We start from the raw sequence: 516,806 nt of genomic DNA, 5'->3' as shown, positions 1-516,806 counted from the left end.
TACTGTATTTTTCGTATGTGGTGCATGATTACCGACATTACAGCAAGTGGGTCCATCTCAGCCAGTGTTCTGAGTAACATTTGTATTTTAGATTCCTTCACAAAGAAGTAGTTAATAGTTTCAAAAGCTAGAAAAAGTTTTTTTTCATTTTTAAATACATCTACTGGAATACTGGACTTTCACCTCCTGAAAGTAAAAACTGTCTGGCCAGTCCATCTCCTTGTAATTTTACAGTTCCCTTAAGTGAGTTCTTTTTGAAATTGAATACAAATATATTTGTAACACCAATGAGTGTGGTTACATGTAGTGGACATTCTGAAAGTTGCTTCCTTATGGCTTTTGATTGATGTGGTTCGTATGTAGCTTTACAAGCTATAGATCAGGCTGTTCCAGCTCGTCGGCTCCGTTGTGAGCCACGGAACGCTCCCTGCTCCAGGGAGCCGTGTCGCTCGCTGTGACCATTCAAGTGGGCCGGCATATGGCAGTGGCAGGCGGCAAGGCAAGCGTTTTGATGTGCCAGCTGCGTCTTACAAGATCGACAACCTCATACTCTTAGCTGCTAAGACGTGGTGACATGCTACACCAGGAAATACGATGTTCAGGAAATAAATAAGAAACAACTGTTTTACAATGAATTGCATACTGAATTTATTGGGCCCCTGTAGCTTGACATTTTCTTTTCATTACAAGATCGGAAATATCAGGCGTCAAAGTGGTTGCAGCGTTAATGCGGAGGATGGTCTTCATTGTTGCATCCTGAAGAAACGATCATTCCTTACTTTTTACTCGTTTTGTTGCTAAGAAAAGCTGCTCACAACAATACGTAGATCCAAACATGCACATAATTTGAGTGGCATTGTTGTGACGCCTGTAAAATGTTTTTTGCTGTAATGAACGATACCATCGTGACAAATCCAATGTGTTGTAGTACCTCTCTTTCAACAAAGTTGAATTTTGCAAATCAATAATCTCCAATTGAAGTGACAATGACAAGTCATTGGGGGAAACTGAAAAAGGAGTGCTGAACACCTTAAGTTCCATTTCCAAACTAGTGAGGTCTCGGAATCGTGTTTCAAACGACGTGATGAGCTGCTTTAACTTTGCTTGGTAATCGCCGAAAGTAGTACCTTCAGGTAGTTTTAAAGAAGCAAGACGATTGAAGAACGTTAAATGCCCATTACTCATCTGCCTCTCAAATAAACGTAACTTTTCCATGAACGCTTTGATTTGGTTGTGCACGTCAACAATTAGCTGCCCTTTGCCCTGCAATGACAGGTTTAAATTATTCACATGCATAGTTATGTCAGCTAGGAACGCCAGGTCTGATATCCATTTTCTATCTTTCAGACAACGCATTTCTTCCCCTTTCATTTTGGAAAAAAGGGATATTTCCTCACGAATGGCAAAGAAAACATCAAGAACTTTTCCCCGACTCAGCCAACGAGCTGTACTGTGGTAAGGTAAATCCCCATACTCCGCTTTCATACTTTTTAGGAATCCTTTGAATTGGCGATGATTCATACCGTGACGCAGCACAAAATTCACACACTTCACGACATCTTTCATTATGTCACCTAGCTCTGCTGTTTCAGCACGCAGTGCCTCTTGGTGAATAAAACACCGAATTCGTCCTTGAGTTTATTTTTCAAACGAGACGCAAAACCTTGGTGACGCCCGATCATTTGTGGTGCACCGTCTGTTGCTACAGAATGGAGCTTATCCCACGGCAAATTCATATTGTCCACTGATTCACAAACAGCTTCAAAAATTTGACGTCCTGTTGCGGTGTAATCGAGTGGTACCACATCCGAGAGTTCTTCAGTTACTTGCAGTTCCATATCGACACCACGCACAAAGACTGCAAGCTGAGCACAGTCCGATATGTCGGTGCTTTCGTCAAGTGCTAGCGAAAATGCAACAAACCTCTCCGCCTTTTTCCTGAGCTGTGTCTCTAAATGCAGGATTCGACGAGACATTGTTTGCTTCGACAGGCAGACCCCTTCAATTGCCTGCACCTCCCTTGGAAACAAACATTCTGCAACTGCTACCATGCACTATTTTACGCAACAATGTGAGCGACCCTGTAGCTTGCTCGAATTGCAGATTCAGTAGTGTTTCCTCCGCTCACATTCACCTGAAAATTATAAACGCATTACAGAACATGAACTATGTTGCATGTTTCGATACCCTCTGTATTACGAAACCGTTTTTAAGCTTACGTCTCCTGGTATGTCGTTCTTAAGCTTGTCTATCAGTTCTCTGCGTGCAACGCCTTCGAACTGATCGTAGTGCGCTGCGTGAAGATGTAAATAATGTCGTTGTATATTGTACCTCTTCGCAGAATTAAATACTTTATGACATACGAGACACTGCGGACGACCATCCCTCTCAATGAATAGAAAGGTATCCTGCAATAGAGGTACAGGGCTCCCGCGGCTAGTCATAGCTGTCATTTAACACGGATTATTGCGTCAGTTGCGGCTGCATGCAGCCAGGGGGCAGTGAGTTCCCTTTCCCCCTCCACGCGGGCTCCGAGCTGCCGCAGTGAGCGCCCCGGAGCGCTCTGGCTCCCTGGAGCTCGGTTGGAACAGCCTACTTTAGATAGATTATCCATAATTAAAAGACTCATTTTACTCTGTGACATACAACTGTGTTACGTTAATTTGTGGTTACTAGTGTGTATATCTGAATGAGTAAAAGAACATACCAAACATTTGAACTGAACAATTTTGTAGTTGTGCCAAAATAATTAATTTTGGACTATGACTGACAACAAGGAGGAAATTGAAAAAAATATGTGAACATTTAGTGCATCTATGAAATTATTTAAGCTAGATGAGGTCCTCAGCAGAAAAATCCTTATTTTCTTAGTCTGGAAGTATTTATTAAAAAACAGTAGTTAGCATATTATATATATCACACTAAAACTGAATTACTCCAGTGATACACAGATTCTTAAGTAATATTTTGTCAAGCTAATAAACTGTGACTTACCAAATTGGTGCAGAGGTTAGCTGACTGGCTGAAAGTTGTGAAAATTGCAGTGCACAGTGGAAATAGTGGAAGTGAACTGTTGATCTTCATGATATTTTGCATTAACTGCACATACCAAACTGTCTGTGATTATAGGAGATTCACCTGATAGTGGTTCACCATGAATATGGGCCGATCCATCCTTGAATAACTTTCTCTGTTTATCCACTTTACCCTCACTCATTGTATTCAGGCCATACACCTCAAACATCTGGTGGTGAATGTCCACTGCTGAAATGTTCCTTACTGTCAAAACACAAAGTATAGGCTTTGTTTTACAGTTGGTGAGTTGTTTAGCTGCCCTAAATATTTTAACACCACAATATAAACAGCATTAAGTGACAAGATCAATGTAAACTGAGTTTTTTGTGTGTAAAAGGCATGCTGGAAGCTGGTGTGCGTGTGTGGTTCTACAGGTGTATGAAATTTACTCAACAGCAGCAAATAAGACATTATTTAAAAATACCCTTCATAATAATGGATTTTTATTGTTTGCTGTACTATTATCACTCTAGGCATTTCCAACCATGTTTCTCATTATTAACTCAATTTAAATATATTGACAGTTATAGTATTCAGTTCTCTCTATTAAAAAAACTGAATTTATCCATTTTCCCACTAAAAACCATGAAAACATGAAAGGAACATAATTTTTCCTTAGGTCTTGGTGTCACAATTGGTAACACTATCTGTTAAGATTACATAGTTAAGAGATGTAAGAACTGGAACATGGAATGGTTTATACTACCAGAAGATGCATTTATAAAACACAAGCAATCCTGCAGCTGTTGAAAGGTAGTTTACATTTATTGCATTGTTATTGAGGAAGACTGAGCTATGTACTCTTCTAAAGCTTTTGTGTTTTTAATAAGATAAGGTAGACATTTACTGGTTGTTTATAGTATGGTTTTTTTGTGTTGAAATCTCCTGTTATTTCATTATTTTTGTTTAAAGATATGGTAAAATTTGATCATGAGTGAGAAGTGTGCTAATGTTCTTGTAGGATTGTGAGTTAGGGAGTATGTTGTGAACTGTGTAGCAATTGGTTTCAGTGGTGTGATTGCAGTGGGAATCCAGTGGAGAACTCAGTGAGGCCCTCTCCCGGAGCTGCAGAACACGTAGTAGGGATGTGCACCCTTCAGGCATAGTTATAGGATGCTAGAAAGAATCTAGAGAGGCTACGGGGAGAGAAGGGGGAGAAGTGGGAACTGGCAGTTGGCAGTAAAACTGTTAGGAAGAGAACATGCTCTGATAGTTTCATGTTGATAGTAAGTTTAGCCAGCTGTCAGTTGTGGAAAGGAGCAGGTAATATGCAGCAGACCCCAAAGTTGTTAGGAAACTGATGTTAGACAGGAAAATTTAAGGTGTGGTGTAGGCCAACAATTGTGGGAAACGTTAAGGCATGTGTCCACTAGAAAGTAACTTCTGCAGGTAACTCCTGCAAGCATTTGCTGAGATATCGTATTTACAATAGAACAAAATTTTTTTCAAGTTTAGTTCTACAAGTCACTTGGGCAAGTTAATTTCAGGAACTGGTTGCAATTATTTGTGGAAGTGTTACCATGAGAGTAAAATAGTGAGATGGGCAAATGGAAGTTTACAGCATCGTGCTTAAAAACCAGAGCAGCTGCCTCCATTGTTGCATTATTATTATTATTATTGAAGAAAAAGTGTGACAGAAAACAAAAAATTAGAAAAAAGAAATGTTTGGTAAAGAAATTGGTAGAGAGGTACAAATATTTAAATTGCCAAGAAATGCTGTTGACTAAACTAAAACTTAAAGACTTAATTCAGATTAAAAACTTTCTGAGAATGCCGTATGCAAGCTTCGAACATCACGTCTACAGTAGAATAAAATATTCAAAAACAGGATACAAGGTATTTCACCACTAGATTACCTTTTAATTTCTCTTCGATTTTTGCAAACAGTATTTATTATTTTTATTACAAACATAATACATTTATGTATATCCAAAAACAAAGATGATGTGACTTACCAAACGAAAGCGCTGGCAGGTCGATAGACACACAAACAAACACAAACACACACACAAAATTCAAGCTTTCGCAACAAACTGTTGCCTCATCAGGAAAGAGGGAAGGAGAGGGAAAGACGTCTTTAAATATGTCTGCTTGTGTCTGTATATGTGTGGATGGATATGTGTGTGTGTGCGAGTGTATACTCGTCCTTTTTTCCCCCTAAGGTAAGTCTTTCCGCTCCCGGGATTGGAATGACTCCTTACCCTCTCCCTTAAAACCCACATCCTTTCGTCTTTCCCTCTCCTTCCCTCTTTCCTGATGAGGCAACAGTTTGTTGCGAAAGCTTGAATTTTGTGTGTATGTTTGTGTGTCTATCGACCTGCCAGCGCTTTCGTTTGGTAAGTCACATCATCTTTGTTTTTGGATATATTTTTCCCACGTGGATTGTTTCCCTCTATTACAATAATACATTTATGTTTATACAAATATTAAAAAATCAGCTAAATTTAGAGATGTCTGTACTGCCACTCTGCATCCTCTTCTGGTGAAGCAAAGTAATTGGTAAATTCATTTCACACTCCCTTGGGTGATGGTGGCCAATTATATATGTTTAGGGGTTCCAGTGGTACATTTATTTTGGCATATCTGTTTTTGTGCCATTCTCCTCTTTGACACTGACATTTTCGTACTGGTACTGAACACACAAAACTCAAGCAAGTTTGAGAACAACTTCAAGCAACTGGCAACTTTGACAAGGTGCAAGAAACTGTTTCCACTAACTTGCATTAGTTACTTCTGGAAGTTGACAAAACTTGAGGAACTTAACTTGCTGGGGTGTTTCCATGTCAAAGAACTTGCAGAAGTAGCTTCTGTAAGTGTCTTGTGGACGTTTACTTGCTAATGGGCCGACACCTTTAGGTAATGAGTACCAAGTCACCAGCATTTTTTAAAACCTGGTACTAGGTACTAAAGGGACAAAAGATTTAACGGATTCATGTAAAGCTTTTATCAAAAAGGATCAGATAGTGATAGTGAAAGGGGCTGGGAACAGTCTTGGTAAAGATTGGGCTTATGATACTGGCAGTGACTGAGACATGATTGCTGCTTAAACTCAGATCACCAATTTTTGTTTTGTACAGCTGTTCTGGCACTACAATCAACCTTATCTTGAGAGTGTTGTGAGGCAAGTTAATGTGGGGCTTGAGAGGGCACCGATGACTGGTGACAAGGCAAACATTTTGATGGTGCCAGTTGGGAGTACCCACAGGTCTGTCTGTATCAGACATGGCCTACACCTAAATATGACTGGAAGGGATGGTTGGTGAAGCTTGTAAATGCAGTGGAATAGATGTGTGTGGGCTCTTAAAGGCCAAATTACAGTGATAACACGTAGAGGGGCTAGAATGTTTTTAGGATGAAATCTGGTAAGACGTATCCCTGCTTGAGGATGGTTGCTTTAGTGCTGGAAAATTCAGTAAATGGGGAATGCACATAAGAAGATACAGTGCTGTAACTTAAAGCATCATTTATGTAGAAAGGTATACTAAGACTTAGTTTCTTATGCAAGGAATTCATTGCAAAAAGAAGTGGACATTTAAGTCAAATGTAATGTCTCAGTCAAAGGAGTTGACATACCAAAACACTGTAAAGACCAAAGGAGGGTTTGGATTTTCTGGGAGAAGCTTTTCATCATAAGCACCTGCTGATTTATCATTCAGAAGTTTGGTTCTTACAAAAGACATGAGGTTGATTTTGTGTAGGGTTTCAGTATAAACTTTCAGACTGTGTCTTCAGAGAAAAGAATGTTAATGGATTTACTTGGATATTGTAACCTGCTACGGACAATATACCTTCAAACTAGAGTTCAGTAAAACAGCAGCACAATCGTAGACAATATCTTCATAGATTGTTCTCTAGATTATGTGCACATTGTGAGAAAAATTAGTCACAGCCTCCAAGACCATGACGTGCACATAGTAATAATAAAATGAATCAAGGCGTAGTCATACCCCAAAGTAATAAACAAAAGATTTAGAGATAAGAGTCTGCTTGCAATGCAGTCATCTACAGACAATCTCAAAGAGTTAGCTTGGCAAGCAGTCTACAATACAGTTGACTTGTATGACAAATATAATACATTTATTCAAATCTTTATAACTTTCTTTAATAGCTCTTTTGCATTAAAAAACTGCAGGCACATATGCAGTCCTAAAAAGCAACCAATTAGGATAACTAATTGCATTAAAATATCATATAGGAGCAAATGGGAGCTGTATCCAAATATGAAAAACAGGCAAAGTGCTGAGGTACCTTGTGAGATAGGCTAAAACGAAACATTATACCAAGAGAACATAAAGTTCTCAGAACAAAATTAAAACCATGTAGTCTATTATGAAAGTGGTATCAGAGCAGAACATGAGAGGCCAATGTGTTACACCCCTTGTATATGAGAATGAAACTGTCAGAGATACACTAGTGTTGTGAAAAATATTTAACAAAAACTTCTTGTCAATAGTCAACAAGTTAAATCAAAATTTTATGGGTACCCAGGGGAACGATTTTAGTTTAGATTTAAAATTTGAGCAGCTACCTGCCCAACACTGGTCATTTTTCCGCACATATACAGACACAAGCAGACATATGTCTGTATATGTGCGGATGGATATGTGTGTGTGTGTGTGCGAGTGTATACCTGTCCCTTTTCCCCCTAAGGTAAGTCTTTCCGCTCCCGGGACTGGAATGACTCCTTACCCTCGCCCTTAAAACCCACATCCTTTTATCTTTCCCTCTCCTTCCCTCTTACCTGATGAAGCAACAGTGGGTTGCGAAAGCTTGAAATTTGTGTGTGTGTTTGAGTTTGTTATTGCCTCTATCAACATACCAACACTTTCGTTTGGTAAGTTACAGCATCTTTGTTTCTAGATATATTTTTCCCCCGTGGAATGTTTCCCTCTATTATATATATGCCGAACACGTCCTGGGTGGAGTTCAGGATGTAAAAGAAGAGAACTAGAGTTTGGCATTACCTGGCAGCTTCAGAGAGATTTAAATCAAAACATCTTCTTACACCCCGCACCATGCATGTAAAAGGAGACAGATTTGGGGTAGAAATGGTCCCTCAGGGAAAAAAAATCAACCCTCCCACCCCTAGAAATCAAAGAATTCTTTTAGTGCCACCCTCACCCCAAGAAACAAGTCCAACCCCTCCCCTACCAGAAAACCCTTTCTAGCTATTGCACGTAAGCTCTTCAACCATATGATATTATGTATTGTTTACTATGGCTGGTGAATCTCATGGAGTTTGGGTACAGGATCAGGGAATTTAGCATACAAATTGCAGGATGGAGGTGTGCTAACATCTTGCAACTAAGAGATCTCACTGCACTGGGGAAATAGGGTTAACTCGTAAAGAAGTGCTTAGGTGTCAAGATGTTTTGATTTAAAAGCTTTTGAAGCTGCCAAATAAGTTGAAAAGTTAGTTCCCTCCTTTAAATCCCTAAACTCTGCCCAGGACACTTTGTGCTGTGATAGGAGCAGGTTTCATTCTGATTCCCAAATTTTACTCTACCATAATTTTGACATTAGACTACTGTAACCTGCAGATTTTTGATGGCTTGGGTGACAACTGTTCTGGCATAAGTGTTTTTTATTGCCTCATGAACCATGTAGCTTGAGCTGGGCATCAATCAGTCTGGCTCCTGCCTGATATGGTTGAACCTGTCCAGTACAGCCTACTGTGTTCTCAGAACACACAAGCCTCACCAACATGTCAGAGAGACATGCCTATGGGATGTTTTCATCTTATTTTTGATTTTTTTCATATTTTTTAATTTTTGTTGTTTTGTTCTCTATTTTTAAATTTTTCTTACTTTTGTTTAATTTTTTATTGTTTTTTTATTTTTTGCTTTACAGTTACACATATTTTATTCATATACACATGGGACTGTAACTCAAACATACGAAAAAAGAAACATAAATACTTAATACAGTACACAAAATAACAGCAAACATAAATATGATACTGAAAGAAATATTAAAAACTGTGTGAAGTTTGTGAGAGTAATTTATATAAGTACAGTAGTTTATATTACATAGATAAATTAACAGTATGATCATATTACATAGATAAACTTGTTTAAAAGCTTTTACATCACATGCTGAATGATTCACACACCAAAAAATAAACTATTGTAATGCATACAGCTTGTTATAATTTCTTATCTTAAAATTCTGTCATTGTTTATTTAAAATATGCAATAACAAAATTGAAAATTAAGAAATCACCACTACAAAACTCATGTGAATAATTTTGATGTAAAATGTTGCGACAATCAATCCAAATTATGTATGAGTATGGCTGAGGAAAATTTGATAAATTTTTAGTGTGTCCATCTCAGTTGCAAGACTATAGAATTTATGCTACCGTGGCTACTGGTTTCAGATTGACTCATCCATTTTCAAAGCACACACCTTGTTACTAACCATAACTAGTTATACGCCATGGTGCCAAAAGGCAAGAATAGCTATGTACAAGAAAGTCAAACTGTAGCAATAAATACTCTCGTTGATAAGACATGTCATTCAGGTGTAGCAGTGGACACATAGGCTGTCTTATCAATGAAAGTATTTAGTTTGATTTTCTTGTAGAAAGCTATTTGTGCCTTTTGGCACCATGTCGTATAACTAGTTGTGATTAATTATATGAGATAGGAGATAGTGGTCATGTATATGTATGAGCTCATACATAGAAATGATGGGGTAAATAGAGGGGACCCCCCCCCCATGCCCTGGCCACCCCATCTCCTGCTTAATGTCGATAATGGCCAATGAGGTACAATGTACAGAATAGCATGACAGATGAACTCTACCTACATGGTTATAATACAAAATATGAGTGTAGGTAGTATAATTTTTTATATAATGACAACAGAATTTACTATTGCATAAAGTAACTTACCAGAACTGCCACAATTAACATTATAAAGTGAATGAATGGCAAAAGGCTCCACAAACAATGGCTGCTCTCTAAGGGCAATTGATGTTATTATGTGGGTCACAAGACCAGCAAAGATAATCGAGGAGATGCCATTAGTAACCAAAGCTACAATGTGTAGAATATCAATACGTTCTGTCTACAGGTACTGTAAAATTTCAAGAAGTTTAGAGGGATAAAGACCAAGATAATGAAACTGAACATGAACATAAACAGTGTTTAGTGCAAAATGTAATCCCCAAATATGTAAAAATTAATATTAAAGCCAATTCTAGAGCCACTTCCTCTGTAAAGCAGAAGAACAGACTCATTTGGATTAAGTTCAAAATTAAGATGCTTTAAAACAAAAGCTATTCTAAACTATAAAATGTATGATCTACACCTCTTATCAAGTGATGAAGATTCACCATTGTAAAGGACAGATTACTACTCACCATACAGTGGAGATGTTGCGTCACTGACAGCCACAACAAAAAGACTACTAAACATGTAAGAGAGAGCTCATACACACACGACTACTGTCTCTTATTTTAACATACAGTGGTCATGTGTGTGTCAGCTGTGTGAATGTGTGTGTGCGTGTTGCCTATTTCAGAAAAAGGCCTTCTGGCCAAAAGCTTATATGTTTACTGGTCTTTTTATTGTGTCTGTCTGCGACTCAACATCTCTGTTATATGGTGAGTAGCAGTCTAGCCTTTTCAAGATATTTTCACAATTCCATCCTGCGTTTTACATTATTTGAAGTTTCACCTTTACTTTCTTTGAAATTGCTCTAATTTATAAATGAGAAAATTAGTCATCTGTGGGAAATTATTACAGGTAGGCATTTTAAGAAAAAAGACTCTTTAGTTTATCAACAACATCCTATTTGGAGAGCAAGTACTAACAATATACATGAATTTTATCTCAGAGTTACATACCTCACAAGTATTTAATTTACTACAGCCAAAAATGCATTATTGAGTAAACTTTTGAAATATAATTTAACACCATCACTTAGTTACACCAATATCAAACACACAATTGCAGATGTTAAAGTTTCTGTGGAATATGCAAAGTGCAGTAAGTCTGAAGCCTGCAAAATAGCACTGAAAACTAAAGAATTTATTATATGAGGAAAAAGTAAATATAGTGCAAGTATGAATCTAAGAGAAGTAAAAATATAAATAAAAACTGACTATGGGCCAATAAATCAATCAAAAACAGACAAAGGAAATACATTAGTAATAGTTAATAAAAATATTGTATTTCCAAAACTTTAAACATTTTTGACAAAAATGATGTTACTGAAGTCACTAAGGACCAAACACTCAAATTTAAATCCAAAATTAAAAAACTTAATAACCATTTTCCATTTTGCCTTACGAGAAAATGTCAATCAAAATCATACATCCACAATTACCAAAATTAAGGTGGCAACTGAAGCTACATAAACAAAATATTCCTATACTGCCTATAGTGAATTACAAGAGCTGCCCTTTCTATCAACTAAATGAAAAACAAAATCTTTTCATATTTATGAGGACAATTTAAATATTAAGAACAGTTATGAACTGATACAACAAATTTTTATTATCATCATTCCACATGATATGTCTGTATCACTAGAAATCACAAGTTTATAGACTAATATATCTTTATTCTGAAACAATTAGTATTATTAAAAATAATTTGCTAAAACATACAACAATGAGCTCTGGAGAAACACTTGAATTTATTGAACTACTATAGACTGCTTTAGCTTTCAATTACTTTTCGTTTAATGCCAAAACGAAGTTCCAAAAAGATGGTTTAGACATGAGAAATTCACTAGCTGGTACCAGGGCAGACTTTTTCCTCGGTTAAGTGGGAACATTTAAAAAAATAATTTGCAAGTTAGTTCCTATACTAGTAAAGTATGTCGATGACATTCTGATGCTTTACAATGGTTCCAAGGACCATGGAACATGAAAATGATAAAAGCATTAACTTTTTGGACCTTACAATTAGCAATTGTGACAGTAAACATCAGTTTCCAATTCATAGGAAGTCAGCAGCTACATACATAGTTATTAATGCCATCTCCAACCATTCTTTCAGATAAAAAAATAAAAAAAAGCATTTTCCCAATCAGTAATTTATAAAATTCTAAAACTGGGTTGAGAAACAGCATTTGAAAAGGAATTAGTCTTCTTAAACAGACTGTTAAGGCAAAACTCACATGTGGTCCTATAGAAAACTAAAATGACATAAAAATTAATACATTATTCCAAAATACTTATCTGATTGTAGCTTGCACAACCAACAATGTATTACAAAATAAGTTCAGACATACCAATGGCAAGTGTGATAACAAATTTTTAAATTCAGGGGCTTACAAAATCCTCTGTAACAACTGTGATCAACAATTAACTGGGCATAACTTTCAAATTTGATTCAGAGAACATACATCAGGTACAGACTTTAGTAAATCACTATTTGACTAACACAGAATGTAAAATAGTCTTCTGTAGGATATCTTGACAATAATTTAAAACTTCTTCACAGTGCCCCTAAAGGACTTCTGTTGAATACTTTAGAAGAAGTACAAAAGTTTGTACATCTTCAGCCTTACTGAATGAACAGTCTGATTTTACAGAAAATTGACGAATTAGTCTGAAACCACCATCTCTTTTTCTATTTTCTTAAAGGTTATGTGACTCAATTCACAACTACAGCACTCTTTTGTAATTTGTAAGCAGCCATTTTTATGCTTCTGACTGCTATGTTTGTCCTTAGATTTTTTTATGTTAAGGTGTAACCTAGCTATGAGACGATCAATATTAAACTACTCTGGCATCTGGATTTTGTCATTTTATGCTTTGTGACTGCATGTTATTGTTTATCATTATTTTATGTTACGTCATAACGGTTGTTATCTTCTATCAATTTTAGCAAATTTTATAGAATTTTATTCTGATCAATGATGCAGCAAAAATTGTCTGCTATCATATACTACATTTTAATCTCTTTATGCAGGTCACTAATGACAGTAATTATTTGGGTCAAATATGCACATGTGTTGGTAGTTTTCATAGCATCTCAATTCTTTATAATGGTCAATAACTATGGAAGTTGTTGTTGTTGTTGTTGTGGTCTTCAGTCCTGAGACTGGTTTGATGCAGCTCTCCATACTACTCTATCCTGTACAAGCTTCCCTCTACACTGCCCTCCAATACTAAATTGGTGATCCCTCGATGTCTCAGAACATGTCCTACCAACCGATCCCTTCTTCTAGTCAAGTTGTGCCACAAACTTCTCTTCTCCCCAATCCTATTCAATACCTACTCATTAGTAATATGATCTACCCATCTAATCTTCAGCATTCTTCTGTAGCACCACATTTTGAAAGCTTCTATTCCCTTCTTGTCTAAACTATTTATTGTCCACGTTTCACTTCCATACATGGCTACACTCCATACAAATACTTTCAGAAACGACTTCCTGACATTTAAATCTATACTCGATGTTAACTAATTTTTCTTCTTCAGAAACGCTTTCCTTGCCATTGCCAGTCCCCATTTTATATCCTCTCTACTTCGACCATCATCAGTTATTTTGCTCCCCAAATAGCAAAACTCCTTTACTACTTTAAGTGTCCCATGTGCTAATATAATTCCCTCAGCATCACCCGACTTAATTCGACTACATTCCATTAACCTCGTTTTGCTTTTGTTGATGTTCATCTTATATCCTCCTTTCAAGACACTGTCCATTCCGTTCAACTGCTCTTACAAGTCCTTTACTGTCTCTGACAGAATTACAATGTCATCGGCAAACTTCAAAGTTTTTATTTCTTCTCCATGGATTTTAATACCTACTCCAAATTTTTCTTTTGTTTCCTTTATTGCTTGCTCAATATACAGATTGAATAACATTGGGGATAGGCTACAACCCTGTCTCACTCCTTCCCAACCACTGCTTCCCTTTCATACCCCTCGACTCTTATAACTGCCATCTGCTTTCTGTACAAATTGTAAATAGCCTTTCGCTCCCTGTATTTTACCCCTGCCACTTTCAGAATTTGAAAGAGAATATTCCAATCAACATTGTCAAAAGCTTTCTCTAAGTCTACAAATGCTAGAAACGTAGGTTTGCCTTTCCTTAATCTTTCTTCTAAGATAAGTCGTAGGGTCAGTATTGCCTCACGTGTTCCAACATTTCTACGGAATCCAAACTGATCTTCCCTGAGGTCGGCTTCTATCAGTTTTTCCATTCGTCTGTAAAGTATTCGCGTTAGTATTTTGCAGCTGTGACTTATTAAACTGATAGTTCGGTAATTTTCACATCTGTCAACACCTGCTTTCTTTGGGATTGGAATTATTATATTCTTCTTGAAGTCTGAGGGAATTTCGCCTGTCTCATACATCTTGCTCACCAGATGGTAGAGTTTTGTCATGACTGGCTCTCCCAAGGCTGTCAATAGCTCTAATGGAATGTTGTCTACTCCCGGGGCCTTGTTTCGACTCAGGTCTTTCAGTGCTCTGTTAAACTCTTCATGCAGTATCATATCTCCCATTTCATCTTCACCTACATCCTCTTCCATTTCCATAATATTGTCCTCAAGAACATCGCCCCTGTATAGACCCTCTATATACTCCTTCCACCTTTCTGCTTTCCCTTCTTTGCTTAGAACTGGGTTTCCATCAAAGCTCTTGATATTCATGCAAGTGGTTCTCCTTTCTCCAAAGGTCTCTTTAATTTTCCTGTAAGCAGTATCTATTTTACCCCTAGTGAGATAAGCCTCTACATCCTTACATTTGTCCTCTAGCCATCCCTGCTTAGCCATTTTGCACTTCCTGTTAATCTCATTTTTGAGACGTTTGTATCCCTTTTTGCGTGCTTCATTTACTGCATTTTTATATTTTCTCCTTTCACCAATTAAATTCAATATTTCTTCTGTTACCTAAGGATTTCTACTAGTCCTCTTCTTTTTACCTATTTTATCCTCTGCTGCCTTCACTATTTCATTCCTCAAAGCTACCCATTCTTCTTCTACTGTATTTCTTTCCTCCATTCCTGTCAGTTGTTCCCTTATGGTTTCCCTGAAACTCTGTACAACCTCTGGTTCTTTCAGTTTATCCAGGTCTCATCTCCTTAAATTCCCACCTTTTTGCAGTTTCTTCAGTTTTAATCTACAGTTCATAACCAGTAGATTGTGGTCAGAGTCCACATCTGCCCCTGGAAATGTCTTACAATTTAAAACCTGGTTCCTAAATCTCTGTCTTACCATTATATAATCTATCTGAAACCTGTCAGTATCTCCAGGCTCCTTCCACGTATACAACCTTCTTTTATGATACTTGAACCAAGTGTTAGCTATAATTAAGTTATGCTCTGTGCAAAATTCTACTAGGCGGCTTCCTCTTTCATTTCTTAGCCCCAATCCATATTCACCTACTACGTTTCCTTCTCTCCCTTTTCCTAGTACCGAATTCCAGTCACCCACGACTATTATATTTTCGACTCCCTTCTCTACCTGAATAATTTCCTTTATCTCATCATACATTTCATCAATTTCGTCATCTGCAGAGTTAGTTGGCATATAAACTTGTACTACTGTTGTAGGCATGGGCTTTGTGTCTGTCTTGGCCACAATAATGCGTTCACTATGCTGTTTGTAGTAGCTTACCCGCATTCCTATTTTTTTTAATTCATTATTAAACCTACAGCTGCATTACCCTTATTTGCTTTTGTATTTATAACCCTGTATTCACCTAACCAAAAGTCTTGTTCCTCCTGCCACCGAACTTCACTAATTCCCACTATATCTAACTTTAACCTATCCATTTCCCTTTTTAAATTTTCTAACCTACCTGCCCGATTAAGGGATCTGACATTCCACGCTCCGATCCGTAGAACGCCAGTTCTCTTTCTCCTGATAACGACGTCCTCTTGAGTAGTCCCCGTCCAGAGATCCGAATGGGGGACTATGGAAGTATGATTTAGTATTCCTGATTTGAAGAGTGGAAGGGGCTTGATCTTGGCAGGTGTTTTGATACTCTTATGGCAAGACTATGCTTTAATTTTGACTTTTCTTTGAAAGTGACTTTCCAGGTTTTATGTTTCGGTGTTACAAAAATCCATCTATGATGTTAATATAATTATTTGTGAGAGTTAATATATAAAACGAAGGAAACAAAACCAGTTGTATCTAGCAGTCTGCTATAGGTGGGTGGTTGCCTTTCCCTTATTTTCCATATTGCTCCAGCCAGGCATTTCCATTATTGTCATACCTTGTGTGAATTAAGTGTGTTTGAACATGAGTTAAAGGGCATTCTTTTTATTCCAACCTCTAAGATCACTGATGAACAACAATTATTGAAAGGTAATGACACTTTATAAATATGTAACTTTCGAAGCTAAATGTTTACACTTTATAAATACGTAACTTTCGAAGCTAAATGTTTCAACAGATTATGTATCAGTCTGTATTCTGTAAAAGTTTGGTTGCTTTTTTAGTATTTTTACACATGATATACTTAATATCAAAGTAAATCAAAAATTAGGCACTAGTTAATTGTTCTCAAAATGTCATCTTTCATTAAATAGGTGCCACAAACATGGATATACATTGAAGAGCTAAAGAAACTGGTATAGACATGTGTGTTCAAATACAGAGATATGAAAACAGGCAGAATACGGCAGTGCAGTTGGCAATGCCTATATAAGACAACAAGTGTTTCGCGCAATTGCTAGACCACTTACTGCTGCTATAATGATAGATTATCAAGATTTAATTGAGTTTGAACGTGGTGTTATAGTCAGCGCATGAGCGATGGAGCACAGCATCTCCGAGGTAGCGATGAAATGGGGTTTTTCCCATACGACAATGTCACAAGTGTACCGTGAATATCAGAAATCTGACAAAACATCAAATCTCCAACATCGCTGCAGCTGGAAAAAGATCCTGCAAGAACGGGACCAATGATGACTGAAGAGAATCGTTAAATGTGACAGAAGTGCAACCCTTCTGCAAATTGCTGCAGATTTCAGTGTTGGGCCATCAACAAGTGTCAGCATGCGAACCATTCAATTCAACATCATCGATGTGGGCTTTGGAGCCGAAGGCCCGCTTGTGTACCTCTGATGGCTGCATGACACAAAGCTTTATGCCTCATCTGGGCCCGTCAACACCGACATTGGACTGTTGATGACTGGAAACATGTTGCCTGGTCGGATGAGTCTTGTTTCAGATTGTATCGAGCAGATGGATGCATACGGGTATGAAGACAACTTCATAAATCCATGGACCCTGCACGTCAGCAGGGGACTGTTCAAGTCGGTGGAGGCTCTGTAATGATGTGGAGCATGTGCAGTTGGAGTGACATGGCACCCCTGATACATCTAGATGTGACTCTGACGGGTGACACATATGTAAGCATCCTGTCTGATCACCTGCATCCACTCATGTCCATTGTGCATTCCAACGGACTTGGGCAGTTCCAGTAGGACAATGCGTCACCCCAGAATTGCTTCAGAGTGGCTCCAGGAACACTCTCTGGAGTTTAAACCCTTCCACTGGCCACCATACTCCACAGCCATGAACATTATTGAGCATATTTGGGACCTTCCAGCGTGCTGTTCAGAAGAGATCTCCACCTCTTCATACTCATATGGATTTATGCACAGCCCTGCAGAATTCATGGTGTCAGTTCCCTCCGGCACTATTTCAGACATTAGTCGAGTCCATGCCATGCCTTGTTGCTGCACTTCTGCATGCTCGTGGGGTCCCTACATGATATTAGCCAGGTTTTATCAGTTTCTTTGGCTCTTTTGTGTAATTACTGTCCATCAGAAAGCTTCCATGTCCTTATTAGCTTTCGATAATATAAAGATTATAAAATTATATAAATACAAAAGTAAATACAGTACACTGACATTTAATTTTTCATAATCAGGTAGTGTATGCCAATATTTGAGTGTGCAAACTTCTGTTTAAGTACAACCTACAACCAAACAGTGTTTTACTGACCAATTTTTGACCTGATTAATATTGCAGTATGCGATACAGTCTAAAACATTGTAACAAGAAAGGGTAGTTAGTAACATCAGCACATGGCTCTCGGAGGATGGAATAATCCTTAAATAAAACAAAATGCAATGCACACAGATCCTGACACAGAACTCTTGTAAAAGGGATATTATATTTTCCTAAGGTGGTTAAACTGTAAATAAAGCTGACCAAGCCCTAAGTATTTAATACGGGGATATTTTCATTATGAGAATGGTCTCACTGTCTCCTGTCTATTTTGCTAACTTTCACTCTATTATCTTTTATGGCATTACTTTTCAGGGGAACTATGTGCACTCACCAACAATACATGGGCGGTCAGACTGAGATGTGGTGTCAGATTGAGAGCTTCATTTAAGCTGCTGTTTAGATATTTTGGAAATACTATGTGTGCTATCCTTGTACATACATTCTGTCATGGGATTTGTTGTTGACAGTATTGATACATTCAGAAGAAATTGAAACATTCATTCAGGGAATTCTAGGTGGAAAAACGATATACACTAGCATTGCATTGTACAGGAGAGGGTGCACTATTCAGTAGGTTAATTTTTCAATAGGTTACCACTAGAATAGGAAAAAAATCAGTGACAAACCCCAAATCTCCATATCCAAGTTGAGAGTTTCCTTGTGGCACACTCCTATTCTGTACAGAAGTTCTCCTCAGTAGTTGAGAACATGTATTGTTAGCCACTCCAAATGGAAGAGGTGTTGGTGATCCATATTTTCCATAATTTTGAGTATGATAAATTGACACCGTAATGTGCGCCTTTGGCATGCCAGTGTAGAAAGTATCACAAATTGGCATACCAGTGTAGTAGGTATCACAAATTCAGCTAAATGAAAATTCATCTAATTTGCATGTTTATTTACATACAGCCGACTTCTGAATTTTCCTTTGTGTGGCAGATTTGTGTGCAGATTCAAAATTTTAGAATTTAAATTTTATTGTGCATACTGCTTTTGCATAATCTTTCCTTGATCATGTCAGTGCTTGTTATATTGTGTTGTATTGTGTATTTTTGAACAATTGTGTGTTGTTCACTAATTTCATTGTGTAATTACTTGAAAAAAAAATGATGATTTCCAGACACTTGCAAGCACATATTTTTTGAAAGTTTTTGTTATTTACAGGTGAGCAAAACTTTTTTTGTAGTTAATGATCATTCGTGATTTTCTGTTAATGTAAGTAAGTAAAATACCATGTTACATCCGTTTTCTCTTTTAACAGGACCCTACATCAAATTAGTTTTCTCTTTTAACAGGGGTGTATATTGTTTACATTTATAACGAATTAACACTATTGTTGAATTTGTTAGTGATCATAATCCTGAAAACATTTCTGACACACATTAAATTTTATATTGAGTTTTTCAGTTGTCGTAGTAAATGTCTTGTTTTGGCTGTTAATCTCTTCAGTTTTAAAAGATTAGTCTGAAGTTATTTTGTCACTGTTCTATAAAATAATGGATCAGCTACAATGCAGCCACATTGTGTATGCTGTTCACAGGCAGGAAGTAGCTGGAAATCAATCTGATTACTGTCAAGGTATTGGAAGCTGCTGCACGTGGATGTGTTTTGAGGGCTACCAAGAGTCAGTCATGTACCAGAAATATCAAAGGTAGTTCAAGTACTATCCTGTCTGATCAATGTCTCTTCTACAAGACATACAAGATCTGTGGGGATACTGACGTCAATAGCACTGCTTGTAAGGGTATGCATGATTAGGCAGAGAGAGTAGGAACACTGAAAAGGAGTATTTGTGCAATAAACAGAGACTTCAATCTGCTGTGATATATGTGACTTTGCAGTCACGCTTTTGTATTGTTTGATCACAATACGGTATTTTTCATTCACAACCATCTTTTCTCCGTTATTGGAAATTTTCTTACACTCATTAGGGAAATATTACATATTGGTAATTTTGAGTCAACTGCACAGCATCTACATCTACATCTACATACATACTATGCAATCCACCATACGGTGCATGGCGGAGGGTACCTCATACCGCAACTAGCATCTTCTCTCCCTGTTCCACTCCCAAACAGAACAAGGGAAAAATGACTGCCTATATGCCTCTGTACGAGCCCTAATCTCTCTTCTCTTATCTTTGTGGTCTTTCCGCGAAATGTAAGTTGGCGGCTGTAAAACTGTACTGCACTCAGCCTCAAATGTTGGTTCTCTAAATTTCCTCAGTAGCAATTCACGAAAAGAACGCCTCCTTTCCTCTAGAGACTCCCACCCGAGTTCCTGAAGCATTTCCGTAACCCTCGCGTGATGATCAAACCTACCAGTAACAAATCTAGCAGCCCGCCTCTGAATTGCTTCTATGTCCTCCCTCAATCCGACCTGATAGGGATCCCAAACGCTTGAGTAGTACGCAAGAATAGGTCGTCTTAGTGTTTTTATAAGCGGTCTCCTTTACAGATGAACCACTTCTTCCCAAAATTCTACCAATGAACCGAAGACGACTGTCCCAGGGTGTATACGACCGGGGACAACCGGGAGATCCGGGAAAAACCCGGGAATTTTTTCATCCGGGAGAAAACCGGGAAAAACACGGGAATTGTTCACAATTCCAGGAATTTTACATTGTTTTAGTTTTCAGTTAAATTTTTGTGATTTTGAGTGGTAAGAACCAATGCTCTAACAAAGAATATTACTGTACCTCGCTACTGCAGAATAACTCTGCAGCAACGAAACATGAACGAGAAAAAAAAAAAAAAGTAAAACAAACAAGTTGCAAAGGAAATGCGCCGTATACAGCAACAAAACACAGTGCTCATACAAGCGTCTGCCAACAGCAAAATGTGTCAAAGACTTTTGGAAGACCATGTAATGCTTCATAACAGCACATTGCCTCCGATGAGTGTGACATGACAACTGTTTAAATTAGATTCCTTTGAGCAGTTGCGGGCGGGCTCTTGGGCATGCGTAGTTGAGTCGCGTATGAGTAGTACGTTCTCCCGCTTCTTGTTACAGAAGTGTGGCTTGACGCCACTATCTAATATTGCCCCGGTTCGGAAATATAGTAAATCCGGGCCTGTGCACAGAGCAGTCTGAGTTGTGGTGGGGAGGTGGGTCGTCTTCACGTGACCTGTGTTTACAATCAGGTATTTTGTTGTTCCCTCTTCGTTTATTGCTCTCACGTTAAATGATAAAACGGATTTTTGTGACCGGGAGATATCATATGAATTAAAATACGGTCGCATAATTACGGATGGCTAAAATATGTCATTAGTTTCAGATTTTATTTCCACCTTTCTGACAGGCAAGCACTAATCGCCTTGCAGAACAATGAAGTTATCATTGTCGGTTTGCTAAAGAGATTTGGCTTTTATTAATCTTTTGTGCTGAGGCAGTCAGTTTATTTGAAACGAACTGTTTAATTTCACACTGCTGGCTGGTTTCAACTGTTCGCTTATTTCAAGTGCACGTATTACATTATGCCATAATAAAGAACCAAACATGAGATAATACAATACTGGTACTCCAAGAAAATTTACATTCGAATCTGGATATACAAATGTGCACTTTAAGCCGAATTATGCATTTTAGTATGGTTCACGAAATTCCGATGCTCTTGAAGTATCCTTTGATGCCTTGTTTCTTTTATGACCTAATGTAAGATCTTTTAATGTTTTACATGTACGAACATAATATGGCCTTCCTGCGTCATCACGCGGTGATGACTGTTATCTGGCGCTCTCTTGAAACTGCTGAAATGAACCTATTTTTAACAGGTAGCGGGAAAATATTGCGAACGGTGGTTTGAAAAGCGTTACATACATTAAAAGCAAATTTTCTTTTACGCAAGATGAACTATGTGCGAGAATGTACGATGAATTTCGGAAATAACAAAACGTTTGACTCTTATTTAAAAATCAACTCTTTGAGGACGGCCATTTAGAAGAATTTCGAGCTCAGAAGATCACACATCTACGTCTTTATTAAAAATTTTACTGGCACATTTGTGAGATGTATCTTAAAGTGTATCACGCGCAGAAAAGATCAACATTATATGTGGAAGCTTAGCTTCTCTTCCAGCTTATTAATCTTGGAGACCAATATTATATGTGAATGCTATGTATATTACTTTAAACCATTAACTTTTCTTATTTATGTTTTCGCGCTACTTAAGACCCAGCTAGCACTCAAGCTTATTTCAAGGTGGATATTGAGTTTAGGTTCAGTTGAAAATTCAAGATTGAAAAATCAACCTGTTACACAGCTTATTTCAAGGTGGATATTGAGTTTAGGTCCAGTTGAAAATTCAAGATTGAAAAATCAACCAGTTACTCAGTTTACAGCAAGCTGTAAAAATTTAGCTTGAATTAAAATAATTTTCCCAAGCTTGAAATAAACTGTAATTTCCCTGGAAGGCTGTACAGCAGATGCGTGCACAGCATAGCTTCCATAGATGTCCACGGGAAGTGCCACAAGCGTTTATAAGCCTTGCACTGACTGTGCTAGGTTTACGGCCATTTTACTTTTGTGACGCGCGTTAATGATTGTTGACTGATGTGAAGTTTGTTTTATATTGGAAAATAGTTCGGAAAGTGTGTGGTGTCCCCTGCCTTACTGCTACACTGGGTCTGAAGAAGATATATAGTGTATTACAGGTACGTTGGTGCAATTTTCTCTAGTGGTACGTTAATATTACAAATGTTAAATATTATTATGTGACGTAAAGAAATATATTCTTTTACGTAGAAAAATTGACCCTGGATGAAAGTGAAGTGGATTACCAGCTAAGAATACATATTACAAGTTGTTCAGCACCAATAAATTAAAACTTAATGTTATTTTACCTTTTTAAAATCTCGCCTTTTTATATCTATCGCCCTATTACATTTGTTTACTTGTAAGTACTCGCGTGTGTCACACCATGAATGAATAATCGTGAAGTGTGAAAAGTGTCTTTGCAAATACAAATAGTAGTGACATGGTGAACGGGAAAAAGTGCTCAAGAACCAGTCACTACAGAGGTGTCAGTCTTTTTTTATTTATGTAGCTTTGACTGCTCTTAATTTTGTTGTTCCCTAGGTGAAATAATACTGCAAGGCCTACAGGTACTTTTTAATTTTATTGTTATTTGTAATGTGGCTGAAATCTAAAAAAAAGGCATTATTAAAATATGACAAGGAGAACATTTTTTGTTCTTTTACATTTCAGTTCCACTGAACTGGTAATTTCTTAAATTCATTTCGATTTCATCCTTTATTTCATTTTGATTCAGTTTTACTCACCAAAAAATAATTGTGGACAGAATAAAATGTCTACATTTTTCTAAACCATAGTTTCCTTATAAGCTTACAGTATGAGGTGTATATGATTTCAAGTAATTGTTTCTTTATAATTCAGTTTAAATGGCCCTGAAACTGTTAGAAATAGTGACGTGTGGCTTCTTCATGAAGTCATCGCAAAATTACCCAAATGTCATCTTTACTTTAAAAATTTCAAACAAAAATTTATTTCAAATTACTTTAAAAACTCTTTGGAGTGAAGTCACCAGAAGCAGCTGCTTACTCAGTGACGTTTATACTAGTTAATGCTTCTTACTGCATCAGTGAGTTTGAAGTTATTTTGCTAATCTGGGGCATAAATTATATTTAGGTTGATCAGTTTAAACTTTTTACATTTTTTATGTTTAGGTATGGCTAACATTTTCTTTTACCTGTTACAGGATCATTATACTGGCAGAAGTCAGCGATATTTGATCCTGCTCTGGTCTGTGTGCTGGGGCCGGAGGGGCTTCAGAATAATTAAATTTAAAAATAAAACAATTTTAAACACTTTGAAAATAAAAAAAATTGAAACATACATGTCTTGATAATTTTTTCACACCATTTCCATTCTGGTATTTATTTAATTAATTAGGTTCAATAAATTCAGATTAATAATTATGTAGCTTAAAACAAGCTGTAAATACCAGGCTGTATTCCACGTGTGTAGATACAGCTGGAGCCAAACTCGATAAGTCAAGCTTGAAATATAGCTTGAACTCTGCCAACTTTGATGTTTGTTTCAAGCTTGAATCCAACTAACAGGCCTGAATATTCCAGCTTTGATCAAGCTTATATACTTGAACTTTACATCTGGAAACAAGTTTGAAACCGGCTTACTGTGCTATCTGGGGAGTGATCTTGCTATTGGCTGACTACATCACATGTCCTATGCTGTCTCGATTTCAATGCTTCAGAAAGTAACATGCGGTATTTGGTGGAATTCGAATTTATACCTTCGTAATATGAAAATATGCGCCGTACAATTGCTGCACATCAAAGGTGTTTCAAAACGTGTTTTTTTTCCCCCTGCGTTTTCGTTTTCTTAAGTGGCGGGAAATTCTGCGTCGGTATATAAAACCATAAACATTCAAAGGAGTGATGAGTTTTACAGTGCCAAGAAATAGTATACGGTCACTTAACACGGAAAAAGTGTATTTTCGCCCGGGAGAAAGTGTATTTTTAACCGGAAAATCCGGGATTTTTTTTTTCCTTGTCCACGTAGACACCCTGTATCCGCCTTCCCCACAACTGCCATTACAAGCTTGTCCCACTTCATATCGCTCTGCAATGTTACACCCAAATATTTAATCGACATGACTGTGTCAGGTGCTACACTACTAATGGAGTATTCAGACATTACAGGATTCTTTTTCCTATTCATCTGCATTAATTTACATTTATCTATATTTAGAGCTAGCTGCCATTCTTTACACCAATCACAAATCCTGTCCAAGTCATCTTGTACCCTCCTCCTACAGTCACTCAACGACGACACCTTCCCGTACACAACAGCATTGTCAGCAAACAGCTGCACATTGCTATCCACCCTATCTAAAAGATCATTTATGTAGATAGAAAACAACAGTGGACCTACCACACTTCCCTGGAGCACTCCAGATGATACCCTCACCTCCAATGAACACTCACCATCAAGGACAACGTACTGAATCTATTACTTAAGAAGTCTTCGAGCCACTCACATACTTGGGAACCAATCCCACATACTCGTACCTTAGTTGGGAGTCTGCAGAGAGGCACCGAGTCAAACGCTTTCCGGAAGTCAAGGAATATGGCATCCGTCTGATACACTTCATCCATGGTTCACAAGATATGTGAAAAAAGGGCGAGTTGCATTTCGCTGGAGTGATGCTTTCTAAAGCCGTGCTGATGCATGGACAGCAACTTCTCTGTCTCAAGGAAATTCATTATATTCGAACTGAGAATATGTTCGAGAATCCTGCAACAAACTGATGTTAAGGATATTGGTCTGTAATTTTGAGGATCCGTCCCTCTACCCTTCTTATATACAGGCGTCACCTGTGCTTTTTTCCAGTCGCTTGGGACTTTATGTTGGGCAAGAGATTCGCGATAAATGCAAGCTAAGTAAGGAGCCAATGCAGTCGAGTACTCTCTGTAAAACCGAATTGGAATCCCATCAGGACCTGGCGATTTATTTATTTTCAACCCATTCAGCTGCTTCACAACCCCAGGGATGTCTATCACTATGTCCTCCATACGGGAATCTGTACAAGACTCAAATGGCAGTATGTTTGTACAATCCTCCTGCGTGAAAGATTTCTCAAATGCTAAATTTAAGATTTCAGCTTTCGTTTTGTTGTCTTCCATTGCCAGGCAAGACTGATCAGTGAGTGACTGGATGGAAGCCTTCGGCCCGCTTACCGATTTTACGTAAGACCAGAATTTCCTTGGGTTTTTAGCAAGATATTTTGCTAAGGTATGACGGTGATAGTGGTTGAATGCTTCACGCATCGCTCTTTTTACAGCAGCACGAATCTCTACTAACTTTTGCCTGTCCTCATTCTCCCGATCTTTCTTGTACCACGAGTGCAACTGCCTTTGCTTCCTGAGCATTCTCCGAATTGCGCTGTTAAACCATGGTGGGTCCTTTCAGTCCGTAACCCACTTTTTCGGGACACACTTGTCCAATGCGTGATTTACAATGTGTTTAAAATTTGCCCATAATTCTTCCACGTTCATCGTACCGGAAGTAAATGAAGTCGATTCATTTACTAAGTGGGATGCTAACAACTGCTTATCTGCTCTTTCTAGTAAGAATACTCTTCTAGCCTTCTTGACTGACTTTTTAACTTTTGCAACCATAGTCGTAATGACAACATCATGATCACTAACTAATCCCTGTCTCAACACTGACATCGTTGATGAGGTCTGGTCTGTTCGTGGCTACCAGATCTAAAATATTTCCATTATGCGTTGGCTGTCAATTTAGCTGCTCAAGACAGTTTTCGGATAATGTGTTCAAAAGTAATTCACACGACGACTTGTCTGTACCACCTGTAATGAATCCATATCAATCCCAGTCTATACTAGGTAGGTTGAAGTCGCCTCCGACTAATATAGCATGATCCGGGTACTTCTGCGATACAGAATGTAGACTCCCTTTGAATGATTCTAGAAGTGTCACGGTGGAACCTGGTGGTTGGTAATAACACCCCACAATTAACTTTATTTCCCCTAGCCCTGTTAAACATGTCCAGATAACTTCACAATCACACTCTACTTCGACCTCAGTAGACACAATATTTTTGTCAACTGCAATGAAGACACCACCTCCTATGGTGTCTAATCTGTCTTTTCGATACATGTTCCAACCCTCACTAAATATTTCAGAGCTTCCTATCTCAGGGTTCAGCCAGGTCTCAGTCCCGAGAATAATTTGCGCGCCACGCGCTTCCTCGAGGGCAGTAAATTCAGGAACTTTATTCCGAACACTCTGAAAATTTACTGCTAATATCTTGATAGTTGAAGTGTCTTTACACTGAGTGCGTCCTGATTTCCCCGCCTGCACGTCAACTGGTGAGTGTTCATCAGGACATCTCGCACTACTGCCTAGCCTAAAAAAAAACCCATGTGCACGCCACCATGTACCATGAGGAGTACGGTAAGTGTTGGTTTCATTTTGTTGAACGTACTGTTTCACCAGCCCCTTGCGACTCCACCGCATGGAAGAATGTAACATGTTTGAGCAGTGCAATCAGTGTGTCAATCATTGACCAACAGTAAAATATGAGGTTCTGTGTTACATAACAGACCCGAAACAGCCAGATAATATTCTGTTAGACTTCGGACACAAACTGCCTCCAAGTGCATCAGTGTGTGAACCAGTGTGACAAATGGACTGCTTTTGATTTGTGATGCATTTCACATGACATCAGTGTCAATTGTACCAGACGTGATGGTTGGACATACAATTGCTTTGCTTGTGGCTTCATAAGTGGCCACCCACTACCAGGTTCACAACCCCGCCGCAAGTACCACAGGTCACATGGCCTCTGACATAGTGTCACTTGGCCACAATAATGCCATTACCACAGACCCATCTTGATGTGCACCAGCTGGCCTCTTGCTGTTTCATCCAGAACGATCCACCATCAGTTTGCAACTCTGGAATGAGTTTTCAATACTGTAGGTGTTCTGTATGACGACGCCCAATTTGTAACTTTAATTTTCCAACTGGCAGAATACGCTGACCTCATCAACGATGTCATATTCAGACTGCTCACTCGAAATGAGAGAGATATGGCAAAATTGTCCCTTCTACAGTGCCTGTTATGGACACCAGAATAGAATTTAAAATGGGCAATATACAAGGAACAACTCACTGACAAGTCACCGTGTCAGCTTTGACATAGCCTGCAGACAACACTTGACACAATTTGGTTTAGATAGAGTAAGTGAAAGTGTGGTATCTAGGGTTTTGCTTGAGGTGTGTGGGCGAAATGAAATCTGCAACACCGTGTTTTAGATTGGTTGGTTCCTGATATCCAGCACTTGTGCAGCTATGTAGGTCAAGTGAAAATTGTGTTGAGGTTTTGAGTTACTGGTACTGAGGTCTTCATTTGAGATGTATAGGACATACAAAATTTACAATGCCAATGTTTTTCATTTTTGTAATTTTTTTGTGTTAAATTTTGTGGATTTCATGTTCTTGATTTTTGGGCGAATATTTGTTTTGCAGTAATGTCATTATTGCAGTGAGTGGAAGAAATCACTCTTCTTTTGAAATTGTGATTGTTTATTTATGTCACACTACATTAGTAAATGTATATATTGTGAAGGTGCTGTAAGAAGGGTTAATGCCTTGAAGATGCACCTACACTAGCATCACTATCTCCAGCCTCCCACTTTCAATGTGATGCACTATGTGATCAGATTAGCTGGATATGTGCTTCAGCATTGAGCAACTTAATATATGTTCAAATGCAGGAGTTTTTACTCATAGGTACTTCATTTGGGGTTGATTTGTATCTCATTGGCGATGGAGTGGTGTGCTCTACACACAGAATTCATGTTACTAATCAGTACACACTTAATTCTTTTCTAATTTGACATGCAGTGATGATATTCTACTTATGTTTGTTCTTTTCATTACTGCAAGGTTCTATCAAAAAGTATTCAGTATTTCATTCAGTATACCTTTGATTTATTTTCGGAAACACATTGCAAATCCAGTACCACACCAGAACTACAGAATTATACAACCAAACACTCTGCCACCACCCTGTATTTTCTGGGATGGGTATGAAGGATAGGCCATGGCAAACACCCAAGATCATTATTTTATATTTTACCATCTGGAGGGCAGCATGGAGGGTAAAAATCGTAGAGGGAGACCAAGAGATGAATACACTAAGCAGATTCAGAAGGATGTATGTTGCAGTAAGTACTGGGAGATGAAGAAACTTGCACAGGATAGGGTAGCATGGAGAGCTGCATCAAACCAATCTCAGGACTGAAGACCACAACAACAACAACAACAACAACAACAACATCATCTGTGCCAAATTAATGTGTCTGGTAATATATCAATGTTATGGCACTGTCAATAGTAGTATCATATATACACTTTAAGAAAATGAAATGGTTTACATTGCACGGTGAAAACCCATTGTCATAAAGTGTTTATTGAAGTGGATAACACTTGTATCTCTTGTGTTGGAGTTACTGTTGCAATGAATGTGATTTTTTAATATGACATGTTAAAAACAACTGAATTAAAATAAATTTGTTTATTGCAAAAGGAGTTATGTCTCTTACATATGTTATATTGTCCAATTTTTATATGCGTGTTGTTCAAAATCCCTGCTCCCATCCCCACCCAGAGAAAGTAATTACAGAATCATTGCATAATGTTACAGAGAGAGAGAGAGAGAGTGAGTGTGTGTGTGTGTGTGTGTGTGTGTGTGTGTGTGTGTGTGTGTGTGTGTGTGTGTGTGTGTGTGTGTGTGTGTGAGTGAGAGAGAGAGAGAGAGATTGATTTTTTGACTGAGTTGCTTACATTTCTTCAAAAGTAAAACTGAAAAGTATGAAATTAAAATAGTTTGTGATTGTTTCTGCATGGAATGTTGAATGTTTTGTTATAATATATTCAATTATTCAAAATTTATTCGCTTACTGTGAACTATTAGACATCAACTGTATTAGGTATAAATGTAATACCTATTAATGACAAATGAAAATTTCTGCTGGATTGCAAATTTAACCTATACTTCTCTCGTGTTGCAAGTAAATATTCCATGAAGTTCTGGGTTTGCAGTCAGATGTTACTGAACCAGTCTTTTGACTGCATAACTTCCAACAATCCGAATGTGAGTGGGATGAATAAATACTGAATATTCACCTGTCCTAGAAAGCTCATCAAAGACTCATTTTGTATATGTTTAGAATAAGGTATAATGAGCCAATTGTAACACATTCAGCCAATGATACATAGCTTCTTATTTGTCATGTGTTCAGGTCTTTTTCTTTGATTCTTTCCACACATCACGTCTCCTCTGCTTGTAACTTCAGATTGATCAGTCTGTGAGAGTACATAATGGGCTATGAAAATGAACACTTATTTACAACAGTTTCTTGTAGATATGTTCAGTTTGGTTTGACCTTTTGGATGTGACATGTCTTTCAGAAACAGAACTAAGCAGAAGTAGCAACAGTTATGACCAGTGCTTGGTTTGTAAAAAAGTAGTAGTACCAGTACTGTGACCTACTAGTTACTGGTTTTTTTTAATTAATGTCTTAAAACATTGTTTTATGGTTTTTTATCAGAGGTATCTGTACTGTATACCATCACAAATCAAGCACTCATTATAACAACAATAGCAGCTGTCTAGTTTAAAATAGTGACACCAATAACTGAACCTGGATCACTTTGTCATCTCACAGCAATAAAAAAGGAAGATTAATGTTTTACAATATTATAAAAAGGATAGTTGCTACTCACCATATAGTGGAGATGCTGATTCACACTTAGGCACAGCAAAAGGATTGTCAAACAAAGGTATCAGCCAAACGGGCATTCAGCGCAATTCGACAACATATATTCATATCTCCACTATATGGTGAGTAGCAACTACACTTTTCATGTTGTTGTTGTGGTCTACAGTCCTGAGACTGGTTTGATGCAGCTCTCCATGCTACTCTATCCTGTGCAAGCTTCTTCATCTCCCAGTACCTACTGCAACCTACATCCTTCTGAATCTGCTTGGTGTATTCATCTCTTGGTCTCCCTCTACGATTTCTACCCTCCATGCTGCCCTCCAATACTAAATTGGTGATCCCTTGATGCCTCAGAACATGTCCTACCAACCGAACCCTTCTAATTAAGTTGTGCCACAAACTTCTCTTCTCCCCAATCCTATTCAACACCTCCTCATTAGTTATGTGGTCTACCCATCTAATCTTCAGAATTCTTCTGTAGCACCACATTTCGAAAGCTTCTATTCCCTTCTTGTGTAAACTATTTATCGTCCATGTTTCACTTCCATACATGGCTACATTCCATACAAATACTTTCAGAAACGACTTCCTGATACTTAAATCAATACTAGATGTTAACAAATTTCTCTTCTTCAGAAACGCTTTCCTTGCCATTGCCAGTCTACATTTTATATCCTCTCTACTTCGACCATCATCAGTTATTTTGCTCCCCAAATAGCAAAACTCCTTTACTTCTTTAAGTGTCTCATTTCCTAATCTAATTCCCTCAGCATCACCCGACTTAATTCGACTACATTCCATTAACCTCGTTTTGCTTTTGTTGATGTTCATCTTATATCCTCCCTTCAAGACACCATCCATTCCGTTCAACTGCTCTTCCAAGTCCTTTGCTGTATCTGACAGAATTACAATGTCATCGGCGAACCTCAAAGTTTTTATTTCTTCTCCATGGATTTTAATACCTACTCCAAATTTTTCTTTTGTTTTCTTGACTGCTTGCTCAATATACAGATTGAATAACATCGAGGAGAGGCTACAACCCTGTCTCACTCCCTTCCCAACCACTGCTTCCCTTTCATGCCCCTCTACTCTTATAACTGCCATTTGGTTTCTATACAAATTGTAAATAGCCTTTCGCTCCCTCTATTTTACCCCTGCCACCTTCAGAATTTGAAAGAGAGTATTCCAGTCAACATTGTCAATAGCTTTTTCTAAATCTACAAATGCCAGAAACGTAGGTTTTCCATTCTTTAATGTTTTTTCTAAAATAAGTCGTAAGGTCAGTATTGCCTCACGTGTTCCAACATTTCAATGGAATCCAAACTGATCTTCCCCAAGGTCGGCTTCTACTAGTTTTTCCATTCGTCTGTAAAGGATTCGCGTTAGTATTTTGCAGTCATGACTTATTAAACTGATAGTTCGGTAATTTTCGCATCTGTCAACACCTGCTTTCTTTGGGATGGGGATTATTATATTCTTCTTGAAGTCTGAGGGAATTTCGCCTGTCTCATACATCTTGCTGACCAGATGGTAGAGTTTTGTCAGGACTGGCTCTCCCAAGGCCGTCAGTAGTTCTAATGGAATGTTGTCTGTTCCCGGGGCCTTGTTTCGACTCGGGTCTTTCAGTTCTCTGTCAAACTCTTCACGCAGTATCATATCTCCCATTTCATCTTCATCTGCATCCTCTTCCATTTCCATAATATTGTCCTCAAGTACATTGCCTTTGTGTAGACCCTCTATATACTCCTTCCACCTTTCTGCTTTCCCTTCTTTGCTTAGAACTGGGTTTCCATCTGAGCTCTTGATATTCATGCAAGTGGTTCTCTTTTCTCCAAAGGTCTCTTTAATTTTCCTGTAAGCAGTATCTATCTTACCCCTAGTGATATATGCCTCTACATCCTTACATTTATCCTCCAACCATCCCTGCTTAGCCATTTTGCACTTCCTGTCGATCTCATTTTTGAGACGTTTGTATTCCTTTTTGCCTGCTTCATTTACGGCATTTTTATATTTTCTCCTGTCATCAATTAATTTCAATTTTCCTTCTGTTACCCAAGGATTTCTACTAGCCCTCGTCTTTTTACCTACTTATTCCTCTGCTGCCTTCACTACTTCATTCCTCAAAGCTACCCATTCTTCTTCTACTGTATTTCTTTCCCACATTCCTGCCATTTGTTCCCTTATGCTCTCCCTGAAACTCTGTACAACCTCTGGGTCTTTCAGTTTATCCAGGACCCATCTCCTTAAATTCCCACCTTTTTGCAGTTTCTTCAGTTTTAATCTACAGTTCATAACCAATAGATTGTGGTCAGAGTCCACATTTGCCCCTGGAAATGTCTTACAATTTAAAACCTGGTTCCTAAATCTCTGTCTTACCATTATATAATCTATCATTGTCATTATTACATAATGGATTTTCCACTGTGTATAGATTAGCGTTTAATGTCCCATTGACCACAGTAGTAAGGACAGACCGCCAGGTTTCTACCAACAGACAGTATATGCAATGGATATCTTGCCAAGAGTGGAGCTTATCTTTTACTATGTGGTCTTCATCAAGATGGACACTAACTTCCACAAGGCTTTTTGCATCAGATCTGTGGCTGAGTAGCGGCCAACTGAATGTTTCTTCAAACCGAAATAGTGATAAGTAAAGAAAATAAAATTGAAGAAATTTGTTCAGGGCATAAACTTGAAACTGATATTAAATTGACAGTTTCTTTGACCAAAAGTTGGCTTAACACTACAGAAAGTGTTTTTGCAGGGGTAGTTTTCTTCTTAATTGAAATTCATGACGGTTTCTGTTCATCATTATGTTTGAGAATTATTCCTAATCTAAAAATATGTATAAAATTTTTTTTAGTGGCAACTGAAGTATAGTAAGTTTGATTTCATGGCTATTTATTTCCTTTTATCTTCTTTCCTTTCCTCATTTTCTTCAGCTGGGATGTGTGGCACAGCTGTTTCTGTAAGACTGATGGATTTTCATTTCCTTACACTGCAAATGAAGGTGGGAAAAAATACTGCTTAAGTCAAACAAGGTAAAAAAAAAGTAAGTATCTTGTAACTGCAACAGGAATGAAATACTGCATAAAGAGCTTCAGTAGTTACATGAGGCTATTTGTCTGAATGGAGGCTGAGAAGCTGGAAGACTGCAGCGAAGTGCAGGAAGGCTTGCAGAGAATCAACAATTGGTGGAGTGGCTGGCATTGTGAATAACTGTCAAACCAGATCTCCATGTTGATGTACCACTCTGTAGTGAGCAACAGTTTTTCACTGAAGAGATCATCCCAATTTCCATCAGCTGAAGTCTTGGTACAAGAACTGCTCTCCACACAACAGTGATCCGGGCCTTTGCACATTTTTGCATTAATGCAAAAGCAAAGTCAGTTACATTGTATTTGTTTCATCAGTGACCGTACGTCTATAGGTAATAAGTTTCCAGTAACATTACAGTGAGAGAGATACAGAAGATGAAATGGGTTGTGGCTAAGACTGTGCATAGCATGATGACATAAATTCTTTATCAGAGGCCATCAACTGATTTGGACATAAACCTACAAGAATGGAGTCACTTCTTTTGTCTTGGATGAATTCAGTTTAAAATAATGTAACATATCATACAACTATGTTACTTACCTGGTTTATGCTTCAGGAGCAAAGGTTGTGAGAATTTCTGGCCTTCTGATGCAATAAATCCATCATTTTAGGATGACCTGGGCAATAATTTACTTATTTATGCAAACATGCTTGTGAAAAATAACTTCTTAATAGAGACTCTGCTTCTGTGTATTTAACAAGATGATATTAATGACAAAATTTCTGTTATTGAAATGGAAATGTCTAGTTGGGGGCACTGATTTGACTGTGTAACTTAAGCTATAGCTATTGTAAATGTAAATGATGTGGTTGAGAGATGGTTATGACAGTTCACTTCATGGAGTATGGCTGGTGAGTGGCATGTATAGACATTTGTGGGAGGAGCCTGTGAAAATTTACACTGCCATCTCATATCTGTAACAGAGTAGGCTGATGACCAAACAAAAAGATAGCACCACTGTAGTTTATTTGTTACAGTAAAGATGATGCTGCCACAGGGTTTCAATGTCTGCCTGATGTCTCTCCTGCTATGCAGTGCTGTGATAAGAGACCTCAGCAACATCTTTTGACATGCATCAGGCTGGTGTTTGGCACCTTTCTGTATCACTGAACCACACTCACAAGAGTTTCACTAAGGTATTGATGGCAGTGATGCAATTAATATGAAACACACACTGCCTGAGAAAGCAGAGAAATGTGGTTATGATTTTTACAGAGAAGTTGCTGTACATATCAACAATGTTTTGTGTTCAGTAGCTGCAGAAGACTGTTATCATCAAGACTGCTATGCTAAATTAGTGTCAAACCCCTCCTCTGTTTGAAACAGGGGCCACACTCTTGGTACCAAGTTTGATACCACTTTGCAAGAAGTACACAATTTTCTAGATTTTTCAGAGAAATCCCAATTTTCACTATAGGATTTATTGCAGAAAGTCAATCAATGACTCCCAGACTAAGATACAATTACTATAAAAATGCTTAGAATACAAATTCACAACATTACAGATATGGAGTCATTCCACAAATATTCAATGATCTGTCTCCCAACCCCCAGTCTGGTTAAGGTTCATTGATGATACATCTTATGATCTGGACTCAGGGCCAAGGTAACCTATCCATATTCATTCAGAATCCAAACACCCTTTCCCCTATCAGCTTCACCTGGTCCTCTTCTACACTATGTGCCATCTTCCTGGAAGTTGACCTCCACCTCTCTGATGGCTCCATCTGCACCTCAGTCAACATGAAACTCGCTAACCACCAACAGTACTTGCATTTCAACAGCTGCCATCCCTTCCACACAAAAAAATCCCCCCACATACAACTTAGCCACCTGTGGATGACTTATCTGCTCTGAGAACTCTCTTGCCCTGTATGCTGAAGGGCTCGCAAAGACCTTCGCAGACAACAACATTCCCCTGATCTAGCCCACAAACAAATTTCCAATGCCTCATTCTCACACACCCCCTATCCTCCAAACATCCCCAAGAATCAGCTAAAAGGAGTGCCCCCTCATCACCCAGTATCACTCCAGACTGGAAGAAGTGAAACATATTGTTCACCAGGGCTTTGTCTCTTCCTGCCCTAAAAGAGGGACATCCTACCCAAGATCCTTCGCACTCCTCCTAAAGTGGTGTTTCACTGCCTGCCCAATCTACACATCAACCTAGTGTATCTCTGCGTCACTCCCACTCTCATCCACTTATCACAGAGATCATATACATGTGGCAGGCCAAAGTACAAGATGTGCCTAATCCACTCACCCAGCACCTACTACTCTAGTCGTGTCACTGGCTTATCATATACCATCAGAGGCTGGGCCACCTGTGAAAGCAGCCATCATATACCAGCTCAGGTGCAATCACTACACAGTTTTCTGCATTGTATGACTACTGACCAGCTGCCCACCAGGAAGAATGGCCACCCCCAAACTGTGGCCAAAAGCAGAGTAGACCAAACTTGTGGCACAACATGCAGCTAAACATGAAATGATTGATTTTAATGGCTGGTTCATAACCTAGATTATATAGATCCTCCCCTCCACCACTAGCTTTTCTGAACCACACAGACTGGCGTTATCCTTACAACATATTCTGTTTCTGAAATTATCCCGGCCGCAACCTACAGTAACCTGCTGTCCCCACATCCTCAACCCAATAATCTCTGTCCCCTCCATCCTGTCACCCCTCCCAAGTTAAGTTGCTTTCAGCTTGTGCCCCTTCCCGCTGGCCACTACAGTTGTGCCAACCCATATACCTGCCACCCCTCCCTCCCACATTCCTAGCCAGCAAACTGGCCATCTCCATCAGAGCTGCTAGCTATCCATTACGAGCTCATCTCCCTGCCTCCCACCTCCTTTCCCTCTACCCACCCCAATTGACACTACCCCACCACGATTGGCCCACCTTCCACAAAATCAAAATAGCACTGACACTGTCAGCCTAGTTCAGCTGGCAACAAGCTTTGGGGAGGGGGGGGGGGGGGGGAGAGAGAGAGAGAGAGTTTGTTTTTGTTAGTCTAGCTCATCAAAGGATAAGTTCATGCCTATCGACAACTCAATACTTCTGTTTTTCAATGAGTGGTGACCTGTAATCCTAAAGTGTTTATCTTTGTTAAAACACGCATATGAACTTCTTTGAGCAGAATTTCACTAGAAATATTTTTTGGCATAATAGATGTCTTCAAAAGATGAATGGTTTTTCATAAAAACAGAAAAATAAAGTTTGAACATTGGAGGCAGATGCTCACCCACTAGGGGAGGGAACTTTTCTGTTTCTCACTACTACATCCAGTATGAGTATTTTCCTAAAGTTTCAAAAGCTTATAAATTATTTCTTCTATTTTTCTTGATTTGTCTGGGTATAAGAATGGTGTCAAGCTACAGGTTGTCCACTGATTATTCTTAACTCTTTACAAATAAATAACAAAGATAAATAACTATCAACTATATTCCCTGAGTAACACATATTTAGATTGATGGGTATGGCATGTCATTAACAACATGGCTTAACACTGTATCTTATTTTTATTAATATTAGCAGGCGCAAATTGCTCCATTGCTATCCGAGCCCCCCTCAAAATTCAAGGTAAGAACATTATCATCCTCCCCCTCACCCCCAGTATCCTCCGTCAGGTGGAGGAGCAAGCTGTTTGAGGTCATGCTAGATGCCCTTTTCAGACATAGGTTTTAAAAACTTTTATCTTTATTGCATTTATATCCATTTTCTTGCAAAAAGCAGGTAATTTCTTTTGTTCAGTCTTAGCATTTCAAGTTATTTCTTTAGATTGCTGTTACAAATTTTACTCATAAATAATACATATAGCTAAAGAAAAGACAAGAACATTGAATTTATATGTGGTACGTGTATAGCTAAAGAAAATATTATAAGAAAGTGGCAAGTAAATAATGTTAAGCCTTTAGGTTTTTTCTCAGGTTCCAGCCTTAGCTGGGACTAATCTTTTCCTTTCCAGTATGTTAGCCAAAATGGTCTGCCATGGTGTGTCACATATGACTCATTCTTTGGTGTCTTTTATCTTCTTCGAAGTTGCGAATATTATGATTCAGTTCTTCCTGCTGTGCCAGTCACCCTTTGTAGTGGATTACTTCATCAGTTATCACTGTTTCGTCAATCTTCGCTGTTCGAGTTGATCTGACTCTATCCTCTCAGGTGGCCTCCCTCATTCATGTTTTTCAGTTAGCCAACATCACCTTTTTGCCTTTCATCTCAGGGTGATCGTTGTGGATGGCCACCTGTGGTATCAGCATCTCTCATGTTGTTGAGAGTGATCTTTAATTTCGGAGGCTGTTGCGACACCCATTTGTGCACTGACCTGCATCAACCACGACTCTGCTTGTGCTTGCCGGTAATGGGCTGCTCAGTAGGTGGCAGGCCTCCTTCAGTAGGGGTTAGGCTGCTCCCAACTCAGCAACAATGAAATTATATAGGATTCCCAATGAAGTACATCAATGAGTGTGACGATTCTCGTTATACATAGGTTGACTCCATGTTCACCTATAGTAACTTCATTAACAAACTAGAAATATGTAATTTAAAGAGGTGTCTTATTTTAACTATGATTCAACAGAACTTTATAAAATTAACCCAAGACTGTTCCCACACCAAAATGTGGGAAGTAACACCATTCACAGAAGTTCAACTACTGTGTATTGCCTCAACGCTGTCCGACTATGCCCAAATACTGATGCTGCATGCTTGAGGAATGTGCATAAAATATAGCAGAAGACATTGTTAAGTTATTCAAGAATGATTACAGATTTTTGGCTTATTTAAGATACATGGGGAGGAAGAGTACGTTATGGAAGTGCTCAAAAAATGACTGTATTCCAATCATGGGATGGTAAGTAATGTTGTAAAATAAATAGCATACAATGTGCACATTTAAGGTAGTTGTATTTTTCCTATCAACAAGTGAAGAACAGTTCTTGGTACATTTCTTGAGTTTCATCCTTTGTGGGCATTATTATGATGCAGTTTTAAACTCTTATTTTTATGTGTCTATAAAGATTTTTCTTTGTATTAATGCCCTATTCTCTGAAGAATTTGCTTCTATTCTACATTAAAGTCATAAACATGCTAATCAACAATAGTTTATGTAGTGTCTATTCTTGTCAGCTAAAACGGTACTCACTGTAATTTGTACAGAACCGATAGTATTTCTACACACTATACTGTGATCTTTACAATTACATTTTTACAGATTTATTATTCAGTGTTCAGCTTGGTTTGCAGGGACCAAGGGTATACCACTGACAAAGTACTGCCAAAGGTTGTGAATTTTGCCTTGAGGGAGTATCCTATACAGCTTGCTTCCTGTGTTGAAATACATATCTAATACTCTTTATTTGTGGGAAAACAGTTTCCAAATAGCCAATTTTTTAATCAGTGATTTTGTAACACTGAAATAAAAAATATCACAAGCATACAAATCTGCTACGAGTGATAATCTTACACAGAAAACCTAAATACTTGGAGCCCATAATGCTTAAAAATTATTTTGTATTTAATGTTTTTTGTGTAAACATGCTGAAGTCTGTGAGTTATGTAATACACTAAGGAACATGTGCAAGACAATTGCACCCTAGTTTCCTGTGGTCAGAACACCATAAAAAATTAAACCAATATTTTTCTTGGCTAATGGCCTTGCCACAGTGGTAACACCAGTTCCCATCAGATCACCAATATTAAGAGGTGTTGGGCTCGGCTAGCACTTGGATGGGCACCATCTGGGTCTGCCAAGTGCTGTTGGCAAGAAGGTGCACTGAGTCCTAGTGAGGCCTATTGAGAAGCTGCTTGACTGAGAAGTAGCGACACTGGTCACGAAAGCTGACAATAGCTGGGAGAGTGGTGTTCTGACCACATGCCCCTCTGTATCCACAACCGGTAATGCCTAAGGGCCGAGGATGATACGGCAGCCAGCCAGTACCATTGGGCCTTCATGGGCTGTTCAGATGTTTTTTTGTTTTACATGCTGGAACAATGTTATAAATGGGTCTACATCCACTGACTATTATGTCAAATGTTTGTTGATAGTAAATATTGGAATTGAGAATAGTTAGTTGAAAATAATAACGATACAGACATATGTTTGATAACCTTTAGAAGCAATCCTGAAAATTTGTACTGGTGCACAAATCCAAGAGGATATCACACTTAAAAGTATCAGCTGAAACTGTAATTAATTTACTCAGGAAACTTGGGTACATTTTGTTATAAGACACAGCTTCCATTACATTTTGTTATAAGGCACAACTTCCACCCATTTGAACCTGCTTACATTACTAAAACCTAGGTGCGCCTGTAATTTTTACCCTATCCACTTCCCTCCAGTACCAAATTGACTTGACGATTCCTTGATGCCTCGAGCTGTGTCCTAACAGTCAGTCCCATTTTTTAGTTGTAACATTAATTTCTGTTCTTACCAAATTTATTCAGTACCACCTATTTAGTTATCCCGTATACCCATATAATCTTCACCATTCTTCTGTAACACTACATTTCAGATGCTATATTATTAAGCAAATTAATTTTCAGGTTGTGTAAACACCTACTTTATCTCTCCAAATGAACACTGACATAACAAGATTGAACAGGCATTTTGTTGTGATGACTGATCTGTAGTGTAACCAGAGGATTAGGTTAGGGTGGCTAGGTGACAGTTCGGTTACGTGTGGCCAAGCTGATTGGGGAAGCGGAGAGTTAAGAGTAAAGTATTGTCCCATACCTGTGCACATACTATTGTATGGGTGGGTACAGTGGAAGTGATGGGGGTTTTGCTGTATGCAAGCACTATCTGGTAGGGGGATTCAGTTCAACGGATGAGGCCTACTCAAAAGCAGAACTCCTAAGCTACAGATAGTGAGTCTGCAAAAGATCATAAGGACAGCTCATTCCAATATGACTAATAATATAACTGACTGGAGGGCCTAATAAGAAAAGCACCCCATTAACAAATAATGCAATTGCTGATAGTGGACCAAGCACAATGCTCAGCAGATTACTACAGACTAAGATGGTCACTCCTTCATAACAGCCGGCCGGTGTGACCGAGCGGTTCTAGGCACTTCAGTCTGGAACTGCGCGACTGCTACGGTCGCAGGTTCGAATCCTGCCTCGGGCATGGATGTATGTGATGTCCTTAGGTTGGTTAGGTTTAAGTAGTTCTAAGTTCTAGGGGACTAATGACCTCAGTTGTTAAGTCCCATAGTGCTCAGAGCCATTTTGAACCTTCATAACAGAAAGGTAGACACACCTGGGGCCATGTGGGTACCAAGCTATTTGGAGCAAGATGTAAAATATTGATTTGTAGAGTAGCATGATGCCTATGTTCATGCCATATTTAGTGTACTTTTTGCTATAAAAACGAACTGCCAGGGAAATTCAGAAAGCATATATGGGATATTAAACAAGTATCTCATGAGTGCATGACATATATTGTTTGTAATCTAAAAAGATGCAGTGGAGGAATGTCATACTGTCTTTTAACCATATACAATAAATAGTTCTAGTTTATTTCATGATAAATAGTTGAGAAGATCTAACTGGTATTATTACATGACTTCAGTATATAATCATTTGTTTACATTCCATGCAATGACTGAAATTTAAGTATTACATTATTTGGTCATCTTTTCATATATCTCCTTATAACAGAAGACTATGTATAAAGTGAAGACAATCCACCTTTACCCCTTTGTGGTGATGACTCATGATTATTCTTATATATAAATGTTAGGTCATTAAGAAATAAAATTGGTTATCTTAGTATTCTGTCAGGTGTAAACAAGAAGACTACATTATGTGTTAATAAACACTGGCTCATTGAAGATATGCTACAACTGTACATATCACGGGAGATGGTCCTTGCATATTGTGGCAGATCAAACTGGCATTCGCCACTTGCTCTAATTACACCCCAACAACTACCAATAATTTTTTCCTCTCTTTTCTGTCTCTGGGTGTCTTTTGGTTCTGATTTTTGGTAATGTCTGTATGTGCTGTAGGCATAAATCTGCCCATTTGTTATTTAGGTCTGATTTCATTGTTTCAGTTGTAGTCTCAGTATCAGACAGCAAAAATATAGTTAGTTTTGTTTAAAACAATGTTAATTAAAAGTTATGTCAAATTAAAAATTTTACTACAGTGAATAGCAGTGAAAATATTTTGAGCTAATCAATAGATTTGATAAGGATGATACCACTCATTGTAAAGACTAGCATTCCAACTTTTCATTAACATAATTAAAATTTTGTGGAAAACATTAACTTACAAGATAATTATAATTAAAGTTCAGAAGTAGACACACTTTACATTGCAGATTTTGACTCTGTTCTTATTAGAATTCATCTTTGACTGCTGTACTTCTGTTACTCCAATTTTTATGGACAAGGTGGCGTATGTCATTAATTGTTTGAGCCATTAGTTATGAATACTGCTTAATCTCCCATGATGTTCAGTATTGCGCTTGTACCCATAAACTTATTAGTGCCAATGTAGATGCATAAAATGATTCCATATACTTTTCCAAAGTCCTAGATCACTACACTTTTTACTAACCAAATTGTTATTAATAATTATAGTCTATCCTCAGTAGTATTTTTTTTTCATATGCAGTTAAGAAATTGGTCATCATCCAACAATAAGACCTTGAAGACAATATATGAAAAAGTGAAACCAAAATTGTGAGGTTGTGTACATTTTTGAGCAAACACCATGCTGAAATCATTAAGATTTTCAGCTTTATGACTTCCTACTGATGTGCTACCGAAGAGGTATCGTAGAAGAGAGTACATAAATCAGGTTGGTGGGCTTACAGTACTTGTGCAATACAGCCTTCTTAGTGTTGATGATACAAGCCTAGAAACAATGAAAGCAGCTGTAGTGTTACAGCCCATGTTAAAAATCATAACTATATTTTTGTACTGTATGCCAGACACTAATATTGAAGCATTTGGGCAGACCTTGGAGAAAATTAACTTATTTTTTGCAAAATGGTCTAAGGCAAGGATATATATTCTTGGACACATAAATACTGATTTAAGATTAAGGCAACCACACAATTTAGTTTTCTTAAAATACTAAGATCGCATTAATGATAGTCCATAACAATTTTCCTGTCATCATCAGGGTTCATTAATGATACTTCAGACAATGGCAGGGTTTTGACTACCTCCCATTGTGTCCTGAAATGAAAAATATCCCCTCCCCCCCCCCCCCCCCCCACACACACACACACATACACAGAGGTATTCCGCTGCATACCCAACTCACGTGATATCCTTGTCTGCCCCTATTCCACCCCTGCTCCAAACCAATTTTCCCATGGGGCTTATCCTGTAATAGTTGCAAAACTTGACCTGTACTGCAACACGCTCTAGTCCTGTCCCAGGCATCTCACATCCCATCAAAGGCAGGGACAAATGTGAAAGCAGTCATGTGATCTACCAAGTTATCTGTAACCACTTTCTGTCATTCTACATGGTCATGACCACTGCCAAGTTGTAGTCGACATGAATGGCCAGTGCCAAACTGGCCAAGAGACAGCTGGATCACCCATTTGCTGAGTATGCCACCCAACATTATATACCTGAATTCAGTGGCTGCTTCACTGACTGGATTCTTTCCACCCACACCACCACCCTGATCTCAACATACCATGCTCCCACTCCAGCCCTATATAACCTTCTACCCCACCAGTGCATTGGCAGAATCCTTTTCCCTTCTCTACTTTAGTCCATTTCCCCCACAGCTCCAGCACAGCCTGCAGATGCTGCAGCTAGCAGCTCATTATCCTGTCTCTACTATGTCCCAGGATGCTCCCACTCACTCTCTCTTTTTTTGCCTGCTCAGTTTCCTTTTTCCATTTTCTAGATTTGCCAGTAACTTTAAAATATTGTTGTTCACATTTCACAAGTGGGATTTCAAAATGTTTACACCAACAATTTTTGTCAGTTCTACATGAGTACATAAAATGCACATAATTTGTTTTTCACTGTAAGTGTCAATCACTCATAGTGATATCTGAAACTGAAATCATGATTTAATCTAATATTTCAGTGATGGACAGGACATCATTGATTTAAACTTGAGATTACTTCACATTTCTTAGTGATAAATCACACAATGATGAAGATTAACTTCCGCTATCAACTATATTTGTAGTTCAAATAAACCAAGTCAGCTACTACACTTGATGAACTCTAACCAGTGGCAGGTTCTTTCCATGGCAAAGTCATCATCCAAGTCTACAAAACAGTAAATCTTCAGAAAATAGCATCTGGAGGAACTTTGTCAGTGAAGTTTTACTAACACTTTAACACAGAGAAGTTATGGGGACAACTACAGGCACATTTTCCAAACAAGTTATTTAAATAATCGCACTGAGTGACTGTAACAGTAAGATCTGCTCATATTAGTGAGTTGGACAATGAAATGTGGAATGGATGAGTGCACTCTACGAATTTTTACACTGAGATATTAATTTTTACATTGAGATATTATAAAATAGCCAATCATGCCTGCCATGGAGATGTTACTGTAACGATTACTAAGACCTAAATTCCTATTGCTATACAAAGAGAAAAATTTCAAAATTAGTGGCAATGACATTATGGGGAAGAAAGTAATAATTTGGTTTATCTATATGATAGATGACTGGGAAATAAAAAAAGTTGGGCAGATTATTTTATTCACACCATGCGCACTGCAATGGGAATTTACCGAGCCTCTTGTAAATTTAACAGGATAGTAGTTTTCTTCATTTCTTAATTGTCAAGTTACTCTGATAACCAAAGCTATTATCTAGTTCAGAAAAATTACAGCAAGATAATTATAACTACACCTATGATTTCATAAGCATAGTTAAAGGTCCAAATAATAATATCATTTTCTGGGGATGGAAACTTTAATTATGAATAAAATATTAGTTAATGACTTTTCACAAATAATAAAATGTTTACTGATAAGAGTGAAATAAGGGCTTTCAAATAATTTATGTCATTCTGGAAGTAAACATTTATTAGCTCACAATATGTTCCTGAGCATGTGGCTTCTAAATAAAGCAAATTACAGATTTCTCTTAAAAGAACACATACAGTGAAAAATTAACTAAACCATTGGCATTATCAGACTCAGATAAACTGATGAATAATGAATTTTACTGAAACATCACCTAAAGACGAATTTGGGTGCTTTATGTAAATGTGGTACATCTACTACCAGCATAATGTAAAAAAGAAATAAGAAAGTTATCTAAAGAGCAGATTTATAGCAAATGGAGTTACTCCAACTTGTTAAGTTTCAAGTTCCTTATCTGTACAACAGAAGCATTTATTCTGCTGCCCCACCTAAAAAAAGTGAGTCTACAGTTCTCAAATCCAAAATGTTGCATGTCAATCAGTGTTTATGAAGCTACTGTTGATTGCTTTAGCACTGCAGATAATCTAGCTGGATTATGAAAACCTACCTAATTTGAGGTATCTTTAACCCAGCACACAGCTGCAAGTTTCTGAGGGGAACACCGTGTCAAAAAAAATGCTGTAAAATAATAATAGAGCACTGGTGTACATAGTACACAGCTCTAAAAAAGCAAACTTAAGAGAGAGTAGCATACAAGGGCAGTCAAATTAATACGAAAATGGTGAAAAAAAGTAAACTATTCATTAATACAGAAGTACCTGCCATAGTTGTTAACACATTTATTCCACTGTAATTGCCTTACAACGGTCAACGTCTTTGCGGAAAAATGACTGCAGTTGCCAGGCATGCTCCTCTTTATCTGAGGCAAAGGGACAGCCATGAATGTCTTTCTTCAGGGCTCTAAAAATATGGAAATCACGTGTGGAGAGATTCGGACTTTATGGAGAACGTGTTTCCCAGCGAAATTTCTACAGCGTACTCTATACAACCATGGCAGGTGTTTTTTTGGGCAGGTTGCTTTAACTATGTTGCAGAGTTTTTTCTTGGAAGGCTTCACACAACCTCCATACAGTACCAATCTCTCCTCATGTGCTTTCCATATTTTTGGAGCCCTAAAGAAACATTTTTGGCCATTCATTTGGTTCACACCAAAAGGTGTGCACATGAGTACAATCATGGTATCGTAGACAACAGCAAATATTTTTCCATAAAACAGTTGACCATCTTGGCTCACAGTGGCATAAATTTAATTACAGCTATGGTGATTACTTTTGAAATACTAAACAGCTTACTTACTTTTTTCCATCAGCCTTGTTTTCATTTGGCTGCCCATTATACATGGAGCTTTCATCTCATGTACTCTTTCTGAAGTCTTGCATCAGTGTAACCAAATATATTACAACAAAAGAAAAGATGAATGTGACAGGGTTCAGATCCCATGCAGAGCCAGTCACAAAATATTTTGATTTCATTCATCACTTTCAAATTATTTTTTAATTCTGCTATGTTGACTCAATGATAAATCTATAATGGCTGACCCATGATTAGGTTGCACTTCTTAATTAACACATACAAGATAGATTTTTCCATGTGAGCAGTGGAAACTTTCCCCTCCGCCTCCACATTTGAGTAGGGGAAACTTTTCGCCCTCTGCCTCCCCCCCCTCCCCCTCACCCTCCACCTCACAAAAATTCATAAGACCAATTTTGTTCATCAGTTTCTTTGGGTGTCTGGTGAACAAGGACGTAACTGACAGTCTAAATCTAATGAAGACCTGCTTAGTCAAAAGTTGTGTTTGACAGTCTTTTTGTTGGGCCTACCTGCAAATCAGCAACTCCACTACAGGGTGAGTAGGAACTATCCTTTTCATAATACTGTCAAACATAAATCTTCCTTTTTTTATTGCTGTGAAATGACAAAGCAATCCAGGTACAGTTACTGGCATCACTATTTTAAACCAAACAACTGCTTTTGTTGTTATAACCAGTGCTCAATTTGTGATGATATTCCATACCAATACCTCTGATAAGTCACAGCACTGGTACCTCTTCTTTTTTAAAAATCAAGCACTGGTCATAGCTGTTACTACTTCTACTTATTTTATTTCTTCAAGATCATGTCGCATCCAAAAGGCCAAACTGAACTAAACATATCTACAAGAAACTGTTGTAAATAAGTGTTCATTTTCATAGCCCATTACATAATCTCACAGACTGATCAATCTGAAGTTACAAGCAGAGGAGAGGTGATGTGTGGAAAGAATCAAGGAAGAAGAACTGAATACATGACAAATAAGAAGCTGTGTATCATTGGCTGAATGTGTTACAAGGGGCTCGTTATACCTTATTCTAAACATATACACAGTGAATCTTTGATGAGGTTGCTAGGACAGACAAATATTCAGTATCTCTTCACCCCATTTACATTCAAATTGCTGGGAGTTATGCAGTCAAAAGACTGGTTCAGTAACATCTGGCTACAAACCCAGAACTTCATGGAATATTTCCTCGCAATACAAGAGAAGTGTAGGTTAAAGTTGCAGTCCAGCTGAAATTTTTATTTGTCACTAATAGGTGTTACATTTATACCTAATACAGCTGATGTATAATAGTTCACAGTAAGCAAACAAATTTTGAGTAATTGGATATATTATAACAAAACATTCAACATTCCATGCAGAAACAATCACAAACTATTTTAATTTCATACTTTTCACAGTTTTACTTTTGAAGAAATGTAAGCAACTCAGCCAAAAAGTATTATTCTTGCACATATAATCATTACTGGATGGACAATTAAATCTCTCTCTCTCTCTCTCTCTCTCTCTCTCTCTCTCTCGCTCTCACACACACACACACACACACACACACACACACACACACACACACACACACACACACACACCCGCGCGCGCGATGTAACATTATGCAATAATTTTGTAATTACTTTCCCTGGGTGGGGATGGGAGAAGGGATTGTGACCAACACACATATAACATGGGACAATATAACATAAGTAAGAGACATAACTCCTTTTGCAATAAACAAATTTATTTTACTTCAGTTGTTTTTAACATGTCATACTAAAAAATCACATTCATTGCAACAGTAACTCCAATACAAGATATACAAGAGTCATCCACTTCAATAAACATTTTATGACAGTGGGTTTTCACCGTGGAATGTAAACCATTTCATTTTCTTAAAGTGTATCTATGATACTATTATAGAAAGTGACATAACGTTAATATATCACCAGACACATTAATTTGGCACAGATGGTAAAATAAAAACAATGATCTTGGGTATTGGCTGTGGCCTATTCCTAGTAACCATCCCAGAAAATACAGGATGGTGGCAGAGAACATTTGGTTGTGCAATCCTGTAGTCATTCTATTGTGGTACTGGATCTGCAATGTGTTTCTGAAAATAAATCAAAAGTATATTGAATGAATTATTGAATATTTTTTATAGAACCTGGCAGTAATGGAAAGAACAAATGTAAGTAGAACAACATCACTAGATGTCAAATTGAATAACATCAGTACATGTCAAATAAGAAAAGAATTAAGTATGTACTGATCAGTAACATGAATTTTGTATGTAAAATACACCACTCTGTCACCAATGAGGTGCAAATCAATCTCAAATGAAATACCTAGGAGTAAAAACTCATACATTTGGGCACATATTATGTTGCCAAATGGTGAAACATATAATCAGCTAATGTGATCAAGTATTGCATTCACACTGCAAGTGAACAGCAGAAGATAGTGATGCTAAAGATTTACCAACAGTCATTATGTAGGTGCATGTTCAAGGCATTAAGCATTCTAACAGCACCATCATATTATATACATTTACTAATGTGGCTTGACAAAAATAAACCATCACAATTTCAAAAGAATAGATATTTCTTCTACTCATTCATCGTGTTCTGTACATCCCACCAAGAAGGTGAACCTACAGGGCTAAGGAACAAGTGAAGGTACACATTAATAAAAAACAACCAAACATTGCTTAAACTGTACACTACATTAACAAGAAACTATCACACTACAGCTTAATACTAGTTATGTTTATGCCAGTTAAATGTGTTCTAGTGAATTAGAAAGAAAGATGCTGCTACTTCAGCTATATTAGGTAGCTGCAAGCTGTCTTATCAGAAACTTAATATTTACTCCATTAATCAAGTATTTTTTCAAAGTAAGCAGTAACCTAAATATGTAATTACACAGGACAGTTTACAACACACTACCTACCATCCATCTAAAGAAGGAATCAAGTCCTTGTACCAAGATAATCAGTGGAAGGAGTCACTAATGAGGTATGTTTTAAATTTTCCTTTGAATTGGCTGAGATAACTAATTACTTGCTGTATGTTAGATGGGAGCTTCTCAAATATCTTCATACCATAGTACATAACTTTGTTAAATTCTAGGTAAGGATGCAAAGTTTACACAAAAGTTAAATTTCTGTCTTGTGTTGATAGTGCAGATCACAGTTGAGCTTGAACTGATTTTTCACAACCACACTACACCTTGACTAAAATAACTTTGTGATTGTGGCAGTGGCTAGGATTCAGCCAAGTGCAGTTCTTTCTTGACACCTATGTGCCCCCTATAATGACTGATTTTTTAAGCACCACACAGCTTTCTCAGGCACAGTACGATGCATAGGAAGGGGAGAGCCAACTGTTGCCCTGTCCACCATCCCCACTGATGGACTTCCCATTGCTGCTGACAATGACAACAACAAAAGTAATCTGAACATATGTTTTGCTCTATTCGCATTGCATGTGCAGCTTTTGCTCGTTCTAAGTACATGGAATGATGTACATAACGAACAACCTTGTGCCACCATAGCTGTCTGTCAACCAAGAAGTTATTTTAATCAAAATTTAGAAGAAAACATAATGATCGTTTTTATCACTAAGTCTGCCAAAGGTTCATGAAAGCATTCAACAATAGCCACAAAAGTTTTCTATTATTTTCCCACTAATATAATCTGACAGGTGCCAAAAAATTTTAAAACTTTCCAGAAATTACTGCCATCAGCCACCTATTGTGTTTGTGGCAACACTGATGTGCCATAACATCTCTGGTGCACAAAAAACTCTTTGGGCCAAGACGGCCATTATGTTCTGGCTATGTGATACTTTTGATGTGTCAGGACGTATATCTGAAGTGTGACAATAAATGTGCTCATTGTTTTAACAAGTGGATCAACGGGTTGTTATTTGTAATGATAAGGACCCAAACTCCCACATTGGTGACCCCAACGACAGTTTATGACGCTCTTCCCATGCTCTGCCTGAGTTCAATAACAATAACAATCGTTTGTGTATGAGTGAACCGCCTGTATCATCATGTGGCCTAAGCAACGAGGTGTACCGCCGTACGATTTCTAGGGTCAGAATCTGACCATGCCACCCACCTGCACTATGCATGGACTCAATACATCGAACATTTCGAGGCCCTCCAACCTGCGAGTGGATTGCAGTACCACAACACTCACAGAAAACGCATACGTACTGCCTGCCATCTTGCCTCAAGATCGTTCTTTCGATCATACAGGACAAAGTGTGAAAAGAGATCCTGATATTCCACCGCTAACGTCACATGCTCAGGGGTGCGCAACCCCCCTCGGAACTTTGCACCAACTTTTGGAGCAGTGCCACTATGCGGCTGCTACATCATTCGCGCTGTGAATCGGTTCTGTGCCTGGCTCCGCACAGCCTCAATTTTCTGATCGAACTGAACAGTGTATAGTGAATGTGACCTCTCCTAGTACCTCGCCCACTTTTGCTAGACATCAGACAGCAATAACGACCGATCCGAGGTGTTACCACCCCCCAACCCCCCCCCCCCCCCACCCCCACCTGCCCGGCAGATGCCATATTGACTGCTCCTACACCCAGTGGTCATGGATTCCAAACCAACTAAGTTACCTAGACTGCCAACTTTTGCAAAAATGCCAAGTTAACTAGTAAAAGTTGCGACGTGCTACTACAATGACAAGAAATCAGTGAATTCAAGCAAGCGCAGGCCATGCTCACCTCCCTTATCGAGCACACCGAACAGACATTACAGAGCACAAAACTCGCCTCACTTCGAGGTATTCGCTCTTCGCACAAACTGGCGTGTGCTCAAATCATTGACTCAGTGCACGAGTGTCCGAACGCTAATGACGCACAACGCGCACATAGCATGTTATCAATCACGAGCGGTGCATGTCACAAACTCAATACGACTGAGGGCCCTCTGGTCAGACACCGACCATGACGCCTGAATCCACACAAACTCAAAGTGGCGAAAGCAATCATCTCGGACCTATTAAAAGCAGGCATTGTACGCCCATCCTGCAGTGACTGGTCGTCATTGATTCATCTTACACTGAAGAAGGATGGTTCCTACAGACTCTGTGGTGACTATAGACGACTCAATGACCGCACAGTCATGGACAATCATCCAGTACTGAACATTCAGGACTTCACTTCTCAGTTGGCAGGTGCTAAAATTTTCAGTGTGGTAGACTGTGAGAAAGCGTATCACCAAATACCAATGTACGAACAAGATATCCCTAAAACGGTCATCACCACACCCTTAGGCCTCTCTGAATACGTTTACATGCCTTACGGATTGAAAAACACTGCCCAAACCTGGCAGAGGTTCTTAGATACAGTGTTACGACCCCTACCTTTCTGCTACGTGTACCTGGACGCAGGGGCGCCCGCAGGGGAGGGCCAGTGGGGGCAGTTGCCCCTAGTGAGAATTCATTCAGTTTATGAATATAAAAAATACCTGTAACTTTAGGGCTCAGTTATGTGTGATTTAAAATATCTGTAAAATGACCACTAAAATAACTGTAAAATATCGATAAAATGACGTAAAAATGATATAAAACATATGTAAACAGAATTACAGGATGAACTAGAGCAATGAAAAACTTTAAAGGAGAATCAAACTAAAATTAAAAAATGATGATAAATTTAAAAATTGTGTGTTTTTCTTTAAGAAATCTCGTTCGTTGAAGATGTGCAAAGTGTTATATATCGATCTTACAGCTGTTGCCTACGAAGTATCTTTATTTTTATTTCTACACCCACACGTGGTAGAAATTAACAACAGCAAGTGAGGCAATAATGGGAATAATCAGATGAACCAGCCGTTTATTGTTAACTTTTACAAACGCATTCTTGAGCAACATTTAAGCATTTTTCCTGAAGGCACGCTCATTGTTCGTTCTTTATATATTAAAAGAATCAGTTGTGTCATAAAGGGACATTAAACACAAACATAAAAAAATGATATCTTCCTTGAAAAATAATCTACAATACAGTATCTATATGACGAAAAATACAAAATTAAATATAGATATCTATAGCTGGAATATTCGAGATTTGTGTAACTGTAAACAATGCATATCTGATAAGGAAAGACCATTTACATGTTAACAAACTCTGGGCATTACGAATAAGCTATAATAAAGCGAATCTGCCGATCGACAAACTACCACATGTGTACGTGGTCCCATTAAGAATGGTACCCATGGTGAGAGTTCCATCTCGAAAGTGTTGACTTATAGGGTACTAAAATGTCACCCTCTCTGTTCCCACCTCACTAGGTACAAACCTCTTTATAAACCTCAACTGGCAGCACAATACAGATGCACAGCAAAACACATTCAGCAAAATTTTATTCTTTCAAATTTCAAATAATGGTTAACAATTGTCAGATGCTAATTTAAATTAGCATATTGTATTATGTTTCTTTTTGTTTGTTGTAGAAGTGTTTGAGGGTACTGTGTGGCCACTGATATCGCTACTTGTCTGTAGAAGTAGGCAATATTCGTCATTGGAACTACTGCTAACGAACGTGATCTAGCACAGTGTGGTGTGAGCTACCTTCATTTCCGGAACGTTCTAGATGAGTCTTGCTATGTTCTAATAGGAAGATATCGCATAAATATTTCCACATCCATTGCAAGAAACCGCTTCAAATGATCGCGCAAAACTCAAAGTCGCTGGCTTGCAATCTAATGGACACCGCGCTGTTTCATTGTTGAACCAAAACCCCTCCCTCCCTCCCACCACTGTGATACGATTTCAGCTTCTGTTCTTTAGTCATTGCTCAGCTCGGTTCAGAATCACATCGCGTTAAGGGTTGTGTAAATTCATTGTGAGTTGTAAGTGGACAGTGGTGCATGATTTTTGTTTGCATACACGTTTGTGCGTTGTGAATGTAAAAGCGCAGTGTGTACAGTGGCAAAATGACCGATATACGTAAGTTTTTTGTACCTCATAAGCGAATGAAAACTACAAATGAAAGTGGAGGTGTCGAAGAAGATACTGTCTATGATGAGGTATCACAGGAAAAGGGTGAGTCAAATGCAACCATCACTATTAAAAATTCCAATAGTTGTGCTGATGGAGAAAATAAAGATGAAGCCAGTACTTCTGCTGGCTTCGAGTGCATTAATAAAAAGGGTAGTAGTATCCTGGTCAGTATTCCTGATGTCGGAAATTACAATGAAAAAAAAAAAAAAAAAAAAAAAAAAAAAAAAAAAAAAAAAAAAAAGATATTGACAATTGCTTAATGTATAAGATTTTATTGAATCCATGGCAACCTGAAAAAAGTTGTAATTTTAAGAATGACATAGACAGCACAAAAAGAACATTTTGACCAGACTGGCTGTCATTATATCCCTGGCTGGTCTATTCTGAAGCAGTTAAAGGTGCCCTCTGCAAGTTTTGTGTGGCAACTAATGTTGTCAGAGAAGACTTCCTTAGATTTACACCATTAGCAAGGTTAGATGCAAAACATATCTCCAACACAATAATATCTACTTTATCTACTTGGGGCTTAAATCTAGATAAAATGGTAGGGCAAGGCTATGACGGGTGCAGTACGATGGCCGGTAAAATTGGCGGAGTACATAAGATAATTGCTGAGAAATATCCCAAGGCTCGCTTCTATCATTGTGCTAGCCATGGACTTAATTTAGTTGTGAATGATTTGAACACCTTATCAGAGGTTAGAAATGCCATTGGTACCACCAAAGGAGGAATTTCTTTTTTCCGGGGGAGCACGCAAAGGAAAGTCCTAGTTGGGAACCTTCAAAAACTGTGTGAGACACACTGGTCTGAGAAGCATAAGTCTATAAGGAAATTTAATGATAAGTTTTTAGAAATTGTTGAAGAATTAGCAATTTTACATAAAGAAGGAGATTGTGAAACTAGGCAGAAAGCCTGGCAACTTTACTGCACACTTACTACTCCAACATTTATTGATACATTAAAAGTCATAGCAAAATATTCAGCCAAACTAGAACCTGTCACCAATATCCTACAGTCAGTAAACATTAACTTGTTAGAAGCTTCAGAACACATTCAAGGAATTGTAAAAATATTATTGGATGACAGAGAAAATGCGGAAGCCAAATTTGAAATGATAATGAAAAGTGCTGAAAGCAACTATAGTGCACTTGGAATAGATGTCACTGGTATTCGACAACCGCGAGTTGTTGCACAACAAATACATCGTTCAAATCATCCATCAGTTTCTGTCACTGAGTACTACAGAAAATCTCTCTTTATTCCATATTTGGATTCCCTAGTCCAGTCCTTGCAAGAACGGTTTTCAGAAGAAAACAAGGAATCTTTTGAGATTTTCTGCTTGCACCCAAAGGTAATGAAATCCCAAAGTGACCTAGGTATGAAAAAGATAATTGAAAATATCAAAAGATTTTATGGCAATCTTTTAGATAACTTCGCTGAAGAAGCACGGACATGTGGAAACGCGATAAAGTAACTGAAGGAGATATTGCTTAATTAAGCCTGACTGATCTACTGAACAAAGCCAAATTCTTGCCCGCCGTAGCTTCAGCCTTGAAGATAGCCATTAGCTTACCGGCAACCACCTGCTCTTCGGAAAGATCATTCAGGTACTTAATTACCACAGTAACATTTTTCTGATTGTAATTACTTAATTAGAAAGACTTTGAAACAATTTGTTAAGTCAGATGAAACATTTCTTCTAATTATTTTTAAATCTTGTTTGAAATATTATCACAATAGAGTAATTGAAGAAGGTTACACTATATGAATTAGTATAGGCCTACGTCATGTTTGTTTGCAGCACTCTCAGGCATGTGAAAACGTGGCTAAGAACTACCATGTCAGATAATTGACTCAGTTGTTTGTGTATGGTGTCAGTTCATCGTGATAAGATAAAATCAGAGGAGGAGTCCTTTATCGAAAAAGTGGTAAGTAGTTATGGGAAGGACCCAAGACAAATTCAATTTCTGGTTAAGTAATGCAGGTATGTGAGTAGTCAAGTTTTGCACATTATTAGTAACAGAACCGATTTCCACAATCATATGCCTTCTTTTGTTCTTTATATTAAATTTACAACATTATTTCAAATTACATTAATATGTTTGTAACAATAAAACAGTCACACCATCCTTACAACCAAAGTTCACAAAATTTGTTAAGACATGAATCTGTTATGGGTTGTGGAAATTATTGTGTACATTTAGTTTTTACTTTACAAAATAGAAAGTAAAGCCCTGCTTTTTTTTTCACTTTTCAGGGGACTAACAGAGAAAAGTGTAAACAGCAAGAAAATGAATTAAGGCAGGCGAAAATGAACGATTTATTCTTACTTAAAAAGAGAAAATAATTTATTTTTACCTATTTAACAATCTGAAATTGTTATTGTTTATTTTAAGCACCTATTAACATCTCTCAGCAGTGGTGCACTTACTGACATGGCATTTTGCCTCAAAATGTGCATTTACAAGAGCAATTCAGAATATTCCCACAACATTAACTCTTAAAATGAGACACCTAGACAGCAAATATGTGATAAACAGTGAATTCATCTAAAACCGATGTGGCTGACACTAGGGCATCTGCCTGTAAGAATAGAGCATAGCATACAAATCTAAACTTTGCAGAGCTGCCAAATTTTATTTGGAAATGCTTTTCCAGTTTTATTTGTCTCTTCTCTATGACCATGTGGAGTCGCCACACTGGGACCAAGTTTGAAACATTTGCCAGTTGCCACTTACTTCAGTATTGCAAGCGAGGGTACACCATTAACCATCCAGGCATTTGATCGATATGGCATATTGTAGAGAGATGGTAACTAATAAGTGACTGATGATTAATGAGACAATGATGGCTTGTTTGTGATAGTTTGATAATGACTTAGAAATGAGTGGTCGCAATCCCTTACGAGTCACAAGGCCCACCTGTGTTTCTAGGCTTCGTTCCTATAATATATTCTGGATATGCCAGTTTACAAACATACAGGAAAGATAAAAACTGATTTTCAGCGTTTTGAAGGCCTGATCAGACACAATGCTGCAGTCTGCCTGTGCGGGTCACGCACGGTGAATGACCGGGGCAAGGAACGCCACACAGCGCACAGGCAAAAGCGGTTGCTGTTGCGTCAGCTGTCACACCGTGGAACCGGATGGAACCTCATCACATAGCAGCCTGCACGTGTAGCGTGGTATCAAAGATCTGCCTCACGCCATTGCTGTCAAATGCACCAGCAAATGCAAACAGCCGCTCCGGGCTGCTGCGAATCTGTCTGTGTTGAAATTCGACGTCAGCCGGTGCGGCGAGCTGGCCAGAGTCACGCTCTGTGTGACTGACACCTATGTACAACAACGATGCGGTCTGGCCGTTGCTGTTGCTGTTCAAGGCCACAGGTCGGACCGCCAAATAATTATTAAAACTATCAGCACTAATTTTGGATCTAGATACAAATTCTTTGCTACCCAATGCTAGATTCTCATTAATGATTTTCCACATTTCTTTTGGTTTATTAATAGCTTGTGCAACCAATTTGCAATTATATTCTAATTTAGCTTTCTTAATACCCATTCTGTATTGATATTTGCATTCTTTATATCTTACTTTGGCATGCAGACAAGATGAATTGCTACGTAGTAGAAATTGTTGCATCGATCTTTACGTTTTCGTAGTTCCTGTGTGTACCACTTATTTTTATTGATAGTTGATACCCTGCTCATTTTAACACATTTGTTCTTTATTGGCAGGCCAATGTTAACTGCCCACATGAATAATTCAAGAACGTTGTTGAACTGGTTTTCTGCTCTGGTGTTACCATACGCACACTACTGATTAATTTCTCTGAGACATTTAGAAAAAACAGATATATTACAGTCACTAATTGTATGTTGTGACTTATAAATCACAGAAGGCTTGGTGACATTAAAAATCATTGCATCCATGTTTACATGAATAATAATTCCATGATGATCAGAAAGAAGAGTGTCAATCACATTTGTATCATATTTTGAAGAATGTAAAGTTGTAACAATATTGTCTACACAAGTACCCACGTTTACACTACCAGGTCTGGTGATTACATTCTTCAGCGTGATATTCATCCCATAGCTTTTAACGAAGCTATTTATTTCCAAGTTGTCAGAAGTACTGGAGTTGAAATTAATATTAAAATCAGCCATTAGAATTACATTAACTTTCATTAAAAACAATGTGTTTAATAAGATGTCCAACCTTTCAAAAAATTCTCTCTTATTTTCTAATACTGGGTTTCTGTAAATAAAGATAAAGGCTGTTCCATAAGTCACAACGTAACAGGCAGATATTTCAAAAGTTTCCTCCACGGATAGATTTGTTACACTAGGTAGTGGCTCAAAAACAAGGTGCTTCTTAATTAAAATGGCAGAGCCACCTCGTTTCTTATCTCTACGGCAAAAGTTAAGAGGCTACTTTAAAATCTGGAATGCCGGTCAAGTTGATGCCATCAGGGTTCATCCAATGTTCAGCTAAACCAAGGACTTCTATTTGCTTTTCCTCGATCAGAACATGCAATGCATCTGTTTTATCTAATAAGCCCTGTATGTTAAGAAACATAATCTTAGCAGTATAGTTAGGTATAATGTTATTAGATTTGGAGATACTGCCTGCTGAACTATTTATTTGCTGTTTTTTTAGTATGGGTTAGGCCCTGGTCAACAGGACATGACCAAGCCTGGTCTGGACTGGACGTGGTCAGTGACTCACGTTTCCCTGGTTCTTTAAACCTGCTTTCATTTTACTATATTGGATTGATGTAGAACTACTCTCACTTAATTTAGTGCCAAAGTCTAATACTACAGCAGCCTAAAGTACTTATACACTTAGATAAACCATTGGATGAGATAATACAAATAGAACATTAAAGAGGCAATTAGCACATAAAGTACAGTGGGGTTTAGTACATGAATCAGATGATTCTACTGAACAATTTTTAAAATATGTTTATAAACTAGATATGCTACAGTAAAGAGGTGAGAGACAGAGGGACAGGCAAAGTGAACATGGATTTTATCAGAAAAGGGGTGACCTAATGATCATCATGAAAACAGAGATAGAGGAAGAGATAATAGGAACAATTACCAAGATATTAGTAACAGCAGAGATAATAATTGGGATGAAAGATGCAGGGATGATGACAGGTGAAACAATAATTGGAATGATAGATGTAAGAATGATGAAAGGGGTCATGAGAAAAGAAGTAGGCAATGGGAAAGTAACGATAGAAGATTTGAGGGCAGGAATTTTGAAAATAGAAAGAAAACAAGAGCACACCTCATGGGGAGCCTGTCAGTTTGGGGTGACAAGAAATAGGTACCAAAATAAAGATAGAAATTTTAGGAGAGGAAGAGATAAATTTCAGAGAGCTTACCACAGTAGAGATTACAGTAGTGCACAATAGGTATATATATATATATATATATATATATATATATATATATATATATATATATATATATATATATATATATATAACAGAGGGAAACATTCCACGTGGAAAAAATATATCTAAAAAGAAAGATGATGAGACTTACCAAACAAAAGCGCTGGCAGGTCGATAGACACACAAACAAACACAAATATACACACAAAATTCAAGCTTTCGCAACAAACTGTAGCCTCATCAGGAAAGAGGGAAGGAGAGGGAAAGACGAAAGGATGTGGGTTTTAAGGGAGAGGGTAAGGAGTCATTCCAATCCCGGGAGCGGAAAGACGTACCTTAGGGGGAAAAAAGGACAGGTATACACTCGCACACACACACATATCCATCCACACATACAGACACAAGCAGACATATTTAAAGACCAATGGTCTTTAAATGGTCTTTAAAGACCAATGGTCTTTAAATATGTCTGCTTGTGTCTGTATGAGTGGATGGATATGTGTGTGTGTGCGAGTGTATACCTGTCCTTTTTTCCCCCTAAGGTACGTCTTTCCGCTCCCGGGATTGGAATGACTCCTTACCCTCTCCCTTAAAACGCACATCCTTTTGTCTTTCCCTCTCCTTCCCTCTTTCCTGATGAGGCTACAGTTTGTTGCGAAAGCTTGAATTTTGTGTGTATATTTGTGTTTGTTTGTGTGTCTATCGACCTGCCAGCGCTTTTGTTTGGTAAGTCTCATCATCTTTCTTTTTTTATATATATATAGCCTTGGTTGCAAAGTTATTTTTATTAAAAATAATGTGTTTTGCCTCATTAAAGCTTCATCAGATTTTGAAAGGCTGTCAAAGCATTACATATCACTGGCTGGTAGGGTGGTGGGTCAGAATGATGGTAACAAACCATCTCAAGGAAAACTGTCAACCAAAATACACTTAAAATAGCCAGAGCTGCAGGTGAAGCACAGGTAGCACCACTTGCACAGCAAATGACCTGGATACTAGGAGACTAAACAGTCTATTAGATAGCCACATTGAAGTGATGCTATAAATAAAGTTTCTGATGTTGAATGTGATTTTTATATTATGCTGTGTGAAGAATTAGGTTCAACGTTGCCATCTATTAGACCATCCAGTCACCTCATGTCAGAGTCATTCAATGCATATGTAGCTCTACACTATGGTTCACCTGGTGTCTCTGATTATTTTAAGTATATTTTGCTCAACGGTTCTTCCTTCAGACAGTTTGTTACCATTGTTATGGCTAAATGCTCTACCAGCCAGTGATATGTATTGCTTTGATAACTTTTCAAAATCTTATGAAGCCTTAACCAGGCAAAATAACTTTGCAACCAATGCTGTCTCTTTGTGTAACTATGGAAAATGGTTGCTGTACCCCCATCATGGAATGGAATAAACTTTATAAATAAGATAAAAGTTTAGCAGGGAATTTTGGGAAGATATTTTAAGAGAAATGAAAGAGGAAGGAAGTAGGAAGCATAGGACTGAAATTGATATTGATGATTACGTCTTGACAAATGCATTTGAAAAATTTTGTAGCTGTAACAGCAGTTTGATTGGTGTTACTGATGAAGATTACTGTGATGAACCTGGTCTTGTAAGGTTAATGAATAATGAAAATACAGAAAAGAGTGATGAACCTATCTGTGCTGAGTCTCTGTTTGTCCATCTTTATATAGATGGTTGTGGGACCTCAGCTGTCTAATATACAATGTCGAATCAAAACACCTTTCAGCCACCTAAATTTACAGTTGTTGTCTTATTTAAGCAATTAATTTTGGCAAGGTATTACAATGTCTTCAGGCCCCCAGACTGGCATCTAGAAAGAATCCCACCTCTAGTCCAGACAAAATAGGGGCCAGTGTTCAATGATTGATATCTAGAGATTTTTGATGCAGCAATCCCTTTGATCATCACTTGATGAAGATGGTGTAATATATTGGCACAACTGGTCACTAAAACAAAATAACAACAGGAAATTTAGATGGCTGAAAGGTGTTTTGATTTGACATTCTGTTTTTGCTGAGGCTGAATGTGTTGGGATTGAGAATCATGTACTTGAGGGGGGAGACAATAGGATAGGTAGTAGTTACGATGATGTGATGATGATGATGTTTGTGCTGTGAATAATGACTGATGATGATTTAGGTAATGATTCTATTTATGATGTTTCTGTTGCTAAACTGATGATGTTACGCTTTGTGAAGAATTAGATGGGTTGGTTTATGTTGAGACTTAAGAGCAAATATTGATGGAAGATGAGTACTATCATAGGTCTTGATGAATTCGTGAAGAACAGGGAAATACTTGATGATCTGTTTATACCAGTTAACATCAGTGAAATAGTGTCCACTTGTTGTGATGTCAGTAAGCAAAGTGAGCTGATTAGTGGTGAGACTTTGAAGGTAACTTTGATTATTTTGATAATGGTAGTAATGATACTGACATGCATGATGTTTTAAGTGGATTTGTAATGACACATCCAGAGTGTATGTGTATGATGTGTATGTGGGAGGGTGGGAGGTGGGGTGGGGGTGGGGGATGAATTTTGAGTCTAATGAAAAGAGTCAGTAGATTACAATGTAGTTTTGGAAAGCTTACAGTCTATGCCAAGTGTAGAATCTGTAGAGAAAGAAAAATGTATGGGTCATGGAGAGACAGAAGAGGGATTGCTGTATGAAGATGAAGACACTGATAATTGTGATATACAGGAGAGTCCATATATTTGCATTCAAACTGATAATCAGAAGGGTAATTGCCTGGTTGACACTGGAAGTCTTATGTGTGGAATATCAAAGAAGCTAAGAGATAAAGTAAAAGATGGTAAGTATTTTGTTGAGTTTCCTACAATTGGAGTCATGATTTAAGGTATCACTGGAAAAAGTAATAAAGTGATCACCAGACATGTTTTGTTCCTTTGAAAATAAATGATGTTTAGTGATTGAGGATTTGAATCAAAGTATGGTAATGGGAATAGAATGAGATGAAATTGTCATTCAATGATCCCAAGACAGAAATTTCTAAGGAGACAGATATTTTTATGGGGAAATAACTAATGATTCCTACAGTGAACTTGTAGCAAAACAGGTAGGGGAAGCTGAAGCTTAGAGAACAGAGGATAAAGACAAACTAGAAGATTTTTATGGGAATATAGTGATGTCCTTGATGAGAGACCACACAGAATGAAGAATTATCAATGTAAACTACAGTCGAAACCTCATGACCCATTTTTTATTAAGCTTTATGATGTACCCAGCTGTAAAAGAAAATCAGTTGAAAGTGTTACAGAAAATGCAAAAGTGGAGGGTAATGGAAAAGAGTTGTAGCCAGTATAAAACTGATTGGTGGTAGTTTATACACTAGGTGATGGGGTTAGGCTGGTTCTGGACTCGAGACATTTGAACAAGAACTTGGAGAGAGAGACTGATCATCCAGAAAACATAGATGAGTTAATGAATGAATTCAAGAATGTAAAATATATTATTAGTCTTGATTTAACTTCTGGTTTTCATCAAACTGAATTAGAATATGAATTTAGAAAGCATATGGCATTTTTATAAAATGGTGTTTTCACTATTGTGGGTTCCCATTTGGGTTGAATGTTACTGCTGCTGAATTTATCAGGGGCTTTGATTTTGTTTTGGGGAAAGTAACTTTTAGCCAAATAAACTATTTATGTCAACAATATAGGGGTGAAAGATGAGAAAAATATCAGGAGCATTTGCAGTCAATTCAGTGGAAACTAAAATCATGATGATAACTGGAAATTAGTTAAAACTTATTTGGGGGAAGAAAGGCTATGAGAAAGTACAGTTGTATTATCAAGTTTACAAAGTTATGTTACTCCATAGAGACACTCCAGATAGTGACAGATGGAAGACATGTTGGTCTGAACAGTACATTGACACACTCATTAGATATACACATGAAAGTTTTGATCACTGTGTTTCATTAAAATGCATACAGGAAATCCAAGAAAGTGTTTTCTTCCATAACAGTGATATTCTGCTTTAAACTATACCAGATTACACATTATTTCACATTTCATTTATTTAGATAGAGAGCGTAGCTTTTGTGCTCCTGCCTGCCTATGATTCCTAATTGTTACATGACTACATTGAGGATCATGCTTCTGTTTTGTGAGTTGCAATATATGCCTTAACCAGATTACACATTATTTCACATTTCATTTATTTAGATAGAGAGTGTAGCTTTTGTGCTATTGCCTGCCTATGATTCCAAATTGTTACACAACTAGATTGAGGAACATGCTTCTGTTTTGTGAGTTGCAATATATGCCTTACATGTAGATGACACATTGCAGTTATGTTAGGTTCAGTGTTCATTTCACCATAAGAAAAGGGGAGAACGAAACTGATACAGACATTTCAACATATTTTGTATGAATATTCGGCATTTACAAGTAACTTCAGTGAACTGGTACACTTAATATCAGAAACATGTATATACATATTTGCTTTTATGAAATATATTATTGCCTATGTGAAGTACTGAGGAAAAGATATATTGATTACACTGTGGTGAGAAATTTTTACGTTGGGAGAAAGACACTATGATATACAACCAGATGTACAATTGGTTTTATGTTTTAAGCTTGAGCTTTTGTTCATTATGTAACCCTGCAGCAACATCAACCAAGATTTAGATACAGTTCACACCACCAGAATTAGTAGTAGACAACATTACCAAAAGATTTAAATGTAGGAGGATATTAGTTAGTTATGTATATATGTATACACCCTTGAATTGCAGATTTATGAAATGATTTTTTTTCCTTGCTTGACATAGGGGGTGTGGCGTAGAGCCCCATAAATATCGATATTTGTTCAGTGTATAAGTGTACTATCTTTGAGGAGAGGGCTTTGGGAGGATGTTGGCCACTAACGGCAGTTAGCCTCAGGACTTGTATCTGTGTAGAAGCGAAGTGCTAATAAATCTGTATCTGAGAGAATTCTAGTTGTTTACCTACAACTATACCCTATTCCCTCACTGGTGACCCCGTTTTTTGTGTAATACGCGTCCGAGTTACCGCCCGAAGGTTATTTACGCGCCTACCGCGTTGGGTTTCTATGCGATCGCGAGGGCCGTTGTTCAGCTTCAGACAATGGCCTTTCAGCACTCACCGCCACCCGGATCTCAGTAACATCTCTCCAGCACTCCTACCGCCGTAGTGTACATGCCGCAAGACTCTTCGGAATCCTTCAGCCCGAACATGCAGTGGAATTCATCGAGTGCCGCCAGTTTCTTCCAACTGCCAACAGTCACGGACTATGGCTTTGTTAGCCTAGACCTTTCCATGTGTTCTCCACAGAGTGTTGTTCAGAACATTCATACTCCTGTGTCGAATGCACAATTCAATAAAGTTCATGGCATCGAGTGAAGTTTTGCTACTTTGGAAAATCCAGTAGTAAATTCAAACTCGAATAAGTTCTCGCCACGTGTGTATCCTTCCGCGCCGGCTAGTCAACAGGTGCTCAATGCTCGCCAAACAGCAAATATCACACCGAGTGTGCATCCTAGTGGACATGTGTGGGATCCTTGTGTTGCTTCTAATCAAGTCAACAATTCTGTGCTGGACAGTAATTACCCAGACATCTACAACCAGCCCCACCACTCACGGTCGAGTGAATACAGTGTGCATAACAGACATTCACCAGCATACTTAAGTACTTGTGGCTTCTCTCCGAGCTACCATGTCAATGAGAATGCACATTTTGACTACGATCCTCACACTGTTCGAGCATCCATCGCTTCACAGCCGTCCCCCCCCCCCCCCCCCCCGGCGTCAAGTGAATTTCGCGATACCCCCATCTTCTGCATGCTCTACTTCCATCCGAAGAAATAGGCGCACCTCCACAGTGACTACAGTGCCGAAACTACCAGACTTCAAACCCGCTCACCCGGATTTCTGGTTTAACCTGGTTGAGCAAACATTCAATGTCTGTGCTTTGGACGACGACGCACGCTTCGCATGCCTCATGAACCATCTTCATGACCACGTCGATTTAATTTACGATCTGGTCAAAGCACCCCCCCTAGCAGGGAAGTATACTGTGGTGAAACAGACGATACTGGAGCGAGTCTCGAAAACCAGGAGAGAAAATGTGTGACAGCTCATCTACAAAGAGTGTCTCGGCGACAGGTCTCCATCCCATCTGTGGCGGTGCATCTGTCTTCTCGTTGATGAGAAAGTTATGCCTGATGACATGCTCACAGAAATCTGGACAGAAAAGCTGCCTTTGTCTGTCCAGACTGCAATCTCTGCGTATGAAGATAGGCCAGTAAATGAATGTTTACGCGCCGCCATCAGAGCATACTCCGCCAGGCAACGTGAGCTCCGTGCACTGCAATCTGATCGTGACCGCACTAAGAAGCTTTCTGACACCACGCCCTTGTCTGGTTCTGCTAATAACGAGCTTGTTAAACTAGCTGCCCTGCCTGCACCTTCAACTGCCCGCAACGACAGTGCATCAGCCTCTGTGGAAGACTCTGAGTCACAAACTCCGTCACCTAGCAGCTACCCACAGGAGCACAGACCCACCCAACCTTACTGTTTCTTCCACGCAAGATTTGGGGAGCAAGCTCACAAATTCCAGTCACCGTGTTCTTACCCAGACTCCAACTGCAGGTAGGCTGCGGTGCCATCTCCTGCGATGTAAACAACGGGCACTATCCAACGTTGCATTCTGTTTCAGACAACAACAGTAAGTGTGGTCGAGTGTATGTTCGCGTTTTACAATCAGGTGTACGTTTTCTGGTAGACACTGGTGCAGACGTCTCTTTGCTGCCGGTTTGCCTAGCAGCCAATAAAGTGCAACCACACAAAACAGTACTTCGTGCAGTGAACTTGTCTACCCTACAGTGTTCGGGTTCTACTCTGTATACAGTGAAACTTTCGCCCGAGTGCAAACTGGAGTGGACGTTTTTAGTGTCAACAATTGAAGAACCTATTCTCAGAATTGATTTCCTCAAGCACTACCAGTTGTCACTAGATTTTGTGCAAAATACTGTGTTTTACCCCCCATTAAACAAACATATTCCTTTCGCTCCACCGAGTGACAGTTCGGATAACACCAAACATGTGTGCTGTGCTAAGAAGTGTTTAAACCTATCCTAAGAGCTGCAATCTTGGACAAACAAGTGGCTAGTGGAGTGCGCCAAGTCTTCAAAGTTGCAGATGGAACATATGGAAATGCTGCTGCATCTCCGCAACATACACCACGAGTTGGCCTCCACACAATAACGCCTCGCGACACTACAAGCAGGCGACTCGTTGGCTACAGACCAGGTCAGTCCATGCCAATCTGGTGTTCCCGTGCCCACGCACGTTAACAACAATGTTGTGAACTCTGTAAACTGTGTCAGCACCCCCTCTTGTAATGACAGTGTATGCCAGAGTGCTCATGTTCCTTGCGTTCCGAATGGACAATTAACTTCCCAAGCTCGTGGCAATGAACTACGGCCATCTGCTGTTCGGCCGTGTCCACTCGTGCCTACAGCGCTCATAGCGGCACGGCCCGCTATCAAGAATCAGTGCACCAACCTCGCCCATGTTAACACGCATGCGGCCTTTACGCAGCCTACGAGCGGTTGGCACACCTGTACTTCCATGCCCTCAGTGCCACAGCTTTGCCTGTCTGCCACCGCCTGCTCCGCTTCATGGACATCTGACTGTTGTGCCGTGCCACGTATTGCAGTAGTCACTAATGGCATAGTTAATCGGTTACGTCTAAACGATGGGCCACCCATATCGCAACGCCCACGCTGCCTCAAGCCAGAATGTATGAAAATTGCAAAAGAACAATTAGATGATCTATTACAACAGGGAATAATTGAACCTTCTTCCGGTTGCTGGGCTAGTCCTATCCTGTTTGACCAAAAGAAAGATGGTACTTGGCGTATGGTCGGAGACCATAGGTGTTTAAATGCCCACACCATCATTGATAAATACCCGGTCCCACACATTGCGGACTTCAATCATGTGCTCTCAGGCGCAAAGTACTTCTCTGTTTTGGACTGTAAGAACTCATTTCATCAGATTCCTATGGCTCCAGAGGATATTGAAAAGACTGCCATAACCACTCCCTTTGGGCTGTTTCAATACAAATTTATGCTGTTTGGGTTGAACAATGCCCCCCAAATGTGGCAGCGTTTCATCAATCAAACTTTATCCCATCTAGACTTTTGTTTCGTACACATGGACGACATATTGGTTTTTGCTTCTACTTTGGAACAGAGTGAGGAGCGTGTTCAAGTCGTGACTGATATTTTAGCAGCCGCTGGTATTGAACTGAACAATAAAAAGACTCAATTGCACCAGTCATCCGTCACATTCCTAAGTTATGTTGTGTCGTCGGACGGTCTGACACCACCGCAGGACAAGATCAAGCCTGTTCTCGAGATGCCACGCCCCCAGACCTATAGGGAATTATGCAGGTTCATCAGAACAGGTAATTATTACCATAAACATTTGCCAGCTGCTTCTGCGGTGCAGGCTCCTCTCACAGATGCTCTCGCTGGCCCACAAACTTCTGGCACCCGCCAGGTCCCATGGACACCAGACATGGACAAGGTATTTAACAAACTCAGCTGTTGGCCTCCGCTGCCACTATTGCTCACCCACGTGTGGATGCCACAATGTTTATCACTACTGATGCTAGTGACAATGCTGTCGGTGCAGTACTGAGTCAGACATACAATGATGTTATGACCTCCCTGCAGTTTTTCTCAAAAAAGCTAAACAATGCGCAGAAGAAATAGCATTCGACAGAGAATTACTTGCAGTTTACGAGGCCATAAGACACTTCAGAACTGATGTTGAGGGACGAGATTTCTATGTGCTCACTGATCACAAGCCGTTGGTTCCTGCCATAAAAAATCCTGCGGCTGATCCGCCCCCACGACGCTTTCGTCACATCGATTACATCATGCAATTTACAAATGACATTCGCTACATCCGAGGAGTGGACAATATGGTTGCTGATTTTCTCTCATGTGTTGGTGATGTCACAACCTTAATTGACTTAACGGACCTACCTCGGTTGCAATCGGCAGACCCCGATACCATGCAGTTAAATTTCGGACCACAGCTCCTCTCTCCAACCGGTACGATCTACTTTCCCTGGCATATCTGACTTAGTGTGGTGTGATGAATCGACTAGTACATTGTGGCCATTCATTCCTAAGCCCCTTCAATGCCAGGTCTTTGACAAATAACACACATTAACACACCCTGGTGTCAAAGCTTCCACCCGTCTGGTATCTGAACGGTTTGTCTGGAGAGACATGCGACGCAACTGTCAGTTGTTTTGCCCAACCACCAGGCCGGTTTCACCATGTTCATGTGGACCTCGTAGGCCCTTTGCCCCCCTCCAAGGGTTTCCATTACTTGTTTACAGCTATTGACAGGATGACTCAGTGGGCTGAGGCTGTGCCTATTCTGAACATTACCTCTGAGACAGTAAGTTGAGCATTCTTAGATTCGTGGATCTCTAGATTTGGCTCGCCTGTTTACCTCACCACTGACCAGGGACGACAATTCGAGTCTTCAGTTTTCTCCGACTTATGTAAAATGTTTGGTATTGTCAAAATTCATACTTCCGCATACCACCCCCAAAGCAATGGGCTTGTCAAGCGATGGCATTGCACCTTTAAGTCTGCCTTGCATTGCCATGACTCACTATGGACAGAAGCACTGCCCTTCTTGGCCTTTGTGCGACTTTCAAGGAAGACCTCAAGGGTTCCGTAGCCGAGTTTGTGTATGGCTAACCTCTGGTTTTGCCTGGAGAATTAGTCACTCCCACCCCACTTCCACGGCCCTCTCAACTCCCTTCACTTCTCGAGCGAGTGTGCTTGCACTGCAGCAAAATTCAGCCGCCACCTCCGGCTACTCATACACCTCCGCGTGTGTACGTACCGTGCACGCTAGACTCTTGTGAGTACGTGTTTCTCAGAGATGACTCAATCAAAGCCCCACTTCAGTCGCCCTACACAGGCCCTTACAAGATCATCAAACGCTCCGAGAATAACATGGATCTCCTCATAAAAGACTCTGTAACCACGGTCTCACTCAACCGAATGAAACCAGCTTTCATTGAGCCTCAGGTGAACCTCCCTGATTCTGCCCCTATTTCTCCCACTCCTGCTTCGAGCGGCCATCCATCTTCTCATACCATACATTCGAGTATTGATTCTCCACAGTGTGCTTCTCTACGAAGCACTGCTTCTTCTCCGCGTTCATCTAATTTGAGTGGCCAATCTTTTCGAGGTTTCACTACTCACAGCCCTCACAGTCGAACTGCCAACCACTCGGATTCTACCATAGTGTTACCATCTTCGTGTGACAGCTCTTTGTCATGCCATTCAATCCATGCTGGCTCCTTGTTGCCTTCAGTCTCGCTCCCTCGCCCGTCAGCTGATTGCCCGAGGTTGTCGCCTGCACAGTCCAGTGCACCTGCCAACCCCCCTCTTTGCAGATGCTTCCCCCTGCTATGAATTTCCCACACCTCCATGCCTCCCTACCATTGCTCATACAGGTGCCACCCAAGAATTCACAACACATGTACACCCTGATGACATACATAAATTATCTGTTGTCGTAGATGGCGATACGGTGTGTGTATGGTACTCACGTGTGACAATGTTGAGGGAGGAAGTGCAGAAACTGGTGTGGTGCGCCGCTTTAAATTGAGCACAAGTGTTGCATGTGGCAATTTACATGCCTTTGTTAGGCCTTCTGGCAAGGTGATTCTCCGCCTGCCTGCTGACGAAGTGCTACACCTCCACTCCAGGACGGGACGTCGTCTTCAGCCGCTGACGTCGCTTGCTGACTTTGCCGTCGACATACCGGGTTTCACCCCCCGGTCTCCTACCAGTCAACCGCTTCCACCTGACGTGGAAGAACTGTATGTTACCTTCCTAACTTGTGCCCCCCCCCCCCCCCCAATTCACAGGGACATACTCCATACTGCGCGCGGGGAGGGGGGGGGGGGGCGGCTATGTGGCATAGAGCGCCATAAATATCGATATTTGTTCAGTGTATAAGTGTGCTGTCTTTGAGGAGAGGGCTTTGGGAGGATGTTGGCCGCTAACGGCAGTTAGCCTCAGGACTTGTATCTGTGTAGAAGCGAAGTGCTAATAAATCTGTATCTGAGAGAATTCTAGTTGTTTACCTACAACTATATCCTATTCCCTCAGGGGTATATACCAACACTAGTATGTCAATACACAAAAGTTTTACTTAGGCTAGTTGTATGAGATTTGTTGAATTCAGAATTATCATTTATATTTGCTGTGTGCACTAGTACATCTGGTATAAATACTACTGATTTACATTACACCTTGTGTATAAAATTGATGTTAGACTTTCTATGTTATTATGCAAATTGAGAGAATCTCTGTTTATTTCATGTTTACTTACACATACTGGAGTTGATCAAGTTGAAACACACTTTAATGATGAGTTGTTCCATATTGGACGGAGAGATATAATATTTTGCTTGAAATACTCAATTACAGGAAAAAATAAAATACTGATATCCTCTGTGTGGAAAGAAAATATGTATTTGAATGTAAATGACCTGTGTTGTATAAATATTGATAGCTGATTGCACATGCTTTCAGCAGTGAGAAGAGACTGATGGTTGTTAAACTGAGATTAGAGTTAACATGGAGAAAATATATACTGTAAATTGACTATTTGTATAGGAAGATCTATGGAACTATCAATACATGTTGTGTTTGAAGTGAAAAATTGAGATATGAGACGCACTTGCCTACCTCAGAATAAAAGTTATGAGATATTTTGTTTGTCTCATTACAGCACTATTAAGTTTTAGAGAGTCCCTCTCATATTGTACAACTTCATGTGGTTGTTCCATACCTCATATTCTCACATTATGATGGTTCACCTTTCCATTTAAATGGAATGTTGCCTCATCAGTAAACACTAATTGTGGAAGTAAAATGTCATCTTCCATCTTGCCAAGAACAAAATTACAGAAATATACACATTGTTATGTGTCACCTTCATGAAGACCTTGCAGTAGCTGGATTTTGTATGGTTTCATGTGTAAACGTCAATGCAATACATGCTAAATGGACATTGGGGCTTGCTGAGCTGTCAGGCTGCACGGCGAATGGATTTCTGTGGACTCCTTGTGAAACTATGGTGGATGCGTTTGATGTCTGTGTCAGATAAGTGGAATGGCTCTGTGATTTGCCTTTACACAACTCGGAACTGTTCATGCCATCATCTAATGTTCTGTGCTGTAGGAGGATCCACACCATACCTAGTACAAAAGACATGCTGGACAGTTATTACTGACCCACACTGTGCAAAACATAGACACAAAACGCTTTCTGTTGTCCTGACACCATTTTTGCTAGAACTGAAGTGGGTGCACACTATAGTTCAATTCTTTTATCTTGGCGGCTCGCGCATGCCCGCCTAGACGCGGGAGATTGCTGCGTTGCCAGTTGCACACGACGCACGCGCCAAGAGAAGCAGCGCCATAGTATAGCATAGTTCGCAAACTTACGTTTAGGGGGGAGCGCGCAGTTCATGAAGTAAAGCCACCACGGCCGCATTAACCCTTTTGCTGCTACAAAGACGTGCTCCCTGCATTCCGCGCTGTGGGCGATTTTGTCACTGCACTGCTCGCTTGTGCAGACACATTGTGTTCCAACTGCTTTGAAACTCTTTATCATTCGATTCCACAAAAACTATTTGGCTCAAAAATTAGATTTTTACCTATCTTCTTGACTGATTCCTTCCCCCCATAAATGACTTAATTTTGTTTCGATGTTCAACGCAGTTATTATGCAGCATTAAATATAGTAAACCATTGCACGAAATTTTGAAGAGTTTGCAGAGGTAAAGTCCATAGAGTATACTTTCTGGATGGTCGATTTTAGTTGCCACAATGTTGAGAATGAAATGTGGACAAGATACCTATATATTTCATTTAATTTAAGTACCACATAAGTGTCGTATGTAATATTGAGAAATATTCCACCTTTCACGACTGTAACAAAAGTTTTACTTACACTGGGCACGTTTGGCTTTATTTTAAAGAACTTCAATCAATCAAAAGGAAATAGACAAAATACATTAAAAAAACTGTGGACTTACAAAAACATTAGGACTTGAATATACCGTCTGTCAGTGAAGTGCTCAGAGCTATGTCAAATATAATTTTGTGTGTGGCACACACAAACAGCATTTATTTGCTAAAACACTGATGAGCCAACACAAACGTTGAATATTGTGCTACTGCAGCACAAGACTACGAAAGGTGACTTGGCAATGGAGGACACTAAATACAGTCCTCTTATGATGCTTCAAAAGAGAGAAACGCGTCTGGTCTAAATAAGTCGCTTGTTACAGTTGCAGAAGAGGGATATATTTCAATACCATTGGTAAAACTGCGACTGTGGAACAAAAACAAGAAATAGAACATGAATACCATTGTGTATGTGCCATACCTTTCACCAATGGAAGTGCTTTAAAATAAAGCCAAATGCGCCCTGTGTAAATAAAACTTTTATTACAGTCGCAAAAGATGGAATATTTCTCAATATTACATACGACACCTATGTGGTACTTAAATTAAATGAGATATTGTTATACAGTAAATATTATATGAAATTTAAGTATCTTGTCCACATTTCATTCTCAACATTGTGGCAACTAAAATCGACCATACGGAAAGTATACGCTATGGACTTTTACCTCCGCAAACTCTTCACAATTTCGTGCAATGGTTTACTACATTTAATGCTGCACATCAAAACAAAATTAAGTCATTTATGGGGGGAAGGTATCAGTCAAGAAGACGTGTAAAAATCAAATTTTTTGGACAAATAGTTTTTGTGAAATCGAATGATAAGTGGGTCAAAGCAGTGGGAACACCATGTGTCTGCACAGGCGAGTAGTGCAGTGATGACAAAATCGCGCACAGCGCGGAATGCGGGGAGCACGTGTCTGCAGCAGCAAAAAAGTTAATGAAGACGCAAAGCACTAGAAATTTCATTCAAACGAATAAAATTCGTGAAGTAAGGCACTCCAATATTGTTTTTAAATAAAGAAAATATTAAGCACCGCACAAGGTTTGAACTCATAACCTTTCACTAGGCAGCCCAACACCTTAACCGTTCCGCTACCTCAGCTCATCAAACAGTGTAATTCCATAAATGACTCTAACACTCACGCAACTACTTATAAACACTGTTGGTATGACTATGAATTACTCACGCTTCGTCGAAGTACAATAGGAAATGAACAATTACCGCTGTTCTTTATTGCGAAAAAGAAGTTCGTGAGATTGAAACAAACACCTCTCCTTGCTATCGCCTGAATTAGGAGTCTTATTGCTTGTTTGGTTTAATTAAGTAATAGAATATGAAGCAATTGGTATAAAGAATGCTTTTTCCAAACTTTCTATAAAAGAAAGTCTGCTATCAAGATATTGCTTTTGTTCTATTACTTTATTTATGACTGAACGTTTCTAAAACTGAAGACACTCATCCGTGCTCTGCACTGCAGTCGAGATCTGGCAACGTCATTCTCTGTTCTTTGGCTGACTGTGTTTTGTGACGTCAGATGCGCAGAACGAACCTAAACTCGGCCGCCAAGATACATGGCGCGCACTTTAGCAGGAACCGTGTAAAACTCAAGCGTTTGCTCTTCCAACAGTACATTGTTTACACATGTATCTCAAATAACATAATACTTGGATTTTTTTAAATTGGATGATTCTTTTTGATACACCCTGTATGGTAGGACAAACACAGGGAAAAACTTAAGACTGATATCACGTCACACTTTTTCTACAAACACTTCTTGATCCTTGGATCTGAGCACTAACCATCTACATTCCCTGTGTCCTGTGGCATAATGCCCAGCCTTTTACATTTAAAGCAGGACACTAAACCAGACTGAGTGTAAAGGCCCTATGCCCCCAGCAAATTACACTGCTCATACTTAACTGAATAGAAAACAGGATTTGTTTCTTCTAGTGTTACCCATATATTCTATCAGATCAGTGCCAGAGTCCACATTCATGACTCTCCAATCTGATCATTCTGACAGAGCCAATCAGTCAAATGAAAAGCAGTAAAAAACAATTTGTCTTCACTCGCCATGTTAAGATGATGATGCTGAACTCTGAGTCACAACTTTGCTCACTTTCACTGGCTACTTATGATACCAATGTAATAGTGTCTTGCATACAGACACTATTACATGGCAGGATTGTCATTCAGAATGACGTGCAGGAGGTTGGATGTGAACCACCAGATTGCTGGCAGTCATGGAATCAACAATAATCCATTAGCAAATACATTCATTGACACATTCATTGGTGGAGACTTGAGGGCACACAGTGACTCACCAGGTAGCCACAGTTACCCCCACAAAGCATGAGGCACCACACTTGGTTGCAGTGGTGGGTGGTTGCTGGGTGGGAGTGCAGACTCAGCTTTCTACAGTGTCAGCATGCTTCCCTGCGGACGCAGAGCTGATGTCAGGTCTCGGCAGTCTGCTAGTGCATATGTGGGCAGCCGGATGCTATGACAATCAGTCAAGTATGTGACATGCTGGCAGGCTGATTCCAATCACAAACCTCTTGTAGATGCCTAGAGGCCAGATGGAGAAACTGGGAGGTAGCCTCAATTGGATGGCACATGTTCAAACCACCGTAGAATCAAGTCTAGCAGTGGCACGCACGCCAGAACCTAGTGGAATGAGGCAGCTAGATGCAATGAAGCTGTATGGCCATCCGTGGAACCGTGGACTGGCATCAAGTATCTGTCTCGGTGTTGGCAGCAGTCAAAGTAATGGTACTGCTAGAGCAACAAGTATTTATAGTTGCTCGGTCCACTTTCATTATGGCAGGGCATCGCATTTGGTCAAGTAGCTGCCATGGTGACTCAGCGTTGAGCCAGCATGGGGGTAATTCAGCTTTTCACTGTAGAAGGCTGAGCTTTTGCTCTGTGCTGTGTCAACAATGTTCCAGCACTGTCAGCAGTCACCAGAGGCAGTTGGCTTGCCTGCCTGGCCACAGGTCATCAAGTCTGCAGAGGGATGTTGCTGCAACATCATATACAAAATTCAAGGCTGTTACATTATACACCAACAGAAAAACATGCATAAAATTTATGCATGAGATCTGCCAGAATGTGCATGTCATAATTAAATAATATTTTTTGTACCAGAAGTGTGCTGACACTGGCCAGACTGAATTAGTAGGAAGTCTTCATTCATTGCAGGCACCTTTGTAAAGATAATTGTTAGTATGTTTTTCCAAACAAACATACTTGAATGATTGTGTTGCACATGATACATTAAAATAAAAAAATTGGATCAGTCATTACTTTCTTTCTTCTCTGTAGTTTCTTGTCTCTTGGGACTGCCCATCCACTTTCATTGGCTTTGTTTGAATTCCTTCTTAAAGTCCATCTGACATCTCTCTTTTTTCCCCTATTAATCCTACAATATCATCAATTAAAGAAAATTATTTTATATTATGCTTTGTAAAATCACAAAATTATGTCGGAATTTTTTGTTTTACTTGTTTGATGATAGTTACCTTTTAAGGGGCTCCGGAAAGGCTCAAAATCATGAAAAGTTCAATTTTTACTTTTTTGCGTTTTCTGAATCTGCAGACTATTACCTTTTAATAGATATATAATTTATTCAATTCCGAAGACTACAACTATTTTTAAATTTTTTTTGAAATGTGTTCTACATGGGCATGACCCACTGCGGCGCTGTTAAACTGCTGTCAAATGGTGTTATTATTAACGTCCGTGTTCATCAGGTACACTTTAGTGATGTGAGATAAAGTATGTGTTGTGGCTAACCTGTGATGGTTCAATATATATCGCTGGTGTGATTGTCGATTGTTTCATGTTTATTTACTCTGTTGTTATCTCAAAAATATTCGTAATTAATTCTGTTTCTTGAGTCTTTGTTTTGTTGAAGTATAATAATGAGTAAAAGTAAAGTTATTAGAAATCCTCTGAAGGCTTTTAAGAAGGAGAAATGTTGGAAAGCCAAAGGTATGTGTTATTACTGTAAACAATAAAGATGATAACCAAGTGAGTGAACCTAACCTCTCAAGTACACCTGCCCATAGCAGTCAAAGTGGGAAAGAAAATACTTCACAGAAGAAGCTTGGTTCAATGAGTGAAAACTATGAATTTTTTATGGGCGAATCAGATGTGAATGAAATATTTGATATGTCGGTTCTCAAAGGAATTTTTTCAAACTGTGTAAGATGTATTCATTGTAGTGAAGTTGGTCTGGAACTCTCCATAATAAAGCACGTAGGACTTGCTAGTGAAATACAACTGAAATGTGATAAGTGTTCATACATGACCACCTTTTGGAACAGTGTTGCAGTAACTGCAACTGAAGAAAATGGTAGCAAAATCTACGAACACAACATGAGATTTGTTTATTCCTTGCGTTCAGTTGGTAAGGGTGCTACTGCAGGTGCAATTTTCTGTGGCATCATGAATCTTCCAAATCCCCCAACCAAGTTTACGACCTATAATAAATTAATAGGGTCTAAAGTAGAAGATGTCTGTATAGAATCTATGAAGAACGCTGTGGAAGAGGCAGTAATGGAAAATAATGGTAACAGAGATTTGACTGCAGCGTTCGATGGTACCTGGCATAAACGGGGACACACATCTGTTCATGGTGTAGTAACTGCCACCAGTATGTATACAGGGAAAGTTTTAGATGTAGTGTAGATGTCCACAAAAATATAAAGGTACACATGAAAATAATTGCAAAGCTAACTATAGTGGCAGTAGTGGAGGAATGGAAGTGGCTGGTGTTGCCAGTATATTCCAGCGTTCTGAGGCGTGTGATAAAGTGCGATATGTTAATTACCTTGGTGACGGTGATTCTAAAAGTTTCAAACATGTTCAAGGACTGAAGCCCTATGGTGATGATGTTGTAGTGCATAAATTTGAGTGTATTGGACATGTACAGAAGCGAATGGGAACAAGACTTCGGTGACTGAAAGCTTCGTACAAAAAACAAAAACTCAGTGATGGTAAAGGGTTGGATGGGAAGGGAAGGTTAACTGACAGTGTAATTGACAAAATACAGAACTATTATGGAATGGCTATTACGCAAAATACACAAAGTGTCGATGAAATGAAGAAGGCTGTTTGGGCTCTTTTTTTTCATACTTCTTCAACCGAAGAAAATCCCCAACATAGCTTGTGTCCCAAAGAAGAAGACAGTTGGTGTAAATATAACAAAGGATTGCTAACTGGTGAAGTGTACACTCATAAGCATAGTCTGCCTCATGCAATAATGGAGGTGATAAAACCTATTTTCAGAGACTTAGCAGCACCTGACCTGTTGAAAAAGTGTATTCACGGAAAAACTCAAAACCCCAATGAAAGTGTAAATAGTGTTATATGGTCGAGAATCCCCAAGACTGTATTTGTTGGAATAGAAACACTTCACTTTGGTGTGTATGATGCTGTTGCGACTTTCAATGATGGCAACATTGTAAGGTGCAAGGTATTTAGAAATATGGGAATGAAGATAGGTTCTAACATGGTACGAGCGATGCTTGCTTTAGACAAGGAACGCCTTCGGGCTGCAGACAGGGCTGTAAAGAGTCTACAAATACAAGCAAGAGTAAACAGGAGGAGGAACAAGAGGAAGCTGGAGGAGGAGTTTGCAGAGGATGAAGATAATCCATACTATGGACCTGGAATGCACTAAAAAGTTAATCCAATCTTTGTCGCTCGATTCCCAAAACTTTTATTTTCTCATACTAATTACATGTTTTCTAAGGATCTTCCAAACATATTTGTTTCAAACTTTCAGTAAATGTTACACAGTACCTTCTGCATAATTTAACACAGCCTTTTTCCAAAAAACTGTATATTTTTGAATATATAAATAAAAAATTGCAAAAATATGTTGTGAATTTTCATTACAATTGAAAAAAAAATCATCTTTAATAACTGAACTAAAATTTTGTAAAATCCCTGTGTTAAGTTGTAGCCCATATTCCAATAAATAATCTGTAAAAAGTTCAACTTCCTACCTCAAATACTTTGTGAGGAAAGATGTAATTTATAAGCGTTATTTTAACATTGCAAGTATAGGGCGTTCCGGAGCCCCTTAAAATAAATTCAGTAATGAGTTAAAACAAATAATTATTACAGTAGTAAGCAGGTTAACTGAAAATGAGTGTTGTGAATCATGATAGTGTTACGGTGCTGTGGGCACACTTAGAATTTGTCCCAGTGCACGAACTTTTGGGTAAAGTCTGGCGTCGGTAGGCCAGTGCTGTGGCCGTGCCGACATCAAAAGGACTGGAGCAGAAGTGCCTGGAACCCTCCACCTCATGTCGCCTTGATGATTCGAGACATTACGACACCGGGGCTATATAAAGCCCACCCTGCTGTCGCTTCATTCAGTGCGGATAGTTTTGTTCAGTTCATGCTGCAGATGTGTTTAGTGTTCCAACTTTAGTGTCTAGTGGACTGATTTATATGACTATATTTTATTCGTTTATTTTAGTCTCTTGGAGTATTGTGAATTGAGTTTGCAACAGATAAATTTGTTACCAAAAAGGCGCGCTTGGAAGTTGATGATACTGCAAGTCAACCTCCAACAATTATTGTGTCATTAATTGCTTCATCATCTTCAGGCAAGAACCATTTACAGCTGAAACCTGGACAATCCAGTAAGGGAAGATAATTTCAGAAGTCTTGGTTGATCAAATATACATGGCTAGAATATGAAGCATCTACGGAAAAAGTTTTTTGCAAAACCTGCATAGAGGCAGATGCTAAAAATCTATAACGATTTTCTTAAAAAAAAAAAGTTGCATTTACTTCTGTAGGATTTTATAACTGGAAAAAGGCTTTGGAAAAATTTTGTCTTCATGAAAATACATTTACGCGTAAAGAAGGTGTTCTGAAACTAAATTCTATTACTAACTGAAGTGTGGCCTCCCAATTGAATGAACAGTTAGATAGTGATATGAAGAAAGGCCGTTTAGCTCTTGAGACAATTTTTACTGCCAGGAAATTTCTATGCCGACAAGGATGAGCAATTAGAGGGCATGAAGATGTAAACTCAAATTTTTTCAGTTGTTGGGGGAACACCAAAAGAATGACATCCCTGAGTTTAAAGATTGGTTAGGGCATTCGGGGTGTAAGTGGACATCCCACGATATTCAAAATGAGATCATTGATCTACTAGGAAAGTCTGTGTTGAGAAAGGTATTGGCTTCAATCAAGAAGACTGAACATTTTTCTATTATGGTTGACGAAACAAGTGATTCTTCAATCCACGAACAAGTGTCATTTTGTATTCGCACTGTTGATGATTCCTTAATCATCAATGAAGACTTTATTGACTTATAAATTGAATCACAAACTCTGTTTAGTATTTTAAAAGATGTTTTGCTTGTCTTGATAAGTCAATGATAGTGTTATGATGCTATTATGGTTCGCATGAAAGGTAAGTTCAAAGGACAAAAAAAAGTTAGTTTTGGATATACAACCAAAAGCAAGTTAAGTGCACTGCACAGCTCACAGTTTAGACATAGCAGTTGTAGACAGTCTCCACCATCTTACGTCTCTGAGGGATATTATGGCTTTAGCCAAGGACTTAACACCGTAAGGGAATCCAACAAAAGGATGGGACTTTTCAGAAGCATATGCTGTGAGAGTGCCAACGACCAAGCTGGTCTACAACCTTTTGTCCGACTTGATAGACTGAGCTTCTAGTATATTGAGAGTATTGAAAAACTTTGAAGAACTACTAGAGTTTTTTGAAGCATTTTCTGCAGAGGACAAAACAGAGGCAGGTTACAAATGTGCAGGCTACCTTGAGTCAATGCTACAATTCAAGATTTATTTCTTTTTACGTCTTTATTGCCATGCAGTGAACCCAATTTAGGATGTCAATGAAAAAATTCAGTGCCCTTATCTAATTGTTGCTGATCTGAAAAAATTATATAGGGGCTTAATTTGTATATTAAATGGAAGGCATGATAGTTTTGAACACTTTTGGGAATTGTGTTTAAAAGAAAAACCTTCACAAGTTGATGATCCTTCACTTCCTCAGAATCAAAGTATACCAAAGAAGTTATAAAACAATGAAGCCTGCTCACCGTACACTTTCAAAACCGCAAAGGAATACTACAAAGATATTTACATTGAAGTTTGTGAAACGGTGCAATCTTGCATCACCGAGCAGATTGCTTAAAGTGGACTCACACGGGTCATTGCAGTTGAACAAGAGTGCTTGCTTTTAGTAAACAGAAGTGAAACAAATTTGGGAAAATCAACTGAGTTTTTCAAAAGTGACCTAGACATTGAGAGACTGCATTTACACTTGAATACATTAGCTGATATCACATATACAGACACAATGAATGTCTGCTTGTGTCTGTATATGTGTGGATGGATATGTGTGTGTGTGCGCGAGTGTATACCCGTCCTTTTTTCCCCCTAAGGTAAGTCTTTCCGCTCCCGGGATTGGAATGACTCCTTACCCTCTCCCTTAAAACCCACATCCTTTCGTCTTTCCCTCTCCTTCCCTCTTTCCTGATGAGGCAACAGTTTGTTGCGAAAGCTTGAATTTTGTGTGTATGTTTGTGTATCTGTCGACCTGCCAGAACTTTCATTTGGTAAGTCACATCATCTATGTTTTTAGATATATTTTTCCTACGTGGAATGTTTCCCTTTATTATAAACAAAGATGATGTGACTTACCGAACGAAAGCGCTGGCAGGTCGATAGACACACAAACAAACACAAACACACACACAAAATTCAAGCTTTCGCAACAAACTGTTGCCTCATCAGGAAAGAGGGAAGGAGAGGGAAAGACGAAAGGATATGGGTTTTAAGGGAGAGGGTAAGGAGTCATTCCAATCCCAGGAGTGGAAAGACTTACCTTAGGGGGAAAAAAGGACAGGTATACACTCGCACACACACACATATCCATCCGCACATACACAGACACAAGCAGACATTTTTTCATGTCTGCTTGTGTCTGTGTATGTGCGGATGGATATGTGTGTGTGCGAGTGTATACCTGTCGTTTTTTCCCCCTAAGGTAAGTCTTTCCACTCCTGGGATTGGAATGACTCCTTACCCTCTCCCTTAAAACCCACATCCTTTCGTCTTTCCCTCTCCTTCCCTCTTTCCTGATGAGGCAACAGTTTGTTGCGAAAGCTTGAATTTTGTGTGTATGTTTGTTTGTATGTCTATCGACCTGCCAGCACTTTCGTTCGGTAAGTCACATCATCTGTGTTTTTAGATATATTTTTCCCACGTGGAATGTTTCCCTCTATTTTATATATATATATAACCTCTTTGCATTTGCATATATCTGCCTGTGTCTGTATATATATATATATATATATATATATATATATATATATGTGTGTGTGTGTGTGTGTGTGTGTGTGTGTGTGTGTGTGTGTGTGTGTGTGTGTGTGTGTGTGTGTGTGTGTGTGTGTGTGTGTGTGTGTGTGTGTGTGTGTGTGTGTGTGTGTGTGTGTGTGTGTGTGTGTGTGTGTGTGTGTGTGTGTGTGTGTGTGTGTGTGTGTGTGTGTGTGTGTGTGTGTGTGTGTGTGTGTGTGTGCGTGCGCGCGCGAGTGTATACCTGTCCTTTTTTCCCCCCTAAGGTAAGTCTTTCCGCTCCCGGGATTGGAATGACTCCTTTCCCTCTCCCTTAAAACCCACATCCTTTCGCCTTTCCCTCTCCGTCCCTCTTTCCTGATGAAGCAACTGTTGGTTGCGAAAGCTTGAATTTTGTGTGTATGTTTGTGTTTGTTTCTGTGTCTATCGACCTGCCAGCGCTTTTGTTTGGTAAGTCACATCATCTTTGTTTTTAGATATAGTTTTCCCACGTGGAATCTTTTGTTACAAAAAGGTATTGCCAAACTTTCAGGAAACATTCCTCACACACAAAGAAAGAAAATATGATATGTGGACATGTGTCCGGAAACGCTTACTTTCCATGTTAGAGCTCATTTTATTACTTCTCTTCAAATCACATTAATCATGGAATGGAAACACACAGCAACAGAACGTACCAGCGTGACTTCAAACACTTTGTTACAGGAAATGTTCAAAATGTCCTCCGTTAGCAAGGATACATGCATCCACCTTCCGTCTCATGGAATCCCTGATGTGCTGATGCAGCCCTGGAGAATGGCGTATTGTATAACAGCCGTCCACAATACGAGCACGAAGAGTCTCTACATTTGGTACTGGGGTTGCATAGACAAGAGCTTTCAAATGCCCCCATAAATGAAAGTCAAGAGGGTTGTGTTCGGGAGAGTGTGGAGGCCATGTAATTGGTCCGCCTCTACCAATCCATCGGTCACCGAATCTGTTGTTGAGAAGCGTACAAACACTTCGACTGAAATGTGCAGGAGCTCCATCGTGCATGAACCACATGTTGTGTCGTACTTTTAAAGGCACATGTTCTAGCAGCACAGGTAGAGTATCCCGTATGAAACCATGATAACGTGCTCCATTGAGCATAGGTGGACGAAATTAAAATGAGCTCTAACATGGAAATTAAGCTTCTTTTCTTTATTTGTTTGTGAGGAATGTTTCCTGAAAGTTTGGCCGTATCTTTTTGTAACACCCTGTATATATTCCCTCCTGGAGTTTCCGCTGTTTGACCTTTCATAAAAAGATATAATAAACACGAAGTTGACTTTCAGTCCATTGTTGCTTAATGAACTTCATACAGCTTATCATTAAATAAAACGTGTGATGAGTCAATCCATCATAGACATGGAGAAGAGTAATTGTCTGCGAAGAGAGGTAGTGAAAATGTGTGAGCTATAAATCTGTGAATGGGTGTGACTTTCAGAAACAGTAGGCCACATTCTACCCATAACAATGAAGGCTAACAGTGTAGATACTGCTGGGAGTGTGTGAGATATCAGTATATAGGACAATTCAACTGTAAATGTTCAATCCGTAACCAATCTGAGAATGTTATTGAATAACAGTAACTCAGGTTGTCATAAAAATGAATTTTGGGAAACAATACTGTGCTTGACAATGAAAACAACCATGCCAATAGTTTGGCAGGAACTGAGAAGTGTTGATCTTAGTCAATTGCTTGAGTATATGAGGTAAATGAACTACAATATCAACCACAATATGAAACTGTTTAATAAGCTTTTCAACAAGGAATTGATGAATTAAGTCATGACCTGAAATAATCAAATCAATCAAAGACGCCGAAAGTTAGAAAGTCAATTTAAAGTGAGAAGTATTGAATTTGGGAAAATAAACAAGGATACACAGAAAGAACCTAAGTTCTTGCTGAGCAGAAAGAAATTAAATATAATTACAACTCAGTAAGAAAAAAATTGAAAGGGTTTATAGTGTTTCCTTGATCAAGTGTAAATGAAAATAAATGAATGAAGTGCACAGAACAGAGGCACAAAAGGTAGCTGTTCAAAAAATCAGCAATTGGTGATGAAGCTTGTATCCTGTGCAGAAGAACATTGCACAGATTTTAGAAAAGAGATTGGCAAAATATGATAGGCTGTTACAGATAGTAACGTGTGTCTTCCTCAGTTAGGTGAACTTCTATTAGAAGAAAAAAAAAACTGACAACATGATACAAGTGAAATGTTTGTGGTATGCTGAGTGCAATGCAAAACATTATTGTTGATACCAGTAGTGGTACATATAACTTTCTTGAGTTATAGCAGACTCAAGGGCAGCATCATGTTGCTTTCATAAAGCACTTCCAATCAGCTTTGTTAACATCGCATTCCAAGACACAAAAAACAGATATTTTCTTTACCAATTTGAAAGACAGAGCACATATGGAGCATGAGAGAAGCTGATAGTTACAATAATTTCAGTGAATCTCAAGCTGCCCTTCTGAACAAATTGTTGTCTACTGAACAACAGTGAGCAATCAAGTCAAAATTATTGTTGCCACCACCTTAAGGTGACAGTTATGGTACAGTGTGCAAACTTTTGCAGGGGCATTGAGACTGTAACATATATTTGGATGAGCCTGTCAAAGATATAGAACTGTTACAGATTCTTATACAGCAATTACCATTACCTCTTCATGAGAGAATAGCTCTTGTAACTCACAAAGACAATTTAAGATTTATATTTCAATATAGAATGAACTGATTTTCTTGGCAGCGAAAGAAGGTGGTATGAGAACAATCAAACAATACAATACAATAAATGGCAGGAATATCCTCATGAATTCCAGAGGGGAAATGATCATGAAGCATATGATTATTAACCACAATGTAGAAGAAATAATGACATGTTTCCACTTTGGGATACACAGGAAAAGTGATTTTAGTTTCGAATGTAGCTCTCTCTGAAACTGAACATACTGAAACAAGATCATCTACAGCAACACAAACTATGCACACAGACAATGGATGCAACATTAATCCTTGAGCAGGCGTGCTTGTGTATAAAGCGTGCCAACTGTAAATAACTTGTCCTGTACAGATACATTCTTGTTTTACAATTTTGAGCCCATATCTATTACTTCATTATTGTTTCAGTTAACACAGTGACAAGCTGTGATTGGATTATTTTATTTTATTTTATTTCGTGTTCCAACTGTGTTGGATTCATGATGACGTGGAACGAGTCATTTTTTACAAATACAATATGATAATCTTCTAACATATACAGAAATCTGAGTACATAATTATATAAAAATTTATACAGTAAATTCTTTGAGCAGCTATACAGAAAAAAGAAAACACATATTTTCTTAGAATCATTAAGGCACTACAGAAAACAGATACAGAGCACACACAGATACAGAGCTCAAGTTAAATAACATTCTCAGTTGCATTAAGTCAACTTTTATTATATAATATTAAAATTTTACATTTTATTTAGTTAAAAATACATCTAGACTGTAAAATGCTTTTTCTAGCAGAAATATTTTTAGTGCTTTCCTAAACTTACTCTTGTTATGAATCTCTGTCTTTATTTCAGCAGGAAGAGCACTGAAGGGTTTTGTTCCAGTGTAGTGGACACACTTTTGTGGCAAGCTTAAATTTCTATGCTTGCTGTGTATGTTATTCTTCCTCCGTGTGTTATGATAATTACTGTTTGGTTGAAATATCTCTATATTTTTAGAAACAAAACAACATGAGAGAAAAAATATATTGGCATGTATTTGTGTATACTTTAAGTTTTCAAATGCTATTTCTACACGAGTCTCTTGGGCGCAATCTGCATATAATTCTTAAAGTTCGCTTCTGTGCAATGAACACTTTCCTTGCTAATGGCTGGTTGCCCCAAAAATAAGGCCTTATTCAATGGGTGAGTGAAAATAGCCATAGTATGCCACTTTTGCAGTGTTAGGTTCAACACATGTAGTGACAACCCATAAAGCATATGTAGCAGAGCTAAGCCTCTTACAGAGATCTATAATATGTGAGGACCAGTTTATTTTCTTGTCAATGTGCACTCACTGCCTGACAGTATAATTCTGATGTCTACTTGCATCTAAAAAAAATGTTGTCTTACATAGTTTGGGAATCGGATGTAACTCTTGTTGGGAAGTTTATTACTGATATCAGATTATGTGGAGGGCCCTATGCCAGAGTGAACCAACTACAAATTTTGACTTTTAGGTTAGCTATTGATAATGGTGCAGAAAATTATAAAGATTCATATGGCAAAACGAACCAGTACTCTTGAGGGACACTGATCGATTTTTTTTTTATGTTGGCACTTCTGGAGTGTCTCAGATCTACATTTAACTCTGGTGCCACTCCAGTGACAAGATGGTAGACGAAGTTGCATACAGGAGTTCAGAAGAGTCAAATGACAGTAATGTTGACATTGAGTGTGGTTCCAGCGATGAATATGTGCCATCCTCAATCAAGTAGTGAAGGTATGTTTTATACTTAAAACTGCATAAAAAAGGCTAAGAATGGTATACAACATAACTTCGTTGCATGCGATTATTGAAAGCTACTGTCATATGCAAAAGTGAACTAACTACATGATGATGTGCTGTGCTACCATCTAGGGAGTAAACTGTGAACTACGTAGTGGAATACTCAAAACTATCGATAGGGTCATGTTCCTGATCGATTATTACAGTAGCTGAATATCGAGAATGCCGTCAGCGTTAGGAACGTAGTTGGTACACTTTGGCAAATGAAATATAAGAAAACGCATCGTTTTGACTGCACATCTGTTGTCAACTTTTATTTAACTATTTTACTTGCTTAACTGTATTCGTAATGATGTAAGTGGAGAACATGTAGGCTATAGTTTTACATTAAGAAACATTTTTATTTTTTGCAGAATCCAAAGAACCAATTAGGGTGAAGCGCAAGAAAAGCAATCCAGGTAACTGGAAAAAGAATGTTCGGAAGACTCGCAAAACCGCGGAAACGCATTTACATCATCGACGGGACAAACAGTAATGGGAAAAACGCTGTACATGTCGACGCAAATGTTATGAAAAAGTCTCACTGCAGGATCGACAGTTATTTTTTGATATGTATTACAGTGATGGACGGTATGAAACACAAACAGCTTTGATTGGACGGTCTGTAAAGTCCTTCATTTTGAAGGACAGAAGATCAAATGCTGAAGATCTCCTAAGAACATTTACTCGACATTACTTTCAGGTGATGTGAAGGTTTGCAAAAATATGTTCCTAAACACACTCTGTGTTAACAGTGCAAAGATTCACAGAGCTCTTCTGAAAGTGAAGTCTGGTCAACTACAAGACACAAGAGGAAAACATGAGCCGCGTAATAAATTTCCTCAAGAAAGAATTCGTCGCATCAGAGATCATATTAATTCATTTCCATGCTATAGGGGTCACTATTGTCGGAAGGATCTCTCCTGTCACCTCAATTTGAGCTTGATGTTCAGGCTGTATAAAGAGCCACTGATAGCAGAAAATGCAGAGTCTGACATTGTGTCACAATCGTTGTATGAAAAAGTTTTCAAAACTAAGTTCAACCTCTCATTTAAATTGCGACACAAAGACACATGCAAGAAATGTGATATCTTTCAAATTAAAACCAACTCTCTAAAAGCACTAGAGAACACTTCTGACAATGTGAAAGCTCTTGAAGATGTAAACATGGAAAAAGAGCTACGTCATCGAAAGGTTGACCTTGCAAGGGCAACACTACGAAAAGACAAAGAGACAGCAATAAATGGTGAATGCACAGTCCTTGCGTTTGATCTGCAAAAGACAATTTCGCTCCCAAAAGTTCCCACTGGTGTTGTGTATTACAAACGTCAACTTTCTTGCTTCAGTTTGGGTATCCATGATATGGGTACATCCAAAGGAACTATGCACCTTTGGCATGAGAGAATAGCAGGTCGAGGACCAGATGAGATAGGATCGTGTCATGAAACACCTAAATGCTAATTCCACGAAAGAAACTGTTGTGTTTTGGCCAGACTCTTGTGGTGGCCAAAATAGAAATTTCAAACTGGTAACAATACTAATGCGTATCGTTCAAAATCCTGCTCATCATGTCAAAGAAATCATTCAAAAATTTTTAATCCCAGGCCACAGTTATCTGCCCAATGACACTGATTTCAGTCATATATTGAGAACAAGATGAGATGCAACCGAAACATTTACCTTATGAATGAAATCCAGAACATAATGAAAACATGCAGAGTCAAAAAACAAAAGTTTGGTGTGGTGGAAATGAAATGTGATGATTTCTTCAGCTCTGAGAGCTTAACATCAGTTTTAAGAAACAGGAAAAAAGTTGATGGACTAACTGTAGCTTGGATGAAAATAAGGTGCATCAGAATAAGCAAAGAGAAGCCCAACGTAATGCAGTTCAAGTAGACACACAATGATGATGTGGTGTACTATGAAGTTAGTTTCTCTAAACGAGCTAGGTGTCGGACATCCAATCTTCACCACATAGCACTGAATCTCAAGTATCCCAGAGGAAGACCACTTACGAGTGCAAAGAAGAAAGATCTTGAGTCAATGCTGTGCTTCATTCCTATCTACCATGATTTTTACAAGAACTTGCGAAGTTCTGCAGAGATAGCTGGAAATTCCAGTGAAGATGGGTTATCAGAAGATGAATGAGATTCCCAAAAATTCTGTATAAAATGTACCAGACACAGTTTCCTTATAGTATATGACGTTTTCTGTTCAAGAATGAAACGACTGCTATAAACATAACGTGTGACGAAACAAAAGTGCTATAATAGTTACATCTGTGCTGAGACAATGTACTTATTCAAACTTTATTTCACTTCCTTATAATCACTATCATTTTTTCAGACCTGTAATAGGTACATTTTGATTGAAAATCCAATAAACAAGATTCAGTATATGTTAGCAATCTGTTGAAGATCATTTACTGCCCTCAATATCTCATCAGATTTTTTTTCTGTAGTTGAACTTTAGAGCTGAATATCTCGAAACATGTAATTTGTAGTTGGTTCACTCTGGCATAGGACTCTCCATGTAAGGTCATCACAATCTCATAGTCAATTTTATTCTTATTTTCTGTCATAAAGTTTATATTGAAATCACCTAAAACTACAATATCCTTTGCTTTTGAAAGTAACCATGACAGGAGTTACATTAAATGTAGAAAAGTTTTTGTGTCACCTGAAGGAGCCCTGTAGACAGCCAACACTATTATTGTGTAGAATTTAGTTATTATTTGTGTTGCACAGTCCTCAAATTGTTATTCCGTAGCATAAATTGTTACTCCACCTTTGTCTTTACTTTCCCTACAGTAGCATGTTACTAAACTATAACTTACTACAGATGGCAAGGCACATTTATCAGTGACATGGTGCTCAGTTAAGCACAGAATCGAGCATTATTTATACTGTCCTTTTTATTAGGGCCTAATGTTAATAAGAAGTTTATCTGTTTTGTTTAAGAGGCCCCTTATATTTTGATGACAAAAAGAGGTGCCTTCTCCTTGCTTTTTCATTCATTAGTGCTGTTACCTGACTGAGAATCCACTGGAGTCTGTCTTGAGACAGAAGGGTAAAGACACTTGACACTTCCTACTGTTGTCCCTTCTTTTTCTTCAGGCCCACACACAAAAAATGGTTGAAATAAGAAAGAGGCTCATCATTTCTTCTGCCCAATGGCCTTCTATATTTTGTTGTTGATGGTGTTATTGTTTCTGGCACTTCAAATGTTGGTTCTGCCACTACTGCTGTCTTTTCTTGTGAACTTGGAGTCTTCTCGTTTATCTTGTCTAAAATAGTATTTGGATGATGAAGAACTGTAGTTTTTTTGTCGTTGAAATAGCTGCCTTCTGTTCTTTCTGTTTATATTTCGTTTTATTTTACATGCTTTGCTGGTGCTGATGATAGTTCTGATGTTTTTACCTTTTTTTTTTGAAGTGTTTTCGTTATGGAGTCAGGCGATGGCGATGCAATTATCGTTTTGGTTTTGAATTTATTTTGGTGGTTTTTTATTACCTTAGTTATCAGGTTTGCCAGATATTCTTTCCCCAAGTAATTCAGGTGAATGCCGTTTTGCGTGTGGAATCTACGCCCAATATTGCTTATATCAACGCATTTCACGATTTTAAAATGTCTGCAGATTATTGCAAACTGATTGTTGGCACTTTTTATTTCCCTGTTAACACATGACCATCTTACAAGATCATAGCGATGCGGAATATTGACCATTATTACGTTGGTATGAGAGGTTTCTCAGACACTGTTTAAGATCGCGCGTTGCACTCGCTGTTTCATTTTTGTAGATGTCGTTTGCGCCTCCCAGAAGTATAACGAAGTCATTATCGTGCAGATTTTGTGCTAAGTGGGGCTTCCGGTTTCACTATACCACACGAATATGTTTTAGTTGTTTCTTTTAGCTTACTCGCAAGACCACGACCATGGCTGTCTGAAAACACAAACAGTTTACTGTTATTGGTGTTCACGATGTGCGAATCGTTTTGTATTGTTTTACTAAACACATCGACACAATTTTTAGTCGGCACATTTACATTGACGTCATTCACGCTTGTTTGCTTCAATAAATTTTCTTCTCTTACCTTATTCACAGTGCCCTTTTGCTTTTCTCATCTTTCATGCGTACGGTAAGTTGTATTTTCACTATCGGCGGTAGAAAGTACTTGAAATGTGTTTTCGTGCACAAAGCTTGCGTAACTTTTGAAGGTTTTCCGAATTTGCACTTTGGGTCTTGCTGTTCTTGCACTTTACATTTGACCATGTTTCCGTAACGGACGAACTATCTCGCGCAAGTTTTCGCGTGTTCAGGTCACTATTTTCCTGTTGTATTTTCGAAATATCCGTTTTCAAACTGTCGATTATGAACTGTAAGCTCTTTGTGCATTCATTCAGTTTCGTGATTTCGTCCTTACAATTTTCACACGATTTCTTTTTTACGGCAAAATTTATGTTTTTCTGGAAGGACACTTGCTTAACTTTTATACTAGCCGCCATCTTGATAAGCCTTTTGATTTACGATGGAAGATGGTTTACATATTTGAGGAACAGGACAGGACAGGATTGAACCTTGGGGAATCCCATATGTTGTGTTGTCATATGCCCAAGTAAGCAGCAGTAGTATAAAATAGTCATTGGACCAGGTGAGAAAAAAAAATTATGATCCATGAAAAAAAAAAAAAAAGACCCAGATTCTGAGCAAGCATCAAAACTCCACAATGAGGCAGTTGTCTACAAGATAATTAGTACTCAAATAAGTATTTGGCTGGGATGTGATGCAACTGCTCTGTTTAATGCTCCGAGTGGGTCGTTACTGTAGGCTGACACTTGTACACGGCAACAGAATGATTCAATGTAAATTTATTTTATTATTATGATTTAGCTCATATGTTACAAATTTACTTTATTGTCACGATTACACCGTGATTTTGCTCATACCATGTTCACCTTGGTAACATAAAACAGCAATTCTTAATGTGTGTATTAAGTACGCCTAGCGCCCGCACATGGTATGAAAATCAGCGCATCCACTTGAGGGTTACGGAAGACTTATTAAGGAAAGGATGCAGTTAAGTTGAAGTATTTGGAGTCAGTGTTGATATCTTATTGGTTTCTGGTTCAGAGGTGATCACAATAATAGAGATACTGTTATTACGTCGGGAGCTCCACGATTGTGTAAAGGTGCCTGATAAATGTAGTTGTAAATTGAAGAAAGCCAATCAGAGAAAAAGTGTTGTTGAAGTACGCCTACCAGGTTTTGGGAGAAGATTCTAAGGATTCAGTTTTTGTTATTCGATTTTTTGGGTGCTAGAATCATATTCAGTGCAGAGAGGGTAACAAGAAGATGTTGTTGATTAGATTTTGTAGAGGGATTTGCTTACGGGAAGAACCAGGAGGAAGAGATGAAGATTTGCTTTAAAGCAATTTTAGATGCAGACTGTGAGGATGCTAGGGTGTGAACCTTTCTTTTATTAGTAATAAAGAAGAAACGAGATTTGCAACACAGCAATTTCAAGGGAAAGGTAATGACGTGGAGATGTAGGATGGGTCGTGACACTGATACAGATATTCAGGCAAAACTGAATAAGTTGATAGAACCTGCCAGACATCAAAACACAGAGCTGAAGGATGGGTCACAGTACTACCAGTATGTATTTTTGTCCCAGCTTGGACTAATTGTAGGATGTGTTTGCAAATTAAGGTTAAAACCTCATGAAGTATTTTGTATAAAATCTTACTCTGTGTCATCAGCTAAAAGCCTACTGTTGACCGTGAGATCCAGAGAATGCTAGATATGGGAACCATTGAGTGACCAAAGAGTGCATACAGTAGTTCCATTCAATCACATTAATGAAGCCAAATGGAATTGTCAGGATTGCATGACTTGCTAGAGCAATTAACAGGATCATTTTTTTTTTTTTGCAAAGAATTTAAAGAAGTTATTATAGCAATTTAATTGTGCCATATATTTGAGCAGTTTTTACCTCACAAGCAGCTTTTATTGCACCCAAAAAGTTGAAAATACAATGTCATTTCTACACGTTTAAGAGAACCTTATTTGGTTTGATTGTATCATCTGCTGCCTTTATGAGAGTACTTAATCACATATTGGGGCCATAATAATTTAAGTCCATTACTGCGTATCTCAATGACATTTTAATCGGTTCACCATCATGGGAGGAACATCTTGACACCTTATTTCATACCCTCAATGTATTTAATAGAGCTGGAGATATCATAAATTTGGTGAAGTCAGAGTCTGGAAAGAAGCAAATATGATTTATCAAACACATGCAAAAAGAGATCAGATCCAACCCACAAAGGATGAAAACAACTGAGAACTTCCCAGTACTAGCTTGTCAAAACCAGTTGAAAGCATATTCAGAATTTGTTGCATTTTACCCTTGCTTCTTCACTGGGTACCGCCTTTCATCACCTCACCTACTGAAATTACTAAAGAGTGATCCAACATGGATCTGGAGAAGAGAGGATCAGAAAGGTTTAATTCATATGTTCATTAGCATCCTGCATGACTGTAATGTAATTTATATCCACTTTCATATGAATAGACTGGTCTGATAGCTCCAGTGTCTATTAAGTACACAACATGTTGTACCATATATAGTGCTGTTACTTGTAAAGCATATCAAGTGTTAAGACCAGTGAGCATCTTACGACAGGAGTGCAATGACCTCCACTTGTGCACGGCATGTGAGTGTTTTGTTTATTTGTATCTAGTGTTGTAATCCCCTCCTCCCAAAGAACCATGGACCTCCAGCGATACAGATAGCCGTACCGTAGGTGCAACCACTACGGATGGGTATCTGTTCAGAGGCCAGACAAACGTGTGGTTCCTGAAGAGGGGCAGCAGCCTTTTCAGTAGTTGCAGGGGCAACAGTCCAGATGATTGACTGATCTGGCCTCGTGACACTAACCAATATGACCTTGCTGTGCTGGTACTGCAAATGGCTGAAAGCAAGGGGAAACTACAGCCATAATTTTTCCCTAGGGAATGCAGCTTTACTGTATGGTTAAATGATGATGGTATCCTCTTGGGTAAAATATTCCAGAGGTAAAATAGTCCCCCATGTGGATCTCCGGGTGGGGACTACTCAGGAGGATGTCATTATCAGAAGAAAGAAAACTGGCGTTCTGTGGATTGGAGCATGGAATGTCAGTTCCCTTAATCGGGCAGGTAGGTTAGAAAATTTAAAAAGGGAAATGGATTGGTTAAAGTTAGATATGTGGGAATTAGTGATCATGTTCTTGTAGATCAGAGATGGCACACTAGTATAGAAAATGTTAGGATTTTCAGGGGAGCAGACTGCGATTCTGATCATTTTCTTGTAGTTGCCAAAGTTCACCAATGGCTATCTACAGCAACATCAAGGTGTCACAATGCAGAACTTGTTAGGTTCGACACTGACAAGCTAAATGATGAACACTTTAGAAGAAGGTACATGATAGAAATTTCAAATAGGTTTGATGCTCTCAGGACACACGCAGATCAAGATGAGGATGTAAATAAACAGTGGATCACTGTGAGGAATAATATCAAAGAGGCAGCGAAGGTCATAATAGGTATGATTAAGAAGCACAGGAGGAAACTGTGGTTTGATGAGGAATGCAAGAAATTGGTAGAAGAAAGGAGAAAAGCACGATTAGATTGGGATAGAACGGGAACAGAAAACAAGAGGAGTTCTTGAACATGAGAAGGGAAGTTGGTCATATGCTATGGGCAAAGAAGAGGGATTATTTGAACAATCAAATTAAAAAATGGAAACAAACAGTAAAACAAAAAACCATTAGGGAACTTTACCTAGACATAAATAGGTATAGGAAGGGGTTCAAGGCTAGGACAAATGCACTTAGAAGGGATGCTGGGGGAATGCTGACATACCCCAGTGCTATATTAAGTAAGTTGAGCATCTATTAAATGTACACCAGGAAGCAGGAAATGAGCAGGTCTATGAAATACATAAAGCAGAACCTCAGATACCTGAGCCAACGTTAAAGGAAGTAAGAGATGCAATCACTAATTGAAAAACCATAAAGCACCAGGATCAGATTGCATAACTGCAGAATTGATTAAAAATGGGGGACAGAAATTGGTGGGAGTAGTTCACAAAGTGATAACTGAAGTATGGAACTCAGAGATGATACCTGAAGAGTGGCAGGAGTCGATTCTGATCCCAATTTTTAAGAAGGGCGACAAAATGGATTGTAGTGATTGTAGAGGGATATCGCTATTACCAGTATGTTCCAAAATTTTCTTGAATATTCTGCTAAGCAGGCTTGCACCATATGCAGATGAAATTGTGGGGGATTACCAAGCTGGCTTTCAGAGGAACAGATCAACTATAGACCAAATATTCACCCTGTGTCAAATTTTGGAAAAGAAATGGGAATACAATAAACCAGTTCATAATCTTTTCATAGATTTTACAAAAGCATATGATTCTGTATTGCAATCAAAATTGTACAGAATTCTTTTGGAACTTGGAATACCAAAGAAGTATGTTAGACTTATAGAAGCAAGTACACGTGGGTAAATTGGAGTCAGAAGAATTTGTAATAAAGAACGGATTTAAGAAGGGGGAAGCCCTGTCTCCGCAACTTTTTAATTTAGTCCTAGAATATATTGTACAAATGGCAGCAAATAATTCAGAGGGTGTGGAGTTAAATGGAAATATTAAGATATTAGGGTATGCAGATGATCTAAACATCATTAGCGAAAGGAAAGAATCTGTAACAGCAAATGCGAATGCGTTAATCAAGACTAGTGAAGATGTAGGTCTAAGGATAAGTGAAGACAAAACTAAATACCTGGTTACTACTAGAATGCAACAGCATTAGATCAGGAAATGTTAAGAGTTGGAGACATGCAGTTTGAAAAAGTGAACACATTTAAGTATCTAGGCGTGGACATCACTTCGAGAAATGAGATTGAATCTGAACTGAAGAAGAGATTACGAGCGGGAAATGAGTGCTACTTCTCACTGAATAGATTACTTTCATCACAGATATTGTCTAGGAATTTAAAGATTAGAATATACAAAACTATTATTCTGCCAGTTATGCTGTATGGGTGTGAGAGTCGGTCTCTCACTGTGCAAACTGAAAAGCCGTTTCAAGTATTTGAAAACAAAATTTTGAGGAAAATTTTCAGAGCAAAAAGGGATGACATTAGCGGAGAGTGGCAAAAACTGCATAATGAAGAGGTTCATTAACTCTATTCAAGCCCTGACATAATCAGTATCATTAAATCATGTAGGCTGTGATGGGCGGGTCATGTAGCTCGAATGGATGAGGGCAGGGCAGCACGCAGAGTACTGGTAGGGCACTTAGAGGGAAACCGTCCTGTGGGGAGACCGAGGCGTAGTTGGGAGGACAATGTGAAGGCTGATTTGAGGAGCCTATGTATTGAAGGTGAATGGAAGGAAATAGCCCAAGACAGGGACAGATGGGGAAAATACGTTGCTATGGTAATGGACTCTCGAGTCCGGTATGACCAGTGAGTGTGTGTGTGTGTGTGTGTGAATGCAGGAGTAGGTTCAATAATGAATAAAAAAAATAGGAGTACGGGTATGCAGTTACAAACAACATAGTGAACACATTTTGTGGCCAAGATAGACATGAAGCCCACACCTACCACAGTAGTACAAGTTTATATGCCTACTAGCTCCGCAGATGACAAAGAGTTTGATGAAATGTGTGATGAGATAAAAGGAATTATTCAGATAGTGAAGGGAGACGAAAATTTAATAGTCATGGATGACAGGAATTCGATAGTAGGAAAAGGAAGAGAAGGAAACATAGTAGGCGAATATGGAATGGGGATAAGAAATGAAAGAGGAAGCCGCCTGGTAGAATTTTGCTCAGAGCATAGCTTAATCATAGCTAATACTTGGTTCAAGAATCATGAAAGAAGTTTGTGTAAATGGAAGAGGCCTGGAGATACTGGCAGGTTTCAGATAGATTATATAATGGTAAAACAGAGATTTAGGAACCAGGTTTTAAACTGTAAGACATTTCCAGGTGCAGATGTGGACTCTGACCGCTATCTATTGGTTATGAACTGTAAATTAAAATTGAAGAAACAGCAAAAAGGTGGGAATTTAAGGAGATGGGACCTGGATAAACTGACAGAACCAGAGGTTCTACAGAGTTTCAGGGAGAGCATTAGGGAACGATTGACAGGAATGGGGGAAAGAAATACAGTAGAAGAAGAATGGGTAGCTTTGAGGGATGAAACAGTGAAGGCAGCAGAGGATCAACTAGGCAAAAAGACGAGGGATAGTAGAAATTCTTGGGTAACTGAAGTTATATTGAATTTGATTGATGAAAGGTGAAAATATAAAAGTGCAGCAAATGAAGCAGGCAAAAAGGAATACAAACTTCTCAAAATGAGATCAACAGGAAGTGCAAAATGGCTAAGCAGGGATGGCTAGGGGACAAATGTAAGGGTCTAGAGGCGTATCTCACTAGGGGTAAGATAGATACTGCCTACAGGAAAATTAAAGAGACCTTTGGAGAAAAGAGAAACCACTTGTATGAATATCAAGAGCTCAAATGGAAACCCAGTTCTAAGCAAAGAAGGGAAAGCAGAAAGGTGGAAGGAGTATGTAGAGGGTCTATACAAGGGCAATGTACTTGAGGACAATATTATGGAAATGGAAGAGGATGTAGATGAAGATAAAATGGGAGATACGATACTGCGTGAAGAGTCTGACAGATCACTGAAAGACCTAAGTCGATACAAGGTCCCGGGAGTAGACAACATTCCATTAGAACTACTGACAGCCTCGGGAGAGCCAGCTCTGACAAAACTCTACCATTTGGCAAGCAAGATGTATGAGACAGGCGAAATACCTTCAGACTTCAAGAAGAATATAATAATTCCAATCCCAAAGAAAGCAGGTGTTGACAGATGTGAAAATTACCAAACTATTAGTTTAATAAGCCACAGCTGCAAAATACTAATGCGAATTGTTTACAGACGAATGGAAAAAACTGGTGGATGCTGACCTTGGGGAAGATCAGTTTGGATTCCGTAGAAATGTTGGAACACATGAGGCAATACTGACCCTATGACTTAACTTAGAAGATAGATTAAGGAAAGGCAAACCTACATTTCTAGCATTTGTAGACTTAGAGAAAGCTTTTGACAATGTTAACTGGAATACTCTCTTTCAAGTCCTGAAGGTGGCAGGGGTAAAATACAGGGAGTGAAAGGCTATTTACAATTTGTACAGAAACCAGATGGCAGTTATAAGAGTCGAGGGGCATGAAAGGGAAGCAATGGTTGGGAAGGGAGTGAGACAGGGTTGTAGCCTATTCTCGATGTTATTCAATCTGTTTATTGAGCAAGCAGTATAGGAAACAAAAGAAAAATCCAGAGTAGGTTTTAAAATCCATGGAGAAGAAATAAAAACTTTAAGGTTCGCCAGTGACATTGTAATTCTGTCAGAGACAGCAAAGGACCTGGAAGAGCAGTTGAACGGAATGGACAGTGCCTTGAAAGGAGGATATAAGATGAACATCAACAAAAGCAAAACGAGGATAATGGAATGTGGTCGAATTAAATCAGGTGATGCTGAGGGAATTAGATTAGGAAATGAGGCACTGTAAGTTGTAGATGAATTTTGCTATTTGGGGAGCAAAATTACTAATGATGGTCAAAGTAGAGAGGAAATAAAATGTAGACTGGCAATGCCAAGGAAAGTGTTTCTGAAGAAGAGAAATTTGTTCACATTGAGTTTAGATTTAAGTGTCAGGAAGTTGTTTCTGAAAGTATTTGTAAGGATTGTAGCCATGTATGGAAATGAAACATGGACAATACATAGTCTGGACAAGAAGAGAATAGAAGCTTTTGAAATGTGGTGCTACAGAAGAATGCTGAAGATTAGATGGGTAGAGCACATAACTAATGAGGAGGTATTGAATAGAATTAGGGAGAAGAGAAATTTGTGGCACAAGTTGACTAGAAGAAGGGATCAGTTGGTAGGAGATTTTATGAGTCATCAAGGGATTACCAGTTTAATATTGAAGGGCAGTGTGGAGGGTAAAAATCATAGAAGGAGACCAAGAGATGAATACACTAAGCAGATTCAGAAGGATGTATGGTGCAGTAGGTTCTGGGAGATGAAGAAGCTCGCACAGGATAGGGTAGCATGGAGAGCTGCATCAAACCAGTCTCTGGACTGAAGACAACAACAGTGTTGTCATAACCTGTCTGTCAGGATCAGCTTGCTGTGGTGTTTACTGATTGCTACATCATGTGTTGAATGAACTCAATCTACTTATTTGTTGCCAATACACATTTGCTGGGATTACTGCAGCACTGCTGTGTGGAGGGAGGGCACCCCACCACTTGCCTAGTAAGAGTAAACCCCCCTTGCCCAAAGCAGTTCACACCATTATGTCATGCCATTACCAGAGTGCAGTTTGAGGATGCTGCCATGGTCCTCTATATGTCAAGCATTGACACATCTCTTAGCACTACTCAGGTCTCTTACAACTTTGACTCTCTGACCTTCAATGGTCCTTGAGTTTTGGTAGTAATATTTGTGACAGCACACTGCTAAGGATCAAAAATAGTTTTGGTTCTCTGAATGCAGAGCTTAGTGTGATTAAGTGTTCTCTCAGTGCGTTGAATGAGTGATTGGGATAAATATGTAATCAGTAGAATGTTTTGTACACTTTCATTACTTTTGTGTGTTTCTTTATCTGTCATGTGGGGATGTCCTTTGAATATGCGATAATTTTGGATATATAGGCCGATATTGTTCAAATGAAAGATTATTTTAGTAGTTCCAATGAAGTATGAATCCTACTTGCTTATATTTCAGTTGTCATACATGTAATCTGTTTAGGGAAACTTGTTGTGTCTGTTGCTATGATTACAGTTATTTATCTTTAAGTCTACGCTTAAGTTTTGCATTAGTTTATTAGGAATTATTTACTGTCTTTCCTGTGGGAATGATTATGATGTATATATTTTAAACAGCTTCAAATAGCTCATTTTTTGTAGGATGTAGTCAGTTCATACTTAAAATTGGCTTCACCATTGACAGCGAACGTCTAATTTTCAGTGCATTACTGAAAAATGTTATGCTACGTTCTGGCAGTGCTTTTCATGTGTGTTTTGCTGTACACAGCTACATAAATCTACTATTCAATTATCATTATGATTGATCTTATTATTAGTATTTGTTTCTAAGCAGTACACAAGATTTGTTTGTGGTTAGGTCACTGTTGCTGGACAATGGTCAATAAGAAAACAAATACAAATGCTGGGAGGGGGGACAACATCTCTGGGCTCAACAATGAGTTTTATGGTTGCTTCTTTTTTTGAGTGCATACCACCACTGCAGCCATTAATGCTAGATCATCAGATGGGCTCGGTCATGATCTACTGGTCAGAGAAAGCCAACTAAATTTTATGGTTCCAGGTGGCAATACTGAACAGTTAAAGAAATGTATGGAATGTCATCCAAGATTGAAGAATTTGTGAAAGCTGAAGTTTTCTTTGGGTACTGTGGCCTGATTTCGTTACTGTGATTGAACAATACCTTTCAACAAAAGACATAATAAACAAAAAGTGGCAGCCAACTGTGCTTAATGAACTGCACCCAACGGACCATTAAATAATACTAGTCATCAAACAATTCATCATCAACACAGAGAAGGGTACTTATCATCAACTCGAGGCAATGTGGCTGGAGTCTTACCCAGCATTGGTACCACATCAGTTTATTTTCCATCTGCACAATGAGTAACTTCACATTCAGTGTTAGGCAGAGTATGTCCATAAATATCGACTTCTGTTACCTGTAGGTCATTTTTATTTGTTTTGTTGCCTTATGACCTTGCCTAGTGTAGTATCAGACTCCTGTGACTGGTCCAATAGGAGGCATCATAGCAAGGGTGACACAAGAAACCTCGGCATCAAGCAGCAAATGGATGTTCTTGCAAAAGAAGCCTTATTCAATCAGGCTGTGCTGACATTGCAAAAGTACCACACTGGGCTTTTGAAAGGAGAAATTACTACACAATTACAACGCAACCAGTGCTTTGAAACCATTGATGCATCAAAAAGAGTGGAGTGGTGATGTTTTGGTTGCTCAACAGCTGAGCCTGGTGCCTCGGTTCTGTTATGGCTTAGGATAGAGATATACTGCTGTTTCAGAAACGACAATGGACTCATGTTAGACAGGCAAAATGAGGGAAGGAACATTAGGGTTTAATATCCCATCAACGTAGAGGTCATTAGAGACAGAGCACAAGCTCAGCATGTTTTAAAGATGGGGAACGAAATTGGCCATGTCCTTTTAAAGGAACCATTCCAGCATCTGTCTAGAGTGATTTAGCTGGATTCTGCAGGACAGAGAAACTTTGTCCTGCAGAATGTGAGTTTAGTGTGCTAACTGATATGTCTTCTCACTTGGAGCAGCGAGCTACCAAGGACAACTATGCCAGGCATCACTAAGAAATTGGTCATCAAGCTGCTGCTGACAGATGCTGTCTCCACTGGCTGCAGGCCTGCTGTCCACACTAAGTGTGAATGCTGCTGACATTGTGCCTACCTAATTGGAAGGTAACCTGCTGTCTGACTTCCATCTCTTGCCAGCTGCCTACCTTGGGGGACAGCGTGGGTGGGTGGGGGGGGGGGGGGTGAGGAAGGGGGGAGGGGCATATCTGGGCCACAGGGCTACCTAGCTGCCCAGCCACCATCGGTCTGTGAAGGCCTCAGTGAGACACTTGGTACATCTGGAGAGGCACTGCTCACCAGTATAGATATGACAACCATGAATGGCTAGGTTATATGGAAGGGGCTTTGTTGTACGGAATGGGTGTCAGTGGTCAAGATATGGAAGGAGGTATTGATGTAGGCATCCTGGAAATGGAGGTCAACATCAAGGAAGGTGGCTAACTGGGTAGAGGAGAACCATGTAAAGTGAATGGTGGAGAAAGTTTTGAGGTTCTGGAGGAATGTGGATAGAATGTCCCCAGCTTTTGTCCACATCACAAAGATATCAATGAATCTGAATCAGAGAGGGTTTTAGGATTTTGGAAGGTTAGTAAGAATTCCTCTATACGGCCTATGAATAGGTTGGCATAGTACGGTGCCATGCAGAAGATCATTGCTGTAATAAGGATTTGTCTGTAGATGATGCCTTCAAAGGAGAAGTAGTTGTGGGTGAGTTTATAGTTGGTTGCAGTGACCAGGAAGGAGGCTAGGTTTGGAGTTATTTGGTTGTTGGGAAAAGTAGTGTTCAATAGTGGCAAGGCCATGGGCAATGGATATGTTAGTGTAAATGGAGGTGGCATTAACAGTGACAAGCTGGGAGCCATGTGGTGAAGGAACAGGAACAGTGGGGAATTGGTGGAGGAAATGGTTTGCGTCTTTTATGTAGGAGGTTAGATTACAGATATTACGCTGAAGATGTTGATCCACAATAACAGAGATTCTCTCATTGGGCTACAGTAATCGTCCACACTGTAACGTCCTGGATGGTTGGCTTTATGGACTTTAGGAAGACTGTAGAAGGTAGGAGTGTGAGGAACGGTAAAGGTGAGGGGGGAGGGCAGGATTTCTGGAGTGGGGTCATGTGACAGGGTTTGTACGTGGATGAATCTGATAACTGGCAGAGACCCTCTGCCAGGTAATCCCAGCAATTGAAAACCACACCAGGACCAGTTTTCAGTTGGTAGGTTGCATTTCTTACTGCTGATGTAAGGTTGGTTTCCAGTTGAGGGATTGGGGGAATGATGGTGAGGCAAGGTTTGATGATAAGGAATTCTGGAATGTTAACAGGCCGTGATTTGGGGGCAGTGGAGTGGATCATAGTTGGACTGAGGAGTGAACAGAGTCAGGCAAGGTTCAGTACCATATGTCGGTTACGTGTCTTTTAAGATGGGTAGAATTTTCGAGAAATACCGGATTAAATGTGTTTTCCGGCCTCCAGCACGAGTGCAATCAATGCTGGGCTCTGTTAAAGACAACCTCAGTCTGAGGAGACCAGGAATATATAAAATCCCATGCCAATGTGGGAAGTCTTATGTTGGCCAGACGTGTTGTACGGTTAAAGACAGATGCGACGAACGTAAACGTCACACGAGGTTGGGTCAGCCAGAGAAACCTGCAGTTGCTGAACACTGCCTTGACACGGGACATGGCATGAACTATGAAGAAACCAAGATCCTACCGTATGCTTCCACATACTGGGATTCCATAATCAAAGAGGTTGTCGAAATACGTATAAGCAGTGACCTAATAAACAGAGATACAGGGTTTCACCTGAGCAAAGCTTGGAAGCCAGCCTTGGCAGCGCTAAGGAATCATCAGCCGCAGATTAGCAACTGCACCGAGTCAACGCAGGTGGGAAACCTTAGCGCAGATGCTTAAATGGTGCGCCAACACCTCGTGCGCATGAACGGGGCCTGTCACTCCCAGCCACATTTTCCCACACCGCGCTTCCGCAGACCGCGACCCGTTTCTCCAGCAGAGGGCTCTGGTATTCAATGCCGTCTTCAATGACGTTATGCCCACGCTGGCACCTGCGCTGTTCTAGAAAACCAAAATATAAATTGGCAAGCTTCTCAGCGATGCGACAGTAGCACCTGAAGATGGTGGGCAGTTGTCCCGCTGATATATTGTGTGGTTTTTACAATATTATCTGGTGTAATTCCCAGGAACCTATCAAGCAGATGCAGCACTGGGAAAGCCTCAAACAGCACAACTGCTGATATTTCAGCAGCTGATCACCTTGTCATTTTCAAGGCAAAAATATTTTGCCTTGAAAATGACAGGTGGTCACCTGTCAAAATATCAGCCATTGTCAGCCACATCACCCAGTTGCATTCCTTTAAGTTATTTAAACGTCTTATACAGTGGGAGAAATGTAGGTTTCATATCCTTTCCCTATTGTTGTAATTCTATTCTGAATATGTATATCTCTAAATGTATGTAATCATAATCTTGACAATCCATGGTGGGCTAATTGCTATATAGACCCATGGAACATGCATAATCAAATTTTAAAAAGTTGAAACCCCAGATATTTGAAAACAAAATAAAAGTATGTCTCATTAGTCTCTCCTACAATTTCTTCAAATTTTTGGATGTAAATTCATAACTGTTTCTGTTTAACAGGTGTTGTTCTTGCCACTAGACAGACAGTGTTAGTTATCAGTGTACAGTAAATTTTATGTCTGAAGTAGCAAACAGAAACAGTAGCTGAATAGACTAAGAGAAGGAGCTTACTAACGTACTTACTTAGACCTAGTTCCTCCAGTGCTGTGTAGCATATCAAGCAACAAGTTTCCTCCAGTGAACTCAATCAAACAGTTCAAATGGCTCTGAGCACTTTGGGACTTAACTTCTGTGGTCATCAGTCCCCTAGAACTTAGAACTACTTAAACCTAACTAACCTAAGGACATCACACATATCCATGCCCGAGGCAGGAATTGAACCTGCGACCGTAGCGGTCACGTGGTTCCAGACTGTAGCGCCTAGAACTTAATCAATTGCAAGTATTTCAACTTCCTTCCTGTCCATATACATGAACTGGAGAGCCTCTGAAAAAGCTTGTTTCCAGGTGTTGCAAGATTTTCCACTATTTTTGTATCTATTCATTGGTTTCAACAACAGTGCTGTTTTGGGGATTCTTCCATCTTGCACACATATAACATACCCTGCAAGCTTAGTCTTCTTTCAGTAACAGTTTTTGGTGTATCCAAAAGATTCCAACATACACTTATCCATATGCACCTGTGACAAGTTATGGTCCTATAATACAGGCTTGCTCTATATCCTTGGCAATTGTTACAATGGGATGGGTTCTAGTCTAAGATGTGTATACCTAATGTTTCATCACCTAATGCTGAAGACGTTTTGGAGGCTATAAAGATCCAGTCAGTATTTTCAAACTTAAAGCTGCCCAAAAAGCCAAACTGATGGTATGTAACTGCACAGTAGTCGAGTCATGATGTCGTCAGACTTCTGCCTAACATCACGGAGACACACTGACATGTGGAGCTTTTACTGTGGAAGAGTTGGCGCTGTTTGATTTTTTGGAGCACTAAGACCTACAACTTTTCTTAAGTCCTTCTCTTCTATTGAAGTTGTTTTTGTGCTTAAATAAAACAAGATCAGTTGTCATCTGGGCAATGCATATAAACTGACAGTAGCAGCTCATGAACTAGGACCATTCATTTTCTGATACTGTAGTTTTATAAAGTTCCAATTATTACTACATTGTATCAAGTTGACAATTCTATGTTGTCTCAGGATGTGTCCAGTCAACTGGTCCCTTCTTCTAATCAGATTGTGTCACAAATTTCTTTTCCGTTAATTCGATTCAGCACCTCCTGATTTGTTATTCAAATTAAGCATCCAATTTTCAACTTTCTTCTGGAGTGCAAGATTTCAAAAACTTCTATTCTCTTCTTGTCTGGTACACTTATCATCCACATTTCACTACCGTACAAGTCCACACTCCAGACAAATACCTTCAAAACAGAGTTACTAATATTTAAATTTACATTCTGTGCTAAGAAATACATCTTTTACAGACCATGTTTCATCCTTTTGCTAGTTGGCATTTTCTTCGGCCATGGTCAGCTGTTTTGCTGCCCAAATGGCAAAACTCATCTACTACTTTAGGTTTCTCATATACCAATCTAATTCTCTCAGCATCATCAGATTTAATTTGACTACACTCCATTACCCTTGTTTCGCTTCTGATGTTGTTCATGTTGTAACCTGCTTTAAAGGCACTATCCATTTTCTTCAATTGATAAGTTTGTTGTCATCTCTGACAGAATTACAATGTCATCAGGAAATCTCAAAGTTTTAATTTCATCTTACTCATCTTTCTCCTCCACTGCCATAGAATATCAGGCTACGATGTCAAGCAGTTGCCAGCATGTCTGGGATGCTCTCAGTCACGCTGCACGTCTTCAAACCCCTAAGACACTTCAGGAGCTCCGACAGCCAATGGTGCAAGAATGGGAGGCTATACCCCAGCAGCTCTTCGACCACCTGATCCAGAGTATGCCAACCTGTTGTGCGGTCTGTGTACATGTGCATGGTGATCATATCCCACATCAATGTCGGTGTACATGTGCAGGAAATGGTGGCGTTTTGTAGCATACGTGTTTTGGGACGGTTTTCTCAACTTATCACCAATATCGTGGACTTACAGATCTGTGTCGTGTGTGTTCTCTATGTGCCTATGCTATTAGCACCAGTTTTGTCTAGTGCCACATTGTGTGGCACCACATTCTGCAATTATCCTTAATTTATGAGGATGAGTGTAGAACTGATTCATGTAATTACCAGTGTGAGTAGATTAGCACTAGTCATAATTGGTTATTGGAGTATTTTATCCACGTTTTCTGCAGTGGCTGTTTCTGCTTGTTGATGTACAATTTGCATTGACATATACACCTGTAGGCTCTCCTCCCCATCACAACTAAAATAACTTTGTGTGTGAACGGATGTATTACTGAATGATTAAATGATGTGATGTGCTTCTTAAAATTAACAAAAATTCACCACCTATAAAGAATTTATTTTACAACAATGAGACTAGTCAGGGCTACAGTGTTTGGTATCCAGAATTCTTCGTGTTTATTCTAATTTTTACTTATAGTTAATCTGCAATATTTTTCTAATATATCACAAAATATTAATAACTTTGTTTATCATTCTTGTAAAATAATATTCATAGAGAGAATAACTTCTCATAGTTAAATTATATTTGCTGTTGATTGTATTCCTTCAGTGAAAAGGTTCAGTTTTGATGATGACATGTACACATGTCAGAAGATTTTAAAGCGTGAAATGTGTTGAAGCAAAATCTTTTGCATTACCACTTGATAATGACCTTAAGGCTGAAATTGTGATTGTGAAATAAATAACCTCACCAGTCAATGGTAAACATGATGTACTTGCAACTGTACCGTATAGTACTACATTTTATATGAAATATTTTTCTTCTGACATAAAACTTAAGAAAAAGGGTGTTTAAACAATACAGGGTGTTCCACAAAGGGGTTTACATTGTTTGAACTTTAATAATTCAAACAAAAAAAACAAAAAACTATGAATTTTTAAGTCACATTGAGGGTCATGGCACTACTGATTATGTTTTACTGTTGAAGATATTCAAAATGTCCATCAGCAGCAATACACCACCTGCAATGCTGCAGAACAGATTGACACATGTTATGGTTATCATTGGAATGGATTCACAGGCAGTCACAATTTCACCTCTCTTGTCATCCAGCGTATGTGGTATTGTGGCGTAAGATTCCCCACAGAAAGAAGGCTAATGGTGTTACATCGGGAAACTCAACATTTACTTGTTGGCCTATCCACCTCTCAACAAATGTTTCATCCAGGAATTGGCGCATATCATGACAGTAATCTTTTTCTACCATACTGTTACAAAATGCAGTCTTTGTCTTGATACAGTTGGTGAGCAGCTGGTAAAATTCATTCTTGCTAAGGTCCTTTACCCTTGTCACTATTGCTTAAAAGAAGAAGAAGAATGGCTCTACAAATCCTCTGATAGATATACCACATCACACTTATAACTCAGGAAGATTATCAGCTCATTCTTCTGTAACATCGGGATTATATCTTGTCTAGTACAGATAGACGACTCCATTAAATTTAAATGTTGTCTCATCAGACCAAACAATGACATTGGTCAGATGTTCATTATCACAAATCCATTCACAAACTTAGGAGGTGCCTCATCCTCATTCATCATTTAAAGCTAGCTTGGAATGTAGGGTTTCGACTTTGCTTCTTTAAAATGTGGTGAACACCTGATTCAGAAGCAGATTGTCTTATGAACTTCTTTGGGGATCTTGTGAAAGCTTGTACAACTGGGACCACTCCTTTTCAGTCCACTATTGATTTATTCCTGCCACACCATCCCTTCTTCAGATTATGCACACTTCCCTATCAAATATGTGACATAATTTCGTCATTGCTACAAGTGATGGTGGTGCAGTATCAAACTCTGCCTGCCATTGTCTCTGCCCTTCTTTCATGTTTTCACATTTCAAACAACACTTCAAAAAATCCAGTTTCTTTGCTCCAAGGTCAAGTTTTTACCCATCTTGTTATTTATCGCAGAGTTACGCAACTGAAAATAAACAAAAGAAAAATAAATGAATGGCTACTACACACAATAGTTATGTGAGCACTATATAACCACAACTGGATCAGGTTATCATTAATACTACCTCAGTTACTAAATATCAAACAGTATAAATCCCTTTATGGGACACCCTGTATTTCATTAATCCTGTATTTTCTCGATGTGTAAAAAACAACATTACATCCTTGCCAGAGTTGACATATCAGAAGTTTCCTATGGTACACATGCTGACATGCTTTCCCATGAGAAGATTAATAATTCATGCAGACCATGCACAAAACTCTGGTTTCATTTCATTCACATGCTACATTCATTCATTCATTCATTCATTCATTAATCCATTAAGTCATTCATACTCCATTGAACCCATTAAGGAAGAAAACATGTGGAATGAGCTAAGTTACACATGAAGAAAAGATAATTTACTTGGAGAAACAATAAACTATCAGTATACTATTTTATGCTGCTTATATTTATGCCAGCTGAATGTAATCAAGTCAATTAGTAGGAAAGCTGATAATTATAAAAAAAATCTGTGCTGTTTATCTTTTATTGGTAATTTAATATTCATTTGATGCACTACTATTTCTGAAAGAAAAGAGATATCTTTAGTGGCCTATTTACATTATATTAATGCTTTTTTGCAGGTCTGCAATGAACACTGTTGCTTGTAACGCAACTGACAAGAAGTGAAACATTTTTGATTCCAAATTACATAATTTTACCTGTGGAAGCACTGGCTAATCAGATATTTTCAATTTTCTTTTCAACTGGTAACTGTTATAAGTCTCCTATTTCACTTTAGATGGGAGATTGTTGACCACTTTTGCAGCAGAGCACATAATTCTGTTCTGGTCTCTGAACAACGAGTTAAAGCTTAAATGAAAATTATTTTTGTGTATCATATTGCTATTGTGAAATCCACAATCCCACTTAAAACTTATTTTTATTATGAGTGACAAAGACCATTAAGGAATAAAATATATACTGGGAAGTGCGTGTAAGAATCCCAAGATCCTTAAAGATACCTTTAAAGATCTGTGGTAATCTACTTTAAACAATATTATTACACTCACTTCTTCTGAATACAAACTTTGCTTACTTGTGATTGTTGTCACAAAGGATAATGCCACAAGACAACAGGGAGCGAAAATATGCAATATAAAATAACACCATTGTCTTTAGGTCAACACAATGAGAAATATTTCTATGAGTGAAACATGCTTAACTGAGCTTATTGATTTGTTTATCTGCGTGTTGATTTAACTTTAATTTTTTGTCGTATTGAATCACAAGGCATTTTACACACATTGTTTTGTTTAGTGTATGATTTTGGGTGCCAGGAGGTCATTTTTATTTGTTCATAATTGTACAATATGAGTCTTTTTGAAATTAAAACTTTTAATTTTTCTCTATGAATCGGTAATTGTCCATGCAATATTTGTCCCCATTTCATTCAATAATGCTCAGATCTACTGGTGGCAATCTAAACTATAAATAAGGGAAGGAGGGTCTTCTGTTGGCCCTCCTTTTTAGCAGCTGTCATTATTTCTTCTTTATTTTTTGTTTTAACCTCCTCAGTCCTGATATATCATTCATCTTACATCCATATTTTTAGCCCAGGGAATAAATTAAACTTTCTGTGCCTGCTTCTAGCAAATACTTTACATGATGTGCTTTCAGTGCATCCCTTGTTTATGTTTCTGCATGTTCGCATTACAGCAGCCAGAAAGCCATTTATCAAAGTGTCAGCATGTCTTCAAGAAATAAAGTAATTTGTTTGTTTGTTTTTAGTAATTTTGGACTAAAAAGTTATGTTATAATATGCCAATAAAACCTACACTGTCAAATAAGTGATAGTTTATTTCATCACAACAATACAGCTCCCCCCCCCCCCCCCCCCCCAAATGTAGCATTGGGACTATACGTGCCACGACCTATGTTCCCACATTCCAGTGGCATTGTTTTCACAGTTTTTAGGTATTTAACATGTCAACTGCCATGAGGCTGCTGGCAGTCACAGCAAAGCCTCATCCCTGACGTCACATGCCTGCCGGTGACCACAGCAGAATGGCACACTTCACTGGCCTGAATCTATCACTATGCATTTGGCAGTCAGCATGTTAACATTGAGTGTTCTGAGTAATGCACATATACAGTTATTTTCTAACATAAGGAGTATTCAGTTTGAACAGGCTCTAAAATTTTGATGAAACACTCCTCTTCTATAAATTTAGTGTTTCAATCTTATTTAGTGCCAGAACAATGCACTGACCATGAATATAAACTATTCATTAATAAAATCTAAGGACAGGATTTGGAAAGTTCATCTACAAAACACAATTTCCCTTTTTCTTTTTACAGTTTACATATTTTAGAAACTGAATAGTGTTTTGTGCTCCTTTTAAATGTTTCCACTTATTTTGTTGTCAGAAGAGGCGGGAAATGAACTCTAACTGCACACATCCATTGGTTTCATATCTTTAGGGCTACTTGAAGCCCACTTTTTGCATTATTGCAAAAAGTACTGTATCGATTTTGAAAGTTATATTATTTGTAGCTTTCAGAATTTCTTTGCAGATGATCATGGCTTCTATGATGAACTTGCATCAGTTTTCCAGTGATCCATAGATTGTGCCAATGAAAGCACTTACAATTTTAAATCTGCAACAATCAAAAGAATAAAAGATATTGGAAATGCAGGATTTCTTGGCAAATCTTGATGATAAAATCTTCTCGGGTTGACAGCCAAGTCAATACATTGTTCTCCAGCAACATTTCAGCAAGTTTCTTATTTGCCATCTCCAGGCGAAGTGTCGGATTCATGTCTTGTCCAGATCTTTATAGCCGCTGGACCACGGGCTTCTCTGCATCCTCGGCACCAGCCAGGCGAATCAGGCGCGAGCGGAATCGGTGCGGTGGCATGTGGTGGGGAGCAGCATTGAACAGGCCATACGTGGGCTGGCGTCTGAAGCCACTGAAGAGGTGAGAAAGGAGACCTGCAGAATCCTAGACAAAGCGAGAATGCCTAAACCCAACATCTCGGTGGCAGAACGCAGGGTGATAAACAGCATCAGAAAAGATGAGGATACTGTCATTCTACCAGCAGACAAAGGAAACGTGACAGTGCTGCTAGGAGCAGCTGACTACTGGGACAAGATTAATTCGCTGCTCCAGGACCAGGCCTACAAACAAGTGGAGAAGGATCCTAAAACAGCTGTGACTAGAAAGGCCATTGGTCTTCTCAACAACTCAGGTCTGAACCACCACGACCTGATAAAAAGATTTTACCCCAGAGCTCGGGTTCCACCGTAGTTATATGGCGGCCTCCCCAAGATACACAAGAGGGAGATACCACTACGCCTGATAGTAAACACGATCAATTCTCCTACCTATGGTATAGTCAAACACCTGGCACAACTACTCAAGCCTGTCATGGGTGAATGTCCCCACCACATCAAGAATTCCACAGAGTTTGTTAAGACACTCAATGAGTGGCATTTTGACAAAAATGATATTATGGCCAGCTTCGACGTTACATCCCTCTTCACGAGGGTATCGTTAGAGGACACCTTGAAACTACTGGAGAATCATTTCGATGAAGACACAGTGGAATTATTCTGCCATGTACTCACGACCACATATTTCCAGTGTGGGGGCAAATTTTACCAACAAGTGAATGGAGTCGCTATAGGATCCCCACTGGCACCATGTATCGCCAATCTGTACATGGAATACTTTGAGGATATCACCGTGGAAACAGCACACCTCAAACCCAAAGTCTTTTATTGGTATGTGAACGATACTTTCAAGGTCTGGCCGCATGGCGAGGACATTCTAACAGAATTTCTCAAACATCTGAACAGCATACACGAGAACATCAAATTCACAATGGAATTGGAAGAAAATGGATGCCTACCCTTCCTCAAATCCCAATAAAAAAGAAAACAGACAGCACACTGGGACACTTGGTCTACCAAAAGAAAACACACACAGACGTGTACCTCAACACCAACAGCTGCCATCACCCAGCACAACGGAAATCCGTGCTCACTACCCTTGTCCACAGAGCTCATGACATATGAGGCAAGGACAGTTTATCTACTGAGATTCAGCACCTGAAGAAAACCTTCCAGAAGAATGGATACACCGAAACACTCTCAAGATGAGCAAGAAGAAGAAGAAGAAGAAGAAGGAGGTGGAGGAGGAGGACCTTCAGGAAGAAGAGAACAACAAAGGTCTGGCGTTCCTCCTGTACGCACGGCCACTCACTGCCAAGATTGTCAGGATACTGGAGAAGAACAAGATAAAAACCATCTTCCACCCTCCAGCAAAAATCAGAAATATGCAGGGCTCAATGAAGGACAACTTGGGTCTAAGAATACCGGGTGTCTATAGCATTTCCTGCGAATGTGGGAAACAATGTATCGTACAGATGCAGCGTTGCATAACACAACACACCTCTGAACATGTGAGAAGCCATTCACCTCAGACATAAAGAAAAATCCGCAGTAACAGAGCACAGCCTCAGTGAAGAACACATGTTTCAATTTGAAGCAACCAAGAGACTGTGTAGAGCGAAAGGTTTCTGGGACTCTATTATTAAAGAGCCAGTGGAGATATGGGTCAGTGATAACCTGGTCAATCGGTATAGTGGCTTCCAACTCAGCACTGCATGGAACACAACTTTATCAAGAGTAAGATGAGAGCACACTGATGGAGGCAAGTTGGTGGCGGCGAATGGACTAATGGTGCCTGGTGCCTGCGGCTGCACTGATGTACAGTAGAAAAGTTTGAGATCTTATTTTTTATGAAAGATTATGGATTTGCTCAAGCTACAACTTTGTGCCTCCATGTTGCCATTCAGTTATCTGAATAACTTTAAAATCCAGGAAGATAAAGATCTATTCAGGAAATGCAAATGTCTTAATGGAATTCATGAAATGGTATTATAAAATGACGTAGTCAAACGTTCAAAGGGTAAACATTTAGTGATGAGTGAAGTAAACTAAAATACCTATTTTTAATGACACTCGTAGATCTTCAGATTTATTAATAAATCAAACATTTCACAACAATTTAGTACAGGAAAAATTTTGTATTTAATAGAAATATGCATTTAAAATTTGTTAGTTCTTTATACCAAGTATATTGCCATATTTAAAGCTTTTTGAGGCCATGTTTTTTTGTTAGTCAAATTAAAACTTTTAAAACGCAGTATGAATTGCCAATTGTAATATGTTTACATGGGCCGGCATCAGTAATGTACTTAGCAAGCTGTTGTTGAATGCGTTCCAGTTGTGATAGAGTTAAGTTTGACAATGAATAGAGAAATTGCACAGCTTGCTTGTCAGTATTCATATACGGATATGACCTGTTCCATGTGACACATTTAAAGTAATTAAAATCCAGGGCTTTCTCTGCAAAAGCAAGAAATAATCACAATCCACAATTAATGAGAGTACTGACTGTTCAGACTAAGTATGAAACTTATTAAGTTTCCTGCTCTTAAACTTTCAACACATTGCATGAAAACTCAACATATTATTTGAGTATACTGCAATTACAGCTAATATCTATATCAGTTTTCATCAGTATAAGAGAGCATGAGCATTACAACACCTTAGTGAAAATACACGCTGCTCGTTACTTACCAAGAGTGATAGTGCTACGAGGGCACCCCATACTTTAATTACACATACATATACATACAAATAGTATGTCAGGTATTTCGTTAAAATATTTTCCAGTATGTATTTTCATAATTCGGACATCCACTATATTATAGGTCTAGAGCACGGCTAATTTTGGGTATGCCTGCTCAGGCTCCTGCTTGTGAACAGAGCAGTTGCAGCAAGGTTGTGCCAACTGTGAAATGGAGGAGGGTTATTTTTGACACCTAATACCAGCAACAGTGAGTCAGTGACCAATGTCTTTGCACTTCAATCTGCAGCGCAACAAATCTTACCTTTTCATACAAAAAGATGGGTTCACAAAATGTTTAGTGTGTTATGACACTGAATGCTTCTGGGAAGTTCAATTTACAAACACACTACATGTCTTATCACATCATAAAATACAAAAATGGAAAATATGAAGGACCCAAGTGCATCCAAGAAATATAAAAATTTAAAAGGGAGCTCTATGAGAGCAAGAAGAAGAATAAGAAAAATCTAATGTCTGCCATTTGAGCAAACTACTACAGTGCACTAATTTTAGCACTTGTTCATGGATGGTGATTTGGTAAGAGAATGCTTGGTAGTTGCAGCTGAATATCTAGGTCCACTCAGGTAGGACAATTATGTAAGGTTCCATTATTAAACATGACAATCGTGTCACATAGATGATTTAGCAGATGACATTCAGCCAGCCTGCAAATCTTTGTAAAGAGTTTCTTGCATATTCTTTAGCTCTTAATGAAAGTGTTGATCTCCATGGCACAGCCCAGCTGGCCAAATTTATCAAGAGGTGTTGACAGTGAACTTGAAGTCAGAGAGGCACTCCTGGACTTTGAAGTAACGAAGAACAACAACCAGACATGGCATTCTCAGCAACATTAAAGAAGATGTAGAAAAAATGGGTTTATCATGGTATTTATTAGTTACTGTGTCTACAGAGGAGCATCATCCATGTTGAAAGATTAATCAGAATTCATGGCGCAACTGAAAGAGGAAATGAAAGAATTCCAAGCACCCAATGAAATCAAGGGTGTTCACTACACAATTCACCAGGATAATGGCAACTGGTGGTGTTTGCAATACTTATCACAGGCAGGAGCATTGACTTAAACAGTATCAATTTAAGAACTTTCTTTAAGATGTCGAGAGCCAGTATAGAAGTCTGACTTATTACAGCAAAGCGAGCTGGTATAATGGGGCAAACCATTAAACCGATTTTGATTTAAATTCTTTTGGATGAGAGAGATATATATTTATGGAAGTGAGGTGTGTGTGTTCTGAGAGGTCTGTGTATTCCTGAACTGAAACAGCCTTCATAGAAAAGTGACCTAGCATTCCTTGCTGATACAACCAAACATTTGAATGACCTGAACACTTTACTTCAGGATAATGATATGTTAATAATGCATTTCATAGACCATACCAAGCATTCAAAATGAAACTGCCACTTTGGGAGGATCAGTTGGAGGAAATGAATACAGTTACTTTTCCAAAATTATCTTTATTGAAGGACTCTGGTATTAACTTAGACTTAGAAGACTATCCAACTATTCTGTATCACCTTGAGGAAGGATTCAAATGTTGATTCTACAATGTGACAATGCTAAAGGATGATTTTCATCTGTTTTCATTTCCTTATTCAGAGGATACTGATGACATTCTTACTGATCTGCAGCTTGAAGTAGTTAAACCTACCATGTGACAGTCTCTATAAAGGCAAATTTAACAACAAGAGGAATATTTTAGATTCCTACAAGCATCCCCCTCAGAATCAATTTCCTCATTTATGCAAGATAGTTGCATATGTAATATCAATGTTTGGTTTTACATACATGGAAAAACTGTTTTCAATTATGAAGAACAATAGAACATTTTTTAAGAAACTCATTTTCTGACCATAACCTGAGCTATACACTACATCTACTATGCACATGAACAACTGCACTGAATGTACACACTTTTGTGAAAGGGGAAAAGAGCAAGACATTTAGAGTTATGGAGTTGATTAAAAGCTATTACATGAGTAATGTCTGATTAAACAAAATGAGAAATATGTAACTAATTAATAACAAAACTGTGTGGCAGCATTACTTTTCTGGTTCTTTGATTAATTTATGGCAGTAAAATGTTATTTAAAGTGACTTACATGTTTCTGGTCTCAAAATTAATTAGCCTGTGAAACATGCTGTGTGCCCACTTGAATTTCCACATGGTTCCTCACTCTCTACCCTGTGCAGTGATGGTGGAGAGTGAGAAGGGCTTGCTGCTCACAGGACTGCACTCACTGTCTACTTGCAGAGCACACTGTCTGTGGAGCCCTCATCTCGAGGATAGTAACATTGTTACTTCCACTCAAGTATTCTGTCAAGGTTTGCTTAGCTGATTTTGCACAAAAAGCTTAAACTCAATTCTTTGTTAACCAGCAAACCAATTACAGGCAGTCCTATTCTGATACATAGTGTTGTAGTTCCATAAATAAATTGTCATATGATAATATTGTAAATATTTCTAATTAACAACATGTATTGCTTTCTGTCCTGTGTGCCCAAGAGGACTGCTAGATTGTAGTGGAAAAGTTGGTTAAAATTTGATTAAAAGAAGTGGTCAAACCTGTGTGTCCAGTAAAAAATATGCCTGGTGTTTGGAGAACATCCATTCAAATGTATTCCCAACTTTCCACACTCTGAAGAGACTTTTCGATTTCCTGGCAGTGAAAGAGCTGCTGTAAAACACACTACCTTATCAAAAATATCTAGATACATATTAGTGGACATTAATATGGATTGTGTCCACCCTTCAGTTTTATGACTGTTTGAACTAAGCTGTTGGCACCTTTAGTGAGATGTACAAATGTTTGTGAAGAAATGGGAATCAATTCTTCCTCAAGAACCGACTTCGAAGAAAGTAATGATGTTGGACACTAGGATCCAGATCAAAATCAATGTGTTCCAACTGGGACTATAGGCATGCCAGATCATTTCAGGAATATTATAGACTACAAACTATTGCCTCACAGATGCTGCTTTATGGCATGGTGCATTCCCATGCTGATACAACCACTGTATCCATACTGTTCCTCTACTGTACACAGTATCCAATGCTGTGAAATGTGTCCAAATCCTTCTACATGTAGCATTTTCTTAAACATAAGGAGACCATATCCACTTTCATACCATAATGACACTTCCTTCTTACTTCACTTCTGACATTAAACATAATGGCATATAACAGTCTCCAGGCATTAACCAAACCCGAACCCTTCCATTTGGCTGCCACAGTGTATAGAGTGCTTCATCTTTCCAAATAACTCATTTCCACTCATCCACTGTCCAGTGGCATTGCTCTTCATGCCACCTCAAGCACTGCTTAGCACCGACTGCAAAAATTTGTGTCTTATGAAGAGCTGCTCAACTTCCAACATAGTTTTTGTGCCAGACAGAACTTCAAATCTCAAGAGTGATTCCTTTTGGTGATATCAAGCAATTTCGTACAACCAGCCTCTGCAATCTTTGAAGGTTCCTGTCCGTCAGTATATGAAGTGTGGCTGGTCTTGGTTTAGTTGTCCTCGATGAAGCTGTTACTCAGGTGACATCCAATGCTCAGCTCATGTACAAAGTCGCTAAGCTCTGACTGACCCATTCTGTTGAAAGTGCCCCTTACTCCTTTCGTACCAATAGTTTCGCCTCTTGTTACATCTAGTAGTCAGTTTCGCATTACATATGGGCATCCACATACTTTTGGTCAGACAGTGTAGTAACTGGCTCCCTAAAAGAAGTTTTCATTGTTATTGTGGAAGTGTCACTAAAACAGAATCATATTTTCGGACAAAAAAAAAAGGCAGGTCTGTCTATCAACGCCTGGTTAACACTTTCGCTGCGGCTGACGCTTATAAGCATCACAACAAGTCATGAGGTAGTGCGGCTGATGCTGATAGGCATCAAAACATGCCACGAGCCAGTGCGGGTGATGCTTATAAGTGTCTGCGCTCACTGTTGGATTACTCAGTCAAGTCCCGTCTAAGCTAGCATCAAAGCGTGTAAACTTTTGTTTTGTGTGGTCAGTTATCAAACGTATATTGTTCACAATGGTAGCTAATGAACCTACACCTGGACCTTCCAATGTGAAAAGGAGTAGGAAAAGTGTTAAATTGACAGAGGAACAGTTACTTAGTGTACTAGACAACAGTGATTTTCTGTATAGTGAGGATGAGGCATACCACGGAGATTGTCATTTAGAGGCTGCAGAAGAATTGCAGAGTGATGATAGCGAGAAAGCACAGCTTTCGAATCTGTTTCATGACAGTTCTGAATCTGACGATACGGATCACAATGATTGTGTGGAAATCGATGACGAAAAAGAGCCCGATCTGTCACACAGGGATAATCCAGGTGAGTTTTGGCATAAAGAACCACATAATACGCAGTATCACCCATTTACGAAGGAAGAAGTTTTGCAAATTCATCCTGCTGGCAATTCTCCTATGGATTTCTTCAGATTATTGGTAACAGACGAATTGTTGCAACTTGTAGTCGACGAAACGAACAATAACGCAGTCAACGCATTGCTGAGTGAAAATAGAAAAGAGGGATCTAGGATCTGTAAATGGAAACCTCTAAGTATAGGTGGATTACTAGTTTTCCTGGGTGTTTTGTTACATATGGGCAATGTTAAATATCTGGAAGAAAGAACCGCTGTTTGAGAATAGAGGAATAGCGATGAGTATAAGCAGAGCCGGTATTTGATCATATTACGGTCTCTGCATTTTGCAAATAATCCACTTCCAGGAAACCCGAAACCAGACAATTGTTTATATAAGATACGACCTATATTGGATTATTTTAACATGAAAATGTCTCAAGTGTATTACCCAGGAAGAGATTTATCAATAGATGAATCAATGATTCTTTGGAGAGGAAGATTGTCATTTTGACAATATATAAAAAGCAAACATAATAAACATGGCATTAAGATGTACATGCTCAACAAACCAGATGGTTTCATAAATAAGTGCGCTGTGCACACAGCAAGTAGTGGAGATATGGAGGGAAAAGGTCGTTTGTCATTTGATGGCAGAAAAGCTGCATGTTGGTCATCATATTTACTTGGACAATTATTATAACAATTTTCATTTAGCTACAACTCTGTTGAACCTAAAAACACTTTCCACAGGCACTCTGAAATTAAATAGGAAATATACCTCTGAAGACGTTGTATTGGCAGAACTTGGGAGGAGAGGGAGAATTGTGCGGTATTCTATTGGAGTTATCATTGGAAAATGGAATGACTGACGAAAGGTTTCCTATATTTCCACAGAACATCTAAATATTATGGAGTAAGTGACGAATGCACACCAGCAAATAGCCACGAAACGTTTGCCTATTATTAGGTACTATACGTGTATGTCTGGAACTGATAAATGAGATCAGATGTTATCCTCTTATTTATGTGAACGAGAGACTATCCGCCGGCCGAAAAAACTATTCTTTCATGTCATTGACATGCTAGTTTTCAATTCTCTATATCTGTACAACAAATACTCAGGAGATAAAATGACGTTGTATGATTACAGAATGAACATTATAAAGGGTTTCGTTCCACCAATGGAAGTTCCACGAAATGTGAGCAAGAAACATCACAAACACACACATTGTGCAAAAGCGGAAAGCTACAGCAGGGAAGAAGCAAGTTTTGAGGAATGGTGTAAGAAGTGCACGGACCAAGGCAAGAGCACTGATACACCATACGAGTGTACAACCTGCCCAGATAAACCCGGATACTGCTTGAGCTGCTGTATAATTTTTAATCAGTAGCAAAAATGCGATAGTATCAGGGAAATTCCGATTATCAAAGACAACTTCTTTTGACATTGCATGGTTTCTTTTTATGGTGTGAAAGGTTAGAACTTTTTTTCCACAAGTGCTCAGAAAATGAGGTTTTCTTTTGTGCTAAGTCGACTTATTTCTTATTGCATTGTAAAGTGTTCACTTCAGTTTTTTGCAAAAGAATTTGTTGTGCTAAATTTGTTTTAATAGCACTGAAATTGAAGTGATGGGGGACATGAGAGGAGCCTCCATGTAGGGTACGTTTCGCTTACTAATTTCTACACATCTGGGCGTCCCCTGGGTGTCTATGATAGATGTAGATGACTAATTATCTCATACCAGGAGCAAACATGCTACTAAATTGACGACCTCTATCAGAGTCAATCTTAAAAATGCGCATTTGAAGTAAATATAATTTCAAATGAATCCGTTTTCCTTTTTTACCTTCTAAAGAATTTGCGTTTTGGAATCCAAATTTTTCCTGAATGCAGTGGATTTGTTGCTTGTTTGAATTGTGTTTTTCCTTTCATTATCAACAAATCGCAAACATTTGAATGACACCTGTGACCCCTACAGGTGTCAGACAGCAAACATGACCACAATACAGTCGAAGCTTATTTGAAGTGATGCATCTAAGGTGTCATCATTAAGTCAGTATAGAACATGATCCTACAGATCTTACAAGGTCTTGACGTCAGCCTGTAGCTCAGGTGTGCTTAGGAGCGTCGGCTCTGAGTGGTAACTGCCATTTCAGAGCTTTACCAGCCTGCACTTGCACTCACACTCGCACGTTGCCAGGCCACACTGGAGAGTTGCGCGTCTGCATCGATGCCACAGTGAAAGTGTTAAGGAAAGCTATGAATAAATATGGCTGTATAATGATTTATTTTAAAATTATATCTGCACTCTGCAATGGAGTGTGTGCACAGATACGAAACTTCCTGGCAGATTAAAACTGTGAGCTACCCAAGCACAACTCATGACCCATAATCTCAGCTTTAATTCTGCCTTTGACATTCTTTTAGATTGCAAATGTCTGTTTCTAGTAGGTCCAAAATATCTGTTGCAAGCAGTTTTATAATTTTTTTTTTCAGTACAGTTATATTCTGTTTTAGTTATGTATATGAAACTATTAAATTTGTTAGCAGTTATATTAACAGGGAACTAGTTTCAATGCAATATAACTACCAGTTTGGCTAGCTGTTGAGGTGGTGGTAGTCGGGGGGGGGGGGGGGGTCTGGGGGTGCTGATACGAGGGAAAGACCACCCCAGAGTGTGAGTAAACCGTTGAGTGGTGAATGGGTGCCTGACTGATATCCAACGAGTCATCAGTGAAACAGTATTGACAAACCATACGTTTAGCATTCAGTATACATTAGTGAGTGTGATAGTACAGACAGCCAGCACCTACAGAGCATCAGTAGTACATGTTTGCTGAGGTATGTGCTGGCCAGTAAGTGCTTGTAGCTGCAGGTGGCTGGTGGTAAGGGAAGCAGTTGGGTAAGCGCCAATGACAATGACAGGCTGTTGACCATGCTGACCCAATTCATTGCTTCACCTGTGCTGCCCAGCAGAGGCTAGTAGCCTCAGGAGTGGTCAGCCAGGGTAAGCATGACCACGACGTAGAGTACGTGCAGAAGCAGCAGTGGAGTTTGCCCACACAGACAGCAGGAAGTTCGTCCACAAATGTGGGAGTGGACGAGCCACTGCATCCCCCCAGCCATAAATTAGAGGCTATAAACAGGCTCCTGCAGTTTCACAGCACTAAGTCCCGAGCATTGGACTTGGAACAAACATAGTGCCTTGCTTAGCTACAGTCCACAGGAGATGATATACATCGATTAAACTCATACAGGTTGTGGCTTGGGAACTTCCTTATTAAAAAAAAAATCATAAATCAGAAAGTATTAGAGACATCAATTTAATTATTTTTTCTTTACACAGAGTAACATCTAAAGTTTTGTTCCATTATGTTTTGAAAATAATTACCTTTAAGGGGGCCTCTGTTCTGCTCAATGCTTATGGAGAGTCGAAATCGGAAGTTTCGGTCCACTTTTTCCATCATGTCTCTGTCGGTGTTGGCAATAGCAACACGAATATTGTTCCGTAGTTCAGCCAGGGTCTGCATACAATTGGTTAACACCAAGGATTTGAGATAGCCCCATAAGAAAAAGTCGCATGGTGCTAAATCTGGCAAGGATGCTGGCCACTGCAGATCGCCCCTCAAAGAGGTTAGACAATTGGGGAAGTGTTCGCACAACACGGTCATTGAGGTTTGTGCCGTGTGAGTTGTGGCACCATTTTGTTGGAACCAGATATCACCCACATCCATTTCTTCAAGCTCTGGAAGAAAAAACTTTTCAATCATCTGAACATAACACTCAGAAGTGAGTGTCACTGCATTATTTTTCTCTTCGAAAACCCATGGGCCAATAATACCAACTTTAGATCGTGCACACCAAACAGTCACACGTTCTGTATGCAGGGGCTGCTCATCAAGTTCTTGGGGTTTCGTGCCACTAGAATACCACATATTTTGTTTATTCAGGTAGCCAGAAAATGAAAATGTGCCTCATCGCCGAAGAACGCTATGGCGTCATGAGACAGCTCATTGATCAAGGCGTCACATACATTTTTTTGTGAAACAAAATCAAGTGGATAAAGTGTGTACACCTCTGACAGTTTATGTGGATGAAATTTCAATTCTTTGTGAAGAATTTGTCTCACTGTGCGTTCAGAAATTGCAAGGGCAGCTGCATATTTGTGTGCAGATCACTTGGGGGAATTCAAAATCGACGTCCTTACATCTCTCTCTCTTTTTCAGTCATTCTGGTGGTTCTTGCAAGGTCTTGGTTTCTTTTTCTGCACATTTCTACATCTACATCCATACTCCGCAAGCCACCTGACGGTGTGTGGCGGAGGGTACCTTGAGTACCTCAATCGGTTCTCCCTTCAATTCCAGTCTCGTATTTTTCGTGGAAGGAAAGATTGTCAGTATGCCTCTGTGTTGGCTCTAATCTCTCTGATTTTATCCTCATGGTCTCTTCGTGAGATATACATTTAGGAGGGAGCAATATACTGCTCGACTCCTCGGTGAAGGTATGTTCTCGAAACTTCAACAAAAGCCCGTACTGAGATACTGAGTGTCTCTCTTGCAGTCTTCCACTGGAGTTTATCTATCATCGTAATGAAGCGTGCCGCTCTCAGTTGGACCTTCTCTATCTCTTCTATCAACCCTATCTGGTACGGATCCCACATTGGTGAGCAGTATTCAAGCAGTGGGCGAACAAGTGTACTATAACCTGCTTGCTTTGTTTTTGCACTGCATTTCCTTAGGATTCTTCCAATGAATCTCAGTCTGGCATCTGCTTTACCAACAACTAATTTTATATGGTCATTCGATTTTAAATCACTCCTAATTCCAGTATCTATAAAGGTGTCTACCCACATAACAATTGATTTCGCATCAGGAATACGACCTGCAGGTGCAATATTAAACTGTTTCCTGAATGCACACTGAGTTCTGGTGGCCATACGTCCATTCGAAAAGTAGGCCGCAATGGTGAATGCGTGCTCCTCTCTCGCGTACTGCATGATCGCTACTAAACTAACCTTAAAAAAAAATAATTTAAGGCTCGCACTTTTGATTGCACTGAAACCCACGCAACGATGAGTAACAGCCACTGTGTGCCACACGTTTCTAATAAGGAAGTTCCCGTACTGCACCCTGTAGATCAGTAAACGCAAAGACTGTGGACCATCACAGTTGGATGGCGGTGAACTGAGAAATCTCTAACCGAACATGAGAAATATGTTTACTGGTACACCTGCCTAATATTTGGTTGGGGCCCTGTGAGCATGCAGAAGTGCCGCATCACGATGTGGTGTGGACTCAGCTAATGTCTGGAGTAGTGCCGGAGGGAACTGACACCATGAATCCTTCAATGCTGTCCATAAATCCGTTAAGAGTACGAGGGGATGGACATCTCTTCTGAACAGCACGTTGCAAGGCATCCCTGTTATAGTCAATAATGTTCATGTCTGGGGAGTTTGGGGGTCTGCAGAAGTGTTCAAACTTAGAAGAGTGTTCTTGAAGCCAATATATAGCAATTCTGGATGTGTGGGGTGTCACGTTGTTCTGCTGGAATTGTCGAAGTCTGTCAGAATGCACAAAGAACGTCAATGGGTGCCAGTGATCAGACAGGATGCTTACGTACATGTCATCTGTCAGAGTCATATCTAGACATATCAGAGGTCCCATATCACTCCAACAGCACATGCCCCACACCATTATAGAGCCTCCACGAACTTGAGCAGTCCCCTAATGACATGCAGGGTCCATGGATTCATGAGGTTGTCGCCATACCCACACATGTCTGTATGCTTGATAAAAATTGAAATGAGACTCATCCGACAATGCAACATGTTTCCAGTTATCAACAGTCCAATGTCAGTGCTGACGGGCTGGAAGAGGCATAAAGCTTCATGTCGTGTGGTCACCAAGTGTACACGAGTGGGCCTTCGGCTCCAAAAGCCCTTATCGGTGATGTTTCATTGAATGGTATGCACACTGACACTTGCTGATGGCCCAACAGTGAAACCTGGAGCAATTTTCGGAAGGGTTGCACTTCAGTCACGTTGAACGATTCTCTTCAGTCATCGTAGATCGCGATCTTGTAGGCCACAACAATGTCAGAGATTTGATGTTTATTGTCTTTTATAAGTACTGCCGACAGCAGCTCCATATTCTGCCTGTTTTCATATCTCTGTATTTGAATATGCATGCCTATACGAGTTTCTTTGGCACTTCAGCACAGTGCTTGTTTTGTTACAGCACTGGTTTCTTCCATTCATGTCATAAGAGAACCTCCGCCTGGGCACGAGACAGTTGAAGTCATCCACACAGTGGTTGCTTTTGGCACTTCTCCCTATTGCAGCAACTGTGAAATATTACAGCTGCAGATGTTGCACTTATTAAAATATTCTGGATTATTACGTTGTGACTGGACGATTTTCTTGTTGAAATCCAATGTTTCATCCCCATCTGTGGTGGGCTCTTTGAATAGGAGGGAGGGGGGGGGGGTAACTTTTTTTGAGGATTTGATGCACACCCTGCCTCAGTTCTTCCTGAAGTAAAATTCTGTCAATGAAATGTTGGGTTTCAACAAGCAATTCATTAAATATTGGAATATTTTAACGTGTGAATTGTTTGTTAAGTTTGTGGTTTGGTGTGGGAAGGAACAGTATTCAATATTTATAAAAATGGCCACATCACCATTTCCTTATATTACTGACCACTATAACATGTGGCTTGCGGGTTCAGTGCCATACTACAGATCCAAAGGTCTCTGGTTCGTTCCCCAGTCAAGTCTTAGGATTTTTATCCACCACTTATTGCTTCTTTCCACACTGGAAACATTTGTTTATGTGAAAATAGTGTTTCAGTGTGGTTTGGCAGCCGTGTTATACACCTGTAAATGGCCGGGTACGTCAATTCGAAAGGTCAGGAGGGACAGCAAACCACCTCCAATATAACTATGCCTAGCAAGGCAATGTTGTGTTCAAACCAATTTTCTGGTTGATGACAGCCTTATATCATTATGACACCCTATTTCAAATCTACTTATTTCCATTGTCATAATGTAAGTGTAGGACACATCTCCTTTGATGAAATTAATAAGTTGCATCCCTCAACAATGACGAGATATTAACCCGACATCTTGCATTTTAGAAGGCATTCTGTTGTTAGCTTGAGGTCCAAACTGCAACTGCTACTTTTAAACATTTTTCTTTATTAGAAGTTCATCACTGCCTCTTTTGATTTTTGGAAGCGAACCGATGCAGGTTCTCTCTTTTTGCCACTAAACACACTGTGCAAATGTGCTCCATCACTGTAATTTTTTTCATATTTTACATTAATTTGCTTTGGCAAGTTACCAACTTGAACTCACCTTGTTGATTGATTACAAGATCTCACAGATGGTCCAACTAATCTAATGGGAGTACTTTTTGATAGAATCTGAGCTCCATTTTGGTATCAAGAGACACTAGGGAATTAAAATTTTAATTGAGCAATTTCACTTGCCCAAAAAAGCCTAAACAACTTCCCTCAAAGTTTCCCTCCACTGACTCTTTTGGCTTCAACAGCCAACCACTGCAGAGGCATGTAAACTGTCTTCAGATTGAAAGGTTTCATTGATGTTTGTACTATCCTCACAACTGAGCAGTTACGCCAGGATCACCTTCCCTGTGACATACAATGTTCCATCATTGTATGCTGCCCACTGAAGTGTGATCAGAACTTATGGTTACAGAAAATTGACAGCACTCATTAATCCTCAGTTCAGTAACCAAGAGATCACAAAATCTGTACTAGCCAAATTTTTTGGAGTTCTCACAACAGGGCACAAACCAGGAGTACACGCTGTTTATCCAACGACAGATGTGGTAAAAATTACCAACCAGCACTTAAAACAAATTCTGACCTCAAACACAATGAGCTAGCTTGAATGGAATGATCTCCTCAGTGCCAACCAGCAGGAGTCTGAAAACATCAACACTTTTTTCACATTATGTAGTGAAAGCTTTGGATCAAGGCTATCACACAGACACAGAATTTCTTGATTTCCCAAATACATTTGACTCAGTGCCACATCTACACTTCCTTAAAAAAAAAGTATGATCACATAGGGTATCAAATGAAAATTGTGGCTGGATTGAGGATTTTTTTGGTAAGGAGGACTCGGCAAGTTATCTTGAGTGGGGAGTCACCAACATGTAGAAGTAACTTTGGGTGTGCCTCAGGGAAGTGTTTGAACCCTTGCTGATCATGAACTTTCTGGCAATATTAATAGTAATCTCATACTTCTTGCAGATGATGTAGTCACTTGTAATTAAGTGTTGTCTGTAAGAAGCTGCATAATTAATCAGCCAGATAAGACTTCAAAGTGGCGAAAAGATTGGCATCTTGCTTTAAATGCTCAGAAATGTAAAATCATGCACTTCACACACACACACACACACACACACACACACACACACACAAAGTAGTGTGCTATGACTATAGTATCAGTGAGGCAGGGTTGGAATCAGTCAGTCATGCAAATATCTGGATGTAGCACTTTGTAAGGATAAGAAATGGAATGATCACATGGGCTCTGTTATGGATAAAGCACAGGTGGCAGACTTCAGTTTATTGGTAGAATACTGGAGAAATTCAATAACCAGTCTAGAATGGAGACTGCTTACAAATTACTCATGCGATCCATGCTACAAGGGTCATTTCAAGAGTTCTACACACTAAGATAGAACTGAAGAAAAATTTATTCTACAAAATAACTTCAGGCCTTCAATATAATCTCTATTCATGCTTATGACAGCTTCCAACTGTTTTGGCAACTTCTGTATACTGGATAGGGAACCTTCATCATTGAGCTGTCTGATTATTCAGGTCATTAATTGTATCAAAATATTTTCCACAGAGTTGTTCCTTCAATTTGAGAAACCAATCAGAGTCTGGTAGTCTCATGTCCAGATCGTGTGTTGGGTAGGGGAAGTATTTCCCATCCACATTTGTTGAGCATTTTCCTCAGTGGTATGGCAATATGCAGTATTGCATTTTCGTGTAAAATGAGGACACAAGCTGCAAACATGTCAGGTCTTTGACAAACTTTTGGGTAGTAAAATTTTACAGAAACAGCTTGTAGTACATGCCCATTACAGAAGTCTCCTGGGGCAACCTGTTTGTTGCTATGACTCCATCAATGTTATACACAAAAATCATTGTCAGTTTCGCCTTTGACTGCTGGGGCAGATTTTTGTTTTTTCTTCATGGAATGTCAGAACTTTTCAGTTCCGGCTCAGACGTCAGTTCCGGCTCAGACGTCAGTTCCGGCTCAGACGTCAGTTCCGGCTGAAAATCTCGTCTCCAGGTTTCACCAAGTGCAACAATCCTCTTAAAACTGTTCCACCTTCTGTTCGATAACAAAGTAATTCTTCTGTGACCTGCTTTCTGGTCTTCACTTAGATCGTGCAGAACTCTTCTGGCAGCAACTTCTCTCATCTTTAACTTTTCAGTTACAATTATGTAAACTGAAGTGACTGACTTTCTGGCCACAAATTCAATTTCCTCGCACATTTTTTATTGATCCTCTCTCAAAATGTCATTAACAATAATCTGAGAGGTTTAGTCTATTGCAGTTGATGGCTTTACACTTCTTGGGTTGTCCTCAGTGGTTATTCAGCCTTCATTGAAACTAGCAGACCACCACGATACTGTGCTATGATCCACTATGCTATTTTCATACCCCTCTCTCAAATCGTTGTAAATTTCCATTGGGTTCTTTCCACATAGGAATTAGATTATGATGTAGGAGCATTGGTCTGACTTGACTGTTTCAACATCCATAATGAAACTGAATTGCTTATAACATGCACACTAGCAAACATTTATGACCATCACGCCTGAAGTCTTGTTCACAACTTACATGAAGTTCAAGTTGATCACACCACTGTAATGGTCACACATGCACAGTGTGCAAGACTTTTGAAATGACCCTTGTAGAATATCACTCAAGTGTGCTGGACTCATACCAAATAGAACTAATGTATACAGTGAAGGGCACAGCATGAATGGCCACAGGTTTGGCTGATCCACGGGGTAACTGAACCGCCAGGGTCTTGAAGACAGAACTACCTATCATTCCTACGGGGATTATGAGGACAGGATTAAATTAATTACAGCATGCACGGAGGCATTTAAACTATCATTGTTCCCACACTACATACATGAATGAAAGGGGGAAGCAAACCTAACAACTGGTACAGCGAGATGTACCCTCTGCCATGCACTTCACAATGGTTTGCAGAATATGGATGCACCTACATCAAGTTATTCGAATTATCCACTTCCTGTCCAAAATACACCACCAACCAGTTCAAGGAATACTTTTTTTAACGCCAACATATATGGCAAATGAATGCAAACAGTTTGAGAACAGATGTGGAAAAACTAAAGTTTCTGACACGTTTTTAGAAGCTACAATCTCTACAGGAAATATGATCTAGACTGTGAGAGGGCAGATGGTGGGGTGGCAGTAGGCACCCCGACCAAAGTAGAATATGTCAATAATGTCATCCACATGGCTGCTGATGGGTCCATATTGAAGTTCTCTGTTAAACCTCGCAGACAAATGGTCCCACATGTAGAACAAAGAATGATATCCATCTACTACACATAGGCAGGCAGAACTGAGTAACATTCATTTTGAAGTTCTTTTTAAACCAAACAAATTACTGGTCCCATGGCAGAACAAGGGAGTGCTCTCCAGCTGCTAGGCATAGGCAGGCAGAACTGAGTAAGGTTCATAATAACCAATTTACTGAGAACAATGCAGTATTTTGAACTGCTCAAACAAAAACTCAGTGCAATACCCGAGAGGAAAAAAACAAGTCTTACACTCCATTATATTACCTGCAGTGATAAGGGAATAGATGAAAATTAATGAGAAAATCACTCCACCAAAATCAGCAGCCAACATCATGAGAACTTCCTCTAACAATATTCAATAATAAAACATGAATCATCTGCAATTAAATGGCTGAACACAAGCCACATCAGTACAATCACCCCTTTCTACATGGGATTCAGAGTAATTGTTATCTGTGGCTCAGAATGCAAAACCAGAACCATACAAAGTGCACTAAGCAATGTTGACACTGTTAAAAATTCAGATGCACTCAAGGGTTACCTCTACATTTGGGCACAATGACAATACCTTGACTCCTGGGAAGTAATGATCATGATCCCTCCTAGGGTAGATAATGCCAGCTGAAGCAGTGATCACAATGTACTGCTTGGAAGATGTGATCAGTACTTGTCTGTTGTAAGGGGTGATTTCTGCAGGTAACACGCTATACTTTATGGTCTAATTCACCTGAACATAGTCAAGCATGTGTCCTTTTTGAGGAGACAATACTTAAGAGCTTTTTCTTTATTTTTATTCAGAAGGCCTATGGTACTCCACTGAGATATCATCATACAAGTAAATGACAGGGCTCCTGTTAGTGTCTTGCAATAGTGTGATGCTTTCTTTCCAAATTATATTTTACGTTTAAGAGTTATCACTACACTCATAGACTAGCACACTCAGGAAAATGTCATCCCCAATGGAACATCTTATGCATTGACATTTTTGCAGCAGTTCTTAATAGTATAGAATGTAGTGAGCAGTCCAGTTCAGGGTCCTATGTTGATTATTTCTCACTATTTTGCTCATCGTCTAGACCTGGAATGACTTCTTGATAATGCAATTAATACTGAAAAAGCTGGGACAATTGGCAAGACTTGAGGGACCACTTAGATTGTCTCTGTTATAATTTTAGTTTTGCCAGAACACCCTACCCAAAAACCTTGGTGTGAGATGCATATTAAGATCCAGTCAGCCTCACAGTTTACAGCTTTTAATATTATTGTTTGAACATAGTGACAACTTGCTGGGCCTCTTCTGGGACATCTGGATATTTAGCAGGGTTGGAATAAAGCCCGTGTTGTTTATAAATTTGAAAAAGTACAAGAAATCGCCTACACGAGATTTTATTTTAAATATTTCTTTATCTATTCTGAAATGAGTTATGCAACTTTACATTTATTTACACTGATGGTTGTATATTAGGGCTTCCCAGCGAATTTGCAGTCTTTGTTGATGGACTATGAAATACTATGGGTACTAGAGCAAACCAACTAAAGCAAGCAAAGTAGAACCATTAACTTAGCTGATCTGATTCCCAAAGTGCCCTTCAAAGAATTTAGTAAATGGATCCTTTCGTCTGCTGGGAGGAGGAGAACACATTCATCATACATTATAACGGAAAGGGAAGCAAGTGTTGTTCTGCATGGAGACAGATCATGTGAGAATGTGAAGACATGAGTGAGTTTCCAATGGCCACTAGGGATGCTTGTTGATGTACACACTTCCCTCTGCTGCCACTATTCCACTGTTGAGGTGGAAGTGCTTGTGATGTACTATTTTTGGTGTGTCATATTTCAATTGACTCCATTTTATACTCTGATCCATTTATCTAGCTAACAACTTACCTTATAATTTATGCAGTAAAGAGAAGAGAGTAAAGAGTTGAACGTGTTTTTTATGACAGTTAATCAATTTTTATTGGAAGCATCAGTTTTCAATTTTGAATTTTTGGCAAATTCCCTTATTCATTTTAACCAAGACTCATGTTTACAATTAAACTATGTTTAAGACCTACTTAATGAACTGCATGTGGTTGATGTTGACTGTCTTAAGTACACTCATGTCAAAGCAAAATTAGTGTGAGCACTTATAATCGTGCTGTTGTGCACCTTCTATAACAAACGCACCACCTTCATATGTAAGAAACACTGATGACAGTAGCAATATTTTTTAAAAAGTGAAATGTATTGTCATATTTACCAACTATTGATATTTACTATCTAATTTTTGAAAATCTTAGGTGGGCAGATCATATCAGCCACAGTGGCCAACCATTATACTTCAACTATTTTAATACTAGTTATTCATTTTTATTTGAAGTACAGCAACTACATTTCTTGGTATTTATCTATGAATGTATTCTATCAATCATTTTTGTTTTCTCTTATTAATGTGAATTCATTTGTATTTTCAAGATGCAAGTTCTTTTATTTGTTTCAAATAAGTCTGTTAAAGCTGCAGATAACGACCATATAAGAGGATGCACTGGTCCACCTCCACATGGTGGGAGATGGGTGTCATTATACAGAGCAGAATAGTTAGGGGTGACAGTTAACAGACCAGCCTCTGTGGAATTTCTACCCTAATAATGATTTCTATTCATTCTTAAAATTGTAACTATGCGTACTTGTCAGTCACAACTGTCAAATCACAATGGATGGAGGTAAATATGCACACACTTTAGTCTTCTGAAGGTTTTCTACTTTTAACACCCATACTTTGGACAATGTTTACTTTTGACAAGTTACATTTAGTAACAATGATGTGGCCAACATAGTTCTTTGACACTGGTTCCTATTTTTTTTGCATTACTTCTTTGACATTAACCGAAAGGCAATATCCTGTTTAGACCTATATCCACAGAGATGAGTTAATTTACCAATGGTGTTATGGCCAACACTGTACATAGGTACTGATTCTGTTGTAAGCACATTGCATTTCTATTTTTTAATTTCTTTTTTTAACACACTGACTGCCACAAGACCACTGATTAACACAACAGAGCTTCCAGCCCGACACCATATGCCTACTGGTGGCCACACATGCCACCAAGCTTAGAACATTATATCTTTGGGTGGTGTGTGTAAAAAAATGTTGGACTAGCTTTGTACATGATTTCCTGTACACGGGCATCAATTCCATCAAAAATACAAAAGTATTGCACTATACACTGTACAAAACACAGTGAGGTACGGCGCCACTAGCAGGCATGTGGCTTGAATTTTTGCTGTCTGTAGGCAGTGTGACGACACTCAACATGTTACATAAAGTAAATTTCTTAATGATTATTAAGTGTTTAAATTAGCAGAAATTGATTTTTTAAAAATATTTTTGTAGATCTGAGGACAGTTGTGAGCCAACCTAAACTGGTAGTCAGTAAGTTTCAATTTTATTTGATGAAGACCACTGAAATTTTTAACAAATCCATTTGCCTTTTCCATAAATTTAGCTATCTTTGATGGATGAAGATGTGTTGGACAGGTGATGTGTTAGACAGGTGACATGTTAGACTGACTGACTGAAATCCTGCAAATTGTGCATTTGACAGATCTCACACCTGCTATCAAAAGAGATCTCGCAAAGCACAAAATGGGGATTGCATAAATCATTTTGACACAGTGAGAAGAGCGAAGGCCTGAATGTCACAAAAAACAATGTGCAGGAGTCAGAAAATCAATATTTGATTAACATTTTGGAGGTGGTGTGGTTATCAATACAAACACTTAACAGTCAAACTGAAGTAATAAGGTGGAATGTTGAGATATGAAGCTGTTACACCACTTGCCCCTATATACAGCTGCAGTGGAATAACTCCATACAGGCACTGACTGGGAACAATTTCTTCACTGTCTCTACAACTACAATCTGATTTTCATATCTTCTTTTGCATATTTCTTGCAAATATAATGACTAACAAGCTGTCAATCTGTTGTTAAGTGCATAAATCATTCATTCATCCATCCATCATGTTTCATACATCACACGGTGATAGGGAACCCTCAGTAATAAAGAATAAATCACGGTGTAAGTATAAGAGAGAAGTAACTGTTATAAACTGCCCCTATACAATCTATTCACAATGACCTACCATTATATTACTATACATTAGGGAGATTAATGTATTAATGAACCATAGACCTTGCCGTTGGTGGGGAGGCTTGCGTGCCTCAGCGATACAGATAGCTGTACCATAGGTGCAACCACAATGGAGGGGTATCTGTTGAGAGATCAGACAAACGTGTGGTTCCTGAAGAGGGGCAGCAGCCTTTTCAGTAGTTGCAAGGGCAACCATCTGGATGATTCACTGATCTGGCCTTGTAACACTAACCAAAACAGCCTTGCTGTGCTGGTACTGCGAACGGCTGAAAGCAAGGGGAAACTACAGCCGTAATTTTTCCCAAGGGCATGCATCTTTACTGTATGGTTAAATGATGATGGCGTCCTCTTGGGTAAAATATTCTGGAGGTAAAATAGTCTCCCATTCGGACCTCCGGGCAGGGACTACTCAGGAGGACGTCGTTATCAGGAGAAAGAAAACTGGCGTTCTATGGATCGGAGCATGGAATGTCAGATCCCTTAAATGGGCAGGTAGGTTAGAAAATTTAAAAAGGGAAATGGATAGGTTAAAGTCAGACATAGTGGGAATTAGCGGAGTTCGGTGGCAGGAGGAACAAGACTTTTGGTCAGGTGAATACAGGGTTATAAATACAAAATCAAATAGGGGTAATGCAGGAGTAGGTTTAATAATGAATAAAAAAAAAAAAATAGGAGTGCGGGTAAGCTACTACAAACAGCATAGTGAACGCATTATTGTGGCCAAGATAGACACGAAGCCCACGCCCACTACAGTAGTACAAGTTTATATGCCAACTAGCTCTGCAGATAACGAAGAAATTGAAGAAATGTATGATGAGATAAAATAAGTTATTCAGATAGTGAAAAGAAGCACTCCGTCTTCAGCCCACAAGTGGCCCATTGGGACCATCCGACCACCGTGTCATCCTCAGCTGAGGGGCGTGTGGTCATCATTAAAGGAAGGAGGATTAGAAATTAATGTCCTCTCAATAGTGAAATCATTAGAGACAGTTGAGGGAGGGATGGAGGGAGGGAGGGAGAACGTTTTTACAGCGAGCATTGCAACACGCCATTAAGTCAACAAAATTTTCAAGCACTGAACCTAGATCATCAGATTTTTTGTAGGAGTGGGTAACAAGATGTGGTTAAACTTGTTGACTTAGACATTCCGGATTGCTAGCTTTATGCCAGTTGGAAGCTTGCTGAAGATTTTCAAACTTTATTAAATTTTGGACAAGTCAAATACTAAATGGATTTTACTTTTACTTTACCCACATTAATATGAGCGCTCTCATCAGAAGTAATGTCTAGCTTCTTTTGTAAACTCTTGTTTTTATGATAAAACACACAAAGTCAATTAAAATAAACAACTAAAGGTGCCAGTCATATTTTATACCAAATTTTGATTGTACTAAGACAACTATAATACAGTCAAATAACATTTGTTATTTAAAGTTTTACAATACTAATAATATAAATGCAACAGTAACTCAATTACATTTTCATGACTAAACCGCTGAACAGATTTCAATGAAGTTTGGTGAGGAAGAAGCTAGGCTACTCTAAAAGGGGAGAGGGGGATCAGCCCCTAAGGGGATGAAGCAGGGAATGAAACACAAGCCATGTTAGAAAATTATTAAATTTGTTGCTTAATCTATAGTTATTTCAATAGCACAACACACAGATGCGCACTCCTGCCCATGCCACTCTCTGTGCACTGCTTGGCAGACAATGCACGAGATGCCTCATCATGCATTGGGAGTGCGCTTTACGCATCGTGGACTATACGTGCCTAAACAGGCATGTGAGGGCAGTTGACATTATTGCACATACAATAGCCTGCTTACTTCCCATAACTCTTCTTAAAAGAACTATTTAATGCGAGCGCAGCTGCGGGTGATTCCTAGAATAGAATATGAAAATAACTTGACAGTGTTAGAATGGTGGTTCTGTATCAGCATTGACTAACACCACCTACATTATGAAATATTATATGTTTGGCACATATCAAATGCTGAATATACAAACTACAAAATACAGTATTTACAATTTCCAGAGATTGAAATTAAGTCCAGAAGAAATAATGGAAATCCTAAAATGAAGATCTTGTAAAAAAAAAAAAATATTACTGCTCAGTAGTTAAGAGTGGTATTTTATTTTGGAAGATGGTGTTCAAGAATTATAGTGGGCATTCAAATTTTTGCAAGCACTTTGCTGTATTACATCCTGGAGATATAGGTACATCAGCAAAGAGACATATGGGCTACCCAGTACTTAACCACAGATTTAACTTTTAACACAGCAGATAAAAATCTGTGCAGAGAGAGACCGCTACACCTAGTTTTCAGCTACCACCACCACCACCACCACCACCACCACCACCACCACCACCACCACCACCAACAACAACAACCACAACAATAAAACATTAATTCATATGGGTCATTCAGACAGTGAGAGCATGTCTCTGAGAAACCAGGATCAGAGAGACACTCCTCCTGAAAGAAGGCAAAAGAGGAGGAAAAAAGGTCGGAGAACAGGTGATCAAAGATGTCAACTTCAGTTTATAAATGACTGAAAGGGATGATAATGTAGGAAGGAACCATGGATAGAATGAGAAAATGGCAAGTGGAAACAATTAAAATAAAATACTAACAAAAACAGTTTTTCAGATTGATGAAAGGGCAGTATTTAGCACGAACATATATTATACCATTTGTCATGACCACAGTGTGAAAGTTTTCACTCTAAAGGAGCATAGAGTAAAAGCCAAAACTTCATCAATTCTTAGGCAGTGATACAATGCTTTGTAAGTTGCAAAAATTTTCAAATAAAGCTTGCTGCATTCTATGTCTACAAGTCAAAGACTAAATTTTGAAGGGTACGTTACTTGAGATGAAACTTACAATATCAAAGAAAATTTTTAAAAAATAATAAAAAACCCTGCCTCAAATAGATTTCAAACCTTTCATGATGGTTAATTGTTAAAGTGGATATAATTAACGGAGCACAAATTTGTACCAAATGTTCAAAATGTGAATGCAAATTACAGGTTTTTTTTAAAAAAAGAAAAAAAAAAGTGACACTGAATCTGTTGAATGCTGCTTTTAGAAAACCATCCCCCCCCCCCCCCCCTCTCTCTTTCCCACCCAAGAGGTAGATCTGATGTGATGACTGACCAATCAACAGATTTCAACAAACGAAGCATATGCAGACTACTCAGTTCTCAACTGAGAGGGTTCTATGTTCACATAAAGAGACTCGACATTTTTCCTCGTTTAGCACTCTTATTTTCCTTAATCTGGGGTCACTGGTGATCTGCAATTACAGAATCCACCATGGTTTACTAGCCATGTTAGAAAAGTGCTACGTAAACAAAGAGTACTTCTTCTCAGATTCCAGAGAAGTAAAAACTAGCTGACAAAAGCTGAAGGAAGCAGAAATGAGCATAAGGAGAGAAATGAGAGAAGCGTTCAATGATTCTTAAAGTAAGACGTCAAATGACCTTAGTAAAAACCCTAAGAGATTTTTGTCACACGTAAAATTATTAAGTGGGTCAAACTCATCTATTCATTCTCTCAGCGACTACATTGGCACTGAAAAGGAAGATAACAGAGAAAAGGCCGAAATACTGAATTCGGTCTTCTGAAGTTGTTTCACTGCAGAAGATCTTAACATTGTCCCTCCTTTCAATCGTCATATGAACATCAAAATGGCAGTTATTGAGATAACTGATCGCGGAACTGAAAAGCAGCTACGGTCACTTAGTAGTGGGAAGGCTTCAGGACCAGATGAGATACCTATAAGATTCTATAAAGATTACATGAAAGAACTTGCTCCCCTTGTAGCAGTAATTTATCTTAGATCGCTTGACCAGCGAAAGGTACCTAACAACTGTAAAAAAGTGCAGGTCATTCCCGTTTTTAAGAAAGGCCATAGGATAGATCCACACAGTTATAGACCTATATCGTCAACGTCATTCTGTTGTAGAATTATGGAATGTGTTTTATGCTCAAGAATTATGATGCTTTTGGAAAATGAATATTTCCTCTATAAAAATCAACATGGATTCCACAGCACAATGGCACTCAGGTTGATGCTGTTTTCCTAGATTTCAAGTAAGGAATTTGACACTGTCCCACATATGAAAAAAATACGAGCTTATGGAGTATCAGAGCAGACCTGTGATTGGATTTAAGACTTCCTTGTAGATAGAACTCAACACGTCTCTCTTAACAGAACTAAATTGACAGATGTAAAGGTAATATCCGGAGTACCACAGGGAAGTGTGATAGGACTGTTACTATTTACAATATATATAAATGATCAAGTAGAAAGCGTTGGACGCTCTTTAAGGCTATTCGCAAATGATGCAGTTGTCTATACCGAAGTAGCAACACCAGAAGATAGTAAGAATTTGCAGAATGACGTGCAGAGAATTGATGAATTACGCAGTCAACCCTGAATGTGAATAAATGTAACATATTGTGCATACATAGGAAAAGAAATCCACTACTGTACAGCTACACTATTGATGACAAACAGCGTCTGCTGTAAAATATCTAGGCATAACTATCCACTGCGACCTTAAGTGGAATGACTATATAAAACAGATAGTGGGAAAGCAGACACCAGACTCAGATTCATCGGAAGAATTTTAAGGAAATGTAACTCATCCAGGAAAGAAGTGGCTTATAAGGCACTTGTTCGGCTGATTCTCGAGTATTGTTCATTTATCTGGGATCCCTATCAGGTAGGACTGATACAGGAGAGGGAGAGGGAGGGGGAGAGAGAGAGAGAGAGAGAGAGAGAGAGAGAGAGAGAGAGAGAGAGAGAGAGAGATCCAACGAAGAGCGGCACGTTTCATCACGGGATCATTTAGCTGGAAAGAGAGTGTTACGGAGATGCTGAACAAACACCACTGGCAGATGTTAAAAGAGAAGCGTTGTGCATCACGGAGAGATTTACTATTGAAATTTCGGGACAGCACATTTCAGAAGGAGTCAAGGCAACATATTACTTCCCCCACATACATCTTGCGCATTGACCATGAGGAGGAAATTCAAGAAGTTAAGAGCCAATACAGAGGTATACCGACAATTATTCTTGCCATGCACTATTCGCAAGTGGAACAGGGTTTGAGGGATCAGATAGTGGTATCGAAAGTACCCTCTGCCACACACCATTAGGTGGCTTGCGGAGTATGATGTAGATGGATCACCCCAATTTTGTCTAATGGCCAAACTTCAGTTTCCAAATGTTAGCACAATTATGAACTTTTGTTCATGTCTACTCCTGATGATCAGTAAATGAAAGTAATTTCTTAGTTTGTTGTTGTTGTTGTTGTGGTCTTCAGTCCAGAGACTGGTTTGATGCAGCCCTCCACACTACTCTATCCTGTGCAAGCAGCTTCATCTCCTGGTACCTAACGCAACCTACATCCTTCTGAATCTGCTTAGTGTATTCATCTCTTGGTCTCTATGATTTTTACCCTCCAATACTAAATTGGTGATCCCTTGATGCCTCAGAACATGTCCTACCAACCAATCCCTTCTTCTAGTCAAGTTGTGCCACAAACTCCTCTTCACCCCAATCCTATTTATAAGATTGAAATACTTTCTGTAATCTGTGGTGCATTCAGTGTAGCATATTGGTTAGCATCACTGTCTTGGTCACCAGTTCCAACCTGACCACCAGATTTTATCATTTCTGGAATGTCTTTAAATATTGTATGTTTGTATATATTGGAATATGTGATGTTTGCAGAAATACCAAAATTCAGGAATATTTGACGTTTGTATAAATGACTGCACTTTCCATCCAGGTGGTCACTTCAATTATGGCTGTACACTGGTGTCAGTAATAAAGGTACTTCCAGTTCTAAAAGTTGTACCTCACTTATAAACCTGCTTTTGGATTTGGCCTTGATCGTGGTATTGATGCGACATTCTTTTGTGGAGATGCTGCATGCATATCTCAAAATATCTGTCATGGTGGCTCCAATTAGGCAATGCGAAAGACACTGCCTACGTGGACAGGAACCAGAATACAAGCACTGCATCACTTCTTAAGATCCGTATGCTCAGGAGATGCGTGGAATCCTACCTAAAAAGCAGTAACTTGGCAGCTCATCAAACACTCATCAGTATTTTCCTGATACACTGGTCAGGACTTGATGAAATGGCTGAAAGGATTCAACTGAGTTGCCAAATACAACAAGTGGGATGATATGATGTGTTTGGGAAATGTATTCTTTATTTAGGATGGCAAAGCCCAACAATGGTTCGAGAACAATGAAGAGAAGCACAGTAGCTGGGACAAATCCCAGGCTGAACTGAAGTTGGTAAAAATCAACAAAGTCCACTTAGCAAAGGAACAATTGAAGTACAGGGCTCAATGTTACGATGAAACAACACAGTCATACACAAGGAATGTTCTGTCTCTTTCCAACATTGTGAATCCGAATTGGGCAGAAGCTGACAAACTCGCACATTTGATGAAAGGATTTGCAGCTCTTCCGATAAAGGATATCACAACAGAAGAATTCATCACGTGGTGTCAGTCCATCGAGGAAATGCAACAGAGTCTGATGAACGAGTTATTATAAACTCCTAAATGTGATCCCTATGGCAGTTGCTTCTCTTGTACGTGAGGGGCTACGAGAAGAGATACATCATTTTATGGCAGCTAGAACTCTCAGACCAAGTATATGAAAGGTAACGGCCACAAATGACAACTTTACATGTCAGGATGTAATGGAGAATGTTGAAGAAGAGATATACTGAGCTGTGCACCAATCTTAATCACCAATCAAATGCACAATGAACAATGGGCTCTGCTAACTCTGACTTGTGTCATTACCATATGACAACCCAATACAAGAACAAAACAGTTACAGATCCTCCACTAAGTAAAGTGTGATGCAGAAGAACAGACATTTGGAGGAGGTAGGAGAACACACTAGTGTGTTTTCACTTTGGACATCCTGGACACGTTGTGCACTACTGCGGAGAAAGATGACGAGACCTTTATACCACAAGATGTCAACCATCACAACAGTCCTTTCACTCCGGTCAACTGCAGACGATTATAGTTGCTTGCACGCCAAAACTCATCACTATATCCTGGACAAGGTTGCTCCCCAACATGCCATAGCCATCCCCATCACAATACAGAGGTACAACTGCTCACTTAGCTGCCAAATTCAGGAAGACGAAGTGAGGTGGCCATCCATGGAGATTGCCACGGATGAAAATCCTCCATAGATGACAGACCAAGATGAAAGGAAATCTCAACAACAACCAATGAGTCCAGGTGTTAGCTAAATCATGGGCATCTCTACGTAATTTTGCATGTTTATTGCCAGCTAAAGAAGAGTATGTTCTATGAAACAAAAGGGTTTGTCCTAAAGGTCACAAATAGGAAATACGTTCAGCTGATGGGAATATGCAGTGTAAAAATGACTATCAGTGACCGAACACAGTGTTTTGAATTTGTCGTTTTAACAGAATGTAGTTGTGATGATATTCTCAGATTAACTTCTTGCATCAGGCATCACAAGCAATCATAGGCTGACGACAATGAGAGCTCTAGATTGTCAGAACTATTTCAGCAGGCCCACACAAGAAAGACTGCTTGGGGCGGTAGTTTACCGCTGCTATTCTTCATCATCGAGATGAATTCCAAACACAGTAAAACTGCAAAAATGAAATCTAAAGGAAGCAATGATCATAGGCATTGTGGGTGGTGAAGGACAACTTTGGTTCACTAACTGTAAGAAGCAGCCACAAGTCATTCCCAAAGGTATGTGCATCACTACAACTGCAAACAATGGAGTGCAGGAAGCTACTGTCAAATTGCCAATAAAATCTGGCCTGACCTAGGAAATATGTCAACAAGTTATAGCCGTTCTGGATTAACTTTTGGATGATCTCAAATCTGGAGTGGGGAAAAGAGAGACTAGGCAGCTCATGGTAAAAACAACATAAACGGGGGGTGGGTGGGTGGGGGGTCATTCACCAAGTAGCAAACACTCATATAGCGTGTCACCAACTGAGCATCGGATGATCCAAGACGAGGAGACGATGCTGCAAGATGACATCACTGAATATTCGGAGTGTCCTTGGTCTTCTCTGGTGGTCCTTGGGAAGGAGAAGGACAGTACAGGGCATTTCTGCATTGACTACTGGTGACCATATGACCTTGAGACAAAAATTCATGATGCACTAAGCCACAGTAATTTTTTAAAAAAGTGAGCAAAACTTCGACATTTAATTGAACTTCGCATGCTTTTTTTGGTCTTGGCTCTCCAGGATGCTTCCATTGGGATGACTGGGCTTTGGTTTCGACGGCATAGCCGTAAACCCATGTATCGTCACCGTGTATGACCCTTTTGAGCAAATGAAGATCATCACTGACGTCATTCAAGAGCTCCTGAGCGATGCTTATGCACTGGTTCTTCTGAATCATCAAACTTCACTGACACACGTCTCATGCCCAAAACACCTGAAAAAATTGCGTGACACAAGACAATTGATATTCCAAAATCCTCAGCAACTTCTCTTACAGTAATTTGACGATTTTCCAAAACAATTTTCTTCACAACTTTGACGTTATCATCCGTTGTTGATGTGCTGGGCATCCAGAGTGAGGTTCGTCTATGGCATCTTCTTGGCAATCTTATAATAGCTTGTACGACTTGTAAACATCATTTTTTTTTTCCACACTTAGAGCAGACTCACCGTATGCCACTGTCAACATTTCAGGCGTTTTAGAGCACTTTATTCCATTTTTCACACAAAATTTGATGCAAATTCTTTGCTCCATTTTTTATGATAATCAAAAATTGCTGAACACACTAAAACATGTCTAACCTTTCTATCTGTCAAACAGAAACAAAGTATGCTGTACACTTTAAACTGTGAACATGTGTTTGGGATCTATGTACCAACATAAAAAAAAAGAAAAAAAAAAGAAAGGAAGGAAGGAAGGAATATTGCCTGCGCAATTTGAAAAGTTACCTTACTTTTTGAACAACCCTCGTACTGATGACACCCTGGCCTGCTTGAAAGATGCTAAGTATTTCTCTATTTCGAACATGCAGACAGACTACCGGCCAAGGCTGACTGGAAAAAAGACTGCCTTTGTAACTCCTGAGAGCTTGTCCGAGTTCAAAGTTATGGCATTTGGACTTAGTAACACTCCAGCCAGTTGGGCAAATTGCTTCAAAACCTTAAATCAGTAGTCATCAAAATGTGGGCCATGGGCACATTTTATAATATGAGTAATGTGCATATAGCAACAGACAAATAAAAAAATCAATTAACATTAAGTGCTTCTTAGGAGCATAGTTCTTCTGGTCAGTAACAAACAAATTTACTCACAGAGATAGAAATATTTCTAAGATGTGCTGAATTTCAATTGACGTTAAATTTGGCCGCGGTCTAAGTAAATTTTGCTACTTACCTCAGAGGCAGAGGGGTAAGTAATTTGACCAATGCAGGGTTAGAGGATATGAGAAGGTGAATGTTTTATTGTGCATATAACTGTGTAGGCTTTCACAGTAGACAGCTAACATCAAAGATTTCTGGGTATACTACTGCTTTGTATTGTAAATAACTGATATCAGTGAAACAAACATTTTGGCCAGGGTTGCAGTGTCATTCCTCTGTCAATTGGTTTATTGTTCGTTTTCCAGTACTAAAACTCATGGCCATGTATGACTCGTACCGATCAGACGCTATGGTATAGATTTTGATACAGAAGTAAACTGGATCTGTGAATGTGTGTTAAAGAGATGGCCATCTTCAAATGTGGTACATATTTGCAAGAATGGATATTAAGTTAAATTAAGCCTGTTGTAATGCAACACAATGAGAAGAAAATAGATGTTCAAAACATTTAGTAAAGATCCGTTTCATACTACATTTAAATGTAACTACAATTACTGTTATTAATCAATCACTTGCACACACTACCAAAAAAAACTGTCGGGCACTTACAGTTTCACAACTTTGGGGTCACTGCATGTGGCAGAAATCTGAAATAGAGAACTGTTGATACAAAGTGTTCCGAATGGTACCAACTTTAAGTGATGAAGCACCAGGCGATGATGATCAGCTTTGTTTAATGCCCTTACTACAGCTAGTCTATTGGGGGCTCAAACTAATGTATGTATTTTACCAATCAGCAATAAGATCAATACGTATGCAGGCCGAAATGGTGTTCCATCATGTCAATATTGGCTTTTGAGCAAAAACGTTTGATGATCACTGCATTAAACTGACAACATATCTTTGTTATCTGGATGCCATTGTCATGTTTGAAGATACTGCAGATCTCCACCTGAAACCAAAAAAGTGCCCCTTCGTCGCCCAAGAAATCTTGGAGCATGTAAGGAATTGTGATGGAGCTCCTGCAAGTCCACAGAAAATTAGAGCAATCACAGATTTTCCGACTCCTCAGCACTTTCATGATGTGAAAAGTTCTCTCTTGAATGTGCTTGTACTATGTGCGTTTCATGAAGTATTTCTACACTGAAGCACATCCTTTGCAAGAACTACAGCTGGGGATGCCAAATTTTCCTGGAAAGAGGCCCACAAAGATCATTCCTTTACCTTAAGGAGGCACTAACCTTACATCCAGTTCTAGCACTGTACGACGAGAACATATCTAACTTCACACTAATGCTAGCGCTTTTGCGATAGGGGCAGTTGTTGTACGAATCCAGGATGATGCTGAAAAGGCGATAGCTTACACTTCTTAAGTAATTTCCAAGTCCAAGAAGAACTACTCTACAACCGAGAAAGAGAGCATTGCAGTTGTTTGGGTCATCACTAAGTTCCTGCTGTATTTATTGGGCAAACCATTTACCATTGTGAAGGCTCACTGTTCTCAATGATAGCTGACTAGCCTGAAAGATCTGGCAGGTGGACTAGCGAGATGGGCACCAAGGTTTCAGGAGTATATTACAATGGTATAAAAAATGGATGCAAACACAAGGAGGCAGGCTGCCTTCCATGGAATCCTTTGGCGGAACGCAGGAGTGTGGACAAAATATGAGTTATTGTTATATTAAATGGCATAGCTGCTGAACCGTAGAAGCATTGAAGAATGCGAAATGGACCAAAGGATTCCAGTTAATAACCAGAATGTTATATATGAGAAACTATTATCCAGAGGGGCAGAAACTGTTGCTTGTCATTTAATTAACCTGCGACAAGCTCTCCTGAAATATTTCAACGACGCCCCAACATATGGTCTCCTGTCATTCGTAAAGACTCTAAACCAAATCAGACACAGGCATCACACACTACCGATCCATTATAAACAATGTGAGCCACTGCATGGAATGCCAACAACAGAAACACATATGGGGACGTCCCAAAGTCGACAGACAGGAATAGATGGAAAATAGCTTGCACTGATTACCTCACCTGCTATGCTGTCACAAAACTTGTTATGACTGGCACAGCTCAAGCATGAAGCAAATCATGTGATGATCTCTGATCAGGAAAGTCTTCCAGTTGAAATTAGTATCAGAGGTACTTTCATCTGCAGGATGAAAAATGCTTACCACACACTGACGAATGGTCTCATAGAACACTTCAATAAGACACTGGTAGATATGCTCTTGATGTATGTTTATGTCAAACAGAGAGAGACTGGGCACAATATTGCTTGCCAGGACATTCGAATACAACAAAGCAGTAAGAGGTATTAAGGCTTCATATCATTCTTTCTGTTCCACAGTCAAATCCAGAACAACAGTGGATACACTATTCCCACTACAACCAGACCACTTCAGGAAAGCTACTTGAAACACCTCATTGACAGGAAATAACAGGCATGGCAGCTGGTTCGCTTGAAGCCCATGGAAACCCAGGGGAAAGACTGCGAGGGTTGTAAAGCCAAACACCAGCTGGTGAGGTACAGTAATGGTATGGATTTTTACACCTGTGCTGAAAGTGAGACAGTCGGAAAACTTTCTGAAGCAGTTCTTTTGGCCCTATTGTATCCTTTGTTGCTTGTTGAACAATACACATAGAGTCAATGATTATGATACTTCATTAAGACGAAGAAAGTGGAGAGAGATCATCTATGTCCTTGGTTTGAAGTCCTGCTACAGTCCTGAGGTGCAAATTGGCAAAGGGAGGTTCAGGGAAACTAAAGACCCACTTGAAAATTGCGAGGATTTGACAGGAGGGGTTATATCTCTGGTGCTCAGAATAGTGAAGAAGATGTAACAACATAACCATAATGCAAGGAACCACCAGTGCTGCCATACAGAGGGCCACTGACAAGATCTAGGTCCAGGGTGCTGTAATCGGCTCCCATGGGAATGACTTAGTTATTTAGTGTTTATCATATCTGTAAGGTTCTTGAAATATCTTATGCTTGTGATGGTTGTCGAAACATCAGCATTCTAAAATACCTGACTTTTTATAAATAGCTGCACACAGTATTCGGGAGTTCAGATCTTTTCTGGCTATAAGTTGGTGTCAGTAATAAACAGGCAGTCAGTTCGAAGTGATTATGGATTCACTGGCGACCCTGCCTTGGGATTTGTACTTGATTGTGGTTTCGACGTGACGTTACGCCCCCAAACATAAAAGGGACAGTTAATGTAAATATTCTCATTTATTTGTCTCCACTGCATGAACTCTTACAACCAAGATACACAAAAAAATAATTGGATGACTCTTTCATGTTATACAAAATCTCATGTTTCTGCTCTTTCAATCATCAAACCTTCACCTGTGCCTAATTTTTTCAGTACCAACAATCAATCAAAATTGCCTATTACAACACAAACAGATATCAATACAAGATACAACAGTTATCTGTACTGAAAATTTTTCTTTTTCCATTACAAGCTAGGTGTCCTCCCCCTCTCACCACATTGCATATAATTTAACTTCCTCACCAAAAAAATCTATTTCATATCTTTTCAACACTTCTGCTGCAGCGAGATTCAAGTTAATCAAAATTCACATTACATTTTTCTTTCTGTTCTCTTAGAATAGTTAGTATTGAAGTATAATTGAAATATTTTCACCTGGAATGAAGGCTGTAATATATTTATCAGATGTCTTTGCAGATTTGACTCACGTCAAAATTTTAACAGACAAATAAATAGAATTTTACCTCAGAGGGAAGGGGACTGAATTTATAGTTAAGACATCTGACATTTAGAAATAACAGCATTTCATAACTAGAATTCAAGCTCTACATCTGACAACATAAGGGCAACCAACAGTTATTTCCCAGTCACATATGCTAATTCATTTAGCTCAGGTTATCGCATTCAATGTGTATCATATATATTTGAACTTTGAATTTTGTGAAAATATTATCAAAAATTTAATGTCAGCAATGTGAAATGTTCAATATTTTGAATCTATGCACAATTTTCTGAGAGTTTTCCTTTGACAGAATACAACACAACTTTAATGTTCAAAATTATAAAGCACTTGTCAGTAGAAAATCTTCAAAAGGAAAAGACTTCTTGTATTGGGGAAGCACACAAAGTTAATGTCTAAATGTGGATTTCTAAAAATATTGTTAATAATTTTTTATTGCACCATCTGCTTTTATAAACTGTTCCTCAGAACTCAATAGTTTCATTTTTGAATTACACTGTGAAGCAATGGTGAATAAAGTAATTCTGCCCGAGAAGCATACTGATGCATATACCGAAGTTTGTGGAGTACAGGAAAGGTGCTTGAATAGTTGCATAACAATATACATGAAAGACCAATGTCCTTAGGCTCATGATTAACAAAGGAGAAATATTCTTGTTAAAGAGTGTTTCCATTTTTTGCTGCGAAGATCATGTTAAAATATTTTCCCATGTAACATTAAAAATTATTCAGGAAGGGACCAAATTCTTTTAACATATGGACACTATGAAATTGGGATGTTGAAGGTAACTAGATAAACAAAGGCTCTAAAAAGAGTTTATTTATTTATTTATTGTAACACTTACCTCTCTTCTTATATATTTGACACCAGGTTACAGCTGAAGCTTTGTCTCTGATCACTGCTTACAAATTCCTTCATAACCATGTATCAAGACCAAATGAAAACAAGGAACATAATTCAGCAACTACAGCATGCGATAAATTTCATTAAATTAAACACAACAGTCATATGAACGAAATGAGCTGCCATTGCAATATATATATATTTTTTAAACTTAGCAATCTGACTTCATGCAATTCCAACTTCTGTGATGTGCTAATACTCATAGTCTTTGTTTGTCTCACAGACTTTACACGGTACAAATGAGCAAAGCTCATAATATTAAATGCAATCCAGATTAATTTAAAAAATAAATAGTGCACAGGTTACGACGTATCTTTGAGTTTTCTGGGGGAAATTTACTCAGTTTATAAATTACTAACTAATACTAAGTAACAACAGTATGTATTTCCTTTGCTACAATTATTGTTACAGTTAAATAAAACATCAGCCATTCGAACATACCCTTTACAACCGTTCGCATTCATTTTTTTTTAATTTTTTTTCTTTTGTGATTCGAGCACATTCTCATTTTACACAGATGTTGAATATATACATAGTGACGTGTTTGCGGAATTCTGTATAATGTAACATAATATATAAGAACAGTGCACTGTCTGAAAGCAATAATACTGATAAATGATTGCCAGCACATTCTAAAATTTTAGTTCAGGTAATACAAAACTCAACATATTTTTCTCATTTCCACAAACGCAATAGCATATATTATGCTAAAAACCACAAGTAACTCTTTATATTTGAGATTACAGGCAATCATTCACCAACACATTTCTCTCACACTGTGCCTGACAGAATTACAATACAGCAAGATAAATATATATATATTATATTTATACTTTTTTAATAGATGGATGTTTATATATGAACATGTGCAAGTGTGTGTGTGTGTGTGTGTGTGTGTGTGTGTGTGTGTGTGTGAATAATACAGACATGACAGTGAACAAAAGAAAATAAAGGACAAGAAAGCAAAATAATAATATTCACATGTGAATATAAAACTTCATTCACACATGAACACAGGTTTCCTCACATTTCTGACATACTATTTATGGCAGTTATGTACGATGAGCGGGGGGAAAACAATTTTCTTCTTAACATTCCCCCACCCTCCAATTTGAAAATCATGTGCTCAACTAACACAGTACATACACTACACGTTATGGTTGGAAAAGGCTATCACAGAATGCACAGTCAATAACATTAAAATTAAAAAAAGACAACAATACAACCAAGAGTACTGATGTAATGTGAAGTATTAAATTACACAGGGACAGAATACTGCCAATGCTACGTTTCCTCAGATTCACTAGGTCCACCAGTGCTTCCACCACATCCTTCTACAGCTTTCTCCTCTGCTGCACCAACCTCTACTGTGTCATGTTCACCACTACTTTCTGCAATGGCAGCAGCAGCCGCAGCAGCGGCTGCTGCTCTAGCTGCTGCGGCTGCCGCTGCACGACCAGCACTGCTTCGAAGCACCTTCCTTTCTACATTTACAGTCTCACCCACTTCCTTAGATTTCTTGGCACTGCGGGACCGGCGACTATTGGAATTAGCCGCTGTTGCTGCTGGCTTCTGAGGCTTTGCTAACTCCACGGGAGAATGTTCTGGTTCTGGGGGCAGTGCAGGTGCTACTTCCTCTGGCAAGAGAGGAAGAGCTGTGCTTGAATCAGCTCCATTCCCCCCACAATCAGCATCTGTTGTAAGAGGCACTGGTTGCTCCTTCAAGCACGGTAACGCTGTTTCTGGATTGATGGTTTTGTCATCACCATCCACTATTTCTTTAGAGTCATCTTTTACTTCTTCCTGAGCTGTCGAAGGTAAAACAACATTAGATGCATTAAGAGCTTCAGACTGAGTGTCTGCCTGATCCACTGAAACATCAGGTGCAGGTGCAATAACGGGTAGAGTCTCTGTTTCTGCACTGTCACTAACATCTTGTGCGGCCGTATCAAAAGTGTTTTTAAATGGTGGGTCATGTACATTTTCCACCTCTCTAGAGTCAGTCTCATTTGAAATCTTAGACCTTTCTTCACTTTGGCACACATTATTAACACTTGAAAAACTCTCTACAACGTCTTTGTCCGTGGTATTATCACAGGATTTCTTATTCAATTTGTCATCTCTCTCTATTCCCTCAAGTGAGCTTCTGTAAAGGTTTTCAAGTGTATCTTTCATTTCCACATCACAAGAACGCTTCAGCCATTCCTCATTATGAGGTAATAGATTCGATACAAAATTGGGAGTTAGATTTTCTGCTGAATCTTTTCTTTCTAATTCTGCCTTCAGTTTTTTCAAAGGCCTGTCTTCTGCCCTAAAAGGATAATCTACCTGTGGATTTTTACTCAAATTCTCTGCAACATCTTTGCGTTCAGCATCCCTAGATCTTTTCTCACCACGTAGCACATCAATGGTCTCTTTCCGATCAGACTCTCTTGATCGTTTCTCATTCCTAAAAGCATTTTCTACAGAATGTACTCTACTGAGGCTCTCCAGCAGATGAGTATCATGCGGCAACAGAAGCTGTTGTAACTGCTGCTGTTGTGCGCGGTCAAGAATGTCCCGTGTAGATGAACGTTGATGCCTGTGACTGCTGGTATTTGATGATGGAGAAGACGATGTGACAGTAGTTGCACGTGATGTGCTCTGAGTCTTATGACTCCCAGTCCTTGTCGACGATGATGCAGATGTTGATGTTGATACTCCTGACACACCGAGACTCCCATTCAACAAACCACACTGCTGAGCTAGACTGTCATATGCCGAAGACATGGAACCTGGTTGCATTGAAAATGGATTTAGCCCACCAAGTCCAAGAGGAGTGTACAGGAGACTTGGATTTGGGAAAAAGAAAGGTAATGCAGAAGATGGAATACTTGATGAAGCAGATGACACAGGTGGTGGTTTTGTGGAACTATGGCTGCGCTCAGTGTCAACTGGTTTTCGATTCTTTGTTTTGGTGGCTGATCCCGACGCAACAACGCCAAGGTCACTTCCATCCATCCCTGCTAATGACGGCAATCCCAAGTTTGCTAAATTTGCAAATAAGGAATTTGTCAAGTTCATGTTATTAAGATTTCCAAGTCCACTCATACTCCCTAAAGCACTCATGTTTGGCATTCCACTGAAGGGGAGAAGCAATGGATTATTTTTTGGGTCAAAACCACCCAAAGATAACCCTGACAGTATACTGCTGGGATTTAAGCCAGCTGCTGAAAGTCCACTTAGCCCTGCAGTTGCCAATGAAGGGAATGGGATTGATGATGCCACTGATGTTCCTAGATTGGGCTGGCTGACAGTTGGTTGATGCCCTGGTGGACTGGAGAGCAGAGGTGGTCGTCCAGGGCCTTTCTTCCTCTCATTTGCTGGTACACGTTTCTGCAAGTCATGTGGGAGATTACCCCTCTCTTTGACCAGTTCTGCCCATTTTGGATCAACATCAAACATTGGATTCTCCAGTAACCACTGTGCTAATCGTTTCAGCTGTGGTGCTTTATTCCCAGTCATCTGTAAAAAGAATAATAATTTCAAGGGTGAAAATATGCAAGATAAATGACCACTTCAGTCAAACCACTGTGCTGCTCCTGAAAAAGTAGTTACCCAAATTATCACAATGAAATTATTTTATACAGAAATTACTTAAATGAAACCTGGTGAATGGCTGGAAGTACTTTGACTGATTCACATGGAGATTACTGAAAAGCTAAGATCAGGTGTTGGTAAATCCAGGGGTGGCCTTGACAAATTGGGATATTACAATGGACCAATGTAATGCGATTGCAGAGAATATACAATGGATAATCTGTCAAGATATTGCAGTTGCTGCTGCCCAATTCTGGGTGAAGACCACTAAGTTCTCCACTATTTTGTTTAATTATATATAGATTGTAAATTAATTTTCCCCTTTTTCGTTGAATTACATGTAAATTGTAAATTCATTTTCTCCTCCTTTATTCAACTTTGTATCTTACACAGTATGCAAACTATTGTTTTAGCAGTATCCCCTGATAATGAACAGTTATTACTATAGCTTTGTACAACTTCTGGCTCTACAAAATAGTGCTACTTATTTCATCACTGTGATGAATCATCAAAAAGGAGAAGTAAAACCCATGCACTATGTACAAAAATATTCAAAATTCCAAGGGCAATATAATCAAAAGTAGGGTTGAAACATACAAACTTGGAAAGGCAAATAATATTCAACCAACTGAAGGTACAAGCAGCTCATGTAAAATTTGGGATGTTTAGCACAAAATTCTTCCATAAGGATGGGGGAAACTGGGCCACCGAAGGCAGATCAATCAGATTCACTAAGGCAATCCACCACCAGACATTAGCCAAAACGTGTTAAAACATCACAACAATCGCTGGGTCATTGAAAAGCAGGAACTCTTCCTGATTATAATGGTTGGTACTTCAACAAAGTGCTGACTTCTTGAGGGCATCAGCTGATGGAGCAAGGCATATTTCCTGAAAGACTGATGTTGTAGTTGTATTCTGCAGCCCAAAATCTGATTTGATGCAGCTCGCCACATTACTTTGACATGACCATGTAGCTTAGAATTCTGCCTCAACTTTCTGAGAACTCACTTGAAAAATCGCTCAGTTTGGCCTCCATACAGGTCACTCTCTAGAGAAAGCAATGAACTATCTTGCAAATTCAGTTCTGGCAGAACTAAACAATAATTATTACTCTTCTGGAATTTTTTGGGGGTATACCAAGCCCTTTAGTCACGTGGATTATAAAATTCTACTGAGAAAACTATGGTGGAATAGTGTTAATTTCTCACATAGTTGGAACTCGTACCTCAACTAAGAAAAACTAAAGTTCATGTCAATAAATGATACAACAGGAACAAGACTTAAGACGTTATGGTGAAACATTAAAGGGGTTGCTCTGTGAAGTTCATTGTTTTCTCCACTCCTGTTCTTGATGTAAATATATAATGTATTTGGGACACTGCATGATGTCTGCTCATAATGAAAGTGCAGTGGTAAAGAGTGAAACACATTAATACCAGACAGCTATGAGAATAACAGGAAAGGCTTACAATGAAGCGCAGCAAACAACATTGTGTTAAATCTGCCAAAGAAAAGTAACATCACTTGGCACTAAAGGTCTTCCCCTTGCATTGATAGTCTTAGCTTAACAGAAAACTAAAGGTCGCATTAGAAAGTGATACATAGAAGTAAGATTAAATAAACAGTCAGGAAACATTAAATGTGGTGTGCAGCAAGGTTCAGTACTGGACTGGGCCCTCTCCTGTTCTTGTTCTCAATAAGTATTTACTGAGGATATTGGAAGGGTCTTACGAAAATGTAATGTTTGCTGATGACACAAGTATACACATAAAAAGTCGAAACACATCCACACCAGAAATACTGAGGAGTATAAGACAACTGGCTTACAAATGGTTCACAGCTTACACCTTGATCCTTATCTTGCAAAATCTTGTACTATATAATTCCAAACAAATAAAAATGACTTACAAGTGCTACAAATATACACTCCTGGAAATTGAAATAAGAACACCGTGAGTTCATTGTCCCAGGAAGGGGAAACTTTATTGACACATTCCTGGGGTCAGATACATCACATGATCACACTGACAGAACCACAGGCACATAGACACAGGCAACAGAGCATGCACAATGTCGGCACTAGTACAGTGTATATCCACCTTTCGCAGCAATGCAGGCTGCTATTCTCCCATGGAGACGATCGTAGAGATGCTGGATGTAGTCCTGTGGAACGGCTTGCCATGCCATTTCCACCTGGCGCCTCAGTTGTACCAGCGTTCGTGCTGGACGTGCAGACCACGTGAGACGACGCTTCATCCAGTCCCAAACATGCTCAATGGGGGACAGATCCGGAGATCTTGCTGGCCAGGGTAGTTGACTTACACCTTCTAGAGCACGTTGGGTGGCACGGGATACATGCGGACGTGCATTGTCCTGTTGAAACAGCAAGTTCCCTTGCCGGTCTAGGAATGGTAGAACGATGGGTTCGATGACGGTATGGATGTACCGTGCACTATTCAGTGTCCCCTCGACGATCACCAGTGGTGTACGGCCAGTGTAGGAGATCGCTCCCCACACCATGATGCCGGGTGTTGGCCCTGTGTGCCTCGGTCGTATGCAGTCCTGATTGTGGCGCTCACCTGCACGGCGCCAAACATGCATACGACCATCATTGGCACCAAGGCAGAAGCGACTCTCATCGCTGAAGACGACACGTCTCCATTCGTCCCTCCATTCCCGCCTGTCGCGACACCACTGGAGGCGGGCTGCACGATGTTGGGGCGTGAGCGGAAGACGGCCTAACGGTGTGCGGGACCATAGCCCAGCTTCATGGAGACGGTTGCGAATGGTCCTCGCCGATACCCCAGGAGCAACAGTGTCCCTAATTTGCTGGGCAGTGGCGGTGCGGTCCCCTACGGCACTGCGTAGGATCCTACGGTCTTGGTGTGCATCCGTGCGTCGCTGCGGTCCGGTCCCAGGTCGACGGGCACGTGCACCTTCCGCCGACCACTGGCGACAACATCGATGTACTGTGGAGACCTCACGCCCCACGTGTTGAGCAATTCGGCGGTACGTCCACCCGGCCTCCCGCATGCCCACTATACGCCCTCGCTCAAAGTCCGTCAACTGCACATACGGTTCACGTCCACGCTATCGCGGCATACTACCAGTGTTAAAGACTGCGATGGAGCTCCGTATGCCACGGCAAACTGGCTGACACTGACGGCAGCGGTGCACAAATGCTGCGCAGCTAGCGCCATTCGACGGCCAACACCGCGGTTCCTGGTGTGTCCGCTGTGCCGTGCGTGTGATCATTGCTTGTATAGCCCTCTCGCAGTGTCCGGAGCAAGTATGGTGGGTCTGACACACCGGTGTCAATGTGTTCTTTTTTCCATTTCCAGGAGTGTAGATCAATGGGCGCACACTGGTTGAAGTTCTAAGTGCAAAGCTCCTAGGCATTAATATAGACAGGCAGATGCAACATGGCAGACAAGACTTCTAGCACACTTTCATTAAATAGTGTCCTACGGCAGGATCTCCTGGGGCGAATGTAAAAAAAATTATATATTGTACTAAAGCACATAAAAAGAATAAAGTTGATAACAGAACACTGTGCAAAAGCTTCTTTAAGGACTTACAGTTTCTTACGCCAATATACAGATACTCATATCTCCTAATGGTGTTTGTGGTTGGAGGCTGAACTGTAGTGTTCACAGCCATATACTAAAAGCAAAAACAATTTTCATATAGACTGTGCATTCATTTCTAGGTTTCAGAATGGAGTTTTATATTCTGATGCCAAAGTCAGCAATAAGTTGGTTACTGACAGAAAACTGAAAAAATCCAGATATAAAAAAAATATGAAAAAGAATAAATTAGCAATTGCTGGTTCTTCCACTTAGCAGCATATTTGGACTTGTTTATATTAAACAGCTCCTCACTTATATCAATCAGCTCATGGTGACACCCCTTCTCCCCCCCTTTTTTTAACAAGCAGTTTTTTTTAATAGCGCTTAGTATCCTAAGATCTATAATGCAATTTATAAGTAATTCTCTTAATTATCAGTATGACTAGATTAGTAGTACTCGTAATGCATTACTCCTAGCCTGCAGCGGTTTATAGTGCTCATTAGAGTATACCTTGACCAGTTCCCAGATCTGCCTTAAGGCTCTAGCGACACAAGTGGCTGCTTAAGATGCTAAGCTAAGAGGGGCCCCAAGTACAAAATCTGTACACGAGATGTACTTTAATTACTAACAAAAACTAACGTGGGCGGAAGTATATGATAATAGAAGCAAAAATATTGAAGTAAACATGAATCCAAAAACGAGCCATTTGTGAGATAATTGTGAATATGGGATTAGAACATCACTGCCTTCAATATTAAATACTATCCCAATTGGTATAAACCACTAAACCACCAATTCCTTAAAGAATTGAACACCCATGTATAAAACATCAAGTGTCTGATTACTTTACAAATGAGTTAATGTGACGTTACGCATGTAAGCGAGAAATTTTTTAGAAAAGGTTTGAAATTATGCTTACGTTACATTGTAAGCAACTCTCATTATTAAACAATGGATGAATATAATCTGGGTACAAATTATGTTGTGAATAGAGTCGGTAGTAAAGAAGTAATATATTAAAATGTTATACTTAATGCTGAAGTTTTATTGCTAGTACAGTGAAAATGTGGTAACTAAGTGATGAACTTTTAAACCTTTCAAAATTTTATGGGGGGTGTCAGTGAGAAAAAGTTCTTTAAAGGTTTGGAATTAAGTGTAAAATTTATTAGAAGTTGTTAATTGCTCTCATTCTCAAATACTAGATGAACAAAGTCTTGGTATTTGAACTGTCAGTCAAGTCGCTTGAAGACAAACGCACAGTTTGTAACTTTAATATTTGTATTATTAAGTTAAACTTTAAATGTAAGATTATACCTTTTCACGAGTATATTATGACTGCACTTATAAATTTATAAGTTCAGCTATTAACTACAAGAAATATTCAAAATCAAATTTTTGCTGCCCTTGGAAGCCATTAGATAAGACACCTGCCATTGGTAGGAGGTACCAGGATAAACACTGTATTACACTGTGTGATCAAAAGTATCCAGACACCCCCAAAACCATACACTTTTCATATTAGGTGCATTGTGACGCCACCTACTGCCAGGTACTCCATACCAGCGACCTCAGTAGTCATTAGATATCATAGGAGAGCAGAAAGGGGTGCTCCGCGGAACTCACGGACTTTGAACATGGTCAGGTGATTGGGTACGCACAAAAGCACACAGGCCGACCTCGTCTGTTGACTGACAAGAGTCCGTCGACAGTTGAAGAAGTTGTAATTTGTAATAGGCAGACATCTATCCAGACCATCACACAAGAATTCTAGACTGCATCTTGATCCACTGAAAGTACCATGACAGTTAGGCGAGAGGTGAGAAAACTTTGATTTCATGGTAGAGCAGCTGCTCATAAGCCACACATCACACCAGTAAATGTCAAACAACACCTCACTTGGTGTAAGGAGCATAAACATTGGACGATTGAACAGTGGAAAAATGTTGTGTGGAGTGACGAATCATGGTTCACAATGTGGTGATTGGATGGAAGGATGTGGGTATGGCAAATGCCACGTGAACGTCATCTGCCACCGTGTGTACTGCCAACAGTAAAATTCGGAGGTGGTGGTGTTATGGTGTGGTAGTGTTTTGCATGGAGCGAGTTTGCACCCCTTGTTGTTTTGCGTGGCACTATCACCGCACAGGCCTACATTAATGTTTTAAGCACCTTCTTGCTTCCTACTGCTGAAGAGCAATTCGGGGATGGCGATTGCGGTTTTCAACATGATCGAGCACCTGTTCATAATGCACGGCCCGTGGCGGAGTGGTTACAGACAATAACATCCCTGTAATGAACTGGATTACACAGAGTCCTCACCTGAATCCTATGGAACACCTATGGGATGTTTTGGAACGCCATATTCATACCAGACTTCAGCAACCAACATCGATACCTCTCCTTAGTGACACACTCCATGAAACTTTCCAGCATCTGATTGAATGTATGTTTGCAAGAGTGGAAGCTGTCATCAACGCTAAGGGTGGGCCAACACCATGTTGAATTCTAGCATTACCAATGAAGGGTGCCATGAACTTTTAAATCATTTTCAGCCAGGTGTCTGGATACTTTTGATCACATAGTGTATGTGTACCAAATGAACACAGGTAAAATCAGATGATATTTCTTTTGTATTTCTGGTCCCACTTTTTCTGATGAAATGTGAAATTTGTAAGTCATAGAATTAAGACATTTTGTTATTAAACTAAAAAGTAACAAGTTTTATATGTTCATTCTTTCCATTCAACAGATGGAACATTTTTATTCGAGGCAGAAAATGCAGTAGGTTGAGTTCTTCCTGCTTTCATAAAAGCTTTTAAAGCTCGCAGTTACCAAATGCCACAGGAAAGGCAAATGATGTCTTAGGAAATGGAATAGGGAGGTATGAGGAGAGATGGAATTTGATGTATTCTCAATGTGTACAAATGTGAACTGAGCTTGTGGAAAGGACTTATCAAATACATTTGGAAATCTGAACAATAACACTAATTTTCAGTCCAATACTACTACGCACAAATCTATTGATGACACATGATAGTACCAGAAATGGTTTATTGATCTGATATTCAGTCAGCAATGGCAAGCGTGCAACATTTGGACATTACGGCCATGGTAAGGGTGAAATGCTGGGATAGTAACAAAATGGCTTAGAGTGTATAAGTTTGGTTGTCTCAATTAGTCTAAAACATATTTAGATAAAAGATAAAACCATTACTGAAATGTTACCTTTTTGCCTGTCAGCCTATTTATTACTGAGACATTTTCCTCTCCAGTGAGTTTTTTCCAATCCAGAAGAGATGGATCAACCCTTGGTCTTCTGCGCCTTGGAGCAGTCAGATAATCTGAAGCAAGTGGCTGTTCTGGAATAAGTGATGTCTGTTCAGCCAGCCACTTATTAACCTGTGTAAAAGATGAATGTTGTACACACAAAATGTTTTAAGCAGTGATTCTGATGTCAAATGCATTAACGTAAGAACAGCGATAAACTAATTTTTTCACTTCTATTTCAAAATATACTTTACATTTCTTACACACACACACACACACACACACACACACACACACTCTTCCTGTATCCTCCCGCCCATATCCATACTTTTCTCTCCCCGCCCACTATCATCCTCTTTTCTTCCTTTCTCTCCTCCCATGCTCCCCCAGACCACCAACATTAACTCTCTACCTCCACCCCCACCCTCACCATGCCACCTCCACTCTCCCTCTCCACCCTTTGTAGTGTGTTGGGATATTTATTTACTGAGCTATGTAATTAATGTGGTTATGTAAATCTGAAGAAAAAATTGAGTTGTTGGACCACTGTTCAAGTTACAGATGACAACAGCGCATTTTTCCAAATCTACACTCCACAGAGTGTGGGGGGAGGGGGGAGCAATTGGGGGGGGGGGGGGGGAGAGAGAGAGAGAGAGAGAGAGAGAGAGAGAGAGAGAGAGAGAGAGAGAGAGAGAGAGAGAGACAAGAGGTGGGGGAGGGGAGGAGCAACGGGGGGGGAGAGGGGGGGGCAAGATGTGGAGGAGGGGAAGAAACAGGTGGGGGGGAGGGAAGAAACAGGTGGGACAGGGTACTGTGGGGGGGGGGGAGAAATACATGGGATGGGGTGGGGCTGCGAGAGGGAGACAGTGCTTCGGGTTGGGGGGGGGCAGGGAGAGAGAGACGGGCCCGTGGGGGGAGGGGTGGAGGGAGACGGGCCCAGGGGGGAGGGAGACGGGCCCAGGGGGGAGGGAGACGGGCCCAGGGGGGAGGGAGACGGGCCCAGGGGGGAGGGAGACGGGCCCAGGGGGGAGGGAGACGGGCCCAGGGGGGAGGGAGACGGGCCCAGGGGGGAGGGAGACGGGAACAGGGGGGAGGGAGACGGGAACAGGGGGGAGGGAGACGGGAACAGGGGGGAGGGAGACGGGCCCGTGGGGGGAGGGAGACGGGCCCGTGGGGGGAGGGAGACGGGCCCGTGGGGGGAGGGAGACGGGCCCGTGGGGGGAGGGAGACGGGCCCGTGGGGGGAGGGAGACGGGCCCGTGGGGGGAGGGAGACGGGCCCGTGGGGGGAGGGAGACGGGCCCGTGGGGGGAGGGAGACGGGCCCGTGGGGGGAGGGAGACGGGCCCGTGTGGGTAGGGGGGAGGGAGACGGGCCCGTGTGGGTAGGGGGGAGGGAGACGGGCCCGTGTGGGTAGGGGGGAGGGAGACGGGCCCGTGTGGGTAGGGGGGAGGGAGACGGGCCCGTGTGGGTAGGGGGGAGGGAGACGGGCCCGTGTGGGTAGGGGAGGGGGAGGGAGACGGGCCCGTGTGGGTAGGGGAGGGGGAGGGAGACGGGCCCGTGTGGGTAGGGGAGGGGGAGGGAGACTGGCCCGTGTGGGTAGGGGAGGGGGAGGGAGACTGGCCCGTGTGGGTAGGGGAGGGGGAGGGAGACTGGCCCGTGTGGGTAGGGGAGGGGGAGGGAGACTGGCCCGTGTGGGTAGGGGAGGGGGAGGGAGACTGGCCCGTGTGGGTAGGGGAGGGGGAGGGAGACTGGCCCGTGTGGGTAGGGGAGGGGGAGGGAGACTGGCCCGTGTGGGTAGGGGAGGGGGAGGGAGACTGGCCCGTGTGGGTAGGGGAGGGGGAGGGAGACTGGCCCGTGTGGGTAGGGGAGGGGGAGGGAGACTGGCCCGTGTGGGTAGGGGAGGGGGAGGGAGACTGGGCCGTGTGGGTAGGGGAGGGGGAGGGAGACTGGCCCGTGTGGGTAGGGGAGGGGGAGGGAGACTGGCCCGTGTGGGTAGGTGAGGGGGAGGGAGACTGGCCCGTGTGGGTAGGGGAGGGGGAGGGAGACTGGCCCGTGTGGGTAGGGGAGGGGGAGGGAGACTGGCCCGTGTGGGTAGGGGAGGGGGAGGGAGACTGGCCCGTGTGGGTAGGGGAGGGGGAGGGAGACTGGCCCGTGTGGGTAGGGGAGGGGGAGGGAGACTGGCCCGTGTGGGTAGGGGAGGGGGAGGGAGACTGGCCCGTGTGGGTAGGGGAGGGGGAGGGAGACTGGCCCGTGTGGGTAGGGGAGGGGGAGGGAGACTGGCCCGTGTGGGTAGGGGAGGGGGAGGGAGACTGGCCCGTGTGGGTAGGGGAGGGGGAGGGAGACTGGCCCGTGTGGGTAGGGGAGGGGGAGGGAGACTGGCCCGTGTGGGTAGGGGAGGGGGAGGGAGACTGGCCCGTGTGGGTAGGGGAGGGGGAGGGAGACTGGCCCGTGTGGGTAGGGGAGGGGGAGGGAGACTGGCCCGTGTGGGTAGGGGAGGGGGAGGGAGACTGGCCCGTGTGGGTAGGGGAGGGGGAGGGAGACTGGCCCGTGTGGGTAGGGGAGGGGGAGGGAGACTGGCCCGTGTGGGTAGGGGAGGGGGAGGGAGACTGGCCCGTGTGGGTAGGGGAGGGGGAGGGAGACTGGCCCGTGTGGGTAGGGGAGGGGGAGGGAGACTGGCCCGTGTGGGTAGGGGGGGGGAGGGAGACTGGCCCGTGTGGGTAGGGGAGGGGGAGGGAGACTGGCCCGTGTGGGTAGGGGAGGGGGAGGGAGACTGGCCCGTGTGGGTAGGGGAGGGGGAGGGAGACTGGCCCGTGTGGGTAGGGGAGGGGGAGGGAGACTGGCCCGTGTGGGTAGGGGAGGGGGAGGGAGACTGGCCCGTGTGGGTAGGGGAGGGGGAGGGAGACTGGCCCGTGTGGGTAGGGGAGGGGGAGGGAGACTGGCCCGTGTGGGTAGGGGAGGGGGAGGGAGACTGGCCCGTGTGGGTAGGGGAGGGGGAGGGAGACTGGCCCGTGTGGGTAGGGGAGGGGGAGGGAGACTGGCCCGTGTGGGTAGGGGAGGGGGAGGGAGACTGGCCCGTGTGGGTAGGGGAGGGGGAGGGAGACTGGCCCGTGTGGGTAGGGGAGGGGGAGGGAGACTGGCCCGTGTGGGTAGGGGAGGGGGAGGGAGACTGGCCCGTGTGGGTAGGGGAGGGGGAGGGAGACTGGCCCGTGTGGGTAGGGGAGGGGGAGGGAGACTGGCCCGTGTGGGTAGGGGAGGGGGAGGGAGACTGGCCCGTGTGGGTAGGGGAGGGGGAGGGAGACTGGCCCGTGTGGGTAGGGGGGGGAGGGAGACAGGTCCGTGTGGGTAGGGGGGGGGGAGGGAGACAGGCCCGTGTGGGTAGGGGGGGGAGGGAGACAGGCCCGTGTGGGTAGGGGGGGAGGGAGACAGGCCCGTGTGGGTAGGGGGGGAGGGAGACAGGCCCGTGTGGGTAGGGGGGAGGGAGACAGGCCCGTGTGGGTAGGGGGGGAGGGAGACAGGCCCGTGTGGGTAGGGGGGGGAGGGAGACAGGCCCGTGTGGGTAGGGGGGGAGGGAGACAGGCCCGTGTGGGTAGGGGGGGAGGGAGACAGGCCCGTGTGGGTAGGGGGGGAGGGAGACAGGCCCGTGTGCGTAGGGGGGGAGGGAGACAGGCCCGTGTGCGTAGGGGGGGAGGGAGACAGGCCCGTGTGGGTAGGGGGGGAGGGAGACAGGCCCGTGTGGGTAGGGGGGGAGGGAGACAGGCCCGTGTGGGTAGGGGGGGAGGGAGACAGGCCCGTGTGGGTAGGGGGGAGGGAGACAGGCCCGTGTGGGTAGGGGGGAGGGAGAAGGGCCCGTGTGGGTAGGGGGGGAGGGAGACGGGCCCGTGTGGGTAGGGGGGGAGGGAGACGGGCCCGTGTGGGTAGGGGGGGAGGGAGACAGTCCCGTGTGGGTAGGGGGGGAGGGAGACAGGCCCGTGTGGGTAGGGGAGGGGGAGGGAGACAGGCCCGTGTGGGTAGGGGAGGGGGAGGGAGACAGGCCCGTGTGGGTAGGGGAGGGGGAGGGAGACAGGCCCGTGTGGGTAGGGGAGGGGGAGGGAGACAGGCCCGTGTGGGTAGGGGAGGGGGAGGGAGACAGGCCCGTGTGGGTAGGGGGGAGGGAGACAGGCCCGTGTGGGTAGGGGGGGAGGGAGACAGGCCTGTGTGGGTAGGGGGGGAGGGAGACAGGCCCATGTGGGTAGGGGGGAACCTGGTACAAAAATAGAAGCTGTTGTCATGAAGGGATATTGGACACTAATAACAGTTCTGTAAAATATAAACATGGCTTCTGGCTGTATTTCATGATTCTAGGTCAACGGGAAGCACCTTATAGCTTTGATGAGCGAGTTTTCAAGTATCAACATTGTCACACAAATGACAATATCTCTTGATCACACTGACTTAGACGCTTATAATTTTTACACCCCCACGGGACTCATAGACCTTAATATGTGGAATAAATTTGAGCTTTATAAGTCTACTGGGTCCTGAGAAAAGCGTTCTTAACAGTTGGCCAGACAGACAGGCGGAAAACGATGGGAACCAATAAGGATTCTGCTTTTACAGACACATGGAAGCCTGAAAACACTAAAAAAGAGACAATCTACCTCAAATTTTAGACTCCCCTCTGCTTAGATTTTATCTACTTTCTCAACTGGAGAGTTCCAGAAAGTTAAATGAACAAATACTAATACAGAAACTTGGAAATATAAGTAGTTTTGGTCCACCACACAGTTTCAATGGGCCAGGAAGTTTCATATCAATGCACTTTCCGCTGTAGAGGGAAAAATTCATTCCAGATAAGGTAAACAACTTATTTTCTTCATAAAAGAGAAAACAGGTTGAAAAAGGAGATGAAAATTTAAAAAGGTAACAAAGTGAGAAACGGTGAGAGAGTGGCATGGTATTTTCCTCCGGCAGTTTTAGAAAAACTTTGGAAAATAGTGTAATAGTAGTAAACCCTGAATATACCCACAGAAAATTGTATAATAATAATACAATAATACTAATAATAATAATAATAGCCATGTGGCAATCTCGCACCCAGTACAGAAAGAGATCTATGACACACAGGTATGCAGGAGAGCCAACATCGATTCTGACCACTACCTAACATGCATCTTAGTCAAGTTCACCCCCAAAGACAATTTTCTGGAAGAAAACTCCCCTACTGAAATTTGACATGAAAAAGATCGCTGACTTTAGAGTGAGAGGCTTGGGAAAAAACAACATACAAATGACTGGCAAAATATCCACAAAAATAATAAAAAAAATAAAATAACATAAACAAATACAATAAAATAAAAATCACAGAAAAACCACAAGCTCATTCCTCTGAAGAACATCAAGCAACCCTGGTGGAACACTGATTGTGAGAATGCACTCGTCACCAGGAAATTGGCATACTAGAAATACAACACTAACAAGTCCCCAGTAAATTTACAGGTGCTCACCAAAACACGAAAGACAACAGCAAAAATTATTACACAATCCAAGAGGAAATATCTGAAGGAACAGCTAGACTCTATAGAGGACAACTTCTGCAGCTACAATGCAAGGGACTTCTACAGGACGTTTGCAGGGCACATATAAGGATACACACCACCGAACCTCTGCTTTTGAAATAATGACGGAAAGTTGGCAATGACGGATAAGGAGAACTGCAAAGTGCTGGCACAGTACTTGTCAATTGCAGACGAAGAATCACACACACACACACACACACACACACACACACAATACAAGAGAAAGTCCACGGACACATCCTCAGTCTCAAACAATAGGACATCTGGTGAAGATGGCATAGTGGCCAAGCCGCTGAAAAACCTTGGACAAACTCACTCAGAGAACTCAGATCATCACAGACATATGGACATCAGAAAAGTTGCCAGACAGCTGGAAATGTGTACTGATCCACCCTCTGCACAAAAAGGGTGACCCCAGAGATGTGAACAATTGCAGGGGCATCTCACTAATACAAGTCACATACCAGGTATTCTCAGCATGCCTACTCCAAAGAACACGGAACCAACTGGAACATAAGATCGGCAAGTACCAGGTGGGCTCCTGTGTAGAACGAATCTTCAATCTGAAGACTACCCTGAAAATCAAAGCCTTCAGGAACAGTCCAGTCATACGCACCTTCATTGACTTCAATAAGGTATATGACTATTGACAGCCATTCATTGTTCAACATTCTACATGAACAAGCTTTGGACGCAACATTCTACATGAACAAGATTTGGACGGCAGGACACTGTGACTGATTGGACAGAAACTGACGGACACGGCATCTAAGGTGAAGTTCAAGGGGGAAATCTCCGAAACCTTTGAGGTCAAGACAGGCATTTGCCAAGGTGACGGACTCTCACCGCTCCTCTTCAACCTATTGCTGGATAAGGTCATCAAGGAACGGCAGAAAGAGCTGCATATACAAGGCCATTGGAAGCCAGTGCGACATGGACGAGCCAAGGACAAGTTGGGGGTCGGCTGTCTAGCCTTCGCAGATGATCTGGCACTACTCACAGATAACAAATCCACAGCAATCAGACAGACAAAAATACTCAAAGTGTGTCCAGAAAAAGTAGGGCTACAAACTTCCTCCCAGAAAATTGAGTTGTTCTGCACAAAATTAAACATACAAAATTTGGACACAAAGTATGAAAAGATCAACAGGGTTCGTTGGTTTGGGGAGGGGGGGGGGGGGGGGTAAGGGACCAAACTGCAAGGTCAGTTCCCAGCAGAACAATTACCCAAGAGCAAAAAAGAAAATAAAGATGATGTACACACAATAAAGGAGAAAGGAAGAACCAGATGAACGACAGAAGGACAACAAACACTACAATGGACAAAACAGGGCAAGAAAACCATAGATAGACAGAAGAAATGGGGAGAAGAGATTATAAACAAGAAAGCAGATTACCATGGCTGCTGCCCATGAGAGTAAAAACGGAGAAGCCAGCCACTATGCAACACATTAAAACCTCCACCCTACAAGTACTAGGGTGGAGGACACAAAGGGACAAAGGACATGCACTAAAACTCAGATCAAATGATAAAACCAATCAGCACCCCAGTTGGTGTCGCTCAGGCAGCAGAGAGCGGCCTAAGAATTGATACGTTCCAGATGAAAGGTACGATGCCGACAGAAGTGCATGACAACTTCGCCGCTGAAAACTGGAAGCCCATGACTGCATCTTGTGAATGGCTCCCTGTAGGTGCCACTCAGCAACACCAGTACTGGAGGAACAATACGAAATGCAGAAGTCATCTGCATACAGAGAAGGAGAGCCTGACGGCCCTACAACTGCTGCTCGGCCATTGATGGCCACTAAAAATAGAGATACACTCAATGCAGAGCCCTCCTGAATATGGGGGGGAACTATGGGAGGCACCAACTTGGACACGGAAAGTACGGAGCGACAGGAAGTTTTGGATAAAAATTTGGAGCGGGCACCAGAGACCACACTCATACAATGTTGTAAGGATATGATGTCGTCAGGTTGTGTCGTATGCTTTACACAAGTAAAAAAAAAAAAAAAAAAAAAAAAAAAAAAAAAAAAAAAAAAAAGACTGCAACAAGATGTTGGCATCTGGAAAAGGCTGTTTGGATGGCAGCCTCGAGCGACACAAGATTTCAGTGATAGAGTGACTAGCAGACGCTGCCCTGACATGGAGCCAATAGGCCACAAGACTCCAGGACCCAACCCAACCACCAACACACCATATGTTCCAGCAGCTTGAAGAGAAAGTTGGTGACAGCAGAGGTGAAGGCTACCCAGTCTGCCTTGTTTAAAGCCCGTCTGGGTAGGCATCCATGGGCATCATGCTGGGGAAGTGGTCACTACCACACAGGTCGTCATGTGCTCTCCAGTGGATAGATGGGAGGAGTCCTGGGCTGCAAACTGAAAAACCAATGGCCGAGTAACTACCGTGAGCCACACTGAAATGTGTGGTGGCCCCAGTATTTAAGAGGCAGAGGTTGAGTTGGGACAGTAAATTTTCAACATCTCTGCCACGGCCAATAAGCATGCTGCTACCCCACAAGGGGGTTATGGGCATTAAAATCTCCTGAAAGAGGGAAAGGTTTAGGGAGTTGATCAGTCAGTGCAGCCAATATGTTCATGGGTACCGACCATCTGGAGGGAGATATACATTGCAGACAGTTATTTTCTGCATCGTCCATATCCTGACAGCCAAAGCTTCAAGAGGAGTTTGAAGGGGCACAGGTTCACTACATACTGAGTTCAGGACATAAATGCAAACTCAATCTGACACCCTTTATATCTGCTACGGTTCTTGTAATATCCCCTGTAGCCATGAAGGGCAGGGGTCCGCATTGCCAGGAACCAGGTTTCCTGGAGGGCAATGCAGAAAGCAGGTGTAAAGCTTGACAGTTGCCGTAGCTCGGCCAGGCGGTGGAAAAACCGCCACAATTCCACTGGAGGATGGTGTGATTGTGGGACTGGGAAGGCATGAAACACTCAAAGCGGTAGGCTACATCTCAGGGTCACCTGCTGCCACCAACTTATTTCCTGAACAGGTTATGTCCATTGTGTGTGAGGGTCTGGAGAGATGTAACTCCTCAGCAGACGCCAAAATCTTCACCTCATCCTCAGACGCAGAGCTTGTGGACAGCGGTGGTGTGGGTGCCACCGCAATTCCCTTGGTCTTGGGGGGGTCTTCTTCTGACCAGTTCCCAGGTTCCGAGTTCGAGTCTCGGTCGGGCACACAGTTTTAATCTGCCAGGAAGTTTCATATCAGCGCACACTCCACTGCAGAGTGAAAATCTCATTCTAGAAACATCCCCCAGGCTGTGGCTAAGCCATGTCTCCGCAATATCCTTTCTTTCAGGAGTGCTAGTTCTGCATGGTTCGCAGGAGAGCTTCTGTAAAGTTTGGAAGGTAGGAGACGAGGTACTGGCAGAAGTAAAGCTGTGAGTACCGGGCGTGAGTCGTGCTTCGGTAGCTCAGTTGATAGAGCACTTGCCCGCGAAAGGCAAAGGTCCCGAGTTCGAGTCTCGGTCGGGCACACAGTTTTAATCTGCCAGGAAGTTTCATATCAGCGCACACTCCGCTGCAGAGTGAAAATCTCATTCTGAGTCTACAACTGTTCTCTTAGTGCTGGCATAAGAGGTGGTCATAGCCACAGGATGTAGGCGCTCAAATTTCCTCTTGGCCTCAGAGTAGGTCAGTCAGTCCAGGGTCTTATATTCCATTATTTTCCTTTCTCGCTGTAAAACCCTGTAGTCTGATGAGCAAGGAGAATGATGCTCTCTGCAGATGACACAGATGGGAGGTGGGGCACATGGAGTATTGGGATGGGATGGGTTGGGTTGGGTTGTTTGGGGAAAGAGACCAGACAGCGAGGTCATTGGTCTCATCTGATTAGGGAAGGATGGGGAAGGAAGGCAGCCGTGCCCTTTCAGAGGAACCATCCTGGCATTTGCCTGGAGTGATTTAGGGAAATCAAGGAAAACCTAAATCACGGAAAACCTAAATCAGGATGGCCGGACATGGGATTGAACAGTCGTCCTCCCGAATGCGAGTCTGGTGTCTAACCACTGTGCCACCTCGCTCGGTGGGATGGGATGGACATCCACAATCTTGACATGTGATGCTGGAAATAAAGCGGGAAGACATGGCCGAACTTCCAGCACTTTAAGCACTGTGTTGGGGGAGGGATATGTGGATTGACATCACATGGGTAGACCATCACCTTGACCTTCTCGGGTGATGTGTCACCCTCGAAGGCCAAGATGAAGGCACCAGTGGCAACCTGATTCATCAGACCCCGATGGACACGCTGGACGAAATGAACACCTCTAAGTTGGCATGTAGCTTGTTGTCATACTGCAAAAGAAGGTCACTGTGGAATACTCTGGACCATATTTAAGCTCTTATGAGACATGATGGTAACGGAAACATCCCCCAGCTTGTCACAAGCGAGTAATGCCCGTGACTGGGCAGAGGATGCCATTTTTATAAATACTGACCCTGACCGCATTTTGGACAAGCCCTCCACCTCTCAAAACTTTTCCTCTAAACTATCTACAAAAAACTGAGGCTGCATTGAGACAAACGAGTCCCCATCAGCGCTCTTACATACGAGGTACCGGGGCGAGTAAGGTTCACTGTCACCCTTAGCCTGGCATTCCTCCCGTGGTGTGGCCATGGCGGGGAACGATGTAGGATCATTGAATTGTACTCAGACTCTGAACGCTTAGAGACTGCTGGCGTTTGATCACCAGCAAGTGATGACGTAGTACGATCCATCGCGTGTCATCCACCATGATGCCACTCACTCCAACCGGGGGCTCTCCCCACGGGCCCCACCCAGCCGCAGCAAAGGCCACCTGGCAGGATGGTCGCTGCGAGGAGTCCCGATGCCCCAGGGTGATGGGCATCTACTCCTTGGCATATGTGGAGAGCTAACAGCGCAGGCTTCAGCAGAGCGATCCCTGCTTAGGCAGGGGGCTACAGCCAACAGGATACATGGCGGCCCCACCACAACAGACTGGCTACCGTGCTGGTTATGAGGTGCAAAGAATTCCATGGTCCTCTTCGGCACACAAAACGACACTGCATAGTGGGTGGAGGAAAACGCATCTAGGAAGGTGTCCTCACTCAAGAGATGGAGGATGAGCAGGACTGCAATGCCAGAACAAGAAAGTGGGCTAAAGATCTCAATGCATGATGCACCATGTAAAGCGCCCTTTCATAGTTGGCTCGCTCTTCGGGAAAATTTTGAAAAATGGAGGTCAAACCCTACGAGGGACCATCACATAAAGGATGAAAGGTGAGAGACTCATTTTAGTCGCCTCTAACGACAGGCAGGAACACCCTGGGCCCGCAGGGGGGAACAACAGGGTCACACGCTAAGTACCTAGGTGAAGTGCTCGAACCGATAATAAAGGAGAAAACTGCCCAGAACAATTGCTTATTGAAAATGAAGAGAGCATTATACAAAACACGAGGTATTTGCAAGAAGAAATGTCTGTCCACCTGCAACAAAATTTATCACTACACACTGTAATCAAACCTGTGAGGTGCTATACGCCAGTGAGACACTGATGTTACAAACAAAGGCCTACCTCGAGAACATTCTCACACAGGAAAGAAAAATCATTAGGAAAATTATTGGATCGAAACTCGTGGACAATGGATATAGGTTTCACTCCAGGAACATCATAGGGAAGATCTCCAACATTGCAGCGGATATTAGAAAGAGGTGACTAAAATTTTATGGACACATCAGCAGACTCCCACAGACCAGACTCTCCAACAGAATCCTTAGGTACATCCAGGGACTCAAGACCACTACACCCTGGATGACAAGTCAAAATTGATCTAGAAAGAGCTCAGGTAGATACAACGGATGTCATGGACACAAGGCGTACAAGTGGGAAGTGATGTCAGAGAAAACAGCACCTAAAGCCCAAAAGCCAAAGTGGACTGAAGAACACGAGAGAGCCTTCAGTGAATGAATGAAGTAGTACAGGAAGAACAAGTAGTCATGAATGTTTTGCATGGAACAACAACAACAACAATAACAACAATAATTATTATTAAGTAATAAGTAGTATTGAGAGCTCAAGGAAGAAGGGATTAATATCTTTCACTGAGAAGATGCATCAACTTGAGTAAGTTATGTGCAATACTGTAAGTATCAGCTTTTCCTTGCTCAACACCATTAAGTGCAGTTGAGACCCATATCTGGCTCTCCTTAAACAAAAGACTGTGGATCAAGAATAGTCAACCTCGATAATAAATCCTGAATCTCAGAGTGAAAGTAATGACAATTTGTTCAGATGCAGGAATACGGCCATTAATATCACCATACATCCAAAAGATAGGCTCAAATGCTGAATTACATTGAACTGAGAGGTAATCCCTACTTACTTGGGATGAACAACGGCTTTGTGGATCTGCAACTTTTAGCGTACTGTGGTGCTATTGCAATTCGCTCCACAGGATAATATCAACAGAGTTTTGTGAACCCAGAAGTAGTGGCTCTTCCAGATGTAAGACAAGCAGAATTGAAAGAAAGCACTGGTATTACTACATGATATTTGTGATCAGCTCCACAAGAGGATGCCATATTCATTTCATTCTTGAATGTATGAATTAATCTTTGAATAAACTTACCTCTTGTTGCACTCAGGTACTTCAGAGATTTCTACCAAGAGAGATATCTTTCAAGGTAATTCACTTAGTCTTTTAGGGTTCATATTATGTATAAATCCACTGTTAAACCAACTTAATTCACCAATATGGGGTATGTAATTAAATCTGAGAATAGAAAACTTCAAAATGGTTCAAATGGCTCTGAGCACTATGGGACTTAACATCTATGGTCATCAGTCCCCTAGAACTTAGAACTACTTAAACCTAACTAACCTAAGGACATCACACAACACCCAGCCATCACGAGGCAGAGAAAATCCCTGACCCCGCCGGGAATCGAACCCGGGAACCCTAGAAAACTTCATTTACATTATAAGTCACCTGTCTTAAGTGGATTATCTCAAGCTGTATGGAGCAAACACTGAAATAATTGATCATTTGTTGTGATTGTATCAAAAAGGGAGAGGAGTTTGGTATCAGATTGCCACACTGGTCAGTACCATTAAAAGTGTGGTGCAAAAATGTCTTGTACTAACTAGAAGATAGTGTTATCTGCAAATATGATGTTGGCAGGTGAAACACACATTTATTTCAGAATTAACCAGACAGTACAAATTAATAACACTCAAATGCACAAAGAGGTCGCTGAGTGATTTACATTCAATGTTCAGAGGATCTGAGGACCATCCTAACTTAAAGAACATGGTTACAGTCATTAATATTGAGGGAACTGTGACACTATGATGATTTGTTTTCTGCTGTGGCTCCATTACTAAGTTATTCCTTTGTTGTATTCAACTACAGAAATACTGGTGCTGAAAACTACATAAATGCCGAAAGCCAATGATAAAGGCTCCAAGCATAATTTAAAATAATCATTAGTATGGACTGCTAAGTAAACAGGTTGCTAAGAAATTCCTGTTACAACTTCTAGGACTTTAAGAGGGGAGTGCCTACATAATATTTTGAATAGGAACCCATGTCCAGAAACATCATCCAACAATACTATAGAGTGTTCAAGTTATAGGTGTTGTCGCCTACAAATTTATGTATATACAAGGTGATTCTGTGGTAATGTTACAAACTTTTAAGGATGGTGTAGAATGATAAATATATCACTAAGGTTGAGGACCCTGTGTAGAAACAACCGAGTCAAAAGTTATAAGCGAAAACCGTTCTGATGCCTCTGACAGTTGAATACATGTAAGGTACCGCTGTTGCTATGACTGTAGCCTACACAACTTTCAGAGGTGGTAGTATGGTCCAAAAATGTTGAGTAAACATGGGCTTTAAAATGTGTTACCTTAAGAGCTGAGAGTATTCAATATGGGAGATGTGTTTCACACTAGCGAAGGTCACTAAGTGTTCATAGCGCCTTAAGACATGCATTTTAGAGCCCAAATTAACTAGACTTTTTTTATTGTTTTAGTCTATACTACAATCTCTGAAAGTTGTATACTCTACATCCTAAACAACAACAGTTCAGAACATGTATTCCACTGTCAGGGGTATCAGAATGATTTCCACTTGTAACTTTTGATTCTGAACCAGTGATGCTTACCTCAAATCAATACATTTATCTGTCTCCATCATTCTTGAAAGTTTGTAACACCATGAAGGAATCACCCTGTATACCTGCAGTGCCTGTAACTCTGATGTGTTGTCACATGATATTTCCAGAAGGGTTCCTATTCAAAAATTATGTAACGGGAATTTCTGAATACCCTGTGTGTGCATTAATATCTGCCCTTGGGTAGTGCCTGCTGGAAACACTACACTGCAACACACTAGGTACTCTTTAGTAATGAACAAAGGCCCTCCAGTCTTAACATTTTAAGTTCTATCACATTACATTAATATATAAAGATTACACAAAGAAATAAATGTTGAAAATACTAACCTTTGCTTCATGAGAATATGAACTGATCTTTGAAGAAAAGTCAGCCATTTTGCTAAGATCAGCTATCATTGATTCATATGTTTTTCTTTGCTGATTGACATGTGACATTGATGCTGGTGGTTGTGTTGGTAACTGTGATGGCTGCTGCTGATGTTGTTGTTGCTGATGCTGTTGTTGCTGTTGCTGTTGATGCTGCTGCTGGTGTTGTTGTTGTTGTTGTTGTTGCTGCTGCTGCTGCTGCTGCTGCTGTTGTTGTTGTTGTTGTTGTTGTTGTTGTTGTTGCTGCTGCTGCTGAATCTGCTGCTGCTGGTGTTGCAGTAGAGACTGGGACTGTGATGACTGCTGTTTCTTCAGTAAGAGATTCTGCTGCTCTGCATGAGCAAGAAATGACGAAAAACTTTCCTTTGGTGTAGGCAATGGGGGGAGAGCACTTAGCGAACTGCGACAAGAACTTGACGGTGCAGGCGAAGGCACAGATGTTACAGTAATCGTGAATGGCTTTGTAGATGCTGATCCAGATGTTGCAGAAACTGATGAATTTATTGATGCTGGGGTAACTGTGACACTAGGACTAATTGATGTCATGCATTGATTTGTTTTCTTAATGTCTGAGAACAGTGACTTCTGTTCCTTTGCAGCAGATAAACCCAGTACAATTTCATCTAGCTTACGCCGTTTTTTCTCCTTTCCAACAATTGGCTCCTCAGCAGGCTGAAAAGAAGAATTCATAATATATTTGAAAATGATATGATAGGGACATACTAAAAAAGGGCAAAATAATAATACTTTGCAAAACATGGGAAACGTAAACATAATGAAATAATTATTTCCCAGTACAAACAGAAAGGAACATAAATCAGAATATTTCATAGAATGAGAATATGGACAGTATAAAAAAATTGCAAGACTAAAGAAATGACACATAATGTGATACTGAATTATACTTTACTCAAGAACAAATTTACTCTAGTCAGAGAGAGAGAGAGAGAGAGAGAGAGAGAGTGTGTGTGTTTGTGTGTGTGTGTAAGGAGGGGGTGGGTGGACTATGTTTCCCAGTGAGTTCTTGTTTAAGTTCCATCTTATCCATTACAGAGAGGTACATGACTGTAACTGCAGCTATATGCTCCCTTCTTTTGGAAATATAGTGCTGTGACCAAGTACGTTTGACTACAATTGATGAAGAAGTAACAATGTCACAGACAGCAAGGTCAGGCATCATCCTGAGGCTGGTATTACAAATATTTTTTATTAATGCCTTGTTGAACAAATTATTTCATTTCTGCATTTACACATATCTATTTTTCAAAGTAATTTACTAATTTCTAAATAAAATTACAAGTATGAAAGCATCAGGAAAACGATCTTTTGCAGAGGCAGTGGTAGGAGAACAACACGTATAGTGAGTATTACATTTCTTGCATGCATTATGGCACTGTCTATACATTTATTGTATTTAGAAAATAGTTTAAAATGCACATTCAGTCATACTTGATATGCATGTATTGACTCCGCTCTGGTGCCCATTTAGCAGAGAGAGTGCTGTGTGGCTGGGACTTAAGAGGGAGCGTGCGCTGTGCAAGGGTAAAGAATTTAGGCAGTGCAAGTCGGCAGGCACTCGGCTTGAGGATGTGGACAAAAGAGGTGGAGCCTGCAGATGGTGCTCTATTTGGAATAAAGTTCTGTGTACATGTCTGTCCCGAGCTATTTTTTCAGATGGTGTTTGTACCTAGTCCCTTTTGCACTGCGCCAAGGCTAGCGACAGCATGAAGTCGGCCATTTGGATGAAAGTGGCCACAGCCAGTTGTGGGAAATGACCATGAGGAGAGTTGTTTATTTAACATTTCATGCTTTAAGAAACCTGTGGGTCAAGGTGCTGTGTAAGATCTGTTTTTGTATGCAAAGTGTGCTGGCCCATTAGTGGCTGGCATATCATATTCTTGTTGACATGCACTCATGCCTCTCATTGCTCAGCCATGTTTATCTAATAGCCATTCATTATTTCCACCGCTTGGTATGGCTGCTGAGGGTGCAGTTAACTGTGAGTAGTGTGCATTTGTAGTAATAAGACGATGCATACTGTCAAAGAATCCTCAGCATGTGAAGAATATTTTTATTGCAATGTTTATTTACTAGAAACTATTGGTTCAGTACAAGAGATTTTGTCATTATTTCTGGTTGTTTGTTGCCAAGACTGTCTGACTAATTATTCAGTACTAAGTCCTTCACTAACTAATATATTACCAATGTTCTAAAAAGAAATAAATGTTATTTAAATTTGTTAATTTTGTGGGCCAAAGCCATTGCTCAAACTGTTTAAAAATTTTGCTCCCACAATATTGGCTACAGTTCATTGCCCAACTATTGGTAAAGGCCTACGTGTACTACTATTTTGGTTAGCTGTTACTCTTTAAAAATTGCCTTTAGAATTGGTTAATTGAGGTTACTGTTTTAAGGAGTTATTTTCAATTGTTAATCTATGTCTGCTATTACCCTTAGCTTGAATAGCTACTACATAGTTTGCTACTACTGAACTGGACTAGTGTTAACTGCCGGAGTGCCTTAATTAGTTGCCAAGGACTTTATCTACTATTCTATAGATCAGACCTTACCAAGTTTAAAATTTTCAGGTTTCTATTTGCCAATGTTAGCTGGCTAGGACCCTTAGTTGGAAAGCATGATGCTTTCTTTTAGTAGCACCTAATCTGGTTGCTGTTTCTTATTAAACCTCCCTATTTAATTTCAACAGACTAGGTCCATAATTTTATTGATTAAAAATTATGGCTTTAAAACTGCCTTTTAAATTTGTTAATTAATGTGAGCACGTGCTCTTAACTGACTTTCAATTGTTAGCTTTAGTGCTCCTAGCTAGTGTACCTATTCGTATTTTCTCAGTACAACATGCCACTTGTGTTTACTAACTACTGGGTCTCAACAGATGTGGCTAACTATGTCCACCATTTCATTGATTAATGACTAAATTTTTTAAAAAATGTCTATTGTTTGCTAAATTATATGGGTTGGTACAATGTTATCTGTAAGTGCAAAATTGTGTGCTGCCAAATTTAATTCATTGAGCATAGTATACCACTGCAGTGTTAATGGCGAGCCTAAGGACTGTTTAAAGCTTGCTGATCTAAGTAGTATAGTGCCTACTTTGAGTCATTTACTTAGTTCCACCAGCCCTGTTCTGAAACTATTACTGTTACTTAAAAGGGTTGTTTCCTAGACAAACTGTACACATGTACTACCACTGTATGTGTTATAAGAATTTTTAGTTATTTTGGTAACAGTAAATATTATTACGAATTGCTCAGGATGCCAATGTACACATTCCTGGGATGCCTGCTTTTGTGCTGTAATAATAAAGTTCCGGAAATTGAATAGTTCAGTGCCTCCTGTTTAAGGATCCATGTATCCAAACAAAGCAGCTCAAAAGGTAAAGGTAGCCTAATCCTGTCTTACTCTCTCTCAATACTTTTAAGTATGAACATCACAGATTTTTAAAATTATTCATGTTTTTGCAGGATATCATTTGCAGACTTTACCTAGCACTAGATTCTCTAATATATTTTATGCTATCAACTTAAATTTATTCTTCCCATTGCTTTGGCAGTGTGCACGATTACCAATTTTAAATATTTCATATTAGTGACAGGAAAATATTGAAACTGCTAGCCATACACGTTGGTGAAACATCAACAAGAAGAAATGTTTGTGCGCAATGGTCAATACCACAAGGAACAAAGCAATGGGTGAATTTGGCATTCATGCTGAAACATTTTGGTGTGCCTGAGAAACCTATTTCATGGATTTTATGATGTTTAGATTTATTTACAGGAAGTCGATGTAGGATGTAAATAATTTGTGAGCAAAGGAAACAACTTACTGTATCGTACAGGCTTTAGTCATCCACAGGCACACAAACAAGGCTGGAATCTTTAGCACTATGTCACTTACAAGAATTGTTCTAAATTCTGGATACATATGAGGTAAGTGCAATTTCATAATAAAAACTGTATTGACAGCTATTGCTGGAAATTTTACCCTATTCATGAATCATACTGAACCTCTATTGGTTTACTTAACACTTTCCCATGCTTTGTATATAACACCCAATACCTTGAGAAAGAAATGAGATCTACTTCTGCTGTCAGTTTTAATTAAAATTGAGATATCTTATCTACATTTCACTGACCGCAATTTATGAGCTTAAAATGAACCATAATGCAAGGTTTACACTATGTGTTTTTACCACTGCAAACTCTTTACAATTTCAAGCTATATTTTACTTAATTTGTTGCCATGCAGCAAGTCTGACAGATCACGAAAATAAGTTTTTTTTTTTTTTTTTTTTTTAAATCGGTCAAATTTATCAGACTGTAAGATGTGCAAAAATCAAATTTTTTCACCAAATATTTTTTGATAAATTTTGATTTTTTTGATAAATTCATATTGGCCAGAACACCTTCTCTCAGTGCAGGCACCAGCATTTGGTGAACAGTGTTTCAGGAGGGCTTTTCCAACTAGGGTAGACCAGAGCTCAAAAACATCCACAGTATCTTCAATGAACAAAATCATTGCACCACACCAACAGTCAATGGCTTGCCACATCACAAAATCAGAGTTCAAGGACATATGATTCTTTGAGAAATAATGGTCTCTTGCAGGCCTAAAAGGAAACTGTATCTGTCAGGAACGAACAGCTTTAATGTTGAAACTGCAGTTCTTTACAAGGCATACTGCAGAATAGCAACTAAAGTAATCCAGACACGGATGCAAATGGATTATGAGGTTGTAGCAACATCAGGTACCAAAATAAAAACAATACAAATTAGACAGAAAGGAAGGAGTCAGCTACAAAACCAGAAATCTTTAATATTAAACAGTTCGCTGCTAATGGATGTATGCAAGTATGGCAAGATATTTAATGAGCAATTCGTATCCGTTACTGATATAACAGGTTTGTAACGATCAGTGAATGTTGCCCTGGAATGCACAAGGATATCCCCTTGTTGTACTTCAGTAATACAAATATGAACCCCCATCACTACATAAGAACCATAAAATTTTAATATATCTTTAAACAACAAACAAAAATTCTAGCAGTTATAATAAATATCAGAAAATTCTTCCAAGATTAGTAACACCTTAAGTTACTTGGACACTCATTCATTTATCACAAAAACATTTTCCTAATTGGATGAAACAACTTTAATAGTAACCACTGTAGAAGAGAGAAGATAACAATTATCAACTTCTATCGATTTTCGCTCTTGCTGTGTTTCTCAAACTTTTTTACAAAAGGTTACTTCTTAATCACCTGACAATAATTAATTAATTGTCAAATTTATAGCTTGGATTTTTAAATGCAAGTCCCTTATTAAAAAGGCTACTTATAGGTAAAGTGAATACGTATCTAAGTTATTAGGCAATAAATTACAGGTTACAAGTATAACAAGTATTCAGTTAAAGGTATTTAGCTGTGTAAATCTCATCATTTTTGGTAAATTGCAGTAATATACATGAACCATTTCATAGGGTCTCATTTGATATCATAATATTCTAACAGGAAATGAAGTGTCAACAGGAAACAGTTGTCATTAAGGTGTCAGTCCTCAGTCTGCAAACCATTATTGGCCACACTGTTCCATCTTATATCTCTATCAAATTAACAAAGTGATGAGGGCTAGTTGTTTAACAGACAGCTAATACAGCAACAACCAATCAGAAAATGGTCTTGCTAATGCTTTCTGTTCTGTTCACAACTGTCACATTGCCTCTGCTACCTCTGGTGCCAGTTGCCACAGTGAGTTGCAGATGATGCTTGCACCCACTAATGTCACATAATGCCATGAACTAGTTGTGGAAGTGGGCAGAAAATTTGTAAGACTGTTACCGACCTACGAAAGAAACCCAGTACTGCACTTCACTGTGTGTCAATGAATATATCCAGAACAGAACGAACTGCTGTTGCTGCTGCAGTCACATTGCGTGAGCAGACCAACGTGAATTACTTCGTTATTTTGATTGAGATATAGGACCATAATGTATCTTAGTAACCTTTCATGGCTAAAATTGCTAAGGGTTACGCAATGTACTTCAACACCCTACTTTCATACACAGTTCAAAACTATTTAACTTACACAGTTATTTTTCTTCATTAATTTGCCTAACATATCATCCAACTTGCTCTTCTGTTTATTCTTTGAAGGCATTGAGAAATCCTGCACTTCATTAAGTATTTCATTATTGGATGTATTGTCAGCTGGGACCTGTTTTGTAACACCCGACGACAAATCTATTGGTGTTAGCGTACTTGAAGTGCCTGGTATCACTGTGGTTCCTGTGTTTTTGGAACTGGGATGGCACTTCAGATCAAATGGAATTGATAGTACTCTAGTAGTCTGCTGATGTGCTGGAGGAGGCTGCAATGTAACTGGCGCCACTGGTGTTGACCTCCTGGAAAAAGGAGAACTTAATAGTGAAGCCAATGAACAAAATTTTCTGTGCCGGCAGCATTTGTATATATAAAAGGCTAGTAACCAAACTGTACACATGAAAAGATGGGTGAAATATGTAGCTGAAGTGTAAAGCAAATAATGAAAAACTTTAATTTCTCTGCAGCAATAGAGTATTTCACAATAAATGAGCAGATGTTTAGATGATGAGCCTACAGAACTCAATGCGAATCTACCAGAAAATTTAACATACTGGTTGCTTATTATGTCACTAAATAAATATCTTAATTTTTTTAATTATGTAAGCAGATATTCTTCATAAGAAATATTCTTTCTTTGATGCTACTGTACTCTGACGACTGCAGTCATAGTTACACCCAAGAATGTTAATGTTACAACTCCACCATCTTCACATCTTGGGAACCACAACTGCCTATTGCTAACATTAACATAGTTATTACCACAATGGTGTAATATACTACTGACAAAGCTTAAATGACTGCATGCTACTTTAAACTCAGGACTTTCTCCTCTCATAGCTCAATTTTTGTGTCAATAATAAAACAACCACTTACTGTAACACCGCACCTCAAACTATCTATAGTAGAACCACCACACATTATTAAGCTTGTTTCACACTGCTACTGCTCATGCATGATGTTTAATGTGAAGGGGCATTAACTGTAAGTCAACTCTTCCATTTATGCACACATAATATATATATATATATATATATATATATATATATATATATATATATATATATATATATATATATATATATATATATAAACTGTTTTAAAGTAAAGCACTAGTTGAGAAAAAAACAACAGATTCACCTGGACTCTTCAGACAGGGATTCATCATTGACCTCCCAAGGCAAGGACGGTTTTGACAGAGGAGGCTGCTGAGGTGGCCCACTATTATTCAATAATGCATGTAGTTTGGCTGCAACAAGAAACTGTAATTAGGAACTTGAAATCAGACATAAGATTAAGTAAGTGCAGATTACTCTGTCACTCCAAATAGTTTCGAGGCTGGATTAATAAAAAAATAAAGGAAAGTTAAAATGGTGGTTTAAATGATACAGGTGGTTTGCACAGCCCCCCCCCCCCCCCCCCCACAGAACTTAAGTACAATACAATGTTCATATACAATATGAAACTGTCAGAAAACTTTGTCTTTGTGATGCTGTTGAACTTGCAGTGTACATTGGCTCGAATGTCGGCTGAGTCGTCAAAAGCATTGATCCTTCATGTGAAATTCTGCATTTCGTCATTTTGCAGTAGGTCTGTATTTATAAAACCAAGTATTGTTACTCATGATGACTTTGCAGGCTTGACTGTGGTGCCATTAAAACAATCGACTAACAACTGAAGAGTGGAAATGTCAAATCTCACACTCGCCAAGAAAGAGAATCCAAAACCAACCTATTTCTCATTGTACATAACTTATTTGTATCAAAAAAATTGGGAAGGAGTTCTGATACTGCAGAATTATGCTGCCCACCTCATCGCTGCAAAAAATGAGACAAATTAGCAAATAAACTAGATATTTAGGAACGTTCTTAAGTGCCACACCTGGAAATTTATGGTGCTTAAGTCCCAATAGAAAAGTTACTGTTCCAGGTGCCATTAATACAGAGGCACCACATTTTATTTACGACAATACAAGTACAGAAATAATGCAGTAATATTTTACCTAGTAGAACCGTAGTCCACAAAAACTGTGTCTCATTTCTTTTACAAGGCAATAACAAAATGTTGCCAAGTTTAATGAAAAACTCTCTGTGCTGTTGACAAACTAATGGAAACACTGTCAATAGATCTTTGTTTTGAAACTGATCAACATGGCAAAGTAGGCATTCACATTACATCAAATAGGTTCATAGCTGTACCTGATGCAACCATCGTTTGCAAGACTTGCGAAACAAGAACTTTGACACATGACACTTTGAACTCATGCGGGATGTACTACCTGGCACAAAGACCATGCACCTTTCAATAATGAATGCTTGAAACATGTTCTCCATGATTTGACACTTGTAACAGGTCTATGGGCATGCAACAGAGTCCTGAAAACACATTTTTGAAAAAAACTGCACACAGAAAGTTTTCCAGTTCTACTTCTCAATATAAAGTCTTCTAAGCCAGCACTACTGAACAGTTTGTGATATATACATGACACTGTGCTCTCAAGGTTGGAGAAGAGAGATTGCAACAAGAAAACTATGGACTTTCTGCTATACATCACAGTTGGCACTGGCTAAATAACAACAATTGAAAAGTAAAACCAGGACTAAATGGCCAACTGAGAACTCATTTATCTTGTTTCAATTAAAGCAACCTCGAGATACTGATTATAGTAGTGTTATGAAGAAAAGGTTAATACTGGCATTTTCACATCACTAATGTTTTCATCATTACATTACAAAAGAAACTATCAAAGCAACTATGTCAATGCATTCCACGCCTTATGCCCTGGTGTGAAACGCTGTGCCATGGACACTGCTGCTCTGGCACATCCAGACCCCAGGTCTGGAGGGACCCACTTTAGGTCTGACTGACCTGTCCCTCTTTCCCAACCTTCCCAAATCTACCCTCTTTCTTTTCCTTCTACAAAAGTTGGAACAGCTATTTTTCTACTTTTAAACATGTTTATAGGCAGTACTCATAATTTCACCTCATGAAGGTAAGTATTCACCATGTGTTTTGTCCCCTTTGTCATTGTACAGTTTTCTCAAGTGAATTCTTATTACTAAGTTAATACTTAGTGGTGTCACCATTAATCACTTATGATGAAAAAAAATTATGTAGTAGCATGGAATGGCAGAAAAGCAATGCATAGTCAGAATTTAAATTAAGTGACTACTATCCAGTCCTCCACTCTCCTTCACCACTTAATGCCAAGCAGTCTTGGGTGGTTCAGTGAATTACCTTGTCCCAGTTCTGTTGCATGCAATTTATATTCAATACATAAAGGGCAATCAGAAAGTTCCTGTTTGAAGGGAGTTGCTGCAGCGTATATGCAATGTAATGTGACTCTAATATAGGTGTATAAGCGCTGACATGTGGGTAAGGGGTTAGTGTGGCATTCTTATCTTTCCAACATGTGTACAGCAAATGTGGAAACATGAATTATAGAGACATTATTACCATATGCACCAAACAAGACCAACGCGCTGTTATTCTTTCCTTGGCTGCCAAAGGACAAACACTGGCAGACATCCACTGGAGAAGGAAGACACTGTAAGGGAGAGTGTGTCTGCCTAAAACTAACGATGTGGAATGGTGTGTGACAAGGGGTGCTGCTGCTTCATGAAAAACCATGTTCCCATATTGTATGTTTTGTAATGCAAAAGTTACACCGGCTCAAGTGGGAGACGCTCTAGCACCCGCTCTACAGTCTTGATCTCTCACCATGTGATTCTCTTGCATTTAATCCCTTAAAAAAGGCTTTGAAGGGTCGATGATGCCTGATGGACAAGGATGTGCAGCAAGCAGTTGCAAACGCCTGCACACAGCAGGACGTGGTGTTTTACCAAATCAGTACCTTCAACCAGGTGCATTGGTGGGGTGATAGTCTCAATACTCAGTGATTTTGCCTGATTCACATACTGATTCTGGACTGTACGGCCTTCGAACTGAAACTTTTGGAACATCCCTTATAGCACTGCAATTCATATATAGTGTACAACGTAAAATAATTACCCATAATTAGAAACTGCATGGTTAAGGCCTATGTTAATTGCTTTTCATCATAAAGTGCTGGGACGCAGAGCAACAAATTCCGGCAGTGCAGTGTTCACTTTTCATTGTTAATACAGATGGCGAATACTGTTGTGGGATACATAGTTCTATAAGAGTTATTGTTTGACGAGTCACACGGATGGCTTCTCATCCTAACATATCCCACACATGCTCGACTGGCGACACGTCTGGAGATAATGTTGACCAGGGAAGTTGCTGTAGATCTTGCAGAGTACACTGGAGTATCACAATAATTGTGTGGATGTGCATTATCCTCTTGGAACAACACATCACCTTCCTGTTGCAAGAACGGCAATAGAAATAGTCTCTCAATGTTCTGCACATACAAGCACTGGTTAACGTCCCCTTCAGAAACACCAAATGTGGGTAAGAGTTCTAGACATAATGTCTAGGGTGGCCAATGTGTCTTGGACAAATGCACTCTAAGCAGTGCTCACCAGGTCTACGTCGTACATGCACATGACCATCACTTGCATGCAGGCAGAATCTGTTTTCATCGCTGAAGACTGCGGCGCACCATACCATCTTCCAGCGATCCTCTGACAGCACCAGTCGAGTCGTGTAGTCTACGTTGTGATGTTAGTGGAAGATGGGCTAGATGTGTCCATGCCCATAGTCCCACCACTAATCACTATTTTGCAACAATTCATAGCCCGTTTGGGCTCACAAGCCCCTTATCTACGCTATGGTAGTTGTACGATCTGCCACCGGTACACTTACAATACGATGATCCTGGCGAGTGTCTGTGCTGCGTGTATGTCCAGAACCTCATCTAAAGGTTTGAGAACGTTCATGCGACCAATGATACCAACGTCAATGTACAACTGATACAGCATGTCCAACGTTTTTGGTAATTCTCTGAAAGGACCATCCCTCCACTCAGGAGGTCACAATTTGATCCTTTTTGAAGTCACTCAGTTGGCTGTAGGAAGCACGAGTGCGTCTCCGTGGCATGGTTGCCTGCTTGCTTCACATGTTTCCATCATAATGAGTCTTCTGACTGTGGGCATTCCCTATTAAAGGGTAGACACAGATGGCACTCTGGCAGCTAAGCGCCACTATTCTATCTGTTGGCAGACAATATTTAAACCATTATCAGTGCATCTACAATCCCCCCAGGTGGCACATGCTGTTATCGGATCAAAAAGTAAGTTACAAGTTTTATTGTATGCTGCAACACACTTCTAAGTGGCACAGGTACATTACACTTTTTTTGTAACAGCCACCCAGTTTCCGTAAACAACTGTCGGAAAGTTCAACCAATCTTTCAACTCCTCAATGAAAGAAATTTGCTCCTTGATCATAGAGCAATTTGAGAATTATTGTGTGAATGTTCTCATCTTCAGAAAATCTGTGATTGCCACAAATCAGTTTGTTGATTGCCTAGACATAGCCGTTTGTGGTTATGTCTATGGCCTTCCATCCTGATCAACATCACCCACATTTGTACAGCCTCAGTCAAACTGTTGGCATAATTTCATTACAGCTGGGCATGACACTGCTTTTTGGACAATACACTGCCAGAATTGAATGATGAATTTGAGTGCAATTTAAACATTTTGCAAACAAGAATCTTACTTTCTCAAGTTCTTCAACTTTGGGATATGTTCCCAGTTGCTGCAGTACTTCACCTGCACACTGTGATGCACCTGTTAGCGGCACCATGGCGTTACAGTTTCTGCATGAAAACCAGGACATTTATTCTAATATGACAATGCACCCGTAATATTCAGCAGAATATGGACGGTCTCCAGTTATATTATTTAGCAAATGTTATCTCAACTGACTATGTGCCTTGTAGGCTAACGTACAAGTGCAATTTATTTTACACTTTTTTCCAGGATTTTGAATGGCAAACAAACAATTGAAAATGCTTTTTGATTTCCAACAGTATACCCACTTCAATTTTTGTATCTTCATTTCTGACAAGTGCATAAAACTGTTGAACTTTTAGAGATTATATTCATAGGCCAAATTACAGTAGTCTTTGTACCTCTAATGATGTGCAACAACAATTACTGAATTTCCAATGTCTCCACAAGCTACAAAAATCTAATCTCTAGCTATGTTCTGTAATGATATCATGGCAGTGTGCCCACAGAACCTGAAAGAGACAAGTGGGTCCTGCGAAAGGAGGAGGGAATGATGCCATAGCTAATTATGAGATAAAAACTCTAAGAAAAATACAGAATCTTACCACACCTGCCTTAAACAAATATCAAATGCACCACCATGTGCCTGTCTGTATCAGTTACAGCTATCAGCAAAGTTTACATGCTGTGTCACATAATGAAATAGTGGTTTGGTAAAATTAATTTTATTGATATGCCAGCAGGCGGCATCTGGCACATTTATTACATTTGAATAAAATTTGTACACTCACACTGAATTAATACAATTATGGTGTGTATGGTCACAGATAATTAAAATCAGTGGTTCATCAAGGTTAAAATACATTATGAATACATCATAAATTTTTAGCAGTTTAAAAGATGGCAGTGTCCGTATTCATTGTATTTGTTGTGGCTTGCTTCCTCATGTGATTGCTGTGAGCCAACCAGTTGTCTAGTGACTGCTGCAGTGGTCAGTGTGTCATGCATGGGGGACCCTTCACCCATGTCATGATTGTCAGGATAGATGTCCCATTGCACACATTCTTTCATCTAACATCTTGGGCACGTATATGCATACATCACCGCAATAGTAAGGCATCCTACGAGTTGAAGCAGCAAGTATCATGATTGAACTTGCTCTGCTCATTCAGAATTAGATTTGGATCTTGCTGTTTGTGAGTATAAATTTCAAGCTCCTCAAACAGGTTTACGCTGTGTGTAGGATGCCTCAATTTTGCTCAACATTTATGACTAAATGCTTTAAGGTTGCCATATGTGGCCGAATGCAGTTTTGTTCCGAGTGTATATGAGCTCCCTGAATCTGGTTACAAAGTTCCTCCCCGTCTGCAGAAGGATGTATTGGCAACAGGTAACTGTTTAACTGGAACCTTGGCTGATATTTCTCTAAATTACTTGGAACAAATTCTTTGATGAAAATCCTTATGTTACAGAGAACATCATATTTTACAGGAGCTATGTAGAGGATTCAACTGTTTTGTACAAGGGGAGAAAAAATGACACTGAGAATGTAGCATATAAAATGAGTCGTATAAACTACTCAGATACACGCTAATAAAGAAAGACGGTAAACATGGAGATTTAGCATATTCAGGAGACAAACATGTACCAATGTTGTCATTGAGTGCTCATGCCACCCTCCAAGAAGCAAGTGGGCATATTTTAATGCAATGGTATACAGGTTACAAGACAGCCGCCAAGCCAGCAAAAAGTACAGAAAGAACTCAGCGTTTTAAAGCAAATGGGTACAGTAGCAAGGATATGCTGAAAATTAATATGAAGGTAAAGAAGAGGTCACATTGCAGTTAAGAATAACAACAAAAAATACATAGTTTTTAACTTTTTAAATTTTATCATAAAGCAAATATTAAAATAGGTTTTTGTACAAATAACTTGTTAAAATACAGGTTCTGCCATAAAATCCACAATAGTAGGATTATCTCAGTATTCATGTGTTATAGTGTCAAATGTAATGACTGCAATACACAGTACATAGGGCAAACAGCAGGAACTTTTAAACCAGAGAGGGAGGGAGGGAGGGAGGGAGGGAGGGAGGGGAGGGGGGGAAGAGAGAGAGAGAGAGAGAGAGAGAGAGAGAGAGAGAGAGAGAGAGAGCCTAACAGTGTTTGGGCACATATCAAAAACTTAAAAAGTGTTCCATCACGAACACTGAGCAAAATTTGGACATCCTATATACAGCTCACAAGGTTTGATACACTAACCTCTACGAGGCGCTTGCAATTCACACTCACAAAAGCAAGATCCAAATCTAATTCTGATAAGAAGAACAAATTCAATCATAATGCTTATTTAAACATTTATAACGGCTTACTCAGGTGATGACTGTCACATGTCTAAGCCGAAGGTGACAGATGAGAGAATGCTTGCAATGACATATCTGTAACATGTTTGCTTTGCCAGACATCGGTGAAGGGGCACTACTGCATGGTCCTCTGCTCACTGTGGCAGTCTTTACATGACTGGTCGGCTTGTCCCTTAACATCAATACAGTTTTCACATGAGGAAGCATGCCAGAACAAAGCCAGGCCTACAGCAACACCAGGGATATGGAAACCGCAGTCTTTTAAATTTCTAAAATTCTATGATGTATTTATAATATTTTTTGACCTTGACAAACCACAGATTTTAATTTAGTACCTCCAAGAACAGTATTCTCACCATACAAAAAAAAAAAAATAAATATTGTTAATTCAGTGTAGCGGTACAGGTTTTATTCAAATTTGACAAATTTAACAGTTGCTGACAGTAACCTAGTGGACTGCAGCGATAACATGCCTTCTACCAAACCATTATATTACTACGTGACATAACACGTAAACTTAGGTGTCAGTTGGTGCATTCTGGTGTGTTTGATGTTTGATTATGGCATGTTATGATAATATTCCGCACTTTCATAAAGTATTTGCAGATTAATTATTTTACTGTTGTCTACAGATTTGAGGACAGTTCATGCTGTAATGAAACCAGTCACTTCAAAAGACTAGTGCAATCAAGACAGATAATAAATCTGTTTTAAAACAATCGATTGTGGATTTCATCTCCGAAGACATTATGTCAATTTTCGCAAAGTTATGAGGTTAGTGAATAAGCAATGTGTTGTGCTCCTATATAGAGTTTTAAGGCTGAGTTTTATTTACATATTGTCCTGATTCATTTTGCCTGAATTTTCTAGCACTCTCCGTTGATGCTCATGCTTGTTTACAACTGCTTTTTTTTTTGCCATGGCCAAGAGAAATACTTGTTGCACAACATACACTGTAACATTACTTGCCTCTTGATATCCAATCTCTGATTACAAAAATAAAATGTTTAAATCAAACGATGGAAAATGCAGATGGAATGTAACAATATTATGAGAAGGAAAGTTGTTACCATATAGCGGAGATGCTGAGTCATAGATAGGCACAACAAAAAGACTTTCACACTTTAAGCTTTTGGCCACACACACACACACACACACACACACACACACACACACACGCCACTGCAGTCTCAGGCAACTGAAACCACACTGTCCTCTTTTTTTGTGTCTATCTGTGACTCTGCATCTTCGCTATATGGCAAATAAACTGTTTACATTTACGTTAAATAATAATGAGGTCTACCTTACCTCTTTCTGTCTCAACATCAATTGCTATGTGTCTCTTTCTCTTCTTTGACGAAGAGACCCTAGAAGCACCATGATCTGTAGTTATGGTAATAACTTCTGAGCCTTCTGACAATGACATTGGCGTTGATGTTTCTCGTTTAGGTGTAACATCAGGTGTTTCATGACAGCTTAGATCCAGTTCTCCTGTACTAGAAACATTATTCTGAATACTGCTTGATGAGAAATTCCGTGGTACTGGCCATTCTTTATGTTCGACAGCATGAATAATATGTTGTAGTCTTGTCTGAAGTACGTGATCCTGGAATGACAGCATAGTGTAATTTGCAGTCTTGTGAATCTACAGCAAAATAGTTGCATTAACTTACTTCAGATGCTGTCTTGCCTGGAATGGAATAGAACAGAATAGAATAGTGGATACCAAACGGTTATGATATTTCAGATCTACTGATTTTTAACACTCCCCTAAGTACAGTTTCATGAGCTTATTATTGTTTTAATAGAATTTACGACAGTACCTTTCAAGACAATTTATATTATGAGAAGTGCTTGCAAGTGAATGACAATTAGGCGGAAAAGTGAATCAGGTTTCTAGGAAACAAAATCCTACAGTAAAAATTGTCTCTAATGAATAATTTCTTGTAACAACCAACATCCTGTAGTTTTTGAATACACCTCGTAACAGAATTAACAGCTTCTGTGACTTCAGCAAACTGTGTGACACAAGAGCACGTAACTGTTGAACTGAACTGGAGGATAGGCATCCCTACTGGCTTTCATTCACCTCTTTGTAACAATTGTTTAGTATATACAACATTGTATTATAATTAAAAGATCCCAGGATGAGTGGCAGAAGCAGTCACAGTGACTTCTATATACCCTTCTCTTAAGGGACAGTCTTTGACTACTGACAAATGTCATTTTCTGCTGCAGTGGCCACAAACACTACAGTGTGTGTAGTAATAACAGCTTGGCATTACAGAACACATGTGCTGTTCAGTTAACATGGTGGCTCAAATGTTCAACTGCAAGGTGTACAATGCCAACAGTGGACTCAATGGTGTAAAATAGTTTAAATGACCAGCATCATTGCTGAGAGCACATTAGCTGGTATTAGTAATATAACTTTTCGTTTTGAGGTTTTTAAGCAACACAGAGTTTAGAGAGGTTTGTTTGTTGTATTGATCTCATACAATGTTTTCACAGAACAATACCTATCTCTGATTCACAGCAATCTTGAAAGAAGTCCTATATAAAATATATACGTCATATTGTTAAATATCTGTCTGGTGAATTGGGGTATCAAATACCATGGCAACATCATATGGAATCTGTATCACTATTTCACGATTTCTTCAAAGATGTAGGATGATTTACAGTATTTTTGTACAGCAACCTTCTGCTGCCCTTATGATCTATATAATATTTGTGTCAAAGTCTTTGACACTGCAAAAACTCATAATTGTACCTCATGCTTCACACTAATTTAATCATATTTAAATCAAACCCTGCAAGTGCAATCCAGTAATAGAACCAAATGCCTTCCTCACTATTATGAATATCAAGTGAAATAATCAGATCATGTAGTACATACTCTGTAACACAGTTTAGTTGCAATATTAAAAGTGTTTAGCTGTTGTACATGTGGGTTCATCGGTGGCAATGACAACTGGGTTCCTCTAAAACTTCAGGCTCATCCTGCATGAGGATACATTTTTTACTGTTCATCTAATGTAAGGAATAAAATGAGAAGATTGCATGAAGTGTTTAATGTTAGTTATATATACCGTATTTACTCGAATCTAAGCCGCACCTGAAAAATGAAACTCGAAATCAAGGGGGGGGGGGGGAAAAAAAAAAAAAAAAAAAAAAAAAAAATCCCGAATCTAAGCCGCACCTGAAATTTGAGACTCGAAATTCAAGGGGAGAGAAAAGTTTTACACCGCACCTCCAAATCGAAACAAAGTTGGTCCATTGTAATATGAGACACAATTTAGGTCAAATGAATGACGATACAGCTACAGTAGTTTGGTTCGAGTCTTAAGCTTAGCAGTTAAGGTTTACCAGGTAGCCATTGCTATGCGTCAGGCGCTCCGTCCGTATTTATACGGGTACCCTTCCTTTTTCATGTGCTTCGTCTGGTTTGAATTGATTGCTTATTTTTCTTTGATCTGACAAGTGCCGTCCTCTTTGTTATAGGTGTTTACGTCACTTTAAGCTGAAAATGCATTATTGTACTGTGTCGTGCATTGTTTGTCGCATTCTGATAATGAGTGTTTACGGCCTGTTGCCGCTCGCGGCATGGGTTGCTTTTGTGCACGCTACCGCCGCTTACAATTGTTTTTTTTAAAAAAGAGAGAAAGCGTCTCATTAGCGAAACAATGGCAAGAGACTGCTATTTGTTGTTACTTACACTGCTGCTTGTTTTGATTATGATCACCAAGAACAAAATAATAGACTGTGAATGATAGAAGATGTTCTGAACGAGAGTTTAGCGAAATTTTTTCTCCGTTTGAAAATCTTTGCAGGTGCCTCTTTAGTACATTACATTCCGCACAGAAATTAGAGTCATCTTAGATTTAAAAATCTAGTCAATTGCCGTGCTTCATTTCTGACTGTACCACTATTAGGCATAAGAATAATACAAATATAAACATGACATGTATTTTCTTCCACGTTTGCTGTTGTCTCACTCTAGTTTCGTAGTTTATTAGGCAGACGGGATTTAAATGAGATAGCAGCAAACACGAAACAATACATGGCAAAATGTTTATATTCGTATTATTCTTATAGTGAAGAGAATACTGCACGTGATTCACAATTCATAAAAGTTCCTATTAGCGCCATCTCTTCTCAGAGGTAGGAAAAAATTCAGAACGTAGAGTTGGCCATCTTGACAAACATCCCAAAAGTCTTGCCAGTCGGATTTTCATAGTACATTGCAATGCTGCTACATTCGAAGATGAACAATACGGAATTTGTATTTACTTCTTTGGATATTGTATGAAAATGCAGTGGTCGAAATTCGGGGCGGGCAAAAAAAGCTCATCTTCCACCTTTTTTTAAATTTATTTACTGATGGAGAGGTTTTGGCGCCAGCATTTATCTCCGTGCCTGAAAAGCATGCCTGTGTAGCGCTACATATATTCTACGGCAGAAGTTAGTTGTGGTGGCACCTACCAACATTTTTCAAAACTTTCGCTTGCTTTGCACTCTATTCTAAGCCGCAGGCGGTTTTTTGGCTTAAAAAAAACCGGAAAAAAAGTGTGGCTTAGATTCGAGTAAATACGGTATATATTTCACAAACAGGCTGTTTTATAAAAACTAGTAATTAGCATTTGCTACATTTAGATTGAGAAGATAATGATAGATGATTAAGTAGTTGTTATTTCACAAGATGTACCTCGTTATCCTTGTAATATAAATGACACCGAAGAAGATGGTCAGCAAGAAGTCAATTTACAAGTTTTACTCATTATGGGATGGAAGTGTAACTCTGGAGTGAGATTCATAAATTGGGAGAGAACAAAAGACATAAATTCTGATATTCAGTAACAATGCAATTAACATGGACATTACATAGCAATTGTCACACAATGACAAGTCACTCAATAAAGAAAATAACTGTTTCCAATAGATGGTCCTCTCAAACTATAGTGACAAGAGTGCCCGATGATTATGTGCCTAGCTAGCAGATCATTTCTGTTGAGTCCACAGTAAATTTTCTTCTCTCTTCGATGTGACTTCTACAGTAAGCTATTTATGGAGCACTATATTTATATTCAGCTCTTCATTTTTCACTTTCTTTGATTTTAAGTTACCTACACGTTGGAGTAAACAATACGTCATTACTTCTGTGACAGGTCAGTTTACAATTTCTACCTCCACCAAGAGAAAATATTGCACAGAGAAGAAACCAAACCACCACTGCACATTGTTATTTATCCAAGTAGTAAAATGATGTTTTAAGTCTCCCACCAACTTGTCTTGATTTTAACAAGAATGCACAATTACAGCAGCTCGGGCCTGAGCTGCAGGAGTTGGCAATCATGTGTACATGAGGTGTGTTTGCTTGTGTGAACAAATGGTGTGAGTTTCTCAGTTTTGGTTGTGGCTGAAAGCTTACTTGTAAGATTCTCAATTGTGCCTGTATGCAACTTAATGTGTTACCTTTATGGTAAGCAGCACTCTACCGTTTCCTACATTGTTAAACATTAATATTAGATTTAAAGTAGCAGTACCATGGTGGAGTAAAAACTTGATCTACAACATAGAGGCATTATGCAAGGCCAGCCAAATATGAGAACTCAGGAAATGATAACCAACAAAGGGTCTCTGATATCTGTTAATGGAAATTCCATGTTGGAATATCAACAAAATAAGGAAGAGAACAGACTGCTATTCACGGTAAAGATGATACGCTAAGCTGCAGACAGGCACAATGAAAAGATTGCTGCTAAACACTTAGTTTTTGGCCAAAGCCTTCTTCAGAAAAGGTAAGAGGAGGGGTGTGGTGTGGGGGTGTGGTGTGGTGTGGGAAGGGATGGGGGGACTTCTTAACATGGATGCTATGGATTCAGTACTTCCGCTCGTGTCCCACAAACTAAACTTTAATAAAGCTAAACAAGTAGAATAATAATAATGTGTGTGACGACGGCCTCCTGTCGGGTAGACCGCTCGCCTGGTGCAAGTCTTTCGATTTGACGCCACTTTGGCGACTTGCATGTTGATGGGGATGAAATGATGATGATTAGGACAACACAACACCCAGTCCCTGAGCGGAGAAAATCTCCGACCCAGCCGGGAATCGAACCCGGGCTCTTAGGATTGACAGTCTGTCGCGCTGACCACTCAGCTACCAGGGGCGGACAGCTAAACAAGTATCCTAGTGACATCTGTTACCAAAAATATCAGGTTATACTGTACTCACCCACAAAATTTTACACAGTACCTATCTCACAGGAAATTTTTAATCAAATAACAGAACTTTATTTCACTACTGATAACTCAATTAACAGTAATGGACACACTTGATAATACAAGATGCCAATGTAATGATAATGAATATCTCTATATCAAATACTGCCGACTATGACAGTGTTACCATCACAGATAAGAAAGTAGATACCCTAGCATAGCTGACAGCATTAGCCTCTTCTCAAAATAACCTATATTTCCAGTAGAGTTGGAAGGATAATTCATCCAGCATTCTGTACTCATCAACATCATGCATTTTCAACCCACAGGATATTCTTTCCCTTCTTATGGCAAGCAGGTGTGACGCTACTTCAGTCTCGTTTTGACAAGGCAAAAAGAAAGTTGGCATCATCCACAAGAAAAACCCCTCGTATTTTGAAACAGCTAGAGGCAAAAGCAGGCCAAATTTCTGAAGCAGGTGAAAGGTCCAACTAAACCCAAAATACAAACTTGAGATGCCAACCAGTACCATATCCTTTTTGTACCTAACTACAAGACCAGGCATGGCTAGGTAACAATATAATTCCATTAGTTTGGGGCTGGACACTTACAGAGGAGAGTAATTCCCAAAACAAAAAGAATGCTGCAATAGACTCCTTACTGGCAATCATTTCTTGTACAAATGACAGCAGCACAAAAGCATCCAGCTTCAAGAAGCAGGACCCTCGCAATCTGCCATTAGCAAATATTGTTGCGGTCATGCATACGAGAATTAACCTGAGATGGACTTCAGGAGGAGGAAGATGCTGAGGAGGATTAAAAAGAGGGGGAATCCTAATTGACATCACTATGGAGGGATAATCAGATACCCAATGACATGCCCTTTGGACCATAGGCATTAACTTTTTTTCAGTAATTCTGTTATATGTTAGTTTCATTTATGATAACTTTCATTTTTGAAATGCAAATGTAGCTGATAGGAAATGAAAAAATATTTTTAGGTTGGATGTGTTTCTGCGCTTGTCAAATTTTGACACTTCAAATCATCTACCATGAAAAACTCTATTTCCGCCATTTTTACGATCCTCAGCAGAAATGAGCATTCCATTGAGGATAAGTGGGAGCTAATCTTGACGTTAACAACTGGCCATTAGAGGCATCAACCATTGTCATTTTTTGAAAGTTATGCAATTAAAATTACATTGCTGAAACCCATCTTTTTAATTATTATTATAATGTGAGAATTTTATCATTCCTTTGAAGCTCTGCATCTTCCTAAGTATTTGGCGTAAAACTATATTCGAGTAGTGCAAAGTATAGAAAATTTTAAGCTTTACAAGAAGGATCCCATGTGTTTTCTGTTGGCAAGGTAAAAAAATTTACTCGGGCGGGAGAGGTCCACAATTTAACCATATTTTGGCTCCATGCAAGTTCTCTTGAGGTTAAAAAGTTGGATCCACCTCCCTCCCGCCAAGATAGACACGAAGCCCACACCCACTACAGTAGTACAAGTTTATATATCAACTAGCTCTGCAGATGACGAAATAGATGAAATGTATGACGAGATAAAAGAAGTTATTCAGGTAGTGAAGGGAGACGAAAATTTAATAGTCATGGGTGACTGGAATTCATCAGTAGGAAAAGGGAGAGAAGGAAACATAGTAGGTGAATATGGATTGGGGGGGAAGAAATGAAAGAGGAAGCCGCCTTGTAGAATTTTGCACAGAGCATAACTTAATCATAACTAACACTTGGTTCAAGAATCATAAAAGAAGGTTGTATACCTGGAAGAATCCTGGAGATACTAAAAGGTATCAGATAGATTATATAATGGTAAGACAGAGATTTAGGAACCAGGTTTTAAATTGTAAGACATTTCCAGGGGCAGATGTGGATTCTGACCACAATCTATTGGTTATGAACTGCAGATTGGAACTGAAGAAACTTCAAAAAGGTGGTAATTTAAGGAGATGGGACCTGGATAAACTGAAAGAACCAGAGGTTGTAGAGAGTTTCAGGGAGAGCATAAGGGAACAATTGACAGGAATGGGGGAAAGAAATACAGTAGAAGAAGAATGGGTAGCTCTGAGGGATGAAGTAGTGAAGGCAGCAGACGATCAAGTAGGTAAAAAGACGAGGGCTAATGGAAATCCTTGGGTAACAAGAAATATTGAATTTAATTGATGAAAGGAGAAAATATAAAAATGCAGTAAATGAAGCAGGCAAAAAGGAATACAAACGTCTCAAAAATGAGATCGACAGGAAGTGCAAAATGGCTAAGCAGGGATGGCTAGAGGACGAATGTAAGGATGTAGAGGCTTGTCTCACTAGGGGTAAGATAGATACTGCCTACAGGAAAATTAAAGAGACCTTTGGAGAGAAGAGAACCACTTGTATGAATATCAAGAGCTCAGATGGCAACCCAGTTCTAAGCAAAGAAGGGAAGGCAGAAAGGTGGAAGGAGTATATAGAGGATTTATACAAGGGCAATGTACTTGAGGACAATATTATGGAAATGGAAGAGGATATAGATGAAGATGAAATGGGAGATACGATACTGCGTGAAGAGTTTGACAGAGCACTGAAAGACCTGAGTCGAAACAAGGCCACGGGAGTAGACAACATTCCATTAGAACTACTGATGGCCTTGGGAGAGCCAGTCATGACAAAACTCCCCCATCTGGTGAGCAAGATGTATGAGACAGTCGAAATACCCTCAGACTTCAAGAAGAATATAGTAATTCCAATCCCAAAGAAAGCAGGTGTTGACAGATGTGAAAATTACCAAACTATCAGTTTAATAAGTCACAGCTGCAAAATACTAACGCGAATTCTTTACAGACGAATGGAAAAACTGGTAGAAGCGGACCTCGGGGAAGATCAGTTTGGATTCCATAGAAATGTTGGAACACGTGAGGCAATACTAACCTTACGACTTATCTTAGAAGAAAGATTAAGGAAAGGCAAACCTACGTTTCTAGCATTTGTAGACTTAGAGAAAGCTTTTGACAATGTTAACTGGAATACTCTGTTTCAAATTCTGAAGGAGGCAGGGGTAAAATACAGGGAGCGAAAGGCTATTTACAATTTGTACAGAAACCAGATGGCTGTTATGGGTATGAAAGGGGAGCAGTGGTTGGGAAGGGAGTGAGGCAGGGTTGTAGCCTATCCCCAATGTTATTCAATCTGTATGTTGAGCAAGCAGTTAAGGAAACAAAAGAAAAATTCGGAGTAGGTATTAAAATTCATGGAGAAGAAGTAAAAACTTTGAGGTTCGCCGATGACATTGTAATTCTGTCAGAGACAGCAAAGGACTTGGAAGAGCAGTTGAACGGAATGGACAGTGTCTTGAAAGGAGGATATAAGATGAACATCAACAAAAGCAAAACGAGGATAATGGAATGTAGTCAAATTAAATCGGGTGATGCTGAGGGAATTACATTAGGAAATGAGACACTTAAAGTAGTAAAGGAGTTTTGCTATTTAGGGAGTAAAATAACTGATGATGGTCGAAGTAGACAGGATATAAAATGTAGCCTGGCAATGGCAAGGAAATCGTTTCTGAAGAAGAAAAATTTGTTAACATCGAGTATAGATTTAAGTGTCAGGAAGTCGTTTCTGAAAGTATTTGTATGGAGTGTAGCCATGTATGGAAGTGAAACATGGACGATAACTAGTTTGGACAAGAAGAGAATAGAAGCTTTCGAAATGTGGTGCTACAGAAGAATGCTGAAGATAAGGTGGGTAGATCATGTAACTAATGAGGAGGTATTGAATAGGATTGGGGAGAAGAGAAGTTTGTGGCACAACTTGACTAGAAGAAGGGATCGGTTGGTAGGACATGTTTTGAGGCATCAAGGGATCACCAATTTAGTATTGGAGGGCAGCGTGGAGGGTAAAAATCGTAGAGGGAGACCAAAAGATGAATACACTAAGCAGATTCAGAAGGATGTAGGTTGCAGTAAGTACTGGGAGATGAAGAAGCTTGCACAGGATAGAGTAGCATGGAGAGCTGCATCAAACCAGTCTCAGGACTGAAGACAACAACAACAACAACAACAACAACAACAACATGCACATAACTGGAGCAATCACAGTATAAAACTATTTCAATGGCTAATTTCTATTACTATAGCTCTGGATACAATAGAACAGCATTTACCTTAGGCCATTTCACTGGATTCTGGTAGCTCTGTGCCAGTAATTGCGCAACTGTTGGTTCAGAGAAATCCAACGAGCCAGCATTGCTATTCTGTTTTGCTCCTAAGACAAATGTATCAATCTCAGCTAGTCGTGCTAATGGGTGGATAACTTCCAGGTCTGGGAAGACGTTTTTCAAATCTGGAGTTTGAGCACTGCTGCTTGCCTTTCCTTGAGTATCTTCCTGATCATTAGATTCAGCCCGCTTTAAACTGCTGCATGTCCTTTTCAGTTCAGTTTCATACTTGACATTCAGGTCTGATATAGGTCTCTCAATTTCATTCGAGACGATTTGTTCTTGGTCAGTTCCTTCCTGCTTTACTTCCTTCAGTTCGAACTCAGTTTTCATCTCATTATCTTTTTCCTGAGCAATTATTTCATCTTTTGTTCTACTGTCAGTCTCTTCATTCTCAACAGCTGATGCAGATTGCATTTCTCCATCATTGTTATCAAGACAGTTTCTATCCTCAGGCTTCAGAAGATCAGGTTCTGTAACAGAATCTGAAACTTCCATGTCAATTTCTTGTTCATTATTCTGATCATTGTCTTCAGCATGATCTTCATTTGATGTAACTTTTTCCATGTCTTTAGGTTCTTCTGATTCTGTTGTTTGTTGTGTATCTAATATTTCATTCTCTGCAGCAGGGCACTGTAAAGTGTGACCCAGCTGATGATGTGTTTCCTCCTGTTGAAGATCCTGCACCTTGTCTGAACAAACCACTTCAGCTTTATTCACTTCTGTAATTGAACAGTTCACTGGCTCTGTTGTGTCCTCCTCGGATGTTTTGTTGTTATCCATGGACGTCAATTTCTCTTTCTCTTCTCTATTTGCTGATTCACTTTTTTGGGTGTTACTGGAACCCTGTTCATTATCAGATTTATCAAAACTCTGTGTACATTCCTCATTCTCTGCTTTAATTTTATTCGCAAGTAATGTTAATTCTACAATATTTTGGCCCTGAGATACATTTTCTTTTTCCCTGAACTGATTTTTTTCTTCCTCATTTTTCATTTCTTTCTTAATTCCTATTTTTTCTATCTTTAATGTGCCTTCTCCTTTTTCTAATTTCACAATAATCTCATTCTTGTCTGTTCTAAGAATATCTTCAGGCCGCTCATACTTAATTTCATCTAGCTGTTTATGTTCTTTTGCCTCTGGAAGTGGCTGATCTATGGCTAGATGTTTCCTTAGTACATCAAAGAAACTTAATTCAGGGTCGTTTAAAATAAAGAACTCTGTTCTGCCTAAACCATGCCTGCAACAAATTAAAATAAAAATATCAATAAGATTTATTCACTTCTACAAACACTTATGAACAAAAAATTAAGAAAATACAGTTCATGTTCAAAAGAGTTTAATATTATTTCTTACTTGGCTGCACCAATTAGTAAATCCTTATCATGTTTACCAGGCACCCACCAATCAGGTATATCTGCAGACACTTGGCACAATTTTAATCTTTCATCTAACTGCGGGTGAACAATTATTTCTTCTCTTATTTTACTTAGCAATTCAATTCGTTCTAACATCCTGCGAGCTTTGTCTTCACTCAAAGGCTCTACAGGGATATCAGCAAATTCTGCATAAAAAAATTATATATATATAAATATATATATATATATATATTTATTTATTTTCATACCAGGAAACATCCTAACTCAGTTTATGTTCATATGATCTAGTCAATTAACAAAACAATGAATACCTTCTTCTTCTGAGAGTTTCATTCCACAAACTCTCTTGCACATCGCTACAAAAGCTTTGTAATACTCTGTGATTGTATCATCAAATTTCTTTTCCAATCTTGACAATGATTTGAATTTTGACCAGTCGTATTTACCCCGTTTCCTGCAACATGACAAATACACATCTGATTCAATTGATAACTTCTCACAAGGTTTACATACAACAGAAGAACTTTACAAATTACAGGAAGAAGTACTAAAAACACTGAAATTTTATTTCTTACGATAAGTCAAACTGAAGGTGATAAGTACCATATAGCAACAACCGCTCAGTTACTAAGATAAACTTCCAAATAGCTGCTTCCAATACTTTCACTTTAGGCAACTACAAAGATGGCTTTCTCGTGGGCATCTGGTTCTGCTTCCTTCACTCTATGCAAAAAGTTTAGGTACTACTAATGTCTTTAGTGTAGTGAAAAACCCCAGAGGAAGAGCAGATAAATGTAGGCAGAGAAAAATTCTATGAGGTAGCAACATGCTACTTTTTGGAACACTACCTTTCCCATATGAAAGAACTTCCACATTAAAAAGCTAGTGTTTCCTCTCCCAACTTTATGTATGTCTGTTGAAAGATGGTTTTTAATTTGTGAGACTCTCAATGAATTTTGTAAGTAATAAACTAACATGAAAGACTGAAGGCTATCAACTGAGAAAACCTCAAGTTAAGTTCTTTTATTATTCCCTCTCTAAAAGCTATATTTATTTCTGTGCAAGAGACAAATTTGTCCAGGGTATTCAGTACAAAATAAAAAAATATATTTAAGTGGCCAACAGCAATATGCATTCAATGGGAAGCAACAGAACTATGCCAAGTGGATTATCTACTACTGGAGTGTAAGATTATACTGTCCCGTCACTCCGAAACTCAACTGCATCCATGATGTGCACAACATGAGCAGGCTATTGTAAAAAAAAATGCAGATGAAGTAGAGTAAATAAAATGTAACTGAGTAAAAAATAAACATACCCATCATTCACAAGGTATTTATTACCAGGGAAGTACTTCAGTCACTGCCTGTCAGTATGATTCGTGCTGACCAGTAATTAGACTTCTCCCTTTAACATTATACTTTGCAAATCCATTTCTTTACATGGAACATACAGTTTCCTAAAATTCCGAGTATTCTTGTTTGTGACCCTAGTCTTCTGGGCTCGTTACAGAGTAACTGCATTTAATTTTATTTCTTACTGCCATTTATTTATGTACCTGTACTGCAAAGAAAATATCAGCACAACAGTGTGAATGTTGACAGTATGCTTTGTGGTTCTCGTTTGGAAACAAACTGCACTTGTGCATGGTATCTGCTGCTAGCAATGGTGATGCCCACTTTATTCTTTGCTCCCGAGCACGTCACTTTGCTTCTGCCTCAGATGTTATGGAGGCAAAAATAGAAGGGAGATGGCACTATAGGCTTATGCTGTATGTTATTTTGTAGCCAGTGTGGGTTCGCCGGCCACCATCTTAAATAGCCCAAAACATTAACAGACTACTGTTTACAATTGCTTCTTGTTAATTATTTCTGTCGTGTGCATACAACAACCAATTTAAGTACAAAAAATTACAGTGCTTACATGAATATTACAGCGTCAGGAAGGTAATTTCAAACTTTTTTCTGTTCCTGAATGTGTATTTGCTCTAGTAATACGACACATTTGGCCTCATTAACTTTTTTAAATGTATTTTCAATAACCAAGAAGAGAACGAAATGATGTGAAAAGCATGCTCTTCTAATCCTTAATACCACTTCTACTGTGTTTGTATCAATATCAAATGAAGCTGGAACTCTGAAACCAATGCTTGCGGGTACTGCTTCTTGTTTCTTACATTTCCAGTTCTCAACTCGTATGCACAACATTTGTAAAAAATATATCTACACGTTCTTTGATAGCCCACAACTGTGTGCAATGACGAATGAAGCAGGGCATGCTGTCATATCTTGTGCATGTCAATGAAGTGAACCATTTGAAATTAAATGCAATTAAGGGTATGGTATAAAATGCTTCGACCCCATAAAATGGATACTCTGCTTATTTAAGCGATAGAAAGATGTTTGTTAGTAATTCCTACCAACAACATTTACACATTACAATAAAGATAGTCTTTTGCAGAATAGGAGTTGTTGAAGAGAAACGTTTTCAGTTTAGTCTCAAATTTTATTTTGCAGTCTGTCACGAATTTTATTTTGCAGTCTGTCACGAATTTTATTTTGCAGTCTGTCACGAATTTTATTTTGCAGTCTGTCACGAATTTTATTTTGCAGTCTGTCACGAATTTTATTTTGCAGTCTGTCACGAATTTTATTTTGCAGTCTGTCACGAATTTTATTTTGCAGTCTGTCACGAATTTTATTTTGCAGTCTGTCACGAATTTTATTTTGCAGTCTGTCACGAATTTTATTTTGCAGTCTGTCACGAATTTTATTTTGCAGTCTGTCACGAATTTTATTTTGCAGTCTGTCACGAATTTTATTTTGCAGTCTGTCACGAATTCTATTTTGCAGTCTTTCACGAATTTTATATCACAGGTAAGTGGTCAAAACTTTTAGTTGCAATGTTGTGAACCTCTGTTTGTGCTACAGACAACCTTAATGTGGTGTAATGAATATCATATTTTTTCTTTTGTTATTGTAAATATGTACATAATTGTTCCTGCTGAAATGCAGTGAATTACTCACAACAAACTTCAAGGGAGAATAAATATACTGTGAAGCGAAACTCTCACGCCGAGCAGCTGGCGAAAGGAATGGTCTCATATGTTTTTGGCCAAAGCCCTCTTTAGAAAGAAAGCAAAGCACTCACTAACAAACAAGATGGCAGACTTATTCTAACCAACAGGATCACACAACACTTAAACTTTAATTCAAAAACACTAGACCATGTCAGAGTTTCATTAGTTCTGGTTTAAAATTTATTCTGTGGCCTACCCTTCTAGAGGATGCAGGCCAGGAGAATTACAGGAGTGAAGGATATATATGAAGGATAACGCTCTTCTACACAGTTCAGAAAAGCTCGTGCTGAAAGAAATGATCCAGATTGCACAAGTTGTGAAGCAACTATTGAGCTCGAGCATGTTCTGTTTAGCTGTGTGTTTCACGAATGTGCTGTCAACACTGCTCTTGGGCACAGTTTGGCGATGGCCATTCATTCCAGTGGACAGGTGGTATGTAGTCATGCCCATACATACTGCTGAGCAGAAACTGCAGAAGAGCTGGTATATGACAAGGCTGGCTTCACAGGTTCCCTGTCTATGATTGGTAGGAAAATCCTTTGACAGGACTGGAGTAGGATGTGCTGGGTGGGTGAATTGGGCAGGTCTTGCACCTGAGTCTTTCACAGGTGATGTGACCCATGTGCCAAGGGGTTGGCAGAGGCAGTGGTATAGGGATGGGTGTGATGCCTTCAGCATATCGGGCAAGGGAATTCTCATCACTGGAGATATGCCGTTCATGGGTAGCCGGCTGTACAGGAGCAATTTTTGGTATGGAAGGGGTAACAGCTGTCAAAATGCAGGTACTGTTGGAGGTTAGTGGGTTTGTAAATGAGCAAAATTGTGGATGGAGCCAACAGAGAAGTGGAGGTCAACATCCAGGAAGGTGGTGTGTTGGACTGAAGAGGACCTGGTGGGCAGATGGGAGAGGTGTTGGGGTTATGAAGGCATGATGATACAGGGTCTTGACCCCCCGAGTCCAAATCATGAAGATATCATCAGTGAACCAGAATGACAGAAGGGGTTTTTGGGTTTTAGGAGACTAGGAATGCTTCCTCTAGATGGCCAAGAAAAAAGATTGGCATGGGGGGGTTACGAAGCAGGTGCCCATGGCTGTATTGCAGATTTATTTATGCACCTTCCCCTCATGAGAGGAGTAGCTGTGAGTGAGGATACAGTTTGTGTGGTGCATGGGGAATGAGGTGGTGGGTGAGAAATCTGAGAGCACTGGGGGGGGGGGGGGGGGGTTGTAGTGTCTGCGACAGCGGAAACACCATATACTGAGGGGGGATGATGTATAGGGAGCTTGCATTAACGGTGACAAAAGGTGGTAAAGAGGTGGGTATGGTGGAGTGTTGTTGGAGGATTTGGTTTGTACCTTTGGTGTGAGAGGCTAGGCTTTGGGCATTTGGTTGCAGGTCTTGGTCAACATACGCAGCCCCCTCAACATCCAGTATTAGCCTGGACTGGACCAACTGAACCATATCTTTCACAAGGGCTATGATTATCAATCATCATGCCAGGGAATGAGGGACATCCTACCTGAGATCCTTCTTTACGCATCTGTTGCACATTCAACCTACACAACATCCTGGTCCATTCCTGCGCCACTCCCATTCCCAATGCCTTGTAACATAGGTCACATATCTGTGTAAGACTCAAGTGCAAGACCTGCCAAATCAAAGCTACTACCCAGCACAGCCTACTCCAGTCCCACCATAGGCTTATCCTATCCCACCAAAGGTAGGAGCACCTGTGAAAGCAGTCATGGCCTACACTCACTCCATTGCAATCACTGCACACTTTAATATGTCGACACGAATACCTATGAATAAAATGTCATCTCTTCATAACTGTTATGTTGTACAATGATGCAATTTTGCAGGTAAATTCAATGATATATGTGAATACTGTCTGAAAAATGTGCTGAAAATAGAGTTTGTAGCACATAAGTCATAAATTAAAATGTCATGCCTGATGATGCAGTTTTACTTCACGAACAGCGAAAATGTAGTAAGGGATAAAACTTTTCACCTTTATCGTTTTGTGTGTGATATCAGCAAGATAAAGTTTTAAATCATGTTGGAAGTCACTATGTGCTTTCATCTTAAATATTGGGTTAATATAGTCTGGGTAATTTGTGTGCCCCAAGTTAAGTTACCTCAAGACATACAAGTTTTCTAACTGTAACACTTTACTTACTTTGCTAAATCTTTAGCATAAGATTATATTTCTTAATGAGTAGATTATGACAGTATTTTAACTTTTTAAATTTGGTCAATAACTGTACGAAATACTGAAAATGAAATTTTTATTGCCCCCCTAAAAGTTGTCAGGTAGACAACATTTAACAGGAGCTGTGTCCCAGGTTAGCAACATAGATCATGATGATTTATTACAGGTTTACTAAGAGAGAGAGGGTTATTTTAAGTCTGAAACAATTAGAAAGAAATGAATAAAGAAATTTGTTCCATGGATATTAACTACTTCTATTCATGGACTCTCTCAAATCACCAATAAAACTGAAAGGGAACCCTACGTCCACTTTCACCTGAAATAATATTTTCCTCAGACTTTTAAGATTTGTACTATTGTGGACATAGATTACAATTAAGGGGCTCCGCTTCTGATAGCTCTTTATAAAGAGCTAGTGCAATTGAAGGCTTTCACGGCTGGATGTCATTGTTGCTGCTGAGTGTTCCAGGTTGTATGGCCATGGTCCAAGAAACTTTTCAGGAACTATGAAATGAGATTATTTATTCCAACTGTAAGGCATGTCTACCGTGCTCAATACATGTATCAAATTTGTGTTTTGATGCATAATGTACAACAGAAAGTGTGGTATAGAAGTAATGTATATTTTTTCATTTCTGACAGGTTAATTTAAGCCTTGGAAATCATTCGCTATGTCAGTATACAACATGTGACAAAATCAATGACAGGAGGTTGGAGACAGTCCCCAACAATCAGTCTTTCCTTCTGAACTCTTAAATAAGCCTCCCCTGACCCAGGGTTCTGGGTGACTTTTTCGAACTCTACCTCTTTTCATAAGCCTCACCTGTCCTTTTCCTTCACCACTCTTCCTTCCCCTTCAACACTTCTGCCAGGGCCGACAAAATCAATGACAGGAGGTTGGAGACAGTCCCCAACAATCAGTCTTTCCTTCTGAACTCTTAAATAAGCCTCCCCTGACCCAGGGTTCTGGGTGACTTTTTCGAACTCTACCTCTTTTCATAAGCCTCACCTGTCCTTTTCCTTCACCACTCTTCCTTCCCCTTCAACACTTCTGCCAGGGGGAGCCACTGACTCTGAAAGCTTGGAAATCGTGATACCTTCTATAAGCGTGTTCTCCTACCATTACTTCGTGAGTAGATTTTTAAATCTGTCTGATTACATTGTATGTATTCATTTACCGATATGACCTCAGCTGATTCTCAGGAAATACTTCAAAAACGTATTCAGCCCTCCTCATCTGAAGTAAGACTATCTGTTTCCAAATCACTTACTTGAACTGCATTTATATGCAGAGATTCAACATATCTGGCACAGTTTTTCTTTAATAGAGTTGTTGAAATGTTGTTTTTGGGAGTACTGGAAACACACATCTAAAACATTTGGGAAATAACTCACTTCTGGCCAACCAATTTAAATTATTCCATCACAATCAGGCTGTCTGCAACAGCTTTAACACACTGGCGTATTTTTATTTAAAGAAAGTTCACAATCAAAATTTTGACACTGAACTGACAAAATGAGACAGTAAATGTAATCCTCTCCAGGTTTTGTACTGACACACTGTTGGTGATGGTAATAAAACTTTAACTGTGAAAAGCTATTAAACTGCATTTAAAATGTACATATGAGGTATTAAACAGAAACTTTATGTGACTAAAGTACTAAAATATAACACAGCAAACAGGTTGGTACAACACTGTAATAAATGTTTGGTGAAAGAAAGAGTACCATCAAAAGAATTTCAGATAAGAGAATAAACTTTCTTTGCGGTTACAGTTATAATTAACAAATAACAAAGGCAGACACAAAATGTGTGGCCAGATACCTGTCAAATTCAACCCCAAAAGTTGAAACCGTACGGTAGAAATCAGCCTCCTCACGGCGTGACCACCTTCTCTGATGTATTTCAAGTTTTTGTCTCTCTCTTTCACGAACAATTTGTTCAATTTTCTCCCGCCTCTCCATTTTCTGGAATTAAATCAATTTTTTAAGAATATAACAGCTAGAAGTTTCAGATAATATAACTATTAATTACTTCAACAAGTACATAATGAAACTGGAAAACGGGGAGAAGAGAACTGTGCACAACAGGACTGGGGTGGAAAAGTGGTGTACATTATGACTTGTGCAACACATTCCTACAGCACAGAAAGTTACATTTATTTATTCTGCATGCTAATTTATTTCTCAGAACTACCCATGAAATTAAAGATTACAAAGCAAACCTTGATGCAATATGTAATGTTTATCTATTACCTTATTTTTTTCCTTAAAATATGAATTACTCTGGGCTAGAATTTTCTTAAGACAAGGGATGTAGCATAATCAATATTTTGATACTCAAGAGCTAGCTGTTTCTAAATGACAGATTCAACAACAATATTATTGTGCATGGTAGCAAGGGCACTTAGGTTGGCTTATCATAGTATTTCAACAGGATATGGTGAACCACTTGACTGTAAATGCACAACTGTCCTGGAAGCATTCATAGTGTGATGTGTTATCTTTAATCACCACCGTACTTTGTTTACCATAATGGTCACATGTAATAATAGCATGGTCAGGTAATAGGTATAATAGTTTACATTCAAACAGTTGTAAACACTTCAATATTCTTTGCTTATGCTGCTAATTTCTCCAAAAGTCAACAACTTACTGGCCATTATAAATTCCTACTTCATTACATTTTAACTTAACTGGAGCTTCTGAACTAATGTTGCCTACTTTTAGTATGAAAGCAATTATGTAATATTTTTACAAATATGGCTACATCCAAAGGGGGCAATTGACACCATTCCCTAAAACTCTGATGTACATTCAATAGATTCTTTGTAATCAAATCAAAGACTGTCACTTCTCAAGTTATTTGCAAACCTAACAGTTGAACCACTCACTTTTGCTTACAATGAGTTATGACTGAAACATATTTAAAAGTTTGTACCATTCAAAGGAAAAGTACTGGAAACATATCAAGAGTACAATTTAACTGGACTGCCCAAGGAGAAACATAGTTCAGCAATTCAGAATATTTATTTCTGAGGTTTTGTTGTGTTGACTGACTAGGTATGTTCTTGGGATTCTAGTGGAGTTGATTGCATTCTGTACACAACATTTCAACTGCTGACTTCACGTTTTCCAAAAAGATGTCTAATGTGCTGTACCTGTGTGGAGTTGGTTAACCAGACTGAGATACTGTTTATGTCACAGTGCTAGTTACAGCACTAACAAGACTCTCAGCATCCACTTATTTCGTTGATGCACTTTTTTTCTTTTCTTTTTCCCTTGCTTTTTTTTCCACATGCAATTTAAATCTCCTAAGCTGTTTCTGGCTCTGAAATGACTAGCAAAATTTTAATAAAATGAGCTCCCAAAGTCATGCCTTGTTTACATTGAAAACTCCATCCATGTTTATAAGGTTTTCTGCCATCAGTGTATATGGTTACACATACTTATATTGACTTGCATCAAAAGGAAAATTATAAAATTAACAGGGGCAGTCAAATGAAAGCAATACAGATGGAAAAAAGTGAACTGTTTCAAAATAATAAAGTATTCACCATAACTGTTAACACATTTATCTCACTGCCAGACATGATGGTCAAAGCCTTCATGGAAAAATATTTGCTATTGCCTACAGAACTACACCTCTTTGTCAGAAGCAAATAGACAGTCACTAATGTCTTTCTTCAGGGATTCAAAAATAATGAAATTGCTTCGAGAGAGATTGGGACTATGTGGACGATAATTAAGAGCTTCCCAGAAAAAAATTCTGCAGTGTACATGAAACAACAGCCATGGGAAAGTCATGATGACCCCTTTCTTTGACTGCAAGGGCTCACTGCTCATTTACTTTGTAGAACACGGCACTACAATTAACACTCAGTGTTACATGGGCACTTTGCAAAAACTGAAGTGTGTGATCTAGTCCAAATAATCAGGAATCTTGATGGACAGCATCATTCTGTTGCAAGATAATGGCCACCCACATGTTAACAGGATTGTTTCAGTTATGCTGGACAAGTTTCACCGGGAAGCCCTTACACATTCTCCATATAGTCTCAAACTCTCCCTATGTGATTTCTATGTTTTTGGATTCTTGGGCATTGGTTTGTTTCAGATGAAAAGATGCATGCCTAGGTGTGATCACGGTTCCACAGGCAACTGCAAACATTTTTTTAAATGAAGACATCGACCATCTTGCATAGTGGAATAAATTTAGTAATAATTATGGTGATTACTTTTGAAATAATAAGAGTTTATTTACTTTTTCCGTTGTCTTGTTTTCATTTGACTGCCGCTTTTACTCTGCCTCGGGAGGCAAAATACCATTACTGCTGATAGACACCTTTGAAAGAGGGAAAAGTTACAAAGGAATAGCAGCTCACTGATCAATGAGACCCAGGCATAAGAGGGACCCATCTGTTAGTGAGAATGAGTGGAAAACAAAGATGAAAGGAAGAAACATCTGAGGTAGCAGGAAGTCATGGTTAGTAAATTGTTACGCATTGTGCCACCAGTTGTGAGAATGAGGGTAAACAAAGGTGAAGGACGAGGCATCAGCAAGAAAGGAGGAAGTCACGTATAATACACTGGTAAGCACTCAGCCATCTTTACTCGAGATATGACACACATACAGACTGAGAAATAAAGATGGTAAAAGGAAGAGAAATGAGAAGTGAAATGAATAGCACAATTAAAAAGTGAAAAAGGGATCAGGAGAACACAAAGATATCATGTGAGTGGATGATGAAAGTTGACTAGTGAGACAATAAAACAGGTTTAAAAAGGCTTTCACAAGCTACTCATTGCCTCCCTAGCAAACTTCACTGTTGAGGCCCCACATACAAACAAATCGAGTAGAATGCTATGGGAACCAGGATGGCTGCATGCTATGCTAACCTTCTGATGGACCACAAAGAAGATGTAGTCCTTATGATACAAACGACTGGTCTCCTGGATTGGTAAGCATTTATGGCATTTTTTGATCTGGGACTTATAGCGAATAAGAACTTTCTCACTTCCTTTAACAATGGAACTACTTTTTCCAGATCAAATTCGTATGCTTTTTCCAAATGCAAAGCCATCTTCTTTGACTATCTCCAGATTATTGAAGCTCTTGTACAAAATTCATTCCACACAAAACCTACCAATAAGCAGTAATACCTGCACTCTTGACAGCTGCAACTCCAACATCAAAGACTGCCTTCTCTACATCCTACACATCCCTGTCAAGCAGATCTGTTACACAACCAAACCCCCAACATCTACAAGAACAAACTTTCCTCTCTTAACTACCTCACAGATCGAACCCACACAGAACTTTCTTGAACAGTATTCTCTATTTCAAACTCTGATTAATATGGCTGCTATTTTCCAAGAAATTCTAGCCATGACTTTACCAAGTCAAGCACTGAAATGAGATTCTCTTTCCTTGATATCTTCCCTATAATAGACCCCCCCCCAACCTTCCACTGTCTTCCTAATCTCAGTGACATCGTAAAACCATGAGTTTGCCAAACTACTACCCCTACCCCAAGATTCCTACTCGTGCAACCCTTCCCATTAATAAAACACGTCCACATGGATCCATCCACAGCCACTCCAATACTGGTAAACCTTGGTAAATACTACATAAAAAATAGAGCAACTGTGAAATCACGTGTTCACCAATTAAATTTTATTCACTGCATGGAGAGGAATGACCACCAACATCACACTGGCTGAGTGCGCATATAAACATAGAAGAATTGTTGATCTTTGAGGCACTCAGTACCCAGCTGCTAAGCATGTTCTCACAATGGGCGAAGCGTAGTAGTAGTAGTAGTAGTAGTAGTACGGTATTCTGCCTTATGGCAGGTCTTATCATGGGTTAAGCCTCTTCCTCTTTTGTCTGTCCATAGCCAGTCTTTTCATTTCTGAATATTTGCCTCCTTTGATATTGTCTAACATTTGATATCTTCTTTTTCCTCTTCCCTTTTCCCTCCACCATTCCTTCTATTCCTTCCTTCAATAAACAGTCCCTCCTCAAACAATGTCCAATCCACTTCGGTTTTCTTTTTCTGATAACTTTCAGCATGTTTCTTTCTTCTCCAACTCTTCTTAATACTTCTTCATTCCTTAATCGGTCTTCCCATTTCACTTTTTCCATTCTTCTCCATATCCACATCTCTAGTGCCTCGAATCTTCTTTCATCTTTCTTCCCCAACATCCAGGTCTCCGCACCATATAGTGCAACGCTCCAGATGTAACATTTGGCAAGTCTTTTCCTCGGATCTTTGTTTGGTGGTCCACAAAGTACATTCTGTTTCCTCTTGAATCCTCCTTTTGCAATTGCAATTCTTTTCCTAATTTCTGTTGAGCAATACATATAATCCATTATTACACTTCCCAGGTAAATGAAGTTATTCACTTGTTCTATTTCCTCTCCCCCTATTTTCATATGGAATTTTCTCCCCTTTCCTTCAGTTACCATGCTTTTCATTTTCTTCTTGTTAATCTTCATTCCATATTATTCTAATTTTGTGTTTGGATCATCTAAAATTTGTTCCATCTCTCTTGCACTCTCTGCCATCACAATCATGTCATCTGCAAATCTTATACACTCCACTCTCCGGCCCCTATACAAACTCCTCTCTTTCCATCAAAACTTTCACTAATAATTTCCTCCAGATATATATTGAACAGTGTTGGTGATAAACAACAACCTTGTCTTACAACTCTTCCCAGTTCAATTTCTTCATTCATCACACCTCCTATTCTTACTCTTGCTCCCTGGTTCAAATATAAATTTCTAATTAGCTGTCTATCACTCCTGTCATCTCCATGATTCCTTAGGATTTCCATCAGTTTGTCCCATCTGACACAGTCAAAAGCCTTCTCAAGATCAACGAACACAACATACAACGTCCTTTTCTTCTCCATGTAGCTCTCCTCTATCACTCTCAGTAGCCCAATGGCATCTCTTGTTCCCACTCCTTCTAGAAGGAGGTTTGGCCGAAAGCTAAACGTTTAGCGGTCTTTTTGTTGTACCTGTCTGCAACTCTGCATGTCATCTTTACAATGAGTAGCAATCCATCCTTTTCTTAATATTGTTGATATTCCAACTTGGACTTTCCATTGTTTGATATGATGCAATTTCTATTTCGTTGTCAATTCTACTGTCCTAGAGCTTGCTGACAGATCTTAAAATCAACTGAACTTAATACATCAGTAGCCATCTTCAGATGATACACTGTTGTTCAGTCTCAGCAAACTGATACCAATGCTGAAGACAGCAACTTTATATGGGTCACAGGAAATTGATGGTTCAGCTGACAGTTGCTGCCCCAAAACTAATAAACACAAACACTGCTTCCATATCCACTGGACAAGAATGACAAATATAAAAATCTTCTGGCAGCTGACTTGGAAGTGCTTTTCAAAGTAGGGTTCCGCGTCTTGCTTAAACTGTTCATTAGACCCCTTTCATGGTGTCACGTATCTCTTTAATCTTTGCCTACTGGCGAAACCAGCTATTGAGGTTAAACTACTCCTAAAATTTTCCCATTTTCGAAGATACACTCCCGGTATGACACAGGAAAGGAATCTGTCTACATACATCTTCATATGATAGTCTAAAACTCAAGGTTTGAAATATCTGGCACTCAAAATATCTATTCTGCTTAGACACAGACTTCAAGCATCTGGTCTACTTTTTAAGCTGTCAGTACCAGAAAAGGTGTATGCTCTTCATACTAACGTTTTAAAAGCCCTGAAGCATTGGTATAGCAACTCATTGGATGCAGACACTGGTCCATAAGCACACATATATAATAAACACCAAGTGCCAAAGTTTCATAATTTCTTCTTCAGGTTAATACATCCAAACAACAACTTCTCCTTAATTTCTGTATAAATGTGATGCTGGAACTAATACACTGAAAATGTTCCACAAAATGGCTGACAGTATGTAATGTGTGTGGCCAGATCATCAAAAGTGGCAGATGTACCTCCAGTAATGTGTTGGTATTAAAGATTCCGTTTTCAGTGCTCTGTCCTAAATATCTTGTACAAGTGCAGCAACTACAGGTGAAACTCAGCCAAATGCATTTTATTAATAAACGTAATAGTTTTGGATAACTGACAAAGTTTTTTTCTCAAAGCGAAGTAACCGAGAAGGGAGAAGAGATACTACTGCTGAATACAGGGTGTGGCAAAACATCCTCCCTAATTGGAATGTTCAAACAAAAAACAGGCGGATCAAAAGAAAGAAAACTGTAATAACATTAAAGACACCTACTCAATGGAAATTTTTAAACAATGTTTCACTGAAGTGGTGTCTTCCATTATCAATGTATTGTTCAATGTGATTTCGGAAATTCTGCATCAATCTAATGAACATTTCTGGTGGAAGAACACCAGTTTCTTCCTGTAGGGCTGACAGAGCACTTGGCTAAAGTTTGAACACCTCAACCTTAAGATCTCTCTCATGAGAGAGAGAGAGAGAGAGAGAGAGAGAGAGAGAGAGAGAGAGAGAGAAAGATCTGGTGATTCTGCTTGTTGGACGACATTGACAAGTGAAGAAATTAAGCCTTTGGGAAAACATTTGTCTCAGCACTTTCAGACAAATCTGAGTTGTACAAGTGGTGGCTCCATCCTGCTGGAACAGTACCTGGCCAATTTGTGGCCACCGAGTCTTGGTGCAAAAAAGGTGTTTGTAATACGAGTGTATAACTGAGAGTTTACTGTCGCAAAAGCGTCGTTATCTTTTATTTTTCTTCCAAGGCAAGTCCCCTACTCTTTTTCTTTCCAAGGCAAGCGTCCTACTCTTTTTCTTTCCAAGGCAAGCGTCCTACTCTTTTTCTTTCCAAGGCAAGCGTCCTACTCTTTTTCTTTCCAAGGCAAGCGTCCTACCCTTTTTCTTTCCAAGGCAAGCGCCCTACCCTTTTTCTTTCCAAGGCAAGCGCCCTACCCTTTTTCTTTCCAAGGCAAGCGCCCTACCCTTTTTCTTTCCAAGGCAAGCGTCCTACCCTTTTTCTTTCCAAGGCAAGCGTCCTACCCTTTTTCTTTCCAAGGCAAGCGTCCTACCCTTTTTCTTTCCAAGGCAAGCGTCCTACCCTTTTTCTTTCCAAGGCAAGCGTCCTACTCTTTTTCTTTCCAAGGCAAGCGTCCTACTCTTTTTCTTTCCAAGGCAAGCGTCCTACTCTTTTTCTTTCCAAGGCAAGCGTCCTACTCTTTTTCTTTCCAAGGCAAGCGTCCTACTCTTTTTCTTTCCAAGGCAAGCGTCCTACACTCTTTTTCTTTCCAAGGCAAGCGTCCTACACTCTTTTTCTTTCCAAGGCAAGCGCCCTACTCTCTTTTTCCAAAGCAAGCGCCCTACTCTCTTTTTCCAAAGCAAGCGCCCTACTCTCTTTTTCCAAAGCAAGCGCCCTACTCTCTTTTCCCAAAGCAAGCGCCCTACTCTCTTTTCCCAAAGCAAGCGCCCTACTCTCTTTTCCCAAAGCAAGCGCCCTACTCTCTTTTCCCAAAGCAAGCGCCCAACTCTCTTTTTCCAAAGCAAGCGCCCTACTCTCTTTTTCCAAAGCAAGCGCCCTACTCTCTTTTTCCAAAGCAAGCGTCCTACTCTCTTTTTCCAAAGCAAGCGTCCTACTCTCTTTTTCCAAAGCAAGCGTCCTACTCTCTTTTTCCAAAGCAAGCGTCCTACACTCTTTTTCCAAAGCAAGCGTCCTACACTCTTTTTCCAAAGCAAGCGTCCTACACTCTTTTTCCAAAGCAAACGTCCTACTCTTTTCCAAAGCAAGCGTCCTATTTTTTTCCAAAGCAAGTGTCCTATTTTTTTCCAAAGCAAGTGTCCTATTTTTTTCCAAAGCAAGTGTCCTATTTTTTTCCAAAGCAAGTGTCCTATTTTTTTCCAAAGCAAGTGTCCTATTTTTTTCCAAAGCAAGTGTCCTATTTTTTTTCAAAGCAAGTGTCTTATTTTTTTTTCAAAGCAAGTGTCTTATTTTTTAAAGGAAGACTTATTTTTTTAAATGAAGTCTTATTTTTTTAAAGTAAGTCTGTTTTATTTTTGTAACGCACATTATACGGTAACGCAGTCATCATCATGTAATGGGTTTTCATCAAGTTCATGAGGGTTCTGTCCATTCCAATACCAGAAATTCTGAGAAGCAACATATCTAGCTAAATGAAAATGTGTATCACTCAAAAGGACCACAGCATCTTCAGGCATATTTCAATAATGTTTAAACATGATGTGTGAGGTCATGTGCAAACAACTATTTAACATTTACTAATAACCATGTTGTACAGATAAAATCATAAGTCTAGTTGCAAAATTCTTCACAAGTTTTCATGATTTCCAAGGAACTGAAGGAAAATGAGAACACTATAGCTGAAGACAAGAACAGTTTGAAGAATTGTGGCACTGAAAGTAACGGAAGAGAGCACATTGAAGAAAATTTATCTTCTGAGGACTGAGATACAATATATATCTTGTTGTTAAAGAATTCCAAGCATCCTTTGATTACATCACCTATTCCAACCAGAACATAAAATGGCAACTACACATCACTTATGTTTATTTGCTGTGTTATCAGTAACATATTACTCACATTCTGTTGGATTCAGAAACTACTTAAAATGAAGTTTTTGGCACATTTAGATAATAAGTGTTGTCCACAAAAGAATACTCTGGTATGCTACACAGGGTAAAATTATTTTCATTCAACACCAAACATATTAGAACAGCTAGAGCTGCAGAACACAGAGAGAATGCTACGTGCACAAGTAAATGTAACAAAGCACAAACCCCACTGTCTCAGAATTATTATGCTTTATAGCCACCACAGCAACACCTCTTTAACATCAGAATTTCTTGCTTAGTGTTCTCTATACGGGACTGATTGAAATTTTAGGTTTAGCAACTAAAATAAGTATATGTTATGAGCTTCATGTTAAAAAACTGATTCTGTTAAATAAAAATGATGTAAATGAGATCTAAATTGATATAGAGGCAATTATGGAAAAAATTACTAACAATACTAAATTACCTGATAAAACATGTGGTGAAGAATATATTCTCTGCAAGGCAAAAGATACAGGGTTAGTGGTACTAAAGCCACATCAACTAGCTGCATGGGAAGTAAAAATCTACTAATTTGCACCTTCTGATTTGGTAGCCTATGCGATGGCTCTTTTCCACCAGCTTTTTATAGATTATAATGTTATAGGTGAGTCAAGGGAAGGTCTCATGCTTAAGCTCAACATCTGCACTATCATGTATCTGATGACAATGCTCCACTGAGTGACCATGTTATCACATGAAGATGACAAAGCAGGAACTCTTTGATGAGGCAGCCCCTGGGAAGGCAGTGTAGTGTGCACAATTAAGGGATATGATGCAGTTATTTAGTGATATCTTCAAACAGAACTAATTAATTATGCTTAAACAATGAAAACAAAGCAATGACATGAAGACACACACCAAATACTAAAAACAAGGCATCACAAAAACAACACATCTGGAAAAAGCCACACTAGTAGTTAAAAAGAGTGTAAAGGATTATCTGTTGCTGCTGTGAAGGTAAATGACACTCCAAGTATACAACGTTATAAAAACCATCATTGCCCATTTCTATCATTAAACCACACCTTCTGGTGCTTTGCATGTAACTACAGTTTCAGTCCAAAGTCTGTAATCTCCTCCCAATCATAAATCAAATAAAATATAGAGAAACATCTTACAGCCCTCCAATATTAACAAATTTTCTTTGTAAAATATCATTTAATAAATCACCAGCAAACACTGTATTCAGTAAAAGGTTCTGCTAAACAATTTAAAACTCAGGCAAGAGAGAGGAAAATGTTGCACATAATAACAGGAAAATTTCTGACCGAGGGAGGAGGAACTGAATGGAATTTTGCAACCTTCATCTCAAGTAAAGTACTGTTCCTTGTATGTGTAAACTCTTTCTTTTTATCACGTAACAAACAGAAACGTCACTTTTTGTATATATTTCACACATTATAATCAATATTACACCTACATCTACATAGATAAGCTGCAAGCCACCCTGCGGTACCACTACTGGTCATTTCCTTTCCTGTTCCACTCGCAAATAGAGTGAGGGAAAAACATCTGTCTATATGCCTCTGTACGAGCCACAATTTCTCTTATCTTCATGGTCCTTACATGCAATGTATGATGGTGGCAGTAAATCATTTGGCAGTCAGCTTCAAATGCCAGTTTTCTTAATTTTCTCACTAGTGTTCTTCGAAAAGAAAGTCACCTTCCCTTCAGGGATTACCATTTCAGTTCCTGAAGCATCTCTGTAACACTTACGCGCTGTTCGAACTTACCACTAACAAATCTAGCAGCTGCTTCTGAATTGCTTCGATGTCCTCCTCCAATATGACATGGTAAGGATCCCAAATACTCTAGCAGTATTCAAGAATAGGTCACACCAGTGTCCTATATGCAGTCTTCCAAAATAGGTGAACCACACTTTCCTTAAATTCTCCCAACAAATTGAAGTCGAGCATTCGCCTTCCCTACCATGGTCTTCACATGCTTGTTCCATTTTATATGGCTTTGCAACGTTACACCAAGATATTTAAACAACATGACTGTGTCAATCAGTATACTACAAATGCTGTATCCGAACATTATCAGTTTGTTTTTCCTACTCATCCACATTAACTTACATTTTCCCACATTTAGCGTTAGCAGCAAATCATCATACCAATTAGAAATTCTCTCCAAGTCATCTTATATCTTCCTACAGTAACTCAAATTTGACACCTTTCCATACATCACAGCATTATCAGCAAACAACCGCAGATTACCACCCACCTCGTCCACCAAATCATTATGTATATAGAAAATAACAGTGGTCCTATCACACTTCTCGGGGGCAATCTTAACGATATGTTAGTCTCTGATGAATGCTCACCATTGAGGGTAACATACTTCAGAAATCTTTGAGCCACTCACTGCGAACTTATTCCATGTGCTTCTACCTTTGTTAACAGCCTGCAATGGGGCACCATATCAAATGCTTCCTGGCAATCTTAGAAATATGGACTCTGCCTGTTGTTCTACATTCCAAGTTCACAGGATATCATGTGAAAAAAGCACAAGCTGAGTTTCACATAGGTGAAACCTTGCTGATTCGTGCACATAAGCTTCTCAGTCCCAAGAAAATTTATTATAATCAAACTGAGAATATGGTCAAAGATTCTGCAGCAAACTGAAGTTAGGGCTACTGATCCGTAATTTTGCGAGTCTGTTCTTTTATCCTTCTTGTATATAAGAGTCACCTGTACTTTTCTAGTGGTTTGGAATGTGTGCTGGGTGAAAGATTCGTGATAAATGCAAGCTACGTAAGTGGCCAATATCATAGAGTACTCTTTGTAAAACAAAACTGGGTTTCCATCTGGATCTGGTAACTTATTTGCCTTCAAATCTTTCCATTGTTTCTGCAAGTCAGGGATGTTTATTACTATGTCATTCATATGGGAGTCTATCTGATGGTCAAATGACAGTATGTTTGTATGATTCTCTTTTGTTAACGATTTCTTGCATGTGAAATTCAAAACTTCGACTTCCATTTTGCTATCTTCAATTGACACACACTACTGATCAACAAGGGTCTGAATGGAAGCCTTACACCCACTTAACGATTTTACATAGGATCAGAATTTTCTTGGGTTCTCTGTCGGATCTTTTGCTAAGGTATGACGATGGTAGTTGTGGTATGCTTCGCACACAGATCTTTTCATAGACGCACGAATCTCTACTAACCTTTGTTTGTCAACACATGTGTGTTCTCTTTCGAACCGAGAGTGTAACAGGCTCTGCTTCTTCCAAAATTCGTTATGTAATAACAGTGAGTCTTTTCCATTCTTTATCGCCCTAACAGGCACATAACTCTCCAAATCTACAATTTACAATCTGCTTAAACTTTGCTCTTAATCCCTCTATATCCATCTTACTGGAACCAAGTGACTTCAGTTCACTCTGTAAGTGAAATGTTCACAACTGCTTATCTGCTCTGTCTAGCAGAAACTCTCTCCCATCATTCTTGACTGATTTATAACTTTCGTACTCATAGTTGCTACAATGACGTCACGATCACTAATCCCCGTTTCTATACTGACATTGTCGATAAGTCCAGCCAGTTTGTAGGTACAAGGTCTAAGATATGCCTATCGTGTGTGGGATGCAGAGCTAGATGCTCAAAACAGTTTTCTGAAGTTTCCAGAACCCTGCAAATATCCACAGACATCCCAGTCTACAGTTAGTGGGTCAAAGTCACCTCCAATTGGTACAGCATGATCTGGGTATTTACGAGGTACTGAGCGTAGACTTACTTTCAATGACTCTAAAAGTGTCAGAGCGGAATCGGGTGGCCATTAAAAACATCGATAATTAACTTGGTTTCATCTACACCTGTTATACCAGACCAGGTACCACATTGTTGCACTCCCCTTCGACCTCAATAACAGACAATATTTTTGTCAACTGCAATAAACACTTCCCCTCCTATGGTCTCTAATCTGTCTTTCCAATATGTGTTTGTAAACATATCAGTTTATAATATCCCATAATTTTTGTGATGAGGATTTAAATTGAAAGAACATACACTTGGGCAACTCACTCATATTGTGTTACTAAAGGCTTGAGGTATACAAATCAAACAGCACAAAGGCAGCAACTTATCTTTTTTATATAACACATTACCGCCTAGCACAATTCTGAAAAACATTAATCTATTGTCCTGTTCTGGGATAACCTAATGAGTTATGTGCACTTTTTCGAGAGAGAGAGAGAGAGAGAGAGAGAGAGAGAGAGAGAGAGAGAGAGAGAGAGAGGAGGGGGGGGGGAGGGGGGGCAACCATTAGTACGATGTAACTAAATAATGGAAAATAAACTAAAAGCAGTCATAAAAGTCAACAACATTTATGTTGCAACACGATTGTCCACATAAAGACTAAGAATCGTGACTTTGTAATAGCCCACCTGGCAAGGGCACGACAAGGTCGTTTAAGAGACTTTGAGTGCAATATTTGCCATGGAGCTCAGATGGACTTTTATCAGCATATTATGATCTGTGGTTAAAAAAGCAGAATATGTCATTGAGTTCACCTTGTCATTCAATAAAGCACCTGCTTGAACTGACAACCTACATGGTCAGCACGGAGCTGAGCATGACCTTTCGAGGACAGTCTGGCACACTACAACATATCCCAATCAACAAATTAGCTGGCTACCAGGGGAGGATTTCAGTCACAGCCCAGAACCACAGGCTGCAGATATCTGACGAAACTGGCCTGCCGACCTGAGGCTCATCATTTCCCCACTAATGTGCAGGCCTCAAGAGCTCGGATCTGCCTACAGGCAGAGTCTATCCGTGTCTGGGGACAAATCAGCGGATTTTTGTGCCCCTGACTTCAGGGCATACTCGGTAGGCTTATACCACAAGTGAAGGATTTCAGGAGCTGTGACTGTGTCTCATCCCCAAGTACGTTGTATAGTGTGGCATCTTATTTATTGTAGCACATTTTCACACTCTGAAAGTACTTTGTATGTTTGAGAGAAAGTATGGACGAGGCTAGGAAGAAAACTGTGGCAAAAGCCAGCTGCTTGAACCTTTGTATTGTACAGTAATTCATAATACCCGTAAAACAATGAGTTAACACGGTTATGGGTAATAGCCTACAAAAATGAACATAGTATGAGCAACATTTTATTGGCAGTCACTACAGTGTGTGGGAGCGCAAGAGCAGCTGGCAGCAGTTTGCGAACTGCTGAATATGCTGTTGGCTACTGTCAATCACCATCAGGCTGCTGCCTCAAGGTGTACCAGTGGTAGAGAATCTGGCATGTTGTGTGGGACACCTCAGGTGTCACTTGTTTTGCCCGCGGGCTCTGCTTCTGAGGCACCTCCTAGTGTACCCGACATGGTGGATCCTCCTCCATAGCAGGGTGATTGGCAGATGGTAATGCGTTTGCATTACTCGAGGCAAAGGGCCAATATGGAGCTGGCCACCTCGCCTCGCCCATTCACCCTGAGGGTGGACAGGTGGCTTCTCCTTAAGCAGGGTCTGAGCAGGCACATGGGGAGAGGGGTTGACTAGCTCCAACGTGAAGCATGTTAAGGGGCCCTTTTGGAACAGTGTTCGGGGCTGGGAAGAAAGCCAATGCATGTTTGATATGTCTACTTGAGGGAGGGGGGGGGGGGGGGGGGTTGCCGTGCCTTATCCGAGATGTGGAGGCAGCCTTGCTTGTGGCTCTCGTGCCTGCAGGGTGCAGTTGCCTGCATTTTGTGGCTCACGTCAGCACCAATGACAACTGTCACATGGATTCTGAGGTGATCCTCAGTTCATACAGGCAGCTGGCAGAGATGGTGAAGACTGCTGACAGAGCTTGCAATTTGCAGCATCGTTCCCAGAGTTGATCGGTGTCCTTTGGTTTGGAGATGATTGGAGGGTTTCAAACAAAGGATTCATCGACTCTGTGATGGTCTTGGCTGCAGATTTCTAGAACTGTGTTATCGTTTGGGGATTTGTAGGACTCCCTTTTGATAGGTCAGGGACGCACTATACAAAGGAAGCAGCTACTTGGGTAGCAAAATACTTGTGGAGTGCACATGAGGGTTTTTTAGGCTAGGAAGTGGTGTAAGGTGCCCTGATGAACACTTATGTATAGGATGGGGACACAAAAATTACTAAATCGGGCAAGAAGGCTAGGAGAGTGTTTGTTAGATAGAGCAGGTAAGCAGTTACTAACGTCTCAGACAGTGAATTGGCATCACTTAGTTCCAGAAAGTTGGATGTAGAGGAATTATGGGCACAGTTTAAGTAGATTGTAAATTGTGGTCTGGAGAGCTATGTGACTAGTAAGTCGATAAAGGATGGAAAAGACCCATCATAGTTTAATAACGAAATTCGGTGGATGCTGAGGAAACAGACGCTGTTGTACTCACAGTTCAAAAGGGAGGTCATAAACAATGACAAGCAAAGGTTAGTATTGATTCGTGCATCAAGAAAAGATATAGGTGTGATGCATACAACAACTACCAATGTCACACCTTAGCAAAAGATCTGGCAGAGAACCCAAGAAAATCTCTGTCATATGTAAAATTGCTAAGTGGATTTAAGGCTTCCATTTAGTCCCTTTTGACGAGTCAGGTACGGCTGTTGAAGACAGCAAAACAAAAGCTGAGGTTTTAAATTTCACATACAAGAAATCGCTTATACAGGAGAATCGTACAAACATACCATCATCTGACCATCGGACAGACTCCCATATGGACAACATATTAGTAAGCATACCTGGCGTACATAAGCAACTTAATGATTTGAAAGCAAATAAATCACCAGGTCTGGATGGCATCCCAGTTAGATTTTACAAAGAGTACTCTACGGCACTGGCCCCTTTCCTAGCTTGCATTTATCATCAATCTCTCGCCCAGCACAAAGACCCAAGTGACTGGAAAAAAGTTCAGGTGACTCTTATATACAAGAAGTGTAAACGAACAGGCCCACAAAATTATAGTCCAATATCCTTAACTTCGGTTTGATGCAGAATTTGAACATATTCTCAATTTGAATACAATAAACTTTCTTGAGACCAAGAAGCTTAAGTGCACAAATCTCCATGGTTTTAGAAAGCATTGCTTGTGCGAAACTCCATTTGCCCTTTTCTCATGATATACCGAGAACTCTGGATGAAGGCCAACAGGCAGATTCCATATTTGTAGATTTTCAGAAAGCATTTGATACAGGGCCCAAATGCAGGCTGTTAAACAAGGTATGGGCATATGGAATAGGTTCACAGATATGCGAGTGGCTTGAAGATTTCTTAAATGATAGAATCTAGTATGTTGTCCTTGATGGAAAGTGTTCATCAGAAACAAGGGTATTATCAGGAGCACCCCAGGGAAGTGTGATAGGACTGCTGTGTTCTCTACACACACACACACACACAAATGATTTGACTGACAGGATGGGCAGCAATCTGTGGCTGTTTGCTGATGCCATAGTGTACGGTAAGGTGTCAAAGTTTAGTGACTGTAGGAAGATGACTTGGACAAAATTTCCTGTTGGTGTAAAATGGCAGCTAGCACTATACGTGGAAAAACGTAAGTTAATGCAGATAAGCACGAAGTCAAACGTGTAATGTTCAGATACAGTATTACCAGTGCCCTGTTTGACACAGTCAAGTCGTTTGTATGTGGGCATAATTTTGCAAAGCGATAAGGGTTGGAACAAGCATGTGAGAACTGTGGTAGGGAAGGAGAATGGTCAACTTTTGTTTACTGGAAAATTTTTTAGGAAAGAGTGGTTTGCCTGTAAAGGAGACAGCATATAGGACACTGGTGTGACCTATTCTTGAGTGCTGCTAGTGTGTTTGGGATCCACACCAGTTCAGGTTAAGGGAAGTCACTGAAGCAATTCAGAGGTGGGCTGCTAGAATTGTTACCAGTAAGTTCGAACACTACACAAGTATTGCAGAGATTCTTTGGGAACTGAAATGGGAATTCCTGGTGGAAAGGTGATATTCTTTTAGAGAAACATTTATTGAGAAAGTTTAGAGAACCAGCATTCGAAGCTGACTGCAGAACAATTCTACTGCCGCCAACATACATTGTGCCTAAGGACCATGAAGATACAAGAAATTATGGTTCATATGAACACATAAAGACAGTCATTTTTCCCTTGCTCTATTTGCGAGTGGAACAGGAAAGGAAATGACAAGTAGTGATAATAGTGTACCCTCCACCACGCACCATACGGTGGCTTGCTGAGTATCAAAGTAGATGCATATTTTTGAGGTATTCCTTTGTTTGGCACTACTTGTAGTTTTTATAATACTTTGGTCCACAAATCAAATACTGTCTAGAAATATTTTATTTATCACTGTGTTTACATGACATCTCAGTAAACAAACCATTTCATCTACTGAAACAAAAACGAGGTTTCCCAGTTTTTTTTTTTTTTTTTTTTTTTTTTGCCCTCCTCCTACAGGTATCCCTGACATGTTTGAAATTCCTTGATTTTCAGAACTTGTGGCAACCCTGTTGTAAAACTAAAACTTGCAGTCGCCTGAAAACCACTCATTCATCATTAGCAAATTTTTATTATCACCTACATTTCTCTGGCAGCCAAGTTATAATTTGTTTCTTGGGGCAAAACAAAGCAAGGTTTACACAATGTCACCTCAGTAGCATGTTAATGCAGCTGCAATTGTGATAGACTACTGGAACAGAGGATTATTAAATGAGGAACTGAGGATTAATCAGGTCAAAAACTTGTGAAAAACCACATTCTTGGTGGAAATACTTATCTTGTTGTAAAGCGTTACTAATTCACATTTCCCCAGCTACTGATGACCATTAAAAAATTATATCATTCCACTGCAGGGGTCTGCAGTTTCTCATATATCATGGTAGATAAGAAAGTTCCAGTTACACTACTGGCCATTAAAATTGCTACACCACGAATATGACGCGCTACAGACGTGAAATTTACCCAACAGGAAGCAGATGCTGTGATATGCAAATGATAAGCTTTTCAGAAAATTCACACAAGGTTGGCACCAGAGGCGACACCTACAACGTCCTGACATGAGGAAAGTTTCCAACCAATTTCGCATACACAAACAGTAGCTGAGTGTCGTCGTCTGGTGAAACGTAGTTGTGATGCCTCATTTAAGGGGATACGGAATCACCTATCCCCGCAATGTTAATATATGCCTACTATAGGGAACATTTTCTCACAAACTACTGGAGACAGAGAGGTAAAAATTTTACTGTATGTGCATTCATATGTTACAACAATACTGAAACAACAGTTTATTGTCAAAGTATTTTCTTACAGAGATATTGTACATTTATTTTTAAGTAAATTTTTTCCATCGCTTTTTACTAGACTATCACCCCTAAGTCTTTTGTAAATCAAGTAATTAAAAAATCGTTGTTTCAGTATGTAATAGGGACCTATGTCACTACGTCATAAAAATTTCAGACTTCTAGGTTGACCAGTACCTGAGATAATGTTCCTAGATGAAGTAAAAAGTAAACTTACGGGAAACGGAGAAAGAAGATTAAAACATTCCTGATCCGTAGCTAATACCCCCTTCACAGTCTTCATAATCATCTTCAAGTCTTCTTTTGGCACCCCTCTGCACCTGTCTTGCTTTTTTCACTAATGTCTTGATTATATTATCAGCATGCCTTAGTCTGTGCTGATCTAAAAAGAACATAGCACGTACCGTACGGGAACCAACACACATACCCAACTTTTGAAGGACCTGGCATTTAGTTATATTTCCAAGATTGAAGGTTGCCACAGCATCATACACACCAAAATGTAGTGTATTAATTCCGACAAACACTGTTTTTGGGAGACGATGCCATATCACACTATTCAAGCACTCGTTGGGGTTCTGCGTTTTTCCGTGAAGACATTTCATCAGAAGACTTCTGTCAGCCAGATCTCTGAAAATGGGCTTTATTTCTGCCATGATGGCTGATGGTAGACTGTGGTGGTGAATGTATTTCTCTCCTGTTGTTAGTCCCCTATTGTATTTACACCAGCTGTTTTCACCTTTGGGGCACAAACCATGTTGTGGATGCTCATCCGTGGATGCAGTGTGGAAATATAAAGCCCATATAGCTCTCCTCATTTCTTCAAGATTGCCTGTATTTTGCCTGATTGCAAGGCCATAGCAGTTCTGAATGTGGTCTATTATGGAATCAGTCAATCTTCCTCTGCCATCCAAGGTTTTCCCATCATCTAGTTTTTTCCCTTTCATAACTGATTTTAACCTTCTCAGCCTGGCACCCATTCTCTTCTGCACATGTCCTATACATTCAAGTTTGCTTATATTTACACTGTTCCCATATGGTTTGCTTTCCAAAACTTCTTTGATTGCTTTAGAGTCACCATCTCCCAGATATTTGACATAGCGAACATTATACCACTGCGAAGAGCGATGAAAAATTTTCTTCACCCCAGCAACCTCCATGCCACCACTACTACCATAATAATTAGCAATACAGTCATCACTGTGTTCATTTTTCAGCCTGCCTGTGCACCTACAGTATTTAGACATTTATTGCAACATCAATAACCTTGCCAGTATCAACACTAGTTGCTGTTACAACACCATTGTTGGAGGTGTGGCCCCTTTTCTGCCACGTGCCATCAAACGCCACTGTGAGGTCACGACTGCCGTCATTTTCTTCCACTGCTTCTTCCACAGCAACCTGCATTGACTTCTGTGCTACATCTTCAACTGCAGATCCTAGTACATAATTGTAAGCTTCAAACTTTGAAGGTGCACTTGGAAGATTTAGAACACCACATAGCATATCACCAGCTGCTTTGCCCTTACCAATTGCTCGCAATCCATAAACTAACCTAATATTTACACTATAAAGTTCAGTTTTCTTGTATCCATTATTTACAGTTACTGAAACCGAACTTGGAAACTTACAGCTGTATTTACAAACACTGCATATTAAATTAAACTGGGCAGCCAGGCCAACATGGGATTCTACTTTCAGAGAAACGTTTCCATGACATTTTTTGCAGCACAAACTGTTTTCAAGAGCTTCACACAATATATTCGTATCAATGAGTTCAAAAACTTCATTCCCTCTATCAAGTAAATTATATTTCTCTTCCAAATCTCTTAGTTTTTCATGAGAAGCACTGTTTTCATTTGGTGTAAGTTCGTTCGGCAAATCAGTAATAAGTGGATTCACATTTTCCAACAGTGATGATGATGAACTGCTTTGCTTTGCTAATGAATCATTATTTCTTTTCTTTTGCCAGTTCACACGCTTTTTAAATACTTTTGCTTTAGCTCTAGGCATTTTCACTGCGAAAAATGAAGCACTAAATACGAAATAACTCAACAACAACTACTTTCTTATATCACACTGTTTACAAAACAGTCCCGCCACAAAGTCAAAGAGTAACTTGAGGAAACCAGAGAGAAACATTTTCGGGCAACTAGTGTATAAATAGTCGCTGGAAACCGGGATATTTGAATTCATGTCACTTTAAAGGTACTGCCAAAAAGTTCATGGTCAGCCACGAGAGACGTGTATAACTAAAGCGCAATACCCGATCTCACAAATATATAAAAATAAAATAGTTATAATTGTAGTAGAGCTATGTATGATACGTCATTTTAAAGAGGAAACATGGCAGAATATAATACACCAATAAAAAAAAATTCGATTTTTTAACCCAAAATCCGATTCCGTATCCCCTTAAGGAGAAGAAATAAGTACCATCACGTTTCCGACTTTGATAAAGGTCGGATTGTAGCCTATCGCGATTGCGGTTGATCGTATCGCGACATTGCTTCTCGCGTTGGTGGAGATCCAATGACTGTTAGCAGAATATGGAATCGATGGGTTCAGGATGGTAATACGGAATGCCGTGCTAGATCCCAACGGCCTCATATCACTAGCAGCCGAGATGACAGGCATCTTATCCGCATGGCTGTAACGGGTCGCGCAGCCACGTCTCGATCCCTGTATCAACAGATGGGGACATTTGCAAGACAAGAATCATCTGCACGAACAGCTCGACGTCGTTTGCAGCAGCATGGACTATCAGCTTGGAGACCATGTTTTTGCGGTTACCCTTGACGCTGCATCACAGACAGGAGCGCCTGCGATGGTGTAATCAACGAGGTACCTGGGTGCCCGAATGGCAAAACGTCATTTTTTCGGATGAATCCAGGTTCTGTTTACAGCATCATGATGGTCGTATCCGTGTTTGGCAACATCGTGGTGAACGCACATTGGAAGCGTGCATTCGTCATCGCCATACTGGCATATCACCCGGTGTGATGGTATGGGGTGCCATTGGTTACACGTCTCGGCCACCTCTTGTTCGCATTGACGGCACTTTGAACAGTGGACGTTACATTTCAGATGTGTTACGACCCGTGGCTCTACCCTTCATTCGATCCCTGCGAAACCCTACATTTCAGCAGTATAATGCATGACCGCATGTTGTAAGTCCTGTATGGGCCTTTCTGGATACAGAAAATGTTCGACTGCTGCGCTGGCCAGCACATTCTCCAGATCTCTCACCAATAGAAGACGTCTGGTCAATGGTGGCTGAGCAACTGGCTCGTCACAATACACCAGTCACTACTCTTGATTAACTGTGGTATTGTGTTGAAGCTGCAGGGGCAGCTGTACCCGTACACGCCATCCAAGCTCTGTTTGACTCAATGCCAAGGCGTATCAAGGCCATTATTACGGCCAGAGGTGGTTGTTCTGGGTACTGATTTCTCAGGATCTATGCACCCAAATTGCGTGAAAATGTAATCACATGTCAGTTCTAGTATAATATATTTGTCCAATGAATACCCGTTTATCATCTGCATTTCTTCTTGGTGTAGCAATTTTAATGGCTAGTAGTGTATTTACGATATGGCAAAATAATCTCCACTTTATGTGCTATCATTTGCCAAAATATCATTTTGATGTCTAAAACTGTCTGCATGATTTGAGCGCTGTAATAAGTATTCCATTCTAGCCTTACTCCTGGTGAGTGCAATCACAAATGAATACGCTACATAATATCAATTTTCTCAAGATTGGTGATAGAGATCTCCTCCCAAGTGTAAGGAAAAATTCAATGTATTAGCTGTATTTCATACACAGCAGTATATAGGTTGATATGCACCTAATGCAAATTCAAAGAAACCCCTAGTTTATAGTAAGAACCTTTCGAATTTCGGGCAGTGTGATACTGATGTGTGAAATATCACAATAACTATGACCATTGGGAAAATGGCAGGCACTTCGTAATGGAGCTGGCATATAAGGGGAGGTAAAAATCGATCTCTTTTTAACAAATAGTTTCTATAGAACCAGATGAGAAAGACTGCAGGGCAGCAGATATGAGCATGCTGTTTTGCCAGAGTCGTGCACAAGGCACTGGCTTGCCGAAATCTCACAGACTTGGCTGAATAATGCCTGTTGCCAAAATACGTCCAAGCGTGCACCGCCTGAGAGGCCAGTTTGGTAGTTCGCAGAACTGCTGATAACTTTCTCATGGTTGTGCCTCCACTAGCGCAGAGATAGGAAGTGCAGTCTTCAAGAATACATTGGAAATGTTCTTGGATCATCATTAAAATCCGCTTGTGCTATTTGAAGATGTAGGTAACAAACTGTCAAATGTGAACAGGATTCACTGACTCCTCTGTGTTCCGATGTTATAAACAATCCAACAGGAAAGAAAGTTTATGTACACATCATGGGTTAGGGATATATCTTTTTTTCTAATCACCCATCACAGGCAAATGATCCAAGACACCCATTGCCCAGTAATGCCTGGCCCCGTCATGCTGAAACTCCATCCTGCAGCAGTCCAGTAGTTATATGTGTATCAGGAAATGGTTTGAGTTCATCTTGATCAAAAAGAATAGCATGGTACAGTTAGATTACACTGGAGGATTATCTGAGCAGATGCTTTACTAAATAACAATGCAATGGAAGACCCACTGTTTTTCTCAGCAACAGGTCATAATAGTTTCAACACACACTGAACCTGCTCCATACCCTAAGACATGATAGTTACTGCACTTCTCATGGCCGAACAAACTGACAGTATTTGGACATAATATTGGATGGATCGCAGAATGGAATAGATGGGGCAACTATCACAATACTCTTACTCTGTCTACTATGAGCTATTACAAATATCAGATTCCTGTGATCCAATTCGATTAACACAATAACTTTTCAGGATATTCCTACGTTGTAATATACATAGTATCTATCTGTGTGTTTCCAATACGAATTATAAGTAGTTACAACTTCTGATGTCTGATCAGAGGGCACAGTGCAAAACCGTTCATAGTAACAAACCACTAGCAAGAATATCTAATATAGAACATAATAAAAAGAAATTTTAAAGAAAAGTTGAAAACAACTTGTAAACTACCACTTATAAATCAGTATTTCCGAGTTTAAAAATTCAGTGGAGGACCAGGACACCCAATCAACATGTATCCACAGCACGGTGCACAAACATGAAGGGCACACACAAACATCAAATTTTGATTACTGGGAGAAATCCGAATTAGTGTGCTTCATAAATCATAAACTTCGATTGTGAAATACTTCATAAAATGATGTTCCACAGATTCCAGCTTCACTCATGTTAGAAAATCTATAACAATAACTGTCACAATAATTATTTAGGGTGAAGCAAAGAAATAAAATTTGTACCAGTGCCAAAATTCAAACCCTGGCCTCCTCCTTACTAGATAGATGTGATACCCACTGTGCCACACTGACGCTCTGACTGTGTGGACTACCTGAGGATGACGTCTCCATCAAACTACAATTATCACCTTAGCCCACTGCTGTTCCCCTTCTACACTTGCGTCAGTATTGCCAAGGTTCTCCAATACTGGAATAGCACCTCAGCAATGAGCGAAATGGGTTTAACCCTGCCTGGAACGTGGGAATAGGTGATATATTAATAACGTACAGTAGTTGTTCCCGAGACATATGGAATCTCATGTTTATCAATGATAGTAATGTAAGCTGAAGCAATGAATTAAAATTTCTGCCAGCACCAGGATTTGAAACTGTATCTCCTGCTCACTAGGCAGGTGCGATATCCATTGCATCACACTGACACTCCGGCTACCACATGAGGCCCAAATCCGGGTCTTTTGCTTACTGTCCATTCCTTGTTTCAGTCTACATCCTGCCTGAGGTACAAGCAGTAATGATAACAGTAATAAAAGCAGTAATTCCCTGCACAGTCTTACAGCAAACTGTGGTTTCAAAATATGAAATGTTGGAGAAATGAAAGAATAGATTTTGAGAAGCTTTCTGTCTGGTGGAACAACTGGTCACTATTGATAAAGTGTAGAAAAATGTAAAACTGCATACTTCAGTCAATTAATACACATCCTGGCTTTCACTGGAGTATTAACCAGTTATAATGTGTTGAAGATAGATTCTTGTTTGGCACATTCGACTGTGTGGGCATATGAAATGTAAAGCTCATAGTCTGAATTGTGATTCAATCAAATGACAGTTCCTCTCGGGATACTGAATAACTATTTTTTTTCTTTGCTATTAATAACACACTTTTAGTGCCTATTTTTATACAATTCTTGCATAAGTGATGCAACTATTTCAAGATAACAGCAGATGTCAAACGTACAAAATTATGAGCAAAGCAGACAAGGTTGTCAGACTCAAAAGAGAATGACCAAGCAGGGAAGCGCAATGGTTAGCACACTGGACTCGCATCTGGGAGGACGGCGGTTCAAATCCACATCCGGCTAGCCATCCTAATTCAGGTATTCTGTTATCTCCCTTAATGGCTTAAGGCAAATGCTGGGATGAATCCTTCAAAATGGCACCTTCACTTTGTTTCTCCATCCTTCCCTAATCTGAGCTTGTGCTCCATCTCTAATGACCTCTTTGTCGACAGAGCATCAAAAACTAATCTCTTCCTCTCCCTCAAAAGAGGATATGACAAAGAACATTCAGTAAGCCAATACTTTAACAGGAAAAAAGTGTGTACTTACACGATTTCAAGTATGGGTTTTCAACTAGGTGTCTAAAAGCTTATACTTCACATTTCCAGCACAATTATTTAAAAGCTTATACTTCACATTTCCTGCACAATTATTCAACACCTTTAAAATCTAAAAAACCCTGTGTATGAACAGCCAGAAGCTACATTTTATTCGTTTAATGCATTCCTATGTGACCAGCATCAACTAAGAGGTTCAAGTCCTATTACTGCCGTCTCTTCTTCTCATGATACAAACAATAGACGAGTGTGACTCTTCAAGCTTTCCCAGCAGATATGTTGTAAATAGTCTTCACGGGTTCGCACAACGTGATCAGGCGGCAAACTCGTGAAGATTATTTACAATACATGAGTGCTCTGACGTTACGGTCCATTGATACCCTTCTAATGAGCTGCGAGACAAGCTAGCTGAGGATGTAAGGGAAGTCCACTTACACACTTAAACCTGAAATACACAGTTTAAAGTTTAAATTGGGTATAAAATCAAACAATATAAACTATGTTTAACTTTTTATTTGATATTACTATAAATACTTTGAAAGTAATGTATCTGTTAACAGGGCACCTATGGAATTAAGGTGCCCACACAAAATTATAAGGAAAAATAGACTTGTAGAGCCCACATTTAGAAGCTTTAAATCTAAAGCCAAATAATAGGGACAATACATTACCCATAGATACATGGCTAGTTGTTGCAAATCCCATCCTTGTGTGTTCAGTACATCTCTGATAACTGCATGCTGCTCTGCTTCTACCCCCTGCTATAAACACATACATGGTACAAACTGTGACACTACTGTGCACTGCACTACTCTACTTTCTATAAACTAAGACTTAATGCCCATGAATCCTTTATTTCATGCATTTGAAGTAATCATAGTTTTTAACAAGTCTGTCATTAAAATATTTTATATCAAGACAGTATGCTAATTTCCCAAAACCAGAATAAACAGTAGTAAAGTTACTCATTATTTCATGTGAAGATAAGATTTTCAATAATTAAAAGAAAAAAAAAGAATGGAAATATAGGAGAGAAATCAACATCAGCAATATATGTATTGAAGGAATATCAATATCTCTCTCTCTCTCTCTCTCTCTCTCTCACTCTCTCTCACTCACTCACTCACTCACTCACTCACACCCCTGAATGCCAATATTGCATAATAATGCTCAACATTATTTCCATTTCTAACAATCAGAAAATCATTTAACAATATGGCTTATGAACAGTCTTTCCTAACCAACTGCTTCTGACAATCTACTCAAATCTAGGTTTTACCCAAGACTGTGACCCACTTTGTACCCACTACAACCCAAGAATCAAACAGAAGTAACATTTAGGAATTCATGTATGTAAAATGACCCAACAACTATAGTTTCAGTTTAGCACTTTACAAAAGCAAATGGATAAACTAAACAGCTTTGTGAAACACTACCTGTTCCCTTCCCAATGCGAAGGACGCCATGGTTTCAATCAGTACTTCAGTAATCCCAACCAAACATTTCATAAGCAGTCCACAAATTCTAGGTCATACATTTTAATAATAAATAAGTAATGGAACTTCAAGTACATGGCCACTTTAAAAATTTCACTTTGTGTGATATCAAAGAATGGGTTTCTAAATAGTAAGGTAAATTGCACTATCCATGCAGAAAGATTAAAATAAAAGCAACCAGTCAAGATGCACACCAAGCTTGTCAGTAAGAGAGAATGCTACAGTTGCAAAAGTAACTTACAATGCTATTTTCTAACGGGCAAAAAAGAAATGGTTTTTACTGAATGAATTGATACAACAGAAGTATTTGTTTCAATATCCCAACTTCCAAAATCCTTTTATACAAAATGGAAGAACTGCCAATAATATGGTAGCATACATCGTACCTTGACATACACTGAATACTTTCAACTACTTAAAATAACCATTAACAAGATAGTTTTTTATACCATGACTTCAAGCAACTTACAAAATATTGTCTACAGCATGTTCATGTCTCTCTCCATCTGTCTATTACATTTTCATATATCTCCCAGAACCTAGAAATATTGTGGAACAGAGGACACTAAAACTCTTTAATCACTGTAATAAGATTTTGGAAGACTCAACTTGTGATGTGACTTTCCCCTCAATATACACTCTACTTGGAATTATTGTTAATGTTACCTCTATGTACATTAACACAGGTTTGATTTAATCTTTATCTTCTATAAAACTATTACCTGGGGCTGCAAATATCAGCCTGCAGGAAAATTACGAGTTTTAACTTATCGTCAAGAGAAATGTCATTTAAAGTGGCTTTCCTTCAGTTTTCCAGTTTAATGCATCTGATTTGGCAAATATCCAAGAGATTTATTTTTCACCTTCTTTCTCATTAATAGTCCAAGGCATAGAACTTGAAATGAATTGCTCATTCTACACCATTTACTCTCTGATATACATGGTTAATTACACAGCAGACTGATGCCACTTTTCACTTCTCAAAACTTATTGCAATTTCAGTCACAACTCTTTGGTTGAAGTGTGATTCTTTACTTCATATATAAACATTTCATTACATGGACAGCTGGAACAACTAGCTGTTAAACATATCAGTTTGCCTTTTTTTAAGTACAATTATGATAGCAAATTTTAACCGCTTGAGATGGGAAAACAAGTACATACTCACAGGTCACAAGTGTCTGCGCAGCATTAACCAAACCACATAGTAAGCATAGGGGCAGTCTAGCAGGTAAAAACATGCTGCCGGAAGGAGTGGGTAGAAAAGAAAAATGAAGGAAAAAAATTTAATGCAACACCCTCAAGGAATGTGCTCAGTGTCACCAGAGTGTAATATGCATATAAAAAGGGTTGTAATGTTAATTATTCATATGTCATTTCTGCAGCATACTGTAAGCTGTATATATTCCATGAGTGGTGTTGGAAAAGCATCATAGCTGGCAGCCAGATTTATCTATTAAAGATCTCCTGGCTTTAAACATGAATGTGGAACTACATAGCAATGGTTCTTCTCAAGACCTATCAACCAGACTTATGGGTCATAATATTCAAATTTCAGAGCTTTAGGTTGAAAGGCTTAGCCAATCTAAATCCCAAAATATCTGTCTCATGCTGCTTGAAAAGAATGTGGCTGTGGCAGTGATTCAAGAGACAGACATAGATACTGAGGAGAGGCTGTATCCTAGAGTATGAATAGGTAGCTATGAAGTCAGCCTGTATCCAAGAGTATGTATAGGTAGCTATGAAGTCAGCCTGTATCCAAGAGTATGAATAGGTAGCTATGAAGTCAGCCTGTATCCAAGAGTATGAATAGGTAGCTATGAAGTCCTGGGAGACGTATGGTTGTTCTTACATACACAATAATATTGAAAATAAGCATCAGATGTTTGCAAACATCACGCAGAATATTGAGACTGTATCAGTTAAAGTTAAGGATGTTATTGTAATAAATGTCTATATGCCTCCAGCAGGTAACTGGTGAACTCTGGTGCTTCCCTTTCCTAACATCCAAGTATATGTAGTGGTGATTTCAATGCTCATCACAGAAAGTGGAACTACAATAATGATGTTTTTCTGAGAGCCATGTAAACTGGACTGAATGCAACAACCTTAGTCTAGTTTTTGACTCAAAGAGCAAGGTGACATTTAAATCTGCAGCTTGGAAGAAGCATTTCAACCATAATTTATGTTTTCTAAACTAGGATTTCCATGGGCAACCTCTCAATGGAGTAAGGCTGGTCCTTCACAGCTTCCTAAATTGTAACTTCGACCAGTAATTCTTGATGGAGGAATTCAGACACCTGTAATTAGGTCAATCCCTAGACCAAGATGGAACTTCAGAAAAGTTGACTGGACTAAAATCTCCAAAGGACTTGATAAAATGATCAGATGGATTGCCCCATTAAGTGAAAATGACAGATCTGTTGGAGTGGTTTTATTAACAACATAAAAGTGCACACCTAGAGGATTCTATAAAGAGTGCCAAGTTGGAGTAAGAACTGAAGAACTATATCTGTCCTGTTTAACCATCAATGGTAATTAAACTGTTCAGAAATTGCTAAAACAGCTCGATACAGCCCGTTGAGAATGCTGGGAACAAAAAACAAAGTCTGGATTATAAGAGGCTAAGAAGAGAGGCATTGAGCCTCTTATAAAAACCAGGAGGAAGGCAACTACCTATCTGCAACAATCCTCAAGTAACATCAGACCGGACTGCAAATAGAGTAACTTCCCTTTCCAGAGCACCCTCATATAAGCCACACAAGGATGGTTAAGAAAACTCTTAACCTCAAGCAGAAAGCAACCAACAAATCAGAGCATCCCAGAGATTTCATCTAAGATGAGATCAATGCAGGGGAAAAGCAAAGCTCAAGAGTTCCTCATCAACTGTGGAAACAAGACTCTTAAATGGTTCACAAGCTTCTTCACCAATATAATGATAATGGGTAACATTCCAAAAGCACAAAAATTTTAACTGTTCTAAAGCCTGTTAAACCAGTGAATACAGCTGTTAGCTATCACCCACTGCTCTCCTGAGCTACTGCTACAAGCTTTTAGAAAAACGTATCCTTAATAGAATCAGTTCCATAACCCTTGAAGTTACTCCCATCATGCAAGCACGATTCAGATCTAACATAAGGCGTACAGAGCAAATACTTGGCTTAACCTCACACATAGAAGCTGGGTTTCAAAAATGACTGAAAAAATTCGGTGTCTTTTGTTGATCTTACAGCTGCCTATGATACAGTATGGAAACAAGGGCTGTTTTACAAACCCTCAAGTGCAATACAATTCCAAAACATAATTAGACTCATAAATAACAGGCTATCAGAGAGATTCTTCCAACTGATCAATTAAACAGAGAGAAAAAAAAAACCCTTAATAATAATCTTCCACAGGGTTCAGTTTTGGCACCAGCTCATTTCAACTTATTTACATCTGATCTCTGTGAAACACAGTCGAGGAAGTTCATTTAGGCAGACAATTTTGCTTTGGCCACTCGACAGAGAAGCCTTGAAGCTAGTGAAGAGATACTTTCTGCAGCTCTAAGTAAATTCATTAATACTTCAAAAAGTGTGATTAAAACTAAATCCAATATAGAACAAACTTAGCTGCTTTGATCTTAACAATAGAATGGTCATTGCAAAGTTATAAGTCACTTTTAATTATCAAGTTCTCCAACATAAAGACTTCTCAAAATATCTATGAGTTACTGTTGATAGAACCTAATCATACAAGAAACATGCAGAAAACATTGCAGCAACGCTGAGGTCACGCAATATCACCATGCAGAAGCTGAATAGTAGCTCATGGGGTGCAAGAGCAACAACACTACAATGTTCTTCCTTAGGTCTCAGCTACTCTGCTGCCAAATACTGTGCTCCATTGTGGCTTAATAATTCACATGTGAAAAAAATCTGATGTTCTGCTAAATGCAGCAATAAAGGCAATAATGAACTGCATTATATCTATTCATCTGCACTGATTAGCTACTCTTAGCCACATTGCCCCACCATAAAAGGTCATTCGACAGAAATGGTTTGCTACACACTATGAGCCCATTTGGGACTGAAACAATGGTGATTTGTTGTTCTCTGTTAACAAGGTAATTGATAGAATTACTGTAGCTCTGTATATAAACAAAATCAATCTTGTTAAGATGGGCAATTAAATTTTCAGAAAAGAAACAGAAGCTTGAAAAACATCAAAGCTAGGAATTCTAGGAATAAATGTTTTATAGGTAAGTGGATTACCAACAGATTTACTTGCTGAGGATGTGATTCATCATCATGTTTATCATCATTGTCGTCACAACCACCACAGAAAGTAACATCTGACACTCAGTGAGTTATTGGCCACCATTAGGGAATCAGATCCTTTACATGGCAGTCACACTCTGTTGTTCACACTTTTGCACACCCAAAGATTTCACTCTGTAAATTTCTGTGGCCATATGCTGTAGATGGAGAGAGAGGGCATAGCTGCATAGAATTGCTTATTTGTAAGGCAGAGCCTTGGTACACGTATTGGCGAATTGCTAGGCCTTGGTGAAACACAGGTCAATTCTGGTCTTATTGTCAAGCAGGACTGGGCAGACAATGCAATTAATAGAATGATAGCAATACCTTCCAACAAGGGAGGCAGACTTACTCTTCTTCATGGAGGCACTGAACAAACAGTCTCTGCTTTTTAAATTTAAGGATGTGAGAGAGATCACCAGGAAGAGATGAATGACATTTAAGTTTACAAAGTGCTTCATAGAATCAGTGATTCCAAATCTGGGAAAACCATATCAACTCTTCCAGATAATGCTCCTTGCCATTAACTACTTGTTGAAAAAGCACCTGCCATGAGAAAGGAGGAAGTGATTGACTGGCTTCAACATCAATAGTGTCAAGATAAGTGAAATCTTAGAAAGGTTGAGCTGGTATAACCAATGTCTCTCCAATAAACCACAGTTCAGTAGAGGAAATGATTATTTCATTAAACAATGACAGTGGTAGATTTCATAGCAACGAGAGAGATGTCAGAGGAGCTTTTGTCCATTATCACATGACAAAAATGAAGCATAGGTGCACTGAGCTGCATGTTTGGTGTGTGCAGTTTACTATGGTGAGTACCTACATAAAAGAATCATATTTTTGTAAGTTTTGATATTTTAAAGTGAACATCTTATCAGCGACTAGTTCCAAATGAAGTTCATCCCAGGAGTTCAGTTTACATCATATAATGTTAGAACCTGCTATTCTAATAAATTTATATTGATAAACTGGTCATACAATTCTGAGTAAGTTATACAGAAGTTTAATGTTTTACAATATGCCATTTATAATATTTGGCAAAGATGTGGAACACAACCAACAAAAACTATTATACTACGTAATTTAAATGCTGCTGCTTTCAATATAATTGCCATAAAACTGAGGTAATGTGTCTGTATCGCTTTGTTCTTACTCACAATGCCAGTTGACCTGCTTAAGAAACCTGTTCTCAGCATGACAAACACACATAAATCCTATTTATTGTTATGTTAGGACTAAGAAGACAGAACAGAAAACTTAACAACAGGTTAATTATAAACCTAGAGATCTAAATAATGAAACAGGAACAGCAGTCACTTACTGCTTGGCACACAAGTGGACCATTGTCCACTTGTTTAACTAAATCGTCTCGTGTTAAAAAACTGGAACAGAGTTCTGGTTTGGAATAGATAAAAATGTGATGTATTCTTAAAATTTCTTTCCTGTAATATTTTCACCTAGCTTCAATAACAAAAATGTTTCCCCACACACCAAAAATTCAGCAACAGTATCAGAAAAGGCATTTTCTTGAACTTGCAGTATATCGTCTTAATAATTTGTTGTCACAAATCAAACTGAAATGAAAACATAGTGATGTTCTTCCAGAGCACATTGATGCCAGTTCCATGTTTGTATGCTGAATAGTTTTTCTGTTTGAGTGAGTTGAATTAACTGTTATGATTACACATGATATGTGCAGCACATGACAATTGTGATCCGCTCCTTTACATGCTCCTGCCGAATTTTCAACTGTAAAGAAATTTTGGGCAGACTATAGTATGCCAGGCTTATCTCAGAGACTTACAAGAGAAAAGCCAATCCCACAGGAATTCCAGCAACTTCATATCTGTAGTGTATTACCCCCAATAGCCTGGCATGCTGACCACATCCAAAACATACTTCCAGGTGTAGGTTGGTCAATATAGGAACTCACTTTCTTTTTCAGCTGGTTTGAGATCTACAGCTCACATTACAGTCATTTCTATTGTAGGATTAGCACTGAGCCACTCTACAAAACTTGGGTCTAAAACAGAAGAGGAATTTGAAGAAGAGAAGAGGTATTAGTTACAGCAAATTGTAAATATGAGGAGGAAAGCACTTATACCGTGTCTTGAATGATCTTCCTATGGAACTCCCGAATATCACCATCTACCATACTGTTTCCTCTCTTCTCTTCTATGAAAAAGCATCCAAATGCCAAAGTCAGTATCTGTTACCTTTTGTCTGTGCTTGAGTGTACTGCCTTTTGACATGAATGCTTATTTTGCTGTGAATTTATCACATTGTTTCATGGTCTTCCTTTGTCTACAAACATTCTGGAGCTTCAAAAGCTTACAAACACTAACTTTTTTCATAATGTAACATTTTCACCACCACTAACTCTGTTTCAAATGCAATAATAGCAAATTATTTTTCCTATCAATTCATCCATACCCCTCAACCATCACACTTCCTCCAAAAAGTCAAAACTATATAATTTACTTTCATGCTTCCTAAGTAAGTAGCCATGATGTTGGCGGAGAATGACAAAGAAATGTTATCTGTGATATTCCTTGTGCTGCCTGTTTGTGCTCTGCATAAAAATAAATTCTCTCAATGCTAGGGTACAATATATCAATATGAGCCAAGCAGTAAGGAACTGACATGTAACTGGGACAGACGAAATCCTAAATACTTCGCACACTTTCAAGAATTTTTCTTAAATGTCCACTTAATAATTTCACTGGCACTATCACTGAAAATATTTTCATCAGTATGGGGCACCATCAGATGGTGAACAATTAATTCTATGTCAAATTGTTTGACTCTGTTAACCATCTTTGCATATTGTTTGTTTTCAAGTTCTGTATAAAAGTCATTTGCAAAAAATGCATCCTTTTTAAAAATAAATAAAAAGAGTACGTCTGCCTCCACATATTTCCATTGAATGTTTCACTTATGATGGGATGGAGAATTCTTTTATTACTGAAGCCTACCTTCTCAGAGTCAATGGAGACCGACTTAAGTATTTAAGTCTTAGTGGTATATATATTTCAGCAAATTTAGTACAAAAAACTTTTAGGGATGAGCAAATATCCCCCACATTTCTATTCTCTTCTTTCTGAACTGTTTATTACCCATGTTTTACTTCCACACAAATACCTCTAGATAAGACTCCACAACCCTAAAATCTATACCAGATATCAACAAATTCCTCTTTTTTAGGAACATTTTTCTTGATATTGCCAGTCTGCATCTTATATCCTCTTTACTGTAGTGTAACGGACCACTTTGGTGAAGTGACGTGTTGCACAAGCATTTTCCAAACCTATGAATGATGATGACCACAATAAAAAGTTTACTTTTGTAATGAATTAGTATAACCTGTTTGGACATATGTTTTATTTGCACACACATATTATGAAATGGATGGACATAGCATGTCTGCTTGCTGGGACAACAATAAACAACGTACTACATTCGTAGCAGGCTGTTTATTTGATGTTGTCGGGCCCTGTCATGGAGATACAGTGCGAGCCATGGAGGAACAGAGGCCATGACAATGCCTATTTTTATATACTCCCTCAACTGGCATTTGTTAAATAAGACTGACTGTTTTTGGTCAGTCCTTATCAATGTATTTGTGATGTTCAAATAATGAACAAAATTTGTAATGCATGATCTTTGTAAACAAGAGTACAATATATTATACGTTACTTATGAGCAGAATTTTATTTATTTCAAGAACAGAATGTTGAATTTGTACTCTCAATTTCCAGACATAGCCTCATCATTTTGAGAAAAGAAGTTCGATCAGAAGGGGTTGGCGAGTGTGCCGAAATAATGTGTGAGCAAGATTGAATAATAGAAAGTCTTAGTTCCTGATCAGACATTACTTTGCCACCCAATATCAGGTAAATAAGCAGCGAACATCATGCTACTTTGACCAATTATTTTGGTTCCCAAATATTAATACAGATCTAATTCCCTCAGCATCGCATGATTTAATTCGATTCCACTGCATTACCCTTGTCATACTCTTTTTTGTTACTCGTATCATAACTGCAGTCTGGTCCTTGTACAAGTTGTAGACAACATTTCAACCTGTGTATTTTATCTCTGCTTCTTACAAAATTTCAAAGATTGTATTCCAATCTACATTGTCAAAAGCTTTCTCTAAATCTACAAAGGCAATAAATGTGCATTTGTCTGTGTTCAATCTATCTTTTAAGTTAAGTCACAGATTCAATACTGCCTCATGTGTCCTCCTTTCTTCGGAAATGAAACTTATTTTTTCCTGAAATTTTCCACCTCCCTATCTGAGTGTTCATCATGGCAGAATGCCATGCCAGGGGCTAGGGTTTGGTTCTCAGCAGGGTTGGAGACTTTCTCCACTTGGGGACTGGGTGTTGCGTTGTGTTCATCATCATTTCGTCCTCATCGACAGGCAAGTCACCGAAGTGGTGTCAACTAAAAAGACATGAATAAGGTTACAAGTCTACCTGAAGGGAGCTCGTAACTACACATACATTTCATTATTTCCCTGAAGTTTGCTTCAACAACTTGTTATATTATCCAGCGACAATGTTTGAACTACATTAAATTTACTACGACCAAGGCTCTATGTTTCTTCTAGGATTAACAGGTTCCGCATTGAGGAGGACAGTAAAACAGATTATTAAAAATATTGTTGTAGGGGTATAATATTAATAAAAGAAATACATAATTTGTAACATTAACATTAATCTCTAAATGATGTAGGTTAAAAACACACATTAAATGTGTGTACAAAGTTGAAGTTCCTAAAACATGTATGGACAGAATTTATGTAAATATCTACACACTGTTCTGCACTGCTAGGATGGGAAATTGATTCTATCATCCTGCATGGCAGCTATAGTGTTCTTATGGGAAACACAACTTCCCCCACCACAAGCTTTGCTCGCTTTTCAATTTACAAGTGGGCTACACGTCTCCAACATTTCATGTCCATTTCTCTCCTGTGACCAGATAAAATAACTTTACTGAGCTCATGTTTATGTAGTCGAGTTATTTTCAGTTTATTAAAAGAGTACTTACTTGCAGCTGTTAAGTGAGCATTTTGTAAAAAAAAAAAAAAAAATTTATATATATATATATATATATATATATATATATATATATATATATATATATATATATATATATAACAGAGGGAAACATTCCACGTGGAAAAAATATATCTAAGAAGAAAGATGATGAGACTTACCAAACAAAAGCACTGGTAGGTCGATAGACACACACACACAAACACAAATATACACACAAAATTCAAGCTTTCGCAACAAACTGTTGCCTCATCAGGAAAGAGGGAAGGAGAGGGAAAGACGAAAGGATGTGGGTTTTAAGGGAGAGGGTAAGGAGTCATTCCAATCCCGGGAGCGGAAAGACTTACCTTAGGGGGAATTGTTGAGTATATATCAGCGGGATAAAATTGTATAGTGGATTACGGTAAAAAGGAGAAGGTGAATACAAAGGGAAACTACTGGCAAAAACAGAAGGAGGAAATAAGACGACAGAAAAGACTTCGAAATGTAACAGTGACAATAACAAACGTCATTGTTGGGTTCAAATTAATGATATTAATATAACAGAGGGAAACATTCCACGTGGAAAAAATATATCTAAAAAGAAAGATGATGAGACTTACTCAACAATTCCCCCTAAGGTAAGTCTTTCCGCTCCCGGGATTGGAATGACTCCTTACCTCTCCCTTAAAACCCACATCCTTTCGTCTTTCCCTCTCCTTCCCTCTTTCCTGATGAGGCAACAGTTTGTTGCGAAAGCTTGAATTTTGTGTGTATATTTGTGTTTGTTTGTGTGTCTATCGACCTGCCAGCCCTTTTGTTTGGTAAGTCTCATCATCTTTCTTTTTAGATATATTTTTTCCACGTGGAATGTTTCCCTCTGTTATATTCATATCATTAATTTGAACCCAACAATGACGTTTGTTATTGTCACTGTTACATTTCGAAGTCTTTTCTGTCGTCTTATTTCCTCCTTCTGTTTTTGCCAGTAGTTTCCCTTTGTATTCACCTTCTCCTTTTTACCGTAATCCACTATACAATTTTATCCCGCCGATATATACTCAACAATTCCCCCTAAGGTAAGTCTTTCCGCTCCCAGGATTGGAATGACTCCTTACCCTCTCCCTTAAAACCCACATCCTTTCGTCTTTCCCTCTCCTTCCCTCTTTCCTGATGAGGCAACAGTTTGTTGCGAAAGCTTGAATTTTGTGTGTATATTTGTGTTTGTTTGTGTGTCTATCGACCTGCCAGCGCTTTTGTTTGGTAAGTCTCATCATCTTTCTTTTTATATATATAATAGAGGGAAACATTCCACGTAGGAAAAATATATCTAAAAACAAAGATGATGTGACTTACCAAATGAAAGTGCTGGCAGGTCGACAGACACACAAACAAACACAAACATAACTGCGGAAATCAACATGGGATGTACGACAAACATATCTACTAGGATGGTCTGGTGAAGTAGGACATTAATAGACTGTAGCAGGAGACGACTGACCCGAGTGCCTTTGCTAACAGCATGACATCAGATGCAACATTTCTCCTGGGCTCGTGACTATATTGGTTGGACCCTTGACGACTGGAAAACCGCCGCCTGTAGGTATCTGACCAGAAAACTGCTGCCTGTTGAGATGAATTCCAATTTCAGTTTGTAAGAGTTCATGGTAGGGCACAGACCTTATGAAGCCGAGGAATCAAGTTTTCAACAAGGTACTGTACAAGCTGGTGGTGGTTCCATAATGATGTGGGCTGTGTTTACATGGAATGGACTGAGTCCTTTGGCCCAAATGAACCAATCATTTACTAGAAATGTTTACATTTGGCTACTTGGAGACCATTTGCAGCCATTCATGGACTTCATATTCCCGAACAATGATGGAATTTTTATGGATGACAATACAACATGCAGAACATGCTGGACATCTGAGTAAATGATTGGGCCACCCATACTGTCCGACATATCCCATCAAACATCACTTGGACATGACTGAGACATCAGTTCAAGCTCAAAATCCTGCACTAGTAACACTTTTGAAATTATGGGCAGCTATACAGGCAGCATAGCCAATATTTTCGCAGGGTACTTCCAACGACTTGTTGAGTCCATGCAGTATTGAGTTGTGACGCTAAGGTCCAACATCATATTAGGAGGTATCTCTTTTGACTTTTGTCACCTCAGTGTATTTCATTGTTTTTGTTTGTTTTGTTTTACGTTGCAAAAAACCTAGTGTCATACGGGCCTATGTCAGAACCACAGAACAAAAGAGTTAAAAATGACTACACCTTAACCCAAATCAACAGAAGGAAAAACAGCTAAAACCAGGGACGTGGAGAAAGGTCCACAAAAAAAGCCATAGAGAAACATATGTCCTGAACTTAAGATCAGGAAATGGTGAACAGTCGAAGGTTGAGGGCAATGAGCACAAAGTGGTGGGGGAGCAACACTTAAGAAATGACGATGGCTGAAAAGACAGTGCCCAATATGCAATCTAGCTAAAATGATTGCCTCATAGTGAGATAGCTGAGAGGAGGGCATCCAAGCCACTGGGAGAGGCTTCATTCCCCAGAGCTTGTTCCCATGAAGGGAGGACCAGTGGTGATGCCGAAGTGACACCACCTGCTGACAAATGGAAACACAGGGATCATTGGAGAGTATTGAAGAACAGCTGGTGTGTAGTTAGTGTATGTGGTCATTTTAATTCCTGTGATTCAATATGCCTCACAAACGAGTAAACAGTGCTGACAAGTTTTGCTAAATTTGCAGACAGTCTACATTGAATTGTAATGGTGGCCAATAATGCAATATATTAGGAAGGCATCCAAGACTATACTTTGGATGTTAAATTTGGGACCAAGCCAAGCCTTGAGCACCTCATGTATGTCGCATATCTTGTGTCTTTATTCTTCATTAGTGGTTGAATAATAAGAACTTCTATAGGCTTTGCTATACCCATGATCTGGTACGAACCATCAAACCAGTGAATGATTGTTACTTTTGTGTGACAACTATTAAACATAGTATTTCCATAAATAAATTTTTTTTTGGATGTATTGTAACACACCATCAGCCATGCAATGAGTGCCACACCAAGACAGACTGACTGTTCCTGTCCCACCCGGTTGCGACAGTGACGAGGGAGTTAAGTCAAGCTACTGCTGCACTGTCACCTTCAAAATTCAGTTTCTTAAAAAAATCCCAGTTCTGGGTGTAATAATGAGTGTACAGAGATTCACAAAACAACACAGTGAGAACTTAATAACCTAGTGAAAAATCTGGAGTTGTCCAAAGGTTAAGCTGAACTGTCGGTGACAAGACTATAACAGTGGAATTGTTTTGATGAGATGGTAAGTATGACTGTGTTCCGTACCCCCCTATGCCATTCCTTCCAGTTTTCAAATGTGGGGGGGGGGAAAAATATTGGCATTTTGTAGAGATGTACAGGGGCAATGACTATAAAAGTGATTAGTAGGTATCATTCAAGTTCTCCACAGTAACTTGTCAACACATTACCATCAATTCTGATTGTGTATGTCCCTTACATGTAAGAAACATTGGATAAAACGACAATTGCCATTGCAACTGAACTATGATAATATTAAATAGCAGATTTCCAGGGATCTGATAGTCATAGGCCTATTACTTGGGTTACACCATGACTACACCAAATTCTATTGCTTCCTGAGCTTCTCAAATAGCTGTGTCAATGCACTGCATTATGAAAAGAAAATTTAGCGTAGGTGTCAATCACTTTAACCATATGAAAGTGGGGAAGCATTTCTCTATTTGTAAGAGAAATTTCATCTTAGTGAGGCAAAAATAAAAGGGGATTTTTGTGGCTGGTTGGTTTAAAAGAGGGGGGAAAGGGACCAAACTACGAGGTCATTGGTCCCTTGTTCATAATAAAACAATGTCACACGTGTAAGAATAAAACAGACGAGACATATAACACAAAACAGAAAGAAAGGAAAGACCACCGGAACAAAGGAAAGGAAAGGAAACGAACACTAAAAGGTACAAAAAGAGGACAAGAAAACAACAGAGATGCAAGAAACAATTAGAAGAGAGTAAAACAAGGAAGCAGATTACAGTGGCTGGCCGTCCTAGAAAATAAAAACGAAAAGCCAGCCACCCTGCAACACATTAAAACATCCACCCTAAAAGCACTAGGGTGGAGGACACAGAGGGACAAAGGACATGCGTTAAAACTCAGACCGAACGATAAAACCCACCCTCACGGATGAAACTTGAAACCAAACCAGCTGATGCAGCGGCGTCTGCTAAAATCAATGATAATGAGTCCGGCAACCGAAGATGAAGTCACAGGGCAGCCAAAGGAGGACAGAGCAGAAGAATATGGGCCACTGTCAACCGGGTGCCGCACCGTGGGACTTCACGGCGCAGGAGGTAGCCGTAGGTTGCCCAGGCATGGCCAATGCAGAGCTGGCAGAGAACCACGGAGTCCCTGCGAGAGACCCTCATCGAGGACTTCCACACATTCGTGTGTCCCCTTAATGGCTCGCAGTTTGTTGTGCATCCTGAGATTTTGCCATTCCGTCTCTCAAAGATGAAAAACCTTGTGGTGTAATAATGAACGCAGGTCAGTTGCGGGGATGCCCATCTCCAGAAGTGGTTTCCGTGTGGCCTGTTTGGTCAGCAAATTCATTTCCTGGGATTCCGACGTGATCAGGGGTCCAGACGAACACCACTGAATGACTGGGCTGTTCCAGGGCATAGACGGACTCCGGGATGGACGCAACCAAAGGACGACAGGGTAGCACTGGTCGATAGTTCCCAGGCTGCTCAAGGAGTCAGTACATAAAAGATAAAGACTCCCCAGGGCATGAACGGATATACTGAAGGGCTCTGCAGTGAATACACTGCAGCCATTAGGTAAGAAATGCTGTTCAATATGGCTGCCGTGAATGTAGGCAAAGCCAACGTGACCATCAGCTATCAAGCTATCAGTGCAAACCATTTCAGAGCCCCGGAACACCTCAAGAATTGAAAGGAAGTGACAGAAGAGAGATGAGGCTTAATGGAGTCCTTGGGGCCACGTTAAAGGTCCAGACGAAGCTGTGGCCGAGGCGTATGTCCATGGACTGCAAGTAGAGGTGGTAAAGGGAAGGAATCTAGTTCAGAGAAAAAGGGACCATACGCGAACCACAAACGTTAGCCCTGAGCCCTGACCTGGGCCGCTGATGTGGGAGATGGACTGCCACAGGCGGAAAAAGGAGATGGTAATTCGGATGCTAGGAGAACTATCAATGTGTGCTGCGTAACTGCCGAGCTGTTGTGCACGTCTGATCTGCAATGGAGGGACCCAAGCCTCCACCAGTACACTGGTCACCGGACTCATCCTAAAAGTTCCTGTCGCTAGTCAAATCCCGCAGTGGTGCACAGGATTGAGTAAATGTAATGCTGAGGGCACTGCCGAACCATAAACCACACTCCCACAGTCAATTCAGAATTCAACAGGGGTTCTGTAGTCGCGCAGCAGCGTAGAGCAATCTGCACCCCAATTGGTGTTGCTCAGGCAATGGAGGGTGTTGAGGTGCTGCCAACACTTCTGCTTAAGCTGATGAAGATGAGGAAGCCAAGTCAATCGAGCGCCAAAAACCAGTCCTAAGAACTGATATGTCTCCACTACAGTGAGTGGATAATCACGAAGGTGAAGTTCTGGGTCCGGATGAACGGTACGACACCAACAGAAGTGCATGACACATGACTTTGCTGCTGAAAACGGGAAGCTGTGGGCTTGTGGATGGCTCCCTGTAGGTGACACTCAGCAACACCAGATCTGGAGGAGCAGTACGAAATGCAGAAGTCGTCTGCATAGAAAGAAGGTGAGGCGGACAGTCCTACAGCTGCTGGTAGACTGTCAACGGCTACTAAAAATAGACACACATTCAATACAGAGCCCTGTGGGACTCCATTCTCCTGGAAATGGATGGAACTATGGGAGGCACCAACTTGGACACGGAAAGTACGGAGCGAAAGGAAGTTTTGGATAAAAATTGGGAGTGTGTCCCAGAGACCCCACTCATACAATGTGGCAAGAATATGTCGCCAGGTAGTATCATATGCTTTGCGCAAGAAAAAAAAGATGGCAACCAGGTGTTGCTGTCTGAAAAAGGCTGTTTGGATGGCAGACTCGTGGGACACAAGATTATCAGTGGTAAGGTGACTGGCGGAAGCCGCCCTGACAGAGCCAATAGGCCATGTCACTCCAGGACCCAACCCAACCGCCAACATACCATACGTTCCAGCAGTTTACAAAGAAAGTTGGTGAGGTTGATGGGATGATAGCTATCCACATCAAGCAGGTTTTTACCGGGCTCGAGCACTGGAATGATGGTGCTCTCCCGCCATTGCGATGGAATGACACCATCACACCACATCCGGTTCAAGAGGACGAGGTGATGTCGCTTGCAGTCAGATGAGAGATGTTTAATCACGGCTGTGAATCCGATCAGGCCCAGGAGCTGTGTTGGGTAATGTGCAATGGCACTGAGGAGCTCCCATTCTGTAAATGCAATGTTATAGGATTCACTGTGGTGTATAGCGAATGAGAGGATGTTCCCTTCCAGCTGCCGTTTGAGAGTGCGAAGGGCTGGGGGATAATTCTCTGATGCAGAGGCTCGAGCAAAGTGTTTGGCAATCGTGTTTGCGTCAGTAGATAACACGCCATTTATGGTAACACCGTGAACACCTGTTGGGGTCTAGTACCCGAAAAGACGTTTGATCTTTGCCCCGACTTGGGAAGGTGACGTATGGCACCAAATGGTTGAGACGCAGGCATGGAGCCGTTTAAAGGCTATGAGGTGCTCCAGGGAAGAGTACCGCTTAAGCCACTGTAGAGCTCACAGACACTCCTTAATTGCTTCAGCTGCTTCTGGCGACCACCAAGGGACTACCTTATGCCTCTGGCACCCTAAAGTGTGAGGGATCGCATATTCCGCTGCAGTAACAATTGTTGTAGTCACCTGCTCAACCATCACATTGATGTTACCGTATGAGGGAGATTCAACGGTGACAGCAGAGGTGAAAGTTTTCCAGTCAGCCTTATTTAAAGCCATCTGGGCAGGCATCTGTGGGCCTGATGCCAGGGCAGTGACAAGAAGATGGGGAAGTGGTCACTACCATACAGGTCGTCATGTGCTCTCCAGTGGAAAGATGTGAGAAATCCTAGGCTGCAAATTGATAAATCAATGGCCAAGTAACTACCATGAGCCACACTGAAGTGTGGCGGCTCCAATATTTAAGAGGCAGAGGTCAAACTGAGGCAGTAAAGTTTTGACATCTCTGCCTCGCCCAGTAAGCACAGTGCCACCCCACGAGTGGTTGTGGGCAATAAAATCTCCCAAAAGTGGGAAAGGTTTAGGGAGTTGATCAATCAGTGCAGCTAATACATTCAGGGGTACTGTACCATCTGGAGGAAGATATACATTGCAGACAGTTATTTTCTGTGTCATCCTTATTCTGATAGCCACAGCTTCAAGAGGAGTTTGAAGGGGGCACAGGTTCACTACAGACTGAGTTTAGGACATAAATGCAAATTCCGCCCGACACACTATTATAGTCACTACAGTTCCTGTAATACCCCTTATAGCCGCAGAGGGTAGGGATCCGCATTGCCGGGAACCAGGTTTCCTGAAGAGCAATGCAGATAGCAGGTGTAAAGCTTAACAGTTGCCGTGGTTCAGCCTGCGGTGGAAAAAACCACCACAATTCCACTAGAGGATGACGTCATCGTGAGACTGGGAAGGCATGGAACATTCAATGAGGTAGTTTACTACTCAGTCACCTGCTGCCACCGACTTGTTGCCTGAGCAGTCTATACCCATTGTGTGTGAGGGTCTGGTGTGGTATAGGTCCTCAGCAGACTCAAAAATCTCCACCCTATCCTCAAGATACAGAGCTTGTAGGTAGCGATGGTGTGGGTGCCACCGCAATTTCATTGGTCTTAGGAGTTTTCTTTTTGGATTTCTCTCACTGCTCTTTGGGTTTCCCTGGCTGGGAGGAATTCACTGGCTCAGTCTCCAGGACTGAGGATGATTGTGAAGCCCTACGACCAGCTTCTTTTGGGCTCTTCATCCATGGCAGGTGTCATCTTTCCCACTAGCAGAATCCTGGGAAGGGAGTGACCCAAGGGACCCCTTCCTAGCAAGAGAAGCCAAAGACGACTTACGCTTCTCCGGCTTAGAAGTGGGGACGGACGTCCTCGATGGTTGGGGGAGGGTGTTGCTCCCGAAGTAGGTGGTGCAAGAGCAACAGGTAGGGAAATCATTACAAAGTCTGGCAGGCAATGAAAAACTTTCCGTGGGGCCGATCGTAGGGCCTCCCCGTTTTGTTTCACAAACAGGTTTTGGGCGTTATCTGTGGCTGACGACGTCTCTGAGCCGGATGCAGTTGTCCACCCCGTTCCAGAAGAAGCTTCTCGGCCTGCAAGGTCTGGGCATTCACAGAGTGGGTTTGCTGGTAGTTGGGAGCTCCAACGTTAGGTGCGTAATGGGGCCCCCTTAGGAACATGGCTGCCATGAGGGGATGGAAGCCAGCGTGCACTCTGTGTGCATTCTGGGGGGAGTCATGCCGGATGTGGAAAGAGTGCTTCCGGATGCCATGAAGAGTACAGGGTGCAGCCAACTGCAGGTGGTGGCTCACATCGGTACCAATGACTTGTGTCGCTTTGGATCGGAGCAGATCTATCTGGTTTCGGGCGGCTTGCGGAAATGGTAAAGACTGCAGGTTTTGCTTCTGAGATTAAGGCAGAGCTCACCATCTACAGCATCGTCGATAGGACCGACTGTGGTCCTTTGGTGCAGAGCTGAGTGGAGGGTATGAATCAGAGGCTCAGGCGGTTCTGTAATCGTGTAGGCTGCGGATTCCTTGACTTGCGCCATCAGGTGGTGGGTTTCCGGGTTCCGCTTAATAGGTCAGGAGTCCACTACACACAGGAGGCGGCTACACGGGTAGCGGGGGCTGTGTGGAAGAGACTGGGTGGTTTTTTAGGTTAGAGGGTCTCAGGGAACCACAGAAGGGGCGGCCGTCAAAGTGGGCAGGTAAAACACAGTAAGGTAGTTGTAGAAACGATTGGTATTGTAGTTGTAAATTGTCATAGCTGTGTTGAGAAAGAACCAGAGCTCCAAGCCATAATGGAAAGCACTGAAGCACAAATAGTTGTAGGTACAGAGAGCTGGCTAAAGCTGGAAATAAGTTCAGCCGAAATTTTTTTCAAACGATCTAACAGTGTTCAGAAAGAATAGATTAAATACAGTTGGTGGTGGAGTATTTATTGCTGTCAGAGGTAGTTTGCCTAATAGTGAAATTGAAGTAGATAGTTCATGTGAAATAGTATGGGTAGAGGTTATACCTGACAATCTGACTGAACTATTAATTGGATCGTTTTACCGACCCCCCGACTCAGAAGACATAGTTGCTGTACAGTTCAAAGAAAACTTGAGTTTCATTTCAATTAAGTACCCCGCTCATACAATTATAGTCGGTGGTGACTTCAATCTACCCTCGATATGCTGAAAAAATTATACTTTTAAAGCCGGCGGCAGGCATAAAACATCATTCGAAATTGTACTGAATGCTTTCTCAGAAAATTATTTTGAACAATTAGTTCACGAGCCCACTCTAAGCATCAACAGTTGCGAAAGCATACTTGACCTTTTAGCAACAAATAATCCTGGACAAATAGGGAGTGTTGTGATGAATACAGGGATTAGCGACCACAAGGCAGTTGCTGCTAGGCTGAATACTGTAACACCTACAACCATAAAAAAGAAATGCGAAGTATATCTATTTAAAAAAGCTGATAAAAATTCTCTTAACGCCTTTTTAAGAGACAGTCTTCACTCCTACCGATCTGATTATGTAAGAGTAGAAAAGTTGTGAAATTTTTTCAAAGAGATAGTATCGACAGCAATTGAGATATATATATATATATATATATATATATATATATATATATATATATATATATACACACACACACACCACACACCACACACACACACACACACACACGAATGAATGAGTGGTGGTATTGATCCCCCACGATACACAAAACGGGTCAGATTGTTGTTGCAGAAGCAACGAAAAAAGCATGCCAAATTTAAAAGAACGCAAAATCCCCAAGACTGGCAAAGTTTTACAGAAGTTCGAAATATAGCGCGTACTTCAATGCGAGATACTTTTAATAATTTCCACACCGAAATTCTGTCTCGAAATCTGGCAGAAAACCCAAAGAGATTCTGGTCATACATAAAGCACACCAGTGGCAAGACACAATCAATACCTTCACTGTGCAATAACAACGGTGAAGTCGCTGATGACAGTGCCATTAAAGCAGAGTTATTAAACACGGTTTTCTTTCCCTCTCCTTCCCTTTTTCCTGATGAAGCAACCGTGGATTGCAAAAGCTTGAATTTTGTGTGTGTGTGTGTGTGTGTGTGTGTGTGTGTGTTTGTTTCTGTGTCTTTCAACATACCAACGCTTTCGTTTGGTAAGTTACATCATTTTTGTTTCAATTTTCCCACTTTGAATGTTTCCCTCTATAGGAAACATTCCACGCGAGAAAAAATATATATAAAAACAAAGATACTGTAACTTACGAAATGAAAAGCGTTGGTGTGTTAATAGAGACAATAAAAAACACACAAACAAATTTCAAGCTTTCGCAACCCCATCTACTCAATCTCCCACTTCCAGCTCAACTCTCGCCCCCCCCCCCCCAAAAAAAAAAAACTAGTCAACACAATCTGGAACCACAACACCCCAATTCATTAGTTAACCTTTTCCCCAAACCTCTCTCCCAATCCGAAACCTCTGTCCTATCCAAAGGCCTCACCTTCTGCCCCACTCCCAGATTCAACCAAACAGCCCTCATCAAAGATTTACTGTCCTACACTCGTAGTTTCTGCTGGAAATATCACTTTGCCACGAAGAAAAATAATCCTAATCCTACTCCTAATGATCCAACTCCCCAAGACACTATCCAAATTGAACCCTGCCTGGAACAGATCCATCCTCCATCACAGCGGGACCCACCTCCTCTTCCTCAAAATCGCCCTCTCCAAACCTTCCAGGAATTTCTGACTTCTAGCCTTGCATCTCAATCTTTCTTGAAAAACCTTAATCCTACTCCCAACATCACCACAGATGAAGCCCAGGCTATCTGTGATCTGAAAGTTGACCGATCCATCGTAATTCTTCCGGCTGACAAGGGTTCCACGACCGTGGTACTTGATCGCCGGGAGTATGTGGCTGAGGGACTGCGTCAGCTTTTGGACAACACTACATACAAAGTTTTCCAAGGTAATCCCATTCCTGATGTCCAGGCGGGGCTTCAAGGAATCCTCAGAACCTTAGATCCCCTACAAAAACTTTCGCCTGACTCCATCATCCTCCTGACCCCACCGACACGCCGCACTCCTACCTTCTACCTACTTCCTAAAATTCACAAACCCAAATATCCCCTCCCCCCCCCCCCCCATTATAGCTGGTTACCAAGCCCTCACAGAATGTATCTCTGCCTACGTAGATCAACACCTTCAACCCATTACATGCAGTCTCCCATCCTTCATCAAAGACACCAACCACTTTCTCGAACGCCTGGAATCCTTACCCAATCTGTTAGCCCCGGAAACCATCCTTGTAATCATTGATGCCACTTCCCTATACACAAATATCCCACACGTCCAGGGCCTTGCTGCGATGGAGCACTTCCTTTCACGCCGATCACCTGCCACCAAACCTAAAACCTCTTTCCTCATTATCTTAGCCAGCTTCATCCTAACTCACAACTTCTTCACTTTTGAAGGCCAGAAATACCAACAATTAAAGGGAACAGCCACGGGTACCAGGATGGCCCCCTCATACGCCAACCTATTTATGGGTCACTTAGAGGAAGCATTCTTCGTTACCCAAGCCTGCCAACCCAAAGTTTGGTACAGATTTATTGATGACATCTTCATGATCTGGACTCACAGTGAAGAAGAACTGGTCCTACTCCAAATCCCATGCCACTTTCTTTGACATTGACCTCCATCTGTCCAATGGCCAGCTTCACACATCCGTCCACATCAAACCCACCAACAAGCAACAGCACCACCATTATGACAGCTGCCACCCATTCCATATCAAATGGTCCCTTCCCTACAGCTTAGGTCTTCATGGCAAACGAATCTGCTCCAGTCCTGAATCCTTGAACCATTACACTAACAACCTGAAAACAGCTTTTGCATCCCGCAACTACCCTCCCGACTTGGTACAGAAGCAAATAACCTGAGCCACTTCCTCATCCCCTCAAACCCAGAACCTCCCACAGAAGAACCCCAAAAGTGCCCCACTTGTGACAGGATACTTTCCGGGACTGGATCAGACTCTGAATGTGGCTCTCCAGCAGGGATACGACTTCCTCAAATCCTGCTCTGAAATGAGATCCATCCTTCATGAAATCCTGCCCACTCCAAGAGTATCTTTCCGCCGTCCACCTAACCTTAGTAACCTCTTGGTTCATCCCTATGAAGTCCCTAAACCACCTTCCCTACCCTCTGGCTCCTACCCTTGTAACCGCCCCACCCCCACCCCGGTGGAAAACCTGTCCCATGCACCCTCCCACCACCACCTACTCCAGTCCTGTAACCCGGAAGGTGTACACGACCAAAGGCAGAGCCACGTGTGAAAGCACCCATGTGATTTACCAACTGACCTGCGTACACTGTGAAGCCTTCTATGTGGGAATGACCAGCAACAAACTCTCCATTCGCATGAACGGACACAGGCAGACAGTGTTTGTTGGTAATGAGGATCACCCTGTGGCTAAACATGCCTTGGTGCATGGCCAGCACATCTCGGCACAGTGTTACACCGTCCGGGTTATCTGGATACTTCCCACCAACACCAACCTATCAGAACTCCGGAGATGGGAACTTGCCCTTCAATATATCCTCTCTTCCCGTTACCCATCAGGCCTCAACCTCCGCTAATTTCAAATTGCCGCCCCTCGTTCATCACTTGTCACTCAACAACATCTTTGCCTCTGTACTTCCGCCTCGACTGACATCTCTGCCCAAACTCTTTGCCTTTACATGTCTACCTGTGTCTGTATGTGTGTGTGTGTGTGTGTGTGTGTGTGTGTGTGTGTGTGTGCGTGCGCGCGCGCAAGCGAGCGCAAGCGAGCGCGTGCACGCGCGAGTGTACACCTGTCCCTTTTCCCCCCCTAAGATAAGTCTTTCCGCTCCCGGAATTGGAATGACTCCTTACCCTCTCCTTTAAAACACACATCCTTTCTTCTTTCGCTCTCCTTCCCTCTTTCCTGATGAAGCAACCTTGGGTTGCGAAAGCTTGAAATTTGTGTGTGTGTTTGTGTGTTTTTTTTTTGTGTCTATCTACCAGCACTTTCTCGTTTGGTAAATCACAGCATCTTTGTTTTTTAATATTTTTTCCCATGTGGAATGTTTCTTTCTATTTTATATTTTCAAGGGGTTAAGTCCCTTTATTTTCCACGTCTTCAGGAAGGTCATCTGCTCCTACAGCCTTTCCATTTTTCATGTTACTAATGGCAACTTTGACCTCATCTATTATGACAGATAGAATTGGTGCAGTTGCGCAGTGTGTCTTTGCTTGTGGTGGGTGAGGGAATTCAATATTGTGAATTTCACTGAAATACTCTTGCCAATGTCCCAGAATTATCTGGCTGTCTTGGAGCCACCGACAATTCTTATCTTTAACACACCTGTAGTGGTCTATATTCTGACCAGCTCTACACCACATTCGGGCCAGTTGGCAGATGATTTTGTCCCACTCTTTTGTTGTTAATGTTCTGTTTATATTAAGTTTGGTGGTGATCTACTTTGGCCTCTGCAAATGCTGATTTCACTTCCTTCTTGGTAGCTTTGTAGTTCTGAAGGTTCTCCTCTAACTGGAAAGCTTGTATCTGAAAGCTCTTTCTACCCCCTACCCCCCACCCTCCCCGACCACCATGCACTACTACTTTTAATTTGTCTGCCCACAACAGTGTCTAACAATTCTGCATTTACCTGGCTGCGTTATACCTAGCTCAGCTTGAGCTACAAATGTTACGAAGTTGTTAAACCTTGATCAAGTGTGATCGATATGAGCAGAATCAAAAGCAGGGAACACAATCTTCTCACTAATGGCCACTTTATTCTCTTGTAGCTTCTAACATTTGGTCTTGGATTGACCTTTCACACAGGGCATTCTAATGTAACCTTTCACTCATAGTCTATACGTCTGCCGCAAAGGATTTCTTGGGAGGAAAATCTCTACTGTAATCAATTTACACTAGAAGTAGTATACGTGGAAATGCATTCTCACAAGCGGGAATACAGTTTATACGAGGGTCACTCCAAAAGAAATGCACACTATTTTTGTAAAAATACAGTTTTCATTCTGCATGTGTGAAAGTTTTACAGTGTGTAGTCTACAAGATGGCTGCTACACTTGATGTTTGTCAGAAGCAATGTGCTGTCATAGAATTCCTGTGCTGTGAAAATGAGAGGTTGAGAAAGGTGTATGGAGATGCTGCAGTCAATCGCAGTACAGTTAGTCAGAGGGCAAGCAGGTTACGTGATGAATGCGGGCACGGCAATATTGAGGATTGTCCTTGCAGTGGCAGGCCTCGTACTGCACACACTCCAGACAATCTGCACAGAGTTAACAAATTGGTGACTGCTGACAGACGCATCACAGTGAACAAATTGTTACGCTACTTTGGGATAGGGGAAGGAAGTGTTTGCAGAATACTGAAGGTTTGTGCCAGGTGGGTTCACAGGATGTTGACAGTGGCTCACAAAGAAACAAGAAAAATGGTATACAGCGAACTTTTGGAACGGTACGACAATGGTAGAGATGAATTTCTTGGAAGAATTGTGACAGGTGATGAAACATGGCTCGATCATTTTTCACCAGACAAAGAGCAATCAATGGAGTGGCATCATGCAAATTCACCCAAGAAAAAAAAAAGTTCAAAACCATACCTTATGCTGGAAAAGTTATGGGTACAGTGTTTTTCGATTCTGAAGGACTCTTGCTTGTGGACATCATGCCAAGTGGAACAACCATAAATTCTGATGCATATGTGACAACAATGAAGAAACTTCAAGCTCGACTGAGTCATGTTCGACCATATTGGCAAAAGAAGGATGTTTTGCTGTTGCATGACAATGCACGGCCACATGTCAGTCAAAAAACCACGGAAGCGATCACAAAGCTCGGGTGGACAACACTGAAACACCCGCCTTACAGTCCTGACCTCACTCCATGTGACTATCTCCTCTTTGGGAAACTGAAAGACTCTACTCGTGGAACCAGTTTTGAAGATCACGACTCCCTTGTACACACTGCCAAATAGTGGCTCCCCAGTTGGTCCAGAATTTTACCATGCAGGTGTACAGGAGCTGGTTCCAAGATGGCATAAGGCAGTTGAGAGGGATGGAAATTATGTGGAGAAATGAAAATATTATTCCTAAAGGATGTAGCTATACACTGTAAAACTTTCGAACATGTAGAATAAAAGATGGATTAAAAAAAAAAAAAAATTATATATATATATATATATATATATATATATATATATATATATATATATATATATATATAGTGCATTTCTTTTGGAGTGACCCTCGTAGTAATGATGACAGTGTAATGCATGTGGTATCTGTTCCAAGTTCAACTGGTGTTTAGAGTGACATCTCATGGGAATGATGGGAGCTAAGAGTTAGTCAGCTATAGGGGCAGTGGTATCTGGCAGGAAAAGCAGTAAACAGTCCCCGCAACACAAGAGAGAAATGACTCTTGACCAGAATATTTAATAAGTCATAAAATAATCTGGCCACAATTTTCACATTATTCACCTGACATAATAATAAAATGTAGTGTTGCAAACAGGGTCGAAGTGCTGATGAATTTTATCAAGTTAAAAGTTGAGAGTGTTACCTATTACTTGAAGTCTAGAGAAGATATGTTTTCAGTACAGAGTCGCACATCTCTACCATTCTAGGATAGCATTTGGCAAACAACAATGCTTCGTCCATCCCAAGTTTGAGTGGGTAGCATCTGAGCTGACTAATTTGTGTAGCATATTTTTGGGGTGAGATTAGAGTAGAAACATCACAACTGTAGCAGTGCATTCAATTAGAGATGAATTTTTTCAGTTCACTAAAGAATCTATTATATTAAAAGATCAGTATCAACTTCAACAAAAAAATGATTCAGACGAGTTTATGCCACGCTTAGTGGCTTTTGTTTTAGAAACACTGTTCCCACCAGAAAAGTAAAGCCAGATAACAAGAGTGAACTGGAGTATTGTTTGTGCTCAACACAATAATATTGCTGGAGTGTGCAATCTGAGTACAATAACGTGATATATCTACGTAGACAATTAAGGAGAAAACTAGCCAGGAATCTTTAATAATACAGATAAGCATTTAGTATGATAGTGAATGTTAATCAAAAGCTACAATAACTAACTGAGCAAATCCATAAAGCTTAACCCTCGTTCAATGTAGGCTTAATGCTGGCCTTAAAAAAAAAGAAATCATAGAGAGAGAGAATCCGACAAAATGTCTTACAGTTTACAATCTTGGTTTTGAAATCTTTGTCTTATTACAATATAATCTATCTGAAACATTCCTGTCTCTCCATATTTTTTCCATCTGCGTAAAATTCTTTCATGATCCTTGAACTAAGTGTTAGCAATGGTTAAATTGAGCTCTGTGCAACATTCTACCAGGCAGCTTCTCCTTCTCTCATTCCTTTTCCCCATGTCACATTCTGATTCAGTCTTTCTTCCTTTCTTATACAGTCCAGAAAGTCTCCCTTGACACGGGGTTCACGGAGAATTTTCCATAACTCTCCCCACCATTTCCTTAACATCATCAGTCCTTTTCCTTCATCCCTCTTCCCTTCCCTTCAATCCATCAACCCTTCTGCCAGGAGCCACTGGCTTTTGAAGTATGCACATTTTCATAATTTTTATACAGGTTTTCTTCTACTGCTCTTGATGAATAGATTATTTTATCCGCCCAATTCTATCATAATTACAAAAATGATACATTTTCTCTTATGCAGATGACAGCATACTGGAATAGGCACGTCACTCCCTAGACTGCTGACAGTAAGTGTACCACCTAATGAGAGAGAACTCTAGCAAATACTTAATGAGCTCTGTGCACATTACATTGATGAAAGGCCTTTGGCCCTTGTAAGAAAAAGCAGCTGTTTACATTCTGACATTTTGAATGCTGATTCAGTGTCTTTATTGTCTTGAAATACATCATACAAAAAACTGGAATGAGGTTCCTTGCAAAGTAGTCTTTATGAAATAGCAACATGTTTCAATCAATTCCACATTATTCTTAGCTTGGCATCATAATTAAATCTTAGCTCCCCCCCGCCCTGTTGTCTTCATACTTTTGGTATGAAACTTGCAATCTTTAAGCTTGAAAAAGAGTCTCCAGAAGTAATATACTTGTAAACTGTGAGAGGTCATGTGATATAACCTCCCCTCCCCCCCCACTTTAGCTAATAAGGTGTATATAAACTGTTTTCATAGTATGAACTCCTGGGATTAAATGACACATGGAGTGTAACACACTGTAGAGTAAAATCAGCCTTTCGTGTGCTTTTAGTTACTTCACATGAGAGGCATGTTGCATTTATTGGCTCCATAATGAAGACTAAGTCAGTGTGATTTCAAGATACTTATGTGAAATTGACACACAAGTACCGCAAAGTTTAAAATTGTTAAGAAAAATTATTTAACGAAAGGAGGCAGAACTATTTTGTAATAGTAACATCTAAACACGCTGCTGAATATGAATAATGCTTGGAATTTGAACATGAAAGAAGGGTTACTTCTCCATTCTCCCATTCATTTGCACTAAGATAAACTAAAATCAGATAATTTTGAAAGAATATTTGATGAGAAATAAAAAATATGGTATGTTAAACTCAAAATCAAAAGAGACTGACAAACTGATTTGTGAAATGACTGCTCACCAAGACCTACCACTTAATTTGATGGTCTCATGCTTCAATGCTCAATACAATTTGTTATGACAAACTACCAGTTTGTTTCTGGGGCACTATTTCTTTTTATTTTCAGTACACACATTTTCATTGCAATTGTGATATAAATAAATTGCCAATTTTACAGGGTGCTTTTGTAACTCAGAGATGATAATTATGTAATTACCAACTCTAACTAACTTGTTTTGATAAAACCATGTCCCTTACATGCCTTGTACAAGGTGTAAGAAAGGAAATTACTGCATTCACTTCACAGTTTTGCAAACACAATCCATTAAACTACAAAAAATGCCACACTTTTTGCTAAACCCATTGATTCATAATGCAACACACACTCAGGAACAAATTATTCTGAATAAGTTTTTCAGTTTATTTTCTCAGTTAATCATTCTTGCAGCATGGTATGTATCCACCATAAACGTCTCTTTTGTGGTGTCACTTCAAAGCTGCAACACTGTTTGTTGATAAAAATTTTAAATCTTTCTTTTTATAGTTAGCCCTCCAGTTTCAAAATACATTTCTTGTTCATGCGAGCTATACAGGCTGCATTTGGTGTTTTTCATGCAAGTACTGGAGGAGGTTTATAAACATATAGTGTAAGTCCTCATCCCAAATATTGCATCAGAAGTGTCACAATAGTCAATATTTCCCAAATAGTTTTCAGTATAGTGTAGCAGTCTTTTCACCAATATGAACTAAAATTTTAATCACACGGAATAAAAGATTTTAATCCAAGAAGTATTTCCTTTGGATAGAATCTACTGCTTGGAAGCAAACATTCCCTCTCACAACTGAAGATTTTGTAAATGCAGAGACTACAGAAAGAGGTGATCGTAGTTCTGAACTCTTTCGAACCAAGCAATTGACTTATTTAGTACAGTCAGTCATCTCGAGTCAGAATGCTGTTGTTATAATAATGCAGCAGGCAGTGTAACAACTATCTATAACAAGGTATTAATTCCTAAAAACCGACCTTCTGAGGGGAGAATCCCTTGACCAATAATCAGGTTAGCTCAGTTCTTTAGTTCCTATCGTGTGAAGAGCTACTGCCACGTAATATTTCAGTTACACTATTATCTTTACAAGCACTCTTACAGCTTTTGTCATAAAGAATACTACTCTCAAAACTGTCATTGTAGTACCTATTATTTTCTTCTACAATGATCGCGACTAGTTCCTTGAAGAAAAACTCTTAGATGACTTTTTTCTGCAAGCAAGTGATATACAGTTGAACTTGCTGTATCAAAATTGGCAACCATGAAATTCAGCTTCTTCTGTAACACTGAAAATTGTCCACGGAACTGCCAACCACATTTTTTCCACAACGAGAATTCTGTCATTTATCACTGTTGTCAAACTATTCTACTTCTTGATGCTGGAAAATGAGATAAATTATTCTCACACCAAGGGTACCAAAAGGCAAGAATAAGGTCGGTTCCTTCACTAGCAAATGAAGTAAAAGAGATTGCACTCTTACGATCACTTTTTAGAAGAATACTTTCCATATCTTTCCTCAACAGCATGCACTTCCACACCTCGAAATAGCCTAGAAACAGATGCTAACCATTGTTCAACACCAGCTCTGAGGCTGACTAAGTGCAGCTTTCAAATACAGTTTCTCCCATCGTGAATGAAATAAGAACACCGGTATTAGTCCACTCGTATGAACAGTTTCGGGCACTAGTAGCAATGTCTTGTAACTACATATCCACCATTTAATAAGAAATGTTTGAAATGAATATATAAGATAACATTCCTGCTTCCACCAGTTCCTATCATATATATACATGGGTATACTGGAGGTATACAGACCGAGCACTTACATGTACATGGCTAACAGTTGAAACGTTAAACAGACTGTCATTGCTTGAATAGGTTTAAAAACCATTAAATGAGTTATGACTGTTATATCTTGTGCATATCCAATAGCATTTATCTCAAGCCAGGATAATATCATAGATCTGTCTTCCTCATCCTTTTCTTTTCCTTTTAGCTTTGTCAGTGAGTGTGAGAAACACATGGTCTCTCTATAGACACACCAACATATATAACTTTTGTAACAATTCCACCATTTCCTTTTAATTATTCTTTCATCCTACATCTTCACAAGTATTATGGCGATATTGAAGTAGGTGTATGCTTACTTGCTTTGTGAAATTGCAAGGAATCGGCAATAACATGACAATATCAGCTTCAGCCACTGTCAAAGTGGAGGAGCAGTCTACCCTACAGATGCATCGTTATTAAATGCACGTGTGGACAAATATTCATGTTGTCACCAATATCTAAGAATTGGCCATCATTTAAGGTTTCTAAAAACATCACTGAATGGCACAAAATACACAAGCAAACAAGAAAATAATATTTCTTTCAAGTAGATCAAACTGTTGACGCCTTGATATATTTTTGCTTCATCAAGAAGACATTTCTGACATCACAAGTCTTTTCATTTTTTCCCCTTCACAATGCTGAAAAAAAGAATTCTGGGCTTTTACAAAATGGGAAATGTTCCATCAAATCATGCAGCAGAATCTATATTTTACTAGAAGCACATAATACATGACAAACAACATTTAGCTTACTAACTACACATAAGCACAATTCCAATATTTTACAAAATTATTAACATCAGTAGGGAAGGTGATTATGAATAACCCCCCACCCCTCTCAACAACAACAAGACACACACACACACACACACACACACACACACACACACAGGCACGCCCCCCCACACACACACACACTCTCGCTCCCGCCCCCCCCCCCCCCTCCCACACACACGCTGTGGATAAGCCATTCTCCCAAATGTGTATACAGATGAATTTCTTGTACTAGAATATCTATGCTGTGAACAGGTTAGAATGCAAGACAATTGCTTGCAAAATAACCTTTCGATAACTTTCAACTTTTGAAGCTCCCAGTACAGATGAATGGACACATTCAAAGCTGTTTAGTGAGAGAGAGAGAGAGAGAGAGAGAGAGAGAGAGAGAGAGGGAGGGGGGGGGCAGTGTGTGATACTGGTATCTCCAGGACTATATTGCTGACTAAATTAGGCAGTCTCATATTGCTCAAACCTGAATAAAGAATAATTAACTCACTCAACTTGGTACCTCAATGAATTGTGTAATGTGCAAAAATCAGATAATGGAAAATCCAAAATGGAATCTAACAAAGGATATTTGCCACTCACCATATAGCGAAGATGCTGAGTTGCAGATAGACACAACAAAATGACTCACAGGAAGTGAGCTTTTAGCCAACAATGCCTTTGTTGGAAATAGAAGACATGTGTGCAAATCCAACTCGCGCCACACAAATGGGGCCTCAGTAACCATAGACTGTGGTCGTGGTCTCGTGTGTGTGTGTGTGGGGGGGGGGGGGGGTGTTATATTTCCGACAAAGGCCTTGTTGGATGAAAGCTCACTTTCTGGCAGTCTTTTTGTTGTGCCTATCTGCGACTCAGCATCTCAGCTATGCAATGAATTGTGCATCATTTAAAAGCAAAGTTTATCTGTTCTGTGGTACTCCGCAGTCACTTTAATTGTTTTCTCTGTGTACTTCAATTGTTAAAATGAACAACTTCTTCGGCAATCACTTTTGCAGCCCCTGATCTCATTGTTTACATTATTACCAGATGTGCACCGACAGTAAAACTTCAAAATGACCTTACCAGTTGGCCATTCTCTCTCTCTCTCTCTCTCTCTCTCTCTCTCTCTCCCCCCCTCTCCCCCCCTGAAACTCCCCCTCTAAAAATAAGAAACTGCACAGAGAAATAACTACTAAAAGAAATGGCTCAACACAATTTTCATTTCGTGACATCTGAATACTGTCGCAATATATTAGTCCCGTATTTTTATTGGCAGAATATCGAAACAAGCAATATCAATGTCTTCAGATTATTCATAGGGAATCAAACAGCAAACAATAGCATACAGGTTTCAACAAAGAGAAATTTGACAATAAAACGCAAAAGCTCTCAAAAACTTCAAATATATATATATCAAGCTACATTTATTAAATTATTTATTAAATTTACTTTACTGGATGCATGAACTAATAACACAACTTTATACATAAACTACACAGCTAATAAAACTCAAAAGACAAAAAGTTAACACACTGCTCAATCAAACTACACAGAAGCTAGTTTCATATGTACTTCACAATTAAACACATGTTTACTCCATCAGCTACAGCAGACACTAACAAGCTATTCTCATACACAGCAGACTCTTAAAATGACATGTTCTGTCAACATACCTTCGCTTTTTGAGCCATCTTCATTTCTTCCTTCTTGAAGTTGCGCTGATATGACGTAATTACACGACGGAGCCTATTGTTGAGGTCCACCATTGATGGCCACTGAAGTTTACTTGGATCATCATCTGGTGCAACTTTGCTTTCATCCTTCATTACATGACTGGTATGTTCTAGGGATGATGATGCAGACTCTGTCTGATCAGGAGTTGGTACAGAATTGACTTCATGGCACCCATCTGCGAGCATAGTCTCACCAAGATTATCTCTTAAGACTGAAGATTCTCCCTCTGCAGTTTCGTCTTCATCTGTCAGTCTTCCAGAGTCATCATCAACACTGAACAATAATGATGAAAATCAGAATAACAACAACACTTACAAAGAGCTTTACCACAACGCAATTGTAACATAAGAAAAGAGAAATGAGCAGCAAGAGAATTTACAGAGACAGATGCTATATTAGGACAGCATCATTTTTAATTTATACAACAGAAGTTTAATCAATTCTATGTTGATCAATTTTGTGACAGTAGGTGGATGCAGAGTCTACTACAAACATGTAGACAGACAAACAAACACACACACACACACACACACACACACACACACACACACACACACACAGAGAGAGAGAGAGAGAGAGAGAGAGAGAGAGAGAGAGAGAGAGAGAGTTAATAGTATTGGGGGAGGGGGCGCAAGTCTCTTATCAGTAATGAGTCATGAAAAATTTGAACTGTGATTAAATTTTCACTATGTTATCAAATTTAAAAATTAACTAAATAAATCCAATATTACAGTTCAATACTATAAAATTTAAATAATAAAAAAGGGAATAACAGAAGTTTTTTTTATTTTTTATTTTTTTTATTAACTGTCCATCCCGTCTGCTAAAAAGTTATTGTGAAGCAGGCAGTAGTATATTATTATTATTATTATTATTTCTTTCCTTTCTCAGACGTTTTATGTCTGGTTAGGAATAGAAAGTGACGCGGACCTTGATCAAGCGTGACTTCCTTTTAACTGTACGGTATATGTTACATTGCATTTAGGAACTTTCGGGTAATTGAACATGTATCAATAATTACAGATTTCTGTAGTTGTATATATAAGTTTGGATGTAGCTGTACTACTTTGATGTCCTGGTGGATATTGTGTGGTATGACTCCTGTAGTTGATAGTATAATTGGTATGATGTTAACTTTATCCTGATGCCAAATGTCCTTGACTTCTTCAGCCAGTTGGATGTATTTTTCAATTTTTTCTCCTATACATTTGTTGTATTGGGTATGGATATTTCGATTAGTTGTGTTAATTTCTTCTTTTTATTGGTGAGTATGATGTCAGGTTTGTTATGTGGTGTTGTTTTATCTGTTATAATGGTTCTGTTCCAATATAATTGTATTCATCATTCTCCAGTACATTTTGTGGTGCATACTTGTGTGTGAGAACATGTTGTTTTATTAGTTTATGTTGTTTGGCAAGTTGTTGATGTATTATTTTTGCTACATTGTCATGTCTTCTGGGGTATTCTGTATTTGCTAGTATTGTACATCCGCTTGTGGTGTGATCTACTGTTTCTATTTGTTGCTTGCAAACTCTGCATTTATCTGTTGTGGTATTGGGATCTTTAATAATATGCTTCCTGTAATATCTGGTGTTTATTGTTTGATCCTGTATTGCAATCACGAATCCTTCCATCTCACTGTATATATTGCCTTTTCTTAGCCATGTGTTGGATGCATCTCGATCGATGTATGGTTGTGTTAGATGATACGGGTGCTTGCCATGTAGTGTTTTCTTTTTCCAATTTACTTTCTTCATATCTGTTGATGTTATGTGATCTAAAGGGTTGTAGAAGTGGTTATGAAATTGCAGTGGTGTAGCCGATGTATTTATATGAGTAATTGCTTTGTGTATTTTGCTAGTTTCTGCTCGTTCTAGAAAGAATTTTCTTAAATTGTCTACCTGTCCATAATGTAGGTTTTTTTATGTTGATAAATCCCCTTCCTCCTTCCTTTCTGCTTAATGTGAATCTTTCTGTTGCTGAATGTATGTGATGTATTCTATATTTTTGGCATTGTGATCATGTAAGTGTATTGAGTGCTTCTAGGTCTGTGTTACTCCATTTCACTACTCCAAATGAGTAGGTCAATATTGGTATAGCATAAGTATTTATATGCTTTTGTCTTGTTTCTTGCTGTCAATTCTTTTTTCAGTATTTTTGTTAGTTTCTGTCTACCGTATTTACTCGAATCTAAGCCGCACTCGAGTCTAAGCCGCACCTGAAAAATGAGACTCGAAATCAAGGAAAAAAAAATTTCCCGAATCTAAGCCGCACCTGAAATTTGAGACTCGAAATTCAAGGGGAGAGAAAAGTTTTAGGCCGCACCGCCAAATCGAAACAAAGTTGGTCTATTGTAATATGAGACACAATTTAGGTAGAATAAATGACGATACAGCTACAGTAATTTGGTTCGAGTCGTAAGCTTAGCAGTTAAGCTTTACCTGGTAGCCATTGCTATGCGTTAGGCGTGCTTCGTCTAGTTTGAATGGGTTGCTTATTTTTCTTTGATCTGATTAAAGTGCCGTTCTCTTTGTTATAGGTGTTTACGTCACTCTAGGCTGAAAATGCATTATTGTACTGTGTCATGTATTGCTTGTCGCATTCTGATAGTGTGTTTACGACCTGTCGCCGCTCGCGGCATGGCTTGCTTACGTGCGCGCTACCGGCGCTTACAATAAAAAGAAAGAAAGGAATTGTCTCATTAGTGAAACAATGGCAAGAGACTGCTACTTGTTGTTAATTCTACTGCTGCTTTCTTTGATAATGGCCGGCCGCGGTGGCCGTGCGGTTCTGGCGCTGCAGTCCGGAACCGCGGGACTGCTACGGTCACAGGTTCGAATCCTGCCTCGGGCATGGGTGTGTGTGATGTCCTTAGGATAGTTAGGTTTAAGTAGTTCTAAGTTCTAGGGGACTTATGACCTAAGATGTTGAGTCCCATAGAGCTCAGAGCCATCTTTTCTTTGATAATGATCAACAAGAACGAAATAATAGACTGCGTATGATAGATGTTCTGAACGACAGTTTAGCTAAAATTTTTCTCAGTTTGAAAATCTTTGCATACGCCTCTTTTGTACATTACATTCTGCACAGAAATTTGGCATCTTAGATTTAAAAATCTAGTCAATTGCCGTGCTTCATTTCTGATTGTATCACTATTAGCCATCAGAATAATACGAATATAAACATGACATGACATGACATGATATGTATATTCTTCCGCACTTGCTGCTGTCTCACACTAGTTTCGTAGGTTATTAGGTAGACAGGATTTAAATGAGATAGCAGCAAACACGAAAGAATACATGGCAAAATGTTTATATCCGTATTATTCTTATGTTGAAGAAAATACTGCATGTGATTCGCAATTCATAAAAGTTCCTATTAGCAACCATCTCTTCTCACAGGTAGGAAAAAATTCAGAACGTAGAGTTGGCCATATTGACAAACATGCCAAATAGTCTTGCCAGTCAGATTTTCGTAGTACATTGAAATGCTGCTACATTCGAAGATGAACAACACGGAATTCGTATTTACTTCGTCGGATAATGTACGAGAATGCAGTGGTCGAAACTCGGGGCGGAGAAAAAAGCTCGTCTTCCACCTTTTTGTAAAAAAAATTTATTTACTGACGCAGAAGTTTTGGCGCCAGTATTTATCTTCGTGCCTGCAAAGCGTGCCTGTGTAGCGATACATATATTCGACGGCATAAGTTAGTTCTGGCGGCACCTACCAACATTTTTCAGAACTTCCATTTACTTTGCACTCGATTCTAAGCCGCAGGCGGTTTTTTGGATTACAAAAACCGGAAAAAAAGTGCGGCTTAGATTCGAGTAAATACGGTATATTTTTCTTTTAGTTCTTCTTTAATATTTGTATTATCTATTCCTATATTTTGTCTGTATCCTAGATATTTATAGGCATCTGTTTTTTCCATCGCTTCTAAGCAGTCGCTGTGGTTATCCAATATGTAATCTCCTTGTTTAGTGTGTTTTCCCTTGACTATGCTATTTTTCTTACATTTGTCTGTTCCAAAAAGCCATATTTATATCATTGCTGAATACTTCTGTTATCTTTAGTAATTGGTTGAGTTGTTGATTTGTTGCTGCCAGTAGTTTTAGATCATCCATGTATAGCAAATGTGTGATTTTGTGTTGGTATGTTCCAGTAATATTGTATCCATAGTTTGTATTATTTAGCATGTTGGATAGAGGGTTCAGAGCAAGGCAGAACCAGAAAGGACTTGATGAGTCTCCTTGGTATATTCCACACTTAATCTGTATTGGCTGTGATATGATATTATTTGAATTTGTTTGGATATTAAGTGCGGTTTTCCAATTTTTCAATACTATGTTTAGGAACTGTATCAATTTAGGATCTACTTTGTATATTTCCAATATTTGTAGTAACCATGAGTGGGGTACACTATCAAAAGCTTTTTGGTAATCAATGTATGCGTAGTGTAGCGACCTTTGTTTAGTTTTAGCATGATATGTCACCTCTGCATCTATTATCAGTTGCTCTTTACATCCTTGTGCTCCTTTGCAACAGCCTTTTTGTTCTTCATTTATAATTTTGATCTGTGTTGTATGAGTCATTAATGTCGGTGTAATGACTGAAGTTAATATTTTGTATATTGTTGGTAGGCATGTTATGGGGCGATATTTAGCTGGGTTTCCTGTGTCTGCTTGATCTATAGGTTTCAGATAAGTTATTATTATTATTATTATTATTATTATTATTATTATTGTTACTACTATTACTAATAAAAATACATTTTCTCCACACAACTGCATTATGTCATTGCACACAATATTAGCTTTATATTCCAATGTCATGTTCTGGATACACAAGAATGATATTGCATCTTACTGGAAAAAACACACACACAAAGTATTGTATGTTTACTCCCTCTTGCTGCCGCCCACCACCCCACCCCCTTCAGTTTACAAATGGAGACAAAGGCTGAAGTTTTTCTGGTTACAAGAACAGTGCAATTAAGTAAAGCTATCAAATGAGGAGAAACTAGTTCCATCATCACTACTTTTTTTAAAAAATTCTGTACTGCTTTTCTCTATAAATCACTTTTTAATGTGCTTTTTCTCTACATATGTTGATTAAATCACTGTCATTTATTAGGAAAACACAGTCCCAACTATTAAATGAATGAATTATGTATAAGTAATACAGCACTCAATGTTCTAATTAAATAATACGTAAAACAAGAAATTTTTTTATTGCCCACTAATCAAATAAAACATCTATAACATTTGCTTACTGATATATAATTAATACTAATGGAAGGAAGGAAGATTAGGATTTAATGTCTTGTCTACGATGAGATCATCACGTGATGGATGACAAACAAAAGCACAGAGTGGAGAAGGATGTGGAAATCGGCCATGTTCTTCTCACAACAATTTAGAGAAACCACAGAAATGTGGATGGCCAGTTAGGGATCTGAGCTGCCATACTCCTTAAGACAAGCTGAGTGCCTTAGATCTTTCAGAATGCCCCCCCCCCCCCCCCCCCCCTCTCTCTCTCTCTCTCTCTCTCGGCAAAGCACACACACACACACACACACACACACACACACACACACACACACACGTACGTACGTACGTACGTCCGGTGTACCCATATGCAACAGTAGCAAATCAGGCATCACTTGCAGGGGACACAGTGACCGGTAAGAATTCATATAGAGTTACACCTTCAGATGCTGCGTATTATATTCTTTATTCATAGTTTCACTCTACAAATGATTGCATCAGCAGATGTTCACTGCCCTAATAGCACCACATTAATGGTTCAAAGCTCCACTTAGCATCATTATGAACACAGAATAGTCCCAAATGCCATTGACACAATGCTGTGTCAATAATAATTCAGAGCAGACCTTTAAATCTTTCATGTGTTGCCATTAGGGCAATGGAAATGCCAAGATGTTCCCATCTGTAGAGTGAAACTAGTAATACAGAACACAATACTCGGCCTTTGGCAGTTTGTCTTTACATTAATATGTAATGTTAACAACTACAACATTAACAGTAAAGTGAATGATGGAAAATTTAACAGAAGTGACAAATTGTTGTAAGAGCACAAAATTATTCACAAAATATACTTCTTATATTAAATTTTGTGTGTTTTTGCAATCAGTAATTACACAGCCTTATACTATTGTCCCAGTAAACACAAAAGTAGCTCGATACATATTCGCCACAACATCGAAGTTCCAAGAAAGAATCAATTATATACAACTCATTGAAAGTTAAAAATATGAAAAAAGACTAACATAAAAGATGCACTTTCTATTAATACTAAAAGTCGAAGTTTGGTGACTATGGGTGAAGCAATTATCTATTACAGCACTGACACAGAAGCTTTAACCTAAAATAGGTCAGATGGGCCATGCAATTTCACTATACTTACACTCTTGTGTTATTATCAGCATTGCCAAGCATCAGCATAGCAGAGCCAACATCAGGGCCACAGCGTGCGAGGAAACCAAGTGCCGGGTCGTTTCTCATAGCAGGGTAGCATTCATAACCGTGTTTGTAGGTACCCACCAGAAGGGACCTATCTGCATCTGAGTCCCACCAAGGGACAGGGGGCTGATCACAATAGGGTGGGTATATCGGCAAGGCACTGTGAACATCAAGTCCCGGGGAACACAGGGTGCCTATCAATAGGTGCTCTACCTAAGCCATGCCACACACTGCTGCATAAGGGTTAATTCAGACAGACCAGAATTTATATTACGAGTGAAAAAGGCAATTGCAGTATGTCATTTGGAAGAAAAATTATACCAACACAGCTCTTTCTGTAATGCTGCAATGCACCTTTCTTTCTTAATTTCATTTATGCAAACACCATAGAAACTGAACTGTCTTATAAACTGTAGAGAAGTTATCATAGTCATAGTTCCAGAGGATGAAAAGGAGGAGTGTAAAAGGATCACAAGTAAGTAACTTATCAATCTCTGCTTCTCGTAGCTACATGTGAATGGGAAGAAAAGCACATAATACCATTGTTCTCCAATTGTGACATCTTACTAAGCCTTCAGATAAATAAATCTTCTATTTCTTTCAAGATGTCATTACTTCAAACTAAAATTTCTTGATAGTTAACAAATATGTGTGTGTGTGTGTGTGTGTGTGTGTGTGTGTGTGTGTGTGTGTGTGTGTGTGAGTGAGAGAGAGAGAGAGAGAGAGAGAGAGAGAGAGAGAGATTATTACACGTGTGTCTTACTCATGTCAATTATTGCACTTTGTGATCTTCAAAAATAACTGGTTGCTCTCAAAATAAATACTATGTTGTACAGTTATCAGTCTCTCACCTAGTTCAGTGCTGTCCACTTCCTTATATTCAGATCTAATTTTTTTGCACCTCCATACCAACACTAACTACAGCCAATGTCCTCCTCAATCTTCACTGCACATTCTAATCTTTTTATTCATCTTCATTTTATCACTTCCTTAATCTGGCCAAGGTAAGATTTATTTCTGGATCTTACAGCACAAGTGCTGCTAGCCTGGACCTTCAAATAGTGGTACTCAGTAACTTTCTTTAATCATCTTTACTTTCCAACCCCCTTCACTTTGTACTTCAGCTTTTTTCTTCGTTGTTAACATCCTTGGATAACACCAAATTCCAAATGATTAATTCTACCATTGACCATTTTCCGTTCTGCAAATTATTCCTTTTGAAATGGGTAGCCCGAGAACCAACTTCCGTTCTAAGTTACTGTTCTACATTTGTATTTACCTTTTGCCAGAAGAAAAACTTTTTCACTAGTGTTGATACCTTCCTTGCTTTGGTTGAGTTGTATAATATTTCTTCCTAAATTATAATGACTACCACCACTTCTATTACGCTTAACCACGTTTTCTTTTGTCTTAACAATAGTAAATAACCAAGAAATCCTAATAATCATGCTGTACAATATGTGCCAAGAGATAAATAAGCTTATATAATGAAGATTGTATGCATCCATAAGATCAGAGCAAATTTTATCTTATTGGTTAACAATCTTTTGTATGCAAACAACTGACTGAAAGAGCAAAGTGATTGTTTTGTTTATTCTTGTGCTCTTTCTGCGCGACAACAGTATACTTGGTAAAAATTTAAGTAAAATCATCACTGACATGACTTAAAATGGGGTAAGTGGACAGGGGAAAAAAGAAAAAAATTCCCTGATTTTTCCCAGCTTTCCTGGTTAAAAATACACTTTCTCTGTGTTAAGAGGCAGTATACTTATCCTCTTAACTGTAAGAGTTATCTATCCTTTGAATGGTAGAAGTTTTATATGCTGGTGTAGAACTTATCTGCACTTTAGGGACTGAAACCCATAAAAAGAAAAAAAAAAAAAAAATGTGGGGTCTGGAAATATCTTCGATGCATATTTTCACATTACAAAAGCATAAATATGAATTCCAAATACAGTGTGTTAGTATCCGAAGCGCTGAAATCAAGACTGTGATGTGTTCTTGGCAGCCAATCACAGCTCAAGTCACCTTATCACATCAGCAAATGACTGCAGATATTAGGAGCATACGACACTGTGTTGTCAGCCAATAGCAACATCACTGTCAAGAAGTCGAAATACACAAATAGGAGAAGTTCACGGTTTAAATTAATATACATATAGTATAGCTACAATGAAAGCATCAAACACAAATGTGTCAGTAAAACTTTAAATGACGACATAAATGTCCGGTCATGAATGTCTGACTGGACACAAAAATTTTTCAAGTGGATGGTCCTCAAATTGGTAAGTTTTGAATGAGAGTCGAAGGCTTAAGAAATTCATCACATACTCTCATACTAACATAATTCGTCTTGGGGGGGGAAACGAAATTTACTTTGAAAGTAAAGTTTTTAAATCACCAGTCACAATATTTTCCTGCAATCTATTAAAAATAGGTTCGTTTCAGTAGTTGCCAGAGTGCACCAGAATACAGGCATTACTGTGCGTATGATGATGTAGGATGCCAATGTTTGGTGTTTGTTCTGCTCGTACACCTTTTGTCTCATTTCTGTTTGGAATTTCATGCGTAGTGGGGCATCACGTGACCACGTGCAGCAGTGTGGCATGTTGTTTGGAGGGGGCATACAGAGTTACTGTACTTAATAACAATTGTTTTAACTTATGCTATTCAGATAAGGAATGCAAAATTACAAAGCGGTCCTTGGCACAATATTCATTTCAAAGCTAGACTCTACAACTCAAGCACACTAATATTTTGCTATGTAATGACTTTAACATAGGTTTGTTTTCCATACTTTGCAATACTATTATGTAGCATTTCCAATCAAATTTACATCCTCAGAGGACTGCAAAAAGCCAGTAAAAAGGAATGCAAATTTCTTGCAAAAACAATAAAAAAGGTTGTTGTATGCACCAGAACTAAGAACAATGAGCCTCTCATGACTTTTTCAAACTCTATAAAAATTAACAAGGTTACTTGTGAAGCCAATAAACTTTATAATTCACAGTTTATGTTCTACTCCAGGAGTAAATATAAAGCATTGTGGGGAGTTTCATGATACAACAGTCTGCTCCCAGTCAATAATTTACTGAGTAATTGAGTTCTGTAAACTTAAGAATAATGCCAAGCCTAGAGGAAGTACCAGTCAAGTGTTGAAACCTGTTTTGTGACTGAAAAACTTTAGAGTTTCATGGAAGGTAGATATGCAAAATTCTGCTGAAGCTTTTCAGTGAGATTTTCGGGAAGCCAATTTTATTGGAGTAACTTTACTGTACGATCTACCATTTGGTTCTTTATTACAGGATAATGCCATACACAACAGAAGATGAAAATGTGCTCTTGAAATTAGCTAACAGTGTGGAACCAAACATTTTGTTTCAAATAAATTTACTGCCTCTTGCAGGAAAGATTAGTAAAAGCCGAACTTCTCTAGCAAACCAATGAAAATAATTTCATTGTTCTGCAAAACGATTAACATTTGATAGCCAATAACGTGGAAATAACATAAAATCAAAAAACTTAAACTAATAACATATTTTAGTCTTCCATAGTCATGTGAATATATTTTACTTCATTCAATAGCGCCCAACCACAGAAATCTGCTTCGTTTTCATTTGACCTGGGAGCTGTAAACTAAGAGAGAGAAGCAAAATCATTAAATGTAAAATGTGGGTCAGGTGGAGGCCAATCCCTATTACACCTGACTGCTCCATGCATGTACAAATCTAGCAGCTTGGGCAAACCAGAGAAATTTTTCATGGTATCATATGGCTGCCTGCAGCTATGGCCCACTGGCAATTGCTCCAAGAAACCTAATTTAATTAGCTGTCATCCATTGCTCATCGAATGCAGTTTTTTATTATATATTATGTACATTTTATTGGTGTTTTCCTCTCGTTTATATTTTATTGGTGTTCTCCTCTCGTCTATATTTTATTGCTGCAGTATTATTCTGCAGCTGCAGGCTAAAGTAAAATTCTTTGTTAGAGTTCTTACAAGTCAAAATTACAGAAATTTAACTCAAAACTAAAACAACAAAAAATCCCTGGAATTCTAAAAAGTTCCCAGATTTTTACCAATTTTCTTCTGGATGAAAAAAATCCCGGGTTTTCCCTGGTAGTCTCAGGGCATATACATCCTGTTTAAACATACATCCTGCTTAAGATACGCACTGGGATAAGTAAATCTTACTGGACAGGAGAAAATTACTGTACACAACTTCAATGGCACAGATGGGAGATTGGCCTCATCACACTGCAAAGGAATACATAATTAAAAATTAATAAACATGTTACTATGACAGGACCTGATGATGGGATCGAGCTGTTGAAATACATAAAATAAAGACTGGTTGGAAATGACTGAAGCAAACTCCCAAAATATTTATCAAATATTTATTTTTATTTCTTCTTAGTTTCCTTAAGCTTTCAAAAATGGGTAGTTCTTCAGATAATACTTTGGCTGCAGAAGTTGGTTTCTTAATATTTGAACAATGTTAAGTATACGGTGGAATAACAACAGCATGAAAATGATAAGACTGCTACTCTTCACATAGAGAAGGCACCAACTTGCAGACAGGCACGATGAAAAGAAAGACTGCTAACATATTTTAAGCTTTTGGACGAAGTCCTTCTTCCCAAATATAGAAACACACACACACACACACACAAAAACACACACAGCCTCCAGACACTGTGACCTGACTGTGTCTTGAATGGAATGGGAAGAAACCCTAATAAATGGTACGAAGGGAAGTACTTCTGCTATGCATTTCACAGCAATGTAAAGATGCCAAACAGGATCTGTATTTTCATCAAAATACATTATACACTTATGAAAGAGCAATGTGATGAAAGCAACAGCAAATTTCATTTGACGAGAGAGTAAATGAAGGGGAAAACAGCAAAATCACTAAATGTAAACATGGGTCACATTGAGACTATCCACCTCCCCACTACCACGCAGACTGCTCTGCACAACAGCCCCGCACCTATGATATTTGCGAACTGGGTCAATAAAAAAAAAAAGAATCGAATTTTCAAAAATGTGTTCATCTTGTGCGCACATCTTTCTGAAAAATCTGAAACATAAAACGTGTGCCCAAGCAAATGTAAGGCATATTATTTGGTCTTAAGTATGCCAAAGTGCAGTGCCGCACCTCTTCATAAAGCATTCTTCTATCGCACATCACTGTATTCCGCTCTGTGGAATTGAAACGTGTATATTCTGTAATGGATGCCATCAAACTACGAGGGCCGTTCAGAAAGTAACCTCCGGTTGATTTAAAAAATACACCAAGTTAAATAAAAATATTTTAATATATACATCTTACAACTACATCTTTGCACTATTTTTCTACATAGTCTCCATAGCGATTGAGGCACTTATCGTATCTCTTCACAAGCTTTGAAATTCCTTCTGCATAAAAATCACCCGCTTGTGCCTGGAGCCAGCCTGTGACCGCATCTTTGAGCTCTTCGTCGTCATCAAACCGCTGTGACCCGAGCCATTTCTTCAAATGCATGAAGAGGTGATAATCACTTGGCGCCAGGTCTGGGCTGTAAGGTGGATGGTTGATAACGTCCCACTTGAAGGACTCAAGAAGGGCCGTTGTTCTGCGAGCAGAGTGAGGACGGGCGTTATCGTGCAAAAAAACGATACCGGAAGTCAGCATACCACGGCGTTTGTTCTGTATAGCCCGTCGTAACTTTTTTATTGTTTCACAGTACACGTCTTGATTAATGGTCGTACCACGTTCCATGAATTCAACCAACAACACCCCTTTGGCATCCCTAAACACCGTTGCCATCAGTTTTCTGGCAGAAAAATCTTGCGAGGCTTTTCTTGGTTTGGTAGGCGAATTTGAATGTGCCCACATCTTTGATTGTTCTTTTGTCTCAGGGTTCACGTACTTAATCCAGGTTTCGTCACCGGTTACGATTCTGTTTAACAATGGTTCTCCTTCGTCCTCATAACGTGACAGAAAGTCTAATGCAGAGGCCATTCTTTGAGTTTTGTGGTGGTCGGTAAGAATTTTGGGCACCCATCGTGCACAGAACTTACGGTAACCCAATCTTGCTGTCACTATCTCGTACAAGAGAGTCTTAGAAATCTGTGGAAAACCAGTAGACAACTCCGACATTGAGAAACGTCGATTTTCACGAACTTTTGCATCAACTGTCTGAACGAGTTCGTCAGTCACCAATGATGGTCTACCACTCCTCTCTTCATCATGAACGTTTTCTCGTCCACTTTTAAATAAACGTACCCATTCACGGACAACTCCTTCACTCATAACTCTTGGTCCGTACATGGCACAAAGCTCACAATGAATAGCTGCTGCAGAATATCGTTTGGCTGTAAAAAACCTTATGACAGCACGCACTTCACATTTGGCGGGGTTTTCTATTGCAGCACGCATTTCAAACTGCCACAAAAACTAAACTAGCGCCGGTACGACGTTCACTCGACCACGGCTTGATGCCGACTGACCTGTTGAGTGCGTGAACGCACAGATGGCGTCGCTACTCCCCCCACAACCCGCACTGTGACCAATCGGAGGTTACTTTCTGAACCGCCCTTGTATATTCAGGACAGCGGAAATTGAAATGACCTATGGTGCCTTTCCTGCTCCCCCCCCCCCCACACAAAAAAAACCACACACACACACACACACACACACACACACACACACACACACACACACACACACACACACACACAATCAATAGCGGATGGGATTATTTGTAATTGGGAGAACAAGAACTCTTCCGAAAATTTGAACTCTTTATTGCTTATTAGCTAATAACCTGTGGTTTTGTGCGATATAAAATTAAATATAGGTTATGTAAACCCAATAAAGACAAGGGACAAGCAAGAAAGTACACAACCAAATGCGACTCACTAGCATTTTTTTCCCTCTAATCTTGCTACAGCTTTACATGGCGTGCTTTCCTTTCTGTGAAAGAATCTATTACCTCATCAAAGTTTGTCAAATGTTTTGCTACATGAAAAATCGAAATGTCATTATCTAACACTGAAAAAGCTGTTGACACAAATAATACCCAAGACTGGTTTGGTTTCTCGATTGGATTACGTCTATTTTGTCACTGTCTGCTAGATAAAACAAAATAGGCCTTTCTAATATGGCAGCAATTTTGTAACACACACCAAATAAACGAGACTGTTTTGGCACAAATGGTCATTTTTATAACACGACAGAATATAATTCACGAAGTACCAATATCAAATGCCTATTAGGCCTACTACAAGCAAAAAGCTTTATGTCAGGAAATAGTTTCACATTTCATTCACACTTACCAGTGTCTCAAGCACGAGATCGAAAAGAAGTACTACAGAATTTTTATATAAATTTGGAAGCGTCTTATTTATTTATTTATTGTTCCGTGGGACCACATTTAGGAGAAGTCTCCATGGTCATGGAACGAGTCAATACATGAAATTATAACACGATTGTAGAAACAGAATGAAATGAAATATAAGAAACATATTCAGGCGACAAGTCGTTAGTTTAAATAAATAAAATCAAGAATGTAACACTGGAATTTGCTTAATGTTTTAGCTCTTCCAGGAGCTCCTCGACAGAATAGAAGGAGTGAGCCATGAGGAAACTCTTCAGTTTAGACTTAAAAGAGTTTGGGCTACGCTAAGATTTTTGAGTTCTTGTGGTAGCTTATTGAAAATGGATGCAGCAGAATACTGCACTGCTTTCTGCACAAGAGTCAAGGAAGTGCATTCCACATGCAGATTTGATTTCTGCCTAGTATTAACTGACTGAAAGCTGCTAACTCTTGGGAATAAGCTAATATTGCTAACAACAAACGACATTAAAGAAAATACATACTGTGAGGGCAATGTCAAAATTCTCAGACTATTGAATAGGGGTCGACAAGAGGTTTTCGAACTTACACCATACATAGCTCGAACAGCCCGTTTTTGAGCCAAAAATACCCTTTTTGAATCAGAAGAATTACCCCAAAAAATAATACCATATGACATAAGCGTATGAAAATATGCGAAGTATACTACTTTTCGTGTTGAAATGTCACTTATTTCAGATACTGTTCTAATGGTAAATAAAGCGGCATTTAGTTTCTGAACAAGATCCTGAACATGGGCTTTCCACAACAACTTACTATCTATCCATACGCCTAGGAACTTGAACTGTTCCGTCTCGCTTATAACATGCCCATTCTGTCTGATTAAAATGTCAGTTCTTGTTGAATTGTGAGTTAGAAACTGTAAAAACTGAGTCTTACTGTGATTTAGCATCAAATTATTTTCCACAAGCCACGAACTTATATCATGAACTACATTATTTGATAATGTTTCAATATTACACACAAGATCCTTCACTACCAAGGTGGTGTCATCAGCAAACAGAAATATTTTTGAATCACCTGTAATACTAGAAGGCATATCATTTATATAAATAAGAAACAGCAGTGGCCCCAGCACCGACCCTAGGGGAACACCCCATTTAACAGTGCCCCATTGGGACTGAACATCATTACCACTCTCAATATTGCGGAGGATTACCTTCTGCTTTCTGTTCTTAAAGTAGGAGGCAAACCAATTGTAAGCTACTCCCCTTACTCCATAATGTTCCAACTCCTGCAGTAATATTTTGTGGTCAACACAGTCAAAAGCCTTCGTTAAATCAAAGAAAACACCTAACGTTTGCAACCTTTTATTTAATCCGTCCAAAACCTCACAGAGAAGAGAGACTATAGCATTTTCAGTTGTTAAGCCATTTCTAAAACCAAACTGTACATTTGACAGCAAAGTATGTGAATTTAAATGCTGCAGTAACCTTGTATATACAACCTTCTCGATAACTTTAGCAAATACCGATGGCATAGAAATAGGTCTATAATTGTCAACATTATCCCTGTCTCCCTTTTTGTAAAGTGGCTTCACTACCGAGTACTTTAATCGGTCAGGAAACCGACCACTCCTAAAGGAAAAGTTACAGATATGGCTAAGTACTGAGCTAACATACGTGGAACAATACTTCAGTATTCTGCTAGATACCCCGTCATATCCATGAGAGTTCTTGGTCTTTAGTGATTTAATTATTAACTCAATCTCCCTCTTGTCAGTATCATGGAGGAGCATTTCAGGTAACAGTCTCGGAACACTTTTTTCTAAGAGCGCTATATGATTCCCTGTTGGGACTAGGTTTCTATTTAGTTCACCTGCTATATTCAGAAAGTGATTATTAAGTACTGTACATATATGCGACTTATCAGTAACACGGACATCCCCACTACGCACTGATTCTATATTCTCGACCTGTCTCTGCAGACCAGCCACTTCCTTTACGACTGACCATATGGTTTTAATTTTATCCTGAGACTTAGCTATTCTATCTGCATACCACATACTTTTTGCCTTCCTAATAACTTTTTTAAGCACCTTACAATACTGTTTGTAATGGGCTGCTGCATTTAGATTGTGACTGTTTCTAACATTTTGATATAATTGCCACTTTGTTCTACAAGATATTCTTATCCCTTTAGTCAGCCACCCAGGCTGCCTGTTTGTGCTAGTACCCTGTTTTGAACGTTCTAACGGAAAGCAACTTTCAAAGAGCACGAGAAAAGTCTTGAGGAAAGCATTATATTTATCGTCTACTGTATCAGCACTATAAACATCTTGCCACTCTTGTTCCTTGATAAGGTTTACAAAAGTCTGTACAGCAACTGGATCAGCTTTCCTAAAAAGTTGGTAACTATATTTAACATGTGTTGCAGCACAAAAATCTTTTAGACTTAAAATTTGTGCATCATGATCTGAAAGGCCATTCACCTTTTTGCTAACAGAATGCCCTTCTAATAATGACGAATGAACAAAAATATTGTCTATGGTTGTTCTACTGTTCCCTTGCACTCTCGTTGGAAAGAATACGGTTTGCATAAGATTATATGAATTAAGGAGGTCTACCAGCATCCTTTTCCTTGCACAATCATTTATACAATTAATATTGAAGTCACCACATATAACTGTTAGGTTAGGTTAGGTTAGGTTAGCTTTTTGTATTTCCTATAAAGTGAACCAAGAACCTCCTCTAGCTTTAGCAAAAATGTTGTGAAATCTGAGTCTGGGGATCTATAAATAACAACAGTAAGAAGTTTAGCTCCACTAAATTTAACCACACCTGCACAACATTCAAACACCTTTTCAGTGCAGTACTTTGAAACATCAATTGACTCAAATGGGCTACCGTTTTTCACATACATGGCTACTCCCCCACACCGCAAAGAGCTCCTAAAAAAGCTGCCAGCCAACCTGTATCCTGGTAAAGGAAGCCTCTGAATTATCTCCTTATTTAAGAAGTGTTCAGATATACCAATAATTTCAGAGTCAACATCTATAAGCAGTTCTCTAACTTTATCTCTAATACCTTGTATATTTTGATGAAATATACTAATTCCCTCATTAATCGGATACCCAAGCTTTGTAGAAAGTGGTTTCTTTGTTAGAGAGACTTCCCTTAAGCAGGAATACCTATCAGCTGACTTCAATCTAAAAAAGGTACAGCTCTAACACCCACAACTGCCGGAATTTTCCCATGAGTGGTCCCACCACCCCCACCTATGCTGTCACCTATAAGTTTTGCCAACCTCCCCTTCCCATTCCTGTTGAGGTGTAGGCCATGTCTAGTGAAACCCGTCCTGCCGATAGACTCCACCGACACCACTGAAATGTAACTCATGCCTTCTGTCATCAGCGCACCCCCAAGTCTCATGTTATTACGCCTGACGGTTGTATTAAGATGAGGCCGATCATGACGCTGAAACAGTTCCACGAAATGCACATTCGTGTTGCCAGTCTGAGTGGCTATCTTTTCCAGGTCACCATCTATGTCATACTCCCCATCCCTATCAATACTATTACCAGCCCCACCCACAATCACTACCTGATCCTCTTTAGTAAAATCCCTACATAACCCCCCTATGTTAAAAGTCACCTGAGCCAATCCTGCATTAGGCTTCACAATGCTGGTGACCTGGTACTCACTCCCCAAAACTTCCTGCAACTGCTGGCCTACACCTCTACCATGAGAACTACCTAACAGCAGAACCTTCTTCTTGCTCTTAGACTTTGCAACTGTCCTAGCCACCGTAACTGCTGAGGTCTGCTGCATAATTCCTACATCTACAGCTACTAGAGATTCCTCTCCACTAGACTCTGACAGTTGGTCATATCTATTACAAACACCTATAGTAAAACTATCTGAAAATCTCCTTCTCCTAGCAGATCTCTTGCCAACAGCCAGCTCCCATTCCCCAACCCCCTTCTCCCTCCTCATCCTATCTAGCTCCTCCTGAGCGCAACTGCACCTTCTTCCATAATTTGTGTGATGTCCCCGTTTCTTCTCCTTCCCCATTCTGACAAACAATCTTGTCATCACCAATTCTGTATCTATTCCTGCCATTGTCAAAATTTGTTCGCCGATTAACTTCCCCAACCCTGCCAGAATCACAGGTTTAGTTATCCTGCGAGTATTTTCCGGTTAGGTGTTACTACATGTTCGTACAACACATGTTCCTCATTACTTCCAAAATAGAGCTTAAGGGGCTGCTAGCCAGGGCTGTTCTACTGGTCCTTACTAGTGTAGCGATCTGGGCAAAAATTTTCTGTTAAAATTTCATTTCCTTGGATGCACCAAGAAGATAATATGCAATACTTCTCACATGTTATTCCTGTCAGTCATTTATTTCCATTCTGGTAATCTGAATCTATGGATTTTGCTAGTAATTATAACAACGCTGATCATTCACAAACCCTACCAACCCCATAATCAGACAGCGATTGTCATTCATCTGTTCAGCTTTACTCCGCTCAGCTCATATAGCCCCGTCCCCGTTTGTCTGCAGAAAGTTTATTTCTAGATGCGACGAGGATTCTCCTGACCAGAGACATCATGTACACTATGCATGCATTCAAAAATCAACTTATGATTTGTTCAGAAATCAACTTCAAATGTGTTCAAAAATGTCAAAAATCAACCGGGAAGCGTTTAAAAATCATATGAATAATCGATAGACAGACGTGCGCTGGATGCTAGGCAGTTTGTGAAAGAAGTTATTTTTCCTCAAGAACATGAATTTGGCGCCCCCTTTTCCCAGTAGCTTCTAGCTGCTTGCTGCGACTGCTTACACAGCCAACAGCCACATTCCTGTAGCCAGAAGCGAGATAATCTACTAACCAAATGCGACTCAACTGCGCACGCACCGCTAAAACGAATCTAATGTAAACATTTGTGACTTCACACTCATCGGAGACAATTTATTGTTATGAAGCGCTGCATAGTCTTCCTAAAGCCTTTGACACATTTTGCAGTTGGTGGACAATTGCATGAGCACTGTGTGTGTCTTTGTATATGGCGCATATCCTTTGCAATTTAAGTTATTTTTGTTTTTTTCTCTCGATTGTGTTTTATTGTTGAAGTATTATTTTGCGGTAGCGGGATACAGTAATATCCTTTGTTAGAGTAGGTTCTTACCAGTCAAAGTTACAAAAATTTAACTGACAACAAAAACAATGAAAAGTTCCCAGAATTCTAAAAAACATCCCAGGTTTTTCCCAGTTTTCTGCCAGATGAAAAAATTCCCGGGTTTTTCCCGGTTCTCCCAGTTGTCCCGAGTCGTATACACCCTGTATGATCAGTCTATCCTTCAATGTTGTCCCACAAAATGAACATACAAAAAATTCCATCATATTTGTAGAATGCTATTGAAACAATTAACTGAAAATTGTTTCTAACATTGCAGAAATTGTGCAAGTGCCCCAAAAGGGAACCAATGGAATTTAGGTGCAAAACACTAGCAGATAATTGTTGAGACTACGCATCACTATTGTATTTTGTTCATGAAAGTTATATAATTTTCCTGTTTTAGAAAAATATTAGATAACTTCTATTTCTAAATAGGCTGATGTGTTGTTACAGCATTTGTGTCTGTGGTAAGGATGAAACAAATTGACTAAAGCAGATGAATGAATGCATCAACTATCAAGAAATGCTTTTTTCAAGGAGAGAGGAAGTAAGGAAGAGAAAATAGCTTTTATAGAAATGAAAGTTTTGACAGAAAAAGAAAACCTATTTTTCCACCATCACAGACCAAGTGTTTCTGTTTTTGTGACTGCTACTGTCATTACACCCTAAAGGGGTTTTAATTTTCATAATAAACCTCTCTCTTTCATTACTGTCTGCAACTTTTTAAGTTATTAAAATTAGCTGGAAAAAGAACTGACCAACTTGGATGTAAATAGTGAATTACACTTCTGTAACATACACCCAGGTATTTAACTAACCACAACTGCTCTTACAGGAAATCACAGCACAAACCCCTGACAAAGAGCAATCCTATGAAAGTATTATACAGTAAGGAAACAACTTCTCTCTGCTCCTACAATATCACTAAAAACAAGAAACAGTATTTTAAAGAAAACCAACAGTGATAGTGCATTGCAATCATTACACATGCGGCTCAGTTTCATAGAATTAGACTCTCATTAAATTCTAATCTGTCTGACATGAAATTAAAGCACAGATGGGGTTATTGTTCAGAATGCTAATCAACTAAACAAAAAAATAAAAACAGTTACAATGAGTTTCAGCTATTGAATGAATTGGCAAAAACTTACAAAAATTAAAGAATAGGTGTAAAACCAGACACTAGCTTGTAATTAAACTTAGGGTAACTATTTCCTTGCAGCAAATTACACTTTAAGCATACAGGAGTGCCGCTTGGAATTCTAGATTTATAATTTATCTCCTATACATTTTATACATGTTCAATCAGTGCCAACATGCAAATGTGCAAGGGTGGACAAGTGAAAGAAAACACACATTAGCAGAAACAATGAAAGCTTGTAGACTAAAAACTTGAAAAAGAAAACACAAGCGAAAGTATTAGTTTTGAACTGTTTGTTGCTAATCATACTCAATCACATTCGGCATGAAAAGAAGGTTCTGATAAAGTAAGACTTTTTCTGTTAACAAGTCCAATCATTCTACAATCACCACTACCATTGTCTTGATGGTCTACATTGCTGTTGCTGTTGTTACCACCACCACCACCACCACAACCCCCCCCCCCCCAACATTTAAATCAGCATTTACTTACCCATTAACCCACTCTTTCTTATACGATATTCAGCTGCTTTTAAAAAAATCTTGTGTCTAATACTGGTATACAATAATAATAATAATAATAATAATAATAATAATAATAATAATAATAATCATCATCATCATCATCAGAGAAGTCACACCGCTGAACAACCGACTTATGACCATGCGTGTTCAGTGCGCCAACAAAAAATACACACTGATCAATGCACATGCCCATACTAACAAGGGAACCTCCCCATCGCACCCCCTTCAGATATAGTTATAAGTTGGCTCAGTGGATAGGCCTTGATAAACTGAACACAGATCAATTGAGAAAACAGGAAGAAGTTGTGTGGAACTGTGAAAAAATAAGCAAAATATACAAACTGAGTAGTCCATGGGCGACATAGGCAATATTATGGAGACCGTCAGTTCACGGGCGCCGTGGTCCCGTGGTAGCGTGAGCAGCTGCAGAAGGAGAGGTCCATGGTTCAAGTCTTCCCTCGAGTGAAAATTTTACTTTCTTTATTTTTGCATAGTTATTATCTGTCCGTTCGGTCATTGACGTCTCTGTTCACTGTAATAAGTTTAGTGTCTGTGTTTTGCGACCGCATCGCAAAACCATGCGATTAGTAGACGAAAGGACGTGCCTCTCCAATGGGAACCGAAAACATTTGATCGCAAGGTCATAGGTCAACCGATTCCTTCACAGGAAAACACATGATATATTCTATACGACACTGGTGACGGCATGTGCGTCACATGACAGGAATATGTTGTCGACCCACCTAACTTGTACACTTGGCGAATGGGTAAAAAGATTCTTCTACCTTGCCCGATTTAGGTTTTCTTGTGAATGTGATAGTCACTCCCAAAAAAGTGATGAAAACATAAGAGTGTCACGTAAACTGAAAATAAAAAATTAAACTTTTCACTCGATGGAAGATTTGAAACAAGGACCTTACGCTCCGCAGCTGCTCACGTTACCACGAGACCATGGCGCTCCTGCGTTTTAAGTGTCCTTGATGTTGCCTATCTTCCCATGAACTACTCAGTTTGTATATTTTGCTTATTTTTTCACAGTTCCACACAACTTCTTCCTGTTTTCTCAATTGATCTGTGTTCAGTTTTTCAAGGCCTATCCACTGTGCCAACTTATAACTAAATCTGAGGGGGGTGCGATGGGGAGGTTCCCTTGTAAGTAGAGCAACAAGATAGACCCACAGTCTGCAGATAAATTCTGGTCAACCCTTGACAAAGTATTCAAGGATGACATCAAATGTCTTACAGGCAATTTCAATGCACAGATCGGTAGGGGGGTGGAATGCACAGGAAACCAGCTGGAAAGTATCTTGCGGGGCGGGGGATGTATGAACTGATTCAGCTGGGAAGAGCATCATGAAGCCATTGAATCCTCTCCTGACGCAAGCTGGCCCGCCCACAACTGTGTTAACTGGTTTCTTAGTATCCTGGATACTGGCACTGGGACAGAGTTTACATCTTACCTGGTTCTATTGGGGACAGATTTGCAGTACCTTAACATTACACCCACAGCTTGTAGGCACATGGGCCATGTATGAAAAGCACTGCACTGTTGAAAAATGGCACCATGATATTGTCACAAGAGATGTAATATACGAGGACACAGGGTGTCTGTGATTTACCACTGTGTTGTCAGTTCTCTCAGTCACTGCCAGGTATGACCTGATATCTGATGGCTCATCACATCATGTCGGCAATAATACTGCTCTCTCTCTCCAAAAACATTGGAAGGGGCACCTCCCCAGGAAAAGGGTTACAATGTGGTTGGTGCACAATACAATAATCTTTCCTTGTGGTCGAAAGCCATGGTCAAATGAAAACTTGGCAACACCCTTTCAAAGGGTGTCAGGAGCTGGTAACAATGCCCAACAGAAGTACACATTATCTGCATGTTCTTCATAGATCACTTAACATCTGATACTATTCACATCCCTTATATACGCTACAAAGATTGAAATACTAAACTTGAACAACACTAATGCAATGTGTTTCTTAAAATTTTCACAGTAGATTGAATATTCCATCAACTTTCTGGTCTGCATCTGAGATATAATTAATTCTTGTTCTCAGACGTTGACAATCTTTCGGCATTTCAAGGTGAGTCACCTGCAACATTTTTTAACCATTTTCAACAATACTGTGGAGTATTTGTGCATGTGTCAGAGAGAACACTGTTCATAAGAAGGGCACAAGTCATAGTTAAAATGTTTTACACCTCTAAGAGTAAAATAAAACAAGTGCAAAGTCACTGAACCCACAGTGCTTTAGAAATATTTAGTTATTTATAAGGGACAGCATACATTAAAACAATATTTCCTTTAAAAGTGCAGACATGAAATGAGGGGTTTGCTTAATTTGTCGGGCTGACACTGTGCTTATTTTGTTTTACTGTTAGATGCATAAAGTTCTATTTGCAACTGATGCTCTGATGGAAGCACGATTACTTCACAGTGTTGTGTAAACTGATTTAAAAATTTTGCAAGCAACTCATCTTGAGAATGGCTGAGAGGTTGTCAGCTGAAACATCACAAAAAGAATTAATAATATCCTAGAGGCATGTCAAAGTTCATGAAATGCAAAACTAATGTACTCTGGTGGACATGTCATGAGTGATTGCAGTTCTAATCATTTATAGGCCTGTCAATGTTGCGTATGTATATAAAGTTACATTTACATCTGACCACATCTCCTTGGTGATCACTTTTTTCATCAGGCAACTTACTTATATTCTACAGCAGCCATTCATATGCACACTTTTATTTATTTATTTTTAAATCAAGAACTAAATTCCCTTCTGCTTCCAGGTAAAAAATTAGAGACCTTTGTCTTTCCTCACCAATTAACCATCTCAGTAATGGGGAATAATAATATTCTCCACCTCCAAAGTTCTCTTAGTAACGTCTAGAGGAAATAGGGAGGGGTGCACAATGAGTTGTTACAATAAATTGGTCTACATTAATGTTTGAAATGATCACATCTCACGTTTTAGGATTCTGAAATACTCACACAACACACTAATTTGAAGCCTCCAATAAATTAAATCCTTTTTGTTCTGCGCCCTTACCAAACAATCTTTAGCCCGGAGCAACTTAAAAAACTTCCAAACAATGAAACTTACTGTGGAAATTATGAGTTTAAAACATCGGAAACAATGACTAAATACATTAAGAGTAATCTTCTAGTGGCAAAGATATCAGAGACAACTACAAAGCAAATTGCACCATCACACTGCGAGTCTACTTTTCTGTATAACTATGAATGGCAATAGTCATTCACAAAAAGCACAAAAAAGCATCAGTTTACAAGTTTTGCAAATAGTGTAATTGTTTCAAACTGCTTCTATATCAAATATAAACACTCAATCCTCAGTGAAGAAATCAACCAAACATCAACTCAAAATACTCAGCTAACACCGCTTAACCCCCGTTCACGCACACACTAGTGCGTTTTCGTAAGTACACATCAAGAAAGTAACAGCATGCGAAAGTGGTGAATTTGTGTATATTTGCACGAACAACAAATAATTGCTACCTATGAATCACTCTTCTTTAATAATAATAATAATAATAATAATAATAATAATAACAACAACAACAGACATTAAAACTTTATATCTTCCTGTCTACTTGTTACTTCATTTCCATATTCTACCAAGCACCAAAAAGCAGAGCCATCTAGCACAACAAAGTGAAAAATTTTTCAATCAATTTTTTACTAAAGAATTCAATGGGAAAGGACATGCACTTGCTTTATGTAAACTTACCTAACATGGACACCATCATTAATATGTTGCACCAGATCACCTATAATCTCATGCTTTATATAATAAAGCATTCGAACACGTAACAGTATCCTGCAAGCAAATAGTGCTTTCAGTTATTTGAATACACTGACACAATTGAACTGCACAAAAATATTATTTCTACCAAAACTATTGGATCTTGTAAGCACAATATCAACAGTGACAGAGATATTGCTACTGAAGTGACAATAAAATAATTTTCAGATCGGTGCTATACAATAGTTGATTTTTTATTTACTGAAAGTTAGATGCAATAATAAAGGAAGGTTCACTCTTCTTAATGGAAAACTGGATGTACAGGAGTCCTTAGAAGACAATGCCCATTTGTACCTTTTTATCATCCCCAAATTTTTGATTTTCTGTTCATTCATCTACTTCAGTTCCAAGAGTAATATCCAAAATCTTCCTTCAATCAGCAAATTCAAGTGAAGTACTAACACTGTATAAAACTTTAGATGCCATAGCAGTCTCAGTCTACTAAAATGGAGGAATGTGCTTTTAATGTAGTGAGTCCCCAGAACAAGATGCTTTTTGTCTTGTATAGCACTGGCATAATCTTCGGTTTATTTTGCTGGAAATATGACACTCAATACTTAACACTTTGCCCTCAGCACGTCTCGTACAAATTTATTCGCTTGGCACCAGAAACAGTAATTCGGATTACTTGGCTTGTCGCCGGCCGTTCTTGACATTATCGGGCGATTGTAAATTGTTACGTTTTACTGATCTCATCGTTAATTCTCCTAAGTTCTCAACCCTGTTCCCTACTTTCATGAAATCTCGAAGATATACATATGTAAATAACAAAATTTGTTTGTTTCATATATATGTTTATTTGCATGGTCTTTGGTACTTAGTATTTCTCTTTCAGTCTATCAACCGGATCATGATGAGACGTACACGATGTATTGGCAATCTCCAAGTTATGCTCTGCGAATTCATCTACAGATACTTAGTGTATCTAATGTGTGAAGAGTCTAATAAATCTATGGGCTCTAATGATTCAAAACTTGTAAAGTGGCTAATGAATCAAAACTTGTCATGTGGCTCTACCACCCACTTCTCAGTCTCGTTTCTTTGAATACAGCCATATATGCATTACATAATTGGTGGAAACACTGCTTATTGGAATCATTTTTAGCTGCACAAGGAATGTTAAACCGTTCTTATCTTAGGTTTGCAATTTGATACTTCATTATAACCAATTTTGTGGTCATATGAACATAATATCTTGAGTGATGTTTATCTCTATTTACTAGGGTCAAGTAGTTAGTGCACATTCTCCTCCAATATGACTTGAATACCTGAAACAGTATGTATCCAACTAATTCCAAATGAATGAATATTTCACTATGAAGATGTAATAAAGCCAAAAGTACTTTGCCACTCACATATTAAGGAGATGCGTTTAAAAATCAATACACAGAGATCAATAATATTCAAGTTTTCTACACTTCTCAAGTAGGATTAAAATGATGAACAGGAGAAGTTAAGGATATAGTAATTTTATTGATGCTGTACAGATGAAAATTTGCTTCAAAGATTGGGTCAGGAGTGAAAAAGGACACACAAAGTGGCAATTAATCGAGAAAGAACTAACATTCTCAATTCAGATACTACACTTATCATAATACACGGCAGATCGTTTGATTTGATTTATTTATTCATCTTAGCATCATCTCACAACGATGTACGATTTGTCATTATAATACAATGAAAATAAATAGCACAACTTTCCTACAAGATTATAGCTCAAGAGATATCCACACACAGAACGTATGTTTTTATATGGATAGGTCAGGTGGTCAGCTGTTGTCTTGTTGAATGAAACCATCCCAGCAGTGTCTGAAATGATTTAGGAGAATCTAAATCAGGATGGCTGCACAGAGCAAACTCCATCCTCCCACAGCTGAGATTAGTGTCTTTAACAACTGCACTCCATCATTCAGTTAGTCCCTAACGTACATTTTGAAATTCCTAATATTTTTTGCAAGCTTTCTCGGGACTAATTCGCACAACATCATGCCAAAATCTTTCACAATATGTTTACGAGATAGCATTCACACCACCAGCAATGAAATGAAACAAGATGGAATGTCCATGTAAACGATGAAAGTTTTGACACAGAAGAGATGGTGACATTATCTGCTAACATTTTAACCTAGCCCATGTGGGCTCGCTCACTCTGTAACACTGGATTTTGTGCTTCTGTCTCTTCTTTATTTTTCCTGTAAATTTTTTTCCTATACAAGGAAACTCAACACCTGTAAACCAAAAATTATTTCGTTTTCACACAACCTCGAGAAAGAAAAAAGCTGACATTGTATAAAAATAAGAACAAACATTGATATCACTGTAACTGTATGATGACTCTCTCTCTCTCTCTGTTTTTGTGTGTGTGTAGTATTATTATTGTTCCAACCTAGACTTTCCATTGTTTGATAGTGTCTTTGACAACCGACTTTCATTTATAAAAAAAAAAAAAAAAAAAAAAAAAAAAAATGATTCAACAGTGAAGCCATAAGCTCCACTAAAGGAGGGGGGCAGGGTTATTACACTATTTTTAAGAAATTACTTGGTAATTAAATAGAAAATGCAAATGGCCTCACTGCAGTGGGAAAACACGTTCCCATCAGATCACCAAAGTTAAGCACACCTCAGATGAATTAACAACTGCAAATAAGGACTGTCATCAGCTGTAGAATGGAATGACGACACTGAAAATTTGTGCCGGATCAGGACTGTAACCCAGATTTCCCACTTATCACGAGCAGTCGCCTTACCATTTGGCTATCCTTGTACAACTCACAGCCAGATCCTACTTCCATGTGTCGTTAACTATATGTCTAGAATCTGTACTCTCTCATCAATTATGTGTATTCGAGTACAGTGGCCTAGTTGTGAGTCATACATGGATAGCCATTTGGCTATCCGTGTACGACTCACAGCCAGATCCTACTTCCACGTGTCGTTAACTATATGTCTAGAATCTGTACTCTCTCATCAATTATGTGTATTCGAGTACAGTGGCCTAGTTGTGAGTCATACATGGATAGCCAAATGGTAATGTAGCCACTAACGATAAGCGGGAAATCTGGGTTCGAATCCTGGTCCTGCACAAATTTTCAGTGTCGTCATTCTATTCCACAGCTGATGGTAATCATTATTCACAATTGTGAATTTATCTGATGATGTTTCATAATGGCTGTGGTCGCTGCATTGCATTGTCATCAGAATAACACAGGCACTGAAATACCAAAGCTAAGCACTGTCAGGCTGGGCTAGCACCTGGATGGGTTACCATCCGGTCTGCCGAGCGCTCTTGGCCGGCGGGTGCACTCAGCCCAAATGAGGCAAACTGAGGAGCTACTTGATTGAGAAGTAGCGGCTCTGGTCTCGTAATCTGACACAAGGCTTGGAGAGCGGTGTGCTGACCATATGCCCCTCCATACTTTAATCCAGTGTTGCCTCTGGGCTAAGGATGACATGGGGGCCGATTGGTACCGTTAGACCTTCATGACCTGTTTGGGCAGAGTTTAGTAATTAAATAGAAAACAAACTTTGAATAATGAAACTAAAGAGTGATGCACACTCTTCTAAATTAATGTTTATGCTTTAAAATGTTTGTAGGGCACTTATGGCAACCAGCATTGCATAGAATTTACCACAAGGTTTCTGGCGAATACTCATTATGAGCTTTGCTTTGGTGACTTAAAATTCTACTACTATTGCTATTGCTAGTTCCTTACTGTCAATTCTATATGCTAACTTCTTGTATGAAGAATGTTCCCTCATACTCTCACTTTCACTGGTGAGTACAGCAATGTAACATGGTGGTGATGTTCCATCTTTAGTTAATATAACACCACTCTACAAGACCTGATGTGAAAGTCTGTTCACATTCAGTGTGAACTGACATTCATCCTACTATAGTACTGCACAAATGATATTAATGATAGGCACCCATAATGGAAGATGCATGCCTGAATGACATGCCAAGTGGTGTAGCATAAAGCATACGTCTAGCTTGCAACTTCAGATGAAACAGATACAGCATGATGGAGTAGCACCTACTGGGCTGCAACGATGTAACTGAGACACTTGGCATGCCACGCCACTGTCAGATGAATGCAACAGATTCCACTTTGTGACATACGCTTCGTCTATGCTACTGACAGTTTACGAGTTCAATATTCATTTTTGTTGGTCTAATGGAAAGGTACTTAGCACAAATACAGCAAATAAAGCATAAGAAAGGACTGCTAATGACATGTCATGGATAGGTACAGTAATTTGAATTCATTTAATCTGTTTGCGGAAAAGAATGATGAAAGAGAACTAAATAGAATTGACATAAATGAGGTTTTATATAAGACATACACGTAAACATTTTTATTGAATGTATTATCAGGTCCTTTTGATATGTAGCTGTATACATACTCCACCTGGGTGAAGACAGACAGTACAGCATTGATTACTCAATTTGACAGCGTTGTTTGCAGACCACTGCTGGTTTTCTGGTTTTCAGAGTAAGTTCTCAACAGGATGACCTATATTCTGCTGCACAGATGACTTACAATATGCATCATCACAAAACCATATAACATTATAAAACAAACAAACAGTGTTAACTATCATATATTAATTTGCATGTGTTCTCCTGCCACTGCTTGGCGAGATTTTTCACCTATCCAATTACATAATAAGTTCACAAACTGAATATTTTCATTGATATATTAATTTTATTGATGTCACAATTTGTTGCGTGTCCAACCCGCAGATCTTTGACAATAACATACTAGAAGAAAATTCTACAGCTCTTTTCGTCCTGGATATCCGTAATTAAATATAAAATAATGGAAAGTCCAAGTTGGAATATCAACAATATTACGGAAAGGACAAACTGGTGCTCACCAAACGGATGACATGTTGAGTTGCAGGCAAGCATGATAAAAAGGCTGTTACATATAAACTTTTGGCAAAATCCTCTTTCAGGAAAAAGAATACCCCCCCCCCCCCACACACACACACACACGTGTCAGGACAGGGCTAAGCTGAAACGTGCAGTGTCAAAAGAGGGTAAACAGCTAGCAAGACTATAGACTAGAATTATCAAATGTAGATTTAGACATAGTAACAGCTTTAACCCCAATGTGCTGTCCACCGAAGCTACCAGTACAGTTCCATAGACTCCACAGTTCCCAGTAATAATCAGCTGTTTTCTACCAGAATTATTGAGTTGGTTTAGATAAATATTCACACCGCATATGTCCTCATATTGCCTTTGCTGTTATGGCCACAAATCTTTGAAAAGTACTGTGCCCTCAGAAAAGAGGAAAAGGAAAGCAAGATGTATATATTCAACTCTTAAATATCTGGACTGGGAGCGGAATGTTTTGGATCATCAGTTGCCTGGGGAAGTTTCGCGATAAATATGTAAGTTACTAATTATTATATTTTAAACGTGTACAACAAGTGAAATAAGTGATGAATAAGAAAGGAGCATTTGTGGCAGCATGCATTATAATTACTTAAAAGGTGTGCCGAAGGATACTGCTTCCATGCTCATTTCATGAACAAAAGGCAATAACAGCATAGAATCATTAGCACCACACGACTTTAACCACACTATTGCCTTTGACAATGATTTACATTATTGGAAAGATTGGTACTTACATCAATAAAAATGGAACATTTAACAAACCACTTTTTGTGAGCAATGCTCAAATAAGATTCCTGGATAGTGTGAGGAAGAGTCAGCAGTAGCAGATTAGTTTGCTTTATTACATTTCAGAAGAATTTACAGATACAACTACCAAAAATAAAAACCAAGGTAGAACAACGAAATTAAGACAATTGTACATGTAAATGGAGGAAACTGCATGTGACAGTTCATTCTGTGTTATGCGGTTACATCAATAACAAAATCCAATTCAACACTGATTGCTCGGTGAAACTTTTGTTAGACAATGTGTGAACAAAAACAGTAAGTGAATGTTCCATATATGAAACTGTTAGCGCAAACATGAAAAACTTACGCATATAGTATGCAGCTCACTCTGCTGCTGGATTGCGATTGTCTATCTCTACTTATAAAAAGAAAATAAATTTTAATGCAATGTTAACTCCAAAATGTGACAGCAGCTGACTTTATAAACCACACATACAAAAGAAAAACACAAGCCACAACTCCGAATAGCTTGTGTGACAACGGCATCTGAACATGTGGCAGCTGATCACCACATGTATGAAGTATGTACACAAGACTGGAAATAGGTTGGCTCTCCTTCCAGAGTTAAAAGCAATTCGCAAATGTTAGCTGTATTTCATATCCCGCAATGTACAATCTAAAATACACAAAAAGTAAATTGGCCACCAATTATATTTTATCATAACAAATTTTTTGCAACATGCACAGTAGTTAAAGTACCATAACAACTGTAACCAATAATGAAAAGAGAACAAGTTCATTCCCAAGCTGCAATGACAGACTTCAGTGTGAAAGGACAATTTTTGTTTATCAAACAGTTTCCTCAAATCTTATGAGAGAGAACGCCTAGTGAACAACTCGCACAGGTCCCAAAATAGAGGTTTTTAATTTTTTTATTTGAAAGTAAATATTTTACAGAGAAACTACAGAATTGTGTAGCTTTACTTAGCTTTACTTCCTTCAGACAAAACATTCAATAAGTTGAATAGGGCCACAACACCTTCACCCTCCAAAGAACACATGGTGCGAAGTTACTATTGTTGGCATTGAATCACACACATACCACACCAATGCCATTCCATGTGTCATGTCACATCATGTCGGTAGGCGCCCTTCTTAACACACAAGACCGGTCACGTTAGGCACAGTTGTGTCCCTACTAAACCCATTTCCCTCCCTGTGCATTTTGACTTAAATCTGCCCGATTCACTTCCGAGTAGTCAGCTTCAACACAAGATGCAGCCCAAAAGTAGACACGAACACATAAATTTTACAATACCTAAGGAGTAGTTATCAAAGGAGAGAAAAACCAAATAAAGAGTTATTTTGTCATGCAGTTATTAAATTAACAAATTCTGAAATGCAGTTAGTGACAATGTTAATGTTCTTATATAATAATTTATTGCAACAAAATCATCTAATTACTAAATTATTCATATTATTGGTTTTGGCAATTTAGTGCCATCTTCATATGTGATAATTACTCCACTAATGGATTCTTCAAGATGTATGGGAATTCAAGTTACGTGTGGTGAATGTCATGAAATGGATAAAATATGTCAATGACTTAAACACAATGCCATCACATGGTATGACGAAGTACACATTCAACAACGTATTGTACACCATTCCATGAAGTTAAGAATGCATAGAACACGTGTGTTTGGTTGGTTGTGGATTACTCACAACATCTGAAGGTAACAAACTGCCGAAACTAGCAATGTGAATGAAGTAGTCATTATGTGATTGTGACTTAATAAATTATAATGTAACACTGATAAGCTCAAGTGCTTCCATAGACAATACATCAACACTTAGTGTGTTAATATTTGTCATTGTGTACTATTACCTAACACACTATTACAGATAAATCTTCCTTACTTGTTTGCATGTCGACTTAGGTGCTTTTTATAATTGCTTTCCAAAAGAATGTCGCCATCGTATTTCTCATGGCGACTCCAATCATTCATTTCTCCAATTTCATTTTGATTTGAAGATCTCCCATCCTTCTTGAAAAATTTTTTATTTTTCCTTCCACGAGGTATTGGTGTATTAAGTCCTAAAGTAAGATCACAGCATACCATTATAAAACAAACAAGATTATCTTTCAATTTAGAATTACATTTTAACAACTTGTCATTGCGCTTCCCTTCATTACATACCCATGTGATTCTTCTGCACTCTTGTTTCTCCATTTTCCGATGGTGTAATCAGATCCCAAATAAAACTCCTGATTTTATCATCACCTCTGTAGTATCTCAAGCAATAAAGTAACTGAAAAGATTACAAATAACTATGATCAGTTGTTTGTACCACTTAACAGTCAAGAAAATGTCATTGCAAATGAAATCAGTTCTATGTTTGAACTCATAAAGAAACTGATATTCTTTCAGTATTAGCATGGCAAGTCATCATTAAAAACAACGAAAAAATAATTTAATAATTTCCATGAAACTAAGAGATGTATTTAATTTCACCTATGTTGTTGTTGTTGTTGTTGTTGTTGTCTTCAGTCCTGAGACTGGTTTGATGCAGCTCTCCATGCTACTCTATCCTGTGCAAGCTTCTTCATCTCACAGTACCTACTGCAACCTACATCCTTCTGAATCTGCTTAGTGTATTCATCTTTTGGTCTCCCTCTACGATTTTTACCCTCCACACTGCCCTCCAATGCTAAATTTGTGATCCCTTGATGCCTCAGAACATGTCCTACCAACTGGTCCTTCTTCTCGTCAAGTTGTGCCACAAACTCCTCTTCTCCCCAATTCTATTCAATACCTCCTCATTAGTTATGTGATCTACCCATCTAATCTTCAGCATTCTTCTGTAGCACCACATTTCGAAAGCTTCTATTCTCCTCCTGTCCGAACTATTTATCGTCCACGTTTCACTTCCATACATGGCTACACTCCATACAAATACTTTCAGAAACGACTTCCTGACACTTAAATCTATACTCGATGTTAACAAATTTCTCTTCTTCAGAAATGATTTCCTTGCCATTGCCAGTCTACATTTTATATCCTCTCTACTTCGACCATCATCAGTTATTTTACTCCCTAAATAGCAAAACTCCTTTACTACTTTAAGTATCTCATTTCCTAATCTAATTCCCTCAGCATCACCCGATTTAATTTGACTACATTCCATTATCCTCTTTTTGCTTTTGTTGATGTTCATCTTATATCCTCCTGTCAAGACACTGTCCATTCCGTTCAACAGCTCTTCCAAGTCCTTTGCTGTCTCTGACAGAATTACAATGTCATCGGCGAACCTCAAAGTTTTTACTTCTTCTCCATGAATTTTAATACCTACTCCGAATTTTTCTTTTGTTTCCTTTACTGCTTGCTCAATATACAGATTGAATAACATTGGGGAGAGGCTACAACCCTGTCTCACTCCTTTCCCAACCACTGCTTCCCTTTCATGCCCCTCTATTCTTATAACTTCCATCTGGTTCCTGTACAAATTGTAAATAGCCTTTCGCTCCCTGTATTTTACCCCTGCCTCCTTCAGAATTTGAAACAGAGTATTCCAGTTAACATTGACAAAAGCTTTCTCTAAGTGTACAAATGCTAGAAACGTAGGTTTGCCTTTTCTTAATCTTTCTTCTAAGATAAGTCTTAAGGTTAGTATTGCCTCACGTGTTCCAACATTTCTACGGAATCCAAACTGATCTTCCCCGAGGTCCGCTTCTACCAGTTTTTCCATTCGTCTGTAAAGAACTCGTGTTAGTATTTTGCAGCTGTGACTTATTAAACTGATAGTTCGGTAATTTTCACATCTGTCAACACCTGCTTTCTTTGGGATTGGAATTACTATATTCTTCTTGAAGTCTGAGGGTATTTCGCCTGTCTCATACATCTTGCTCACCAGATGGTAGAGTTTTGTCATGACTGGCTCTCCCAAGGCCATCAGTAGTTCTAATGGAATGTTGTTTACTCCCGGGGCCTTGTTTCGACTCAGATCTTTCAGTGCTCTGTCAAACTCTTCACGCAGTATCTTATCTCCCATTTCGTCGTCATCTACATCCTCTTCCATTTCCATAATATTGTCCTCAAGTACATTGCCCTTGTATAAACCCTCTATATACTCCTTCCACCTTTCTGCTTTCCCTTCTTTGCTTAGAACTGGGTTGCCATCTGAGCTCTTGATATTCATACAAGTGGTTCTCTTCTCTCCAAAGGTCTCTTTAATTTTCCTGTAGGCAGTATCTATCTTACCCCTAGTGAGACAAGCCTCTACATCCTTACATTTGTCCTCTAGCCATCCCTGCTTAGCCATTTTGCACTTCCTGTCGATCTCATTTTTGAGACGTTTGTATTCCTTTTTGCCTGCTTCATTTACTGCATTTTTATATTTTCTCCTTTCATCAATTAAATTCAATATTTCTTCTGTTACCCAAGGATTTCTATTAGCCCTCGTCTTTTTACCTACTTGATCGTCTGCTGCCTTCACTACTTCATCCCTCAAAGCTACCCATTGTTCTTCTACTGTATTTCTTTCCCCCATTCCTGTCAATTGTTCCCTTATGCTCTCCTTGAAACTCTCTACAACCTCTGGGTCTTTCAGTTTATCCAGGTCCCATCTCCTTAAATTCAAACCTCTTTGCAGTTTCTTCAGTTTCAATCTGCAGTTCATAACCAATAGATTGTGGTCAGAATCCACATCTGCCCCTGGAAATGTCTTACAATTTAAAACCTGGTTCCTAAATCTCTGTCTTACCATTATATAATCTATCTGATACCTTTTAGTATCTCCAGGATTCTTCCAGGTATACAACCTTCTTTTATGATTCTTGAACCAAGTGTTACTTATGATTAAGTTATGCTCTGTGCAAAATTCTACAAGGCGGCTTCCTCTTTCATTTCTTCCCCCCAATCCATATTCACCTACTATGTTTCCTTCTCTCCCTTTTCCTACTGATGAATTCCAGTCACCCATGACTATTAAATTTTCGTCTCCCTTCACTACCTGAATAATTTCTTTTATCTCGTCATACATTTCATCTATTTCTTCATAATCTGCAGAGCTAGTTGGCATATAAACTTGTACTACTGTAGTGGGCGTGGGCTTCGTGTCTATCTTGGCCACAATAATGCGTTCACTATGCTGTTTGTAGTAGCTAACCCGGACTCCTATTTTTTTTATTCATTATTAAACCTACTCCTGCATTACCCCTATTTGATTTTGTATTTATAACCCTGTAATCACCAGACCAAAATTCTTGTTCCTCCTGCCACCGAACTTCACTAATTCCCACTATATCTAACTTTAACCTATCCATTTCCCTTTTTAAATTTTCTAACCTACCCGCCCGATTAAGGGATCTGACATTCCACGCTCCGATCCGTAGAACGCCAGTTTTCTTTCTCCTGATAACGACGTCCTCCTGAGTAGTCCCCGCCCGGAGATCCGAATGGGGGACTATTTTACCTCCGGAATATTTTACCCAAGAGGACGCCATCATCATTTAATCATACAGTAAAGCTGCATGTCCTCGGGAAAAAATTTCACCTATAGTCAGAGGGAAATGAGGTCACAGTTGAATTTAAAATAATTGACAGAATTTTTGTTTCAACCACACTTCAGCCACCTAAAAATCTGAAAAGTTAAATCAATTATCAACTAGAGACTCACTGTTCAGGGAGACAGAACACACATCTCTTTGGTGAGGGGAGGGAGAGTAAATAAAACTGTTAATGGGGGGGGGGGGGAGGCCACTGGTATAGGACTGAGGAGCCATGGCAGAGAATTAGGAGGTTAAATGGGAACTCTTGGTAACATTATAAAGAAAGGCGAGAGAGGTGATTCAGGACAAAACTGGAGAAGAGAGATACAAGTTATAATGACTGGGAGCACAGGTCACCATTGTCGTGACAGGGCTTTCTCTTTCCAACTGAACGGCCTCCTGAGCTGTTCATTATTGCAGTATCTATAGCCTCAGTGAACTTCATGCATATTTCTTAATTCCTTAGAACTTCCAGACCCCACTTCTTTGTACATAGATTCTTTCCAACTAGCCTCTTAAACTTCAGCCAACTCTTCTTCATTACTACATTGTGAGCCAAGTCTCTATTTGCTTCTGGGTATGCCTTACAACACAATATCTGATTTTGGAATCTCTGCCTGACCATGATGTAATTTAATCTTCCTGCATCTCCCGGCCTTTTTTTTTAAAGTATACTGTATCCTCTTGCTGTTCTTGAATAGCGTATTCCTTATTATCATCTGAAATTTATTGCATAACTCAACTAAGCAACTAAGTCTTTCTTGTTTCTCATTCCCACTGCCAAACCCAAATTCTCCCATAACACTTTCTTCTATCACTATTGCAACCACATTCTTATCCTCCAAGACTATTAGATTTTCATCTCCCTTTATGTACCGAATCAGCCATTAAATATCATCATATTCTCCCCCCCCCCCTCCCCAGTCCTCTGCTTATGACATTAGCATATATACCTGAGCTATTGTTGATTGTTGTCGGTGTTGTTTGCTGCCGATTCTGCTGAGAACAACTCTGTAACTGAATTATTCACACTAACCCACTCTGTACCCCACACTCCTATTCATAACAAATACTACTTCCATTATACCACTTCCTGCTGCTTTTGATATTACCATACACTCGTCTGACCAGAAATCCGTGTCTTCTTTCCATTTCACTTCACTGTCCCCCAATATATCTACAGTGAGCTTTACCATTTTCAGATTTTCTAGCTTTCCTATCATGCTCAAACTTCTGACATTCGATGCCCCAACTCTTAGAATGTTACCCTTTTATTGGTTATTCAACCTTTATCTCATAACGGTCACCTCCACCTTGGCAGTTACCTCCTGGAGATCCGAAAGGGCAGGGCATAGAGTGGAGGCATAGTCTGGACACTCTAGCCAATGGAGATAACATCAAGACACTTTTGTTACAGGCCGCGTGTTTTATGGACACTCATTATACATCTTTAATGTAATGGTGTCAATTGCCTTCTGGACCCTCAAGGCCATTGATCATTGCTGCTTCTTCGGCACCTTTTAGAGGCAGTTTCCTATCGCAAGGGTAAGACAGAGCCCTGAGCTCCTGTCCATTACTCCGCCCGCTTTGACTAGGCCGTTTGCGGAATAAGGGCAACTTCTTATGCCTGATGTCATCAGCTGCCACTGTTGATTTTTGTTTAAAATTTAAGTAGTGGTGAGGTTTGAACTCAACAGAATTGAGGACGTTTTGATTACTAGGCAAAGACGCTACCCATTGACCAGGGTTGCAATTTTTACATTTTTAAAACAGCGATTTTAAATTTTTCCTGGGGATGACTGGTGAGATATGGCATGGGAGATCTGTTTCTGGGCAAGGTTGGGCAAGTAATTTTGGTCTGTGAAGGCCTTAGAGAGACCCTTGCTCCCACATGTGGCACTAGCACCTTCCCCAACTTCTACCTCCTCCTCCCTGCACCATACCTCTTCTTTAACCCCAATACCCATTTGACCAAGACTACTGCTCATGTCAGTCACAGTCACTGTTGAGTCTTAGTGCTCAGTGACAGTGCTGTGTGTGTGTGTGTGTGTGTGTGTGTGTGTGTGTGTGTGTGTGTGTGTGTGTCAGCCAGAGAGCGAGCGATTGCGCACGCCCGTCCGTCCAAAAGCTTAAATATTCACCATTCTTTTTCACTGTGCCCGTCTGTGTGGCTAGTAGCAATCTATCCTTTCCATATTATTGTTACTCCATCCTGGACTTTCCAATGTTAAGATTTTGCTTAATGATTTTCTATCCAACCTACAACTGTCTGTTGTTTCCTTTTGTTACCATTATCTTTTCACATTACATTACATTCACAGTGACTGTCCTCTTTATCCCCCCCCCAATTTTCCTGCGTTTTATTGTATTTATTGTCACCTTTTGAACCAAATACCCTCTGTCTTCCAAGCTAACTTATATCAACAGACTCATCCACACCCATCTGAATGCCCACATTGATTGTAGGAGCTGTGTATAGCATCCAACATTCTTCCTGCGGATAAAAATATCCCTGGACCTTGAAACTGGTCAAACTATCTTCCTACACCCTCTCATATTTTTACGCATTTTCTTGTACCTTTCTGTGCAGAGTTCTTTGTTGCATCCCACACGGAATTCCCTGCCGCCGTCCTTGCTCTTTTTTAAATATGCACATATTAACCTGGCTTATCCAATTATACCTGCTAAACTCTCTTTTCACATACATCCACCCAACAACCTGCATCCCACACAACCATCATCATCTCCCCCCCCCCCCCTCCCCTCCCCATCCCAATTGATCTAATTGTGTTTCATGTGGATTTTGTATCATTTTTTACTATAGACAATGCTCACATAAGTTTCACCTTTTCCCATATATTTCACTATGGACCCATGCTCCTTAAGTACAGAATAGTTTCCCTCTCCATAGTCAGAACCCAGTCCTACATATTGTCTTGTGCTGTTACTCATGGAATTTCCTAAATGGACTGAACATCAAACTACTCATAATCGACTGCAACCCCCTCCCCTTTACACATGACCTCTAGCTGTTCGAATTCCATCAGTCCATAGCCCTCACTGATAAGGTCCTGTAAAACCATATATTCATGCCTAAACCTCCTTTGATTACCTGCTCTCCAGCCATACACTCAACGAAGTATCCAACCTGTCCACCTCACTCTAATCTTGGATTACCAGTATCCATCACCTCTACACCATCCCCAGTAACCCTTCATTTCTGCTGCTACATTTACCACACACTTAGAAACTCCCTCCTACCATCAAAAGCATCAGTACTTTCCAAAGGCTGTACCTTTTGCCTCACTCACAAATTCAATGGTGCTGGGTTTATTAGAAGATCTTTCCTCCTACGGTGGGAATACTTTTACTACAAACTCTATTTATTAGACACAATCCAAAACCAACACTGAACCCTGTCTGACTCAGTTTACTCCTCCATCCAACCATGATCCATCCAAACTGCCACCTACTCACTACCGTTAGCCTTCCAGTATATACCTGAACCTGGCCTCACCATAATTCCCCAAATCATTGAACAAGGAAACCAACCTTAGATCAGTAGAAAGAACTGCAATCAACCACCTAAAAACTGTACCCAACCTTATAATCCTACCTCCCAATGAAGGCTCCCAAATGTGGTTATGAACTGCAGGGATTACCTGTCTTGAGGGACTCTGCCAGCTGTCACGTTAGTCCACATGTAAGTCCTGCCACAGTAAATCAATTCCAGAACTCCAGCAGGATTTCCTGTTTATTCTCAAATCCTTAGATCCATCCCAAAACCTCTTCCCTAACTGAATCTCTCCTCACCTCCGCCACTCCTGCATTCAACACACTTCCTGGAGTTTATAAACCCAACCACCCATAACACCCCATTGTGGCTGGTTACTATACTCCCACAGAAAGAATAACTGCTCTCGTGGACCAATGCCTTCAGTCTTTAACCCATAAACTATCCTCCTACATAGAAGGCACCAACTATTTCCTCCATCGATTCTCCACAGTTCCTGCTTCTTTACTACAAAATGCATTTGTCATCACACTTGACACTACTTCCCTCTACACTCCCAACACTCAACTGACTCTAAACCTAGCCTTCTTCCTCTTCGTCAATACGAAGGCATCACCTACAAACAAATCTGTGGTAGGCAATCAAAACCCACATGGCAGCACCCTATGCCAAACTGTTCATGGACCATCCCGAGGAATCCTCCACAACCATCCAGAATCCCAAACCCCTCAGCTTGTTCAGATTCACTGATGACATCTTCGTGATCTGGACTGAGGGTGAATACATCCTATCCACATTCCTTCAGAACCTTAATACCTTATCCTATATTCTCCTTCACCTAGTCCTCCTCAGTCCAGCAACCTACAATTCTCAGTGCAGACCTCCACCTCAAGGATGACTACATTAGTAACCATGTTCACATCAAACCTACCAACCACAAGGTGTATACGTGGATGAGGAAAAAATATTCCCAGATTTTTCCCGGATTTCCCGGTTAAAAATACACTTTCTCCCGGATGAAAATATACTTTTTCTGTGTTAAATAACAGTATACTTTTCCTCGGAACTGTAAAACATCAATCCTTTCAAAGGTTATGGTTTTATACACCGGCGTAGAATTTCCCGGCACTTTAGAAAACACATTTTTGAAAGATGTCTGATGTGCAGCAACATGTACACTGCATATTTTCGTATTACGGAAGTATAAATTCGAATTCCACCATACATCGCATGTTACTTTCCGAAGGATTGAAATCGAGACTGCGATGCGCTTTTGTAAGCCAGTCGTAGCTCATGTCAAGCGATCTCGCCAGCCGATAACAGCGGATATACAGAGCATAGGACTTGTGATGTAGTCAGCCAATAGCAACATCACTTAAGTAGCGCGAACACACAAATAGGAAAAGGTAATGGTTTAAATTAGTATACACAGTGTTGCTACAAGAAAAGATAAGCTTTTACGTATAATATTGGACTGTAAGATTAATAAGCTGCAAGAGAAGCTAAGCTTTTACACATAATGTTGATCTATTTTGCGCGTGTTACACTTTAAGGAACATCACAGTCTTCCTAAAGCCTTTGACACATTTTGCTGTTGGCAGACGCTATTATAAGCACTGTGTTTTGCTGTTATATATGGTGCATTTCCTTTGCTACTTAAGTTTTATTTCAGTTTTTTCCCCTCTCATTCGTTTTTTTATTGCTGCAGTATTATTCTACAGTAGCGAGATGCGGTAATATTCTTTGTTAGAATACTGGTTCATACCAGTCAAAGTCACAAAAATTTAACTGAAAACTAAAACGATGCAAAATTCCCGGGTTTTTCCCGCTTTTCTCATTCAGTACCACCAAGGACTGGAGCATCAGAATCATATACTCCACCAGTGCATCAGCTATATCTCATCATGCTCTGCAATGAAAAATATACTCCCAACCCTTCCGAGAGTGATGTTCTGCCACCCACCCAACCTTCGCAATATCGAGTGTTCCCTTGGAATGGAAAACTAAACTAAACTAATCTAATCTAATCTAATCATCTAATCTAATCTTATTCGGGCCGCCTCTACCTCTGCTCCCAACCCCTTGCCATATGGCTCACATTCCTGCAATAGACCTTGATGGAAGACCTGTTACATACATCATTTCACTACCACCTCCAGTCCTGTCACAGGCATCTCCCACCACAACAAAGGCAGGACCACCCATGAAAGCAGCCTTATGAACAAGTAAGCTGCAACCACTGTGCCATATTCTACATGGGCATGACAACAGTCCACAGGAGTAGGCACAGCCAAACTGTGGCCAAGAGACAGCTGGACTATCTTTTCACAAAACATGATGTTTCACTTTAATGCCCCCTTCACAGCCTCTGCCATCTGCCCCTAACAACAACTCTCCAAACTGCACAGGTGGGAACTTTTCCTAAAACATATCCTCCTTTCCCATAAGCCTCCTGGCCTCAACCATTGCCAGCCCTCTCCTCCACGTGCCTAACCCTTTCCCTGCTCCCTCTCCAGTACTATACACAACTTCTATCCTGACAATACTCCTGCACATTTCTTCCCTCTTCTCTCTACTCCCCTTAAATGCTTACAAATTTGTTCTTTTCCTACCATTAATAATCTCTGGTGCTTTGCCACTGTTGGACCATGTATCTGAATTTAGTGATGCATTTTGGTTAATTTGTTTCACTTCTCTGCCAACATATGAGCATACTGCTGTTCCACAATTTCAAACATATTTATTTTCTGATGGTCCTTTCTTCCTTTACATAGTAAGTTGCACTGTATTTAGTAGTCAGCAATAAATTATAGGTCTTCAGGAACTGGCTGGGTGCGTTAGTTTAAATGCCAGAGGAAGACAAGGGCATAAGACCTCCTATAGGATAATACCTAGGAAAGTGCTACAGTGTTCCAAATTCCTTTCTGCACGAGGACAGCTTTAATTAATACTAGATGAGACTAACAAATGCCCTCATAAATGCACATATCCCCAATTAAATGTGGCTCCTTGTGAAAGTGGAAGTATTATAGGGCACTTTTTACATGCACTGAAGCACTCTCACAAGAATGTAAGCCATGAAATCCAGTGACCAGACCATGGTTTGGACAAAACGATTACTGTGAAAAGCATTTGCAGATGCTTGTTCTGGCTAACACTTTATTGTGTGGCCACACATAATTATAGTCTGATAGATTCATGGGTTAATAAGTGACAATCCACTGAAACAATATTTCTGATGTATTTTATCTATCTATAAGAAAATTATGTTGGAAGGGCATCATTACTTCATAAATAAATGTGATCTAAACTTTATAAAATCAGCAACCAATGCACATTTGTGTATTAAAATTATCTTGTCGGTCTTCCACTGCACTTTTCTTTGGGGGGGGGGGGATGACCTAGATACTTTGAGCATTCCAACAATAAACACAATTTTCTAAATTAATATCTACAATAATTACAGCAATTCTAATTGAAAAGAAAGTAATTCTTGAGACTCAAATAACTTACAATGACACGAGCGCAATCTTCTACATCAGATTCTCGCCATCCACGACGGAAATGGCTGTGTGTGAGTATTTCTGTCCAACGGCTCCACCTAACAAAAAGCGGATTTAGCAGATTCTCAAAATAGATTGGTCTGTGATGTTTGTGCTGAGCTGTTCAGGTTTAACATGGAACACAATAAGTGGCTAGTAACAATAGTTACTGAATTTCTGTTCTTTGTATTCGATAACTAGAAATCATTAATTAATTAAATACCATTGAGTTTTACAAAATATTCAGTGATGTAAAACAAATAGAGTTTAATACTCTAGTCAGTCTACCATCATTTATCTCAGCTGAATTTACTATGGACAATTTTTACATAGCCAAATAAAATAAAAGCTGAAGTTCATGTCTTAATACTACTTGGTGCATGTATTTCATCTTTGTTGATTAAAAAGTAATTACAATGTTTGCTACATGTGAAATAAATTTAAGACACCACCAACTAAGTGAAACAGCTATCATATGCATGTCAACAACCAACAATGATGATTATTAAAAAACCATATTTGTTTATTTACCAGACTTTGAACACACATGGCACTTGGAAAAATATCTAATCTAAACACAATGCTGACATTATCAATGTAGTATAGCTGCTCTTTACATGTATTAAAGTATCTGTCACAAATAACACTAACACCAACACTTACCCAAATGTCAGAAGACCCCTTTCTATTTTAAAACATTCACTTCTTGCCCAGCTCCCATACACAATTTCACCATCCCTTGGGATGTAATCATCACACGGGAACTTTATCTTGTGTTTCTTACCATGTTTCCTGTGTCTTCGACCTGTAAAAATAAAATAAATGACCTTTACTACTGTGCCAAATGTATGCACACATGCATAAAAGTATAAAAATGCAAGTTTCATCTCTCAACTCTGAAATTACAAAGTAGGAAGAATTCTCATTTTTCTACAGGATATTTACATGGCCAAAACAAAAAGTTTCCACATTTTTACAAGATTTCCCAGTTACAAACACTTTTTCCTGAGTGAAAATACACTATACCCGGAGTGAAAGAATGTTTTTTCCATGTTAAGAGACAACATACTTTCGCTTGGAGCTGTAAAACTTACTTTTGAATGGAAAAAGTTTTATACTCTAGTGTAGAACTTCACAGCACAATTGGAAACTAAACGCAGCAAAATGCATTTTGAAAATATCTTTGATGGACGGCAACATGCACACTGCATATTTTTGTATTACAAATGTATAAATACGAATACCACTAAATCCAGCATCGTAGTTTCCAAAACACAGAAACTCAGATTGCGCTGCCTGATGCACTTTTGTCAGCCAATCATAATTCATGTCACATGATCTTGCCAGCCAATGACAGCATACACATGGTGAGTCACCTAACATTACCATTGGAAACAGCTCCCAAACCAAAACAAACACAAGACTTAGAACTACTTAAACCTAACTAACCTAAGGACAACACCCATCCATGCCAGAGGCAGGATTTGAACCTGTGACTGTAGCAGCAGCACCTAGAACCGCTCAACCACAGCAGCTATCACTAACTAATTCTGCAGACCGAAAGTGAGGAGAGGGGATGGTGTAATTGGTTAATACAAACAACTGAGAAATGCATGGAAGTATGATTTTAAACACTTTTTTAAAAAAATGAAAACCTGTTATTTTTAGCACGATTGAAAATAGAAACAAATACTTAATTAACAGTGTTTCTTACATTGTAAAAAGTTAATTACATCCAGAGTAATTTGCAAGGTAAAGCTAATGCTTCAGTAACTCCTCAGCAGTTCAATTATGTCCACATGCTGAAGTTTTTATTAGTCTTTTTCTCTGAAGAATACTGGACAGCACTGATTTGTTAGAAGAATATTTACATTAACATGATGTGTGGTTAAACTTAAAAATTTGTTTTTGTTTTCAATTACAGAACCTAAAAAAGTGTGTCCTGATGTTTCAGGCCAATAAATGTTCAAAGTAGTGCCCATCATTTTCTGCACACATTTGCAGGCTACCGCATAATGAATGTCTTACACTATGCAGTACATTACGTGTAATGTTGTCACAGGCTGCCTCAATACAATGTTTCATATCCTCTGATCCTCTAGTCTTGTAGGCACATCACCGTACACATTCTCCTTTAACGTACCCCACAGAAAAAATCTAAAGGTGTTTAAGATCAGGAGAATGGGCTGGCCAATTTGTGTGTCTGCCACGTCCTATGAAAAGCCTGTTTAACTTTCTGCCAAGAGTCAGCCTAGTGTTCATTGCAGAATGTGCAGGAGCACCATCGTGTTGATACCACATACAGCTATTCATTTCCAGTGGGACATTTTCTAGCAATGTTGGCAGATCATTTTGTAGAAACTCTATGTATTTTGCATCTGTTTGGGTGCCTTCAAAAAAGTGAGGACAAATGAGATGGCCGCCAATTACTCCGCACCATACATTTACATTCAATGGTCGCTGTTGCTCTACCTGTCGAAGCAAGCGAGGATTGTCAAAGGACCAGTAATGCATGTTTCGTAATTCACTGCAGCGTGGTTTGTGAAACCTGCTTCATTCATTAACAGGTAGAACTGAAATGCATTCTCTGTTAATGTCCATTGACAGAAATTCACTCTATTATTAAAGTCATCTCCATGTAATTGCTGATGCAGCGACACATAACATGGGTGAAATTTGTGAAAGTAAAGTATGTGCATTACACTACTTGACTCACTGCACTGCCTCTCGCGATGTCACGTGAACTCGTGTGGGTTCACAGCAACAGCAGCTAACACACTAACTGCACCTGCTTCTCTTGTGATGGATTTGTTATGGATCTGTTTGCATGTTACGACCATACCTGTTGCATACAATTGTTTGTAGATGTTTTTAAATGTGGGGCACATTGGATGAGCTCTGTCCAGGTACCTTTCTGCATGCGGGCTGCAGCTGCATTTTATCTACACTTGCCACAGATGAGTACCATCTCTGCCTTTTCAGAGTTAGAATAAACCATTTTCACAGTTATTACAACACTGTACACACTGTTGTACTTGCGACCTTCTCACGTTCCTACTGTGCAAACTTCTCTTCTTAATTGTGGATAGTACACTATCACAGATGTCCGATAACACAATGTACTACAGTTAATTTGAGTACAAGGACTAATTCAGCAAGCGCTACGTGCAGACACTGAGACAGCCAAACTTGTAAATATTGTAGTCTTCGTAAACATACCTCTACAGATTTTGTCTGTTACAACACACGACTGAACGTCTGAGGTTACAATGTAACAAACAGCATTGATTAAGTATTTGTTTCTATTTTCAGTTGTGCTAAAAATAACAGGTTTCCATTTAAAAAAACATAAGTATGTGTTGAAAATCATACTTCCATGTATTTCTCAATGGTTTGTATAAACTAATTACACCAGCCCCTCTCCTCACTTTCGGTCTGTGGAATTGGTTATTCAGTGTTTGTTGTGATTTGGGAGGTGTTTCCAGAGGTAATGTTAGGTGACTCACCCTGTATTGTGAGCATACGACACATTTTCATCTCTTACTTTTTTAAGGATTATTATACTGTCAATGTCACTGCATAATCCGTAATCTATGGACGAACTAAAATAAATATGAAAAACTAACTCTGAAGCTTGGCTGTTTTAGCAGGTGTTACCGTTTGATATACATCAAACACAAATGTGAGAGCAAAATTTTAAATAATGGCATAAATGGATAGTCTTCTGTGCAAAATTTTTTTTTCTCAGTGGCAAGTTGTCAAAGTGTTAAGTTCTGACAGATTCAAATGCTCCGTGATTAGAGTAATGTAAAGCACATTCTTACATATTATGATGTAATTCATCTTGTGTAAAAGGAAAATTTACTTTGAAATGAACACTTGTCAACTCACTATTCACAATATTTTCCCGTGACTTATTAGAAAAGTAAATAGCTGTGATGTTACGCTCTTCAAAAGCAATTTGTTGTTATGAAACATATAGTCTTTTTCCTACAGCCTCTGACACATTTTACTGTCGGCAGGCGCTTGTGTGTGTGTGTGCACTGTGTTTTGTTGTTATTCTCTCATTTACATTTTATTGCTGTAGTTTTAGTCTGCAGTAGTGGGCTGAAGAAAAATTCTTTGTATTAGTTCTTACTAGTCGAAATGACAAAAAATGCAACTGAAAATTCTGGGAATTATAAAAATATCCAGGTTTTTCTTAGATGAAAAAATTTCCAGTTTCTTGCCAGATTTCCTGGGGCATAAACACAATGTTTTAGTATGTACTGAGGTCAACACAATACACTATCTATTCATGAAGTGCCAAATACAAAAATATTTCACACATTCAAGATAAACTACTTTACTTACTTTGAGATGTAGTAGTAACGGCTATTACACTGAAATTTATCTACAAGTTTATGTCAGCACAGAAAATAGGCGTCACATACTAAACATGGGATTAAACAAATCTTTAAAGAAGTGGATTTTTTTTATTTCAGTTTTTAAGTTCTAACCTGACCCGCCATTACAGGCCACGTAATAGGCCTAGTGCCTCTAATACATATGTTGTTCCATATGCATCAGATAGTGAAAGCAGGAGATGAAGCAGTTTGTCCCATTTCAGTTTAGTCAATGCACAATGACAGCAAATGCTGCTAAATACTTTAAAATCCAATCAAAATTGTTCACATACAACACAGTATTTAATGCTCACTAATGAGTAACAAATTTGCTATGCATGAAGTGGTTATATTCAATAACACAGATTAAATAAGACTCTTAATCTTTCAGATAACATCCAACACAACATTGAAGGCCAATTTAAACGATCAATCATAATACAAAAACTAGAAAGACATTCATCTACATACGCAACACAACTAAATGTTTATCTTCTGTTTTATAATTTTTGTTAGTTCCTGAATGGTATAAGGATTTATGAAAACATGAACTGTAAGGATACTATCCAATCAAAAAATGTCATTTCTATTTTACAATCGCACAAACAGTTATGAATTCTGATTATACTGTGTTTTCATGACAACAGTGGGTTGTGTACATATGTCTGTGCTGTTGTATGTGTCAACATGTCAAACGTTCATCAGGTACAATTTTTACTACCTGCAAAAAATGGACTTTCACTGAGAATGCATCCTAGTTGAAAGAGTTACACAGACAATACAAAGCAAAAATTAAATGTTAAAAATAATTATATTGGAAGCCACATAATACCACTGTACACAACAGTCGTTGAATAGCCAATGAAGAACAGATCAGCGATCACTGATCGGGTCCGTTGTTTAATTGCAGCAGAGTCAGATTTCAGCACTTACAGAGTTATTTTCAGTGCTTACACCAACAGCTGACAGTAGTACAAAGTGTCACTTCAGTAAGCCATATTGGTTGATGTAGAACATACATGATATAACATTAACTCATGCTGGACTCCTGTATCTTCTACATCAACCAATATTGTTTACTAAGCACCAATGTCACCTGTTGTTATATGCACTGATAATGACCGTGTAATAGTTGAAATCTAGATCAGCTGTAATAAAATGACGGATTTCGCGACTGATTGCTGTTCTTTTTTCCACTGTGTTAAGACAGAATGTTTTGAGTGGCTGCACGTCCACATTCTCAAAAACCCATAGAAGAGTCAAAATGGTTATACCGTGACAACACAATATACTTTTCTATTGGTTCAGAATCCCAGCACTATCAATACCAGCATTCTTGCTGATGATGTATAATAATCCAATCTTTCATATATTTATTCAAAGCCAATTAAATTCAATAGTAAACTGTTATGCTACAACATTCCAATTTATTCAAGTTTTTTCTATTCATAAAATTACCTCTTCCTCTGCCAACACCAATGGCAGGATCTTCATCACTTTCTGATGAACTGTCCAGTTCAGACATGTCGACAACTGACTCATCATGGCCATATCGCTTGATTTGTGTGCGGCGTCTGGGTTCAGATATGACAAGTTGATCCTGGAGGCAAAATTTTTTTATAGTAAATTAACATAACTGCAAGTCAATGTAAGTACATGGCAAAGCATTTTACATACCTTTTCTTCTTTCTCCGAGGTGTCAATTTCTGCTTTCTTTGCCCATTTTTTCCAGAAATCAGGATCATCTATGTCAATATCGGACCGTATTCCAGATGAGGCAAAACTAGCTTTTGAGAAGGTTGATCCTTTCTCAGATTCTAATGTAATGATTTGTGTTCTGCGTTCTAAAATCTGATCTATATCTTCTTCACAAAACTTGTCTCCTGCGCTATCTTCATCCATAATGGCACCATAAGCACCTATCAACAATTGCGAAGATTTAGAGTGACTATTCTTTAGAAGTCATAAAGACACAGTAACACATTTCTAAAAGGTGCAACAATTTTACAAAAACAAGTTTAGGTTTTGAGCCACCAACAAATATTTTTTGCTATTAAGGAAAAACTTGAATGTATGAATTCAACAATTGGTAATGTGTTTAAAATAAATAATACATTAAAACCTTGTTATCATCCACCTGCTTTCAAGAAATTCCTCATGAGAAGTCTGGTAACATCACTCCGTGAATGTGCAGCAATTTACAGCAAAGGCCTTGGAACAGCAGTTGAACAGAACGGATAGCCTCTTCAAAAAGTTTACAAGATGGGGGGGGGGGGGGGGGGGGGCAAACAGTGTAATGGTGCAGACTGACTATTGCATGGAAAGCATTTCCAAGAGAGAAAAATGTGGAACATGGATGATAAGCAATTCATCAATAAGTTAATAGCAGCTTTTGAAATGTGGTTCTACAGAATAAAGCTGATGATTTGACTGATAGATAGCATAACTAATAAGGCACTACTGAACTGAAATTAATGGCACGACTGGACTGAAAGAAAGGATCGGTTCATAGGTCACACTCTGAGGTATCAAGGAACTGACACTTTGGAATTAGATGAATGCAGTAAGCAAGTACAAACGGTTGTTTACTGCATGAGTTATTTGGAGCTGAAGAGGCTTGCCGAAGCTAGACAGGTGTGGAGAACTGAATCAAACCAGCCCTCAGACAGAGGACGACAACATCAGTTTATATACTTTAAGTGCATAAAAACAAAACAGAATTGACAGACCAGAGCAGAGCATGTATTTACGCTTTTCATCGTGTTCATTCATTTCACCATAATTAAAATGGCAACGATCTACATTTGCTAGTAGTATGACAAAGCAACTACAGTGAAATCGCTATTTTATTTTATAGTGCAGTCCAGACTTAAAAAAAAATGGAAAACTGAGGAAAAAGCAGAATCGAGGAAAAGATTAAAACCCCGAAAATATGAGCAAAACATATGTAGTTAACATATATGATTAAAGATCTTAATCCTCCAATATATTCTATAAAATTAGTATACGTGAAGGAAATTAATTTACAACATCATGTTTATGTGAATTTGTAGTAATGAACTTCAACAGTTCTTCAAAAAATCACAAATATGCAAAAACAAACAAAAGCTTGTCAAAAATCAAACTGGTATCTGGGTACAAGGTACTCAAGCTATTTTCTGACATGCTACAACTACAAATTATACATGAAAATACACCGAGTCGTGTGTGTGTGTGTGTGTGTGTGTGTGTGTGTGTGTGTGTGTGTGTGTGTGTGTGTGTGTGTGTTGACAAAGGCCATTGGCTGAAAGATGTAAGTGTGAAAATTTTCTCGTTGTACCCATCTGTGACCCAGCATCTCTGCTATATGGTGAGTAGCAATTTTCCTTCTCATAATATTGTTACCCTCCCCCCTATGAACCATGGGCCTTGCCGTTGGTGGGGAGGCTTGCGTGCCTCAGCGATAAAGATAGCCGTACCGTAGGTACAACCACAATGGAGGGGTATCTGTTGAGAGGCCAGACAAATGTGTGGTTCCTGAAGAGGGGCAGCAGCCTTTTCAGTAATTGCAAGGGCAACAGTCTGGATGATTGACTGATCTGGCCTTGCAACAATAACCAAAACGGCCTTGCTGTGCTGGTACTGCGAACGGCTGAAAGCAAGGGGAAACTACGGCCGTAATTTTTCCCGAGGGCATGCAGCTTTACTGTATGATTAAATGATGATGGCGTCCTCTTGGGTAAAATATTTCGGAGGTAAAATAGTCCCCCATTCGGATCTCCGGGCGGGGACTACTCAAGAGGACGTCGTTACCAGGAGAAAGAAAACTGGCGTTCTACGGATCGGAGCGTGGAATGTCAGATCCCTTAACCGGGCAGGTAGGTTAGAAAATTTAAAAAGGGAATGGATAGGTTAAAGTTAGATATAGTGGGAATTAGTGAAGTTCGGTGGCAGGAGGAACAAGACTTCTGGACAGGTGACTACAGGGTTATAAACACAAAGTCAAATAGGGGTAATGCAGGAGTAGGTTTAATAACGAATAGGAAAATAGGAACGCGGGTAAACTACTACAAACAGCTTAGTGAACGCATTATTGTGGCCAAGATAGATACGAAGCCCACACCTACTACAGTAGTACAAGTTTATATGCCAACTAGCTCTGCAGATGACGAAGAAATTGAAGAAATGTATGATGAAATAAAAGAAATTATTCAGATAGTGAAGGGAGAGGAAAATTTAATAGTCATGGGTGACTGGAATTCGAGTGTAGGAAAAGGGAGAGAAGGAAACGTAGTAGGTGAATGTGGATTGGGGCTAAGAAATGAAAGAGGAAGCCGCCTGGTAGAATTTTGCACAGAGCACAACTTAATCATAGCTAACACTTGGTTTAAGAATCATGATAGAAGGTTGTATACATGGAAGAACCCTGGAGATACTAAAAGGTATCAGATAGATTATATAATGGTAAGACAGAGATTTAGGAACCAGGTTTTAAATTGTAAGACATTTCCAGGGGCAGATGTGGACTCTGACCACAATCTATTGGTTATGACCTGTAGATTAAAACTGAAGAAACTGCAAAAAGGTGGGAATTTAAGGAGATGGGACCTGGATAAACTGAAAGAACCAGAGGTTGTACAGAGTTTCAGGGAGAGCATAAGGGAACAATTGACAGGAATGGGGGAAAGAAATACAGTAGAAGAAGAATGGGTAGCTCTGAGGGATGAAGTAGTGAAGGCAGCAGACGATCAAGTAGGTAAAAAGACGAGGGCTAGTAGAAATCCTTGGGTAACAGAAGAAATATTGAATTTAATTGATGAAAGGAGAAAATATAAAAATGCAGTAAATGAAGCAGGCAAAAAGGAATACAAACGTCTCAAAAATGAGATCGACAGGAAGTGCAAAATGGTTAAGCAGGGATGGCTAGAGGACAAATGTAAGGATGTAGAAGCGTATCTCACTAGGGGTAAGATAGATACTGCCTACAGGAAAATTAAAGATACCTTTGGAGAGAAGAGAACCACTTGTATGAACATCAAGAGCTCAGATGGAAACCCAGTTCTAAGCAAAGAAGGGAAAGCAGAAAGGTGGAAGGAGCATATAGAGGGTCTATACAAGGGCGATGTACTTGAGGACAGTATTATGGAAATGGAAGAGGATGTAGATGACGACGAAATGGGAGATAAGATACTGCGTAAAGAGTTTGACAGAGCACTGAAAGACCTGAGTCGAAACAAGGCTCCCGGAGTAGACAACATTCCATTGGAACTACTGACGGCCTTGGGAGAGCCAGTCCTGACAAAACTCTACCATCTGGTGAGCAAGATGTATGAAACAGGCGAAATACCCTCAGACTTCAAGAAGAATATAATGATTCCTATCCCAAAGAAAGCAGGTGTTGACAGATGTGAGAATTACCGAACAATCAGTTTAATAAGCCACAGCTGCAAAATACTAACACGAATTCTTTACAGACGAATGGAAAAACTAGTAGAAGCCGACCTCGGGGAAGATCAGTTTGGATTCTGTAGAAATACTGGAACACGTGAGGCAATACTGACCTTACAACTTATCTTAGAAGAAAGATTAAGGAAAGGCAAATCTACATTTCTAGCATTTGTAGACTTAGAGAAAGCTTTTGACAATGTTAACTGGAATACTCTGTTTCAAATTCTGAAGGAGGCAGGGGTAAAATACAGGGAGCGAAAGGCTATTTACAATTTGTACAGAAACCAGATGGCAGTTATAAGAGTCGAGGGACATGAAAGGGAAGTAGTGGTTGGGAAGGGAGTAAGACAGGGTTGTAGCCTCTCCCCAATGTTATTCAATCTGTATATTGAGCAAGCAGTAAAGGAAACAAAAGAAAAATTCGGAGTAGGTATTAAAATCCATGGAGAAGAAATAAAAACTTTGAGGTTCGCCGATGACATTGTAATTCTGTCAGAGACAGCAAAGGACTTCGAAGAGCAGTTGAACGGAATGGATGGTGTCTTCAAGGGAGGATATACGATGAACATCAACAAAAGCGAAACGAGGATAATGGAATGTAGTCGAATGAAGTCGGGTGATGTTGAGGGTATTAGATTAGGAAATGAGACACTTAAAGTAGTGAAGTAGTTTTGCTATTTGGGGAGCAAAATAACTGATGATGGTCGAAGTAGAGAGAATATAAAATGTAGACTGGCAATGGCAAGGAAAGCGTTTCTGAAGAAGAGAAATTTGTTAACATCGAGTATAGATTTAAGTGTCAGGAAGTCATTTCTGAAAGTATTTGTATGGAGTGTAGCCATGTATGGAAGTGAAACATGGACGGTAAATAGTTTCGACAAGAAGAGAATAGAAGCTTTTGAAATGTGGTGCTACAGAAGAATGCTGAAGATTAGATGGGTAGATCACACAACTAATGAGGAGGTACTGAATAGGATTGGGGAGAAGAGGAGTTTGTGGCACAACTTGACCAGAAGAAGGGATCGGTTGGTAGGACATGTTCTGAGGCATCAAGGGATCACCAATTTAGTATTGGAGGGCAGCGTGGAGGGTAAAAATCGTAGAGGGAGACCAAGAGATGAATAAACTAAGCAGATTCAGAAGGATGTAGGTTGCAGTAGGTACTGGGAGATGATGAAGCTTGCACAGGATAGAGTAGCATGGAGAGCTGCATCAAACCAATCTCAGGACTGAAGACCACAACAACAACAACAACAACAACAACAACATTGTTACATTCCACCCTGGATTTTCGTGTTTGAAAATACACATTGTTGAGAGACTTTTTGTTTGAGTTCACCAAGAGAAAAGCAAAAACTGATTTACACAGTGAATTAAACTGAAAGTACAGTGAATGTCATTGGTGTCTTACATGTGGGGTGTACGTTTTGCTTCTGTAGCTTATGAAGTGTTATTTAAGGCTCGATGAGAGAAACAGATGTGAAAAAAATGAGTAATTCCCCAGCTGACGTTGCACGCTTATTAGAAGTAGGCTCAGTGAAGTTCTGTACACTGTGAAAAATACAAATTTAAAAGAAAGCTCAGGGCAGTACAGTTTCGGTTCATCCCTTCTATCACTGCTGCCAATTTTTACAATCTACAGCACACTGTGCAAATATATATGAGTAGTGCTTGCAGTTGTTGAAAATATATCTTGTCAGATTTAAACATGAAAGTTTTTAAAATATGCAATCACAAAATCTTTGTTCTACTTCCGTGAGACATCTCTGCACTAGCATATGATCTGCACAAAAAGTATATTTTTGGCACTTCACAAAATGCTTTCACCCCTACCTGCATGCCAGTCTCTTCACACATCCAGCAGGAGAGTTCATTTTACATGCATTAATAGGGTGTGGTAGTTGCACTGGCTGTTAGATGACTAAACAAGCTGCCAGCCAATAAGAGCTCATTACCCAGAAATGACAAGACATTTCCTTGATTCCAACTGAGCATATTCTTCAAGACTTGGTTTTTTAATTTACAAGGTTGATGATCGATATTGTTCCTGAATACAGTACATCGGAAACACATGCAAAAAGTTGTGATTGAGTTGCAAGTAGCACAAGAAAAAGTGGTGGCTGGGCCATTTGTCACAGTTTGGCTTGGTCTGCAACACTTTGCGTGGACTGCCCTGTTTTTCCATTGCTTCCGCAATCTAACAGTTCTATCATAATTGTGCAGTGAAGCCAAATGTTGGAAGTTGTATTGACAATGTAAGCATTTCCTCTCTCTTTATCTCCCCTGTTCGCAATAGCCTAAAATATTCCCTTAACTCCCCTACCATCCATGGTGCGAACCATCTGTCTTTTGTGCCACCTGTCAGTTTTTCAGTCACATCACATGTAAACAGGAAAAAAATGAGACTAAGTCAAGTGAGACATTGATTAATGACATAGAATCAAGATAAGCCTTGCTAGGCTGTAAAGTAAAATAGGGGAATTTTTAACACTGATCTTATGGTTTTTCCGCAAGGGCTACGAATTTATGGCATATAATTGCAAAAACATAAAATTGAGAATGTAAAATCAAAGTTCCACTGTAGCTGGAATGCAACAGCCAGCAAATAAACTCAGGATGCTTTGCGTAGAGGAGAATTCCCTTAAGGATAAGGTTTGGTATCAATGGGTCTTCAAAGTTCACAGTCTCAAAAATAAATAAATAGTATACTCTTTCACTTAAATATTATCACCTATTTCATTCCTTTAAAAAAATGCAGTATTAAAATATTCAATGAGAAAGGATGTACACATGATTTTCTGATTTAGTTTACTTACATTTTTAAATGTGCACCAGCACCAGTCAGGCACTGACAAGCATTGTTGTCAGTATTTTTGGGAGGTTGGCAATATGGCAAGTTTGAAAAACTTGTATTTGTAATCAGTGGCTGTATGTTTGCTAATGTGTGCTGTATTGATTTACTATAGAATGTACTTTATATATTGAGAGTGTTATTATATGCATTACTATCACCAATCTAACATTCAATTCAAAAGGCACCACACAATTATGTGGTGCCTATAAAGCATCATGACAATAATCCTATGTGTATGAATAACCAATCTTGGTTATGTGTGTAATGAAAAGTGCTGTGCCAATGAAACTATTTTAAAAGTGCAATTGGATACATGTGCACTCATTTATGGATTACCCAGTGGATTTGAACTGGTTGTCAATTAACTGTTATTCATTATGCACTCCTTCCACAGCTTTCTAATCACAACATTGTGAACACTGTGCTTGTACACTAGTGGACTAGAAACACCATAAGGTGAGTCAGACACACAATGGATACTGTTTGTGGGACCCATTTCTGAAGATTTGCTCCCCTACTGGAATCGCACCAACACTGGGTTTGAGGCACAAAGTGGATACCCTTTGACAGGCCCATTTTTGCTAATTACAAAGATATTTATCTGACTAAGGAAATGTGTGATACACCAATGTTCATCATGTAATGGAACCGCAAAATGATCTCAAAGTTGGGGATCAATTATTAAAAAATGAATTACAAATGAATCAACAGTCATGGAGTGTCATGATACATCCATGATAACTTAAGTAAGTTGTATCCTGTTTTTATTAATTGTACAAGAATGAAATTTACACTGAACTACAGGGAATCTGATTTATTACTAAGCAAACACATGTGTGCCAGAGTTATTAGAAGAGTACAGCCAAGTATACATTTTAATTGCAAGAAGATTCTTATTATAACAGCAGTGTCAGAAGAGGAGTATTTAGGAACAGCTTACGAGCGGAAAGAAGATGAAAGGTAGTTGGTAACAACAGTTAATTTAGAAAGTTAGAGGAATTATAATTGCAAAATTCGTGCCAGCCTGAGAATTTATACAAGCTTTGAAAAACTTGACAGTACTGACTTCAAGAGTTACCCCATCAACCTGAAATAGAAGTTCTAAGTATTAACACTCTTTAGGAGAGGAAGTGAACAGTTGTGAGGATACACAATTCAGCTGAATTCAATTCGGAAATTTTCTTTTACACATTAGAAGTGCAAAATTTTCTGTACCCTCTTCATTTATCAATGATCAAGCAATAAATGAACAACTAACTTTACTATAATTTTAATAACAAGTAAATGGGACAAGAGGAGTCCAAAGAAGGAAATGATATCCTATATATGTTCCAGTTTTTTTTTGTTGGTTTTTTTTTTTTTTGGGGGGGGGGGGGGGGGTACTTCCTGGGTGGCATGCAGCAGAATGTGACAGCACAAATTTCTATTGCATGGCAGGTAGAGTTGCAGATGCTAGTAACACTTTACAGAATGCCAAGGAGGATTTCAGACTACTACAGCCCTAGGTATTTTGATATGTAACAAAAATTCAACAACAATTAGGAATGATTCATGTGGATACGAATATTGCAAATATCAAAAAGTGGAGCTGTGCAGTAATCAGGGAAATAAAGGAGGAAGTAGTTCCATTTTCATGTGTATTACACAGTTTTTGTCTTTGAAAATCCATAAAGGAGAGGACCAATACTGAAAACCAAATACTCCTCATTTTAATTTCGACTCTAATGCTCAGATACAGCTAGATATTCATTTCTTTATTTTTAAAAAAGCATAATTTTTTAAAATATAATACTTCGAGGTAGCATCTTCATCAAAGTTAAACAAGTTTAGTTTAGGAAACACAGGAAAGTAATGAGATCAAAGGTAAAGCAATGACTGCAGATGAAAGGTGGGTATAAGTAAAATTTCCTGCAGCATATGTCATGGATTTAATTAAGCCTAACATTACACTGATTTCATCACGTACAATATAGCTGACAGTGGTCTACGTATCTTACCTTTTTTCAAAAGATCTTCAATTTCTTTTTTTGACAGCTGTTTGTTTGTTTGGTCTTTACCTCCTTGAGCTGTATTCATACTCTGAAGAACTGCTTTATCAAGGCCCAACTTCAATGAAGCTTTGTCAAACATCTCCCGTTCATATGTGTTCCGACAAAGCAGACGATAAACTTTAACCATTTTTTGTTGGCCAATTCGGTGACATCTTGCTTGTGCCTAGAATTACAAATCAATATATTTATTTAACAACAGTACAACAGCAAATTTTAATATGGAGCACATGCTGTACTATTAAATACCTGTAAATCATTCTGAGGATTCCAGTCACTATCATAAATAATTACAGTGTCTGCTGCAGTCAGATTAATTCCAAGCCCACCAGCTTTTGTGCACAGTAGGAATACGAAACGATCAGAGTCTGGTTTGCTGAATCTGTCAATGGCAGCTTGCCTGAGATTCCCTCGAATACGTCCATCAATCCTCTCAAATGGATATCTGCAGTAGTTGAGAAAGCATGGAATATTATCAAATGTTACAAAAGAATGCACAAGTTAAGGGAGCTATCTTGGTTCCAACAGTGCTGTAAAAAATCCTAATTTTGATAAGACTGATTTTCAAATATAAAAGTTATTTGTGTATTGAGAATAGTTAAAAACCATGAATCAGAAGAGTTATTTTGAGTCCTAATCAAACCAATGGTCTGTTCAAGATCTGGAGGACCATAACGCAAGAAAGTCAACTGTTTTCAATGAAATAGGAGGAAAAGTATCAGTATAAAAATAGATTTCAGAGCATTCCTGAACATCGTAGTCAAATATCACAAAATTTCAGAGTAGACTGCCAAAAGTACTGTTTTTTAACTTAATTTACAACTAAAAAAATTAAACTGGAAATGCTCTTGCATTCATCACACAAAGATGTATGCTTGTAACTGATATACTAATGTTTAATGCAAAAGAATCTCACATTCCAAAACTGTAATAACTTAGAAATAACATTCCAGTAATTATGACCTTTAAAATTTATATTGGCACCATGATCTGATTACAGAATACAGCTTGCACAGCTCCTAATGACGAGAAAAAATATAGCTCCCACTAACAGCAAACCCGTAAAAAGGAAGTAACAGTGTTTTTAAGTTCTTCTGAATGAGAACTACTTTTGAAATTGTTTAATGCTACACACACCTTTTGAGTATAATGAATAAATCACAACTATTTTTATTTAAGGCGAACCATACTGCTAACTGTTTTATAAGTGAGAGCTAAGTAACAGTTTTCTTCATTTCAAAATAAGGACCATTTAAAATGTTCAGGCAACTGAAGGTTACTAATCCTTACTACTTTTCAACATAAAAAGTCAATATTTTCCATTAAATATTTGTACTTTAAATTTAATTACATTTCTCAACAAGAGTACATTTCATGAAATAATTTCTTTCACATTTTTCGTGGGCAATGTTATGAGTACAAATTAATGTCTGTTATTTTGTGATGTTACATGGCTATATCAGAATTTAGCATTCTTTATATCAAATTCACAATGGAAGCTAAATTATTCAATTTTACAATATGCAAAACAATTATTACTGCTAAACTAATTGAGGAAATCGGTAATTGCTACATCTCAAATTGTGCTGTGTGCAATGTTATTAAATGTTGTCATGTTTCTCTATTTTGTTGTCACTGCTCTAGTTTTCATCAAAAGGAAGGAAGGTTTGAATTTGATATCTGTTTGACGAGTTCATCACAGAGATAGAGCACAACCTCTGATGCGCGAAGGACATCGACTGTGCCCCTTCAAAGGAACCATCGTGGACTTTTCCTCAAGTAACAGGATGGGGATTTCAACCGCCACCCTCCTGAATACGAGATCATTGCCTTACCATTGTACCACCTTGCACAGCAGTATTTTAAATATACTATGGCAACTCCTCGGTAGCTCACAAATAACAGAATGAGTAAAGGTAAATACTGATCGAATATCTGAAGCACGGAGTGCTCATCAGGAACATAAATAAGATTGAAAACATTACTGAGACAGCATCACTGTGGAATGCATAAAGCAATTTCAACGAATTTGATGCATGTATTTGATACCTTACGGGCATGCTGATATGTAAAAATTGTACAAAAGTACCTTACTGTTGAAACCGCATTTTCTCTGTTAGCTGGGCCCCTTGGTGACAGTTCTTATAACAATTCATACCTTTCAGTGTGATGAAGGTAAGGACAGAAAAAGCTATGTAATACATGGTATCCAGACATCACTCTTATTGCTGTCCGAATGCTTAGAAGCCAAGGATAAATCAATAGTTGAGCAACGTTGGATGACCTACATGAGATTAATGACGTATGCAGAGAGCCAATTGTAAAGTCATCAAGCAATGAATTTTACACACATCACATTCAGATCTCGTGGTACACACTGCTAAGCCTGTGCCTACACAAGCCAATTTGAGTAATCTCACCTACCTTCATCTTTTTCCTGTCAGCAAATGGGCAATTTTCACAACCTCTCTCTTCAATTCTTTCTACCTTTCCCTTCCTTATTTCATATTTCCCAGTCTAATTCAGCTACATCCCTCTTCCTACTAAGAAACCTATTTCACTGTCACACTTTCACATTCCATTTCTTCATATAAATAAAGGGTAACTTTCATTAATAACAGCACATTAGCCATTACACTCTAACTGATTTCAGTAGCTGTCATGGGAACTTCTAACAATAGTATTATAACCACTATCTAATTGAATGTAAGAATCAGATTCCAAATGTCTTTATAATGTGTAACTGACATTTGTTCAATATCATAAATTACAAATTGAAATATGTGCACATCAAATAAACCCGGCGAAAAGGTGTAACAGTTTCCCAAAGGCTTAAGTGATTTACATGTGTCATAAATGTAGGTAAATTTTAATTAACCTCAACACAGTATGTTTTTATAAATACTGCTTGATAAATACTCATATACACTTATCAATAGTCCACTATATTGACTTTTACTGAATTTTCCAATAACATGACACACACCACGGCAGATACATTCAATCATAAAGATGACTTATTTTATGAATCTGCAGTGTTTACTTGAAATATCAGTTTGGAATACATGTACTTACTTTCTGTAAACTAAATAATCTTCAAGAATATCCAAGCACCTAACCATTTGGCTAAATATCAGAACCCTGTGGCCATTTGCTTTCAGTTTGGGCAACAGCTTGTCAATTAAAACCATTTTTCCTGATGAATTAATCAGTGCTTGAAAGTAGCCATCAGGATCATCTGTATTCAGCTGCTTCGACTGACGATAATCGAACTGAATCTGCTCTTCAGCTCCTAAAGTTTTTGTCAGAGTGTGGTATTAATATCACACGAACATCCACAAGGATAATGAAACAGAATCAATGAAATTTTTCAAAGTTACCATTAAGTAAATATGGATGAATGCAGCATTTTCGTAGCTCCATCATAGTATTCATAAGGTTGGGAACATTGGCTGATGTTGTTCCTTTTGAAAGGAAAGAAAAATTTCTCTCTAGTATACCACGATAGTACTTCTTCTGAATATTTGTCAGTTCAACCTGGAACAACATGGAATGGCAAGTACATATATTTAAATGCCCTCTACTGAAAGAAAACTTTTGCAGATTAGAGAAAGCGACACAAAAGTTGTTGAAAACTTTTTCATATTACAGAAAGCAGCGAGAAAGTTATGCACAGCTTATGTATCTGGAGAACAAAATTCCACATAATAAAACACACAATACTACCTTGAATTTAGCAAAGCTGCAAACCCAATTACAGAGTAGAGAAACATATATTTATTAATTATTTGTGATAAATGAAATGATTAAAATTTTATATTATGTGAGACTGAAAATCCCAATAAGTGATTCCAACATAAAAAATTATTCTGAAGCTTGGGTAACTGAAAAAACAGGTGTTTCATTGATTACAGTTACAGAAGCAGGTGCCCAGTTAAACTGGTTCAAAAGGACAATGACCAGGACAATTTGCAACACAAAAATGACCTGTGACATTCAGTACAATGAAATTCCGCAGGAAGCTGAAATTTAAATCCAGAACTTTACTGATATGCATTTTACAACACACAGAATTGAGGGCGCAAGATGTGTGTGTGTGTGGGGGGGGGGGGGGGAAGGGGGGGGGGCAGGAGAGGGATTTGTTTCCTTCAGTTTCCTTCATTTTGTTATAGGGCACAAAAACAACTTGGCTCATACACAACCATGTAAGAACTGTAGAACACAAAAACAAAGGGAAGGGGTTAAATACGATTACATGTTCAGCCCAATCAACGAAAGGAAAGACAGCCAAAAACAGGAAAGAGCGAACGGGAAAGGGCACGAGGGGGGGGGCGTGGAAAGGGCACGAGGGGGGGGGGGCGTGGAAAGGGCACGAGGGGAGGGGCGTGGAAAGGGCACGAGGGGGGGGGGCGTGGAAAGGGCACGAGGGGGGGGGCGTGGAAAGGGCACGAGGGGGGGGGGGGCGTGGAAAGGGCACGAGGGGGGGGAAGCGTGGAAAGGGCACGAGGGGGGGGGAAGTGTGGAAAGGGCACAAGGGGGGGGGAAGCGTGGAAAGGGCACGAGGGGGGGGGGAAGCGTGGAAAGGGCACGAGGGGGGGGGAAGCGTGGAAAGGGCACGAGGGGGGGGGAAGCGTGGAAAGGGCACGAGGGGGGGGGAAGCGTGGAAAGGGCACGAGGGGGGGGGGAAGCGTGGAAAGGGCACGAGGGGCGGGGGAAGCGTGGAAAGGGCACGAGGGGCGGGGGAAGCGTGGAAAGGGCACGAGGGGCGGGGGAAGCGTGGAAAGGGCACGAGGGGCGGGGGAAGCGTGGAAAGGGCACGAGGGGCGGGGGAAGCGTGGAAAGGGCACGAGGGGCGGGGGAAGCGTGGAAAGGGCACGAGGGGCGGGGGAAGCGTGGAAAGGGCACGAGGGGCGGGGGAAGCGTGGAAAGGGCACGAGGGGCGGGGGAAGCGTGGAAAGGGCACGAGGGGCGGGGAGGGAAAGAGCACGAGGGGCGGGGCGTGGAAATGGCACGAGGGGGGGGGGGGGGCGTGGAAAGGGCACGAGGGGGGGGGGCGTGGAAAGGGCACGAGGGGGGGGGCGTGGAAAGGGCACGAGGGGGGGGGGCGTGGAAAGGGCACGAGGGGGGGGGCGTGGAAAGGGCACGAGGGGGGGGGGGCGTGGAAAGGGCACGAGGGGGGGGGCGTGGAAAGGGCACGAGGGGGGGGGGGCGTGGAAAGGGCACGAGGGGGGGGGCGTGGAAAGGGCACGAGGGGGGGGGCGTGGAAAGGGCACGAGGGGGGGGGGCGTGGAAAGGGCACGAGGGTGGGGTGTGGAAAAGGGCACGAGGGGGGTGTGTGGAAAAGGGCACGAGGGGGGTGTGTGGAAAAGGGCACGAGGGGTGTGTGTGGAAAAGGGCACGATGGGGGTGTGTGGAAAAGGGCAGGGGGGAGGGAAAGGGCACGAGGGGGGGAGGGAAAGGGCACGAGGGGGGGGAGGGAAAGGGCACGAGGGGCGGGGAGGAAAGGGCACGAGGGGCGGGGAGGAAAGGGCACGAGGGGCGGGGAGGAAAGGGCACGAGGGGCGGGGAGGAAAGGGCACGAGGGGCGGGGAGGAAAGGGCACGAGGGGCGGGGAGGAAAGGGCACGAGGGGCGGGGAGGAAAGGGCACGAGGGGCGGGGAGGAAAGGGCACGAGGGGCGGGGAGGAAAGGGCACGAGGGGCGGGGAGGAAAGGGCACGAGGGGCGGGGAGGAAAGGGCACGAGGGGCGGGGAGGAAAGGGCACGAGGGGCGGGGAGGAAAGGGCACGAGGGGGGGAGGAAAGGGCACGAGGGGGGGAGGAAAGGGCACGAGGGGGGGAGGAAAGGGCACGAGGGGGGATTAATATAGAAAAGCAATTATCAGATAATGCTCAAAGAATTGAGGAATGTAATTTGAAAGGAAATAGGTAATGCAAAAGAACATCTTCCACAGGCATGAAGCAAAAGAGATGGACTGAATGCGAAACATTTCTCATTTAATATATGCAGGAAAGTCAGTCAACAGCACATATTTACAACAGCTCCTCATACATTGGCAACATCCTGTGAAATGCTGAAGTGAAACTGAGTGAGTGGGATAAATACACATCGAAAATGACATTACGGACAACAGACTTTATTATGGTGTTGGGATAGTGACAGCATGGTTATCACAAGAGCAGATTTAGAGCATGCCATAGCAGTATGAAAGAGTATGAAATGCAGACTGAAGTATTAAAGCAGTTCGAGGATGAATGATATCTTTCCTTACTTGTTGGTTTGTTCAACAGTACCTATCAAGTGGAATCATTCCATATGACTGGTTACAATTAAGATTTTAGGACTAAGGAGCACAACTAGCTGGATGACTGACACCCGGTACCTCGTAGGGGAATACACGCATGTATGTGCGCTTGGGTTGTGAGTTTTCTGTGTGTATTTGTACTCTAGCTCAGAAAAGGATTTGTGTGCGCACGTATTGATGACGCAATGCTTCTACTTTTTGGGGAATGGTCTCTCTTATTTCTGAAGTACTTAAATTCAACCATAACTTTCCCAAAAACGAAATTATGGTTTGCACACCACTTCCCACGAAGAAGTGCTACAATGACTACAGAATAATGAGTTTAAAGAATCATGCCCTCAAGTTACTCCTTAAAATGTATTTCATGCTTAAAATGCAAGCAGGCTGGAAGATCTGTACAAACTACCGGCCACTATTACTGAAGACAGTAACGAAATGGGATTACATTTTAACATAGGAAAACAAAATAGATGGTTGTCAGCAGAAACCTCAATGAAATTTTGTGCACTGCTGCACATGGTAATGATGAAATCTAAAAGGGTCCATCACACAGCAGGGGTATGAAATCAATGATAAATACAGCTTCTCCCGTGAAACTTGCTGCAGAACTGGGATGGTCAGAAGTTCTTTCTAGAAAATTAACAAATTTCTGATGAGCTGCGACATTAAGAATTAAACTTTGCACTCAACTAATTAAGTCCCACTGACTGTTCAGAGATGCCACTACACCCGCCCAAAGACGTAAACAACCATGCGTGAGCAGCACGTATTAGATGGAGGGGGTCCGACAGCAAATCAGTTCCAGTCATTCCACCAGGAAGGAGGTACACGGCTCGTGTTGTCTGTAGTTCAACCATGCCTAGACGGTCAGTACCGCAGTTCGATCGCGTCCGCATGTTACTTTGTGCCAGGAAGGGCTCTCAACAAGGGAAGTGTCCAGGCGTCTCTAGTGAACCAAAGCGATGTTGTCGGACATGGAGGAGATACAGAAAGACAGGAACTGTTGATGGCATGCCTCGCTCAGGCCGCCCAAGGGCTACTACTGCAGTGGATGACCGCTACCTACAGATAATGGCTCTGAGGAACCCTGACAGCAACACCATCATATTGAATAATGCTTTTTGTGCAGCCACAGGACTTTGTGTTAAAACTCAAACTGTGTTAAATATGCTGCATGATGCGCAACTTCAGTCCTGAAGTCCATGGCGAGATCCATCTCTCCAACCACGACACCATGCAGTGTGGTACACATGGGCCCAACAACATGCCGAATGGACCGCTCAGGATTGGCATCACATTCTCTTCTCCGATGAGTGACGCATACGCTTTCAATGAGACAATCATCGGAGACGTGTTTAAGAGGCAATCCAGTTAGGCTGAACGCCTTAGACACACAGTCCTGCGAGTGCAGCAAGGTGGAGTTTCCCTGATGTTTTGAGGTGGCATTATGTGTGGCCAACGTACGCCACTGGTGGTCATGGAAGGTGCCACCATGGCTGTACAATACATGAATGCCATCCTCTTGACTGATAGTGCAACCACATCGGCAGCACATTGGCGAGGCATTCGCCATCGGGGATGATAATTCGCACCCCCATCATGCACATCTTGTGAATGAATACCTTCAGGATAATGAAAGCGCTCGACTAGAGTGGCTCGCATGTTCTCTAGACATGAACCCTATCAAACATGCCTGGGATAGATTGAAAAGAGCTGTTTATGGGCGACATGACCCACCAGCCATTCTGAGGGATCTCCGCCGAATTGCCGTTGAGGAATGGGACATTCTGGACCAACAGTGCCTTTATGAACTTGTTAATAGAATGTCATGACAAATACAGGCATGCATCAATGCAAGAGGATATGCTACTGGGTATTAGAGGTAGTGGTGTGTACAGCAATTTGGACCAACACCTCTGAAGGTCTCGCTGTATGGTGGTACAACGTGCAATGTATGGTTTTCATGAGCAATAAAAAGAGCGGAAATGATGTTTATGTTGATCTCTATTCCGATTTTCTGTACAGGTTCTGGAACTCTGTAAACCAAGGTGATGCAAAACGTTTTTTGATGTGTGTATATGGGGTGGAATTTTGGACACTTACCACACCACTAGGGAAGGAATTGGAGGCATTGCAAATATGGGGGTACTGAAGCATGTTAAGGGTGCAATCTACAGTTGAAGTCAAAAATATGTAAGTACTGCAGAGTATGAAGAACAGTGTAGAAATTAGCAGCATCATCAAAACTTTAATACTGGCCATATAACGCACTACAACAAATAACACAAGCTCTCACAACTAATACTTCAAGAACAGACTGATGGAACAATGGAAATCCAGGATGTGTGTGTGTGTGTGTGTGTGTGTGTGTGTGTGTGTGTGTGTGTGTGTGTGTGTGTGTATTTACGACGCAGTTCCGGTTGGCTGAAAGCTCACTTGCTGACAAGACTTTTTGTTGTGCCTCTGCGACTCAGCTTCTGCGCTATATGATGAGTAAGAAAGGATTGATGACAAATGTGGTCCATGACACAGAAAGATGATCCTGTTTAAAGAACTTAAGCCACCGGTTCGGATTGAACACCCACACTGTTCAGAAAAACCCTTGAATAAATGACAGAATACTACAGATCACCAAAATCCTTGGACGCGAAGAATATTTTGAACAATATTAGAAGTATTGATGGTTGCAACAAAGGAAAAAAGGAAAACAAGTATAATAAAAAGACGTTACAACTCCGCCATAGCCAGTCCCAAGCCTGGTTGAAAAAGGAGGAGGGGGAGGAGTAACACCTCATAAAAGAACCTTGGTTCACCTGGCCAGGGTGATAGTACCTTGTGAGGGCCCCTTGCCAGGGATAAGGTGAAGACGTCAACGGCAGTGAAGACTAAGATGATGATCATCAATACGGCGGAACTGATGGAAGAGGCAACCATGCTTTTTGGGATATTATAACAGCTATCGTCCCAGGTTATTTGGACAAAGGGCACGACGGTTCCACAGGTTAGTGGCAGTAGTCCTACAGCGTCTGTTCCACATGTTAGTGGCGGCTGATCTATCAAACTCAGGAGTGGAACTCTGAGCTTAACCAGACTGAAATCTCAATTTCAGTCACAAACTCAGTCCAAATAAATCAACACGGGTACAGCACCTTCAAAGAAAAATTACCCCAGTGGGTCAAATCCTATGGTTGAAAAACCGCAAGCGGTCTATTCGAATTCTGGGGAGACCACAGAAGTGTTCATCATGGAGGTAAATCTGAGTGCCCTAAAACCCCGCAATAACAAAATCAGACCAAAATCTAGAATTTGGCTAATGACATTTAATGAAAATTCTCTCGTAAAAATGGGAAAACTAAAAAACATCCTGTACAAATCCAGAGAACATAAAATCAAAAATATCGGATTTCAGGAATCACTAGATACAGGTGAAAATCCTTCTGATTCAGAAGGACACAGGTAATAGAAAGGAAAACCTGGAAAGCAAGCCATGGCAAATTGTCCACAATTTCGAACTGGATTTATAGTAGATAAATCAATACTTGATTCAGTCATGACTTTCAAATCTTACTTGGGTTGGCTCTCCACGATGACAATAAAATCAGCTAATAAGATACTCACTCTAATCAATCGGCATGCACCAACTAACATCATTAACAAAAACAAAGTAGAAGTAGTCTGGAACCAATTAGATAATATTCTCCAAAAACTCCCAAATTACCATGTCAAAATCCTTATGGGCAATTTCAATGCACACATTGGTAAAGAAAAGAAATATCAATATTGGGTAAGTAAATGATCAGGACGTACACAGACTAAGCAGAATGGCATGAGATTCATCAAAATCTGAAAAACCATGACCTATTTTTCGAATCGAAAATTTAAAAAAAAAAGAGCCTTGAAAACCAAAACTTGGATCTCACCTAATCCATTACACGGTGACTACCAGATGGATCATATAATGATCTCCTGCATAACTACAGTAGAAATCATTATACTTAAAAAGTCCTTAATGGACTAGACCTAAATTCTGACCATTACCCAACAAAATTCTCCCTAGATGTCAGTCCAGAAAAAAGAAAATTCACTAAGAAATCTCCCCACCGTAAATATGATGTACAAAAGATAAATGGTAATGAACAAATTCAAATGGCTCTGAGCACTATGGGACTCAACTGCTGAGGTCATTAGTCCCCTAGAACTTAGAACTAGTTAAACCTAACTAACCTAAGGACATCACAAACAACCATGCCCAAGGCAGGATTCGAACCTGCGACAGTAGCGGTCTTGCGGTTCCAGACTGCAGCGCCTTTAACCGCACGGCCACTTCGGCCGGCGGTAATGAACAATTTACAAAAAGAAACACAAAATTTAAAACCACAAAATTGGCAATAACTGCAAGCAGGACTTTTAAAAGCAGCTGAAACTGTAGCACTGCAAACAAGAACGCTTAAACACCCATGGCGGACAGATGAGTGTGACCAATTAATAAATCTCAGACAACAGGAGTGGCAAAATTGGTTGTGCAACAAAAATCAAAATACCCTGGAAGACCTCAAAGGTACCAGGAAAATAGTCTCAAAAGCAATACGAACAGTCCGTAAACAACACAAAGACAAAAAATTGCGAGACATAGAAGACTTCACGAAAAACAATTCCCGAAATTTCTACAGAGTTTTCAAACAAAAATTAACGAAGTACTCTCCTCCATCACTCCAATTCAGAAATTAACATGGAGAAATCGCCGATACCAACACCGAAAACTGTGAAATTCTTACAAAATACTTTTCTAAATTACTGAATTGTGGAAAGCATGCAGAAAAATTTGAGTTCAGTCACAAATAAGGAAACCCAGACTCAAAGCCACCAAGTTCACAGGAGATTAAAGAGAGAATTCAGTCACTGAGAAATAACAGACCTAATCACCACAGAATTATGGAAAATGCAAGAGAAAATCTTACTGCAAAACTTAAAGAAATTGTAGATGAAATATGGAAAACTGAAAAAATTCCCACAGATCTGAAGATAGCAATCATACATTCTCTGTTAAAAAAACCCCTAGGCGAACACGAAGGTGGATTCAGAAAAGGTCGATCATGCGTAGAATTAACTTGAATAATTCAATGAAATATTTACACAGTACTTCAAAAGTTAAATCATCGTGTTTGTTGACTTTAAAAAAGCATGTGACAGTATAGACCGAGAATCCATTTTTGAAGTGTTAGCAGAATTTGGACTAGATCAAAAGACAACAAACATCATAAAAGAAACACTCGTGAAGACTAAATCCAAACTATAATTTATGGGAGAATTGAGCACAGAATTTGAAATGGACGAATGGATAAAAGCAGGTGCACCAGCGCACAGACTAGGACCAAAACGTAAGGGCATAGAATTAGACTGTTTAGCATTTGCTGATGACATGGCACTGATCGCCCAAGACATTACTGATGCACAGAAACAGCTAGAATTATTACAAGAGCAGGTAGCAAAAATGGATTAGAAATTTCATTTGAAAAAACAAAATTTATAAGTGACATCAAAGATGCACCTTCTGACCTCAAAATTGGTAATAATAATAACCATCTCTCGAGTAAAATAATTTAAATATTTAAGTGAATGGATTGCAGAAAATTGTAATGAAAAGAAATCTGTCAGATCAAGAATCCAGAAAACGGAGAAGGAATTTCAGGGGGGGGGGAGAAACAAAAAGGGGGGGGGCTCGCGTGGGACTGCAAAATATGACACTACACAACAGTAATTAAACCCGAAGCTCTCTATGCATCTGAGATACTAAATCTTTAACACAGAACACACAAAGGAGAATTAGAAGTGAAAGAATGTAAAATAATGAGGAAAATCCTAGGACCAAGAATTAAAGATGGTGTGAATTATCCAAAACCCAATTCAGAAATATATAAAAGTATCTCCAAAACAACAGAAACAATGCGCATGAGAAGAATCCAATTCATGGGGCATTTAAAAAGAATGGACTCAAACAGGTTAACGCACAAAATCCATACATTTTTAAAGAACATATCTACAACACCAAACTGGTACAAACAGACAGAAAGAGACTTGAGAGAATTAGGGTCTCCAAATCTACACGCCAAAAATGAAATCAGAAAAATCACAAACACATGGGGTTTTGAGGGAGAAGAGAGAAAAACTGACATACGTGGTCTGCACAATGAAAACTAGCCCATTCGTTGCATATCAAGGAATACTGGGCAAAAAGGAAGGCCAACAAATGTTGATTACACATGGTCCTAAGTGATCCATCCGTGAAGAAGAAGTAGTTACAGATATATTTATGTACAGGAACCTAATTGCAATGCATATCATGACAAAATAACATCTTAATTTTCTACCATGTTACACAACATTAACTTTATTTCACCTCAACAACAGTTTCCTCCTTCGGTGCAATTGATTTTTCCACATCTTCTTTCAATCTTCTAAGCATCATAGGCTTCAAAATAACCTGAAGTTTCTGGACTTCAGTTTCAGTCTTCAAAGCACCAAACTCCTGCAGGAATGCTTCGCTGCTTGAAAATTGGGTAGGTTCAAGAAAGTTGAGCAGTGAGAAAAGCTCATTTACATTGTTCTGAAGAGGTGTACCAGACAGAAGAACTCTATGTTCCTGTATAATTAGAAAAAAATGAGAAGAGTTGATTGATATAAGCACAAAACATGTAACCCTTGGAGGATTTTCTAAGTAACTTATAGCAACTTAAATCTTAAACTGATGGCATATAAAAATATAAAAAACAAAAAATCAAATTTGATGATTTTCATCCAACTCTTTACATTGTTGAGATTTTTACAATATGGCAGTTTCATTATTTACACTGCAATTTTACTACACAAATAAGGTACTCTCTCATTCACTCTCATTTAACCAAATTTTAAGGGACGAAAAAATAGCCAATTCAGTTTACGTAAATTTGTTATATATAATCAGAGGGAAACATTCCACGTGGGAAAAATATATCTAAAAACAAAGATGATGTGACTTACCAAACGAAAGCGCTGGCACGTCAATAGACAACCACAAACATACACACAAAATTCAAGCTTTCACAACCAACGGCTGCTTCGTCAGGAAAGAGGGAAGAAGAGGGAAAGACGAAAGGATGTGGGTTTTAAGGGAGAGCGCACACACACACACACACACACACACACACACACACACACACACACACAAATGTCTGCTTGTGTCTGTGTATGTGGGGATGGATGTGTGTGTGTGTGTGTGTGTGTGTGTGTGTGTGTGTGTGTGTGTGTGTATACCTGTGCTTTTTTCCCCCTAAGGTAAGTCTTTCCGCTCCCGGCATTGGAATGACTCCTTACCCTCTCCCTTAAAACCCACATCCTTTCGTCTTTCCCTCTCGGCTATCCACAAAGTACATTACGTTTTGGAATTAAAAATAAATAAAGTATTGGAAATTTTTTTTATTATATACAGATGAAAGCCACACTTAAATACTATTTTTCTACATAGTTGCCATCTAAATTAAGGCACTTATAGTAGCGATGAACAAGCTTGGAAATTCCTTCGTCGTAAAATTCGGCCACCTGTGCCTTCAACCACATGGTTAATCAGTAACCCGGTAGAAATACGATTTTTGTGGATTTCCTGGAAAGAGGCACTACAATAAACTCTCAAAGGTATTGCCAAACTCTGCACAACCTCAGAAGAGCAATACAAAACAAGCGCAGTGGAAAGTTGGGCTCAAAGATCTTGCTGATTCACGACAACGCCCGGGCCCACACGGCAAATGCCACTCCTGAAGTTCTCGATTCTTTAAGTGGGAGTTGTTTCCTCATCCGACGTACAGTCCCGACCTGGCACCGAGCGACTTCCACTTATTCCCAGCAATGAAGAAGTGGTTGGCTATGCAGTGTTTTGATGACGATACTCAGCTTCAAGAAGAGGTAACAACGTGGTTGAAGGCGCAGGCGGCCGAATTTTACGACTAAGGAATTTCCAAGCTCTTCCATCGCTATGATAAGTGCCTTAATTTAAATGGCAACTATGTAGAAAAGTAGTATTGAAGTGTGGCTTTCATCTGTATATAATAAAAAAAATTTCCAATACTTTATATATGTAAAATAGAGGGAAACATTCCATGCAGGAAAAATATATCTAAAAACAAAGATGATGTGACTTACCGAACGAAAGTGCTGGCACATCGATAGACACACAAACAAACACAAAAAATTCAAGCTTTCGCAACAAACTGTTGCCTCATCAGGAAAGAGGGAAGGAGAGGGAAAGACGAAAGGATGTGGGTTTTAAGGGAGAGGGTAAGGAGTCATTCCAATCCCGGGAGCGGAAAGACTTACCTTTTTTTCCCCCTAAGGTAAGTCTTTCCGCTCCCGGGATTGGAATGACTCCTTACCCTCTCCCTTAAAACCCACATCCTTTCGTCTTTCCCTCTCCTTCCCTCTTTCCTGATGAGGCAACAGTTTGTCGCGAAAGCTTGAATTTTGTGTGTATGTTTGTGTGTCTATCGACGTATCAGCGCTTTCGTTTGGTAAGTCACATCATCTTTGTTTTATATATATATATATATATATATATATATATATATATATATATATATATATATATATATATATATATATATATATAATCTCAATCCTTCTTAAAAAACCTTAATCCTACACCCAACATCACCACTGCTGAAGCCCAGGCTATCCGTGATCTGAAGGCTGACCGATCCATCGTCATTCTTCCGGCGGACAAGGGTTCCACGACCGTGGTACTTGATCATCGGGAGTATGTGGCTGAGGGACTGCGTCAGCTTTCAGACAACACCACATACAAAGTTTGCCAAGGTAACCCCATTCCCGATGTCCAGGCGGAGCTTCAAGGAATCCTCAGAACCTTAGGCCACCTGCAAAACCTTTCACCTGACTCCATCAACCTCCTGACCCCACCGACACCCCGCACCCCAACCTTCTACCTTCTTCCTAAAATCCACAAACCCAATCATCCCGGCCGCCCCATTGTAGCTGGTTACCAAGCCCCCACAGAACGTATCTCTGCCTACGTAGATCAACACCTTCAACCCATTACATGCAGTCTCCCATCCTTCATCAAAGACACCAACCACTTCCTTGAACGCCTGGAATCCTTACCCAATCTGTTACCCCCGGAAACCATCCTTGTAACCATTGATGCCACTTCCTTATACACAAATATTCCGCACGTCCAGGGCCTCGCTGCGATGGAGCATTTCCTTTCACGCCGATCACCTGCCACCCTACCTAAAACCTCTTTCCTCATTACCTTAGCCAGCTTCATCCTGACCCACAACTTCTTCACTTTTGAAGGCCAGACATACCAACAATTAAAGGGAACAGCCATGGGTACCAGGATGACCCCCTCGTACGCCAACCTATTCATGGGTCGCTTAGAGGAAGCCTTCTTGGTTACCCAGGTCTGCCAACCCAAAGTTTGGTACAGATTTATTGATGACATCTTCACGATCTGGACTCACAGTGAAGAAGAACTCCAGAATTTCCTCTCCAACCTCAACTCCTTTGGTTCCATCAGATTCACCTGGTCCTACTCCAAATCCCATGCCACTTTCCTTGACGTTGACCTCCACCTGTCCAATGGCCAACTTCACACGTCCGTCCACATCAAACCCACCAACAAGCAACAGTACCTCCATTATGACAGCTGCCACCCATTCCACATCAAACGGTCCCTTCCCTACAGCCTAGGTCTTCGTGGCAAACGAATCTGCTCCAGTCCGGAATCCCTGAAACATTACACCAACAACCTGACAACAGCTTTCGCATCCCGCAACTACCCTCCCGGCCTGGTACAGAAGCAAATAACCAGAGCCACTTCCTCATCCCCTCAAACCCAGAATCCCCCACAGAAGAACCACAAAAGTGCCCCACTTGTGACAGGATACTTTCCGGGACTGGACCAGACTCTGAATGTGGCTCTCCAGCAGGGATACGACTTCCTCAAATCCTGCCCTGAAATGAGATCCATCCTTCATGAAATCCTCCCCACTCCGCCAAGAGTGTCTTTCCGCCGTCCACCTAACCTTCGTAACCTGTTAGTTCATCCCTATGAAATCCCCAAACCACCTTCCCTACCCTCTGGCTCCTATCCTTGTAACCGCCCCAGGTGCAAAACCTGTCCCATGCACCCTCCCACCACCACCTACTCCAGTCCTGTAACCCGGAAGGTGTACACGATCAAAGGCAGAGCCACGTGTGAAAGCACCCACGTGATTTACCAACTGACCTGCCTACACTGTGATGCATTCTATGTGGGAATGACCAGCAACAAACTGTCCATTCGCATGAATGGACACAGGCAGACAGTGTTTGTTGGTAATGAGGATCACCCTGTGGCTAAACATGCCTTGGTGCACAGCCAGCACATCTTGGCACAGTGTTACACCGTCCGGGTTATCTGGATACTTCCCACCAACACCAACCTATCCGAACTCCGGAGATGGGAACTTGCCCTTCAGTATATCCTCTCTTCTCGTTATCCGCCAGGCCTCAATCTCCGCTAATTTCAAGTTGCCGCCACTCATACCTCACCTGTCTCTCAACAACTTCTTTGCCTCTACTCTTCCAGTTCGACTGACATCTCTGCCCAAACTCTTTGTCTTTAAATATGTCTGCTTGTGTCTGTATGTGTGGATGGATGTGTGTGTGTGTGTGTGTGTGTGTGTGTGTGTGTGTGTGTGTGTGAGTGTATACCCGTCCTTTTTTCCCCCTAAGGTAAGTCTTTCCGCTCCCGGGATTGGAATGACTCCTTATCCTCTCCCTTAAAACCCACATCCTTTCGTCTTTCCCTCTCCTTCCCCTCTTTCCTGATGAGGCAACAGTTTGTTGCGAAAGCTTGAATTTTGTGCGTGTGTTTGTGTGTCTATCGACCTGCCAGTGCTTTCGTTCGGTAAGTCACATCATCTTTGTTCCACGTAGGAATATATATATATATATATATATATATATATATATATATATATATATATATATATATATATATATATATATATATGAGAGGGCTATCCACAAAGTACATTATGTTTTGGAATTAAAAATAAATAAAGTATTGGAAATTTTTTTTATTATATACATATGAAAGCCACACTTCGATACTACTTTTCTACATAGTTGCCATTTAAATTAAGGTACTTATCATAGCGATGGAAGAGCTTGGAAATTCCTTCGTCGTAAAATCAAATTTGAAGATTTTCATCCAACTCTTTACATTGTGAGATTTTTACAATATGGCAGTTTCATTATTTACACTGCAATTTTACTACACAAATAAGGTACACTCTCATTCACTCTCATTTAACTAAATTTTAAGGGACGAAAAAATAGCCAATTCAGTTTACGTAAATTTGTTATATATAATCAGAGGGATTTCTTTTTTTTCTGGGTACCAACGAATGAGGGTGCTCTATTTTCATGATCCCTAAGAAAAGGTAAAAATAACTACATTATATATGTACAAGGGTATTTCTGGCATTTGTTCAATTGAAAAAGTATATGTAAATTTTGTCCAATCCTTGTCATAACTTTTTTTTAAAACAATACAATTACATACATATTGTGAAATAATATTGTAACCTCTGAATTAATGTGTCAAGTAATACAAATAACTTTGATGTTAAGAAATCCTTTAATGTACTGATTTTTAACACACTAAGTCTTAATCAGAACATGTTTTAGTTTACAACAGTTCTTATCCATTACAAATTTTATTTCTATGGACAGCGTCTTGAAAGGATATAAGATGATCAACAACAAAAGCAACATGAGTATAATGGAATGTCGTCGAATTAAATCAGGTGATGCTGAGGGAATTAAATTATGAAATGAGACAAAGTAGTAAAGGAGTTTTTCTATTTGACAAGCAAAATAACATGATGGTCGAAGTAGAGAGGTTATGAAATGTAGACTGGACATGGCAAGAAAAGCGTTTCTGAAGAAGAGAAATTTGTTAACATCGCGTATAGACTTAGGTATCAGGAAAGGTTTTCTAAAAGTATTTGTATGTAGCGTAGCCACATATGGAAGTGAAACATGGATGATAAATGGTTTAGACAATAAGACAATACAAGCTTTTGAAATGTGGTGCTACAGAAGAATGCTGAGGATTAGATGGGTAGATCATGTAACTAATGAGGAGGTACTGAAGAGAATTGGGGAGAAGAGGAATTTGTGGCACAACTTTACTAGAAGAAGGGATCAGTTGGTAGTACATGTTCTGAGGTATCAAGGGATCACCAGCTTAGTATTGGAGGGCAGCGTGGAGTGCAAAAATCTTAAGAGGGACACCAAGAAATGAATACACTAAGCAGATTTAGAAGGATGTAGGTTGCAGTGATTACTTAAGAGATGAAGAAGCTTGCACAGGATAGAGTAGCATGGAGGGCTGCATCAAACCAGTCTCTGGACTGAAGACCACAACAACAACAAACATTAATTTCAAGGGGGGGGGGGCATGAATTTTTGTTTGTTGGACTCCTGTCGATATTTCATGGCACACTGAAGATACCACATCCACAATAGCCAAAGAATTGCCATGGAGACAGAAATGGCAACAAACCTCTTGAGAACAGCAACTGCAAGTTTAACTTTAGCATGTGGTGAGTATGTCATACCTTAATGATCTTGCTCACACATTGACCGTCTTAAGGCTTTATCATTCTGTTCTGTGCTCATAAGCAGAACTGGCAACTAGTTTTTTTTTTTATCAACACAGATGTTGTATGCCTATGTCCATTCTTCCGTACTGACAATACCAGGTCACCAAGCTTGTACAAGAGCAGCGTCGGAATTCAAAGTTGTACTTACATTATGCGTAAGTTCATATTTTGGATCATCTGTTTCCTTTTCAGTTTTTGCAGTGTTATCAGTTACTGTCCAGATCGTCTTTAAACAATTGGTTATAGTGTCCCAAACAGCAGATATGATGCAGAGAACTTACAGTACATTACACACTGGAAACATTTCGTTTAGTATGATAGCAATGAATGGCATCCTAACAAGTCAGCACTTTTAATTACACTTCACTGAGGCAATTATTCCCTGATCCATGGCTGTATTAGCCAGTAAGAAGATAGCTTCTAAGTTTGGCAGTTACAGGTCATTGAATTGATGTGTCATGCACTGATCCAAAAGTTAGCAAAATATTTTCTTCCTCTAAGTCATTTGTTGAACCTTCAAGAGCCACCTATGGAAGAGAGATTTGGTCATCCTAGTGTCATCGTTATTCTCGTAGTGGTATAGCAGATTGAATAGGCTGACATTTTTAAAGTAAGGTGGAGTTTTGCATTTTGCAATCACTAATGGTTTGAACTTCTCAGAACCATCTGAATTACAATACAGGATCACCATCAGTCTCTCCCTGCTGGTTTTCCTCCATGACATTTTTCACCCTTGACATACAGCATTTTTCAGGCATCAAGTTATAAATAACACTGACTTCCTCCATATTAAAAACATCTCTTGGGTGATACAAATGAGAGAGCTTGGACTGAAATTCCTGTGCTATCTCATTTACTCTCTATGCCTTTAGACAGACACCGAGAGCACATATTTTATGCCTCTACTAGAAATGCCTCAGAAAAAACAAATCCAGAAATTCCCTTTTTATGTGCAATTTGGCAGATAACAATTTGCTGTAAGCATATGTGTTGGAATCATTCAAACAGTGACCTTTCGCTTCTTTATGTTCAGGTGGCTTCATGTACTTGCCATTTTAGTTAAATGAACAGCTTGACAGAACTGCCTCTATTGCTCTGTCTTGAACTAATTATTGATGAGAGAGTAGACTTCGGGATCTGAAATTTTTCTGAACTTGTGTTTTAGTCTTCTCTCCAATGCCAACCACACATTGACTTTGCTGTTGCCGTTTTAGAATCAGAGCATAATGAGCTCATTTCAGCAGAATACTGCGAGTCATGGAGCGATAGGAAACAGAAAACATTCACTATTTACAAACAGAGACCCAGAGTACTCTGGATTATTGTGTGCCGCAGCTGCGTGCAGTCTGCTGACAAACTCCTCCCTTCCCTTGCCTTTGCGTTTTACTCTGTTAAAGTGACATGTCAGCAGCAAGCAAGGGATCGGACCAGTGTTGGAAAATTACAGTAGAGTACATTATTGAGAAAAACTATGTGAAATGTACAACAGAAAATATCACAGAGCACAGCTCTACATATTTAGATTCTTATTCGGTGAAGATGAAGAATAAGACAGGGAATATGTATGGCGGGGACTAAATTTTGGTTTGTAGTACAAATTATGTGAAATTCAGTTTCAGCAGCAGATTTTTTTATGTAATTTGGCAGGGATCAGATAGTACAAGTTAACAGTGTTTAGGAATAATAAGGGTCTATTGTATTCCTTCTACAATATTAAGGGTAAGAAACACGGAAAGAAAAATCACAATTACCAAACTCTAAACCAATTTAAAGGCTGTTCCACACAAGATGTTATCTTCGAATCATCCATCATTTTCATTCTGTTAGGAATATATCACATAAACTTGCAGAACTGACAGTAATTTTCTAGTCATGGTAAACAACACTATGGAACACTTTTTTCGATTGGTGCTACAATAGAATTTCACACAGATCTACAGCAACAAGGTACACTTCAAGGTGCTTTTTCGACAGGCAAAAGTTACATGATTTGGGGGCAAAGAGGGCCCTTCAATAGATTTTGAGAAGTTTAATCCACATGGCATTATTTGGGGCTCATTTATGCAGAAACAGAATTAATAGATTTATTCATGAAACTTCCTGGCAAACTGAAGTTGTGTATCAGACTGGGACTTGCAAGACAACCAAAATAAAAAGGTCAAACTTTTTGACTTATTTTTAATAACAACGTTACCATCATTTAAAAAAGACAATGCTATAAGTACTAAAATTTGCAAAGGACTATAAGATTTTGTCAATTTGTTACACTACAAGTTATTCATTCTAATATTCCACATACAATGTAAATGTAACAGAATAAAATAAATGTTACAAGTGAAAGAAAACTCAATCATGCAAAGAAAACAATCAGCTATTGACAAAATAATTATCTACTCACCAAATGACACGAACACATACATAAAAGACAGTTGTAATTAGCAAGCTTTCTGAACCAGTGGCTTATTCTTCATGCAAAAGGGGAAGGAAGAGATGGATGAAGGAAAAGGACTGAAGAAGTCTAGGAAAAGGGATAGATTTCAGGAAATTTACCACTCTGGGTCAGCAGCAAGCAAAGGATCGGGCCACTGTTGGGAAAATACGGTACAACGCTCATCCTGTGTGGCAAATCTCCCGACTTTCAGTTCTGAGTGACTTTCCCGAATTCTACCCCTTTTCCTAGACTTCTCCAGTCTTTTTCCTTCTACCCCTCCCTCCTCCCCCCCCCCCTTCTGCCTGAAAGCTTGCCTATTACAACCGTCTTTAATGTGTGTGTTCTGCCACCACTTCGAGAGTAGATTTTTTATCTATGCAGTTAAATCATGTAAAGAAGGCTTTCTAACAAATTTCAGTGGTATTCCTTTCAACACATTGGATTTTCTGGTGTTTGAAGTAAGTAAGATAAAGGGTATCCGACCAGGGAGATAAGCAATTCTTTAGAAGTGGGGATACAAGTGTAATTCACTCAAATTGAAAAACTGCAAAAGGTAAGTAAGTGGACATTCCATATAGACAAGAAGTAAATTAATATAATGGTGCAAACATGGAAACTTATTGGAAAGCAAAATGAACGAAAAAGGAAACCACAAATAGCTGCTATGATAAATCACCTTATTCATGTAACCACTTTTAATCATATCATCAGGAATGAAACAATGTATTTCAACATTTGTGCATAATCACAACCATAACAACCAGAAATATATGTTAAACATCCAATTCTCTGATTTGCATTACATTAACATGTCTAACACTAGAGCTGCAAGGCTTGTAGATTAGTGTTAAGCACGTTAACATTAAGGTTGTAGCCTTAGTGTTAAGCACGTTAACACTGTGCAAAGTTTCAGGTAGTGTAATTTTTTGGGTAACATGTATGAGGAGCAACTTTTTAAAATGCATAATTATCACAGAAAATAAAATTTTTAGGAGAAGCAAAAGACTTATATCACAAAAAGTAATTTTTTTGTAATTTTACACAAAATAATGAAGTATGGCTGTCAATGAAAATGTGTTTACTGTAAAAATTAATTTCTTGTTTTACTTTCAAGGTATGAAGACTTTTGTGATGGGCTAAATGCAGTTTGTTATGTTCTATTGGGCAATATAGTTTTTTATGTAGATGTTTTGGACATAATCCATGTTGATTAGTTTTCAGTAACACAGAACTGGGAAGTCCATTCACTTTTTGAAAATTCACTTCTTGAATTCAATAAACTGCCCTAGCACTAAAGTATAACAAAAACTGAAATTAATTTCATTTCCAATGATAGTGTTCACATTATTTTTCAAAGAGGAGGCTCCTCTTCTAAACAACTGCACTCTGAGCAATAAGTTGATTACATGGAAAACTGATAATCTCGGTGAAGAATTTAAGTACTTCATTTTCTCTCCTTTCTTTCCACATGTGAGGGTTACTAGTTTTTCGAAATTGTCTTTCTTTTCCTGTTTAATCCTGTTCAGAAATGACACTTTGGATCTATTAGCTTCTTTGCTAATGTTGTATTGATGTTTGCCTAGTGGCAAAAGGCACTTGAAAGGTTCATCAGCAAAGTAGTTCACATGAGTTTTGATTTTCACATCAATTGCGTAATTTCTTGTAATAAAATATTCCAAAATCAATATCCTTGTTTCACCAGCTTCTGCATAAACTTTCTGGTATGTGTTTGGATTCAATAGTTCTGAAATTTTACTTGGCAAAAACTGTCAGCATGTAAAAAGGAGAGTCCTCGAATTGGAAAGAAAGTAAGTACATCAGTGTCACATGCACTGAAGACAAAGGTGAAAAATCAATGAAAAATATGCAGGCACACACTATCACTCCCTTCATCTTAGAAGAACAAAGTTTTTACATCTGACTTATGTATTTCTAACAGTAAAAAAACTTTAATACTGATAATGAATACCAACTGGTCATTTAAAATGTTTCAGTTTAGTCTGTCAGTCTTTCATTGTAACCAAAATGGCTTGCTTAAAATGTAATAATAATAATAATAATAATAATAATAATAATTCTGCAAGTTTGATTCATTCATATTAAGAGGATAAAATGCTATTTGTAGCACTTGCTACTTTTCAAAGCTCTTTTTGAAGGCTTTAAAATGCATTTTGATGGGATTTGATTACAAGAATGTTTAGAGCATGTAAAACAAAAAAAAAAAAAAACAGGATTTCATATCCAATACAATTCTGTCCACCAGTAGACATTATGAGTTTGGAGAAGTTGTTCTCCCCATAATGTTTAAACCAAGTTACTCCATGTTGCATTGGGTATTTTTGGACATTGTGATGCTAACCACACAAACTCAAGAGATGATGGCTCTCAATATCTGGTACAATTCACCATTTGCAAAAAAAAACTCTGATAAATGCAGTGCAGCAATCTGTTGGGCAGGGAGCCTTGTGAGGCAAAGAATGTACAAGGAAAATCCTGAAAGAGTACAATAAATATTTATTGTAAAACAAGATGTTTATGTAATAAATATTTATTGTAAAACAAGATGTTTATGTTTAACATTAACATCACTACAGAACCTGGTGTAAGGTGAGTTTGCCTTGTGATTATCTTTGGTGGACAGAGGAGTGATAGTCGAGTGCCAGCTGGAATGGGTTGGAGTTGGTATGCCAAGTTAGATTTTGGTACAGTTTCCTCATGTAAGAATAACCCTAGTGCTAAATGAACAAGTAGACAAAGTATAAAAATATGTTGATGAAATTGTGGTCATTTAGGTGGTCCATGGTTCCCCAAGATTAGTGGCCATGTTTCTGTTACTGTCATCTCATGTTTAACATGTGTGTTGGTATAGGGTCAGTATTAGACAGGCATATACGTGTATTCTTATCCTGTAAAAATTAACAGTTTCAATGTAACAAATAATGTGTTGGAATAACTGCTTGTCAATTGGTATGTTATGTGTCACAGTACATATCCAGGAAGTATTTACTCCTCCACACAGAAAGAAGCCTTACACTTGTTCTCAGTGCATCGCTATGTTTTAAGGAATATAAACGCAGAAAATTGTGTCACTGGAACAATATGTTGTTGTACTCTTAATTAATTAAAATAATGAGTATTTCACAATTAAACTCCACATTAACATGGGATGTTGCTGAAGAACAAGAACTGTTGCACACGTGTATCATGTACTCAGCGCTCTAATGATCCTGGTTCACCAGTGTGGCAAATGGATAGACTGGAATTCTGAAACTGCCTACTGAAGTAATATAATGATCAGTATGACTTTCTAATGAACATTCATAGGCTAATGAAGGTACACTTATCGGGATAAGTGTAGTGGACACACAAAACACAAACCACTGGGCCTCAAAACTGTCGTCAAGATTATGAACAGCACTTTGAAATGTTATACACAATTCATAGTCAAGCTGAAACTATGAAGGTCTGAATTATAGGTACAAATTTGATTCATAACAGATGGAAATCAATCAAGACCTGTGTTTTCCTCAAGATGTTCTTTCTGTTTTGTTAGAGGATGTCCCTTGGAAAGCCTACCAACACATCCAAATGGATTGTGTTCTAGTGTTTTGTGGGCCTGCTGCATGATGTTATTTAATGAGTAACAGGAATGGTAGATTGTGAGAGTCTCATTAGCTGCTCTTATTTGAATCCCAGTGATTATTATTGTTTTCCTGCTAGGCCACTGGTCTCCCTATTTGAATCTCCTTGGTCACTTTCTGTGGGGCATACCCAAAGTAGTCTCAGTACAAGACGAACATGCCAAAAACCATGCCAGTTGACAGTACTCCTCCAGACAGCCAGAATTATAACTGGTGCTTGACTATGACAGAATGTATACACACGTTTCATTTAACACGACGACACAGGTATTGCTGCAAATGGCAACTTTTTGTAATGCTAACTGTAAATTAACATACTGATTACTGAGAGAGAGAGAGAGAGAGAGAGAGAGAGAGAGAGAGAGAGAGAGAGAAGACTTACCAAATTAAGCAATCTTAATCCTTCTAGCAATTTACAATTTCTATTCTTCAGTCGATGAGCTTCATCAATGACACACAATCTCCAGTTGAATTCCTTAAGTTCCATACAATCTGTTATCACAATTTCAAAAGTTGTAATCAACACATTAAATTTCTGTATTTCCTTGATAGGATTGCCTTTCTCATTTCTATAATACATTTCATATTCCTGAACCATATTTCTGCTAGCAGTCCTGAAACAGAACAAAAGAAATTGAATATTTTTTTAAAATTTAAGTTTGCCATCATGATTAATAGGAAAATGTTATAATTATTTTTTTTCCAAATTTCTGAATGTTATATACCATTTTTACTAGACATTTAATACTGAACAAGCACTTGTGCTCGTAAGAAAAGCAATGTCTAGAATCAACAAGAAATATGACGAACAGCTAAAAGTGCACTAAAATGTGCCTATGAAACATTGCAAGAAGATACAACACACACAAAATTTACCAGAAAACAAAACACTGACTGTGTGTTGCATTTAGATGCCTGTAATGTGTCTCCACCAGTGGAAAATAGTGTGTATGACACTGTGTGGCAATCTAGCATGTGCAACAGCTTCTTATACTGTTAATCAGAGATGATAAACACCATTTGGCAGTCAGTAATGACCAATAATGGTCGTGTTAAGACTATAACCCTCCAGTCTAGAGTGTTCCACACTTGTACAGTCAGTTTTAAGGCTAGAGTGTCAGTTGACAACTCCATATGCATGACACAATCATGTTGTAGGTTGTCTTGCAACCAGGTCAAGCATCGCTATCCACTGGATGGAACCCTATCCATCACATGGAAGTCGACATGCATCATGAAAAATGTACACACCATTTCAGGGTGACCTCTTCATAGAATGCAAGTCATAGTACACCAATAGAGTGATGTATGGTGCTCCCCTGGATGTGAATCCTGAACCCTGACACTCGATCCGAATCCATAATATTTGCAGGGTAGTTACAACTCCAAGCTGTATTCCACATGAACATGTAGCAATAATCAGTCCCCAGATTTAACTGGAACTCATCCATGAACAAGACACTACCAGTTATTCCCAAGCCTAATCATGGTAGGTGACACAATATCTATCACTAGGGACCTGTAACTTAGCACCTATTTTTGTCAAAATTCACATAATCTTTTAATTATTGGATATACAAATTTAAAAGTTGTTGAGCCACATGTGTGAAGACAAAGCCTTATTGCACTGAAATTGACAGCTAAAAGAAGCCTTGATTTGGGAGCTTTTTGAGTGGAATGGTTACTTTTGCAAAAACTTGAAAGCTTATTTTTCTAAAATTGCGTTTTCTTGTTTTCTGCTTCTAGTTCTATTTAAGGTTAGAAGAAGGAGAAGAAGATAATTATGCCAACAATTAGCAGCGTTTACCTGCTGGTGATAAGAATGCTGCTCTGATTTAAGGTGTTTCTCGACATTTTTCTTTTCCCACCCGGTTTGACAATTAGAAAACTAGCAGAACCTTTTGTGGCCATTCACAGCAATCCAGCCCACTATGGACAGACCCACCAAAATTCTTAATTTCTTTGCGTGTTTTTGGGTACTTGCATTGTTTAATTCATAAATTTCGGGCGTATTATAGTATTTGAGAGTTGTAGCATCACGTTTTAGTACCTGAATAGTGTAAAATCATGTAGTCTCCTTCCGCCGCCGAGCTGTGTGTCAGCAGCGCACAAGTAGCAGCATTACTGCATTTACTAGGATATCTTGTATTTTAGTAACTGTTTAAATTTCGTGTCAAATTGTTTGTGCTCTCTGTAGATTAGTTCAGATGTTCTTTGCACAACAGTTTTTTGAATGGATAGGGACTGCAACTGCTGTGTTCAGATGCGGGCTGAGTTGAAATCCCTTCGCTCCCAGCTTCAGGCAGTGTTGGCTTCGGTCACACAGCTTGAGGCTGTTGCCAATGGGCATCACTGTGGGGGTACGGATGGGGGTTTGTCGAGGACGCCCAGCTTGTCCCATGCATCCCCCGATCGGACTACGGCTGTGGCTGCCCGGGATACTGCCCACATTGAGGCTGACCCCTTGCCCATGGTAAAGTGGGAGGTCATCTCGAGGTGTGGCAGGGGGTGAAAGACATTTCGGAGGGCTGAACGGAAGGCCTTTCCAGTTTGTCTGACGAACCGGTATTAGGCTCTGTCTCCGGCTACACGCAGCAGGCGGCTACATGGGCAGCGTGTGGCGTGGACTGGGTATTTTTTAGGTTAGATGGCCTCGGGCAAGTACAGAAAGGGCACCAGCCTCAAAGGGTGCGGGGCTAAGTCAGGACATGTGGGGACCAAGCAGCAATTGGTATTTTAATTGTAAACTGTCGAAGCTGCATTGGTAAAGTACCGGAACTTCAAGCGCTGATAGAAAGCACCGAAGTTGAAATAGTTACCGTATTTACTCGAATCTAAGCCGCACACAAATCTAAGACAAATCTGAAAAATTAGACAAGAAATCAAGGAAAAAAAATTATCCCGAATCTAAGCCGCACCTGAAATTTGAGACTCGAAATTCAAGGGGAGAGAAAAGTTTTAGGCCACATCTCCAAATCGAAACAAATTTGGTCCATTGTAATATGAGACACAATTTAGGTCGAATGAATGACGATACAGCTACAGTAGTTTGGTTCAAGTCGTAAGCTTAGCAGTTAAGGTTTACCAGGTACCCATTGCTATGCATCAGGCGCTCCGTCCGTATTTATACGGGTACCCTTCCTTTTTCACGTGCTTCGTCTGATTTGAATTGATTGCTTATTTTTCTTTGATCTGATAAGCGATTACTGTACTGTGTCATGCATTTTTGTTGCATTATGATAGTGCGTGTTTACGGCCTGTCACCGCTCGCAGCATGGCTTGCTTTTGTGCGCGCCACTGCCGCTTACAATTTTTAAAAAAAAAAGAGAGAGAGAAATCGTCTCATTAGCGAAACAATGGCAAGAGACTGTTATTTGTTGTTACTTACACTGCTGCTTTCTTTGATAATGATCAACAATAACCAAATAATAGACTGCGTATGATGGATGATGTTCTGAACGAGAGTTTAGCGAAAATTTTTCTCCGTTTGAAAATCTTTGCATGCGCCTCGTTAGTACATTACATTCTGCACAGAAATTAGAGTCATCTTAGATTTAAAAATCTAGTCAATTGCCGTGCTTCATTTCTGACTGTATCACTATTAGGCATAAGAATAATAAGAGTATAAACATGACATGATATGTATATTCTTCCACGTTTGCTGTTGTCTCACTCTAGTTTTGTAGTTTATTAGGCAGACGGGATTTAAATGAGATAGCAGCAAACACGAAACAATACATGGCAAAATGTTTATATTCGTATTATTCTTATGGTGAAGAGAATACTGCATGTGATTCACAATTCATCAAAGTTCCTATCAGCAACCATCTCTTCTCACAGGTAGGAAAAAATTCAGAACGTAAAGTTGGCCATATTGACAAACATCCCAAACAGTCTTGCCAGTCGGATTTTCGTAGTACATTGAAATGCTGCTACATTCGAAGATGAACAATACGGAATTTGTATTTACTTCTTTGCATAATGTACCAAAATGCAGAGGTCGATGAAATCCGGGTGGGGTGGGGGGGGGGGCCTCGTCCTTCACCTCTTTTTTTTTTTTTTTAATTTATTTACTGACCCAGAGGTTTTGGCGCCAGTATTTATTTATCTTCGTGCCTGAAAAGCATGCCTGTGTAGCGCTACATATATTCGATGGCAGAAGTTAGTTGTGGCGGCACCCACCAACATTTTTCAGAACTTCCACTTGCTTTGCACTCGATTCTAAGCCGCATGCAGTTTTTTGGATCACAAAAACCGGAAAAAAGTGCGGATTAGATTCAAGTAAATACGGTATAGGTACGGAAAGCTGGCTGAAGCCAGAGAGAAATTCTGCCGAAATTTTTATAAAGGCACAGACGGTGTTTAGAAAGGATAGATTGCATGCAAACAGTGGTGGCATGTTTGTCGCTGTTAGTAGTAGTTTATCCTGTAGTAAAATAGAAGTGGATAGTTCCTGTGAATTATTATGGGTGGAGGTTACACTCAACAACCGAGCTAGGTTAATAATTGGCTCCTTTTACTGACCTCCCGACTCAGCAGCATTAGTGGCAGAACAACTGCAAGAAAATCTGGAATACCTTTCACATAAATTTTCTCAGCATGTTATAGTCTTAGGTAGAGATTTCAATTTACCAGATATAGACTGGGACACTCAGATGTTTAGGACGGGTGGTAGGGACAGAGCACCGAGTGACATTATACTGAGTGCAATATCCGAAAATTACCTCGAGCAATTAAACAGAGAACTGACTCGTGGAGATAACATCTTGGACCTACCGATAACGAACAGACCTGAACTTTTCGACTCTGTAAGCGCAGAACAGGGAATCAGTGATCATAAGGCCGTTGCAGCATCCCTGAATATGGAAGTACATAGGAATATAAAAAACGGGAGGAAGGTTTACCTGTTTAGCAAGAGTAATAGAAGGCATATTTCAGACTACCTAACAGATCAAAACGAAAATTTCTGTTCCAACACTGACAATGTTCAGTGTTTATGGAAAAAGTTCAAAGCAATCGTAAATTGCGTTTTAGACAGGTATGTGCCGAGTAAAACTGTGAGGGACGGGAAAAACCCACCATGGTTCAACGACAACGTTAGGAAACTACTGCGAAAGCAAAGAGAGCTACACTGCAAGTTTGAGCACAGCCAAAACCACTCAGACAAACAGAAGCTAAACGATGTCAAAGTTAGCATAAGGAGGGCTATGCGTGAAGTGTTCAGTGAATTCGAAAGTAAAATTCTATGTACCGACTTGACAGAAAATCCTAGGAAGTTCTGGTCTTACGTTAAATCAGTAAGTGGCTCGAAACAGCATATCCAGACACTCCGGGATGATGATGGCATTGAAACAGAGGATGACACGCGTAAAGCTGAAATACTAAACACCTTTTTCCAAAGCTGATTCACAGAGGAAGACCGCACTGCAGTTCCTTCTCTAAATCCTCGCACGAACGAAAAAAATGGCTGACATTGAAATAAGTGTCCAAGGAATAGAAAAGCAACTGAAATCACTCAACAGAGGAAAGTCCACTGGACCTGACGGAATACCAATTCGATTCTACACAGAGTACGCGAAAGAACTTGCCCCCTTCTAACAGCTGTGTACCGCAAGTATCTAGAGGAACAAAAGATTCCAAATGATTGGAAAAGAGTACAGGTAGTTCCAGTCTTCAAGAAGGGTCGTCGAGCAGATGCGCAAAACTATAGACCTTTATCTCTGACGTCGATCTGTTTTAGAATTTTAGAACATGCTTTTTGCTCGTGTATCAAGTTGTTTCTGGAAACCCAGAATCTACTCTGTAGGAATCAACATGGATTCCAGAAATAGTGATCGTGTGAGACCCAACTCGCTTTATTTGTTCACGAGACCCAGAAAATATTAGATACAGGCTCCCAGGTAGATGCTATTTTCCTTGACTTCTGGAAGGCATTCGATACAGTTCCACACTGTCGCCTGATAAACAATGAAAGAGCCTACGGAATATCAGACCAGCTGTGTGGCTGGATTGAAGAGTTTTTAGCGAACAGAACACAGCATGTTGTTCTCAATGGAGAGACGTCTACAGATGTTAAAGTAACCTCTGGCGTGCCACTGGTGAGTGTTATGGGACCATTGCTTTTCACAATATATATAAAAATGACCTAGTAGATAGTGTCTGAAGTTCCATGCGGCTTTTCGCGGATGATGCTGTAGTATACAGAGAAGTTGCAGCATTAGAAAATTGCAGCAAAATGCAGGAAGATCTGCAGCAGATAGGAACTTGGTGCAGGGAGTGGCAACAGTCCCTTAACATAGACAAATGTAATGTATTGCGAATACATAGAAAGAAGGATCCTTTATTGTATGATTATATGATAACGGAACAAACACTGGCAACAGTTACTTCTGTAAAATATCGGAGTATGCGTGCGGAATGATTTGAAGTGGAATGATCATATAAAATTAATTGTTGGTAAGGTGGGTACCAGGTTGAGATTCACTGGGAGAGTCCTTAGAAAATGTAGTCCATCAACAAAGGAGGTGGCTTACAAAACACTCGTTCGACCTATACTTGAGTACTGCTCATCAGTGTGCGATCCGTACCAGGTCGGGTTGGCGGAGGAGATAGAGAAGATCCAAAGAATAGCGACGCGTTTCGTCACAGGGTTATTTGGTAAGCGTGATTGCGCTACGGAGAAGTTTAGCAAACTCAAGTGGCAGACTCTGCAAGAGAGGCGCTCTGCATCGCGGTGTAGCTTGCTGTCCAGGTTTCGAGAGAGTGCGTTTCTGGATGAGGTATCTAATATATTGCTTCCCCCTACTTATACCTCCAGAGATGATCACAAATGTAAAATTAGAGAGATTCGAGCGCGCACGGAGGCTTTCCGGCAGTTCTTCCCGTGAACCATACGCGACTGGAACCGAAAGGGAGGTAATGACAGTGGCACGTTAAGTGCCCTCCGCCACACACCATTGGGTGGCTTGCGGAGTATAAATGTAGATGTAGATGAAGCGAAGCACAATACAAAGCATTCAGTAACTGCTACCGTGCAGCTGCTTTTGTAGTTTGGCAGAACTGTTAACAAGGTAACTCATGCCTGACCTTTATTGGTATCTGATGCAAACAGGTTTAAAGTGTGCACATTCATTCACTATATTTACTTGGGGCTCCGAAAACTGGATTTTGTAAACGGATTTCCCGAATTCCACTTCTGGTCACACTCTGATATCTATTCCTGAAATGCAGTTCTATTTACCAGATTTCCATAGTCAATTTTCTTTCTGAAGGTCACGCACAACCATCATGAGACATGCCTGAGGCTAAAATTTTCTGCCAATTTGGATTGAGCGACTTTTTGTGCACTGAAGAAGAAGAAGAACAGGGAAAAACAGTTCCTGAAATTTGGTTTTTGTCTACCAGAAGTTGTATAACACGTAAGGGTGGTAAGTCACCCAAGAATTGAATACAGAACGAAATTATGTAGTCACAAATTTTTGTACTGTAGTAAGAGGAAGTGTCACAAATAATGTAGTAAAACTCCCCACAATTGCGTCTTAAGAGTGGGAGTTGTGTGTGTGTGTGTGTGTGTGTGTTTTTTTTTTTTTTTTGCACAACTTCAATGGTCATTAGCGCCCAGACTACGTTAGGAATGCACCGCGAGGCACAAGTTTAAAACAGCAACTAAAAGGGAAAACACGATAAAAGATCGACAGGCATAGGATAAAAAAACAGCATAATCAAATGTCCTTAGACAGGTTGGTCAAGTTGATAAAACGAAGAACGCGAGCAGCTGCTCCTGGGTCATCCGCTAAAATGGCATCGAGAGTACATGGCAGGCCAAGATCAAGACACAGTGTAGTAAAATCCGGACAGGACATAAAAATCTGGCGGACCATCAGCAATTGCCCACATGGGCAGAACGGCGCCGGCGCAGCCGTCAGCAGATGGCGATGGCTGAACCGGCAGTGTCCAATTCGTAACCGGGCCAAAACTACCTCCTCCCGCCGAGAGGGGTGTGAGGTGGACGTCCAAGCCAGGGGAAGAGGTTTCAAGACCCGAAGCTTGTTGTCCGTAAGTGCAGCCCAATCGGCATGCCACAGCGATAAAATGCGCCGACAAACGACCCTGCTACAGTCTGATGAAGGGACACAACAAGAAGCTGTCCGAGGCTGGAGAACCGCAGCCTTGGCCGCGGCATCTGCAGCTTCGTTCCCAGGGATACTGACATGGGCAGGAACCCACATAAAGCTAACCGGAGAACCATCGTCAACCAGCTGCTGAAGAGAGCGTTGGATCCGGTGCACGAAGGGTGAACCAGATACGGATCACTGAGGCTCTGGATGGCGCTCAGGGAATCGGAGCAGATGACATAAGCAGAATGTCGGTGGCGGCAGATATAAAGAACAGCCTGGTAGAGGGGAAAGAGCTCAGCTGTGAAGACCGAACAATGGCCATGGAGCCGGTATTTGAAACTTTGTGCCCCGACAATAAAAGAACACCCGACCCCGTCATTGGTCTTAGAGCCATCTGTATAAATGAAGGTCATATTAATGAACTTCGAACGAAGTTCGACAAAACGGGAGTGGTATACTGAACCGGGGGTAACCTCCTTTTGGAGTGAGCTGAGGTCAAGGTGAACGCGAACCTGAGCCTGGAGCCAAGGTGGCGTGTGGCTCTCGCCCACTCTAAAGGTTGCAGGGAGTGAAAAATCAAGGTGTTGAAGGAGGCGACAAAAGCGAACTCCAGGGGGTAGCAGGGCAGAGACATACAACCCGTATTCATGATCGAGAGAGTCGTCAAAAAAGGAACGATAAAACGGGTGGTCGGGCATTGCCAGTAGCCGACAGGCATACCGACAAAGCAGTATATCGCGCCGGTAGGGCAGTGGCAATTCACCGGCTTCAGCATGAAGACTCTCGACGGGACTAGTATAAAACGCTCCGATCGCAAGACGTAAACCCCGATGTATGGAGTTGAGGCGGCGTAAGATTAACGGCCGTGCAGAGGAGTATACGAAGCTCCCATAATCCAGCTTTGAGCGGACGATCGACCGATATAGGCGAAGTAGGACGGTTCGATCCGCTCCCCACGACATACCACTGAGAACACGGAGGACATTTTGAGAACGGGTACAACGGGCAGCCAAATAAGACATGTGGAGACCAGCTAAGTTTCCTGTCAAATGTAAGACCTAAAAATTTAGTTGTCTCCACGAATGGGAGAGCAACCGGACCGAGTCGTAAGGACGGTGGGAGAAACACTTTGTAACACCAGAAGTTAATACAGACCGTCTTCTCGGCAGAAAAACGGAAGCCATTGGCGACACTCCAGGAGTAAAGATGGTCAAGAGAACGCTGAAGACAGCGCTCCAGGAAACGTGTACGCTGCGCGCTGCAATAGATGGTAAAATCGTCCACGAAAAGGGAGCCTGATACATCAGCTGGGAGACAATCCATTATTGGATTGATCGCTATGGCGAAGAGAGCGACGCTCAAAACTGAGCCCTGTGGCACCCCATTCTCCTGGCGAAAGGTGTCTGACAGGACAGAACCCACACGTACCCTGAACTGTCGATCCATTAAAAAGGAACGAATAAAAAGAGGGAGGCGACCGTGAAGGCCCCATGTATGCATGGTGCGGAGAATGCCCGCCCTCCAACATGTGTCGTAAGCCTTCTCCAAATCAAAGAACACAGCCACGGTCGGGCACTTCCGCAAGAAGTTATTCATAATGAAGGTCGACAAGTTAACCAGATGGTCAACAGCAGAGCGGCGCATACGAAATCCACATTTTACATTGGTAAGTAGGCGTCGAGATTCGAGCAGCCAAACCAAACGAGAGTTAACCATTCGCTCCATCACCTTACAGACGCAGCTGGTAAGCAAGATGGGTCGATAACTGGAAGGTAAGTGCTTGTCCTTCCTCGGCTTAGGAATCGGTACAACAATAGACTCGCCCCAGCATGCGGGAACATGTCCCTCAATCCAGATGTGATTATAAGTACAAAGAAGCAAACCTTTACCTGCAGGAGAAAGGTTCTTCAGCATCTGAATATGAATAGAATCAGGCCCTGGAGCGGAGGACCGTGATCGGGCAAGTGCGTTTTCGAGTTCCCGCATGGTGAAAGGGGCATTATAACTTTCACGATTCGAGGAGCGGAAGTTAGGTGGCCTAGCCTCCTCTGCCTGTTTTCGGGGGAGGAAGGCAGGGTGGTAATGAGCGGAGCTCAAAACCTCTGTGGAAAAGCGGCCAAAGGCATTGGAGACATCCTCAGGGGCCACAAGGACGTCATTCGCGACCATCAAGCCAGAAACTGGTGAGTGGACCTTAGTGCCAGATAGCCGGCGCAGGCTACCCCAGACAACAGAAGGAGGAGTAAAACTGTGAAAGTGCTTGTGAAAGCAGCCCAGCTGGCTTTCTTGCTTTCTTTAATAATACGACGGCACTGCGCACGTAATCGTTTATAAGTGATACAATTCGCCACTGTAGGGTGGTATTTGAAGGTGCGTAAAGCACTTCGACGAGCACGTAAAGCGTCTCTACATGCTGCGGTCCACCAGGGGACCGGTACTCGACGTGGAGAAGAAGTAGTGTGAGGGATGGAATATTCAGCAGCAGTGAGAATGACTTCCATGAGGTGTGCGACCTGACTATCGCAGCTTGTGAAGGTTTGATCCTGAAAGGTCACCCTGGAAGAGAAGAGCCCCCAGTCTGCTTTGGAGATGTTCCAACTAGCTGAGCACGGAGAGGAGGTATGATGCATGAGATGGACGACACACGGGAAGTGATCGCTGGAATATGTATCAGAAAGGGCATACCACTCAAACCGGCGTGCAAGTTGGGTAGTACATATAGAGAGGTCTAAATGGGAATAGGTGCGAGATGTGTCCGAAAGAAAAGTAGGGGCGCCAGTATTGAGGCAGACAAGATTGAGCTGGTTGAAAAGGTCTGCTAACAGGGAGCCCCTCGGGCAGGATGCTGGAGAGCCCCAAAGGGGATGGTGGGCACTGAAGTCTCCAGTTAACAAAAATGGTGCAGGTAGCTGAGCAATAATTTGCATCATGTCTGCCTTGGTAACGGCAGACGACGATGGAGTGTAAACGGTACAAATGGAAAATGTAAAAGTGGGGAGAGTAATTTGGATGGCAACTGCCTGCAGGCCGGTGTGCAATGTGATGGGATCGTAGTAAATATCATCCCGGACCAGCAACATAACCCCTCCATGAGCCGGAATACCTACCACAGGCGGTAGGTCAAAACGCACAGAGGTATAGTGTGCCAAGGCAATGTGATCGCATGGGCGTAGCTTCGTTTCCTGGAGGGCTACGACGAGCGGACGGTGCAAGTGGAGCAGCAACTTCAAGTCCTCTCGGTTGGAGCGAATGCTGCGAATATTCCAGTGAATAAGTGCGATCGTGAGAAGAAAAGGAAGTTGAAAGAAGGGGTCACCTCGAAGGCCACTGAGGGCCTGGCTTCGAGCGAGTACTGCCACCGCTATCAGTAGGCGGACAGTCATTGTCCATTGGTTCTATAGGTTCATCGGCCATCTCGTTAAGATGGCCGGGAGGAGGAGCTTCCTCCGCCGGTGAACGGCCAGATGTTCGGCTACCAGCGGTGCGGCCAGGCGAAATGGATGATGGCCTGGGGCGGCAACCGCTGGGTGGCGCAGGAGAAGAAATGCGCCATGGCGGAGAACTGTGCTTCCTATGAGCCTTCTTGGAAGGTCGTTTAGTGGAAGTACTGGTCGACGGCTGGGAGTTCGAGGTAAGTAGGAAGGCCCGTGCATCTGACTTCTGTGTCTTCGTCTTGGCAGAAGCTGATGAAGGTGCTTGTGTTGGAGGGGTGACGGGAGAAAGAGGAGACGTCGACCGCGCGATCTGAGCACTGGCCGAACGGACGACCGTGGTGCTGAAGGTCATATCGCATGTCTGTGTCGCCACCTCCCTGGTAGACCGAGGAGAGGCGAGGACAGTACTGTATTTTCCCGCTGGGAGCAGCGTGGGCTTCCTACTAACAAATCGCTTCCGAGCAGCCGAGGTGGACACTTTCTCTTTGACCCGAATTTCTTGGATACAGCGTTCTTCCTTGTAGATGGGACAGTTGTGGGAGGACGCTGCATAGTCACCCTAACAGTTCACACAATGAGGAGACGGAGGTGGACAGTCACCCTCATGGGCATCCCTGCCACAAGAGACACATTTAGCCGCATTGGAACAAGACTGGCGAGTGTGATTAAAACGCTGACACTGGTAGCAGCGCGTAGGTGTCGGGACATAGGGGCGAACAGAAATAACCTCGTAGCCCGCTTTGATGCGCGATGGCAGCTTAACACTATCAAAGGTCAAGAAAAGTGTCCGGGTCGGTACAAGGTCATTGTTGACCTTTTTCATGACCCTATGGACAGCCGTCACGCCCTGCTCAGCGAGGAAAGACTGAATCTCCTCGTCAGTCAATCCATCGAGTGATCGAGTATATACCACACCACGAGACGAATTCAAAGTGCGGTGAGCCTCCACCCGGACAGGGAACGTGTACAGGAGTGTGGCCCAAAGCAGTTTTTGTGCCTGAAAGGCGCTCTCAGTTTCTAGTAACAAGGTACCATTACGCAACCTGGTACACGACTTGACAGAACCAGCTATGGCATCTACACCCTTCTGGATAACGAAAGGGTTGACAGAGGAAAAATCCTTGCCGTCCTCAGATCGAGAAACTACGAGGAACTGTGGGGCAGGCGGTAGTACTTTTGTCACTGGTGGCTGGTCAAGTTTCTGTTTATGGGCAGAAGTCGAGAGAGAAGAAGAGAAATCCATTGCGGAGGAATCCCCCATGATTGCCAGCATCTCCGATGGCGCGCTCCTTCCTTGTGGGGACCCTCTCAGAGGGCACTCCCGCCTTAGGTGAATGTTTACACCTCAGGTCACACCTCCCAAGGAACAGACGGAGGGACCAATCGGCATGGTCAGAAGGTATTAGCTCAGGCAATCACCCCTCCCTGGGCCTGGCCTTTACCAGGGGGTATGTGCGTGCCTTACTTGTCTACCCAGGGCGGAGAATTACGCGTTACTCCATCACCAGCTACGCGTGGGTCGGCCTTCAGGCGCGCACAGGGAGGAAGGAAGAAGAGGAAAAAGAAGAGAGAGAGGGAGAGAGAGGACAGACTGTCTCAAACGCCGAGGCGGAGACCAGAGAAGGCAAGGAGAAGACGGCAAGGAGAAGAAGGCAAGGAGAAGAAGGCAAGGAGAAGAAGGCAAGGAGAAGAAGGCAAGGGAAAGAGTAAGGAAGACAGTGAGATGGAGAAGAACAAAGTAAGGAACCAACCAAAGGAAGGAAGAAACGAGAAGAAGTGAAAACCAAAACAACCGCAAATATAGGTCGTGCAACCGTCCGTCTCCGGACGCAGGCGCTAACTACCCCCTTGAGGGGGAGGGACTCCTTTCAGTCGCCTCTTATGACAGGCAGGAATACCTCGGGCCTATTCTAATCCCCGGACCCGCAGGGGGAAAGAGTGGGAGTGGGGAGGTAGCATTCCTATGTTTTTCTTGAACAACTCTAAAACTGTGGCTTTTAGGACAAATGTTTTCCAGTACAATTTTAGTACTAAATTTCATGTCCCAGGGGATGACAAAACTGCAGATTATTAAAAATAGTGTTTTAATGATGCAAAATTAATGTTTATTCTTAAATGAAATAGTTTAACAATAAGTATTGAATGTGTGTACCATGTAAGTGCAGCAGAGCTGTGTCAAGTGATAAACTGTGTTCTGGGGTGTAACAATGAGGAGAGGGAAGGATAGATGGAGGTGGAGGGTAGAAGCATAAGGAAAGGTAGATTGCCAGATTGTGGTCCTGCATTTCCCTCCTTCAAATGTCTGCAAAGTGAACAGCGAGCAGGTGATCCCCACTATACCTACTTCATTATGTCACAAGAAGCAACTGAAGGGCATTTCACAAAGTTGTACAGACTCTTCGTAGTGTGCCTTACGAATCACTGGTGACCTGGTCCACAGACATGCCTGGTATTGAGAGGGTGATACTTCCTACAAAGTCCATCAACAGGACACGGAATACAAGTACGAGTTGCAATAATACTAACACAAAAAATGCTTATATACTTTTATGGAAATATCTGCACATTCTTTTATAAAATTAGAGGGGAAATTGATTCTCAACCATTCTCTATAGCAGTTGTAACGTTCTTCCTGGATTGACACACATGCTTGGAATGACGTGGGGTTTTATTAGAACCAAAAAATTACAAACGTTCAAAAAATGTCCGACAGATGACGCTTCATCTGATCAGTACAGCAATAATTAGCATAACAAAGTAAGACAAAGCAAAGATGATGTTCTTTACAGGAAATGCTCAATATGTCCACCATCATTCCTCAACAATAGCTGAAGTCGAGGAATAATGTTGTGAACAGCACTGTAAAGCATGTCGGGAGTTATGGTGAGGCATTGGTGTCAGATGTTGTTTTTCAGCATCCCTAGAGATGTCGGTCGATCACGATACACTTGCGACTTCAGGTAACCCCAAAGCCAATAATCACACAGACTGAGGTCTGGGGACCTGGGAGGCCAAGCATGACGAAAGTGGCGGCTGAGCACACCATCACCAAACAACGCGCGCAAGAGATCTTTCACATGTCCAGCAATACTTTTGTTTTATTTTTGGTTCTAGTAAAATCCCGGAAAGTATCCTGTCACAAGTGGGGTACTTTTGGGGTTGTTCTGTGGGAGGTTCTGGGTTTGAGGGGATGAGGAAGTGGCTCTGGTTATTTGCTTCTGTGCCAGGTCGGGAGGGTAGTTGTGGGATGTGAAAGCTGTTTTCAGGTTGTTGGTGTAATGGTCAGGGATTCAGGACTGGAGCAGGATACTTTCCGGGACTGGATAGGACTCTGAATGTGGCTCTCCAGCAGGGATACGACTTCCTCAAATCCTGCCCTGAAATGAGATCCATCCTTCATGAAATCCTACCCACTCCACCAAGAGTGTCTTTCCGCCGTCCACCTAACCTTCGTAACCTCTTGGTTCATCCCTATGAAATCCCCAAACCACCTTCCCTACCCTCTAGCTCCTACCCTTGTAACCACCCCCGGTGTAAAACCCGTCCCATGCACCCTCCCATCACCACCTACTCCAGTCCTGTAACCCGGAAGGTGTACACGATCAAAGGCAGAGCCACGTGTGAAAGCACCCATGTGATTTACCAACTGACCTGCCTACACTGTGAAGCCTTCTATGTGGGAATAACCAGCAACAAACTCTCCATTCGCATGAACGGACACAGGCAGACAGTGTTTGTTGGTAATGAGGATCACCCTGTGGCTAAACATGCCTTGGTGCACGGCCAGCACATCTTGGCACAGTGTTACACTGCCCAGCTTATCTGGATACTTACCACTAACACCAACCTATCAGAACTCCGGAGACGGGAACTTGCCTTTCAATATATCCTCTCTTCCCGTTACCGACCAGGCCTCAACCTCTGCTAATTTCAAGTTGCCGCCGCTCTTACCTCACCTGTTATTCAACAACATCTTTGCCTCTGTATTTCCGCCTCGACTGACATCTCTGCCCAAACTCTCTGCCTTTACATATATCTGCTTGTGTCTGTATATGTGCGGATGGGTATGTGTGCGTGTGTATACCTGTCCCTTTTCCTCCCCAAGGTAAGTCTTTCCGCTCCCGGGATTGGAATGACTCCTTACCCTCTCCCTTAAAACCCACATTCGCTCTCCTTCCCTCTTTCCTGATTAAGCAACCGTGGGTTGCGAAAGCTTGAATTGGGACACCACCTTGACGAAGCATTGTCCATGCGGGTGGAAAGGCTTGCATATCTGCATTAAGTTGAACGCTATGCCGAAGGTAGAGGACCTACTGCAAGAAAGGCCTCAGCCGATGGATCTGACTAAGAGTGTCCCACAATGTCCCATCTTCCCTATCCACTTCTAGTCCTACCCACTTCCCTGACCCAACCTACGGTGTGATGCGATCCGTGCCGAGGGGTGCATGGCACATGGGAAGATGTGTCAGAAATGGAGCCTCAGGGCTACCAGGCGACCTACCTGAATAAGTAGCCTTACACCGCAGAGGGTATTCGTAGTGGACCTTGTAGAACCCCAAATCTCGTGGGACCAATATGGACTCTACTAAAGAAAACAAAGAAAAACAAACTGAGGGGCAAATTGAGACCTCAGATACCCAAACATCGGGGTCAGAACTGATGGAAGACATTCCCACTACTGAATCAGGGACTAGACCTGAGCCAGAAGTGTGAACTGTAACCGAGAAGCTTCACCAGATTAAGATCAAAGGCTTGTCTGGGGCCCAGAGGAGGAAACTACTCACGGAACAGAGGAAAAAGGAGGTGAAAGAATGGCTTCCTAAAGACAAGTGGAGGGAATTAAAGGGACTTGAACCTAAGACCCCCAGGAAGAAACTGTCTCAGGTTGACGGGGATACACAGACCTCCACTACATCAAAGACAGGTAGCAAGTGGATAAGGGAGGAATCAAAGACTCCCTCCTCCCTGGATAAGCTAGTCCAGAAAAAACCGAGACAAGAAATAGGGAAACAGGCCAATAGTACTGCAGTCTCGGTTTTTAGGATGGCAGTTATCCAGGAAGGTGGCCATCACCTCGCAGAAGGAGAAATTGATACAAATGGTCCTCTTTGAAAATATTTGGGGGGGGATGCTGACCAAGGACCCAACTTCAGGTGGGTCTACCTCGATCGTGGTGCCCTCATATTTGTCTATGAGGGGTTGCACACAGTGGAATGGCTCAAGGACTAGGTGCCCATGATATCCCCATGGGAAGATGCGAAGCTGTTGGTTAAGACAGCTGCGGTGCTTCTTAAGAGTGCAAAGATGGGTACCAAGGATTTTTAAGGAAGTCTCTCCGAACATTCTGTTTGGGAAAATAGGGGCCCAGAACCCAGAAGTCTCAACAGAAGACTAGAGATTGATCAACCAGAAGGTTGCACCGGAAGGACGAACCCTGGTGGTGGAGATCGGAGAGAAGTCTCTGAAGGCGATGCAGGAGCAGGATCTGAAATTGTTTTTAGGGTTCTCGCAGGTCACTGTCAGGGTTCTCAAAGACTTTAAAGATGGCAGCAAGACGAGACTGGAGGTGCTGCAGATTAATCTGCAGCACTGTAAAGGGGCCTCTGCTGCCCTGAGTTGCTGTCTTGGGAGGCAGGAAGTGGACGTGGCCCTGATACAATAACCCTATTTATATAGGGGAGGTGTATCAAGCCTCGGTGGCAATGGAGGTAAGCTGATTTGTGCTAGACATCTAAGAAACTTCGAAACATTCATCTATCTAAGAAATGGAATTTATTTCATGCCAATGATGGATTTCTGCTCCAGGGACTTACTGGCCATTAAAATGCAGCAATAGGAGGAAGGTATCATGAGGGAAATTGTTTTGGCCAAGGCATACCTACCTTATGAAGACAGCTCTCCTCCCTTGGTGGCGAGGAGACTGGTAGAGACTTACAATTGGCAAGGTGACCAACTGCTGGTGGGATGAGACGCCAATGCCCACGACCTAATGTGGGGCAGCAAGGACACCAAGAGTAGGGGTGAGTACCTTCTTGAATTTATTTTAGCTAACAACTCAGAGGTCCTGAATAGGGGCAATGAACCTACATTCAGGAATAGCAGAAGGGAAGGAGTAATTGACATAACTTTTGGTTCCATGATGATGGGCAGCTATGTCAAACAATGGCATGTGGTGATGGAGCCATCCTCATCAGACCACATGTACATTAAATTCAAGGTTGAAATGGGAATCAGATAGACCATGACCTATATGAATCCCAGGAAAACAGACTGGGAGACATATAGGAGGGACCTTGATTTAGGCTTATTGGAAATTAAAACCTCAATAAGGAAACCAGTAGAATTTGAGGAAGTAGCAGAGGCCATAGTGACCTCATATCAGGACAACTGCACAATCACCAAGAACTGCACAAATAGGAGTGTGCCTTGGTGGAATAACAATTTGGAAATGCAAAGAAAACAGTTATGGAGACTGTTTAATATTGCGAGACAAAGGACAATGGGCTAAATATCATGAGGCCCTTGTCAACTACAATCTTGCAATCACACAAGCAAAGAAGGCATCCTGGAAGGCATTCTGTGAGGAAGTGGAGAGCATGGCTGCGCAAGACAGACTTCACAAGATTCTCACTAGAGTACCAACCAATCCAGGAGGTACGTTGAGGAAGGAGGATGGGGAATATACAAAGACGGCACATGAGATGCTGGAACTGCTCCCCAAAACTCACTTTCCTCAATATGCTCTGCCGGACAACACAGACCAGAATGTGATCCCGGAGAGAGACTAAGAGAGGACTGGGAATCGGCCAAGGATCCATTGGGCGGTGGGAACATTCCAACCGTTAAAGTCACCTGGCCCAGATGGAATTTTTCCAGCTCTCCTCCAACAGGCAGAAGATAAGCTCGTAGGACTCCTATGCAGGCTATTCAGGGTAAGCCTAGCAGTAGGAAATGCTTGGAGGACAGTGAAGGTTGTCTTCATTCCAAAGCTAGGCAGAATTGATCATACCAAGGCCAAGGATATGAGACCAATCAGTTTGTCCTTCTCCATTCTCAAAACATTGGAAAAACTGGTTAATGTATATGTTGGGAAGAGGCAGCTCTACATTCAAACCAACACGCAACCAGGTAAATCATGTGAGACAGCTCTTCACCAACTCGTTGGGAAGGTGGAGAAAGCACTCCACTTCCAAGAAATAGCCCTCTCCATCTTCCTGGATATTGAGGGGGCCTTCAGTAACATGACCTTCGATTCCATGGTAAGGGCAGCAGAGGCTGATGACCTGGGGACCACTATATGCAGGTGGACCAGGGGCATGCTTAGTGGAAGGAAGGTAGAGGCTACCATGGTGAATGAAGAGGTGGTAATTAACACCATTAGAGGCAGCCCACAAGGAGGAGTTATGGCCCCTCTATTGTGGAATCTAGTGCTGAACGAACTCGTTGAGGAATTAAATTCCAGACAAGCTTCTGCCAAGGATATGCAGATGACCTTGTCATAGTAATACTTGGCAAATTTACCGACACAGTTAGAAATATGGCAGGAGGAGGATTGGACATTGTGCAAAATTGGAGCATTAAACAGGATCTGAGTGTTAATCCTCAGAAGACTGTTGGGGTGCCATTTACAAAGAGACATATTCAACACAAAAGTTGAAATCTAAAGCTCTTCGATGAAACTCTACCTATGAAGGAGATAGTGAAATACCTAGGGGTAACCTTAGACAAGAAGCTAACGTGGACCCCTCACATTAAGAGCATCTGCTCCAAGGCAGAAAGTACTCTAGTGAGTACTAGAAGGTCTTGTGGCACTGGATATACACCACAGTGTTAGACCTAGGATTTCCTACAGTGTCTTAGTGTGGTGGAAGAAGGTAGAACAGCGGGTTACAGCTAAGGAGCTTGCTAAGGTGCAGAGATTGGCCTGCTTAGCCGTAACAGGTGGAATTAGCAGTACACCAACCACGGGAATGGAAGCCAAGCTGGACATGTCTCCACTACACCTGTGGGTCAAGATGGAGGCAGCAGCTGGGACACGCAGACTTAAAACTGGTAAAATCTGGGACTCATTCTGATATCCCAAATCACACACTAACATAGCGAGTGAGTTAAATATATGAATGGCTGGGGAAATGCCTGCCAACTATATAGTAACTCCCAACTGCTTCGACAAGCTTACAATATAATAATTGAAAGCAGGGAGCAGTGGAAAAAAAAAACAGCTCGACATCGTAAGGGGGGCATTGTTTGGTTCACCGATGGGTCAAAAATAGACCAAGGTGTTGTGGCAGGGGCGTAGGGGGTTCAGCCAAGATGGAGGGCATCATCTCTCTAGGAAAACTGGCGTCTGTATTCCAAGCTGAAATTACTACAAACAGGGGAGTGTATGGAGGAGAATATGTAGGCACTGCAAAGAAGGTTATAGCAGGTGACAGAACATGGGTATACATGTATGATGTCGAAACCAAGGCCCAGTCATCCCAATGGAAATTGCCTGAAGAGCGAAAACCAAAAAAGGTTCGACGAGTTCGATCACATGTGAAGGTTCTTCTCACTGTTTTCCTCAATTACAATGTGATAGTGCATCATGAGTTCCTACCTTAAGGTCAATAACAAATACTAACTGAAAGTTGTGTGTCAGTTGCTTAAAGCAACCCAAAGGAAGTGACCAAAACTGTGGCGAAACTACTCATGAAAATTTATTTACGATAATTCTCCCACTCACACCTCACCTCAATTCTTTTTTGGCAAAAGAATGTTTATGTTGTCTTAGCCATTACATTCATCAGACATGGCCCTCTGCAACTTCTTTCCATTTGCAAGGCTGAAGAGAACCATTAAAGGGCATCATTTTGCTGCAATTGATGAGACAGAAACATGATTTCTGAAGGAGCTGAACACCATAACAAAAAGTGAGTTCCAGAAGTTCTTTCAGATGGGTAATTTGCTGGCACAAGTGTATTATATTTGAGGGGGATTACTTTGAAGGGGGCAATGTTGTTGGAGAATAAATAAAGAATACTTTAAGAAAAACAAAAATTCCCATTACTTTTTGATCACACCTTGTATATCAGATCTAGGAAGCATACACCCCAGGAGAACTTAGATGATGGAGGGAGAACTTAGAATGTACTATCCATGTTTTCTAATTTTTTCCCCCTAAAGCTCATATCCACAATACTGTAATGATGTAACAAAAAAGGAATGAGCAAAATAGGTGCTCCATCAAGAAGTAGGGAGTCCATTATATTACATAATTTTCAATCTCCATTACAAGTAGAGCTATGAAGCTCAATATATTCAATAGCAGGCACCCCATACACATTGTTAAATACTTAACGGATATCATTCATTCATAAAAACGACAAACATAATTTTTGTTTCCTTAAAGAGAAAGTCGAATATAACTTTAATTTTAATCTTGTGTATCTTAAAGGCCAACCGTATAAAGCAGTTGATCTCGGATTATCAGTGAAAATGACTTCAGATTAAACTTAATTCAAAAATTCGCATTGTATACATATTAATCCCAGTTCATATCACTGTGAAGTAGGATCACCTCTGACTGGCAAACTTTGGTGGATAGTGTCTAGTTGCACTGCAATTGTTAGTTCACCACCTAGTGGCATTACAAAACAATGTTTTTGTTTTGTACAAATATGAGTTAAAAATAAGTACACAATAAAGTTTTTATTCACAAATAATGATTAGTAAATATGTGAGAATGACACACACACACACACACACACACACACACACACACACACAGACAGACAGACAGAGAGAGAGAGAGAGAGAGAGAGAGAGAGAGAGAGAGAGAGAGGCAGAGAGGTGCACACACCTAAGAAATATCTCAATCTGTATTGTCAGCTTCAGAAATTATCGACTTTAAGTAATGAGTGTAGATAATAACTGCTTGGAAACAACTCATAATTAATGTGATTACTTTAGGGTACAGACACTTAGCAACAGCGTAAAACAGGGAAATCGAAAATATCTGCAGTGAAAAGTTAAAGTATGTGGAGATCTACAGCAGCCAATAATAATTGAATATCTCTTACAAAAATGTTCTCTAGGCTTGTCTGGAGATCTACAGCTGCCAATAATAATGAACATCTCTTACAAAAATGTTCTCATGTTATTGAACAAGACTAGTAGTATGCACATGAATGTTTGTAATCATCAGGCAATGTTTCATGGTTGCGTCCTGGAATACAGACTGGAGGATCTCGAGTTCAATCCCATGTCAGCTCGGATAATTTTATTAATCCCCACCCACTACCTCTTGCCACTTCTGGCAATGTTTGAGTAACACTGAGTTGTTTCAGGTCTAGGATTCAGGGTAAAACTGAACTATGCAGCAGTTATCGCTGCAGCATTTAACTTGCACAATACAATAAAGCAGTTAGTGCCTCAGATGAGGAGTCCGAAACGAGTAAGACAGTTAGGAGAAGAGTCTACAAAGAAATTACAGTACTAACAGGAAATGAAGTTAATAGGCATCACAACAAAATGAGGACAGCATTCACTTACAATGTATATACATAAAAATATTTACAAAATTTGAATTAATTTATAAAGTGTCAGTTTGAAACCCTGATTTTCTTTTCATTTCTTTTAGCTCCAGTTCTTTAATTTATGTACCTACTTTATTATAGGTTCGCTATCATGGCACTGTAATCTTTTTTCATAAATTTGATATTTCACATTGAAAACATATTTTATTCCTTTGTTTTGAGGATATGTGTGTGACACCGCAGTTGCTATAACAACTCTGTTTTGTGTGTAGCACATTTGCTTATAATTAAGTTCAAAATACATGATTTATCGCTGTTGTGGTTAACATACACTGTCATTCTTACCAACCCAATGTAAATAATCTGTCGTTTATTTGTTATCAATGAAGAGAACAATATTTTCATTTGAAGTTACAGACTTCTACTCATTTATTAATGTTGTGAATGAAAAACGAACAAGAATGTAACAAATAATATCATAAACTACATTTTTCGCAGCAAACATGTAATTCCAGGATGAAAATCTACTTATGATTCTAAAGATTGGAAAAGTTATAAATTGTGGCTTCACAACTGCAACTAGCTTTCACAAATTTTCCCTTACAATACGTTTGATGAACTTATTACTACCAGTTCTTTGCATTTAAATATCAAAAAGTTTTTACTCCAGTTTACATACTGCACGTAACTACAGAGATGAAATAGTGGCCCAACACATTCCAAAAACAAATCTTTTTCAGCTCAGGAGAAGTTTGCAAATCACACCTTTTTCTGCTTACTTTACTCTTTCTTTATAAAACAGAACCTTCAATAACAAACACTGTGTATCTACGATGTTCGATTAATATCTTGAGTCAAAGCATAATAATCGCATTGATATCTGGTTTTAGCACTGTTAAGTGTGTTTTGTGCTAATTTATATCAGCACTGAACCTTCTTCAGTGGAGCCAAGTCTATTGTTATACAATGGAGCAGTGTCCTGGAGGTCAAAATGCAATGTTAATGCAATCAATCCTTACAATAACACGAAACGTTTCCGTCAATCAATGATGATGGGTGTTTGTAGAAAGGATGCCTTATCTAAGCATGCAGTGATCCATAATTGTGTAACAGTAACACTAATTGAGCAACAGACACAGCTGTTTTTTCAGAAAGCTCTGCAGTACTTATTTCCACAGAACTAAATGGCAAGCAAGACACACACTTCTTGCCAAGAAATAAATTAGAGTTGTTGGATTTGTGATTGCAGTGATGAAGGGGAAGAATTTGGATGGAACATAGACATTTGATTGAGAAAACAAATAGCCTTAGAGAAAAAACATAGCTGCAAGCCATTTCAGTCAAAGCCAAATATCTTTTTCTTTTACAAATATGATTAGGATTGTAATGAAAATTATTTTCCTTTATTTTGTTGTGCTGCTGATCTTAAGTAATTAACAATAAAGTGAAGCAGTAAGACTGTAGTAGCCACTGGAGAATTGTGTGTTTAATTTTAAGTTATTTGCGTTAGAATGACATTACTTCCTGGTCAATCACAAGCACTTTCCCTTGCTAAGGAAATCAATATCAGTTTAACAGTTTGTTTATTTTAGCTAGTTTGGCCTGCAGGTGTAGTTTTTAAAATAAAATTATGACTATAGCCTAAAAAACATATACCCTGCAACAATACTTACGAGCCATGATATACTATTACATTCATGTCAGTCCACGCTTCAAACTCACGTTGCCAGTTTGGTATGGTAGAAAGAGGTGCAATGACCAGGAAGGGGCCTCTAATTCCATATTCGTGAACTGCATGAATAAATGCTAACGACTGTATAGTTTTTCCGAGACCCATCTCATCTGCCAGTATACAGTTGCGGCTGGAAATGACAATAATATTTATGGAGTAACTTTTCTAATATTAGCATATATTTAATAAACGAATTGTTACATACCCATTGTACCACGAAAAAAGCAACCAGTTTAATCCTTCAAGCTGATATGCTCTTAACCTATTACCATTTTTATATTCTGGAGATTCTTCTAATTTCACCCATGATTCTGGGGATGGTTTCTTCTTTGGCTGGAAAGTAAGGAAAAACAGAATGAATAATTATTTGACAATATCCCACTCACTCTATTATTAGCTCATTTTATTCTCGACTGTCTTTTGCCCTCATCTGCATGCATTGTGCTCAAAATGTTATTAAAATGTTTCATTCTTCACAGCACAGGTATTTGTATTTTTATAGCCACCGCCAACAGCAACAACAACTTTGTTCCTTATGACATCTCATAGCAGAATTTATGGTTCATCAATTTTTCCTCACTTCAGTATATTTAATTTCCTTAAAATCTTTTTTGTGTATTCACTGCCCAACATTTTCTGGAAGATGGAAGAGGGCAAGAAAAACAATGCAAGGGAAGAATAACACTTTTCACCGATTTCACACTCTTAGTAAATTAGAGTACTAACACAAAACTACAATGTTTGACACATAAAGGAAGGCAACTGTCAAAATCTAAGTACAGTTGTTTGTTTGTAGGTTTCATGTTAATAGAAGTGTGTAGCTTATGCTTGATGAGGATGAAGTCAATATCAAGGAAAGTGGCACAAGATATGGAATAGGACAATATGAAATTTAATTGAGAGAATGTATTTAGAGATTCCAAAAGTCGCAAGGTGTTGGCCTCACCATGAGTCCATATGGCACAGATGTCTCCAATGTATTTAAATAACACCAGGATCTGAAGGCTTATGGATCCCAGGGTAGGCCCCTCCAAGCAGCCCATGAAAAGGAAGGCATAGGAAGGAGCCAACGACTGTACCCCTGATCTGTTTGTTTTTCTGCCACTTAAAAGTTACAGTAGTAGTTCGTAAATATTCAGTTGGTTAAGGTGATCAAGAACAATGTTAAGAGTTTGGTATCAGGTGGGTGTTGGTTGAGACAAAGAAGTTCTATGGATGGAACTGTTTGTCCTTGTGAGCGGCATGTTTGTATGGACTGTAAGCCAGTTTGTACTATATGGATGGAATCTTGATGGCAGATGCTGCATGTAGTGTGTCACTATACTGCTATTTACCTTCGTATACGTACACCTTTTGGTCAAGTGACACAATGGTAGTAGATCGCTCATTTGCCAGGAGAATAATGATGAGTCATCAGTTTTTGGGGAGCTTAGTGCCTGGAATTCTGCAGAGTACTTACATTTTGATAGTTGCCATCTTGTTCATGTCAAACATTCCTTTCCCTATAGCCTTGGCATTCGAAGCACACCAATTTGTTCAGGTCCAGACTCCTTACAGCAGTACACCACCATTCTCCCCTCAGCTTTAAGTCAGTCATGCAATCCTGGTTCTTGTGGCCCCTCGAAAAACAACTTAGGAGTACGTCTCTTGTCACACAGTATTATCCTGTTCTTGAACATATTATCAGCTACTTCAACAAGGCTATGTCTTGCTAAAATTGGGCCCTTAGATGATGCATATTCTGCCCAACAGTTTGCCCTGCACACACAGAATAGCTTTACGTCAATCCCCTAACCTTCGCAACTTCCTCGTCAGACCACCACCTACATGGCCTAAATTTACATTAATTTTTGTGGGTTTTGCATTTATTTTTATAAACTATGTCTTTTCTTTGCTTCCCTTCATTTTTCTCTATCTTTTATTTTCTGACCTGACTTCTTTTCCCTGTCCCCTTCACCTACCAACCATGTATAATGTACCTAGCTTTCCTCTTTTGCTGACTTCCAGTAATCACTTTCTTGCTTATTACCATATCTTCCACCTTTAAGTTCTCAGGTTCTGAAAGGTGGAAGAGCCACTGGCTCTGAAAGCTTGTGCATTTCCATATCTTTTGTGTGCATTTTCTCCTGCCGCTATTTGGTGAGCACATTTTTTATCTATTTGTGTCTGTCTATATACAGTTGAACTTTATTTACACACAACTCTCCTGTAATTCTCATTTGTGCATTAAGTTTTGTCGGTCCCAGCATAATATAATTTAAAAATGTGTTAATTAAACCTTATATAAATGTAATGCATTTTTACTTAATTCACAGTTACACTTAACAGATTCCAGTGAAATAAATTGAGATTTGTGTAAGTGTAATAAGCATCATTGTTTGAAAAGAAGCCTTGTGGTATTTTTCTTAACTCTGTTGACATACCCAAGTACAGCGAGTGGGTGACGCCATGGAGAGAAGGGACAAAGTCACAGTTAACAAGAGCGAGCGTACGGCATGGAAACAAAGATACTCCTAGCACTGTTTTCAATACGGGAATTTCTTTCATGGTAACAATCGAGAAGTTAAAAGTTGCCAGCTAACATTTATTATTGAACAGAGGTTCTATCATTTATTCACTTACGTTCAGCCATGGAGAACAGAAAAAGGTAAAGCTGTACACTAAATCAGAAAGTAAAATTCATACACGAGGTAGATGCTAACCCATAGAAAACAAAATCTGAAATTGCTTCAGACTTAGGAATTGCCTATACCACATTATGTACAGTCATCAGCTAAAGAAGTATTTTGAACATTTTTTTAAAACTGGGTGCAAAATCAATAAAATGCATTCATCAGCAAGAAGGGAGATATGTAGATTTGGAAAAGGGACTTTCTCATGGTTCCAGCAAAAATGGGCTGTAGCTCTACCAATCAGTGGCAACATGCTGAAAGCAAAGGTGATAGATTTTGCTAGAAGTAGGAACATCACTGCTGATTTAAAGTCTTCATCAGGATGGTCACAAGGATTTAAAAATTGTCAGACTCACAGGGAGAATAATTTCTGTCAAATCGAAAGCTTTGGACGACGTCACAGTGCAGCACTAGATTGATGAGGTTTTGCCGGGTGTCTTAAGGGATTATCAACTTTGAAAAAATCTGCAATTGTGGCGACACCAGTATATTTTACAGACTGCTTCCTAATACAAAATTAGTTGAAAAGGGTGATTCATGGCATGAAGGAAAGAAGTAAAATTCATGTGACATTTCTTCTCGCCATGAATGCAGATGAATCTAACAAACTTTCCCCACTAGTTACAGTAGAATCTAAGAATCTGAGGTGTTTCAAAGGTGTAAAGATGAAACATACACAATAACAATTCTTGGATGACAATGATTTTAATGAAACAGTGGTTAAAAAGCTGCACATTAGAATGAAAAAGAAAAAAAAGGGGCTCCTTCTTACAGGTCCGATGTGCAGCACATGCACCCCAAGTAGTTTTGAAAAACGTTCAAGTGGAATTTTTCCCTCCGAACTGTACCAGTGTTGTAAAGCCACTCAATTTGGGCAATATTGCAAATTTCAAGGTGCATTATGGAAAAAAAACTGGTTCAACATTTGATAGCATTGACTGATACAGGAAATGATAATCTTTCCATTAACTTACTACAAGCTGAGTATGTTATTGCTGATAAGTGCCACAAAAGTGGTACATCAGTTTCAAGTAACAGTGATGGAGATGACAACTTTAATCTTGAAACACCTAAACTGAGTGAAGCATTAAGTTCAATCAATATGTGCAGGCATTACATCAGTATGAAAAGTTGAAGTGAAAAAGCTCTTAATTCATTAATAAGTTTATGAAGTGAGGTGTATAATGCTCAAAAAGTGAAATGAGGCAAATTATCTGATTTCTTACCCATGTAGGCCCATTGAATGTTTGTGTATTACTGTATCTACATCTGACCAAACAATTCTGAGTTACAAGTATTCTTTTCTCTTCCCTTTGATACACATATAAATCAGCTTCAACTGTACATGTAAAATAGCTGAATGTGTGCTTTTATGTATGTTCCACATCATCCCCTAAACCACTGGATTGATTTTTAAAAAAAATTGGTACATGTGTGGATCACGAGAGGGGGTGGCGACAGGCAGACAGAGGGACAGGAAGAGCTGGGTGAAGAAAGAGATGGTAAGAGAGAGAGGATAGGAGGAAGGGGACCAGAGGGGGGGGGGAGGGGGGGTGTAATGTAAGAGCCATACATTTATACAAGCAAGGAAAGGGCTAGTTATATTATAAGGAATGTCGAAAAAGTAGCTGAATTCTACAATTCAAAACTGTCACCATGTTTATGCAGGAACAGGAATCTTGTCATTGAGAGTTCAGACAATGCTGGATAGGTTTAATTCTAATAGCAAGACATCAATATTCGATTATATAATTGGTTACAAAATAGGGCAATTGAGCCAAACAGTAGCATCACATCACATTTATACCCACAGTAATAATGTTTACTTAAAAACAGTGTAAGGAGCAAGAGACGTAGGCAAAAGAAAGATATACACATCTCTCACTGTGAATTGTTCAAATCACACTTTAATATTAAGGCTAAAAATGTGAAATGAGAGTACATCTCCTGACGCATGTCTCTATGAATTTCATTCACAGAACACCTTATAAATGGGTACGTAGCCTTCTACTCACAACAAACAACATGAATCCGATCTGGCAGACCCATAATGCCAAACAATATAGAGTCATCTCATTTGATTGGTATCATTCAATTTGTGAGAGTTAGGAACAGCTGGACTAAATGCATTATAGCCATTAATGAAAAGGAAATTTAGGCAGCTGAGAATATTTCACAACTCTCACAAAAAAGAAGGAAAAAAGTGAAAAAGTGTATTTTTGTATTTGTTCCTGGTTTCAAAACAAACAGCCAACATACACCATTTGAAGAACAATGACATGTTTCAACGCAATCAGGCATCAACTAGCAGCTCTAGTTCTTTGCAGATTACTAGTCCAGGTATGGCTGATAAAGACAGCATTTTACTCATATTTTGGGGGTTTAAATTTTTTTACATGTATGTCACAGGTACATTACATTTCCATGGTCTTGCCGTTAAGTATAGTAATTGGTTGGTTGGTTTTATTTGTAATACCGTGACATTATTACTTCTATACTTGCTACTTTTCATCTATCTTCAAATACAGTAAGTGTAAAACTGTATGCACACATATAGTTATTTCAGCTTTGGAACTTGTTAAGAGACTAATGACCAAATTGAACAGAATAAACCGTACCAAATAAAATAAAACCAAGTAGACGTCCACTTTAGACACTGAATGAGTATTTTTACATTTTCTGTTGGCAAACTATTAAACTACAATCAACTGACTGTATCCAAAAACTTAAAAAATGTACTAGAACAATAGCACAACAACATTGAAGATTTATGGGGATAAATTACTTTTAAAGGTATCATCAACAGACAAGAAAAAGATCAAAATTATTACTTATTTACAAAAACTAGCATAGAAAAAGACCAAACACAGCCTACAGTGTGTCTTGCTAAGCACTGTCATATCCAGAAACAATAATTTTGTCTAAGCATTTGTTACAAAAGAATAATTATCTGTTTTCACCACTGTTAAATGCCTCCACTGTCAATATTCTGCCACACATTTTTGAGAGCGGCTTTATTATATTGCTTTCATCTGCAAATTGACTGCTTTAACAGTTCACAAATTTTCAGCATATTTCAACCATCGTACACACTGTTGTATAGGAAACACTTTCTAATGTGTGGCAGTATGTTTGGTATCCCTGTACTACTAGCAGCGGACAAAAAAATAATCCATTTCAGTACTCCACAAGTCATCACGAGACTTTTAGCAGAGGGTACTTAATGTGTCACTAACTCAATCCAAAACTATTTTTTTTTTTTCATTTGCTGACAAGTTTACGTTCAGGATGTCTCTGACACACTGTCCATTCTTCCTTCAAAGAGATACTAGTTTCAGATTCCAGCCCAACTGCAGTGAGTTATCGCATCTCCAGCCAAATGGTCTGTCAGTTCATTTCCCGTGATACCCATGTGACTTCGGACTCAAAAGAAAACAACTGAGCAGAAAGCATCATTAAATTAAAGGAGGCTGTGTGTAGCAATCTATCTTTTCCCGTCATACTGTTGATATTCCAACCTGGAATTTCCACTGTTTGATACTGTAGCCTCTGCTTTACATAAGAAAATTGTGCTGTACGATTTTTTTAAACACCGAACTGAGACTTGCGGCTCAATTATAAGATTAGCACTGGGTGTTCACAATTTTATATCATTGTTGTTATGGAAGATTTCAAAGCTGTATCCTTGCAAGGAGAATGACCACCTCTGGCTTACATGGCACATATAGCTCTGTGTGGTGGACTATGTTCTTTTGCATTTGGAAAGAACCCTGCTCTCCAATCTCATCCCACCTGTTTATCATCCATATTTCTCAAATAACCATGAACCTAATCCATCATTGGATAAATCAGTCTATAAACCAATATCTTGACTCATATTAGGAAGGTTCTTGCATTAACTAGTACCCTTTTAATAGCATCAAATGCTGCCTAGCCATAAGTAGTCCACTTTTATAATACCACATTTTACGTACTACAAGACACACCTTTGTTCTTTGAAAAATTGCCTCCAAAATTCAGATGTATCTTATACTCTAAATTAATATAAAAGTGTTAAGTGTTTTATTTAAAACTCCCACCAATCTTAGAAGTAGCCATATATTCGATGCCACAGGGACCCTCTCTCTATCTGGCAAAATTGTATTCAACTAGCAGTAACAGTGCACCAATGCAACAAACATGAGTTGTGGGGATTCACAAGCTTGCTAACACTGTCTCCCTGCCACCCCACCATCATAAACCTGGAACACTGTCTAGCCTACAACGCATCACTGCAGTCTACAGTGCCAGTGAACTTGAATTTAAAGTGATTTGTGATATCAGTAATAGTACAGTGAGAGTGTTGTTCTTGGTCTCAAGTGGGAGAGTGCAAACAGTCATGGTCTAGAGCAAAGAAGACATTACTGTTAAATCTTTCAAGAAGTGTGGCATAAATAACGCACTCGATGGCAGTGAACACCATCTTATAAATGAAGAGGAAAACGACGACGACGACGACGATGATGATGATGATGATGATGATGATGATGAGGAGGAGGAGGAGGAGGAGGAGGAGGATGAGGATGATTTTCAGGGATTTTAAACGTCAGTTCAGTTTTATAAACTAAGATTTTTTTTTTAAAATCTGGCTTTGTAATCTAATAATAAAAATGGCAGAAATAGTATTTTTTTTTTAAAAAAACTGCATCTTGTAGTCCACAGAATACAGTACACACTTTATCAACAACCTACTGTGTGTTTCATATTCAGCACTTGTTTGGATAACCGCCACTGACAAACTGCATATGCCTGTAAATAATTTCAACCGTTTCTTCATGTGCGAGCAGGGTAAAGTAGCCACTGCGATCATCCTACTATTGTCATGCAATATACAGTTTTGAGTTATTACATGGCCTAAGAACTTACTTTCAAACCTGGTAAATTTAGATTTTTCTCCTTCTCCCATCACACCTTATTTGTTGCTGACTTCATCTAGAGTGTCAACTGCTCAGGTAACATTGGTGTGGCCAACAAAAGATCATTGGCATAAAAATTGATTTTTTTGGGCAAGGTATAAGATACATCCAAGCACCTTATCCAATGCGGAAGTACATACATGTAGACACACACTGAGGCCTAATGGCAAAACAGGAAACTGGAACTTCTGTCACAATGTAAGAATTCGGTATATTTTTGAACTGCTTTACTGTTGATGCTGTTAAATCAGTGGTAGAAAAGTATCTAAAATTGTAGAACTTCCATAACTGTTCTTCCAGGTTTGTATGGATGCCTTGATTGGAATTAAAAATCTTATTAATTGATCTGGCATCTAAAACAAACCTGATTCCTTGTGTGGTTTGCTCAAGCAAAAAGTGGACTGTAGTATGGGCTGTCAAATTTCTTCAAGAACGCCTCCATCTGGCTCAAGCTCAAGTGATTGGGTTGGATGGGTACACAAGCAAAAAGGCTTTTTGGGGAGAGGGGACGCAGGGGGTGGTACCTTTAGTTTACAATTTTAATTATGCCGAGTTTCTCTCTACCAAGAAATCCACAATACACTCACTCACTAACTTTTTTATCATAATTTCATTAAGAGGAGTTGGCTTTTTGCGGCATTAAATGCTTTTAGATAGTCAATAAATCAAATAGACTTATTTGATCCATGACATTCAGGCTGTCACGTGAGAAAGCAAGAGTTACGTTTGTAGGATTAATATTTTTGGAATACATGCTGATTAACATGGAAGTTTTTCAGCTCTTTATGTCTCAGCTCAGAATGTGTACAACAGATGGGTGTCAGTTAAGTTGAACAGTAGCCTTGCGAATTACTTTTGTTCTCCTTCTCCCAGACAGGCATGATCAGTGCTTTTCTTCCCCCTTTTCCCAGCTTTGTTTGAGCAATCTACAGTATGTTTTGGTTAAAAAGAGATGCCAACTTGTCAAATTCTGGATCATTGTCTTTACAATCATGCAAGAACTGAAGAATTAACTTTATTTCCTTTATAAGGGAACATTTGAAAATGAATTATTTCTGATCCAGTCTTGTTGCACTGAATTTCAGTTTTGTTTCACCCACGAGCATCTAGAGCTACACAATGACAGTCTTTACATATGTCCACAATCTCTTTGTATTATGTGCAAGATCTTTTGATAAGATTCAGCTACAGTAGTTGTTGAAAGATTCACTAAGTGCTCTTCTTATAGACAAGATGTTTCACTCAACATCTCTCTATCTACATTCCAACACTCCTAGCTATATTCTCTATATGTACCTATGGTCAGTCCTTGCTATGTCTTTAGACTTTTATTTTTACGGCAACTATAAACTACGAAGAGTCCTTCCCACCTAAACATAAATTACTTCTTTTTGTTAGTCTTTGTACTTCAGGAATAATAAGTTGCCTTACAATCAATAATACTTGTATCTGTAGGTCATCCTCACAGAGATCAGGTACATTTGTTGTCATTGGATCTAATATATATTTCCATCACGAGTCACATTTGGAACTTTTTCAGAAAACACACCTGAAATCGAGTTGCAAAATATTTTGTCATGCGAAACAGGGAGGGCAGGCACGCTTGCTCAGGAGGGCCACAGAAGCAGGCACACTCGCCGGGAGTGGCAGGGAAGCAATCTCACTTCCTGGGAGGGACAGGAGGAACAAGATTTAAAATAAATCACTAACAATAACAGTTAAATGAATACTGCTGTAGCTGCAACTTGACTCTTAGTGATATCTACAACATATTACGATTCCTTTCAGGAACTTACGGAGTAGCTTCACCTATTGGCTTGTGTATTTAAGCTCTTACACATGAAGCTAAACTCAATATGTGCATTTAGTCTTGTTACGAATGAATTTTTGATAATACCTTCCATTTATCCTTTGGGGGCTTCTTGTTGATCTGCTCAAATTGCTCAATCTTCATTGGATCTACGTCTTCTTCCAACTCCCATGTGCTATCTTCATACTGCATTGACCGCCACTTAACCAGGTAATGTTTGATCGTTTTCCCAGTATTAGGATCTGTATGTTCAGCAACATCCAAGACCCGATCTACTTCTACATAATCAGGGTTGAAGGGTTCATCTTCAAACTGAAAATCATTAGCAATATTTATTTTCACTGATCAAATAATGTCTAGCTTATCTTAACAGTATATCACATTACTAAAAGATCATTTTTACCCCAATGACAATCATTTCACAAGAGACAGAAACTTTGGTAATCACTTACATTCTCAAAAATGTTTGCATGATGAGCCATCTTCTGTTTAAACCTCTTAAGTTTGGCTGCAATTCTCTTATCCCCTTTGAACAGTTCTTCTTCAGTTTTCCATTCACAATGTAAATAAGAAAAATTGCGATACTTGACAAAATATTCCTCTACTTCAACATATTTGACATCAGATTTACAGTCTACTTTGTTTTTGTTTTCAGTTCTATCTTTTGCAACTGTATCTCCATCAAGTGGATTCGATAGGTACTGCTGATTTCTTTCATTCAACCTAGCCACTTCCAGAGAGCTCCCACTGTCTTCAACTTTTAGCTGGCTTTCACTTTCTTCTGGTTTTGTGGTGCTTTCTGTTTCTTCATCAACTGGAGTAGTCTCAAACTTTCTAATCCTGTCAATATATTCTGCACTACCACTACTGCTTGCTGCAGTAACATTTGATCTCAAAAGAACTGGTTCCTCAGTTTCTTCACTGAAGTTATAAATACTTAGTGGGGCGTGAGACTTCTTTTCAACATCTATGTCTGACTGCTGACACACTTCATTGTTCCGACTTTCCCCAGTTGCACATATTTCATCCACAGCCGGAATGTCTACTACAGGTGTAGAGTTATTTACAGGCTCCTGTTCACTGATTACAGCAGGCGCGTTTCCATTTTCTGCGGAGACCTCTGTCTTTATAGAGGATTCCGACTTAACCTCCTTATTATTCTGAGCATCTGCTGGTGGTTTAATCTCTCTTCTGCCTTTCCTAACAGCCAAAATATATTGCACAACCATTGAATCTTCATCAGTTGTATTCTGAAACACAAAACAAATTATGTTTATAATTGTGATGATGCTACACTAAAGCATTATACACCACAAAATCATCATCATTGATAGAATCCAAAGAAAACATGAGGTGCAACATATACGGTAGAAATATAAAGTTGATGAGCCTCAAACAAGAAGTTCTTAGTTTGTTACAAATAAATGACGTACAGAGTATAGGGCTCCAGAAAGTACTCCAACCCTGGGTCACCTTGTCACATTTCCAGGATCACGTTAATTACCTGAACAAAGGATCATAAACAACCAGTGTGTACACATCCACTTAATTTCCAATGGTGTTTAGTCCCAGAAAATACTATAGCCAACTGATGTACTTTTCAGATCACCATTTAGGCAATTAGCACTCTCGTTTTCAACATGAATTACCAACATATGGACAATCACTGAAGTAGGTACTGGAGGGTCAGTAATCAACATGAAAAATTACCAGCCAACAGGCATCCAATAGTATGTTCACTATGACAGCTTTTCATTAATTCTCCTTCATTATTAGACTCCGCAACATTCCATGAAAACTCTTTGAAAGTCAAAATGTGGTGGGATAAATATTTTGACAGTGAAAGGCTACATGTCTCATACCATTCACTTCATATTTTATGCTTGCATCTCTTTGTTACAACCGTAGTTCAAAACACTTGGCACAATTCTGCACTGCAGCAAATCAATAGTCTGAAACCTCTATTTTGTAACTGCAGCTCCAATTATAGGGTGGTGCACAAAATGTGTCACCATTCTGTTTTCAAATAAACACTTTATCGTCAAGAAAAACATACATTACCACCCACGGAAAACGCTTTTTAGACAATTGTTCTAACTCAACACATGCTCAATATGTCCACTATTTCGATTCCCACCTTCCTTTACATGAACACTAATGTTAGCGAAAACCACGATTTCGCTGCAGGCTTGAAGAATAAGGCATCTGAGCTCCCTTAAATCATGTGGATGCTTCCTTCAGGTACCCCTATAGAAATATGTCACATGAATCGAGGTCTGGACTATCATGGATGGGAGTGGGGGTAAAATTGTCCATCACAGAAACAACATGGAAATCTGAGAAATGACCTGCATATTGAAATGCTTCTGTAAGAAATCCAACACAGTGTTTGCAGTATGTGGGCTTCCTCCATCTTACATGAACCGCAGTATGTTGAATAGCAACAAATTGTGGAATGAAGTTATTGTGCAGGACGCTCAAATAACATACAATGTTCCCAGTTTCTTCCAAGAAGAAAGGTCCAATAAGCCCACAACTGGAAATTGTGACCCACACTGTCATCCTCTGGTCACAATGTCGTCGTTCATGAAGCATTTGCGGATTTTCAATGGCCCAAAAGTGTACATTTTGTCTGTTAACCACACCATCCAAATGAAAATGTGCATTGTCTGGAAACCACATGTTGCTGAAAGTTTATTCCCTATCCTCCGCGCAGTGGGCAGACAGTGGTCTCTGCCACTTGTGCTCTGCACTGAGCTTCTGACCAGAGATCATTGTGTACGGGTACATCCGGAGGTCACTTTCAATTTACAGTTGCACTACTACCTTTCCAGGGTTTCTCTGTAGAGCAACTCATACCGCTTCAATATTCTCTGCCAAACAAATGGGCTTCGGCCCAGGTCACTTCGCTTCCAATATTGATCCTTCAGGTCCAAATTGATCATACAGCCTGTGAATGGTTCTCTTGCAAGAGGGCCACAGTGTGTTAAACTGTTGTCAAAACCACCTCTGAGTCACACAAGACTTTTTGTTTCATAAAAATTAACAATTGCCGACTGCTGCTATGTTGTTAGTCATGAATTGCTGGCCATGTTGTAAACACCAGTCTTCTAGCGGCAGTATTGTGAATTGCATGTCATTTCGTACCTTGCTTGTTTCTCCAAGCTCCAGCAACTGCTGTCGAGATGCTCAGATGAGATATCTAGTGAACTCAAATTATGTATGAACCAAGTGGTGACACATTTCGTGTGCCACCCTGTAGTATGTTCCCTGATAAGCATCTCACTTGGTAACCATGGCAACACACAATGTGTGAGTATAAGCAACATGGGAGGTAACAGTAATTCATTCATTCTCCACCTCCTGCAGTCACAAATTTGGTAACATATTTTTGTGGCTTTTGCCATTCACTGTGTTAAAAATATAGTACTATTCCCAATACTGCAAACCATCAATAAAGATAATAAGGATGACAGTTGCCAGCAGTTAAATTAAAATAGCTAATACGATTTTCAGCATTCCTATTATTGTTCCACAATAACAGCACATAACTTTATAGTGAAAGTTCTCTATGTGTGACAATGTCACTGTCAAATGACCAGTGGTTGTTGGGAGAAGTACAGTTAAAAATTTCATGTTCAAAAGTAGGTCGTAATCACAAAGTCCTCCATCTTCAAGAATTAATCTGTAATGATACCAAACAATGTATTCCGTAACACTTTTATAATTACACTTGGAACCAGTATCTTGAGACTATCTCCTGTGCCACTGGCCACTGTATGCAGCATGTTGGTGTCACTAAGTTTCATTTTTGATGAAGGATGCTGACAATACTGACTTTAACTGAGAGTTTCACAGAGAAGTCCCGCCATCACAAGAACAAAGTTTTAATTACATTTGAAAATTATTGCATTAATGTTAAACCTACTGACACATTATGTTTGTAAATACTACTTTATCGCCAACATCATTGCAGCGTAATTTTATGTCAGTTTTTTCATAAAGCATAAATCATGGGAAGATAATAAATATGTTGATGTAAAAGGGTGGGATTTACATTGTGGACATAGAACATTTGATGGAAACAACTAAAAAAGGTCGTAAATGATGGGAAATTCAAGGAATGTAAAAAGAGGGATTATACTGTTCTCCTAAGCTTCAAAACACTGCTGCACGACAATTACAAGAGATGCAGGAACACAATTCAGTCAATACAGAATCTCTTTGAGGCTTAACACTTCACAGGTGGTCAACACAGATGTCTTGTGTTATGAGGGCAACATCAACACAGTACTGTAACTCTTGGCATGCATACCCAAACATGTCATGGCCACTATCAATGACTCAAGTAATGCCTGTCCACCACCCATCCTAAGTCACACAATCTTTGAGATAACACAGAAGAGAAAAGGACAGAAGGGGGATAGAGACTACAGTTAAGTAAAGTGACCACAGACAATATTAAAGAAGATAAACATCATGGTAAGAAGCACATACAATTTACTAATGCACTACTCCAACACTCAGACGATCAGACATTTGAACAAAAATATGAAACATCTTAATGTTGAGTGATACCAATATGTAGTAGCATTCATGTTTTATTTTGTCTGTTGGTACTTTGGTGTGACGTGTTGTTGAGATCTGCAGTGACAGGCTATAATTGTCTCTTATTTAGTGAATTTAAGGACGCAAAGGTACACGTGGTTAACCTGTTACCACCTTTACATACTACTACTGCCTACAGATGAATCCAAGAGTGTTTCAAGAAAAATCTCTGAGCCTTCTGATAAACTGATGACTGTTCCTTTTGTTGGTTTGAAACAAGAACAATCATAGCCTTGAAATCATAATAAATTTCATTATATTGGAAGTAAAACACAGTTCTGGAAGTACTTTAAATAGCCACACCCAGCTATTCTGCAAGATTTCATCCTATTATCCGACAGAGGTGTGACTTACGTGCATATATCTGTCTCTACAAAATTCTGGGTTCTCTGCATATACCAATATAATGGTTCTCTTTATTGTGCTGCTTCTAATTACCAGATTTGACCAGTTTTTAGAAAAGACTGCTAACTCTTAACCCATATATATTATTGCTATCTCTTTTTTATGATCACTATTATGTAAAGAATACAATCCCCATTTTAATTAGCATATTCTCTTCATTCCAGTTGCAGAGTTCTTGATGGATCTAATTACACTTTTTAACTAATGCCTCCCAAGAAAACCAACAACAATTAACATATAATTATTGTTAAAAAATTACTAACACCTGCACAGCATCATGGACCTTGTCCTTTCAACAGCTCTGGCCAGTGTGGCTGACAATTGTGGCCAGTTTATGATACACAGCAGAAAAATCCAAGACATCCATGACACTTTCCAATGCTTTTAAAAGAGAACTAAAAGTTTTATTTAATAATCCATTTAAGGCACAGTGAAATTAGACATTACCAGTGACTGCCTCAGAAACAGGAATATGAACAGGAATATGAATGCCTGCATCAAGAAACTGTGGGACATTGCCCCATGCAAATAGTACACTTTAGAAAAATTCTGTCAATTAACTTAAACATTACATCCAAGTTCACATATTAAGGTGCCATCAAGGGAAAAAAATGAATCATTACTGTACACCCACTCTAGGAAGAACGTGTGACCCAGCCAAGGGGATCTTGAGGAGTATCAAATGTTTTTGGGATGCTGCCAAATTTAACAAGCCTGCAAGATTACGTTTACTGCTTCTAATTTCAACACACAAGACTAATTCAACTTTCCAATGATCATAAACTACATTTTATTTCTGCTACCTTATACAAAGACATATTAAACATAGTCTGCACTGTGAAAGTGGTGGAAATCACAAAACAGACACTATTGGCCGATGTCATTCAACTTCCATCAGCCACCCATGGAACTAAACTAGGAAGCACATTTAATACTGCTTTGTAGTGTACTTTACAAGACAAAAAAATTTCATAAAATTGCATCATGAAATTGTTTCAGTAGTTCAGCCTAAAAATAATGGTTTTTTTTTTTTTTTTTTTTTTTTGGCAATAGTTCAGATCCGAGTTCAAGTTGACAACAGCATAACATATATCACGACTACCTAATAGGTCACTTGATTTAAAAACGTATGTTTCTCACTGCTGCAAAATAAAACCAACAGTACAAGTTTCTACATTAATAATTTTAGTATTTTATAACTTTTCATCTGTAAATATCACTTTATATAGAGGGCATCAAACTTTTTTCCTATTAAGGACATTCAAATTTTTCATTCTATTTCAGCAGTTACTACCACTTAAACTTTCAAGAGTGTCTTACACGAGTGTGAAAAATTTTAATTATAGGATTAAGGGGGCAAAATTTTATCAAATAGAATTTTAAGAAACTTTTATTTTATTTCAATCTAAAGTAAGGAACATGCAGGGTGGCGACTCAAAACTTGGGGGGGAAATGTCCCTGAGAATTCCAGGTAAGGAGAGGAAGATGTCATAAGCAGCTCTTAAGAAAAATTAAGAGCGAGCAGGGGGGGAGGGGACCCCACAATCACTTTTCTTTCCTCTTGGTTGTAGTTTAACTGCAGCTTTTAAACAATGATGATTTATATGGACTAATTTTCAAGTCATGATGGATAGTGCCACAAATAATCAATACATACTGGTTATAAACTTTCATCTTTATTAAATATAAACACTGAACAGTAAATAACAACTAATAATCCTGTTGGATTAAATATCTACTCACAATGTAAACAAAATTTGGCTTCACAGCTGGATCAGCAGAATCATCTGCAGAAGTCTTCGGCAGATCAGTTCTTGGAGCTGATGACTTTGGAGAGTCCTCATCCGATATACTAAGCATAATATCATCAACATACTTTTTCCTTTGAGTATTTCGAGCAGATCTGCGTTTCTATTAAACAAACAATTCAACACTATAGAGTAAAAAACACCACTCATGTCACGAAGCAAAACAGATAATTCACTATGTATACTAAAGTGCACTACTTGCAACAAAAAACCATCTAAAATTCTTAAACAGAATGCAGGAAACCTGTTTTACTAAGAATAATTTAAATCTAAATGCCATTCCGATACATCAGATAAGGTTCTATCTAGTACATATCAACGTAACAAGTACAGCCCATCCCAGGAGGATGCATCAGTATTCATGGATACGACAGGAAAGATCATTTGAAGCAAAAAGAGTCTAATAAACATAAGTTCTAAAATGCGCATGTTAAGAATTATGAGCACCTGTTCAGTAGAAGAGATGTGTTTCACATCAATGGTAGGCAATGAAAACCTTGTAACTCCATCTGTCTGTGAGAACTCTTAATTCCAGTACCAGTAACTCCATAACCAAAGAGTACACGGACTTCTCCAATCTGTCAACAACTAGGCCTCTACAATACAGTTAAACATGTAGCAACTTTCTATATCACTTTGTATTATTTTTTAAGAAACAATTTTTGCTTCACCTGCAAAAACTTAATGAAACGGTGTTATGGCATTTTCCTCGCCTACTGTTTGTCCATACTGTTGTTGTTGTTGTTGTTGTTGTTGTGGTCTTCAGTCCTGAGACTGGTTTGATGCAGCTCTCCATGCTACTCTATCCTGTGCAAGCTTCTTCATCTCCCAGTACCTACTGCAACCTACATCCTTCTGAATCTGCTTAGTGTATTGATCTCTTGGTCTCCCTCTACGATTTTTACCCTCCACGCTGCCCTCCAATGCTAAATTGGTGATCCCTTGATGCCTCAAAACATGTCCTACCAACCGATCCCTTCTTCTAGTCAAGTTGTGCCACAAACTTCTCTTCTCCCCAATCCTATTCAATACCTCCTCATTAGTGACGTGATCTACCCACCTTATCTTCAGCATTCTTCTGTAGCACCACATTTCGAAAGCTTCTATTCTCTTCTTGTCTAAACTATTTATCGTCCATGTTTCACTTCCATACATGCCATCTCTCAAAACATCCAGAGCAAGGTAACTGCAGTAGAAGAGATTTGTATCACAGTATCAAAGATGAAGAAGTGCTTATAGCTCTTAAGGTATGGAGTTTAAAGCCCATATTTACTAGACTTTTTGTTTCAGATGGCTGTTCCTGTCATATCCCTGAATATTTACAATGACCATGACATCATTGTTAACTGTGAAAAATCAGTTTCCCAAGGTAAGTGAATATACACAGCTGGGCCTTAACAAGCAGCTCCAACTTCAAAATTTGGTCAATTTTTTAATATTTAACCATAAATATTCTGTTTTTATGTTCCTCCAAGCAGTAGGAGAAAGTGAACACTAACCATTATCAATTCCACAATGAACTACAAATACTACAACTCTAGAATTAATATAGGAATGGCGAGATAAAGTAACAATGAGGGGACAGAAAACATAGCTCAGAAGTTGCCGAATAAAGTTCACAACAATCCAGAATTGTTCAAAGAGGTTGTAATTAGTGGTGACATGTATGTATCGATATGACATTTATATGCCAGTCATAACACCGATAGTTCCATAAAGAGCAGAGCCAAAATAAGATTGATAAGTTTGACAGAAATTTGCTCATTGCATCAATCACACAGTAAATGAATATTACCAACTAGTTGATGCCATTTACGTGAAGCAATTTTAGTAACATGTTCAGATTTTATAGCCAAACTGTTCACAGCAATAGCACAACACTGCAACAGCTCACACTTCACTCATTGTACGTGAATTTCTTTTTTAACAAAAATCAATGCCTTACCAAGCTTTAGCTTTTGAATTTGTCAAACATAGCTTAAGAAATAGGAAGAAATTGCAAAGAGCTGACAGCTGCATTTGGTTACATTGAATAGGTAAGGGCAGAATCACAGAAATAGTCAAATACACTATGTGATCAACAGTACCTGCACACCCCTAAAAACATATGTTTTTCATATTAGATGCATTGCTGCCACCTACTGCCGGGTACTCCGTATCAGTGACCTCAGTAGCCATTAGACAATGTGAGAGCAGAATGGGACGGACTTCGAACGTGGTCAGGTGATTGGGTGTCACATTTATTGTATATCTGTACACGAGATTTGCACACTCTTAAACATCCCTAGGTCCACTGTTGCCAATGTGATAGTGAAGTGGAAATGTGAAGGGACACACAGCACAAAATCGTACAGGCTGACCTCTTCTGTTGGCTGACAGGGACCGCTGACAGTTTAAGAGGGTCATAATGTGTAATAGGGAGACATCTATCAAGACCATCACACAGGAACTCCAAACTGCATCACAATCCACTGCAAATACTCTGACAGTTAGGCGGGAGGTGAGAAAACTTTGATTTCATGGTCGAGCGGCTGCTCATAAGCCACATATCACACCGGTAAATGCCAACCGACACACCTCGCGTGGTGTAAGGAGTGTAAAAATTGGATGACTGAACAATGGCAAAATGTTGTGTGGTTGACGAATCACAGTACACAATGTGGTGATCCATTGGCAGGGTGTGGGTATGGCGAACGCCCACAATGTGGGGATCCATTGGCAGGGTGTGGGTATGGCGCATGCCCCGTGAATGTCATCTACCACCATGTGTAGCGCCAAAATTCAGAGGCAGTGGTGTTCTGGTGTGGTCATGTTTTGCATGGACGGGTCATTCACACCTTGTTGTTTCGCATGGCACTATCACAGCACAGGCCTACATTGATGTTTTAAGCATCTTCTTGCTTCCCACTGTTTAAGAGCAATTCGGGGATGGTAACTGCATCTTTCAAAACTATCGAGTACCTGTTCATAATGCATGGCCTTTCGTGCAGTGGTTACATGACAATAACATCCCTGTAATGGACTGGCCTGCACAGAGTCCTGACCTGAATCCTATAGAACACCTTTGGGATGTTTGGGAATGCCAAATTCATGCCAGGCCTCACTGACCGACATCAATACCTCTCCTCAGTGCAGCACTCAGTGAAGGATGGGCTGCTATTCCCCAAGAAACCTTCCAGCACCTGACTGAACGTATGCCTGTGAAAGTGGAAGCTGTCATTGAGGCTACGAGTGGGCCAACACCATACTGAATTCCAGCATTACCGATGGAGGGTGCCACGAACTTTCAAGTCATTTTCAACCAGGTGTTCAGATACTTTTGATAACATAGTGTATCATACTAATTATTGCATTCAAGAAGACAGGAACAAGCACTGGCCCACATTCTTGTGGAATCTTTTGAATGTAACAAAATTTATGAGTAATTAACAAATTTTCCAAAATCAATAAAACTTTTAATTCTCGGAAAAACTAACTCATTTATATCGCATGTAAAACGTATGAAGCTTAATTAAAGAAACAACAATTCTGAAGGGAACACAACATTTCAAATTCTGTTAATCCAGTCACAACAAATGATGAATTGTGGTTACATGAAGTTGCTGTGGAATTTCTATCACATCATTAACTCTGCTAGCAATTGCATGCCTCGTATGAATGCATGGAATTCACTTTCTAGCTAATAACTGGCTCTAAAATGTATTCTAAAACAAAGCACAAACCGTGTTTGTTAAGTTGTAGCTGAACTTAGGAAACAAAGTGAAAAGCAAACACATGCAACATCAACCTCAGAACTAACATCGCTCAGCAATTGCTAGAGAAGGCACAGCTAGCTGAGTTCTCCGTTTGCAAATGAGCATCAGCAGGGACCAACCCTATGAGGCTTCAAAGCAAAAACGTGAGTTTATTGACTAATATACATGACCCAACTGGAAGAGAGTCAAAAATGTTTGTTTTGTGCTACTCAAGAGGGAAAAAATTGAAAAGGCAAGGCAGTCCAGAAAGTGTGGTAGTACTCAGCAATTGAAAGACTGTTTCTAGGTGTACTACACAAAGGTATCATACTAGCTGATATGCAAAAACAATCATACTACCTGGTATGTATTAAATCTCACAGCAACTAGTACATTATCTAAATATGATCTCACTGTGTTAAGTTCAAATGAAGAACAGAGTTTGTTTATTGTTTAGCATGTCGAACACAGAGTGCCCTCTTCTGGAACACGGGGAGAGACAGTTCCCACACCAAAACCACCAGTAAATTAATGACGAGGGCCATTGTGCCAGACTGCATGGATGTAGTTTTTAGACTGTTTTCGACATTCACTTAGGTAAATATTGAGATGGTTTCCACATGTCACCTCAGTCACACAATGCACAATTGAAGACAATGTCACATCTGGCCAAGTAAAGTCAAGCAATGGAGAATCCAGTATGGAAAGTCTGCCTCCAGCTGCCGGAGACTGGTTATGTGTCTGAGAGTTGGGTTTGCACACGTGTGTGTGTGTGTGTGGGGGGGGGGGTCTATTTTCGACCAAGCCTTGTTGGCCAAAAACTCACTTTCCAACAGTCTTTTTGTTCTGCCTACCCGTGACTCAGCATCTCTGCTGTATGGTGAATAGCAACTATGTTTTTCAATGTTATTACATTTGAGCAAGTACAGAAGAGAGAGACAAAAGAGTAGGGTCAGTTCTCTATAAAATTTAACATACAAGACCTGTCCCAACCCATCACTGACTGCATATAGAGTGGAAGGAACGAAGAAAGGAAGGAAATATGTTGATTAAAACTTCTGAAACTGTAAGAGATTGCATGTAAGTTAAGGAATATAACTGGAGATTGCATGTCACTGACACAGCTCATTAACTGAAGGAGCTACACAGGTGTGCTGGAGGATGGAATGTTACTGTGAGGTTGGACTGGGAGCAGAAGAGGGAATAAAGGCAGATAGCACACGGGGGATAGCGAAGCCAGTGCCAATGTTTCAAGTAATAGTAGGGAGAAAACTTAAGTATCTGTCAAACAGGTAGGTTTCCCATGCACTTGGCAGTCAAGTGAGGCATCAAGTTTTTTTATACATTTCCACACGAAGAAAGGGCAGCACACTGTTCTTTTCAATTTCCACTGTGACTTGGGTATGGCATGCTGTTGACTGAGATGATGATGGAAGTTAAGCAGTTCCTACTCAGCAAGTGGCCGGATAACTAAGGTGTTATGCATTCTGAAGTCAGCATTAAGCATGCAATGAAGATGACTTTAGCACTGGTTCTTCAAATGCCTACACAGATGTCTGCTGCATCTAGCAAGAGTGCACAAACCATAACTATCTGTTCATCACTGTGCAAGCAGTAAATGTATCACTCCGATGAAGGTCACTTGCAACAGTGACCACAACATTAATTTAAGAAGATGTTGATGTGGTCATATGCCCAGAAAGATTTGGTTGAAGGTGATGAGAACCATGGAAGCCTACACACACACACACACACACACACACACACACACACAAAACACGGTTTTACTTAGGCAAGCTTTCGGAGTCAGTGGCTCCGTCTTCCTACAGAAGGGCTGAAGGGGAAGGAAGAGGGGTGAAAGGAAAGGACTGGAGAGGTTTAGAAAAGGGGGCAGAGAGTGGAAAAGTCACCCAGACCCCATGTCAGGGAAGACTAACTGGAGAGGATGGAAAGGAAACACTGATTGCTGGGGACTACATTGGACGAGATTTGAAAACCTGAGACTTTCAAGGTGAAAGACAGGGAAATATGCAAGACAGAGATTACTGTTAAAGCATCATGCAACAATTAATTAGAATGAAAATCAAAGTGGATTGTATGGAACACAGAGGTGGAAGGGGGATGACTAAAACTGGGCAGGCCAGAAAATCAAAGATTCAGAAACTAAAATGTAGTGAAGAAACAAGTAGTTATTGTGAAGAAATGTTGATACAGAAGAAATTAACATAAATAAAGGCCAGGTGGGTGGTGAGAATGAAGGACATGTTGTAGCACTAGTTCCCATCTGCAGAGTTCTGAGAAACTGGTGTCTGGGGGGAAGAATCCAGGTGGCCCACGTGGTGAAACACGCAACAAGGTCACGATTGTCAGGTTGTAGAGCATTTTCTGCAACAGGATATCTTGTGTTGCTGGTATACATCCTCTGCCTATGCCCATCGTGTGTTGCTGGTATACATCCTCTGCCTATGCCCATTCATCCTAACTGATAACTTGGTGGTAGTCATGCCAATGTAAAACGCTGAACAGTGTTTACATAACAGCTGGTATATGACATGTCATTTCTCTTTGATAGTATATGTTTTGTCAGTTACAGGGCTTGTATAGGTGGTCGCAGAAGACTGCTTAGGGCATCTTGCAACAGGGATAGTCACAGGGGTAGGAGCCAAAGGGTAAGGAGATGGGTGCAAGAGCAGCACAGGATCTGACAAGGATATTGCAGAGATTGGGAGGGCAATTGTTTGTATATTGTAGTTTCCCCCATACAAAAAAGGAGCAAGCAAATAATATTAGTATCAACACCACTCCCAAAAAGGTCAGTCAACACCACTCCCAAAAAGGTCAGTCAACACCACTCCCAAAAAGGTCAGTCAACACCACTCCCAAAAAGGTCAGTCAACACCACTCCCAAAAAGCTCAGTCAACACCACTCCCAAAAAGCTCAGTCAACACCACTCCCAAAAAGCTCAGTCAACACCACTCCCAAAAAGCTCAGTCAACACCACTCCCAAAAAGCTCAGTCAACACCACTCCCAAAAAGCTCAGTCAACACCACTCCCAAAAAGCTCAGTCAACACCACTCCCAAAAAGCTCAGTCAACACCACTCCCAAAAAGCTCAGTCAACACCACTCCCAAAAAGCTCAGTCAACACCACTCCCAAAAAGCTCAGTCAACACCACTCCCAAAAAGCTCAGTCAACACCACTCCCAAAAAGCTCAGTCAACACCACTCCCAAAAAGCTCAGTCAACACCACTCCCAAAAAGCTCAGTCAACACCACTCCCAAAAAGCTCAGTCAACACCACTCCCAAAAAGCTCAGTCAACACCACTCCCAAAAAGCTCAGTCAACACCACTCCCAAAAAGCTCAGTCAACACCACTCCCAAAAAGCTCAGTCAACACCACTCCCAAAAAGCTCAGTCAACACCACTCCCAAAAAGCTCAGTCAACACCACTCCCAAAAAGCTCGGTCAACACCACTCCCAAAAAGCTCAGTCAACACCACTCCCAAAAAGCTCAGTCAACACCACTCCCAAAAAGCTCAGTCAACACCACTCCCAAAAAGCTCAGTCAACACCACTCCCAAAAAGCTCAGTCAACACCACTCCCAAAAAGCTCAGTCAACACCACTCCCAAAAAGCTCAGTCAACACCACTCCCAAAAAGCTCAGTCAACACCACTCCCAAAAAGGTCAGTCAACACCACTCCCAAAAAGGTCAGTCAACACCACTCCCAAAAAGGTCAGTCAACACCACTCCCAAAAAGCTCAGTCAACACCACTCCCAAAAAGCTCAGTCAACACCACTCCCAAAAAGCTCAGTCAACACCACTCCCAAAAAGCTCAGTCAACACCACTCCCAAAAAGGTCAGTCAACACCACTCCCAAAAAGGTCAGTCAACACCACTCCCAAAAAGGTCAGTCAACACCACTCCCAAAAAGGTCAGTCAACACCACTCCCAAAAAGGTCAGTCAACACCACTCCCAAAAAGGTCAGTCAACACCACTCCCAAAAAGGTCAGTCAACACCACTCCCAAAAAGGTCAGTCAACACCACTCCCAAAAAGGTCAGTCAACACCACTCCCAAAAAGGTCAGTCAACACCACTCCCAAAAAGGTCAGTCAACACCACTCCCAAAAAGGTCAGTCAACACCACTCCCAAAAAGGTCAGTCAACACCACTCCCAAAAAGGTCAGTCAACACCACTTCCAAAATGTCAGTCAACACCACTTCCAAAATGTCAGTCTAAATTCTGCAGCCATTTTCAGAACCAACTTTTGTCCTTTACAATGCTTCAAAAGTTACAGCCATTAGCTATCACTATTTATCAATGATTCACACTCCCCTACTGCAAATGAAGGAAGGTCAAACTAAAATTCCCTCAGCATAAAACTTGGCGCACTCTATCAAATCTGACAAGTACAGAAAATGATATCTGTCATGGGCTTGTTTAAAGAATTATCCTAGCTTTTCTCTTCAGTGATTTCAGAAAGTGACCTGAAATCCAAATGGGGCTGAGATTTTAATGAGTTTCCTTTCAAATACGAGTCTTAATGGCTGATTTCTTGGCAGCCCAGTAGAGAATGTGCTTTATGGGACATTCATTGCCATTTGACTGCCACATACCAACAACACAAAATTGAGATATTAAGTTAAAATATGCTCCTCAGATGAGGTATCCAAATAGGCAGGTACTGATGATGTTATCCCCATGCATCTTTCAGTTACATAATACTTTAATAATATATACGGTTGAACTATCTTTCCAGGGGTACAATACAGGACAAAAACTTGAGAAATTTCTTCAGAAGTTTATGTCCCTCTTTTGCATATCAAATGAAAGATGTTCGAAGTATGTCTCTACATTCATTTTCTTCAGTTATTTTAGGCAGCTGGAGTTGTCTCGCATATCAATGTGGTTAAAATATAACCAATTTTAACCACTATGCTTTTCTATTCAGCATCAACTGAATAGTTTGTAAGGAAATATCTGAAAGCTTTGGTTAAGACAACGAAACTTTTAGAGTTGGCAGCACAGATAATTAGACACTGATGTCAAATGACGTTGGTAACATCTAGTACACCAAGTTTAATGTCAGGTGAAAACGTTTAAGTTCTGACACAAAATTTCTCAAATGCCTTAAAAAATCTCCCCATGTCTGTTATTACAAATTCAACACTAAATAGGAATTTGAGAGTATAGTGAAATAATTAATAATTTGAAGATAGTAAAGTATTCTTGTAATCTGTTTTGTTTATTTTAATGTAATTTACTTCAGATTCCACGAAAGCTGATCTGAATAGGATGGATTCTCTCTAGAAACAGTTACTGCACTAATTTGATTAAACTACTTAGTGGCATAAGAAACATAACTATATAAATTCCAAAATTTGTTCTGCCATTATCTATATTAGCACTTCTACATTGAAGAGCCAAAGAAACTGGTACACCTGCCGAATATCGTGTAGGGTCCCCACAAGCACTGCGAGCAAGCAGTAGTGCCCCAACACAATGTGGCATGGACTCAACTAATGTCTGAAGTAGTGCTGGAGGGAACTGACACCATGAATCCTGCAGGGCTGTCCATAAATCTGTTAAAGTATGAAGGGGTGGAGATCTCTTCTGAACAGCATGTTGCAAGGCATCCCAGATACACTCAATAATGTTCGTGTCTGGGGAGCTCGGCAGCCAGCAGACAGAAGTGTTTAAGCTCAGAAGAGCGTTCCTGGAGCCACTCTGTAGCAATTCTGGATGTGTGGGGTGTCGCATTTTCCAGCTGCAATTGCCCGAGTCCATCGGAATGCACAATGGATATGACTGGATGGATGCAGGTGATCAGACAGCATGGTTACATATGTGACACTTGTCAAAGAGTCGTACCTAGATGTGTCAAGTGCCCGATATCACTCCAACTGCACATGCCCCACACCATTCCAGAGCTTCCACCAGCTTGAACAGTGCCCTATGACATGTAGGGTCCACGGATTCATGACATTGTTCCCATACACGTACACATCCATTCGCTCAATACAATTTGGAACAAGACTCACCCGACCAAGCAACATGTTTCCAGTAGTCAAAAGTCAATGTTGTGTTGATGAGCTATGCAAGGCGTAGAGCTTTATGCCATGCAGTCATCATGGGTACACGAGTGGGCCATTGGCTCTGAAAGCCCTTATCGATGACGTTTCATTTAATGGTTTACACAATGACACTTGTTGATGGCCCAGTATTGAAATTTTCTGCAATTTTCGGAAGCTTTGCACTTCTTGTCACGTTGACAGATTCTTTTTAGTTTTCGTTGGTCCCAGTCTTGCAGGATATTTTCCCGGCCACAGCGATGTTAGCTGTGATGTTTTTCTGGATTCCTGTTATTCACAGTACACTTGGGAAATGGTCATACAGGAAAATCCCCACTTCATTGCTACCTCGGAAATGGTGTGTACCATCGTTCGTGTGCTGACTATAACACCACCTTCAAACTCGCTTAAATCTTGATAACCTGCCACTGCAGCAGCAGTAACCAATCTACCAGACCAATCTGCCAGACACTTGTCTTATATAGGCATTACCGACTCCGTATTCTGCCTGTTTACGTATCTCTGTATTTGAATACACATGTCTATACCAGTTTCTTTGGCATTTCAGTGTAGCCATCTGCGGAAAAATGTGTGGAAACAGACCTTTAATCTAATATTCAAGAGTTCCCTTCTTTAAAAAAAAAAAAAAAAAAAAAAAAAAAAAAAAAAGTGGGCGGCAGTATAATTCTCTCTGTAATTATGTTATGGTTTTTATCTGTGCAGTACTGTTCATAAGAATAAGGTAATGAAATACACACACACACACACACACACACACACACACACACACACACACACACACACACAAAAAACTGTGCAAAGGCACAGAAAGAAAAAGGAAATATTGCTGAAAATCTTCCAACAAACTGTCAACAAAAATTAATCGTGACCCACACCAAATTGCAACAGCCAACAGCAACTAATCTGATTCAGATTATTAATACATACAAGTGAAGTACACAATATTCAAATCAACAAATCACCAAGATTGTTACCTGTGGACGGGTTTTTTTTTTTTTTTTAATTATAACTTTTATACAAATATGTATCTGGAATTTCAAAACTTTTTAGGTGTACTGGATTTTCTACTTTGAATATACACATCTTGGCATTGATAATGTTAAACCTGAATCCACACATGAAACTTCAGTTCAACAGTAATATACAGGGTGATTCAAAAAGAATACCACAACTTTAGGAATTTAAAACTCTGCAACGACAAAAGGCAGAGCTAAGCACTATCTGTCGGCGAATTAAGGGAGCTATAAAGTTTCATTTAGTTGTACATTTGTTCGCTTGAGGCGCTGTTGACTAGGCGTCAGTTGATGCGAAGATGGCGACCGCTCAACAGAAAGCTTTTTGTGTTATTGAGTACGGCAGAAGTGAATCGACGACAGTTGTTCAGCGTGCATTTCGAACGAAGTATGGTGTTAAACCTCCTGATAGGTGGTGTATTAAACATTGGTATAAACCTGAACGTCAACTACCTGAGGCGATGGATCGGCCGCCAGGCAGCCCATGACAGAGCACTTCATCACTGGCTTCCAAGAAGCCCTGATCTTACCCCCTGCGATTTTTTCTTATGGGGGTATGTTAAGGATATGGTGTTTCGGCCACCTCTCCCAGCCACCATTGATGATTTGAAACGAGAAATAACAGCAGCTATCCAAACTGTTACACCTGATATGCTACAGAGAGTGTGGAACGAGTTGGAGTATCGGGTTGATATTGCTCGAGTGTCTGGAGGGGGCCATATTGAACATCTCTGAACTTGTTTTTGAGTGAAAAAAAAAACCTTTTTAAATACTCTTTGTAATGATGTATAACAGAAGGTTATATTATGTTTCTTTCATTAAATACACATTTTTAAAGTTGTGGTATTCTTTTTGAATCACCCTGTATAAAAAACTGAAAAGGAGTTCTGGTATTCAAATACATATCCTAGTAACCAAACAAGTAATCCTTCTGTTTAAATTTCTTTTACACACCACATAAATATAAAGATATACACAAAACACAAGAATAAAGCAAAATATAGGGTTCACTGTGGAGTACAGTGTGAAACAAATCAAAACCTGGAGAAGTACGTAGTCCAACACTCACTCGCTGCAATAATATATTCAAGATTGATTTGCTGATTTATCTGTAGGAAAATCCTTCACAACACAATATGCAATGATAATACAATGAAGGTGTAATCTGAATCCTCATCAAATATTTTGTTCTCATTACTTGCAGACTCGTCAATGGCTTGGTAAATCATTTGCTCCAGATTTTTCTCTCTTCACTGCACATTTTGAACACAAAATCAACACAATTGCACACAAAAGGCACAAAACAGAATTTGAAAATCAGCTAATGCCTGCACAACAGATGACGCAATGGTTTCAAAGACAATAAAATTATCTAGTGATACCACTACTACCAACTAGCTAAAGCTACAAAGCCTGCACACCTGACATATTTGGAGTAGCCATAAATATACGTTTGACACTGCAGAAAATCAGCGTAACTGGCATGACATAATATTATATTTGCTGCTCATTCTCATTTCCAACAAGCGGCACAGTATTATGACAGCTACACACTAAATGTTAATACAATGGCCTCTCATTCAGGAGGAAAATTTACACATTCATTTTTGTTCATGCAGATTTAAGTTTTCCTGTGGCTGACCTACACTGATTAAATCATACCCTCATCAAAATTTGATCTTTGTACTCCACTTCATACAACTTGCAGTCTACAGGGCATTAAACTTACTTACTTCCTATATGTCTGTAGATACTGTCCAGATACTTTAAACAAACCCCCTTAACTGAGGAGTAATAACGTATTTGAACAGTGTTACTCACATTTTTTGAACTTTCTGAATCATCGTCAGGTGATGGCGGAGGAGTCGCCAACATGTCTTCTGCATCAGATTCATCACCGCCAACTAATTTCTTTTTATTCTTCTTTGTGAACATCCCCCTGTTAAAAATGGAAAAGATTACTTTCATAAACTTGCAACATTTTAAAGTTGACTCAAATTGCAAAATGGCTAATTACAGTGTAGATGCAAGTTTTCCCCGTAAACTGTTCGGAGCACAAGTGATGTAATGCAGGTTTATGCAGCTGCCTACAAACCATATCCCACACTACAGAGTTTGTACACTGCACTGAAAGATATATGGAGGGAGACCATAGAATTATGCAACACTAAGATTGCATTGTTTGTATGCAAAGTGATGGGCCATTCAACATTATGAGTCTTGCAATTGCAAAATTATTAGTTCCATTTTTGGTGGTAGTAATTATTTTTTTACTTCTATTTTAATCTTATATCAAATATCAACACATACTGAATCAATTTTTAATAAAGTTTTTTATCTCTAAATGCTACTTGCAGAAAAAGTGAAGATTCACAGATGCTACTTGTAAAGAACACCCATATCATAATTATTTATTAACGCATAATTAATGGTGATGTTATCAAATCAATTGTATCAGAAACCCTAATATTTCCTATTATTAGTTATACTTGCCAAATTATCAATACAGATATAATAGCTTCAGAGATGCTGAGTCACAGAATGGCACAGCAAAAAGACAGTTGGAAAGTTAGCTTCCAACCACCAAGGCCTTTGTCAAAAATAGTCTCCTGTCACATTGATACACTTTTCCCACTTATGTTCAATAGCTTTGATACTCTGTTTAAAGGGCAAAATAGCTATCAAAATCTGTGAATAAATAGCCAGACTGTTACATTCCATCCTGGATTTTCCGTTGCTTAAATATGAAATGAATTACTTTTAGTCAAGTTATAGAAGCTAGTACCTCAAACTACAGGACTGTCAAGACAACAATCAGCAGCACTGTCATTGTTGGCTTCTCCAACAATTATGTTTTCGAAACTGTGCTCACGTTCTCAATGTTAAAAATTTCCTGTCACATTACGAATCTCTTGCAAATAAAACTTCAATTATGATAACTTTTATAATAATTTGGGTTTATTTCTCTAATGAATATGAGTGCTATCTGAGAAGTATCAAAAACTAACAAAGAATACAAATATTGTGGGAAAGTTTTATTTCTCTACATAGTCTCCTTTCACATTGATACACTCTTTTTTGTTGTGCCTTTCTGAGACTCAGCATTTGTTTCTGGGGCAAAATGGCTCAATTACAGACTCCACCTCTTCATTTGTGGCAAATCTTTGGAAACAAAAAATAATCAAAGTGGGCTACATCTGGTGAATAAGGTGTGTAATGAAAGTAACCCCCCTCCCCCCCCCCCCCCTCTCTCTCTCTCTCTCTCTCTCTCTCTCTCTCTCTCTCTCTCTCTCTCTGGCACGACATTTTTTGCTCAATTTCATCACCTAAACACTGCAATAAGTAAACATAATACATCCATTGATTGCTTTTCCTTTTAGAAGATAATTAATGAAAATTGTCCCACATGCATCTAAAAACACTGACACTATGACCTTGCAATGCAGGCAGAACTGTCTGTGCCTTCTTTGCAGCCAATTCTCCCCTTGCAACCTACTATTTCGACTATTCCTTCCTCTCAATGGCGAGTGATGGATCCACATTTCATCCGTGGTTATGAATTGTAGCAATAACTCAATTTTATTGAAACATCAGCATAAAGCTTTTTTGTTCCATTGTGAGTGAACGCAGCACCAGTCTTGCGCACATCTTTCTCATGTCCAAATTTTCAGTCCATATTCAACGTACAGCACTTTTGAAATGCCTACAATGCTCACTAACTTTTACGCTTTCAGTCAACAGCCATCCAATATCACTTTGTGGACGTTCTTCAGAATTCCTGGGGAAATGACCTCACTGAGTCAACCACTGTAATGTTCATCTTGGCAGCTTCTATGACCTCACTTTAACTGCACCGCCCCATGCTTCTCCCAGAGTAGAACTTAGTTCAGATTTATTATTAGTTGGACTAAGATTTTTCTAATGAAAGTATTGTATCAGATAATGGTCAGTTTTATCCACGTTTAGAAATTCACTGAGAGCATTCAATATTTATGGCTGCCAAAAAATGTAACATCGCCAAACTTTAAACAAACTTTATAAGGTTGGTACTTTCTACCACAGACATTTGTATGAAACCTGAAACCCTATCTATATGCCACAAAGCTACAGACATCACAACATAATACATCACTCTGTGGGTCTAGATGTATTTTTGCTGCTCATATGAAAATTTTAACCCATCTGAGAATATACAACAGTACTAAATAAGCTGTGTTTAATGAGATGAAGAAAACCACACAACAAAATTAACGTTTTTCCTCTGCGTACACATTTTCGAATTCTCTGCCCCCTGGAAGTACATTAACCTAACCTATCGAGAAAAAAATCAGACATACTGTGATATCCGTCAGCAACAAAATCATAACCAATATAGATCTAAAAGTTTGACACATGTTTGTCGCAAATAATTTCAAAATTTATTTCATATACTAACTTTGCATTCCGTTTTGCAGGAAAAACTGGTTTCACTTTCGCCTTTCTATCCCTTTTAGGCTTTCTAGTCGTTGGCGTTGTCTTCGTTGATGATTCTGACAAACTTTTCGAAGGGCTTGCAGGATCATCTGGGGTCAGCATTTCACTTTCACTGTCTTGTCTTTCCACTGAAGCAATTTCAGATTCTACTGCTGCAAGAAGATCTGACAGGACTTCTTCAACACCACTCTCGATTGAACTAGATGGTGTTTCTTCCACTATTCCATCCTTCTTCTTGGCTACTTTCCTGGAACCAACAATCAACATTAAATAAACTTGATAGGCTAACTTATTTTGCAGCAGTACTTATTTACCACATATCTCTCTCTCTCTCTCTCTCTCTCTCTCTCTCTCTCTCTCTCTCAAGTTGTAGTAGGAGCTGCACAGCAAGAAGTAAGCACATACTTTCTTGGTTTTGGAGACTTGGTTTCCCCAGGTGCTTTAGGTTCCTTCTTTTTCTTCGGTTCCTTGGGAGTTTTTGGAGGTTTCGGCTCTTTGGCAGCTTTAGGTTCTTTGGGTGGTTTTGGTTCCTTTGGAGTCTTTGGTTCTTTTGGTTTTTTTGGTTCTCTTGGTTTCCTGAAAGAGAAAAATATGTAATTCCTGGTCACAACTATCAAAATTATATTATTTCAGCTCACACTGAAGTAGCTAACTGTTTAACTTGTGAAAAGGGAAAACACACACACACACACACACACACACACACACACACACACACACACACAAAGAAAAGAGTACACACTGTTTTACTCTGAAGTCCATAGAAATACTTTCATGGTAAAAATAACAACAGTAACACAGCAAATACAAATAACAAAAGTTGTTGCAGTCTTTCAATATACAATAAATAGATTCCTAAATTATGGTTAAAAATCTATTATTCAATATATATCAAAGCAGATACAAAAAACAGCAAGCAGTGATTAAAGACTGTTTTATTGCATATTAAATGCTTTATTGCAACACACTGTTTTTTATTGTATTTTCAGTAACACACACAAGTTTGTTTATATATTATATCTAAGTTTTAGTAACTATTACCACTAGGTCCTTTCTGAAAATCACGAGGTTTGGCTCTTACTGTGTGTAAAAATTTGTAACTGTCTTTGAGCCTCTATGCACTTTGTTGGGAACAACATCACAATGCACAAAAAAGTTCCTCTACTTGTCACTAAACCCAGTTTTGGGATTCCGAACTGTCTGCAGTCAATAACAGCGTACTTTGTACTACGATACTACCAAATGTCCTTGATTACTATAACTGCCTACTGTTCCCAAGCTAAACACTCTACTACTGACCAAGTTGTCTATGCTGCTAAATGTACCAGAAAGTAATGAAGGACAGAATATAACGTGCCCAAGTTTGCAAGACTATACATCACCTGAACTGTGATGTAATGTAATGTTGGTAGTAAAAGTTATCATTTGACTGGAGACAAGAAAAATAACATATTGCAGTCTTTGAGCTGTAAACTTTGTCAAAGTAACTGTCAAAGTACCTCAACACAGAAGATTAAACACATTCTGATTGTGTGCAGCTAAGTTCCATGCTCCAGCATACCATTTTCAGGAAATTATTAACTACAAACGGGCTGATTTTTCCACACTGGTTATGCCAATCAAAACTGTAACTATTAAATCTCACATTAGTAGTTGTGTTGAGGCAACAACAGTGACACTCTGATGGATCAATAAGAAGAAAACTAAGCATAAGAGTGAGCAGAGTGCAGCACTTGTGGCGGAAATTGAAGAAGTAACAATTAACACGTGCCATGTGATAAAATCTGCAATATTAGTGAAAAGCACAAATACTTCATAATCACATTCCTGCTACCCTCAGGTTTCATGATTGTGTCAAGTAGTTTTCTCCAACTTAAATCTCATCAATGAAGGTAAACATATTCTTCATAATCAGGCCAATCGTAACACATTTTTAAAAATTTACCTTTTTTCCATACCTAAATTGTTTCCTTCATCTTACCCTTGAGTACTTGACTGTTAATAAACTTGGGTGTGGTTTTCAAGGGTGAATCCTTCCCTTCTGTCGTGAAACACTAGCCAAACAGTATGACAGTCGTTTGTTGCTTCTTATCCTTTGGCTAGGTATGTACTTGGGGGATAGAAGTGCAAGCAGGAAATGGGATTTAGGAACCAAATGGTGGAGAACAACTGAATAAATTGCTTCAAAACTATTTCCACAGACAAGAATCACTATTATACATCATCTACTGCACTGATCATTTTTGGAACCCAAGTGGGAAAAGAAGGCTCTTCATGTCAAATACAAATCATCTTCATCCCTATCTGAGATGAAAAATATAAAACTAAAATCAGAAGGAGACGAATGAGTGTGGAGGGTAGCGACTAAAATGACATAAGCCATAGTTTTGGATTACACTACTCACAAATTAAGAATGTATGGATGAAAGTATAATGACTTGTTATTATCAATTGAAAAGAAAGATTTGAAATGGCAGGGAAAAAAAGCATTTCTCTTGCTTATGCATTCAGCACAAGGCAACAAACAAATTATTTTCATGCCTCTGCCTTTGCAGACTTAAAATGTCTCCACATTATGCCAACTTCGTTCACATAGCGGATTCTTTCATCAGTGCAAAAAAGTATTGCATTTCACACAAGCATGTTTTCTCGAAACTACACTCCTGGAAATGGAAAAAAGAACACATTGACACCGGTGTGTCAGACCCACCATACTTGCTCCGGACACTGCGAGAGGGCTGTACAACCAATGATCACACGCACGGCACAGCGGACACACCAGGAACCGCGGTGTTGGCCGTCGAATGGCGCTAGCTGCGCAGCATTTGTGCACCGCCGCCGTCAGTGTCAGCCAGTTTGCCGTGGCATACGGAGCTCCATCGCAGTCTTTAACACTGGTAGCATGCCGCGACAGCGTGGACGTGAACCGTATGTGCAGTTGACGGACTTTGAGCGAGGGCGTATAGTGGGCATGCGGGAGGCCGGGTGGACGTACCGCCGAATTGCTCAACACGTGGGGCGTGAGGTCTCCACAGTACATCGATGTTGTCGCCAGTGGTCGGCGGAAGGTGCACGTGCCCGTCGACCTGGGACCGGACCGCAGCGACGCACGGATGCACGCCAAGACCGTAGGATCCTACGCAGTGCCGTAGGGGACCGCACCGCCACTTCCCAGCAAATTAGGGACACTGTTGCTCCTGGGGTATCGGCGAGGACCATTCGCAACCGTCTCCATGAAGCTGGGCTACGGTCCCGCACACCGTTAGGCCGTCTTCCGCTCACGCCCCAACATCGTGCAGCCCGCCTCCAGTGGTGTCGCGACAGGCGTGAATGGAGGGACGAATGGAGACGTGTCGTCTTCAGCGATGAGAGTCGCTTCTGCCTTGGTGCCAATGATGGTCGTATGCGTGTTTGGCGCCGTGCAGGTGAGCGCCACAATCAGGACTGCATACGACCGAGGCACACAGGGCCAACACCCGGCATCATGGTGTGGGGAGCGATCTCCTACACTGGCCGTACACCACTGGTGATCGTCGAGGGGACACTGAATAGTGCACGGTACATCCAAACCGTCATGGAACCCATCGTTCTACCATTCCTAGACCGGCAAGGGAACTTGCTGTTCCAACAGGACAATGCACGTCCGCATGTATCCCGTGCCACCCAACGTGCTCTAGAAGGTGTAAGTCAACTACCCTGGCCAGCAAGATCTCCGGATCTGTCCCCCATTGAGCATGTTTGGGACTGGATGAAGCGTCGTCTCACGCGGTCTGCACGTCCAGCACGAACGCTGGTCCAACTGAGGCGCCAGGTGGAAATGGCATGGCAAGCCGTTCCACAGGACAACATCCAGCATCTCTACGATCGTCTCCATGGGAGAATAGCAGCCTGCATTGCTGCGAAAGGTGGATATACACTGTACTAGTGCCGACATTGTGCATGCTCTGTTGCCTGTGTCTATGTGCCTGTGGTTCTGTCAGTGTGATCATGTGATGTATCTGACCCCAGGAATGTGTCAATAAAGTTTCCCCTTCCTGGGACAATGAATTCACGGTGTTCTTATTTCAATTTCCAGGAGTGTATTATGTTCGTGCATAGGTTCATAGTGTTTCTGTTTTGCATATTCGTTCTCTGGTTACTATGGCTTTATTTATTAATTGTCAATTTTTATTTATAGTTCACTGTTGCTAATTGGGCTTACATTTTGTCATCTAGAGATAGTGAATGGAGCTGTGAGTACAAGAAAATGGAGTTCCAAGTGGAGAAATCTGAACATTTCTGATATATTCTTTTGTTTGAGTTCAGTGGAGGGCTGACAGCAGCAGAGGCAGCCAGAAACATTGGCGCTGGGTATGAAGATAATGCGTTTGGACAGAGCACAGAAAGATACTGGTTTTCTCCTTTTAAGGAGGGTCACTTTCATATTAGTCAACATTCAGGAAAGCCTTTGGGTTTGATGAAGATTATTTAACGAATTAATCCACAATGATCCGTGTCAGTGTATCTAAGAACTGGAAAATGTGATAAACTCTGATCCTTTCATGATTGTGCAACATTTGCATGCAATGGCGTTAAGTTCAAAAACTGGGTGTATGGGTACTGCATACTCTAAGCCAAAATCATAGCAGGTGGTCATATACGCATCTCTCTTTGCTTGTCATCGTTTGGCTTGTGAACAACACAGATCATTTCTATGCTGTATCGTTGCTGGTGACTATAAATTGTGTCTTTATGCTAACATAAGGAAAAGAAAGGTATTGTTGACGCCCAAACAAACCAGAAACTACTCCTAAAAAGACCTGTGCACATCCACAAAAGATAATGTTTCACAGCTGGTGGAACAGCATCGGCATGGTGTCCTAAGAATTGCCTCCTCAAGATTTAACCATCACTAATGGCATTTATTGCCAACAACTGAGACATCTTGCAGACACAATCCAAGAACAATGACCAGGAGGACTGCATTAAGTGATGCTACTCCATGACAATGCCCACCCACAGTCTGCTAGACTGACAAAAAACACTATATAGGAGTTGGGTTGGAAGTTACTTCACACCAATCTTTTCCACTTGATCTTGCACCCTCAGATTCTCACATTTTCCACTCATGGATTGACAAGTTCTTCGCCTGAAAAAAACATGATTACTACAGTCACTGAATCTGAAAGTTACCCCCAGTGTTGGCAGACTGTTGCAAATAATGAAGGAGAATACATTATTGATGTATGAAGTCTTATGTGTGTGCTATGCACCAACCTAATAGATGACGCACCTTCATCACACAGCTGGACATCATTGGTCGGAATATCATTAATTATCTGACAACACCAACAAAGTATAAGCAGCCCACTTCCAAAGTATACAGTATTTTGTAATGCTCTTTCATAGTGTCTATTGATAAAAAAGCAAATTGGAATTTGCTGTCAACTACAGGCCTAATTTGCAAGACCCATTCATAAGATTCTCTTGATACAAATATTACAGCAGGCGATAAAATAGAAATATTAGTCTAAAAATAACAGTGCTTGAATTTAATTTGACATTAAACTATGTAATGGCGACAATGTATTAGTGTAGAGCCAACTGTCAATGAAATGTCAGAACTTTTACAGTTCCACAATAATTCTCAACGTCATATTAATGAATAAATATAGTCATTCTATCATTCTCATACGTCACAAAACACTGCTGAGAAAATTTCATCACATGACATGTATTTTATAGTAGTTCCTAACATGTGACAAACTAACCTTGGTACACAAAGAAGCAGGTTCAATTAATGTATTTTGCACAAATGATGCTGCAATAGTGTAAAACCATTCAGAAATAATTACACAGCGAGATCTCTATCCTCAAGCACAAAGCACAGAGATTTTTAAAACAGTACTGAGACACACACTAGAAAAATGTTAAATCTTTATTTGCAGTGGTTGCGAAATTCTTTCTTACTATATGATTAATTTCTGATATCTAATATTGTGCTACATGCACAATAAAATATTAGTTGTCAATTATGCTTCTGTGAGACGTTATCTTCAGGAATAAACAAGAACAACTACTAAACAAAAGACAATAGTTGAGACTTCAAATTCTCATTTTCTTTCTTTCCCTCCCTCTGCACAGGGAGAATATTCACTTATGTGCTACTGTCTTAACACTTTGAAGACCGGCCACTTAGAGGAATTATTGGGCCAGAAAGACCAGCTACTTATGCTATTTTGGGAACATTACTGGAACATATTTAATTGATATTAATGACGAGAGGTTTAAAATGGTTTAAATGGCTCTGAGCACTATAGGACTGAACTGCTGTGGTCATCAGTCCCCTAGAACTTAGAACTACTTAAACCTAAGTAACCTAAGGACATTGCACACATCCATGTCCGAGGCAGGATTCGAACCTGCGACCGTAGCGGTCACGCGGCTCCAGACTGTAGTGCCTAGAACCGCACAGCCGGCAATGAAAGCGTGACTATCCTTCCAAAGAAAAAGTGTGAGGCCAGTTATTAAGATAATTTTTCCTATATAACACACACACACACACACACACACACACACACACACACACACACACACACACACCTTACCTAGGTGGCTTTGGCTTCTTCTGTTTTTCATCGAAAGAAGTGTTTTGAAAGTTGTCACCAATGCCGTGGAGTTCACTGAAATCTCCTGCCTCATTACACTCAGCAGGTGGTGCCAGAGCCGCTGCATCTTCTGGTTTTTTCTTTGGTTTTTTTGGTCTGGGGGCACCTTTGTTTCGAGCTTTCCCTGTTGTACTTGATACCTATAAAACAACATTCACCACTAAGTATTTACACAATCACTTGCCAGCAGTATTTAGAGGGAAAACATACAATGAAATACCATCAACAGCACTATAATATATATCTGTATGTTTTAATAGCTAGTAGAGTAGTTAACAGTATAAAAATGAAAACATTCCATATTAATCCACAGAGAATGAGAATGCCTGGGACATTACTTACCTTCGTGAGAGACAAAGTCCAGTACAGCTGGATGACACACACACACACACACACACACACACACACACACACACACAAAACATCCGTAGTTTAAGAAACATTCCTCTCCCCACTAGATATTGAGAGATCGTGAGCCGTTGTCATATATGAACACTCAGCTACTCTTATAACTTATAGAGGATGATCAGATGGGTCGAGGTAGATATAACTCACTTGAAATCGTCCAATATGTTCTAAACAGCAGCAAGGTTAAAAAAGTCACCTGCATTCAAAATAAAAGCTTCTACCAACTTCTGTTACAACAAAAGAAAACTTATTTTGTAGCCGAGTAGTTTCAGTATAGAAAATTAAATTTTTTTAATATTTTATACTGTGACCCCACAAAGCAATCAAAGCAACACATGCAATTTGCTTAAGAAAAGAATAAAGTCAGATACAGTTTCTATCCCACAAAGCAATCAAAGCAACATATGTAATTTGCCTAAGAATGCAGTCAGTTATACCTTCCGATTTCCAACATCCTTCCACAATCAGTAATGGCACTTTACGTCCAAAATCATCTATCAGTTGATAATGTTGTGGCTTTGCCGGTGTTTATGGCTTTGAATCAAATAACTTTTCAGAATATAAGAGTTAAGGTTTAAGCAGTCTGGAAGATTTCTGTGGTTTAATTAGCATAGGTGGCTCAGCATCTTTGTTACTGCTGAATTATTATGTGCTACTCTCATTCGTGGTTGTGATTCAACTTCTTGCAGTCCTGTTTCTGCTGTTTCATCTTCCTTTTTGTTTTTGATGGAATAAATAACAAACTCAGCTCTTGTGAATGACTAGAAGTGCTTCATTTTTCTCCATCTTTGTGAACCATTACCTCACTGAAACAGATATTCTTTTTCTTAACCTGTGTGACATCCTTTGTTTTTATTAATCTCTGTGGAATACTGTGTAGAAAGTTAAGCATACCATTCATTTAAACCTGCTCAACAAATACACAGCCAGTGCCTTTTTCATCACATTTGTGACTGCAGGCCTTTCGAATGTGGATGTGCACTTTACTGCCAAATACTGCCAAGTTATAGCTTCTTTCTTTATCATTCTCCTTCCAGTCTAATTATTCAATCTGCTGAGGGAACACACTGCTGTAGAGATCACTTCTCCCCTGAAATTCATGTGTGATTTAGCTTCTATGAGTAGGCATCATGCCTTCTCAATAACAGTACTGTTACTATGCTCAGCTAAACCATTTTGATCTACATTACAAGATACTGTCACCTATTGTACAACTCTCTTCATTCAGAAAAGTGGTAACTTTTTCATGAACAAATCTGCTTGTGTTGTCCGTGCGTAACACACAAATCATCCTTCCAGTCTGGTTCTCTTAAAAGTTTGAATAATTTTTGGGTCCTGATCCTTGGTCTTTTTCTTTTTAAGTGTATATACGAGGATGAGTCAAATGAAAACATTAAATATTTTTTTTAATATTATTTATTGTGCAGAAGTAGTACAAAGCTGTATCACTTTGCAAAATAATCTCCCCCACGCTCAATGCAAGTCCTCCAGCGCATACAAAGTGCATACATTCCTTTATCAAAAAATTCTTTTGGTAGTCCGTGCAATCACTCATGCACCACGTGGCGTACCTCTTCATCAGAACGGAGCTTCTTTCCTCCCATTTCATCTTTGAGTGGTCCAAACATATGGAAATCACTTGGGGGCAAGGTCTGGTGAGTATGGTGGATGAGGAAGACACTCAAAACGCAGGTCTGTGATTGTTGCAACTGTTATATGGGAGGTGTGGGGCCTCGAATTGTCATGTTGCAAAAGGACACCTGCTGACAGCAATCCACATCAATCTGATTTGATTGCAGGCCGCAGATAATTTTTTAGGAGATCTGTTTATGATGCACTGGTGACAGTGGTCCCTCTAGGCATGTAATGCTCCAAAATGACAACTTTTTCGTCCCAAAAGAGAGTCAGCATAACCTTCCCTGCTGATGGTTCTATTCGAAACTTCTTTGGTTTTGGTGATGAGGAATGGCGCCATTCCTTGCCCGCTCTCTTCGTTTCTGGTTGGTGGAAATGAACCCAGGTTTCGTCCCCAGTAACGATTCTTGCAAGGAAGCCATCACCTTCTCGTTCAAAGTGCTGAAGAAGTTCATCACAAGCATGAACACGTCGTTCTCTCATTTCAGGAGTCAGGTGCCGTGGCATCCATCTTACAGCCACTTTGTGAAACTGGAGCACATCATGCAGAATGTGATGTGCTGACCCATGACTAATGTGTAAACATGCTGCAGTGTCATTTAGTGCCCCTCTGCGGTTTTCCTTCACTATGGCTTCAACTGCTGCAATGTTCTGTGGAGTCATAACTCGTTGTGCCTGACCTGGACGAGGAGCATCTTCCACTGAAGCCACACCATTTGCAAACTTCTTGCTCCATTCGTAGACTTGCTGCTGTGACAAACATGCATCACCATACTGAACCTTCATTCATCGATGAATTTCAATAGGTTTCACACTTTCACTACACAAAGCCGAATAACAGAACGCTGTTATTCCCTGGTGCAAGTCGGCAAGTGGGGCGGCCATCTTTATACTGATACTGCGACGGTATGTGTGCATCTGCACTATGCTGCCACCTAGAGGCCACTCTGCACGCTGTTTGTAGCATGCTTACCAACTTACAGGATAACCGCGCGAAATTTCGATTTGTTATTACAAATTTAAGGTTTTCATTTGACTCACCCTCGTAATAAAACTTTTGTCAAGTAGTCTTTGATTAGAATTATGAAGTACCTAGCTTTAGAACTGACATCATATGCATCGGTCCATGTAGTTCTGAGTGAACTAATTCAAGTACATGATTAGTTTCAGAGATAAAACATTTGAAAGGAAACATGCCTGCTTACCTTCTAAATATTTTACAATAGGACTGTTGAGAGCTCCTTTACATGCATTACCTTTGTCCAAGCCTATATGTAAATCTTTCATTGAATCTAAATTTGAAGTCCCATCGTCTTGTGCCATACTTCAGTGTCATTTAATTACAATGTCCACTTTGGTTTTGCTTGTAAATTTAGCATCCATCTACTTTACTCATACCATTGATAAGAGTATATACGGCAAAAAATTCTTCACCAAGTCATAAATATAACAGCCCCTTTTATAAAAAGAACTTTTTCTGTTGTTCTGCTTACTGATGGCAAATTTGTATTTTATAGCCAAAATTAAGTACACGGATTAGTGAAATTCCAGTCTTAGTACAGCCTGTAAAGATGTCAGTGAGTGTGTACATATCTTTTAAAGCTACATATCCACTGTTGGCTGCAATTACTTCTGAACTGATCATTGCCTGGGGCAAATTTCATTCACTTTGACACTTTGATGTACATCTACATTTACAACAACATGACCACTCTGCACTTCACACTTAAGTGCAAGGTCCATTAAACCACTTTTAGACTATTTCCGCTCTAACAGTACATGGGAAAAAGAACACTTAAATCTTTCCGCGTGGACTCAGATTTCTTTTATGATTTTTCTCACTGCAACGAAAAACACTTATGTTTTAATGACTACTACCCCAACTCGCATATCATACCCATAACTACTCCCCCCCCCCTCCCCTCCCCACCACCCACTTTCACAATAATACAAATGGAGCTGACCTCCCTTGAACTTTTTCAATATCCTCCACCAATTATACCTGGGACAGATCCCGTACCATGCAGCAATATTCCAGAAGAGGACTGTCAGGTGTAGCACAGGCACCTCCTTTAGTAGACCTGTTGCATCTTCAAAGTGTTTTGCCAATAAAACACAGACACTGATTTGCCTTCCCCTTATCTATGCGATCATTTCAATTTAAGTTGATCATGATAGTAATCCCTAGGTATTTAATTTAATTGACAACCTTTAGATTCGTATAATTTATCTTGTAACTGAAATTTAAGTGATTCCTTTTAGTACTGGTGTAGATGGCCCGAGTCAATTGCAACTTTTCACACCATACAGATATCTTTTCTAAATCATTTTGCAATTGGTTTGATCTTCTGATGAATGACCACAACATCTGCAAACAATTTAAGATCGCTGCTTATATAGTCTCTCGAATCATTTAAAAAGTTTAGGAACAACATGAGGCCTATAATGCTTCCTTGGCGAATGTCAGATATCACTTCTGTTTTACTCATCTGGAAACCTATAAATATGGAATCAATTTGAAATCCTCTGTTGATAGTACTCATAACCTTGTGTTAATAAAGACCAGTTGTGTTTCACAAAAATGAGACTTTCTGCAGATGTGCTAAGTGTCAACAGATCTTTTTCTTTGAGGTAGTTCATAATATTTGAACATAGTTTATGTTCCAAAATCCTGTGCCAAATCAATGATGGTGATACCAGTCTGTAAATCAGCAGATTAATCCTATTTCCTTTCGGTAGTATTGGTGTGACTTCTGCAACTTTCCAGTCTTTAGGTATGAATCTTTCATTGATTGAGCAGCTGTATACGATTGTTATATGCACCAGAGCCCTGATACCAGTCTCTTATAGGAGTATGCCTGATATAGGTTTCATGAAGAATGGGATGTCTGTTGCTGCTTCTGACCGTTTATTGCTGGTCTATGTTTTGCTCCAGCAGTATCTGCAAAACAGCTGTATTTTACTAGTTTTAAGATGGTGCTTTGGGAAAATGTGACATGCATCCTATTAGTGATCCTACTTTTAGTTACAAGAATCATGGCATCAGACAACGATTTACAGCAACCCACTTGCAGTAACTGTCTAAATCAAATCTCCTGTGGCTGCAATATTCAAGTTTTTTTCAAATCTATAGTTACCGGCTTATAATTTCCAGGGAGTAGAACGCAATCAACCCATTAGCCTTATACTTAGAAATTTAAGCCATCCAACACGTTGAAAGTTTTTCAACAGCAAACAATATTGTAGTTGTGACTGAAGTGTTGTCAACAAATCTATTCTTCTTTGAGAATCACAATATACTCATTACAGTTTATCCCACATTTCCTCTTCCATGGCAACCTTCTGGATACGCACGTAATTCGCCAGATGAACGGATAAAAGTTTATTTCCTTTTGAGCTATTTATCTTCATTTCATTCTCATATTTCTTAATAATGCAGTTATGTCTTCTAATATTCTATTGCCTAGAGGTTCTCATTGGTGGAAATAAGCTAGACCTGAGATAAGCTATAATGTTTGTGTGTGTGTTCAAATCATGAAATTAAACAGCACTACCTTTTATTAATTCACGGAAACGAATCTTGTGGCCTTCAACCAGTGGTTCAGAGTGGTTTCAGTTTCATTACCATTAATTTATTAATGTTTTTATACAGTGTACACATCAAGAGAACATTAAAACAGAACAATATATAAGTGCAGAATGTACACAATAACGTGTGTAACTTCCTGACGATAAGAATACTTTTAACATCTCAAGTGAACTGTTTCTTTCTCTTTTCCTATAACTGGAGTTATTTGACTGGAAATCCTTACCTGTGAGCTATCTAGCAAGTTTGAACCAAACATGTGATCTTGCAACACACAATGTGGACCTCCAGGACAAGGTCCAGATGCCTCATGCCTTCGGATAACTTCAAGCCTTTCTTGAAGAACACCAATCTATAAGAAATAAATAGAGAAATCAGACAGACGTTAGGAGGTGGATGGAGGAGAGGTTAGAAGGGGTAGGGAGGGAGGGAGGGAGGGAGGGAGGAAGAGGGAGGGAGGGAGGGAGAGGGAGGAAGAGGGAGGGAGGGGGAGGGAGGGAGGGGGAGGGAGGGAGGGGGAGGGAGGGAGGGAGGGGGAGGGAGGAAGAGGGAGGGAGAGGGAGGAAGAGGGAGGGAGAGGGAGGAAGAGGGAGGGAGAGGGAGGAAGAGGGAGGGAGAGGGAGGAAGAGGGAGGGAGAGGGAGGAAGAGGGAGGGAGAGGGAGGAAGAGGGAGGGAGAGGGAGGGAGAGGGAGGGAGAGGGAGGAAGAGGGAGGGAGAGGGAGGAAGGGAGAGGGAGGAAGAGGGGGAGGGAGGGAGGAAGGGAGAGGGAGGGAGGGGGAGGGAGGGAGGGAGGGAGGGAGAGGGAGGAAGAGGGGGAGGGAGGAAGGGAGAGGGAGGAAGAGGGGGAGGGAGGGAGGGAGAGAGTTACACTGAGTACAACTATATTTCTAATGTATAATGGGCAGCCAACTGAAAACTGAACACCAGCCACAACAGAACCATGGAATGATTCCATTCAAAAGAAATCATTACATACATTAAGACATTCATCCCCTGGGAGATGAGACAATCACTTACTGTTTCATAGAACACAGTCGTCCGCTGACAGATTCACAACCGCATCCACTCTTCCACTTCCTTGGCTGACAAACCGACATCCATGCATGGCAGCCTTGTCAACAAAGATGTGAAAATCACACTGTGAAGTTCTGGGCTGTGCAGAGGATGCTGCTACCGAGACATAGCCTTCGTTCGATTGGCTGTGTGAAGGCTAGCATTATCGTGCAACAGGACGATTCCTTCTGACTGCTTCCCTGGACATTTTTATTTTATGGTGCATTGCTGTTTCTGCGAAGTATCTTCATAGTGATGTGATGATTGCAGCTCCACACTCTAAGAACTCTACAAGCAGAGGGCCCCTATGGTCGAAGGAGGTCGTCATGATCTTACCAGAACGTTTCCACTGTTTACTTTGCAGTTTGCGTTCTGACTACCTGAATGCTGTCAGATGGAATCATCCTGCTGCACAATAATGCCTATCCCCACACTACCAATCGGACAAAGGCTACACTTCAGCAGTTAGAATGGGAAACACAGCAACATCCTCCATACAGACAAAGTCTTTCACTATGTGATTTCACATATTTTCCGATCTGAAGAACGCTTGCTTTGATGTCTGTTTCAGTCGGATGAGGATGTGCAGAATTGGTGCAGTTGTGGATCCGTCAGCAGCTAACTGCATTCCACAAAACAGGAATTTACGGTCCAGTCGCCTAGTGGTATAAATGTCGTAGCATGTGTAGTGATTAATTTTGACGGGTGTTTGGTTTTCGTTTGACTGACCAGCATATCAGCATTGAAGAAACGATACCACATAACTGACTTCTTGTTGATTGTCATTTTGTTAGCATCCTTCGGTCTAAGAACAATTTCTGTTAGTGTGGGAATGACAAACTTTAATTTTTTACAAAGAAAATGAAGCTGGAACAATACCACATACATCAAAGACAGGAAAAAATGGATGTAAATTTCATGAAAATGCAAAGGAATGAAATACCACACATCTGGAGCATAGTAGTGTTGGGAAGCAACACTACGTAAAAGCTAAAGTCTACTATGCAGCCAAGAACATTGCTACAGCTTATCACGTATCACTGTATGTTTGAAAATAGTTCTCTAGTCAATTCGGTACAAAAAAATTGACAGTGCTTCTGAAGACAATCTTTACAAAGGACCAAAATATGTGCTCTGCTGAAAATAACACATGAAAGTGAAGATTTGTTCCTTAGAGTATACATATCCTGTTACAGCAATCCAAAAAAACTTTTAATCTCACAAAGGGACCTAATGGACGGGCCTATTCCATTTTCTTCATATCTGTTGCACAGGTCAGCATCAAGACAGTAGTTTCCTAGCGCAGTATGATGCATTTCTTCAAATTCGTTTCTGAAATTTCAAAGTGCTACTAAGTAAAAGTCTTGAGCACGTAGCTGAAAGCTTACAGCTAGCCTTGAAATTACGGAATCACTGGTTCGGTGCTCACTTGCAGCAACTTTTTTCGCATTTTACATTTTTACCTTTAAATTATTCTATATTTTTTATCAAGCTAAAATGTTAGTTAACCAATAATGAATAATAACTTAAGATAAAAATAACTTACTTTTAATTACTAGTCACAAGAAAATGTGATATGTCTTATTGTGAAATGAAAAGTTATGTATACAAGGTGCGATCAAAAAGTAATTTGAATTTTTTCATTTCGCATGATTTATAAACCTACGAGTAAGACAAGTGCTTACGAATGGTATAAACTTTTCAAAAAGGGTCGAGAAGAAGCTGAACGCGATAACCACCCAGGATGCCCAAGCACATCTGTCACTGATGACAAGGTGGAAGAAATAAAGAAAATGGTTCTGGGAAACTGACAAATCAACATCAGAGGTTGCTGATGACATCGGCATTTCCTTTTGCTCATTCCGAGCAATTTTTTTGGACGTTCTAGGCATGAAATGTATGGCAGCAAAATCTGTTCCAAAATTGTTGAATTTCGACCAAAAACAACATCACATAGACATCACTCAGGGATTGCAGAACAAAATCAGAAACAATCCAGAACTTCTAAAGAAGAACACGGGTATACCAGGTGGGACACTGAAACCAAGGCCCAATCGTCCCATAGGAAACTGCATGAAGAGCCAATACCAAAAAAAGTTCGAGAAGTTCGATCACGTAAAGGTTATTCTCACTGCTTTCTTTGATTACAATGGGATAGTGCATCACGAGTACCTGCCTTACGGTCTTAAGGTAAATAGGGAATACTACCTGAAAGTTATACGCCATTCATGTGAAGCAATCTGAAGGAAACAACCAGAACTGTGGCAAAACCACTCATGTAAATTGCATCACGATAATGCTCCCTCTCGCACCTCAATGCTTGTTAGTTATTTTTTTAGCAACAAAAAACAAAGCCATTATATTGCCTCAACAACCATATTTGCCAGACATTGGCCCCTGCAACTTCTTTCTATTTTCAGAGTCTGAAGAGAGCCACAAAAGGACATCATTTTGTCACCACTGACGAGATAAAAACAGATTCACTGAAGGAGCTGAACATCATAACAAAATGGAAACTCCAGAAGTGCTTTTAAGATTGGAAAAAGCATAGGCACAAGCGTATTATATCTGGGGGGATTACTCTGAAGGGGACAAATTTGATACTGATGACAGATAAATCAAGATTCTTCATGGGGGGGGGGGGGGGGGGGGGAAACCGTGTTACTTTTTGACCACACCTCTTATAAGCACTACTGCTCCAGTCTCTAGACAAAAAATTTTCACAGACTAGACAAACTGACTTAGGGAAACAGCGACCATATTTTAATTTTTTTTTATTTATACATTGTTAACACCTACCCCGCCTGTTTGGTTAATTTCATATTCAAACGGTTATCACTGTGCATGGAAATTAGTCTGAATTGTCACTTAGTTTTATAGTCTTTTACTACTCCCATTTTTTTTCTTTTTGAACAGATCATCGGAAGATTACTTTGTAACAAGTCAAAACCACAACTGATGCCATTTTTGTGGCCCTAGGCTGAAATATATAATATAAAATATTTTATTTTCTATTTGGCATTTCACATATTTGTACTGAATTTTAATTTAGTGTGAATCCTTGCAATTAACAATTAAAAATAAACAAATATGAATCAAAGTTTTGATAAAAATTTGTTAATAAATATAGACATCAAACAAAAATTAAAACAATATTTGTACTAGTGAGAATCAACCGAACACAGTCATTTCAAGACTAGAACGCTATGCATTCAGCTATAGATGGCTCTTTTAAATATACTTAAATGATTTGTACTAAGGGGACACAGTTGCGAATGGGCCAAGTGTGTGTTGTATATCCACTTCCTTTTTAGTGGAACACAATGTGCCTTAAGTGCGGCTGATCATGCTGGTGCTTTATTTAAGATTATGTTTACCAAATTAGAGTTGCAAAGAAATATAGCTGTGGCCACACGTAAATGACACGCACTGTAAGTAAAATGGCAAAAAATGCATCATCTGAAGTTGTTAAGTGCCTTCAGAACAGATGATTTTTGTTGGCAAGAGATGGAAGCAATGATGCAAATAACAAGTTGTATCCTGTTTTGTTACATTATATTCCATGGGAATAAGTAGCAAGCACTGTGCTATCCATACCAGCGTCAGACAGGTTCTCAACAGGACAAAACATAGGTAACCTGATGTTATCGCAGGTGAATTCTCATAACATACCAATTGAAAACTGTGCAGCTTTCTGCTCTGACAATGCTCCTGTTATGATAGGACACAAATATGTGGTTTCAGCAGTTCTGAGGGAAGTTCAACCAGATATTGCCATCATAGATTGCATTTGCCACTTTATTTATCTAGCAGCTGAAAACAGGGCTGGAGGAGGTGGACGAGAGCCTTGTTGATGTATTTTATTTCTTAGACAAGAGTGTGAAAAGAAAATAGTGCCTTCAGAAACTGTACAATAAACAGGCAAAGAAAATTCTGAATCATGTACGTAGCAGGTGGTTATCTTCACGTAGATGTTTGAATATATTACTGGACCAGTGGGATCCACTTCTTTCTTCAAGCAGGAAGTAATATTATGTAACCAAAACATTTCCACAAGCTTGACATCTTTCGGAATATGTAGAGTTGAACAAAATGTATCCAAAGAGTATGAAAAGAAGAGAATTCTTGATTCTGCTACTGTACATGCCCCTAAAGAATAGCATATTCTTCCATATGATAAACCCATCCTAAAAAGTAAGACTTGTACTACAACACGTGAGGGAAAATTGTTTATGTTCCTGCCCTCAAACTTTTGCAATTTCCTTCATATGACTGACTATTCCTGTATTTGACAAATTGAATATTGTCAAAAGCTCCTCACTGCTTTAAGTGGAGTACAACTTGATTCAAAATCAAAGAAGTGGTGACAAGTTAGTCACTGGCATCAGACTTTGAACATAATAAATGATCTGCAAGATATAGATAAATCCATTTCCTTTTCACCACTTAGAAACTACTTTTGTACTGCCTGTGACTCCATCCCCAACGAGTTTCCACTCAAAGATGATGTGTTAGAGCATGCTCAAGTTGCAGGTTAGATAAAATTTAATATGTACAGTTTTCTTCCATTCATTTTTTCTTGGGAAAGTTTCCTATCATGTTATGCATGGAAGATTGGTTGGTTGGGTGGAGAAGGGACCAAATTACGTGGTCATCAGTCCCTCCGACCTTAGATTAACTAAAGCCGATAAAATCCCACATTAGGAGAGGGAACTACAATGTCCATAAAAGGGCCAGCCATACCCTCCACTCACCGATAAGATGGCAGGTCCCTCCCTTAAATAAAGCGATAAAAACTCCCATCACGAATAAAACGTAAAATGAGATTCACCGCTGAGGCACTGTCAGCCAACAGCAGGGGTAGCGGGTCTGGAAAACAAAGTTCGTCGTAGGCTGGCAAGTTGGAGCAGTCCAATAAGATGCGAGCCACAGTCAACATCGATCCACAATAACAGAGGGGGAGGTCCTCACGTGAGAGGAGATAACCGTGAGTCAAAAAAGTATGGCCGATGCGGAGCCGGCATAGGACAACAAGAGGCCTTACGAGAGGCCCGTAAGGAGGACCGCCATAGAATTTTAGAATCCTTAATTGCCCTGAGCTTGTTCAGCGAAGAAATAGTGCGCCATTCTGCATCCCAAAGGCCCAAAACCTGACGGCGTAATGCCGAGTGAAGGTCTATTTCCAGAATGCCAATAGGAAGAGATGGCCTGGTAGTAGCTAATTTAACCAGTCAGTCGGCAAGTTCATTGTCAGGAATCCCAACATGGCCTGGTGTCCAAATGAAAACCACTGAGCATCCACATTGAGCGAGAAGAGAAAGGGAGTCCTGGATAACGACGACAATGGGTGGCGAGGGAAGCATTGGCCGATAGCGTGCAAACCGGTCAATGAGTAACTGCAGATAGCGAAGAATAGTCCTGAGCAGGAGCGAATATGGTCCAGTGCACGCAAGATGGCTACCAATTCTGCAATAAAAGCACTACAGCCATCTGGCAAAGAATGAAGTTCCGTGCTTCGCGCGCAGGTGTAAGCAAAACCAGTGCGGCCAGCAACAATGGAGCCATCAGTATAGATCACTGCTGAACCCTGGAACGAACTGAGGAGACAGTAGAATTGGTGGCGAAGAGCCATTGGAGGGACAGAATCCTTTGAATCAATTGAGTGATCAAGACAGAGCTGTGGCCGAGACATGCACCACAGAGGGATACGTGCGTGAGCACGGCCGAGAGACGCACCAGAGACGGGTAAGTGCGTGAGAAGAGAGGGAGTAAAGGGAATTGCTGGAGTTCAGAAAAGAGCGACTGAATGCGGACAGCCATGGTAAGCCCACATCGTGGCCACTGCTGTGGCAGGGTGATCTCCGTGTCTGTATAAAGGGGACCATAATTAGATGCTTTGGGGCACAGTGAATGCAGAGCGCATAAGATATCAGCTGTTGCTGGCGCAAAACTCTCAGTGGTGGAATCCCCAACTCTGCGAGAAGGCTAAGTATGGGGCTATTCCGGAAAGCATCAGTCGCAAATCGGACCCCACAGTGGTGGAGGGGGGTCTAGTATCTGCAGCATTGAAGGCGACGCAGAACCATAGACAGGGCCTTCCATAGTTTAAGAGAGACTAGACCAAAGCTTGATACAATCACTAGAGAGCAGAGCGGTCTGCACCTCAGTTGGTATTGCACAGACACCTAAGAACATTGAGATGGGACCAGCACGTCCTCTGCAGCTGGCGAAGATGAGGGAGCCATGTCAACCGGGCATCGATGACCATACCCAAGAAGTGATGGGTGTCCACCACCTCGAGGGGCTGGCCATCGAGGAACAGTTCCTGATCAGATGCGCCAAGTTATCCACCATAGAGCGGCCACAGTGAAAACCATTTTGAGTCGATGACAAATGGTTGCGGGATTCAAGGATCCCAAACAGCCGCTGACTCACCATGCATTCAAGGAGCTTGCAGAGGGTGTTAGTGAGGCTAATTGGACGGTAGCTATCCAACTGAAGAGGTGGCTTCCCTGGCTTCAACACCAGAACAACAATGCATTCCTGCCAATGGGTAGGAAAGACTCCCTCACTACACAGGCGGTTGAAGGGGGTCAGTATATGATGATGGCCAGCCACCTACAAGTGTTGGAGCATTTGGGTTATGTATCCGGTCTGGTCCAGGAGCCGGGTCAGGACAAAGGGCGAGGGCACTGCCAAATTCCCACTCACTGAATGGGGCATTATATGGCTCCAAGCAGCGAGAAACAAAAGACAAAGGCAGTCGTTCTGAACGCTCTTTCAGGAGAAGGAACGTGGGCAGATACTGAGCCGATGCCGAAGCTTGAGCAAAGTGTTGAGCGAAATATTCTGCTACAAAGTCCGGATTGGTAAGGGCAACACCATGCACAGATATTTCTGCAATCCCGGTGGGAGGATGGTGGCCAAATATTCGCCCGAGTTTCGCTCAGACTTGTGAAGAGGGGGTGTGGGGTCCTATGGCAACTACATATCGTTCCCAGCAAATCCGTTTCTGAAATATGATTAGGTAGCGGGCTCGGACACAGAGTCATTTAAAGACCAGGAGAAGAGCAGTAAAAGGGTGCCGCTTGAACTGTTGAAGAGCACGGCGGCAGTCTTTCAAGGCCGCAGTAATTTCTGGAGTCCACCAAGGGACCATCTTCCGGGGGCAGGGGGGAACCTGAGGAAGAAGGGGTTGCTGAAACAGCTGCTGAAAGGATGGCGGCAGTCAAAGTCTGAGTAGATTCATCAACACTGTCGTGTGGCAATACAGGGGGGATGCGAGCAGAGGAGAAGGCACCCCAATCAGCCTTAGATATGGCCCACCTGGGAGGGTGACGGAGTGAGAGAAACTGAAGGAAGGTCAAAACAATTGGGTAATGGTCGCTGTCACATAAGTCATTGTGGACGCTCCTCTGGATGGAGGGAAGAAGGCCGGGACTGCAGATGGAGAGGTCAATGGTTGAGAAAGTGCCGTGTGCCACACTAAAGTGTATGGGAATGCCTGTGTTTAGTAAACAGAGGTCAAGCCCTGCCAGAACAGCTTCAACTGTCCTGCCCAGGGCAGCAGTCGTATGACTACCACAAAGAGGGTTGTGGGCATTTAAGTTTCCTAATAACAGAAAGATAGAAGGGTGTTGTTGAAGGGTGGTGAGGGCATGGGATGTGGGTGGGCTGTCAGGTGGGAGGTAGTGATTACTGATTGTGATTGGAGTGGCCAGATGGACCCTGACAACAATGGCTTCCAACAGTGGTATGGAGGGGGAACCATTTACTAACAACGTCCTTGTGGACCAAGGTGCAACCACCACCAGAAGCCCGCAAGGGGCCAATTCAGTTCCGACAGAAAGCGTGGAACCCACGAAGGGCAGGTGAGTAAGAATTGACAAAATGGGTCTCCTGGAGTGCAATACAAGCGGTAGAGTAAAAGGAAAGAAGGGGCTGCAACTCTGAAAGGTGATGTAAATATCCATTACAATTCCACTGGAGGATTCTCAACCCATAGTCCAAAGTGGAAGCAAATGGACCGGAGTCGGTCATGCCACCAAGTCGCTATCCGTCACCGATAAGGATGGGATCAGACTCTGTTGGTTCACTGACTGTAGGAGGGGAAGGCTGCACCTCAGGGGGTACCAGAGGGGCCTCGCCCTTGTTCCTGCGTTTCTGCTTCTTCTCTTAGGAAGGAAGAGAAGGGCAGACTTCAGCGAGGGCAGGCACGGAATTACACTAGGCAATGTTGGTGGCCACCGGCCGCAGATCACGCTGCCGATGTGGAGCAGGAGATCGCCTTTCAGGGGGGTGCTGGGGAGAGGAGTCCCAGGAGGGAGCTCCAGTAGCGGTGGCTGCCGAAGGAGGGGAGCACTTCTCCGACGGGGGAGGGAGAGCAGCAGCCGAAGGGATGGGTATGGGTACTGACGGGGGGGGGGGGGGGGGGGGGAGTGGGAGAGGGGGAAAGGAAGAGGCTGAAGGCATGGAGCGAAGGGGGTGGGGCTGGGAAGAGGATGGGGTATGAGGGGGAATGGACATAACTGAAGCAGAAGTATAAGTCATGGACACGGGATGGAGCCGGTCATACTTTTGACAAGCCTCAGTGTAGGTGAGCCGATCCAAGGTTTTGTACTCTTGAATCCCTCTTTCTTTCACAAACACCAAGCATATAGGTGAGCATGGAGAATGCTGTCCATGACAATTTACACACATTGGCGAGGGAGCATAGGCACTCCCCTCATGGAGAGGGTGCCCACAGTCACCACAGACGGGATCAGTGGTGCAGCAGGAAGACTTTGTCCAAACCGTAAGCATTTAAAGCATATCATCGGTGGTGGAATATGAGGTTTTACATCACACCGATACACCATTACCTTGACCTTCTCTGGGAGGACATCCCTCTCAAAGCCCAGGATAAAGGCACCCGTAGCAATGCGAGCGCACGTAGCAATCAATGCAATTGTTTGGAGGGCCACACTGCAACGAACGCCTCATCAGTTTGCAGAAGAAGATCTCGGTGGAAAATAATCCCCCTTACTATTTCAAAGATTGGTGGGGCATGATGGAGACTGGGACGTCACCGAGACAGCCACAAGCACACAGGGCGTCAGATGTCTTGATGAGCAAAGCACCGGACTGCATCGATTCCACTTCACCATACGTATCTTCAATTGTCTCCATGAAAAACAAAGGCTTGGTTGTGACAAAACTACCGCCAACCGTCCTGGTACAAAACAGGTACCAAGGAAAAGGTTTCAACAAAAGCCAACGAGCTTGACCCTCCTCCCAGGGGGTGGCCAGGGTCGGGAAGGCCGAAGAACCAGAAAAAGGAGTGTCACGTCCGCTAACACTCTTCGAGACGGCCACAGAATGGTCAGGATGGTGAAGCTTTTGTTGCTTCATGCGCAAGGCATCCGCCCTAGTTCGATCAGGGGCTCGCCCCGTGGGCATCACCCAGCCACAGCAAGGGCCGTCTGGCACGGCAGCCATTGCCGGGAGTTCTGGTGCCCCAAAGCGATGAGCATTGACTCCTTGGCATACACGAGGTATTAACAGCTCAGGTACTAGTAGCGTGATCCCTGTGGTTTCAGGGGGCTCAGCCAAGTGGGTACTTAACAGCCCCACCACACGGACTGGCTACCATGCTGGTGACCTAGCAGGAAGGGGGCAAGGGTGCAAAGGGAAAGGGGAGGGGAGGGGGAGAGAAACCTGCACCATGTAAGCTAGGTAGGGAGTTCATCCCCAAATGGCTTACACTGAACGGAAAATTTTGGAAATGGAAGTCAAACCCCAAGGGGACCAAAAACGCCGAAAAGGAGACGGAAACAGCAAACTAAACAATAACACAGATTAAAACAAAGCCAGGAGGATAGCCAGGTCAACATAAAGAAGTCCACTAATAGGGAAAAGACGGGGTAGGGACAAAGGAGCAAGCATAGGGAGGGAGAGGAGCAGGGATGGTAATGCAGCCAGGAAAGGAAAGGAAAGGAGACTATAATAGCTCGGGGCACTGTGTGCGCCACACATGTAGCCACAAAAGGACTGTGGACCCCTGGGGGGGGGGGGGGGCTATGCACAGAAGAGAATGAAAGTACACATGAGGTGGTGAACATGTTTCAGAGGCACTTTGCAGCTCTTTAGGTCGACGACACTTTGGCTGCAAATCAAGATGCTGCAATTGATTCCAGTTGGGCACAAATATCAAGAATTCGTGAAGCAGATGGACTTCATAAGTGTAACTGAATTTCTAAATTAATGCTCTCTTTTCTCATCACACCCCACAGTAATGAAGAATGTGAACATGTTTTCAGCCTTGTGAAGAAAAGTAGAACAGAGTTCAAGTAATTCATGTCCAATGAATCTCTGGAGTTAATTTCTATTTTTGAAGACCAGGAGTTCTGATCCCTGTTATGACAAAACATTTTCTCAAGACTTTTTGCAGGAAGCTATAAAAGGCCACGACAAGTCTAACTAGCATGTTATTTGCAGTGTGTATTATATTATTTCTTGCCTGCGTTACGTTAAACAAGTTTTATTATGTAAAGCCTTTTTCAATTATTGTGTATATGCTTAATTTATTAAGGAAGTCCTGTTACGTATGCTCCAAACCAATATTCACCACACCTGCTGCTGTTTACATCAGTCTTATTCATCTACAAATCAATGGTCTATGATGTACGTAGATGTGATTTCACTGAAGTGTCCTGGTTAAGCATGAATTTTTTTTATTTTGTAGCCCACAAGTAGTATTATTTTCGTCAAGCTGGCATATGGTGAAAAGTCATTAGATTTTTTTGTCTTGTGAGAGTTTAGTGATAGCCCTTTTCAAAAATTGGCAGGTATGGGAAAAAATAGTTACATGGTACACGGTGCCCGACATGGCAACGAAATACACACAATCCAGAATTACTATGGTGTGCCAATTACGAGCAACTGCTTTAATACAGAAACAATGAGAAGAGCTATCTGGGCTACATGCTTTCATAAAATTTTAATAGACCAGGAACCAGAACATCACCTTTGCCCATAGAGACCCGACAGCTGGCGTAAATTCAACAATGCAGCTATAGCTTCAAATTATAAGAATAAACATTAAACTCCAGACACTATTCATTTCACTTGCTGACAAACTCACTTTCAGAGGCCACAGCAACAAGAGATCTTAGAGTGTCTCCATGTCTCCATGGTAAAATTCAGAATCCAAAAGAAAGTGCGAGTTCTGTCATTTGCACGAGGTCACCAACAAACTGTTTCTGTTAGAAAAGAAACACTTAAGTTTGTTTTCATGGTGCAGTGATGTACTTTAATGCTGGTGTGTCAAAGAATACTGGTGTGTTCAAGCTCCCGGGAACATTAGTAGAAGGGGACTGAAAAGCATTGACATGAACCATACCCCTTGTGCTGGAATTTCTACAGGTAATGCCACCAAAGAGGCTGGGATAGGTAGAAGATCACAGAAACGTAAATCAAGAGGATGAAGTAGAGCCACAGTATAATTCGGGAATCTACATTAGTTTTATGTAAAACTTTATGCAGTTTTACTTAAAATTGCATTTTTATATTCTAGTACACTTTCCTCAGAAAATAAGACTGATAAATACTTCAAACTTTCAGTTTCTTTTGTTAATCAGATAAAAGAAAAAAGGTACAAAGTTGCAAGCTCTAAGGTATTTAGAAAGTTTTAGTTTTTTTCTGAACCAAAAAAGCATTACTCGTAACATACATATAAATACAGAAATCAATTTTCATGCAGTTTGAGGCTCGTGTTTCACCCATATTCTGTAAAAGTTTCAGATCTTTATCTCTACAATTTTCTTCATAAAGTGTATCTGAACTTTGCTCATTCAAACATTGATTCATTTTGAGACTTCCTTTGGGACTGTGTCCCCTTAATAGTGCTTGGAAATTTTCAAACTGCATTTTGTCTATTGTTTTTGAGAATTTGGTCATACTATTTTAGGAGGCATATCTGAGAACTGACCTTCATATCCTACAAGTAAGAAGAAAATCAAAGAGGACCTATTTGTAAGACACCCTTTCCAGTAGTATTGCAGATGCTTTATCTGATTGGCTGTTGCTTTTTGTAATTCGAATCTCAACCCTAAATTTAAGGTATTCTGTGCATTGATGATATCAAGATACCCACTTAATCGCAAGTTGTTATTTACATGCAGAACAGGTGACAGACAAAAACAGAAAAAAATTCAGCGAAGTTTATTTTATATACAATTCTCAGTCATACTTGCCAGACCATCAAATGTTTATTAACGAACGGCTGTGCCCAAAAGGGCCCAAAATGACAACTGTAATCAGATGTCACTTGACGTCAAAACAATTCTTTTTACATTGCTTTGTACTGACTCAAATTTGTACCATAAAACGCATGCAAGTCACTGGAAGGTGACAGGAGTAAGTATGTCGGAAGTGGAGGTCAAGCATTTTGATGACGACTTCAGTGAGAGCAAGGAAAAGAACTCTTAAGCTTGTCCCCCAAAGGTGGTGGTGGTGGTGGTGGTGGTGGTGGTGGGCAATACAATTCTGAGGATGCAGCATATATTGGATACAAACGAAGTTTAAATGTCATGATTTCTTCTTATGGTAGGCAGGCAGTATTCAATACATTCTGGAGAAAAAGGTCATGGGATTGGAAGAAGATTTATGTAAGCAGCATAGTGGACATTATTCTAACCAAACATCTTGGAAATATCACAAGTGAACCCAAGAGTAAAGGCACAGTGGTTTATCATTGAGAAATGACATAGATAAACATGTGTAAAACTGTACAAAAGATGCTGGACAATTCTCTGTAAGGAATGAGCCACAATTCAGAAACATCCTGTTCTAAAAGTAAATAAATGAAGAAAAATTGGTCAGATGCAAATAAAATTTGTGCACAGAGTGTTCCGTACAACTTTAATTATGTATGTTGACAGTTCACTGATTTTAAGAATCAAGAGTGTCTACCAGTTTTGCCAGTTAACGACACTGATTCTGGTAGATACCAGTCCCAGGGATTCCAAAGTTTTCAATAATATAAATGTGACATAAAATCAAGCAGAGATAAGCAACCGTTATTATACTAATCAGTAGTTCTGCATTCAGGTCAGTGTTAAAAGTCAAGCCTCACTTAAGAAATGACTATTCCTCATAGGACGCATTTCAGAATTTATCCATCATCCAGATACCTGGGAGTGGCACTACTTGTAGATATGGCGTTTCAAGTGAAAAACCATATGCACACACAGTAATTATTCTGGATATCTGATGGCTGATAAATTCTGTGAAGTGTCATCTAAACACTAAAGTCATTCCTTGCCTGATGACTGACTTACTATTACGATTCAACCAGCCTGAATACAGAACTACTGCTTAACAAACTACAAAAGAAATTTTTTTGTGTAATATAATTACAAATTGACAATTTTCAGATTTTTTCCCCCTTTACTTGTACTGTGACATCTTACTTCTTGCCTAATTTCATCATTTTAGATCAACAGGACATACTCTACAGTGAGTTTTTATGACTGTTAAAATAAGTTCTATAAATTACAGTATCTTTTGACTGCACTGACTTAGAAACTTCAATTTTTTACACCTCCAAGGAACTGCAGAGCTTAGTATGTGACAAATTTCAATTTGATACATCTACTCATTCCTAAGAACAAAGGATCTTAATAGACAGATGAACAGTTAAGATAGAAGAAAAAAAATTTTTTTTTCATATTCTATAATTGCAAATTCACAGTTTTTGGATTTTTCCCTTTGGTTGTACTGTAACGCCACCCTTTTGCCAAATTTCATGATTCAAAGCCAACAGGCACTATAGATTTTGATGATTGAGTTTGCTAGTATTAAAATGTGTGACATAAATGGCCTTATCTTTCAACAGCAATAAGACTCTTCAATATTTTACATCATCAAGGGACCACAGACTTCACTATGTGACAAATTTCAACTTGATACTGCTACCCATTCCTGGGAAAATGGGTTTTTTAACCATCAGACAGACATACGGATGGACAACAAAATGATTCTATAAGGGTTCCGTTTTTACCTATTGAGGCACAGAACCTTAAAAATGACCCTGAGACCTTCCTGAAGTAATTCCTGAAGAGCATTTGAAAGCTGCTACAATATTACTTGGTTACTGTTAAGAACCTGACGGGGCATCCACACTATGCTTCTTTTTTACTACTGAACTTTCCACTTGCCCTATACATTATGAATACTGCAATTTCAGATGTGCACATGAGAATGCATGATTTGTTTGACAGGGAGGGCATGTGTCATAGTGCACTGCTTCCCAGGTTTGGTCAATTCCCTTATGCTGTTCAGCAACAACAAGCAACTGGTGCCCATTTATGTTTTGTTATGTACTGTGTTGCAGCTATGCTTTAAGGTGATTTTATGTACAGTTGTCTGTTGACTCCAAAGAAAGCAGATCACTGCAGCCAAACAGAACTCATATGGAACTTCTAAAGATTATTTGAAGAAAAAATTAGAATGGGATATCTCAAGTGCAAAGTACGAGCTTGTCTTGTGGGAACAAAATAAGGCAATGAATCCGGTCAGATTACCATAAAGAATAAGATAAATATCACAGGAAGGAGAATAAAAAGGCCTACAAATTTATGAAAAGTGGATGTGACAACTGTGGATAAATGCTCACATTTTGGTAACTTGATAGCACAACAACTGATAAGCCTGACATCATAACAACTTAAAAACATGGCACAGATGTAGTGCCGAAATAAAACTACTAGAAATTTAAATGAATGATCCTGAGTAAGTATAAAATACAACGAATCAGTATATGAGTCACCATTTGCCACATAATAACTATTTCCAGCCCTCTTGCTGCAGAAATTGTGCAAAATACAGGCTTGCCTAGGAATACAAGTTCTAAGTTTCCCCAGCAAATAATCAAAACCTTGATGTGTCATTCTTCCAAACTTTGCAAACAAAATGTCACATCACACTTTGTTCTTCTCGCACATAGTAGATCTGTTGATTACCATTTCATTTTACCCATAATCGCCTTTGATTTTCTTTTTCTGCTGTGTTTCCATTACAAAGAATGCTGCACAAATTGTCAAGCAAAGAAGTGACTGTATATCGGAATGAACAATGAAGCAAATGAGTGGACCTCTGAGAACAAATTGGTGCAGTATGTTCTCGGCACTAAATATTTTTTTTTTGCTTTTTTTTTGCATGCACTTTTGTTCCTATAGATCTACACTTCCACAAAAGAAAAAAGGCATCATGTGGACATACATAGTGTGTCCCAGTTTCCTTAGGAATGTGGTTATGAAAAATAAAAGTCATAGATTATGTTCACAAAACCATTGTATTTATACAAAATAGTCTCCCCCAGAATCAATACAAAGCTGAAGTCATTTTAAAAGTGGTTTGAAACAGTCACTGTAGTTTGTTTGTTTTTTTTTTTTTTTTAATTTCATTTACTATTCAGTACAATTTTCTTGGATACCCTTAATTGCATTATGACCAGGATTGCCACAAGTTTCCCCAAGTGAAATTCCCTGATTTCCCGACAAGTTCTGCCTTTTTCCCTGACAAATTTCGAGATTGCCTGACTGATTGATTGAGAGGGTTTATGGGACCAAACGGCAAAGTCATCAGTCCCTCGATTCCAAAGTTACTCACAAAAGAATGAAGGCCGCTAAAAGTGGATGGATCCAGTCAGGGGAGTCAAATTATAAAATGAGGAAGTTAAAACACACGCATAGTAAAAGACATAACAGGATAGACCAAATCTAAAAATTGGAAAAAAAAAGAGCAGTCTTCCCACAGGGAAGGGGAGTGGTCATGGGGTCCCAGACCGAGAAAACAAAGACAGGTCCAAACCACAACCAATCTGTCCCTGCTCCAGGAGTAAAGCAAAACTGGAAATAACCATTTTCATGGAGGAAACTGACAACCAGTTCAACCATCCATGAATCATCTGCTATTATTAAAATTAAGGATGACTATACTTAGCATGAAGGGCCAAAAGAAGGGAGCATTCCACCAATAAGTGGGATACCATCTGTCTGGGTCCACAACCATATTATGGGGGTTGTTTGTTGTGCAGGAGGAAACAATGGGTGAGCCTGGTATGACCACAGGGTAGATGGCATAAAGCAGTGGACTCCTTCCGAGAGGAGCAGAAGGAACAGCATCAAATTGCAGTAGTCTCCTTGCTTGTGTGGAGTTTATAACTGAGAGCAGTAGTGCACCACACGTCATTCCTCCATTCCTCTTTTGGGCAGAGAGAGATTTGCACAGATCTCCATATTCGCAGCTGGAGTTGCAAAAGGGAACGAAAGGTGAGTATCAGCTTCTCAAGCCAAACTGTCAACCAGTTCATTCCCTGGGATACCCACATGACTTGGGACACAGAAAGAGAACTGAGCAGGCACCACGACCAAGGGAGGAGAGGTGGTCATGGGTAGCAGATACCAAAGGAGGACGCGAGTAGCAGAGGCCTAAGTAATAAAATGGAGCATTCTGGTAATAGCTAGCAGCTCTGAAGTGAACACACTAAATGATTCCGGCAACAAATTGTGTTCTAAACAAGGAGGAGATGTGAAAGCGTATCCCGCTCTATCTATCATCTTAGAATCATGAGTGTAGAAGATGATAGGCATCATCCACAGGGGTTTTAGAAGAAATACATGGGGAGCATTTCAGTGAGTGGAGATGGAGATCCCAACAGAGGGAAGTGAGACACATTCGAACTGGCGATCCCACTTGTGGGCAGTGATCAGAAGGCAGATGTCCCTCCCTTATAAAGAGGACAGGGTACACGGGATGATCAGGGACTCTGCGAACAGTGATTGCATAAGAAACCTTGAGTTGTCTTCATTGTATTTGTAGAGCGGGACAAGTCTGTCAATTGGACTAGTGCAAAAGGCACTAGTAGCCAGGCGCACCCAACAATGCTGAATCGGATCAGGTATTTTAAGAGTGGAAGGAGCCACTGAGCCATAAACCCGATATTCTAGTCTAGACAAGATCAGAATGTACGGTAAAGTGGAGAAGAGTAGCATGGTTTGCAACCCAAGATGTGTGGGCCAGGAGGCGGAGAGCATTAAGCTTCCGCATGCATGCATGCATGCAGTCTTCAAGTGGTGAATGTGTGGCAACCACGTCAGCTTTCTTTCAAAAATAGGGCCCAAGAAACGGGACTGTGCTGCAACATCGAGGAGCTGGTTGCTTAAATAAAGTTCTGGGTTGGGGTGTACTGTAGCTCAATCACAAAAACGCATAACTTGTGTTTTGGAATGAGAAAATTGGAAGCCATGGGAGACAGCCCACACAGAGGTACACTGCATGGCACCAGCACTCAGCAGACTCTACTTAGTGGGAGCTGTACCAAATGCAAAACTAATTGACATATAATGCCGGAGAAACCTGAGGGCCAACAGAGGTTACAAGCCCATTGATGGCTATGAGGAAGAGTGTGACTCTTAAAACAGAACCGTATGGGATACCATGCTCCTGAGTCCGAGGGGTGCTGAGTGAAGTGCCAACTCTAACCTGGAAGAGCCGTTGGGATAAAGACCCATGAATAGAAATCGGGAGGGGGCCGTGAAAGTTCCAGCTGTGGAAGGTAACTAAAATATGACGACATCAAGCTGTGTCATATGCCTTATGTAAGCCAAAGAAGACCATGGCAAGATGCCAACGGTTAGTAAAATCCTTCGGATTGCAGTTTCCAATCTGAGTAAATGGTCAGTTAGAGATCGTCCTTCCCAGAAGCCACACTGAGATGGTAACAAAAGACTCGGAGATTCGAGTATCCAATATAATTGAAAGCTAATCATCCTCTCAAGCAGTTTACAACGAGTGTTCATCAGGCTAGTTGGTAGCAGCTGTTGAGAGATGTTGGGTTCTTCCCAGGCTTAAGGACAAGGATAACAATACTGCCTCACCATTGTGAGGGAAATGTGCCCTTGGGTCAAAAACAGTTGAAGACCCAGAGTAGATAGTGCCTCTGTATAACGTCTAAGTGTTGGATCATCTAGTTGCAGATGGAATCCGGGCCAGATGTCGTCAAGAATTCCCATTCAGTGAAACATTCATTATAGGATTCGGCTTGGTAAAGGCTGAAACAGAGGGGGTCTGTTTAATTCGGTGTTTGTGCTTGAGAAAGGTAGCAGGCTAGGAGGAGGACACCGATGCTATCGCGATGCGTTCAGCAAGGACCAATGGATCAGTAGACAGAGCATCTTGGAGGATAAGCCCCTGGACAGTTTACTGTCGCTGGCGGCCCAGAAGGTTCCAGAGCTTGGACCAAACCCGTGATGAAGAGCCATACATCTCCAGGGAGGAAACATGGCACTCCCAGCATTACTTTTTACTCTGCCTAATAAGGTATTGAACCTTAGCATGAAGACACTTAAAAGCAAGGAGGCTGGTCTGAAGGACGTCGTTTAAATCACTGCAGTGCACATCGGCTGTCCTGGACAGCAACTGCTACATATTTGGTCCACCATGGTACGGTTGACAATGAGGGTGACTTGTAGATAGGGGGACAGCAGTGCCAGCAACATGAAGAATAGTGGCAGAGTTACCCAGCGCGATTGCATCAATGCAATTCAGGAAAGAGGTGTCTAAGTGCATGGCGGACACATAGAAATGCCAGCTGACCCTGTGGAATGCCAAACGTGGGGGTGTGTCTGGCAGCAGCATAGAAATGACAGACACACTGGAAAGTGGTCACTAACACTAAGATGACCATGGGGTGTACAATGTAGGCAAGCCACGAGAGCAGCGGAGGAGATTGGAATCGATAGCAGTAAAGGTTCCATGAGCGGCTCTGATGTAGGTAGGGGAACAGCCAATGAGGAGAGACAAATCAACGCCTGTAGCAAGTTGGTCAAGTAGAAGAACCCTACCTGATGAAGTGGCACTCCCCCACAGGAGATGGTGTGCATTAAAGTCCCCAAAGAGTTACTATATTAAGGTAGATAGTTCCACATAAGGAAATGGCCTGCCTGGAGGGAGGTAGACATTGCCAACAGTGATTGCCAGATACGCCTCCAAGTTGGTATGAAGGGGGATCCAGTCACTAATGATATTGATGCGAACCAAAGTGCAAACCCCTCCAGACACTATCCCGGGGCCAGCACGGCTCCAACAGAATGCACAATAACATGAAATGTTCGAGTGTGCTCATCACAAAAGTGTGTTTCTTGAACAGCAAGACAGAACAAAGAGTAGGAGGAAACAAGACGTTGTATTTCTGGGAGGTGACGATAACATCTGTTGCAATTCCACTGGGTTATCTTGAGCCAAGAATCCACGTGAGACATAAAGAAGCAGAGAGGAGGTCATGTCACTTGGTTGGTGGTAGTCACCAACGAGGATGGGGTGACACCCATAAAAACTGGGTCTTTATTTGTGATTAGGTGGAGAGGGTGAAGCCCACAAGAAGGCTGGGGAAGCCTTATCCTTTGACTTGTGCTGCTGCTTCTTCTCCCTCACAGTGAGGGAGTTATCACTGAGGGAATACGTAGCAGTGATATTGGGATCTGACAGAGAGCGAGCGGCTTCGGGGCCCTCAGAGCATGGGTCTCTCCTCTAACCTGAGGATGCAAGCTTCCTGTCCTAAGAAAGCCAGGGAGGGGTGTTCTGAGATGGAGCCCCAACCCTAGGAGGAGCCAGAGAAGGGGATGTCTTCCCTGGCCGAGGAGGAGGAGGAGGAGGAGGAGGAGGAGTTCCTGGAGGGGAAGAGACAAGAGCTGTCAAGGGTGAGGAAAGGGAAGAGGGGCAGAAAGGGGTAAGGGGGAGGGGTGAGGAGGGACACATGTAACTGAGGCAAAGGTAGAGGGGAGATTTGCAGGGTGAAGTCTGTCAAACTTCTTCCGGACCTCGAAGTAGCTGAGATGGTCAAGGATCCTTATTTCCTGACTTCTTTTTTCCTTCAAGTACACTGGACACACTGGTGAGTGGGGAGAATGGAGACCGGGTCAGGTTACACAGTTATGCGATGGGGTGCAAGAGCTCCCCACATGAAGAGAGCAGCCACAGTCACCACAGATGGAAGCGGCACTGCATTGCGAGGACATGTGACTGAACTTGAGGAATGAAAGCAACAAATCTGAGGAGGAATGTATGGTTTTATGTCGCATCTGTACAGCATTACCTCTCAGGCAAATTATCTCCCTCAAATGCCATGATGAAAGCACCACTGTCTATACGATTGTCCTTAGAGCCTTTCCGGACACACCGTACGAAATGAATGCCACGTTGTTCCAGATTAGCCCGAAGTTCATAATCAAACAGGAGGGGAAGGTCCCTATAGAAACTAAAATCCTGTGTCATATTGAGTGGCTTGTGAGGAGCGATATAGTCATGGGGATATCTCCTAAACGGTCGCAGGCACAGAGGGAGGCTGACTGGCAGAAGTTGTCTTTGTAAGGAGAGAGCCAGAACTCATCTCGCTTAATAACTTAACTTCACCAAACCTGTCCTCAATGTGATCCACTAAGAAAAAGGGTTCGGTGATGGCAAAAGGCTCCCTGTCATTCCTGATACAGACCAGGAACCATGGAAAGGGTTTCGCTCCAAGCTGGCAGGCCTGGCCCTCCTCCCAGGGAGTATCCACCGAGGGCAAGGCCAGGAACGCAGAAACAGAAACTGGGGCAGAACTGTGTTGAGGAAGAGACACGGCTGCAGTAGAGTGGCCAGAGAGTTCAACACATTTGATGTGCGAAATGTCCACCCTGGTACCACCAATTCCAAACAGGGGATTGCCTTGTGGGCGCCACCCAGCCACAGCAATGGCTGCCCAGTAGAGATCAAACCCCTGAGGGGTGACACAAAAAAAAGTGAAAAAGGAGGAGGAAAAGCAACAAACCAAAACCACATGATGATACCTGGGCCGACAAAGAACACCAAGAGAAGTAAAGAAAGGAGCAAAGGGAAAGGAAGGAGGACAGGGAAAAAGAAGATAGGGGAAGGTAAAGGAGCCCAGAAAAGAATATAGGCTGCAGTAGCTCAGGGACCCATGTGCACCACACACACACACACACACACACACACACACACACACACACACACAAAGAGCTGTGGGCCCCCTGTGGGGACAGATTATGGGATCTCAAGGGTAAGTAAATACATAAATAGACAAAAAAGTAAAGACTTCTCTATTTCTGAATGTGCGAGTAAAAATCTTAAGTACTAACATAACATCTTTTGCAATGAACTGTTTTTAGATGAAGAAAGCAAGCCATATGGTATATACATTTCATTAAGACCACTGATATTTTATTTCAACAAAACGAAACACATTTGGTGACAAAAATATGCATTTCATTTGAGTCGCAAGACAGATTTAAAATATCTTCACTGACTTCAGAAATAACCCCAGAAAAAGTAGGCCTTTTGAAAGAAGGTTTTAAGGCAGGGAAGAGCCGTGTAAACGAACACTACAGGGGACTGCCAATAAAACTGTTGGTTCTACTATGTTTGTTATTTTCGGCTATTACCCACTGTATTATGTCTACTATTTTGCAGGTATTGTGTGATTTTTCTTTCAAGAAATGTGTGAGCACATAGTGTACAAACTGCCAGTGAGTGACTGCCACGACTTTCTTCCTCTTAGCATCCATACTTGCTAATATATAAAATACTTTCGAAGTGCCAAAATGTACCAGAATAAATGTATATGAAATGTGGCACTGTACAATGTACTTGCGGTGAGACTGTCGCAATTCCTGAAATCCATTGCCCTTGGTCTCTAGCTTGCTGAGGAGCACTGCAGTGCTGAGTCCATGGATAAACCATGAAAATCTACCGTATTATGCCACACACGAACAGACCTGCCTGCAGGCAGATCACAGACTATATCCGATGGGCAGGGCCTGAACATTAGTGAGAAATAATGGGCTTCAGATTGGCAGGCCTGATCCGCTAGAGATACCCACAGAAATGGCCTGCAGTTTTGGCCCGATATTGAAGTCCACTGGTGTGGCTGGCTATTTACATGTCACAGACATCATGTTGACAAAATGAGACTGCGGTAATCAATCCACGCAACTAGCATGAACACTCTGAGAATCAATACTAATGAGGATAGGTAGCAACCCAACATAAAGATGATCAATGAGCTGCAAGATAGGCACACAAAAAGACAATCACACTCTCACAACTAAATTTTTGGCCATAGCCTTTGTCAGAAAACGATAGCATGCACACATTCACACAATCACTCAGACACAACTCACGTACTCATGAGCACCATCTCCAAAGGCTGCATCAACAATCTGAGACTCAGGTCCAAATAAACCACTCCTCACGCCTCCCTGTGTCTCGTCAGCAGCTGCTGGGGTAGCAGCAAGAAGTGGTGGTAGCACTGACTGCAAACCGAGGGGAGTGGCAGAAAGAGAAGAACCAGTAAGAATGAAGGAGTTTGGGAAACTGCCCACATACTCAGCTGTGCCCAGCCAGCAACAATGCACAGCACCACAGTAAACAACCACAGTAAACAAACCAATTCACCTACTGAGACAAAAATGAGACTTCCAGTGGCACCCTGAACTGCTACAATGTCATCCTTTAGTATGATCTGGTGGGAATCCCAAACACAATAGCAGTACTCACGAATGGGTCGCACAAATGTTCTGTATGTGGTCTCCCTTATAAATGAACTACACATTACTAACATTTTCAAAAAACTTAAGTTGACCATTTGCCTGCCCTAAAACTGACCATAAGCAACATAATGTCGTTTTGCAATGTTCCACCTAGATATTCAACTCTCGTTACTGTCAGACCACTAACACTGTATTTGAATGTTACAGACCTCTGACTTTTTCCGACTTGTCTGGATTAACTTCCATATTTCCACATTTAGACCAAGCTGCCACTTATCATATCAAACAGAAATTCTATCCCAATCATCCTATACTCTCCATCACTCACTGATGACATTTTCCTATGTGCTGCAGTATAAGCAAACAGTTACAGAGTGCTATTCACCATATCTGTCACACTCGCCGTCCAGAACAACATACTTGGTTCTCACCATATTTTCGGGAAGTGGTACCTCACAGCTCATTGCTGGTAAAATGCTTTATTTACACAACCAGTTTCAGTCATCTGACCATCATCAAACCTCATCTAAAAGTATTCACAGCCAAATGTTAGGTGAAATATAAGAATTGTTACCTTCAGGTCATAATAATCACGAATAATACACACTATCATATCATGATAAATCAAGTCGTCAATTTAGAAAGACTGTGCTGGGGAGTGTACTCACTTATGTTAAAACTTATGGCATTAATGTTGAGAAAAGACTAATACCACACCAAGGCAATATTTTGGAATTTAGGAGCACTAAATTTCTCCTCTTTATTCCACTGACAAAATTATGCAAGAAAATGGATCCCCCCTCCCTGCTGCTGCTATATCATATAGACCTAAATCCTATAGAACCAATCTGTGATCTTCCAAATAATAAGATCTCTAGTCATAATAAATCAAGCATACAAGAAAGACAAAGGCTTCTGCTTCTAATAAGTACACATTGTATGTCACCTTCCTTAATAACAGTCTTTCTAGTACAAGAACATGAAGAAAGCTGGTAGTATGCGTGCTGACACGTTGAGCTGTCCAGTACAATTAAACGAAGCAGGAGATGCACACAGCGAACGCTGGTTAATCCGACATGATGGATGTTCTGCAGTTTGTAAGAACTATATAGAAACTATTAAGTAAAAAAATTTGACTCTTTCATCAATTATATGATGATTTGGGGGTGAGGGGGTGCTGCTCAACATCATGGTCATCAGCACCCTGGCGAAAAGTCAGCAAGCAAATCTCATGGGTGGGGACGAAGGCTGTCCCCACATGTGGAGCAGTTGATAATGTACAGAAGCCTGCCACACTTTCCCACCAGTTTAGGGATGAGGCCTAACAGTTCACAAACTTTCACCACTCTGTTAACATTGGGATTGGTGTCTGTGAGGATGGTGGGCAGATCTCCAGCGAGACCGAGGGCTGCCCTAATATCAGTATACAGGACACACACAGCCGCAATATGCTGAATTGAAAGCGGTACGCCACAATATTCACAGAATTGTGGATCCTCCCGCCGGAGGAGGAAGCCATGTTTGAAAGAATTATGCCCGATGTGCAGTCTGGTAAGCAAAACCTCTTTCCAGCAGCGAGGCTGACACAGTCTGCCAAGCTTTTGCGGTCGATTTGAGTGACCGCAGTTTGTTGTTCGACACCTGCAACCATTCAGTCTCCCACTGACGCATGAAGCATCTGTCAGAAAATGAGATAATGGGACATTGATGAACAGCACCATCCCAACATGCTTCCTTGGCAGCTTTGTAGGAATGTCGTTACCCTGTATCCCAATGTGGCCAGGAACCCAGCAAAAGATCACCTCCTTGCCACGTCGTTGGAGCCACTGTAAGGAGTCACGGATGAGCTGAATCAGCGGGTCTACCGGATACATTTGGTGAACTGCTTGCAGTGCACTAAGACAGTCTGAACAGACAAGAAACATGTATGGTGATGTCTGTGAATCCTCTTCAGTGCCATCAGAATGCCATATAAATCCGCATCATAATTTGTGAATTGTTCTGGAAGACTCACTTTAAAAAGCCTACCTACATCTACATGACTACTCTGCAATTCACATTTAAGTGCATGGCACAGTGTTCATCTCTACCATTCCACTACCGAACAGCGCGCGGGGAAAACGAACACCTAAACCTTTCTGTTCGAGCTCTGATTTCTCTTATTTTATTTTGATGATAATTCATACCTATGTAGGTTGGGCTCAACAAAATATTTTCACATTCGGAAGAGAAAGTTGGTGACTGAAATTTCGTAAATAAATCTCACCGCAACAAAAAAAGTCTTTGCTGTAATGACTTCCATCCCAACTCGCGCATCATATCTGCCACACTCTCCCCTATTACGTGATAATACAAAACGAGCTGCCCTATTTTGCACCCCCTCGATGTCCTCCGTCAATCCCACCTGGTAAGGATCCCACACCGCGCAGCAATATTCTAACAGAGGACGAACGAGTGTAGTGTAAGCTGTCTCTTTAGTGGACTTGTTGCATCTTCTAAGTGTCCTGCCAATGAAACGCAACCTTTGGCTCGCCTTCCCCACAATATTATCTATGTGGTCTTTCCAACTGAAGTTGTTCGTAATTTTAACACCCAGGCACTTAGTTGAATTGACAGCCTTGAGAATTGTACTATTTATCGAGTAATCGAATTCCAACGGATTTCTTTTGGAACATGTGGGTCACCTCACACTTTTCGTTATTTAGCATCAACTGCCACCTGCCACACCATACAGCAATCTTTTCGAAATCGCTTTGCAACTGATACTGGTCTTCAGATGACCTTACTAGACGGTAAATTACAGCATCATCTGCGAACAACCTAAGAGAACTGCTCAGATTGTCACCCAGGTCATTTATATAGATCAGGAACAGCAGAGGCCCCAGGACGCTTCCCTGGGGAACACCTGATATCACTTCAGTTTTACTCTATGATTTGCCATCTATTACTATGAACTGTGACCTTCCTGACACGAAATCACGAATCCAGTCGCACAACTGAGACGATACCCCATAGGCCCGCAGCTTGATTAGAAGTCGCTTGTGAGGAACGGTGTCAAAAGCTATCAGGGGAAACCACAGAAAACACGAGAGCAATCGCCTGCTGGGATAAATCTGTATAGATAACGATAAGACTATAGTACATACTTAAAATACACGAAAACAAAGTTGTAAAAACCATACCTGGAGTACAACTTTTTGTGTACTGTGTCAAGCTTAAAATCACTTTGGGCCTCTGAACACACCAAGGTGGCAGTGCATTCCACCCCTGGGTGTGTAGTTTCATCAATTATAGCCTTGTGTGTCAGTTTCATGGTGAGCTGTCAACATTTCTGTTATTTGTCACAATTGTGATATTTTTAAATCTAGTGCATCACCATATGACATTTGAATAGTTTTAAATGAAAACTAGGAGTCATTATGAGTTTACATTTAGTGCTAGATATTAACTCCTCTTTAAATTTGGGAGGATATCTATACCTATTGCCAATATCAAGAAATTGCATTTTCTGCAGCTTCTGCTCATGCGTGCTACACTACAGTACAGTACTACAATATCTACCATATTTCATTAGCAGTTCAAGATACCAAACCAAGCTTTTGGTAAATTATACCACACAATATATATATATATATATATATATATATTGGCAAGTAGTTAACGCGTGAAACATCCCTATCTGTCACAATAAAACTATGGATTTTTTCTATGGAGCAACCTTTTTTTAATGACCACTAGTGGCTGAAGAAATGAGGAACTTCATGGGCTTGCAATAACAAAAGTGAACAAATTTGTTGTATTTTATACTGATGACAAGATTTTTATAAGCTATTTATCAGACATGCTGTCAGCTGCTTGTTTAATAATCAGGATTCCATTGCAATTCCAACTGCATTAGAGGGGTAACATCATGTAAATTTCTGTGTATTTTGGCAAAAGAAGCAAAATTTTACATGCCAATAAGAGAACCTGTGGCATTATCACAACTCCCCACTGATTACATAACTCTGAAGAATGAAAAAGTAAAAAGCCATTTATGCTGAAATTTTGGTTGAATCCTTTCACCCACTGGAACAGCTGGAATGAAAACTTACTACTATCTCCTTACACTTCCATTATCTAAAATAATTTAAACACACGCACACTACGAAACATATGAAGTAAAAACATGGAGCGATACAGGGAAACATGAATACTGAGATAGTACATAATTTGCTGTAAACTGTCTCACATTTCTCAGATTAGAGAAGTACAGGGAGAAAATCATTTGTGAAGTTCCCATTCCAGTCATTTCTTATTAGAAACAGGCTACAACAGGATTCCACTGGAATTTCCAGAAAAGCTATTTATTTTCCCCTGATTTTTTATACTTTTTCTCGTTCACAGAAATGTCAAAGGTGGCGAGTACTGAGAAAAACATACATTTCTCTTTGTACCATGCAAAACTTCCCTTCTTTTACCAAAACACAGGAGTTTACACAAATTTACATCACAAACATGCTAATGCAGTTGCAGTTATGAAGGAATCCTGTTTCTTACACAAGCAACGGAGCAATAGCTTATAAGAAGCTCACTGTCACTATAAATTACCTCTGATTCATTCACTTTGGCTGTGGCAAGTCCACACAATTTCTGCTTCCATCAACTATTAATGGTCCTTAAAAAATACATCAGACTATTGAAAACGCCTACCGCGATAGATATGGAAGTTTCACATATTAACCACATGTCAACATGTTCTCTTTGCATGTTATAATTTACCAAAGCTCGTTTTGAACTGTTCATAAAGTAGTATGGGTGTCAAGAATAATTCACTCTCACTGTAATGTAGCACACGTAGGTAGAAGTGAATGTATCACATAAGATCCATTTTTTCAAGATTGGATACATAAATCTACCTTGTACCAAGTTGAAAGAAAAATTTAGTACCTTCATTACAGTTCATATGCGCAATGTACAACCCAATACGCATCACGTGTAAACTCATTGCAACTCCTATTTTTTAGTGCAAACTGTTGGAATTTCAAGCAGAGGGTTACGTAATTTCAATATAATACAATTACTATGACAATTACTTAATAGTGGCAGTTCATCACGGAGGTGAAATATGAGGCAGTAAGTAGGGAAACAAAATTTTTCACACCAGTTTCTGTAAAATCATTTGCAATAGATTTCAGAGCAATCAACATGTGTACACATCTGTTCTTCCAATGTAGGAAGTGTGCCAGCTACCACAGCAAAAGGGGGCCACGAATATTTTGTTCATTCTGACCTGGCAGGCGACACCTGTTGCTACCATTCTGCTTCCATTATGTGCTGTTCTGTTAGGTAACAAGAAGATATTCTTTACCCTGCTTCAAGCCCGTTATACTGGCTTCCACTACATTGGGAATGTGCTTTCTTTCCGTGCACACCCTAATGCTAATTCATTTACTTACGCATCAATTTCTGTTTTTATATTCCAGTAGCTCTCCAGCTGGCCTCAAGTGGTCACCAGAAATAAAACCTGGGACTTTGGTGTTACTAGCCAAAACCATTAACCAGTAGAACATGTGCTCACAGTTTGCTTTTTCTGCTACGATAGTAGCTTTTGCTGTTGTGACATTATAAGACTTGAAAGGCAGTATACATCACATCGAAAGTGTGTGATGTAGGAGAGATACTCAAATGGACAAAAAACTGAAAATATAACAACATCAGCCGGCACAAATTCAAACAGCTGGGATTATCCATGACAAACAGGAGACAACAAATCAACCAACACCACTATGGAAAATAGCATAATCATCTGTAAAAGTAGCTTTATGGACTCAGTGAAGCATTGTGGACAGCTGAAGTGAGAAATACTGCACCTTCTGTATCCTCTTCTTGTCCGAAGTGGGCGCCTCATTCAGTGATGCACATACACATTCAGCATATGCCAGCATTCCACTTGTAAGAGTACTTGAATGTGTGCTAATGCTACCGCCCCTCCCCACTTCTGGGGTGTAAACATGATGGTTGTGCCATCCTTTCCAGTAACCAGTTTGTTTTGATGAGTAATAAGTATGATAGGAAGCTGTTTGCAATGCTTTGACTGGATATGTACTTAGGGAGGAGGAGTATGTTGGGAAAGGGGCACAGGAGCCTGGTGTTTTAGTCCTTTTGAACAGACTACTAGTGAACTATTAACAAAGGTCATATGAAATACGCAGATCACTGTTACAAATCATCTGTTGTGTTTATTTGTGAGAGTGCATAACCAAGACAGCAGATACTTCCATGTCTTAACAGGAAACAGCTTCCTCAGTGTATGGTAGTAAAAGCGAGAGTAAAAAACAAAAAGGGATAACATTATTTTTGCTATGCCCTGCATAAAGGGAGGAACACGAAGGGTGTTTGATGCTTTCAACATACTACAAGGCTTCAGCAAAAGACGTAACTGTGCACTCACAAAGGGAAATAGTGACTACTATAAATCCATGTGTAATTCCGGCTGATAATATTCAAAGAAGGAATGGGTAAATGAGACCAAATTATTGCTGATTATCGTTTTGACAGAAAGGATTTCAAAAGGAGGAAAATTTTTATTCTTTCATTTATATGTGAATATGTGGGTATCACTGAAGCATTCGTGCTTTGTAAGGAGTTGTGGAATATGAGCAAAAGATAAAAGGATAACCAATCCCATTTTCTTGCACAGTCAATTTGGGACATAGAGAGTGGGGTGGGAGGGGGGGGGGGTGGACGCACTAGGTGCAGCATTGGCTGGATCGTAGCAATGTCGTCAGTCCATCCGTATGTGTGTTTTGGAGCTTACAGGCACTCGACAGCAAGGTTATCAGCGCCCTTACACTCTGGGAAAAAATATAATGTGGCTAAAACCTTGATAATTGTTCTAATCTCGTGCACTCGAATCAAGCACAAAAATCACTATCTCACTTATGCTGAAACTTTGGGGAAAAAGTGAAAGTAGCTATACAGGAGATAAAAATAAGAAAGGAGCTAAAAGAAAACCACAAGTAAATGTCACTGGCTGACTACTTACTAAAAATATGGGTGAGCCAGTCACTCTATTAACACATTAAAACCATCTTCTCAAAGTCTTGGGAAAGATGTTGGGCAATTCAAGAAGCTTTAAAACTTTAATCACATTTGAACGTATAAATGTCACAAGGTGGTGTGCACATTTCAGGAGGCTGGTAATAGCTGCAGCCCCACAGATACCAGAGCCACTGAGGTAGTGACTTTGAACAAATGGTGTGTGCAACTGCAGACTTTATCAAAGCAGTTCAACATTTTCTATGGTGCAGTGCACAATACTGTTCGTAACATATTGAAAATTTAATAAAGTTAGCGCTTTCAAGGTGCCTAAGAACCTGACAAATAACCAAAAGGGCCAGTGAATGACAAGCTTAGATCACTTAACACACTATACTGCAGAAGGAAATGACTTTCTGAAATGAATCGTCACTGGTGATGAGTCGTGAGCATACCACTACACGCCAAAAACCAAGCAGGCCTCTATGGATTGGAAACATGCTGGTTCCCCATGAATAATAATAATAATAATAATAATAATAATAATTTTAAGTGACAATCTGCCAGGAAAGTGCTTGTGACAGTGTCCTGGGATACGCATGGCGTGTTATTGGTGGACTTTAGTGAACACGAGACCACTGCGAATGCTAGAGCCTACATTAACACTTTGGTTAAGTTATGTCATACCCTTCATGACAAATGCTACAACATAAACGCTGTTGGTCTTAAACTTCTTCATAACATTGCTCACCCCCATGTTGCTGTTTCTGTTTGTGAGAAAATTGCCAAATTTAGATGAGGGTGATCTAGCATCCACTGTGCAATGCGGACATTGCACCATCAGACTTTCATCTACTTGGTTCCATGGAGAAATTTCTGGCCCACCAATGCTCTGCAACAGATGCAGAAGTGCAATCAGCGGTCCACAGATGGCTGTACTCCAACCAAATGGACGTCTGAACAGAATGAAATTTCCACTTCACAGCGGAATGTGCGCTGATATGAAACTTCCTGGCAGATCAAAACTGTGTGCCGGACCGTAACGAGAACTCAGGATCTTTGCCTTTCACAGCCAAGTGCTGCACCGACTGAGTTACCAAAGCATGACTCACGACCCATCCTCACAGCTTTAATTCTGAAAGTATCTCGTCTCCTACCCTCCAAACTTCACAGAAGTTTTCCTATGAATCTTGCAGAACTAGCACTCCTGAAAGAAAGGATATTGAGGAGACATGACTTAGTCACAGTCTACAGATGTTTCCAGAATGAAGTTTTCACTTTGCAGCGGAGTGTGCACTGATTTATCTATGAACAGGACATATTGAAACTGGTACCATGATGGAAGAAATGTGTTGAGAACATTGGCGACTGTGTACAACAATAGGTAAAATATTTAAGTTCATTTGTGACTTTTTTTTGTTTTGTTACCTATTAAAGTTTTTGGTAATAAAATTATTGTGTGTTACTTTCCAATCTTCCCTCATATTTTAGTTTTTGACATGTTATGAAGGCACTATAATAAAAGTTAAAACTGATATTCTGTAATACTTGATCATTACCTTCCAAAGCACTTGGCATTTAGCATTAGTTCCTTTGTTGTATATGGCAATAGCATCATTACTTCAATGTGTGAAATATAATAAACTGTCTGAAGACTTTGAAACGTGTCCAAATGGACCAGGAAATGAGTGTAAATACAATATATACCAAGAATCAGAACATCTTTACACACACATAAGCACTGCCTACTATGAACTGTAGTCTACATTAGCAAATCCAATTTTAAAATGTGTGTGTCACTGAGTTGTTAAAGAAATGTGTCTCTCTCTCTCTCTCTCTCTCCTCTCTCTCTCTCTCTCTCTCTCTCTCTCTCTCACACACACACACACACACACACACACACACACACACTGGAGAGTGAACAATATGACTTGCACCAGAATTCTGGTCACCAGACTCGTGAAGACTTTCGTTCAGGATGTTCAAGTTCATGTCCCTTCAAACAGAATCCCTTTAATGTTAATACCACTACCCACATTATCACAACAGAAGCAACTGTCATAATTATGTTGCTTACAGATATTACTGGAGGTTTCTTCTTTTAAAAATCGACTGCACTGTGCCATATTTATGCTGAACTAACAACACAACTGACAGAACAAAAAACAAAGATTTTATTAAAAGAGGTGTGACTTAAAATGGGACAGGGATTATGTTACATTATTTTTGAGACTTCCTTCTCAAAAAGTCAACTGCCCAAATTATAATGTTAGCCAACTCTGGGAGCAAGTTACACAGATATATTATCCGTGAAATCATTGAAAAGTTTGAATAACTGATTTTTGTTCCCTCTCTTAACAAAACACGTTGCGACAAATCTGTAATCATTTTCTCAAAATTTACTTCGAATTAAGCTAAATGTGAAATACATTTATCATTTTACAGCTGGTCTTCAACTGCATCTGCTACAAATAAGTCTTCTTTGTGATTACTGATTCAGAAGTGTCGCCTTTCATTTCCATTGAAGGAAACTGTCAGAGCAATGTCATCTCAGATTACTGTATAGAACAAGTTGTTTTGTTTTCCTTATGAAAAGCCAGTTGGGAACACTGTCAGGGTTGTAAGAACAGTGTGTGTGTGTGTGTGTGTGTGTGTGTGTGTGTGTGTGTGATAGTTGTGTGTGTGTGATAGTTTTTCTCTGAAGCAATTTATCTTTCCAAAAACTGTCCAGTTACTTGCATTAGCCACCAAAAACACTGGAAAAGTAATGAGTGAAATTAACACTTCCTGCCACAAATATGAAGAAATGTCCACATATCTGACTTAATTCTTCACAAGACTTTTTCACTTTTTGCTATGAGCTGGAAACTTTTCTAATGTTACTTTTTTAATGTTACGACACAAATATTTCACTTCTACAATACATTTCACACATTTCGGACAGTTTTTGTATCTCCTGTCAAGTTTTAGATGAGCAACTCATGTAGTATCGTTTCTTCAACGACGATGTATAATATACCTTAAGAGCTGAAATGAATGAGTGAGTATGGCACATTTCAGTCACAAATCATCAATGGATAAAAGGTTCTCTGCTGTGTCTGCACTGCAATAATTCAATCTTTCTCTTGTTGCAATGGCAAATATATGAAAAGAAAGTACATCACTATATTCCTTACCTTCTCTTGAATCTGTGGTGCTGGTGGCATACAATACAGTTCTTGAAGCTGCTGTTGTAATGCTGCTATTTCCTGCTGATGGCTCACTGGAGACTGGTATATTGCACTTAAATCAGTATGTCCTAAAGACATAAGATGTGATGGAGGTGGTGGCACTTGTGGTGGTTGTGCTGCTGAAGGTGGCATGGGTGGTGCATGTGTCATCAAACTTCCATGCCCCATGCCGGGATCAAACAGGCCTGGTGGTTGCCCCATCAATACTCCAGATGTTACAGGATCTGGTATTCCTGCTGATGCTCCTTCAATACCTGAAGTGTAATGAGATGACCCACCAGAGTGAATCATGTCACTCATTGCACTAGTGCCTGCATATTGTATGTTGGGAGCTGCCTGATTAAAATCGAAATTTGGAACAGGTGCCTGCTGTGTAACAGGTTCTTGTTGAGCTTGCGGTGGAGGTGCTAACACTGAACTGGAAGTTGAAGTTAACAGTGAAGGTCCATCTGTTGCATCCTTTACATCTATATTTGGCAAATTCTGCAATTCATTTTCTTGTTGCACAGCCTTAACGGGATCCAGTTCTGAAGACTTGTGACTGACTGTGGCACTGACTGGAACAGATGAGGGAATGTGGGAACTGAGATTTTCTCCTCCATTTTGTGCAGTTTCACCCTCTGGGTATTTTTCACTTAGTATCTGAGATGAAGTAGTGAAGTCAGTATGAGAGACAGATGTCAAATTGCCAGTCTCATTTGCTGGTATAGATCCACTTGAAATACTTGGAACATTAACTTCTGATGCAACACCACTTACAGTTTTTGGAAGCTCCACTGTTCTAGATTCAGCAGTAGTATGTGGAACATATGATGACATGCTCTGATTGGACTGTTGGTCTAGCATTCCAATTCCACTACCAATATTTGTGGATGGTCTTAATGGTTGGTGTGGCCACTGCTGAGGTGAGACAGGCATGCGTGGGCCCACAGCTGGAGACAATGGATTTGCTTGTTGTGTGGTGGGATGCTGTGTAGTTGGGTGGGGTAACCTTGATTGGTAAGTAGGGTAGTCTGTTGAGCCACCACTAACTGGAGGCATAACCATCTGTTCCAATTGCTGTAACGTACTTTGCTGTGAAAACGAAGGAACATTAATGGGAGCAGGAGAAGAGTTTGATGATTTCGGTGTAAGTGCTGTAGCAGGTCGTGGTGAAAGAGTTGGCTGCTGTTGATGGGGATGAGGAGATAGCGTACTCGTTTTTGCTGGTGACATTACAGGACGAGGTGACATCTGTTGTTGCTGAGAGGGTCTCGGGGACATCTGGGGCCTAGGCGACATTTGCGGAGACAGCTGTGGATATGGCGCCCTGTACTGCGGACTCGCACCACCGAGCTGAGTGTGCTGTTTCTGGTTAGCAACACCATACTGAGATGCTGACGATCCTGAACTGACTTCGATACCAATAGGCCGTGGCATTTGGTGTCCAAGAGGATTTGTTGGCTGTCCGTAACCCGGTACACCAGGATGGCCCATCTGTGAGGGACCGCCAGGTAATGCCTGATTATGTGGTTGTAAATGGTTATATGATGAAGCCTGAGAAGCTTGAGAATTATTCAGTTCTAACTGTTGCATCTGTTGCTGATTTGCAGTATACTGTACATGATGTGGCATTCTACTGGACTGTTGGTGTTGTAAGGGATTATAGTTGGTGTAGGACTGATTTATCGAAGCTGTAGATGACGAACCTGCATAAACAAGATTTTGAGAACCCTGTGAGTAACACTGTTGCTGTTGCCCTATGTTAACACTTGACTGCATTCTCTGTTGAGTCATTGGATAGCCACTAGGTGTCTGAATGTTCTGATGAGGTTGCATCATAGAATTAATCAAATTTTGCTGATTTGAAGAATAAGGCTGTTGAGGTGTGATTTTCTGTTGAGATGCCAGGCTGTCCTGCTGATGTGGGTAGTTCACATGCCGATAACCACCCTGATTAATCTGATTGTAATGCCTCATACCTGCAGGGTAACCACCTGGCACATTGCTCCAACCCTGCATACCACTGTCACTAACAGTCATACCTGGACCACTGATACCAGGCTGCTGTTCTATTCCATACAATGCATCAGATGTACAGTATGGTCCATACTGATTTGCAGTTGGTGGCTGGGGATGAGGAGGCCTCCGAATATCGTGCTGTGGTCCCATGTTTCTTACGTGTCCCTGATACCCGGTAACAGCACCAGGAGGACACATTGGTCTCGCCGTTCCATCATAACCAGTCTGATTCTGGTGGAACAAGTTCTGAGATGATGGATCCAGATGATTTGCGGGTGTAAATTCTCCTCCAAATGAAGCCAGTTTCTGAAGCGGTGACTCTTGCTGCATACCCGAAATCTGGTGGCCGTAAGGTGGTTGAACATAGCCTTGGCCAGAACCTGGAGCATCGCGTGCTGCATTTGTAACAGATGATGGAGCTGGATCAAAATTATCTGCACCCAGGTCAGCTAATCCATCTAACATTCCGCCGCCGACATCCTCTCCAAACAAATCATATGAATCCATTCTATTACTATAAATCACTTTATGCCTCACTTATCATCATTAACAGAATTGGAATGAGATTCCAATTGACCAACTGATCACTCAGAATGGCTGCCATCTTTTCTTTTCTACTGAGTCCTCTTGAAAAAATAACCTGGAAAAACCAAAGAGAGATCCTTACAACATGAATAAATAAACAATCAGGCTATGAGAATTATATACCTGAAAAGAGCATGTTATCCAGCTTTGACAGCAACGATGTATAAAGAACAGAACCCAAGGGGAAAAGCTATACGCTTATGCTTTTCTAAATATCATAATCGCTATAGCTTCACCCGTCAGGTAAAGTCCATCAGCATTCTTTCTGTGGCTCCAGTGTAAAAACAACACTATTAAGGAATAAGAAGAAATATTTTAAATAGGCAGATTCAACTTTTGTATCGGTATCAAATGAGTTCAGCACAAGATATTGAAGACTTATTGTTGCAACATAGCATTCAAATGGAGAAATTTTAACTACAAAACAGAAAAAAAAGTGTAGCACACCATATTGTTTGAAGTTCATAAACTGAACCATATATTCTATTTATATGTTAGAAATAAAAATTGTACAAGAAGTAAGCTGAACACTAGTTTACATCTTAACATGCCAAGCAGGACACCTCAACATAAATTCAATAAGCAAAAGCTACAATCATGTATAAGTGACATTAAATCTGCTTAGTAATTAGATTTCCATATGGAAATCTAGCAATAAAATACAATTTGTGTACAACTGATCCACATACATCTGAGAATTATAATGATCAAATGAGTAGTGTTCACATCTAAAATTAGTTACTGGGAAACGGCTAACAACTTATTTTCCACTAACATAACTAATCTAAATTAGTAAGATGAATGTGCCATGAACAATGCAGTTAGGAAATTATACTAAAGTTCAAAATCCATGCAGACAAAGTAAAAAGTTCTCTCTCCAGAGGTAGTGTTAATATCCATGAAACTAATTATGACTCTATAAAATTATGAAGAGGCAGAATTGCTCACCAGTACATACCTTTTGAAGGCAAAATTCTAAGTACTAGCAATGGAAACAAGTAAGGCCTAAAAAACAATTCTACACTCTGAAACTGGTAAGTCTTCTTCAAGGAAAAAGAGGGATATGTGGGAAGTTTAGAGAAGCAGAGCAGGTCACTCAAGACCTCAAGATGAGTGAGAGAGTGGTCTACCTTTGTGAGGACGAAGGGAGACAAAGATGAAGAGGAGGGGATGAAAGCAAGTACAAATACATTGGAATGCAAGAGCCAGAGATAATGGTAGGTAAGAATATGAAGTTAAGACTGATAAAGAATAATATTAAAAGCACAGTTAAGAACGACGCACTTCGATAAAAATGGAAAGAGAGACAGGAACACACACACACACACACACACACACACACACACACACACACACACACACACACACACACACACCAAATTATATGAAGAACACTTGGCTAGATTTTGAGACTAAATCCTTCCTGTTGTCCCAAAACTAAAACCACAAACTGGTTCATGTTCCTTTATGACCACTTCATGATCTGAACTCAGTGCCATGACACCCTATTCTCATTCCTCCACAACCTCAACACATTCTCTCCCATCAGCGCCACCTGGTCCTCCTCAACTCAACATGCCACCTTCCCAAACGTTGACCACACTAATGGCTCCATCCATGCCTCTGAGCAAAGTCCACTAATCACCAACATTACCTGCATTCTGACAGCTGCCATGCCTTTCAAAAAACCCATTCCTATACAGCTTTGGTCACCTATGGATGGTATGTCTGCATGAAGACAACTCCTTTGCCCAGTATAATGATCTGAAAAGCCTTCGATGGACGGTCATGATCATCACCCCTCCCCCAAAACCTAGTCCACAAACAGATTTCCTACAGCACTACTTCCACTTTCCTAACACCCCCCCCCCCTCCCAAGAACAAGCTGTAAAGGAACCACCTCCCCACCCCATCACCCACTACCACCACAGACTGGAGCAAATGAACCAATTCCTTCACCAAGGCTATGGGTATCTACTATTCTTCCAGAGTGAGGAGCATCCTACCCATGATCCTTCAAAAGTGCCATTCCATCATCCACCCAACCTATGGTACATCACGGTCAATCCCTGTGCCACTTCCAATCCCATTGCTAAGATGTCCTACACTTGTGAAAGACCCAGGTGCGAGACCTGCCCAATTTACCCATCCCGTACATACAACTCCAGCCCCATCGCAGGATAACTGTATTCATCAGAGGCAGGACCATCACTGAAAGCAGCCTTGTCAATTTCTGCAAAGTATTTTCTGTGGGCATGATCACAAACCAGCAGCCAAGCAGAATGAATGGCTATCACTAAAATGGGACCAAGAACAGAGTTGACCACCAATGGCACAAAACACTGTTGAGCACAGCACACTGGAGTTCAATGACTGCTTCACAACCCATGACACTTTGATCGTTCCCTTCAGCAACAGCTTTTCTGAAGTACATAGGTAAGAGTTAACCTTGCAACTCATCCATCACTCCCATAATCCTCCTGGTCTTAACGCTTAATAACCCACTGTCCTGACTCCCTCTAACCAACAAGTTTCACCTTTCCCTGTCATCCCCTCCCAATCCACATCATCGTCTGCCACACAAACTTAGCTGCTCTGGTGCCTACGTACTGCATGCACAGCCTGTTTATCTCCTGTCCCTCGCACCTGCAGTCCCATCCTGCACACCCACTGCCTCCCTCCGAGTGACTAGCTACCCCCTGCCAAGCTTAATGCTGCCTCTTACTCCCTTTACACACCACACCTGCTGAATTGTATCCTGGCATTGTCTCCAGCCGATATAATGCAGGTGTATGGGGAGGTGGAGCAGTGGATGCACATATTAACTTTACTTTCCACTGTGTTACACATATACAATTACCACCACCACCACCACCACCACCACCACCACCACCACCTCAATTATAAGAAATTACTGGCATTTGATTTTTCCAGCAGTTGAAATGAAGATTAATAATGACTAAATAGGTAAACATTGCCCAATAGAAATGCGACATAGCAAAAGGAACTGGTTAAGAACTAATTCATCATACTGGAAAAAACTTGTCGATTCAAGAAGTACTTGTAATTAGACAAAGATAGCTCCAATATTTTCTTATAAATAGCCTGCTTACACAAATGTATGCTTTTAAGATTTTAAAGATATTAAAATAAAAATACCCTTTGATTTTAATATTTGAACACCCAGCAGAGCTCCAGAGATGCGTCATACTGCCTAAAATGAACAGAAGCTGTCTTAGTTAATATATCACAGCTTTATTTACAGCCTAGAGAACACTGAAATTTTCACTACACTCAGCCTATAATAAAGGGATTGGTTATATGACAAGTACTAAACATCGGTGTCTAACAACAATACCAACAGTATGGCGCCACAACGAAGAACAGCACACTCATTCTACAATGAGTGAGGGACCAGAGATCTAAAACAGAAACACTACAATTGACAATCCATATAGTTAAATGCTGTCCAATACACTGACAGGATCACTCTGAAGTAACTCACTTAAAAGATCTTAGAAGAAATTTTTGTATCTTCGTGAAAATGTGCCTGAACTTAATTTCAACACGTACCAAGCATATGAAAACATGGCTTGAAATAATGCAGCAGAGAACTGATTATGGGCAATGGTATGGATTGTCAATGCTGGTACAGATTGTTATTGCATCAGCTCAAATGTGCAGTTTTGTTTAAAGGAGTAAACTGATCTTTCAATTTTGCAATGAAGTTATTCATGCAGTATCAAGCCAAAGTGCAGGAATACACTGTGTACACAATAATAGAAAACAATAGCCTATGCATTAGATTACTCCAAGTTGCAAGATACCAATCAGTAGTGCTAAATGCTGCGTCATCACTTTTTACGTATCTATACAACAAACTTTTATTACCATTATTTTTTTCCCCCAAACACTATGACCGAGTGACCTAAAGCTGTTATTTTTCAGCAAACCCCAATCAGCATGTAAAAGTGTATTAAAATTTGTTGATCATTGTGTGTAGTCTCCCCTTGTAAGATACAATGCACTCACAATCCATGGTGGTACATCACGATAACTGCATGCAGTTAACATTTGTGAAAATGCAAATGTCAAACGCATCTGTGAATCTTGCCCAACCTATGTCCTCCTGCTACTACATACACCTGTAGAAATGTCTAATGTCCCACATAAAAGATCTGTGCACTCCCATAGGAACAAGCTACCAAATAAACAAATGCTTTTTAAACACAATATTCGTGAAAGCATAATGACAACAACAGTAAACACCACCTGATTATCTCATGTCATACGTCAAACGGTATCATTTCATTCACAGTGCTGAGTCTACAGGACATTAGTGGTTTGAACCGAGGTCTGCTCATAGGGCAATACCACATGCTCAAATTTTTATAGCTGTATTCATTTACCTTCAATGTATCCACTACATCTCCTTTCTATTCTAATGTATACAGAAAAAAAATATTTTATTTATTTCAAGCTGCAGAAAGCACTTTTAGTACCCATACCCTATATACAACTTATCCACATTACAACTGCAGTCACTGTTAGCTCTCTATACTACTGGGAAGTTTACTATACAAGGAAAACTAATCTGTTTTCTTCTACCGTTACTATAAACTACAAGCAGTCATCGAAAATTAGTCCCATTCACTGATTGGAAAGAAGACGGCAGACATTAACAGAACAAAATGAAAATCCAGTTACGTCAAATAACTATACTGTGACTACATGCTTTGCTCAGGCCTCCACTTCCAACTTTTCTAAAATCTTTATTTCAATACCACAATTATGACAGTTATGAGAAAAGCTTTTCAATCTGTGTTATAACTGTTTCTTCCGAAAACACAGAGGAAGAAAACTTAATCACAATTCCAGAGAATCTTAAGTAGACATGCACCATAAAACAAGGCAGATCTTTCTGATTACATACATTTGAAGTTAATGAAGAAAATGTGGCAGAGGATGCCTGTGGTGAGAAAGGGGGATGGGGGCAGACGATCGGAGTGGGTGACAAAATAATTGCTCCTGACAACTGTTGCCAGGTTGTTGTGCCACTCATATCATCTTTGAAATAGCTGAACAAGCAAGATAAACAGGGATGATTTAGGTATAAACCTCAAAACTCCCAGCACAAATGCATAAGGAAAGAATAGCATTACACTATACGGTTGTGATAAAGGAACCAGTACTTCTAGACACTTCCTGATTGTAGGATTAAATGAAATTTCATAAATTCCTCCTGTCTACATTGCATTCTTCCCATTTCATTTTTAATTGACCTTTCAGAGTTCTTTACACCAAATCATCATATTTGGCAGCAGCAGGATATCACTTTTACATTCTCATCTCTTCTTTGACGAGTGTTTTCAAATTCCTTCTACTACACTCTTCAGGGATAGCATTAAGAAGTTAGAATGTCTATAAATCAGGTCAAAATAAATTACAAATATGGCATCTCTATACTGAAGTAATTTTTTATAGAACTACTTCCTGCTGCACAAAATACAAACTTAGAGTACCCGCATCACTGTCAGCACAGCACACACTACTTCATGAACAAGGACTGCCAACTGCACATTATTTTCGAAGAGGATTGTACCCCTTTCAAAATCTCATTTACTAAGCTAGCTGATTTTATCACAAATGACAATGAAGGGCATAAGAGTAAAAGCTTCCACACAGCTAATGACAATTTTAATTTAGTCACTCTGAAGAGGACAGCTGAAAAGACAATTTAAGTGTTAGTTTCAGTTTCAAAATGGCATTGCCTAATGGCCAAAAGTATTTCATACAATACAAAATGTAACCACATCAACAGATTTCGTAACAAAAAGATGGCTAATTTTCTAAATCTAAAATCGGTCCTGTATTTCAATGGTTTAATAAAAACAATTCAAGTTTTTCATTACAAAGCAATAATAGCTCGACAAACTTGGTGTAAATCAATACGCAAATTAAGTATTTGCATACTTAGGAGCACTGCAATTTTTGCCACTGTATCATATTCAGCAGGTGAAAATCTGTAACTTACAAATGTGTAAGATCTCGAACAAAATAACACATTCTTGGAAAACAAAAAACATTCGCATAAATTGAAAACTGGAATAATAAGTGCAGTTTACGAGACAGGAAGGAAACCAGAGGCAAGACATTACTGCATACTACAAGTACTCCCTCATCCCTAATGAGCCCTCCCTGAAAGATTTGTTAATAGCCTTAATACCAATGCAGTTTTAAATATACAAAGGTACCTTTATGAATCGTCTCTTATCCAGAAAAGCGTTGGGAAAAAAAAAAAAAACCATTATATTAATCTGAATTTCTTATTAATCTAACATGTTGCTACACCAAAAAGAGACATAAGTACAAAAAATGACAATTAGATAAATGAAAATCGTACTGTAAATGTAAAAAGTGATGTATGCACACGTAAAACAGTACAGTATATGAAAAATTGGGAGCATGAGGTCATATTATGAATGACTACAGGTACATCTACGCTCACATCAAAGACCTGAACATGTAATGCTCCAATGTTATTTATAAATTTTTGAAGAGCTTGAGCCTACTACTTAAAACTCATTTGTAAACAGAGATGATAAATCATAAAATGTGGAGCTGCTAAACATAGAATTCAGAGAGGAAAAGACAACCCATGAAGGAGGTATAGCTCCGTAAGATATGTTGGTAAATAATAGACATTTACAAAAATGACAAGATAAATTTATTGTATCGTCTGTGGAGAAGATTATGAAGAAGTATTCCCAAGACAATACGTAATTTAAAAAAAAAAAAAATCTTTATCCAAAACGAAAAAATGAAGATGTACAGTAACAAGATGAAAATTCTACAACGTAAGGAGGCTAAAGCCAAACACATGCACAGAAAGTTGTTATTAACTCTCCAACAATGCATACTATAAAAAGTCTTCACTCATTTAAATAGTGACTAATTAAACCAAACAGCACATTCTTTTGTTGTTCTAGGTTGCTAATACACTCCTGGAAATGGAAAAAAGAACACATTGACACCGGTGTGTCAGACCCACCATACTTGCTCCGGACACTGCGAGAGGGCTGTACAACCAATGATCACACGCACGGCACAGCGGACACACCAGGAACCGCGGTGTTGGCCGTCGAATGGCGCTAGCTGCGCAGCATTTGTGCACCGCCGCCGTCAGTGTCAGCCAGTTTGCCATGGCATACGGAGCTCCATCGCAGTCTTTAACACTGGTAGCATGCCGCGACAGTGTGGACGTGAACCGTATGTGCAGTTGACGGACTTTGAGTGAGGGCGTATAGTGGGCATGCGGGAGGCCGGGTGGACGTACCGCCGAACTGCTCAACACGTGGGGCGTGAGGTCTCCACAGTACATCGATGTTGTCGCCAGTGGTCGGCGGAAGGTGCACGTGCCCGTCGACCTGGGACCGGACCGCAGCGACGCACGGATGCACGCCAAGACCGTAGGATCCTACACAGTGCCGTAGGGGACCGCACCGCCACTTCCCAGCAAATTAGGGACACTGTTGCTCCTGGGGTATCGGCGAGGACCATTCGCAACCGTCTCCATGAAGCTGGGCTATGGTCCCGCACACCGTTAGGCCGTCTTCCGCTCACGCCCCAACATCGTGCAGCCCGCCTTCAGTGGTGTCGCGACAGGCGTGAATGGAGGGACGAATGGAGACGTGTCGTCTTCAGCGATGAGAGTCGCTTCTGCCTTGGTGCCAATGATGGTCGTATGCGTGTTTGGCGCCGTGCAGGTGAGCGCCACAATCAGGACTGCATACGACCGAGGCACACAGGGCCAACACCTGGCATCATGGTGTGGGGAGCGATCTCCTACACTGGCCGTACACCACTGGTGATCGTCGAGGGGACACTGAATAGTGCACGGTACATCCAAACCGTCATCGAACCCATCGTTCTACCATTCCTAGACCGGCAAGGGAACTTGCTGTTTCAACAGGACAATGCACGTCCGCATGTATCCCGTGCCACCCAACGTGCTCTAGAAGGTGTAAGTCAACTACCCTGGCCAGCAAGATCTCCGGATCTGTCCCCCATTGAGCATGTTTGGGACTGGATGAAGCGTCTTCTCACGCGGTCTGCACATCCAGCACGAACGCTGGTCCAACTGAGGCGCCAGGTGGAAATGGCATGGCAAGCCGTTCCACAGGACTACATCCAGCATCTCTACAATCGTCTCCATGGGAGAATAGCAGCCTGCATTGCTGCGAAAGGTGGATATACACTGTACTAGTGCTGACATTGTGCATGCTCTGTTGCCTGTGTCTATGTGCCTGTGGTTCTGTCAGTGTGATCATGTGATGTATCTGACCCCAGGAATGTGTCAATAAAGTTTCCCCTTCCTGGGACAATGAATTCACGGTGTTCTTATTTCAATTTCCAGGAGTGTGTTTAAAATCTGTTTATTATTCAGCTATTTGCTGACTGAATAAGCAGTTTTTTCTAGGGATAAAGACCAAATCTAGCTCCAAATACACTGCAGGAGGCACATTTCGACATTTCTTTATTAAATTTGTCATATTATATTAATGACGTGTGTGTGTGTGTGTGTGTGTGTGTGTGTGTGTGTGTGTCCTCCCTCCCCCTCTCTGCTTTATGAGGTAACGTACAGCCGGAGTCTATCTTTACTTAGTATTCACCTCAGAAAAAATATTGTTTTTCAAAAGAATCTGCAATTTTGTAACTGATCAATTATAAAGGGTGGTTATAATTAAACTTTTGCTACTTGAGATGGCCTCCATGAAAACAAGCAATTGTGGGACAATGAAACATTCTGGTAATAATTTTAAGGATACGCAGAAGGGAAGTAACTAATAAACCATTGGAAGAAACACGTTTTCATTTCCACATAAGAGGGTAATATTTGATAACAGCACACCATGTGTAGGTTCCAGGTTACAAATGTTGCTAAATGTAATGACCATATGCATCCACAACAATCTGGATTCACACTACACAAACTATTTTACAACTGTTCACAGCACTTTTCGAACAGGGAAATATGGAATGTTCAGCTTGTCCAATGCTTGAAGATCACACATTGCTCAGACATGACAAAAGCAACTTCAACAATTCGCAGTAATATTGGTCATCAGCCTCTCCTAGGAACAATTTTCGAATCGACAGTTAATTAGAACTTCCGAATTATATTTTTCAACCCCGGTGTGTCAATAGTCACAAAGAGCACCCACACTACCACTGCTGTTTTGAGCATACAGCTTCAACCTAAAGGCAAATCACATCACTAACACATTACTGACAACATAAATCTTGCAGCAAGCAGTCTGAATATCATTCCTATAAAGACTGGTATCCATAAGAGTTTTCCATTTACACTGGCTTAAGTAGCAAAAGTTTGATTATAACCACCCTATCTTTATACTGGCAGGAGCTACAGACTGTTTCATAATGGCAAACAGAAGGAAAGGACAACTTTCCTAACTCAGAAAAGAATCTGCCTGAAAGCTAGTGAAGTTTTCAGATTTGTTTATGAGCCTGTTGACGACTTAAAGACTCCACTGTTCAGTGAATGTTAAGTTTATACCCAAATTATTTACATCCTGCCACAAATATCCATATCATATTCATAACCAAATAATAATAATAATAATAATAATAATAATAATAATAATAATTTCAATGTGGGTTATGGGCTTCCATATGCAAGACAAATATTTATTTCTAAAGGAATTTTCTTTATCTTAGGGTATTATTTACATTTATTTTTAATTACAAATGCAGCGGACAGGCACCTCAATACGTCCTTTTGCCTTGTGGCACTAAATCATATCTGATTTAATACATCCATTAATTACACAAACCTAAATGTTAGACACCTAAGTGCCTTTGTTATTTAATATTTTGTCTTACTAATGCTGCATATAACAAAAAGGTTATTGTGGGAAGGGGAAATCGTCTAGGAGTTCTGGAGTGGGCTTTGAGTGGACAAGTTTTATTTAAATGCTACACTGCCACTTTTTATAAGGACATGCTGAAAATTAATGCCTCCTATTTTTTTTATGTGGAGACACTTAAAGCTTTTTAAATAAAACAATCACTGTTAACATTCTACATCTTTATTCTTCATGTCTACATATCTGCAGCCCCCTGACACTTAAGGACTGCGGACTGTAGCATGTAACGTGGCAATGTGTAAAATAACTTTCAGTGCATGAGAAACAGTGTGCCATTATCAAGTTTCAAATTCAAATAGTTCATCCACACATGAAGAATGCTCTCCTTCAGTGCGATAATGCCAGACCACACATGAGTACTGGGAAATCTGCAACAAACCATCTTGGGTTCAATGTCATCAATCATCCTCCATACAGTCCCGACTTGGGCTTATCGGATTTTCGTGTTTTCAAAACTTAAAGGACACCTTCGAGGACTTCACTTTATCACTAACAAAGTGGTGAAAACCAAGATGAGGTTATGCTTCCATCAACAAAGTCAAACATTCTACAGTGATGGTATCAACAAACTGATACCTTGTTGGGAGAAAGGTGTTCATCACCAGGGTGATATGAAGAATACAGATGTAGAATATTAATCAAGTTTGTTTTATTTAAAAAGCGTTAAGAGTTTTCACATAAATTCTGAGACATTACTTTTCAGCATATCCTCGTACACTGCTAAATGAAACACACATGAATAAGGGCTTTTCTGAAAACCTATTTCCCAAATAAAAACCACTATGTGAAATACATTATAATGACCTGAAAACACTTTGTGTAAACATATAAAAAAATTATAGGCTATATGGTTTATCAAAGAGCACAGTTGCACCATGGCTATGCTTAAACGATTGAAATTTAAATGTGGCATTTACATTTGTCTCTCTTGCTCACACCATTTCACAAGCTCACTATTCCACCTATGCTGCACACTTCAGAAGTGAGAAAATTTAGAACTTTATGAAAACTGAAGTATGTACCTACGTCGCATCACTACACTATGATGACCAAGGCACACTTATTAATGATGGTTTAAGTAATTGAATGGCTCTCTACATTTATATCGGTACCTTACAAAAATAAATGTCTCACCATATTCCATAACACAGAACTAATCTAGTGGAATACATGTCCATTAACACTGCATTAAGGTAATATTTATTCAAAATTATGGATTATTGGATATCCTTTATTAGATTATCCTGTGCACTCAAAGCGAAGGAAGTGTGAAGAACATTATCAATCAAGAACAGAGCTAAAGCTGAAGTTGAACATCTTATTGGCATCTACAAAAACACTCTGCAAGCCACCCTGGACCATGATCAGTGGATGGAGGAGCAGCATCAGCTGAGAGGACGGGAGCAAGCATCAGTTGTGCATTTTGAGTGAAATACCTCAGTATTTATCCAGAGAGATTTATGGAACTCATGGAATCCCTTATTCACTATATTTAGATGAATACTGGAACCCTGCTACTGTGCAATACAATTTATGTCAATCAACACACTCAATCAGTAGGACATCATAGTTCCAACAGTTGACAAGGTTATAGGCAAACTAAAAAGGTTTTAGGGAAATACGGAAGCGTCCGATCCCGCCCGTCTGCTTTGACCCATGACGTCACAAATATGGCGGAAACAAAAACAAACACACACACTTTCCAGAAGCAGCCTAATGACACTAACGGGACAAGTGCGGGAAATGGGGTGTTTTTGGGTGGGGCGGCAAACTAAATATAAACAAATTTAGACGCCTTGCATAGCTACAACGTGTAAGTGAAGACAGCCATGCATGAATACCCACCCACCTCCCCAGGGGTCGTAACCCCTGCAACCCATAGAAGATAAAGATGCTTCAGTAGCTGATTAGTGTTTTTTGTCTTTTTTTTTTTAAAAAATCTCACGGGATAGAACGAACAGATCAGAAATATAAATACAATAAACTAAAACAGAAATTGGAGGAAACAGATAATTAAAATAAGTAATAAGTGTTTTTAAATAAAAAAAATCTCACGAGATAGAACGAACAGATCAGAAAAGTAAATAAAATAAGATAAAACAGAACTGGAGACAGCCACACTCAAATGAAACTCCGCACCGTCATGACGTCACACACGACAACACCCTTACGTCACGGGTCAAAGCCAACGCGTGGGATCGGACGCTTCTGTCGACCCGGTTTTAGAAGAAGAAACAATTTTTGAAATAAATAACAGTGTTTGGTATTACAATAAAACCTGTAAAGTTAGACAATCGTCCTTACTTGCAATCTGAAACAAGCACATATAATCAAAAGCACAACTAAGAGGCAAATTACCTTACAACACTGTACATGGGCACACTTAGCTCAGAAAAGTGAGATACCTCACAAAGATCTGATGCACTCAGGAGCCATGACAGCCAAATAGCAGAAAGATATTTATCCAAATCATACAAAGAAAATGAATAAAGCAAACATCCCTGAAAGAAATTATGAAAGTGAGAATAAAGAAGCTGTCACAGCTAATTTATGTTTACCATTAAATGCAGGAGAAAATAACAAATTACGCCACACTAATACTATTACACATTTCACAAGGGTGAGTTGCAGCAGGTAAACCATGAGAAGATACATTTACATGACTACTCTGCAATTCACACTGCAGTGCCTGGAAGAGGGTTCATGAACCCAGCTCGAGACCACTCTTCCAACAAATACTTAAGTAATTCTGTGCCAACTCCAATTTCTCTTATTTTATGACAAAGATCATTTCTCCCTATGTAGATGAATGACAGCAAAAAATTTCCACATTCGGAGGAGTAAGTTGCAACTTGCTGCAACACGAAATCTTTGTTTTAACAATCAAGGGAAATGTAGATTACTACTTACTGTAAAAATGGCACCGAGTTGCATACAGACACAATGAAAAGAAACTTACACTTTAGCCCTTGGCCAAACACTTCATCAAAAAAAGGGGGGACCCCCTACACACACACACACACACACACACACACACACACACACACACACACACACACACACACACACACAGTTTGGAAGGCTGTGAATAGGCAAAGAAAAGAAGACGAAGTATGAATACTGAGAATAATGCTAAGGAGAATAGGGTTAGTGAGAATAGTAACAAAGCAAAACATACAGGGTTGTGGGATGGAAGAAAGGCTGTCAGGCAAAAATAAACAACTGCAGCAAAGTGGGCGTGAGGTCTGCTTGCTTGGGTGAGTGACTGAAAAGAGTGTGCGTGCGTGCCTGCAACTCAACATGTTACCTTTACAGTTAGTAGCAATCTACCTTTTCCTTGGCTGTTGATATTCCAATCTAGAATTTCCATTGTTTGACACTGTTTTAATAACTGTCACCCAACTTACTTATCAGATCCATGACCATCTCTCCCCTACTTCACAATAACACAAAATCAGCCACTTTTCTTTAGATTTTTTCAATGTCCTCTGTCAATCCTATCTGGTAAGTACTCCGCAATGCACAACAATACTGTAGAAGAAGACGAACAAATATAGTGGAACCCACCTATTTAGTAAATATGCTGTGTCTTCTATGCATTCTGTCAATACAGCACAGCCTCGCATTTGCCTTACCCACAACATTCTCTATGTGACTGTTCCAACTGAAGTTGTTCATCATTGTAATCCCTACAAATTTAGTTGAATTTACAGCCTTAAGGTTTGTGTGATTTATCATGTAACTGAAATTTAGCAGATTCCATATTCATACTTTTCATTATTTATAGTTAATTGCCACTTTTCGCACCATACAGATGCCTTATCTAAATTAATTTGCAATTAGATTTGATATTCTAATGATTTACTACACAGTAATATACAGTGTCATCTGTAAACACTAAGAGGGCTGTTCAGGTTGAACCTTAAATCATTTATATAGATTGGGAACAGCAGACATCCTATACCAGTTCTTTAGGGAATGTCAGATATCACTACTCTATTTTGTTGATTACTACGCAGTGATCTTTCTGATAGGAAATCATGAATCCAGCCGCACAACTGAGATGATAATCCAAAGGTCCTTGGTTTAATTACAAGCTACTTGTGATGAATGATGTCAAAAGCCTTCTGTAAATCTAGATATATGGAATTGACTTACAATCCCCTTCCATAGTATTCATTACCTTGTGAGAATAAAGAAGTAATTGTTTCAGAAGAATGAGATTTTCTGGACCCAAGCCGACTGTGTCAATAGGTAGTTTTCTTTAAGGTAATTCATAATGTTAGAGCACTGTATACATTCCAAAATCCTACTGCAAACTGATGGAGTGGACTATTCCTATTTCCTCTCTTGGGCACTGGAGTGACCTGTGCAACTTTTCCATCTGTAAATATATATGCTTGTCGAGTGAGCAGTTGCGAACAACTGCTAAGTATAAGGCATACTCTGAAAGAAACCTGATTGGTATACAATATGGACTGGAAGACTTGCCTTTATTATGCAGTTTAAATTGCTTAGCTAAACTAAGGATATTGACTTCTAAGTTTCTTATGTTTTCAGCTGTCCCTTTATTCAATTTCTAGAATATCTACTTTATCAGCTTTGGAAAACGAATTTAAGAAAACCACATTCAGTAACTCCACTTTGGTGATATTACGAACACTGTATGATAGAACTTCCAAAAAGAAGGTAGACCTAGATTTAGAGGAAGTTTAATAAGAGAGTAGTAACAACAAGCCAAGAGTAACTCTGGAGTATACTAACAAAATACCTAAATAAATGGTCTGAACATATAACCTAAGTGCTAATGTATGGGAATTGGCGAGAAAAAGAAGCAAATGAAAAAAAAAAAAAAAATACTATCACTGCTACAGTCAGTAGTAACGGTAGAAATAGTACTCTTCATATGAGAACTATTCCCATAAAAAACCTACATAATTATTTCATGTGTTCACCACAGGCAATGAAATAGGTGCTGCAATAAAATTCATATTAAACATCAAAAAAGGCGGATTAGATGCTTTCATCTGCTATTTAATAGTGACAAATATTATGGACGTAGTACCAACTGATGCACTCGTTTGCATGATCCCGACCCTTAAAAAATTTGACAAGATAACGAAACATGACAGATCATATGGCATATAAGAAAGGATTGAAAAAAAAATGTCAAGTAGATCTAGTACACCCAACAATGGCAAACATAAAATGCATGTTCAGGTACTGATTGATCAAGTAAAGATAGCTACAGATACTGAATCTGAGAATGCACTTTATTTCAATAACTTACAGGCTAAAGAACCAACCAAAAGAAGTGGTACAATCAAAAAGGTGAAAATAATTTTAGATTCATGGAAAAAAATCTATATCTCTGCTAAGCAGCACAGAATCTGTGAAACCTAGAAACCAGTGCAACATGCAAAACAGAGAGGGTGGGTTCCAATGACATCGTGAGAACTTAACGGCACAAACCTTCAGTGAGCTAAGATATTCAGATACTTACGGTATCTCCTGTAAAGAGAAAGAGAGAGAATTGATGGAATCATTGAACTGTTGACTCTTTTAACTGAAAAATGTCATTCCAGTTCTGAATTCCCAGATTTCCTAAAACCAGCAGGTACACTATCATTTCACAAGTGAAGTCTAAAGGTACAGGTGTACCTGCATAAACCCAGTGCTGGCTGAAGCGATGGAAGCTACAATGAAAAAAAAAAAAAAAAAAAAAAAAGTGTAACCTAGTATGAGGACAATTAACTTCTTTCAAAAGATCAATCAAGTTTTTGAAGAAAGAGTCTACACAGTAGGTGTTAGTTAAAGTCTTGCATAATTAGGAGAGTTGCTCTGCAACTGTCTAATATTATCTAATCAAGTGATGCAAAGTCATACCAGTCTTAGGCAACGAAGTTGCAACGCAATGAACCATACAGCAGCTCTAGTTTCTGATATCTGTTGATGATCAAAGTTTAAATGGGTACATTTTATGTACATGCAGATGACAACATTGTTCACTAGTAGAAAGAGTGACACACAGGCTGTACAACAGGCAGATGCTCTGTTCACTGAGGTCCAGCAGAGGTTTAATGAAAATAATTTCAAAATAACTGAGAAAACAATGGATGACACATCCCTCAATGATACTGGATAATGATGGAGCTGGTTAAACTTCGGGTTTCTTCGGCAATATTAAATTAAATTGGAAAGAATGTGATAGAGTACAGAATATATGCATGGTTCAATTTGGGGTATTTCACTCATACGTCCATGATGCAAAGTCTTCCGTACCTTCACTGTACATAAATGAGTAATTGGGTGTGTCATTTATTATTGTTATACTCAAGTGCATATTCCAAATAGTGCACAGGCTTGCATTCTTTGTGTAGGATATCTTATGTTAGTGCAGATATTTGTGTTTTATTGTTATTGTTAGTGTGCAGTAGTTGGGAGTTCACCAGAAACCAATGTTACATCACAGCAAGTACATCACCGAGTTTCCGACACCGAAGAAACACCTCAACGAAAATACGATCAACAATCACAGACAGATATATATACTAAAAAAAAAGAATTTACCAATATAAATGAGAAGCAATTAATTTTGTCTGATTTGTACTCATTATCCAAGCTGCAAATATGTTTGCAAATGCTCATGCAACATATTCAAACTGTTAAAGCATTCAGAGGAAATTCTTTGGAAGTAGTTAGAAGAAAATGACACTGATAGTTTACTGCAATGGAATACATTTCAAGAATAACTTTTTCACAATTTTGCCAGCCAGAACCCTCTCAATAGCACATTGTACATGTGTGCATAAACCTTCATGAGTCATTTACCTTGTGAGGAAATTAAAAAACATTATAACAGAACAGTAGGCCTACCTGCTAACAGTTTACTACACATTATTCCACAACCACATTACATCAGCTATGAACACTCTGCAAGATGCAGAAATGATTCTGCTGCTACAGAAGAAATAAGGAAGGATCATTACTTCCGGTGAACATGGATCCTTATAAACCTATCCTGCTGGAAATGGGGAGAGTTACGGCAAAGTTGTCCAAACCCGTAGCTCTGGGTGACTTTTCCATAATTCTCCCCATTTCCTAAAAGTTGCCAGTCCTCTTCCTTCCTACCCTATTCTTCCCCTTGAACCCTTCTAGCAGGTGGAAGAGTCACTAGAACTGAAAGCTTCCATGTCTCCTTAACCTTTGTGTGGGTTTTCTCCATCCAATTATACCACATTTTCAAAAATTGATCAATTTTGTTGCTAACTTGCTACTAAGTGCTACGAGCAGGAACATTCACATAGTACTCAATGTTAGTATAATGTCCATTTCACTGCTGTTGTATTATTGTAGATTCACTAAAAGCAGCCAATCCAATCTGAACTGGTTACCACATAACATTAGTAAGTCTAATTTGTTATACAGGCAATAAAAGTGACCAATTTTGAAAAGAATCAGAATCACTGTAGTTTACTGGGCATGGAATACAATTTCAATAGCAGTTTGTACCTCTCTCCCATTACAATATTCCAAAACTACAAATACCAATCATTTAATGAAAGGATTTCAATAGCAGGAGATGTGATGGTCATTTGATTGTTTTACAGACTGAGTCAGAGAACTTTTTCTCCATTTATTTACTTCAAAGACCCTACTCTAAATAAACTACAAAGATGATACTCTACTGGTGCCATTCTGAACTTACCAGCAGAAACATTTAATATCAATGAATATGGTCACAAAACCACCTATAAAATTAATAAATCTTATTTTTAGGGCATTTGAAATGACCACTTTATTGACAATCCAGAAAGTAACCAGAAGAGTAAAAATGAACTATAATACTTTTGGTCAAGCAGGCCATATGTAAAAAAGGGAAATTGATAACCAGTGTCTTATCAGTTTTGAGTTACGGTACTCAGCATGGACTTCTACTGCAGAAACAATGATGGACCAATGAATACAAGTGATAATCCTATTGATTATTAATAAGAGACAGGAAAACAAATGGAGCAAGCCATAAATAGATAGGATTATAATGCATTATCTACATCACTGAAAATGGAATGGAAGTGTGCATGTCCTGCAGCCAAGTAAATGACTACTGGATGGACTAAGAAATTACATGACTGGATTCCAAGACAAGAAAGAATGGCCTAACAGAAGTTGGGTAGAAGATATCAGAAAACACTGAAGAGTAACATTGGGAAAAAAAAACCACCAAACACTTTGTCTGTAAAATCCTACCCACCACAAGAATTAGTATCTCTTGCTTCCACAGACTCAACATAATTTCAATTTTTATAATGCCAAAAGCCTAAACCAAAGACATAGATGTCAAGATGATTCCTAGTAACAAAGCTCTTTATTAGAAGCATTGCCTGATAAACAGAAAATGGAAATGCACATGCGAGGCACACATACAGGACATATCAAAACAACAGGCCAAAATCACAGGACAACTGTGCAATTTCATCATCTAACAGATAAATATGAAAGCTTATGACTAAAGAACTAATTAGCAAATAGAATAAATTTACACAAACTAAAAATCCCTTTAAACTTGACTAAAAATGGCGAGACTGTCCTAAATGGAGTTCTAAAGACAACGTTCTGAGAACAAATCTTAGAAGTATTATTGAGGTAAACTAATAAAAAATAAAATTTTCGTGCAGTTTCACAAAACATGAACAGCATGCGACTACACAAGAGAGCACTTTCACCGAAACCTAAACATATTTCCACACATACAGGTACCACAAAATATTCTTAATACAAAATACTCCCCCAACCCCACATATAATAATGAGGCCTACAACTGATTTCTCATCTTACTATAGATATTACCCACAACAGCAACTTTACATGCAATATGATACTACCCACTTAAAAAAAAAAAAAAAGAACTACCTCTGGAAGCCAGATTTAAAATAATTTCTACTCTCCAAGTTGCATGTTACACTGGCACTAGCGAAATAACAGTACACCTGTTTCAGGTAAAATCATCCTTCCAAGAATGTACCAACTATATTGAATGAAAGTCTTTAAAACATGTAAAAACTTTTCGCCAATTTTCCAGGTAAACGAGAAAATATGTGTTATGAGCTCCTGGGTGCTTACAATGGACAGATCGAATTGCAAAATTTTGTAACCTGATGCTTATATTACTGTCTCACCCCATCAATACAGTACGGCGTTAAGCCACAAGATGCAATACTGTACAATTTTAACAGCTTCTCAAACTGAAGGAGCCTGCTGAAGGAAGTGCTAACCCAAAACTGCATATTTTGAATTACTGAAGATTGTTTTGTTTATATGAATACAAAAACATATCAACAACGCGTCTTCACAGCCGTAAAAAATTTCTAGCAGTGTATAAGGAACTGGTTGGCCCCACTTGTTAACAGCGTATGGCTCTTTGGAACGGATTATGCTATCAGGCTAATTCTTACTAACCAAAGGGTTAGCGCTTTCTGTGGCGGACACCTTCAGCTGATTCTACACAAAAGTAATAAATTATCACCGAAACTTACAAAAAATAGACAAATAGAAATTTACTACATAACTTAAACTATTTAATAACAGAACTGTTAAGGTGCGTTTAACACATTTGACATGTAAACATCACTTACATTTTTGCAATGTTCGTTACAGAAAGTGACTCCGAACTCTCAAACGTCCTTTTCTCAAAAAAACTCATTTTGTTCAATATTTCGTAACGTAGCTCAAGAGAGACGCACCAACACTAACGCTATACCACCCGGGATGTGGCTGTAACAAACACACAACGGAAGCTTTACTCAAAACAAGTACTTCATAAACAAAACTCGCTGGTATGAGCGAAAAGCTTGACAACTTACTAGCTTAAAACATTTATAACTGAGATGCGAATCAAAAGATGGAGTCAGGTTAGCGTCCGTCCACGACCTGACGGTAACTATCATAATTCTTGACAAGAGATGAGAAAAAAAATGTTCCGACCAACGCCAACATGACAGCCGGGCACTCACAAACACTTTACGTTCACTACCTGCATCTCGAACACGCACTACGCACTTGATGGGGTGAGTAACTTCTCACCTAACGGAGCACATCGATTTCGCTTAAAATTTACACTTTCAACACAAGCACTCCAGATTAGGGAACAATGAACTTTGTGAACGCCATTCGAAGTGTCCTCTTTCGGCTTGGGTGCCTTGATACGCTCAATACTTCCTGTGTCACAAACTCGGTCGGAATCAGAACAGAACAATTCCTCCGCCATGGATAACTACAGACCCTTCCGGTAAAGGAACAAATGACAGCTTACCACAATATAATGCATTTTACACTGGTACCCAATCCCAAACATCCTCAAATTCCTCTTCCATTCCACATATCAGTCGCTATCGCGTAAAATAACGAGAATAGCTTATAAGACCAGTGATCTAATTGGTTAGAATAATACCCACCGTCCTTACTCGTCGTGAAAATACAACCAATCAGGTGGTATCTTATATGGCGTCATTAGAAATGTGGATTCTCGACCAGCCAATGGGAAAACAGCACCGAGTTGAGAGCCCGTATAACATTTCTTTCAACAGAATGTCAAAATACATACACATTGCTGCGCTGTATGCATCTGAAGACTTCTTACACATTCGAATCAACGGTAAGCAGTGATATCGAAAGAGGTAAACCGCTGAGCCGTAAAGGGGCGTACTTACGCGTTATGTGGACGACAGAAACGACATATTTTCCTCAGCAAACCTCGTATTGCTTATAGCCATGTGTCAGGTAAAAGGAGTTTTATTTACATTCTTCTTAACTGGTCGATATATCACCCGCAGTAATTTCTTTCTAACAAATTAATCGATTCTCTTCTACAACCACATCAGTTCACTTGCAACACTACTGCCATTCGGCAATTTCTGGAACTACAGCAGGCACTCTATCGGAGAGTTTGCAAACTAGTTCCGACATATTACATTCTGAAAGCCCAAAGATAATGTAATAAAACCCAGAAAGTTTCAGAGGACTTTCTAAACAGATTGGCTGTGCAATAAATAAACATCAGCCAATGGATACATGTATTTGAGCGTAGGCTGACTGTCTTGAATAGCATCTGTATGACAGAAACAGTGAAATTAACAACATTGCCGTAATCTTTTTGGTGGATAGTACGAATTATTTGTGGTGCAGTGACTGTTTTCAAATACAGTTCACAACAAAATTTTCATGGGCCCTTTGGTTATTGATCGTTTATGCTGCGCTCAATGCATGATTGTATTCGTTATTTGATGCATCTTCTACAGCTGTAGCCAAAAGAGTTTTTTTTCCCCCTTCTTGAGTTGGTACTTCAACCCAAGTCCAATAAGCAGCACATTGAGTTTGCTCTGTTTCCGCTATCCACCTACAGTTTTGGGCTAAGTACCAGAGGATTAGTCTCCACGAGGTCGTAATTTAACCCTATAGGAAGACGGAATGTGTAAATTTCAAGCGCAGGAACTTCGTTAAGATAATTAAATAAAATGTCTGACCTGTAAGGTATTAAGCAATTATTGTAATGCAAAGTGTACAGCTTGATATAAGACTGCAACACAAATTGGAAAAGTAGTTCAGAAATAAGAAATCAGGTTAACGAAATAGCGTGGGAAAGATGACCCCTGTAGAACTGTGCAGTCGTACAATCCTCTTAAAAAATACGATAAACTCTACCCACTGTAAGAAATGTGAAAAATTCGTACCTGCCTGTGATAAGCTCACAAGGCTATAGTGTGTGTTAGTATTTTATACGACAATAACAGATACTTCTACAGAAATCGCTACACAGGCAGGAATGATACAAAAAGACACAAAAGAAATATTCGAGTGCGTTCACTTGAAGCATAAGTGGTAAACTGACAGATTACAGTGTAACGTTGGTCTGCTGCAGCACTGCCCCGTAGAACACTGGCACTGAAGAGTGCCCATCTACTCGTTTGTGTGCAGGCGCAACTATAGTCCGATCCACGATCGATAGCGATTCCTGCACCTCAACACACGTGCAGAGATTGCATTGTTGCTGGTTCCAAGCATCGGTTATGGTAAGCGAATACAAGTGTACAGCTTGATATAGGACTGCAACACAAATTGGAAAAGTAGTTCAGAAATAAGAAATCAGGTTAACGAAATAGCGTGGGAAAGATGACCCCTGTAGAACTGTGCAGTCGTACAATCCTCTTAAAAAATACGATAAACTCTACCCACTGTAAGAAATGTGAAAAATTCGTACCTGTCTGTGATAAGCTCACAAGGCTATAGTGTGTGTTAGTATTTTATACGACAATAACAGATACTTCTACAGAAACCGCTACACAGGCAGGAATGATACAAAAAGACACAAAAGAAATATTCGAGTGCGTTCACTTGAAGCATAAGTGGTAAACTGACAGATTACAGTGTAACGTTGGTCTGCTGCAGCACTGCCCCGTAGAACACTGGCACTGAAGAGTGCCCATCTGCTCGTTTGTGTGCAGGCGCAACTATAGTCCGATCCACGATCGATAGCGATTCCTGCACCTCAACACACGTGCAGAGATTGCATTGTTGCTGGTTCCAAGCATCGGTTATGGTAAGCGAATACAAGTGTACAGCTTGATATAGGACTGCAACACAAATTGGAAAAGTAGTTCAGAAATAAGAAATCAGGTTAACGAAATAGCGTGGGAAAGATGACCCCTGTAGAACTGTGCAGTCGTACAATCCTCTTAAAAAATACGATAAACTCTACCCACTGTAAGAAATGTGAAAAATTCGTACCTGTCTGTGATAAGCTCACAAGGCTATAGTGTGTGTTAGTATTTTATACGACAATAACAGATACTTCTACAGAAACCGCTACACAGGCAGGAATGATACAAAAAGACACAAAAGAAATATTCGAGTGCGTTCACTTGAAGCATAAGTGGTAAACTGACAGATTACAGTGTAACGTTGGTCTGCTGCAGCACTGCCCCGTAGAACACTGGCACTGAAGAGTGCCCATCTGCTCGTTTGTGTGCAGGCGCAACTATAGTCCGATCCACGATCGATAGCGATTCCTGCACCTCAACACACGTGCAGAGATTGCATTGTTGCTGGTTCCAAGCATCGGTTATGGTAAGCGAATACAAGTGCACTGCGTTTGAAGAAAGCCTGATGCAATGTATTACGTCTCCCACTTGCTTGTGTAGAATTTGTTGCTTGCCACCACCATCAGCTGTGACAACACCAACAAGAGGAACAAAAGTTCACTGAATAACACTCTACTAGATTAGATTAGATTAGATTAATACTAGTTCCATGGATCATGAATACGATATTTCGTAATGATGTGGAACGAGTAAAATTTTCCAATACATGACATAATTAGGTTAATTTAACAACATACTTAAGTTAATATAACAACTTTATTTTATTGTGTTTTTTGTTTTTCTTTATTTTTTATTTTTATTTTTTTATTTTTTATTTTATTTATTTTTTTAATTTTTTTGTTTTTTTCTTAATTTATATCTAAAAATTCCTCTATGGAGTAGAAGGAGTTGTCATTCAGAAATTCTTTTAATTTCTTCTTAAATACTTGTTGGTTATCTGTCAGACTTTTGATACTATTTGGTAAGTGACCAAAGACTTTAGTGCCAGTATAATTCACCCCTTTCTGTGCCAAAGTTAGATTTAATCTTGAATAGTGAAGATCATCCTTTCTCCTAGTATTGTAGTTATGCACACTGCTATTACTTTTGAATTGGGTTTGGTTGTTAATAACAAATTTCATAAGAGAGTATATGTACTGAGAAGCTACTGTGAATATCCCTAGATCCTTAAATAAATGTCTGCAGGATGATCTTGGGTGGACTCCAGCTATTATTCTGATTACACGCTTTTGTGCAATAAATACTTTATTCCTCAGTGATGAATTACCCCAAAATATGATGCCATATGAAAGCAATGAGTGAAAATAGGCGTAGTAAGCTAATTTACTAAGATGTTTATCACCAAAATTTGCAATGACCCTTATTGCATAAGTAGCTGAACTCAAACGTTTCAGCAGATCATCAATGTGTTTCTTCCAATTTAATCTCTCATCAATGGACACACCTAAAAATTTGCAATATTCTACCTTAGCTATATGCTTCTGATTAATGTCTATATTTATTAATGGCGTCATACCATTCACTGTACGGAACTGTATGTACTGTGTCTTATCAAAATTCAGTGAGAGTCCGTTTACAAGGAACCACTTAGTAATTTTCTGAAAGACAGTATTGACAATTTCATCAGTTAATTCTTGTTTGTCAGGTGTGATTACTATACTTGTATCATCAGCAAAGAGAACTAACTTTGCCTCTTCATGAATATAGAATGGCAAGTCATTAATATATAATAAGAACAACAAAGGACCCAAGACTGACCCTTGTGGAACCCCATTCTTGATAGTTCCCCAGTTTGAGGAATGTGCTGATATTTGCTTGTTACGAGAACTACTTATTTCGACTTTCTGCACTCTTCCAGTTAGGTACGAATTAAACCATTTGTGCGCTGTCCCACTCATGCCACAATACTTGAGCTTGTCTAGCAGAATTTCATGATTTACACAATCAAAAGCCTTTGAGAGATCACAAAAAATCCCAATGGGTGGTGTTCGGTTATTCAGATCATTCAAAATTTGACTGGTGAAAGCATATATGGCATTTTCTGTTGAAAAACCTTTCTGGAAACCAAACTGACATTTTGTTAGTACTTCATTTTTACAGATATGTGAAGCTACTCTTGAATACATTACTTTCTCAAAAATTTTGGATAAAGCTGTTAGAAGGGAGATTGGACGGTAATTGTTGGCATCAGATCTATCCCCCTTTTTATGCAAAGGTATAACAATAGCATATTTCAGTCTATCAGGGAAAATGCCCTGTTCCAGAGAGCTATTACACAGGTGGCTGAGAATCTTACTTATCTGTTGAGAACAAGCTTTTAGTATTTTGCTGGAAATGCCATCAATTCCATGTGAGTTTTTGCTTTTAACATTCAGAGCAGAGTGCTGGGAACACAGCTGAACGGTCATTGCTTGTTGGAGATGTACGTAGATGCGCAGAACACGCTTAAACTCGACTACCATCGATCATAACCTCAACTATACTGTACGATACAAAACAAGTATACCTACTGAACGTGTTCTGTGGATGCACTAACCACTTGGCCACCCTGCAAGCGAGAGCAAGTCCAGGGCGTACAGTCGCATATGCTACAACTCACCTGCCTGAATGCCAGCACATTAGCTGTTTGCCTGCTGCTGACCACAGACACATCGCAGCACGTGAGCAAGCACTGAAGCTGGGACAGCCCATTTCACCATATAGTAGAACCAGCAAGTGGCAAAAAGAAAGAACACACTGAAAAGAACTATGTGTCTTACATTAGTATTAACATAATTATTTAGTCTTAATTGTATTTGGTCACCCAAAAATGTTATATTACTAGCAGGGTTTTTCATTATGAGTAAGAATCTTCCAAATTGTGAAACAATCTCGCCAGAAGGAATTGCCTCAAACACTCTACATATGTCGATGTGTAATCAAACTTACATTTAATTTCTTGGGGAATAACATTACACACTTTCGTGCCAGAGTACTGCACACAATATTAGGAACGAAACTGGAGTAGAAAAGTGGAATGAGGGAACTGAGAAGAATTGGTTAAAATGATATGGACATGTAGATTAGATGCATTTTTCGTTTGAGTTGATCCATAGTGAGGACATCCTCCAGGGTGTAGATTATGTCAGAAGAACAAGAATACACAATAAATATTAAAAATGAAAACCAAATAAGAGTATGCTAAAGTACCTTCCACAAACTCCAAGTGAAATGATCATTATGGATATGGAATGAGGCAACACTGAATAGGAGAATCATTTTACAATACATATTTACAATGACTGCATTACTGTACTGAATTTGTTCAGAAGTCATATTATTCTAATATTTGCATTATTTTACATTATTAGTCAAACAGGCATCAGTTTTTTCTACTAAGAAATTCATCAATGGAGTAGAAGGAGATGTCCACGAATAAATCCTTGTGGCTCCTCTTAAAATTAATTTTATTGGTGGTTAAACTTCCTATGGCTGCTGGAAAGTTATTAAAAATGTATGTTTCTGAATAACAGACACTTTTTGGACCAAAGTAAGTGACTTCAAATCTTTCTGAAAGTTATTCTTATTTCTAGTATTGATTCTATGAACTGAGCTATAGGTTTGAAAAGAGATATATTTTTAATGACAAATTTCATTAAGGAATAAATGTATTGCGAATCAATAGTTAATACTCCAGGTTCCCTAAATAAGTCGCTGCAGGATGTAAAAAGAATGAAAGATGGAAGGTTACCAAAACGAATGATAGAGGCCAAGTTTGAGGGCAAGATTGAGACCTAGAGCAAGATGGACTGACACAATAAAGATGGGCTTAAGAAGAAGAAATGTGAACTGGAATTAAACAGTTGTAAAAGAAAAATGATGGAACGATGGAGGAAAGCAGAGACCTGCCCTGATGCTGCATACAGGAGAAGCGAAGATGATGATGAGAATACTACACAGCCATCTGGACCATCAGATTTTTACGATCACTGTGGAAATCATGCTTCCTCATTGTGTTGTTTTCAGATATTTACTGTTTTCTTATAACTCAATATTTTTACTAATGGAACACATAAACCATGGGACAAGGGCGTACCTAGGATTTGAACTGGAAGGGGGGGGGGGGGGTCAGGTCATACTAGACTCAGGAAACAAGGACTCGAGACAACATACAGTACTTCTTATTAAATAAAACAGTAAACCAGTGAAAAACTGCTTTTAATAAACATTTTAAATACAAGAATGCACTTGTACAATCCGAGAAAACATGCAGCATTTCTTATTAAATAAAACAGTAAACTAGTGAAAAACTGTGAATATCTTCGGGGGGGCAGCTGCCCCCCCCCCCTGCCCCTCGCTGGGTACGCCCATGCCATGGGATGTAGTAGCAGAATTAGTTAGTTTCCATTCAAGTTTTTTTTAAAAAACTGCATTTACAGTCTACTCCATTCATTGTTCTTACAACACATTTTTGGCCAAGAATATTTTCTCTGCTAGTAGGGAAGTGCTACTGTAGGTTGGTGGCGGAGCAGATCCTTCCTAATGACAGTAAAAAACAACATGTCATTCCTGATTCCAAGAATGGTTGTCAAACAGATGAATGTAACTATAGGCCTGTTTTTCTGATGTCGGCCTGTTGTAAAATTTTGGCACATGTTTCATGCTTACAGTTATGACACTTCTGGAGGCTAAAAATCTCTTCTTTAGACTTAAAAACAACAATCATGTGAAACCCAGCTTGCTTTGTCCGTCTCTGAGACCCAGAAAACACTAGCCATTGACGCTCAGATTGATATTGTGTACCTTCGGTTAGTTCGTTAGTTACGTGCCACATAGATTATTTGAATGATGCTTTTCTGTAAATCATGTGGGATGTTTCAGTTTACTGGATGTGTATACATGATTAGTGTTAACATTAATGAACACATTATTTTTAATTCCTGTCCATATAGTTACACCTAAAAGTAAATGATTCTATTATTATTATTTTTTAAAAGTTTCCAGTTTTTCAGAAATATGTTGAATAGAAAGAGTTGCCCGGGGGAAATGACTTTAGGTTAGATTTAAAACTTTCTTTGTTACTTGTCAGACATTTTACATAACTGGGCAAATTATCAAAAATTTTTTTGCTTCTTATTGAACTCCTGTCTGTGGCACTGATAGCTTTGGTGATGGGTAATAAAAGTCTCTTTTCCCCAAGTATTGTAGCCTTGAACATTAAGGTTCTTCTCAAATGGAGACATGTTATGTATAATTATTTTCGTTAGTGGATATGTGTACTGTGACTGTTCAGTTTAAATGCCTAACTTCTTGAGAAGGTACCTACATGATGGTCACAGTCCAACTTCACACACAATCTTACCACTTGCATTTGGGCAATGTATATTGCCTTTCAGAGTGGTCAACTACCCTAGGAAATCATTGCATAAGACATTATTGAATGGATATATGCAAAATATGTCAAGAGGTTTATTTGTTCTTTTCCAAGACTAGCAATTATACAAAGAGCAAAACCATCTGAACATAACTGCTCAAGATACTCAATAATATGCCTCTTCCATTTCAAGTGCTCATTAATTTGTACACTCAAAACTCTGGAGCATTCTACCATATTTAGTGACTCCTGTTCATTGTTACATCGCTTATTGGGATTAACATGTTTGTAGTACAGAACTGAATACAGTGTGTTGTATCAAAACTTAGCTAGAGTCCGTTTGCAGACAACCACTTAATCATCTCTTCTGTTGCTTTCTCTCTAATGGGACTTATTATAGAAACACTATAATCATCTGCAAAAGTACCAGTTATCCTTGATGAATGATAAGTGAAGATCATTCACATGCTGTATATAAGTAATAGTGAAACGTCTATGTTAGATTCGTTTCATGCTATTTACCTTGCATTTCGTGCTGTCTCGATCAGTTATTTGTAATTTAGTTTTGTACTTCGTGTTTGTCCCCATTCAATAGTACACAATCACGTTAAAGTGATTTCCAGTAAGCGTCTAATCCTATAGACATTATCTACATTTTGTTCTCACACATTTCCTTTCCCTCTTTATCATCTGATGAGTGAGTGAGTAAGTGTGTATGTTGAATTTGTCTTATGTATGGTAGCAGTACAATATATGGCTGTCTGATGTGGTAACAACAATGTAGCCAACATAGATTTCTCACTTAAGGCAAAGAGATCTGTACACTTTCGGTAGTCATTCGACAGTAGTTAAGTTTGTTGGACCCCTCTGGTCTCTTCTGGCTTCCTGGGGGAAGTTTGTGGCAGGGAGAATGTGTTCTCGTCATTCAGGACTGGACCTCAGGTGAGTGCGGGTGGTACTCCTAAGAGCAACTTGACACTGGTAAGTGTGTTAATGTGTAGCTGTTCCAACTGATGTACATGTTTGATCTGAAAGTTCATTTTCAAGTTCGATAGTCGAATTCTTACGTTTTTCAGAGTGTATTTTTTTTTTCAAGCAGTAAGTCTTTCCATTCCTCGCTTTCTGTGAGCAGAACATGTGACGTAGGGAATTTGTTACACCAGCATAGCTTTAAAATTCAGTTATCTGGTTGCTCTTTTAACTGAAAGGTATGTGTGTACTTTCCTGGTATGTATGTGTTTTCTTTCTTCTACTTTTCATTTTGTTTGAGTTTTAAGATTGTGTAACTTTTTTCATACCAAGTGGTGGTAATTGCACTGTGTATAATTTCAGTACTACCTTAAATAAGTTTTATTCTTAATTTTGTGTGATATTTTATTGGTACTGGTGTCTACACGGGTTTACATCTATGTTCTTGAAGTTTTCAGAAGTCTTAGTAATTTTTCTTTGCTCATGAATATTCAGAATATTTGTCAGTGTTTCACGCCGGCATACCTTAGTTTCACGTGCAAGATGATGCCGGTAAATTACTTTGTGCTAAATTGTTCCATACTATTCTTATTCACAATAATGTAATAATAGTGATAGGGATGAACCTCTGAGCCCTTGACATATTGTGATGGGCAAAATTATTTTTATATCTATTTTTGCATGTGTGAATTGTATATGTTTATGTTAATTTTTCCCATGCGTACCTTTTCTTACTGCATTGTACCTCAGCACTCAGTATTATAATAATATAAGTGAGTTAGTTAATTATATAAAAGGTAACGACAGATCATAGTTTAGAACTACTTAGTGAGTTTTTAAAATGATGTTTTATTTGAATAAACCACGTTATACTGTGATGACTGTTTCTCAGACAAACCTATTCCCTTTGGTAAGGTTATTTCTACTACATCCCATCTGGTGTTCTTGAAGCGCAAAATGCAGGCCTTGTATTTGTAGTTACCTTATTCATTTTGTTGTGGCTTAAACTCCAGCTTGCTCTGAATTATTTCATTTAAAGTTTATATTTAAACTGTTCCCATGTGCTCATTCCATATATTCACTTGAATCTTTTTATTAATATTGACATGTTAGTTATACATACAGATTCACTGATTAATTCAGATCTTACATAAAATATTCCGAACTGAGTGGCGACCCACAAAAATTTTGTGGCATGCAAAACTTGCAATAGACTACAGAGTTCAACATTGGCTAACTTCCCCAGTTTCGTTTTGCAAATCACTCTCCAGATAACCATTCACCCATTTTTTTTTTTTTTTAAGCTCCGTCTTTAGGCCACAAGTGGCCCTTCCGGGACCGTCCGGCCGCCGTGTCATCTTCCGAGGAAGATGCGGATAAGGAGGGGCGTGTGGTCAGCACACCGCACTCCCGACCGTTAGGACGGTATTCTTTGACCGAAGCCGCTACTAATCGGTCGAGTAGCTCCTCAATTGGCATCACGAGGCTGAGTGCACCCCGAAAAATGGCAACAGCACATGGCGGCGGGATGGTGACCCATCCAAGCGCCGGCCACGCCCGACAGCGCTTAACTTCGGTGATCTCACGGGAACCGGTGTAGCCACTGCGGCAAGGCCGTTGCCTATTCACCCATTAACAACCATTTATATGGTGACCCAGCCAAAACTCGGCGTGCACTGTGCTGAGGGGGCATGCCGCTCAATCGCGACTTATGTCAATGGGCAACTGCACCACGATCGATGCCTCTGCTGTTGAGGATGATACACAGAAGAGCCAGTTTGTGTCTCCCTTGCACACAGATATCATAGACGATCGAACGCGCATCACAATTCGACGTCACTGACGACGCATGAAGACTTGCACCAGTCCCAATGGCTGTCCCAAGGGGGCACGCCAGTCAATGGCAGGCTGAGTCATCGGGCGACTGCACCTCGATCGATGTTTCTGTTGCTGAGAGCGACACACAGAAGTACCAGTCCGTGTATCCCTTGCACGGAGCTACCATAGACGATCGAATGCGGATTAGAAATCGATGTCACTGACGACGCATGGAGGCGGCGCACTACACGACCATAAGTTGCATGATCGATGATGGAGGCTACGGCAGCAGCGAAATCGCACGCAGCAACTGAGTGCATATTCCATAAACTGCCAAAACGACGTGGCCCTCTTGCTTTGGGCTTCAATACAGGTTAATGACTGAGTGTGAAAACGGTGCCTAAGTACTGCCCATTTCTGTCCGATGCAAACAAACCCTATATGCAAATTTTCAATAAAACTGATGATGAGATAGACATCAAGTTTAATGATTCATAGAAATAATTATATGTTTCCCATCACTTTGGGTATGGTCAGGATATATTTTAAAATTTGCTTATTAAATAATCCATTTTTTATTATGCACCATGATGTCAGAAACGACTCACAAACATTTTCGACAAAATACATTTCCAATGTAAACTCATTTTTTCCTCAAATTATTTTTATGGCACTATTGTTTCTAATGGATAGTGTACAATGGTGCCACATAAAAACTTTTTTCTCATTCATATTTTTATAACACTCCTAATAATCTTTCAACTTGTTGTATTTTTTAACTTATTGATCTCTCCCTTTAGTAAGTACTTACATAACCTATTTTTTATGTCTTTGCTCATACTAAATTTCTATTCTGATATATTCTGTGTGTTGCATTCTGTAAGGTATTACAGTCGCCATTCACATTCTACCTAAATACAATTTTTTTATGTCGCTTTTATATTCACTTTTAACTCATTTTGTTCTCAAGTTGTACATATAAAGTACTTGTATTTTGGCTTGGCTTTTGGATTAAGCATGTGATGGTAGGCTCTATAAGAGTCACAAATGCCTACTTTTCTTATTTTAAACTCATCAACTGAACATCATGTTAATCTTGGTGACCAAATGAGGTCCATGTTTAAATCAGAGTAGATTCAGTTTACACATTTATACTTCAGCTTTAGATTACTTGTTACGTTTTTTATCATTGGTTGCCTGTTTCTTTGATTTATTTATAACTTGTCTACTATTTGGGCTGCTATTTTGTCACCTGTTTTTTTCCTTCTTTCTTTTTCTCCTTTTTTTGAGAGAATGCTTGATAATGCCCTAGCACGACAAGTACATTCTTTGCACAGTCTTTTTCACAGGGCATAGCGGCTGTGAAACGTCTCTGTTAGATTCGTCTGGAACTATTTCGCTTGTATTTCACACTGTTCCTCATTTACCATTCTACTTCGAGTTTGCCTCCATTCAGTCGTACACAATCACATAAAAGTATCAATTCTTCCAGTAAGCATCTAATCCTATGTACATTATCTACATTTTGTGCTCACAAATTTCCTTTCCCTCTTTATCATCAATATGAATGAGTGAGTCAGTGTGCATGTTTAATTTGTCTTATATGTCGTAGCAGTACCCTATCTGGCTGTATGATGTGGTAGCAACAATGTAGCCAAAGTAGCTCTCTCACTTAAGGCAAAGAGATCCGTACACTTTCGGTAGTCATTGGACAGTAGTTAAGTTTGTTGGACCCCTCTGGTCTCTTCTGGCTTCCTGGGGGAAGTTTGTGGCAGGGAGAATGTGTTCTCGTCACTCAGGACTGGACCTCAGGTGAGTGCGGGTGGTACTCCTAAGAGCAACTTGACACTGGTAAGTGTGTTAATGTGTAGCTGTTCCAACTGATGTACATGTTTGATCTGAAAGTTCATTTTCAAGTTCGATAGTCGAATTCTTACATTTTTCAGAGTGTATTTTTTTTTCAAGCAGTAAGTCTTTCCATTCCTCACTTTCTGTGAGCAGAACATGTGAGGTAGGGAATTTGTTACACCAGCATAGCTTTAAAATTCAGTTGTCTGATTGCTCTTTTAACTGAAAGGTATGTGTGTACTTTCCTGGTATGTATGTGTTTTCTTTCTTCTACTTTTCATTTCGTTTTAGTTTTAAGATTGTGTAGCTTTTTTCATACCAAGTGGTGGTAATTGCACTGTGTATAATTTCAGTACTACCTTAAATACGTTTTATTCTTAATTTTGTGTGATATTTTATTGGTACTGGTGTCTATACGGGTTTACATCTCTGTTCTTGAAGTTTTCAGGAGTCTTAGTAATTTTTCTTTGCTCATGAATATTCAGAATATTTGTGAATGTTTCACACCAGCGTACCTTAGATTCATATGCAAGATGATGCCAATAAATTTCTTTGTCAGAAAGTGTTCCATACTATTCTTAGTCAGAATAATTTAATAATAGCGATAGGGATGAACCTCTGAGCCCTTGACATATTGTGATGGGCAAAATTATTTTTATCTCTATTCTTGCATGTGTAAATTGTACATGTTTGTGTGAATTTTTCCCATGCATACCTGTATATTTATTAATGCAGTGTACCTCAGCACTCGGTATTATAATACTGTAAGTTAGATAGTTAATTATATAAATGGCAATGACAGACCATAGTTTAGAACTACTTTGTGAGTTTTTAAAATGATGTTTTATTTGAATAAACCACTTTATACTGTGATAACGGTTTCTCAGACAAACCCATCCCTTTTGGTAAGGTTACTTCTGCTACATCCCATCTGGTATTTCTGAAGCACAAAATGTAGGCCTTATATTTGTAGAGTTTTGTCTGATTATCTTATTCTTTTTGTTGTGGCTTAAGCTCCTGTTTGCTAGGGATATTTGATTTAAAGCTTATATTTGAACTGTTCCCATATGCTCACTCAATGTATTCACCTGTATCTTTTTTATTAATATTGACAATATTGACATGTTAGTTATGCTCAATAATTCCGTGATTCAGTTCTTACATTAATTTTTTAAAATTTTAATTAAATTGAGCGGCGAACAAGAAGAACTTTGTGGCAGATGAAACTTACAGTAGACTGTAGAGTTTCACTATCGCTACCTTCCCCCACTTTATGTTTGCAAATCACTCTCCAGAACCATTCATCTATTAATAACCGCTTAATAGTGTGGATCCAAAACTGAATCTCATGGGACTCCATTTTTTTTTTTGCTCAGTCTCTAAAATTTTGTACCCTTTCACCATTGTGTGAGTTATTCAACACGACCTTTTGCATTACGTTTGTTAAGTAAGGTCAAAATGAGGTGTTTGTCAAGTTATCTGTTCCAAAAAACTTGAGTGTTTCTAAAAGAATTACATGACCTACCAAATCAAATTCCTTCTAAAAATCACAGAAAATACCATCTGTCGATATTCTAGTATTAAAGGCTTGTAATATATAGAGAGTGAATGTATAAATAGCATTCTCAGTTGAGCAACCCTTCAGGAATTCAAACTGTGGTAAGCTAAGTACATTACTTCTTCTTAAATGTGAGACTACATCTCGCTACACAACTTTTTCGCAAATTTCAGATAAACCTGTCAGTAAGGAAACTGGACAATATTGTTTAAGCATTTTTTGTCACCTTTCTAATGTAGTCATTTAACATTTAACTTTTTTTAATCAGTCAGGAAAAATACCCTGTGCTACTCATGCATTACATACATCATTAAGGACATTACTTATTAAATAAGAACATTTTTCCAGGATTCTGTTTGAAATTCCATCAATACCATGTTAGCTATTGTTTTTTGAAAATTTCTAAAACTCTCTCAGTTCCAGTGAAGGATGTTCATACCACTTCTAGTTGCTTAAAGTTTTGTAGAGTGACATTTTTAATACATTCTCTTGCTTCTTCAACTGACCCATTTAATCCTATTTTTGCTACTACATTTAGAAAGTGACTGTTAGAAGTACAGGATGGGCAAATAAAAATGACCCAGAGACCAGAATTACAGGGTACAAAGACACACAGCAGAGGAAAGGAAATACAGTACTATTCTGACTATATCAGATGTTGAAAGTGACCACCATTCATGTCTTGGCACTTTTGGGCCTTGGTCAGCGAGATGCTGAAGGTGAGCCGAAGTTGGACTGCTGGAATTGCTACAATCTCATCCGAAATGTTCTGCTGAGTTCTTGAAGACTGTAAGTGTTTCTATGATACAACTTAGACGTGAGGGCTCCCTACACCAAGTAGTCGCTCACTGACAGATCAGCTGATCTTGATGGCCAGCTAGGGCTGGAACCAGACTGACCTCTGCTAACAACTCTGCCAGGCATAAAGCTTGTATAAATGTTCTCGAAGGTTTGGCCAGTTGTATGGGCAGTTCCTCCATGCTGTTGGAGTAGCTGTATGTCTTTCCATCTCTGTTAATGCTGCCACAAATGGTTTAAAAATTGTGACAATGTAACATACTGAAATCAGAATCTGAAGAAAGAAGAGGGAACCAATAAAGGGTGTGCAGTCACTGTACACCAAACCTTCTGATGATGCAATGGTGTTTTGTGGAAGTTACACCGATTCTCCACTGCCCAGAACCTGTGATTGATGTAACCACTCAGGTGAAATGAGGCTTCATGAGACATAAATAACAGATTATTTCGAAGCCATTCATTGTTATCTCAATGAACAGCGACTCATAATACAGGAGTTGCTGAAGAGCATCTGCTGCTTTTAATACAAATACTCGGTAGGAATACATATGCAGGTCCGGGAGTAGTGTTCTTCCACATGATTGACATGACATGCCAGTCTCATGCAACTGTTGTTGTGTTGATTTGGTAGGACTCCGAAGCATTTTCTGGTGAACTGTAGGCACATTTTCTTGTGTGAAGGCACATTTCGGAATGGTTTTTGGCATGTTCAAAACATATCCTGTCTAACGCTATTTTGGGACTAAGCATTGCATGACACTCTTTGCTTGCACTTTGATACCATTAAACTTCTCAGCAAACAACTGGCTACACCATTTCCACGGTTTTGTTATCATGTGACTTTCCACAACGAACACCTGCTGCTCCACTGTCAGTAGCATTGTCCCATTTGCACTGCTCCACTCAAACTGACACAGCTCGCACTACAATCTTAACTGGACTGTATCAAAGCATGTGGTTACATGCATACATTTACATCCAATAGTATCCACTCGTCTGGGCCATTTTTATTTGCCCCAACCTGTACATGCAACTTGTGATTTATCAGTCACATCTTGTGACTTCGCTTAATTGTTATGGTATGTTGTACACCTAGTGGCAGTACTGTCTACCATTTGACAATATCCCATGTAGTTTTATTTTATTCCTTGCATTATTAAATGCTTGACACTTAATGACTTCCCTTTAAGTATTAAAGAATGTTTTTAGTCTGCAAGTAACTACAGATCTTCACTTATTCTGGCGTTTATGTAGAGTTCTCCCTTACTTTTACATGAGATTTTAGTCCCCTTACTTATTCATGGCTTACAAGTTTTTTAAATCAGTTTTCATAGAAACTTTCTGGGGAAGCAACTTAGAAATACTGACACTAGTTTGCTATGGAATAAATTGGATTTGACATTAACATCTCTTTTTATATACACCCCATCTCATACCACCTCTTGTAACTTACTCTTAAATCATTGTATCAGCTTTCATTAGTGAGCTTCATTGCTTTGTATGAACCTGCTCAGAGCTGTAAGGAGCTACATTGTTTATTTATTGTAATTGTGCATCGTGATAGGATTGTCCATTAGCAGTTGGTAGACATTAAGTGTTTCAGCCTGAGCGGTTTCCGATGTTATTAGATACAGTTCTACACTACCGGTCAATGAAGAAAATATGAACATACGAAATATCAGACAAGCTGTGTGATTTGTTCGAAGATGTTTTAGCAATCAGAACACAACACATCGTTATCAACAGAGGGAAATCTTAAGATGTAAAAGTAGCTTTGGGCACAATCCAGCGGAGTGTCATAGGACCATGATGTTTGATAACATATGTGAATGGTCCAGTGGATGATGCCAAAAGTTCCTCGGTTTTTTTTTTTGTGGATGATTCTGTTGTATACAACATTAGAAAATCGTAAAGAAATACAGGAAAACCTGCAGAGCATTGCCTCCTGAGGCAGCGAGTGTAGACTGACCCTCATCATAAAGAAAGGTAACATATTATGTAGAAATAGGCTTCTCATTATTGTGTGCTCACAGAATGGTAGGGCAATCACTGCGAGCAGCTACATCCATAAAATTTCTAAGAGTACATTTATAAAACGATTTTAAGTATAACAGCCACAAAAATTAATTGCAAGTAAGGCAGATACTGGACTGAGTTGCATTGGAAGAATCCTCAGGAAATGTGTTCCACCCAAAGACGAGGTGACATATAAAACCCTCCTTCGATCAATACTTTCCAAGAGTTTGGTCAATGTTTGTATTACGAATAAACTACATACCTGCTGTGTTCAACTCCCCCTCCCCCCCCCACACCAGGTGCTAAAAGTGGCCCCAACTTCCTACTATGGAATGCTGATGAAAAGTGTAGTTCAGTTACCAATGTTGATTTCTGAAGAGCAGCAAAAGGAAAGGAAACTTAATACTACAGTACTAATTTTGAAAACACAATTATTCGAAGGATTCTGAGATAATTGCTCCTTCCTGTAGTATGACAATGATTAGTACCTAACAACTAAGTATAACTACCCTAATTCAAAAAAGTCATGCAACCAATGTCATTCCATTGCAACTCAACCAACAAAAAAGGTACAATGTCTTTCCCAACAAAACTTATTCATGCTATGGCTACCGTCCCAACAGGTGTGGTTAAGAAAGGAAAGGAAAAAGAATCTTGTATAACACTTAACATCATGATGTACAAAACACAAAAAATACATACATTTATTTTTCTACTCTATAATCCAAAGTAAAATTTATACTTTTTAAATCATCAGTAGGTCAGGAATAGCATTAATCATTTCTGTATCATTCCGCCAGATATTGGAACCATTGGATATGGGATCTGTAGAGGAGAGACCAAGGAAAGATTTAGGCTTCATTTAGTGTTATTGTTAAACACAGAAATAACAGCTGTGATAATTCCTGTTATCAAGTCTGTACTATTAAAACGGACATTTCACACAAGTAAGCTATACTTCAGAAAGACCTCACGTAAGGATAAAAGTTACAAAATCTTCAACACTATGAACATTCTCCCTTTTCCAGAGGCTGTTACTTCAATCCAAAATTAAAACACCTCTTATTAGTCACCAACTGGCATATAAAAACGTTTAGAAAAGCTTAAACTAAATTCGATTGGTTCACCATCCAACCTAATTTTGCATATTACGATTTCTTATGAATTTCATCATCAAAGGACACAATGGAGCAGGTATACGATAGTACCCCTTTGCCCACTAACAAAATACTTTCTTACTACTGTACTACAGTGGTAGCAACTTTGTAGACCATCCCATCACTATGATGAGCTATTCCTTTGAATTCTGATACACAATAATATTTAAATAATTATGACTCCTTTTTGTGATTAATTAAAGTATAGCCATTTTCCCACCCAAGAGCCCAATAATTTTTCAGAAGGCTTGGAAAATACTTCTTATACCAAGAACTTTGAAGAATGTGATTTCTGTAGTTTATTACTTGTTCATTCAGTTAAGAAGGGTCTCGAATCTTAAATTTTATAGACGCCTTTATCTTTCTCTGTCTCTTCGTCAGTTGATAGCGTTACTTTCTGGTATGGCATTTTAGTTACAAGAAATGGTCCTTCATAAATGGGTAGAATTGGGTTATTACTTTCTCATGTTTAGAGCTTTTCTTATGATTTTTAAGAAAAACTAATCCTCTAAATTTTGTTGTACTGGGGTACCTCTCCTTTGCCCCACTTTCTTGTGCAGCATTTTAGTTACGAGAAATGTCTGTCATAAATGGGTAGAACTGGGTTATGACTTTCTCATGTTTATAGCTTTTCTTATGATTTTTAACAAAAACTAATCCACTACATTGTGTTGTACTGGGGTACCTCTCCCTTCTCTTCTTCCTTCCTTGTTAGCATTTTATTAATATTAGTATTAGTATTATAGTAGTATTATATGGCTAAATATTAGTAGTCTCTTCCTGCCTTTCCACTCTTCTCAGGATTTGTTCTCCTTCTGCTCGTTGTGCTACTATTTCCACTGGAGAACTTTTCTTGAGAGAGGATGGTAACTCATTCAACATCATTTCAAATTCTACAACTAGTTCTGTCCACTTTTATTGTCTATTCACACAATAGTTTCGACACAAGCTGCCTAGCTAAGGCATGACTCTTTTAGTGGGATCACTTTGTGGGTGGTATCTAGAAATTAAAATATGATGTATGCTTCCCTATGCTACATATTTTTGGACATTTTGGCCATGAGCTGTGTTGCATTGTTGGGCAACAGTTTCTTACACCTACCAAAATTGTTAAAAGTGTGATATGTTAATTTAATTTCCACACAACTGGTTGTGGTTCCTTTTGATAGATATAGTTGAGCCAATTTAGACCAGCTTTACAACACAATAAAGATATATCCCACTCTTCCCTAGACTCTATATAGTGGACATAGAAGTCCAATGGCGATAATACCCATAACTCGCTTAGAACAATGGGATACTGCATTGTGAGTACTTCAGTAGTCTGTAAATTTTTGACAAATCGCTCAAGATTTTAATAATTTCTTTATTGATAACTCATATTTCTAAAGTAGTAATACTTATTCACATGCTTGGTACATTTTTTGTGCCAAAATGTTCATAACCTATATGCATGTACCAAGTTACTAATGTTATGCTATCTTGTGGTACACATAGTAACCACTTATCTGCATTGTTCTTCCTGTGAAACAAGATTCCATTTTACAGTTACCACTGGTGTTTGCATTGTTTTGTTGAAAGTTTTCTTAAATGTTAGCTAAAAAATGTATCTTTCCTTTGTTCTTTTCTAAAATGTGACAGAATGCTCTCACATCTTTTTCATATTTATAAACCTATAAAAATAAATTACAAAGTTTCCTCTTTCTTCTACGTGATGATTTGACTGAAAGCCTACACATACTTTAGATGGGGTGTCTAGTACTATATTATTTCATCCTCTTCTGTATGTAATAGAGAATTTAAACTCCTGTAAAAAATAAACCCAGTTTATGAGACTAAGATGTTGTAGTTTGCTTTTTGATAGACATGTTAATGCACTATTATTAATATGTGTTATTGCTTTGTTTCATGTTAATAGGTAATTAAATTTCTTAAACAGGTATAGTTCAGATAAAATTTCTTTCTCTATTAGCGTGCAGTTCCATTCATATTGTGTAAACATTCTAACAGCAAATGCTAATGGCCTGTGTTCTGTTGTATGTGTGTATGATATTCCTGAAATATGTGACATCCCAAACAACAGTCTGATGCAACCACTACTAATTGGAAGGGTAGGATGAAATCTGGGTGATCTAGTAGAGCAGTGGTAACTTTGTCAGAGATTCGTTTATATTGTTGAATTCCTCTTTGTGAATATCCCAGTTCCATGTTGTGCTTTGTTTCAATCATTTTATTAAATTTTGTGCTTTAACCACCTTATTCCTGGATATTATATAAGTTATTCCTAATTAGAAGGTTCCAGATAGATTTTAATGCTTCTCGTCTGTGTGAATCAGACTTAAATCCTATGGTATTTGTAATGAGTTCCAAAAACAACTTCATTTGTTCCAAATTGTGATTTCGACAACTGCATTGTAATACCTTCAGAACTTCATCTAAGGAACAGTTCATCCAAAGTCTTGACGCGTTCCTTCCATATTGTGGATAAAACTACTATATCATCCACATATAATAATACTTTATCCCTTAATCCAGTATCTATCACCTTATCTAATGATCTAATGAATACTGATATGAAAGTATTTAGACCAAAGGGTGGTACTAGGAAATTGTATGATTGTCCTTCAAATAAAAATGCTGTATGTTTTTTAATCATTGGGTAGAGCAATTTTCCAACATTCTCCCTCTGCATCCATTGTACTTATATACCATGCCCCAGTAAACTTTCTTAATATTTTTTTAATGGGTGGCCTGTCTGCTTCTGATTCAGTTATTTTATTGACAGTACATTTCTCTAATACCAATCACACAGTTCTGCCTGGTTTTTTAATGGCTACTAAAAGATTGTTGTAACAACTATGTCATGTCTCTATTATGTTCCACTGTAACATTCTGTTAGTTTCTTCTTGCACCAATGGTTTTATAGGTACTGGTGTAGAGTATGGACTTATGTAGAATGGGCTGTGAAATTTAATATTTAAAGTACAAGCAAAATCGTTAGTAATTCCTGCTTACATTGAAATGACATTTATGTATTTGCATGAGAAAGTATCATATCCTCTTTTTCATTTCCATTAAGATTGTTTGATTTATTTATATTGTTCATTATATCATTTCTGTCTACCTGGAAAGCATGATGGCATAATTGGTGTTTGGTACTTTGTTCTAGTTCAGCTTCTGTCATAAGAGTTAAACCCAGTATATTTATAGTTATTTGTTCAAAGTATAATATAACAATTTCTCCTTGTTTACTATGTGGAAATTTAATGATACCTTCTGGTCTGAAAGCTAGTCTATGCCTAGGATTGTTGGTATGTGTAAACCTGTAATTCTGGGCTTTGGTTGCTGAAAGGTATAATCATTTTATATGAAAGTTACATATTATTTCTCATATACTGGTTTACCCATTATCCCTGTTATTCCTGTTATCCTTGCGTCCTTTCTGCTAGTCTAGGAATACATTCAATTAGTTGTTTGAGTCCAAAAAATAGACATTAATTACTCAAACACTTCTTCATATCCTACTATACTTTTTTGTTTTTGTTTTATATATTCTTACATTGGTTAGATACTCTCCTATAATAACTCCTCTGTTAATTTATTGTCATGAACATACCTAATCAAATTTAAAGCAGTTCTTTGTGGCTCATTTTACATTGCTTCAGGGGATTGAGCCCCTCCCCAGAATCATATTAGTTCTCCCTTTTGTAACGTTCCCTGGCAACACTCACACTATTAATAAACTAAAATTTAATTGTACTATATATGCCGCTATGAAGCAATTTGTATATACTGTAATTATTTAACAAAAAAGCTTATTTAATTTTGTGTGAAGGACATTCCTTATTATTGTAATATTTTCTGTAGTAATATTCTCGATGTATTTATGATTGTAATATTTCTATACTCATAATGTAATTGCGAAATGTGTCAATATCTGCGATAACAAAAATGTAAAATTCTGCCACAGAGGAAAATAATGTTGTAAGATTACAAAGAGATGTTAATGGTCAGCAGTAGTATAAAAAGCACCACGTAGTGTGTATTCTTTGTCGTCTTTCTGGAGAGCTGAAAGTGAGAGGAACCTGTGACGTAGCATTTTATGAATGGGTAGACTTCACCTGTCTGTATCTAGATTTAGCCGTCATTAGAGGAGAAATTACAAACTAATGTAAGTTGAATTATTGTTGTGGTCTAAATACATTATAATTTATCAAAAGTGTGTATTATTAATGTAAATTAGCTTGCCCATGTCATCTATAATATTTCTTTAAAGAATTTTCAGCATTTTTAGCAATTATCGCTATCGCTGGTGTTGCTGGGCTGTGCCGCGACCGAACGATTTGCAGCGGCGGCACATTTAAAAAATTGTTCCGCTAAGAAGAATTAACCAAACCCGTAAATCGGGAGCAGATAAAAATTAGCAGTGAATTAAGAAAATGTTTTTCTTTTACAGCGATCCTGAGACTGACGGAATTTATTACTAGTTTCACATTTGTGCATTCATAGGTGGATAGTTAATGTTGAAATTAAACAATTTGTTGGTTATTTCAAATAAATTAAATGCATAGTGAAGTGTGTTTTATCAATGATAATTAAACGTTCAGGTCGGCTTGGCAATATTTAACCATTTTCTGCTAATAGAGACAGTCTTGTGTTCCGTAGCTAACGCCGGGAAAGAATTCAGCAAATATTAAAAAAAAACCACTGCATTTAGAATATGTGTGCCAAGGCCGATTTATCTAAAGGATTTACTTCTCAACTAAATATTCTTAATCAGTTAATATGAATTCATGTAATTTTAAATGTACTTAATTCTGTCTAGATGAATTTTTATTACCACACGTAAATAAGAGGTGCTACAACAAAGTTCGTATGTACTGAAAGAAAAAAGATAAAATAAAAAAAAGCAATTTTTTTAAAAAAAGGTAACAATTTAATATTTTTTTAAATTTTAATTTAATTTCATTAAATTGGCGCCCAACGTGGGGCACGAATATGCAGTGGCCACAAAATACCCATGAGATAACTAGGGAATTATTGTAGTCGAACTTTGTTGGAGAACAATTAATATTTTTTCTCATGTATTGTATGTATTGCCTAACCAATATTGTGTGGTAATACCTGTATATGATTTTTTGCATGAGAACACTATATACCCAGAGGCAAGCTGAAGAAGAGAGCCCATTATATCGAAAATTTAATTACCTACCACAATACCAGGGGGCAGCTGCACCCAAAATAGATCACCAAAAGGTAAAGCTACAATGTAGTTGTCCTGTGGGTAGTAAAGTAGCCTCAGTGCAGTGTTCTCGGATCATTAGTGGTGCGCTTGTTGTTAGTGTTCTTTTTTTAAAAAATAACAGGACATTTGAGTAGTTAGTCATTGTAGTGTATAATAAGTGTGTTTCAACAATGACCATTTCTTGTGTGATTATGTCAGTGAAACCTGAGTGTTAGGATATTTAGTTCAGATTTTGTTTCTTTTGTTGATTATGGTTAGATTGCGTAGTCAGAAAGATATAAACATGGATAATGAACAACAGTTAGCAAGCAGTGATACCGAGTTAGAAAGTGGGGCACAAAGTAACGTTAGTGGCGTAGTTCAGGAAGTACAATGTGAGAATCTGGGGGCAGAAGGGCAAGAAATGTTGCCACTGCCAGCCAGGGATTCAGTAGTTGAAAGTAGAAATACTGTACCAGCCACAAGCACTAGACATGGACCAGAGAGTGGTGAGGTGTCAGAAGTGCAACCATTAAGAGTTATGTTCGAGCGCATGCTCAATTTCCAAGCTGAATTTGCACGTATGCAAGCAGAACGCGATAGAGAACGTGATGCTAAACAAGCAGAGCGTGATCGACGCCTGCATGAGAGAGACTTGCAGTTAATACAATCTTTGGAAGCTATGCAAAGTGAGATTGTTAGTTTGACACAAAACTATGAAACCATACCCAAAGCGGTGCAAGAACTGAGCGAAAGAGTAGATAGTATTCAAGTGGCTAACGCCAGTATCGTGGGTGAAATTAGTGTACTGGCTTACAGGATGGAACAATTAGAAATTGACACAAGTCAAGTAATTGAGCACAAAATGTCCGAACAGGTGCACAATATTGAAAACGAATTTATAAAAAAAATAGACGAGAAGGTGCACGCCGCGATTGAGGCCAAAGCCGTGGCCTCCAATGCGGAAGTGCAGGACCTAAAAAGGGCGGTGCACACTGACAATCCGCTGTGGCAGCGGAATGTCAACCGTCGTCTTGCGGAGCTGGAAAACAGCTTGCTGCACGGCGACGCACAGGCGTGTGTCACGCCAGCCAGGCCCAACAATGATAGGAATATAAATACAGCAGTGAAAAATTGCGACTGCGAGACAGAACAGGCAACCAATGTTAGCGAAACAAACAAATGTCACTCCAAAATAGTGATTGAAGAAAGCCTGATTAAAAACCGACAGTTTCAGATCTTTACAACGGAGAAGAAATCTGTTCACCCTGTAGTGTTTATCAAGGGATTTAGAAACATTTTGCCTAGCGTTTGGAGTCATACACAGAAGATACAGTTCGTTATGTCTTACATACAAGGAGATGCTGCATTATTGGCAACCGAAGCAGCTGACAGTTGCGACACATATGAGCAATTTGAAAAGGCATTCTTGGCCAAATATTGGTCAACATGTATTCAGGAGAGATTACGGAAAGAGGTATATAATCCAGAGCCGTATTCTCCACGATTAGGCAATTTGCGAAAATATTTTGAGAAATACATTAATAAGACCCGTTACTGGGACGAGCAGATTTCATCCCGCGATTTGATCAGACTTTTGAAATCACACTTGCCGATACACGTAAAGGAAAAACTTATACACGTACCGGAGAACGACATGGAACATTCCTTGTCTGTTCTGGACTCAATTGACCTGATTCAGGAGGATGTTAAGGCAGCATCTGAACAGGCTAGAAGTAACGGAAACGGTTACAGAAATGGTCGAAATAACACGCCTCCACCAAATAATGGAAACGGCGGAGATAACAATAGGAGACAAGATTATGTACAAAACGGGAATAGAGGTAGAGACCGGAACGGCAATCGTCCGCCGGTGCACAATGACCGGAAAAGGAGGTCCGATGACCGATAGGAAACAGGCCCACCAAGCAATAGTAGATTGAAAAATGCCAGGGGGCCGTGGAACACTAATACCTATAACGATGCAAACCGAACTTGGCCACAGAACCAGAGGCCCAGTCCGGACCGGCAAAACAGTGAAAGATATGACAATAACCGACCGCCACCACAAAATGCGCCAATTGCGCAACCGTGGCGGCCGACGCAACACATCTTACACAGTGGAGGTCAGCGACACAGAGCAGCCACACCCATCCACCAGTAATAATCTAACAAACTAGATTCAGCCGAGATACGCTCTCCATCGTCGGCTGAGGTTTGGAGTGAGAGCAGCCCGACACAGAACAAAACATCAGGAATCTGTATCCTCAGGTATAATGACGGGGTACAGATGGGACATGAATTAATAATTGAACCACCCACGTGCATAAAGGAGCACAAAGACAAAGTACAAGCGATAATAGAGATCAAAATTAACAATATTGATGTGCAAGCAATCGTAGATACAGGTGCTACTGTCAGTGTCATGAGTATGGACTTATTCAGAGTACTGGGGAAAGAAAACTGTATGCTGACTTTTCCTGTGAACAATTGCAAAGTCACTGGAGCCATCAGTGCACAGCGACAAATAATTAAACTCCAAGTGCGGGTAGAGATGTATATAGGGGGAGAAGCCATAGCGTGCTCATTCCTGGTAGTAAAGGGTTTAAAGGTAGCCTGCATTTTGGGGGTAGATTTTTTGAGAGAAAGGGACGCAGTAATCGACCTTTCTCGGGGAAAATTAAGTTTGATGAACGCGGGTAGGAGGATAGAATTGTCCATGCTCAGATCTGAAGAGGTACCTGTGCCTAATTGTAATGCTATTAACATACAATGTAGGAATCAGTGGGTACTACATTTAGACAATCATTCTCTAGGACAAAATCTCTATTATCCAGACGTACAAAGTGATCAATTAAAAGCAAATGTGGACGCACTTGTGAACAAAGTATCACAGTCCGAAAAATTTGAACTCAATGCAACAGCAGGATTTGGTACAGTTATTATCTAACTATGCAAATGTATTTTCAGAACGACCAGGATTTGTTAAGGGGTATCAATACAATATCGAAGTGAAGCCTCACAAAACCTACTGTCGAGCCTCATACTCCATTCCTTGGCCCAAGAAGGAAATAGTAGCTATCTCTTAGCAGATCCCCAATCACCGAGAGTACGGGGACTGTATCTGCATAAGGATGTGAAAATATTCCTACAGTAAATGACTAATAGTCCTATGTGTTATGTGTAAAAAAAAGGGACACCATTCTTTTGAAAATGAATGAACATTAATTATGTGTGATCTGTAGAGATAATCTACTAGTGTGGAAGTATTAAGTTATAAAAATATGATTGACTTTCTCTTTTGTTTATGAATATTTGTGTTATGTTTTCTTTTAATTAGTGTTAGCTTAAACATGCTCTAAATGTCTGCACAGATAACCTGTTTAGTGCAATTATTTATAGTGTTAAATTGTGACAGAGATCAGTCAGGAGGAACATTTTAGTAGTGATTAGTTTGTGTACTGCATAATATTCTATATGTGTGTCAAACTTGAAATATTTCTTGGTACAATCTTTTCTATTATATATATATATATATATATATATATATATATATATATATATATATATATATATATATCTGTGTGTGTGTGTGTGTGTGTGTGTGTGTGTGTATATATATGTGTAGCTGTCAGATTGACAGATTCGAACCCAGAATAATATCAATAATATGAGACCCTGAGAGGGAGGCAAACTTATTGCAAATTTAAGTTACGCACAAAGAAGCTTCAATTGAAGCATGTGCAGATCCAATCAGTAAAAAGAAGCTAGCCTGATACAGTCCAAGTCAATTTTAGCCTACAGAGACTACACTGTAGTTACGTAGGACCTTGCAAGTGAAGTGAGACATAATTTCAAAGGAGTTATTGAACAATATGCCTGAATCCGGCTGGAATGCACAAATAAAATCTACTCGAACATAAATATAGATGATTTTTGGGCAAACTAATACGAAATTTTAATATTTGTTACCATATATCACACACTTTGGTACAGAGCGAACAAAGAAGTTAGAATGTGCTGTTACAAAAATTGCACAACGGACATTGTGAATGAAAAAAACTTAAACAAAAGTGCAGTATTGTGTGGCAGAGACAGACAGTGACTGTTAAATCTGCAGCAATACGTCACGAGGTTGTTTTGAACAAGCAATAAGAAACTGTATCATCGCCGTGTGTGCACGTGGAACTAGCACGACACGAACAGTGAGCTGATAACAGACGGTGGACCAAGCTAGTGTCAAACTATAACTCTTTGTGTGTCAAGGGGCGCTAGGAAAGCGCATTGACTACAGAGATACATTTTGTCCTAAGGTGAAAACTTGCGTGTGACTAATGACAAGTCATGACATGGTGAAAAAATATTGTGTGCCCATAAAACGTGTTACTGTGACAGCGAAACATTGTGCAAACCAGACTAGTGAAGGCCTAATGAATAATAACTGCCAATAACTGTGTGCGTTTTTTTCCCACAGCAGGAAAAATGCCCATAAGGATAGTACACTGTTTGTGAACTTGTTTCATGTTTGCTGGAGCACTGCAAGAAGATGTCTCACGGGCAAATTAACTAAAAACAAATTTAAATAAGGTACCTATTTATTTTTTTAAATTTTTTTTTATAATTTCATTAAACTTTCCACATTCATACTATTGCTTAATGTACTTTCCTGCTAGTTTATATTATTATTTCCATTTCTGTATCTATTTACAGATAGAATTTCATCATGACAACCACTGTACCCTTATATACATATTTATCTAAATTTGTTTAAATGACTGATAATTCTTTTCCTACAGCCTGAGTTCTTTGCAACATTTTCTCCTCTCCTGTCTTTATATCATGTACATGTTGACATGTACTATCCAACTTATCCTCTACAATTTCTAGTCGTTTATCTATTTCTGAAATTTGGTCACATCCTAAGTTTAATCATGTTTCTAATATATCCATTCTTCCATTAAGCAGGGCAGTGAAGTCATTAAGTTTGACGTTAATCTCATCAAACCTGGTTTGTAAATTTGTAAATCTCTTATCTATTTGAATCAATTGGTCATCAAGTTGTGAGAATTTAGTATCTATCTTTGTGAAACTGTTATTCGTATAGTCAAACTACACTAAGATCTTCTGCATGAACATTGCAGTGGTCATACTGCTATCTGTGAAAGTCATGTGTTCACAGCCTAAAATTTTCTTTTTTTCTCTTAAAAAGAGAAAAATAAATAAATAGATTAATGTGTAAATATAACTCATAACTGTCTATCTATTGTTATAATCCGTGAAGGGAAATGATTACAATGTCTCTCATCATAATAACACTTGAAAAATCTGTATCTCTGCACATGTATCTGTGTCACCTTCACTTCAAAAAAATTTGTTACAACCACTGGGTTTCTCTGTGCCTGGGTTGTGGCACAACATGTCATGTTGTCAGCTACTGTGGCTACTGCTACTGCTATTACCAAGAACTGTTAGTGCCATCATGCAGTTATGTGGCGAACAGTGATTCTGGTGCTTCAAAGAGTTATTGGTGAATGATTTTCTTGTGTGTGCTTTTGCAAATGTGTTACAAGTTTCTCATTGTTCAACTGGATAAATATATATGTAACTTTGGTTGAACCACTTAAATCATTTGTGAATGGTCTTGTTTGTGCTTATATCTTTACTTTTGAGTGATAAGTACTGTCTTGCATTAATTCCACTGTTTATTTACTTAGCAACATTGTGTTGATTATGCTACGAGAGCAAGAATTACTCTGGATTATAATTCCAAACGAATAATAAATATCCCATAAACTGTATAAATCTTCTCTGAATGTGGTTTAGGTCACTTTAGGTCACATTCACAGAAGATTTATACAGTTTATGGGAGATCAATATTCCTCACCGCTGCTTCTCTTCCGTACCTACTACGTGCATCACCATTCAAAGCTAGGACTGCTGAATTTGTAATTTTTTTCATTAAAATATTATCGTATGTTCTTGTTTTACGTAACTTCTTGATAACAGCAATCTGTTGTTGCGTCAGTTCCCTTCCCATGGAAAAATTCTTTGTAATTAGTTTTGTCTTCTTGATTTTCAACTCTCAGTTTAATCTTCTTTCCTTCCAGGTTTGTTTCACTCCAGGGTCACCACAAGTGAGAGTTTCATCAATATCTGTGTTAAAAATAAACTACGTATCTAATCTGCAGTAGGCATGGAACTCCTGAGTAGATGAAATCTGCCAGCTGGAGTGGCCGAGCGGTTCTAGGCGCTACAGTCTGGAACCGCGCGACCCTACGGTCGCAGGTTTGAATCCTGCCTCGGGCATGGATGTGTGTGATGTCCTTAGGTTAGTTAGGTTTAAGTAGTTCTAAGTTCTAGGGGACTTATGACCTCAGCAGTTGAGTCCCATAGTGCTCAGAGCCATTTGAACCATTTTTTTGAAGATGAAATCTACTTAAATCTTGATTCAATGCCAATGTCTGCTAAATCAGTGTTCTGACAACTTGGAGTTACAATCAGAATTTATTATACACTGACTGTTCATTGGACGAGAGGTTACTCATTCAAATGTGTCTTTAGGTGAGGCTGACATTCAGTTCAGACTCTGATATTCAACAAACTGCGAAAATTCAATATATATTAACATTAAATTGTTCATTTGTGTGGCCATTGTGTTCGAAGTTGCTTTATAATTCATGAGGGTATTTTTGTTCTGTCATTGCAGCTACAAAAATGCGTTATTTTTTTCATCAGATGCTTTTGCTTTATAGAGGTAAAGCATCATCAGTGGTCTGTAATTAAGTTATTTAAATTTTGATTTGGTTTTAGATCGAAAAACAGCACATTACGACTAAGTTGATTTATACTTATGGTGATTTTATTTTTATTTCTCATTTACATAGGGAAATGCCATCTGCTAGCAAATCATTGTTTTTCTGCGTTAGACACTGATAATTTTGGTCTAATATTTAGTTGTTCTGCAGCGCTATGGATTTCTTATGTTTTTCTCAACACACTTTTTTGCACTCCATGCGGTAGTGTTTAGTAGTGTTGCCAACATAACCTTTCCAGTACTTTGTCTTTGACCAACAAAATTTTTTAAATTGAGATTATTGTATGTTGGGCTTATTGCCAACTACTCTACCTGCAAGCCATTCTTGTCTGGAACAGGCAAAGTATTACATGATGGTGATACACAAAGCACCCTTTACCACAGACTGTAATGTGGCTTGCAGAAGATGGATGTAGATGAAAATTGGTTTCCTCAAAATATAATTCCATCTAATGATAAAGAATTGAAGTAGCCACAGTAGGCTGCTTTATAGAATTAATTTCGCACTTTCAGAGATAGTATGTAAGGCAAAAATCAATTAGCTAAATCTCTTGTGAAGATTTGTTATGTGATGAGACCAGTTCACTCTTCAGTCAATAGTAAATGCGAATTACAGGATTGTTTCAACAGAAATGCAACTTTGGCTGCGCAAAAAGTGCACAAAAACCTGTCTTAAGTTAATCAGTGATAATTTCCAGTGCTACATTTGTTTACATGATGAAAAGTACCTGACATCTGCAGTGAGTGAAGAGACGTAATTACCAAAGCGCAGCAAAGTGAAATTGGCTTACTCAAGCATGAACTATAACTGCCAAAAGTACCAGTACCTCTTGTTTTGCTTTTGATCGTGTTGTACTGCTGCAACCTGGATGATGACAGTTGTATCTATCTGTATGATTTCAGTTAACGCCATGTAGATAACTGCATCGTGATAAGTTTTGCTGTGGTGTGTAGAAATGTCAGCCAGGTTACACATGCAACCTGCAACAAAAGTAACGTCACATCAATAGGCCATAAGCTGCCATTTCCAACCACTGATTTCAAAATTCTAGTGCCATCGTTTTCAGTAAGATGTGAACTGAAATCAAATGTATTCATTCAGGGTATGGTAGTAAAGGTACACTAAAGACTAAGTGGAGGTATGTCCACACGTTGCGTCTTTCCTCTTCTACCAGTGCAGATGCATGGAAATAAAAATGTGTTTTCAAAATTTGTGGAGAGAATATCACCCTTCAGATCACCATTTCTAGTGGGCATAGAGGCTGAGCAAGTATGGCCTGCACCTCAATAGGTATGGGAAGGGGAGGCTGGCTAAGCTTATAGGTGACAGTTTAGTGGGTAGTGGTGGTGGTGGCTCACTCATAAAAAAATTCCTGTAGTAGTTGGTGTTAGAGCTGCACCTTTTTTAGATTGAAGTCAGCTGATAGGTATACCTGCTTAAAGGAGGTCCCTCTAACAAAGGGTTCACCTTCTGAGGATGTAATGTTTCCAAGTAGAGAAGGAATTAGCATATTTCATCAAAATATAAGAGGTATTAGAGATAAAGTTAGTGAACTGTTTATAGATGTTGACTCTGAAATTATTGGTATATCAGAGCACCACTTAAATAATTTGACAATTCAGAGGATTCCTTTACCAGGATACACATTCGCTGGCTGTTTTTCAAGGAGTGCCTTGTGGGCTGGGGGAGTGTCTATGTACGCAAAAAACAGTATTTCATTTGAGTCCACAGACATATCACAACACTGCACAGAACAGATATTCGAATGTTGTGCAGGGTCAGTTGAATTTAGTGAAACTAAACTTCTAACTGTTGTTGTTTATAGCTCCCCTAACTCCAACTCCAGAGCATTTATGCTTAAGCTAGAGAGGGTTTGATTCACTTTGTAGGAAGTACCAGAAACTAGTTATATGTGGTGACTTAAATATTAATTTTATAAATGATGGTGCAAGAAAAAGGATGTTGGTAGGTCTCCTAAATTCATATGATCTGATGCAGACTGTGGTTTTTCCAACCAGGGCGCAGGGGAACAGTAGCACAGCCCTAGACAATATTTTTATTCATTCTTCATTACTGGATGGGCATTCTGTTAGTAAAAGTGTGAATGGCCTTTCAGGCAATGATGCACAAAATTTAACACAAAAAGGCTTTTGTACTCAAACTAATGTCATATTTAATTGAAAACTATGTAGGAAAGTTAATCCAACAGCAATAGAGAGTGTTTTAAACCTTGTCATGGAACAAGAGTGATAGGATGTTTATAGTGCCAATAACTTTCCTTAACACATTTCTCATGCTCTTTTGAGAGTTGCTTTCCATTAGAACGTTCTAAATGGGATACTAGCAATAATAAGCAGCCTGGATGGCTGACTAGCGGGATAAGAATATCTTGTGGAACAAAGTGGGAATTATATCAGAATGTTAGAAGTAGTCACAATCAAGCTACAGTAGCCCATTACAAACAGTATTGTAAGGTTCTTAAAAATATTATTAGGAAGGCAAAGAGTATGAGGTATGCAAATAGAATAGCTAATTCACAGGATAAAATTAAAACCATATGGTCAGTTGTGAAGGAAGTGACTGGTCACCAGCACAAGGTCGATGATATAAAGTCAGTTCGCAGTAAAAATATTTCTGATATTGATAAATCAGTTATATGTACAGTATTTAACAATCATTTTCTGAGTATTGCTGGTGAATTAAATAAAAATTTAGTTTCTACAGGAAATCATGTAAGTTTCTTGGCAAAACGTCTTCCGAAGATTGATGTCTGAAATGCTCCTCTGTGATACAGACAAGAGGGAGATTGAGTCAATAATTAAATCACTGAAGACTAAGGACTCTCATGGTTATGATGGAGTGTCTAGTGGAATATTAAAGTACTTTGCTGCACATGTTAGCCCTGTATTTAGCCATATTTGTAATTTTTCCTTTAGGAATGTTCAGTTTCCTGAGCGATTAAAGTACTCAGTAGTAAAGCTGCTTTATAAAAAGGGAGAAAGGGATAATGTAGATAATTTTAGACCTATTTCTATGCCATCAGTGTTTGCAAAAGTTATTGAAAAGGCTGTGTATGTAAGGATAATCGATCATTTTATATCACACGATTTGCTATCAGATGTACAGTTCAGCTTTAGAAGTCGTTTAAAAACTGAAAATGGTATATCCTCTTTTCTCTGTGAGGTACTGGATGGGTGAAACGAAAGGTTTCGAACGTTTGGCATATTTTTTTTATTTAACCAAGGCATTTGATTGTGTTGAACACAAAATATTGATCCAGAAGTTGGACCATCATGGAATATGGGGAGTAGCTCACAATTGGTTCACCTCTTTAGCAACAGGCAGCCAAAGGTCATTATTCGCAATGTTGATAATGTCTGTGATGTGGAGTCTGAGTGGGGAACTGTCAAGTGGGGGGTGCCCGAGGGATCAGTGTTGGGGCCACTCCAGTTAAAAAATGGTTCAAATGGCTCTGAGCACTATGGGACTCAACTGCTGAGGTCATAAGTTCCCTAGAACTTAGAACTACTTAAACCTAACTAACCTAAGGACAACACACACATCCATGCCCGAGGCAGGATTCGAACCTGCGACCGTAGCAGTCGCGCGGTTCCAGACTGTAGCGCCAGAACCGCTCGGCCACCAGCGGCCGGCGCCACTCCAGTTCCTTATTTATATGAATGATATGCCCTCTAGTATTATGGGTAACTCCAAAATATTTCTGTTTGTTAATGACACTAGCTTGGTAATAAAGGATGTTGTGTGCAACATTGGTACATAACGTAAGTACATGGCTTGTAGAAAATAACTAATGCTAAATCACAGTAAGACTCAGTTTTTACAGTTTCTGTCACGCAATACAACTAATCTTGACGTTTTAATTTCACAGAAAGGGCATATGATTAGTGAAACTGAACAGTTCAAATTTCTAAGTGTTCAGATAGATAGTAAGCTGTCGTGGAAAGCCCATGTTCAAGATCTTGTTCAAAGATTTAATATTGCCATTTTTACTATTCGAATGGTATCTAAAGTGAATGATCGTTTGACACAAAAATGAGTCTCCTTTGCTTATTTTCATTCGCTTATTTCTTATGGTATTATATTTTGGGGTAACTCCTCTCATTCTACAAGGATATTCTTGGCTCACAAATGGGTGGTTCGGGCAATAAGTGGTGTAAGTTCACGAACCTCTTCTCGACCCCTGTTCACGAGTCTGGATATTTTGACATTGGCTTCTCAATATATATATTCCTTACTGTCATTTCTTGTTAACAATGTTAGCTCATTCAGAAGAATAAGCAGCTTTCACTCGGTTAATACTCGGCAGAAATCAAACCAGCATTTGGATCGGACTTCCTTAACTCTTGTGCAGAAAGGTGTGCAGTATACTACCACATCCATTTTCAATAAGCTGCCACTCGAATTCAAAAATCTAAGCAGTAATCCATATGCTTTGAAATCTAAACTGAAGAGTTTCCTCATGGGTCACTCCTATTCTGCCGAGGAGTTCCTTGAAAAATTAAGCTGATTCTTATTGTATTGTTGATTGTGTTTACTTAAACTTATGGACTGACATTTTTCGGATTCATAAACATCTATTTTTATCTGTTATTACTTTTATGTTGTAATTTCATGTACTGGCACGTTCCATGACCTTGCTGATTTGCTCCTTAATTTGGTCCCACAGAACCTGACGTATAAATAAATAATAAAATTAAAGTGGTGAAGCTACAGCTGCAGGTGGCTGAGCCCGGAAGCTGAAGTGGGTGGTTGTCATACACCCTTAGGCACCAATGACACAGCATTGTCTCTAAACATACTTATTACATGTGATATAACTGTACAGGCCGTCTTCTCCAGCACAGTAGAAGGGACCCTGATTTGCACATTCGAGTGTGACGAGGAACACCGATGCAGCGCATCATTGTCTTCAGTGGTGGTTTAGGTCAGGACTCAGTGGCGTTATGTTACAGGTAGCTGGAAAAGGAATCCATAGGTGCGAGCACTCCGTGGCTCATCAGTAACTCCTGTGGCCACCGCAGCACTTTTGAAGCCAGATGTACACTTAAGCAGGTGTCAACAGCGTATCACAGACAATGGGTGTCGTGGAGGTGGAAACCTAGGGCCTAAATCAACAACACAGTGAACAGCCAGAGAGGCACTACTACGTACAGCCAGGGAGACAGTACCCCGGTGTTTGGGCGAACGGGTTGTACGCAGTCGTTCGCAGTCACTTGGTACGGTCCTCAACCGGGCGAAGGCCCGGGCTCATCCACATCTTCCGTCGGTCACAGAGGTGAACAAACAGTAGGAGCAATTTGTAGTGGCTAGGTTCCACTACAGTCAGATGGCTGAGGGCTCGGAGACAAAGTCCTCTGTCGGCAGCAAGCAAACACATCACTATTCGCCAACTAAGTTATCCCGTAACTGTGAGACTGTCATTCCATCAGAATCATAAATGCAGACAGGATGACCAGACACTGAGACTGAGGCTTCAGAAACGGCCGTATTTAAGCTGATGCGGCCCTTTGCCCTCTTTATCCAGAGGTGTCGGTTGACTAGTCCCCATCGTAGCGTCCCAGTTATTGTCAGTTCCCCTTGCCTTCGCACTTTTCGTCAGTACTAGGAAGCCATGGGGAGGCTGAACTCAGAGGTTTCATGTTACGGGTCCGTATTGGAAGGCTCGCAGAATGACGTGTTTGGTCCTGTCATCCTGCGCTGTTTGCGCTTCCTATTACGAATCGTCTCGGTGTGGAAATTTATTACAAGTGGCGTCCTGCCTTTTGCAACTGTCGCACTCTTTGCCTGCCCAAGATACCGCTTGTGACACAAGGTATAAGACAGATTTGATTCTCTGCCCTTCCTTCTTTAAGAAATTCCTCCCTAATTTGGCTTTACCGTCATCCTAAAGAAACTTCATTTTGCGTAGATTATACTGTACATTCTCGGTTAATAATTCATGTAGTCTGATACACTACTTTCCCCCACTTAAATCTAGGTTTTACTCTTTAATATGGTCGATATCTTTACCGTTATACTTGCTATAATTTAATTACATGCGTCGTAGTTATCAAGGATCTGGTGCGAAAGTAGATCCACAGTACTGTCAGCTAGTGACATGCCTCAAGTGCAGGTAAAGTATGCAAGATGCTATAAGAAACATAGCTGTGCTATCGCCATTTCTGTCCATATAGGCTATAACCAAGTTAGAGTTTTTCTTATTCTATTAGTTGGCTGTTTAATCCACTGTTCTGGTGTATCATCAGGAACTTTGTCTTTTAAACCAAAGTTTCCCTTACGTTTTCTAGAAGCATAGATCATTAAAACTATGCTTACCCAGGAACTACTTGTGGTGCTACCACGTACAATATACTGGTCGGTATCTCCAGTTACCTCTCTCATTCTATAGTTTCTTACAGTTTGACTCCGCCATGTTTTATAATAACTTTCCATTTTACAGTCAACTTCTTTGTGCTTTTTGGCGCTTAGTGATGCAGTAAACAGTTTAGTTGGTTCTACTCTCATGATAAAGGACCCTTGCGAAGATGGAACACTTCCAACTGTCTCCTCAGATGAAACAATGTCTCCCTGAATTTTATTGTGCTTTTCAGAACAGTTGCACGATATTTTTTTACACTAGTTTCCTAACAGTTGCACGATATTTTTTTACACTAGTTTCCTGTAACATTGCGTGTATCGTGAAATTTTCCCTCATCCTTAGGCACGCATTCCTGAAAGGATTCAGTCTTGTCAAGTCGATCATTAGCCTTACAAGCATTTTTCCTCCTTCCTCACTTCCACCCTCCACCTTTGAAGAAGGTGACTAACCTGTAGGAAATTAATGTGTCTGTACTACACCATCACCCGCAGCTATCATGATCAATAACTTCCCATGCATTTTCCATAGTATCAACCTTCAGCTCACTGTCTGCAGCTTAAATCTGCATGACGAAAAAATCAATGACACGTATTTCCAGTACATCCTGCCGAACTCCACCTCCTCAAAACAACAACCATTATAGCCCAATGGAGTAGATACTACCGCACCTAAATCAGCATTACCTATGTTGCTACTCAAACACTCATTTACTTCCATATAGCACTGAGTATGAAGTAAACTTACAGGAACTTCCACAACCTTCGATGCCTGACACCTCTTTGCCTTGTCTACTTTGAGTGTGAAGTAAACTTACAGGAACTTCCACAACTTTCGATTCCTGACACCTCTTTGCCTTGTCTAGTCTCAGGCGAGCACCTTTCAACCATCATTCCTTCCTTCTCACAATGACAGCTTGTATTATTGCTGGATTAGCCCTCTCACGTTTCTGTATCCACCATGCATCACATTCCTTCTCTTACCTCTCTCTTTCCTCTGAAGTTGCATCCAGTTGCTGCTTCCCAGCATACAATACCTCCACTTGGTCATTACAACAAATTCTCCAGCTTTCTGCTCAAGTGCTGCTCGTAACCTAACGATCACTTGAACATAGTGGCAACAGAATCATCTATATTATGATGCATGTTTCTACTGACATCTTGCTTGTTCTACTACTGCCTAAACAATACAGAAATGAGCAATACTAAAGGGAATGACACCTAATTCACACAACAGAGTACACCATACACAAGGAGTTACTTTAGCTCTTATAACTTATCATAGTCCTCCTACATTCACTACAGTCTCGTGCCAAATGACCCCAAGATTGACAGTGTGAAACATATGGCTGGCACAGCCTTCGTGAACGGCACCTCACGTCCAGAAAGACCACAAAATGTACACCTAACAGGTTTTTAATATGACTCACGATGGTTACTCTCAAAAGCAGACAAGTCACATGGTTCACATGATTGTAGAAGAGTACCTTCTGATTAACATAAACGTCCCTACAATCCACCTTGGCCATTAAATTATACACAATGAAAATGACCAGTTACAAGATAAGCAAATGCTACTCATTCACCGACCAGCAACGTGCTAAACGTTGACTGCAAGATGAGTGAAGTGTTGTGGAGATGATGGCGATGTCAGACACTGGCGCCGATCGTAGCTTGTAGCAGTGGCAGTGTGAGGCACACTTGTAACCAGCTGTCACAGTGGTCAGCCACTTCTGACGCCAGATGTAGCAGCGTTATCATGACGCACACTGCTGATCACCAGTTTCAGCAGTCACCCTCAGGATCAGGATTATTAGAGGGCGTGGAGGCTGAGCAGGTGAGGTGGTGGCGCGACAGGAGCAGGAAACTGAGCTCGGGAGCTGAGTGGGTGGCTGTCGTACGCCGTAAGGCGTGAGTGAAACAGTGTTGTCTGGAAAAGTATTTATTACTTGTGGTATTGCAGTATGGACTCTCTTCTCCCGTGTGGCAGAAGGTATGCTGATTTGCACACTCGAGTACGATAGGGAGTGTGGACATACCTAGCGCTTCATCAGCTGCAGCAGTATTGAAGATCAGGACACAGCCACGATTTCACGCAGATAGCCAGAACGGAAGTCTGCAGGCGCGAGCATTCCGTGGTACACCAGTAACTCTTGTGGCTCACCTTAGTGCTCTTGAAGGTGGACAAGTGCTGAAGTGGGTAGCAACAGCATATCACAGACAATGGGAGACACGAAGACAGAATCGAAGATTCAAACAGCAACATTGCATACAGCAAGGAGGCGATACTACGTACACCAGAGAGATGGCTCTTAGGTGTCTCGCCCAAGAGGTTATATACACTGCAGTAGGTTGCACTCACACGATACTGTCCTTCACCAAGGAAAGGCCCAGAATCATCCACATCTTCTGTCAGTCACAGAGGTTCCATTACACCTGGCTGCCTGCGGGTGCAGAGGTGAAATCTTCTCTCAGCAGCAGGCAGCACATCACAATTGTTGTTCGTATTTAAGCTGGACATAACGTTATCGTGGCCAGTGACGCAGCCGTTTGTCTTCATTATCCAGAAGTATAAGTGTACATGTCCTCACCATGTCCCCTTACCTTCACACTTTCCGTCAGTGCTGGGACGCTGTGGAGCAGCTGAGCTAAGAGGTTGCATGTTATGGCTCCATACTGCAAGGCTCGCAGAATGATGTACTGAGTGCTGTCATCCTGCGCCATTTGAACACCTTGATTGCTCAGTGTGGAAATGTATTATGAGGCTCCGTGTCTGCTGCGACATTGGCACTCTTTGCATGTCCCAGATACTGGCTGTGACACGCAGTATGAGCTGGACCCTATTCTCTGCTGTCTACACCAAGTAACAACGTTAAAAATTTATTTGCGCACATGGGGGTTGGATGTGCTGTGCAAAGTGTTGTAGACAAGCTGGCTCTTGTGCCCACATGTTACCTAACTGTTCTAGCAGTCAGCTATGCACCCATTTCTATACTCAATAATTTGTGCTGTGTTTATTGTGCAATAGTAGTTGTAGTAGTAGTAGTAGTAGTAGTAGTAGTAGCAGCAGCAGTAGTAAAGGAGTAGTGGTGGTAGTAGATCTCTTTCACAAGTATATTGTACAGGCCTTGGCATTACAGTTTAATAACAAGAAAAATAAAGTAATTCATATAAAAAGACATTTACATAGTTACAGGTCTAGTGTGACTAGGATGGAACAAGTAATCAGTCAAGGCCATATAGTAGCAACCGTCCCGGAATTTGCCTGAAGGAATTTAGGGAACCACAGAGGATCTAAATCAGCCCAAATACAAGGCCACTATGTTTACAACAGTGCTACCTCAATCAGTTTATCCCAAGTGTACAATACTGTTTTACAAATAATTCTAATAATTTTCGAGTGAGCAGCCGGAACCCATCGACATTTTGCCACAATGTTTCGGCCCAGAGACGTTTCGCGCATGCGAGATGTGCTGGCGTCTTTCGGTGCATGCGTCGGGTGATGACCCGCGCGGGACAGTCGAGTTACTTCTGCTGCCCTCGGTGGTGGAAGTGAGAGATGGTCTAATCATTGAGTATCGAATGACCTCGTCGATTATGCTGTGACTGGATACTTTTCATTATAGAATTCCAATTTTTATCCAGTTGAAAGCCGTTGTCACAGTTTATAAGATTATTGGCAAGACATATTTAACTCGATTCTTTGATTAATGAATCCCAAAAACTGGAAAGTGGAGCTAAAGATTTTGTTCTATTCTATTCCATTGAGTGTCCCATAGAGATACTGTGTCCTGCTACTGCTGATTTTAGCGGTTACCAAAGACGGGTGTATCTTTCATGTTCTGTACAACGCTCCTGGACAGTTCGTGTCGTCTGGCCTACATATGCAGTCTCACACTTGCAGGGAATTTCGTAAACGCCCGCTTTTTCCAGCTGGAAGTCGTCGTTAACGGATCCAACCAGGGCTAGGCTCTTCGCTGGTGGACGGAAGACAACCTTGATTTTATTTTTACTGAGCAATCGGGTTATTTTTTAAGACACATTCCCGGCAAATGGAAGGAACGCAGTTGAGTTACAGTCGTCATCAGTGTCCGCAATGCGTTGCTCCTCGTTTTTATAGCTGCACATGACCTTCCGTATTTGGTGTGAAGTGTAGCCACTTTCTTTAAAAATCGTCTCCAAGGGCTCTAATTCTGCGTGGAGGTTTTCAACGTCCGATATTACTTGCGCCCGATGTATTAAGGTACTAACAAGGGAACCTCCCCATCGCATCCCCCTCAGATTTCGTTATAAGTTGGCACAGTGGATAGGCCTTGAGAAACTGAACACAGATCCATCGAGAAAACAGGAAGAAATTGTGTGAAACTATGAAAAAAATAAGCAAAATATACTAACTGAGTAGTCAATGCGTAAAGGCCTGGCCAGACAGAATCCGGCCTGCCGCTGCGACGGACGGCGCAGCGGTGGGCCGGACATGTCAGCGGCCAGGGACGCCACACAGGCAACGGCCGGCCGGCCGGCCGCAGCGACTCTTCATGCGTCGGCTGTTACACTGTGGAAGGGGCCGAACCCCATTATTAAGCTTGCATGCGTAGTGCGATTGTCTTGCGTTAGACGATTTGGAATCTTCACGCGGGACACGTTATCTTTGTGCGAGTTCATTTTTTTTTTTAATTGCAGAAATGAGTAGCTTGCACTAGAGATACGTAATGGCACCAAGAAGAGGAGATGTTGGGTGCACAACATTGATAGCAAGAGAGAAAGCTTAGGAGAATACCATCGTCTGTGTATTGATCTAGAGTCTGACGAAGATGGGTTCTTCAAATATTTTCGTATGTCGCGAGAATGTTTCGAGGAAATGCATCGCCTGATAAAAAGGTAGCACCGAGAAGTGCACAACGAACTGGAGAAAGCCAATTGATACAAGGCACAGACAAGCCGTTTGTTTGAGGTAAATTTTACCGTTTGTGGCCTCTTTGCGCTTGAATTAAAAGTCATATAAATTATTCCATTTCAGTTTTGCTGTATCATATGAAAGGTTCGGCGGAAGAAAGTGCTATCCCACAACGTATTTACTAGTGGAGTGATAAATTTATCTGCAGTGTTTGCGAATACAGCAAACGATAGTAACATCCAGTTCCGTATGTCCCGCTAGAGAGAACTTTCTACTTATAGATTGTTTTGTTTCATTGTATTCATAACATTGTCATTGAATTTAAACAAACATACATTTGGTCGTTAACTTATCTATTCGTTCTATCGGCATAATTGATTTTAATCTTTTCCAGATACTTGACTACAGGCGACAGTCACCAGACCATAGCTTTTTCTTTTCGGTTAGGACGTTCAACAGTCTCGGAAATTGTGAAACAAGTGTGCCAAACAATATGAACTGTTCTACAGCCCAAGTATTTACCTACTCCTACAACAGAGATGTGGAAGAAATCTGAAGAAGGATTTATAGAACGGGGGGTTTCCGAACTGCCGTGGAAGCATAGACGGAAAGGCTATCAGGTTAAAATGCCCGAAGGATAGTAGATCCCAGTTCTTCTGTTACAAACAGTTCTTTTCGCTAGTTCTCCTGGCGATCGTTGATCCATACTGCCTTGTTTACAGTAGTTGATATTGGAAGTTACGGACGTCACAGTGACAACACTATTCAGCTTTCTATCAAGAGTATATCGAGGACAAAAGTATTCTATCTCCAATTCAGGATCGCGTGTATCATACAAAAAGTTGTATTCTCTCACCTCCTCTATACGTCTTTCTGTGTGCATGCACTACGAGCTGCAAGACAAAAACCGCCTCACGCCACTGCTTCTAGTGTGACAGCAGAGCAGTTGAATGCGCCAACAGAGGCAGGCAGCCGCTCCGGCTTGCGGCGAATCTGTAATCTGTGACAACCCGGCGGCGGCCGGTGCGGCAGGCCGGCTGCCGGTGCGTCAAAGCCGCACTCTGTGTGACCGCCGCCATACAGTAACGAGAGATTCAACAGTGCGGCCTGCCGGCTGCGGTTCAAGGCCACAGGCCGGACGGCCAGGCCGCATTCTGTCTGGCCAGGCCTTTAGCGCGAGCATCTGCGGAACGAGAGGTCCTAGTCCTCCCTCGAGTGAAATATTTACATTCTTTATTTTCGCAAAGTTATGATCTGTCCGTTCGTTCATTGACGTCTCTGTTCACTGTAATAAGTTTAGTGTATATGTTTTGCGACCGCACCGCAAAACCGTGCCATTTGTAGACGAAAGGACGTGCCTCTTCAATGGGAACCGAAAACATTTGATCGCAATGTCATAGGTCACCGATTCCTCCACAGGAAAACACGTCTGATATATTCGATACGACACTGGTGACGGCATGTGCGTCACATGACAGGAATATGTTGTCGACCCACCTAACTTGTACACTTGGCGAATGGGTAAAAAGATTCTTCTACCTTCTTTAGGTTTTCTTGTGGATATGATAATCACTCCTAAAAAAGTGATTAAAACATAAGAGTGAGTCACATAAACTGCAACAAATGAATGCAACAGTTTCACAGTCACGCAGTTTTCCCTGTGCTTTGTCAAAACATATGTTTTTAACGCTTTCAAATTTTTCCATGTGTAGACCGTCAGATCCTGCATATGTCCAAGCAAATCTGAACATGTCCTGGAATTTTGGAGAGCGAAGTTTATTATGTGTGAGTGCCTGAGCTTTGATAATTGTCTGAAAATAAAAAATTAAAACTTTTCACTCGAGGGAAGAGTTGAACCAAGGACCCCTCGTTCCGCAGCTGCTCACGCTAACCACGGAACCACGGTGCTCCTGAGCTCACATTACCATTGATGTTATATATCTTATGCATGGACAACTCAGTTATTATATTTTGCTTATTTTTTTCATAGTTCCACACAACTTCTTCCTGTTTTCTCGATTGATCTGTGTTCAGTTATTCAAGGCCTATCCACTGTGCCAACTTATAACTCAATCCGAGGGGGGTGCGATGGGGAGGTTCCCTTGTAAAAACATCGGCGGTTTGTGCAGGGCAGCTAGACGCCTGGAGATATAGATCTGTGTGAATGGTTTTCTGTACACAGAATGTCCCAATGACCCATCACTCTCACAGCGTACTTGCAGGTCTAGAAAGGGTAAAGTCTCATCTCCCTCGGTCTCCATAGTAAACTCCATGTTCTTGTGTAATTAATACGGACGATGAAAAACTCCACACAGAATTAGAACAGTTGGAGAAGGTTTTTAAAGAGAATGTCTACACTTCGCGCCAAATAAAGGAGGCTATACATAGCTATAATAACAAGAAGCAACGCACTGAGGACACTAATGACGATTGTAAGTCAGCTGCATTCCATCCATAGTCTGGGAATATGTCTTCTAAAATAGGCAGATCGCTTAGGAAACATAAAATCAAGATTATCTCCATCTGCGAAACATACCTTCAACCTGGAATAAGAGTCGGAGCTCCAAACCACGGATGCCACCACAGAGACTGCCCAACACATAAGGGAGGAACGGCCATCTACTTAAAGAGATCGCTCCGCCGTCACCCCATTGAACTCCCACGTCTCAACACACAAGAAGCAGACGGAGTAGCAGTCGACCCAACGAGAGAAGATAAATTTCATTGGCGTCTGCAGACAGCCCGGGCGGAATGGAGCACTCGACCCTGCCGACACTGAAGCCCTACTATTCATCCCAGGAAACATCTTTGCAGGCGGAGATTACAACGCGAAAAACCACGCGTGGAATTCGCGGGTGAAAAACATCAGTGTCAGGCGACTGGTGTCAGGCGACTGCTAATCGCCGAAGAAAGACGACAAGCGGAGATAATCGGACCCAACAGCCCAATCTTCCCTTCGAAACACTATAACCCAGACATACTGGATGTCGCAATGGTCAGAAGGCTGCCATTGGCCATCCATGCCAGCACAAGTAACGCCTAACCGTCAGACCACAAACTAGTCAATTTTGATATTGCCCTAGAAGGCGTCATTCCAGCAAAAAATGGACTAGAGCTTCATGACATCAGATGACAAAACTGCAAACAACAACCAACAGAAGACTTCGCAACACCCCCTGACCCTGACATGGCAGGAGCCGAAGAAACGTCCATTACATAACTGAGGAAGCAGTAGACGCCACTATCGCAGCAACACCAGCAAGAAGAGAGGAGGAAAGGAACACCATCCCACACCATTTTCCCCCACAAATCCGGACGACCATCGCAGATAAGAATAGACTATTTCGAGAGTGGACGTGGACAAGAAACATGGCAACCGAAGGAAAAGTAAACCGGATGCAGCGCGAAATTAAAGCAGCAGTAGAAGCCCACCGGATCCAAGCCTTGTCGGACAGAATTTCAGCACTAAAAATAGATGATGGAACAGACTCGAGTACCACCAAGACACTTCTCCATCATCATCAAGGAATACCTCCGCTAACAGTAGACAACAACGCCATCTGTGAGCCAAACGGAAAAGCAGATGCGCCAGCTGATGTATTTGCCCAGAACTTCATACCAATAGCCGATCCAGCAGGCCAGAACACATCGCAACAGTGAATGACAGCCTGCCGCAAATTCCTAGCAGCAATAGAAGATGACCATATCGAAGAAATCGCCACAGAAGAAGTAAAACAACAACTCAAACACCTGAACCCGAGAGAAGAGGGAGGAGACGACTTGGTCAACAAACAAATGATAAAGCAAATGCCAGCAGAAGCAGCAGCAATCCTGGCGAAAGCCTTCAACGCAATTCTGAACATGAAGACATACCAATGGGCGTGGAAATACGCCACCATAGTCCCCATCCCCAGACAAATAAAGGACCCGACCCTGCCGCCCAGCTATAGGCCGATAAGCCTACTGCCGGCGTTATCAAAAATATTCGAGCACCTATACCTAAAGAGACTGATGCGCCATATAAACTCGGAACGACTGTTACCCAATGAGCTATTCGGCTTCTACCCCAGACACTCGACAACACAACAGCCACTCAGGGTCACAGAAGAAGCGATGGAAGCCATGGAACACAGAGAATTCTCGAGAGCAGTATTCTTAGACATGCCCAGAGCGTTTGTTTCTGTGTGGCACAGGAGTCTACTGTTTAAACTGTTGGACATGGGAGTCCCAGCGTCACACATGACGCTTCTGAAATCGTATATAGAAGGCAGGACATTCTACATAAGGATACAGAACAGAGAATCTTCAAGACAAGACATCCTAGCTGGGATACCACAGGGCAATGTACTGGGCCCGGTACTATACACCTTACATACCAGTGGCCTACATATAACACAGAATTTACATACAGCCCTATATGCCGACGACATGGCGCTCTATGCACGAAACAGGAGCATCAGATTCCTCCGCCACAGACTCCAGAGGGCCACAGATGAACTCTGCGAATGGGCAAGGAAATGGCGTCTTGCATTCAATTGAGCAAAACCCAAGTCATTGAAATATGCAGAAGAAAATCCCTGCAAATCTTCCTCCCATCAAAGTACGCGCCACTCCAGCAACCTGGAGCAAGACGGCGCTCTACTTAGGAGTCACATTAGATAGATGCCTCATGTGGAAGCAGTAGTGTGGGGTAACACAGCAGAGCAACACATCAGTAGGCTACAACGAGAACAGAATGGGGCGCTGAAGAGGGCCCTCCAACTACCATGGAACTTCCCAACTGAAGAACTACATGAGCTGGTTAGAAGTCCCCTGCCTTCATGAGAGGTTTCAACAAACAGAAGAACTTCCGTGAGAAGACAGCAACTGCCGCCAATCTTCTCATCGTCGCACTCTGCCACTGAGAGCACCCCAGTTAGCACATGCGGGACTGGATCTACTCTGGAGATGAAGAAGAAGTCAAATATCCCAAGACAACGCCCTATCCCGAATCCCTGCCCAAGCACAGACTCCCAACCAACTGTAAATAATGAAGCATTGTAAATATGCACATGTCCCCCTACCAGAAGCCCAGTTACCCTAATAACTGTGTGTGTGCATGCATGTGAATAGATGAGTGAATGTGTGTGTGGAAAAAAACCCGCTAACTAGCACAGAAAACAAATTAATGCACCAATAAAGTATAAACAAAGAAGTCAATCAATAAATATATGTATATGTAACATATTTTCTAAGAAATGTTTACAGGAATACCTAAACAGTTCACACTGTGCCATCGTGAGGCAAAAAAAGAGTCCTCCTCATCAGCACAAAGGTACTTGTCGGGCTCTTCAGTGGTTGACTACTCACCTGAAGATAGCCGGATGTCTGTGTCCACTTCATTCCAGTTTTGGTTAGCTAATTCTTTAGAAAAATTTTGTATTTCTGGTAAATGTCTTTTGCAGGATTGCAGTCTAGGAAATTTACAGTTACATCACACTTTTCCCTATCCATATTTGTGGCAACATGATCAATTAGTGATGTAATTGTAGTAACATTTGTTGTGACCAACAGGAACATGCCAAAGCTATGAAGGATATATATGAGGGTGTTACTAGTTTCATGTATGATATTTGCTTTTATGTTTATGTCTCCACACAAAATTATGTTGTCTTTTGTACGTGAGACTTTACCTAGAACTACTGTTAATTTATTGAAAAAAGTGTCCACACTACCACTGGGGGTTCGATACACACACAAAATCATTATTTTCTTGGTATTATCAAGCCCCATTAATTCAACAGTTGATATTTCAAATTGTCTTCACTTCCCATACTAAGGTCATGCCTCAAGTTGAACTGTGTTCCTTTTCTGGTATAAATGCCTGATTCTCCACATTTTGGCGTAGTCCTACAGTAAGAGTCTGTCCTTTCACACAATGATAGTAATACATGTTTGATTTCTGTGTCACCACACTGAAGTTGAATGATACAATCTACTGTGCTATTCAAAGATTGGACCAATTTCAGATTGTTGTATTTTATTTTTTATTGACTGCATGTTTTGATAGAGGATTGTTAAGTCTCTGAAATGTCTCATGTTACGTTTTCCAATGGGTTCTCTTTCTTTATGACATGTAGTACATGTGTCATCTGGTGTGTTAGAATCTGTTTTGTGAGTGACTGTTTCAGAATTTTTAAAAACTGTTGGAGATACTCTTAAGGCCGGGGAAACTGTTGTTTGGATTCAGCCTAAAAAGACTTATCTCTCCCACATATGACAACAGATACTTGTACATTCGTGGTCCGAGGTCCACTCCCTACACTTTCAAGAACCAGCTGTATCAATATTCCCTGATTGTGACAGACGGCAAAGGAAAAAGAAAACTTGAAGACAAATGGGTAAAACAATATTTAAGTAACAGAATTATCTACACACTAATGATAGCAACGTTTTGATTTCAAATTTCATAGAAGGTCATAGGAAGCTTCTCATTTTGTGATTTGGAGACTGAGAACTCATATCTTTCTGGGCAAGATATTTTTATGCGATCTCTGCTGGACATGACTGACAATAATGTTTAATTAACTGACAACCAGCGACTTGTATACCAATTTGAGATATTTATTTAGCATGTCTATACAAAGTATTTCAGTGATTATTACTGAAACTGGGAAACACATATGGGAGGTTCTTAGTTGTTTTCTCAAATTGTCTTTAGAAGTACCTGCCCATATGACTTCTTTTAGTCTGCAATCATTTAAAACATTCAGTGTGCTCTCTCAGGAGTTGACAGACATCACTGAATAGAAATCATCTTAAAGCAGTGTGCCAGAACACATGCAAGCCAGATGTGTAAGCGATGTGCAGGCCAAGGGTCAGCCAGCCATGGCTTTGCTCAGTCCTCCTCGGAAGTACCTGGTACAGTGAAACCTCTCATTTTGCATTGCAGTTTGGAATTTTTCGGTCAGCACAACTCTCTTCAGTTTGGCAGCATTGTAGTGTCAGCGCTGAATACCCTCCTCTGTTTGTTTGTGGTATGAAAGACGTTTGCAGCTCTAATGGCTGCTTGCACAAAAAGACGCCATCTAGTGCTCTAACGTCAAGAGCTTCAGAAATGAATGGAAATGACAGAAGAGAGTATTGGTAATTCTCGGTATCTATTAGAAAGCCATATAATCGACACGTACTTCGAATTTGAATGAAACAACATTACAGTTCTGAGAAGAAAGAGCTTAAAGATTTAGTTGACAATGAAAGGGCAAAAAATTACAGTGATCTACTAAAGTGGCTTTATGATGTAACAACTAAATTACTTGAGTTTTCCTGGAAATATAATTGTGTCACACTATGTGTTTTATTTTCATAATACAGTTATACTTAATGATTAACGTATATCAATCATAATGCATTTATATCTAATGATTACTGAATGTACCTAGTATAAACTGTATATATTCCTTCACAATATTAAAAATGCATGACTTGTTATGTAACTGTACAATATATGTAAACTGACGACATCATCTGTATGGAAAATGCTTAAAAATGGTTCAATAAATCAAATCAAATCAAAACCATGCAGGATTCATTGTTCGTACATCAAGAAGCACTTTATGTCGAATTTGTAGGCATGGAGCACATGAAGAAATTAGTGATACAAATAGTAAAATTTCTGAAGTCGCAAGTATTATTCAACTGTCAATTGCAACAGTTTTCAATGGAAATGAACAAACAGAGTACTACTGCAAAGTACTTTGGTTAGTGCACGGGAATGCTGGTAATGATTTTTCGATTTAACATACGCTATTGTTGAATTTATGAAGGGAAAAGGAGTGCAGGAGCGAAAATTAGAACATCTGGAATGGCTTGCAGTCCTCGCATTTTAAGTGGACTGTCCAGGTTATCTATATTATTTTCCTCAGGCGGAGTTTCTAAGTCTCCATAATGAGGTTGCAAATGTGCTACAATATTTCGATCAACATGTGTGTAT

General features: G+C 39.9%; 3 protein-coding genes across 4 annotated transcripts; 2 read left to right on the top strand and 1 right to left on the bottom strand.

Annotated features, from left to right (window-relative positions):
• Nucleotides 1–53,218: 53,218 nt before the first annotated feature.
• LOC126235328 (uncharacterized) lies at nt 53,219–54,151 on the top strand. Its single transcript, XM_049944051.1, has one exon. It carries the CDS (start codon nt 53,219–53,221, stop codon nt 54,149–54,151), a length of 933 nt encoding a protein of 310 aa, XP_049800008.1.
• Nucleotides 54,152–84,936: 30,785 nt separating this feature from the next.
• On the top strand, nt 84,937–107,682 carry LOC126234626 (uncharacterized). 2 transcript variants are annotated; one of them, XR_007544754.1, is made up of 2 exons: nt 84,937–85,049; nt 106,933–107,682. XR_007544754.1 is itself a non-coding variant. In XM_049943353.1 (2 exons), exon 2 carries the CDS (start codon nt 85,821–85,823, stop codon nt 86,553–86,555), a length of 735 nt encoding a protein of 244 aa, XP_049799310.1. In that variant the 5' UTR covers nt 84,945–85,049; nt 85,469–85,820; the 3' UTR covers nt 86,556–87,416. The 2 variants fall into 2 exon arrangements, 1 of the variants encoding a protein (XP_049799310.1); XM_049943353.1 differs by lacking the exon at nt 106,933–107,682 and adding an exon at nt 85,469–87,416 and having other exon boundaries at nt 84,945–85,049.
• Nucleotides 107,683–145,062: 37,380 nt separating this feature from the next.
• LOC126237034 (chromodomain-helicase-DNA-binding protein 7) lies at nt 145,063–467,723 on the bottom strand. The gene is made up of 39 exons (XM_049946794.1): nt 467,217–467,723; nt 466,989–467,127; nt 444,767–447,461; nt 411,154–411,279; nt 405,239–405,438; nt 399,057–399,227; nt 398,614–398,898; nt 396,000–396,117; nt 383,269–383,436; nt 376,965–377,762; nt 376,600–376,824; nt 367,281–367,408; nt 367,017–367,205; nt 343,658–343,889; nt 330,900–331,142; nt 321,581–321,737; nt 321,276–321,492; nt 318,450–318,645; nt 318,150–318,366; nt 309,549–309,790; nt 309,330–309,471; nt 304,150–304,291; nt 303,458–303,545; nt 293,081–293,192; nt 292,800–292,977; nt 285,170–285,259; nt 267,163–267,378; nt 260,673–261,006; nt 228,174–228,263; nt 202,748–202,890; nt 195,941–196,083; nt 195,607–195,814; nt 194,197–195,490; nt 185,121–185,418; nt 176,928–177,036; nt 175,774–176,089; nt 169,631–170,341; nt 155,534–155,707; nt 145,063–148,660 (listed from the first exon to the last, which is right to left on the bottom strand). Exons 3-39 carry the CDS (start codon nt 447,326–447,328, stop codon nt 146,441–146,443), a joined length of 13,482 nt encoding a protein of 4,493 aa, XP_049802751.1. The 5' UTR covers nt 447,329–447,461; nt 466,989–467,127; nt 467,217–467,723; the 3' UTR covers nt 145,063–146,440.
• Nucleotides 467,724–516,806: the final 49,083 nt, after the last annotated feature.

This window comes from Schistocerca nitens, chromosome 2, assembly GCF_023898315.1.
Source record: "Schistocerca nitens isolate TAMUIC-IGC-003100 chromosome 2, iqSchNite1.1, whole genome shotgun sequence".
Lineage (NCBI taxonomy): Eukaryota > Metazoa > Arthropoda > Insecta > Orthoptera > Acrididae > Schistocerca > Schistocerca nitens.
The sequence above is the reverse complement of the archived record's forward strand: the minus strand, read 5'-3'. Positions and strand labels throughout refer to the sequence as shown.

What these genes read in the sequence shown, in the direction of transcription:
- LOC126235328 (XM_049944051.1), top strand. Translation starts at nt 53,219, where the DNA reads ATGGTAGGGCAAGGCTATGACGGGTGCAGTACGATGGCCGGTAAAATT.
- LOC126234626 (XM_049943353.1), top strand. Translation starts at nt 85,821, where the DNA reads ATGTTCCTAAACACACTCTGTGTTAACAGTGCAAAGATTCACAGAGCT.
- LOC126237034 (XM_049946794.1), bottom strand. Translation starts at nt 447,328, where the DNA reads ATGGATTCATATGATTTGTTTGGAGAGGATGTCGGCGGCGGAATGTTA. An exon ending in CCCCAAAGGATAAATGGAAG is followed by an intron (nt 367,409 to 376,599) that starts GTATTATCAAAA and finishes CTTACTTTCCAG; the next exon opens with CCAAAGAAGAAACCATCCCC. An exon ending in AGATGGCTCAAAAAGCGAAG is followed by an intron (nt 228,264 to 260,672) that starts GTATGTTGACAG and finishes ATGTGTTTATAG; the next exon opens with CAGGGGGTAGAAGCAGAGCA.